This window comes from Homo sapiens, chromosome 11, assembly GCF_000001405.40.
Source record: "Homo sapiens chromosome 11, GRCh38.p14 Primary Assembly".
Classification (NCBI taxonomy): Eukaryota; Metazoa; Chordata; class Mammalia; order Primates; family Hominidae; genus Homo; species Homo sapiens.
Window position 1 is genome coordinate 58783459 of NC_000011.10, and position 576716 is coordinate 59360174.

Consider the following 576716-nt stretch of genomic DNA (forward strand, 5'->3'; position numbering starts at 1 on the left):
CCTGCAAAACAAGCATCAGCAAATTTTTAAAAATAGAAACAGAGGAACAAAATGGAATAAAACTAGAAATTCATAAAAATAGGGACTTTGAAAAGTATACAAAGACATGAAAATTAAACAACATGCTCCTGAATGTCATTTGGGTCAATGAAGAAATTAAGATAAAAACAAAAACATTTGTTGAAATGAATGCAAATGGAATCATAACATACCAAAACCTAGGAATACAGCAGAAGTAGTGCTAAGAGGAAAATTTACAGCAACAAACAATTAGATACAAAAAGCAGAAAGATTTCAAATAAAGAACATGATAATGCACCTTAAAGAATTAGAAAAGCAAGAACAAAGCAAACCCAATAATGAGCAGAATTTTTTTTTAAATCAGTTTAAGAACAATACAAAGAATCACCAAAACAAAAATTTGTGTTTTTTGAAAGGATAAACAAAATTTTAAAACTTTTAGCTGGATTAATTTGAAAAACAGAGAAAAAACCAAATAAATACAATCATAAATTTAAAAGGAAGCGTAACAACTGGCACCACAGAGTTACAAAGGATTTTAAAGACTACTATATGCCAGTAAGTTGGAAAACCTGGAGTAAATAGATGAATTTCTGGATGTATACAAGCTACCAAGATTAAACCATTAAGATATAGGATACCTGGAACATACAGGCAACAAATAACAAGATAGAAGCAGTAATAAAAAGTTTCTCATCAAAGAAAAGACCAGGACCTTATGGATTCACTACTAAGTTCTACCAAAAAATTTTAAAATACTAATTTTTAAAATTAGTAATACTACTCAAACTATTCTAAAAAATTGATGGGAAAGAAATACTTCTAAACTCATTCTATGAGGCCAGCATTAACCTGATACAAAAACCACGTGAAGAAACACACAAAAAAGAAAACTACAGGCCAATATCCTCATTAATATATATTCAAAAATCTTCAACAAAATACTAGCTAACTGAATTCACTGATACATCGACAAGATTATTCACCATGATCAAGAAGGATTTATCCCAGGGGTGCAAGGATGATTTGACATATAGAAATCACTAAAAGTGATACATTACATTAATAGAATCAAGAACATAAGCCACATGATCATTTCAATAGACGCCAAAAAATAAATCAAGTTCAACATTTCTTCATGATAAAAACTCAACACAATAGGTATAAAAAGGGACTTCAAAACAGTCCTAGAAATAATGAAATTAAAAGATAAAAATAAAAGTATAAATATCATTTCTCAAAGGTTCTATCAAGTTCAAGACACTTTTATAAGTGATGATGCCAGCCATTTTGTTCACCATAAAAGACTGAGAATTTAACCATGTCAATGCAGTCCTTTTTTACATCATTGACTGAAGAAAAATGGGTGTCCTTTAAGATTTAAGATTAGGAAACAAAAAGAAGTCAGAAGAAGCCAAATCAGGATTGTAAGGTGGATGCCTAATAATATTTCATCAAAACTCTCAGAAAATCGTCTTTGTTAAAAAGAAGCATGAGTAGCAATATTGTTGTGTTGTAGAAGGACTCTCTTTCCTGGGCATTTGTTTTATGCTAAAGGTTTGGCTAAATTTCTTAAAACACTCTCATAACAGGCAGATGTTATGATTCTTTGGCCCTCCAGAAATAGAACAAGCAAAATCCCTTAAGCATCCCCCAAACAATTGCCATAACATTTACCCTTGACCAATCTACTTTTGCTTTGACTGGACTACTTCCCCCTGCTGGTAGCCATTGCTTGATTGTACTTTGTCTTTGGGATTGTACTTTGTCTTTGGGATTGTACTTGTAAAGCCATGTTTCATCTTCTATTACAGTTCTTTGAAGAAATGCCTCAGGATGTTGATCCCACTTGTTTAAAATTTCCATTGGAAGCTCTGCTGTTGTCTGCAGCTGAACTGGGAGCAATAATTTTGGCATCCTTGAAGAGAAAAATTTACTCAACTTTAATTTTTCAGTCAGAATCATGAAAGTTGAATCAATTGAGATGTCTACGGTGTTGGCTACTGTTTCTGCTGTGAATTGTTGGTCCTTTTTAGTTCAGGCATGAACAAGATTACTTTTTCCTCACAAATTTATGTGGATGGTCTGCCAGTGTGGGCTTCATCTTTTACATCATCTAATACCTTCTTAAAACAAGTTACCCATTTATAAGCTGCTAATTTTGGGACGTCATTATTCTATAAACTTTTCATAAAGCATGAATGATTTAATCATTCTTCCACTCAAGCATCATTTTAAATTTGGTTTTTGTTTTTGCTTCAAATTTACCAAAGTGCATGTTGCTCTGATAGGGGCTGTTTCCAAACTGATGTTTCATCCTACTTAGTGCGTCAAAGTAGATCCTTTTCATACATGTTATAACAAGTTAGTGTAAGTTGATTTTAGTGCCAAGAAAATGTAAGTTCCGTGCTTACTTTTTGTTATGTTATGTTTTGTTTTTGAGACAAGGTCTCTCTCTGTCACCCAGGCTGGAGGGCAGTGGCGTGATCACAGTTTACTGCAGCCTCAACCTCCTGGGCTTAAGCAATCCTCCCACTTCAGCCTCCCAAGCAACTGGGGCTACAGGTGCGCACAACCATGCTCAGCTAATTTTCGTATTTTTAGTTCAGATGGGGTTTGGCCATGTTACCTAGGCTGGTCTTGAACTCCTGGGCTCAAGCAATCCTCCAGCCTCAGCTTCCCAAAGTGGGCCACCATACCTGGCCCTGTCATAGTTTTTTTTTTTTTTTTTTTTTTTTTTGTATATATAACATGCATTTTCTGTGAACTTTTTTGAAGCCCTCCAGTAGAAGGAACAGTGGAGGCAAAGTATGACAAGTGCAGAGCTAGCATAATCCTGAATAGAAAAAGATTGAAAACCTTTTCTCTAATATCAGGAACCAGACAAGAATGCTACTTTTACCACTTTTTATTTAGCATAGTATAGGAAGTCCCAGCCAGAGCAATTAGGCAAGAAAAAGAAATAAAAGAGGTGGTTTGTTGTTGTTGTTGTTTTTTCCCCCAAGATGGTGAATTAGAAGTTTCTAGCATGCCTCAGCCACTTGGTAATAACAAGATAGTGAATAAAGATAAACTCTGTGAGCTTTAATTCAAGAAGGAATGTGGGACTCCACCAGAATTATGAAGAACACCCCAGATCCTGGAGAGAAGAATGTGGGTGAACAGCCCTTGTTGTGGTGTCCAGCTGAGAAAAGTGAGTAAAGCTTTAGGACATGAGAGAGGTAGAGAGCTTCCCTCTGTGACTCACTACTCTACTGGGACCAAGCAACGCAGGCTGAGGGAGAGCACTTTATTTCTCCCAAGCCCTGGAGATAACTTGGGGAGAAGCTTAGACACAGAGTGAGACACCAAGAAAAGCTACAGTATTTTTCTCAGACCCAGGACAAAGAGCAGGATGCCATTTTTAACATGGGCGCTTATAAAGTCAGCCATTCTTTGGTGACTCAGCAGTATAGCCACACAGGCATTTTCATTTCTGTCCAGAGATTTAAGAGCCTGCTCTGGAGTGGGTTAGAGGCCTCTACAGCCAGAACTGTGAAAAGTGCCTTAGCAGTAGGCCCTGGAGTTGTGTTCTTCCCCATTGCAGGCCTGGCTTCGCAGGAGAGCTGTCTCATCTGCAGTTTTTCTTGGGTGATGAGATTTGCAGCCAGGGCCAGCTTGGTGACCTGGTGCTGGTCAGCATTTGTCATTCCTTGGTGTCCCAGTCTACTGCCCTGAGATCATGGTGCAGTGAGGTCCTCGCCACTCCATCCCCAGGCAGAAATCTAGGCATTCAGAGCCCCTGTGTTGTGGTCAATACTGAGTGTCAATTTGATTGGATCAGAGGATAGAAAGTATTGATCCTGGGTGTGTCTGTGAGGGTGTTGCCAAAGGAGATTAACATTTGAGTCAGTGGGCTGGGAAATGTAAGAAAGGCAGACCCACCCTTAATGTGGGTGGGCACCTTCTAACCAGCTGCCAGCATGGCCAGGGTAAAGCAGCCAGAGAAAAGTGAAGAGGTTAGCCTGGCCTAGCCTCCCAGCCTACATCTTTCTCCTGTGCTGGACCCTTCCAGTCCTCAAACAATGGACTCCAGGTTCTTCAGTTTTGGGACTCCGACTGGCTTTTTCTTGCTCCTCAGCTTGCAGATGGCCTATTGTGGGACCTTGTGATAATGTAATTAATACTTAATAAACTCCTCATTATAAATATAAAGAACAGGTTATTAATTATATAGTCAATATATATAGTATAGAGTTTATTATATATAAAATACTATATATATAATTGGATATATATATCTCCAATTAGTTCTATCTATATAGAGAACCCAAATACAACCTGATTGCATGGACCCACAGCCTGAGCCACCACACTCTTCATGAATATAGATCGTGGGTCAGTGGGGTTATTTCTGCTCCACACTCAGGCAGATCTCCAGGAATTCAAAACACCTCCTTGCCTGAATCAGCAGCCTGAGTCAGCCAACTCTTTCTGTGCATAGATCATGGTACAGTGGGTCCCTCTTTCCTGTACATGTAAACAGATCTTTAGGCATTTGGATCACCCACTGACATGGAGCCTGAGTCATCACCTTTCTGTGAAGAGATCTGGGTGCAGGAGGGCCCTCTCTATGCCATGCTCAGGGAGATCTCCAGACATTTGGAGCACCTGCTCACCCATAACAGAAGTCTGAGTCAGCCTACCCCTCCTGTGCAGAGAGCCTGGTGCAGGGAGGCCCTCTCCACTCCTTGCCCAGGCAGATCTTCAGGCATTTGGAGCACCCACTTGCATGGACTAGCAGCTGGAATTTCCCTACCCTCCTTGTGTGGAGAACTGGGGTTGAAAGTGTTTCCTAGCTCCACATCCAGGCACAACTTTTGGGTGCTTAGTGGCTGCCCACTGAAGTCTCTCTTGATGCTGGTACTCTTGTCTGCAATTGGAGGACCTGTAGGTAGACCAAGATGGTCAGGCCCTACTCACCTTGGCCCCTCCCCCACACAGGGCTGAGCAAGGAACTAAGCTCAGACCCTGTGCACTCCATGAATCAGCCTATTGCCTGAGGTAATAGAGAACTCCCAGCAGACAAGGACCAAGTATAATGTACACCCAGCCAATTTCCCCTCAGCTGGCTCTTATCCATAAGCGCCATCTACTGGCTTGCCTGTCAAATTGCACAGCCCAATACAAAACCTGTGGCTATAGAAGCAAAGTGAAAAGATCCTCCTATCCAGCATTCTCCACAGTCATAACCCCTGGGTTGGGGACGGAAGGAAGATACAATGATTTTAGGTCCCACATCCAGAGCACAGTAGTATGAGGGATGGGCTCCCAAGGCCTTGGGAAGCTCCACCCTTGTGACTTTGAAGGGTGTAGCCTCCATGGCTGCTCTCATGGGCTGGAGTCAAAAGTTTGGGCTGCAAGCCTGAAGCCTTCTGTGTTTGTGAGCCGATAGTGAGTTCACCATCTTTGAGTCTGGAGGGTAGCAGCCCCCTTCCCACAGCTACTCTAGGCAGTACCCTGATGGGGACTCTGCGTGGAGTCTCCAGTCCCACATATCCCCTTGGTACTGCCCTAGAAGAGTTTCTCTGTGAAGGCTCTGCCCCTGTGGCAGAATTCTGTCTGAATACCCAGGCTTTCCCATACATCCTCTGGAAACTATGTGGGAGCTATCAAGCCTTTTTCATTTTTGCATTTTGTGCACCTGCAGGCTTAACACCATGTGGAAGCCGCCACTGCCTATGAATTGTGCTCTCCAGAGCAGCAGCCTGAGCTGTATCTAGGACCCTTTGAGCCTTGACTGTGGCTGGAGTAGCCAGGATTTAGAGAGAACTGTCCCAAGGCAACACAGGGCAGCTGCACCCCAGGCCTGGCCATTGAAATGATTCTTTCCTCCTAGTCCTCTCGGCCTGTGATAAGGGGGGCTGCCTTGGAGATTTCTGAAATGTCTTAAAGGCCTTTTTGCCATTGTCTTGGATGTTAGCCCCTGGCTCCCTTTTGTAATACTAATCTCTCTAGTAACAGGTTGTTCTGCCCACTGCTTGGATTCTTTCTCTGCCAAAGAACCAAGCTACAAATTTTCCAAACTTTAATGCTCTGCTTCCTTTTAAAATAAAAGTTTCAGCTGGGCACTATGGCTCACACCTGTAATCCCAGCACTTTGGGAGGCCGAGGCAGGCAGATCACGAGGTCAATCCTGGCCAACATGGTGAAAGCCTGTCTCTACTAAAAATACAAAAATTAGCCAGGCATGGTGGCAGGCACCTGTAATCCCAGCTACTTGGGAGGCTGAGGCAGGAGAATCACTTGAACCCAGGAGGCGGACATTGCAGTGAGCCATGATCACACCATTGCACTCCAGCTTGGGCAACAAGAGTGAAACTCCACCTCAAAAAAATATGTATATATGTAAATATATGTTCAAATTTTAAGTCATTCCTTTGCTTCTGCATCTGATCATAGGCAATTAAAAGTAGCCACACCAATTCTTCAATGTTTTGCTGCTTTAAAATTTCTTCTACTAGATACCATAGGTCATCACTCTTAACTTCAACCTTCTGTAACACCTAAGGTTCTTGCCTAGCCATGCCAAAGAATTGGGGTTGTGGCTGACCACAGTGAGTGATAGAGACTCAGACTGAGAGAGAGTGAGCAGTAGGTTTTATTGAGCAGAGCAAGAGTACAAAGCTTCCACAGCATGGAAGGGGTCCCGAATGGGTAGCCACTGGTGGTTTTGGGTGATTGCCTTTTAAACTCTTTTAGGCGGGAAATACGAGTGGCGGGAAGATGTTACCAGAGCAAGAAACAAAGGCAGTAAATTATTTTGTGCCATGTCTTAGATTTTGAGGAAAACTGGAATTGCAACTTAGGTTTTATCTAAGTTGACCTTTTATCTTATCTTATGACCTTGCAGCAGCCTGGCAAAGGAGACAGGATCTTACAGGACTTTACAAAGTATGTTTACAAGGAATTGGAATTGGGAATATAGATAAGGTCCCCTGGTCACAGAAAAACAGGCAGTTAACATTTCTTTTACTTTAGTTTCGAGGGAGGGGGAAGGGGGAGAGGGAGAGACGACAGAGAAACTTAACAGCAAAATTTTCTCTGTTTATAGCTTTCTTGGGGAAGAAAACACATGCACAAATCCTGGTGTTAGGAATATTTTAAGCATAAATTTTCAATATTATTCATCCAGGACTGAAGTAAGTCTTCATGCAGGAAATGAGTGAGTTTCATAGCTTTCTGAACCCCTACTCGACCCAGAAAGCCCAGCTGGCACCTCCTCTCACTTCCAGAGGTCCTTAGGATGTGACACAATGCATCCAAGCATTTTGCTAGGGCATAACATGGGGGAACGTTTACTCTACTTCCTAATAACTTTCTTATTTTCATCTGAGATCTCATCATTTTGGACTGCACTGTCCGTATCCCTATGAGCATCTTGGTCCCAACCTTTTATCAGGGCTCTAAGACGTTCCAAACTTTTCTGCCATTTCCTATCTCTTCTGAGCCCTGCAAACTCTTCTAATTTCTGCCTGTTACCTATCTCCAAAGTTGCTTTTACATTTTCAAATGTCTTTATAGCAACACCCTATTCTCAGTACCAATTTTCTTTGTCAATACATTCTGATATTGCTATTAAAAAAAAAAACACGAAGCTGGATAACTTATAAAGAGAAGAGGTTTAATTAGTTCATGGTTCTACAGGCAGTACAAGCATGGCCCCAGCATCTCCTTCTGGCAAAGGCCTCGGGAAGATTACAATTATGGTGAAAGAAAAGAGAAGGTGACATATCATATGGTGAGAGTGGAAGCAAGAGAGAGAATGGAGTGGTCCCAGACTCTTTTAAACAAGCAGATCTCACATGAACTAACTAAGTCACATGACTTGGCACTAAAAAATTTATGAGGAATGTGAATCCCAAAAACCTGAGACAGGTCTCGGGCAATTTAAGAAGGTTATTTTGCCAAGGTTGAGGAGGCACACCTGTGACACAGCCACAGGAGGTCCGGACAACATGTGTCCAAGGTGGTCAGAGCACAGTTTGGTTTTATAGGTTCTAGGGAGACATGAGACATATGCAAGATGAACATTGGTTCAGTCTGGAAAGGTGGGACAACTCAAAGCAAAGGCAGAAAGAGTCAAAGTGGGGAGGGTGCTTTCATGTCATAGGCAAATAAGAGACAAATTTTTGCATTCTTCTGAGTTGCTGATTAGCCTCCCCAAAAGAGATAATCAAATATGTATTTATCTCAGTGAGCAGAGGGGTGACTTTGAATAGAACAAGAGGCAGGTTGGCCCCAAGCAGTTCCCAGCTTGACTTTTTCCTTTAGATTAGTAACTTGGGGGCCCCAAGATTTATTTTTCTTTCACATTTTCCTTTTTTTCTTTTTTTAAAATCTTTTGGAGATTCTTTTAGAACAAAATGAGTCTCTGGTTTCAGGTTTCAACTGATCCATCATGGTTAGGATGGTTTACTCCTAGACAGGTAAGTCTTGAGGCATTAGAAAATGTCATTTTTAGAAGGTTGTGAAGTCTCATGTCCTGTGAAGAGAAAATAGGGGAAGAAAAAAGAAAAACAACAAAAGAACAATCCTAGAAAATCTATATAGGCCACATTACTCTGAAGTCCATACATCAGGAGGCAGATATGAAAGTGGCTTATTTATGTAAATAAGTTGCTATTATTTTCTTCTGAATATTAAGTTGTCTAGCTTCAGTTTGCAGGGCTTTATGAAATCACAGCTTAGTTTTCAGTGACTCCAAATTAGAAAAAATAGGAAAAAAAGTAAGGGAAAAAAATTGAAAACATTATTTTGAAAACTTGTAGCCAACAAAAATTAGAATTCAGTCCAAACTGTAGAAAATAATAAAAATGGAAAAATATTGGACAAGACCAGAATCTAACAGCAGGTGTACTATAGTTTTTGAAACATAATTTTTCTCTCTTCACTTTCTCATATTTACTGAAGACAAATCACGATAAGACTGGTTTGCTTTATTGTACTTGGCCTAATTATTTGTATACAGTACAGCAAGAATAAGTATTTTTTACATAGGCTTTTAAATTGGCTTTGATGGAACTTTGTTTCATAGAAGAAACTTCAGATAAGTCTTTTTTAAAGCTGAGCCCAGCCATGGATTTGTGCCACCAAATACCTATGAGTTGGGTGATCCTCCCCAGATGAGGTTCTTAGATATACTTGGGGCTCCTGGGTCTGTCAGAAAATGATATTCTTTACTCATCACAGGTCAGGAACCCTGTACAGGTGCTGTATAGAAAAAGATATGAGGCCAGTTTTTCCAAGGGGCTTTTTTATGGAGCCAATTGGCTCCATAAGTCAAGTTTGATTCCTTAAAGGAAAGTATACCATTCCAGTCAAAGCCTTGGGAAAATAACCAGTTTATCTAATTGTGTCCTGTTACAAAAGAAAACAAATTCTTATTGCACTTATGCAAATAACTGTATTGTCATAAGTTAAGAATTCTCACAAATAGTTTCCAAATTCTAGAGAAATCAGGTAGAGAGAAACAAATATGCTCCAAATTTTATTCATAGGAGTGTACTTTACTCAATTGATAAAAGCTGCAAATAGCTTAAAAGTTTTCTTGACTCTGAAAAACAAATTTAAAAAGGTTGCTTTAGTCTTCTATTAGTTAAGTTCACACAGTTAACTCCTGTTCTCCTTGATATTCATGAATATTTCAGCTCTCCATGAGAGTCCTGAAAGTTTTTTCCTTTATTCTAATGTTATAATCTTCAAAGTTATCAGAAACCTGCATTTAAGAACACCTTTTGTATTTCTGTAGTTGATTATAAAATCACCTTCTAAAGAAGATCAAAGCAAGACAAAAATCGGCCATGGATGACAAAAGGTTTTAGGGCAGCCATAGTCAAAGACACAATTGACAAGGAAATCTGTTATCTTTGTGGCACACAACAATTTAACATAATTATAATTATTGCTGATAATGTATACTAAGTCATAGCAGAATTATATGTGTCTCCCGTGATTTTGGAACACATTTCAATAGCATATTTATACAAATATACCATTAAAAACTCAAACACTAATTCATAATTGACAATGTTTCGTGTATAATTTTTATGGCAAATTAGCCAAATTATTTCATTTTTGGACTTTAGGAAACCTAATATCTCAAAGGATTAATTAAATCAGAAGAAAACAATTTATAATCTGATTTTAGAAAGTTCATCAAATATCAAACGTTTAAAACACTTGATATCATAGATCATTGTAAAATAAGTCATTCATTTGACCAAAGTGATAACTCAAGGGTTTCATAAAAAAGGTGAAAACCTTTATTCTTTTAGAGAGGAGACTTAATTTTCCAAATAATAAGCCCTAATAAAAACATCATAAAGCCAATTAAATTTGTTTTTCAAAATTATATAAACAATCTATAAAATTTTAATCTTGCCCATAAGACATAACTTCTATGAGCCCTTTATAACCTTTACAACCTTTATTTATGAGTCACTTACTGCTTCAAGAAAACCCTATTTATGTGACACAGGGACCCATATGCTGATCTTGAATCCATGTCTCTTTCACATTAATGATTAATTTGTGGAGAAACTGAACTTATTTTATCTCTCAAAATTAGCCCTTACAATCTCACATTCCCCCCTCTTCCATGATGGTCCCTGGGACTTGAGGAGTTGAATAGTTTTAATTTCTGAACCTGTGTCTCAGAAATGCAGTTTATTTTGATTGGCATCTTTTATGGGGCCTGAAGATGAGTCTTTAATTGCTGTCAGTGTTGAAGAGTTAGCAGTACTTGGTGCCAATTTTAGACCCAGGATTCAAAGCCCTGTAACTTAATGTCACAAGTACTTTAAAAGCACATATAGAAGGCTGGGCATGTTGGCTCATGCCTGTAATCCCTGCACTTTGGGAAGCCGAGGTGAGTGGACCATGAGGTCAGGAGTTTGAGACCAGCCTGGCCAATATGGTGAAACTACATCTGTACTAAAAATACAAAAATTAGCTGGGTGTGGTGGCCCGTGCCTGTAGTCCCAGCTACTTGGGAGGTTGAGGCAGGAGAATCACTTGAAACTGGGAGGCAGAGGTTGCAGTGAGCTGAGATTGTGCCATTGCATTCCAGCCTGGGTGACAGAGGGAGACTCCTTCTCAAAAAAAAAAAAAAAAAAAAAAAAGCACATACAGGAAACACACAAAAATAAAATAACTCTAACCTAAAAAAAATTTTAATCTCACTTTTTTTCTAAGCAAACCAAAACTTAATAATAGTGGCATAGGAATTATTTTGATAAAATGTAAAATCTGTTAGACCAGTTACCAAAAGGCAAAACAAAAGACCTTTTGCCGTGTACAGAATATTATGTTGGAAGAAAACATTTCCTTGAGATCTTTAAGAAAATATGGTTAACTTCAGGCCACAACAAACAGAACTTGAGGGGAAAAAATCTTACATGAGCTGAAAATAAGTTGAAGGAGAGCGCTATTATTTCGTGCCTTTTAAAAGAAGGGAGAAGAAAATGAAAATTGGTGAAACGCAATAAAAGTTGAACTTTGCAGTAAAAAAATTAAAATATCTTAAAATTTATTAAGAGTAAATAAATAACTTAAGGAAATTTATTTTTCTAATTAATTCTTTAGTGTATAAGTAGTTTTTCTTTACATCAAACCCAATCTCTAGAAAGACCATTATTATTTCCCTTGAATTATAGACAACTGGATCATATAAAAGGTTTTGTTTGCAGAAATAAATTTTATTTGTAATTTTCAGAAGTAAAGAAAAGTTATAATACTTTAAGTAAACTGTTAATAAGACTTAGTTGACACCCAGTTAACCTAATCCAGTATTGATGTTTTTATTCTTTTCTTGAAAATACTCAAATACACCTGCATTGTGCTCCTTTAAAAACATGTTAAGGATACTTGCATTTAACGAGTTTTTTGAGGAAGAAAATTATACAACATTCATGCTTTTCATGATACTGAAAATACTGAATTATATGTCAATTTAATTTATCTCTTAGAAGAAAAAGTAACATAATTAAAATCACTGGTTCTCTGATCTTTAGTTCTCTCTCCACAAATAAAACCTATCACTTTTCACAATAAAAAAGCAAAAAAAATTATACAATTAAAAGGAGGTAAACTGAAACTCTTTATCCCCTTTGTTAAAAGGTAAATTAATTGTGAAAGATCAACATAACAATCATCACTGATTTTTTTTTACCATTTAACTCTCATTCAGATGATAAATAATAATCTATAATGCACCAGTGTATACAAATTTCTTATCACATTTTCCCTTATTTTGTAAAAAAGGAAAATGGATTTCATGCTTAAAAGAAGGATTAGTGTGACATTACTGAAAGACAATTTTGCTATTATCAAAGTTCAAAAAGTACCCACAGGAATCTTTTAGGAAACAGGTTACTGTCCATTTCCCAAAATGTGAAATTAGGTGATCATAAATACACAAGAAAAACAAAACATTTTTTGTCCTTAGTTATATTGCTCCCTTCCGGCCCAAAATTCAGACGAAAAAGATTAAACAGCTTTTGTAGATCATGTCTATCTATTTTAGCAACTTAATGAAAAGCAACCTTCATTTTAAAATAAATATCATAACACCATTTTTGAAACTACAAATTAAACTCTCATCATATAAATGAATGTCAATATGAAATTATTTTATCTTGACAATTACATACCATAATGAATGAATATAATTTGCAGCTCTTAAATTATTTATTTTTAATTCAAGCAAAGACAATTATGCCACTGCAGTCATTTCCTCATCGGAGTCACTTGATTCATTGTTAAGTTCCAATTCCCCTAAATCTTGGTCTACAGTTATAATAGTTTTCCTCTTGCACTTCTTGGGAATTGCATCATTAGCACAAGTTTTTCTTATGTTAGTGTTTGGCAATTTCTTCAGATTAAAGTCACATTCCCTAAACGTTTACAGGTTACTTGCATTTAGAATGTCTGGAATCTCAAGACCATATCCTTCATACTGCTCTCACTCCCGCTCCATCGTCTGCTTATTGACAGTCTCCCGGGAACAGTGCCACCTCCCCTGCCTGTCCCTGATACTGTTACGTAACTCAGTCTGCTCCAGCTCACTGCTGAATCGATTTTAATATCTTTCAATTAGTTCACAAGCATCTTTCTTTAAATATCCCTTTTTTGGGGGATCAAGATGATTTTGAAACCACTGCAGGTTTTCACAAATAAGGTTGAAAAAAGCCTCACACAAGGCTTTTTCATTCTTCAATTTTCTGTTTTTCTTGTTTGTGGGCCTCTCTCGTAATTTGAGCTGCTTTTCTACTAAATGGATGGGTTACTTTTTTTTTTCCGGTCCTGCACTTTTTCCCTTTGATGCTTTAGGCATGGTGATGTCCTCGCTGTCACGGAGGAGCTCCACACTCTAGACCCAGGCGATCTCATGAACCACAGGAGCAGCAGCTCACACGAGTACCTGGGCTGAATCCCCAAAAGTTTTTGTTTTGTTTTATTTTTTATGAATCCTTTTATTGTGAAAAACAACTAGTCATTTTATTCTAGGTCTAAATTTACCATACAAGATTCTTTCTCATATAAAATTATTTCTCTTTAAGTGTTCTTACCAAAGATACCTCTTTGTTTCTATAACTTTCTTTACATGTCTCATATTTCCTGGTTCCTTTTACCTTGTTTTATACATAACCTTTAAATAAGCTTTAAATTAGATAAAAATTGTTCACCTTTTTAAAAAGGAAATTTTTAAAAAAAGAATGTTTTCCTACAATATATTTTTATTGGAAAATACCCAAATAATAAGATATTTATTATTTAACTTAATATAACTTCAGATTCTAAATTCTGACACATTTGTCTGTATTCCATTACATTTATCTAATTATTTTATTTTATTCATTTATCTAGATTATTTATAAAAACTGTGATAGTCATCATTTAAAGTTTGAAGCTCACCACTGCAAAATTCTAACTGAGACAATGGAAAAAATATGACCTAAGTGACTCCATCTTGCTTCTAACCTCCAACCTGTCCTTGTTGATTCCTGGACTTTGGGAGGAATTTAGTTTATAGTTCTATTTTTATTAAACTAATATGAATGTTTTATTTATTAAAGATTATACAAGCAAAGATTATTCTGTCTTGGGCTAGGTTTATAGTTTTGTAACCACTATGCCAAATTTTGACACCTTATAGTATTTGGCAGGGATAAGTATGAAATTCCTTAATAATTGCAAACAAAACTGTATGCTAGCAATTCTTAATACATTTATAATATTACTTTACCAATAATTTTAAAGCTAGCTGATTTATTAAAAATTTTACTTAAGTCATGTAAACTTGAAAGTACATTTGAATAGTCTTTCGTTTTTTGATAAAGTATTTGATATAATCACTTTTATTTTTCTTTAAGCCATTTAATTAGAGTTCTTTTATATATTTTCAGTAGTGAATCTTTGTGTACACAACACATAAATACATAGATGTATGCTGATAGAAAGTACACCTTATAGATTCCTAAAGACTTTTCTTCCTATCTTAAGCTTTCAGATTCTTGATAACCTGCTTCAGAAGCCTAGGCAGTTGTCAGCTAAATAGCCTTAAATTTGCATATTAAAGGAAACAACTCAAGTGAAAATTAAATAGCAAAATTTACATCATAAGGTACACAGAGAAAAAGTCTGGTGGTGCTGGAGAAAGATTAAAGATGGATGCCAAGTCAAACATAAAATTATAGAAATCTATCATATAATTGTATAAGGAGACCAATTTTATTTAGATGGAGACTACCTATCTTTTAACTGGATCTCTGAGCTCTGGGTAGAGCCCACACTGAATCCTGGATCTCCAAAATGGGAGAATTATTTTGAGATTAGACTGTGTGATATTTTTACAATGCACTTAAAAAAATTTTTTTTAAACAAAGACATTTCTAAGTGTCTGAAGTACCCTCTTTCTTAAAAATCCCCAGAGTAGCCTCTGTTGCAATAGTTATTAATGAAGAAAACAGAATTAAGTCAACTGAGAAGAAAAAGAACTTTTGCTCCGAAAAAGACAAGGTCCAAAAAGAGAAAATATAAACAAAACATGAAGACCTTTTAAATACAAACACACACACACACACACTCATCTTGGATGTTAGCCTTTAATTAAGCTGACTTTTAACAACTGAGCTCCTTTTAAAAAAATGTTTTAAATCTCATTACTATATTTCAGCTAGGACAAATTGCTGCTATTTCAGAAGCACCAAGTATTAAAGCAGAAATGGCTTGATTTAGAAACTGTGAATCCCCAAAATCAGAGACAGGTCACAGTTTATTAGGAAGTTTATTTTGCCAAGGTTGAGGATGCACATCCATGACATAGCCTCAGGAGGTCCTGACAACATGTACCCAAGGTGGTCAGAGAACAATTTGGTTTATACATTCTAGGGAGACATGAGACATCAATCAACATATGCAAGATGAACATTGATTCTGTCTAGAAAGGCGGGAAAACTCAAAGCAAATGTGGGAAGACTCGAAGTGGTGAGGGGGCTTCCAGGTCATAGGTAGATCAGAGGTAAATGGTTGCATTTTTTTGAGTCTCTGATTAGCCTCTCCAAAGGAGGCAATCAGATATGCATTTATCTCAGTGAGCAGAGTGGTGACCTTGAATAGAATGGGAGGCAGGTTGGCTCTAATCAGTTCCCAGCTTGACTTTTCTTCTTAGCTTAGTAATTTGGGGGCCCCAAGATTTATTTTCCTTTCACCAGAATTTGTTCTCAGGATCCAATCATCTTGTACCACGCCCAAATTCCAACATTGGGAATAACATTTAAACATGACATTTGAATGGGATGAGCACCCAAACCATATCACCACCCATCAACCATGGAAAACACATTCTTCTGATTTACACAAAAAATATACTCCAAGATTGATCTCATGCTCAGCCATAAAGCAAGCATCAATAAATTCAAAAAAAGTCAAAATTATATCACCCATAGTCTTGAACCACAGTGGAATAAAAATATAAAGCAATACCAAGAATATCTCCAGAAAACATACGATTACATGGAAACTAAACAACCTTCTCCTGAATTACTTTTGGGTAAACAACAAAACTAAGGCAGAAATAAGTTCTTTGAAATAAATGAAAACAGAGACACAACATACCTAAATATCTGGGATACAGCAAAATAACTCTTAAGAAGAAAGCTTATAGTGCTAAATGCTTACCTCAAAAAGTTTGAAAGATCTGAAGTTAACAACCCACTACAACATCTAGAGGAACTAGAAAAACACACACAAAACTAATGCCAGAGTTAGCAAAATAAAATAAATAACCAAAACTGGAACAGAACTTAACAAAATTGAGACCTAAAAATCTGTACAGAGAATCAGTAAAACAAAAAAATTGGTTGTTTGAAAGGATAAACAAGACTGATAGACTACTAACTAGATTAACAAGCGAAAAAAAGAGAGCGATCCAAATAAACACAATTAGAAATGACAAAGGGGATATTAGAATCAATCCAACAGAAATATAAAAGATCACTTGGAGACTATTATGAACACCTCTATGCATACAAACTAGAAAATCTAGAGGAAATTGATATATTTCTGGAAACGGACAATTGCCCAAGATTGAGTCAGGGAGAAATTAAAACCTTGAATAAACCAATATCAAGGCCCAAAATTGAATCAGTAATTAAAAACAAAACTTACAAACCAAAAAAATTTTTAGACCAGATGGATTCACAAGAGAATTGTATCAGATGTACAAAGAAGAGCTGGTACCAATTCTACTGAAACTATTTCAAAATAACAGGAAAAAGAAATCCTGTCTAACCCATTGTGTGAAGCCAGCATCACCCTAATAGCAAAACCAAGCAAAGACACATTGAAAGAATAACATTATGAGCTAATATCTCTAATGAACATAGACACAAACGTCCTCAACAAAATATTAGCACACCAAATCTAGCAGCACATCAAAAAGTTAATTCACCATCACCAAGTAGGCTTTATTCCTGGGATGCAAGTTTGTTTCAGCATACACAAATCAATAAATGTGGCTCATCACATACACAGAATTAAAACCAAAGCTGTATGATCATCTCAATATTTGCAGAAAAAGCTTTTGATAAAATACTTCATTCATACATAATAAAAACACTCAACAAACTAGGCATCAAAGGAACATACATCAAAATAATAAGAGCCATCTATGAAACACCCACAGCAAATGTCACAGTGAATGGGCAAAAACTCGAAACAATTCTTTTGAGAAACAGAAAGATTAGAATGCTTACTTTCACCTTCTATACAACATAGTACTATGAGTGCTGACCAGAGCAATCAGGCAAGAGAAAGAAATAAAAGGCATCTGAATAGGAAAAGATGTCAAACTATCTCTTTTCACTGATGATAAAATTCCTGTACCTAGGAAATCCTAAAAAGTCTCTTCCAAAAGGCTCCTTGAACAGATAAGCCCCTTCAGTAAAGCCATGTGATACAAAATCAATGTGAAAAATCAATAGTATTTTTATATACCAATAACATTCAAGCCTAAAGCCAAATAAAGAATGCAATCCCATTTACAATAGCCACAAAATAAAACCTAGGAACACATGTAACTAAAGAGGTGAATGATCTCTGCAAGAATAACTATTAAACACTGCTGGAAGAAATTACAGATTATACAAACAAATGGAAAAACATTCCATGCTCATAGATTGAAAGAATAAATATCATTAAAATGGCCATACTATTCTAAGCACTCTACATATTTAATGCTTCCTATCAGCCTGCCAATATCATTTTTCACATAACTAGAAAAAATCATTCTAAAATGTATATGGAATCAAAAAAGAGCACAAATAGCTAAAACAATCTTAAGCAAAAAGAATAAAGCCAGAGACATCAAGTTACTTGACTTTATAATATAAGGCTACAGTAACCAAAACATTATGGTATTGATACAAACACATAAACATAGACCAATGGAACAAAATAGAGAACCGAGAAATAAAGCCACACACCCTCTGATCTTTCACAAAATTGACCACAAAAGCAATGGAGCAAGGACTCCCCATTCAAAAAATGGTGCTAGGATAGCTAGCTAGCTATATGCAGAAGAATGAAACTGGACCCCTACTTTCACCGTATACAAAAATTAACTCAAGATGAATCAAAGACTTAAATGTCAAACCTAAAACTATAATAATCCTAACAGACAATGTAGGCAACACCATTCTGGACTTTGACCTTGGAGAATAATTTATAACTAAGTACTCAAAAAAGATTGCAACAGAAAAAAAATTGACAACTAAGAAATAAACACAGCAAAAGAAACTATCAACAGAGTAAACAGACAACCTACATACGGGAGAAAATATTCATAAACTATGCATCTCACAAGGGTCTAATACCCAGAATCTATAAGGAACTTAATAAATTCAACAAGCAAAAAGGAACCCAATTAAAAAATGGGCAAAATACATGAACAGACACTTCTCAAAAGAAGATATATAAGTGGCCAATAAACATATGAATAAATGCTCGACATCATTAATCATCAGAGAAATGCAAATCAAAACCACAATGAGACACCATTCCACAACAGTCAGAATGACTATTATTAAAAAGTCAAAAAACAACTGATGGTGGCAAGACTGCATAGAAAAGGGAGCATGTACACCCTATTTGTGGGAATGTAAATTACTTCAGCCACCATAGAAAACAGTTTGGAGATTTCTCAAATAACTTGAAACAGAACTACTGATATATGCCCACAGGGAAATGAATCATTCTATGAAAAAAGCACATGAACTTATATGTTCATTGTGATACTATTCACGATGGAAAATACATGAAATCAACCTAAGTACCCATCAATGGTGGATTAGATAAAGGAAATGTGGTACATGTACATCACAGAATACTAGGCAGCCATAAAAAAGAATAAAATCGTGTCCTTTGCAACATCATGGATGCAGCTGGAGGCCATTATCCTAAGCAAAGTAACACAGGAACTAAAAACAAAATACCTCATGTTCTCGCTTATATGTGGTAGCTAAGCATTGAATACTTGTGAACATAAAAAATAGCAACAATAGATATTGCAGACTGCTAGAGAGGAGAGGAAGAGAGGGGGGCAAAAGTTGAAAAACAAACTATTGGCAACTGTTGGGTATTATGCTCAGTACCCTCAGTACCTAGGCGATGAGATTAATTGTATCCCAAACCTCACCGTCATGCAATATACAAATATAACAAGCCTACACATGTACCACTAAATAAGTTGATTTTTTTTAAAAAAAAAAAGCAAAAAAAAAAAGAAATAAAGGACATGAAAATTGGAAAAGAAGTTAAACTGTTCTTGTTTACAAATGATATACTCTGATATTTAGAAAACCCTAAAGACTCTGTCAAAAAAATGGAACTGAGAAACAAATTCCATAAACTTGTAGTATACAAAATAAACACAAAAATCCATAGCACTTTATATACCAAAAGTAAATAACCTGAAAAAGAAATTAGGAAATCAATACCATTTATAATAGTTACAAAAATTAAAATACATGAGAATAAACTTAACCAAAGAGTTGAGAGAGATCTCTATAATAAAAGCATAAACCACTGATGACAGAAATTGGAGAGGACACCAAAAATAGAAAGATATTCAGTGTTCATGAATTAGAAAAATCAAAATTGAATTAATGGGTACATTGAATATAAATAGAAGTTACCAGAGGCTGAGAAGGGTAATAAGGAGGGGAGGCTAAAGAAAATAGAGTTATTTTCCAAACTCTACTTTTGATGGTGCAAAATAAATCTGGGTAAAACTCTGGTGTTTTAGGAAGCCACAACAAATTGTGCTGATAGTCATATATATATATATATATATTTTACTGTTACCCAGTCACAATATTAAAAAGTCAAATTCACTTAGGAAGGTTCTTAATGAGCTGAAAAATGATTAATTTCATTACATCTTAAATCCTTAGTATTTGTATTTTTAATACTCTTTATGACAAATTGAGAAATACGTATATACCCTTCAGTTTCATACTAGAGCACATTGAGCCCAGCATTTCACTGAAAAAAACTGAGAAATTTGTTGACAATGATAAAATTGAGCACACAAGCAAAAGTTAGAAAACTTGTATGCAGTACCAAAAGCTTGAAAGTTACCCAATAATTAAAGACTTATTTTTTCAGATTGGTGGTGATATTAGCAAAAGAGATTTCTTGACATCTTATAACAAAATGTATAAACATTTGGAAGATCTGCAGAAGTCAGTGGATTAATATTTTTCAAATGACCATAGCATGATATTATGAAAGCACACATGAATAAAATATATATTCACAGTAAAGACAAATCAATAGACTTTAACATAACAGTACATGAAAATGTATTCTTTTATATTTCATATTGCAACTAACCTTCATAACGCTACCTCTTGACTTTTAGTGTAGTATCAAATAATTATATCAGATAGCTATTAAATACTCTTTTTCCATCTGCATATTTATGTGAGGCTGGATTTTCTTTATACACTTCATTCATAATAGCAAATTACAACAAAATTAATGTAGAAGCAGATGTAAGAATACAGCTATCTCCTATGAAGTTAAACATTTTAAAAATATGGAACAATGCCATTCTTGTCCCTTAGGTTTTTTTTGGAAAATAGAGTTATTTTCCATAAAATATCTTATGCTATCACAAAAAATGTAATTTATGTTAACATTTAATTAGTTGATTCTTATTTCTAATAAACATACTGTTTAGAATTATTAGTTTTATTTTTTAATATTGTAAATTTTGACAGATGTACACTTTATTAGTCAGTGTTCTCTAAAGAAACAGAACCAACAGGATGTATCTAGTAGATATATCAGAGAAGATTTATTATGGGAATTGACTCACTTGATTATGGAGGCCAAGAAGTCCCACTACATTTTGTTTGCATGCTGGAGAATTAAAAGAGCTGGATAGTTTTTAAGATCCATCTCAACTCAAACATCCAGAGCTGTGTCTTAATATCTCCCAAGCTTCAACCTGCATATAATACTTCTCATTAATTTATCAGACAAAAGCAAGGGGTGTGTATGAGAGAAGTCCTGTGATAAATACTCTTTTCTTTGACTGTAATGAATGAGAATAATTTGGGGGTCCCCAAATGGGCCAACCTGAATTGGGGTACATTTCCACTGATGTCAGTCACAAGGATCAACTTGGAAACCCAAGCATTTCCTGATCCTTAAGATTTATTCATTTTCTTCTGCCAGATATCCCCATAAAATAGAGTGCCCTGCTCAGTGAAAGGTTTCATTTTATGCCCTTTGGCCTGCCCTGAGAAGCCCTGGAGGTGGAAGTTAGGATGGGTGTAAGCCATACTCACTTCTCAAGACTGTTCCATCACACACCAAGAGACAGGGTATCTTTTTGTGCTCTGTAGAAAAGTGCTGAATGCATCACTAGACACAACTCAAACTCTATTTATTCCGATCATGTTTCCAGTTACTTTTCACCACCCTTGCATAGGGGGCCTCCAGCAAAGACATCTTGATGACCAGATTTGATCGACAAAGAAAACTTCCCATGTGATAACTAGGTGACATAGAGATTAGGTTAGAACATTTGGCTTCTGGCTCATTCTGCCATATATCTTGTATATATGCTTAAAAGTTCCCTCTCATAGCTCAATTCCATGAGCCTCTATCTAAAGTCAGCTGTAGTCTCCAACTCATACCTCAAACTAGTTACTCATAGGCCACTCATAGTCATAACATTCCAAACCTGCCCATGCCCAGACTTCTTTCCTTCCTAACACGCTCCAAAGGAATCCACCCTCCTCATGCAGTTTTACCTCTTTTAAACAGAGCAAGCTATTTACAGTAAACAGAGGTACCCAAGATCTGTTCTCACCTCTCAGTTTTCCATCATTTGGGCTGGATACATCAGAATAGGTTCTAAACTTGGTTTGTGGTGGGGCGAGGGAGGGGGGATTCAATTCCTGAGTTGATTTGGTTGCCATCTAATAAGAAGTAGGTCGCTCATATATCCACCTGCGTTAACTTTAAAGTGGAAGTCCTCTTTATCACCTGATCCCAATCCCCCTAACAACCCTGACAGATAATAACAATAAACGATAATGTGTACCATTTATTGACCATTACCATGTTATAGGCACTGTGAGAGAAACACTTTGTATGTGTTATCTCTTTTAGTCATCATTGTAACTCTAAGAAAGATTCTCTTATTGTCCATTCTAAGATGTATTAACTCAGACTTAAAACAGAAGAGCCAGAATCCAAAGCAAGGTCTAATTCCAAAACCTGGATGTTAATCCCTGCTGGACTGAGTCTCAAAATGAGGAAAAAATGCAGGTTAGGTATTAATTCAAGACTCTTCTCTGTCCACACCCCCCCACACACACACCTACAGCTATTTTATAAACCAAGAGTTTAATTTTAGGATATCTAGAAACGTTTAATAATAAAGTTCAGCCCAATTGTCCCAGATTACTGTAAGTGCTTGCCACCACCCACTCCAACACACAGCTATTTGCTCTTTGCCACTTGCCTTGTCTTAATACTCAAGACAAAGTTGAATATAGGTATAGATAGAAAGGTGTTCAGTGAACTGAGAGGACTGGCACTAGTCAAAAATTCAAAATACTTTACTTTTCTTTGTTATGTTCCCTTTCATTTCTGAAAAAACCATCCTGTCCCTTTCTTCTGCTTTTTTTCTCAGAAATCTTTCCCTGTCTTCTTGTTATCTAAAGTGCACTCCATCATGGTCCACAGTGTCCCACACTCCAGATTTTCTCTAGCTACCCAAATCATCCTATACACTATATTGTAGGAATGCAAACTAATAACACTACACTATTATAATAAATTGATAATGCAGCTGTTTGTTTCTTACTAATAGACTTACCTGTACCCCTTCCCCCATTCCTTATGCTGTTTTCACCAGCTGCTATTTCTACAGCTTTAAATATTCTTAAAGGCGTATTTTGTTTCTTTCATTCATTTGGTTTCTATTGTTATAAAGAGACATTATTTGACACAATAAACTCAGGGACTCTATTCATTTTTACATTCTTCCTGGAATGCTTATAATCTCAATTGTTTGAGCATTTGGATATTGGATTCACCTGGCCAATGTGCAAAGCAGAGGTAGTAAGGAAATGGGCAACTGGGATAATTTCTGAGGGGCCCTAACAACATACACACTTTAAAATACATGTCATATCACTTGTTGCAGATTTATTTCAACATTAAACTCCTCCATATAATGTCAGCCTTTATAGTCTAGAGCACACGCAATCCATTCACAATCCACAAAAATTTGAACAAGGGCTGAGACTGAGACAGAGGAGATTTTTTCATCCATCTTTTCCTAGTTACCTAGGATTTAGAAGGTATATTAGGGTTTTCCAGAAAACAAATTATATAATTCACACACACACATACACACATCTATACCCATACTTTGTGTTGAGTATTAAGACAAGGAGAGAGGCAAAGAACAAATAGCTGTGTGTTGGAGGAGGTAGTGGCAAGCACTTACAGTAATCTGAAATAAGGGGCTGAACTTTAAAAGTTTCCATATATCCTAAAATTAAACTCTTGATCCATAAAATAGCTGAAAGTGTGTGTGGGATGGGGGCAGAGAAGGATTTTGAATTAATGCCTAACCTTCCTCAGTGTGTGTGTGTTTGTATGTGTGTGTGAATTATATATTCTCTTTTCTGGAAAACCCCAACATAATTTCCAAGTTTAAGGTAACTAGGGAAAGACGGGTGACAAAAAATCTCCTCCATCTCAGTCTCAGCATTTGTTCAAATTTTTGTGGATTGTGAGTAGATTGCCATGTGCTATATGGCAATCCAATCACAATCTCTGTGTGTGTGCTTGTGTTTCTGTCTATCTCTCTCTCACACACACACACACACACATACACACACACACACACACACAGATTATAGGAACTGGCTCACAGTATTATGGAAACTGAGAAGTTTCATAATATGCTATTTGCAAGTTGGAGGAAAAGCCAGTGGTGTAACTCCGCCCAAGTCCGAAGGCCTGAGAACCAGAGAAGCCAATGGTGTAATTCTCTGTCTGACTCCAAAGGCCTGAGAACCAGGAGTTCCAATGCCCAAGGGCAGGAGAAGAGAAATGTTCCAGCTCAAGTAGAGAGAATTCACTCTGCCTCTGCCTCTTTGATCATTTCTGTCCTAAATGGATTGAATGATACCCACCTACATCAGTGAGGATGACTCTTCTTTATTCAGTCTACTGATTCCAAAGCTGATCTCTTCTGGAAACATGCTTATGGACACACCCAGAAATAATCTTTACCAGCTCTCTGGGCATACCTTAGCCCAGTCAAGTTGATGCATAAAGTTAACCATCACAGAAGGCTTGGTACCAGTTGATGACCCTGAGAAAATCAAGGATTTTCTGGAGTTTTTGAGATGTCCTGGTGAATATATCATAAATGGGGTATAGTGGTCCAAGTTGTCTATCATCTCCTGTATGGAATGGGCAAAGAGTAAGGAGATGTAATTGTTGCTTCTCTCTCACTCCTACATCTATACATCCAAGTCTGTTCTTGTCTTTTTCAGCCACACAGCTAAGATTTCAAGCAAAATCAACATAAAGAGATTATAGAGAATGAACTTTGTCTAAGAAGACAACACTTCTACTCCCAAGTCTCAGATCCTAAAACACTACCTGTTGCATTGTAGGTGTGCAACATATATTTGTTAAATAAATTTAAAATATTTACACTAATAATAACTGCCATTTACTAGGTGCATGTTAAGTACTTGGCAATGTACTGAGCAACTTATAGACCAAATTACATCCCAAGGAGTAAAATTCTCATTTCACATTTGAAAAACTTGAGAAACAGAAATGACAAAAGACTATCCAAAGCCCACACAGCTTGCAAGTGTACTTGAGCCCCCACTCACTCTGACTTAAATAACTTGTCTCAATACTCCTGTGTCCACCTAGGCTACAGGAGACATCTCCTTCTTCATCTCTGAAATGAAATTTTTTTCCACTTTTTTCACAATAATCATACCTTCAGAGCTCTCTCTCTCTCTCTCCTTGCTTTGTTTCTTCAACTCCCAAATATTCCTGTCTCAGGCAATATATTATTCCAATCTTACACCTCTACACAGAAATACCTGAGACTGGGTAATTTATAAGGAAAAGTGATTTAATTGGCTCACTATTCCACAGGCTGTACAGAAAGCATGATTCCGGCATTGACTTGGCTTCTGTTGAGGCCTCATGAAACTTAGAATCATGGTGAAAGTCAAAGGGAAAGCAAACCACTCACATGGCCAGAGCAGGAAGAAGGCAGAAAGGGGGAATGTGGCACACACTTTTAAACAACTGGATCTCATGAGGTCTCACTCACTATCATAAGAACAGCACCAATGGGGAAATCCACTCCCATGATCTGATCACCTCCCACCAGGCTCCACCTCCAACATTGGAGATTACATTTTGACATGAGATTTAGGCAGGGACACAGATCCAAACCATATCAGGCAACAACAGCAAAAGTCTTTCCTTAATTTTTTGCCCTTTTTATATCCTTTCAAAGCCAAAAAGACAAAGGTCTTGAGTGTTCTAACACACTCTCTCCCCAGTGCCCCACAATTTGGTTTCTGTACTTTTAATTTTGCTGAAATTTAGTTTTGGGGTATTAATCACCAAAACTTTTTCTTAAGTTCATTTTGATATTTTGCCAAATGATCTGTGAAACACTTGGCCAAATTTCCCTTAGTAGCCCATTAATTTATTCTATATTTAATAATTTTTCCCCTTCTCTTTGAAAAAAAGGAAATAAATTATCACTATCATATTCCATTCTCAAGTAAGTCAGATGGTATTATCTGTGAACCTTCTGTGAAGTAAATACACAGAGACACATAGCAGGTCTCCTAAAGTGTTTGTAGAAATTGATGGGTGAGTTTTAATTGCACCAATGCAAGATTGACTCTCAGTCATTCACAAGTAAGACCAAAGAAGAAATGGCAGATACCTTCAGCAGCCATTGGAAACATCTCAAATATCTCCCAGGCAGCAAACAGAGGTTGACAGCTTTAGGGTTCTAGGTTTGCAAGAAAATTGTTTTACAGTCCATATGAAGGGTCTAAGATACATCCATCCATCCTCAACCCTCCCTCTTCACCTACCTCACATCCAGGGACTCAGGAGTCTTGTCAAGGACTGGTGTGATTTTAGTAGAACCCTAGAGTCATGCAAAAGGTGCATTTTTTATGACAATTCGGTAGTTTTGTACCTTATTTTTAAAGAAATTGTATTGAGTTTATAATTATGTGTATCTATGGTATAAAATGCAATGTTATAATATAATATAGCATTATATATGTTATAATGGTCTTTTTGGCATTGAAAGGATATAAAATGTGGATGGATTTAATCAAGCTAGTTAACATATCAATCACCATACATACTTATTTTTGTGGTAAAAACATTTGAAATTTACTCCCTTAGCAATTCTGAAATATACAATAAATTATTAACAATAGTTGCTAGGATGTAAAATGGATGTCAATGACTTGTTTTTTTCTGCTGCACTGAAACTTTATCTTCTCTTACCAATATCTCCCCACTCTGCTGTCCCTACCTGCAGCCTCTGGTAGCCACCATTCTACCCCCTACATCTAATAACTTTAACATTTCACCTGCAAGTGAGGACCTGAAGCATTTGTCTTTCTGAGCCTGGCTTATTGTACTTAACTTCATGTCCTCCAGGTTAATCCACGTTGTCTCAAATGACAGCATTTCCTTCTTTTTAAGGCTATATGGTATTCCACGGTGTACTATATGTGTACAAAACATACCACATTTTCTTTATACATCATCCATTGATGGGTACTTAGTTTGATTCCACATCTTTGCTATTTTGAATAATGCTGTAATGATCATGGGAGTACAGATAACTCTTTAACATACTAATTACATTTCCTTTGGGTATATAACCAGTAATGGTATTCTATATTAAATTATTACATCTGTTTATATCACCAGTCTCCCTTATGAGATCATCAGCTGTTGGACTGTTCTGTTCATCTTTGCATCCCCAAGATCAATCATAGTATCTGGCATTAGCCAGAATTTGGGACTTATTTATTGAATGAGAAGAAATATGGATGAGTAAATTACTTAACTGAGGAGACCCTATGCTTCTGTAACCTGAGATGGTCAAGATTCCAGCACCCATCATGGTAATAAAGAAAAATATCTTTGGCCCCTCAAATCATTAAGCAAAAGGGAAAAGTCAAGCTGGGAACTGCTTAGAGCAAACCTGCCTCCCATTCTATTCAAAGCCACCCCTCTGGTCACTGAGATAAATGCATATCTGATTGCCTCCTTTGGAGAGACTCATCAGAAACTCAAAAGAATGCAACCATTTGTCTCATATACCTGTGACTTGGAAGTTCTCTCCCAACTTTGAGTTGTCCCACCTTTCCAGACATAATCAATGTTTATTTTACATATGTTGATTAATGTCTCATGTCTCCCTAAAATGTATAAAATTAAGCTATGCTCTGACCACTTTGGGCACATGTTGTCAGGTCCTTCTGAAGCTGTGTTACACATGTGCATCCTTGGCAAAATAAAATTTCTAAATTAACTGAGACCTGTCTCAAATTTTCAGGGTTCACATTTTGGTAACTATGAAGGGATTCTGAGTGGAGGTGTCGCTGAACTTTGAGAAATCTCCTCTCAGTGCCAGATACCAGCATGAGCTAACTTTATGACTCAAACCAACAGAACAATTTGCTGAGGTCTGAGAGAACCCCCTTCAGAGAATCCTTAATCTCCTCAAATTTTGTTTAGATCTAAAGTTTATTTTGCCGTACAACTCCCTCTTTTATTGGAGTTTTACTTGATTCCAACAAGAAAGACAAGTTTTTCTACTTCCATGATGATGGAAGGTGGGTAACTCTTTTGTGGAGTTTGAGCTCACTTCTGACAAGGAAGATGAGGTTTTTTTTTTCTGCTTCTAGGATGGTAGACAGCTGTCTTCAGCCTGAGACTCATCCTTAGGTAAGTAGCTAAATTGAGGTTTTGTCTTGGCTAAAGTTAACAACAAGCTGGTCTTAATTTCTCCTTATCATTAGAGCGCTCAGTAGTCATATAAGTTGTGCAATCATTTGTTTGGCTTAACTTTTTGTTGTCGTTGTTGTTGTTTGTTTCTGCTCTTGTCGTTGTTCCAGTCTTTTTCCCATTAAGTTTGATTGACTCTATCTGACTTGATCAAATCTGAAGGAAATTCCAACTTATGGGGAATAAGTCCTCTGAAGTGGCTAAATTCCCCTAAAAAAAGAGGTGTGTGTGTGTGCATATGTGTATGTTTGTATTTAAAAGGCCTTCAAGTTTTTATTTTTGTTTTTCTTCTAGGAACTTGTCTTTTTTTCAGTACAAGTTTTTTTCTTCTCAGTTGACTGAATTCTGTTTTCTTCACTTACTTTGGCTGTCTCTCTTTTCTCTGGCACCCTCTGCTGCATGGGGGACCTCAAATAGTTTATAATATCCTGGGGTTTCTTAAAGAAAATGAAGAAGGTACCAGACTCCCTTTAGGGGAGAAACCTGTTTTTTTGTATGTAACCCCAAGAAAGTAAACAGAAAAGTTTGTCTCAGATGTTGAACTGCCTACTTTTGTATTGTGTTACCTTTATTTTGGACAAAAATAGTTATCGCAACAGAGGTTACTATTGGGTTTTTAAGGAAGAGTGTGATCTAGAAATTTAGAAATGTCTTTGTAAAAAAGAAATTTAAGTGCATCATAAAAGCATCACATGGTATAATCTCATAATAATTTTCCTTTTTTGGAGACCCAGGATTCAATATGGGCTCTGCCCAGAGCTCAGAGGTGCATTTAATAGATAGGTAGTCCCTACCTAAATAAAACTGGTCTCCTTATACAATCCTATGATAGATTTATATAATTTTATGTTTGATTTGGCATCCATCTTTAATCTCCCTTAAACACTACCAAACGTTTCCTCTGTGTACCCTATGATGTAAATTTTGCTATTTCATTTTCACCTGAGTTGTTTCCTTTAATATGCAATTTTAAGGCTATTTAGCTGAAAACTGCCTAGGGTTGTGAAACAGGTTAAGAATCTGAAAGTCTAAGATAGGAAAAAAAGGTTTTTCATAAATCTATAAGATGTACTTCTATTGGCATGCCTAATACTTCTATATATTAATGTGTTGTGTACACAATGTTTCACTACTGAAAATATATTAAAGAGCTCTAATTAATTGGCTTAAGGAAATAACCAAATTACTTTATCAGCAAAAAGAAAAGACTAGTCAAATGCTTATTCAAGTTTACATAACTTAAGTAAAAGCTTTAATAGACAAGTTAGCTTTAAAATTATTGGTAAAGTAATATTAGGAATGTCTTAAGAATTGCCAGCATACATTTTCGTTTGCAATTTATAATCAAGAAATTTCATACTTATCCCTTCCAAATACTGCAATATATCAAAATTTGGCATAAGGGTTACAAAACTATAAATCCAGCTCAAGACAGAATGATCATTGCTTGTGGGACCCTTAATAAATAAGACATTCATATTTATTTAATAAAAATAACTGCATCTTGAATTTAGTAAGGTTACCATAACTTCTAATCTTTCGGCTTTAGTCAGTGAAGTCCATAGGCAGTAAAGTTTGTTTTGGGAAAGGACTGTTATTGTCTTTGTCTCAAAGCTAAACTATAAACTAAGTTCCTCCCAAAGTTAGTTCAGCCTATGCCCAGGAATGAACAAAGATAGCTTGGAGGTTAGAAGGAACATGGAGTTAGTTAGGTCAATTCTTTTTTTCCTGTCTCAGTTATAATTTTGTAATGGTGGTCCTACACCTTAATACTGACAATCACAATTTTTATAGATAATCTAGGTAAATGATTAAAAAATAAAATAATTAGGTAAATGTAATAGGATAAATACTTGTAGACAAACTCATCATAATTTAAAATCTAAAGTTATTCTAAATTAATAGTACATATTTCATTATTTGGGTATTTTCCAATAAAAATATATTTGTAGGAAAACATTTTTTCTTAAAAACATGTGCACCTTTTAAAAAAAAAGGTGAACAATTTTCATCTAATTCAAAGCTTATTTAAAGGTCATGGATAAAACCAGGTAAAAGGAACCAGGAAATAAAAGAGATGTAAAGAGGTTATAAAAATAGTTTTTTTAATAAGAAAGCTTAAAGGGAGATAATTTCACATGAGAAAGAATCTTGTATGATAAATTTAGTCTGAGAATAAAATGACTGGTTGTTTAAAAAGCAGGATGTTCAGGACAAAGCAGAAAGTCCAAGCATGTCATAAATGGTTTGTGCAAGTCACAGTAAGGCGATTTATTTTTTTTTTTAAAGAAAAAAAGTTTCTTTTTTTTTTAAATTATACTTTAAGCTCTGGGATACATGTGCAGAAAGTGCAGGTTTCTTACATAGGTATACATGTGCCATGGTGGTTTGCTGCACCCATCAACCCATCTTCTACATTAGGTATTTTTCCTAATGCTTTCCATCCCCTTGCCCCCACCCCCCAACAGGCACTGGGGTGTGATGTTCCCCTCCCTGTGTCCATGTGTTCTCATTGTTCAGTTCCCACTTATGAGGGACAATATGTGCTGTTTAGTTTTCTGTTCCTGTGTTAGTTTGCTGAGAATGATGGTTTCCAGCTTCATCCATATCCCTGCAAAAACATGAACTCATTCTTTTTTATGGCTGCATATTATTCCATGGTGTATATGTGCCACATTTTCTTCATGCAGTGTATCATTGATGGGCATTTAGGTTGGTTCCAAGTCTTTGCTATTGTGAATAGTGCTGCGATAAATATACATGTGCATGTGTCTTTATAGTAGAATGATTTATAATCCTTTAGGTATATAGCCAGTAATGGCATTGCTGGGTCCAATGGTGTTTCTGGTTCTAGATCCTTGAGGAATCGCCAAACTGTCTTTCACAATGGTTGAACTAATTTACACTCCCGCCAACAGTGTAAAAACATTTCTATTTCTCCACATCCTCTCCAGGATCTATTGTTTCCTGACTTTTTAATGATTGTCATTCCAAGTGGTAGGAGATGGTATCTCATTATGGTTTTGATTTGCATTTCTCTAATGACTAGTTATGATGAGCTTTTTTTCATCCATTTGTTGGCCACATAAATGTCTTCTTTTGAGAAATGTCTGTTCATATTCTTCTCCCACTTTTTGTTAGGTTTTTTTTTCCTGCAAATTTGTTTAAGTTCCTTGTAGATTCTGTATATTAGCCCTTTGTCAGACAGATAGATTGCAAAAATTGTCTCACATTCTGTAAGTTGCCTGTTCATGCTGATAGTTTCTTTGGCTGTGCAGAAGCTCTTTAGTTTAATTAAATCCAATTTGTAAATTTTGGCTTTTGTTGCAATTGCTTTTGGTGTTTTAGTCTTGAAGTATTTGTCCATGCCTATGTCCTGAATGGTATTGCCTAGGTTTTCTTCTAGGATTTTTATAGTTTAAGGTCATACATTTAAGTCTTTAATCCATCTTGAGCTAATTTTTGTATAAAGCGTAAGTAAGGTGCTTGGTTTCAGTTTTCTGCATATGGCTAGCCAGTTCTCCCAACACCATTTATTAAAAATAGGGAATCCTTGCCCTATTGCTTGTTTTTGTCAAGTTTGTCAAAGATCAGATGCTTGTAGGTGTGTGGTGTTATTTCTGAGGCCTCTATTCTGTCCCATTGGTCAATATATCTGTTTTGGTACCAGTACCATGCTGTTTTGGTTACTGTAGCTTTGTAGTATAGTTTGAGGTCAGGTAACATGATGACTCCAGCTTTATTCTTTCTGCTTAGGATTGTCTTGGCTATACAGGTTCCTGTTTGGTTCCATACGAAACTTAAAGTAGTTTTTTGTCTGGACACTGTGGCTCACACCTGAAATCCCAGCACTTTGGGAGGCCAAGGTGGGCGGATCACAAAATCAGGAGATTGAGACCATCCTGGCCAACATGGTGAAACCCTGTCTCTACTAAAAATACAGAAATTAGTCAGGCATGCTGGCGGGTGCCTGTAATCCCAGCTACTAGGGAGGCTGAGGCAGGAGAATTGCTTGAACCTGGGAGGCGGAGGTTGCAGTGAGCCAAGATTGTGCCACTGCACTCCAGCCTGGGTGACAGAAGGAGACTCTGTCTCAAAAAAAAAAAATAGAAATTTAAAGTAGTTTTTTCCAATTCTGTGAAGAAAGTCGATGGTAGCTTCATGGGAATAGCACTGGATCTATTAATTTCTTTGGGCATTACGGCCATTTTTCACTGTATTGATTCTTTCTATCCATGAACATGGAATGTTTTTCCATTTGTTTGTGTCCTTTCTTATTTCCTTTAGCAGTGGTTTGTAGTTCTCCTTGGAAAGGTCCCTCACATAGTCATGGGGGGCGGTTCCAAGATGGCCGAATAGGAACAGCTCCAATCTACAGCTCCCAGCGAGAGCAATGCAGAAGACAGGTGATTTCTGCATTTTCCAACTGAGGTACTGGGTTCATCTCACTGGGGCTTGTTGGACAGTGGGAGCAGTGCACCGAGCATGAGCCGAAGAAGGATGAGGCATCACCTCACCCAGGATGTGCAAAGGGTCAGGGAATTCCTTTTCCTAGCCAAGCAAAGCTATGACAGATGGCACCTGGAAAATTGGGTCACTCCCACCCTAATACTGAGCTTTTCCAATAGTCTTAGCAAATGGCACACCAGGAGATTATATCCTGCGCGTGGCTCAGAGGGTCCCATGCCCATGGAGCCTCACTCATTGCTAGCACAGCAGTCTGAGATCAAACTGCAAGGTGGCACTGAGGCTGGGGGAGGGGTGCCTGCCATTGCTGAGGCTTGAGTAGGTAATTAAAGTGGCTGGGAAGCTCGAACTGAGTGGAGCCCACCGCAGCTCAAGGAGGCCTGCCTGCCTCTGTAGACTCCATCTATGGGGGCAGGGCATAGCCAAACAAAAGGCAGCAGAAACCTCTGCAGACTTAAATGTCTCTGTCTGACAGCTTTGAGGAGAGTAGTGGTTCTCCCAGCATGGAGTTTGAGATCTGAGAATGGACAGAGTGCCTCCTCAAATTGATCTCTGACCACTGAGTAGCCTAACTGGGAGGCACCCCCAGTAGGGGCATACTGATACCTCACATGGCCGGGTACCCCTCTGAGACAAAACTTCCAGAGGAACAATCAGGCAGCAACATGCTGTTCAGCAATATTTGCCATTCTGCAGCCTCTGCTGCTGATACCCAGGAAAACGAGGTCTGGAATACACCTCCAGCAAACTCCAACAGATCTGCAACTGAGGGTGCCGACTGTTAGAATGAAAACTAACAAACAGAAAGGACATCCACACCAAAACCCCATCTGTACATCACCATCATCAAAGACCAAAGGTAGATAAAACCACAAAGATGGAGAAAAAACAGAGCAGAACAAATGAAAATTCTAAAAATCAGAGTGCCTCTCCTCCTCCAAAGGAACGCAGCTCCTCATCAGCAATGGAACAAAGCTGGACAGAGAATGACTTTGATGAGTTGAGAGAAGAAGGTTTCAGACAACCAACCTTCTCCAAGCTAAAGGAGGAAGTTCAAACCCATCACAAAGAAGTTAAAAACCTTGAAAAAAGAATAGATGAATGGCTAACTAGAATAAACAATATAGAGAAGTCCTTAAATGACCTGACAGAGCTGAAAACCATGGCACAAGAACTACGTGATGAAAGCACAAGCTTCAATAGCTGATTCAATCAACTGGAAGAAAGGATATCAGTGATGGAAGATCAAATGAATGAAATGAAGTGAGAAGAGAAGTTTAGAGAAAAAAGAATTTAAAAAACTGAACAAAGCATCCAAGAAAGATGGGACTATCTGAAAAGATCAAATCTACGTCTGATTGGAGTATGTGAAAGTGATGGGGAGAATGGAATCAAGTTGGAAAACACTCTGCAGGATATTATCCAGGAGAACTTTCCCAATCTAGCAAGACAGGCCAATATTCAAATTCAGGAAATACAGAGAAGCCACAAAGACACACCTTGAGAAGAGCAATGCCAAGACACATAATTGTCAGATTCACCAAAGTTGAAATGGAGGAAAAAATGTTAAGGGCAGCCAGAGAGAAAGGTCGGGTTACCCACAAAGGGAAGCCCATCAGACTAATAGCTGATATCTCGGCAGAAATTCTCCAAGCCAGAAGAGAGTGGGGGCCAATATTCAACATTCTTAAAGAAAAGAATTTTCAACCCAGAATTTCATATCCAGCCAAACTAAGCTTCATAAGTGAAGGAGAAATAAAATACTTTACAGACAAGCAAATGCTGAGAGATTTTGTCACCACCAGGCCTGCCTTACAAGAGCTCCTGAAGGAAGCACTAAACACGGCAAGGAAAAACCAGTACCAGCCACTGCAAAAACATGCCAAATTGCAAAGACCATCAATGCTAGGAAGAAACTGCATCAACTAATGAGCAAAATAACCAGCTAACATCATAATGACAGGATCAAATTCACACATAACAATATTAACCTTAAATGTAAATGGGTTAAATGTTCCAATTAAAAGACACAGACTGGCAAATTACATAAAGAGTCAGCACCCATCAGTGTGCTGTATTCAGGAAACCCATCTCACATGCAGAGACACATATAGGCTCAAAATAAAGGGATGGAGGAAGATCTACCAAGCAAATGGAAAACAAAAAAAGGCAGGGGTTGCAATCCTGGTCTCTGATAAAACAGACTTCAAACCAACAAAGATCAAAAGAGACAAAGAAGGCCATGACATAATGGTAAAGGGTTCAATTCAACAAGAAGAGCTAACTATCCTAAATATATATGCACCCAATACAGGGGCACCCAGATTCATAAAGTAAGTCCTTAGAGACTTGCTTTAAAGAGACTTAGACTCCCACACAATAATAATGGGAGACTTTAACACTCCACTGTCAACATTAGATAGATCAACGAGACAGAAAGTTAACAAGGATATCCAGGAATTGAACTCAGCTCTGCACCAAGCCAAACTAATAGACATCTACAGAACTCTCCACCCAAATCAACAGAATATACATTCTTCTCAGCACCACACCACACTTATTCCAAAATTGACCACATAGTTGGAAGTAAAGCACTCCTCAGCAAATGTAAAAGAACAGAAATTATAACAAACTGTCTCTCAGACCACAGTGCAATCAAACTAGAACTCAGGATTAAGAAACTCACTCAAAACTGCTCAACTACATGGAAACAGAACAACTGCTCCTGAATGACTACTGGGTACATAATGAAATGAAGGCAGAAATAAAGATGTTCTTTGAAACCAATGAGAACAAAGACACAACATACCAGAATCTCTGGGACACATTGAAAGCAGTGTGTAGAGGGAAATTTATAGCACTAAGTGCCCATAAGAGAAAGCAGGAAAGATCAAAAATTGACACCCTAACATCACAATTAAAAGAACTAGAGAAGCAAGAGCAAACACATTTAAAAACTAGCAGAAGGTAAGAAATAACTAAAATCAGAACAGAACTGAAGGAGATAGGGACACAAAAAAACCCATCAAAAAATCAATGAATCCAGGAGCTGGTTTTTTTAGAAGATCAACAAAATTGATAGACTGCCAGAAAGACTAAAAAAGAAGAAAAGAGACAGAATCAAATAGATGCAATAAAAAAAAAGGGGATATCCCCACCGATCCCACAAAAATTCAAACTACCATCAGAGAACACTCTGAACACCTCTATGCAAATAAAATAGAAAATCTAGAAGAAATGGATAAATTCCTGGAAACAAACACCCTCCCAAGACTAAACCAGGAAGAAGTTGAATCTCTGAATAGACCAATAACAGGCTCTGAAATTGAGGCAATAATTAATAGCTTACCAACCAAAAAAAGTCCAGGAACAGATGGATTCACAGCCAAATTCTACCAGGGGTACAAGGAGGAGCTGGTACCATTCCTTCTGAAACTACTCCAATCAATAGAAAAAGAGGGAATCCTCCCTAACTCATTTTATGAGACCAGCATCATCCTGATACCAAAGCCTGGCACAGACACAACAAAAAAAGAGAATTTTAGACAAATATCCTTGATGAACATTGATGCAAAAATCCTCAATAAAATACTGGCAAACCAAATCCAGCAGCACATCAGAAAGCTTATCCACCATGATCAAGTGGGCTTCATCCCTGGGATGCAAGGCTGGTTCAACATATGAAAATCAATAAACGTAATCCAGCATATAAACAGAACCAAAGACAAAAACCACATGATTATCTCAATGGATGCAGAAAAGGCCTTTGACAAAATTCAACAGCCCTTCATGCTAAAAACTCTCAATAAATTAGGTATTGATGGGACGTGTCTCAAAATAGTAAGAGCTATTTATGACAAACCCATAGCCAATATCATACTGAATGGGCAAAAACTGGAAGCATTCCCTTTGAAAACTGGCACAAGACAGGGATGCTCTCCCTCACCACTCCTATTCAACATAGTGCTGGAAACTCTGGCCAGGGCAATCAGGCAGGAGAAGGAAATAAAGGGCATTCAATAGGAAAAGAGGAAGTCAAATTGTCCCTGTTTGCAGATGGCATGATTGTATATCTAGAAAACCCCATTGTCTCAGCCCAAAATCTCCTTAAGCTGATAAGCAACTTCAGCAAAGTCTTAGGATACAAAATCAATGTGCAAAAATCGCAAGCATTCTTATGCACAAAAAACAGACAAACCTAGAGCCAAATCATGAGTGAACTTCCATTCACAATTGCTTCAAAGAGAATAAAATACCTAGAAATCCAACTTACAAGGGATGTGAAGGACCTCTTCAAGGAGAACTATGAACCACTGCTCAATGAAATAAAAGAGGATACAAACAAATGGAAAAACATTCCATGCTCATGTATAGGAAGAATCAATATTGTCAAAAAATGGCCATACTGCCCAAGTATAGATTCATTGCCATCCCCATCAAGCTACCAATGACTTTCTTCACAGAATTGGAAAAAACTACTTTAAATTTCATATGGGACCAAAAAAGAGCCTGCATTGCCAAGTCAATCCTAAGCCAAAATAACAAAGCTGGAGGAATCATGCTACCTGACTTCAAACTATATTACAAGGTTACAGTAACCAAAACAGCATGGTACTGGTACCAAACACAGATATAGACCAATGGAATAGAACAGAGGCCTCAGAAATAATACCACACATCTACAACCATTTGATCTTTGACAAACCTGTCAAAAGCAATAAATGGGGAAAGGATTCCCTATTTAACAAATGGTGCTGGGAAAACTGGCTAGCCATATGTAGAAAGCTGAAACTGGATCCTTTCCTTAGACCTTATACAAAAATTAATTCAAGATGGATTAAAGACTTAAATGTTAGACCTAAAACCATAAAAACTCTAGAAGAAAACCTAGGCATTACCATTCAGGACATAGGCATGGGCAAGGACTTCATGTCTAAAACACCAAAAGCAATGGCAATGAAAGCCAAAATTGATGAATGGGATCTAATTAAACTAAGGAGCTTCTGTCCAGCAAAAGAGACTACCATCAGAGTGAACAGGCAACCTACAGAATGGGAGAAAATTTTCACAACCTACTCATCTGACAAAGGGCTAATATCCAGAATCTACAATGAACTCAAACAAATTTACAAGAAAACAAACAACCCCATCAAAATGTGGGCGAAGGATATGAACAGACACTTCTCAAAAGAAGACATTTATGCAGCCAAAAGACACATGAAAAAATGCTCATCATCACTGGCCATCAGAGAAATGCAAATCAAAACCACAATGAGATACCATTTCACACCAGTTAGAATGGTGATCATTAAAAAGTCAGGAAACGACAGATGCTGGAGAGGATGTGGAGAAATAGGAATACTTTTACACTGTTGGTGGGACTGTAAGCTAGTTCAATCATTGTGGAAGACAGTGTGTCAATTTCTCAGGGATCTATAACTAGAAATACCATTTGACCCAGCCATCCCATTACTGGGTATATACCCAAAGGATTATAAGTCATGATGCTATAAAGACACATGCACACGTATGTTTATTGCAGCACTATTAACAATAGCAAAGACTTGGAACCAACCCAAATATCCATCAATGATAGACTGGATTAAGAAAATGTGGTACATATACACCATGGAATACTATTCAGCCATAAAAAGGGTGGGTTCATGTCCTTTGTAGGGACATGGATGAAGCTGGAAACCATCATTCTCAGCAAACTATCACAAGGACAAAAAACCAAACACCGCATGTTCTCACTCAAAGGTGGGAATTGAACAATGAGAACACTTGGACACAGGAAGGGGATCATCACACCCTGGGGCCTGTTGTGGGTTAGAGGGAGGCGGGAGGGATACCATTAGGAGATATACCTAATGTAAATGACAAGTTAATGGGTGCAGCACACCAACATGGCACATGTATACATATGTAACAAACGTGCACATTGTGCACATGTACCCTAGAACTTTAAGTATAATAATAAATAAATAAATATATATATATATATATATGAAGAAAAGGTCCCTCACATCCTTTGTAAGTTTTATTCCTAGGTATTTTATTCTGTTAGTAGCAATTGTGAATGGGAGTTCACTCATAATTTGCTCTCTGTTTGTCTATTATTGGTGTATAGGAATGTCTGTGGTTTTTGCAAATTGATTTTGTATCCTGAGACTTTGCTGAAGTTGGTTATCAGTTTAAGGAGATTTTGTGCTGAGGCGATGAGGTTTTCTAAATATACAATCATGTCATCTGCAATCAGAGACAACTTGACTTCCTCTCTTCCTATTTGAATACCCTTTATTTCTTTCTCTTGCCTGATTGCCCTGGTCAGAACTTCCAATACTATGTTGAATAGGAGTGGTGAGAGATGGCCTTCTTACCCTGTGCCAGTTTTCAAAGGGAGGGCTTCCAGCTTTTGCCCATTCAGTATGATATTGGCTGTGGGTGTGTCATAAATAGCTCTTATGATTTTGAGATATGTTCCATCATTACCTAGTTTATTAAGTGTTTTTGACATAAAGTGGTGTTGAATTATGTCAAAGGTCTTTTCTGCGTCTGAGATAATCCTGTGGTTTTTGTCATTGGTTCTGTTTATGTGATGGATTGTGTTTATTGTTTTGTGGATGTTGAACCAGCCCTGCATCCCAGGAATGAAGCTGATTTGATTATGGTGAATAAGCTTTTTGATGTGCTGCTAGATTTGGTTTGCCAGTATGTTATTGAGGATTTTCACATCGATGTTCATCAGGGATATTGGCCTGAAATTTTCTTTTTTTGTTTTGTCTCTACCAGGTTTTTGTATTAGGATGAAGCTGGCCTCATAAAATATGTTAGAGAAGGGTCCCTCTTTTTTTGTTGTTTGGAATAGTTTCAAAAGGAATGGTACCACTCCTCTTTGTACCTCTGGTAGAATTCAGCTGTGAATGTTTCTGGTCCTGGGCTTTTTTTGGTTGGTAGGTTATTAATTACTGCCTCAATTTCAGAACTTGTTATTGGTCTATTCAGGGACTTAACTTCTTCCTGGTTTAGTTTGTGGAGGGTGTATGAGTCCAGGAATTTATCCATTTCTTCAAGGTTTTCTAGTTTATTTGAGTAGAGGTGTTTATAGTATTCTCTGATGTTAGCTTGCAGTTCTGTAGGATGAGTGGTGAATCCCTTTTATCATTTTTTACACTTTTTAATATACTTGCTATCTATTTTGCTAATGTTTTCAAAAAACCAGCTCCTGGATTCATTGATTTTTTGAACAGTTTTTTATGTTTCTGACTCCTTCAGTTATGCTCTGATCTTTGCTATTTGTTATCTTTTCCTACCTTTTGAATTTGTTTGCTCTTGCTTCTCTAGTTCTTTTAACTATGATGTTAGCGTGGCAGTTTTAGATCTTTCCCACTTCCTTATGTGTATATTTGGTGCTATAAATTTTCCTCTAAACACTGCTTTAGCTGTGTCCCAGAGATTCTTGTATGTTGTGTCATTGTTCTCATTGGTTTCAAAGAACTTATTTATTTCTGACTTAATATTGTTATTTACCCAGTAGTCATTCAGGAGCAGTTTGTTCAGTTTCAATGTAGTTGTGCAGTTTTAAGTGAGTTAAAATAAGCAAAAACTTTTATATAATCAAGTTGTCACATTATTATTAAGTTTTGGTTTGCATCAGAAAAAACTAACATTAAAATTTTTTTAAAAAATTAAGGTTTTTACATCCATGTATCTCTCCACATGTGCTTTTTACAAATTAATTTAGTTATTAAAACATTCATCAAATGTATACATCTTTTGTATTTTTAGTAGAGATGGGGTTTCACCAGATTGGTCAGGCTGGTCTCAAACCCTTGACCTCAAATGATCCGCCCACCTCAGCCTCCCAAAGTGCTGGGATCACAGGCATCAGCCACCACAAATTAGCTGAGCATGGTGGCACACTCTTGTAGTCCCAGCTACTCAGGAGGCTGAGGCAGGAAAATCACTTGAACCTGGGAAGTGGAGGTTGGAGTGAGCCAAGATCACACCATTTCACTCAAGCCTGGGCAACAAGAGTGCAACTCCACCTCAAAACAAAAAAGTATATATCTTTCAAAACAATGTGAATATACTTAACATCTATAACTACAAACTTCAAAATGGTTAAGATGATAAAAATAAAGCTTTATATTACCCTAATTAGCATAAAATTAAAAAAATTTAAACTATGTATAAACAACCAAGTCATTAATAGAACTGTGAAAAACATTCCTGTTTTTTAATATTAAGTTACAGTTCTCTCTAAAAAGCCCCTGGACCAGAAAAAGGAAAAAATGCAAATGTTAGTTTAATAACATGGAATTCCTAATGTTGAATTACAAGGAAAAAAGAATTGTAAATCGTCATTTAGCCACCAATTAGTAGTCAGAAGATGACTTTACAAAACACCCTTCTGTGTTAAAAATTTAGGTAAAATGTAAAGATTTCAATATTACTTTAGTAAAAATAAATACAGAAGAATTATATAAAAATCCACATTTCAAGTTCATGCATACACAATACATTATAGATTTTGGCAAAAGAGATAGCTGTATATTCTCTCTCTGATTTTATCAGAGTGCGAAATATAATATAAATATAACATTTTAGTTTATGCATAATTTTTGAATTATTATCTTATCTCAAGCTTAACTAAATAGAATATCTTAAGTTTCTTCTACTTATCAGGTAAGTTACTGGTGTTAACACCATATATTTAAGACTAAGACTAGAGATGCAAACCTATGTAATTAATTAATGAGAGCTATAACAATCCACATCTTTACATAAACACTGCGAATTATGTGAGCCTATAGAATGACTTCACCTTTACTGTGAGGGTTTTCAAGAGCTTTATTTCTAACATTAACAGTGATTATATTTTCTTTAATGTCAAATTAACATACGTTTTCTTTTTTTTTACACAACATGTCTGTTTAATTGATGGATTTTAGTTTATTTTATTTTTAGAATCTTAGTCTTTAGTTCTATTTGTCCCACCTTTTATATGTTTCTTTTTCTTCTTTTTTTTTCCTACTTTAAGTTCTGGGATACATGTACAGAACATGTAGGTTTGTTACATACATATGCATGTGTCATGGTGGTGTGCTGCATCTATCAACCCGTCATCTATGTTTTAAGCCCTACATGCATTAGGTGTTTGTCCTAATGCTTTCCTTCCCCTTGCCCCCCAGCCCCCGACAGGCCCTGGTGTGTGATGTTCCCCTCCCTGTGTCCACGTGTTCTCATTGTTTAAATCCCACTTATGAGTGAGAACATGTCATGTTTGGTTTTCTATTTCTGTGTTAGTTTGCTGAGAATGATGACTTCCAGCTTTATCCATGTCCCTGCAAAGGACATGAACTCATTCTTTTTTTATGGCTTCTGCATGCACTTTTAAAGTACTTGGACATTGGTTACAGGGCTTTGAATCCTGGGTCTAAAAAGGACACCAAGTCCTGCTAAATTCTAAACAGTAACAGGAATTAAAACCCCATCTTCAGGCCTGGTACAAGATGCCAATCAAAATAAACTGCATTCCAGAAATTAAACCTATTCAACTCCTCAAGGCCCAGGGATTATCATGGAAAAGGTGGACATGTGAGATTGTAAGGGCTGATTTTGAGAGATAAAGTAAATTCAGTTTATCTATAAATTAATGATTAATGTGAGAGGCACACATATGCAAGATCAGCATATGGGCCCCTGTGTCAAGGGTTTTCTTGAAGCATTAACTGACTCCTAAATAAAGGTTGTAAAGGTTATAAAAGTGTTATGGAAGTTGTATCTTATGATCAAGATTAAAATTTTATAGATTGTAAAATTTTGAAAAAAAAACATTTAATTGGCTTCATGCTGTTTTTATTAGGGCTTATTATTTGGAAATTTAAGTCTCCTCTCTCAAAAAATGAAGGTTTTTGCCTTCTTTATTGAAGTCCTTGAGTTATCACTTTGGTCAGATGAAAGACTTATTTTACAATGATCCATGATATCAAGTGTTTTAAACCTTTGATATATCACGGACTTTCCAAAATCAAATGCTAAATCGTTTTCTTCTGATGTAATTAATCCTTTAAGATATTAGGTTTCCTAAAGTCCAAAAATGAAATAATTTGGCTTATTTGCTATAAAAATTATACAGAAAACATTGTCAAATATGAAATAGTGTTTGGGTTTTTTAGGCTGTATTTGTATAAATATATTATTGGTATGTGTTCCAAAATCATGGGAAACTCATATAATTCTGCCATGACTTAGTGTACATTATCAGCAATAATTAAAATTGTCATGTCAAATTATTGTGTGACACATAGATAAAAGATTTGTCAATTGTGCCTTTGACTATGGCTGCCCTAAAACCTTTTGTCATCCACAGACAATTTTTGTCTCATTTAAATCCTCCTTAGCAGGTGATTTTATAATCAACTACAGAACTTAAACAGGTGTTCTTGAATGCAGGTTTATGACAACTTTGGAGATTGTAACATTAGAATAAAGGAAAAAACTTTTAGCACTCTCATGGAGAGCTGAAATGTTCATGAATATCAAGGAGAACAGGAGTTAACTTTGTGAACTGAACTAATTGAAGACTAAAGCAATCTTCTTAGCTTTGTTTTTCAGAGTCAAGAAAACTTTTAAGCTATTTGCAGATTTTATCAATTGAGTAAAGTATACTCATATGAACAAAATTTGGAGCATATTTGTTTCTCTCTACCTGATTTCTCTAGAATTTGGAAACTATTTGTGAGAATTCTTAATTTATGACAATACAATTATTATCACAAGTGCAATAAGAATCTGTTTTCATTTGTAACAGGACACAAATTGGAGAAACTGGTTATTTTCCCAAGGCTTTGACTGGAATGGTGTACTTTCCTTTAAGGAATCAAACTTGACTTATGGAGCCAAAAAAAGCCCCTTGGAAAAACTGTCCTCATATCTTTTTCTGCACAGCCCCTGTTCAGGGTTCCTGATCTGTGATGAGTAAAGAATATCACTTTCTGACAGTCCCAGGAGCCCCAAGTATATCTTGGAACCTCAAGTGAGGAGGATCACCCAACTCATAGGTATTTGATGACACAAATCCATGGCTGAGCTCAGCTTTAAAAAAAGTCTTATCTGAAGTTCCTTCTATGGAACAAAGTTCCATCAAAGCCAATTTAAAAGCCTATATAAAAATAATTATTCTTGCCATACTGTATACAAATAATTAGGCCAAGTATAATAAAGCAAACCAGTCTTACCATGATTTTTGTCTTTAGCAAATATGAGAAAGTGGAGACAGAAAAATTATGTTTTAAAAACTATAGTATACCTGTTGTTAGATTCTAGTCTTGCCTAATATTTTTCCATTGTTATTATTTTCTACATTTTGGACTGAATTCTAATTTTTCTTTGCTACAAGTTTTCAAAATAATGTTCAATTTTTTTCCTTCTTTTTAAAATTTTTATTTATTTAATTAATTATTTATTTTGAGATGGAGTCTCACTCTGTCACCCAGGCTGGAGTGCAGTGGCACGATCTCAGCTCACTGCAAGCTCCACCTTCCGGGTTCATGCCATTCTCCTGCCTCAGCCTCCTGAGTAGCTGGGACTGCAGGTGCCTGCCACCAAGCCTGGTTAATTTTTTTTTATATTTTTAGTAGAGACGGGGTTTCACCGTGTTAGCCAGGATGGTCTTGATCTCCTGACGTCGTGATCTGCCCGTCTCGGCCTCCCAAAGTGCTGGGATTAGAGGCGTGACCCACCGCACCCGGCCTCCTTCTTTTTTCTTGTATTTTTCCTAATTTGGAGTCACAGAAAACTAAGCTGTGACTTTGTAAAGCCCTGCAAACTGAAGCTAGATAACTTAATCTTCAGAAGAAAATAATAGCAACCTATTTATATAAATAAGCCACTTTCATACCTTCCTACTGATATATGGACTTCAGAGTAATGTGGCCTATAGTGATTTTCCAGGATTGTTCTTTTGCTTGTTGTTGTTGTTTTTTTTCCCTTTCTCCACATATTTTCTCTTCATAGGACAAGAGACTTCACAACCTTCTAAAAATGAGCCTTCCTAATAATGTAGGACTTACCTGTCTAGGAATAAACCATCTTAGCCATGAGAGATGAGACAAAACCTGGGACCAGAGAGTCATTTTCTTCTAAAATAATTTATCCAAAAGATTTTTAAAAAGAAAAGGGAGGAAATGTGAAAGGAAAACATCTTGGGCCCCCAAAATCACTAATCTAAAGGAAAAAGTCAAGCTGGGAACTCCTGAGGGCCAACCTGTTTCTCATTCTATTCAAAGTCAACCCTCTGCTCAATGAGATAAATGCATATCTATTTGCTTCCTTTGGAGAGGTTAATCAGAAACTCAGAAGAATGCAACCATTTGTCTCTTATCTACCTATGACCTGCAAGCCCCCTCCCACTTTGTGTTGTCTCACCTTTGCTTCAAGTTGTCCCGCCTTTCCAGACCGAACCTATGTTCATCTTACATATGTTGATTATTGATGTCTCATGTCTCCCTAAAATGTATAAAACCGAACTATGCTCTGACTACCTTGGGCACATGTTGTCATGGCCTACTGAGGCTGTGTCATCGGCATGTGTCCTCAACCTTGGCAAAATAAACATTCTAAATTAACTGAGACATGTCTCAAAGTTTCAGGGTCAAAATGGCTGCTAAGAAAGAATTTGAGGGACTAGTGGGGATCAAAGAGGTACTAATACTTATTAAATATCTACTATAACAACATTATCATCAAACAACCATTTTTTCAGCATGTCCTATATACTAGAAACTCTTTATTTTATTGCATTTGATCATTACAATATTATATATTATACATACAATAAATAAGCCAATTCCAAATTGGCATAATTACCCCATTCCACAGATGAGGAAACTGAGGCTCAGAGAGTTGAAGGGTCTTACTATGGATCACATAGCTAGCAAGAGAGAGAACTAAAACTTGAACCTAGTCTCTGAGCCTCAACTCGTCATCCCTTACAGTGTACCACATCCTGAGTTAGATGTGACAGTATATCACTTTATAGGCCACTGTTTAGGTTATTGTATGTTGTATTGCCACTCCCTTTTGGAAATGTCATATAAGTAAGGAAAGTTTCTGTGAAAAGTGGTTCTGATCTACGCAATTTACTGAAGCTTTCCCACTGGCTCTCCACACCAAGCCACCAATATGCCTGCCAATGCTTTCTTAATCTTTCCTAAAGAGCCACCTCAAAAATCTTTCTACCTTGGAGAAAGTTTCTAAAAGATTAAAGAAGAAAAGCATAAAATGTTGGGAACTACAGAAGACAGCAGGTTCCTTGTCTTCTTTCTCTGTAACAGGGACGGGCCAACTTGGGGCTGGCAGAACAGAGACATGCCAAAGTTATAAAAAAAAAAAAATAAGGAGAAAAGTTGATTCCTAAATGTTCTACTAGGGCTTGGCCATCAGAAAACTAAAAGAGAAGCAAGTTCAGCTGAACATACTGCTTTCTGCATAGAAAATACTCAGCTTATTTCTTTAGTTTATTGAGGATTTTTTGCCAAATATTGTGTAGTTATTGTGTTCAGTGGTTTTATCCTAATCCAAGTAAAATAAAATAAATAAAAGAGAAATGTTGTCAGTTTTTGGTATTTCCAGATAAAAGTAATTCCTTTCCTGCTAACTTCTTTCCCTTGCCCACTTCTGTTCCACCCAAAGGGACACCAGGAGGTACTATTTGATATAGTATTTGGGCCACAGAACTTGCCATAACTGACTGGGCCAGGAGTGGGCACCTGGCTGCTGCATTTAGGTGTAGTGGTGTAGTCACTGATGAATTTGGAGTTGTGACTAAGAAAGTTAAGTATCTATCTGAGTGAGTCATTTGAATGGCAGAAATGCAAAAATTTAGAGCTGTAATTCAAGAGCCTATCTGCACAAATGGCCAATAAGCACATAAAAAATGTTCAATATTATGAGTCATTAGGGAAATGCAAACCAAAACCACAATGAAATATCATTTTACATTTACTAGAATGGCTATAATTCTTTTAAAGGGGATAAATAACAGTTATTGACAAGGATGTGGAGTGAAAAGGGAACGCTTGTGCTTTGCTGGAAGGAAAGAAAGAGTGCAACCACTGTGGAAAACAGTTTGGCAGTTCCTCCAAAAGCTAAACATAGAACTACCATGTAATTCAGCAGCTTCACTCCTAGACATATACCTCAAAGAACTGAAAGTAAGGCCTCAAACATATTTGTATACTCACATTCATAGCAACGTTATTCACAATAGCCAAAGGTGAAAACAACACAAATGTCCATCAACAGATGAATGGAAAAACAAAATATGGTGTATATATACAGTAGAATATTATTCAGCCACAAAAAAGCTAAATTTTGATATATGCTACAATATTAATGGACCTTGATGACGTTATGCTAAGTGTAATAAGTCAGATACAAAATGATATATACATATTGTATGAATCCACTTTTGTGACATGCCCAAAGTAGAGAAATTCATGGAGACCATAGAATAGAGGTTACCAGGATCTGGGAGGGAGGGGAGTATGAGGAGTTGTTTAATGGGTACAGAGTTCATGCTGGAGATGATGAAAAAGTTTTAGGTGTACGTAATAGTGACGGAAACAGCTGCCCATCTAGAGCCGCCGCTATCAAGACACAGGATACCGCGGAGAGGCTCTGGCCAGAGCTATAACGCTCCACGGAGCCGGCAGGAGCCCCGCCCTCCCTGGGTGCCCCTGCAGCCGCCCTGCCACGGCTCTCGGCTCTCGGGATCACGCGTCTCTGTGTTCTTGGGGGCCCAGGAAGACCCCTCTGCCTCCCACAGGCTCGGAAGTGCCTGCTCCCACTGCGTGGCTTCTCTCCGCTGTCAGCGCCCGTTCCCATTTCGGAGGCATCCCGGGGGCTGCAAGCTACAGGGAGCCAGGGGAGCAGGGGACAAGCGGGAGCCCTGCCTCTTGCGTATTGGCAGGGCGAGAGCTCCCAGAGGTGCAGCTGCAACCGCCCTCCCAGGCTCAGGACCTGGGCGGCTCTGCAGTCTGCGCCTCTGAAACAATGAGAATGGTTATATAATATTGTGGATATATTTAATACCGCTGCATTGTACTTACCGTGGTTAGAATAATAAATATTATGTTATATATATTTTACCACTGTGTGTGTGTGTGTGTGTGTGTGTGTGTGTGTGTGTGTGTGTGTGTACTTTTTAAGCCTGTCTGTCCAGAGAAAACAAGCATGGAGAAAAAGTGGTCCCAGAGCCCCTGGTAGTTTTCCATTTCCAGGGTCTATCCTTTTTCCTGGGGGTCAATCTATATTCTTGTATTTGAGAATCCATATCTTTATATTTTTAATTTATATTCAAATAAATAAAACACTTTGTTCATGCTCAGAGTAACTCAAGTTGATCATTGCTACTTGAACCCAATCTTAACTAACCAACTTTGGTAAATTTTTAGCAACAAGTTACTTTTTTGGCAACTGTCATCTTCTCTTAATAAAGCTAGAGTCCAGAGGCTGGCCAAGTGCAGCACAAAGCAACGTTCACACTTCACTTACCTTGTGTTGCCTAGAGGAGCAAAGTTTGAATCATCTTCTAGGCTTAGCTTTAGGTAGGATTGTGGACATTAGAATGATCCCACAATAGCAGAAATATTTCTATGAAATACTCTATCTCTGGGTTCAATATTTGGTGTGAGCACCCCTTGTGTGAAGTCATCCAGCCAACAAAAATCCAGCCAGAGGCATTGAGGTGAGGACTTGAAAGTTGTGCAAGAGTTTCTAGAGCTAATGTTATCTCTAGGATCAATCAGAATTGATTAGTAAAAGGGGTATAAAGTATGTTGGCTGACTCCCTGGGTCTTTTTATTAGAAATTGGGAGGATTCTGGTACAAAATTACATGATGGATCATAGTCAACAAGAGAATGTTGTTGTCCAGAGTCTGATATTGCTAAAATGCAATTATTCATAATTTAATTTGCTAATGTTTATTAAGCCTTAGCCTTCTGTCACTAGTTATATCTCAGAAGTTGAGTACTATCTTGGAAGCCATGCTGAGTTCACTTCCTGAATTGGCCACTTATTCATTAGATGGCCTTGGAGGAGGGATGTAAATGCTCTCTAGTGTGGTTTTCTCTTCTGTAATGACAATGCCTGCTTACCTCTTGGGATAGTTGTGAGTACTAAAGGTGTTAAAATGTGTGAAACACTTGGAATGCTGCCTGGAATCTAAGTGCTATCTAAAATGTAAGGTCTTATCATTGTGTGAACATTTCTCACTCACTTTATTGCATCTCTGTGATTACTTCGATACTATCTTGAGTCAGCACTTTCTACTTTAAGTTATACAGCCAAGGTGTGTCATGGCTGCTGGAAGGTTTGATCATAAGGACCAAGTCCTAAAATGTAAATTAGGATAGGAAAAGTGGAGTCTGGAGAGAAGCCAAGTCCTTAAGTTCCTGGCTCACTGTAAAGGCAGAGTGCCTGGGAGCTTCTCTCTTTTCAGAGAATGACAGGGATTTTCAGACTGTGGTCCCCTGTTGTGGGTTGACTGTATCATCTCTACCAGCCTTGGTAGGCACCTATCTTCAAGCAAAAAGGATATTTTGAAGATGAAGATGTTGATTCTATTTTGCCTAAATTTAACTAAACCTTTTATCTATGGTGTCTTCGCCCCCAAATCCCTTCTATGAATGTGCTCTGATTACTTTTTCTTTTTTCTTTTTTTTGAGACGAGGTCTTGCTCTGTTGCCAGGCTGGACTACAGTGGCACAGTCTTGGCTCACTGCAACCTCCGACTCCCTGGTTCAAGCGACTCCCCTGCCTCAGCCTCCTGAGTAGCTGAGACTACAGGCACCTGCCACCACACCTGGCTAATTTTTGTATTTTTAGTAGAGACTGGGTTTTACCCTGTTGGCCAGGTTGGTCTCCATCTCGGGACCTCGCGATCTGCCAGCCTTGGCCTCCCAATGTGCTGGGATTACAGGTGTGAGCCACCGTGCTCGGCCAACTACCAATTTTTTTAAATGATCTTTACCCTTAAGTCATAGCTGATAGGATTTGAGATAGATAAGGTGTCAAGCTAGAGTAAGTTCAGTTTTCCATCAACATGGACCTGGAATATAGAAATCATGACCAGACTTGGACTGAGAACACTTAAATTCTGAAAGTATGAGGTAACTTTGCTCAGGAAAAAACATACACTTGTACACATAAGGGGTGGCCGAATAATGCCTCTCCAAAAATATTAAGGTCCTAATCCCTAGAAGCTTTGAGTGTTATATGGCAAAAGAGATTTCACAAGTGTGATTAAATTAACAATCTTGAGATGGGGAGATTATCCTGGATTATCCAGGTTGGTCCTATGTATATGCAAGTGTCCTTCTAAGAGGGAGGCAGAGGGAGATTTGAGTGTAGAAGAGAAGAAAGTGATGCGATGATGATCAAAGTAGAGAGATAAAAGATGATGTGATACAGAGACACAAGCTAAGGAGTGAGGACAGCCTGTATGATCTGGAAAAGGCAAGGGAGTTGATTTACCCGTATAACCTCCAGAAGGAACTGTACCTGCCAACATGTTGGGTTTAGCCTCATAAATCCTATTCTGAACTTCTGATTGCCATAAATATAAGATAACAAATTGTGTTGCTTTAAGTCATAATATTTATCATAATTTGTTATAATGGCAAAACTAATACATCATAGACATAAAAATTATCTTGAAAATTTAAAGTTAAGCTTTAAATTTGCAACTCAACCTAGCAACCCCTTGTGATAAAAAGCAAGTAAGAAAACCAAATTTTCACTCATGGCCACAAAATTTAATTTAGCGGAGCATCTCAAAGCTCCTCAGAGGGTACTCCGAATAAAAAGCAATGATGCTGAGGGCTTTTTAAAAGTCCTTGGGATAACTTTTTAGAAGGAAGGGAAGAATACCAGAGGAGACACTTTTAAAAGCAGACTTTTTATTTTAACAAGAAAGTCATAAAAGTGAATTTTTTCATGAAAGAAATAGTCTTCATTTAAGAAAGTGTTGCCGTTAAAGGGTTATCTTGGCACTAATGATTGGCTTTGGGTGATTTTAATTCTGAGATGTCTGTCATAAAGGAAATTATGAGACCATAAAATTGAGCTTCTAATTTTCTGTAAGAATACAGAGGAGAAGGAAGGTAAAACTGTTAAGGGTGAGCTTAAGTAATACACAGATCCTAGATAATCAGTTGCATTTTGTGCTAATGTAGATCACAATGCTTGTGTTTGAATTAATGTTTTTTTACTGATAAGAAAGATTTGAAATGGACAGTGGAATCAATCAACAATATTTCTTGGGGGTGCATTTCCACTGATGCCAGCCACAAGGACAAATCTTAAACCCCAAATTGTTCAGTGCCTGTAGGCTTTTCTCATTATTATCTGCCACATGGAAATAAAATGGGATTTCTTTCTGAGAAAGATACTTTTCAAGATGATAACCAATTTGCAACATGTTGCCTTGGTGTCTGTATTTGGGGACAGTATAACCCATTCTCAACTCACAGGACTGTTCCATCACAATCCAAGAGACAAGCTGGCCCTCTGGACCCAGCACACCAAATCCTAGAAAATCCTGGAGGCAGCGTTCAATATATTTCAAGCTCCTCTCATTTTTCCCAAAGGCCCAGTGTTCATTCACAAGACCTGCATGTGAAGCATCTAAGAACATGTTTGAAAAGTTTCCTTCCCTGTGAAGAAAAAGAATTTTACATTTATTCAGCCAATATTACCAAACACTGGAATTTCAAAAAATAAATATAACACCATTCCTTTCCTTAAGGACCCTACAGCCTGGAGGAGGCAATAGATGCATAACAACTACCTTTTCTATTTCCGCTTCAAAATGTTTCCAAATAGTTGATGGGGGAACACTGTGTGTTTTACGGCCCATTTAATAGCAGAGAGACAGCATGATATGTTATAGGACATCTCAAAATATCCCACTAAGTGCCCTAAGGAAGAAAATGAACACATGTCCCTAAAAGAGTGTGAATATAGGCCAGAGAAGCCCTCCACATGGCTGAATTTACTTGAAAGATGCATGTATGAAACCATGTGCATTTTGAGTTCTGCATCACAAGATATCTAAATATACAAGATAGTATTTCATTGAACAGATATTCCAATAAAACATATTTTACAGGAAGATGAGAACAATGCTGATCTTACATCTTCATGTGTCCCAAAGCCCTTCATCACATACCCAGAAACGCAGTTTAAGAAGCTGCAATATAAGAAAAAGAATACTACATTTTTGGTGCTAACCATTGGGATTCTAATCCTGATTATTTTCTTTTGGAAAGGTTATGTTCTCTTGTTTACTTGGTTTTCTTGCTTGTGAAATTACAGTAATATCATCTGTAAATATGGGGATGGTGGAAGAGAGAAGATCTCCAGGAAGTTTAGCCCCTCTCCAGGGAGAAAGAGTTTTGAGAAGTTTGTCAGTTTCAGAGTCACTTCATGTTTGCCAGTGGGTGGGTAACAGAACGCTAAGTTTTCTACGGGCGATGCTTTGTTTTTGCTCACTTCACCTGATCCTGGACTTGCTTCCTGAAAGATCTCAAGTACCCTTTCCTGTACCCTCTCCTGTGGATAGCCAAACCTAGAGTGGCAAGATACCAAGATATCCATGTAGGCTTAGAGGAATCACCTTAGGGCAGGTATTTCATGCCAGATTTCCAGAGTTATACTACTAAATATTATTTAATCCCCATTTATCATTTTCCCTGTGTATATGTTCCCCTTAAGTGTCTCATATGAACACTGGTGGGGCAAAGCAGGATTTGAAGAGTGTTGACTTTTCTGGCTAAATCAAATGTATCTGTGAGTGTGTGTTTAAATTCTATTTATTTTTTCAATTAGTAATACAAATATAAAGCATAAATGGATTACTAGAGGAAAGCAAATCTCTCTTCTTTCTCTGATCTCATATTACCCAGTTACTTTGTCTAGAAGCAACCACTAATGCCAACATATTTTTTACAACTTTCCAGTTATTCTCTGCAATTCTAGATGTATATGTACATTTGTTTATTTACACAAATGGTAGCATATTATATACATTGTTCTATCCACCTTATTTTTTTTCATGTAGCAATCTATTTTGGAAATATTTTATAATCTGTCGTGTAGAGCTACTTCATTCTTTTTAATGGCTGCATAGTATTCTAATGTTTCAATGTCCCATAATAAATTTATCCATTTCCCCATTACTGGATGTTTAGGTTGTTTCATAAGTTATGATATCACACATTAAATTCATGAAAATCTTGCCATCCAGTTTGTTAACATCATTTATTTAGTATGCATATTATTTGACTCAACAATTTTAATTCTAGTAATTCATCTTTCAGATATATTTACACAACTGTGCAATGATCTATTTATGATGATATTCATTGCAGAAGTTGCAGTAAAGTGTGTATGTGTTGTAAAAATAAATACATAACTCATATAGAGTACTAAAAGCATACATATCAGTGTCAAAATTATTTACACCTAGCAAGGGAACCCAAGTGGACAGATTTTATTTTTTATTTTATATACTTATGTATTTTCTATAAGCATGCAGCATTTTGTAAGACATAAATAGTTTCAGTAAACATGTTTTGATGTCACCATGATGTCCATTACCCTCTCAGAAGGACGTTGTGAGCCCTAAGTGAAATAATATGCATAAAGACCTTGTCTAATGAAGGCTATGTCCATGCTCAGTACACAGTTGCTAACATAACTCCCTTTCTTTACCCATGCAATTGTGTAGCCCATCATAATTTAGTCTCAAATCCTACATTTCCAAGTACAGCCTTTGTGGCAACTCAGTAATTCTATCAAGGAATTTGGGAAGCAAAAGGTAAAATCTCACTTGTTATCATCATCCACTTCAAATAACTCCATCTTGTCATTACTTGAGGTCTTGTGTTTCTTTGGTAATTCCGGTATAAAGAGGATGGTTTTCATGTAATCTACCTGCACTGATTTTGAAGTTGCAACCTTTCTTATTGCTTCATCCAAGCCCTCTTGGCAACCTGGAGAAAGGAGAAAGACAAGTACCACTTTATGCCTTCCATATCGGCTAGGAATAAACCATGGATCTTTTTCTTTTAACTCAGACTAGTTACCTTGGATCTGCAAAGTTTGCTCCCAGCTGATTACATTGGAGTATGACAGGACTTCCTCTAATTTGTCAGGAGCTTTGGTGAAGATGTGGTAAGTGTTGGTATAATGATCCTGGTCATCTTTCATCTCCTGATATAACAAATATCAATTATATTTACATAGCGCTACAATTTACAAAATGTTCTTGCATAGGTCTAGAGTGCTAGAGATTCAATTGTTTGAAATATTCTGTTTTTCTGAGACAGGTGTAGAAAATGGCCTTGGAGTCACTTCAAGAATAACTCACTCTTGATACACTGAAGATAGTTGCTTTCTTTTAGGGCACTAAAGTGAGCTGCCCTTGAGAGGGTGAGTAAATAACTCCATTGTCTAGAATGGGAAGTGTACCCTAAATGGTGTATGTTAAGCATTTAAAAGTGAAGGTGCCTAAGGTATGGAAAGAAATATAAAGAACAGGTTTGGCAAGGCTCCAGGTTTTTGACAAGGTGTCACCTGAGCTAATCCTGACCCAGGGGGCTGGCTCAGTGATTGGCTCTTGGTGTGCATGTGAATAGATGAAGTTTTGGAAAGAACCATCATTCCAGAGCCAGAGTAGTACCTAGAATAGACAGCTCAGTCTGCCTCCATATGCCTGCCTACCCTCTGCTGTTGACACTTCCCCTTGGGAGTCCTTGCAGGTGAAAACACTTCTTAATCACTTTCAGCCATAGAAGTCTAGGTTGGGATGTATTCCTATGATCAGAATCTTGATGGAATAGATTGACTGGGTGGAATCCTAATTTTATTTACACATCCTGGATTACTGATCACTGGATCTAAGTTCAAGCCTTATCTCACTGCCCTACCCTGTCTCCCAAACAGCCCTTCCAAAACCTGCATACATCAACAGTGTCAATGTTCTTCTCACCACTCCTCAGTTTCAGTTCCCTCATTGCCATGCAGAGAACGTCTGGAGAGTGACTACCCTCATATTCAGTAACTATTGCTCCTACCTGTTTCTGAGGCCGGGTAATGACGATCTGGTAATCTGGCCAGGCATCTACCAGCACCTCCATGTTGAAAGGGTTTTTATCTTTTATGTTGAAAATGGCGCCATATACCTACGATGCAACAGAACAAAGCAGGAGAGGATGAAGTTCTTCTCCAATATAGAGTCTTATATGTGGAGAAATAAGACATGACATGAGAAATAAGGACAAGAAGTATAGGAGGACTTAGGATGGGCCAGTGCTTCCAGGATGGCTCATTGGGCTACTCATTGAGAGTTATGCTGCTAGACGGCCCAAAAAGCATCCACAAAAATCCAAGTTAATACCTGAGTCATTAGGAACTGGCTTCCCTGATATTCATTCATTTCTAAAAAATTCATGCCATTTTCTCAGTTTTTTTCTTTATTTCATAACACACTATTTATTTGGCATCTATTATGTATCAGGTCTGTCTTAAGCATGAAAAACTCAAAGGTGAATATGATATGGCTACAACCCTAAAGTTAAGTTTAGAAGGATAGAGAGTACATAGTTCAACCATCGTAGGACACGTGGTCTGAGAGATATATGTATATGGTGGTGTAGGATCCCAAGGAGGAAAAGCACTACCTGTCTAGGAAGTGATAAGGAAACTTACAATATCAGAAGCAATATCTGAACTGGGTCTTGATGAATATGTTATGCCTTTTTCTGGCAAAATAGAGAATGAGAGCAAGTTATTACAAGTAGGAGAAAAAGCATGAGTGAAATGATTAAGAGTATGGCAGATGATATCATGCCTACTGAACTGTGAGGGGCTCAATATTTGTAGCAAGTGGTATATGGCAGGAGAATGTTGAGAGGCAAAATAAAAAAGGCTGGAGAATTTTGGGATAAGCCCTGTAACCCAATTAAGCCTTGGAGATGGACTCTGCAAATTTGCTATGGCAAATTTTAAAACCAGGGAGTGATATGACCCTATATGTGTCATATAGATGACTCTCATCACAAAGTTGTAACTAGGCTGTTAAGATTGGAGACAAGGAGGTATTGCAATTACCTGGAAGAGATGACAAAGTACACCAAAGATAGCAGAAGGATAAATTCAAAAGATGTTTAAGAGGTCACAAAAAGGAAGCAAAGTGGGTGATTGACTGGATATTGATATTAAAGTAATCTTTGCACAGATTCTCACTTTAGACTTGCATTCCCATCTCCCCATTAAGGTTATGAATCCTGAATCTGTCCTCCTCTCAACTCAACCCTCTCTCTCCTTTGATCTCCTCCTACTCCGTTACCTTTATGGATTCAGGGATGCTCTTTTCTAAGGATTTATACAGAATCTGCAGCTTCTGAGAGTTATGAAGCACAAGCATCTTATGTAGCACTTCAGCTTCTTTCCCTCAAGAAGATGATCTAAGGAAATAAACACAAAAACAAAAATACCTAGAGAGATATGATAGGTGTCCAGAAAGAAGAGGAAGGAGAAGTCACCAGGGACATCATACACTATTAGCAGTGATGGGCTTTAGAAATTATCTAGTCCAAACTTTTCAGTTTACAAATGAGAAATTAAAGCTCAGAGGTGTAACTAGACCTCAGGGCTCCTTAGTAATCTCCATACAATTCCACTTAAAAAGTACATTAACATATCTGGCAAAATATATCTCCCATGCTCATTTGATTCAAACCAGTAAAAGAATATGGAGAGTGAATGCCTTCAGCTGTCCAGGCACAAATAAAAAATAATGCATCTCTTCAGGGATTGTCCCTCTGGAGAGCCCACCACCCCCAAGCATTGAAACACTTGCTCTAATGTTCCCATAGCATGGGTACTATTTTCAGCTATCAAGAAAGAATATAATCTTCTGAAAAAAAAATCTTGCAGACTATATTGTGTGTAGTCCCTTTTCTCCTAAGGAACAAAACCATAGGAAGAAAAAATTGTTGATTAGTGATGATACCACCAAGTAGAAATTGGCAAGATCTAGGAATTGGAATTATATGTTAGCAACCTTAAAAATAGACCAAACTCTTTTATTCAGTAATTCCACATCCTGAAACTCATCCCAAGGAAATAATAATAGATATGTTTAAGGATGTAAACATAAGAAAATTTATTATAATATACTGTATATAAGATATAATACAAAATTCATTATGAAGAAATGATCAAGTTAATGATGGTGTATCCAAATAATAGATTACCAGGCAACTATCAAAATGATGTCTTTGAAGAGTGTTTAATGACATAGGAAAACGTCTGTGTTACAAAGTCAGGAAAACATATGATGTAATCCCAATTAATAATATAAAGATGCAGGCCAGGTGCAGTGGCTCAGCCTGTAATCCCAGCACTTTGGGAGGCCAAGGCGGGCAGATCACAAGGTCAGGAGTTTGAGATCAGCCTGGCCAACATAGTGAAACCCCGTCTCTTCTAAAAATACAAAAAACTACCTGGGTGTGGTGGTGAGTGTCAGTAGTCCCAGCTACTCAGGAGGCTGAGGCAGGAGAATTGCTTGAACCAAGGAAGAGGAGGTTGCAGTGATCTGATATCGCACCACTGCATTCCAGCCTGGGTGACAGTGTGAGACTCTATCTCAAAAAATAAAATAAAATAAAATAAAATAAAATAAAATAAAATAAAAATTAAAAAAATAATAATATAAAGATGCATAGGTGAATGGTTATCTGTGTATATGTACATTTGCATATACCCACCTGAAAGTCTTTCTGAAACAAAGTAGTATATAAATAAGATATAAATATGAACTTTTGAACTTTCTTCCAGCCATATACACGGCTGACAATATATATAAATATGTAATACCTCATATGATACTTGAAGACAATATATAAGAATGGCCATATTTTCCAAGAACCAACAAATAGAAAATTTTCTACACTATTTTGATGGTTTGCAAGGAAGCCATTAATATTTTTTGCAATCCTAGAAAACTCAGTAAATATGACATCTATGTATGCATGTATATATGTAAGTGTATAGCCATAATCAATACAAAAGGAAGCACAGTGGTTAACAACATGGGCTTTGGAATTAAACAAACCAAAACTCCACCCCTGGCTCCTCCTCTGGCTATCTGGGTCACCTTAGGTAAGTCAAATTATTTGAGTCTCTGCCTCAGTTGCATTATCTATAAAATGGGGATAGTAATATCTACTTTGTAGGTTGTCATGAGGATTTCATTGCCAGAAAAGGTATGTGAAGTGTTTAGCATGGTGGTAATTTGTGTATATACAAGGTTCTGAAGGACATTTTAAAGACCTCTAATCCAGTGAAGGTGACCATTCCACCGGACAGAAACATAAATGAAGAAAACTGCAACTTCAAAGATGGACTACATGTAACTTGCTTGAATAAATCTATTGACACAAAATAGATATTTTGAGGCAAACCACAGATCTAGAAAAAGCTAATGTGTTTCTGTCACTGTCTAGGATGATGGGTGCACTAACCAAATGGCACAGCATTCTGCCCATTCTGCAGGCTTTGGTAGCATATTCCACAAAGGAGAGCAATCAACTTCAAGGAAAGAGCGACCAAAGCAGTCAAAGGCTGCTGAGAAGCTAAAAGATATGAGTACTAAAGATGGCAGTGCATTTTGGAGTTAGGAGTTGATTACTGACTTGGTAAGAGATGTGGAATGAAACGTGAGGAAGTGAAGGTAACTTTTTCAAAGAGCTTGACCAGGAAAGGAAGAAGAACATGAGAATATCGAAGGACAGAGGAGAGGTACAAGAGCTCAAAAAAGGCATTTCTCTTATTAGATGAGAGTTAAGCATACCTATACTAACTACAAGAGGTAAGATGTAAGTCATTAATAGGCCAATGTGTAAACAGGACATAGAAAGGTGACAGAAATTCATTGACCTTATATACAAAATGCCAACCCTATTTCAGCTTCTTTATGTTGATTAATTCATGTAATCGTCAATGATAATTCTCAGCATACTTGTGAAATTAAGTTTTGGACTGGAAGAATACTTCTTTCAGTGAAAAGTCAGAAAAAAAATTAGGATGGATGCAGATGCAGGTGTATGTATGTACGTATACAGCAGGTCATCAAATAATGTCATTTTGTTCAATATCTTTTCATTACAATGGTGAAGAGAAAAACATCAATTCCTGGCTGGACTACTGTCTATGTGCAGTTTGCCTGTTCTCCTCATGTCTGCATGGATTTTCTCTGTCTAAATTGTCCCAGGATGAGTGAGACTCTGTGTGTGTGTGTGTGTGTGTGTGTGTGTGTGTGTGTGTGTGTGCGCCCTGTGATGGAAAGGTGTCCAGTCTGGGGTGGGTTCCTGCCTTGTGCTCTGAGCTACCAGGACAGGCTTCAGTCACTTGCTCCCCTGAACTGGAAAAAGCCAGTTGAAAAATGAATGAATGAATGAATGAATGAATGAAACATTCATAATAAAACAAAAATTCATGAAGTCTATGATAATCATACAAATGAATGACAATAAACAATGCTGTGCCAAAGGACTCAGTGAGGCCACCATATTTGTGATTGAATTTTAACTTCATAGAGGCAAGAGGTGCTCCTTACAACTTTTGCTTTGCAAACATTTATTTCTCAATTTAACCCACCACTACTGTGACCACCATCACACAGACTCACCAAAAATTAGGTAAATAATTATCTTGTTTTTATTAATATTTATTAAATGTATACGCAGTTTCCATTTAGTTCATTGTTTTATATTAGAAGTGTTTGGGTTCTTTATTTATAAGTTTGGTGATGTTTTTGTGACCAGAAATATGCTGTAGGAACTTAACTCTTCTTTATACTAATTAGCTTATGGTAAAATTAATTTTGTTATATGTTGTTTCATTTGAAATTGCAGTTTCCAAGAACCTATTGACAATGTTAAGTGAGGACTAATTTTATATGGGAGTACACAGGGTTAGAAAAAAAGAGCAGAGAGTTGGCAAGTTATTTTTGAATGTCTGTTTCCTGGAAGAGGTAAAATTTTTTCCTATTTCCAAAATCACTTTTTAGCAGTAAGTGGGTGAGGGAGTATGCCAAGAAAGTGTCGAGAAAAAGAAGTAGGATTTTATGGGAAACAGTTAGGGTTTAAATGGCTTTTGATGTTAATGGGAGAAAGAGTGGACTAGAATTAGCAAGGACTAGCAAGCATGCTTAGGATAATGTAAAGATGGACACTATGATTTGGAAGTGTTACTCAACAATATATTGAGCTCAGCTCCCTGAGAGTAGAAGCAGAGAAGACAAATTAAAACAAACCAAGGTTGGTTTTTTCAGGGCTGGTGTAGCAAAAAAGATAAGGTACAAAGCATTTGAATATATAGAAATGAGAGATTGAAACTTACAAACTGTAGCATCCAGGAGAGAGAAGAGAAAAAGTAAAGTAGGTTGGAGACCAATAAAGTAAGAAAATATAGAAAAAGCCATGGAAGAAAGTACTTGATGAAGTCAAAGAATAGCAATGTTAATAGACAGGGAAAAATGTACTTAAAAATAGGAGATTGGGATCAGATATTAGACTATTAGAGGTTAAGATGTCAGAGGCACTCAGAGGTAGATCAGTTTGGGATGTAGGGCTGTTGGCTTCAACTCCAAGTCAACAGAGTAGGAGCCAAGAAGGGAATGGGAGTTTCAGGTACCACAGACATGAATAGGATGTAGCAGAAGTTTGTTGGAGAGAAACATTAGGATACCAGTTGCCAAATGTTTCAATGAATGGAGAGAAATTTGGCAGAGGGCAACAGAAAAGCATTGTTTTATTCTAGCCACATGACACAGAAGGAAGAAGGAAGATTTTTCTATGCAAATAAACCACTAATACTTTAGAAGCAGGATTGGAGGCAAGGAGAATATTGATTTTTTTTTTCTGCTAACAGTATTACTATGGAGATCTAGAGGGTGTCAGAGAAAGGTACAAGCATATTGATAACTTATAATTCAAGGAAAGCATTTGGACATTTTACAAATTCAAAAGGATACGCACTGGCTTTTTCTGAAGTATTTCCAGTTTCAGGTACCTAAAAGGTTTTGAAGAATTCATTCTCAACATTGAGACCCTGGGGAGTGCTCTTTCCAAGGGTTTGCAGGGGAAAAGAAATAAATTAACAAATACAAATGATTTAGAACAAGAATCCAAATTAATTGAACTGCCAAGATAAAAAGGCTGTTCTAAATAATTCTGCTTACCTGAAGTTTCTTTGTAGACCTGTAGGCACACTGCCTGCTGCAGTTTCTCAGTATGGCAATGGAAAGGTTTCTGTAGCTAATACTCTACGGACTGAAACACAATAAAATTCAACTGACTCACGTTGTCACTGTTAAGCATAAAGCTTCAGGAAGTTATGGGTTCCTGTAGATTAAACCAGACGTTCTGTCCATAGACAAGAAATCACAGGCTTTGTAGACCAGAGGAGGACTGAGAATATGTTCCATATTGAGCAGCTTCTACAATTCTAAGAAGTTTTACTCAAGAAGCTTTTGATTTATATATAACCTCTTGTAGCTGAAAGGCTATTCTAGAACAATATTAAGTCAATTTTCCATTGTTGGCAAAAATAGCACAGCTGCAGCCTTATTTAAATGATGTCAGTAGAGCAAACAAAGAGTTGGAAAGTTTGATTTCAATGCAAAATACTTGGCTTAATACTTTCAACCATTTGTGGCTTGGAAAAAGCCAAAAATGCCTCAAGGAAGTTACTGTAATAATGAGAACTCAGTTTCATATACCTTGTCCTCTGGTTGTCTAAAGTGGAGCAACAGGGAGGGGCATTGTAAGTTTAAGAAGAAAAATCAATTACTGGAGAAAAGTTTCAGGGGGACTGGAATTAGCTTTGTAGTGGAATAGAGACAAACATTGTTTTTCAAAGTGTGTTCCTCACACCACCTCCTTCAAGATCAATTAGGCTTGTTTGTTAACAATACAAGAACTTTTCCAGATCAGGTAAATCAGAGGCTCCCAGAGTGCCTGGCAATCTGTATGTTATAAAAAGCTATCTAAAAGAATCTGATCAACATTACATTTTGAAGACATTGAGATTAAAACATGGGAAAATATAAGTTATAAAATTTTTATACTGGGTGCAGTGGCTCACATCGGTAATACCAACTACTTGGGAAGCTCAGGCAGGAGGGTCGCTTGAGGGCAAAAACTTGATACAAGCCAGGGCGACCTAATAAAACCCCAGTCTTTAAAATTTTGGTTTTTAATTAGCCAGATGTAGTGGCATGTGTCTATAGTCCCAACTACTCAGCAGACTGAGATGGAAAGATTACGTGAGCCCAGAAACTTGAGATCGCAGTAAGCTATTTCACCACTGCACTTCAGCCTGGGGAACAGGGTGAGATACTATCTCTAATTAAAAAAAAATTCACCCACTTTCTGGAAGTGAAAGAAACTTCACAAATTGTAATCATTTATAGCATGAGAAAAGCAAGAGTTATTTTTACACAAATAAGGAAGCTGTTGCTGAGAAAAAAATAAATGTCTTCCCCCAGGTCACAAAACTAACCAGTGGCAATGTCTGGAACATGAGGCCAAATATCGAATTATTTTAATGACACTATGATTCCATAGAGAGTGATTCTCTACCCTTAGGCAGTTTATATCTTCTTACAAACCTAAATCATCTACTCCAGATGACATATAAAAATTATCAGTGATAATTTAATACTATCTACACATTCTTGCTATGTAAGGCATTGAGTTTTATAGTTTTAGTTACTCTACTTTTTGAACCAAAAGTGGTTCACATAATCTATCAAAGAATTTTACATATTCATAATTGTAAACGATTATTTTGTTAAATACATATCAAAGTTTATAGAGTTATACAGTAAACTAATCATCCTTTTTAAAAAATGGTCCATTTCAACTAGTCAATACATATGTTTTATTCCATAATTGACAGCAAACTGTGGATAGTTGAGAGAACACATATTTTTTTTCTATACTGAGTATTACTTAAGTAATTTCTTGAGCCATTAAATTTTTTTTATATAGTTTATAATGGGGAGGAGAAGCAAAGCAAGTGGCAGAATAGAAGGCTCCACTAATCATTTCCCCATACCCCACAAGGCACCAACTTAACAACTACACAGAAAAAAATACCTTCATGAGAGCCAAAAATCAAGTGAGCACTCATAGTACCTGGTTTTGACTTCATATCCCTGAAAGAGGCACTGAAGAGACAGTAAAAAACAGTCTTGAATCACCAATCCCCATCCCTCCCAACCTCAGTAGCAGTAGTGTGGTGCACAGTATATCTCTGGGCACGGGGGTAGAAAGAACACAGCAATTATGAGGCATTGAACTCATTGCTGTCATGTTAGACACAAAGGAAAACTAGACCAAACTCAGCTGACACCTGCCCATGGAGGCAGAGGGAGCATTTAAACCAGTCCTAACCCGAGGGGAATCACCAATCCCAGCAGTCAAAACTTCAGTGACTGAAAACCTCACCACAGAGGGCCTAAAGTTCTCTGTGTTTCCAAGTAAACGTGAAAGGCAGTGTAAACCATAAGGACTGCAACTCTTAAGTGAGTCCTAGTGCTGAATTAGGCTCAGAAATTGTGGACTGGGGGGACACTTGACATACTGAGACACCAGCTGGGTCAGTCAAAGGAGAGCTGGTATCACCTCTTCCCTAACCCCAGGCTGCATAGCTCACAGCTGCTAAAGAGACTCCTTCCCTCTGCTTGAGGAATGAAAAAGAAACAGTAAGGCGAACTTCATCTTGCATCTTGGATATCAGCTCAGCCACAACAGGATAAGGCACCAAATAGAGTTGTGAGGCCCCCGTTCCAGGCCCCAGCTCCCAGACAACATTTCTAGACATTTGCTGGGCTGGAAGGGAACTCTCTGCATTGAAAAAAAGGATCCAGTCCTCACAGCATTCATCACCTGGTAGAAGATACCCTGAGCCCTGAATAACCTACAGCAGTACCCATGTACTATTAGTACATTGAGGACCTTGCGTGAGCATCTGAGGATAGCAGGTTTCAGGTGAGACTCAGCACATTTCCAGCTGTGGCAGCTCTGGGGCAAGATTCCTTCTGCTTCAGAAATGTGGAAGGAGAAGTAAAGAGACTTTGTTTTGCACCTTAGGTGCCAGCACAGCCACAGCATGGTAGAGCAGCAAGTGGGCTCTTGACATCCCCAATTGCAGGACTTAGCTCTTGAACAGCATTTCTGGACCTTCCCTGGGCCAGAAGGAAGCCCACTGCCCGGAAAGGTGAGTCCCAGGCCAGGTAGACTTTACTACAAGCTGATTTAAGAGCCCTTAGGCCTTAAGAGAACACTGGTTGGTAGTCTGGCAACCAGTGGGTAGGGGTGACTATGTGGTGAGACTCCTCTGTCTTTGGAAAGAAAAGGCAAAAGTGGGAAGAACTTCATCTTGTGGTTTGAACCTCAGCTCAACTGCAATATAATAGAACACCAGGTAGCCCTCTAATGTTTTTGACTCTAGTCCTTGACTTCTGGACAGCACATCTGTATCTCAGGGCCTGAGGAATCTCACTGCCCTGATGGGAAGCACACAGGCCTTGCTGGCTTTGCTACCTTCTGATTGTAGAGTTCCAGAGCCTTAAGTGAACATAGGCAGTAGCCAAGGAGTGATTACAGCAGGCCTTGGTCAAGATGCAGTGCTGTGCGGACCTCAGGCCTGATCTAGCACAGTCATAATGGCGGTGGCCACAGGAGTGCTTATGTCACTCCACCCCCAATTTTAGTTGGCTCAGAACAGAGAGAGAGGCTTTTTTTTTTTTTTTTTTTTTTTGAGAAAGTAAGGGAAGAAAACAGAACAGTCTCTGCCTGGTAATCCAGAGAATTCTCCCATATCTTCTCCAAGACTATTGAGGCGGTACCTTTATGAGTCTTCAAAAACCACAGTATTACTGGGCTTGGGATGCTCTCTGAAGTAGAGACAGCTTAAATCATGATACCTACATCTTTTCAAATATCTGGAAAGCCTTTCCAACAAGGATGGCTACAAATAAGCCCAGACAGTGAAGACTAGAGCAAACACCTAACTCTTCAGTGCTCAGACACTGAAGAACATCTACTAGCATCTACAGCATTGAGAAGAATGGGACCTCACCAAATCAACTTAATAAGACACCTGGGACCAATCCTGGAGAAATGGAGATATGTGACCCTTCAGAGAGAGAATTCAGAATACCTGTGTTGAGGAAACTCAAAGAAACTTAAGATAACACAGAGAAGAAATGCAGAATTCTATCAGATACATTTAACAGACAGATTGAAATAGTTAAAAAGAATCAGAAATTCTGGAGCTGAAAAATGCAATTGTCATACTGAAGAATCTATCAGGGACCTTTATTCGCAGAATTAACAAAGCAGAAAAAAGAATTAGTGAGCTTGAAGACAGGCTATTTAAAAATGCGCTTTCAAAAGATACAAAATAAAAAAATTAAAAAACAACAAAACACATCTACAGGTTATAGAAAATAGCCTTGAAAGGGCAAATCTAAGAATTATTGGCCTTAAAGAGAAGGTAGAGATGGAGATGGGGTAGAAAGTTTATTTAAAGAAATAATAACAGAGAACTTCCCCATACCAGAGAAAGATATCAGTATCTGAGTACAGGAAAGTTGTAGAACACCAAGCAGATTTAACCCAAAGACTATCTCAAGGCATTTAAAATCAAACTCCCAAAGGTCAAGGAGAAAGAAACATAAAAGCAGCAAGAGAAAAGAAATAAATAACATACAATGGAGATACAATACATCTGACAGCAGATTTTTCAGTGGAAACCTAGGAGACAGTGGCATGACACACTTAAAGTGCTGAAGGAAAAATACCTTTTACCCTAGAATATTATCTCACAAAAATATTCTTCAAAAATGAAGGAAGAATACTTTCCCAGACAAGAGCTGAGGGATTTCATCAATATCAGACCTTTCCTACAAGAAATGCTAAAGAAAGAACAGAACATTGAGAAAGAAAGGAACATTAGTGAGCAATAAATAATCACCAGAAGTTTTAAAACTCACAGGTAATAATAAGTACACACGAACAGACAGAATATTATAACGCTGTTAACTGTGGTGTATAAACTACTTTTATCCTAAATAGAAACACCTGAGCTCAAGCAATCCACCTACCTTGGCCTCCCAAAGTGCTAGGATTACAGGCATGAGCCACCACACCTGGCCTATATATCAATAAATTGGAAAACCTAAAAAAAATGACAAATTTCTAGACACATATGATCCACCAAGATTGAACGAGGTCAAAATCCAAAACCTGAACAGACCAATAGCAAGACACAAGACTGAAGCTATACTAAAGTCTCTCAGTAAAGAAAAGCCCAGGATCTGACAGCTTCACTGCTGAATTCTACCAAACATTTAAAGAAGAATATCAATCCTACTCAAACTGTTCTGAAAAATGCAGGAGAAGGCAGCAAACTAACACAAGAACAGAAAACCAAACACCGCATGTTCTCACTTATAAGTGGGAGTTGAACAATGAGAACACATGGACAAAGGGAGGGGAACATCATACACTGGAGCCTGCTGGTAGGTGGGGGCCTGGGAGAGGGATAGTATTAGGAGAAATACCTAATGTAGATGACAGGTTGATGGGTGCAGCAAACTACCATAGCTCGCTTATACCTATGGAACAAAGCTGCACGTTCAGCACATGTATCCCAGAACTTAAAGTATAATTAAAAAAAGATAAACAATTCCAATAGAAAAACAGGAAAAGTGAAAAAAATAGAGAAGGGAATACTTCCAAACTCATTCTATGAGGCAAATATTATCCTGATACCAAAACCGAAGACACATCAAAACACAGAAAACTACAGTCCAATATTTCTGATGAATATTGATGCAAAAATCCTCATCAAAATACTAGCAAACCCTGGTAAAAGTGGGCATCTTTGTTGTGTTCCAGCTATTGGAAAAAAGGCTTTCAGCTTTTCCCCATTCAGTGTGATACTAGCTGTAGGTCTGTCATATATAGCTTTTAACCTGTTGAGGCATGTTTCTTCTATTCCCAGTTTGTTCAGAGGTTTTATTATGAAGGGATGTTGAATCTTATCAAATGCTTTTTTGTGGGCGGTAAGCCACCTGAGGCAAGAGACCGAGGGCACGAGCTGTTCCAGTGTGATAAATATATAAAATAACAAGAGTTATACTAGATATAGATCATAGATATGATTATATATGAATATCATTAATCATTAATTTGTAGCAATTACTCTTTATTCCAATATTATAATAATCTTCACTCTACAATCATAACCCAGGAAAAACCAGGCCATACAGAGATAGGAGCTGAAGGGGCATGGTGAGAAGTGACCAGAAGACGAGAGTGTGAGCCCTCTGTCATGCCCAGACAGGGCCACTAGATGGCTCCTTGGTCTAGCAGTAATGCCAGCATCTGGGAAGATGCCCATTACCAAGTGGACATGGTCTAGCGGTAGCATCAGTGCCAAGGAAAAGCACCTGCTACTTAGCAGACCAGGAAAGGGAGTCTCCCTTTCCCCAGGGGAGTTTAGAGAAGACTCTGCTCCACCACTCTTGTGGAGGGCCTGACATCAGTCAGGCCCACCCACAGTTATCTGGAGGCCTAACCATCTCCCTGTGATGCTGTGCTTCAGCGGTCATGCTCCTGTTTCACTTTCATGTTCTACTCTGGGCACCTGGCTCTGCCCTCTAGATAGCAGTAGCAAAATTAGTGAAAGTATTAAAGTCTTTGATCTTTCTGAAAAGAGCATAGAATAAATAATGGCATAAGCTGTACTCTCTCTGCCTTGGCTGCCAAACAGGGAAGGGCCCCCTGTCTGGTGGACACGTGACTCACGTGACCTTATCAATCATTGGAGATGACTCACACTCTTTACCCTGCCCCTTTTGCCTTGTATCCAATAAATAACAGTGCAGCCAGGCATTCGGGGCCACTACTGGTCTCCGCATCTTGGTGGTAGTGGTCCCCCGGGCCCAGTTGTCTTTTCTTTTATCTCTTTGTCTTGTGTCTTTATTTCTATGATCTCTCATCTCTGCACATGTGGAGAAAAACGCACAGACCCTGTGGGGCTGGCCACTACCCTTTTTAGCATCCATTGAGATGATTATATGGATTTTATCTTTCATTCTGTTGATATGGTGTATCGCACTGGTTGATTTGCATATTTTGAACTATCCTTGCATCCTAGGGATACATCCCAGTTGGTCATGATGAATAATCTTTCTAATGTTATTGTTGAATTTGGTTTGCTAGTATTTTGTTGAGGATTTTTGCATCAGTATATGCACATACTCTGTACCCACAAAAATTAAATATTAAAAAGAATTAAAAAAACAAAAAAGATAGACAATTGAGTTGGCCTTCTTCCAAAGAATTGTATTACATAATATTTGGACACTGCCAGAAACTCCAGACATCTGAGAGACATGATTACTATTATATGGTTCCTGGGTGTATCTTCCTCACTTCTGTAGAACTACAGAAATAGGTGGGTGACATGTGGGAAAAGATTCATAAGTAATGTTAAAGAGTTTCTAAATCATCACAGGGGAGATGGCAAGCCACTGGAAAGTTAGGACTGGAAAAACATGGTTGGGAGGAAGATGTCTGTTAGTGGGATACACACAAGGGATGATTGCCACCTGAGCTAGCATGATAGCCTACTGAGACGAGAAGAGATCCATAGATTTGAGATAATTCAAAGGTAGAGTTTGCAGAATTTGGTCATTGATTGAGAAAGAGTGAGAAGGCTGGCATCTGAGTTTCTGGATTGATCCACTAGAAGCATCAATAATTTTAATTCTTTGAATGGAAATAATATGTAAATTGGTAGATGATAATTTGCTTAAAGTCTTCATTAAGATATTTTCATGACTGTGAAACCAAATGACTATATTTATGAATGTGTTTACTTCTGGCAGAACTTTCATAGGCTCACTCCTTCTAAACTCAGTTCCCTTAACCCTCTTTCCATGAGATCGTATGAGTCTCAATAAAAATTCTGCAGTAGGGGCTATTAGATACCCAACCCCATCTCCAGTTTTTCCTCATGCTTCAGGAAGAAGAATTTGCTATTACCAGGAAAGTCTTTTAAAGCTGCTATGGACATTCAATTAAAGGACACTGAGAATGTAACTAACAGAAATTCAGTGATGTTTCCAAATTGCCTGACTATACGTTTTGAATAACAATGACCTACATTTATTGAGAAATTAACAATATGCCAGGTACATTCAAACTTCTTAGTATATTGTTTCATTTGGTCCTCACAACAACTCTATGAGGTAATCATTACTATTATCCACATTTTATGGAGCAGGAAATTGAGATAGAGATAGGGTAAATAGCTTGCTCAAAATTACATGAAATGAAAATAGCCGATCCAGGATTAAGGCCACAGAACCTTTGCCAAGAGCTCTCAAGTGAGATGTACAGACAAATATTCTTCTTCTAATTGCCATCAGCTATTTGAGACCATATTATCTGCCAGTTTCCTTGTTGATCTAGAAGTCTCTTTAATCGTTAACTACTTCCCTAAAGGCTCTGTCTCCAAATACAGTCACATTGGGGGTTAAGCCTTCAACATGTGAATTTTGAGGGAACACAATATGGTCCTTAAGAGTTGCTCTCTGTTCCCAAGCTGAGTGCTAAGGTCTTTCCTCAATAATGAATTCTTTTTTGCCTAAGTCAGCCAGTGAAGTGCTTGTAACCAACAATGCTAATGAGTAAAGTATCTCTATATCATAGCAATATATTTGGTATTCATTTATTTGGTGTTTCTTTGATTTGCACGTGTAATCAAGAATCATTTAGTCATTTATTCAAACATAGTTTTACCACTGCCATTTAATCACCTGTGTGACTTTAGATGAATTCATCTAAGTAACGTTTCCTTTATCTATAAAGTATAGACAATTATACTGACCCCAAGATTGTTTGAAGGATTTGGGGCAATACGAATATTTATAATTATTAAATATCCTGACAAACACAATTGACCCTTGAACAACATAGGTGTGAACTGCATGGGTCCACTTATGGTTGGATCTTTTTCAATAAAAACAGTCAATCCTCCATATTGGTAGGTTCCACATCTGCAACCAAATACAGATCAAAAATAAAGTATTTGCAGGATTCAAAACCTGTGTACACAGAAGGCTGACTTTTCCTATCTGCAGGTTCCACAGAGCCAATTGCAGAACTTGAGCATGAGTGGATTTTAGTATCACTGGGGGTCCTGGAACCAATTCCTCCAGGATACTGAGGGACGACTGTAGTATCAACTGGAAGTATCATATGTTTGGGTGGGCTCTGACACCTTTTAGAAAATCACGGCCAGGAGAAAAAGAAATGAATATTTAATTTTTGGTTTTCAAAATTGGGACTCTGAAACAAATCTATGTCCTTATATTTTTTTCGTAGTGAATACGTTTTCTAATTATTAACTATTTATTTACAAATGAAAATTGTATATATTTATTGAGTACAACATGATGTTTTAAAGTATGTATACATTGTAAAATGGCACAATAGAGCTAATTAATATATGCACTATCATATACTTTTAAGGTTTTGGTGAGAACACTTAAAATGTATTCTAATAACAATTTTCATAAAATAGTATATTTAAGTATAGTCACCATGCTGCACAATAGATTTATTGGACTGCTCCTACTATCTAACTGAAATTTTGTATCCTGTGACCATCTCCCCAGTCCCTACCACCTCCTCCAATGTCTGGTAACCACCATTATACTCTCTGCTTCTATGAATTTAACTTTTTCAGATTTCACATATAAGGTAGATAATGTGATATTTGTCTTTCTGTGCCTGGTTTATTTTACTTAACATAATGTACTCCAAGTTCATCTATGTGGTTTCAAATGACCGAATTTCCTTCTTTTTAAAAGCTGATTAGTATTCTATTGTGCATATATACCACATTTTTAATGTTCATTAATCTGTTGATAGACACTTAGGTTGACTCTATGTCTTGGCTATTGTGAATAATTCTACAATGTACATAGAAGTGCAGATATCTGTTTAACATACATGCCTGCCTCAGAGATATGGAGGGTTTAGTTCCAGACCACTGCAATAAAGTGGGTATTCCAGTAAAGCAAGTCACACGAAGTTTATGGTTTCCCAGTGCATATAAAAGTTATGTTCACTCTATACTGTAGTCTATTAGGTGTCCAATTGCATTATGTCTTTAAAAAGTACCTATAGTAATTTTAAAATAATTTACTGCTAAAAATGCTAAGGATAATCTGAGCTTTCAAAGAGTTGCAATCTTTTTTGCTGGTGCAAGGTCTTATTTTAGTGTTGATGGCTGCTGACCAGGGTGGGACTTCCTGAAGATTAAGGTAGCTAAGGCAATTTCTAAAAATAAGACAACAAATAAGCTTGTTGCATTGATTAACTCTTCCTTTCAGAAAAGATTTGTCTGAAATCAAAATGCTATTTGGTAGCATTTTACCCACAGTAAAACTTCATTCAAAATTGGAATCAACCCTTTCAACCCTCGCTACAGCTTTATCAAATAGATTTACATAACATTAGAAATCCTTTGTTATCATTTCAGCAATGTTCACAAAATCTTCACCACGAGTAGTTTCTATTTTAAGAGGTCACTTTCTTTGCTCATCCATAAGAAGCAATTTCTTATCCATTCAGGTTTTATCATGAGATTGTAGCAATTCAGTCAGAACTTCAGGCTCTACTTCTAATTTTAGTTCTCTTGTTATTTCCACCACATCTGCAGTTACTTCCTCCATTTAAATCTTGAACACTTCAAAGTTATCTGCAAGGATTGGAATCACCTTCTTCCAAATTCCTGTTGATGTTGATAGCTTGATCTCCTCCCATGGATCATGAATGTTTTAAATGGCATATGGAATGGAAAATCCTTCCAAGAGATTTTCAATTTACTTTGCCCTGATCCATCAGAGAAATCACAATGTATTGCAGCTATAGCCTTAGAGAATGATAAATAATAAGACTTGTAAAGTTGAAATTACTCCTTGATCTATGAGCTGCAGAATGGATGTATGTTAGCAAGCATGAAAAAAAATTAATGTCCTTGTACATCTCCATCAGAGCTCTTGAATGAATAGGTGCTTTTTCAATGAGCAGTAATATTTTTATAAGAATATATTTTTCGTGAGCATTAGGTCTCAATTGTAGGCTTAAAATATTCAGTAAACCACGCTGTAAATAGATGGTGCTGCAATCTAGGTTTTGTTCTTCCATTTGTAGAGAATAGGCAAACTCTATTTAGCATAATTCTTAAGGACCCCAGGATTTTTGGAATGGTAAGTGAGCATTGGCTTCAACTTAAAATAACCAGCTGCATAAACTCTAATGAGAAAGTCAGCCTGTCCTTTGCAGCTTTGAAGTTAGGCATTGTCTTCCCCTTTCCAGCTCTGAAAGTCCTTGATGGCATCTTCTTCCAAAAGAAACCTGTGTCATCTACATGGGGAATTTGTTGTTTGGTGTAGCCACCTTCAACAATTATCTTAGCTAGATCTTCTGGATAATCTTTTACAATTTCTACATCAGCATTTGCTGCTTCCCTTTGCACTTTTATGTTATGAAAATGGGCCAGGTGTGGTGGCTCATGCCTGTAATCCCAGCTCTTTGGGAGGCTGAGTTTGGTGGATCACCTGAGGTCAGGAGTTTGAGACCAGCCTGACCAACATGGTGAAACCCCATCTCTACTAAAAATAAAAATAAAAAAAATCAGCCAGGTGTGTTAGTGGGTGCCTATAATCCCAGTGACTCAGGAGGCTGAGGGAGGAGAATCGCTTGAGCCCAGGAGGCACAGGTTGCAGTGAGCCCTGATCGCTGCACCACTGCATTCCAGCCTGAGCAACAGAGTGAAACTCTGTCTAAAAGAAAAAAAAAAGAAAAAGAAAATGGCTTCTTTCCTTAAACCTCATGAACCAACCTCTGATAGCTTCCAACTTTTTTTCTGCAGCTTCCTCACCTCTCTTAGTTATTTTCAAATAACTTAAAAGATTTAGAGTCTTGCTCAGGATTAAGCTTTTGTTTATGAATGTTGTGGCTAGTTTAATTTTCTATCCAGAGCACTAAAACTTGCTTCAAAACAGCAATAAGGCCATTTTGCTTTCTTATCATTGATGTGCTCACTGGATTAGCACTTTTAATTTCCTTCAAAGATTTTTCCTTGCATTCACAACTTGGCTAACTGTTTGGTGCAAAAGACCTAGCTTTTGGACTGTCTTGGATTTTGACCTGCCTTCCTCCCTATGCTTAATCATTTTTCGCTTTTTGTTTAAAATGAAAGACTCATGACTCTTTCCTTCACTTGAATACTTACAGATCATTGTATGGTTTATAACTGGCGTAATTTAAATGTTGTTGTGTCTCAGGGAATAGTGAGGCTAGAGGAGAGGGAGAGAGTCTGGGAACGGTCATTAGGTGAGGCAGTCAGAACACACACAACAGTTATCAATTAAGTTTGCTGTCTTATATGGGTGCAGTTTGTGGTGCTCCAGAACAGCTAAAATAGCACCATCAAAACTCACTGATCACAGATCACCTTAACAGACACAATAACAAAGAAAAAGTCTGAATATATTGGGAATGACTAAAATGTAATAAAGACAGGAAGGGAGCACATTTGTTGGAAAAATGGTGCCAGTAGACTTGCTTGATGCAGGGTTGACACAAACTTTTTATATTTGTAAAACTACAGTACCTGTGAAGTACAATAAAGTGAAATGCAATAAAATAAGGTGTGCCTGTACTGATTTAATTTCCTTTAAACATATATGCAGTAGGGATTGCTGGATCATATGATAGCTCTATTTTTAGCTTTTTGAGGAATCTCTGTACTGTTTTGCATAAGGCTACACTGATTTACATTCCCACCAACAGTGCACAAGGGTTCTCCTCTCCTCACATCCTCTCCAACAGTTATCTTTCATCTTCTTGATAATAGCAATTCTAAAATGTGTGAGGTGATACTGTGACTTTAATTTGCCTTTTCTTGATAATGAGTACTGTTGAGCATTAAGAAAAAAACCCATTAATTATTTTTATGTCTTCTTTTGAGAAATGTCTATTCAAGATGGCAGTGGGGAGCTAGCGGCAGCTGGCTGGGGAGGGGTGTCTGTACACCACAGAGAGCTTCCCTGGGTGATTCTGGGACCTGGAACAGCCTCCTCCTCCTCCCACTGCCTAGACCTGGAGAAGCCTTTTCTCATCCTTCTCACTCATCCCCCTGGGGCGGGGCGAGTGGGCTGAGCTGCCCCATGCTTGCAGAGCCCAGAGCGGGAACCGTTACCACTAGTGCTACAGAGTGAACTTCACCTCCTTTCCAGGACACACGCGTGAACCACTACCCCAGGTTGTGTTGATGTCTTATTGCTGTTTCTCCAAAACAGCAATAAGGCCATTTTGCTCTTTCATCATTCATGTTGTCACTGGACTAGCACTTTTAATTTCCTTCCAATTTTTTTCCTTGCTCTAAAATCTGTCTTTGTATTTGCATCTTGACTCCAGACTCCCCTTTCCAAATCTAGATAAGCACAGTGACCATTCAGCATAACCAAGATCCCTTTCTCACTGTTGCCTGTCTCCTGACTTACCTGCTACCCTCATTCCCTACTCTTTTCCCCTCCAAAAAAAAAAAAAAAAAAAAAAAAACAAGCAAAACAAACAAACAAAAAATATCTTACTTGAGGAATTAGGTAGGCAAGGAATGATGGATCACATTGGAGTTTGGGCTTTAAAACATACAAGGAAAGAAAACATTTAAAACACACTTGTTTTCTCTACACTGGATAAGAATATTGCTGTACAGTATAAATTTTAATGTCATGTGTCTGTGTGAATGTAGCGTGCGTTTGAGTAGCATTGTGTGTGAGTGGCTCCACAAGTACCTTCAAGTGCAGCCCCTCAGTTTAAAGAAGAAAGTGGGGGAAAAAAACTCCACAAAGCTTTAAGTTCCTTGAGTGCTTCCTTTTCCTAATGAGCATGGTTCTGACAACTGGAGATGAGCCTACTTTGGAAACAGCCCCTCTTGCCCTGTGTTTATTCTTAGGGAACCCCTTTATTCACTCCATTCCCAATGGTCTCACTCCCAACTGATGATAAGTTAGCTAGAAATTTAACACTTTTCTGTAACTTTAAATTTAGATAATGCTTTGTTATAAATTTTTACACCTTTCTTCTGTTAAAGATGAAGAATTGGGCTTTTTTAAAAAAAAAAAAAATTGGATCAAATAAGCCCTTCCCTTTCCACTTGTCTCTGGGCAATGTGAGCTGATGGTTCTTAAGATGTTGAGTTTTATTTACTATCCACTACTCTTTAGCCAAGAATTCTCTAGTGATCTGAAGCAATGTGGCTGAAGACCAGCTTTTAAATTTTGTGTTGACAAGTTGCCTTATATTTAAAAAGGAAAAAAAGTTACCTGATTTATATTATGCCAGATTACAGCAACATGAAGTCCTAATTTATTGTTCTTGGTTGTTTTCCTGCCTAATGTGAACTTCCGTGTCCCTGATTCCTCAGGAATACCTACAGCTTCTGGTGCAATGTCGTTTCCCAAAGTGTTGGCCACCATTTCACCCAAGGTCCTCTTCCAATTCTTGCTTTTCTGAGTCAGATTTAGAGAGCATCACTGTCTCCCCTTATCCCTCATTTGATCTCCAAACCAGATATTCTTGCTATACTTTCCTTCTCAGTACCTCTCCCTGAATGGTGAGCTGCCATTTTAGGAAATTGGACCAGATACTAATTTGGGAGCTTTAAGTCAAAAACCTCTAACCCATTTCTTCCTGTGTAGGGGTGGAAGTCTCTGAAGCTCTCACTCACACCTGTAGTCTGTGGAGAAAATGTACTGCAATCCCCCTGGCCCCCAACTGCCACTGCCTTTGGTGTGAGATGTTCCCTATTTCCTAGTTCAACTTGAGTCCCTCTCTCCTCTGCTAGCCTACCCCCATCCATCAATAAGGATCCTAGCTACAGCCTCCTATTCACACTCCCTGCCTCCATTCCACACTACCCTAGGGAATACCTGGATTCCCCACTCTGTCCACATATTGTAGCATTCATTCTCTCTCTCTCTCATCCTCTCACCTGTGTGGTTTATGGGTGTGATAGAGTTTTTAAGATTATTATAAACTAGCAAAAAGAAAAAAAAACTCAGAGAGAGAGAGAGAGAAAGATCTATTCAGGGCCTTTGCCCATTTTTAATTTGGATTATTTGTTTTCTTGCTATTATGTTTCTTATTATTTTAAATATTAACCTCTTTTCAGATGTATGGTTTGCAAAGATTTTCTTCCATTCCATAGGTTGCCTCTTCTTCCTGTCGATTGTTTCCTTTGCTGTATAGAAACTATTCTAGTTTGATGTAATCCCATTTGTCTATTTTGGCCTTCGTTATCTGTGCTTTAGGAATTCCATCCAAAAATCATTGCCCCAACTAATATCAGGAAGCTTTTCTCCTGTGTTTTTTTCTAGTGGTTTTGCAGTCTCAGGTCCTACCTTTAAGTCCTTAAACCATTTTTGGTTGATTTTTATACATGGTGTGAGATAAGGTCTAATTTCAATTTTCCAAATGTGGATATGCAGTTTTTTCAACAGCATTTATTAAAGAGACTGTTCACTCCTCATTCATGTGTTCTTGGCAACTTTGTCAAAAATCAATCACCTTAAATGCATGGATTTATTTCTGGATGTTCTATTCTGTTCCATTACTTCATGTTTCTGTTTTTATGCTAGTACCATCCTGTTTTCATTACTATTGCTTCATAGTACATTTTGAAGTTAGGTAGTGTGATATCTGCAGCTTTGTTCTTGTTGCTTATGATTGATTTTGTTCTTAGGGATCTTTTGTGATTACACATACATTTTTTGGTGTTTTATATTCCTTTGAAGAATGTCATTGGTATTTAGATAGGAATTGCATTGAATCTGTAAATCACTTGGGCCATTATTGTCATTTTGACAGTATTAATTCTCCCAATCTGTAAATAAGGAATATTTTTCTATTTATTTGTGTTTTCTTCACTTCCTTCATTTATGTTTAATAATTTCCACTATATAAGTCTTTTACCACCTTGTTTAAGTTTACTCCTAAGTATTTATGTTTTGTATCTATGCAAACAGGATGATTTTCTTTGTCAGATCTTTCACTGTTAGTGTATAGAATCACCACTGATTTATGTATGTTCATTTTGTATCTTGCCACATTACTGAATTGCTTACTAGTTTTAACCTAGTTTGCTGCAGTCTTTAGGATGTTTTATATGTAGGACCATGCTATATGCAAACAGGAATATATTTAGCTACTTCCTTTCCAATTTGGATGCTTTTTATTTTTTTCTCTTGCCTAATTGCTCTGAGTAGAACTTCCATTAATGCATTGAATAGAAGTCGTGAGGGTGAGCATCCTTGCCTTGTCCTTAATCTTAGAAAAATGTTTTTCACTTTTCACCATTAAGTGTAATGTTAGCTGTGGGTTTATCATATATTGTCTTTATTGTATGAGCTACATTTCTTCTATACCTCATTTGTTGAGAGTTCATAATCAGGAAATCATGGTGAGCTTTATCAAATGCTTTTTCTGCATCTATCAAGTGATCATTGGATTTTGTTTTTTATTCTGTTAATGTGGGATTTCACATTTATAGAACTGTACGTTGAACTATCTTTGCATCCCTATGTTAAAGCCCACTGTATCATGATTAATGACCTTTTTGACATGCTGTTGAGATTAGTTTGCTAGTATTAATATTTTATTGATGCACCTATGTTCATCAGTGCTATTGCCTATTATTTTCATTTGTTGAAGTGTCCCTATCTTTGTTATCAGGGTTAACAACAACTTTGTAAAATAACTTTGGAAGTATTCCCTCTTGTTCGATTTCTTGGAAGGGTTTTAGAAAGATTGACATTAGTTCTTCTTTAAATGTTTGGTGGAATTCAGCAGTGAAGCCATAAGGTCCTGGGCTTCTCTTTGATGGAATATTTTTTTTACTTATTTAACGTCCTTACTCATTATTGGTTTGTTTAGATTTTCAATTTCTTCATCTTGGTGGGTTTTATGCATCTAGGAATTTACTCATTTATTCTAGATTATTCCAATTTGTTGGCATATAATTGGTCATAATAGTCTATTCTGATCCTTTGTGATATAAGTTGTAATGTCTCCTTTTTATGTATGATTTTATTTTTATCTTTTTTTCTTTTTTTCCCCTCGTCTGGATAAAGGTTTGTCAATCTTCTTTATCTTTTCAAAAGATCAAATTTCAGGGTTTTTCTTTAATGTTTTTATAGTTTCTATTTAATTTAACTGCTCTGATCTTTATTTTTTCCTTCATTCTATTAACTATGGGCTTAGTTTGTTCTTTTTATAGTTCCGTGAAGTGTAACATTTGGTTGTTTAAGATCTTTCTTTTTTTTCAATGTAAATGTTTTGAAGCATCTTACAAGTTTTGGTATGTTGAGTTTCCATTTTTGCTGGTCTCAGCATAAATTTTAATTTCCATTTTAATTTCCTCTTTAATCCATCTGTTGTTCAGAAGCATGCTGTTTAATTTTCATGTATTTGTGAATTTTCTAAAATGTATCCAGTTATTAATTTCTATTTTCATGCCATTGTTATCTGGAATGATAAATAATATGATTTCAGTATTCTTAAATTTATTATGACATGCTTTGTGTCCTAACATTTGTTCTCTAGCATTTCCTGTAAGACAGCTCTGATGGTGATAAACTCCCTCAATTTTTGTTTGCCTGGCAAAGTTTTTAATCTCTCCATTATTTGCAAAAACAAACAAACAAACAAAAAAAAACAGATTTTGTTGGGAACAGTATTTTTGGTTGACACTGTTTTTGTATAGAACATTGAATATATCATTCCATGCTCTCAGCCGATAAGCTTCTGCTCATAAATCTGCTGTTAGCCTTATTGGAACTCCCTTATATGTTATTTGCTTCTTTTCTCCTTTTGTTTTCAGAATCTTCCTTTCCTTTGATTTTTGATAGTTTAATTAAAATATATCTTGTATTCTTGAAGGGATTGAATCTTATCAAACACTTTTAATGTTCCTATACCTGTATATTTCTCTTTCCCCAGACTTGGAAAGTATTCTGCTATTATTTCATCAGATAAGATTTCTCTTCTTATCTGTTTCTGTTCTCTTTCTGGGACACACATGATATGTACATTGGATCTCTTACTGATATTCCATAATTACCATAGGATTTATTCACTTTTTCTCATTTTTTTCCTTTTGTGTCTCTGACTCAGTAATTTCAAATGATCTGTCTTTGAGCTCATTGATTCTTTATTCTAGTCGATCAAATCTGCTTTCAAAGAACTCTATGAAATTTTCAGTTCAACCATTGTGTCCTTTATGTCCAGCATTTCTTTTTTATGATTTCTCTTTGTTGAACTTTCTATTTTGTTCATGTATTATTTCTCTGATTCTTTTTAGTCATCTATCTGTGTTCTCTTGAAGCTCACTGTGTATTTTAAAGACAATTATTTTAGATTCATTGTCAGAAAGTTCATAAGCCTTTATTTCTTTAGGGTCAGCTATTGGTTATTCTTTTTTTTTTCTATGGTGGTATCATTTTTCTCTGATAGTTCTTGATATTTAGGCTGTGCATTGGTGTCTGCACATTTGAAAAACAGGAAAGTTATTCTAGTCTTTGTATACTGGCTTTATCTGGAAACACCCTTTCCCAGTCATCCAGCAATTCTTGGTAGGGTGTCTGTTGTGGTCTGCAGGTGAACTTGTTGCTGAAGTCTTCAGGCAGGCTAGCCTGGTGCCTGTGTCAGCTGGTGGTAGGCTTGGTTCCTGGGTCTGTAGAGTGGGGCCTAAATCCTGGATCCACTGGGTGGATATTATGCATATGTGGGGATGAACATAAAACCAATGTCTATAAAGGCAGGCATGCAGCCTGTACCAATAGGGGCTGGACTGAAGCATGGGTCCACAGGGGCTGACACAGCTCTGATGTGGGCATTGATCCTGTGTCTGCAGGTGCTAGCTAGGTTCTGGAATGGGTCTAATGTCTGGGCCTACTGGGATGAGCCTGGAATCTGAGTCCATGGGGACTGGCCTGGAACTGGTGCAGGATTAGAGCCTGCAACTGGAGAAATGGACCTAGGATATTGGTAGATGGGGGCTGACCTTGAGCCTGAGTCTTCAGAGATGGTCCTAGAGCCTTCATCCATGATGGCCAGCCTAGCATCAGGATCTACTGAACTCAGCCTGTATGCTGGGTTTGCTAGAGCACAGCTGGACCCTGAGTTTATTGGATCCTGGGTCACAAAAACCAGCCTGAAGCCTGAAGCTGGCCTAGGGCTGGGATGGGGTGGGGCCAGTCTAGAGCCTGAGACCATAGGTGGTAGACTGGTGCCTGTAGCCACAGAGGCTGGCCTAGAAGCTGGGGAATGGCCTGGAGGTTGGGTGTATGAGTTCTGGCCTAGAACCTAGGTCTTCAGGGCTGGCATGGAGACTAGGTCCACAAAGGCTTGCCTGGGTCCTAGGACTGTAGGAACTGCTCTGGAACCGAGGTCTACAGAAACTGTCCTAGATACTGGGTCTGTGGGCACTAGCCCAATACTGGAGTCAACTGTGATGAGCCTGAACCCTGGGTCTGCTGGAGGATGGGAACATAGGAACTGGCCCTGGAGAGTAGGGTGGCAGAAACTGGCCTAGCCCTAGGCAGGCCTGGAGCCTGAGTCTGCAGATGCTTGCCAGATACCTAGCTAAGAGATAAGGCTAGGGCTGCCAACCTGGAACTGGGGTTGGCCTGAATCCTGGATTTTTGTGAGCCAACCTAGTTTTGGGCTAGTCTGGCACCTAGGGTGGACTTGGAGTCTGTGACCACGGGGGCTAGCCTGGCGCTAGGCAGTCCTAGAATCTGTATCCACAGGGGTCAGCCTGGAGGTTGGATCTATGGACACTGGCCTGGTGACTAAAGTTGCAGGGGCCAGCCTTGTTCTGGGGCTGGTCTGAAACCTTGAGTTGTGGAGGCCATCATGATTCTGGGAGCAGTCTGGAGCATGAAGCCACTAGGGCTGGCCTGGTCCCAGGGACCATCTGACACCTATGGCACTGGGGTAGATCTGGCATTAAATTAAGATGTACCCAGAAACCAAGTCCACCAGGCAAGCCTGGAGCCTGTCCTGTGAGATCTGGTTTGGCTCAGTCTGCAGGTACCAGCCTGGAGTGTGGGGCCATAGGGGCATACCTATTACTGTATTTCACTGAAGCAGGCTCTGTGTTTTTGGTCCAAACCAAAGTTCAGTGCTCACTTCCCTTTTCTTCTTCAACACAAAGGTTGCCTGTCTGTGTGCTCTGCTGCTCTGGTACCTGGTTCCATGCCTGTGGGTGGGGTGACACAGGTAATGTAAACTTGTTCTTCCTATGCTCTTCAATTCATCTTTTCTTATTTCTCTGCTACACGAAGATTCTGTTATCTTTCACCTGGTATCCTTAGTTCTTGTTAAGGTATTCTTGTGCATAGATAGTTGTTTAAATTGATGTTTTTCTGAGGATAAGTGTTAGAAAGTCCCATTCTGACATTTTGCTGATGTCTAGTTGCACAGCATCCAGTCAGATTTCTAAATAATGATTTTCAAAGTGCCTCAGCAGCATCAGAGGCAGTACTCCTGCTAATTTGGAAAGAACGATGGCAGATCTTATGTTAAGTGATCTTATCAAACACACACATATATACACACAATAATAACAATAAATAGAGCAGACAAAACTTTTGGAGGTGATGAATATGTTTATGGCATAGGTTGTGTTGATGGTTTCATGAGTATGTATTCATCTCTATCTTCATCAAGGTTTACACATGAAACACATACAGCTTTTTCTATGTCAGTCATACCACAATAAAGTAGTTCTGCAAAAAAAAGGAAAGTTAAACGCAATAGAGGAAAACTACTGTTGGCCTCTTTCTTCATGAAGTGTGACTTGTATTTCAGATTTCTGATGGTTACTGAATCTTCCAGATTTTCTGATGATAAGTATAATAAGAGAAATAATATGTTGGGCTAGAAAAGACAAAAATACATATTTGAGGATGAATCAATCAAATTTTTCCTTAACAAAATAGGACTTGTTGTTCAAGATATTCAAGCCAGTACCAGGCTAGAAGGAGAGAAAAGTTTCCAGATCAAATATTTGTGTAAACTAATTCAACTAAAGCCTCAAGAGGAAGAGACTCATGGTGAGATATTTGGAGCCACAAAATGCAGTATTTATCACAAAATGGAAACCAGCATTTTCCAAAACAAAGAACAACGGCTTGGGATTCAGAACGTCTGGGTTCTTGTCTCAGTTTTGCATATGCAATCATGTGTCCAGTTTCCAGGACTTAGTTTCTTGAGACTAGACAATCTCTAATAAACCTCCTATCTGATTTTCCTCTCTTTCAGAAAGTTAGGCAGGTGCTCAGATGCACTTTTTGGTCACAAAGGATGAAGGAAGAAGGCAGGTGTCTTTCTTAACCACTGTTTTAGGACATGACTTTAGAGAACGCATTAGCAGGGACTAAGCAAATAATGAAAGCTAAATTTGGGGTAGAAAAATGGTGAACAAAAGATGAAAGAAAGACAAAGAAAATATTTAGGAGCAATAAAAGGAGTCCCCTATTACTTTGTAGTATAGCCAAAGTTTCTGATTTTCTCTTCTTTAGACTCTAAGAGCACTAGAACACATCAGAGAGCTTCAGAGCTTTAAAATGTTCTCGGATGCCCCCAGCCAAGAAAGCATGTCCTGTGGATCCCACACTTTCCCAAATCCCTGATCTAGCTAAAACCATATACCACTTCCTGATTTCTCTGGAGGCATTGAAACCTCATCACCAACCCAGAACAGTTTGGCATTACTTGTCCTCTCCATGAAGTACCTAAACATCCCCTTTCTTCCTCTGTAAAAGCTTCAAGATTCCACTTTGGTGTCAAGTTTTTCAACAGAGTCAGATTGTTATTTATCTCAAACTCCAGAAACTCTCATTCTTTTCTGGGATCCATTTAATTGGTGCTATCTTTTTGACCCAAAAGTACCTGTGTTTACTTGGCTCCTCTATGCCTTCCCACCAGCCACCAGTCAGTTAAAACAGCTTTCTTTTGCTACAGAAAGATGCAACCACATCTAAAGCCACCATCATTTCAAGGTCTTCTGACTGGATGAACAACCCCTCCCTGAGTGTCCAGGTGTGAAGAATCTGCTCAATCACCAAAGCTCCTGAATTAAGAGTTAGGAAGCTCCTTTGGGCCTTCAGGAGGAACTTCATTAGGAATTCTGAGATACAGCAAGTATTTCAGGGGAATCCTAGGTCCCAGTGTCCACCTGTCATCTTAGAAGCCAGTAAAGAAATCTTTTTCCCTAGAAGGACTACTGGTGAAAAAACATTTCTCCAAGATTTGAGAGTCTGAGAGTCTCTTGGTCAGTTCCCTGTTGAACAGAGATCGATCAGGAATGTACTACTACACAGAAGAGGTGCACAGGCATCTAGTCACTGCCTCAAGGTAACTTTAAAAGAATTTATTATAAGTTAGATTGGGATAGGGTGATTCTTTGACCTTTAGGTGTCTCCAAAGTCCTCCAAAAGATCTTGCAAAGGCAAGTGTCCTCAGAATCCTAGGAAGTTTTCAGATGTTATGGATAGGTGCCAATGGCTATCAGATGTCTTCCTAAGATGGCTGCTGCATTCCAGCTTCACATTGCTAAAGGATAATGAAGGATATTGATATGAAAGAAGCAGCCCAGAGGCCCTTGACACATTGTGAGAGTATGCAGAGGGTGGGGCTCCACCAGCCTCCCACAGACACTCAGCCATGCGGTTCCCATTCCCTGCCATGAGCAAGAGTTTTAGGGCCTCATAGGGATTCAAAGATGGCCAGCTCATTGCCACTCTTTGTAGTATGAAGTATGCCAACACATAAAGATAGGCCAACACATAGATAATATAATAGATTTAAAATGTGTATATTTTATAAATGTATGCTTACAACAACAAAAATACCATGCAATACAATTGTTCTACTCACAAGATCAGTACAGGAATTATAAAGCATTAATTCAGGGTGGACTCTTGGCAGCGTGTAATTTATGGTGAATATGTTCTCTCCATTCTGTCTGAGTTTCTGTACCATTGGGTGATAACATTAGAATCTCAAATTTGGGACACTTTGTGAAAGTGGGTCAATGCCCAAATGGCTCTCATAGGTGTTTACTCCACCATGACCCCATGATGGACCTGTAGAGTCCCAAAAGATGGAAGAACATTCAAGACTAGCCAGCTGGAGAGACCTAGAATCAGAGGTCCCTCACACAGCCTGAAAAGCCTAAAGCTGATTAGCATAATCTCAACACCTGTGAAACCAGAATTCATTGCTTCCATTCAGAGATCCCATGTTCATGCCAGAATCTAAGCTGCCATGAGTGTTTTGGGAAGTCACTTATGACTAATACTGAGTATGATGGGACTGATATCAAAACTGAGCTAGGCAGAGATAGCCTCAAGGCCGTGACACATAAGGCTAAACCTTTCGGTTTTGAACCACAGACTAGATATATCAGAGAAGTGGACTTGGAGAATCCCCTGCTGGAGTCCTGCAGAGTAACCACTCTGTCAGATGGCATGTGTTTCTGGGAGGAAGGCATAGGGGCCTAGTTCCAGCCTTACCCCACTGCATCCCATAAGCACGGGCTGAGTTTTAGAGACACTCCAGAGCTGGTCCGAAAGCCTGATGCAAAGGAGTCTCCTCGGGAACTGAAGTGGTCTAAGAAACTGGCAAGCTCAGCAGCCCTACAGATGGGAGAGGAGCCTACAGATGGGAGAGGAAGCCATTCTCCTGGCCAAAGTCCTGATACAGAGTTTGCCAGAAGCATAGGCAGACTTGAGGCAGATTGCAGCTAGCACTGGCACTGGAATTGAAACCTCCCCTGTAGTCCCATAGATAGATTTTTGTATAAACATAGAAGTTGACCCTCTGGTCTTAGAGCTTGATACTTTCATTTGTTTTATATGAATTTCTTCCTTAGTAAAGGAGCCATAGGTACCTCAAAAAGCATCAAAGAATCGAAACTCACCAGATGATCCCATCCAGACAATGGGACACCAGGCATCTCATAAATCATGATTGCTTCCTTAGGTCTCCTGAGTTCCTGTTTTTCTACACATTGTTACATTTCTTCCCTGCTATGTAAACTCATAATTTTAGTTGGTCAGGGAGATGGATTTGAGACCGAACTTGCATCTCCTATGCTACAGCATCCAATTCAGCTGTCTTTCTTGGCAATAATTGGTGATATTGATTGGTTTTCTGTGCAGTGAAGAGCAGGACCTAGACCACACCCCTGGTATTTCAGTAACAGATTTTGGTTCTCTGACCAGGAACACTTTGGCTTGGCGGCCATGGCCCAGGAGTCTCAAAGCCCTCCTAAGCAGCTGCTTACCCAATTTTGGCTGGAGATGAGTTCCCTCTCTTTGGGGCCAGCCGCAGCTGGCCTTAACCATGTTCCTGATTACCTTGGAAGAACTGCTTTTGAAATTTGACATCTGCATCCAGATAGGTGACTGTCATTTGTGGGCCCAGACAGAAGGCTCTGCTCCTCTAAATTTGGGAAATTTTTAAAGGATTTTCCACTTGTGGGTTAAACAAGCCCAACTGATGAAGAGAGGGAAGTACCCTGATTGTTTCAGTATGGACACTCTTGGGGAGTTGTTCGTCATTTTGTGTGTGTCCAGGCAAGTGAGTGTCTTTTGTGGGTACCAGATGGTGGGATCAGCTCCTCTCCATTTGAGAAATTCTGTAGGAATTTTTATTTGCAGTTTAATTGAGCCCAACCAATGGAGAGGAAGCACCCCAACTCATTGAGTTTGTACACTTTTGGGGCTTGACTGATGCTGCAGAAGTTGGATTGTGTTCTAGTGACTGTTCGCATGTGTCTGATATAGTCACGGGAAATTAGAATTTGATAAACCGATATTCTTTTATAACACTGTTTGGCTCCAGTATAGTTTGGAATCTGGAGTTTGCTGTTGAGTGGGAAAGTGGGTTTTTGTGCTGCTGTTCTAAGCAGGGTCGGGCCAGGTTACTATGTGATGTTCTCACATGGTGCTGTTTGACAACAGTGTTCTTTGGAGTCTGGGGAGGTTTGGCCTTTAAAAATCAAACTGCCATGGAAACTGCTTTACCCAAAATTTTGGTTCACAGCCTTCACTGGTTTACCTATCAAGGCTAACAAAGTTCAGCCATGTGAACATGTTTTCAGACTGGTGAGACTGTATTACTATCTCGTGGCTAGAGTTCCAAGTTAAAAGCTATTGGATCTTTGTGTGTATATGCATCTAGATGTGTTTATGTGTATGCACATGTGTTACCTTATATGTTGTGACTACCAAATTGGCTTAAAAATAAAAGAGCACTCAGAGATTAAGTAAATAAGTACAAAGTATTTTTCATGTTCATGTTACTTAAGTAAATCTTTAGCAAGATAGCATTAAAATTATTGTAAAATAAAAATAGAAATGTCTTCAGAATTGTCAGCATACATTTTTGTCTGGGTTTTATATTTGTCTCTGCTAGATATTTTAAGGTACCAGAGTTTAGCACAGAAGGTTATAAAACTATAACCAGGAGTTTGAGACCAGCCTGAAAAACAAAGACCCCCGCCTGCATCTCTATAAAATGAAAATAAAACAATTAGCTGGGCATAGTGATTCATGCCTGTAGTCCCAGCTAATCCGGAGACTGAGGTGGGAAGATTGCTTGAGCCTGAAAGGTCAAGGCTGCAGTGAGTTATGATCCAGCCACTGCACTCTAGCCTGGGTGACAGAGGGAGACCCTGTAAAAAAAAAAATTACAGGCAGAGAATGACAATGGGGCACAGGAGCATTGCAGAGAGACTAGGGGAACAGTTGTAATTTTTAATAGGATGGTCAAAGGAGACCTCATTGAGCAGGTGGCTTTTAGGTGAAGACTTAAAGAAGGTAATAGAGTTTTCTATAGGTCTAATGATAAAACAGAATGCATGCAGAAGAAAAAGGACAGCTACGTGCTTGAAGCAGAGAGGCTAAAGAGATGGAGGTCAGGGATGTGACTGGAGGGATTTCAGGGAGGTGACTGGAGTCTAAGTCATGGAGAACTTAGAGGGCTCTTATAAGGCTTTTATATCTCTTTCTTTGAATGAGATTGGGAGTTATTGCAGGAGTTGCACAAAAGAATGACAAAATCTAGCTTTTCTTTTAAAAGGAGCATTCTGGTTTTCCATTGAGAAAAGACTAAAGACATTCTCCATCCAGAAAAGACTGCCAAGAACTGTGAAGCATCTAAAAGTTTACCCTACTTGGGGCACAGTTTTACAAATGCTGGCAGATGACACAAGCCTCCTGGGTAAAGGCAGGATTTTATGACTCCTTCAACAGGCAGAACGATTTACTTGTTTCTGTCAGTCCTCCTTGCTCCACAAGTCCTACAGAGGAAATACAGGAAGGCAGATTAATGTTGCATATGCAATAGACGTGTGTTGCAGCAAACCTGCCCTCTGCTTCAGAAGAAAGCAATATCTCTAGCTTCCAAGCTGTCCTCTTTACAAGCATCCTTGAGAAGATACTCAGGAGCAAAGACTCTCAAAGTCTCTGCTCATAAGATATGCAGAAATGTGAGAGGCCATGAAGAATTGTCTCCCAACCAGAATGAACAGCATGTCATAATGGATTGGATTTAAAGAGGGAGGGGAAAAGATACTTAAGAATAACTCCAAGAGTTTTTATTTGAATAGGTAAAAAGATAGATTTACCATCAACTAAGTTGAGAAAGACTACAGGTGAAGCAGGATGGGTGGAGAGGGTGGATAAGGAGTTTGATCTGAGACATAATGAATTTGAGATAGCTATTGGATGGAATTCAACAGATGTCAAACAGGCCATTAGATACATATGTCTTGAGTTTGGAAAAGAGTTTGAGTAATAATATAAATTTATTAGTCATTGGGAGGTAGAATGATTTTATTTTATTTTATTTATTTATTTATTTATTATTATTATACTTTAAGTTTTAGGGTACATGTGCACAACGTGCAGGTTTGCTACATATGTATACATGTGCCATGTTGGTGTGCTGCACCCATTAACTCATCATTTAGCATTAGGTATATCACCTAGTGCTATCCCTCCCCCCTCCCCCACCCCACAACAGGCCCCGGTGTGTGATGTTCCCCTTCCTGTGTCCATGTGTTCTCATTGTTCAATTCCCACCTATGAGTGAGAACATGCAGTGTTTGGTTTTTTGTCCTTGTGATAGTTTGCTGAGAATGATGGTTTCCAGCTTCATCCATGTCCCTAAAAACGACATGAACTCATCCTTTTTTATGGCTGCATAGTATTCCATGGTGTATATGTGCCACATTTTCTTAATCCAGTCTATCATTGATGGACATTTGGGTTGGTTCCAAGTCTTTGCTATTGTGAATAGTGCTGCAATAAACATATGTGTGCATGTGTCTTTATAGCAGCATGATTTATAATCCTTTGGGTATATACCCAGTAATGGGATGGCTGGGTCAATTGGTATTTCTAGTTCTAGATGCCTGAGGAATTGCCACACTGTCTTCCACAATGGTTGAACTAGTTGACAGTCCCACCAGCGGTGTAAAAGTGTTCCTATTTCTCCACATCCTCTCCAGCACCTGTTGTTTCCTGACTTTTTAATGATCACCATTCTAACTGGTGTGAAATGGTATCTCATTGTGGTTTTGATTTGCATTTCTCTGATGGCCAGTGATGATGAGCATTTTTTCATGTGTTTTTGGCTGCATAAATGTCTTCTTTTGAGAATTGTCTGTTCATATCCTTCACCCATTTTTTGATGGGGTTGTTTGTTTGTTTTCTTGTAAATTTGTTTGAGTTCATTGTAGATTCTGGATATTAGCCCTTTGTCAGATGAGTAGGTTGCGAAAATTTTCTCCCATTCTGTAGGTTGCCTGTTCACTCTGATGGTGGTTTCTTTTGCTGTGCAGAAGCTCTTTAGTTTAATTAGATCCCATTTGTCAATTTTGGCTTTCGTTGCCATTGCTTTTGGTGTTTTAGACATGAAGTCCTTGCCCATGCCTATGTCCTGAATGGTATTCCCTAGGTTTTCTTCTAGGGTTTTTATGGTTTTAGGTATAACATGTAAGTCTTTAATCCATCTTGAATTGATTTTTGTATAAGGTGTAAGGAAGAGATCCAGTTTCAGCTTTCTACATATGGCTAGCCAGTTTTCCCAGCACCATTTATGAAATAGGGAATTCTTTCCCCATTGCTTGTTCTTGTCAGGTTTGTCAAAGATCAGATAGCTGTAGATATGCATCATTATTTCTGAGGGCTCTGTTCTGTTCCATTGATCTATGTCTCTGTTTTGGTGCCAGCACCGTGCTGTTTTGGTTACTGTAGCCTTGTAGTATAGTTTGAAGTCAGGTAGCATGATGCCTCCAGCTTTGTTCTTTTGGCTTAGGATTGACTTGGAGATGCGGGCTCTTTTTTGGTTCCATATGAACTTTCAAGTAGTTTTTTCCAATTCTGTGAAGAAAGTCATTGGTAGCTTGATAGGGATGGCATTGAATCTATAAATTACCTTGGGCAGTACGGCCATTTTCACGATATTGATTGTCCCTACCCATTAGCATGGAATGTTCTTCCATTCGTTTGTATCCTCTTTTATTTCCTTGAGCAGTGGTTTGTAGTTCTCCTTGAAGAGGTCCTTCACATCCCTTGTAAGTTGGATTCCTAGGTATTTTATTCTCTTTGAAGCAATTGTGAATGTGATTTCACTCATGATTTGGCTCTCCGTTTGTCTGTTATTGGTGCATAAGAATGCTTGTGATTTTTGCACATTGATTTTGTATCCTGAGACTTTGCTGAAGTTGTTTATCAGATTAAGGAGATTTGGGGCTGAGACGATGGGGTTTTCTAAATATACAATCATGTAATGTGCAAACAGGGACAATTTGACTTCCTCTTTTCCTAATTGAATACCCTTTATTTCCTTCTCCTGCCTGAATGCCCTGGCCAGAACTTCCAACACTATGTTGAATAGGAGTGGTGAAAGAGGGCATCCCTGTCTTGTGCCAGTTTTCAAAGGGAATGCTTCCAGTTTTTGTCCTTTCAGTATGATATTGGCTGTGGGCTTGTCATAGATAGCTCTTATTATTTTGAGATACATTCTATCAATACCTATTTTATTGATAGTTTTTAGCATGAAGGGCTGTTGAATTTTGTCAAAGGCCTTTTCTGCATCTATTGAGATAATCATGTGATTTTTGTCTTTGGTTCTGTTTATATACTGGATTACGTTTATTGATTTGAGTATGTTGAACCAGCCTTGCATCCCAGGGATGAAGCCCACTTGATCATGGTGGATAAGCTTTTTGATCTGTTGCTGGATTCAGTTTGCCAGTATTTTATTGAGGATTTTTGCATCAATGTTCATCAAGGATATTGGTCTAAAATTCTCTTTTTTTGTTGTGTCTCTGCCAGGCTTTGGTATCAGGATGATGCTGGCCTCATAAAATGAGTTAGGGAGGATTCTCTGTTTTTTTATTGATTGGAATAATTTCAGAAGGAATGGTACCAGCTCCTCCTTGTACTTCTGGTAGAATTCGGCTGTGAATCCATCTGGTCCTGGACTTTTTTTGGTTGGTAAGCTATTAATTATTGCCTCAATTTCAGAGGGTGTTATTGGTCTATTGAGAGATTCAACTTCTTCCCGGTTTAGTCTTGGGAGAGTGTATGTGTCGAGGAATTTATCCATTTCTTCTAGATTTTATAGTTTATTTGTGTAGAGGTGTTTATAGTATTCTTGATGGTAGTTTGTATTTCTGTGGGATCGGTGGTGATATCTATCCCCTTTGTCATTTTTTTATTGCATCTATTTGATTCTCCTCTCTTTTCTTCTTATTAGTCTTGCTAGTGGTCTATCAATTTTGTTGACCTTTTCAAAAAACCAGCTCCTGGATTCAGTGATTTTTTGAAGGCTTTTTGTGTCTCTATTTCCTTCAGTTCTGCTCTGATCTTAGTTATTTCTTGCCTTCTGCTAGCTTTTGAATGTGTTTGCTTTTGCTTCTCTAGTTCTTTTAATTGTGATGTTAGGGTGTCAATTTTTGATCTTTCCTGCTTTCTCTTATGGGCATTTAGTGCTATAAATTTCCCTCTACACACTGCTTTGAATGTGTCCCAGAGATTCTGGAATGTTGTGTCTTTGTTCTCATTGGTTTCAAAGAACATCTTTATTTCTGCCTTCATTTCGTTGTGTACCCAGTAGTCATTCAGGAGCAGGTTGTTCAGTTTCCATGTAGTTGTGTGGTTTTGAGTGAGTTTCTTAATCCTGAGTTCTAGTTTGATTGCACTGTGGTCTGAGAAACAGTTTGTTATAATTTCTGTTCTTTTACATTTGCTGAGGAGTTCTTTACTTCCAACTATGTGGTCAATTTTGTAGTAGTTGTAGTGTGGTGCTGAAAAGAATGTATATTCTGTTGATTTTGGATGGAGAGTTCTGTAGATGTCTATTAAGTCTGCTTGGTGCAGAGCTGAGTTCAATTCCTGGGTATCCTTGTTGACTTTCTGTCTCGTTGATCTGTCTAATGTTGACAGTGGGGTGTTAAAGTCTCCCATTATTAATGTGTGGGAGTCTAAGTCTCTTTGTAGGTCACTAAGGACTTGCTTTATGAATCTGGGTGCTCCTATATTGGGTGCATATATATTTAGGATAGTTAGTTCTTCTTGTTGAATTGATCCCTTTACCATTATGTAATGGCCTTCTTTGTCTCTTTTGATCTTTGTTGGTTTAAAGTCTGTTTTATCAGAGACTAGGATTACAACCCTTGCCTTTTTTTGTTTTCCATTTGCTTGGTAGATCTTCCTCCATCCCTTTATTTTGGGCCTATGTGTGTCTCTGCACGTGAGATGGGTTTCCTGAATACAGCACACTGATGGGTCTTGACTCTTTATCCAATTTGCCAGTCTGTGCCTTTTAATTGGAGCATTTAGCCCATTTACATTTAAGGTTAGTACTGTTATGTGTGAATTTGATCCTGTCATTATGACGTTAGCTGGTTATTTTGCTTGTTAGTTGATGCAGTTTCTTCCTAGCATTGATGGTCTTTACAATTTGGCATATTTTTGCAGTGGCTGGTACTGGTTGTTCCTTTCCATGTTTAGTGCTTCCTTCAGGAGCTCTTTTAGGGCAGGCCTGGTGGTGACAAAATCTCTCAGCATTTGCTTGCCTGTAAAGTATTTTATTTCTCCTTCACTTATGAAGCTTAGTTTGGCTGGACATGAAATTCTGGGTTGAAAATTATTTTCTTTAAGAATGTTAAATATTGGCCCCCACTCTCTTCTGGCTTGTAGAGTTTCTGCCAAGAGATCAGCTGTTAGTCTGTTGGGCTTCCCTTTGTGTGTAACCTGACCTTTCTCTCTGGCTGCCCTCAACATTTTTTCCTTCATTTCAACTTTGGTGAATCTGAGAATTATGTGTATTGGAGTTGCTCTTCTCGAGGAGTATATTTGTGGCATTCTCTGTATTTCCTGAATCTGAATGTTGGCCTGCCTTGCTGGATTGGGGAAGTTCTCCTGGATAATATCCTGCAGAGTGTTTTCCAACTTGGTTCCATTCTCCCCGTCACTTTCAGGTACACCAGTTAGACGTAGGTTTGGTCTTTTCACATAGTCCCATATTTCTTGGAGGCTTTGTTCATTTCTTTTTATTCTTTTTTCTCTAAACTTCTCTTTATGCTTCATTTCATTCATTTCATCTTCCATCACTGATACCCTTTCTTCCAGTTGATCGCATCGGTTACTGAGGCTTGTGCATTCATCACGTTGTTCTCGTGCCATGGATTTCAGCTCCATCAGGTCTTTTAAGGACTTCTCTGCATTGGTTATTCTAGTTATCCGTTCATCTAATGTTTTTTCAAAGTTTTTAACTTCTTTGCCATTGGTTCTAACTTCCTCCTTTAGCTTGGAGTAGTTTGATCTTCTGAAGCCTTCCTCTCTCAACTCATCAAAGTCATTCTCCGTCCAGCTTTGTCCCATTGCTGGTGAGGAGCTGCGTTCCTTTGGAGGAGGAGAGTCACTCTGATTTTTAGAGTTTCCAGTTTTTCTGCTCTGTTTTTCCCCATCTTTGTGATTTTATCTACCTTTGGTCTTTGATGATGGTGACATACAGATGGGTTTTTGGTGTGGATGTCCTTTCTGTTTGTTAGTTTTCCTTCTAACAGTCAGGACCCTCAACTGCAGGTCTGTTGGAGTTTACTGGAGGTCTACTCCAGACCCTGTTTGCCTAGGTATCAGCAGTGGTGGCTGCAGAACAGCGGATATTAGTGAACCACAAATGCTGCTGCCTGATCATTCCTCTGGAAGTTTTGTCTCAGAGGAGTACCTGGCTGTGTGAGGTGTCTGTCCGCCCCTACTGGGGGGTGCCTCCCAGTTAGGCTACTTGGGGGTCAGGGGCCCACTTGAGGAGGCAGTCTGCCCGTTCTCAGATCTCAAGCTGCATGCTGGGAGAACCATTACTCTCTTCCAAGCTGTCAGACAAGGACATTTAAGTCTGCAGAGGTTATTGCTGTCTTTTGTTTTTCTGTGTCCTGCCCTCAGAGGTAGAGCCTACAGAGGCAGGCAGGCCTCCTTGAGCTGTGGTGGGCTCCACCCAGTTCGAGCTTCCAGGCCACTTTGTTTACCTACTCAAGTCTGAGCAATGGCAGGCGCCCCTCCCCCAGCCTTGCTGCTGCCTTGCAGTTTGATCTCAGACGGCTGTGCTAGCAATGAGTGAGGCTCGGTAGGCATAGGACCTCTGTGCCTTGTGCAGGATATAATCTCCTGGTGTGCCGTTTGATAAGCCTGTTGGAAAAGCACAGTATTAGGGTGGGAGTAACCCGATTTTCCAGGTGCCATCTGTCACCCCTTTCTTTGACTAGGAACGGGAATTCCCTGACCTCTTGTGCTTCCCAGGTGAGGCGATGCCTCGCCCTGCTTTGGCTCATGTATGGTGTGCTGCACCCGCTATACAGCACTCCCCAGTGAGATGAACCCAGTACCTCAGTTGGAAATGCAGAAATCATCCATCTTCTGTGTCGCTCACACTGGGAGCTGTAGACTGGAGCTGTTCCTTTTCAGCCATCTTGGCTCCACTCCCTCTGGTAGAATGATTTTAAAGTCATGGGACCAGATGGGATCACCAGGGGGAAGGTGTGGATACAAATGAGAGCCAATGATTGATCTTTGAAGTGATGCAAAATTAAGAAATTGGGGAGAAAAGAAGGGTCCACAGAGGAGACTGCGAAGAAGTAACAAGTGAAGTTAAAGGAAAACCAAGAGAGTGTGCTGTCTTGGAAACCCAGTGAAGAAAGTCCATTAAAGAATGATCTATTAAGATGAGAAGCAATAATTGATCATGTGATTTAATAACATAGAGATCACTGATGGCTTTAAAAAGTGTTTCAGTAGAATGGTAGCAGCAAAATCCCAATTAGATAAGATTAGGAGGGGAATTGGAGATAGCATGTATAGACAATAGTTTCAGTAAATTTTGCTACAAAGTGTTAAAGCAAACTAAATACAGTCTGAGAAGGACTCTGTACTTCTACATTTCAGTCCTTTTGGGTGAACGGTAACCTACCTTAATAGTCAGACAAAATTGAAAACCTAATTTAGTAGTGTGCACCTGTAACTATACTTGAATGTTGGCCAATCCCAGCAGCCATACTTCAACCACTGATAGACTGCTGAATGTTCAAACTGTGTTCATACAAGGCAAACACCCAGTTGTAACCAATCTCAGTTTCTGTACTTCACTTCCTGTTCCTTTACATCACTTTACTTTTTTTGCCTATAAATTTGTTTTGACCACAAGTCACCCCTGGAGCCTCTGTGAATCTGCTGTTATCCTGAAGGCTGCCAGATTCCGGAATTCTTCATTGCTCAATTAAACTCCTTTAAATTTAATTCAGCTGAAGTTTTTCTTTTATCAGACTGTGCCAGAAGCAGGATCTGAAGTGGAGCTTCTAGTATCCCCAGGAGCGCTAAGTGAACAAGGATGCTACATGCAGGATCCACTTGTGTCCATTGATCTCTCAGAGTGGCTGAGGATCATAGGTAAGCTCCCTCTCGCATTTTGGATCTTCACACATTTGTGTTTTGAGCTCTCTGAATTTCCTTGAGCAAATTTGTGATCGAAACTGGGTTTGGAGTTGCAACAGAAAATGGACTAGGTCTAGGAATGAATTTGATCTAAGAATTAGCTGGCTTCGATCCCCTTAGAGGCCTCTAACAGCTGACTGGGTCAGAAAAGAACTGGTAATAAGCAGTAATGTTGCAGAATTTATAAAATTTGGCTTTTGAAAATTCACAGGGATTTTGGTGTACCCCTTTGTTTCATTTTTCCTGTGCACCTGGGTAGGAAAAATCACTGGCTAGGAGAACCTGAGAGTAAAGCCAGTATTTTAGGTAAAAATGGAATCCTGAATTTCTGGAAAACTGAGTTCCTTCTGGTTTATACATTAGGCCTGTGAGGCAGTGAAGTCTTACAGAAATGGCAAAATCTTACTAAAGATAACTTAGAGTGGAACATTTCAAATGAACAACAATGCATTGAAGTACATTTAAAAATGAGGGTCCTCAGTAAAGTCCCTTTTGGCTAAGAATGAGTTGGGCAGTACAGGGTGTCAACTGTTATTCTCTTTAGAATAATCTGCCTTGCACTCTTTGTTGATGGCTGTGGGTGACAGGATTAGGCATGTAAACAATCATGGGACATGGGGAGGTTTTTCCTCTACCTTATAAAAGGGGAAACTTGATAGCTGGTGGGACTGCTGGGGAAAAAAAATAAAGAAAAATAGCATTTATTCTGTTTTCATAATTCTCATCTTTAACTATGGTTCCAGTCCCTTCCATTTTTTTTTTCAATCTTGCATAAAAATAAAAAACATGTGAATGGTACTACAGAAAATTCTAAAATAAGAAATAAATCACACATTCTTTCACTACCCAAAACAATTTTCATGTTTATTTATTCCCTTCAAGTCCTTGTCCATGTGCATGCATATTTTGGGAAGATATATACACGTTATATATTTTGCTTTTTTTACCCATCATTCATTATAATTGCTTTTCTATAGTCTTCACAGTGACAATTGTCTGTGTGCAACTCATATTTACTAACTGTCATTCACAAATTTATTATTTCTCTTCAGTGTACTTTAAACTTATGTTTCATATATAAAGCAAAATTATTCCAGTTAAGGAATGAAATTCTGACACGTAATACAACATATGTGAAATAACCCAGACCCAAAAGTATAAATATTATAGGATTCCATTTATATTAAGTACCTAGAATAGGCAAATTCCTAGAGTCATAAAGTAAAATAAAAGTTACCAGTGGCTAGATACAGGGAACGAGTAATTGTGTTTTAATGGGTACAGTTTCTGTTTGAGATGACAAAAACATTCTGGAAATGGATGGGGGTGATGCTTGTAGAGCATTGTGAATGTACGTTGTGAATGTGAATTATACGGTTAAACAGTTTTGTGTTATGTGTACTTTACAACAATTTCTTTTTTTCCTTGTTTTTTTTTTTTTTTTTCTTTGGAGACAGAGTCTTGCTCTGTCTTCCAGGCTGTAGTGCAGTGGCGCGATCTCGGCTCACTGCAAGCTCCGCCTCCCGGGCTCATGCCATTCTCCTGCCTCAGCCTCCCAAGTAGCCGGGAGTGCAGGTGCCCGCCACCTTGCCCAGCTAATTTTTTGTATTTTTAGTAGAGACGGGGTTTCACCATGTTAGCCAGGATAGTCTCGATCTCCTGACCTCGTGATCCGCCCACCTCGGCCTCCCAAAGTGCGGGGATTACAGGCGTGAGCCACCGTGCCCGGCCAACAGTTTCTTAAAGAGTATGGGGAGGGGTCTACCCAGGATTTTAGCAGCTTCCTAATTTAAAAAAGAAATGTTGATGTTAAGAATATGGGTAGAGAACACTTTTATTTGGGTAGATGTTAGAAGCTGAGGCCAGGATGGGGTCATAAGAGCAATATTAAGTATGAGGAGGAGGAGGCCCTGAACTAAGGTCATTGCAAGGGGATGGAGTAGGGAATGGATAGGAGAGGTATTTGGACAAAGATGTGGCAGCTGATTAGTGTGGGGGTTGTTCTCATGTATCAGCCAAGGCTACAATATTCTCAAGACAGATGGAACACAAGTTTTTTGTGGGGTGTGATACAGCATGGTAGATCTTGAATTAAAACTTACAAAATTTTTACCAAAACTTTAAAGGAGAAGACAATAGTAAAACACAAGTGTATGGGTAATTTTAGTTAAATCAGGTGAGAAACAGCAAAGAAAGCTCTGTTGGAGGTGGGAAAAAAAAAGACCAGGTTTTTTGTTTGTTTGTTTGTTTGTTTTACAACTACAAAAACAGCAGAGTCAAACAGGGGATAGACTCATGTCAGAGATCCAGTTCTATTTACTAAAATTTCCTTGAGTATTCAAACATTCTGAAATTCTGAGCTCTTGCAAAAGGATGCCTTTGTTTAAACATTGCTTCACCTAGCTACAGAACGTAGTTTAACTTTGAGGACTTTGACCTCAGACAAGACAAAATGTTTCACCTTGCCTATTACTTAAGACATATTAGTTAACTATTTAACCTTCAAAGATAAAAAATTTCAAACATCTGTATTAACTAATTTGCTAATGATTGTTTCAAATATCTAATCCATGGTTTACTTCTCTTACATTAACTAAGTTTGTTGTAAGTTCTTCACATTTTTAATTATTTTTACATCATTGGATTTAATTGTTAAATCTATATATGACATGTTGATTATTATGAAGTCAATTAAAAAAACTAACATATGTTAAATATTGTTCTTACTTCATGCCAGGTATGCATTTCATATGTATTACATTGTGTAATCTCATTCCTCTGGAAAACATGCATTCTAATTTCCAGTTCCAAAGTGGTCAGAAAACACTTTGAGGTTCTGATTCATTAAACAACTTAAAAAAGAAGTAGGAGACAGAACTGAAATTTGGAACCAGCCTAAGCTTTGAAACTATCAGTTGTGATGATAACCTTCTCCAAGTTATTGTTAATAATTGGCACATTTCTAAGAATTCTGAATGTTATTTCAACGGAAGTTTACAGATATGTGTCAAAATTATTCATTTTTTTTTAATTTTTGTAATGAAACTGGGACAAGTTCCAAAATGGCCATAGGTCTGAAATATTTGGCCCTAAGAAACTAAAGAAAATCTGTGCCAACTCCTATTCTAAGCTTTCCAGTCAAAACTGTTTTTAGAAGGCTGATTTTTTTTTATTATTATACTTTAAGTTGTAGGGAACATGTGCACAATGTGCAGGTTTGTTACATATGTATACATGTGCCATGTTGGTGTGCTGCACCCATTAACTCATCATTTACAATAGTTATTTCTCTTAATGCCATCCCTCCGCCCTCCCTCCACCCCACGACAGGCCCCAGTGTGTGATGTTCCCCGCCCTGTGCCCAAGTGTTCTCATTGTTCAATTCCCACCTATGAGTGAGAACATGTGGTGTTTGGTTTTCTGTCCTTGTGATAGTTTGTTCAGAATGATGGTTTCCAGCTTCATCAATGTCCCTACAAAGGACATGAACTCATCCTTTTTAATGGCTGCATAGTATTCCATGGTGTATATGTGCCACATTTTCTTAATCCAGTCCATGGACATTTGGGTTGATTCCAAGTCTTTGCTATTGTGAATAGTGCCTCAATAAACATATGTGTGCATGTGTCTTTATAGTAGCATGATTTATAATCCTTTGGGTATATACCCAGTAATGGGATCGCTGAGTCAAATGGTATTTCTAGTTCTAGATCCCTGAGGAATCACCGCACTGTCTTCCACAATGGCTGAACTAGTTTACACTCCCACCAACAGTGTAAAAGCGTTCCTATTTCTCCACATCCTGTCCAGCACCTGTTGTTTCCTGACTTTTTAATGATCACCATTCTAACTGGTGTGAGATGGTATCTCGTTGTGGTTTTGATTAGCATTTCTCTGATGACCAGTGATGATGTGCATTTTTTCATGTGTCTGTTGGCTGCATAAATGTCTTCTTTTGAGAAGTGTCTGTTCATATCCTTTGCCCACTTTTTGATGGGGTTGTTTGATTTTTTTCTTATAAATTTTTCTGAGTTCAGTGTAGATTCTGGATATTAGCCCTCTGTCAGATGGGTAGATTGCAAAAATTTTCCCCATTCTGTAGGTTGCCTGTTCGCTCTGATGGTAGTTTCTTTTGCCATGCAGAAGCTCTTTAGTTTAATAAGATCCCATTTGTCTATTCTGGCTTTTGTTGCCATTGCTTTTGGGGTTTTAGTCATGAAGTCCTTGCCCATGCCGATGTCCTGAATGGTACTGCCTAGGTTTTCTTCTAGGGTTTTTATGGGTTTAGGTCCAACATTTAAGTATTTGATCCATCTTGAATTAATTTTTGTATAAAGTGTAAGGAAGGGATCCAGTTTCAGCTTTCTACATATGGCTAGCCAGTTTTCCCAATACCATTTATTAAATAGGGATTCCTTTAGGTTTGTCAAAGATCAGATGGTTGTAGATGTGTGGTATTATTTCTGAAGGCTCTGTTCTGTTCCATTGGTCTATATCTCTGTTTTGGTGCCATGCTGTTTTGGTTACTGTAGCCTTGTAGTATAGTTTGAAGTCAGGTAGTGTGATGCCTCCAGCTTTGTTCTTTTTGCTTAGGGTTGTCTTGGCAATGCAGGTTCTTTTTTGATTGCATATGAACTTTAAAGTATTTTTTTCCAATTCTGTGAAAAAGTCATTGATAGCTTTATGGGGATGGCATTGAATCTATAAATTACCTTGGGCAACATGGACATTTTCACAATATTGATTCTTTCTATCCATGAGCATGGAATGTTCTTCCATTAGTTTGTGTCCTCTTTTATTTCGTTGAGCAGTGGTTTGTAGTTCTCCTTCAAAAAAATCAATGAATCCAGGAGCTGGTTTTTTGAAAAGATCAACAAAATTGATAGACCAATAGCAAGACTAATAAAGAAGAAAAGAAAGAAGAATCAAATAGATGCAATAAACAATGATAAAGGGGATATCACCACCAATCCCACAGAAATACAAACTACCGTCAGAGAACACTATAAAAACCTCTACGCAAATAACCTGAAAATCTAGAAGAAATGGATAAATTCCTGGACACATACACCCTCCCAAGACTAAACCAAGAAGAAGTTGAATCCCTGAATAGACCAATAACAGGCTCTGAAATTGAGACAATTATCAATAGCCTACCAACCAAAAAATGTCCAGGACCAGCTGGATTCACAGCTGAATTCTATCAGAGGTACAAGGAGGAGCTGGTACCATTCCTTCTGAAACTATTCCAATCAATAAAAAAAGAGGGAATCTTCTCTAACTCATTTTATGAGGACATCATCATCCTGGTACCAAAGCCTGGCAGAGACACAACAAAGAAAGAGAATTTTAGACCAATATACCAGATGAATATCGATGCAAAAATCCTCAATAAAATACCAGCAAACCGAATCCAGCAGCACATCAAAAAGCTTATTCACCACGATCAAGTGGGCTTCATCCCTGGGATGCAAGGCTGATTCAACATGCACAAATCAATAAACGTAATCCATCATATAAACACAACCAAAGACAAAAGCCACATGATTTTCTCAACAGATGCAGAAAAAGCCTTCGACAAAATTCAACAGTCCTTCACGCTAAAAACTCTCAATAAACTAGGTATTGATGGGATGAATCTCAAAATAAGAGCTATTTATGACAAACCCACGGCCACTATCATACTGAATAGGCAAAAACTGGAAGCATTCCCTTTGAAAACTGGCACAAGACATGGATGCCCTCTTTCACCACTCCTATTCAACATAGTATTGGAAGTTCTGACCAGGACAGTCAGGCAGGAGAAAGAAATAAAGAGTATTCAATTAGGAAAAGAGGAAGTCAAATTGTCCCTGTTTGCAGATGATATGATTGTATATTTAGAAAACCCCATTGTCTCAGGGAAAAATCTTAAGCTGTTAAGGAACTTCAGCAAAGTCTCAGGATACAAAATCAATGTGCAAAAATCACAAGCATTCTTATACACCAATAACAGACAAACAGAGAGCCAAATAATGAGTGAACTCCCATTCACAATTGCTTCAAAGAGAATAAAATACCTAGGAATCCAACTTACAAGGGATGCGAGGGCTGATATTTTCTATTCTAGATGAAAGAATACTTCTCAGGCATCTGATGACCAAAATACAGGGAAAAAGTTATGATGATGGTGGTGGAGTGTTCTGCTACAGGCATTTGGGAACCTCACAGAACTCTTAATATTCACTTTTAATTCATTCCACCAGGGAGGAAGGGCATGGGGTTTGGAGCCATTCATATATGGTTTCAAAATCTGACTGACATTTATCTCTGTAAGAACTTGAGAAATTTACTTAATCTCTCTGAGATTTGGTATATTTAGAATGAGGGTGATACTGACAGTACCTACATCATGAGTGTTACTTGAATGGAGATGTATAAAGTGCATTTTAAATTCATTTGTTCCCTTAACATTTTTCTTTCACTTATTAACTTTTTAGGTTTCTTCTTGAAGGGCTCAAGGAATGAAGCATCCCACAAAATGATCCTGCTGAATAATTGCCAGATGCTGCTGGCCCTGTACGAATCCCTGGCCGTGAGCATTCCTGAGTCCCTGAAGGTGAGGGGGCAGTGGGAGAGTCAGATGGCTTTGTGCATGTTTCTTTACTTTTCTGTGCCTTTACCTTTGGTCTTTTCATCAATGAAATGGGAATAATATTAGCACCTACCTCTTAAAATTGTTGTGAACACTGAATAAATCCATACAATGTAAGTGCTAAGAGCATTGACAAGTGCCAAGCTAGTGCACAGTAGCTCTTTGGTATCACAAGGACACCTATCTGTGAGTTCTGCCTGCTTGCTGGTAACTTCACGTCCATCAGTATGGTCCTGGAGATGCTGCTCATCTCACCATTACTGACTTAGTCCCAGTACTGTCTTTTGACCTCCGTTTTTCTCTTCCTCTTCACATCCAGATCCCCATCTCTAGGGATCTCAACCTCTCCTAGTCCTTTCCATCTCTCCTTCATATATATGGCTGTGTGTATCACATCAATCATAGGAACCCCTTCAACATGGAGGTGCTGGTGGACTCCTGGCCCGAGTATCAGATAGTTATTATCCAACCACCAAAACAGGTAGGCACACAAACAGGGACTAGTGGAGCCAGGCAGGCCCAAAGGGCCTGAGGAACTGACCATTTCAGACACCAGGGCTGCTTTTATAGGGTGAAAGGAAACGTGAGTATTTTAAAACACTCCTTCAGTACTTGGCACCTTGCATGAGTGCCACATGTTCCCACCCTTTCTGTAAAGCACAGGACTCTTCTGGGAAAAGGGGTGGAGGGGGAAGGGGAGGAAAAGGACAAGGCTGACACTCACAGATTAAGGGCCCTTTGAGGTGGCAGGGGTCACCTGCAGGGGCTGAAAGGAGGCCAATTTACAGGAAAAGTTCGGTGTCTGAGATATTAGAACAGTGGCTTAGAAACAAAAACCAAGGCAGATGTCTACCAGTAAAATTACCTCTCAGGGCCAAGCATGGTGTCTTCTACCTGTAATCCCAGCACTTTGGGAGGCCAAGGCAGGAGGATCACTTGAGTCCAGGAGTTTGAGACCAGCCTGTGCAACATAGTGAGACCTCATCTCTACAGAAAATAAACAAAATTAGCAGGGCATGGTGGTACATGTTTATACTCCTAGCTACTCAGGAGGCTGAGGTGGGAGGATGGCTTGAGCCCCAGGAGGTCGAGGTTGCATTGAGCCAAGATCACACCACTGTACTGAAGCCTAGGCAACAGAGTGGGATCCTGTCTTAAAAAAAAATGTTATTTCTCAGGAATCAGGGAAGGGACTCAACGACTCATAATTACTGTGTGTCAACTATATGGAAGCACGTCTTTTGTTAGTGGATGTCATCAACAGAACACTCTTATTAAGTGACCATTAATATTTCCAATTTAGAGATGAGGAAATGACACTGAGAAATATTAAATCACATAGCTGCTGGATACCAGATATTAAGGCATTGTCCAATCTGAATTCAAGTTCATTGCACTCTGCCAGTTTTATTAGCTATATAACCATAGGCCCTTCTCTGAGTTTCATCATCTGTTAAAATGGGAAAAATAAGAGGATCTTCTTCAGAGGATTACACAAGGTTTAAATGAGATACTGTATGTTAAACACTTAGTACATAGCACATAATTTTAAATAGTATCTACCAGAATTGGCCATTGTTGGCTGAGGACATACAAGGAATACATGATTAAGCTGAAATAGTAATACAAACCTAGGTCTATTTTTTTGTCCTAAAGACTCCCCCTTTTTTGTGTGTGTTTTATGCATATCTGGTTAGTGAACTGAAGCCTCATGGCCAGCCCAGCTTCATGTGGGTATAGACACTGAGCCTCCAAATAATAATAAGCCACCCCAGGTCAAGACTAGTTTGCACATTGGGTCAGGATTGGGATGCAGAAAGCGACAAAATGACCCTAGCTTGAGGAACAAAGGGGTAAAGGGGATGGGAACCAGGCTGAGCCTAACACCTTCCCTAGGGATGTTTGTTTGATCTCCTGGCTTCCTGATAATTTGGGATCAAAGGTTAATGCTTAGTTTATTTAATCCATGGTCCAATTTCTTAAAAGTGTGATATTCTAAATAATTGTAGGAGGTCAAGTAGTTCTTTTTATTTCAGTAACTTTGTAGTTATTATGTGTATTTTACCAACGTAACTATAGCACCAAACCATAACTTCACATATGCATTGCTTTGAACAAGGCTAGTTTTTATAAAGTTAGTCAATAAACAAAAATATGAAAATATAAAAGTTGAATGCCACACATATATGACCAAAGAAATGGAAATAATGAAATATACTGCAATTTACTTGGAAATACATTCATCTAGTCTGATTCCATAGTATACCACGTTTCTTTCAGTATTGAAAGTCAATTCAATTTTGAGTAAAACTTTTCAGGGTGGGATGCAGGAGAATTTATATAGAAAAAAAGTAACTTTTTCTTAATTGGTTTTTAATCTCAAAGATAATATATGCTGATTATACAAGTGGAAAAATCCAACATGATTTTAAGAAGTTAATAACTTCTCTCCTCCCCCTCCTCTCCTCTCCTCCTTTTCTACCCCTTGGGGTAATCAGTGTCCTTGCCCATATTAACACACAAAGGGATAATCACTGATGATCTCTTCTGTCATCACTTTTTAATTTGCCTTTCACATATGGACATCCCTTCGGGTGAATCAATGCAGCATTAACATATTCATTTTAATAACTGTGGCATTCCATAGAGTCAATGCAATGCTATTTAGGCAGTCATTCTCTTGCTGTTGGGTTCAAATTGTTCATACTTCTTTGCCACTAAAAACAATGCTTCAATAAACATCCTTGTATACATGTCTTTACATCCTGGAAACTTTTCTCAATACAATTGATTTCCAAAAGGGATATCTCCAAGTCAGAGTTTACCTTATCCTAAGTAGGCACTGCCAGATTATCTTCTCAAAGGATTCCACAGTTTTATTTCCATTAGCAATGTGTGGAAGAATTGTTTCCTCACATTCTCACCAGCACTGAATGTTGTCCCTTTTCAATTTATGCCAAACTGGTGGGTGAAAGATGGCATCTTATTGTAGATTTAATTTGCATTTCCCTATTAATATTCAACATATTATATTTTCATATGTTTATCAGTCATTTGGGGTTTACTTCTGAACTGTTTATGTTGTTTGACCATTTTTACACTGGGGTTTTGTGTCATTCTTAAAATTCTGTAAGTGTTTTGGATACTAGGGATACTAACACAAGGTGTATGCTACAAATTTGTTGCCCAATTTAGAATTATTTTCTACTTGATTGATGGAGATTTTGACATGAAGAAATTTTGAATTTTCATGTAATCAAATGTATTATCTTTTTCACTATGTCCTCTGAGTTTTTGTTTTTTTTATTAATAATTAGGAAGATTTTTCCTACTCCAAGATCATACAAGTGTTTTCTTATTTAATCTTACAGTGAGTTAATTTTTACTTTTGACATATCAATATTCATTCTACTTGGAATATATTTTTGAATAGCATGAATTAACATTCTTTTATACTTTTCTTCCTTATGGCTGGCTAATTACATTAGTACTATTTATTAAGTGATTCCACTACTGAAACATAAATCTCTATTTTGTCATATAACATGTTTATATATTTTTGTATCTATTTCTGTATTTGTTTCTAGTCTTTTCTCATGCTATTTCATTGTTTTTGTGATAAATTTTAATATCTAATAAAGCAAATCACCCTTCACCAAGGGGAGAGTTCACCATTGTACATTATGCAATATATGTACATTATGCAATGTATGCAATTGCATACATTGTACATTATGCAATGTACACAATTGCATAATGTACAACCTAAGAAAGTTTTTCTTACTTTCCTTTTTCTTATAAATTTAAGAACTATATGAACATCAAGTAATTTTTCCAGTTCCCCACCAACTACCCCAACTAACTATTGCAATTGTGATTGTTGTTGGAGGAGCTTTTTTAGACAATTGTGGAAGGATTAATTTTTTTGTGATACTAAATCTTTTCATCTACAAATATGCTCTTTTTTTTCACTTTTTTCAGTTTTTGTTCTATGCCATCTGGCAAAATTTTATTGTTTTCCTGTGGTAAACTATGTGATTTTCCATTAAGTTTACCCTTAAGTATTTTATACTATTTGTGAAGAATATTAAATTATTTTTCCATTTCTATTTCTGAGCATTATTATTTTGTTATTGCTTTTTATTTATATTCTTGATTTCCAAATATGTCACACTGTTCTTTAAAACCTGTTTTTTTGTGTGTGTGGGGGTGTTATTTGTTTTTGTGTTTTTTCAAAGTCTCTTGGATTTTCTAAACACGTAATACTGTACTCTGCAAACAAAGTAATTTGCTGCTTCTTTGCCAATATTTATATGGGTTTTTAGTTTCTTGCCTTATTGCATAATGTACAACCTAAGAAAACAATATCAACTAACAAAAATAATAGTTCTATTCTTGTCTCATTCCTGATTTTAATGAAATAGCTGTAACAACTTACATCTGAATTACATTTGATTCTGTCTTTACAGGTTTAGAGCATTTTCCTCTTGTTCCTACATTCATAGAACTTATATTTAGAATGGAGGGTAAATTTTATCTTATTTCATTTTTGTCTTTTTTTTTGGCAATTTATATAGTCATGAAATTTTTCCTCCTTTAATTTATTACACTAAAAGATCTTCCGATCAAAGCCATTCTGGCCTTTCTAAAACAAACTGTTCATGTTCACATCCTTTTGATATACTACCGAATATTTTATTCAGAATTTTTGTATCTGTATTCATAAGGGAATATGGGCAATAATTCTCTTTTTGTTATTTCCTTGCCAGATTTGGCATTAGGAGCTTTTCATCTGTTACCAAAGTCTAGTATTAAAATTATGTGTTTGTTTTTGGCTTATGTAGAATTTAAATATAAAATAATCTGATTTTGGCTACTTTTTATTTTTTAATTTCAACTTTCCTTTTAGATACAGGGGTTACATGTGCAGATTTGTTACATGGGAATATTACACGTTGATGAGTCTTGGAGTACGGACAGATCTCATCACCCTGGTAGTGAGCATATACCCAATAGTTAGTTTTCTAACCCAGCCCCTTTCCCTCCACCCTCTAGTAGTCCACAGTGTCTATTGTTCCTACATTTATGTCCATGTATGGTCAAAGCTTAGTTCCCAGTTATGAGTGAGAACATGTGATATTTAGTTTTCTGTTACAGCATTAATTTGCTTAGGATTATTGCACTGTGGAAAGTAGTCTGGAAATTTCTTAGAGAACTTAAAACAGAGTTACCATTTAACCCAGCAATGCCATTACTAGGTAAATAGCCAAAAGAAAATGACTCAATCTACCAAAATGACACATCCTGTTGTATGTTCATTGCTGCACTGTTCACAATAGGAAAGAAATGAAATCAACCGAGGTGCCCATCAATAGTAGATTGGATTAAAAAAATACTTGGTACATATATTCCTATGGAATACCATGCAGCAATAGAAAAGAATAAAATATTGTTCTTTGTAGCAATATGGATGGAGCAGGAGGCCATAATACTTGTCCACTTTTTAAAGGGTAGATATTTCATTTAATTTCCAATATTTTCTATTAGTTTGTTGAGGTTTTCTGTTTTTTTGAAAGTCAATTTTGATAGTTTATTCTTGAGGGATAACATCCATTTCTTTTATCAGTAAATATGTTGCCTTGGAGTAGTATATAATCTTCTATTATAATTATTTTTTTCTTTTCTCTGTTTCCGTTCTCATCTCTCATACTCTGTGCTTATTTTTTTATTTTTGCTTTTTCCTTTTTCTCTTGTATTTCCTTAAAATGACTTACCAGAAGTATGTCCCTCTCTCTCTTCTTCTCTCTCTCTTTTGCCATTTAAAAATGAACTTTTGGCTTTATATATCCTTTGCACTATGTCTTGTTCTCCATTTCATTATTTATAGCTTTCATTTTTATAAATAGCTCCATTTGTTTTTTACTAGTTTACTTTGATATTCTTTTTATAATTCTTTGAATATTTACTTGGCCATTTTCGGTCACTCCTTTAAAATTGAGTCTTTTAAAACATCTACTCTTTTAAATTCACTGAGATTTTGGTTTTGGCCATATTCAGGAACTTGCATTTATAAAAGCACCCTCAAATTCTTGAAGGTTTCTTTAAAATTAGTTACACCATTTTTTCTTTTACTCTTTAACAACACAATTTCCAACATAATATTAATACATTCACTGCTAAACCTCTCACACTTATTGTTTATATTTCCCCTGAGAAACACATACTGATCTTGCCATGAAGTTTGTGGCTTACCAGAATGGGATCACAAGTCTCTTTCTTTCAAACCCATGAGTCTAACACTACATAAATTACCCAGAATGCTACCAAAAATTTAGTTACTTCGTTCTATTTTGTGGGCTTCTGGCTGTAAAGACATTGTCACTATTTGAGTAGGCTGATATCCTGTAGCCTTGGGAAAAGGCAATGTCTCATTAATGTTGGTATTCACTAAAGTATCTTGCCCAAGCCCTGGATGGACAGATCCCATCACACTGGTAGTGAGCATAGTACCCAATAAGTAGTTTTCTAACCCAGCCCCTTTCCCTCCACCCTCTAGGACACTACAGATTCTAGGTGTCTGGTGAAACAGTAGGCACTAAAAATTAGAGAAATCACAGTTAAATTTACTTTGAGCCAAGTTTAAAAATTTAATCCTAGCAACACAGACTCAGTATAACCCAGAATGTGTCCCACAGGAGGTTACGTGGGGCACAGTATATATAACAGGGGATATGTGTGGCCCAAGAGGTGAGAGAAGCAGGGAGAGAAGCAATTGTTGCAATCTTGATTGTGCTGGGTGCTCGGTGATGCTGTATATAAAATAAGGTAAATGTGCAGTTGAGTGGGTAGAAAGAAAGGTGAGGCATCTTAAGGCCTGGTGGAGGGTGACTAATTTCATCCTGTCTTTGTTCTTTATCTAATAAGTAGGTTTATAACCAGTATCTGTCAGTGAAACATTTAACAAACTCCAGTTACACAGGCAAGTGGTCAGCAGTAGCTTATAGGCCTAGGTTTTATTATCCATGTGCCCAACTGCAGCCATCGTAGGCCACTGTTAAAATTTTCTTTTGAATTTTCATTTTTCTGATAATTGCAATCAGTGGGAGGTGAAGAAAAAGTTCAAGGGAATGATCTGATCTTTCACCATCCTATACAGGATATGACTGACAACATGGATTCTTACACAAATGTATATCATATATTCTCCAAAGCTCCTCAAAAATCACAAGAAGTTTTGAAAAATTGTGAAATCATAAACTGGAAACAGATACTCCCTTGGAGGAGTCTGAAGAAATGGGCTAGCAGTAGTGCTTCTCAAATTGAGTCTTCAGCTAATACCATTAGCATCCATTCATTCATTCATTAGTTGAATTAGCATTCAACTAATACCATTAGCAATATCATTACATTGGGAATGTAAATTCACAGAAACTCTGGGGGATGGGAGAGGTAGAACAATCTGTGGTGTGACAAGGACTCCATCTGATTGTGGTGTAAACTCAAGTCTGAGAATTATTAAGCATTGATGATTAATCATGTGGGAGCAGTGTAAGTCGAGAACATCACGTCTGACAATATTGCTTTCTTGCCTTTCTTCCCAGGTCTTCAAGAAAGTTTAGGTGAGGGGATAAGAGCAGCTGCATTTTCAAAGTCAGTGAAGGTAGAGCATTCAAGAGCATTCCTCTGTATTATGGAAGATATCCTGAAGCTCAATGCCTGCAATAAAAGCAAGCTTGGAAGTAGGGATGAGATAGGCCACCCAGATGATGAATTTGAGAGGTACAAAAACAGGTGCTTATCATTTATAATTGCTATTCCTTGTACTTTTTTGTAATTCACATTAATCAGTTTTGGAATAAAGAGAGGATGAATTCCTTTCTTGTGATGAATAAAGGTTGTCAATGGTCAAAATACGCAACTTTGCAATGGTAGGTCTTCAAACAAGAGGAGTGCCTGGGATCTCTTCTTTTTGTTTTCTATAGTAAAACTCCCAATTTTAAATATGCCAAGCTGGGTGTCTCTTATTCTGGGCTGGTAAATGACAACTGGAGGCGAGGGAAGAATGAGAGGAGCCTTCCTTACATCAAGCGCTGCATAGGAGCCATGCCAGCAGCCTGTATCCTGGGTCCACAGGGGGCCCTGGTCTCATGGATAACCATGGACTCTTCTTGTGAAGTAGGAATGGCCTACAGCATGAAAAAATACCGAAGGAGAGGCAACATAACATAGGTGAACATGAGATTCACGAAATATCTGCGTCATAAGAATATTCCATTTTACCTCTCTGTGCTGGAGGTAAATAAAGGCACCCACACATTTCTGGTGAAGGTCGGTTCCTTTGTGGCCACCTGTGAGTGGCACCAATGGACCTGCTACCCACAGAATCTAGTTCCATTTTAGACAATGAAGGTGCTTTTCAATCTTGGGCAAGCCACCTCTTAATATTAAAGCAGACACCACTGAATAGCTTTCTTCACTTACAAATGTTGATTGAGCATTTATTATATGCCAGGAACTATTCTCACATGGAGACTTGATGTTAAAAAACACAGCCATGCTATTGAGGAACTTACAATCCAGGCTGGAGGTGGGAAGCAGGGGATATAGTCTTTGAATATGCATAAGTGTTGTAGGGAAGGAAGGGGTTACCAGTAAACATGTAACTAGAAAGCCAGGCTCAGTTCTTACCTCTGGGAATCAGAACTCTTTATGAAACTTGGATGATAGAATCTACTATCTGGAAGATAAATGAAGGACTTTAATAAAATTGTCAATAAAGTACACCTAATCTATATGGATACTTTATTTTAAATAAATACCCCTGTTTATGGATTTATGAGGCAATGGCTCATAAATGGAATCAGCCTCTTATTTTAGTGACTAGCTAGGTATTAAAGTTAAAGCCTAAGACAAATGGCTTTCCTAGGCTACCTTTCATCATTGTTATGCAGAAAAGAATCTCCAGAGAATCAAGTGGGCTGGCCTTGTGGCCTCTGCTATGGAAATGACACTTGTTGTGCCTCCTTTCTCCTACTCTTTCTTACTTCCTCGTCATTAGTGAAGCACAGCACAGGGCAAGGTGTTGCCTGCAAGTATGGTTATAAGTTCAGCGCTTGGTGTTTGCAGCACTGCTATCTTAAGGGGTCAGGGGCATTCCTGGGAGAAGTGACTACTAAGGTGAGGACTGGAGAGTGAGTAGGAGTGAGCCAGATAAAAAAAGCAGAAAATTCAGATGATGGAAAGGACACGTGCCAAGCACTATCATAAGAACTTTCTAATTAAATACTTATATTACAATTCTGAATCCCTGATCTTAAAAAAGAATTACACTTCACGAACAAAATGTGGCTTCCTTTGGCTCTGCTCTGTCACCCTGCCATTGGAACTTGGATTACTGTGAACATTGCAGCTATAGCAAAAAAAAAAAAAAAAAGCATTTTCATTCTTTCTGATAATCTAGATTTAAAAAAACAAAGGAAATCTTAATGGAGTTGGCTTTGGGAGTAAAGTCTACCAGTATTAACCAACACCTATCCTCATCTCTCCATAAAAAGTAAGCCTCCACAAAATTGAATGTTTATATTTGATGTGATTTTAAAGTGTGCAGTTCCAGCAATTAAGGAATTGTGTAGGTCATGGAGCTTTAAAAAAAACTCCAATTCATCTTAGAAGGCTGTGGTAGATCTGTTACATCTTAGTATGAATTGGACAAATCAGATTTCTAAACTAAGACCTGGCTGATTTGGTACATTGACTGAAATGAAAGCATGGTCTGAAAAAGAGAAGAAACATGTCATTTGGAATTTCAAAGGGTGGAAAATTCTTACGTAAAAAATAAACTCGGGAACTTGGGGTAATGTGAAAACAGCTATATTTTTCACTCAACATGCAAAAGCTAATACAGATAATACAGATGACAAAAGAAGACAAAGCGAATAAAATTTGCCTGTTTCAAAATGGTGCCTCGGGCAGGTCCTGTATCCAGAAGAGGATGTTCATCCAGGGTGTGGGACTCAGGTCATCTTAGCACTGTCCAGCTGGCAGCTTCCCTCCTCTGTCCCTTCCCTGAATGCAAGCCAGCTTCCCTTACGTAGCACTTCATGGCCCTGTTACGATAGTGATTCCCAAACCTTAACATGCACTTGGATTAGAAAAACAACAAGAAAGCGTGGGAAAGAGGAAGGAGGATTTTTTAAATAGAGCACAAGGTAAGTCCAAAATTATCAGTAAACACAATACAAATGAATGGGGTAATTTTCTTATTAAAATATATGTTTTTCACATTGAGTTAAAAACAAAGTCCAAGAAGCATGCATTAATCTGGCCATCATAACAAAATTTCATAGACTGAGTGGCTTACACAACAGAAATTGATTTCTCACTTTTCTGGAACCTGGGAAGGGACATGACAAAGATCTAGCAAGGTAAGTTTCCTTCTCATTCCTCTTTTCTCAGCTTGTTGATGGCTGCAATCTCAGAGTGCTGGCATCTTGTCTCTAAGTCTAGAGGCTCCTGGTCCCCATCATGATCATCACCTATCAGGGGCCAGCACTGCTGATATAGAAGCTAAAAAGAAATCATTTAGGCAGTTAATGTGGGTAAGGGAGTTTTCGGTAAGATTTTTCTTTTAATAAAAAACCAGCCCCCATATAATTCATTTTCTAACCAAAATCAGCCTGAAAAATCAAGCCTCAAGCATAGATAAGCAAGCCAAAAGCTTGCATAAGTAAATGCCGGCACCTATGCCAATAGAAAAGGGATACCTGGAAGCCAGGCATATTCAACATGGAGGTTTCCTCTTTTTTTTTTTTTTGAAGGAGTCTGGCTCTGTCACCCAGGCTGGAATGCAGTGGCACGATCTCGGCTCACTGCAGACTCTGCCTCCCAGGTTCAAGCAATTCTTTGCCTCAGCCTCCTGAGTAGCTGGGATTACAGGCGCCCACCACCACGCCTGGCTAATTTGTTTCATATTTTTTTAGTAGGATGGGGTTTCACCAACTTGGCCAGGCTTGTCTTGAACTTCTGACCTTGTGATCCACCCTCCGCGGCCTCCGAAAGTGCGAGTATTACAGGCATGAGCTACCGCACCTGGCCTCCTCTTTTCTTTTCTGTCTTCACCTGTGCAGGCGACATGGCACCTGCCAGGTAGAGACCCCATCTGCATAATAAAAGTTTGGGGTGGAATGGCCAGCCTCTTCATGCATCACCTAAATGGCACACCTGGCACAACCAATCCTCTGAGCCCTATGTAAATCAGACACTGCCTCCTCAAGCTCATCTATAAAACTAACCGCAACTCGCCCCAAACCCGGAAACCTGCTCAGATACCCTTTCAATGCACGAGGAAACTCTTCATTCTTTTGCCTATTAAACTTCCACTCTTAAACCCACTCCTTTTGCGTCCACATCTTCAATTTCCATAGTGTGAGACAACAAACTTCTGACATTTCCCTAGACAAATGATGCTGCTTCCCTGCCATCTCTAGCCCAAGTGCCAAATGGCATCTTGTCACTTTAGCCTGATGAATGCCACGGCTGCCACCATGCTGCTTAGGACAAACAAGGACACAAAGATGGAGTAGGGACGGGTTTATTAGAGAGGCTGCAATAAAAGCATATCCTAGGCAACTTTCCACTTCTTAACTTCTGTCGTTTTCAAACTTAAACGTGTTTGTTTTGTTTTGTTTTTATTTTAACGGTTTCTATTTTGGCCCAGACTGCTCTTTGTTTTCCTGCTATGACATATTTACTGTTTTTTCTAAAGTCTTTTCCAACGTTTCATATAGGAATTAAGAAGACAGATATGTGTTTGGTCCACACCTTGATCCCCTCTCCACCTAGAATTCTCTTTACTCTTTCTCCAAGGAAGATTCCACCTCCTGTTCTGCCAGTTCCCTCATATTTGCCTCATACAGTTGCCCTTGTAGGCAGATGAACCCGGGCCAGTTTTACTTTACTATGGACACTAACTCCTCTGAAATAACATCTGAGTCTTGGGATTTGCATATGAAACTTCCCTTGACACAGCAAACAGTCTTTCCTTTTACCTTCAGTAAAGGCATCCACTTGGGAGAATGGACAGCACTAAAATTCCACAGATTTCAAAACCAAACCTGCTGTGCCTTTCTAGAGTCCTTGGAATGAAGAAGAGAAAGTAGGTTAGAAGGGATGATTTCCTCCTTCCTTCCTCACCCTGAAGGAGCTCCCATTTTTAAAGGAAAAAATTGGGGACAGTCCAAAAGAAACTCTTATAAATCAAGCCTTGCCATGCCACCATGAGAAGGGTAACCTGCATGCCCAGGGGTGAAATTTTTATATTTTTGTAATGATGTCCAAGGTCACCCCTGTGGATAACAAAAATATTTAAAAACCTATAAGGGTGCCAACCTTTTAGAACTGTGTGTCTTCACAAGGACCTACCAAGGCCTAGAGATCACAGCACCCCACTAGCAGCCATCTCCAAAGGCTTCCCACCTGCCCCAACCAACACACACACGGACGCACACACACACATAAATGCACACACACACACATCCTCCTGCTATCCTTTGGCCCTAGATCTCACCTAACTTTATTCTAAATCTTGATCTCCCTGTGCCCCCAAACTCATGTGTTATAGGGCCTTGGTAATCCCTTTGTAAGCATATTCCCTGACTTCATAAAAACTATTTATGAAACATATATCTAAGGTAAAACTTTTCATTTCATGCTAGATCAGCACTCTTCTTATTACAGTTACAAACACTGAACTTTTTAGTTGCTTGGAAAATATATTGAAAAGGAATTATTATTCTTGTATAGCCATAGATTATCCCTGGAAAAGTATTGATTGCCTAGAAAATGAGTGAAAATTGTTTCCCCATATACATTTTTTTCTTTTGAAAAGGATATCCTGTATATATTCAAGAGATACTGCTTTTTAAAAGAGGAAATTGCCTCCACTATGGAGTCTTATTAATTCACTTATCCATCAAGTTCTCTTATTAACTTAATTATCCATAATATTCCCTTAGTAATTTTTATTCAATCACTAGTATTTGTTTCTAATGCTCATAATTGAACACAAATTTCTTTACTATTATATAAAATAAAGTACCAGTTATTCTCCATTTTCTCCTGTACCCCAATAAGACGACATCTTCCAATAGATTCATTTCCCTGTTCTGCTGCCTCCTCACATCCAGATGAGTGTGCTAAGTGAGACAAATGTTTTTATTCTTCTACCATTCATCCCCCTGAGACCAATCTCTGGCTGTTTTAGTTCCAGATGGTCAGAATTTCCCTTGCAGTGTGTCTCTTCTATTTAAAGAACCCTTCTTTAAAGCTTTTATTACACTTCCTGGAGAGCCTAACATTGTCCATTTAGAGTTAACTTTCTACATAAAATTGGCCAGATTGTTTTTAACTCACTATTGTTTCCTCTTTTTTTTTTTTTTATCTGCTCTTATCTGAGATCTCTGTTCCTATTTGATTAGTTAAAATTCTTTCTCTAGGCCGGGTGCAGTGACTGACGCCTGTAATCCCAGCACTTTCGGAGACCGAGGCGGGCAGATCACGAAGGTCAGGAGATCGAGACCATCCTGGCTAACACTGGGAAACCCCGCCTCTACTAAAAATACAAAAAATTAGCCGGGCGTTGTGGGATGCCTGTAGTCCCAGTTACTCCGGAGGCTCAGGCAGGAGAATGGCGTGAACCTGGGAGGTGGAGCTTGCAGTGAGCCGAGATCGCGCCACTGCACTTCAACCTGGGCGACAGTGCAAGACTCCATCTTAAAAAAAATAAAATAAAATTCTTTCTCCAATATTTCCTGGATGTAAATATGCTACTGATATAATATGTGAAGACTTTCAAAACCACAAATATATTTATTTGACCCTCAGAAGAATATAATTTCTGCAGCCTTATAAATACGCAAATATTTTTTCTTTTACACTCAGGGGACTGATGCCCTATGAATCCACATTTTAGGATGACCAAATTTAATTTTTTCCATTTTATACATAAGGAAACTGAGGTGCAAAGAAAGAAGGTAACCTTGAACCTTCATTCAAGGTCACAAAGCTAATAAGAAGTGGATGACTAGCGATGAGGGCTTCAGGTTGAGATTAACAACCAACATCACAGGATATAATAGGGTTCAACCCAACTTCAAGTTCATAAAATGAATGGACATTCCCTGATCTTCCCTCCACTCCCACCCCCACCTCAGGGGATTTCAGGATGTACAGGGCAAAGCTGTCTCCCTCCACTCCCAACCGTTTCTCAGTCAGTGTGGGGTGTTAAGAACTCCTCACTGCCCCTCTTGAAGCTTACATTCTGGAGCAGGGAGGCAGAAACTAAACCAAAAATTAAAAAAACAAAAACAGTAAACATATTTCCTATAAACTCAGGTGTAGTATATGAAAAACAACACATGATTTGACGACAGAAGATGATGGAGGGAGAAAGAACAACAAATAAATAGGAAAAGAGGCCTCAGATACGAGCAGACAAAAAGGAGAGGAAACAGGAAGGGGTTAGGACGGGCCTCCACAAAAGACTGGCATTTGACAGACAGCTGCAGAAAGAAGGAACAGAGCCAAGCACATACCAGCGGGTTAGGGTTGCAGTCTGAGAAAGCACTCCAGGAATCACCCAAGATGGTCCACTAGGGTGAACAAAGGACATACTTGAACCAGCATTTAGATTCATCTTCATCTAAAAAATAAGAAATTAAGTGTGCCTAATATTTATTTAACATGTTAATTACAACAGAATATATATATATACACACACATACATATATAGTTGATGCTCAATTTGTTAAAAATTTGGTATGTAAAATTAAAGCTCAGAGATTACTCTTGCGTACGGCAATAAGCTCCTGAAAGGCAAGGATAGATTTCACCCCTCTCTGTATTTTCAGAGTCCATCGAATTGTGTGGAACAAAATAGGTATCAGTAGTATTTTGGGGGGTGGGGGGAGATCGAAACCATGCGGAGCACCGGAATTCTGTGTAAATCATTTAAAAAAACCTCCTCTGCTTTACAGCAGAGTCCCTTTTCTTTTGTATTTTTAGTTGCAACTAGCCCCATGCCTTGTAGATGACCCCTAAGAAATGAATGAGTGAATGAACGCGTGGACAGCAGGATGGATCAGTGAGTGAGGAGCAGTGATTCGCAGGACATGCATGCATTGAAATCCTGACAAAGCAGCCTCTGCAAAATAAGAGACCTTAGGCTTTGGTGTCTGACAGAAGATAAAATTATTCAAGGGCTGTCCTTGGGCAACTTAGTTGAGGTTTCCTAATCTATGAAACAGAAAATGATTAAATAGAAAGACGATTGCGAAAAAACCTATGGAAGGTGCGAAAGCAGGATGCCTGGCATTGAGAGACGCTTCACACCTGTTATCTCTCTCCCTATTCTCTCTCCACTCCTACTCCCGCCCGGCAGCTCCCCGCTGTCAGCACCAGAAATACCCGCTAAGAATACGAAAAGCAACGCTGGCCTTACACCGTGACGCTTTTAAAAACTCTAAAAACCCAGCGTGACGGGGGGTAGGTTTGCCTAAAGACAGGTGAGGCAGCCTTAGTTAACTGAGAAGGTTAATTGACAAAGAGGGTTGAGCCACTATGAGCCGAAGCAACCTTGGACTAACAGGTGTATCTTCAGCCAACACATGTCCCAGCATCTCCCACGCCCATCCCTCCATTTAGCACCCAAAATGCAGCCTCCTAAGAGAATGGGAAGCTTGGGGGGGTGGTCAGCTTTGGCTTTCATGGAAGCTACCATTGGCTTTCATTGATGTCAACCCATTAAGGGAATCTTCGAGTCCAAGAACGGAAGCTACCATTGGCCTTAATCTTCACCTCCCGCTTTTCTTCCCTGCTTCTTTTCTCCTCCCTATTCCAGTAGGTTAGTTCTCTGGCGCCATCAGCTGGCAGCACGCGGGAATATACCAAACGCGGAAACGCGCCTTCGCCTGCCCTGAGTAACTGCAAATCCAGGGCTGAGTGAGGTATTTAAGCGCTTGGCTTGTGTACTCAGGACGGTGCTAAAAGGGGGCTGCCTGCGCGGATCCTTTTCCCACAAGATGCAAGTAAAAAAGCACCGCTGACGCCCTGGGAGGGTCACAGAGAGACAGGCGGGGCGGTTGACCAGCTGAACGGACTCACTTCTAAGAAATGCAAATTACCGAGCCACAGTCCAACCAAAGGTATCAAAACAGGATCTCTACCGATGGAGCTCAGCGATATGTGTTTTGACCAGCTCACAATAAGATTTTCATGCATCATACATTTTGCTTGAGTTTCTCAGGTAGTTATGTTGATGTCCGGATTTGTTAAAAGCTGCAGATTACTGGGCCTCACCCCAGACCTATTGAACTTAAATATATTTGGGTTCCCAGAATCCCCATTAAAACAAACAAACAAACAAACAAAACACCTATCCAAGTGATACGGTTGAACTTTAAAGTAAAGAGAATCACAAACTGGCAGATCTCTTTAATTTATACTTAGGGAATGGAGACTTCCCCCACCCCCACCAAGAGGGAAAGGAATTTGCTCAAGGTCTCCCTGCAAGATCCTAAGAAAACGTGAAGCTCTAAGGTTAAAATCCTACCTGACAGCCTTTCCCTCCCCCAACTAGTCCTGTGACCTCTAGCAAATTATCCTGTCCTAATCTGTGAAATGGGATCAACAGTCACACCTACCTCAATGGGTGACTGTGAACATCAAAAGAGACCAAAATGAGTCAACTACCAAGCACTGCCCCACTGGAGGTAGACATTGAACTAAATCTTGATCACTCTACCCCCCATTCATCTCCGAGTACCACTGTATGAGGATGGAAGTGAAGTCACCCAGCCACATGTTGGTCCCAAACCATGTAAACCTCTACACACAGCTCAGTGAATATTTCTTTACTTGAAGAGAGAGAGAGGCTCCTTGGAGCCTCTGGAGTCTGGAGGTGGATGTTACCATCCCCATGAGTGCATTGTCTTCCTAAGATAGGATGGACTACGGGGTCTATATGGGAAGTGTTAGCTGCCAGTACTTCAAGGCTGGCTCCTAAGCTGTTGCTGGAGGCTTAGAGACCCCATTTCAGCTATCTATCAATAGGGGCAGGTTGTTAGCAGGAGTGAGTGAGGTGAGCCCACTATGAACCCACAGGAGGACAGGAAAAAAACCATCTCATCTAAGCTTTCACATACCCCATTGCAAGCTCCATTATGTGGTGCCCAGGCCCTTATGTCTGACACATCCCCAGAAGCCAATTCTCCTCAGTCCTTCCTGCCACTTCTGCCATTGTACATCCAGACAGTTCCACTCTTTTCTTCTGTCAAACTCCTACTCATCTCTCATCCATCAAGTCCAAATATAAATCTCATTCTCTGTGATATACTCCCAAGGTAGAGGCAGTGGTGCCTTCCTCTGTATTCCCAGAACATGTTGTTTGCAACTCTAAATACAGACATCAGCCTACTGTTAGAGTTTAGAAGCATCTTTTAGGGGTTCATGAAGGAATCCCTTTCCATAAACACTGGCCTTACTCCCTAACTTCACCAGACCTGGCCTTAGTGCTTGATCCATTCCCACCTCACCCGACCATGTGAGGGCTTTTCTTCTTTGTGGGTTTGACTACCACAAAATGACCCAACGACCAGTTACTTGGCCAAAAGTATTCTCATCACATTTATAATAAAATCCAGCCAACAAGATGCTTTCTGCCAAGGGAATGTTCTTTTTCAGGGCAAACACTCTGTCCTCAGGGATGCTGGACAACTTCCACAGCCCCATGTAAGCATTAGCTGAAAGTGAGGCTTCCTTGGTGGCTCAACAGATTCCCTGAGCATCCCTACCCTGTCACTGATATCAAATTGCAGTGGATTGCATCCAAGCTCTCAGACCATAGCTGCAAAAGGAAAATCAAAGCTAGAGCTCTACTCTGGACCTATAGCTCTAGGTAGTTAGTTTCTCTGTGAGGGTCACTTTTATACTTAAGGAAGAAATGGAAGATTGGTACTAAAAATGACGTCAGGTTACTTATTCCAATTGTGTGGTTCAGCTGTTACTCCAATGATGAGCAAATGAAGAGGAATTAGAAGCATAGCTATTCCTAGGCTCAAGGAGCAGGGAAGCTCTGGAATTGGTGTACAGCAGTGCTGCTTGGAGTACCATTACAAAGGGACAAGAGTGGTTCAAGGGGAGGTAAAATACAGGGCACCTAAGACACAGGGAATCTGGGAAACAAGGCAGGATTTTGTATTTATCATTTGCCATGATCTCTCTCTGTGAACTTTCTTCTCCCTTTTAATTTTCCCTGTACTTTAATTATATTTCTCAGGCCTGGTGCAGTGGCTCATATCTGTAACCACAGCACATTGGAAGGCTGAGGCAAGCAGAGCACCTGAGGTCAGGAGTTCGACCCCAGACTTGCCAACATGGTGAAACTCCATCTCTATTAAAAATACAAAAAGTATCCGGGCGTGGTGACAGGCACTTGTAATACCAGCTGCTCAGGAGGCTGAGGCATGAGAATCACCTAAACCCAGGAGGTTGAGCTTACAGTGAACTGAGATTGTAACACTGCACTCCAGCCTGGGCAATAAAACAAGACTCTGTCTCAAAAAACAAAATAAAATAAAATAAAATAATTCTCAGTTAATGGCCAACATTACCATCATAAGTCCTAGTTTCCCTCTCTTTCTCCTTTTGTGTGTCTTTTATTTTGATCTATGCTCTTCTCTCCCAAGTTCAGCCTCTTGCCCCTTCTTAAGGCTCTCTGGGCATTCACCCGCATGTGTTGAGTGTCCACTTCTCTCCTTATTTTTCAGTTGGAGTGGATTAGTATCTCCAAGTCAATATATCAAAAGTAGAATTACTGACACACTCATCACTCCTGGCACACACAGCATCTCCTTCCTCAGACTTCCCCATATCACTTAATGCAGACTTTATCTTTCTAGTTGCTCAAGTCAAAAGCCCAAGAATCATATTGAGCTCTCTTTTTCTCTTATTTATGGAAAACCCCATTCACAAGCCAATTCCATGGGCTCGCCCTTCAAAATAAATGTGGAATTCAGCATTTTCTAACACCTCCACCATTACCGTCTGAGGCTGGGCTCCGACATCTTTGCAATCCTGGGATATACTCTTAGCCATCTTCTCCCTTCCACACCTCCTATTGTCCTCCTAGAGTTTGTCCCCCACGCAGCTGCCAGAGAGATTTTTAAAAATATGTCAGGTTATATTACTCCTTGCTACAAATCCTCCATTTAAAATAAATTTCATATTTATAACAAAATCCAGACTTCTTCATATGGCCGACCAGGTGCTTTATGCTAATGGAATGTGCAGATGCTCCTCCCTAAGGAGCACTTTTTTCCAGGGAAAATTCTCTATCTCCAGTGATGTCAGAAACTTTCGACAATACTATTCTCTACCACCTCTTGCTTTTAACAGCTTTTTTCCTCCAGATTCTACAATGAAAAGAAGATCAAGTCTCCTTGTGCAATGATTTACTCTCCGATGCATATTAGTGCCAGTCATGTGCACTGCTTTCAGATGATTCAAGAATAACAGCGATTTGAGAAAGCTGTCTTTACGTTTTTCTCTTCCCTGTTTCTGTTTGATATTATTTTTACAATTACACTTCTAAAGTTTGCTCTTTCCAAACACCACAAGACCCGTGTAATTTAAGTGATTTCAGGAGTCTCTGTGTATTTTACATTAAGTTCAGAAACATGCTCATGATTCCACCAAAACTATCAACTTTTACATAAACATCTGTCCTTCTATGAGTTACAAAATAATTTTCACCATCATCTATTAATCCACCATCTTCTCCCCTTCTTTGACCAACTTCTCAAAAATAACACTCAATACTGAAGGCATCTCCTTCTATTCATGTTCTTAGACAGTAAGACGTTCTGTTCTTAAACAGTAAGATGTTTTCTCAAGCCCCATGCAAAGCACTTACTTGATTATCACTTTGGAGATACCCAACTCTGGAGTCTTCATCCGAAGGGTAAAGTTCCACACCCAGTAATGCGCCTCCTGGGAAACAGGCCTAAATACTCTTCATCTGAGGGGTAAAGTTCCGCACCCAGTAATGCGCGTCCTGGGAAACAGGCCTAAGCAGTGCTGGCCCCTTCCTCGTCCAGACTGGCATTGTCTGTGTTCGCCAGCCCCTCCACGAAGTTGGATCATTTGCGGAGCAGGCCAAGTCCCTCTAGACCTCACGCAGACGCGGGTGCAGCCTGCTCTGCGACTTGCAGTCAGCTGGAAGCTGGGCCTCTGCATCATCAGGGTGGAGCTCTCTCTGCTGCTGCCGCTGGATCCCGCCTGGATGCACGTCCCGCCACCGCCGCCGACCCATCAGCGGCAGAAGGGCAGCAATGGCCACACACCGAAGCACCTTGGCGGGCTATTCCCCTTGCAGCTCTCCTCAGCGCGCTGCTCCCACTCGCAATCAAAAGGCGGAAAAAGCGCGAAACCGCCAGGCATCTCCCATACCCACCCGGCTGCCGCGCAACCCCTCCTTGGCTTCCACTGGGAGACAGGGGACGCCGATGAGCAGGAAGAAGCAGGGCAGTGACTGCTTAGTTTATCCTGGTACGCGGGAACTGGCTGTGGACCGAGTGGTTCGGGGGAGGGGATCGCTGGGACCGGGATGGGTCATCTGGACAAATAGGGAGGGTGGGCGGGTGGGCGCGCAGTCCCCTCGGCCTGGCCGTCTGACCCGCCCGCGAGCGCGTGCGCCCAGGCGTGCACTCTCATCCCTTTTCCTCTCTTCAATCACTGTCTGGAGTGATGCGAATTAGCTTCCAAAGTGGATGAGAGGATGAATCATTTCCATCCAATGAGAGAAAACAGCCTCCAGAGACTCTTCGTCCATTGGCCAGCGAGAGTGTCAATTCCCAGGCTCCCTCCCGCGCGCCAGCCTGCTCTTCCAGGCGGGAAAAGTTCAGCTTAGACAGGCAAGAGAGAAGTCTTCCCAACACCTGCGAATCGGGAGCAGCGGGCACTAGCACGTGCACTGTCTGGTCAGGCTCGCCGGTTCTTTGAGTGGTTTTTCTGGTTCTGGGTCGGACCCGGAGTTAGGTGGATGGCCGGCAGGGGCAGTAGACAGAAGGATCTCAGCCCAAAACCAAGGAGGTTTTGGATGGGGAGCTGGGCCCCGCCCGTTGTGGTAATTCCCTTCCTGCCTCTCAGCTTCAAAGGCCAAGAGTGTTACTCCTGAAAAGATACATGGAGATCGTCTGGGTGTTCCTGAATCTCAAGAGTGTCGTTTGACCCTGGTGGATCCTTTCCTTCCCTGGTGCCCTTTGCACCCATAGAATGAGACCAGGTTCGGTTAAGCAGAGCAGAAACTTTATTCACTGATCAGGGAATGGAACAGGAGAGCTCCTGTTCAAAGTTCCTGGGGTGTAGTGAGGGGGTGCTTTTTAAGGTCTTTTAGGACTCCTAGGTGGAGACTGAGGACAAGGATTCCTGGAAAGAGGTGGGGCTTTCCAGGAAGACCTGAATGTGGCAGTCTCATTCTTTCTGTTGCACCACAGCACTACATGTGCCTAGCAAGGTGCATTTCTCCCCGGGGCAGAGATTTAGGTATGGTAATTAGCAAAGATTCATGTTAGGGTAGCGCTGCTGAGCTCTTTCCCATCTTGTAGCACGGTGGTTACTGACATCCAGCCTTTGTTTCTGTAAGCAAGCACAGCTGCAAGCACAGGTTACCTTCATAGGTTCTGGAGTTTTAGGAAAGCATTGAGGTCATTCTGTGGCCACATAGACGGTTGTTTAAACAACGCGGTGCTCATTTGAGGCGGGGGTTGTGGGATGAGGCAGGTAAAAGTGCAGATTCCATAGCTACACCCCGACATACTGAATCAGAGTCTGTGAAGGTGGGATGTGGAATCCTTTTTTAAAAAGCTCAGAGGAGCCAATTCACAGGAACAATAAAAGGTTGATCTGAGCCAAACTCCTTAATTTAGAAATGAGGAAATGGGGATCCCTAACAGAGGTACAGGGAGAGGGTTGGAGGAAAGTTACACCATAATAGTTTTAGGGTGGTTCTTTCCTGGCCTTGGAAAGTTTTCTCAGCCGGGGCTCTGATCAGTACACAGTTGAATACTTTAGGGGAAACCTCTTCATATATCCTGAGTTTTCTGTCTCTCTCTCTCTGCCTCTGCAGGTCACCCGCCAGGTTTGTGGCCTGTGATCTCTTGTCACCTTGGTCTCTCAGCTTTGTCTTCTGAAATCTGGACTTCCAATTGTCTTTGTCTTGCTGCCCTTCCTTGCGACACTGGCCTGGAATCCCTCACGGTAGTCTGCTGGAGTGGAATTTAGGACGCATCTCAGTTGTCACCATCTTTAATTGCATGATGTCTAGTTCCTTGCAAACCATTATTTCATGTATTTCGCTCTTTTTTGTTTGTTTTGTTTTGTTTTGTTTTCAGGCTAGGGGAAAATCCAGTCCCTGTTACTCCATTTTGGCCAGAAATTCAAGGTAATGACTTTTAATGTTCCTGACTACTAGTTCTATCATCTCTCTCACTTCTGGATCTGTCTCTATTCACTGATGTTTCTAGTCATTGTGGGTCATATTTTTTCCACGTTTTAAATACTTCCTGATTTTTGACTAGATATCAAGCTTTGTTAATTTCACAACTTTGGGTGCCAAAAATTTTTACATTCCTATCAATATTCTTGAGCTTTGTTCCAGTACGTTGTTATTTTACATGGAAACCATTTCATACTTTCAAAGCTTGCATTTATTTGTTAGGTGGGACCAGAACAAGGGCTAATGTTGTCCCACTATGGAAGCAATACTTTCTGAGTAGTCTCCCTGATACTTCATGAATTATGAAGTTTTCTAGTCGGATTTTGGGGAACTGAAACCATTTTCTGTCCTGTATGAGCCTCAGAAATTGTTACATCTGCTCCTTTCCGATAGTTCTTTTCCTGTTCCTTTTCAACAGTTTCATTATACTCATGCATTGACCAAGCTGAAATCTCAAGGGTTGCCCACTGCACATCTCTGATCCTCTGTGCTCCTGTGGCGCTCTTCATCCTAGTACTCTGCCATACAGGCTCCAGTCATCTTGGCCTCCCACAACTCCCAGCTTGTCTTCTCAACTCAGGGAAACTGCCAGGTTCTGCCTGTTTCCCCTCCCTGAGATATGCCTTGGAAATGCCATACAGTAAGCTAGATAGCCATAGGGGTTACCGCATATGATTTTCTTCTCAGATATCAGAGATGAGATCCCACACAGCCTGATGTCCAGTGTTTGAAAGTGGTTATTTCATAGATCTTGTTTTTTTGTTTTTTTAGACATTTAAGGTGGCAGAATAAATTCAATCCTTGGTTCTCCATTTTTTCCACTAGTAGAAGTTAGTTATATTGTCTTTGAACTCATCATGAATTCCATGAAGACTGAAGGGAACAAGTCATTTAGTGCTACAGAGGATGACCAGAGGGCTAGACCTGAAGTTTCAAAGGCATATCTACTTTTTTACAACTCCTCACTGGAGAGATAGTCTAACCGTGGTGCCAATTCAGATTCTTGGAGATAAATTCCTAAAGAATAATAGTTATAAGTCCTTATCTTAGGCTGTTTAAAATATATTTGGGGAGCTCATACACATAAGTGCTTGTGTAAAGCAAAATGATAGGGTATGAGTTAACAATGATAAACATGTCTTAAGACAACAAGATGAGTAACAAACAATATGGACACTTAAAATCATGGAAAGTACACACAGGCAAAAATAATTAGCTAATGTTTCCTGAGGAAACACTGTGTGCCTAGAATTGTGTTCCATCATTTGAATTATCTCATTTAACACTTAATATTATTATGCAGTAGGTAATATTATCATCCTTATTTTCCAAAAAAGAAACTGAAGCTCAGCTTCCTTATAGTTGCAGAAATAACGAACTTCAGAGCAAGGATCTGAACCCAGGCCATCAGACTGCAGAGGCTGGTTTTTGACCCACACTATTTTGTTCAAAATATGGAAAATGATAATACTAAATTGAGACATAAACAAGTGATTTTAGAGTACAGAGAGAAGAATTCTTAATTCAGACTTAAGAAATTAAAGCAGTGTCATATGAGACAGATCCTAATGAATAATAAATCTAAAATTGTCAAACTCATAGATGTAGAAGTGGTTGTCAGGGGCTGGGAAGAGAGGAAAACAGAGGTATTAGTCAAGGGGTACAGAGTTTCCTTATACAAGGTGAATAAGTTCTCAAGATCTGTACAGCATGGTGCCTATAGTTAACAATATTGTATACTTAAATTATTGCTAAAATGATAGATCTTATGTTAAGTGTTCTTATTACAAAAGTAATAAATGAGGGCAGAATGGATGAGACTTTTGGAGGTGATAGATAGGTTGATGTCATAGATTCTGGTGATAATGTATCTCCACACTCATCAAGTTGCATACATTAATTATGTACATTAGTTACGCATTCTGTATGTCTAAAACTAATTTATTCTTTTAAAAGAATGAATAACATTTCACTTGTGTATCAAGGATGAAGGAATGGCCTGAATAAAGTCATGTACACGTGAAAATATATTTGGCGAATAAGACAGCTGCATTTGATGGTATATAAGGAGAATTCAATAATGTAGTAGGCAAATAATGCTTTCTAGACTGGTAAGGTAGTGTGGTGCCAAGATCTCAGAAGGCTTTCTATCAATAAGAGCTCTCCATATTGCTGGTAAAAATATTTTCTAATAATGAAACAATAAAATGGATTCATTTGTTCACATGAGTGGATATTCCAGAATTCAGCAGAGCTCTTAATTCAGTTTTATACAATTTCTTCAACGGCTTGTTTGTGTGTTCGGTCTCTATGTTCTGCTTTTCATATTATTCCCTGGCTGGCTTCCTGCATAGTGGCAAACAGAGCTGCAGTAATATCAGATGTTTTATTCTCCCAATAATGAGTCTATCCTGGTTTTCTAAGGAAACTTCTCTTGCCATCTAATTGTCCCAACTTAAGTAGCTCACCCATTCCTGCACAAAACCCTGTGACTGAGAGGGCACTTACAGATATTCTTAAACTGGCATGAATTTATTTCCATACATTATGGCTCCTAAAAAGTGGGAGAGGGGTAGAATAGCTTTCTGGAAAATAGCTGCAGTATCTTTTCCTTCTTTGAATTCCATGTGTAGGTTTCTGGATTTTCTTCTGTAAATAAAGGAGACGTGTTTACAGACTTTATCTTTGTATTGCTTAGGAGGAGTTCTTCAACTCACTTTAGACTTTGTTAAGTTAAATATTAATGATAAAATGCCTAGGCTATTTTGTTCAAGACAGTTGCCATAATCACATGTGATTATTTAAATTAAACTTAACTAAAATCAAATAATGAAAAAGGTGAATAATACAAATTCTCATTTGCACTAATCACATATCAAATACTTAAGAAATACATGTGGCTGTGGTATTAGACAATACAGATGTAGAACATTTCCATCACTGCAGATATGCTATTAGGTAGTACTAGTCTACGGCATCCACTTATAGAACAGAACTAGAGTGTAAAACTGCCAAACTGTTTGTGGAGAAAATAGAATGAGAGGGAAAAATGATGGAGGCAACAAAGCAAGGGAATAAAAATTTAGAAACAGTAGAAGTTACAAAAAACGATGATAGAAATGAGCACAAAAATCCCCATGCCCAATTGATTGTCTTACAGATTATTTGAAAGACTTTAACTTTTATTGTTTCGTTTACATTTATTTATTTCATAGTAAAATTCAGTCTTCTGAGTATACAGTTCAATGGCTTATGACAAACACCTACAGTCATGTAACCAAGACCAAATTCAAGAAGCAAAGCAGTTTTATCACCCTTACTAATTCCTTGTGTGGTTCCATCACTCTAAATAATTCCCTGTGCTCCCCACTTATCCCCTATTCACCCCAGTCCCTGGCAACCACTAATCTCTTCGTTACTCTAGTGTTGCCTTTTCCAGAACATCATGTAAATGGAACATAGACTGAATTATACCCTTTGAGCATGGCTTCTTTCACTCAGAACATTCCATTTAAGATTCATGAGTATTGTTGCATGCATTGATAGGTTTTTCTTTTCTATTGCTGAGTAACATTCCACTGTGTGAATGTATCAAAATCTGTTTATCCATTCACTCACTGAAGAACATTTGAATTGTATCCAGTTTGGGGGCTTTGTAAATAAAGCTGTTGGGAACATTTGCATACAGGTTTTTGTATGAAGGTTAATTTTCATTTCTCTTGAGTTCACCTAGCAGTGGAATTGCTTTCATGGAAAGTGTATGTTTAACTTTATAAGAAATTGTCAAAATCTTCAAAATGTTTTCAAAATGGCTGTATAATTTTGCATCCTCGCTACCAATGTGTGAGAGTTCCAGTTGTTTCATATACTTGTCAACACAAAGCTTTTCTGATTCTTTCATTCTCATAGGTATGTAATGGCATCTTTTTGTAGTATTTGCATTACACTAATGACCAATAATTTGAGCATCTTTTTATGTTCTTATATCATCCACATATCTTCTTTGGTGAAATGTCTATTAAAATATTTTGCCCATTTTTATACTGGTTAGTTATATCTGAGTTTTGAGAGGGCTTTACATATTTTGGAAACAAGTCCTTTGTTATATTGCTTTTCTCATAATATTTGTGATATTTGCTGATTCTTATCTCTCCATGGCTTGTCTTTTCATCCTCTTGGTTCTGTTTTGGGAGGGAAAAGTTTTCAATTTTGATGAAGTTTACTTTATATGTTTATTTCTCTTTGCGGATCATGCTTTTGTTGTTTACATCAGAGAACTCTGCTAAATCTAAGATCACAAAAATCATTTCTAAGTTTTCTTCCAGAAGTTTTATAGTTTTATATTTAAGTCTGTGATTGATTTAAGTTTTTTTTTGTATGGTGTGATATCTGGGTCAAATTTTGTGTGTTTGTGTAAATTGTGTGTTCATTGTGTAAAAAATTAACTCAATTGTGGATGATTAGCATCTTAAGAATGTTGAGTCTTCCAATCTTGAACAAGTATATTCTCCATTTATTTTTGTCTTGTTTAATTTCTTTTGCTGGAGGGCATCTGGGAGAATAGGCAAACCTGGTAAATGAAGGTACAGCAGGGATTGGGGTTTGAAGGGGCAATGTGACTTGTGCATTACTCTCTCCAAGGCCAGGAGACAAGGCAAGAACTAGAAAGATCAGAAGTACAAGGCATGAGTGACAAAGAAGGTTAGTCATCCTGGCATCATGCAGCTTTAAGATTGTCCAGTCAACTGTTAGTGGCTCCTCCTAGCAGACTTCCTGCTTTTGCTTCTGGGTCTCTGGAGTGTGTCTGCACTGTCTTGCCCCTTTGACCAGAAACCCTTGCTTCCTCCACACTCCCTAAAATCCTCAAAGGATAAACCTCCAGCACTGGAATCTCCCTCCCCAGACAAAAGCTCTGCACAGATGTACTCATGTCTCCATCGGAGACCCCCAGACTTAGAGCCCTCTGAAAACTGGATGGTCAAGATAATAAGTTATTGGGACTTTTGTATGCCAGATGTGACAGTCTGCCAGGTACTTTATTTACGTCTTATGGGAGTCTCACCACTGGGAGGGAAATGTTTTCCAATTTGACAGAAAACAGAGGGGAGGTATTTGTTCTGAATGCATTTGAAGCCTGGCCCCTCAGTCAGCAAACTTTATTGACCAGCTCCCACTTTAGGGACTGGGCATGTGAAAGAGGGGCAGAGTCCCAGCTCTTGTGGACCTTACGTTTTAAACAGGGAAATAGATTATCCAGGAAACACACAAATAGAAAAGTTTTGCTAGTGGATCAAGAACATACAAAGGTAAGAGAAAGTGGCAAGTGTGTGCCTGGGAGTGCTACTCTGGCTGGGGAATTTGAGAGGCCTCTGAGGAGGCCCTGAAGACATCCAATGGAAGGCCATACAGAATGGTGAGTACACAAGCCCTGAGACTGGCTAGGGCTTTTTGTCCAGGGCCTGAGTGAGCAATGTAGCTGGGATCAAGGGGAGAGGAGCTGAGCAGCAGGAGATGGGGCAGAGGGAGGGGTGGACAGGGGCCAGAACACTCCACTCTCATAGGCCTTGGAAAAGAGGGGATGGGAAGATGCTTGAAGGGGCAGAGGAGTTGAGAGTGGAGGCTATTCCACAGGCATCCAGGCTAAAAGGGAGGGGGCCTGGAGTGGCCTGAGGCTGGGAGCTGGAGGGGTAGAGAGGAGCAGATGGAGTGGATGAGAGGTGTGAAGGAAATGAAAGATGGAGGATGTAGGGCTTAAACTGTGGAGGCCAGAGAGGGAGGAGAAATGACAAGTGGGTTTTGAAACTAAAACCCAAGCACTTTAACACTGACAGGAACTTTGCCTTTTTCTTCCTCGTCTCTCATTGGCCAGCACAGTGGTGAGTACATAGTAGATATTCAATCACTTTGATCACTTATTCAATGAACACTTCTTACAAAACTACTTGCCTGGTATGTCACAGGCACCAAGGATATACCAGTTAATACAGTGATATTCATGTTCTCTTGGAGCTGACACCATAGAGGGAGAAGGGAAAAATAAATTGTGTGTGTGTGCATGCACATATGTGTGTCTGTTTTGATATGGGCAGAAGGGAAAAGAGAATGGAGGAGGCTGTTTTGGAAGTGGTCATAGTTGGCTTCTCTGATAAGGTGATATCTGAGACCTCAAAGGAGTGAGCAGGTGAGTCTTAGATGGAAATATATTGAGGAAGAACACTGAAGACAGAGGAAGCAGCAAGTACAAAGGTTCAGAGGTGGGAGGGTGCTTGTTGACTGACCAGTAGGTCTAGTGCTTGTTGACTCACTAATCAGTACCTGTGTCCCTTCCATTAAACTTGGAACTCTCTAAGGAACATGCCTGGGTTTTCCTCATGAGGCAAGAGTGGTCAGAGGGATAGGATATGGGCCACTTTCTCTCTCTTTATGCTATTCTTCTTTTCCCAACCCTGGCCAGGCTTAGATGTAGGGGTCAGGGAAACACAAGGTTTGGTTCTGTTACAATCTGGAGAAAAGGTAGAGAAAGCTAAGGAATAGGAAGGTTCTGTGCTGTTCCAGACCCCACCACTCATACCCATGCTGTTTCTGCTTTTAACACCTGCAGGTCCCACCCTCTCATCCAATTCCACACCTCTGCCACTGTTGTGGCATCCATGACACTAAAACTTTCTGTTTCTTGTGTTACCAGCCACAAGTTTTTAGTCTCCCATGCAATAGAAATTGACACAAGGCCAAGTGAGTTTCCCAGACAAGGCTTTATTAGGGGCTTATGCTTGAATACATGGGAGTCAGCAGTAGAGTCAGAGGTCTCCGGATGGCTCCCCAAAGACAGGTCTTTTTGGTGTTTTAAGAAAGTTAACATGAGAAGCATAAGGTAAGCTAATATCATTACATGGGTTGGGAGGAGTGTAGAGTGTGCAGGCCCGGTGAGATATCATGTTAGTACTTACATCGCATGATCAAAAAATGGTAGACAAATCCCTCCCTGGGTGGGGATTTCCATATGATAATGAGGCAAAGGGTAAAGATTGGTCATTGTTCTGGTCCTGTGTGCATGGAGGTGATAGGATTAACTCCCTTGAATGAGAATTATGATAGAATGCTTCTTATCTTAGTTTCTTTATGGTATTCCAGCCAGTGAGGATGGCACCAGTGGAAGTTCAAGGTCTGGTAGTCAGTGGGTGGAGAAAAATGCATTATGGGGGTGGAGGCAAGTCCTGTCCCTACTCTGTCTCACTAGGATATGTACCTTCTGGTGCATTATTTGCCTTTCTGGCTATTTTGCTAGGGATTGAGAGTAATCTCACTGTGGGAGTGCAGTGGATGTGGTCAATTCCAGCTGCGCCCCAAGGCTTCAAGACAGAGGCAGTATGTAGGAGACTCCAAAATCTTAGAATCTCAGCTCAGATTACACCTAGGCTCTGGCTCCTGTCCTGGCCCTTAGTCATTTCCCCTTTATTATTCCTCAGTCATTTCTGTTTCTCTAGCTATCTTGCTGACAGAACATGTTGCTCTAAATTCTGCTGATTCAAAATTCTTCTATTCTTACCAACAAAGCATAACAATATCTCCAAATATGCCTGCCAGTCACACATAAACTCTTAGAAGGCATACAGTAAGTGCAGATTACCCAATTCAGTAATTTATTCTGATTTTAATTCTAGACAGTCTCCTCCTGGTGAGGTGAAATGCTGTGTCCCAGAAAGTCCATCCCACAGAGTTTTCTAAGGCTCAGTGAAGGGACCTTCAACAGAGCCGGGTCCTCCTTTCCCATGTGAGCCCCTCTTCTGGATCCCAGAGCTATAGATGGAAGAGTGAGTGGATTCTAGAATGACTGAGGGGAAGGTAGTTGGGGGCCATCAAGGGAAGGTCTCAGAGTAGAGAGGAGCTAAGGTAGCTGGGCCTGGCCAGCTGCTCTTTGCCTTAACTCAGGAATTCTCAAAGCCTGGCCCCTGGGCCAGCAAGATCAACACAATCTGAAGACTCACCTCAGATATATTAAGTCATATCCTGTGGGTTAGGGCTCAGCAATCTGTGTTTCAAGAAACCCCCAGGTGATTCTGATGCAGAATGATGGCAAGAACTCAGACACCGATTGGGACTGCCAGGCAGGTGGAATCCTTGCTCTCCAATAGATACTGAATGTGAGAGGCCATGAGCAAAGCCCTGCTGGAACTGGGCATCCGTTTCTCCATTTGTCAAGTCCCAGGATTTTTACCAGGTCTCTGAAGCAGTGATAGAATCAGGTGAACATCTCAGTGGGAGATGCACACACAATTGTAACCGTCCCTCTTTCTCACTCTAGAGGGAAACGAAACTTGTTAAGTTGCTTTGAATGTCTTTAGGTAAAGTCACAGGTGGGCTGCCTGCCTCTCTGAATGAGCCAGATAATTTGATTTACCCTATTTAGTTACAGATCTTGCTATACCTTTAGCAGAAAACCCACCACCACTACCACATACTTTCCCACAACCTTGGAAAGGAAGAGACATGTTTTAGTTGGAATTTGCTGTCCCTAGACTCTCCTTCCTCTTCCAGTCTTTTTTGGAATGGGGACTTTTCTGTACTGCCTCCTGTACTGCCACTTTCACTCTTTTGGCATGGTGACTTTTCTGTAGTGCCTCCTTAAGATCTCAGGTCCCATCAAACTGTAGAAAGAAGAATTACATTTGTTTGACATGTTTGCTTCTCTGATAGCTTCTGAGGAGATTAGGAGGAGTGCAGATTTTTACATCCTCCTTTAGGGCTGAAAGTACGATTACCCCATATGGTTCTACTGCCTTCACACTTACCAAGTCTCCCCATAAGAGCCTGGCCTTTTACATATATTATCTCACTTACCAAGCACAGCTCAGAGATGTTAAACAAGTAGCCCAAGGTCACACAGTGGGTGGTAATAGTAGCAGAGCCTGGATGTGTGCTTCCACCCTCTGGACCCTGCTACCTCCCACAGAGGCTTCACAGTGCAATCTGGGACTGGCACTGAATCCTCAGTCCACCTCAGACCCTGTCCTGGCCCTCAAGGAATCTGCTCCCCAGTCAAAGCCTTCCTCTGAGGTTTGGAAGTGAGGGAGTGACTCCCCAGTCCTCCTCCTGTTACCAGTGGATGGTCTTGACTACAAGTTGTCCTTGTTCTTGGCATTTTAAAGAAAGAATTGGTAAAAAGGTACAAACAAAGCAACAAAAGAATGAAGCAATGTAAGCATAGATTTATTGATGTGAAAGTACACTCCACAGAGTGGGAGCAGGCTTGAGAAAGGGGCTCGAGAGCACTGGTTGCAGAATTTTCTGGGTTTTAAATATCCTCTAGAGGTTTCTCATTGGTTAGTTTGTTTACATCCTACATAAATCATATAGTGGCCCACAAGCAGTTTGATTGGTTGTTGAAGGGGACCATCCAGAAGTACTTTCCGTTTTTCATCTGCAATGCAGTGGAAAGTGGGAATTGGTGGCATGATTTGCAAAAGGAGTAGCCTCTGATCCTTTTGTTACTTGATTGTGGAGAGGTGGGATTTTCCTTTTGATTCAGTTCTAGGAAGTGAGTGTGAATCATCCTTAGGTTCCCAGCCAACAGATCCTGTCTTCTACATCACTCCTTCAGACCTGGGGCATCTCTCTCCTTGCCAGCCTGCTCCTCCCCTTGACTCCCCTGGGGCTCTGCAAGGCTGTCTTTGATTGCTGTGGGAATGAAGGAGGACCAGAGAGACCACAGAGTTAAACAGGAGGATTTTTACTGAGTGCACTCAGACCCAGCAGATTAACAGCCAAACACTGGTCCCAGAACAAAGACAGCACTTGACTTTTATACACGCTTCTAAGGTGGGCTAGCTTGAAATAAGTTTACGGTGGCAAAAACGTAGTGGCATGCAAGCAAGGATACAGAGGCAGAAGAAAGGCAGTTAATCAAGTTGTGACAGGTGTATAACTCAGGATTACATGTGACTCTTGCTATACAGCCTAGATGGCTGTTATCCAGGCTTGCTCTAGTGCTTTGCATGGGCTTATCTCATAACTTTTGCTATGGTGCCTAGATGGCTGCAGTCCAGGCCTGCCTACTCAGGCATCTCATGACCTTCACTTGCTGCATAGATAAAAACAGGATACTTGAAGTTACTAGTTACAGAAAACAGAAATCTATAAACTCATAAGTTTACTCATATCATGGGGGAAAGGAAAATTTGTTTTCTTCTCCCTTTGTGGAGGGAATGCTGGAAGTCTCCAGAGCACATTCCTTTCAGTCCTGGCTTCTTAGATAATGTTATCAAGACTTCACCTGGGTCCAGGTTTTGCCTGTTACTGCCTTTGGGATGATTCAGCCTAATATAGAAAGCATGTTTTGCTCTTTTAAATTTTATTTTTCTTTCTTTCTTTAATTTCCTGCCTCATTTCCCCCCTTTGATGCTTCCTATAAATGGAATTTAATAGAAAGCTTCACTACAATTTTTTTCTTCACTGACAAGGCAGATCTACTCTCTTTGGCAAATGCTGATACTTAGTTAGAGCCATTAGTTGAGTGGTGGTTGTTTTGTCTACTAGGACTTCTATGGTTGATTGGATGCTCCTGGTAAGAAGGAGCAAGAGGCAAGGGAGTCTTAAGCAACCTCCTAATATAGCCAGCACCACTTCTATTAATATTTTAAATCCACCAAAGAATGAAAACCAACCTCCTAAGAGGGAATCTGCAGACCATCCTGGTTTCCAGGTTTGGACTGTAACATGAGCTAATTTTCACATCTTGGCAGTCATTTCTATAATGGCTTTCCCATTGTCATTGATTTCTAGGCAGCAATTTGTTAGGTTGTCTGGTTGTGCATGCAGGTTCCTAGGTGGGTTCCTGCACTCATAGTAAGTATGGTATAGTAAAGTCTTAACTACTGTGTTTCCTTTCCATGTAGTATGCATGCAGGGAGGGCATCCTTCTATGAGCTCTTCTCCTTATAGCATAGATATGGTTGCCATCAAAGGTAAAGCAAAGATTAGCATTCTTACACCCAGAATGGGCAGAAGAGGTGTTTTCCCAGGGGAGGGGGTTGGCCAAAGCAACAGAATAATGGAAGTATAATTAATAATATAAGGAAAGTTATTGGGCCTAAAATTTCTGGCCACATTTACTCATTTGATGGTGACTCTGCAAGCTTCGGCTGTGCATAGACTAGTCAGCTTCCAGAGTGACTAGAGCAGGGCTTGCTGTTTTATCAAGGTTTTGCCATGTGTGGAATGGTTAGCTTCTGGAGTGACCAGAGCAAGGCTGTTGTGGTCCTCAGTGACATCTCGGTCTCATGGCATTATCAGCTGGTTCAGATGGTCTGGGTACTCCTGGCTGGTCCACTTGTCCTGGGCTGCTAGTTTCAGCTAACTGTAGTGGATCCAAGCACGGTTCCTGTAACTTGAACAGCAGTTGGAGTGGACAAGATTACAGGATGGGGCCCATCCCATATGGGTCCTAATGTGGTTGGATTACATTTCTTAACCCAAACAGAATCACCAGGTTTGAAACGGTATACAGTGTCTGTCAGACTTATAGGCATTCTTTCCTGCACCCAGCCATGTACTTTTGGCATGGCCATACCTAAAGCCTGCATTTGCCTCCTTAAAATTAGTTCTCCTAGCTCACAGAGATCACCTTTAATCTGACATATAATTCAGGTGGCCGGCTGAATAAGTTCTCCTAGGGTGAATACCCAGTTTGTTTGGCGTGGGCACACCTGACTTGGAGGAGGACCATGGGCAAGACCTGATCCCACCTCAGATGAGTTTCCTAACAAAATTTCTTCAGCAGCTGCTTGAGTGTCCAGTTCATGTGCTCCACTTTTCTTGAGCTCTGTGGCCGGTAGGCTGTGTGTAACTTCCATTTTATTTTTAATAGCCAAGTTCAGTAATGAACTATTTCAGCCACCAATGCTGGTTCATTGTCTGACCCCAGAGTCAGGGGTAGTCCAAATCTGGGAATAATGTCTTTTAACAACACCTTGGTTACCTCTCGTTTCTTCTCTGTCTGGGTGGGGAAAGCCTCAAACAACCCCGAAAAGGTACAAATAAACACCAACATGTACCAATAGCCTCCTGCCTGAAGCAGCTCATTAAAATCCAGAAGCAAATTTTCACAGGATGTGGCTTAAATTTCTTGAATTCCCGGGGTTCGGGTAGGCCCCTGCTGAGGGTTGTTCTCGGCACAAGTTAGACATTGTTCACAAATGGCTCAGGTAATGGCAGTGAGCCATGGCACATAGAAATGTCATCCTAGCAATGTTTCTTGTGCCATTTTTCCCATATGAGTTCCTCGGTGGAACTGTTTCACAAACCTGGGGGCCACCATTTCAGGTATGGCTAGCTTCCCATCAAAGGTTTTCCACCATTCTCCCTCAATGTATTTCCCAGTTTTTTGGGCAAACCAGGCCCTTTCATTTGAAATGTAGCTTGGGGTCTCCGGGAGGAGGATCTCCCAGAGGGGAGGCATAGCTAAGGCTTTCTCTCTAGAAGGCAGAGCTGCCATTGCTGCCTGTTTTGCCTCTTTGTCTGCCTTCCTGTTCCTTTAGCTTCTAGTGTTCCTGATTTTTGGTGCCCTTTGTAGTGCAATACTGCCACCTGTTTCCGGGCCCATACAGTGTCTAAGAGCTGTAGAATTTCTTCCTTGTATTTTAGTTTATTTCCTCCTGCAACTGCAGGAGGAAAGAAAGAGTTCTCTTTCTTTGTAAATAGTCCCATGAACATGGAAAGTGGCAAAAGCATATTTGGAGTGTGGTTAAAAATTTGCTTTTAGGTATTTTGCTAGTCAGAGAACTCTTGTCAGAGCTGTCAGCTCTGCCTTCTGAGCAGAAGTTCCAGTAGGCAAAAACTGCACCTCTACTACTGAGTCCAAAGTCACCACTGCATGCCCCTCTTGGCGTACTCCCTCTAGTATGAAACTGCTCAAATCAGTAAAATACTCAATGTCCGGGTCTCCGAGGGGCTGATCTGTCAAATCTCTCTGGCTTGAGAACACTTAATCTACCATATCCACACAGGACTAAAGGGGGCTTCCTGGCACTGACAAGATGGAGAGAAAGGTAGCCAGGTTTAGGGTGTTCACAGTCTCTAAAGCTATGCTGGGATTCTCACATAGAAGCCCTTGGTATCGAGTCATTTTTGGATGTGATAACCTAAGGTGTCCCCTTTGGTCCATCAAAGTTATAACTGAGTGCGGTACCCGGATTTTCAGTTGCTGCCATAAAGTCAGTTTATTATCTTCTTGCACCAGTAGGGCAGTGGCAGTTAGCACATTGAAACAAGTAGGCCATCCAAGCACCACAGATTCTAGTTGCCTGGACAAGTATGCCACCAGGCGATGCCAAGATCCTATGACTTGAGTCAGGACTCCTATGGCCATTTCTTTTCACTCATGGACATACAAAAAGAAAGGCTTAGTTAGGTCTGGCAGTCCCAAGTTTGGGGTCTGAATTAACGCTTCTTTGATTGTTTTTAAGGCCTTCTCCTAATTGGCCTCCCAGAGGAGGGGCTCCATTTCTCCCCACTTTGTGGCTTCATATAATGGCTTAGGCATGAGCAAGAAATTTGGGATCCAGATGCAGCAGAACCCTGCTGCTCCTAGGAACTGTCTTATTTGATGCCAGATAGTTGGAGTGGGAAGCGCACAAACAGCTGAGACTCCAGTGGCACCTACAATAGTTTCACAGTTCTTGGATAGTGGCCTTATAGGTCAGGTCACTACCAAGTGTTCAGTCCTGGTGTCTACCATAAGGTCCATCAGCTGGCCTTCAACTAGTAATATGACCATACGTTCCTAGGGGCCCAAAGAGAAGGAGCCCGGTCTGTCTGAGACCTCATATTCTTCAGCCCCTGCCATCCTGATCAGGTCAGTGTCTGGTTCCTCACAGGGTATGGTAGCCCTTGGCCAGTGGTTTTTTCATACCGTGGCCTTAACCATTCTCCACGTTATTATTCTCTGGACATTCATCCTTCCAGTGTCTTTTCCTTTTGCATCACGCACATTGATTTCTCTTTAGCCTTGGCCGGCTCTCGAATCCCTTTCCAGACCAGCCTCTTCCATGACCGCATCCATGACCCCTTGCAAAGCCAGCTTCTCTTCCTGTGAGGTCTGCCGCTGGCTAATCAGCCTTTTTCCCAAGCCTCCGTTCAGCCTCCTTCTTTGCCTTCTGATCTCAGTTAATGTACACCTTGATAGCCACTTCAATAAGCTGAGTAGCATTCATGCCTGCAAAGCCTTCTAACTTCAGCAATTTCCACTTGATATCTCCCTGGTCTGCCCTACGAATGCCATATTCACCACGCGCTGATTTTCAGCAGCCTCAGGGTTAAATGGAGTGTATAACTGGAATGCCTCACAGAGTCATAAAACTGTATGGGCCTCTCATCTGCACATAGTAGCAGCTCTGAGATTTTCCCCACATTGATTGCCTTTTTCCTGTCATCTCTTAACCCTTGCAGGATTGTCTCTTGTTAGCTCTGTGGGTGCTGAAACTGGGTTGCATCATTTGGATCCCAGTGGTGATCCTCTTCAAGAAATTGGCCCTGTGTATATGCCTGGGCATCAACTGTGCCTGCAGGTGCATTGGCTTCTGGCCAATGGAGGGCTGCCTGGGTTACTCTCTGGCGCTCCTCAGTGTTAAATAGCATCAGGTTGAGCTGTTTCAGTCTGGCCCAGTTGGATGGTGCGTTAGGAAGATAAACTGCATTACATCTATAAGGGCCTAGGGCTTCTCTGTGTCAGAGGGAGTATGATGCTACCAGTTTAGGAGACCAGTGGTTCAAAAAAACTGGTAAATGAAGGTTTGTTCTCCTCCCTGGATGTGGCCATGCTCATTATAATAGGTGGGTCCTCTTCTTTCCCTGAGAGGCATTTGCATAACTCAGGTGCAGCCAGACCAGAGATGGCCTGCCTGATGTTCTGGGCCTTCTCCTTTAACTTCCTGAAGCTCCAATTCCTCCCTCTCCGGTGAGACTGGGGACATGTATCCATTTGAGCTTGACTCCTCAGGGGAAGTTAGCCTTGGTAAAGGGTGGTAGATTGGAACACGTGAGGTGACTGCAAAACTGGCTTTTCTTGCCTTTCCTGTGACTTTGCCTTTGTCTCTTTACCTTCCTATGCCGTTGATTTTTCTTTCACTTTGGGTTTGGCTTGAGCTACAAGCATTTTACAGTATGCTGCCAGACAGGTTTGCAGCCATGCTGGTTGAATTTGAATTCTATTTAGCCATAAATCGATATAGGAGAATTTGTCTGGATGCCCTGACTGTCCTCCAACCGTGGTCATCACCTTAAATACATGGCCAATTGTTTCCCTATCTATAGTGCCTTCAGCCAGCCAGCCAACACTAAAAGAGAGTCATACTATTTCACAGAGAGTTCTTAACATCTGAGGGGTTACCTTGACTCCATAATTCCTCACATAGCCTTTCTTAAAATTTTTTAACGTGCATTCTAATGGGGTGGGTCTCAATAATTTTCTTCCTATTTCCTCCCAGTTATGGCACAGCACACTTGCTCAGACTTTTGCTTCAGACCGAATCCCTTCTGAACTTGGGCATCCATTTCTCCATTTGTCAATCCCCAGGATTTTTACCAGGTCTCTGAGGCAGTGATAGAATCAGGTGAACATCTCAATGTGAGATGCACGTAGAATTGTAAACTTCCTTCCTTCTTTCTCACTCTAGAGGGAAAACAAACTACGTGCAATTGCTTTGAATGACTTTGGGTAAAGTCACAGGGGAGCTGCCTGCTTTTCTGAATGAGCCAGATAGTCTGGGGTTTAAACGCCCTCTAGAGGTTTCTCATTGGTTACTTTGTTTACACCTTACGGAAATGAAGTAGTGGCCCGCAACCAGTTTGAATGGTTGCGGGAGGGGACCAAACAGAGGTACTTTCCCTTTTTCATCTGCAATGCAGTGGAAAGCGGGAATTGGTGGCATGATTTGCAAAGGGAGTAACCTCTGATCCTTTTGTTACTTGATTGTGGAGAGGTGGGATTTTCCTTTTGATTGAGTTCTAGGAAGTGAGTGTGAATCATCCTTAGGTTCCCTGCCTCCAGATCCTGTTCTGCCTCACTCCTTCAGATCTGGGGCATCCCTCTCCTTGCCAGCCTGCCCCTCCCCTTGGCTCCCAGGAGGCTCCTCAAGGCTGTCTTTGATGACTCAGGAGAACCTGAAGTGGGGAAGGCAGCCAGGTCTTGTTTAAATTCTTACAATATATTTTAAGACAAAAGTCTGGCATATCTTGTCAGAGTTTTCTACATAGATTACCTGTCACCTGTGAATTAAGATAATTGTACTAATTTCTTTCTTATCCAGAAGCCCTTTTATTTCTTTCTCTTTTTTTAATTTCACTGGCCAAAACATCCAGTGAGGTATTGCTTCTCACAAGATGGCATTAGCTGTGGGGTCTGTCCACAGACCCTGACCCAAACGACCTATGAATAACTCGTACGCTGAGACACTGATACTCTGTTTTGCCAGTCCTGCTGAGTGTCCGACCGCCTGCACACCAAGAGAGGTTTGTCACTGTGGCTGGCCCTGAGCAGCTTGCACTCCAGGCATTTATTTTGTATAGAATTAACAACAGAAGCTTTGAATAAACACACTTATGGATAATTAACATGGTTGATTGTAGTTCTACTAACGATTAAAACTCAGGTACCATGGTTTAAAGTAAATTCCATTAGGGGGCAATATCTTTGGTCAATCTCACCCTGAGAGGGCCATCTGGCTCAAAGATTAGTTAGTGGAGGTAGGGTAATCAGACTTAACCGGGGAAGCCTCTATTGTCCCTAGTATTTACCCTATGACCTAATGCTCTAAGGTAAGAACCAGCTGCCTTCAGCCTGTTTAATTATTACAAGCTATGTAACATTTTGGCCTTCCAAAAAGGTTTGTAAACTATTCCCTGTTGCTTTCCCTAATGTTTCCCTTTAATATTTCTGGCACCATTCTGAGTGAATCCCAACATTTCCCCGTTTTTGTTTTCGGTATCATGTCTTTTTGATTTCAGATTGCAGATATGTACAGCCATAGGATTGTCAGGTGAGGTGGTCACTGCTCTTATTCCGGCTTTGCATCCTAGAATTAGCAAATAATACAAGACAATTATGAGTACAATTAGCAACATTTGTTTCCAGTCTAAGAGTGACCGGTAGTGTTACCTGGCATCTTAGTTTGGTGAGTACTGTTGCTAAGGAACCCCACTGAGGGTATGTTAACTCCTTCCAGCCAAGCAGTTATGTCATTAGAAGCTGGAAAGGGAGTATTTGTTTAAGTAAAAGGGCTGACAAAAGGCAGATTCAGAAGATGAGCTTAATAGAGTGTAGCAGGTATAGGTAATAGGCAAAGTGAGAGAATTAAAAATGAGTAAATTATTTGGCTTAGCCTTCTGCTTCCTTAGCATAATGTGTGAGGCCTGTGCTGTTCCTGGAAGCCACATTGTTGAGGCTGTGGGTCCTTAGGGTTTTTCCTAGGCTGGCTTGAGTTTTTTTTCTTTCCATCCTTGGATGAGGATACAGTCTCCAGGCTGGTGCTGGTGTACTGGAAATTCTAGGGGTGGTACCTGTGCTAAGAGATCTTTATAATCTTTAAAGAGCAGGATAGTACTTCAAGAAAAACTTGTGCTTCATTTTAATGTCTAGTTTACAGAAAAAAACTGGATACTTTTTTAAATTTAGCCAATATGTTTACATATAGAATTTTTTACAATTAACATTTTACAACTTGCTTAGACTTTCAAAACAAAAATTATACATTTCCTGCATGAATCCCTTTTATAACATTCTTCACGACTTTCACAGACAATTTTTGACATGCCTTAACTTTTTAACTCTGTTTTGTAATCTTCCTTACTAAGGGTGCATTCTTATATTAATAACTTTTTAAATATTTCCTTTTCCTTCTTCCCACTTTCTTTCCTTAGTCTTTCTTTTTGTGTCTCTTTCTGATCTGTTTCTTCTAGTTTCTTTTTAAATCATTCTTTCCCTTTATTTCTCTTTCTAGGGGTGGACATATGCACACATTCTTTCTCATGTTAATAATTTATTTGGACCACACCATTTATTACTGTTCACATTTTTCCATAAAACTGCTGGTTTTATGCCTTGAGAGGTTTTAGCAAAGTGTTTTTCTACAGCTGATTGAAATTTGTCATCTGAATTTAGAAAATTATGGGTAAACAAGGTTTGTGCCAGTAGTGTTGCAGGGTCTTTACCTATATTCCCCTTTTTCTGATTTTTTACTATTGCTTGACCTTTGGAGTTATATGGGATGCCTGTGGAATGTTGAATATTCCACGTGTGATAAAATTGTTGAAATTGTCAGCTGGCATAAGCTGGTCCATTATCAGCTTTAATCTTTGTGGGCTATCCTATAAATGCAAAAGTTAAAAGATGTTTAATGACATCTTGAGTAGACTCTACAGGCAGAGCATGTGCATTAATTAAATGAGTGTTATTATCAATGGATACACACACATATCTTAGTTTTCCAAATTTAGGCATGTGTGTAATATGTTTGCCATAACTGCTTAGGTTCCAATCCTCTAGGGTTAACACTTGTTGAAGGAGGGGACGTGCCTGTGAGCTGGCAATCTGGACATTGTAGGATAATTGTTGTAGCCAGCCTCTGAGTAAGTTGAAATTGTTTAGATAAGTTTCTCCAATTTTGGTGGAAAAATTGATGCGATTGGGTGGCTAGGCCTAGCAGTGATGTCATCACCTGAAGGTCTGCTCGTTCATTGACATAAGCCAATGGGCCAGGCAGTGAGCTGTGGGCTTGAATATGTGTAATAAAAACAGGATGTGTACGTTGGTCCAGCAATTGCCGAAGTCAGAAAAAGAGTACACAGAGTGTGCACCAGAGTAAACTTAATTGAGGCTGTAAAAGTTCTTTAACAAATACACAGAGTAACCTGAGCTCTTTGAGTGCCAGTAAACCTAGATCCAGTGATTGGATTATGTGGTCTCTATTAGACTACTGCTCTTCCATGTTTACCAGACCCATCAGTAAACAGTGTTAAAGCATTTGGTATGGGGGATTGCAATACGGCTTTGAATTGCATTTTACTTAAAGGAATTTTGATGATATCGAGTCATAACTTAGCAATTGACTGCATTAATCATTAAGATGGCAAGCTGAAATAAATAACGTGAAGTTTAAAAAGAAAATCTGAAAGCATCTTTAGAAGCAGAGACTTAAATTATATATTTTAACCATGTGCTTAAAGCCACAGGCAGAATAGCTTAAATGTTGCAATGGAGTTCTCAGGCTGACCAAGTTTATGGACTTTAATCTGGAAAACAGTCTTGAAAACAGTGACTCACTAACTGGGGAACTTAATTTGGGACTCTTTTAGCAAGTATGAATCAAAGACTATCTGTAATCAGTGGGTTAAGACAGTCATTCATGCATGTTTTGGCTACACTTACATATAACTCTTCTTCACCTTTTGAGAAGGGCACAATATTTTCACCTTTTAATTGAACAAATATCATTTAATTAGGTTTAAAGTTCTCCTCTAAGGGTAATGTGTGGTTTTACATGCCTAACTTTTAATTATTCTTTAATTCATGGGCCCTCCTTAATCTCTCTCCCTTCAGAGGCTACTGTTTTACTTAAACTGGATTTGTAGAGCTACCTCGGGGGTAGGAGAGAGATAACAGCAGTGGCTATTATCTGAAAAGAGGTTTTTCAAATTCTTACATTTTACTTAAATTTTAGCAGAGAATTATAATTTGGGATGTCACTTGTAAACAAGGAGCACAGGAAATTTTGCTGTGGGCTGTCTGCAAAGCTAGAGAGTCAGGCAGGTGCGTCCTGGGGCTTTGGCTGCTTTGCACTTGTAAAAGCGCTGCTTTTTGCCTGTGCTGGCTCCCTCCCGCAGGCACCCATTGGCTGTTCCTGGCCAGGGTGGACCCCAGCCTCCCCTTGGGCTGACTTTGTTGTATGTGCCTCTCGCCCCTCCCCTGCAGGCTAGCTCCAATGGTGGCTTAGCTCTTCGTTGCCTCTGCTGCCATGTGGGCGGAGTTTTAGTTTTTTCTCACTGCTTGCTTGGCAATGCAGCTCTAGCTTCTAATGCCCTTTTTTAACCCTTTAGGTATCTGATCGCTTTGCCAATTTTGCGTTACTGGGCAGGCTAAGAGATCTTCTTTTAATTCAGCCTGCTTAAGACGGGAACTGATAACTGTAGTGTATCCTCTGCCTTTTTTCTTATCTATTGGAGGAAGCTCAGGTAAGACCTCCTTTTCCTCTCTGTTAATTCCGCCTGGTGATTAGGGCCCAGGGAAGACGAGGTGATAAGGCAGGTAATGTTTCCTCTTCCTGCCCCTTTTTAGGCTTTTCCGTGTGTGACTGAGCCAGGGCTGCTCTAGTTAAAGCCCATAACGTTAAAGCTGTTACTGGGACTTGCTGCCTTTGCAACTGATGTTTTTAAGATCTCTCCCCACTTGTTTCCCGGAGCTCTATGTCTAGCGTTCCTTCTTCTGGGAACCATGGACTTTGGGATTTAACAGTTTGCATTACAGCAATTTGTCTAGCATGCATGATTAGGTGCCTTAATTGAGCCTGTGAAACTGAAGCTCCACTAGCCTTAAGCAGCTGTTGTAATACTTTTATATAATGTTTCTGCTGTGCTAATAACTGTTGTCCCATGATGAAATCTCAGCTTGAACCAACTTTCCCCAGAACTTGGTAACCTTGAGTGGGCACCAATGACTTACTAGTTACTCACTGACTTGACCACGCGGTTTTTCTTCACCTTTGTTTCCTGGGGGCCCGTCGCATTCCTCAGGCTTCCTTTGCAGCTTTCCTCATGAAAGCGGTCCTTACACTTCCTTCATAGCTTGCCTTACAAGGGGCTCCAACTGCGGAAGGTCTGTTTCTGCAGACCCCTGACTGTCCTCACACAGCTCTCCTCACATGGGGCACCAATTGAGGTATTGCTTCTCACAACAGGGCAGTAGCTACCTGTGTCTGCCCGCAGACCCTGACCCAAACGACGGATGAATAAAATGTACACTGACACACAGATAATCTGTTTTGCCAGTCATGCTGAGTGTCTGACCGCCTGTAAACCAAAAGAGGTTTGTCACTGCAGCTTGCCCTGAGTAGCTCAGACTCTAGGAGTTTATTTAGTGTAGAATTAACAACAGAAGATTTGAGTAAACACACTTGTGGATAATTAACATGGTTAAGAGAGTAGTTCTAGGAATGATTAAAACTCAGGTACCCTGGTTTAAAGTAAATACCATTAGGGGGCAATATCCTTGGTCAAACTACCCCCAAGAGGGCCATCTGTCTCAAAGGTTACTTAATGGAGGTAGGGTAAACAGATCTAACTGGGGAAGCCTGTGTTGTCCCTAGTATTTACCCTATGACCTAATGCTCTAAGGTAAGAAATGGCTGCCTTCAGCCTGTTCAATTATTACAAGCTTTATAACCTTTCAACCTTTCAAAAAGGTTTGTGACTATTCCCTATAACTTTCCCTAATATTTTCCTTTAATACTTCTGCCACCATCCTGTGTGAATCCCAACAATCCAGCACAATGGTGAATAGAATCTGCCAGAGCAGACATTCTTGACTTTTTTCTAGTCTTGGGAATGCATTCAGTCCTATCCCATTAAGTATGATGTTACCTCTAAGTTTTTCATAAGTGTTCTTCATGAGATTTAAGAAGTTCCCTTTTATTCCTAGGTTGCTGATATTCTTATTAGAAATAGATATCAGCTTTACCAAACTCTTCTTCTATGTCTATTGAGATGATTCTATGTATATATAGAAATTTTAATTATTCTAATTGGCTTATTACAGTGATATAATTTTCAAAAGTTAAACCAACCTTGCATAACTGGTATTTACCTGTTAGTTCTTGCATTTATCTTTATATTGGCCTGCAGTTTTCTTTTTTTGTAATGTTTCACCCGTATATTATAGAGCTAATTTTTCCCTATTGCTGAGCCAAACTTCTTTTTGGTATTGTACTCAATGCCCCCCAAATTATGATGTTTTTTTCTAGGTCTGACAGGAACAGCAATATTCCCAGCTCTGTAAGACCTCCAGGGATTGTTCCTTCTACTCTTTTTAGTTAGCTGGTTTCTCAGACCTAGGTAATTTCCTCACATGCATGTGCAGATCACTACTCATCTAAAGACTCATGGGGACCCTCTCTGTACAGTCCTCTCCTGCCCTTCGAAAGCTAAACTCATTGGCTTCCCTGAACTCATTTCCTTTTCCTCAACTCAGTTGCAAATGAGCTTTGCCTGGATTCTTTCACCTGCATCATGGCCTAGAGCCTCTCTTCAGGCAGTAAGCTGGGGCAGTCTTAGAGTCTGGATCATTTCTTTGTGTTTCTCAAGGATCACTGTCCTTCTTTGACTAATGCTCAATGTCTTGGAAGCCATTTTGAATATTTTGTTTATTTCTCCAGGTTTTTCAGGCAGGAGTGCAAATTAGTTCTCTGTTATTCCATGGTGGCCAGAGTAGAAGCTCAGGATGCTGCTTTAAAAAAAAATTTTTTTCCAAAGTCTTTAGTTTTAATTAGTGGAAATAATGTGCTATAAAGGGCTTACTTTATCTTGGCTGCCCCTATTACTATCAAATATATAAGTATAAACATACCAGAAGGTTTCTTAGGCAGATTAAGGGCAACTTCAAAATCTCACAAGGAACATAATGTGAAATAATGAATCGTTATAAGTATTTCCTTTACAATGAGGAAGAATACAGGAGTGCTCACAATTACTGCCTTTATTTAGCTGGTAAATAAAATTTATTTTAGCCAATGCAGTGTGATAAGAAAAATTAGTAAAAGATAATATTTGAGGATTGAAAAGAAGGGAACAAAGCATATTCATGAAATATCCACAGATAATATCATTACCTATTTTTGAAACTAAAAAGATTTATAGATAAAATATTAGAATGAGTTTAAAGTAGTAAACGGGCTAGGTTTAAGAATGATATTTACAAAACATTGGATTTAGCTTAGTCAACAATATCAGAAAATGTAATACCCCCCAAATTGTTTTATAATGCCTAGAAAAATATTATTTACCTAGAAATAAATGTAAAAATGATTTGTTAACCTTTTATGGAGAAAATTATTTTGTTGAAGACACAAAAATGTGACATAAGTCAATGACAAGGTATACTAATGAGTAGGAAATCTCAAAATTAAGACAGTAGTTGGTGAATATACAGAAAAATATACCATTGGAACAGAACAGAGAGAGTAGAGACAGACTCACGAATTATAAGAAAATATCTTTGTATTAGTTTGTGCTATGGTGTGAATCTTTGCATCCCCCACAATTCATATGTTTAAATCCTAATCTCCATGGTGATGGCATTAAGAGATGGGTCTTTGTTGAATGATTAGATCATGAGGGCTCTACATTATGTATTTTGTTAGAAAAGTTCAGACTAGACAGACTATTAGGGGTAATAATGTACCACAGACTATATGGCCTACACAACTGAAATGCATTATCTCATCGTTCTGGAGGTTCTAAGTCCAAGGTCAAGATGTCAGCAGAGTTGGAACCTGTTGGTGCTGTGAGGGAAAGATCTGTTCCAGGACTCTCTCCTTGATTTGTAGTTGGCCATGTTTTTCCTATGGGTCTTTGCGTCATCTTCCCTCTGTGTCTGTCTCTATGTCTAAATTTTCCCCTTTTCTAAGGATATCAGGGGTATTGGATTAGGGGCCCATCCTACTGCAGTGTGATCACATTTTAACTAAGTTTATCAAGAAGAAATGTATATCCCGATAAGGTCACATTTTGAGGTACTAGGGGTTAGGACTATAACATGTGAATTATGAGGGGACACAGTTCAACCCATAACAATCTTATGTTGCAAACCTGGCAGTACAGATCAGTGGAGAAAAAATGAACAATTCAGTCAGCATCACTGGAGTAATTTCTTATCTATATGCAAAAAATAGAAAGTGATACCTACTTCAAGCTATATACAAAAAATTATTCCAGATTACATACTTGAATGGTAAAAGCAAACATTTGCAATTTTTAGAAAACAACAGAATACATCCTTTGAAAGATGTTGTAATGACATAAAAAGATTAATAAACTTGACAACAATAAAATGAACAACTCCTGTTCTTTATGACACCTGAGAATAAAAAATCAAGAAGAAACTCAGAATACATGTTTAACACGTATGATGAATAAGCAATTTATGTCTACAATATTAAATTACTTCTAGAATTAATACTAAAAAGAAAAATAATCCAGTAGAAAAATTTGCAAAACACTTTGGAAGGCAGAGGCAGGCAAATCAGGAGGTCAGGTGTTCCAGACCAGACTGTCCAATATGGTGAAATCCCATCTCTAGTAAAACAGTACAAAAATTAGCCAGGCGTGGTGGCATGCACCTGTAGTCCTAGCTACTTGGGAGGCTGAGGTGGGAAAATCACTTGAACCCGGGATGTGGAGGTTGCAGTGAACCGAGATCACACCACTGCACTCCAGCCTAGGGGACAGAAGAGACCCCTTCTCAAAAAAAAAAAAAAAAAAAAAAAGACATAAACATTTTAGAGCCTGAAGCATGAAAAAGGAAAAAGGGTTCAATTCCATTAGTAATTAGAAAACTACTGTTGAAACCCTCAATAAGATGCCCTATTACACCCACAGAATTGGCAAACATTAAAATATGGATAATACCAAGCTTCAAGCTTTGATGAAGACATAGAATAATGAGAACTCTCATTTCTCACTGGTTGAGGTGCAAGGTGGTACAACCATTTTGTAAAATAATAGGGCAATATCTATTATAATAAGGGAGATTATGCATTTTCTTCTTCTTGTTCTACTATTGCCTCATGTTTTCAAATATTTATTGCTCAAATCTATTTCTGAAGTTGAGCATTTCCACTTTTACATCTACACTTGAGAGACACCCCTGCATATGTGCACCAGGAAACATATTCAAAGATATTCATAGAAAAACTTGCCACTGCTTTTAGCAGAAAACCCCTGAATGTGCATAAGCAGTTGATTCTTCAGTGAATTCTCTCTAACTGTAAAAGTGGATAGAGAATTTCATCAACTACAATGAACCTCAAAAAAGTAGTGCAAATCACAGAAGAACAAATTCAGCTGGATGTGTTTATATAAAATCAAACCAAGCAAAACAAAAGTTTACTATTTATACCTTTACTACATATATATGTCTCTAAATAAGTGTAAGACACTACTAATTTTAAAACAAATTTAGACTTAGTGGTTGTCCTTGAGAATGAGAAAGGGAGATAAGATGAAGGAGGGACACACTGTATGCCTCTAATGATTTGTAGTGTGCTATTTTTTAAGTTGGGAAAGAGATACATGGATGTTTATTATATGAAATATTGGCTGTCATAAATTGCTTTTGAATGTAGAATATGTTTCATAGTTTTTTAAAAACACAGTGTATAAGAGGTAAAGGAAGAACCTGAGAAGTATTCACAGGATACTAGCTTGGGTAGTCAAATGGATAATGACACCATTGTCAGATTCAGAAACACAGGAAGAGGGGCACAATTAAATTTTATGACTCTGGTTTTGAAGGGGTTAAGAGTGAAATGCCTCTGACATATCCAAGAGTAGATGTCAAAGAGGCAACAAAATATTAATATCTGGAGGTTAGATGAGAGGTCAGTGCTGCGGAGATAGATTTGAGCAATAAATATTTGAAAACATGAGGTGACGGGAGAGCATCAAGATAAAAAGGAAATCACTATTCCTATAATCTCAGCTCATTCCATTGTACCTACCTACTAAATGATCCAAGCCCAGCTGTCCCTCCTGATTTTACTCCCTCCAGGCTTATTCCTCTATTTATATAGATTAGATCCAATACTTCAGGCTTCACAATGATTTCCTTCTGAGTTATGAATATGTATTATTTTTCTGATTATTTTTAGTCATCTATCTGGGTTGTCTTATAGCTCACCAAGCTATTCAATGACAATTATTTTAAATTCATTATGAGACAGTTCATAAACTATTATTTTTTTAGGTTCAGCTATTGGTTATTTTTTTTTTCCTTTGGTGGTATCATTTTTCTCTGATTGTTCTTGATCTTGATTTTTAGGCAGTGCATTAGTGTCTGCACATTTGAAAAACAAGAAACTTATTCTAGTTCTTGCATACCGGCTTTATCTGGAAAAACCCTTTCCTAGTCATCCAGCAACTCTTTGTAGGGTGTCTAGTGTGGTCTGCAGGTGAACTTGTTGCCAAAGTCCTCAGGCAGGCTGGCCTGGTGCCTGTGTTAGCAGATGGTAGGCCTGTTTCCTGGGTCTGTAGAGTTGGGCCTGAAGCCTGGATCAACTGGGGTGGATCTTTTCATTGGGTATGTGGGGATGAACGTAAAGCCAATTTCTATAAGGGCAGGTACAGAGCCTGTTAACAGTAGGTGCTGGACTGAGCATGGGTCCACAGGGGCTAACATGGCTCTGAGGCGTGCATTGAGCCTGTGTCTGCAGGGGCTGGCCAGATTTTGGAATGAGCATAGTGTCTGAGTCTGCTGGGATAAGCCTGGCATCTGAGTCCATGGGGACTGGCCTGGTACTGGTGCAGGACTGGAGCCGGAATCTGGAGAAATGGGCCTGGGATCTTGGTAGACGGGGGCAGACCTGGAGCCTGAGTCTTCAGAGATGGTCCTAGAGACTTTGTCCATGATGGCCAGCCTAGCAACAGGGTCTAATGAAGTCGGCCTGTACCCTGGGTCTGCTAGAGCACAGCTGGGCCCTGAGTTTGTTGGATGCTGGGTTACAAAAACCAGCCTGGAGTCTGATGCTGGCCTAGGGCTGTGGTGAGATGGGGCCAGTCTAAAGTTTGAGACCATAGGTGCTAGACTGGTGCTTGTAGCCACAGGGGTGGGCCAAGAATTGTGGAATGGCCTGGAGGCTGGTTGTGTGAGATCTGTCCTAGAACCAACATATTCAGAAGTGGGCATGGACACTAGGGCCACAAAGGGTGGCTTGGGTCCTAGGGCTGTAGGAACTGGACTGGAACCTAAGTCCACAGAGGCAGTACTAGATACTGGGTCTGTAGGCACCTGCCCAATACTGGAGTCAACTGTGATGGGCCTGGACCCTGGGTCTGCTAGAGGATGGGACCATAGGAACTGGCCTGGAGAGTGGGGTGGCAGAAACTGGCTTAGGCCTCGGGAGGCCTGGAGCCTGGGTCTGCAGATGCTTGCCAGATACCTGACTAAGGCCTAGGGCTAGGGCTGCCAACCTGGAAATGGGGTGGGCCTGAATCCTGGATTGGTGTGAGCCAATCTAGTTCTGGGCCGGTCTGGAACCTAGGGTGGACTTGGAGTCTGCGACCACAGGGGCTAGCCTTGTGCTAGGCAGTCCTCGAGCCTGTATCCACAGGGGCCAGATTAGGGGTTGGATATATGGACACTGGCATGGTGACTAGAGTTGCAGGAGCTAGCCTGGTCCTGGGGCTGGCTTGAAACCTGGAGTTGTCGAGGCCGGCCTTGTTCTGGGAGCAGTCTGGAGCCTGGAGTCACTGGGGCTGGCCTGGTCCCAAAGACTGTCTGACATCCAAGGCACTGGGGTAGACCTGGCATGAGGATATACCCAGAAACCAAGTCCACCAGGCAAGCCTGGAGCCTGGGCTGTGTGATCTGGTCTGGCTTAGTGTGCAGGTACTAGCCTGGAGTTTCGGGCAATAGTCGCATACCCATTACTGGATTTTACTGAAGCAGGCTCTGCGTTGGAGTCCAAGGCAAAGTTCAGTGCTCACTTCACTTTTCTTCTTCGACACAGAGATTGCCTCTCTCTGTGCCCTGCTGCCTGGTGTTGTGGGAGGGGTGACACAGGAAATGAAAAATTGTTCTTCCTATGCTCTTCAATTAATCTTTTCTTATTTCTCTGCTACACAACATTTCTGTAACCTTTCACCTGGTTTTCTTAGCTCTTCTGAAGGTATTTTCATGCATAGATAGTTGTTTAAATTGATGTTTCTGTGTGAGGATAAATGCTAGAAAGTCCCATTCTGACATTTTGCTGATGTCCAGTTTCACGGCATCCAATCAGATTTCTATATAACGATTGTCAAAGTGGCTCAGCAGCATCAGAGACAGGTCTCCTGCTAATTTGGAAAGAAAGATTGCAGATCTTATGTTAAATGATCTTATCAAACACACACATATATACACACAATAATAATAATAAATAGAGCTGTCAAAACTTTAGGAGGTGATGAATATGTTTATGGCTTTTGTTGTTGTGATAGTTTCATGAGTATGTATGTATTCACCTCTATATTCATCAAGGTTTATATATTAAACACATACAGCTTTTTGTATGTCAATTATACCTCCATAAAGTAGTTCTACAAAAAAATAAATAAACACCATAGAGGAAAAATACTTTTGGCCTCTTTCTCCATGAAGTATGACTTCTATTTCAGGTTTCTGGTGGTTACTGAACTTCCAGATTTTCTGATGATAAGTATAATAAGAGAAATAATATGTTAGGCTAGAAAAGACAAAAATGCAGGATTTGAGGATGAATCAATCAAATTTTTTCATAACATAATAGGACTTATTGTTCAACATATTCAAGCCAGTACCAGGCTAGAGTGAGAGAAAGTTTCCAGATCAAATATTTGTGTAAACTAATTCAACTAAAGTCTCAAGAGGAAGAGATTCATGATGAGATATCTGGAGTCACAATGTGCAAAATTCATCACAAAGTGGAAACCAGCATCTTACAATACAAAGAACAATGGCTTGGGATTCTGAGCATCTGGGTTCTGGTCTTGGTTTTGCACATGCAATCATGTGTCCACTTCCCAGGACTTAGTTTCTTGAAACTAGACAATCTCTACTAAACCTCCTATCTGATTTTCCTCCCTTTCAGGAAGTTAGGCAGGTGCTCAGATCAGCTTTTTGGTCACAAAGGATGAAGGAAGAAGGCAGGTGTCTTTCTTAACCACAGTTTTGGGACATGGCTTTAGAGAATGCATTAGCAGGGACTAAGCAAATAATGAAAGCTGAATTTGGGGTAGAAAAATGGGGAACAGGAGACGAAAGAATCAGAAAGAAAATATTAAGGAGCAACAAAGAGTCCCCTATTGATTTGTAGTATAGCCAAAGTTTTGTTTTTCTCTTCCTTAGACTCTTAGAGGACTAGAAGACATCAGAGAGCTTTAAAATGTTCTAGGATGCCAAAGCCAAGAAAGCATGTCCTGTGGATCCGACACCTTCTCAGTTCCCTGATCTAGCTAAAACCAAATACCACTTGCTGATTTCTCCGGAGGCACTGAAACCTCATCACCAACCCAGAACAGTTTAGCATGACTTGTTCTCTCCATGAAGTCCCTAAACATCCCCCTTCTTCCTCTCTAAAAGCTTCAAGAATCCACTTTCATGTCAAGTTTTTCTACAGAGGCAGATTGTTGTTTATATCAAACTCCAGAAACCCTCATCCTTTTCTGATATTTATTTAAGTTGGTGCTGTCAGTCTTTTCTACCATAAAGAACCTGTGTTTACTTGGCTCTTCTGTGTCTTGCCACCAGCCACCAGTCAGTTAAAACAGCTTTCTTTTGCTACAGAGAGGTGCAGCCACATCTAAAGCCACCAGCAGTGCAAGGTCCTCTGACTGCATTAACAACCCCTCCCTGAGTGTCCAGATATGAAGAATCTGCTCAATCACCAAAGCTCCTGAATTAAGAGTTAGGATGCTCCTTTGGACCTTCAGGAGGAACTTCATTAGGAATTCTGAGATAGAGCAAGCATTGCTGGGGAACCACAGGTCCCAGTGTCCTCCTGTCATCTCAGAAGCCAGTAAAGAAACCTTCTTCCCTAGAAAGACTTCTGGAGAGAAAAAAATTCCCCAAGATTTGAGAGCATGAGAGTCTCATGGTGAGGTCCCTGGTGAACAGAAATCAGAAAAGTACTAGTACACAGAAGAGATGTACAAGCATCTAGTCACTGCCTCAAAGTAACTTTGAATTTATTATGACTTAGATTGAGATAGAGTGATTCTTTGACTGTTCGGTCCGTGCCTGAAACAAACATGATTAATATCCATAATCTTATTAATTTTATTATCCCTAGGAGGCAAAGTCTCCAAAGTTTTCCAAATGATCTTGCAAAGGCAACTCTCCTCAGATTCCCTAGGAAGTTTTCAGATTTTATGAATAGGTGCCAACAGCTATCAGATGTCTTCCAACGATGGCTGCTGCATCCCAGTTTCACATTGCTAAGGGTTAAAGAAGGACATTGATATGAAAGAAGCATCCCAGAGACCCTTGACACATTGTGAGAGTACACAGAGGGTGGGGCTCCATCAACCTCCCACAGACACTCAGCCATACTATTCCCATTCCCTGCCATGAGCAAGAGTTTCAGGGCCTCACAGGGGTTCAAAGGTGGCCAAATCATTGCCACTCTTTGTAGTATGAAGTACACCAACACGTAAAGGTAGGCTAAACATTGATAATATAATAGCTTTAAATGTGTATAAATGTATGCTTACAACCTCAAAAATGCCATGCAATATTATTGTTCTACTTACAAGATCAGTGCAGGAATTATAAAGCATTAATTCAGAGTGGACTCTTGGCAGTGTGTAATTTATGGTGCATGTGTTCTCCATTCTGTCTGTGTTTCTGTACCATTGGGTGATAACACTAGAATCTCAAATTTGGGAACTTTTTTGAAAGTGGGGCCATGCCTAAATGGTATCCTAGTTGTCTCTTCCACCATGACCCCATGATGGACCTGCAAAGTCCCAAAGATGGAAGAACATTCAGGGGTAGCCAGCTGGAGAGACCTAGAATCAGAGATCTCTCACACAGCCTGAAAAGCCCAAAGCAGATGAGCATAACCTCAGCACCTGTGAAACCAGAATTCATTGCTTCCATTCAGAGATCCCATGTTCATGTCAGAATCCAAGCTGCCACGAGTGTTTCATGAAGTCACTTATGACTAATACTGAGTACAATGGGACTGATATCAGAACTAAGCTAGGCCCGGAGAGCCCTGAGGTTGTGACACATAAGGCTAAACCTTTGAGTTTTGATCCACAGAGTAGATACATCAGAGAAGTGGACTTGGAGAATCCCCTGCTGGAGTCCTAGAGAGTAACCACTCTGTCAGATAGCATGTGTTTCTGAGAGGAAAGCACAGGGGTCTAGTTCCAGCCGTATCCCTCTGCACCCCATATGCACGTGCTGAGTTCTAGAGAGACTCCAGAGCTGGTCTGAAAGGCTGATGCAAAGGAGTCTGCTCTGGAACTGAAGTGTTATAAGAAACTGGCAAGCTCAGCAGCCCTACAGATAGGTGAGGAGCCCAGAGATGGGAGAGGAAGCTATTCTCCTGGCCAAGGTCCTGATTCAGTTTGCCAGAATCATAGGCAGACTTGAGGCCGACTGGAGCTAGCACTGGCAGTGGAATTGAAACCTCCCCTGTAGTCCCATAGAGAATTTTTTTTGTATAAACATAGAAATTGACCCTTCTGATCTTAATGCTTGAAACTTTTATTTGTTTTATATGAATTTCATCCTTAGTAAAGGACCCCTACGTCCCTCAAAAAGTATCAAAGAATTGAAACTCACCAGATGATCCCATCCAGACAATGGGACACCAGACCCCTCATAAATTATGATTGCTTCCTTAGGTCGCCTGAGTTCCTGTTTTTCTACACATTGTTACATTTCTTCACTGCTATGAAAACTCATAATTTTAGTTGATCAGCAAGACGGATTTGAGACCGAGCTTGCATCTCCTCTGCTACAGCATCCAACTCAGCCTTCTTCCTTGGCAATTGGTTATATTGATTGGCTTTCTGTGTGGTGAGCTGCAGGACCTAGACCACACCCCTGGTGTTTCAGTAACAGCTTTTGGTTTCCCGACCAGGAACACTTTGGCTCAGTTGCCATGGGCCAGGAGTCTCACAGAACTACTAAGCAGCTGCTTACCCAATTTTGGCTGGAGAGATAAGTACCCTCTGGGGCCACCACAGCTGGCCCCAACCATGGTCCTGATTGCCTTGGAAGAACTGCCTTTGGAATTTCACATCGGCATCCAGATAGGTGACTGTCCTTTGTGGGCCCAGACAGAAAGATCTGCTCCTCTCAGTTTGGGAAATTTTTAAAGGAATTTCCACTTGCGGGTTGAATAAGCCCAACTGACGAAGAGAGGAAAATACCCTGACTGTTTCAGTATGGACATTCTTGGGGGCTTGTTTGTCATTGTGTGTGTGTCCAGGCAAGTGAGTGTCTTTTGTGGGTACTAGATAGTGGGATCAGCTCCTCTCCATTTGAGAAATTCTGAAGGAATTTTGATTTGCAGGTTGATTGAGCCCAACCAATGGAGAGAGGAATCACCCCAACTGTTTCAGTTTGTAGACTTTTGGGGCTTGTTTGATGCTGCAACAGTTGGATTGTTTTAGTGATTGTTTGCAAGTGTCTGATATAGTCATCAGAAATCAGAATTTAATAAACTGACACTCTTTTGTAACACTGTTTGACCCCAGTATAGTTTGGAATCTGGTATTTGCCCTTGAATGGGAAAGTGGGTTGGAGTTCCATGTATCCAGGCTTTTGTGCTGCTGCTGTTGGGCCAAGTTAGTATGTGATATTCTCCTGTGGTGCTGTTTGACCCCAGTGTTCTTTGGAGTCTGGAGAACTTTGGACTTTAAAAATTAAACTGCCACGGAAACTGTTTTACTGAAAATTTTGGTTCACAGCCTTCACTGGATTACCTATCAAGGCTAACAAAGTTCAGCCATGTGAACATGTTTGCAGACTGATGAGTTTCTATTTCAATAGCTAGAGTTCCAAGGTAAAAGCTATTGGATCTTTGGGTGTATGTATGTCTAGATGTGTCTTTGGGTGTATGTATGTCTAGATGTGTTAATGTGTAGGCATATGTATTACGTTAAATGTTGTGACTACCCAATTGGATTATAAATAAAAGAGTGCTCATAGATTAAGTAAACAAGTCCAAAGTATTTTTCATGTTCATGCTACTTAAGTAAATCTTTAGCAAGCTAGCATTAAAATTTTGTAAAATAAAACTAGAAATGTCATCATAGTTGTCAGCATACATTTTTGTCTGGGTTTTGTATTTGTTTCTGCTAGATATTTTGAGGTATGAGAGTTTGGCACAGAAGTTTATAAAGTTGTCACCAGGAGTTGGAGATAAGCCTGGGAAACAGAGACCCCCTCCCCCATCTCTATAAAATAAAAATTAAACAATTAGCCAAGCACAGTGATTCATGCTTGTAGTTCCAGCTACTCAGGAGACTGAGATTGGAGGATTGCTTGAGCCTGAATGATCAAGGCTTCAGTGAGTCTTGATTCAGCCACTGCACTCCAACCTAGGTGAAAGAGCGAGACCCTGTCAAAAAGACAAATAGAGGCAGAGAATGACAATGGGGCACAGAAGCATTGCAGGGAGACTAGGGGAGGAGTAGTAATTTTTTTTATTATTATTACACTTTAAGTTTTAGGGTACATGTGCACAATGTGCAGGTTAGTTACATATGTATACATGTGCCATGCTGGTGTGCTGCACCCATTAACTCGTCATTTAGCATTAGGTATATCTCCTAATGCTATCCCTCCCCCCTCCCCCCACCCCACAACAGTCCCCAGAGTGTGATGTTCCCCTTCCTGTGTCCACGTGTTCTCATTGTTCAATTCCCATCTATGAGTGAGAACATGCGGTGTTTGGTTTTTTGTCCTTGTGATAGTTTACTGAGAATGATGATTTCTAGTTTCATCCATGTCCCTACAAAGGACATGAACTCGTCATTTTTTATGGCTGCATAGTATTCCATGGTGTATATATGTGCCACATTTTCTTAATCCAGTCTATCATTTCTGGACATTTGGGTTGGTTCCAAGTCTTTGCTATTGTGAATAGTGCCGCAATAAACATACGTGTGCATGTGTCTTTATAGCAGCATGATTTATAGCCATCCCATTACTGGGTATATACCCAAAGGGGAGGAGTAGTAATTTTTAATAGGATGGCCAAAGGAGGCCTTATTGAGCAGGTGGCTTTTAGGTGAAGACTTAAAGAAGGTAATAGAGTTTTTATAGGTCTAATAAGAAAACAGAATGCAGGCAGAAGAAAAAGAACAGCCAAGTGCCTGAAGCAGAGAGGCCAAAGAGAGTGAGGTCTAGGACCTGACTGGACAGATGTCAGGGAGGTGACTGGAGTCTAACTTAGAGAACTGTTATAAACAATTTGTACCTCTTTCTCTAAATGAGATTGGGAGTTGCTGCAGGAGTTGCACAAAGACATGACAAAATCTGGCTTTTGTTTTAAAAGGAGCATCCTCATTTGTTATTGACGGAAGACTAAAGGCATTCTCCATCCAGAAAAGACTGCTAAGAACTGTGAAGCATATAAAAGTTTACCCTACTTGGGGCAATGTTTCATGAATGCTGACAGATAACACAAGCTTTCTGGGTCAAAGACAGAGTTTTATGACTCATTCAACAGGGAGAATGATTTTTGTGTTTGTGTCAGTCATCCTTGCTCCACAAGTCCTACAGAGGAAATACAGAAAGGCAGATTAATGTTGCAAGTGCAACAGATGTGTGTTGAAGCCAAGGAACCCTGAATTTAGGTCACCTGGATGTTTTATAATGAACTGCAAGCAAACCTGTCTGAACTTTGCTCCAGAGGGGGACATTATCTTTCTTATACTGATCAGTAAGCAGACCTACCCTCTGCTTCAGAAGAAAGCAATATCTCTAGCTTCCAAGCTGTCCTCTTTAGAAACATCCTTGAAAAGATAGTCAGGAGAAAAGGCTGTCAATGTCTCTGCTCATAAGACATACAGAAATGTGAGAGGCCATGAAGAATTTTCTCCCAGCCAGAATTAGCAGGATGTCATAATGGATTGGATGTAAAGTGGGAGGGGAAAAGATACTTAAGAATAACTCCAAGAATTTTTCTTTGAACAGGTGAAGAAATGGAGTTGCCATCAACTAAGTTGAGAAAGACTACAGGTGAAGTAGGCTGGGTGGAGAGGGTGGATAAGAAGATTGATTTGAGACATAATGAGTTTGAGATGGCTATTGGAAGGAATCCAAGAGATGTCAAACAGGCCGTTAGATACATATGCCTTGAGTTTGGAAAAAATTTGAGTAGTAATTTAAATGTATTAGTCATTGGCAGGTAGATTGATTTTAAAGCTATGGGACCAGATGGGATCACCGGGAACTCTGAAGTGATCCAAAATTAAGAAACTGGGGAGGAAAGAAGGGTCCACAGAGGAGACTGAGAAAAAGTAGTCAGTAAAGTTAAAGAAAAAACAAGAGAGTGTGTTGTCTTGGAAACCAAGTCCATTAAAGGATGATCTATTAAGATGAGAAGCAATAATTGACCACTGGATTTAATAACACAGAGATCCCTGATGGTTTTAAAAAGTGTTTCAGTAGAATGGTAGCAGCAAAAACCCAATTAGATGAGGTTAGGAGGGGGATTGGAGATAGCATGTATAGACAATCCTTTCAATAAATTTTGCTACAAACTGTTGAAACAAACTAATTACAGCCTGAGAAGGACTCTGTACTTCTTCATTTGAGTCCTTGTGGGTAAACTGTAACGTAGCTTAATCATCAGACAAAATTGAAAACCTAATTTAGTAGTGTGCACCTGTAACAATACTCCAGTGTTGGCCAATCCCAGCAGCCATACTTCAACTACTCATAGACTGCTGAATGTTCAAACTGTGTTCAAATAAGGCAAGCGCCCAGTTGTAACCAATCTCTTTGTTTCTGTACCTGATTTCTGGTTCCTGTACATCACTTTACCTTTTTTGTCTATAAATTCATTTTGACCACGAGGCACCCCCGGAGCCTCGGTGAATCTGCTGTGATTTTGTAGGCTGCCGGATTCACAAATTGTTTGTTGCTTAATGAAACTCCTTTAAGTTTAATTCAGCTGAAGTTTTTCTTTTATCAGATGGTGTCACAAGAAGGATCTGAAGTGGAGCTTCTAGTATCCCCAGGAGCGCGAAGTGAACACGGAAGGTACCTGCAGGATCCAATTGTGTCCATTGATCTCTCAGAGTGGCTGAGGATAATAGGTAAGCTCCCTCTCGCATTTTGGAGCTTCACACGTTGGTGTTTTGAGCTCTCTGAGTTGCTTGGAGCAAATTTCTGATCCAAACTGGGTTTGGAGTCACAACAGGAAACAGACTGGGTCTAGGAACAGATTTGATCTTGGAATTAACTGGCCTGGATCCAGTTAGAGGCCTCTTACATCTCACTGGGTCAGAAAGGAACTGGTAGTAAGCAGTAATGTTGCAGGAGTTATAAAATTTGGCTTTTGAAAATTCACAGGGATTTTTGTGTTCTACCCCTTTGTTTCTTTTCTTTTCTTTTTTTTTTTTGTGCGCCTAGGTAGGAAAAAAATCACTGGCTAAGTTCATCAAGAGAACCTAAGAATAAAGACAATATTTTAGATAAAAATGGGATCCTTAATTTCTGTAAAACTGAGTTCCTTCTGGCTTATACATTAGGACTGTATACCAAGTCTTACAGAAATGGCAAAACATTACTAAAGATACTTAGAGTGGAACATTCCAAATGAACAACAATGCCAATGCATTTAAACAACAATGCCAAGTACATTTATAAATGAGGGCTCTCAGTAAAGTCTCTTTGACTAAAAACAGTTTTGGCACTATTGGATGTCAACTGCTATTCTTTTTGGAATAATCTGCCTTGCACTCTTTGTTGACTGCTGTGGGTGACAGGATGAGGCATGTACAGAATTGTGGTGAATGGGGAGCTTTTTCCTTCTCCCTACAAATAAAGAAACTTGATAGCTGATGGGACTGTGGGGAAAAAAGAAAAAAATATATAGCATTTATTCTGTTTTCATAATTCTCATATTTAACTATGGTTCCATTGCCTTCCATGTTTTTTTCAATCTTGCATAAAAATAAAAACATCTCAATGGTACAAACTAAAATTCTCAAATAAGAAATAAATCACACATACTTTCACCACCCAAAAACAATTTTCATGTTTATTTATTCCCTTCAAGTCCTTGTCCACATGCAAACATAATTTGGGTACATATGTAAAAGTTATATATTTTGATATTTTTACCCATTATTCATTATAATTGCTTTTCTGTAGTCTTCACAGTGACCACTGACTGTGTGCTACTCATATTTACAGACTGTCATTCACAAATTTATAATTTCTCTTTAGTGGACATTAAACTTATTTTCCATATATTATGAAAAATTATTTTAGTTAAGGAATGAAATTCTGATACATAATACAACAGATGTGAACCTTGAAAACATTATGCTAAGTGAAATAAGCCAGACCCAAATGGACCAATATCATCGGATTCCATGATATATGAAGTACCCAGAATAGGCAAATTCCTAGAGAAATAAAGTAAAAGTTATTTTATATACATATATAAAATATATATATTATATATAGGGGTATATATATATATACCCCTAGCCAGGGGCTAGGGAGAGAGGGAATGAGTAATTGTGATTTCATGGGTATAGTTGCCATTTAGGATGACAAAAAGGCTCTGGAAATGGATAAGCACCATGAATGTATACAATACCGCTGCATTGTACGCTTAAAAATGGTTAAACGGTTAGTTTTGTGTTATGTGTCCTTTACAACGATTTTTTTAAAGAAGGTGGGGAGGGGTCTCCCCAGGTTTTTAGCAGCTTCCTGATTTAGAAAAGAAATGTTGATGGTAGGAATACAGGTAGAGAACACTTTTATTTGGGTAGATGTTAGAAGCTGAGGCCAGGGTGGGGTCACAAGAGCAATATTAAGTATGAGGAGAGGCCCTCAACAAAGGTCATTGCAAGGGGATGGAGTAGGGAATGCACAGGAGGGGTATTTTGGACAAAGATTGGCAGCTGATAGGTGTGGGGATTGTTCTCATGTATCAGCCCAGGATATAATGTTCCCAGGGCAAATGGAACACAAGTTTTTTTGCGGGGAGTGATATAGCATGGTAGATCTTGAATTAAAACTTTTAAAATCTTGACCAAAAGCTCAAAGGAGAAGACAATAGTGAAACACATGGGTATGGGCAATTTTAGTTAAATCAGGTGAGAAACAGAGCAAAGAAAGCACTTGGAGATGGGGGGAAGAAAAAGACCATTTTTTTTTTGACAGCTACAAGAACAGCAGAGTCAGACAGGGGATAGGCTCATGTCAGAGATCCAGTTTTATTTACTAAAAGTTCCTTGGGTATTCAAACATTCTGAAATTATGAGATCTTGCAAAAGGATGCCTTTGTTTAAACATTGCTTCATCTAGCTACAGAACATAGTTTAACTTTGAGGCCTTTGACCCCAGACAAGATAAAATATGTTTCACCTTGCCTATTACTTAACACATATTTGTTAACTATTTTAACTTCATGGATAAAAAATTTCAAAAATCTGTGTTAACTGATTTGCAAATGATTGTTTCAAATATCTGATTCGTGGGTTCCTTCTCTTACATTAATTTTGTTGTAAGTTCTTCACATTTTTAATTATTTTTACATCATTGAATATAATTGCTAAATCTCTATATGACATGTTGATTAATATGAAGTCAATTAAAAAAACTAACATATATTAAAACTTGTTCTTACTTTATTCCAGGCATAATGCTATGCATTTTATACATATTACATTGTGTAATCTCAATCCTTTGGAAAACATGCATTCTAATTTCCAGTTCCAAAGTTGTGAGAAAACACTTTGAGGTTCTGATTGGTTAAGCAACTTAACAAAGAAGTATGAGATGGAACTAAAATTTGAAATCAGCCTAAGCTTTGAACCTATCAGTTGTGATGATCACCTTCTCCAAGTTATTGTTAAATTATTGGCACATTTCTAAGAATTCTGAATGATATTTCAACAAAAGTTTACAGATATGTGTTAAAATTTTTCTATCTGTTTTTAATTTTTGTAATGAAACTGGGATAAGTTCCAAAATGGCCGTAGGTTTGAAATATTTGGCCCTGAGAAACTAAAGAAAATCTATGCCTACTCCTGCTCCAAGTTTTTTAGTCATACCTGTTCTTAGAGGGCTGATATTTTCTATTGCAGATGAAAGAAGAATTCTCAGGCATATAATGACCAAAATACAGGAAAAAACTTATGATGGTAGTGGTGGAGTGTTCTGTTACAGGCATTTGGGAAGCTCACAGAACTCTTAATATTCACTTTTAATTCTTTCCACAAGGGAGGAAGGGCATGGGTTTTGGAGACAGTCATATATGGTTTCAAAATCTGACTCTGGCATTTATCTCTAAGAACTTGAGAAATTTACTTAGTCCCTCTGAGATTTGGTGTATTCAGAATGAATATGATACTAACAGTACCTACATCACGAGTGTTACTTGAATGGAGATGTATAAAGTGCATTTTAAATTCATTTGTTTCCTTAACATTTTCCCTTCATTTCTTATCTTTTCAGAGTTTCTTCTTCAAGGTCTCAAGGTCTGAAGCATCCCACAGAATGATCCTACTGAATAACTCCCATAAGCTGCTGGCCCTATACAAATCCTTGGCCAGGAGCATCCCTGAGTCCCTGAAGGTCAGGGAACAGTGGGAGGTCAGGGTATGGGAGTAGGGGTGTTGAGGATGAGAAAATAGCAGGCTTGTGATTCTAGTCCTTCCTGACTGTTTGCAGAGGGTTGGAGCTGGGAAACAGGATGGGACTGGGGGCACAGGCTGCATATCAAGAGCTGCTGCTTCTCTTTGGGAAGAGGCAGCTAGGTCCACTCTGCAGGTTTTGCCACTCATTTGGAGAGGCAGTGGAGCATGGTGGCTACGAACATGGTTTGGAGCCTGTCTGAATGGATATGCATTCCAAGGCTGCCATTTTCTAGTCAGATGGCTTTGTGGATGTTTCTTTCCCTTTCTCTGACTTTACGTTTGGTTTTTCCATCAATGAGATGGGAATAACGTTAGCACCTACCGCTTAAAGTTGCTATGGACACTGAATAAATCTATACAATATAAATGCTAAGAGCATTGCCAAGTGCCCAGCTAGTACACAGTAGCTCTTTGGTATCACAAGGACAGTCCTACCTGTGAGTTCTGCCTGCTTGCTGGTAACTTCACGTCCATCAGTATGGTCCTCTCCAGGACCATACTGCTCATCTCACCATCACTGACTTGGTCTCAGTACCTTCTCTTAATCTCCATTTTTCTCTTCCTCTTCACAACCAGATCCTCATCTCTGGGGATCTCAACCTCTCCTGGTCCCTTTCATCCCTCCTTCAGGTGTATGGCTCTGTGTATCACATCAATCACGGGAACCCCTTCAACATGGAGGTGCTGGTGGATTCCTGGCCTGAATATCAGATGGTTATTATCCGGCCTCAAAAGCAGGTAGGCACACAGACAGGGACTGGTGGAGCCAGGCAGGTCCACAGGGCCTGAGGAACTGACCAGTTCAGACACCATGGCTGCTTTTATAGGGTGAAAGGAAACGTGAGTATTTTAAAACACTCCTTCAGTACTGGGCACCTTGCATGAGTGCCACGTGTTCCCACCCTTCGTGTAAAGCATAGGACCCTTCTGGGAAAGGGGGTGGAGGAGGAAAGGGAGGAAAAGGACAAGGCTGACACTCACAGATTAAGGGCCCTATGAGGTGGCAGGGGTCACCTGCAGGGGCTGAAAGGAGGCCAATTTACAGGGAAAGTTGGGTGTCTGAGATATTAGAACAGTGGCTTAGAAACAGAAACCAAGGCATAAGTCTACCAGTAAAATTACCTCTCAGGGCCAGGCATGGTGTCTTCTACCTGTAATCCCAGCATTTTGGGAGGCCAAGGCAGGAGGATCACTTGAGTCCAGGAGTTTGAGACCAGCCTGTACAACATAGTGAGACCTCATCTCTACAGAAAATAAACAAAATTAGCAGGGCATGGTGGTGCATGTTTATACTCCTAGCTACTCAGGAGGCTGAGGTGGGAGGATGGCTTGAGCCCCAGAAGGTCGAGGTTGCATTGAGCCAAGATCACACCACTGTACTGAAGCCTGGGCAACAGAGTGAGACCCTGTTGTTTTTGTTTTGTTTTTCAAAAAAAAAAGTTACTTCTTAGGAACCAGGGAAGGGACTCATAATTACTGTGTGTCAACTGTGTGGAAGCACTTCTCTCGTTAGTGAATGTTATCATCAGAACAATCTTATGAAGTGAGCATTAATATCTCCAATTTACAGATAAGGAAACAACATTGAGAAATATTAAGTCATGTAGCGGCTGGATTCCTGATGTTAAAGCATTGCCCAGTCTGAATTCAAGTGCAGTGGACTCTACCACTTTTACTAGCTATATAACCATAGGCACTTCTGTGAGTTTCATCATCCGTTAAAATGGGGAAAATAAGAGGATCTTCTTCAGAGGATTACACAAGGTTTAAATGAGATACTGTATGTTAAACACTTAGTACATAGCACATAACTGTAAATAGTGTTTACAATAATTAGCCATTATTGGCTGAGGACACACAAGGAATAAATGATGGAGCTGAAATGGTAATACAAACCTAGGTGTATTTTTTTCCTAAATACTTCCCCTTTGTGTTTGTGTGTTTCATACACATCTGGTTAGTAAACTGAAGCCTCATTGCCAGCCCAACTTCATGTAGGTGTAAACGCTGAGCCCCCAAATAATAATAAGCCACACCAGGTCAAGACTAGTTTGCAAACTGGGTCAGGATTCGGATGCAGAAAGTGACAAAGTGACCCTAGCTTGAGGAACAAAGGGGTAAAGGGGATGGGAACCAGGCTGAGCCTAACACCTTCCTCAGGGATGTTCTTTTGATCTCCTGGCTTCCTGACAATTTGGGATCAAAGATTAATGTTTAGTTTATTTAATCAATGGTCCAATTTCTTCAAAGTGTGGTATGCTAGATAACTGTAGGAAGTCAAATAGTTCCTTTTACTTCAGTAACTTTGTAGTTATTATATGTATTTTAGCAACGTAACTATAGCATCAAGCCATACCTTCATGTATGCATTGCTTTGAACAAAGTTAGTTTTTACAGTGAGTCAATAAACAAAAATATGAAAATATAAAAGTCCCACACCACACATATAAGACCAAAAAAAAAACAAAAAGGAAAGAATGAAATACGCTGCAATTTACTTGGAAGTGCATTCACCTAGTCTGATTCCATAGCATACCATGTTTCTTTCAGTATTGAAAGTCAATCTGATTTTGAATAAGAGCTTTTCAGGGTGGGATGCAGGAGAATTTATCTAGAAAAAAATTAATTTTTTCATTGTTGATTTTTAATCACAAAGATAATCTATGTTGATTATACAAGTAAAAAAATCCAACATGATTTTAAAAAGTTAATAACCTCTTACCTCCCCTCCCCTCCTCTCCTCCTTTCCTACCCCTTGGTTGTAATCAGTGTCCTTGCCCATATTAATACACAGAAGGAATCCCAGCACTTTGGGAGGCCGAGGCAGGCGGATCACGAGGTCAGGAGATCGAGACCACGGTGAAACCCTGTCTCTACTAAAAATACAAAAAAAAAAAAAAAAAAAAAAAAAAAATTAGCCGGGCGTGGTGGCGGGCGCCTGTAGTCCCAACTACTTGGGAGGCTGAGGCCGGAGAATGGCGTGAAACCGGGAGGCGGAGCTTGCAGTGAGCTGAGATCCCGCCGCTGCACTCCAGCCTTGGGCGACGGAGCGAGACTCCGTCTAAAAAAAAAAAAACAAAAAAATAAACAGAGGGATATTCACTGATGATCTCTTTTGTCATCACTCTTAATTTGCCTTTAACATATGGACATCACTTTGGGTGAATCAATACAGCACTAAAGTATTCGTTTTAATAACTGCGGCATTTCATAGAGTCAATGCAATGCTATTTAGTCAATCATTCTCCTGCTGTTGGGTTCAAACTGTTCATACTTCTTTGCCACTACAAACAAGCTTCAATAAACATCTTCATATACATATCTTTATATCCTGGAAATTTTTCTCAGTACAACTGATTTCCAAAAGGAATATCTGCAAGTTACAGTTTATCTTATTCTAAGCAGGCAATGCCAAATTACCTTCCCAAAGGATTCCACAATTTTATTTTTATTAGCAATGTATGGAAGAATTGTTTCCCCACATTCTCACGAGCACTGAATATTATCCCTCTTTTAATTTATCCCAAACTGGTGGGTGAAAAATGGCATCTTATTGTGGATTTAATTTGCATTTCCCTGACTAGCGATATTGAACATATTATATTTTCATGTTTCTCGGTCATTTGGTGTTTACTTTTGACCTGTTTATATTCTTTGACCACTTTTACACTGGGGTTTTGTGTCATTCTTAAAATTTTGTAAGTGTTTTGGAAACTAGGGATACTAAAAAAAGGTGTATGCTACAAATTTGTTGCCCAATTTATAATTATTTTCTATTTTATTGATGGAGATTTTGACATTAAGAAATTTTTTATTTTCATGTAATCAAATATATTATCTTTTTCACTATGACTTCTGAGGTTTTGGGTTTTTTTAGTTAATAATTAGGAAGATTTTTGCTACTCGAAGATCATACAACTGTTTTCTCATTTTGTCTTACAGTGAGTTAATTGTTACTTTTGACATTGCAAACTTCATTCTATTTGGAATATATTTTTGAATAGCATGAATTAACATTCTTTTATATTAATCTTCCTTATGGCTGGCTAATTATGTTAGTACCATTTCTTAAATAAGTCATTCCCTACTGAAATATAAATGTCTATTTTGTCGTATAACATGTTATATATTTTTGTATCTGTTTCTGTATTTTTTCTAGTCTTTTCTCATGCTATTTCATTGTTTCTGTGGTAAATTTTAATATCTAATAAAGCAAATCACCCTTCACCAATCTTTTTTTACTTTCCTATTTCTTATAAACTTAATAGCTATATGAACATAAACTAATTCTTCCAGTTCCCCACCAACTATCCCAAATAACTATTCGAGTTGTGATTGGTATTGGAGGACCATTTTTCGACAATTTTGGAAGAATTAATATTTTTGTGACACTAAATTTTTTCATCAAGAAATATGGTCTTTTTCTCACTTTTTTTCAGTTTGCATTCTATGCCATCTGGTAAAATGTTAGTGTTTTCCTGTGATAAACTAAGTGATTTTTCCATTAAGTTTACCCTTAGGTATTTTATACTATTTGTTAAGATTATTAAATTATTTTCCTGTTATATTTCTGAGCATTATTATTTTGTTATTGCTTTGTGTTTGTAGTCTTGATTTCCAAATATGTCCCACTGTTGTTTAAAATCCTGTTTGTGTGGGGCATTATTTGTTTTGTTTTTTTGTCGAAGTCTCTTGGATTTTCTAAATGTGTAATACTGTAATCTACAAACAAAGTAATTTGCTGCTGCTTTGCCAGTATTTGTATGGGTTTTTAGTTTCTTGCATTATTGCATAATATGCAACCTAAGGAAACAATTCCAACTAATAATAGTTCTATACTTGTCTCATCCCTGATTTTAAATAGCTATAAAAGCTTACATTTGGAATTACATTTGATTCTGTATTTGCAGGTTTAGAGCATTTTCCTGTTGCTCCTACTTTCATAGAACTTATATTTAGAATGGAGGGTAAATTTTATGTTATTTAATTTTTGTCTTTTCTATTTGGCAATTTATACACTCATGTAATTTTTTTCTCCTCTAATTTATTACACTAAAAGACCTTCCAATCAAAGCCATCCTGGCCTTTCTAAAACCAACTGTTCATATTCACATTTTTTGTATATGCTACTGAATATTTTATTCATAATTTTTGTATCTGCATGCATAAGGGAATGTTGTCATAACTCTCTTTTTGTTATTTCCTTACCAGATTTGGCATTAGGATCTTTTCATCTGTTACCAAAGTCTACTATTAAAATCATGTGTTTGTTTTTGGCTTATGTAGAATTTAAATGTAAAATAATCTGATTTTGGCTACATTTTATTTTTTAATTTCAACATTCTTTTTAAATACGGGGGTACATGTGCAGATTTGTTACATGGGAAGATTGCATGATGCTGATTCTTGGAGTATGGACAGATTCCATCATCCTGGTAGTGAGCATAGTACCCAATAGGTAGTTTTCTAACCCAGCCCCTTTTACTCCACCCTCTGGTAGTCCACACTGTCTATTGTTCCTACATTTATGCCCATGTGTGGTCAATGCTTAGCTCCCAGTTATGAGTGAGAGCATGTGATATTTGATTTTCTGTTACAGCAGTAATTTGCTTAGGATTATTGCACTGTGGAAAGTAGTCTGGAAATTTCTTACAGAAATTAAAACAGAGTTGCCATCCGATCCAGCAATGTCTTTACTAGGTAAATACCCAAAAGAAAATGAATCATTCTACCAACATGACACATGCACTTGTATGTTCATTGCTACACAGTTCACAATAGCAAAGACAGGGAATCAACCCAGGTGATCATCAAAGGTAGACTGGATAAAAAAAACTTGATACATATATTTTTATGGAATACTACACAGCAATAGAAAATAATAAAATCATGTCCTTTGTAGCAACATGGCTGAAGCTGGAGGCCATAACTCTTGTCTACTTTTTAAAAGGTAGATGTTTAATTTCATTTCTGATATTTTCTATTAGTTTGTTCAGGATTTCTATTTTTTTGCAAGTCAATATTGATAGTTTATTCTTGAGGGATAACATCCATTTCTTTTATCAGTAAATATCTTGCCTTGGAGTAGTATGTAGTCTTCTATTAGAAGTCTTTTGTTCTTTTCTCTGTTTCTTCTGTTTCTGTTCTCATAGCTTACAGTCTGTTTTTTTTTTTTTTTTGCTTTTTTCTCTTTCTCTTGTATTTCTTTTAATAAATGCCTTACCAGAAGTTTATCTCTCTCTTTCTTCTTCTCTCTCTGTTTTTGCCATTTAAAAATGAACTTTTGGCTTTATATATCCTTTGCACTATGTCTTGTTCTCCATTTCATTATTTATAGCTTTCATTTTTACAAATTGTTCCATTTGTTATTTTCTAGTTTACTTTGATATTCTTTTATATATTTCCTTGACTATTTACTTGGCTATTTTTGGTCATTCTTTTAAAATCAGGTCTTTTAAAACATCTACTCTTCTAAATTCACTGACGTTTTGGGTTTGACCATATTCAGGAACTTGCATTTATAAAAGCACCCTGAAATTCTTGAAGGTTTCTTTAAATTAATTACACTATTTTCTCTTTAACTCTTTAGCAATACAATTTCCAACATAATATTAATACATTCACTGCTAAAACGCTCACACTTATTGTTTATATTTTCCCAGAGAAACATCCTCATCTTCCAATGAAGTTTCTGTCATGCCAGAATGGGATCACGAGTCTCTTTCTTTCAAACCCAAGAGTCTAACACCACATAAATTACCCAGAGAGCTACCAAAAAATTCAGTTACATCATTCTATTTTGTGGGCTTCTGGGTGTAAAGCCAGTGTCACTTTTCAAATAGGCTGATATCCTGTAGGCTTGAGAAAAGGCAAGGTCTCGTTAGTGTTTATATTCACTAAAGTATCTTGCTCAAGCCCTGGACACCGTAGATTCTAGGACACTATTGACTCTAGGTGTCTGGTGAAACAGTAGGCACTAAAAATTAGAGAAATCACAGTTAAATTTATTTTGAGCCAAGTTTAAGGACTTAACTCTTAACAACACAAACTCAGTACAACCCAGAATGTGTCCCACAGTAGGTTACCTGGGGCACAGTATATATAACAGGAGTATCCGTTTGGCACAGGTGGTAAGAGAAGCAGGGAGAGAAGCAATTGTTGCATTTTTTTATTCTGCTGGGTGCTTGGTGATGCTATATATAAAATAGGGTATGTGTGCAGTTGAGTGGGTAGGGAGAAAGGTGAGGCATCTTAAGGCCTGGTGGAGGGTGACTGATTTCATCCTGTCTTAGTTCTGCATGTGATAAGGAGGTTTATAACCAATACTTGTCAGTGTTAAATATTTAACAAACTCCAGTTACACAGGTAAGAGGTCAGCGGTAGCTTATAGGCCTAGGTTTTATTATCGATGTGCCCAACTGCAGCCATCATGGGCCACTGTTAAAATTTTCTTTTGAACTTTCATTTTTCTGATAATTGCAACCAGTGAGAGGTGAAGAAAAAGTTCAAGGGAATGACCTGATCTTATATCATCCAATACAGGAGATGACTGATGACATGGATTCATACACAAACGTATATCGTATGTTCTCCAAAGAGCCTCAAAAATCAGAAGAAGTTTTGAAAAATTGTGAGATCGTAAACTGGAAACAGAGACTCCAAATCCAAGGTAACGAGTCTGAAGAAATGGGCAAGCAGCTGTGCTTCTCAAATTGTGTCTTCAACTAACAGCATTAGCATCACCTGAGGGCTCATTAGAAATGTAAATTCACAGAAACTCTGGGGACTGGGAGAGGTGGAGCAATCTGTGGTGTGACAAGGACTCCATCTGACTGTGGTGTAAACTCAAGTTTGAGAACTACTAAGCACTGAGGTATTAATCAGGTGGGAGCAGTGTAAGTAGAGAACTCCATGTCTGACAAGATTGCTTTCTTGGCTTTCTTCCCAGGTCTTCAAGAAAGTTTAGGTGAGGGGATAAGAGTGGCTACATTTTCAAAGTCAGTGAAAGTAGAGCATTCGAGAGCACTCCTCTTGGTTACGGAAGATATTCTGAAGCTCAATGCCTCCAGTAAAAGCAAGCTTGGAAGCTGGGCTGAGACAGGCCACCCAGATGATGAATTTGAAAGGTACAAAAACATGTGCTGATCATTTATAATTGCGATTCCTTGTACATTTTTGTAATTCACATAAATCAGTTTTGGAATGAAGAGAGGATGAATTCATTCCTTGGGATGAATAAAGGTTGTCAAAGTTCAAGATCCAAAACTTTGCAATGGTGAGTCTTTAAACAAGAAGAGTTCCTGGGATCTCTAGATTGGGATGGCACCTAGAAATTACAGGATTGGGGATGAAAGTTGTTGTCTTTCTTTTTGTTGTCTACAGTGAAACTCCCAACTTTAAGTATGCCCAGCTGGATGTCTCTTATTCTGGGCTGGTAAATGACAACTGGAAGCGAGGGAAGAATGAGAGGAGCCTGCATTACATCAAGCGCTGCATAGAAGACCTGCCAGCAGCCTGTATGCTCGGCCCAGAGGGAGTCCCGGTCTCATGGGTAACCATGGACCCTTCTTGTGAAGTAGGAATGGCCTACAGCATGGAAAAATACCGAAGGACAGGCAACATGGCACGAGTGATGGTGCGATACATGAAATATCTGCGTCAGAAGAATATTCCATTTTACATCTCTGTGTTGGAAGAAAATGAAGACTCCCGCAGATTTGTGGGGCAGTTTGGTTTCTTTGAGGCCTCCTGTGAGTGGCACCAATGGACTTGCTACCCACAGAATCTAGTTCCATTTTAGACAATGAAGCTGCTTAGTAATCTCTGCCAAGCCATCTCTTAATATTAAAGCAGACACCACAGAATAGATTTCTTCACTTACAAATGCATATTGGGCACTTATAATACAGCAGGAACTCTTCTCACCTGGAGCCTTGATGTTAAAAGACACAGCCATGCTCTTGAGGAGCTTACAATCCTGGCTGGAGGCAGGGGAGGGTATATTCTTTAAATATGCTTAAGTGTTATAGGGAAAGACGGGGTTACCAGTAAACATGTAACTAGAAAGCCAGGCTCAGTTCTTACCTCTGGGAATCAGAACTCTTTATGCAACTTGGTTAATAGAATCTACTATCTGGAAGATAAATGAAGGATTTTAATAAAATTTTCAATAGAATAAACCTAATCTGTATGGATACTTTATCAAAAATGAATGTCCCTGCTATTTCTGGATTTATGAGGCAATGGTACACTAAAGAATGGAATCAGTTCAGTGAGTAGAAAGGTATCCAAGGTGAAGCCTGAGACGAATGGCTTTCCCAGGCTACCTTCCATCACTGTTGTACAGAAAAGAAATCCAGAGAATCAAATGGACTGGCCTTGGGGGTCTCTGCTATGGAAATGCCATTTTTTGTGTCTCCTTTCTCCTACTCTTTCTCACATCCTCTTCATGATTGAAGCATGGCACAAGGCAAGGTGTTGCCTGCGAGTCTGGTTGTAAGTTCAGCCTTTGGTGTTTGCACTACTGCTATCATAAGGGGTCAGGGACATTCCGGGGAGAAGTGACCACTAAGGTGAGGATTAGAGAGTGAGTAGAAGTGAGCCAGACAAAAAAAGCAGAAAATGCAGATGATGGAAAGGACATGTGCCATGCACTATCATAAGAACTTCCTAACTGAACACTGATACTACAATTCTGAATCCCTGATCTTAAAAAATAATTATACTTCACCAACAAAACTTGGCCTCTTTTGGTTCCACTCTGCCACCCTGCCATTGGAACTTGGATTACTGTGAACATTGCAGCTATAGCAAAATAAAAAATAAAAAAAATAAATAATTGGCATTTTCATTCTTTCTGATAGTCTAGATTTGAAGCAGAAAAGATACTTTAATAGAATTGGCTTTGGAAGTAAAGTCTGCCAGTATTAAGAAACACCTATTTTCATCTCTCCATAAAAAACAAAACTTCCACAAAATTGAATGTTTATATTTGATGCGATTTTAAAGTGTGCAATTCCAGCAATTAAAGAATTGTGTAGGTCATGGAGCATTTTTAAAAAACTTCATCTTAGAAGGCTGTGGTAGATCTGTTACCGCTTAGTATGAATCAATCCAATCAGATTTCTAAACTCCTAAGACCTGGCTGATTTGTTACATTGACTGAAATGAAAGCATGGTCTGAGAAAGAGAGGAAACATGTCATTTGGGATTTCAAAGGTTGGAACATTCTTACATAAAAAATAAACTCGGGAACTTGGGGTAATATGAAAACAGCTATATTTTTCACTCAAGATGCAAAAGCTAATAAAGATGATGAAAGAAGACAAAGCAAATAAAATTTGCCTATTTCAAAATGGTGCCTCGGGCAGGTCCTGTATCCAGAAGAGGATGCTCATCCAGGGTCTGTAAGCTCAGGTCATCTTAGCTCAGCCCAGCTGGCAGCTTCCCTCCTCTGCCCCTTCCCTGAATGCAAGCCAGCTTCCCTTATCTAGCCCTTCATGGTCCTGTTACGATAGTGATTCCCAAACCTTATCATCCACTTGGATTAAAAAAACACAAGAAAGCATGGGAAAGAGGAAGGAGGATTTCTTAAATATGGCAAAAATAAGTCCAAAATTATCAGTAAACACAATACAGATGAATGGGGTAATTTTTTTATTAAAACATATGTTTTTCATATTGAGTTAAAAACAAAGTCCAAGAAGCATGCATTAATCTGCTCTGGCTGCCATAACAAAGTTTCATACACTGAGTAGCTTACACAACAGAAATTGATTTCTCACTCGTTTGGAAACCGGGAAGGGATATGACAAGGTTCTGGCGAGGTAGGTTTCATTCTCAGTCCTCCTCTCTCAGCTTGTTGATGGCTGCTCTCTCTCTGTGCCCTCACATGGTGTAGAGGAGGGCTCAGACTCTCTTCCTTTTCTTAGAAGGACTTAGTGTCATCATGGGGGCTCCACCCTCATGACGTCATCTAAACTCAATTACGTCTGAAAGGCCCACCTCCAAATACATTTGGAGTTGGGACTTCAACATATGAATTTGGGGATCACAGTCAGTACATAAGAAAGCACATCTGAAATAAAAACACAAAGGCTAAAAGAAAGGAAAAAGATATACTAAATGATTTTGAAACTGAAAAAGCAAAGTAATAACATCAATACTAAGCAAAACAGAACTTAAGACGAAAATCTGCTAAATACAGAATTCTCCCACAAGATAAGTCATGAATCTTCCTCACAACACAACTACAAAATACATATGGCAAAAGCTGACATACAAAAAGAAATAGGCAAATCCACAGTCTCAGTAGGAGAACTCAAAATACTTCCCTCAGAAAGCAACAGATGATGCCGATAACAAAGACAACTTGACAAAATGCCATCACAAGTTGATATTTCTGGTGATGTTGGGGTTATCTGCTTACTGTGTATTTGAGAACTTCTGTTCATCTGTTTGTCAAACTGACCAGCAGGGGGTGCTGGGGAGGGAAACACTCCACAGGGAGGGTGGGGAAAGTTCTCTAAGTCTAGAGGCTCCTGGTCCCCCCATGATCATCATCTATCAGGGGCAAGCACTGCTGATACAGGAGCTAAAAAAATCAATTATTTAGGCAGTTAGTGTGGGTAAGGGAGTCGTTGGTAAGGTTTTCCTTTTAATAAAAAAGCAGCCCCCATCTAATTTTGTTTTCTAACAACAATCAGCCTGAAAAATCAGCTGCAAGCATAGATAAGCAAGCTAAAACTTGCAAAGGGGAATGCCGGCACCTATGCCAATAGAAAAGGGATACTTGGAAGCCAGGCATACTCGCATGTTCAACATGGAGGTGTCCTCTTCTTTTTTTTTTTTTTTTTTTTTTTGACGGAGTCTCGCTCTGTTGCCCATGCTGGAGTGGAGTGGGGCGATGTCGGCTCACTGCACCCTCTGCCTCCCGGGTTCAAGCAGCTCTCTACCTCAGCCTCCTGAGTGGCTGGGATTTCAGGAGCCCACCAACAGGCCCGGCTAAATTTTTTTTTTTTTGTATTTTTTTTAGTGGAGACGAGGTTTCACCATCTTGGCCAAGCTGGTCTTGAACTCCTGACCTCGTGATCCACCCTCCTCGCCCTCAGAAAGTGCGGTGATTACAGGCGTGAGCTACGGCGCCCTGCCTCTTCTTCCCTTTTCTTTGTCTTCAAGTGTTCAGGCAACATGGCGCTGGCCAGATAGAGACCCCATCTGCATAATAAAAGATTAGGATGGGATGGCCAGCCTCTTCGTGCATTCACACCTGGTCCAACCAACCCTCTGAGCCCTGTGTAAATCAGACACTGGCTCCTCAAGCTCATCTATAAAACCAGCCGCAACTTGCCCCAAACCCAGAAACCCGCTCAGGCACCCTTCCAATGCACAGGGAACTCTCTCTTCTTTCTTTTGCCTATTAACCTTCCACTCTTAAATCCACTCCTTCTGTGTCTACATCTTCAATTTCCTTATTGTGAGACAAAAAGCCTCTGGCATTTACCCAAATGATTCTGCTTCACTGCCATCTCTAGCCCAAGTGCCAAAAATGACCACTTTAGCCTGATGAATGCCACGGCTGCTACCATGCTGCTTAGGACAAGCAAGGATACAAAGATGGACTGGGGAATGGTTTATCAGAGAGGCCGCAATGAAAGCATATCCCATGCAACTTTCCACTTCTTAACTTCTGTCATTTTCAAACTTAAAGGTTTTTTTTTTTATTTTTATGTTTTGTTGTTGTTGTTTTGTTTTTAACAGTTTCTATTTCTGGCCCAAAGACTTCTCTTTGTTTTCCTCCTATGACATATTTATTGTTTGTTCTAAAGTCCTTTCCAACATTTCCTATAGTAATTTAGAAGACATGTGTTTGGTTCACATCTTGATCTCCTCTCCACCTAGAATTCTTTTTACTTTCTCCCAGGAAGATTCCACCCCTCCTATTCTGCCAGTTCCCTCTACCTCAAACAGTTGCCCTTTCAGGCAGATAAGCCTGGGCCAGTTCTACTTTACTATGGACACCAACTCTTCTGAAATAACATCTGAGTCTTGGGATTTGCATATGAATCTTCCCTTGACACAGAAAACAGTCTTTCCTTTTACCTTCACTAAAGGCATACACTTGGGAGAATGGACAGCACTAAAATTCCACAGGTTTCAAAACCAAACGTGCTGTGCCATTCTAGAGTTCTTGGAATGAAGACGACAAAGTAGGTTAGAAGGGATGATTTCCTCCTTCCTTTGTCACCATGAAGGAGCTCCTGTTTTTAAAGGGAAAAATTAACGACAGTCCAAAAGAAACTCTTGCAAATCAAGCCTTGCCATGCCACCACGAGAAGGGTAATCTGTGTGCCTAGGGGTGAAATTTTTAAATTTTTGTAACGGTGTCCAGGGTCACCCTGTGGATAACAAAAATATTTAAAAACCTACACCGGTGCCAACCTTTCAGAACTGTGTGTCTTTGCAAGGACTTACCAAGGCCTAGAGATGATAGCAGTCTACAGGCAAACTCCAAAGCCTCCCACCTGCCCCAACCAACACACACACACACACACACACACAAACACCACCCTGCTATTCTTTGGCCCTAGATCTCACTTAAATTTATTCTAAATCTTAATCTCCCTGTGCCTTCAAACTCATGTGTTGTACAGCCTTGGTAATTGCTTTTTAAGGATATTCCCTGACTTTATAAAAACTATTTATGAGACATATATCTAAGGTAAAACTTTTCATTTCAGCCCAGATCAGCACTCTTTTTATTAGAATTACAAATCCTGAATTTCTTAGTTGCTAGAAAAATATATTGAAAAGGAATTATGCTTGTATAGCAACGGATTATCTCTGGAAAAGTACTGGGTGTCTAGAGGATGAGTGAAAATTGTTTCCCCTATATATATTTTTTTATTTCGAAAAGTATATCCTGTGTATATTCAAAAGATAACATTTTATAAACAGGGAAATTGCCTCCACTGTGGACTCTTATTAATTCACTTATCCACCAAGTTCTCTTATTAACTGACTTATCCATCATATTCCCTTATTAACTTTTTATTCAACCACTAGTATATGCTTCTATTGCTCATAATTGAGCACAAATTTCTTTACTATTATATAAAATAAAGTGCCAGCTATTCCACTTTTTCTCCCATACCTCAATGAGATGACATCTTCCAATAGATTCATTTCCCTGTTTTGCTCCCTCCTCCCATCCAGATGAGTGTGCTAAGTGATACAAAATGCTTTTATTTCTTTACCCCTCATCCCCCTGAGCCCAATCCCTGGATGTTTTATTTCCAGGTGTCATAGAATTTTCCTTGTGGTGTGTCGCTTCTATTTAAAGAATTCTTCTTTAAAACTTTTATACACATTCCTGTAGAGTCTATCATTGTCCATTCAGAGTTAACTGTCTACATAAAATTTGTCAGATTTTTTTTGGCTCACCACTGTTTCTTCTCCTTTTTATCTGCTCCTATTTGAGATCTCTGTTCCCATTTGATTTGTTAAAATTCTTTCTCCAATATTTTCTGTGTGTAATTATGCTACTTATATGATAGCTGAAGACTCTCAAATTCACAAATACCTTTCTTTGATCCTCACAAGAATATAACTTCTGAAGTCTTATATATCCACAAATATTTTTCTTTTACCCTCAGGGGATTGATGCCCTATGACCCCACATTTTAGGCTTAACAAATTTAATTTTTTTCTCTTAATACATAAGGAAACTGAGGTGCAAAGAAAGAAGGGAAACTTGAACCTTCATTCAAGGTCACAAAGCTAGTAAGAAGTGGATGACTAGCGATGAGGGTTTCAGGTTGAGATTAACAACAAATGTCACAGAAGACAATAGTGTTTAACCCAACTTCAAGTTCATAAAATGAATGGACGTTTCCTGATCCCTCAACTTCCTCCCCCACCTCAGGGGATTTCAGGATGTACCAGGCAAAGCTGTCTCCCTCGATCCCCAACTGTTTCTCAGTCAGTGAGGGGTGTTAAGAACTCTTCACTGCCCCTCTTGAAGCTTACATTCTGGAGCAGGGAGAGAGAAACTGAAAAAAAATTTGAAAAAAAAAACCCAGTAAACATATTTCCTACATACTGAGATGTAGTATATGAAAAAACAACACAGGATTCAGGAAGAGAAGATGATGGAGGGAGAAAGAACAACAAATAAATAGGAAAAGAGCCTCCAGATAGGAGAAGATAAAAGGGAGAGGAAACAGGAAGGGGTCAGAACAGGCCTCCCTAAAAGCCTGGCATTTGACAGAGTGCTGCAGAATGAAGAGAGCCAAGCACATACCAGGGGGGTAGGGTTGCAGTCTGAGGAAGCACTCCAGGAAGCACCCAAGATGGTCCACTAGGGTGAACAAAGAACATACTTGAACCACCAGTTAGATTCACCTTCATCTAAAAAATAAGAAATTAAATGTGCCTGATATTTATTTAATATGTTAATTTCAAAACTATATATATATATATAGTTGATGCTCAAATCGTTAAAAATTAGGTATGTAAAATTAAAGCTCATAGATTACTCTTGCCTATGGCAAGGAGCTCCTGATAGGCAAGGATACATCTCACCCATCTCTGTATCTTCAGAATCCATCATATTATGTGGAACATAATAAGTATCAGTAGTATGTTGGGGGGAAAGATCGAAACCATGCTGAGCACCGGAATTCTGTGTAAATCTTTCAAAAAAAAATCTCTTCTACTTTATAGCAGAGTCCCTTTTCTTTTTTATTTTTAGTAGCAACTAGCCCCACACCTTGCAGATGAGCTCCTAAGAAATGAATGGGTGAATGAATGCGTGGACAGCGAGATGGATCAGTGAGTGAGGAACAGCGATTCGCAGGACCTGCATGCATTGAAATCCTGACAAAGCAGCCTCTGCAAGATAAAAGACCTTAGGCTTTGCCGTTTGACAGAAGTTAAAATTATTCAAGGGCTGTCCTTGGGCAATTTACTTGAAGTTTCATAATCTGTGAAACAGAAAATGAATTAAATAAAAAGATAATTGAGACAAACCTATAAAAAGTGCCAAAGCAGGATGCCTGGCATTAAGGGACGCTTCACACCTGTTATCTCTCACCCTATTCTCTCTTCACCCCTACTCCCGCCCGGCAGCTCCCCGCTGTTAGCACCAGAAATAGTTATCTGCTAAGAAAACGAAAAGTGTAATGCTGGCTTTACCCCGCGACGCTTTAAAAAACTCCAAAAACCCAGCGTGATGGGGGGTAGGTTTGCCTAGACACAGCTGAGGCAGCCTTAATAAACTGAGAGGAAGGTTAATTGTCAAAGAGGGTTGAGCCACTAGGAGCAGCAGCAACCTTGGACTAACAGGTGTATCTTCAGCGAGCACATGTCCCAGCACATGTCCCCACGCCCATCCTTCCATTTAGCGCCACAAACGCAGCCTCTTAAGAGAATGGGAAGTTTGGGAGTCACAGAACGGAAGCTACCATTGGCCTTAATGGATGTCAACCATTAAGGTAAGCTTGGGAGTCGGAGAACGGAAGCTACCATTGGTTTTAGTGAATGTCAATCTTCACCCGCCACTTTTCTTCCTGGCCTCCTTGCCCCTTCCTATTCTGCTGGCTAGTTCTCTCTCGTCATCTGCTGGCCGCACTCGGGAACATACCAAACGCGGAAACGCGCCTTAGCTTGCCCTGAATACCTGCAAACCGAGGGCTCGGCGTGGTTTTTAAAGGCTTGGCTAGCGTGCCCCCGGCGGTACTAAAAGAGGGCTGCTTGCGCCAATCTCATTCCCACAGGATGCAAGTACAGAAGCAGAGCGGACGCCCGGAAGGGGTCACAGAGAGACAGGCGGGGCGGTTGACCAGCTGACTGGACTCACTTTGGAGAAATGCAAATTACCGAGCCACAGTCCAACCAATGGTATCAAAACAGAATCTCTACAGATGTAGCTCAGCGAAGATGAATCTCGGCCTCACCCCAGAGAAATTAAATATATTGGGGGTACCCAGAATCCCCATTTTAAAAAACCTATCCAAGTGATAAGTTTGAACATTAAAGTACAGAGAATCACAAACTGGCAGAACTCTTTAACTTACAAAAAGGTAATGAAGACCCCCCAAGAGGAAAAGGAATTTGCCCAAGGTCTCCCTGCAAGATCCTAAGAAAACATGAGGCTCTAAGGTTAAAAACCTAACTGACAACCATTCCCTCCCGCAACTCGTCCTCTGACCTCTAGCAAACTATCCTGTCCTAATCTGTGAAATAGGAGCAACAGTTACACCTATCCCAGCAGGTGGCTGCAAATATCAAATGGGACCAAAATGAGTCAACTACCAAGCACCACCCGACTGGAACTACAGGTTGAACTAAATCTTGATCGCCCTACCCCTGTTCATCTCCCAGTACCACTGTATGAAGGTGGAGGTGAAGCCTGTCTTGAAGAGAGAGAGAGGCTCCTTGGAGCCTCTGGAGTCCGAAGGTAGATGTTACCTTCCTCTTGAGTGCATTGTCTTCCTAAGATAGGATGGACAACAGGGTCTATATGGAAAGTGTTGGCTGTCAGGGCTTCAAGTCTGGCTCCTAAGCTGTTGCTGGAGGGTTAGAGACCCCACTCCAGCTCTCTCTAAAATGAGGGCAGCTTGTTAGCAAGAGTGAGTGAGGTGAGCCCTCTATGAACCCATGGGAGGAGAGAAAACGAGCATCCCATATAAGCTTTTACATACCCCATTGCAAGCTCCATAATGTGGTGCCCAGGCCCTTATCTCTAACCCATCCCCAGAAGCCAATTCTCCTTAGCCCTTCCTGCCACTTCTTCCATTGTACATCCAGATGGTTCCCTTCTTCTCTTCTATCAAACTCCTACTCATCTCTCATCCATCAAGCCCAAATATAAATCTTTCTCTGTGATATACTCGCAAGTTAGAGGCAGTGGTGCCTTCCTCTGTATTCCCAGAACATGTTGTTTGCAACTCTAAATACAGACATCAGCCTACTGTTAGGGTTCAGGAGCATCTTTTAGGAGTTCATGGGGAAATCACTTTCCATAAATGCTGGCCTTATTCCCTAACTTCACCAGACCTGACCTTAGTGCTTCATCCATTCCCACCTCTCCTGACCATGTAAGAGGCCTTTTCTTCTTATTGGTTTGAAAAACACAAAATGACCCAACCACCAGTTATGTGGCCAAAAGAATTCTTGTCACATTATAATCAAATCCAGCCAACAAGATGCTTTGTGGCAAGTGAACGTTCCTTTTCAGGGCAAACACTGTCCCCAGGAATGTGAGACAACTTCCACAGCCCCATATAAGTATTAGCTGGAAGTGAGGCTTCGTTGGTGGCTCAAAAGATTCCCTGAGCACCCCTACGCTGTCGCTGATGTCAAATTGCAGTGGGATTGCATCAAATCTCTCAGAGCACAGCTGCAAAGAGAAACGCAAAGCTAGAGCTCTACTCTGGACCCATAGCTCTAGGCAGTTAGTTTCTCTGTGAGGTTCAATTTTATACATAAGGAAGAAATGGAAGATTGCTACCAAAAATGACATCATGTTACTTATTCTAATCGTGTGGTTCAGTTGCTACTCCAGTGATGAGCAAGTAAAGAGGAATTAGAAGCATGACTATTCCTAGGCTCAAGGAGCAGGGAAGTTCTGGAATTGGGTGTGTGGCAGTGCTGCTTGGAGTGCCATTACAAAGGGGCAAGACTGGTTCACTGGGAGGTAAAATATAGGGCACCTAAGAGACAAGGGGTCTGGGAAACAAGGCAGACTTTTGTAGTTATCATTTGCTCTGATATCTCTCCACGAACTTTCTTCTCCCTTTTAATTTTCTCTGTACTTTAATTACATTTCTTTTTAGGGACAGGCCCCCAAATCTGGCCATAATCTGGCCCCAAAACTGGCCATAAACAAAATCTCTGCAGCACCGTGACATGTTCGTGATGGCCATGAAGTCCACGCTGAGGGTTGTGGGTTTACTGGAATGAGGGCAAGGAACACCTGGCCCACCCAGGGAGGAAAACTGCTTAAAGGCGTTCCTAAGCCACAAGCAATAGCATAAGCCATCTGTGCCTTAAGGAAATGTTCCTACTGCAGATAACTAGCCAGAGCCCATCCCTCTGTTTTGGCACATTCCTTTGTTTTCTGCAAGGAATACTTTTAGTTAATCTATAATCTATAATCTATAGAAACAATGTTTATCACTGGCTTGCTGTCAATAAATATATGGGTAAGTCTCTGTTTGAGGCTCTCAGCTCTGAAGGCTGTGAGACCCCTGATTCCCACTCCACACACTGTATTTCTGTGTGTGTGTCTTTAATTCCTCTAGTGCGACTGGGTTAGGGTATCCACGACTGAGCTGGTCTTGGCAATTTCTCAGGCCTGGCATGGTGGCTCACATCTGTAATCCCAGCACTTTGGGAGGCTGAGGCGGGCAGAGCACCTGAAGTCAGGAGTTTGACCCTAGCCTGGCCAACATGGTGAAATCCCATCCCTACCAAAAACACAAAAATTAGCCAGGCATGGTGGCAAGCACCTGTAATACCAGCTGCTCAGGAGGCTGAGGCATGAGAATCGCTTGAACCCAGGAGGTGGAGGTTGCAGTGAACTGAGATCATGCCACTGCACTCCAGCCTGGGCAATAGAGCAAGACCCTGTCTCAAAAAAAAAAAAAAAAAAGACTTCTCAGTTAATGAACAACATTGTTACCATCATAAGTCCTAGCTTCCCTCTCTTTCTCCCTCCATGTGTCTTTTATTTTTATCTATGTTCTTCTCTCCCAGATTCACCCTCTGGCCCCTTCTTAAGGCTCCGTGGGCATTCACCCTCACGTGTTGAATGTCCACTTCCCTCCTTATTTTTTAACTGGCATGGATTAGCATCTCAAAGTCAACAGGTCAAAAGTAGAATTACTGATACACACACACATACACACACACACACAGCCCAATCCTGGCATACACAGCGTCTCCTTCCTCAGTCTTCCCCATATCAGTTAATGGAGACTTTATCCTTCTAGTTGCTTAAGTCAAAAGCCCAGGAATCATCACTGAGCCCTCTTTTTCTCTTATTTATGGAACATCCATAAGCAAATTCCATGTGCTGGCCTTTCAAAATATATGTGGAATCCAGCCATTTCTAACACCTCCACCATTACCACCTGAGGCCGGGCTCCGAAATCTTTGCAATCCTGGGACAGACTCTTAGCCGCCTTCTCCCTTCCACATCTCCTCTTGTCCTCCCAGAGTTTGTCCCCCACGCAGCTGCCAGAGTGATTTTTTAAAATATGTCAGGTTATATTACTCCCTTGTTTCAAATCCTCCATTTAAAATAAATTTCACATTTAAAACAAAATCCAGACTTCTTCATATGGCTGACCAGGTGCTTTATGCTAATGGAATGTGCAGATGCTCCTCCCTAAGGAGTGCTTCTTTCCAGGGCAAATTATCTCCAGTGATGTCAGGCAATTTCAACAACACCATTCTCTACCACCTCTTGCTCTTCATAGCTTTTTTTCTCCAGATTCTATAATGAAAAGAAAATCAAGTTTCCTTGTGCAATGATTTACTCTCCGATGTATATTGGTGCCAGTCACTTATACTGCTTTCAGATGATTCAAGAATAACAGCGATTTGAGAAAGCTGTCCTTAAGTTTTCTCTTCTGTTTTTCTGTATAATATTATTTTTACAATTATACTTCCAAAGTTTTCTCTTTCCAAGCACCACAACACCCGTGTAATTTAAGCAGTGATTTCAGGGGTCTCTCTATATTTTACATTAATTTCAGAAACATGCTCTTGATTATTCCACCAAAACCATCAACTTTTACATCAACATCTGTCCTTCTATGAGTTACAAAATAATTGTCACCATCCCCCCCTTAATCAACCATCGTCTCCCCTTCTTTGACCAACTTTTCAAACACCCAATACTGAAAGCATCTCCTTCTATTCAGGTTCTTAGATAGTAAGACGTTCTGTTCTTAAACAGTAAGATGTTTTCTCAAGCCCCATGCAAAGCACTTCTTTGATCATCACTTTGGGGATACCCAACTCTGGCGTCTTCATCAGGAGGGTAAAGTTCCACACTCAGTAATGCGCGTCCTGAGAACAATGCCTAAGCAGTGCTGGCCGCTTCCTTATCCAGGCTGGCATTGTCTGTGTTCACCAGCCCGTCCGGGAAGTTGGATCATTTGCGGAGCAGGCCAAGTCCCTCTAGCCCTCACGCAGGCGTGGGTACAGCCTGCTCTGGAACTTGCAGTAGGCTGGAGTCTGGGCTTCTGCATCATCAGGATTGAGCTCTCTCTGCTGCTGCCAACGGATCCCGCCTGGGTGCTAGTCCCGCCACCGCCGCTCACCCCACAGCGGCAGAATGGCAGCAAGTGCCACACACCAAAGCACCGGGGCGGGATATTTGCCCTGCAGCTCCCGCCAGCGCGCTGCTCTGACGCAAACAAAACGCGGGGAAAGCGCGAAACCGCCAGGTGCCTCCCACTCAGGGATGTCAGGGAGGTGACTGGGGTCTAAGTCATGGAGAACTTAGAGGGGCTGTTACAAGGAATTTGTGTCTCTCTGAATGAGACTGGGTGTTACCCCTGCAGTAGCAGGGGTTGCACAAAGGAATAACAAAATCTGGCTTTTGTTTTAAAAGGAGCATTCTGTTTTTCCATTGAGAAAAGACTAAAGACATTCTCCATCCAGAAAAGACTGCCAGGAACTCTGAAGTATCTAAAAGCTTACCCTACTTGGAGCACAGTTTCATAAATGCTGGCAGATGACACAAGCCTCCTGGATCAAAGACAGTATTTTATGATTCATTCAACAGGCAGAATGATTTTTGTGTTTGTGTCAGTCATCCTTGCTCCATAAGTCCTGCAGAGGTAATACAGAACAGCAGATTAATGTTGCAAATGCAATAGTTGTGTGTTGCAGCCAAGGAACCCTGAATTTAGGGAACACGTATGTTTTATAATGAACTGCAAGCAAACCTATCTGAACTTTGCTCCAGAGGAAGACATTATCTTTTTTATACTTAACAGTAAGCAAACCTGCCCTCTGCTTCAGAAGAAAACAGTATCTCTAGCTTCCAAGCTGTCCTCTTTACAAACATCCTTGAAAAGCTAGTCAGGAGCAAAGACTGTCAAAGTCTCTGCTCATAAGATATGCAGAAATGTGAGAGGTCATGAAGAATTTTCCTCCAACCAGAATTATCAGGATGTCATAATGGATTGGATGTAAAGTGGGAGGGGAAAAGATACTTAAGAATAACTCCAAATGTTTTCATTTGAACAAGGGAAAAGATGGAGTTGCCATCAACTAAGTTGAGAAAGACTACAGGTAAAGCAGGCTGGGTGGAGAGGGTGGATAAGGAGTTCGATCTGAGACATAATGAGTTTGAGATGGCTACTGGAGGGAATCCAGGAGATGTCAAACAGGCCATTAGATAAATATGTTTTGAGTTTGGAAATGAGTTTGAGTAATAATATAAATGTATTAGTCATTGGCAGGTAGATTGATATTAAAGGCATGGGATCAGATGGGATAACCAGGGAGTAAGTGTGGATAAAAATGAGGGCCAATTATTGAACTCAGAGGTGATCCAAAATGAAGAAATTGGGGAGAAAAGAAGGGTCCACAGAGGAGACTGAGAAGAAGTAACAAGTGAAGCTAAAAGAAGACCAAGAGAGTGTGTTTTCTTGGAAAGAAGTGAAGAAAGTTCTTTAAAGGATGAGCTATTAAGATGAGAAATAATAATTGACTCTTGGATTTAATAACATAGGCTTTAAAAAGTGTTTCAGTAGAATGGTAGCAGCAAAATCCCAATTAGATAAGTTTAGGAGGGGGATTGGAGATAGCATGTATAGACAATCCTTTCAGTGAATTTTGCCACAAAGTGTTAAAGCAAACTAAATATGGCCTCAGAAGGACTCTGTACTTCTGCATTTGAGTCCTCATGGGGGAACTGTAACCTACCTTAATAGTCAGACAAAATTGAAAACCTAATTTAGTAGTGTGCACTTGTGACAATGCTTGAGTGTTAGCCAATCCCAGCAGCCATACTTCAGCCACTCATAGACTACTGAATGTTCAAACTGTGTTCAAATAAAGCAAATGCCCAGTTGTTACCAATCTCACTGTGTCTGTACCTCACTTCCTGTTTCTGTACGTCACTTTACCTTTTTTGGTCTATAAATTCGTTTTGACCATGAGGCACCCCGGGAGGCTCTGTGAATCTGCTGTGATTCTGAAGGCTGCCGGATTCACAAATTGTTCATTGCTCAATTATATTCCTTTAAATTTAATTCAGCTGAAGTTTTTATTTTATCAGATTATGTCAGAAGCAAATCCGAAGTGGAGTTTCTAGTATACCCAGGAGCACTTAGTAAACATGGAAGGTACCTGCAGGATCCACTTGTGTCCATTGATCTCTCAGAGTGGCTGAGAATCACAGGTAAGCTTAATCTCACATTTTGGAGCTTCACACATTTGTGTTTGGAGCTGAGTTTCTTTGAGCAAATTTCTGATCCAAACTGGGTTTGGAGTTGCAACAGAAAATGGACTGGGTCTAGGAACGGATTTGATCTGGGAATTAACTGGCTTGGATCCAGTTAGATGCCATTTATGTCTCACTCAGTCAGAAAGAAACTGGTAGTAAGCAGCAATTTACAGGAGTTATAAAATTTAACTTTTGACAATTCGCTGGGATTTTTGTATTCTACCCCCTTTGTTTTGTGTGTGTGTGTGTGTGTGTGTGTGTGTGCACCTAGGGAGGAAAAAAATCATTGGCTAAGTTAATCAAGAGAGCCTGAGAGTAAAGCCAGTATTTAGAGGTAAAAATTGAATCCTTAATTTCAGGAAAACTGAGTTCCTTCTGGCTTATACATTAGGCCTCGGAGGCAGCAAAGTCTTACAGAAATGGCAAAATCTTACTAAAGATAACTTAGAGTGGAACATTCCAGTTGAACAACAATGCATTGAAGTACATTTAAAAATGAGGGCTCTCAGTAAAGTCTTTTTTGTCTAAACACAGGTTTGGCACTATGGGATGTCAACTGCTATTCTCTTTCGAATAATCTGCCTTGCATTCTTTGTTGATGGCTGTGGGTGACAGGATTAGGCATGTAAAGAATCATGATACATAGGGAGCTTTTTTCTTCCCCTTAAAAGAGGGGAAACTTGATAGCTGATGGGACTACTGGGAAAAAAGAAAAATACAGAAAAATAGCATTTATTCTGTTTTCATAATTCTCATCTTTATGGTTCTAGTGCCTTCCATGTTTTTTTCAATCTTGCATAAAAATAAAAACATGTCAATGGTACAAAAGAAAATTCTGAAATAAGAAGGAAATCACACATAATTTTGCCACCCAAAAACAACTTTCATGTTTACTTATTCCCTTCAAGACCTTGTCCACATGCATACATACTTTGGGTAGACATGGACAAGTTATATATTTTGCTTTTTTACACATTATTTATTATAACTGCTTTTCTATAGTCTTCCCAGTGACCACTGACTGTGTGCTACTGATATTTACTAACTGTCATTCACAAATTTATTATTTCTCTTCAGTGGACTTTAAACTTATTTCCCATATATAATGGAAAATTATTTTAGTTATGAAATGTAATTCTGACACATGATACAACATAGGCAAACCTCAAAAACATTATGCTAAGTGAAATAAGCCAGGCCTAAAGGGACAAATATCATAGAATTCCATTTATATGAAGTACCTAGTATTGGCAAACTCCTAAAGACATAAAGTAAAATAAAAGTTATTTTGTGTATATATCCCTAGCCACGGGCTAGGGACAGAGGGAATGAGTAATTGTGGTTTAATAGATATAGTTTCTGTTTAGTATGACAAAAACGTTCTGGAAATGGGTAGTGGTGATGCTTATACAGCATTGTGAATGATCACAAACCACTGCGTTGTACGCTTAAATATGGTTAAACAGTAAGTTTTGTGTTATGAGTAATTTACAATTTTTTAAAAGAGTATGGGGAGGGGTCTACCCAGGATTTTACCAGCTAATTGATTCAGAAAAGAAATGTTGGGGGGCAGTTCCAAGATGGGCGAATAGGAACTGCTCCATTCTATAGCTCACAGCGTGAGTGACGCAGAAGATGGGTGATTTCTGAATTTTCTAACTGAGGTACTAACTGAGGGCTTCATCTCACTGGGGCTTGTCAGACAGTGGGTGCAGGACAGTGGGTGCAGCCCACCGAGCATGAGCCAAAGCAGGGCGAGATATCACCTCACCCAGGAAGTGCAATGGGTCAGGGAATTCCCTTTCCTAGCCAAGGGAAGCTGTTAGAGACAGCACCTGGAAAATCGGGTCACTCCCACCCTAATACTGCACTTTTCCAATGGTCTTAGCAAATGGCACACCAGGAGATTATATCCTGTGCCTGGCTCAGAGGGACCCACACCCAGGGAGACTCACTCATTGCTAGCACAGCAGTCTGAGATTGCACTGCAAGGCAGCAGCGAGGCTGGGGGAAGGGCATCTGCCATTGCTGAGGCTTGAGTAGGTAAACAAAGCACCCTGGAGCCCACCGCAGCTCAAGGAGGCCTGCCTGCCTCTGTAGACTCCACCTCTGGGGGCATGGCATAGCCAAGAAAAAGGCAGCAGAAACATCAGCAGACTGAAATGTCCCTGTCTGACAGCTTTGAAGAGAGTGGTGGTTCTCCCAGCACAGAGTATGAGATCTGAGAACGGACAGACTACCTCCTCAAGTGGGTCCCTGACCCCCAAGTAGCCTAACTGGGAGGAATCCCCCAGTAGGGGTAGACTGACACCTCACATGGCCAGGTACCCCTCTGAGACAAAGCTTCCAGAGGAACGATCAGGCAGCACATTTGCTGTTCAGCAATATTTGCTGTTCTGCAGCCTCCACTGCTGATACCCAGGCAAACAGGGTCTGGAGTGGACCTCCAGCAAACTCCAACAGACCTGCAGCTGAGAGTCTTGACTGTTAGAAAGAAAACTAACAAACAGAAAGAACATCCACACCAAAACCCTATCTGTACGTCACCATTATCAAAGACCAAAGGTAGATAAAACCACAAAGATGGGGAAAAATCAGAGCAGAAAAGCTGAAAATTCTAAAAATCAGAGTGCCTCTCCCACTCCAAAGGAATGCAGCTCCTCAACAGCAACAGAAGAAAGCTGGACATAGAATGACTTTGCCTAGTTGAGAGAAGAAGGCTTCAGATGATCAAACTTATCCGAGCTAAAGGAGGAAGTTCCAACCCATGGCAAAGAAGCTAAAAACCCTGAAAGAAGATTAGACGAATGGCTAACTAGAATAACCAATGTAGAGAAGTCCTTAAATGACCTGATGGAGCAGAAAAACATGGCAAGAGAACTACGTGACGAATGCAAAAGCTTCAGTAGCTGATTCGATCAACTGGAAGAAAGGGTATCAGTGATTGAAGATCAAATGAATGAAATGAAGTGAGAAGAGAAGTTTAGAGAAAAAACAGTAAAAAGCAATGAACAAAGCCTCCAAGAAATATGGTACTAGGTGAAAAGACCAAATCTCCGTCTGATGGGTGTACCTGAAAGTGACAGGGAGAATGGAACCAAGTTGGAAAACACTCTGCAGGATATTATCCAGGAGAACTTCCCCAACCTAGCAAGGCAGGCCAACATTCAAATTCAGGAAATACAGAGAGTGTCACAAAGATACTCCTCGAGAAGAGCAAGTCCAGGACACATAATTATCAGATTCACCAAAGTTGAAATGAAGGAAAAAATGTTAATGGCAGCCAGAGAGAAAGGTCAGGTTCCCCACAAAGGGAAGCATATGAGACTAACAGTGGATATCTCAACAGAAACTCTATAAGCCATAAGAGAGTGGGGGCTAATATTGAACAATCTTAAAGAAAAGAATTTTCAACCCACAATTTCATATCCAGCCAAACTAAGCTTCATAAGTGAAAGAGAACTAAAATCCTTTACAGAAAGGCAAATGCTGAGATATTTTGTCACCACCAAGCCTGCCCTACAACAGCTCCTGAAGGAAGCACTAAACATGGAAAGGAACAACCAGTACCAGCTACTGCAAAAACATGGCAAATTGTAAAGACCATCAATGCTAGGAAGAAACGAATCAACTAATGAGCAAAATACCCAGCTAACATCATAATGACAGGATTAAATTCACACATAACAATCTTAGCCGTAAATGTAAATGGGCTAAATGCTCCAATTAAAAGACACAGACTGGCAAATTAGATAAAGAATCAAGATCCATCAATGTCCTGTATTCAGGAGACCCATCTCACATAGACACATATAGGCTCAAAATAACTCATTTTATGAGGTCAGCATCATCCTGATACCAAAGCCTTCCAGAGGCACAACAAAAAAAGAGAATTTTAGACCAATATCCCTAATGAACATCGATGCAAATATCCTTAATAAACTACTGGCAAACTGAATCCAGCAGCACATCAAAACACTAACTCATCACAATCAAGTGGGCTTCATCCCTGGGATGCAAGGCTGGTTCAACATACACAAATCAATAAACGTAATCCAGCATATAAACAGAAACAAAGACAAAAACCACATGATTATCTCAATAGATGGACAAAAGTCCTTCAACAAAATTCAACGCCCTTCAAGCTAAAAACTCTCAATAAATTAGGTATTGATGGGAAGTATCTCAAAATAATAAGAGCTATTTATGACAAACCCACAGCCAATATCATACTGAATGGGCAAAAACTGGAAGCATTCCCTTTGAAAACTGGCACAAGACAGGGATGCCCTCTCTCACCACTCCTATTCAACATAGTGTTAGAAGTTCTGGCCAGGGCAATCAGGCAGGAGAAGGAAATAAAGGGTATTCAATTAGGAAAAGAGGAAGTCAAATTGTCCCTGTTTGCACATTACATGATTGTATATTTAGAAAACCCCATCGTCTCAGCCCCAAATCTCCTTAATCTGATAAGCAACTTCAGCAAAGTCTCAGGATAGAAAATCAATGTGCAAAAATCACAAGCATTCTTATGCACCAATAACAGACAAACGGAGAGCCAAATCATGAGTGAAATCACATTCACAATTGCTTCAAAGAGAATAAAATACCTAGGAATCCAACTTACAAGGGATGTGAAGGACCTCTTCAAGGAGAACTATGAACCACTGCTCAACAAAATAAAAGAGGACACCAACAAATGGAAGAACATTCTATGCTCATGGATAGGAAGAATTAATATCATGAAAATGCCCATACTGCCCATGGTAATTTATAGATTCAATGCCATCCCCGTCAAGCTACCAATGACTTTCTTCACAGAATTGGAAAAAACTACTTTAAAGTTCATATGGAACAAAAAAAAAAAAGCCCGCATTGCCAAGTCAATCCTAAGCCAAAAGAACAAAGCTGGAGCCATCATGCTACCTGACTTCAAACTATACTACAAGGCTACAGTAACCAAACAGCATGGTACTGGTACCAAAACAGAGATATAGACCAATGGAACAGAACAGAGCCCTCAGAGATAATACCACACTTCTACAACCATTGGATCTTTGACAAACCTGACAAAAACAAGAAATGGGGAAAGGATTCCCTTTTTAATAAATGATGCTGGGAAAACTGGCTAATCATATGTAGAAAGCTGAAACTGGATCCCTTCCTTACACCTTATACAAAAATTAATTCAAGATGGATCAAACATTTAAATGTTAGACCTAAAACCATAAAAACCCTAGAAGAAAACCTAGCAATACCATTCAGGACATAGGCACAGGCAAGGACTTCATGTCTAAAACACCAAAAGCAATGGCCACAAAAGCCAAAACTGACAAATGGGATCTAATTAAACTAAAGAGCTTCTGCACAGCAGAAGAAACTATCATCAGAGTGAACAGACAACCTAGAGAATGGGAGAAAATTTTTGCAACCTATTCATCTGACAAAGGGCTACTATCCAGAATCTACAAAGAACTCAAACAAATTTACAAGAAAAAAACAAACAACCCCATCAAAATGTGGGCAAAGGATGTGAACAGACCTTTCTCAAAAGAAGACATTTATGCAGCCAACAGACACATGAAAAAATGCTCATCATCATGGGCCATCAGAGAAATGCAAATCAAAACCACAATGAGATACCATCTCACACCAGTTAGAATGGTGATCATTAAAAATTCAAGAAACAACAGGTGCTGGAGAGGATGTGGAGAAATAGGAACACTTTTACACTGTTGGTGGGGCTGTAAACTAGTTGAACCATTGTGGAAGACAGTGTGGCGATTCCTTAAGGATCTAGAACTAGAAATACCATTTGATCCAGCCATCCCATTACTGGGTATATACCCAAAGGATTATAAATCATGCTGCTATAAAGACACATGCACACGTATGTTTATTGAGGCACTATTCACAATAGCAAAGACTTGGAACCAACCCAAATGTCCATCAATGATAGACTGGATTAAGAAAATGTGGCACATATACACCATGGTATACTATGTAGCCATAAAAAATGATAAGTTCATGTCCTTTGTAGGGACATGGATGAAGCTGGAAACCATCATTCTCAGCAAACTATCACAAGGACAAAAAACCAAACACCACATGTTCTCACTCATAGGTGGAAATTGAACAATGAGAACACTTGGACACAGGAAGGGGAACATCACTCACCGGGGCCTGTCGTGGGGTGGGGGTAGAGGAGAGGGATAGCATTAGGAGATATACCTAATGTAAATGACAAGTTAATAGGTGCAGCACACCAACATGGCACATGTATACATATGTAACAAACCTGCACGATGTGCACATGTACCCTAGAACTTAAAGTATAATAGTAATAAATGAAATGTTGATGGTAAGAATATGGGTAGAGAAAACTTTTATTTGGGTAGATGTTAGAAGCTGAGGCCTGGGTGCGGTTATAAAAGCAATATTAAGTATGAGGAGAAGGAGGCCCTGAACTAAGGTCATTGCAAGTGAATGGAGTAGGGAATAGATAGGAGAGGTATTTTGGACAAAGATGTGGCAGCTGATAGGTGTGGGAGTTGTTCTCATGTACCAGCCCAGTCTACAAAGTTCTCAGGGCAAATGGAACACAAGTTTTTTCTGCAGGAAGTGATACAGCATGGTAGATCTTGAATTGAGACTTCTAAAATCTTTACTAAAACTTTAAAGGAGAATACAATAGTAAAACACAGGGTATGGACAATTTTAGTTGACAGGTGATAAACAGAAAAGACATATCTTGGAGGTGGGGGGAAAAAAAAGACCAGTTTTTTTTGACAACTGCAAGAACAGCAGAGTTAAACAGGGGATAGGCTCATGTCAGAGATCCAGTTCTATTTACTAAAATTTCCTTGAGTATTCAAGCATTCTGAAATTCTGAGATCTTGCAAAAGGATGCCTTTGTTTAAACTTTCCTTCATCTAGCTACAGAACATAGTTGAACTTTGAGGCCTTTGACCCCAGACAAGACAAAACATCTTTCACCTTGCCTATTGCTTAACACATATTTGTTAACTATTTAACCTTCATGGATAAAAAATTTCAAACATCTGTATTAACTAATTTGCTAATGATTGTTTCAAATATCTGATCCATGGGTTTCTTCTTACATTAGTTAAATTTGTTGTAAGTTCTTTACATTTTTAATTATCTTATATCATTGGATATAATTGCTAAATCTCTATATGACATGTTGATTAATATAAAGTCAATTAAAAAAACTAACATGTTAAATATTGTTCTTACATAATGCCAGGTATAACGCTATGCATTTTTATATATATTGCATTGTGTAATCTAATTCCTCTGGAAAACATGCATTCTAATTTCTGGCTCCAAAGCTGTGAGAAAACACTTTGAGTTCTGATTGATTAAGCAACCTAACAAAGAAGTAGGAGACATAATTAAAATTTGAAACCAGCCTAAGCTTTGAAACTATGAGTGGTGATGATTACCTTCTCCAAGTTATTATTAAATTAACGGCACATTTCTGAGAATTGTGAATGTTATTTCAATGGAAGTTTACAGATATGTGTCAAAATTTTTTCATCATTTTTAAAAAAAATTTGTAATGAAATGAGAAAAGATCCAAAATGGCCATAGGTCTAAAATATTTTGCCCTCAGAAACTAAAGAAAATCGTTGCCACATCCTGCTCTAAGTTTTTCAGCCATAACTATTCTTAGATGGCTGATATTTTCTATTCCACATGGAAAAAGACTTCTCAGGCATTTGATGACCAGACGACAGGGAAAAAGTTATGATGTTGGTGGTGGAATGTTCTGCTACAGGCATTTGAGAACCTCACAGAACTCTTAATATTCACTTTTAATTCATTCCACCAGGGAGGAAGGGTATGTGTTTTGGAGCCATTCATATATGGTTTCAAAATTTGACTCTGGCATTTACCTCTGTAAGAACTTGAGGAATTTACTTGGTCTCTCTGAGCTTTGGTATGTTTAGAATGAGGATGATACTAACAGATTCTACATCATGATTGTTACTTGAATGAAGAAATATAAAGTGCATTTTAAATTCATTTGGTCCCTTAACATTGTCCCTTCCCTTGTTATCTTTTCAGAGTTTCTTCTTGAATGGCTCAAGGACTGAAGCATCCCACAAAATGATTCTACTGAATAACTCCCAGAAGCTGCTGGTTCTATACAAACCCTTGGCCTGGAGCATACCTGAGTCCCTGAAGGTGAGGGAACAGTGAGAGAGTCAGAGGCTTTGTGCATGTTTCTTTACCTTTCTGTGCCTTTACCTTCGTTCTTTTCATCAAGGAAATAGGAATAATATTAGCGCCTACCTCTTAAAGTTTTTGTGGACACTAAATAAATCCATACAATGTAAGTGCTAAGAGCATTGCCAAGTGCCCAGCTAGTGCACAGTAGCTCTTTGGTATCAGAAGGACACCTACCTGTGAGTTCTGCCTACTTGATGGTGACTTCATGTCAATCAGAAGGGTCCTAGAGATGCTGCTGATCTCACCATCACTGACTTGGTCACAGTACTGTCTGTTGACTTTTGTTTTTCTCTTTCTCTTCACATCCAGATCTCCATCTCTGAGGATCCCAGGCTCTCCTAGTCTTTCCATCCCTCCTTCAGGTGTATGGCTCTGTGTACCACATAAATCACAGGAACCCCTTCAATATGGAGGTGCTAGTGGACTCCTGGCCTGAGTATCAGATGGTTATTATCCAGCCTCAAAAGCAGGTAGGCACACAGATAGGGACGGGTGGAGCCAGGTTGGTCCAAAGGGCCTAAGGAACTGACCAGTTGAGACACCAGGGCTGCTTTTATAGAGTGAAAGAAAATGTGAGTATTTTAAAAGACTCCTTAAGTACTTCGCACCTTGCAAGAGTGCCATGTGTTCCCACCCTTCCTGTAAAGCATAAGACTCATCTAGGAAAAGGGGTGGAGGGGGTAGAGGAAGAAAATGATAAGGCTGACACTCACAGACTAAGGGCCTTTTGAGGTGGCAGGGGTCACCTGCAGGGGCTGAGAGGAGGCAAATTGACAGGGAAAGTTGGGTGTCTGAGATATCAGAACAGTGACTTAGAAACAAAAACCAAAGCAGAAGTCTACCAGTAAAAATTTCCTCTCAGGGCCAGGCATGATGTCTTCTTCCTGTAATCCCAGCACTTCAGGAGGCCAAGGCAGGAGGATCACTTGAGCCCAGGAATTTGAGACCCACCTCTGCAACATAGTGAGACCTCATCTCCACACACACACAAAAATAAATAAAAAATAAACAAAATTAGCAGGGCATGGTAGTGCATGTTTATTCTCCTAGCTGCTCAGGAGGCTGAGGTGGGAGGATGACTTGAGCCCCAGAAAGTCAAGGCTGCAGTGAGCCAACATCACACCGCTGTACTCCAGCCTGGGCAACAGAGTGAGACTCTGTCTTAAACAAACAAACAAAAAAACAAGAACCAGGAGGTTACTTTGCAGGAACCAGAGAAGGGAATCATAATTACTGTGTGTCAACTATTTGGAAGCAATTGTCTTGTTAGTGACTTATCATTAGAACAATCTAACGAAGTGACCATTAATGTCTCCAATTTAGAGATAAGGAAATGACACTGAGAAATATTAAGTCATGTAGCTGCTGGATACCAGACGTTAAAGCATTGCCCAATCTGAATTAAAGTTCAAAGGACTGACGGTAACCATAGGCCCTTCTCTGAGTTTCATCATGTGTTAAAATGGGAAAAATAACAGGACCTTCTTCAGAGGATTACAAGACGTTTAAATGAGATATTGTACATCAAAGACTTAGTACATAGCACATGATTTTAAATAGTATTTACCATAATTAGCCATTATGGTAATTGGAATAAACTATTAAGCTGAAATAAGGAATAAACTATTAAGCTGAAATAGTAATACAAACCTGGGTCTATTTTTTTGCCCTAAAGACTTCCCCTTTTTGTATGCATTTTATGCACATCTGGTTAGTGAACTGAAGCCTCATTGCCAGCCCAACTTCATGCGAGTATAGGCGCTGAGCCTCCAAATAGTAATAAGCCACCCGAATTCAAGACTAGCGTGCAAACTGGGTCAGGATTGGAATGCAGAAAGTGACAAAGTGACCCTAGATTGAGGAACAAAGGGGTAAAGGGGGTGAGAGCCAGGCTGAGCCTAACACCTTCCCTAAGGATGTTCTTTTGATTTCCTGGCTTCCTGACAATTTCGGATTGAAGATGAATGCTTAGTTTATTTAATCCATGGTCCAAGTTCTTCAAAGTGTGATATGCTAAATAATTGTAGGAAGCCAAATAGTTCTTTTTACTTCACTAACTTTGTATTTATTATGTGTATTTTAGCATCGTAACTATAGCATCAAACCATAACTTCATATATGCATTGCTTTGAACAAGGCTAGTTTTTATAAAGTGAGTCAATATACAAAAATATTGAAATATAAAAGTTCCACAGGACACATATATGACCAAAAAAAAAGGAAAGATTGAAATATGCTGCAATTTACTTTGAATTACATTCACCTTGTCTGATTCCATAGTATACCATGTTTCGTGCAGTGTTGAAAGTCAATTTGATCTTGAATAATAACTTTTTAGGGTGAGAAACAGAATTTATCTAGAAAAAAATATTTTTTTTGTTGGTTTTTAATCACAATGATAATATATGCTGATTATACAAGGGAAAAATTTAACATGATTTTAAGAAGTTAATAACCTCTCACTTCCCCTCCCCTCCTCTCCTCATTTCCTACCCTTTGGGGTAATCAATGTCCTTGTGCATATTAACATACACTGATGATCTCTCCTGTCGTCACTTTATTTATTTATTTATTTATTATACTTTAAGTTTTAGGGTACATGTGCACAATGTGCAGGTTAGTTACATAGGTATACATGTGCCATGCTGGTGTGCTGCACTCATTAACTTCTCATTTAACATTAGGTATATCTCCTAATGCTATCCCTACCCCCACCCCCACCCCACAACAGGCCCCAGTGTGTGATGTTCCCCTTCCTGTGTCCATGTGTTCTCATTGTTCAATTCCCACCTATGAGTGACAACACGCGGTGTTTGGTTTCTTGTGCCTGTGATAGTTTGCTGAGAATGATGGTTTCCAGCTTCATCCATGTCCCAACAAAGGACATGAACTAGTTCAACCATTGTGGAAGTCAGTGTGGTGATTCCTCAGGGCTCTAGAACTAGAAATACCATTTGACCCAGCCATGCCATTACTGGGAATATATCCTGTCATCACTTGTTAATTTGCCTTTGACATATGGGCATCCCTTTGGGAAAATCAATACAGAACTAATATATTCGTTTTAACAACTGTGGCATTCCACAGAGCCAATGCAATGCTATTTAGTCACTCTTTCTTCTGCTGTTGGGTTCAAATTTTTCACACTTTGTTGCAAGTACAAACAATGCTTCAAAAAATGTCCTCTTATATATGTCTTTACATCCTGGAAACTTTTCTCAATACAATTGATTTCCAAAAGGGATGTCTCCAAGTCAGAATTTATTTTATCATAAGTAAGCCCTGCCAGATTACCTTCCCAAAGGATTCCAGTTTTATTTCCATTAGCAATGTGTGGAAGAATTGTTTCCCCACATTCTCACCGGCACTGAATGTTTTCCCTCTTTTAACTTATGCCAAACTGGTGAGTGAAAGTTGGCATCTTATTGTAGATTTAATTTGCATTTCCATGACTAGTGATAGTCAACATATTGTATTTTCATATGTTTATCAGTAATTTGGGGTTTACTTCTGAACTGTTTGTATTGTTTCACCATGTTTACACTGGGGTTTTATGTCATTCTTAAAATTCTGTAAGTGTTTTTGATACTAGGGATACTAACACAAGGCGTATGCTACAAATTTATTGCCCAATTTAGAATTATTTTCTATTTTATTGATGGAGATTTTGACATGAAGAAATTTTTAACTTTCCTGTAATCAAATATGTTATATTTTTCACTATGACTTCAGAGGTTTTGTTTTCTTTAGTTAATAATTAGGAAGATTTTTCCTACTCCAAGATCATGCAAGTGTTTTCTTATTTTGTCTTACAGTGAGTTAATTTTTACTTTTGACATTTCAATCTTCATTCTATTTAAAATATGTTTTTGAATAGCATGAAATAACATTCTTTTATATTTTTCTTCCTTATGGCTGGCTAATTATGTTATTACTATTTATTAAATAAGTCATTCCACTACTGAAACATAAATGTCTATGTTGTCATATCACCTTTACATATTTTTGTATCTATTTCTGTATTTGTTTCTAGTCTTTTCTTATGCTATTTCATTGTTTTGTGGTAAATTTTAATATCTAATAAAGCAAATCACCCTTCACCAATACTTTTCTTACTTTCCTATTTCTTATACACTTAAGAGCCATATGAACAATAACTAATTTTCCCAGTTCCCCACCAACTACCCCAACTAACTATTGCAATTGTGGTTAGTATTGTCTAAAAGACGATTGTGGAAAGATTACTATTTTTGCGGTACTACATCTTGTCATCTAGAAATATGGTCTTTTTCTCACTTTTTTCAGTTTCTGTTCTATGCCATCTTGTAAAATTTAAGTGTTTTCCTGTAGTAAACTACATGATTTTCCATTAAGTTTACTTTTCGGTATTTTATATTATTTGTTAAGATTATTAAATTATTTTTCCTTTTCTATTTCTGAGAATTATTATTTTGTTATTGCTTTTCATTTGTATTTTTGATTTCCAAATATGTCACACTATTCTTTAAAATCCTGTTTGTGTAGGGTATTATTTGGTTTTGTTTTTTGTCAAAGTCTCTTGGATTTTCTCAATGCATAATACTGTAATGTACAAACAAAGTTATTTGCTGCTTCTTTGCCAATATTTGTAAGGGTTTTTAGTTTCTTGACTTATTGCATAATTTACAACCTAAGGAAACAATACCAACTAACAATAATAATATTTTTATACTTGTCTCATTCCTGATTTTAATAAAATAGCTATAACAACATATATGTAGAATTGCATTTGATTCTGTCTTTACATGTTTAGAGCATTTTCCTCTTGTTCCTACTTTCATAGAACTTATATTTATAATGGAGAGTAAATTTTATATTCTTTCATTTTTGTCTTTTCTATTTGGCAACTTATATACTCATGTAATTTTTCCTCCTTTAATTTATCACACTAAAAGATCTTCCAATCAAAGCCATTCAAGCCTTTCTAAAACAAACTGTTCCTGTTCACATTTTTTTACCTTTTTTTTAATTGTACTTTAAGTTCTACGGTACATGTGCACAACGTGCAGGTTTGTTACATAGGTATACATGTGCCATGTTGGCTTGCCGCACCCATCAACTTGTCATTTACTTTAGGTATTTCTCCTAATTCTACTCCTCCCCCAGCCCCCCAGTCACCCACCCCCTGAAAGGCCCTGATGTTCCCCATCCTGTGTCCAAGTGTTCTCATTGTTCAATTCCCACCTAGGAGTGAGAACATGCAGTGTTTTTTTTCTGTCCTTGTGATTGTTTGCTGAGAATGATGGTTTCCAGCTTCATCCATGTCCCTGCAAAGGCCATGAACTCATTCTTTTTTATGGCTGCATAGTATTCCATGGTGTATATATGCTACATTTTCTTAATCCGGTCTATCATTGATGGACATTTGAGTTGGTTCCAAGTCTTTGCCATTGTGAATATTGCCGCAATAAACATACATGTGCATGTGTCTTTATAGTAGCATGATTTATAATCCTTTGAGTATATACCCAGTTATGGCATCGCTGGGTCAAATGGTATTTCTAGTTCTCGATCTTTGAGAAATCACCAAACTGTCTTTCATAATGGTTGAACTAATTTACACTCCCACCCACAGTGTAAAAGCATTTATATTTTTCCACAGCCTCTTCAGCATCTGTTGTTTCCTGACTTTTTAATGATCACCATTCTAAATGGAGTGAGATGGTATCGCATCGTGGTTTTGATTTACATTTCTCTAATGACCAGTGATAATGAGCATTTTTTCATGTGTCTGTTGGCTGCATAAATACCTTCTTTGGAGAAGTGTCTGTTCAAATCTTTTGCCCAATTTTGATGGGGTTTTTTTTTCTTTTAAATTGGTTTAAGTTCCTCATAGATTCTGGATATTAGCCCTTTATCAGATGGGTAGATTGCAAAAATTTTCTCCCATTCTGTAGGTTGCTTGTTCACTCTGATGATAGTTTCTTTTGCTGTGCAGAAGCTCTTTAGTTTAATTAGATCCCATTTGTCTGTTTTGGCTTTTGTTGCCATTGTTTTTTTGTTTTAGTCATGAAGTCTTTGCCCATGCCTATGTCCTGAATGGTATTGGCTATGTTTTCTTCTAAGGTTTGTATGCTATTAGGTCTTACATTTAAGTCTTTAAACCATCTTGAGTTAATTTTTGTATAAGGTGTAAGGAAGGGATCCACGTTCAGCTTCCTACATATGGCTAGCCAGTTTTCCCACCACCATTTATGAAATAGGGAATAGTTTCCCCATTTGTTGTCTTTGTAAGGTTTGTCAAAGATCAGATGGTTGAGATGTGTGGTGTTATTCCTGAGGCTAGGGTTTTGTTCCATTGGTCTGTATATCTGTTTTGGTACCACGCTGCTTTGATTACTGCAGCCTTGTAGTATTGTTTGAAATTAGGCAGCATGATGCCTCCAGCTTTGTTCTTTTTGCTTAGGATTGTCTTGGCTATTCTTGCTCCTTTTTGGTTCCATATGAACTTCAGAGTAGTTTTTTCCAATTCAGTGAAGAAAGTCTTTTGTTCCTTGATGTGGATGGCACTGACTCTATAAATCACCTTAGGCAGTATGGCCATTTTCACAATATTGATTCTTTCTATCCATGGTCATGGAATGTTCTTCCATTTGTTTGTGTTATCTTTTATTTCATGGAGCAGTGATTTGTAGTTCTTGAAGAGGTCCTTCACATCCCTTGTAAGTTGGATTTCAAGGTATTTTATTCTCTTTGTAGCAATTGTGATTGGGAGTTCACCCATGATTTGGCTCTCTGTTTGCCTCTTATTGGTGTAGAGGAATACTTGTGAGTTTTGCACATTGATTTTGTACCCTGAGACTTTGCTGAAGTTGCTTATCTGCTTAAGGAGATTTTGGGCTGAGACGATGGGGTTTTCTAAATATACAATCATGTCATCTGCAAACAGGGACAATTCGACTTCCTTTTTTCCTAATCGAATACCTTTCATTTCTTTCTCTTGCCTGATTGCCCTGGCCAGAACTTCCAACACTATGTTAAATAGGAGTGGTGAGAAAGAGCACCCTTGTCTGTGTTGGTTTCCAAATGGAATGCTTCCAATTTTTGCCCGTTCAGTATGATATTGGCTCTGGGTTTGTCATAAATAGCTCTTATTATTTAGAGATACATTCGATCAATACCTAGTATATTGAGAGTTTTTATCATGAAAGGCTGTTGAATTTTGTTGAAGGCCATTTCTGTATCTATTGAGATAATCATGAGATTTTTGTCTTTGGTTCTGTTTATGTGATGGATTATGTATATTGATTTGCATATGTTCAACCAGCCTTACATCCAAAGTATGAAGCCGACTTGATCGTGGTGGATTAGCTTTTTAGTGTGCTGCTGGATTCGGTTCGCCAGTATTTTATTGAGGATATTTGCAGCGATGTTCATCAGGGATATTGGTCTAAAATTCTCTTTATTTGTTGTGTCTCTGCCAGGCTTTGGTGTCAGGATGATGCTGGCCTCATAAAATGAGTTAGGGAGGATTCCCTCTTTTTCTATTGATTGGAATAGTTTCAGAAAGAATAGTACCAGATCCTCTTTGTACTTCTTGTAGCATTCGGCTGTGAATCCCTCTGGTCCTGGACTTTTTTTGTTGGTAGGCTATTAATTATTGCCTCAATTTGAGAACCTGTTATTGGTCAATTCAGAGATACAACTTCTTCCTGGTTTAGTCTTGGGAGGGTGTATGGTTCCAGCAATATATGGATTTCTTCTAGATTTTGTATTTTATTTGCATAGAGGTGTTTATAGTATTCTCTGATGGTAGTTTCTATTTGTAGGATTGGTGGTGATATCCCCTTTTTCATTTTTTATTGCATCTGTTTGATTCTTCTCTCTTTTCTTGCTGGCGTTCTATCAATTTTGTTGATCATTTCAAAAAACCAGCTCCTAGATTCATTGATTTTTTTGAACGGTTTTTTGGGTCACTGTCTCCTTCAGTTCTGCGCTGATCTTAGTTATTTCTTCCCTTCTGCTAGCTTTTGAATTTGTTTCCTCTTGCTTCTCTAGTTCTTTTAGTTGTGATGTTAGGGTGTTGACTTTAGATCTTTCCTACTTTCTCTTGTGGACATTTGGTGCTATAAATTTCCCTCCACACACTACTTTAAATGTGTCCCAGAGCTTCTGGTACATTGTTTCCTTGTTCTCATTGATTTCAAAGAACATCTTTATTTCTGCCTTCATTTCATTATTTACCCAGTAGTCATTCAGGAAAAGGTTTTTCAGTTTCCATGTAGTTGTGCAGTTTTGAGTGAATTTCTTAATCCTGAGTTCTAATTTGATTGCACTGTGGTCTGAGAGACAGTTTGTTGTGATTTCTATTCTTTTACATTTGCTGAGGAGTGTTTTATTTCCAATTATGTGGTCAATTTTAGAATGAGTGCGATGTGATGAGAAGAATGTATATTCTGTTGATTTGGGGTAGAGAGTTCTGTAGATGTCTATTAGGTCCACTTGGTGCAGAGCTGAGTTCAAATCCTGGATATCCTTGTTAACTTTCTGTCTCATTGATCTGTCTAATGTTGACAGTGGGGTGTTAAAGTCTCCCATTATTATTGTGTGGGAGTCTAAGTCTCTTTTTAGGACTCTAAGGACTTGCTTTATCAATCTGGGAGTTCCTGTGTTGGGTGCATATATATTTAGGAGAGTTAGCTCTCCTTGTTGAGTTGATCCCTTTACCATTATGTAATAGCCTTCTTTGTCTCTTTTGATCTTTGTTGGTTGAAAGTCTGTTTTATCAGAGACTAGGATTGCAAGCCCTGCTTTTTGTTGTTTTCCATTTGCTTGGTAGATCTTCCTCCATCCATTTATTTTGAGGCTATGTGTGTCTCTGCATGTGAGATGGGTCTCCTGAATACAGCAGATTGATGAGTCTTGATTCTTTATCCAATTTTCCAGTCTGTGTCTTTTAATTGGGACATTTAGCCCATTTACATTTAAGGGTAATATTGTTATGTGTGAAATTGATCCTGCCATTATAATGTTAGCTGGTTAATTTGCCCACTACTTGATGCAGTTTCTTTATAGCATCAATGGTCTTTATAATTGGGCACGTTTTTTTCTGTGGCTGGTACCAGTTTTTCCTTTCCATGTTTAGTGCTTCCCTCAGGAACTCTTAGGCCTTGTGGTAACAAAATCTCTTAGCATTTGCTTGTCTGTAAATGATTTTATTTCTCTTTCACTTATGAAGCTTAGTTTGGCTGGATATGAAATTCCAAGTTGAAAATTCTTTTCTTTAAGAATGTTGAATATTGGCCCCTACTCTCTTCTGGTTTGTAGGTTTTCTGCTGAGAGATCCGCTGGTAGTCTGATGGGCTTCCCTTTGTGGGTAATCCAACCTTTCTCTCTGGCTTCCCTTAACATTTTTTCTCATTTCAATCTTGGTGAATCTGACAATCATGTGTCTTGAGGTTGCTCTTCTCAAGGTTGCTCTTCTCAAGGAGTATCTTTGTAGTGTTCTCTGTATTTCCTGAATTTGGATGTTGGCTTGCCTTTCTAGGTTGGGGAAGTTCTCCTAGATAATATCGTGAAGAGTGTTTTCTAACTTGGCTCCATTCCCCCCGTCACTTTCAGATACACCAATCAAACGTAGATTTGGTCTTTTCACATAGTCTCATATTTATTGGAGGCTTGTTTGTTTCTTTTTACTCTCTTCTCTCACTTTGTCTTCTCACTTTATTTCATTAATTTGATCTTCAATCACTGATATCCTTTCTTCCACTTGATTAAATTGGCTATTGAAGCTTGTGAATGCATCAAGAAATTCTCGTGCCAAGGTTTTCAGCTCCATCAGGTCATTTAATGTCTTCTCTACACTCTTTATTCTAGTTAGCCATTCGTCTAACTTTTTTTAAATGTTCTTAGCTTCATTTCAATGGGTTAGAAGATGCTCCTTTAGCTCGGAGAAGTTTATTATTACCGACCTTCTGAAGCCTACTTCTGTCAACTCGTCAAAGTCATTCTCCGTCCAGTTTTGTTCCATTGCTGGCAAGAAGCTGCAATCCTTTGGAGGTGAAGAGGTGCTCCAGATTTTGGAATTTTCAGCTTTTCTTTTCTGGTTTCTCCCCATCTTTGTGGTTTTATCTACCTTTGGTCTTTGATGTTGGTGATCTACGATGGGGTTTTGCTGTGGATGTCCTTTTTGTTGATGTTGATGCTATTCCTTTCTGTTGTTAGTTTTCCTTCTAAAAGTCAGGCCTCTCAGCTGCATGTCTGTTGGAGTTTGCTGGTAGTCCCTCTATACCCTTTTTGCCTGGGTATCACCAGTGGAGCTGGCAGAACAGCAAATAGTGTAGAACAGCAAATATTGCTGCCTGATCCTTCCTCTGAAAGCTTCATCCCAGAGGGGCAACCTCCTGTATGAGGTGTCTGTCAGCCCCTACTGGGAGGTGTCTCCCAGTCAGGCTACATGGGGGTCAGGGACCCACTTTATGAGGCAGTCTGTCTGTTTTCAGAGCTCAAACACCATGCTGGAAGAATCACTGCTCTCTTCAAAGCTGTCAGAGACATTTAAGTCTGCAGAAGTTGTCTGCTGACTTTTATTCAGCTACGCCCTGCCCACAGAGGTGGAGTCTATAGAGGACGTAGGCCTTGTTGAGCTGCGGTGGGATCCGCCCAGTTGAAGCTACTTGGCCACTTTGTTTACCTACTCAAGCCTCAGCAATGGCGGATGCACCTCCTCCTGTCAGACTGCAGCCTTGCAGGTTGATCTCAGACTACTGCACTGGCAGTGAGAAAGGCTCCATTGGTGTGAGACCTGCTGAGGCAGGCACGGGAGGGAATCTCAAGGACTGCTGGTTGCTAAGACTGTCAAAAAGTGCAGCATTTGGGCAGAAGTGTACCATTTTCCCAGGTGGAGTCTGTCATGGCTTCCCTTGGCTAGGAAACAGAAATACCCCAACCCCTTCTGCTTCCTGGGTGAGGCAATGCCCCATGCTGATTTGGCTCTCCCTCAATGGGCTGTGCCCACTGTCCAACCTGTCCCTATGAGATAAACCAGGTATCTCATTTGGAAATGCAGAAATCACTCATCTTCTCCATCTAACTTTCTGAGAGCTGCAGACTGGAGGTGTTCCTATTTGGCCATCTTGGAAGTGCTCATGTTCTTCTGATATACTACTGAATATTTTATGCAGAATTTTTATATATGTATTCATAAGAGAATATGGTCAATAAGTCTCTTTTTGTTATTTTTTTAACAGATTTGGCATTAGGAACTTTTCTTCTGTTTCCAAAGCTTAATATTAAAATTATGTGTTTGTTTTGGCTTGTGTACAATTTAAATGAAAAATAATCTGATTTTGGCTACTTCTTATTTTTTAATTTTAATTTTTTTCTTTAGATACAAGTGGTCCATATGCAGATTTTTTACATGTGAATATTGCATGATGCTGAATTTTGGAGTACGGACCGATCCCATCTGCCTGGTAGTGAGCATCGTACCCAATAGTTTTCTAACCAGCCCCTCTGTCTCTACCCTCTAGTAGTCCACAGTATCTATTGTTCCCACATTTATGTCCATGTATGATCAATGCTTAGCTGTCAGTTATGAGTGAGAACATGTGGTATTTGGTTTTCTGTTACAGCATTAATTTGCTTAGGATTATTGCACTGTGGAAAGTAGTCTGGAAATTTCTTAGAGAAATTAAAACAAAGTTACCATTCAACCAAACAATGCCATTAGTAGGTAAATAGCCAAAAGAAAATGAATGATTCTACGCAAATGACACATGCATTTGTATATTCATTGCTGCACTGTTCACAATATGAAAGAAATGGAATCAACCCAGATGCCCATCAATTGTAGACTGGATTAAAAAAACGTGGTATATATATTCCTGTGGAATACTACAGAACAACAGAAAAGAATAAAATATTGTCCTTTGTAGCAACATGGGTGGAGCTGGAGGCCATAATCCTTGTCCAATTTTTAAACGGTAGATTTTAAATTTAATTTCTCATATTTTATAATAGTTTGTTGAGGTTTTCTATGTTTTTGAAAGTCAATTTTGATAGTTTATTTTTGAGGGATAACATCCATTTCTTTTATCAATAAATATGTTGCCTTTGAGTAGTATATAATCCTCTATTATAATTTTTTTGTTCTTTTCTCTGTTTGCATTCTCATCTCTCATACTCTACGCTTATTTTTTTATTTTTGTTTTTTCTCTGTCTCTCGTATTTCCTTAAAATACCTTACCAGAAGTTTATCCCTCTCTCTCTTCTCTTTCTGTTTTTGCCATTTAAAAATGAACTCTGGTTTTTATATATCCTTTATACTATGTCTTGTTTTCCATTTCATTATAGGTAGCTTTCATTTTTATAGATGGTTCCATTTGTTTTCTTCTAGTTTACTTTGATAATCTTTTTATAATTCCTTGAATATTTACTTGGCTATTTTCAGTCATTTTTAAAAATCTGGTCTTTTAAAACATCTACTATTTTAAATTCATGGAAGTTTTGGTTTCGGCCATATTCAGGAACTTCCTTTCATAAAAACACTCGCAAATTCTTGAAGTTTTCTTTAAAATTAGTCACACTATTTTCTCTTTTTTCTAAAATAATATTCACTGCTAAAACTCTCATACTTATTGTTTATATTTCACCCAAGAAACAGAAATTCATCTTCCCATGAAGTTTGTGGCTTGCCAGAAGGTGATCACCAGTCTATTTTTTTAAACCCATAAGTCTAACACCACATAAATTACCCAGAGTGCTGCCAAAATTTCAGCTATTTCATTCTATTTTGTGGGCTTCTGGCTTTAAAGACAGTGTCACTCTTTCAATAGGCTGATATCCTGTAGGCTTGGGAAAAGGCTGTGTCTCATTAATGTTTATATTCACTAAAGCATCTTGCCCAAGCCCTGGACACTAGATTCTAGGACACTATAGATTCTAGGTGTCTGGTGAAACAGTAGGCACTAACATTTAGATAATTCACAGCTAAATTTATTTTGAGCCAAGTTTAAGGACTTAATCCTAGAGATACAGCCTCAGTACATCCCAGGATGTGTCACACAGGAGGTTACGTGGGGGCACAGTATATATAACAGGGGGATACCTGTGGCCCAGGAGGTGAGAAAAGCAGGGAGAGAAGCAACTGATGCAATCTGATTCTGCTGGGTTCTCGGTGATGCTATATATAAAATAAAGTAAGTGTGCAATTGAGTGAGTAGGGAGAAAGGTGAGGCATCTTAAGGCCTGGTGGAAGGTGGCTGATTTCATCCTGTCTTCTTTCTGGATCTGATAAGCAGTTTTATAACCAGTACCTGTCACTGAAATATTTAACAAACTCCAGTTACGCAGGCAAGAGGTCAGCAGTAGCTTATAAGCCTAGGTTTTATTATCCGTGTGCCCACCTGCAGCCATCATGGGCCACTGGTAAAATTTTCTTTTGAACTTTCATTTTTCTGATAATTGCAATCAGTGAGAGGTGAAGAAAAAGTTCAATTGAATGATCTGAACTTTCACCATCCTAAACAGGAGATGACTGATGACGTGGATTCATACACAAATGTACATTGTATGTTCTCCAAAGAGACTAAAAAATCACAAGAAGTTTTGAAATATGTGAGATCATAAACTGGAAACAGATACTCCAAATCCATGATAACAAGTCTGAAGAAATGGGCAAGCAGCTGTTCTTCTCAAATTGAGTCATCAACTAATATTATTAGCATCACCTGAGAGCTCAATAGAAATGTAAATTTACAAAAACTCTGGGGACTGGGAGAAGTAGAGCAATCTGTGGTGTGACAAAGACTCCAGCAGATTGTGGTGTAAACTCAAGTTTGATAACGACTAAGCATTGATGTATTAATCAGGTGGGAGCAGTGTAAGTAGAGAACTCCATGTCTGACAATATTGCTTTCTTGGCTTTCTTCCCAGGTCTTCAAGAAAGTTTAGGTGAGGGGATAAGAGTGGCTGCATTTTCAAAGTCACTGAAGGTAGAGCAATCAAGAGCAGTCCTCTTTATTATGGAGAATATCCTGAAGTTCCATGACTCCAATAAAAGCAAGCTGGAAGCTGAGCTGAGTCAGGCCACCCAGATGATGAATTTGAGAGACAAAAACATGTGCTGGTCATTTATAATTGCTATTCCTTGTACATTTTTGTTATTCACATAAGTGAGTTTTGGAATGAAAAGAGGATGAATTCATGCTTTGGGATGAATAAAAGTTGTCAATGGTCAAAATACACAGCTTGCAATGGTGGGTCATTAGACAAGAAGAGTCCCTGGGATCTCTAGAATGTGATGGCACCCAGAAATTACAGGGGTGAGGATGAATGTTGTTGTCTTTCTTTTTGTTTTCTATGGTGAAACTCCCAACTTTAAGAATGCCCTGTTGGTTATCTCTTATTCAGGGCTGGTAAATGATAACTGGAGGTGCAGGAAGAATGAGAGGAGCTGGCGTTACATCAAGCACTGTATAGGAGGCCTGCCAGCAGCCTGTATGCTGGGTCCAGATGGGGCTCCGGTATCATGATTAACCTTGGACTCTTCTTGTGATGTAGGAATAGCCTACAGCATGGAAAAATACCAAAGGGCAGACGACATGGCACGGGTGATCATGGGATTCATGAAATATCTGCATCAGAATAATAGTCCATTTTACTTCTCTTTTCTAGAAGTAAATGATGACTCCCACAGATTTGTGGGGCAGTTCTGTTCCTTTGAGGCCACGTGTAAGTACCACCAATGGACCTGATACCCGGAGAATCTAGTTCCATTTTAGACAATGAAGCTACCTAGCTATCTTGTGCAAGCCATCTCTTAATATATCCGTAGAAGAAACCATAGAATAGGTTTCTTCACTTACAAATGTTTATTCGGCATTTATGATATGCCAGGAGCTTTTCTAACATAGAGACTTGATGTTAGAAGACACAGCCATGCTCTTGTGGAACTTACAATCCAGGCTGGAGGCAGGGGAGAGTATAGTCTTTAAATATGCATAAGTGTAGTAGGGAAGGACGGGTTTAGTAGTAAACATGTAACTAGAAAGCCAGGCTCAGTTCTTACCTCTTAGAATCAGAACTCTTTATGAAATGTGGTTGACAGAATCTGCTATCTGGAAGATAAATGAAGGACTTTAATAAAATTGTCATTAGAATATACCTAATCTATATGGATACTTTATTGGAAATAAATAACCCTGATATATATGAATTGAGGCAATGGCTACACTAAAGAATGGAATCAGTCTCTTTGTTTAGTGACTAGCAAGGTATCAAAGTAAAGTCTCAGACAAATGGCTTTCCTAGGCTACCTTTCATCATTGTTACGCAGAAAAGGAAATCTAGAGAATCAAGTGGACTGGCCTTGGGGCCTCTGCTATGGAAATAACATTTGTTGTGCCTCCTTTCTCCTACTCTTTCTCACTTCCTCATCATTATTGAAGCATGGCACAGGGCAAGGTGTTGCATGTGAATCTGGTTATAAGTTCAGCATTTGGTGTTTGCCACTGCTATCTTAAAGGGTCACGGGCATTCCAGGGGAAGTGACCACTAAGGTGAGGACTGGAGAGTGAGTAGGAGTGAGCCAGACAAAAAAAGCGGAAAATCTAGATGATGGAAAGGACACATGCCATGCACTATCATTAGAACTTTCTATTTGAGCGCTTATATTACAATTCTGAATCGCTGATCTTAAAAACAATTACACTTCATGATCAAAAGGTGGCCTCCTTTGGCTCTGGTCTTCCACTCTGCCATTCATATTTGCCATTGGAACTCTGCTAACATGGTGAAACCCCGTCTCTACTAAAAATACAAAAATTAGCTGGGAATGGTGGTACATGCCTGCAATCCCAGCTACTTGGGAGGCTGAGGCAGGAGAATTGCTTGAACTGGGACCTGGGAAGCAGAGGTTGTAGTGAGCCAAGTTCACATCACTGTAGTCCACCCTGGGCTACAGAGTGAGACTCTGTCTCAAAAAAAAAAAAAAAAAAAAAAGAAAGAAAGAAAGAAAGAAAAAAATTGGAAGGCAGAAGGAAATGTGAGTGCAGAAGAGAAGAATGTGATGCGATGATGATGAAAGCAGAGAGATAAAACATGATGTGATTCAGAGACCCAAGCTAAGGAGTGAGGACAGCCTCTATGATCTGGAAAAGGCAAGGGAGCTGATTTACCCACATTGCCTCCAGAAAGAGCTGGCCCTGCCAACATGTCGGTTTTAGCCCCATAAATCCTATTCTGAACTTCCGACTGCCATAAATATAACACATTGTGTTGCTTTAAGTAATCATATTTATCATAATTTGTTATAATGACAAAAGAAAACTAATACATCATAGACATAAGAATCATCTTGAAAATTTAAAGTTAAGCTTTAAATTTGCAACTCAACCTAGCAACCCCTTGTGATAAAAAGCAAGTAAGAAAACCAAATTTTCACTCCTAGCCACAAAATTTAATTTAGCTGAGCATCTCAAAGCTCCTCAGAGGGTACTCAGAATAAAAAGCAATTTTTTTCATCAAAGAAGTCATCTTCATTTAAGAAAGTGTTGCTATAAAGGGTTATCTTGACACTAATGATTGGCATTGGGTGATTTTAATTCTGAGATGTCTGTCACCATAAATGAAATTATGAGACCATAGGATTGAGCTTCTAATTTTCTGTAAGAATACAGAGGAAGAGGAGGGTAAAAATGTTAAGGGTGAGCTTAAATAATACCCAGATCCTGGATAATCAGGTGTCTTTTGTGCTAATGTACATCATCATATTTGTGTTTGAATTAATGATTTTCTACTGATAAGATTTGAAATGGACAGTGGAACTAATCAACAATATTTCTTGGGGATGCATTTCCACTGATGCCAGCCACAAGGTCAAATCTTAAACCCAACATTTTTCAGTGCCTGTAGGATTTTCTCACTATTATCTGCCGCATGAGCATAAAATGGGATTTCTTTCTGAGAAAGATAACTTTCAAGATGATAACCAATTTGCGACATGTTGCCTTGGTTTCTGTGTTTGGGGACAGTATAACCCATTCTCAACTCACTGGACTGTCCCATCACAAGCCAAGAGACAAGCTGTGCCTCTGGACCCAGCACACCAAATCCTAGAAAATCCTGGATGCAGCGTTCAATATATTTAAAGCTCCTCTCATTTTTCCCAAAGGCCCAGTGTTCATTTACAAGACCTGCATGTGAAACACCTAAGAACATGTTTGAAAAGTTTCCTTCCCTATGAAGAAAAAAAAAATTACCTTTATTCAGCCAATATTATCAAACACTGAAATTCCAATAACACCATTCCTTTCCTTAAGGATCCTACAGCCTAGAGGAGGCAATAGCTGTATTACAACTACCTTTTCTATTCCTGCTTCAAAATGTTTCCAAATAATTGGTGGGGGAACACCGTGTTTTATGGTGTATTTAATAGCAGACAGATAATATGATATGTTATAGGACATCTCAAAATGTCCCGTTAAGTATCCTAAGGAAGAAAATGAACACGTCTTTAAAAGAGTGAGGATATAGACCAGAGAAGCCCTCCACGTGGCTGAATTTACTTGAAAGATGCGTGTATGAAATCATGTGCATTTTGAGTTCTACTCCACAAAATATCTAAATATACAAGATAGTAATTCGTTGAACAGATATTCCAATCAAACATATTTTACAGGAAGATGAGAACAATGCTGATCTTACATCTTCATGTGTCCCAAAGCCTGTCATCACATACCCAGAAACGCAGTTTAAGAAGCTGCAATATAGGAAAAAGAATACTAAATTTTTGGTACTAACCTTTGGGATTCTAATCCTGATTATTTTCTTTTGGAAAAGTTATGTAAGACTCAGTTTTCTTGTTTGTAAAATTATAGTAATATCCTCTGTAAATATGGAAATAGTGAAAGAGAGAAGATCTCCAGGAATTTTTGCCCCTCTCCAGGGAGGAAGACTTTTGAGAAGTTTGTCAGTTTCAGAGTCACTTCATGTTTGCCAGTGGGTGGGTAACAGAACGCTAAGTTTTCTATGGGTGATGCTTTGTTTTTGCTCACTTCCATGCCTAACCTGATCCTGGGCTTGCTTCCTGAAAGATCTCAAGTACGCTTTCCTGCACCCCTCTCCTGTGGATAGCCAAACCTAGAATGGCAAGATATAAAGATATCCATGCGTAGGCTTAGAGGAATCACCTTAGGGCAGGTACTTCATGCCAGACTTCCAGAGTTATACTACTAAATATAATTTAATCCCCATTTATCATTGTTCCCTGTGTATATGTTCCCCTTAACAATCTCATGGGAACACTGGTGGGGCAAAGCAGTATTTGAAGACTGTTAACTTTTCTGGCTAAATCAAACATATCTGTGAATGTGTGTTTAAATTCTATTTATTTTTTCAATTAGTAACAAAATTATTAAGCATAAATGGATTACTAGAGGAAAGCAAATCTCTCTTCTTTCTCTGATCTCCTATTACCCAATTACTTTCTCTAGAAGCAACCACTAATACCAATATATTTTGTACAAGTTTCCCATAAATCTATGCAATTTTAGATATGTACATACATTTGTTTATTTTCACAAATGGTAGCATACTATATACATTGTTCTATCCACCTCATGTTTTTTTACATAGCAAACTATTTTGGAAATATTTTCTAATCTGTCATGTAGAGCTGCTTCATTCTTTGTAATGGCTTCATAGTATTCTAATGTTTTAATGTACCATAATGATTTTTTCTATTTCCCCATTACTGGATGTTTAGGTTGTTTCATAAGTTATGATATCACACATTAAATTTATGAAAATCTTACCATCCAGTTTAGAAATATCATTCATTTATTATGCATAGTCTTTGACTCAACAGTTTTAATTCTGGTAATTCATCTTTCAGAAATATTTATACAACTGTTCAATAATCTATTTATGATGATATTCATTTCAGAAAGTGCCGTAAATTATGTGTACATATTGCAAAAATAAATACATAACTCATATGGAGTACTAAAAGCATACATATCAGTGTCAAAATTATTTACACCTAGCAGGGGAACCCAAGAGGACAGATTTTATTTTTCATTTTGTATGCTTATATACTTTCTATAAGCATGTAGCATTTTGTAAGATATAAATAGTTTCAGTAAACATTTTTTGATGCCACCATGATGTCCATTGCCCTCTCCGAAGGACTCTTGTGAGCTCTAAGTGAAATAATATGCATAAAGACCTTGTCTAATGAAGGCTCTGTTCATGCTCAGCACACAGTTCCTAACGTGACGCCCTTTCTTTACCCATGCAATTTTGTAGCCCATCATAATTTAGTCTCAAATTCTACACTTCCAAGTACAGCCTTTGTGGCAACTCAATAATTCTATCAAGGAATTTGGGAAGTAAAACGTAAAATCTCACTTCTTATCATCACCCATTTTAAATAACCCCATATTGTCATTACTTGCAGTCTTGTGTTTCTTTGGTAATTCCGGTATAAAGAGCATGGTTTTCATGTAATCTACCTGCACTGATTTTGAAGTTGCAACCTTTCTTATTGCTTCATCCAAGCCCTCCTGTCAACCTGGAGAGAGGAGAAAGACAGGTACTGCTTTATACCTTCCATATCAGCTAGGAATAAACCACGCATCTTTTCTTTTAACTCAGACTAGTTAGATTGGATCTGGAAAGTTTGCTCCCAGTTGATAACCTCGGAGCGTGACCTCCTCTAAGTTGTCAGGAGCTTTGGTGAAGATGTGGTAAGAGTTGGTGTAATGATCCCAGTCATTTTTTATCTCCAGATACAACAAATATCATACATAGCCCTACAATTACAAAATACTCTTGCATAGGCCTAGAATACTAGAGATTAACTTGTTTGAAACATTCTGTTTTTCTAAGATAGGTGTAGAAAATGGCCTTGCAGTCGCTCCAAGAATAACTCACTATTTATACACTGAAGATAGTGTCTTTCTTTTAGGGCACTAAAGTGAGCTGCCCTTGAGAGGGTGAGTAAATAGCTCCATTGTCTCGAATGGGAAGTGTAACCAAAATGGTGTATGTTAAGGATTTAAAAGAGAAGGTGCCTAAGGTATGGAAAAAATATAAGAAACAGGTTTGGCAAGGCTCCGGGTTTTTGGCAAGGTGACACCTGAGCTAATCCTAACCCAGGAAGGACTCTGAGGCTGGCTCAGTGATTGGCTCTTGGAGTACATGTGAATAGATAAACTTTTGGAAAGAACTAACATTCCAGAGCCAGATAGTACCTAGAATAGACAGCTTGGTCTGGCTCTACATGTCTGCCTACCCTCTGCTGATGACACTTCCACTTGAGAGTCCTCGCAGGTGAAAACACTTCTTAATCACTTTCAGCCATAGAAGTCTAGGTTGGGATGTAGTCCTATGATCAGAATTTTGATGGAATAGACTGAGTGCTTGGAATCCTAATTTTATTTACACATCCAGGGTTATTGATCACTGGATCTAAGTTCAAGCCTTATCTCACTGCCCTACCCTCTCTCCCAAACAGCCCTTCCAAAACCTGCATACGTCAACAGTGTCAACATTCTTCTCACCACTCCTCAGTTTCAGTTCCCTCATTGCCACACAGAGAATGTCTGGAGAGTGACTGCCCTGGTATTCAGTAACTATTGCTCCTACCTGGTTCTGAGGCTGAGTAATGATGATCTGGTAATCTGTCCAGGCATCTACCATCACCTCCATTTTGAATGGGTTTTTATGTTTTATGTTGAAAATGGTGCTGTATGCCTATAATGCAACAGAACAAAACAGTAGGGGATGAAGTTTTTCTCCAATGTAAAGTCTTATATGAGGCATGGGAAATAAGGACAAGAAGCCTAGGAGGACTTAGGATGGGGCCAGTGCTTCCAAGGTGGTTCATTGGGCTACTCATTGAGAGTTATGTTGCAAAAGGGACCAATAAGCATCCACAAAAATCCATGTTAACACCCGAATCATTAGGAACTGGCTTCCCTTATATTCATTCATTTTTTAAAAATTCATGCCATTTCACATTGTAATTGTGAAATGTGTGAAAAGTTCACATTGTAAATGTGTAGCAGATCTTTAATGGCTTGGTCAACACAAAATATTGGCTACAATCAATTACAGGTGGTAATATATCCTGAAAGATTAAAATTAGAAAAAAAAGGTCCAGAACCATCAGGGCCATTTGGGGCTAAAACCAGGATGGCCACCTCCTCCTCAGCCGAGTGAGTGCTGGAGGAGGGAGCCTGAAACTAGGCTCACTGTGACTCATTTGTGGCACCCATTATTGCCCAACCTGCAGTTCACTATGGTGAAGGAGCAATTCAGACTCACCCTGCAGCATCCCGTCTGGGTCAAACAGTGGCTGCTCCCTAAGGAATAGTTGGGGGCGCTACATAAAGTAGTTTAAAAACTATTGTAAAAAGGACATGTTTCACCAATGTTCTTTCCTTAGATTCTCCAGTGTTTGTAATTCATAAAAATTCCAGCCGATGGGGCATGCTGACCAACTTAAGAGCTGTCAATGCAGTAATTCAACCCCTGGGGGGCTCTCTCAACTGGGTTGCCCTCTCTGGCCATAATCCCCAAAGATTTGCCTTTAATTATAATTCATCTGAAGGATTGCTTTTTTACCGCTCCTCTGGCAAAACAGGATTTTGAAAAATTTGCTTTTACTATACCAGCCATAAATAATAAAGAACCAGCCACCAGGTTTCAGTGGAAAGTGTTGCCTCAGGGAAGGCTTAATAGTCCAACTATTTGTCAGACTTTTGTAGCTCAAGCTCTTCAACCAGTTAGAGACAAATTTTCAGACTATTATATCATTCATTATGTTGATGATATTTTGTGTGCTGCAAAAACCAGAGACAAATTAATTGGCTGTTACACATTTCTGCAAACAGAGGTTTAAAACACAGGGCTGACAATAGCATCTGATAAGATTGAGACCTCTACTCCTTTTCATTATTTCAGAGTGCAGGTAGAGGATAGGAAAATTAAACCACAAAAAATAGAAATAAGAAAAGACACATTAAAAACATTAAATGACTTTCAAAAATTGCTAGGAGATATTAATTGGATTTGGCCAACTCTAGGCATCCCTACTTATGCCATGTCAAATTTGTTCTCTGTCTTGAGAGGGGATCCAGAATTGAATAGTAAAAGAACATTAACTCCAGAGACAACTAAAGAAATTGGATTAGTTGAAGAAAAAATTCAGTGAGCACAAGTAAATAGAATACATCCCTTGGCCCAACTCCAGCTTGATTTTTGCTACTGTGCATTCTCCAACAGCCGTTATCGTTCAAAACGCAGGTCTTGTGGAGTGGTCCTTCCTTCCTCACAGTACAATTAATACTTTTACATTGTACTGGGATCAAATAGCTACATTAATTGGTCAGGCGAGATTACGAATACTAAAATTGTGTGGAAGTGACCCAGAAAAAATCATTCTTTCTTTAATCAAGAAACAGGTTAGAAAAGCCTTTATCAATTCTGCTTCATGGTAGATTGGTCTTGCTAATTTTGTGGAAATTATTGACAATCATTACCCAAAAACAAAAATCTTCCAGTTTTTAAAATTGGCTACTTGGATTTTACCTAAAATTACCAGACATAAACATTTACAGAATGCTCTGATGGTGTTTACTGATGGTTCCAGCCATGGAAAAGCAGCTTACATCAGGCCAAAAGAACGAGTCATTGAAACTCAATATTACTCAGCTCAAAGAGCAGAGTTGGTTGCTGTCATTTCAGTGTTACAAGGTTTTAATCAGCCTATTAACATTGTATCAGATTCTGCATATGTAGTACAGGCTACAAAGGATGGTGAGACAGCCCTAATCAAATATAGTATTGATGATCAGTTAAACCAGCTGTTTAATTTGTTACAAAAACACTGTAAAAAAAAGAAATTTCCCATTTTATATTACTCATATTTGAGCACATATTAATTTACCAGGGCCTTTAACTGAAGCAAATGAACAAGCTGACTAGCTAGTATCATCTGCATTCATAGAAGCATAAGAACTTCATGCCTTGACTCATGTAAATGCAACAGGATTAAAAAGTAAAATTGATATCCATAAAAACAGCCAAAAAATATTGTACAACACTGGACCCATGTCAAGTCCTAAACCTGCACACTCAGGAGGTAGGAGTTAATCCCAGAGTTCTATGTCCTAATGCATTATGGCAAATGGATGTCACACATGTACTGTCGTTTGGAAAATTGTCATTTGTCCATGTGACAGTTGATACTTATTCACATTTTGTATGGGCAACCTGCCAGACAGGAAAAAGTACTTCCCATGTTAAAAGACGTTTATTATCTTGTTTTGCTGTCATGGGAGTTCCAGGAAAAATTAAAACAGATAATGGGCCAGGATACTGTAGTAAAACATTTCAAAAATTCTTAAATCAGTGAAAAATTACACATACAACAGGAATCCCTTATAATTCCCAAGGACAGACACTAGTTGAAAGAACTAATAGAACACTCAAAGCTCAATTGGTGAAACAAAAAAAGGAAAAAGACAGTAAGAGTATAACACTTGGTGAAACAAAAAAAAAGAAAAAGACAGTAAGAGTATAACACTCCCCAGATGCAACTTAATCTAGCACTCTATACTTTAATTTTTTTAAACATTTAGAAAAATCCGACAAGTACTTCTACAGAACAACATTTTACTGATAAAAAGGACAGTTCACATAAAGGAAAACTGATTTGGTGAAAAAATAATAAAAATAAAACATGAACAACAGGAAAGGTGATAACATGGGGGAGAGGTATTGCTTGTATTTCCCTAGGAAAAAAACAGCTTCTAGTTTAGATACCTACAACTTACAGAAGAAGTTGCCATCCAGCAAGGAAGTGGAGCCACTGACCTGGGCCCAGTTCAAAAAGCTGACACAGTATACTGAAAAAGCCTGAAGAAAACAAGGGTAATGTGAACTCCAGAGAATATACTGCTTGCAGCTTTGATGACTGTATCAATGGTGGTCAGTCTCCCCATGTCTTCAGGAGCAGCTGCAACTTATTATACTTACTGGGACCATGTGCCTTTCCTGCCCTTAATTCGGGCAGTCACATGAATAGATAGTCCTACTAAAGTATATGTTAATAATAGTGCATGGGTACCAGGCCCCACAGATGATCGTTGCCCTGCCAAACCTACAAAAAGAAGGAATGATGATAAATATTTCCATTGGATATCATTATCCTCCTACTTGCCTAGGGAAGGCACCCAGATGCTTAATGCCTACAACCCAAAATTGGTTGGTAGAAGTACCTACTGTCAGTGCCACCAGTAGATATACTTATCACATGGTAAGTCGAATGTCACTCGGGCAACAAATAAATAATTTACAGTATTCTTCTTATCAAAGATCATTAAAATTTAGGCCTAAGGGGAAGGCTTGCCCCCCAAAAATTCCCAAAGAATCAAAAGACCTAAAAGTCTTAGTTTGGAAAGAATATGTGGCTGATACTGCGGTGATATTACAAAACAATGAATTTGTAACTATTACAGACTGGGACCCTCGAGGCCAATTATATTATAATTGTATGGGCCAGACTCACTCATGTTCACAAGCCCCATCCATCTGGCCCATTAATCTGGCCTATGATAGTAATTTAAAAAGCTGGACCAGGTTTATAAAAGGTGAAAATCACCCTATCCATTAAAATGGAGTAAAAAGAGAATTTCCTCACCTCGACCAAAGTTAATTAGTCCTGTTACTGGTCCTGAACATCCAGAATGATGAAAGCTTACTGTGGCCTCGCACCACATTAGAATTTGGTCTGCAAATCAAACTATAGGAACAAAAAATCGTAGGCCATATTATACTATTAACCTAAATTCCAATCTGACAATTCCTTTGCAAAGTTGTGTAAAACTCCTTTATATGCTAGTTGTAGGAAACATACTTATTAAACCAGATTCCCAAATTGTAACCTGTAAAAACTGTAGATTGCTTACTTGCATTGATTCGACTTTTGATTGGCAGCACAGTATTCTGCTGGTGAGGGCAAGAGAGGGCGTGTAGATCCCTGTGTCCATGGACTGACTGCAGGAGGCTTCCCCATCTGTCCATCTTTTAGCAGAAGTATTAAAACGATTTCTAACTAGATCCAAAGGATTCATTTTTACTTTGATTGCAGTGATTGTGGGTCCCATTGCAGTCACAGCTACTGCTGCAGCTGCTGGAATTTCTTTACACTCCTCTGTTCAAACTGCAGAATACGTAAATAATTGGCAAAAGAATTCCTCAAAATTGTGAAATTCTCAGACCCAAATAGATAAAAAATTGGCAAACCAAATTAATGATCTTAGACAAACCGTCATTTGAAAGGAAGATAGGCTCATGAGCTTGGAATATCTTTTTCAGTTACAGTGTGACTAAAATACATCAGATTTTTGCATTATACCCCAAGCCTATAATGAGTCTGAGCATCACTGAGACATAGTTAGATGCCATCTACAAGGAAGAGAAGATAATCTTACTTTAAATATTTCAAAATTTCAAAAACAAATTTTTAAGACAACAAAAGCCCATTTAAATTTGGTGCCAAAAACTGAGGCAATTGTAAAAGCTGCTGATGGCCTCACAAAGCTTAACCCCGTCACTTAGGTTAAAACCATCAGAAGTTCCACTATTGTAAATTTCATATTAATCCTTGTATGTCTGTTCTGTCTCTTGTTAGTCTACAGGTGTATCCAACAGCTCCAAAGAGGCAGCAACCAGCGAGAACGGGCCATAATGACGATGGCAGTTTTGTCAAAAAGAAAAGGGGGATATGTAGGGAAAAGAAAGAGATATCAGACTGTTACTGTATCTTTGTAGAAAAGGAAGACATAAGAAACTCCATTTTGACCTGTACCGTGAACAATTGTTTTGCCTTGAGATGCTGTTAGTCTGTAACTTTAGCCCCAACCTTGAGCTCACAGAAACATGTGTTGTATGGAATCAAGGTTTAAGGGATCCAGGGCTGTACAAGATGTGCCTTGTTAACAATATGTTTACAGGCAGTATGCTGGGTAAAAGTCATCACCATTCTCCATTCTCTAGGAAGCAGGGGCACAATGCACTGCTGAAAGCCGCAGGGACCTCTGCCCAGGAAAGCCGGGTATTGTCCAAGGTTCTCCCCACGTGATAGCCTGAGATATGGCCTCGTGGAATGGGAAAGACTGGACCATCCCCCAGCCCGACATACGTGAAGAGTCTGTGCAGAAGAAGGATTCATAGAGGAAGGCCTCTTGCAGTTGAGATAAGAGGAAGGCCTCTGTCCCCTGCCTGCCCCTGGGAACTGAATGTCTCGGTATAAAACCCGATTGTACATTTGTTCTATTCTGAGATAGGAGAAAAACTCCCCTGTGTCGGGAGGTGAGACATGCTGGCAGCAATGCTGCTCTATTACTCTTTACTCCACTGAGATGTCTGGGTGGAGAGAAGCATACATGTGGCCCACGTGCACATCCAGGCATAGTACCTTCCCTTGAACTTATTTGTGACACAGATTTCTTTGCTAACATGTTTTCTTGCTGACCTTCTCCCCACTATCACCCTGTTCTCCTGCCACATTCCCCTTGCTGAGATAGTGAAAATAGTAATCAATAAATACTGAGGGAACTCAGAGACCGGTGCTGGTTCGGGTCCTCAGTATGCTGAGCACCGGCCCCCCGGGCCCACTTTTCTTTCTCTGTACTTTGTCTCTGTGTCTTATTTCTTTTCTCAGTCTCTTATCCTACCTGATGAGAAATACCCACAGGTGTGGAGGGGCTGGCCTCCTTCATAAGTATATAGCCAAAATCAATACAAATGGAAGCAAAGTGGTTAACAACATGGGCTTTGGAATCAAACAAACCAAAATTCCACCCCTGGCTCCTCTTCTGGCTATCTGGGTCACCTTAGGTAGGTCAAATTATTTGAGCCTCTCTGCCTCAGTTGCATTATCTATAAAATGGGGATAGTAATATCTACATTGTAGGTTGTCATGAGGATTTCCTTGCCAGAAAAGGTGTGTGAAGTGTTTAGCATGGTGGTAATTTGTGTATATACAAGGTTCTGAAGGAAATTTTAAAAACCTTTAAATCCAGTGAAGGTGACCATTCCACTGGACAGAAACATAAATGAAGAAAACTGCAGCTTCAAAGATGGACTATATGTAAGTTGCTTGAATAAACCTATTGGCACAAAATAGACATTTTGAGGCAAACCACAGATCTAGAACAAGCTCATCTGTTTCTGTCACTGTCTAAGATCATGGGTGCAGTAACAAAATGGCACAGAAATCTGCGCATTCTGCAGACTTTGGTAGCATATTTCCCCAGAGGAGAGTAATCTCCTTGGTAAGTGATATTATGTCTTGCTCTTTATTGTGACTCAAGCATCAAGCTCAGCACTTAGCATAGTGGAAAAATTAATAAGCTTTTGTTCAGTGAATGAACAAATAGAGTCAGTGAAGGTTAGAAATGTGGTTTTTAGAATGCTTTTCCTCAAAGACTGAGCATTAAGTCTCTTTGCTCCTGGCATAGCCAAGTTTCTGAGAAAACACGTGGCTGCTAACAGAAACTTTCAAAGCAGAAGAAAATGCTTTATAGTAGGTTTTTTTGCAATGAATATTGGATATGTAACCTATAGGGGGTGCACAAAAATGTGGATTAAAAAAAGGTTGTAAATGGCCTGTTGCCTCTACCAATAGCATATGCTCTCCCACCCGCTTCCATTTCACCGTTAGCTTCCCTCCATGGCTGGACTCTGGTTCTGCTCTCACCAATGAGAGACACCTAGTTTCAATTCACTCCAAGGTGCCAAGGCAGTAGAAGGTTTATGGGTCAACATGATGCAATAGTCTAATATAATATAATATATTCTTCAATATATTATAATGGAGGATTATAAGAGAGTGACTATTGGATCAGGTGTTTTTTAACAAAATCGAGAGGAAAAGGAGCCAGTAGAAGAGATCGGAAACATGGCAAAAAAAAAAAAAAAGAATGTGAAAAATAAGAGAATGACCTTGGAAGTCAAAATAAGAGAAACCTTCAAGGAAAGAGTGACCAAAGCAGTCAAAGGTTGCTGAGAAGCTAAAAGAGATGAGTACTAAAGGCGGCAGTGCATTTTGAAGTTAGGAGTTGATTACCGACTTTGTAAGAGACATGGACAGGAGAAGAAATCAGATTATGGGGATTGGAGACTAAATGAAATGTGAGGAAGTGAAGGTAACTTTTTGAAAGAGCTTGACCAGAAAAGAAAGAAGAACACGAGAGTATCAAGGGGAAGAAGAGAGGTACAAGAGCTCAAAGAAAGGCATTTCTCTTATTAGATGAGAGTTAAGCATACCTATACTAACTACAAGAGGTAAGATGTAAGTCATTGATAGGCCAATGTGTCTAACAGGACATAGAAAGGTGACAGAAATTCAATGACCTTATGTACAAAATGCCAGCCACTATTTCAGCTTATTTATGTTGACTAATTCATGTAATCATCAACCATAATTATCAGCATACTTGTTAAATTAAGTTTTGAACAGGAAGAATACTTCTTCCAGTGAGAAGTCAAAAAAATTTAGGATGGATGCAGATGCAAATGTATGTATGTAGGTATACAGCAGGTCATCAAATAATGTCATTTTGTTCAATATCTTTTCATTATAATGGTGAAGAGAAAAAAAACAGTTCCTGGCTGGACCACTGTCTATGTGCAGTTTGCCTGTCCTCCTCATGTCTGTGTGGACTTTCTCTGGATAATCCCATTTCCTCTCACATCTCAAAAATGTGTACATTAGTATATTGACATGTCTAAATTTTCACAGGATGAGTGTGTTTGTGTGTGTGTGAGAGAGAGAGTGTGTATGTGTGTGTGTGCACGTGTGTCCCCAGGATGGAAGGGTTTCCAGTCCAGGGTGGGTTCCTGCCTTGTGCTCTGAGCTACCAGGATAGGCTTCAGCCACTTGCTCCGCTGAACTGCAATAAGGCAGTTGAAAAATGAATGAATGAAACATTCATAATAAAACAAAAATTCATAAAGTCTATGATAATGATACAAATGCATGACAATAAACAATGCTGTGCAAAAGGACTCAGCGAGCCCATCATATTTGTGATGGATTTTTAAATTCATAGATACAAGAGTTGCTTCTTACACCTTTTGCTTTGCAAACATTTATTTCTCAATTTAACTCACCACCACTGTGATCACCATCACACATCAACGCAACAAAAATCAGGTAAATAATTATCTTACTTGTTTGTATCAATATTTCTTAAATGTATATACAGCTTACATTTATTGCATTGTTTTATATTAGAAGTGCTTCAGTTCTTTATAAGTTTGGTGATGTTTTTGTCACCAGAAATATGCTGTAGGAACTTAACTCTTCTTTATATTAATTAGCTTATGGTAAAAATAATTTTGATATGTGTTGTTTCATTTGATGTTGCAGTTTCCAAGAACCTATTGACAATGTTAAGTAAGGACTAATTGTATACAGGAGTACACAGGGTTAGAAAAAAGGAGCATAGAGTTGGCAAGTTATTTTTGAATGTCTATTTCCTGGAAGAGGTAAAATTTCTTCCTATTCCCAAAATCACTTTTTAGAAGTGAGTGGGTGAGGGAGTATGCCAAGAAAGTGTTCAGAAAAAGAAGTAGGATGTTAGGGGAAATGGTTAGGGTATAAATGGCTTTTGATGTTAATGGGAGAAACAGTGGACTAGAATTAGCAAGGACTGGCAAGCATGCTTAGGATCATGTAAAGAGGGACACCATCACTGGAAGTGTTACTCAACAGTATATTAAGCTCAGCACCCTAAAAGTAGAAGCACAGAAGACAAATTAAAACAAACCAAGATTGGCTTTTTCAGGGCTGGATAACAAAAAAGATAAGGGACAAAGCATTTGAGAACATAGTAATGAGGGATTGAAACTCACATCTAAGATAGAGAAGAAAAAAGTAAAGTAGGTTGGAGACCAATAAAGTGAGAAAATATAGAAAAAGCAAGGGACGAAAGTACTTGATGAAGTCAAAGAATAGCAATGTTAATAGACAGGGGAAAATGTACTTACAAATAGGAGACTGGAGTCAGATATTAGGCTATTAGAGGTTGAGATTTCAGAGGTATTCAGAAGTAGATCAGTTTGGCATGTATGACTGTTGGCATCAACTCCAAGTCAATAGAGTAGGAGCCAAGAAGGGAATGGGAGCTTCAGGTATCACAGACATGAACAGGATGTAGCAGAAGTTGGCTGAAGAGAAAAATTAGGATGTCAGGTGCCAAATATTTCAACGAATGCAGAGAAATTTGGCAGAGGGCAACAGAAAAGCATTGTTTTATTCCAGCCACATGACACAGAAGGAAGAAGGAAGATTTTTCTATGCAAATAAGTAATACTCTAGAAGCAGGATTGGAGGCAAGGAGAATACTGATTTTTTTTCTTTTTGGTAACTATATTACCCTGGAGATCTAGAGGTTGTTAGAGAAATGTTTAAGCATATTGATAATTTATAATTCAAGGAAAGCATTTGGACATTTTACAAATTCAAAAGGCTACACACTGGCTTTTTCTAAAGTATTTTCCAGCTTCAGGTACCTAAAAGGTTTTGAAGAATTTGTTCTCAACATTGAGACCCTGGTGAGTGCTCATTCCAAGGGTTTTCAGGGGAAAAGAAATAAATTAACAAATACAAATGATTGAGAACAAGAATCCTAATTAATTGAAATGCCAAGAAAAAAAGGCTGTTCTAAACAATTCTGCTTACCTGAAGTTTCTTTGCAGAGCTGTAGGCACACTGCCTGCTGCACTTGCTCAGAATGGCAATGGAAAGGTTTCTGTAGCTAACACTCTATGGACTCAGACACACTAAAATTCAATTGACTCACGCTGTCACTGTTTAGCATAAAGCTTCAGGAAGTTATGGGTTCCTGTAGATTAAACCAGATGTTCTGTCCGTAGACAGGAAGTCAGAGGCTTTGTGGACCAGAGGAGGACTGAGACCATGTTCTGTATTGAGCAGCCTCTACAATTATAAGAAGTTTTACACAAGAAGCTTTTGATTTATACATAACTTGTTATAGCTGAAAGAGTATTCTAGAACAATATTAAGTCAATTTTCTAGAGTTGGCAAAAATAGCACAGCTGCAGCCTTATTTAAAACAAGTTAGCAGAGCAAACAAAGAGTTGGAAAGTTTGGTTTCAAGGCAAAATACCTGGCCTAATACTTTCAACCATTTGTGGGTTGGAAAAAGACAAGAATGCCTCAAGAAAGTTACTGTAATAATGAGAACTGGGTTTCATATACCTTGTCCTCTGGTTGTCTAAAGTGGAGCAAGAGGGAAGGGTATTGTAAGTATAAGAAGAAAAAGCAATTAGTGGAGAAAAGTTTCAGGGGGACTGGAATTAGCTTTGTAGAGGAATAGAGACAAACATTGTTTTCAATGTGTGTTCCTCACACCATCTACTTCAAGATCAATTGGGCTTGCTTGTTAACAATACAAGAACTTTTCCAGATCAGGTAAATCAGAGGCTCCCAAAGTGCCTGGCAATCTGTATCTTATAAAAAGCTATCTAAAAGAGTCTGATCTATATTATATTTTGAAAACATTGAGATTAAAAAATGGGAAAATATGTTATAAAATTTTTATCCTGGGTGCAGTGGCTTACACCGGTAATACCAGCTACTTGGGAGTCTGAGGCAGAAGGATTGCTTGAGGGCAGAAATTTGATATGAGCCTGGGCAACCTAATAAAACTCATCTTTAAATTTTTGGTTTTTAATTAGCCACATATAGGGGCATGTGTCTATAGTACCAACTACTCAGGAGACTGAGATGAAAAGATTGCTTGAGCCCAGAAATTTGAGATCGCAGTGAGGTATTTCACCACTGCACTTCAGCCTGGGCAACAGGGTGAGATACTCTCTCTAATTAAAAAGAAAAAAAAGTCTTTACCCACTTTCTGGAAGTGAAAGCAACTTCAAATTGTAATCATTTATGACATGAGAAAAACAAGAGTTATTTTTACACAAATAAGGAAGCTGTTGCTGACAAAAAAGTAAATGTCTTCCCTCAAGTCACAAAACTAACCATTGGCAATGTCTGGAATATGAGGCCGAATATCGAATTCTTTTAATGACACCATGATTCCATAGACAGTGATTCCCTACCCTTAGGCAGTTTATAACTTCTTACAAACCTAAATCATCTACTCCAGACGACATATTAAAAATTATCAATTAGGATTTTCTACTATCTGCACATGCTTGCTGTGTAAGGCATTGAATTTTATACTTTTAGTTACTCTACTTTTTGAACCAAAAGTTGTTCACATAATCAAAGAATTTTTACATATTTATAATTGTAAATGATTAATTTGTTAAATCTATATGAAAGTTTATAGAGTTTACAGTAAACTAATCATCCTTTTAAAAAAATGGTCCATTTAAACTACTCAATACGTATTTTTTATTCCATAATTGACAGCACACTGTGGATAGCTGAGAGACCACATATTTTATTTCTATACTGAGTATTACTTAAGTAATTTCTTAAGCTATTAAATATTTTTTAAATAGTTTATAATGGGGAGGAGAAGCAAAGCAAATGGCAGAATAGAAGGCTCCACTAATCATTTCCCCATACCCCACAAGGCCCCAAGTTAACAACTACACAGAAAAAATACCTTCATGAGAACCAAAAATCAAGTGAGCACTCATAGTACCCGGTTTGGACTTCATATCCCTAAAAGAGGCACTGAAGAGATGGAAAAAAACAGTCCTGAATCACCAACCCCCCTCCCTCCCAACCTCAGTAGCAGTCATGTGGTGCACAGTCTATCTCTGGGCACGGGGGGGAAGGAAGAACACAGCAATTATGAGGCACTGAACTCATTGTTGTTATGTTAGACACAAAGGAAAACTAGATCAAACTCAGCTGACACCTGCCCCTGGAGGCAGAGGGAGCATTTAAGCCAGTCCTAACCTGAGAGGAATCAGCAATCCCAGCAGTAAGAACTTCAGTGCCTGAAAACCTCACCACAGGGGGCCTACAGTTCTCTGTGTTTCCAAGTAAACTTGAAAGGCAGTCTAAGCCATAAGGACTGCAACTCTTAGGTGAGTCCAGTGCTGAATAAGTCCCAGAAATTGTGGACTAGGGGGATATTTGACATACTGAGACACCAGCTGGGTCAGCCAAAGGAGTGCTGTTATCACCCCTCCCCCAACTCCAGGTTGCATATCTCGCAGCTCCCAAAGAGACTCCTTCCTTCTGCTGGAGGAATGGAAAGAAACAGTAAGGAAGACTTTGTCTTTGCATATCAGCTGAGCCACAAGAGGATAAGGCACCAAACAGAGTTGTGAGGCCCCCGTTCCAGGCCACTGCTCCTAGACAACATTTCTAGACATAGGCTGGGCCAGAAGGGAAACCTCTGCATTGAAGGAAAGAATTCATTCCTCAGAGCATTCACCACCTGTTAATTGAAGATACCTTGAGCCCTGAATAACCTAAGCAATACCCAGGTACTATTAATACACTGAGGGCTTTGGATGAGCATCTGAGACTAGCAGGTTTCAGGTGAGACTCAGCACATTTCAGCTGAGGCAGCTATGAGGCAAGATTCTTTCTTCTTCAGAAAAATGGAAGGAGAGTAAAGAGACTTTGTTTTGCACCTTAGGTGCCAGCACAGCCACAGCATGGTAGAGCAGCAAGTGGGCTCTTGGCATACCCAATTGCAGGACTTAGCTCTTGAACAGCATTTCTGGACCTACCATGGGCCACAAGGGAGCCCACTGCCCTGAAGGGTGAGTCCCAGGCAAGGCAGCCTTTACTACAAGCTGATTTAAGAGCCCTTTGGCTTTAAGAGAACACTGGTTGGTAGTCTAGCAACCAGTGGGTAGGGGTCACTATGGGGTGTGGCTCCTCTGCCTTTGGAAAGAGAAGAGAAAAGTGGGAAGGACTTCATCTTGTGGTTTGAACGTCAGCTCGACTGCAATATAATAGAACACCAGGTACTCGTCTAATGTTTTTGACTCTAGTCCCTGACTTCTGGACAGCACCTCTGTATCCACCCAGGGCCTGGGGGATCTCACTGCCCTGATGGGAAGGACACAGGCCTGGCCGGCTTTGCTGCCTGCTGATTGCAGATCTCCAGGGCCTTGAGCAAACATAGGCAGTAGCCAAGAAGTGATTACAGCAGGCATTGGGCAAGATGCAGTGCTCTGTGGGCCTCAGGCCTGATGTAGTGCAGTCATAATGGTGGTGGCCACAGAAGTGCTTATGTCACTCCACCCCCAGTTTTAGGTGGCACAGACAAGAGAGAGAAATTTTTTTTTTTTTTTCAAGAAATTAAGGGAAGAAAACAGAGCAGTCTCTGCCTGGCAATCCAGAGAATTCTCCTGAATCATGTCCAAGGCCATTGAGGCAGTACTTTTATGAGTCTTCAAAAACCACAGTATTACTGGGCTTGGGATGCTCCCTAAAGTAGAGAGTTTAAATCACGATACCTATGTCCTTTCAAATATCTGCAGAGCGTTCCCAAAAAGGATGGCTACAAATAAGCCCAGACAGTGAAGACTACAACAAACACCTAACTCTTCAGTGCTCAGACACCGAAGAACATCTACTAGCATCAACACCATTGAGAAAAACATGACCTCAGCGAATGAACTAAATAAGTCACCAGGGACCAATCCTGAAGAAATGGGGATATGTGACCTTTCAGAAAGAGAGTTCAAAATAGCTGCAATGAGGAAACTTAAAGAAACTTTGATAACACAGAGATAACACAGAGAAGGAATTCAGAATTATATCAGATAAATTTAACAAAGAGATTGAAATAGTTAAAAAGAATCAGAAATTCTGCAGCTGAAAAATGCAATTGTCATAATGAAGAATGCATCAGAGTCCTTTAATAGCAGAATTGACCAAGCAGAAAAAAGAATTAGTCAGCCTGAAGACAGGCTATTTAAAAAGACACTGTCAAAAGATACAAAAGAAAAATAATAAAAACAACAAAGCGCATCTACCGAATATAGAAAATAGCCTTGAAAGGGCAAATCTAAGAATTGTTGGCCTTAAAGAGAAGGTAGGGAAAGAGACAGGGGTAGAAAATTTATTTAAAGGAATAGTAAGAGAGAACTTCCCCATACCAGAGAATGATGTCAGTATCTGAGTACAGGAAAGTTGTAGAACACCAAGCAGATTTAACCCAAAGAGTATCTCAAGGCATTTAAAATCAAACTACCAAAGGTCAAGGAGAAAGAAATGTAAAAGCAGCAAGAGAAAAGAAATAAATAACATACAATGAAGATCCAATACATCTGACAGCAGATTCTTTCAGTGAAAACCTCGCAGACAGTGGCATGACATATTTAAAGTACTGAAGGAGAAAAACCTTTTACAGTAGAATATTATATCTGGCAAAAATATTCTTCAAACATGAAGGAAGAATACTTTCCCTGACAAGAGCTGAGGGATTTCATTAATATTAGACCTGTCTCACAAGAAATTGTATATAAAGAGAAGAACATTAGAAAGAACAGAACATTCAGTAAGAAAAGAACATTAGTGAGCAATAAATAATCATCAGATGTTTAAAAACACACTGATAATAATCAGTACGCAGAAAAAGACAGAATATTATAACACTGTAGCTCTGGTGTATAAACTACTTTTACCCTAAGTAGTAACACCAAATGATGAACCAATCAAAAATAATAACTACAACAACTTTTCAAGAAACAGTACAGTAAGATATAAATAGAAATAACAAAAAGTTAAAAAGTGGGAAGACAAAATTAAAGCATTGGGTTTTTATCAGTATACTTTGTGCTTGTTTGTTTATGCAAATAGTTTTGTTATCAGATTTAAATAATGGGTTATAAGATGGTATTTGCAAACGTCATGGTAACCTCAAACCCAAAAACATACAATGGACACACAAAAAATTAAAAGAAAGAAACAAAATTTTATCACCAGAGAAAATCACTTTCGCTAAAGGAAGGCCGGAAGGAGAAAAACAAGGTAGAGGAGTTCACAACCAGCAAACAAATACCAAAATGGCAGGACTAAGTCCTTACTTATTAATAATAACATTGAAGGTAAATGGACTAAACTCTCCAATCAAAAGACATAGAGTGGCTGAATGGATTTAAAAACAAGACCCATTGCTCTATTGCCTATAAGAAACACACTTCACCTATACAGATCCACATAGACTGAAAATAAAGGGAAGGAGAAAGTTATTTTGTGACAATAGAAACTAAGAAGAGTAGGAGTCACTATACTTTTGTAAGAAAAATTGATTTCACAGGTCTGGCAGCCAAGATGGCCAAATAGGAACAGCTCTGGTCTACAGCTTCCAGTGTGAGCGATGCAGAAGACAGGTGATTTCTGCATTTCCATCTGAGGTACAGTGTTCATCTCACTGGGGAGTGCCAGACAGTGGGTGCAGGACAGTGGATGCAGCGCACCATGCACGAGCCGAAGCAGGGCGAGGCATTGCCTCACTCAGGAAGAGCAAGGGGTCAGGGAGTTCCCTTTCCCAGTCAAAGAAAGGGGTGACAGATGGCACCTGGAAAATTGGGTGACTCCCACCCTAATACGGCACTTTTCCAACAGGCTTAAAAAACGGTGCACCAGGAGATTATATCCCGCACGTGGCTCAGAGGGTCCTACACCCATGGAGACTCACTGATTGCTAGCACAGCAGTCTGAGATCAAACTGCAAGGCGGCAGCAAGGCTGGGGGAGGGGCACCCACCATTGCCCAGGCTCGCTTAGGTAAACAAAGCAGCTGTGAATCTCGAACTGGGTGGAGCCCACCACAGCTCAAGGAGGCTTGCCTGCCTCTGTAGGCTCCACCTCTGGGGGCAGGGCACAGACAAACAAAAAGACAGCAGTAACCTCTGCAGACTTAAATGTCCCTGTCTGACAGATTTGAAGAGAGCAGTGGTTCTCCCAGCATGCAGCTGGAGATCTGAGAATAGGCAGACTGCCTCCTCAAGTGGGTCCCTGACCCCTGACCCCCGAGCAGCCTAACTGGAAGGCACCCCCCAGTAGGGGCAGACTGACATCTCACACGGCTGGGTACTCCTCTGAGACAAAACTTCCAGAGGAACGATCAGACAGCAGCATTCACGGTTCACGAAAATCCACTGTTCTGCAGCCACCGCTGCTGATACCCAGGCAAACAGGGTCTGGAGTGGACCTCTAGCAAACTCCAACAGACCTGCAGCTGAGGGTCCTGTCTGTTAGAAGGAAAACTAACAAACAGAAAGGACATCCACACCAAAAACCCATCTGTACATCACCATCATCAAAGACCAAAAGTAGATAAAACCACAAAGATGAGGAAAAAAGAGCAGAAAAACTGGAAACTCGAAAAAGCGGAGCACCTCTCCTCCTCCAAAGGAACACAGTTCCTCACAGCAACAGAACAAAGCTGGATGGAGAATGACTTTGACAAGTTGAGAGAAGAAGGCTTCAGATGATCAAACTACTCCGAGATACAGGAGGAAATTCAAACCAAAGGCAAAGAAGTTAAAAACTTTGAAAAAAATTTAGACGAATGTATAACTAGAATAACCAATACAGAGAAGTGCTTAAAGGAGCTGATGGAGCTAAAAGCCAAGGCTTGAGAACTACATGAAGAATGCAGAAGACTCAGGAGCTGATGTGATCAACTGGAAGAAAGGGTATCAGTGATGGAAGATGAAATGAATGAAATGAAGTGAGAAGGGAAGTTTAGAGAAAAAAGAATAAAAAGAAATGAACAAAGCCTCCAAGAAGTATGGAACTATGTGAAAACACCAAATCTATATCTGACTGGTGTACCTGAAAGTGACGGGAAGAATAGAACCAAGTTGGAAAACACTCTGCAGGATATTATCCAGGAGAACTTCCCCAATCTAGCAAGGCAGGCCAACGTTCAGATTCAGGAAATACAGAGAACACCACAAAGATACTCCTCGAGAAGAGCAACTCCAAGACACATAATTGTCAGATTCACCAAAGTTGAAATGAAGGAAAAAATGTTAAGGGCAGCCAGAGAGAAAGGTCGGGTTACCCACAAAAGGAAGTCCATCAGACTAACAGCGGATCTCTCGGCAGAAACTCTACAAGCCAGAAGACAGTGGGGGTCAATATTCAACATTGTTAAAGAAAAGAATTTTCAACCCAGAATTTCATATCCAGCCGAACTAAGCTTCATAAGTGAAGGAGAAATAAAATACTTTACAGACAAGCAAATGCTGAGAGATTTTGTTACCACCAGGCCTGCCCTAAAAAAGCTTCTGAAGGAAGCACTAAACATGGAAAGCAACAACCAGTACCAGTCACTGCAGAATCATACAAAATTGTAAAGACCATTGAGGCTAGGAAGAAACTGCATCAACTAACGAGTAAAATAACCAGCTAACATCATAATGACAGAATCAAATTCACACATAACAATATTAACTTTAAATGTAAATGGACTAAATGCTCCAATTAAAAGACACAGACTGGCAAATTGGATAAAGAGTCAAGACCCATCAGTGTGCTGTATTCAGGAAACCCATATCACGTGCAGAGACACACATAGGCTCAAAATAAAAGGATGGAGGAAAATCTACCAAGTAAACGGAAAACAAAAAAAGGCAGGGTTTGCAATCCTAGTCTCTGATAAAACAGACTTTAAACCAACAAAGATCAAAAGAGACAAAGAAGGCCATTACATAATGGTAAAGGGATCAATTCAACAAGAAGAACTAACTATCCTAAATATATATGCACCCAATGCAGGAGCACCCAGATTCATAAAGCAAGTCCTGAGTGACCTACAAAGAGACTTAGACTCCCACACAATAATAATGGGAGACTTTAACACCCCACTGTCAACATTAGACAGATCAGTGAGACAGAAAGTTAACAACGATACCCAGGAATTGAACTCAGCTCTGCACCAAGTGGACCTAATAGACATCCAGAGAACTCTCCACCCCAAATCAACAGACTATACATTTTTTTCAGCACCACACTACACCTATTCCAAAACTGACCACATACTTGGAAGTAAAGCTCTCCTCAGCAAATGTAAAAGAACAGAAATTATAACAAACTGTCTCTCAGACCACAGTGCAGTCAAACTAGAACTCAGGATTAAGAAACTCATTCAAAACCGCTCAACAACATGGAAACTGAACAACCTGTTCCTGAATGACTACTGGGTACATAACAAAATGAAGGCAGAAATAAAGATTTTCTTTGAAACCAACGAGAACAAAGACACAACATACCAGAATCTCTGGGACACATTCAAAGCAGTGTGTAGAGAGAAATTTATAGCACTAAATGCCCACAAGAGAAAGCAGGAAAGATCCAAAATTGATACCCTAACATCACAATTAAAAGAACTAGAAAAGCAAGATCAAACACATTCAAAAGCTAGCAGAAGGCAAGAAATAACTAAAATCAGAGCAGAACTGAAGGAAATAGAGACACAAAAAACTCTTCAAAAAATTAATGAATCCAGGAGCTGGTTTTTTGAAAGGATCAACAGAATTGATAGACCACTAGCAAGACTAATAAAGAAGAAAAGAGAGAAGAATCAAATAGATGCAATAAAAAATGATAAAGGGGATATCACCACCGATCCCACAGAAATACAAACTACCATCAGAGAATACTACAAACACCTCTACACAAATAAACTAGAAAATCTAGAAGAAATGGATAAATTCCTTGACACATACACCCTCCCAAGACTAAACCAGGAAGAAGTTGAATCTCTGAATAGACCAATAACAGGCTCTGAAATTGTGGCAATAATCAATAGCTTACCAACCAAAAAGAGTCCAGGTCCAGATGGATTCACAGCCAAATTCTACCAGAGGGACAAGGAGGAACTGGTTCCATTCCTTCTGAAACTACTCCAATCAACAGAAAAAGAGGGAATCCTCCCTAACTCATTTTATGAGGCCAGCATCGTCCTGATACCAAAGCCTGGCAGAGACACAACAAAAAAACAGAATTTTAGACCAATATCCTTGATGAACATTGATGCAAAAATCCTCAATAAAATACTGGCAAACCAAATCCAGTAGCACATCAAAAAGCTTATCCACCATGATCAAGTGGGCTTCATCCCTGGGATGCAAGGCTGGTTCAATATAAGCAAATCAATAAATGTAATCCACCATATAAACAGAATCAAAGACAAAAACCACATGATTATCTCAACACATGCAGAAAAGGCCTTTGACAAAATTCAACAACCCTGCATGCTAAAAACTCTCGATAAATTAGGTTTTGATGGGACGTATCTCAAAATAATAAGGGGTATCTATGACAAACCCACAGCCAATATCATACTGAATGGGCAAAAACTGGAAGCATTCCCTTTGAAAACTGGCACAAGACAGGGATGCCCTCTCTCACCACTCCTATTCAACATAGTGTTGGAAGTTGTGGCCAGGGCAATTAGGCAGGAGAAGGGTATTCAATTAGGAAAAAAAGAAGTCAAATTGTCCCTGTTTGCAGATGACATGATTGTATATCTAGAAAACCCCATTGTCTCAACCCAAAATCTCCTTAAGCTGATAAGCAACTTCTGCAAAGTCTCAGGATACAAAATCTATGTACAAAAATCACAAGCATTCTTATACACCAATAACAGACAAACCGAGAGCCAAATCATGAGTGAACTCCCATACACAATTGCTTCAAAGAGAATAAAATAACTAGAAATCCAACTTACAAGGGACGTGAAGGACCTCTTCAAGGAGAACTACAAACCACTGCTCAAGAAAATAAAAGAGGATACAAAGAAATGGAAGAACATTCCATGCTCATGGGTAGGAAGAATCAATATTGTGAAAATGGCCATACTGCCCAAGGTAATTTATAGATTCAATGCTATCCCCATCAAGCTACCAATGACTTTCTTCACAGAATTGGAAAAAACTACTTGAAAGTTCATATGGAACCAAAAAAGAGCCCGCAACGCCAAGTCAATCCTAAGCCAAAAGAACAAAGCTGGAGGCATCACACTAGCTGACTTCAAACTATACTACAAGGCTACAGTCACCAAAACAGCATGGTACTGGTACCAAAACAGAGATATAGATCAATGGAACAGAACAGAGCCCTCAGAAATAACTCCGCATATCTACAACTATCTGATCTTTGACAAATCTGAGAAAAACAAGCAATGGGGAAAGGATTCCCTATTTAATAAATGGTGCTGGGGAAACTGGCTAGCCAGATGTAGAAAGCTGAAACTGGATCCCTTCCTTACACCTTATACAAAAATTAATTCAAGATGAATTAAAGATTTAAACGTTAGACCTAAAACCATAAAAACCCTAGAAGAAAACCTAAGCATTACCATTCAGGACATAGGCATGGGCAAGGATTTCATGTCTAAAACACCAAAAGCAATGGCAACAAAAGCCAAAATTGACAAATGGGATCTAATTAAACTAAAGAGCTTCTGCACAGCAAAAGAAACTACCATCAGAGTTAACAGGCAACCTACAAAATGGGAGAAAATTTTCACAACCTACTCATCTGACAAAGGGCTAATATCCAGAATCTACAATGAACTCAAACAAATTTACAAGAAAAAAACAAACAACCCCATCAAAAAGTGGGCGAAGGATATGAACAGACACTTCTTAAAAGAAGACATTTATGCAGCCAAAAGACACATGAAAAAATGCTCATCATCACTGGCCATCAGAGAAATGCAAATCAAAACCACAATGAGATAGCATCTCACACCAGTTAGAATGGCAATCATTAAAAAGTCAGGAAACAACAGGTGCTGGAGAGGATGTGGAGAAATAGGAACACTTTTACACTGTTGGTAGGACTGTAAACTAGTTCAACCATTGTGGAAGTCAGTGTGGCGATTCCTCAGGGATCTAGAACTAGAAATACCATTTGACCCAGCCATCCCATTACTGGGTATATACCCAAAGGACTGTAAATCATGCTGCTATAAAGACATGCACACGTATGTTTATTGTGGCACTATTCACAATAGCAAAGACTTGGAACCAACCAAAATGTCCAATAATGATAGACTGAATTAAGAAAATGTGGCACATATACACCATGGAATACTATGCAGCCATAAAAAATGATGAGTTCATGTCCTTTGTAGGGACATGGATGAAATTGGAAATCATCATTCTCAGTAAACTATCGCAAGGACAAAAAACCAAACAGTGCATGTTCTCACTCATAGGTGGGAATTGAATAGTAAGAACACATGGACACTGGAAGGGGAACATCACACTCTGGGGACTGTTGTGGGGTGGGGTTGGGGGGAGGGATAGCATTAGGAGATATACTTAATGCTAAATGACGAGTTAATGGGTGCAGCACAACAGCATGGTACATGTATACATATGTAACTAACCTGCACATTGTGCACATGTACCCTAAAACTTAAAGTATAATAATAAAAAAAAGAAAAATACATTTCATGAGAAAAACTGTAAAAAGACACAAATAAGCTTACTATATAATGGTAATGGGGTCAATTCAGCAAGAGAATATAACAATTTTAAATGTATATGCACCCCCAAGTGGAGCACCCAGATATATAAAGGAAATATTGTTAAAGAGAAAGAGAAAGATAGACCCAAATAGAATAATAGCTGGAGATTTCAAGACCCCACTTTCAGCATTGGACAGACCTTCCAGACAGAAAATCAATGAAGAAACATCAGACTTAATCTGCGCTATAGACCAAATAAATCTAATAGATATCTACAGAACATTTTACCCAAGAGCTTCAGAATACACAGTTGTATCATCAGAACATGGATCATTCTCAATGATAGACCATATGTTAGGTCACAGAACAAGTCTTAAGATATTCAAGAAATTGAAATAATATTGAGAATCTTCTCTGATCACAATGGAAACATACTAGAAATTAATAAGGGTTGGGCACTGTCCTCACACCTGTATTCCCAGCACTTTGGGAGGCTGAGGTGGGCAGACCACTTGAGGTCAGGAGTTAGAGAGCAGCCTTGCCAACATGGTGAGACCCTGTCTCTACTAAAAATACGAAAAAAAAAATAGCCATGCTGGTGTCACGCACCTGTAATCACAGCTACTTGGGAAGCTGAGGCATGAGAATCGCTTGAATCTGGGAGGCGGAGGTTGCAGTAAAGGCGAGATCATACCGCTGCACTCTAGCCTGAGTGACACAACAAGACTCCATCTCAAAAAAGTAAATAAATAAACAAATAAAAGAAATTAATAATGAGAAATTTTGTAAACTATATACTGTATGAATAAATAAAAATTAAACAATATGTTCCTGAAGGACCAGTGGGTTAATGCAGGAATTAAGAAGTAAATTGAAATTTTTCTTGAAACAAATGATAATTGAAATACAACATATGAAAACCTATGAGACACAGCAAAAGTAGTACTAAGAGGAAAGTTTATAGCTATAAGTGCCTACATCAAGAAAGAAGAAAAACTTCAAATAAACAATCTAACAGTGCATCATAAAGAATTAGAAAAGGAAGACCAAACCAAACCGAAAATTTGTAGAGCAAAAGACATAATAAAGATCAGAGCAGAAATAAATGAAATTGAAATGGAAAAAAAGTATGAAAGACTAATGAAATAAAAACAGGGTCCTTTGAAAAATTAAATAAAACTGACAAACTTTGAGCCAGACTAAGAAAAAGAGAGAAGATCCAAAAAAATAAAATTAGAAATAAAAAAGGAGACATTACAACTGATACTGCAGAAATTCAAAGGATCATTAGTGGCTACCATGAGCAATTATATACCAATAAAGTGGATTTTTTTTTTGAGACAGAGTCTCACTCTGTCACCCAAGTTGGTGTGCAGTGACATGATCTCGGATCACTGCAACCTCCACCTCTTGGGGTACAGGAATTCTCCTGCCTCAGCCTCCCATGTAGCTGGGACTACCGGCACACGCTGCCACATCTGGATAATTTTTTTCTTCTTTCCGTATTTTAGTAAAGACGAGGTTTCACTGTGTTGCCCAGGCTCGTCTCGAATTCCTGAGCTCAGTCAATCCACCTGCCTTGGCCTCCTAAAGTGCTAAGATAACAGGCATGAGCCACCGTGCCCAGCCTACGTACCAATAAAATGGAAAATCTAAAACAAATGGACAAATTCCTAGACACATATAACCTACTAGGATTGAACCAGGAAGAAATCTAAAACCCTAACCGACCAAGAGCAAGTAATGAGATCGAAGCTATACCAAAATCTCTCAGTAAAGAAAAGCTCAGGACCTGATAGCTTCACTGCTGAATTCTACCAAATATTTTAAAAAGAATATCAATCCTACTCAAACTCTTCTGAAAAATAGAGGAGAAGGCAGCAAGCTAACACAGGAACAGAAAACCAAACACCGCATGTTCTCACTCATAAATGGGAGTTGAATAATGAGAACACATGGATACAGTGAGGGGAAATTCATACACCGGGGCCTGTCAGCAGGTGAAGGCCTAGGGGAGGGACAGTGTTAGGAGAAATACCTAATGTAGATGGCAGGTTGATGGGTGCAGCAAACCACCATGGCTCATTTATACCTATGTAACAAACCTGCGCATTGAGCACATGTATCGCAGAACTTAAAGTATATAAAAAAAGATAAACAATTCCAATAGAAAAATGGGAAAATGTAAAAAAAAAAATAGAGAAGGGAATACTTCCAAACTCATTCTATGAGGCAAGTGTTATCCTGGTACTAAAACCAAAGACATATCAAAACACAGAAAACGATAGTCCAATATCTCTGATGAATATTGATGCAAAAATCCTCATAAAAATATTAGCAAACCCTAGTGAAAGTGGACACCCTTGTTGTGTTCCAGATCTTGGAAAAAAGGCTTTCAGCTTTTCCCCATTCAGTGTGATAGTAGCTGTGGGTCTCTCATATATGTCTTTTATTCTGTTGAGGTACGTTTCTTTTATTCCCAGTTTGTTCAGAGGTTTTATTATGAAGGAAAGTTGAATCTTATCAAATGCTTTTTTGCCATCCATTGTGATGATTATACGGTTTTTCTCTTTCATTCTGTTGATATAGTGTATCGCATTGATTGTTTTGCATATTTTGAACTATGCTTGCATCCCAAGGATACATCCCACTCAGTCATGATGAATAATCTTTCTAATGTATTGTTGAATTTGGTTTGCTAGTGTTTTGTTGAGGATTTTTGCATCAATATATACACCTACTCTGCACCCACAAAAATTATTAAAAAGAATTTTTAAAGGACCAAAAAAAGATAGACAATTCAGTTGGCCAACTTCCAAAGAATTGTATGACATAATATTTGGACACTGCCACAAACTCCATACATGTGAAGGACACAATTACTATTGTATGGTTCCTGGACGTACCATCTTCACTTCTGTAGAACTATAGAAATAAGTGGGTGACAGGTGGGAAAAGATTTGTAAGTTATGTTAAGGAGTTTCTAAATCATCACAGGGGAGATGTCAAGCCACTGGAAAGTTAGAACTGGAAAAACATGGTGGAGAGGAGGATGTCTCTTATTGGGATGCACAAAAGGGATGATGGACATCTGAGCTAGCATAATAGCCTATTGAGATGAGAAGAGATACATAGATTTGAGATAATTCAAAGGTAGAGTTGACAGAATTTGATCATTGATTGAGAAAGAGTGAGAACATTGACATCTAAGTTTCTGGATTGATCCTCTAGAAGCAACAATAATCTTAATTCTTTCAAAGGAAATCATATGCAAATTGGTAGTTGACATTTTGCTTGAAGTCTTTAATATAATATTTTCATGATTGTAAAACCAAATGACTCTCCATATTTATGAATGTGCTTACTTTTGACAGAATTTTCATAGGCTCACTCCTTCTAAACTCAGTTCCCTTAACTCTCTTCGCATGAGATCATATGTTTCTCAATAACAAATTCTGCAGTAGGGGCTATTAGGTGCCCAACCCCATCTCCACTTTTCACTCATGCTTCAGGAAGAACAGTTTGCTATTTACCAGGGAAGTCTTTTAAAGCTGCTATGGACATTCAGCTAAAGGACACTGAGAATGTAACTAAGAAATTCAATGATGTCTTCAAGTTGCCTGACTATAGGTTTTGAATAACAATGACCTACACTTATTGAGAGATTAACAATACGCCAGGTACCTTCTAACTTCTAAGTATACTGTTACATTTGGTCCTCACAACAATTCTATGCGGTAATCATTACTATTATCCACATTTTATAGAGCAGGAAATTGACATAGAGATAGCACAAATAGATTGCTCAAAATTACACAAGATGAAAATAGCCGACTCAGGTTTAAGGCCACAGAACTTGTGCCAAGAGCTCTCACGTGAGATATACAAACAAAGATTCCTTTTCTAATTGCCATCAGCTATTTGAGACCATATTATCTGCCAGTTTCCTTGTTGATCTAGAAGCCTCTTTAATCATTAACTACTTCCCCAGAGGCTCTGTCTCCAAATACGGTTACATTGAGGGTTAAGTCTTCAACCTGTGAGTTTTGAGGGAACACAGTATAGTCCTTAAAAGTTGCTCTCTGTTCCCAAGCTGAGTGCTAAGATCTTTCCTCAATAATGAATTCTTTTTTTGCCTAAGTCAGCCAGAGAAGTGCTTTTAACCAACAATGCTAATGAGTAAAGTATCTATATATGATAGCAATATATTTGGTATCCTTTATTTGATGAAATCATTTATTTGATGTTCCTTTCATTTGTACATGTAATCAAGAATCATTTAGTCATTTATTCAAACATAGTTTTACCACTGCCATTTAACCACCTGTGTGACTTTAGAGAAATTCATCTAAGTAACAGTTCCCTTAACTATAAAGTATAGACAATTATACTGACCCCAAGATTGTTTGAAGGATTTGGGGTTATATGAATCTATATAATTATTAAATATCCTGACAAATACAGTTGACCCCTGAACAACACAGGTGTGAACTGCATGGGTCCACTTATGGTTGGATTTTTTGCAATAAATACAGTCAATAGTCCATATTGGTAGGTTCCACATCTGCAACCCCATGCAGATTGAAAATACAGTATTTGCAGGATTCAAAACCTGTGTACACAGAAAGCTGATTTTCCTAATGGCAGGTTCCACAGAGCCAACTGCAGGACCTGAGTATGAGTGGATTTTAGTATCATTGGGGATCCTGGAACCAATTCCTCCAGGATACGGTGGGATGATTGTAGTATTAACTGGCAGTATCATATGTTTGGGTGGGCTCTGACACCTTTTTAAAAAAAGATGGCCAGGAGAAAAAAAAATGAATATTTAATTTTTGGTTTTCAAAACTGTGACTGTGAAACAAAGCTAATTCCTTCTTTTTTTCATAGTGAATATGTTTTTTAATCATTAACTATTTCTTTACAAATGAAAATTGTATATATTTATTGAGTACAACATGATGTTTTAAAATATGTGTACATTGTTAAGTGACACAGTAGAGCTAATTAATATATGCAATATCTTATAAACTTTTAATGTTTGGATGAGAACACTTAGAATGTATTCTCATAACAATTTTCATAAAAGTATTTTTAAACATAGTCACCATGCGATACATTAGATTTATTGGACTGCTCCTACCATCTAACTGAAATTTTGTGTCCTGTGACCATCTCCCCAATCCCTACCACCTCCTGCAACCTCTATTAACCACTATTATACTCTCTGCTTCCATGAATTTAACTTTTTCCAATTTCACACGTAAGTTACATAATGTGGTATTCGTCTTTCTGTGCCTGGTTTATTTTACTTAACACAATGTACTCCAAGTTCATCTATGTGGTTTCATATGACTGAATTTCCTTCCTTTTAAAAGCTGAATCGTATTCTATTATGCGTATACACCACATTTTTAATGTTCATAAATCTGTTGATAGAAACTTAGGTTGATTATATGACTTGGATATTGTGAATAATTCTACAATGTACATAGAAGTGCAGATATCTGTTTAACATACAGGCCTATCTCAGTGATTTTGAGGATTCAGTTCCAGACGACTGCAATAAAGTGAATATTTCATTAAAGCAAGTCACACAAAGTTTATGGTTTCCCCGTGCATATAAAAGTCATGTTCACACTGTACTGTAGTCTATTAGGTTTCCAATTGCATTATGTTTTTAAAAAGTACCTATCTTAATTTCAAATACTTTATTGTTAAATAATGCCTAGGATAATCTGAGCTTTCAAAGAGTTGTAATCTTTTTGCTGGTGCAAGGTCTTGTTTCAATGTTGATGGCTGCTGACCAGGGTGGGACTTGCTGAAGGTTAAGGTAGCTAAGGTAATTTCTTAAAATAAGACAACAAACAAGTTTGCTGCATTGATTAACACTTCTTTTCACAAAAGATTTTTCTGTAGTATGTAATGCTGTTTGGTAGCATTTTACCCACAATAAAATTTCACTGAAATTTGGAATCAATCATTTTAACCCCTGCTACTGCTTTATCAACTAGGTTGATGTAACATTAGAAATCCTTTGTTACCATTTCAGCAATGTTCACAGAATCTTCACCAGGAGTAGCTTCTATCTCAAGAGGTCATTTTCTTTGCTCATCCATAAGAAGCAATTTCTTATCCATTCAGGTTTTATCTTGAGATTGAAGCAATTCAGTCAGATCTTCACACTCTACCTCTAATTTTAGTTCTCTTGTTATTTCCACCACATCTGCAGTTACTTCCTCCATTTAAATCTTGAGTGCTTCAAAGTTATCTGCAAGGATTGGAATCACCTTCTTCCAAATTCCTGTTGATGTTGATAGCTTGATCTCCTCCCATGAATCATGAATGTTTTTAATGGCATATGGAATCGAAAATCCTTCCAAGAGGTTTCCAATTTACTTTGCCCTAATCCATCAGAAAAATCACAATGTATTGCAGCTATAGCCTTACAGAATGTATTTCTTAAATAATAAGAATTGGAAAGTTGAAATTACTCCTTGATCTATGAGCTGCAGAATGAATGTATGTTAGCAGGCATGAAAAAAATATCCTTTTACATCTCCATCAGAGCTCTTGAATGAATAGGTGCATTGTCAATGAGCAGTAATATTTTCATAAGAATATTTTTTTCCTGAGTAGAGGTCTCAATAGTAGCCTTAAAATATTCAGTAAACCATGCTGTAAATAGATGGTGCTGTAATCTAGGCTTCGTTCTTCCATTTATAGAGCATAGGTGAAGTCTATTTACCATAATCCTTAAGGGCCCCAGGATTTTTGGAATGGTAAGAGAGCATTGGCATCAACTTAAAGTCAGCAGCTGCATAAACTGCTAATAAGAAAGCCAGCCTGTCCTTTGCAGCTTTGACGGTTGGAATTGACTTCCCCTTTCTAGCTGTGACAGTCCTTGATGGCATCTCCTTCCGATAGAAACCTGTGTCATCTAAATGGGAAATTTGTTGTTTGGTGTAGCCACCTCCATCAATTATCTTAGCTAGATATTCTGGATAACCTGCTACCGTTTCTACATCAGCACTTGCTGCTTCCCTTTTGCACTTTTATGTTATGAAAATGGGCCAGGCACGGTGGCTCATGCCTGCAATCCCAGCATTTTAGGAGACTGAGGTTGGTGGATCACCTGAGGTCATGAGCTTGAAACCAGCCTGAACAATGTGGTGAAACCCCGTCTCTACTATAAATACAAAAAAAAAGTCAGCCAGCTGTGGTAGTGGGAGCCTGTAATTCCAGCTACTTTGGAGGCTGAGGGAGGAGAATCACTTGAGCCCAGGAGCAGAGGTTGCAGTGAGCCCTGATCGCCTCACCACTGCATTCCAGCCTGAGCAACAGAGTGAAACTCTGTCTAAAAGAAAAGAAAAGAAAGAAAGAAAGAAAGAAAGAAAGAAAGAAAGAAAGAAAGAAAGAAAGAAAAGAAAGAGAAAATGGCTTCTTTCCTTAAACCTCATGAACTAACCTCTGCTAGCTTCCAACTTTTTTTCTGCAGCTTCCTCACATCTCTTAGCCATCAAATAACTGAAAAGAGTTAGAGTCTTGCTCGGGATTAAGCTTTGGTTTATGAATGTTGTGGCTAGTTTAATTTTCTATCCAGAGCACTAAAACTGGCTCCAAAACAGCAATAAGGCTATTTTGCTTTCTTATCATTTATGTGTACACTGGTTTAGCACTATTAATTTCCTTCAAAGATTTTTCCTTGCACTCACAACTTGGCTAACTGTTTGGTGCAAAAGATCTAGTTATTGGACTGTCTGAGATTTTGACCTGCCTTCCTCACTATGCTTAATCATTTTTAGCTGTTTGTTTAAAATAAAAGACTCGTGACCCTTCCATTCACTTGAATACTTATAGATCATTGTATGGTTAATAATTGATGTGATTTAAATGTTCTTGTGTCTCAGGGAATAGGGAGGCTGGAAGAGAGGGAGAGAGTCTGGGAACGGTCAGCCGGTGATGCAGTGAGAACACTCACAACAGTTATCAATTAAGTTTGCTGTCTTATATGGGTGCAATTGGTGGTGCTCCAGAACAGCTAAAATAGCACCATCAAAACTCACTGATCACAGATCACCTTAACAGACACAATAACAAGGAAAAAGTGTGAATATTCTGGGAATGACCAAAATGTAACACAGACAGGAAGGGAGCACATTTGTTGGAAAAATGGTGCCAGTAGACTTGCTTCATGCAAGGTTGACACAAAACTTCTATTTGTAAATAGAACCTTTATAGTACCTCTGAAGTATGATAAAGTGAAGTGCAATAAAATGAGGTGTGCCTGTACTGATTTCATTTCCTTTAAACATATATGCAGTAGGGATTGCTGGATCATATGTTAGCTCTATTTTTAGCTTTTTAAGGAATCTCTGTACTGTTTTGCATAAGGCTGCAATAGCTTACGTTCCCACCAACAGTACACAAGGGTTCCCATTTCCTCACATTCTCCCCAACAGTTGTGATCTTTCATCTTCTTGATAATAGCAATTCTATCGAGTACGAGGTGGTATTTTGGTTTTAATTTGCCTTTTCTTGATAATGAGTACTGTTGAGCATTAGGAAAAAAAAAACCCTTAGTTATTTATATGTCTTCTTTTGCGAAATGTCTATTCAGGATGGCGGTGGGAAGCTAGCTGCAGCCGGCTGGGGAGGGGGTGTCTGCACACCAGAGAGTAGTGTGCTGGATGATTCTGGCACCCGGAATAGCCTCCTCCTCCTCCCACTGCCTAGACCTGGAGAAGCCCCTTCTCATCCTTCTCACCCATCCCCTTGTGGCAGGGCAAGTGGGCTGAGCTGCCCCATGCTTGCACAGCCCAGAGCCCGAACCTGCAGGACAAGTGCTGCAGAGTGAACTTCACCTCCTTTCCAGGGCTCACGTGTGAGCCACTACCCTAGGTTGTGTTGATGTCTTATTGCTGTTTCTCCAAAACTGTAATAAGACCATTTTTCTACTTATCATTCCTGTTTACACTGGACTAGTACTTTTAATTTCCTTCAAAATTTTTTCATTGCACTGAAATCTGTTTTTGTATTGACATCCTGACTCCAGACTTGCCTTTCCAAATCTAGATAAGCATAGTGACCATTCCCCATAACCAAGATCCCTTTCTCACTGTTGCCTCTCTCCTGACATACCTGCTGCCGTATTCCCTACTCTTCCCCCTCCTCAAGAAAATAAATAAATAAAAAATAAAATAAAAAAAGCAAAACAAAACTACAAACAAAAAATAGCTTACTCAAGGAATTAGGTAGGTAGGGAATGATGGATCACATTGGAGTCTGGGATTAAAAACACACACAAAAAGAAAAAAGTTAAAATGCACTTGTTTTCTCTACACTGGCTAAGAATATTGCTCTACAGTATAAATTTTAATGTCATGTGTCTGAATGTAGTGTGCATTTGAGTAGCATTGTGTGTGAGTGGCTCCACAAGTACCTTCTAGTGCAGCCCCTCAGTTTAAAGAAGAAAGTGGGGGGAAAAAGAAACTCCAGAAAGCTTTAATGTTCTTGAGTGATTCCTTTACCTAATGAGCATGGTTTTAACAACTGGAGATGAGCCTACTTTGGAAACAGCCCCTCTTACCCCATATTTATTCTTAGGGCACCCCTTTATCCACTCCATGCCCATTATGTCTCATTCTCAAGTGGCAATGAGTTAACTAGAAATTTAAATATTTTCTGTAACTTTACACTTAGATTATGCTTTGTTATGAATTTTTACACCCTTCTTCTCTTAAAGATGCAGAATTGGGCTTTAAAAAAAATTATTGGCTCAAATAAGCCCTTCCCCTTCCACTTGTCTCTCGGGAATGTGAGCTGATGGTTCTTAAGATGTTGAGTTTTGTTTACTATTCACTGCTCTTTAGCCAGGAATTCTCTAGTGATCAGAAGCAATGCAACTGAAGACCAGTTTTTAAATTATGTGTTGACATGTTACCTTATATTTAAAAAGGAAAAAAAATTAGCTGGCTTATATTATGCCAGATGTCAGTAACATGAAGTCCTAATTTATTGTTCTCAGTTGTTTTCCTACCTAATGTGAACTTCCGTGTCCCTGAGCCCTCAGGAGTACCTACAGCTTATGGTGCAATGTCTTCTCCCAAAGTGTTGGCCACCATTTCACCCAAGGCCCTCTTCCAATTCTTGCTTATCTGAGTCAGATTTAGAGAGTACCACTGTCTCCCCTTATCCCTTACTTCATCTCCAAACCACATACTCGTGCTATACTTTTCTTCTCAGTACCTCTCCCTGAATGATGAGCTGCCATTTTAGGAAATTGGACCAGATACCAATTTGGGAGCTTTCAGTCAAACAGCCTCAAACCCATTTCTTCCTATGAAAGGGTGCAAGTCTCTGAAGCTCTCACTCACCCCTGTAGTCTGTGTAGAAAATGTACTTAATCCCCCTGGCCCCCTACTGTCATTGCCTTTGGTGTGAGATGTTCCCTATTTCCTAGTTTAGTTTGAGTCCCTCTCTCCTCTGCTAGCCAACACCCATCCAGCAATAAGGAACCAAGCGACAGCCTCCTATTCACACTCCCTGCCCCCTTTCCACACTACCCTAGGGAATACCTGGATTGCCCCACTCTGTCCACATACTGTAGCATTCATTCTCTATCATCCTCTCACCTGTGGTGGTTTATGGATGTGATAGAGTTTTTAAGATTACTACAAACTAGTAAAGAGGAAAAGCAACTCAAAGAGAGAGAAAGAGAGAAAGAAAGAAAGATCTGTTCAGGGTCTTTGCCCATTTTTAATTTGGATTATTTGTTTTCTTGCTATTAAGTTTATTATTATTTTAAAAATTAACCCCTTATCAGATGTATGGTTTGCAAATATTTTCTTCCATTCCATAGGTTGCCTCTTCATCCTGTTGATTGTTTCTTTGCTGTATAAGACTGTTTTAGTTTGATGTAATCCCATTTGTCTATTTTGCCCTTCATTATCTGTGCTTTAGGGATTCTATCCAAAAATCATTGCCACAACTAATATCACAAAGCTTTTCTCCCATGTTTTGTCCTAGTGGTTTTGCAGTCTCAGGTCTTACATTTAGGTCTTTAAACCATCTGGGGTTGAGTTTTGTATGTGGTGTGAGATAAAGTCTAATTTCAATTTTCTGCATGTGGATATGCAGTTTTTTTCAACAGCATTTATTAAAGAGACTGTCTATTCCCCATTCACGTGTTCTTGACAACTTTGTCAAAATCAATCATCTTAAATGCATGGATTTATTTCTGGACGTTCTATTCTGTTCCATTGTTTCATGTTTCTGTTTTGATGGTAGTACAATCCTGTTTTCATTACTATTGCTACATAGTACATTTTGAAATTAGGTAGTGTGATATCTCCAGCTTTATTCTTGTTGCTCATGATCGATTTTGCTCTTAAGGATCTTTTGTGATAACATATACATTTTTTGGTGTGTTATATTTCTTTGAAGAATGTCATTGGTATTTACATAGGAATTGCATTGAATCTGTAAATCGCTTGGGGCATTGTTGTCATTTTGACAGTATTAATTTTTGCAATCTATAAATAATAAATAGCTTTCTATTTATTTGTGTTTTCTTCACTTTTTTCATATATGTTTCATAATTTTCACTATATAAGTCTTTTACCACGTTATTTACATTTACTCTTAAGTATTTATTTTTTGTAGCTTATGCAAACAGGATTTTTTTCTTTGTCAGGTCTTTCATTGCTAGTGTATGGAAACACTACTGATTTGTGTATGTTCATTTTGTATCTTGCCACATTACGGAATTTGTTTAGTAGTTTTAACCTAGTTTGCTGCAGTCTTTAGGATTTTTTACATATAAGACCATGCTATATGCAAACAGGGACATATTTAGCTACTTCCTTTCCAATTTGGATGCTTTTTATTTTTTTCTCTTGCCTAATTGCTCTGAGTAGAACTTCCATTAATGCACTGAATAGAAGTAGTGAGAGTGAGCATCCTTGTCTTGTTCTTAATCTTAGAAATATGTTTTTCACATTTCACCATTAAGTGTAATGTTAGCGGTGGATTTATCATAAATGGTCTTTATTGTATGAGCTACATTCCTTCTATACCTCATTTGTTGAGAGTTCATAATCAGGAAATCATGGTGAACTCTATCAAATGCTTTTTCTGCTTCTATCAAGTATCATATGGATTTTGTTGTTTATTCTGTTGATGTGGTATTTCACATTTATAGATCTGTATGTTGAATTATCTTTGCAACCCTACGTTAAAGCCCACTGTATCATGATGAATGAACTTTTTGACATGCTGTTGGGATTAGTTTGTTAGTATTAATATTTATTGATGCACCTATGTTCATTAGTGCTATTGCCTAATATTTTCATTTGTTGAAGTGTCCCTATCTTTGGTATCAGGATTATGCTTGCCTTGTAAAATAACTTTGGAAGTATTCCCTCTTCTTCAATTTTTTGGAAGGCTTTTAGATTGGATTGACATGAGTTCTTCTTTAAATATTTGGTGAAATTCAGCAGTGAAGCCATAAGGTCCTGGGCTTTCCTTTAATGGAATATTTTTTATTACTAATTTAACCACCTTACTCATTATTGGTCTGTTTAGATTTTCAATTTCTTCATCTTGGTGGGGTTTATGTATCTAGGAATTTACCCATTTATTGTAGATTATCCAATTTGTTGGCATATAATTTGTCATAATAGTCTCTTCTGATTTTTTTGTGATGTAAGTTGTGATGTCTCCTTTTTGTTTATGATTAACTTTTTTTTTCCCCCTTAGTCTGGATAAAGGTTTGTGAATCTTATTTAACTTTTGGAAAGATCAAATTTCAGGGTTTTTTTTTTTCATTGTTTTCATAGTTTCTATTTAATTTACCTGCCCCAACCTTTATTTATTCCTTCATTCTATTACCTTTGGACTTAGTTTATTCTTTTTATACCTCCTTGAAGTGTAACATTAAGTTGTTTAAGATCTTTCTTCTTTTTCAGTGTGAAAGTTTTGAGGCATCTAACAAGTTTTGGTATTTTGAGTTTCCATTTTTGCTGTTCTCAACATATTTTTAAATTTCCATTTTAATTTCCTCTTTAATCCATCTGTTGTTCAGAAGCATGCTGTTTAATTTTCATGTATTTGTGAGTTTTCTAAAAAATTTTCCTGTTATTAATTTCTAGTTTCATGTCATTGTGATCTGGAATGATAAATGGTATGATTTCAGTCTTCTTAAATTTATTATGACATGCCTTGTGTCCTAATATTTGTTCTCTAGCATTTCCTGTAAGACAGCTCTGATGGTAATAAACTCCCTTAATTTTTGTTTTTCTGGCAAAGATTTTAATCTTTCCATTACTTGCAAAAAACAGATTTTCCCGAGAATCGTATTTTTGGTTGACACTTTTTTTTTCTATAGAACATTGAATATATCATTCCATGCTCTCAGCCTATAAGTTTCTCCTCAAAAATCTGCTATTAGCCTTCTTGGAACTCCCTTATATATTATTTGCTTGTTTTCTCATTTATTTCCAGAATCTTCCTTTTCTTTGATTTTTGACAGTTTAATTAAAATATTTCTTGTACTCTTGATGGGACTGAATCATATCAAACATCTTCAATATTCCTATACCTGTATATTTCTCTTTCCCCAGACTTGGAAAGTATTCTGTTATTATTTCATCATATAAGATTTCTTTCCCTATGTGTTTCTCTTCTCTTTCTGGGACACACATGATGTGTGCATTGGTTCTCATACTGATGTTCTATAATTGCCATAGGATGTCTTTATTTTTTCTCATTTTTTTCCTTTTGTGTCTCTGACAGTAAATTCAAATGATGTGTCTTTGAGTTTATTGATTCTTTATTCTACTTGATCAAATCTGCTTTCAAAGAAGTCTATGAAATTTTCAGTTCAACCGTTGTGTCCTTTATGTCCAGAATGTCTCTTTTTTAATGATTTCTTTCTGTTTGTTGAACTTTCTATTTTGTTCATGTATTATTTCTCTGATTCTTTTTAGTCATCTATCTGTGTTCTCTTGAAGCTCACTGAGCATTTTAAAGACCATTATTTTAAATTCACTGTCAGAAAGTTCATAAATCTTTATTTTTGGGGGTCAGCTATTGGGTATTCTTTTTTTTCCTCTGGTGGTATCATTTTTCTCTTATATTTCTTGATTTTTAGGCTGTGCATTGGTGTCTGCACATTTGAAAAACAAGAAAGTTATTCCAGTCTTTGCATACTGGCTTTGTCTGGAAAAACCTTTCCCCAGTCATCCAGCAATTCTTGGTAGGGTGTCTGTTGTGGTGTGCAGGTGAACTTGTTGCTGAAGTCTTCAGGCAGGCTGGCCTGGTGTCTGTGTCAGCAGGTGGTAGGCTTGGTTCCTGGGTCTGTAGAGTTGGGCCTGAATCCTATATCCACTGGCTGGATATTTTCATTGGGTATGTGGGGATGAACATAAAGCCTATGTCTATCAGGGCAGGCATACAGCCTGTACCAGTAGGGGCTGGAATGAAGCCCATGTCTACAGGGGCTGACATGGCTCTGATGTGGGCATTGAACCTGTGTCTACAAGGGCTGGCTAGGTTGTGGAATGGGCCTAATTAAGGACATTAATATGAACGAAGCATCCCAGAGATCCTTGACACATTGTGAGAATACACAGAGGGAGCATCTCCACCAGCCTCCCACAGACACTCAGCCATGCAGTCCCCATTCCCTGCCATGAGCAACAGTTTCAAGGCTTCACAGGGGTTCAAAGATGGCCAGCTTATTGCCACTCTTTGTAGTATGAAGTATACCAAAAAATAAAGATAGATCAAAACATTGATAATATAATGGCTTTAAAATCTGTGTATTTTATAAATGTATGCTTACAACCACAAAAATGCCATGCAATACTGTTGTTCTACTCACAAGATCAGTACAGGAATTATAAAGCATTGATTCAGGGTTGACTTCTGCCAGCATGTAACTGATGGTGAATGTGTTCTCTTCATTCTGCCTGAGTTTCAATGGGTGATATCATTGGTGATACAGCTGGAATCTCATATTTGGGACCCTTTTTGAAAGTGGGGCCATGCCTAAATTGTATCCTAGGTGTCTACTCCACCATGACCCCCTGAAGGACCTGTGGTTTCCCAAAGGTTGGAAGAAGATTCAGGGCTAAGCAGTTGGAGAGACCTAGAATCAGAGATCTCTCACACAGACTGAAAACCCCAAAACTGATTAGCATAACCTCAGCACCAGTAAAACCAGAATTCATTGCTTCCATTCAGAGATCCCATGTTTGTGCCAGAATCCAAGCTGCAATGAGTGTTTCGGGAAGTCACTTATGACTAATACTGAGTATGATGGGACTGATATCAGAGCTGAGCTAGGCCCAGAGGGCCCAGAAGCAGTGACACAGAAGGCTAAACCTTTCAGTTTTGATCCATAGATTAGCTACATCAGAGAAGTGGACTTGGAGAATCCCCTGCTGGAGTCTTGCAGAGTAACCACTCTGTCAGATAGCATGTGTTTCTGGGAGGAAGTCATAGGGGTCTAGTTCCGCCTTATACCCCTGCACACCATAAGCATGGGCTGAGATCTAGAGAGAGTCCAGAGCTGGTCTGAAAGGCTGATACAAAGGAGTCTGCTCTGGAACTGAGGTATTCTAAGAACTTGGCTATCTCAGCAGCCCTACAGATGGGAGAGGAGCCCACAGATGGGAGAGGAAGCTATTCTCCTGGCCAAGGTCCTGAGACAGTTTGACAGAAGCCTAGGCAGACTTGAGGCCGACTGCAGCTAGCACTGGCACTCGAAATGAAACCTCCCCTGTAGTCCCATGGATAGTTTTTTGTATAAACATAGAAATTGACCATTCTGGTCTTAAAGCTTGAAACTTTTATTTGTTTTCTATGAGTTTCATCCTTGGTAAAGGACCCCTAGGTCCCTCAAAAAGTATAAAAGAACTGAAATTCACCAGATGATTCCATCCAGATGATGGCACACCAGACCCCTCATACATTATGATTGCTTCCTTAGGTCTCCTGAGTTCCTGTTTTTCTACACATGGTTACTTTTCCTCCCTGCTATGTAAACTCATAATTTTAGCTGGTCAGGGAGATGGATTTGACACTGAACTACCATCTCCTCTCCTACAGCATCTGATTCAGCCTTCTCCCTTGGCAAGAATTGTTGATATGAATTGGTTTTCTGTGCAGTGAGCAGCTGGAGCTAGACCACACCCCTGGTGTTTCACTAACAGATTTTGATTCCCCAACCAGGAACACTTTGGCTCAGCTACCATGGGCGGGGAATCTCAAAGTCCTCCTAAGCAGCTGCTTACCCAATTTTGGCTAGAGATGAGTACCCTCTCTCTAGGGCCAGCCACAGCTGGCCCCAACCATGTTCCTGATTGCCTTGGGAGAACTGCCTTTGAAATTTGATATTTGCATCCAGATAGGTGACTCTCCTCTGTGGGCCCAGACAGAAAGATCTCCTCCTCACAGTTTGGGAAATTTTTAAAGGAATTTCCACTTGCAGGTTGAACAAGCCCAATTGATGAAGAGAGGGAAGTACCCTGACTATTTCAGTACGGACACTCTTAGGAGCTTGTTTGTCATTGTGTGTGTATCCAGGCAAGTGAGTGTCATTTGTGGGAACCAGACAGTGGGATCTGCTCCTCTCCATCTGAGAAATTCTGAAGGAATTTTTATTTCAGGTCGATTGAGCCCAACCAATGGAGAGAGGAAGCACCACAACTCTTTCACATCGTAGACTTTTGGGGCTTGTTTGATGCTGCAGCAGTTGGATTGTGTTTTAGTAATTGTTTGCATGTGTCTGATACAGTCATGGGAAATTCGAATTTGATAAACTGGTACTCTTTTGTGACACTGTTTGGCTCCAGTATAGTTTGGAATCTGGAGTTTGCTGTTGAATGGGAAAGTGGGATTTTGTGCTGCTGTTTTAAGCAGGGTCGGGCCAGGTTAATATGTGATGATCTCATGCGGTGCCGTTTTTGACCCCAGTGTTTTGGGAGTATAGGGAGTTTTGGCCTTTAAAAATCAAACTGCCACAGAAACTCATTTTATTTAAAATTTGTTTCACAGCCTTCCCTGGATTACCTATCAAGGCTAACAAAGTTCAGCCATGTGGACATGTTTGCAGACAGTTGAGACTGTATTACTATCTCATGGCTAGAGTTCCAAGGTAAAAGCTTTTGGATCTTTGTGTGTATATACATCTAGATGTGTTTATGTGTATGCACATGTATTACATTATATGTTGTGACTACCAAATTGGCTTATACATAAAAGAACACTCCTAGATTAAGTAAATAAGTCCAAAGTATTTTTTACATTCACGTTACTTAAGTAAATTTTTAAGAAGCTAGCATTAAAATTATTGTAAGATAAAAATAGAAATGTCTTCAGAATTGTCAGCATACATTTTTTCGGGGTTTTATGTTTGTCTCTGCTAGATATTTTGGGGCATCAGAGTGTGGCACAGAAAGTTATAAAACTATAACCAGTAGTTTGAGACCAGTCTGAAAAATGAAGACCCCCCCCCGCCCCACCATCTCTATAACATAAAAATAAGACAATTAGCCAGGCACATTGATTCATGCCTGCAGCTAGTCAGGAGACTGAGGTGAGAGGATGCTTGAGCCTGAAAGGTCAAGGTTGCAGTGACTCATGATCCAGCCACTGCACTCCAGCCTGGGTGACAGAGTGAGACCCTGTCAAAAAAGAAAAAGATAAGAGGCAGAGAATGACAATGGGGCACAGGAGCATTGCAGAGAAACTAGGGGAACAGTTGTAATTGTTAATACGATGGTCAGAGGAGGCCTCATTGAGCAAGTGGCTTTAAGGTGAAGATTTAAAGAGGGTAATAAGGTTTTCTATAGGTATAATGAGAAAACAGAATGCAAGCAGAAGAAAAAGGACAGCAAAGTGCCTGAAGCAGAGAAGGCAAAGAGATTGAAGTCAGGGACATGACTGGAGGGATGTCAGGGAGGTGACTGGATTCTAAGTCATGGAGAACTTAGAGGGCTGTTATAAGACTTTTATATATCTTTCTCTGAATGAGATTGGGAGTGACAGCAGGACTTGCACAACGAATAACAAAATGTGGCTTTTGTTTTAAAAGGAGTGTTCTGGTTTTACATAGAGAAAAGACTAAAGACATTCTCCATCCAGAAAAGACTGCCAAGAACTCTGAAGCATCTAAAAGTTTACAGGGGCACAGATGCAGAAATGCTGGCAGATGACACAAGCTTCCAGGTAAAGGCAGGATTTTATATGCCTTCAACAGGCAGAATGATTTATATGTTTGTGTCAGTCATCTTTGCTCCACAAGTCCTACAGAGGAAATACAGGAAGGCAGATTAATGTCACAAATTCAATAGATGTGTGTTGCAGCAAAACTGCCTTCTGCTTCAGAAGAAAGCAGTATCTCCAGCTTCCAAGCTGTACTCTTTACAAACATCCTTGAAAGGATAGGAGCAAAGGCTGTCAATGTCTCTGCTCCTAAGACATGCAGAAATGTGAGAGGCCATGAAGACTTTTCTCCCAACCAGAATGAGCAGAATGTCATAATGGATTGGATGTAAAGTGGGAGGGGAAAAGATACTTAAGAATAATTCCAAGAGTTTTTATTTGAATAGGTGAAAAGGTGGAGTTGCCATCAACTTAATTGAGAAAGACTACAGGTGAAGTAGGCTGGGTGGAGAGGGTGGATAAGGAGTTTGATCTGAGACATAATGAGTTTGAGATGGCTATTGGGTGGAATCCAAGAGATATCAAACAGGCTATTGGATACATATGTCTTGAGTTTGGAAAAGAGTTTTAATAGTAATATAAATGTATTAGTCATTGGCAAGCAGATTGATTTTAAAGCCATGGGAACAGATGTGATTACTAGGGAGTAAGTGTGGATACAAATGAAGGCCAATGATTGAACTCTAAAGTGATGCAAAATTAAGAAGTTGGGGAGAAAAGAAGGGTCCACAGAGGAGACTGAGAAATAACCAGTGAAGTTAAAGGAAAAGAAGAGAGTGTGTTTTCTCGGAAACCAAGTGAAGAAAGTCTTAAAGAATGATCTATTAAGAACAGAAGCAATAATTGACCACTGGATTTAATAACATAGAGATCACTGATGGATTTAAAAAATGTTTCAGTAAAATGGTAGCAGCAAAAACCCAGTTAGATAAGATTAGGGGGAGGATTGGAAATAGCATTTGTAGACAATCCTTTCAATGAATTTTGCTACAGAGTGTTAAAGCAAACTAAATATGGTCTGAGAAGGACTCTGTGCTTCATTTGAGCCCTTGTGGGTGTAGAGTAACCTAGCTTAATAGACAAAATTGAAAACCTAATTTAGGAGTCTGCACCTGTAACAATATTTGAATGCTGGCCAGTCCCAGCAGCCTTACATCACCACTCATAGACTGCTGAATGCTCAAACTGTGTTTAAATAAGGCAAACGCCCAGGTGACAGAAATCTCACTGTTTCTGTAACTCATTTCCGGTTCCTGGATGTCACTTTAACTTTTTTTCCCTATAAATTTGTTTTGACCACAAGGCACCCCTGGAAACTCTGTGAATCTGCTGTGATTCTGAAGGCTGCTGGATCGATGAATTGTTCATTGCTCAACTAATCTCCTTTAAATTTAAGTCAGCTGAAGTTTTTATTTTATCAGATTGTGTCAGAAGCAGAATCTGAAGTGGAGCTTCTAGTATCCCCAGGAGCACTGAGTAAACACAGAAGGTACCTGCGGGATCCACTTGTGTCCACTGATCTCTCAGAGCAGCTGAGGATCAAAGGTAAGCTCCCTCTTGCATTTTGGAGCTTCACACATTTGTGTTTTGAGCTCTCTGAGTTTCCTTGTGCAAATTTGTGATCCAAACTGGTTTTGGAGTTGCAACAGAAAATGGACTGGGTCTAGGAATGAATTTGATCTGGGAATTAACTGGCTTGGATCCACTTAGAGGCCACTAACAGTAGAGGCCACTAACAGCTGACTGGGTCATAAAGGAAGTGGTAGTAAGCAGTAATGTCGCAGCAGTCATAAAATTCGGCTTTGGGAAATTCACAGGGATTTTTGTGTTCTACCCATTTGTTTCATTTTTCTTGTGTACCTAGATAGGAAAATTCATTGGTTAAGTTAATCAAAAGAACCTGAGAGTAAAGTCAGTATTTTATGTAAAACTGGAATCCTTAATTTCTGAAAAACTGAGTTCTTTCTGGCTTATACATTAGGACTGGAAGGCAGAGAAGTCTTACACAAATGGCAAAATCTTACTAAAGATAACTTAGAGTGGAACATTCCAAATGAAAAACAATGCATTGAACTACATTTAAAAATGAGGGCTCTCAGTAAAGTCCCTTTTGGCTAAGAACCGGTTTGGCACTATAGAATGTCAACTGTTATACTCTTTGGCACATTTGTAAGAATTCCAAGTGTTAGGCCGGGCGCGGTGGCTCACGCCTGTAATCCCAGCACTTTGGGAGGCCGAGGCGGGTGGATCATGAGGTCAGGAGATCGAGACCATCCTGGCTAACAAGGTGAAACCCCGTCTCTACTAAAAATACAAAAAATTAGCCGGGCGCGGTGGCGGGCGCCTGTAGTCCCAGCTACTCGGGAGGCTGAGGCAGGAGAATGGCGTGAACCCGGGAAGCGGAGCTTGCAGTGAGCCGAGATTGCGCCACTGCAGTCCGCAGTCCGACCTGGGCGACAGAGCGAGACTCCGTCTCAAAAAAAAAAAAAAAAAAAAAAAAAAAAAGAATTCCAAGTGTTATTTCAAAGGAAATTTACAGATATGTTTCCAAATTTTCTATGCTTTTTTCTTATTTTTGTAATGAAACTGGGAAAAATTTCAAAATGGTTATAGATCTGAAATATTTGGCCCTAAGAAACTAAAGAAAATCTTTGCCAACTCCTGCTCTGAGGTTTCCAGTCACAACTGTTCTTAGATATTTCCTATTCCAGAAGAAAGAAGACTCTTCAGGCATCTGATGACCAAAATAAAAGAAACATTATGATGGTGGTGGTGGAGTGTTCTGCTACAGGCATGTGGGAGGCTCACAGAACTCTTAATATTCACTTTTAATTCATTCCACCAGAGAGGAAATGCATGGGTTTTGGATAGGACTCTGTCATTTATCCCTGTAAGAACTTGAGAAATTTATTTAGTCTCTCTAAGCTTTGGCGTATTCAAAATGAAGACGATACTAACAGTACCTACATCATGAGTGTTACTTGAATGGAGATGTGTAAAGTGCATTTTAATTTCATCTGGTCCTTTAACATTTTCCCTTCACTTCTCTTCAGAGTTTTTTCTTGAAGGGCTCGAGGACTGAAGCATCCCACAAAATGATTCTATTGAATAATTCTGAGCAGCTGCTGGCCCTATTCAAATCTTTAGCAAGGAGCATTCCTGAGTCCCTGAAGGTGAAGGAACAGTGGGAGGTTGGGGTATGGGAGTAGGGGTGTTGAGGATGAGAAAATAACAGGCCCAAGAATCTCGTCCTTCCTGACTTTGTGCAGAGGGTTGGAGCTGGGAAACAGGATGGGGTTGGGGACAAAGGAGGCATGTTAAGAGCTGCTGCTTCTCCTCGGCAACAGGCAACTAGGCCGACTCTGCAGATTTTATCACTCATTTGGAGAGGTGGTGAAGAATGGTGGCTACGAACATCGGTTTGGGGCCAGATTCAATAAATATGCATTGCAAGGCTGCCATTTTTTAGTCAGATATCATTGTGCCTGTGTCTTTAGCTTTCTATGCCTTTATCTTTGGTCTTTTCATTAATAAAATGGGAATAATATTAGTAGCCACCTATTAAAGTTGTTGTGGACACTGAATGAATCCATACAATATAAGTGCTAAGTGCATTGTCAAGTGCCCAGCTACTGCACAGTAGCTCTGTGGTATCACAAGGACACCTCCCTGGGAGTTCTGCCTGTTTGCTGGTGACTTCACGTCCATCAGTATGGTCCTGGAGATGCTGCTCATCACACTATCACCAACTTGGTCCCAGTGCTGTCTCCTGACTTCCATTTTTCTCTTCCTCTTCACATACAGACCCCCATCTCTGGGGATCTCAACCTCTCCTATTCCCTTTCATCCCTCCTTCAGGTGTATGGCTCTCTGTTTCACATCAATCACGGGAACCCCTTCAACATGGAGGTGTTGGTGGACTCCTGGCCCGGGTATCAGATGGTTATTATCCGACCTCAAAAACAGGTAGGCACACAGACAGGGACTGGTGGAGCCAGGCAGGTCCAAAGGGCCTGAGGAACTGTCCAATTCAGACACCATGGCTGCTTTCATAGGGTGAAAGGAAATGTGAGTATTTTAAAACACTCCTTCGTTAATGAGCAGCTTGCATGAATGCCACATGTTAACACTCTTCCCGTAAGCATAAGACTAATTTGGGAAAGGGGTTCAAGGGGGAAGGGGAGGAAAAGGACAAGGCTGACACTCACAGATTAAGGGCCCTTTGAGGTGGCAGGGGTCACCTGCAGGGGCTGAATGGAGGCCAATTTACAGGGAAAGTTGTGTGTCTGAGATATCAGAACAGTGATTTAGAAACAAAAACCAAGGCAGTAGTCTACCAGCAAAATTACCTCTCATGGCCAGGCATGGTGTCTTTTACCTGTAATCCCAGCATTTTGGGAGGCCAAGGCAGGAGGATCGCTTGAGGCCAGGAGTTTGGGACCTGCCTGTGCAACATAGTGAGACCTCATCTCTACAAAAAAATAAACAAAATTAGCAGTGCATGGTGGTACATGCCTATACTCCTAGATGCTCAGGAGATGGAGATGGGAGGATGGCTTGAGCCCCAGAAGGTTGAGGCTGCAGTGAGCCAAGATCACACCACTCTACTCTAGCCTGGCCAACAGAGTGAGACCCTGTCATAAAAAAATAAAAGTTGCTTCTCAGGAACCAGGGAAGGGGCACACAATTACTGTGTGTCAACTGTTTGGAAGCACCTCACTCATTAGTGACTGTCATCATCAGAACAATTTTACAAAGTGAGCTTTAATATCTTCAATTTAGAGATGAGGAAACAACACTGAGAAATATTAAGTCCTGTAGCTGCTGGATACCAACTGTTAAAGCATTCCCCAATCTGAATTCAAGTTCAACGGACTCTGCCACTTTTACTAGCTATATAACCATAGGCCCTTCTGTGAGTTTTATCATCTGTTAAAATGGGAAAAATTGGAGGACACTCTTCAGAGGATCACAGAAGGTTTAAATGAGATACCATATGTCAAACACTTAGTACATAGCACATAATTCTAAATAGTATTTACCATAATTAGCCATTGTTGGCCGAGGAAACACAAGGTATACACGATTAAGCTGAAATAGTAATACAAACCTAGGTCTATTTTTTGGCCCTAAAGGCTTCCCCTTTTTGTATCTGTTTCATGCACATCTGGTTAGTGAACTGAAGCCTCATGGACAGCCCAGCTTCAGGTGGGTATAGACGCTGAGCCCCCACATAATAATAAGCTGAGCCTAACACCTTCCCAGGGATGTTCTTTTGATCTCAAGGTTTCCTGACAATTTCAGATGGAAGATTAATGCTTAGTTTATTTGATCCATGGTCCAATTTCTTCAAAGTGTGATATGCTAAATAACTGTATGAGGTCAAATAGTTCTTTTTACTTCAGTAACTTTGTAGTTACTATGTGTATTTTAACAATGTAACTGCACCATCAAGCTGTAACTTCATATATGCATTGCTTTGAACAAGGCTAGTTTTTATAAAGTGAGTCAGTAAACAAAAATATTAAAATATAAAAGTTCCATGCCACACATACATGACCAAAAAAATGGAAAGAATGAAATATGCTGCAATTTACTTGGAAATACATTCACCTAGTCTGATTCCATAGTATACCACGTTTCTTTCAGTATTGAAAATCGATGCAATTTTGAAGAAGACCTTTTTAAGGTGAGATGCAGGAGAATTTCTCTAGAAAAAAATTAATTTTTTCTTTCTTGGTTTTTAATCAGAAAGATAATATATGCTGATTATACAAGTGGAAAAATCCAATATGATTTTAAGAAGTTAATAACCTCTCACCTCCTTTGCCCTCCTCTCCTCCATTCCTACCCTTTGGGGTAATCAGTGTCCTTGCCCATATTAACACACAAACTGTCATCACTTTTTAATTTGCCTTTGACATATGGACATTGCTTTGAGTGAATCAATACAGCACTAACGTTTTCGTTTTAGTAACTGTGGTGTTCCATAGAGTCAATGCAATGCTAGTCAGTCATTCTCCTCCTGTTGGGTTCAAATTGTTCATACTTCTTTGCCATTACAAACAATGCTTCAGTAAACATCCTTGTATACATGTCTTTACATCCTGGAAACTTTTCTCAATGCAATTGGTTTCCAAAAGGGATACGTCCAAGTAAGAGCTTCTCTTATCCTAAGTAGGCACTGCCAGACTACCTTCCCAAAGGATTCCACAGTATTATTTCCATTAGCAATTTGTGGAAGAATTGTTTCCCACATTCTCACCAGCACTGAATGTTATCCTTCTTCTAATTTCTGCCAAACTGGTGGGTGAAAAGTGGCATCTTATTGTAGATTTAATTTGCATTTCCCTGACTAGTGATATTCAACATATATTTTCATATGATTATCAGTCATTTTGGGTTTACTTCTGAACTGTTTATATTGTTTGACCATTTTTACACTGGGATTTTGTGTCATTCTTAAAATTCTCTATGTGTTTTGGATATGAGGGATACTAACACAAGGTGTATGCTACAAATTTGTTGCCCAATTGAGAATTATTTTCTATTTTATTGATAGATTTTCACATGAAGCAATTTTTAATTTTCATGTAATCAAATATATTATCTTTTTCACTATGATTCCTGAGGCTTTGGGGGTTTTTTTGTTAATAATTAGGAAGATTTTTCCTAATCCAAGATCATACAAGTTGTTTTTTTCATTTTGTCTTACAGTGAGTTTTTACTTTTGACATTTCAAACTTCATTCTATTTGCAATATATTTTTGAATAGCATGCATTAACATTCTTTTATATTTATTCACCTTATGGCTGGCTAATTACATTAGTGCTATTTATTAAATAAGTCACTCTGCTACTGAAACATAAATGTCTATTTTGTCATGTAACATTTTTATATATTTTTGTAGCTATTTCTGTATTTGTTTTAGTCTTTTCTCATGCTATTTCAATGTTTTGTGGTAAATATTAATATCTAATAAAGCAAATCACCCTTCACTAATGTTTTTCTTGATTTCCTATTTCTTATAAACTTAAGAGCTATATGAACAAAAACTAATTTTTCAGTTCCCCAATTCCCCCAACTAAGTATTGCAATTGTGATTTGTATTGGAGGAGTTTTTTAGACAATTGTGGAAGCATTAATATTTTTGTGATACTAAATATTTTTATCAAGAAATATGGTCTTTCTCTCACTTTTTTCAGTTTCTGTTCTATGCCATCTGGTAAAATATTAGTGTTTTCCTGAGGTAAACTACATTGTTTTCTGTCGAAGTCTCTTATATTTTCTAAATGTGTAATACTGTAATCTATAAACAAAGTAATTTGCTGCTTCTTTGCCAATATTTGTATGGGTTTTTAGTTTCTTGCCTTATTGTATAATGTACAACCTAAGAAAACAATATCAAATAACCATAATAATAGTTCTATTCTTGTCTCATTCCTGATTCTAATGAAATAGCTATAAACACTTACCTTTAAAATTACATTTAATTCTGTCTTTACAGGCTTAGAGCACTTTCCTGTTTTCCCACTTTCATAGAAATTATATTTAGAATGAACGGTAAATTTTATGTTATTTCATTTTTGTCTTTTTATGGAAATTTATATACTCATGTAATTTTTTCCTCCTTTAATTTATTACCCTAAAAGATCTTCTGATCAAACTCATTCTGGCCTTTCTAAAACAAACTGTTCATGTTCACATTCTTTTCATATGCTACTGAATATTTTATTCAGAATTTTTGCATCTGTATTCATAAGCCAATATGGTCAGTAACTCTCTTTTTGTTATTTCTTTACCAGATTTGGCATTAGGATCTTTTCATCTTTTACCAAACAATACAATTAAAATTATGTGTTTGGTTTTGTCTTATGTAGAATTGAAATGTAAAATAATCTAATTTTGGCTACTTTTTAGTTTGTAATTTCAACTTTCCTTTTAGATAAAGGGGGTACATGTGCATATTTGTTACATGCAAATATTGCATGATGCTGAGTCTTGGAGTACGGACAGATCCCATCACCCTGGTAGTGAGCATAGTACCCGATAGGTAGTTTTCTAACCCAGCCCCTTTCCCTCCACCCTCTAGAGTCCATAGTGTCTATTGTTCCCACATTTATGTCCATGTATGGTCAATGCTTAGCTCCCAGTTATGAGTGAAAACGTGATATTTGATTTTCTGTTACAGCATTAATTTGCTTAGGATTATTACACTGTGGAAAGTAGTCTGGAAATTTCTTAGAGAACTTAAAACGGAGTTGCCATTAGACCCAGCAATGCCATTACTAGGTAAATACCCAAAAGAAAATGAATCATCCTACCAAAATGACACATGCACTAGGATGTTCATTGCTGCACTGTTCACAATAGCAAAGACATGGAATCAACACAGATCCCCATCAAAGGTGCATTGGATAAAAAAAAAACTTGCTACATACATTCATATGGAATACTACACAGCAGTAGAAAAGAATAAAATATTGTCCTTTGTAGCAACACGGATGGAGCTGGAGGCCATAATTCTTGTCCACTTTTCAAATGGTAGATGTTTAATTTCATTTCTGATATTTCTATTAGTTCACTGAAGTTTTCTATTTTTTGAAAGTCAATTTTGATAGTTTATTCTTGAGGGATAACATCCATTTCTTTATCAGTGAATATGTTGCCTTGGAGTATATAATCTTCTATTATAAGTCTTTTTTCTTTTCTGTTTCCGTTCTCATGGCTCATACTCTATGCCTTTTTTTCTCTTTTCTCTTTCTCTTCTATTTCCTTTAAATGCCTTACCAGAAGTTTATCTCTCTCTTCTGCTCTTTCTCTTTTTCCCATTTAATAATGAACTTTCTACATTTCAGTATTTATGGCTTTTATTTTTACAAATTGTTCCATTAGTTATTTTCTGGTTTACTTTGATATTCTCTTTATAATTCTTTGAATATTTACTTGGCTATTTTAAGACATTCTTTTAAAATCGGGTCTTTTAAAACTTCTACTCTTTTAAATTCACTGAGGTGTTGTGTTTTGGCCATATTCAGGAACTTGCATTTATAAAAGCACCCCCAAATTTTTGAAGGTTTCCTTAAAATTAGTTACACTATTTTCTCTTTTACTCCTTAACGATAAAATTTTCAACATGATATTAATACATTCACTGCTAAAACTCTCACACTTATTGTTTATATTTCCCCTGATAAACAGATACACATCGTCCCATGAAGTTTGTGGCTTGTCAGAATGGGATCACAAGTCTCTTTCTTTAAAACCCATGAGTCCAACACCACATAAATTGTGCAGAGTGCTACCGAAAATTCAGTTACTTCATTCTATTTTGTGGGCTTCTGGCTGTAAAGGCCATGTCACTCTTCAAAGAGGCTGATATCCTGTAGCCTTGGGAAAAGGCAATGTCTCCTTAATGTTTCTATTCACTAAAGTATCTTGCTCAAACCCTGGACACTGCAGATTCTAAAACAGTATAGATTGTAGGTGTCTGGTGAAACAGTAGGCACTAAAACTTAGAGAAATCACAGTTAAATTCATCTTGTGCCAAGTTTAAGAACTTAACCCTATCAACACGGACTCAGTACAACGCAGAATATGTCCCACAGGGGGTTATGTGGGGCACAGTATATATAACAGGGGGATATGTGTGGTCCAGGAGGTGAGAGAAGCAGGGAGAGAAGCAATTGTTGCATTCCTTTGCTTCTGCTGGGCGCTCTGTGATGCTATATATAAAATAAGGTAAGTGTGCGGTTGAGTGGGTAGGGAGAAAGGTGAGGCATCTTAAGGCCTGGTGGAAGGTGACTGATTTCATCCTGTCTTTGTTATGCATCTGATAAGCAGGTTTATAACCAGTACCTGTCAGTGTTCAATATTTAACAAACTCCAGTTAAACAGGTAAGAGGTCAGCAGTAGCTTATAGGCCTTGGTTCTATTATCCATGTGCCCAACTGCAGCCATCGTGGGCTGGTGTTAAAATTTTCCTTTCAATTGTCATTTTTCTAATAATTGCAATCAGTGAGAGGAGAAGAAAAAGTTCAAGGGAATGACCTGACCTTTCACCATCCTACACAGGAGATGACTGATGACATGGATTCATACACTAATGTATATCGTATATTCTCCAAAGACCCTCAAAAATCACAAGAAGTTTTGAAAAATTCTGAGATCATAAACTGGAAACAGAAACTCCAAATCCAAGGTAACAAGTCTGAAGAAATGGGCAAGCAGCTGTGCTTCTCAAATTGTGTCTTCAACTAACAGCATTAGCATCACCTGAGAGCTCATTAGAAATGTAAATTCATAGAAACTCTCTGAGCTGGGAGAGGTGGAGCAATCTGTGGTGTGCCAAGGACTATAGCTGATTGTGGTGTAAACTCAACTTTGAAAACTACTAAGCACTGAGGTATTAATCAGGTGGGAGCAATGTAAGTAGAGAACTGCATGTCTGACAATATTGCTTTCTTGGCTTTCTCTCAGGTTTTCAAGAAAGTTTAGGTGAGGGGATAAAAGCAGCTGCATTTTCAAATTCAGTGAAGGTAGAGCATTCGAGAGCACTCCTCTTTGTTACGGAAGATATCCTGAAGCTCTATGCCACCAATAAAAGCAAGCTTGGAAGCTGGGCTGAGACAGGCCACCCAGATGACGAATTGGAGAGGTACAAAAAACATGTGCTGATCATTTATAATTGCTATTCCTTGTACATTTTTGTAATTCACATAAATCAGTTTTGGAATGAAGAGACGATGAATTCATTCCTTGGGATGAATAAAGGTTGTCAATGGTCAAAATACGCCACTTTGCAATGGTGGGTCTTTTAACAAGAAGAGGGCCTGGGATCTCTAGAATGGAAGGGCACCTAGAAATTACAGGAGTGGGGATGAAAGTTGTTGTCTTTCTTTTTGTTTTCTACAGCGAGACTCCCAATTTTAAGTATGCCCAGCTGAATGTGTCTTATTCTGGGCTGGTAAATGACAACTGGAAGCTAGGGATGAATAAGAGGAGCCTGCATTACATCAAGCGCTGCCTAGGAGCCCTGCCAGCAGTCTGTATGCTGGGCCCAGAGGGGGTCCCGGTCTCATGGGTAACCATGGACCCTTCTTGTGAAATAGGAATGGGCTACAGTGTGGAAAAATACCGAAGGAGAGGCAACGCGACACGGATGATGGTGCGATACATGAAGTATCTGTGTCAGAAGAATATTCCATTTTACGGCTCTGTGCTGGAAGAAAATCAAGGCGCCATCAGAATGAATAAGGCACTAGGTTTCCTTGAGGCCTCCTGTCAGTGGCACCAATGGACCTGCTACCCACAGAATCTTGTTCCGTTGTAGACAATGAAGCTGCTTAGCAATCTTGGGCAAGCCATCTCTTAATATTAAAGCAGACACCACAGAATAGCTTTCTTCACTTACAAATGTTGATTGGGCATTTATGATATGGCAGGAACTCCTTCTCACATGGAGACCTGATGTTAAAGGACACAGCCATGCTCTTGAGGAGCTTACAATCCAAGCTGGAGGCAGGGGAGGGTATAGTCTTTAAATATGCTTAAGTGTTGTAGGGAAGGACAGAGTTACCAATAAACATGTAACTAGAAAGCCAGGCTCAGTTCTTACCTCTGGGAATCAGAACTCTTTATGAAACTTGATTGATAGAATCTACTATCTGGAAGATAATTGAAGAACTTTAATAAAATTGTCAATAGAATATACCTAATCTATATGGATACTTTATTGGAAAGAAATACCCCTGCTATGTATAGATTTATGAGGCAATGGCTATACTAAAGAATGGAATCAGTCTCTTAGTTTAGTGACTAGCAAGGTATCAAAGGTGAAGCCTCAGACAAATGGCTTTCCTAGGCTACCTTTCATCATTGTTATGCAGAAAAGGATCTCCAGAGAATCAAGTGGGCTGGTCTTGCGGCCTCTGCTATGGAAATGACATTTGTTGTGCCTCCTTTCCCCTACTCTTTCTCACTTCCTCATCATTAGTGAAGCATGGCACAGGACAAGGTGTTGCCTGTGAGTCTGGTTATAAATTCAGCTTTTGATGTTTGCAGCACTGCTATCTTAAGGGGTCAAGGGCATTCCAGGGAGAAGAGACCACTAAGGTGAAGACTGGAGAGTGAGTAAGAGTGAGCCATACAGTAAAAGTGGAAAAATCCAGATGATGGAAAGGGCACGTGCCATGCACTATCATAATAACTTTATAATTGAACACTTATATTACAATCTGAATCCCTGATCTCAAAAAAAAAAAAAGAAAAATACTCTTCATGAAAAAAACGTGGCCTCATTTGGCTCTGCTCTCCCACCCTGTCATTGGAGCTTGGATTACTGTGAACATTGTAGCCACAGCAAAAAGAAAAAAAAATGGCATTTTTACTCCTTCTGATAGTCTAGATTTTAAAAAAACAAAAGAAATCTTAATAGAATTGTCTTTTGGAGTAAAGTCTACCAGTATTAAACAACACCTCATCTCTCCATAAAAAATAAACCTCCACAAAATTGAATGTTTATACTTGATGCGATTTGAAAGTGTGCAATTCCAGCACCTAAAGAATAGTGTAGGTCATGGAGTTTTTAAGAAACTCCAATTCATCTTAGAAGGCTATGGTAGATCTGTTACATCTTAGTATAAATCAATCCAATCAGATTTCTAAACTCCTGAGACCTGGCTGATTTGTTACATTGACTGAAATGAAAGCATGGTCTGAGAGAGAGAGTAAACATGTCATTTGGGATTTCAAAGGGTGGAAAATTCTTACCTAAAAAATAAACTCAGGAACTTGGAGTCATATAAAAACAGCTATATTTTGGCACTCAAGAGGCAAAAGCTAATACAGATGATGAAAGAACACAAAGAAAATAAGATTTGCCTATTCAAAATGGTGCCTCGGGCAGGTCCTGTATCCAGAAGAGGATGTTCATCCAGGGTCTGGGGCTAAGGTCATCTTAGCACAGCCCAGCTGCCAGCTTCCCTCCTCTGCCGCTTCCCTGAACACAAGCCAGCTTCCCTTATCTAGCCCTTCTTGGCCCTGTTAAAAAAGTGATTCCTAAACCTTATCATGCACTTGGATTGAAAAAACAACAAGAAAGCATGGGAAAGAGGAAAGAGGATTCCTTAAATATGGCACAAGTAAGTCCAACATTATCAATAAACGCACTAAAAATGAATGGGGTAATTTTCTTATTAAAATATATGTTTTTCATACTGAGTTAAAAACAAAGTCCAAAAAGCATACATCTCTGTGCCCTCACATGGTAGAGACAGAGGAGAGCTCAGACTCTCTTCCTTTTCTTAGAAGGACTTAATACCATCATAGGGGCTCCACCCTTATGACTTAATCTAAACCCAATTACTTCTCAAAGGCCCACCTCCAAGTCCATTGGGAGTTGGGTCTTCAACATATGAATTTGGGGGTCACTGTCAGTACATAAGAAAGCATATCTGAAATAACACACAAGTGTTCACGGAAAGGAAAAAGATATACTAAATGAATGTGAAACTGAAAAGCAAAGTAATACCATCAACACTTGGCAAAATAGAACGTAAGTTGAACATCTGCTAAATACAGAAATTCTCCCACAACATAGATCATGAATCTGCCTCAACACAACACAACTACAAACTATACATGGCAAAAGCTGACGGACATACAAAAGAAAAATGCAAATCCACAGTCTCAGTGGGAGAACTCAAAAAACTTCCCTCAGAAAGCAACAGATGATGCAGACAAAAAATAAAGACAATTTGCCAAAATGCCATCACAACTTGATATTTCTGGTGATGTTGGGGTTATCTGCTTACTGTGTATTTGAGAACTTCTGTTCACCTGCTTGTCAAACTGACCAGCAGGGGGTGCTGCGGAGGGAAACACTCCATCTGGAGAATGCTGGCAACTTGTCTCTTAAGTCTAGAGGCTCCTTGTCCCCCTCATGATCATCACCTATGAGGTGCAAGCACTGCTGATACAGGAGCTAAAAAGAAATTATTAAGCAGTTAGTGTAGGTAAGAGAGTCCTCGGTAAGGTTTTTCTTTTAATAAAAAGCAGCCCCCATATAATTTCTTTTCTAGCAAAAATCAGCCTAAAAAATCAAGCCACAAGCATACATAAGCAAACTAAAAACTTGCATAGCTAAATGCTGGCACCTATGCAAATAGAAAAGGGATACTTGGAAGCCAGGCATCCTCAACATAGAGGTTTCCTCTTCCTATTTTTTTTTGTTTGTTTGTTTGTTTTTTCAGATGGAATCCCGCTCTGTCACTCAGGCTGGAGTGCAGTGGTGCATTCTCAGCTCACTACACCCTCCACCTCCTGGGTTCAAGCAATTATCTCCCTCAGCCTCCTGAGTAGCTGAGATTACAGGTGCCCACCACCACGCATGGCTAATTTTTTTTTCGTGTTTTTTTTTTTTTAGTAGAGGCGGTGTTTCAGCATCTTGGCCAGGCTGGTCTTGAACTCCTGACCTCTCGTGATCCATCGTCCTTGGCCTCCGAATGTGCTAGGATTACAGGCATCAGCTACCACGCGTGGCCTCCTATTCCCTTTTCTTTGTATTCACGTGTGCAGGCGACATGGCACAGGCCAGGTAGAGGCCCCGTTTGCATACTAAAGATTCATGTGGGATGGCCAGGCTCTTCATGCATCACATAAATGGCACACCTGCTCCAACCAACCCTCTGAGCCCTATGTAAATCAGACACTGCCTCCTCAAGCTCCTCTATAAAACCAACCACAACTCGCCCCAAACCCGGAAACCTGCTCAGGCACCTTTCCAATGCATGAGGAAACTCTCTCTTCATTCTTTTGCCTATTAAACTTTTGCTCTTGAACCCACTCCTTTGGTGTCCACATCTCAATTTCCATACTGTGAGACAGCAAACCTCTGGCATTTCCCCAGACAAACGATGCCGCTTCACTGCCATCTCAAGCCCAAGTGCCAAAAATGACCACTTTAGTCTGAAGAATGCCACAGCTGCCACCATGCTGCTTAGGATAAGCAAGGACATGAAGATGGAGTGGGGACGGGTTTATTAGAGAGGCCGCAATAAAAGCATATCCCAGGCAACTTTCCACTTCTTAACTTCTGTCATTTTCAAACTTAAAGGTGTTTTTTATTGTTGTTGGTTTGCTTTTCTTTTTAACAGTTTCTATTTCTGGCCAAAAGACTGCTTTTTGTTTTCCTGCTATGACATATTTATTCTTTGTTCAAAAGTCTTTTCCATGATTTCATATAGGAACTAAGAAGACAGCCATGTGTTTGCTCAACACATTGATCCCCTCTCCACCTAGAACTCTCTTTACTGTTTCTCCCAGGAAGATTCCACCCCTCCTGTTCTGCCAGTTTCCTCATATTTGCCTCATACAATTGCCCTTGTAGGCAGATGAACCCGGGCTAGTTCTACTTTACTATGGACACCAAAGCTTCTGAAATAACATCTGAGTCTTGGGATTTGCATATGAATCTTCCCTTGACACAGCAAACAGTCTTTCCTTTTACCTTCACTAAAGTCATCTACTTGGGAGAATGGAGAGCACTAAAATTCTACAGATTTCAAAAACAAACCTGCTGTGCCTTTCCAGAGTCCTTGGAATGCAAAAGAGAAAATAGGTTAGAAGGGATATTTTCTCCTTCCTTTCTTACCTTGAAGGAGCTCCTATTTTTAAAGGGAATCATTGGGGACAATCCAAAAGAAACTCTTGCAAATCAAGCTTTGCCATGCCATCACGAGAAGGGTAACATGTGTGCCCAGTGGTGAAATTTTTAAATTTTGGTAATGATCTCCAGGGTCACCCCTATGGATAACAAAAATATTTTAAAAACCTATAATGGTGCCAGCCTTTCAGAACCCTGTCTCTTTGCAAGGACCTACCAAGGTCTAGAGATCATAGCACCTCACTAGCAGCCTACAGGCATTCTCCAAAGGTTCCCACCTGCCCCACCCAACATACACACACACATACACACACACACACCCTCCTGCTATCCTTTGGCCCTAGATTTCACCTAACTTTATTCTAAATCTTAATCACCCTGTGCCCCCAAACTCATGTGTTATAGGGCCTTGGTAATCCCTTTCTAAGCATATTCCCTGACTTCTTAAATTCTATTTATGAGACATATATCTAAAGTAAAACTATATTTCAGGCCAGATCAGCACGCTTCTTATTACAATTATAAACACTGAACTTCTTAGTTGCTGGGAAAATATATTGAAAAGGCATTATTATGCTTGTATAGCCATAGATTATCTAGGGAAAAGTATTGAGTGTCTCGAGAATGAGTGAAAATTGTTTCCCCAATATACACCTTTTTTTCTTTTGAAAAGTATATCCTGCGTATATTCAAAAGATAATGTTTTTCAAAAGGGGAAATTGCCTCCACTGTGGACTCTTATTAATTCACTTATCCATCAAGTTCTCTTATTAACTCACTTATACATCATATTCCCTTATTAACTTTTTATTCAATCACTGGTATTTGTTTCTAGTGCTCATAATTGAACACAAATTTGTTTACTATTATATAAAATAAAGTAACAGCTATTCACCGTTTCCTCCTTTACCTCAATAAGTTGACATCTTCCAATAGATTTATTTCCCTGTTTTGCTCCCTCCTCAGATCCAGATGAGTGTGCTAAGTGATACAAAATGCTTTTATTCCTCTACCGTTCAACCCCCTGAGCCCGATGTTTTAGTTCCACGTGTTTTAGTTCCAGGTGTCACAGAATTTCCCTTGCAGTGTGTCTCATCAATTTAAAGAATCCTTCTTTAAAACTTTTCTTACACATTCCCAGAGAGCCTATCATTGTCCATTTAGAGTTAACTCTCTACATAAAATTTGTCAATTTTTTTTTACTCACCACTGTTTCCTCTCCTTATTTTCTGCTCCTATCTGAAATCTCTTTTCCTATTTGATTAAATTGCTTCTTCAGTATTTCCTGCATGTACATATGCTACCGATATAATATCTGAAGACTCTCAAATCCACAAATATCTTTCTTTGACCCTCACAAGAATATAATTTCTGCAGCCTTATACATTGACAAATGTTTGTCTTTTACCCTCAAGTGACTGATTCCCTATGACATCACATTTTAGGATGACCAAATATAATTTTCCACTTTATACATAAGGAAACTGAGGTACAAAGAAACAAGGTAGCCTTGAACTTTCATTCAAGGTCACAAAGCTAGCAAAAAGTGGATGACTAGCGATGAGGTCTTCAGGTTGAGATTAACAAACAACATCACAGGATATAATAGGATTTAACCCAACTTCAACTTCATAAAATGAATGGACATTCCCTGATCTTCCCTCCACTCCCACCCCCACCTCAGGGGATTTCAGGATGCACTGGGCAAAACTGTCTCCCTCCATCCCCAACCGTTTCTCAGGCAGTGACAGGTGTCAAGAACTCCTCGCCGCCCTTCTTGAAGCTTACATTCTGGAGCAGGGAGGCAGAAGCTAAACCAAAAATTAAAACAACTGTGAACATATTCCCTATAAACTCAGATGTAGTATATGAAAACAACACATGATTTGACGACAGAAGATGATGGAGGGAGAAAGAACAACAAATAAATAGGAAAAGAGGCCTCAGATAGGAGCAGGTAAAAAGGAGAGAAAACAGGAAGGGGTCAGGACTGGTTTCCCTCAAAGCCTGTCATTTGACAGAGAGCTGCAGAAAGAAGGAATAGAGCCAAGCACATAACAGGAGGGTAGAGTTGCAGTCTGAAGCACCCAAAATGGTCCACTAGGATGGACAAAGGACATACTTGAACCACCACTTAGATTCATCTTCATCTAAAAAATAAGAAATTAAGTGTGTGTAATATTTAATTATTTAGTACATTAATTACAGTAGAATATATAGAGTTGATGCTCAATTTGTTAAAAAATAGATATCTAAAATTAAACCTCAGAGATTACTCTTGCCTATGACAACGAGCTTCTGAAAGGCAAGGATAGGTCTCACCCATCTCTGTATCTTCAGAATCCATCATATTATGTGGAACATAATAGGTATCAATAGTATGTTGGGGAAAAAAATCGAAACCATGCTGAGCACCGGAATTCTGTGTAAATCTTTTTAAAAAGTCTCTTCTACTTTACATCAGAGTCCCTTTTGTATTTTTAGTATCATCCAGCCCCACGCCTTGCAGATAAGCCCCTAAGAAATGAATGGGTGAATGAATGTGTGGACAGCGGGATGGATCATTGAGTGAGGAGCAGTGATTCGCAGGACCTGCATGCATTGAAATCCTGCCAAAGCAGCCTCTGCAAAATAAAAGACCTTGGGCTTTGGTTTCTGACACAAGTTAAAATTATCCAAGGACTCTCCTTGGGCCACTTAGTTGAGGTTTCCTAATCTGTGAAACAGAAAATGAATTCAATAGAAAGATGATTGAGACAAATTTCTGGAAGGTGCCAAAGCAGGATGCCTGGCATTGAGGGACGCTTCACACCTGTTATCTCTCTCCCTATTCTCTCTTCACCCCTACTCCCGCCCGGCAACTCCCCGCTGTCAGCTCCAGGAATACTTACCTGCTGAGAAAAGGAAAAGCACAACACTGACTTTACCCCGCGACGCTTTTAAAAACTCCAAAACACCCAGCGCGATGGGGAGTAGGTTTCCCTAAAGACAGGTGGAGCAGCCATAGTTAACTTAGAGGAAGGTGAATTGACAAAGAGGGTTGAGCCACTACGAGCGGGAGTTACCTTGGACTAACAGTTGTATCTTCAGCGAGCACAAGTCCTGGAATCTCCCACGCCCATCCCTTTTTTTAGCGCCACAAATGCAGCCTCCTAAGAGAATGGGAAGCTTGGGAGTCAGAGAACAGAAGATTGAGCTACCATTGGCCTTAATGGATGTCAATCTTCACTTGTCTCTTTTTTTTCCTTCCTCGCCTCCTTGCCCCTCCCTATCCCGGTAGGCGCGTTCTCTGGCGCCATCATATGGCAGAATGCGGGACTACACCAAATGCGGAAAGGCACCTTCCCCTTCCCTGAGTATCTGCAAACTCAGGGCTGGGCTTGGTTTTTAAGAGCTCAGCTCCTGTGCCAGGGGCGGTGCTAAAAGGGGCTGCCTGCGCAGATGTCATTCCCACAAGATGCAAGTAAAGAAGCACCGCGGACACCGGGGGAGGGTCACAGAGTGACAGGAGGACTGGTTGACCAGCTGACTGGCCTCACTTCTGACAAATGCAAATTACCCAGCCACAGTCCAACCAAGGGTATCAAAACAGGATCTCTGCAGATGGAGCTCAGTGTTATGTGTTTTGGATGCTCGCAATAAGATTTTCATGCACCATAAACTTTCCTGAGTATCTCAACCAGTTTTGTTGATGCCGGGGTTTGTTCAAAGCTGCAGATTACTGGGCCTCACCCCAGACCTACTCTACTTAAATATAGTGGGGTTCCCATAATCCCCATTTTAAAAAACCTATCCAAGTTAAAGTACAGAGAATCACAAACTGGAAGAACTCCTTAATTTACAAATAAGAAATGGAGACCCCCCCACCAAGAGAGAAAGGAATTTGCCCAAGGTCTCCCTGAAAGAGCCTAAGAAAGCGTGAGGCTCTAAGGTTAAAATCCTACCTGACACCCTTTCCTTTCCCCAACTAGTCCTGTGACCTCTAGCAAACTATCCTGTCCTAATCTGTGAAATGGGAGCAACAGTCACACCTACCCCAACTGGTGACTGCAAATATTAAATGGGGCCACAATGAGTCAACTACCAAGCACCACCCCATTGTAAGTTGAGGTTGAAATGATTCTAGATCGCCCTACCCCCATTCATCTCCCAGTACCATTGTATGACCGTGGAGGTGAAACCATCCAGCCGCCTGTTGGTCCCAAACCATGTTCACCTCCACCCGTGGCTCAGTGACTATTTCTTTTCTTGAAGAGAGAGAGAGGCTCCTTGGAGCCTCTGGAATCTGGAGGGGGATGTTACCTTCCCCCTGTGTGCATTGTCTTCCCAAGATAGGATGGACTACGGGGTCTCCATGTGAAGAGTTAGCTGCCAGGGCATCAAGGATGGCTCCTAAGTGGTTGCTGGAGGCTTAGAGACCCCACTCCAGCTCTCTCTCAAATGGGGGCAGCTTGTTTGCAGCAGTGAGTGAGGTGGGCCCACTACGAACCCACAGGAGGAGAGGAAAAGACCGTCCCATCTAAGCTTTTACATAACCCATTGCAAGCTCCAGAATGTGGTGCCCAGGCCCATATCTATAACCCACCCCCAGAGGCCAGTTCTCCTCAGCCTTTCCTGCCACTTCTGCCATTGTACATCCAGACACTTCCCCTGTTCTCTTCTATCAAACTCCTACTCATCTCTCAGCCATCTAGTCCAAATATTAATCTTTCTCTGTGATATACTCTCAGGGTAGAGGCAGTGGTGCCTTCCTCTGTATTCCCAGAACATGTTGTCTGCAACTCTAAATACAGACATCATCCTACTATTAGGGTTCAAGAGCATCTTTTATGGGTTCATGAAGGAATCACTCTTCGTAAACACTGGCCTTATTCCCTAACTTCACCAGACCTGACCTTAGTGCATGATCCATTCCCACCTCTCCCAACCACATGAGAGGCCTTTTCCTCTTTATGGGTTTGCAAACCACAATATGACCTAACCACCAGTTACTGGCCAAAAGCATTCTTGTCACGTTTATTATAAAATCCAGCCAACAAGATGCTTTGTGCCAAGGGAATGTTCCTTTTCAGGGCAAACACTCTGTCCCCAGGGATGTTAGACAACTTCCATAGCCCCGTATAAGCATTAGCTAGAAATGAGTTTTTCCTAGTGGCCCAACAGATTCCCTGAGCATCCCTACTCTTTCACGGATTCCCATTGCAGTGGGATTGCATCAAACCTCTCAGGGCAAAGCTGCAAAGGGAAAAGCAAAGCTAGAGCTCTACTCTGGACCTATCGCTCTAGACAGTTAGTTTCTCTGTGAGGGTCAGTTTTATACGTAAGGAAGAAATGGAAGATTGCTCCCCAAAACGGCATCAGGTTACTTATCCCAATTGTGTGGTTCAGTTGCTACGCCAGTGATGAGCAAATAAACAGGAAGTAGAAGCACAACTATTCCTAAGCTCAAGAAGCAGGGAAGCTCAGGAATTGGTGTGCAGCAGTGCTGCTTGGAGCGCCATTACGAAGGAACAAGCACGGTCCACTGGGAGGTAAAATTCAGGGAATCGAAGACACAGGGGGTATGGGAAACAAGGCAGGCTTTTTTATTTATCATTTGCCATGATATCTCTCTGTGAACTTTCTTCTCCCTTTTAATTTTCCCTGTACTTTAATTATAATTCTTAGGCCTGACGTGGTGGCTTACATCTCTAATCGCAGTACTTTGAGACGCTGAGGCAGGCAAAGCAACTGAGGCCAGGAGTTCGACCCAGCTTGGCCAACATGGTGAAACCCCATCTCTATTAGAAAAACAAAACTCAGTTGGGCATGGTGGCAAGCACCTGTCATCCCAGCTGCTCAGGAGGCTGAGGTATGAGAATGGTTTGAACACAGGAGGTGGAGGTTGCAGTGAATCGACATCATGCCACTGCACTAAAGCCTGAGCAATAGAGCAAGACTCTGTGTCCAAAAAAAAAAAAAAAAATACAAAACTTCTCAGCTAATGGCCAACATTGAAATACAAAACTTCTCAGCTAATGGCCAACATTGTTACCATCATAAGTCCCAGCTTCCCTGTCTTCCTGTCATCATGTGTTGAATGTCCACTTCCCTCCTTATTTTTCAGTTGGAGTGGATTAGCATCACCAATTCAACATGTCACAAGTAGAATTACACAAACACACATAAGCACCGCAATCCTGGCACACACAGCATCTCTGTCCTCAGACTTCCCCATCCTTCTAGTTGCTCAAGTCAAAAGCCCAGGAATCATCATTGAGCCCTCTGTTTCTCTTATTTATGGACCATCCATAAGCAAATTCCATGGGCTGGCCCTTCAAAATAAATGTGGAATCCAGCCATTTCTAACACTTCCACCATTACCATCTGAGGTCGGGCTCCAACATCTTTGCAATCCTGGGATAGACTCTTAGCTGCCTTCTCCCTTCCACATCTCTTCTTGTCCTCCCAGAGTTTGTACCGCGCACAAACGCTGCTAGGGTGGTTTTAAAAAATATGTCAGGGTATATTTCTCCCTTACTTCAAATCCTCCATTTAAAATAAATTTCACATTTATAGCCAAATCCAGACTTCTTCATATGGCCCACCAGGGGCTTTATGCTAATGGAATGTGCAGATGCTCCTCCCTGAGGAGCACCTTTTACCAGGGCAAATTTTCTATCTCCAATGATGTCAGGCAATTCCGACAACACCATTCTCTACTACCTCTTGGTTTTCATAGATATTTTTCCTCCAGATTCTACAAAAAAAGAAGATCAAGTCTCCTTGTGCAATGATTTACTCTCTGATGTATATTGGTGCCAGGCACGTGTACTGCTTTCAGATGATTCAAGAATAACAGCGATTTGAGAAAGCTGTCCTTAAGTTTTCTCTTCTCCTTGACTGTATGACATTATTTTTACAATTATACTTCCAAAGTTTGCTCTTTCCAAACACCACAAGACCTATGTAATTTAAGCAGTGATTTTAGGGGTCTCTGTATATTTTATATTAATTTCAGAAACATGCTCATGATTATTCCACCAAAACTATCAACTGTTACATAAACATCTGTCCTTCTATGAGTTGCAAAATAATTGTCACCATCCCCACTTAATCAACCATCTTGTATCCTTCTTTGACCAACTTCTGAAAAATAACACCCAATACTAAAGGCATCTCCTTCTATTCAGGGTCTCAGACAGTAAGACGTTCTTTCCTTAAACAGTAAGACGTTTTCTCAAGTCCCATGGAAAGCACTTCTTTGATATCAGTTTGGGGAGGCCGAACTCTGGAGTCTTCATCCGAAGAGTAAAGTACCGCACTCAGTAATGCGCGTCCTGGGAACCAAGCCTAAGCAGTTTTGGCCGCTTCCTCGTCCAGGCTGGCATTGTCTGTGTTCGCCAGCCCCTCCGCGAAGTTAGCTCATTTGCGGATCAGGCCAAATCCCTGGAGACTTCACGCAGACGCGGGTGCAGCCTGCTCTGGGACTTGAAGTCCGCTGGAGCCTGAGCCTCTGCATCATCCGGGTGGAGCTCTCTCTGCTGCTGCCAAAGGATCCCGCCTGGATGCTCATCCCGCCACCGTCGCCCACCCCGCAGCTGCAGAATGGCAGCAACTGCCACACACCTAAGCAACTTGGCTGGCTATTCGCCCTGCAGCTCCCGCCAGCGCGCTGCCCAAGCTGGCAATCAAAAGTCTGGGAAAGCGCGAAAGCGCCACGTGCCTCGCACTCCGCCCAGCTGCCGCGCAGCTCCTCCCTGGCTTCCACTGGGAGACAGGGGACTCCCATGAGAAGGAAGGAGCAGGGCAGTGATTGCTTAGTTTATCCTGGGACGCGGGAGCTGTCCCCGTGGACTGAGTGGCGCGGAGAGGGGATCACTGAGACCGGGAAGGGTCATCCAGACAAATAAGGAGGGGTGCGGGTGGGCGCGCAGTGCCCTCCGCCCGGCCTTCAGACCCACCCGCGCGCGCGCAGGCGTGTGCTCTCATCCTTCCCTTCCCTTCACTGTCTGGAGTGATGATAATTGGCTTCCAAAGTGGATGAGAGATGAGTCATTTACATCCAATGAGGGAAAAACAGCCTCCAGAGACTCTTCGTCCATTGGCCAGTGAGAGTGTCAATTCCCAGGCTCCTGCCGCACGCGGGCGAGCCCTTCTAGGCGGGAAAAGTTCAGCTGAGAGATATAAGAGAGCAGACTTTCCAGCACCTGTGAATCCAGAGCGGTGGGCACTGACGGGCACGTGCACCGTGTGGACAGACTCTCCAGTTCTATGAGTGGTTTTTCTTTTCCCGGGTCGGACCTGGAGTTCTTAAGAGGATGGCTGACAAGGGCAGTAGGCAGAAGGACCTCAGCCCAAAGTCAAGGAGGTTTTGGATGGGGAGCTGGGCAGCCGCCCGTTGTAATTCCCTTCCCGTCTCAGCTTCAAAGGCCAAGAGTTGTACTCCTGAAAAGATACTTGGAGATCATCTGGGTGTTCCTGAATCTCAAGAGGGTCGTTTGACCCTGGTGGGTCCTTTCCCTACCCGGTGCCTTTCTCGCCCGTAGAAGGAGACCAGGTTCGGTTAAGCAGAGCAGAAACTATTCACTGATCAAGGAATGGAGTAGGAGAGCTCCTGCTCAAAGTGCCTGGGGTGTAGTGTGGGGGTGCTCCTTAAGGTCTTTTAGGGCACGTAGTTGGAAAGCAAGGATTCCTGGAAAGAGATGGGGCTTTCCAGAACCAGCTGAGTGTGGCAGTCTCCTATTTGCTGTTGCCGCCCAACACTACATGTGCCTAGCAAGCTGCATTTCTCCCGTAGGCACAGATTGAGGTATGGTAATTAGCAATTGAGGATTCAGGTTAGGGTAGCGCTTCTAAGTTCGTTTCCCATCTTGTAGCACGGTGGTTACTGACATCCAGTCTCTGTTTCTGTAAGCAAGCACAGCTTCAAGCACAGGTTACCTTAATTGGTTCTGGGGCTTTAGGAAAGCATTGAGGTCATCCTGCGGTGACAGAGGCAGCTGTTCAAAGAACTTGGTGCGAGTTTGAGGCAGGGGTTGTGGAGTGAGGCAGGTAAAAATGCAGATTCCATAGCCACACCCCGACATACTGAATCAGAGTCTGTGAGGGTGGGATCTGGAATCCTTTTTAAAAAGCTCAGAGGAACCAATTCACACGAACAATAAAAGTTTCATCTGAGCCAAAGACCTTAATCTAGAAATGAGAAAACGGGGATCCCCAAAAGGGTTACAGGGAGAGGGTTGGAGGAAAGTTAGACTATGACAGTTTTAGGGTGGTTCTTTCCTGGCCTTGGGAAGTTTTCTCAGCTGCTGCTCTGATCAGTACGCAGCTGAATGCTTTAGGGGAACCCTCTTCATATATCCGGAGTTCCCTCTCTGTGCAGGTCTCCCACCAGGGTCTGTGGCCCGTGACCTCTTGCCACCCTGGTCTCTCCGCTTTGTCTCCTCAAATCTAGAATTCCAACTGGCTTTGTCTTGCTGCCCTTCCTTGCGACACTGGCCTGGAATCCTTCAAGTTAGTCTGCTAGCGTGGATTGTAGGATGCATCTCAGTTGTCACTATCCTTAATTGCATGATGTCCAGTTCCTCGCAAAGCGTTGTTTCATATATTTTGCCCATTTTTGTTTTGTTTTGCTTTCAGACTAGGGGGAAATCCAGTCCCTGTTCTTCCATTTTGGCCAGAAATTCAAGGTAATGACTTTTAATATTTCTGACTACTAGTTCCATCATCTCTCTCACTTCTGGATCTGTCTCTATTCACTGATGTTCCTAGTCATTATGGGTCATATTTATCCACTTCTTAAATGCTTGCTGATTGTTTTATTAGATATCAAGCTTTGTTAATTTCACAACTTTGGGTGCCAGAAATTTTTACCTTCCCATCAATATTCTTGAACTTTATTTTAGTACCTTGATATTTTACATGGAAACCATTTTATAATTTCAAAGTTTGCTTTTATTTGTTAGGTGGGAGCAGAACTAGGGCTAATTTTGTCCCACTGTGGAAGAAATACCTTTCAGAGTAGTCTCTCTGATATTTCATGAATTGTGAAATTTTCTAGTCAGATTTTTGTGAACTGAATCTATTCCCTGTCCTGTATGAGCCTCAGAAATTGTTACATCTGCTCCTTTTGGGTACTTCTTTTTCCTGTTCCTTTTCAACAGCTTTATTCCACTCATGCATTGACCAAGCTGAAATCTCAAGGGATACCCACTGCAGATCTCTGATACTATGTGCTCCTGTGGCTCTCTTCTCCCTAGTACTCTGCCATACAAGCTCCAGTCAGCCTGGCCTCCCAAAACTCCAAGCTTGTCTTCTCAACTCAGGGAAACTGCTAGACTCTGCCTGTTCTCTTGCCTAAGATATGCCTTGGAAACTCCATACAGTAACCTAAATAGCCACAGGGCTTACCTCATATGATTTTCTTCTCAGATATCAGAGATGAGGTCCCACACAGCCTGATGTCCAATGATTGAGAGTTGTTATTTCACAGATCTTTCCTTTTTGGGTTTTTTTTAGACATTTCATGTGGCAGAATGAACTCAATCCTTGTTTCTCCATCTTATCCACTAGTAAATATTAGTTATATTCTCTTCGAATTCATCATGAATTCCATGAAGACTGAAGAAAACAAGTCACTTAGTGCCACAAAAGATGACCCGAGGACTAGACCTGAAGTTTCAAAGGTATATCTACTTTTTTACAACTCCTCAGAGGAGTGATAGTCTAACCATAGTGCCATATGAGGTTCTTGGAGATAAGTTCTTAAACAATGGTCGTTATAAGCCTTTCTCTTAGGTAGTTTAAAATATATTTGGGTAGCTCATACACATAAGTGCTTGTGGAAAGCATAATGATAGAGTATGAGTTAATAATGCTAAACGTGTCTTAAGACAACAAGATGACTAACAAATAATATAGACACTTAAAATCATGGAAAGTATAGACAGGCAAAAATAATTAGCTAATGTTTTCTGAGGAAACACTGTGTGCCTGGAATTGTGTCCCATCATATGGATTATCCCATTTAACAGTTAATAGAACTGTGCAGTAGTTATTATCATACTTATTTTACAAAAGAAGAAACTGAAGCTCAACTTGCTTATAGTTGCAGAAGTAACGGACTTCAAAGCAAGGATCTTAACCTAGGCAGTCAGACTACAGAGACTGGTTTTTGACCCACACTATTTTGCTCAAAATATGCAAAATGATAATACTAAATTGAGATATAAACAAGTGATTTTAGAGTACAGAGAGAAGAATACTTAATTCAGACTAAGGAAACTACAGCAGCATCATATGAGAAATGATTTATTAATGAAAAATAAATCTAAAATTGTCAAACTCATAGATGTAGAAGTGGTTGCTGGGCTGGGAAGAGAGAAAAATGGAAGTGTTAGTCAAGGGATACAAAGTTTCCTTACACAAGGTGAATAAGTTGTAGGGATCTGAACAGCATGAGTGCCAATAGTTAACACTATTGTGCACTCAAATTCTTGCTAAAATGATAGATTTTATGTTGTGTTCTTATTACAAAAATAATAAATAAGAGGGCAGGAAGAGACTTTGGGAGGTGATAGATAGGTCGATGTCATAGAATGTGGTGATCATGTATCTTCACATTCATCAAGTTGTATACACTAATTATGTACATTAATTATGCATTTGGTATGTCTAAAACTAATTTATTTTTTAAAAAGAATGAATAACATTTCACTAGTGTATCAAGGATGAAGGAATGGCCTGAGTAAAGTCATGTACACAGGAAAACATATTTGGGGAACAGGATAGCTGCATTTGATGCTATGTAAGGAGAATTCAAGAATGTGGTAGGCAAATAATGCTTTCTATACTGGTAAGGTAGTGTGGTGCCAAGATCACAGTAGGCTTTATATCAATAAGAGCTTTTCATATTGACAGTAAAAATATTTTCTACTTGTGAAACAATAAAATGGATTCATTGGTTCACCTGAGTGGACATTCCAGAATTCAGCAGAGCTCTTAATTCAGTAGTATACAGTTTCTTTGAGGACTTGTTTGTGTGTTCAGTCTCTATGTTCTGCTTTTCATGTTATCCCCTGGCTGGCTTTCTGCATAGTGACAAATACAGCTGCAGTAATATCGGATGTGTTACTCTCCCGATAATGAGTCTACCCTGGTTTCCTGAGGAAACTTCTCTTTGCCATCTTATTGTCCCAACTTAAGTAGCTCACCCATTTCAGCACAAAACCTTGTGACTCCGAGGGCACATATAGATATTCTTAAGCTGTCATGAATTCATTTCCATACATGTATGGCTCCTAAAAAGTGTGAGAGAGGTAGAATAGCTTTCTGGAAAATAGCTGCAGTATCTCCTACTTCTTTGAAATCCATGTGTAGGTTTTTGGATTTTCTTCTGTAAATAGAGGAGACGCGTTTGCCGACTTTATCTCTGTATCGCTTAGGAGGAGTTATTTAATTCACTTTAGACTTTGTTAAGTTAAATATTAATGTTAAAATGCCCAGGGCTATTTTGTTCAAGACAGTTGCCACTAATCACGTGATTTTTTTTTTTTTTTTTTGAGACGGAGTCTCGCTGTGTTGCCCAGGCTGTAGTGCAGCCCCACGATCTCGGCTTACTGAAAGCTCTGCCTTCTGGGTTCACGCCATTCTCCTGCCTCAGCCTCCTGAGTAGCTGGGACTACAGGGATCCGCCACCATGCCCAGCTAATTTTTTCTATTTTTTAGGAGAGACGGGGTTTCACCGTGTTAGCCAGGATGGTCTCGATCTCCTGAACTCGTGATCCACCCACTTCGGCCTCCCAAAGTGCTGGGATTACAGGCGTGAGCCACCGTGCCCGGCCCACATGTGATTATTTATATTCAAATTTAAATTCAACTTAACTAATATCAAATAATGAAAAAGGTGAATAATACAAAATCTCAGTTGCACTAATCACACGTCAAGTACTTAAGAACCACCTGTGACGGTAGTATTAGGCAGTACCGATGTAGAACATTTCCATCACTGCAGACATTTTATTGGGCAATACTTGTTTAGGGCATCCAATTATAGAATAGAACTACAGTGTAAAACTGCCAAACTATTTGTCTAGAAAATAGAATGAGAGGAAAAAATCAAAATAAAGGAGGCAACAAAGCAAAGGTTTATAAATTGTGAAAAAGTGGAAAAAGTAGGTGATACAAAAAAAGATGATAGAAATAAACGCAAAACACGCTACACCCAATTAATTGTCTTACAGATTATTCGAAAGACTTTAACTTTTCTTGTTTCTTTTAAATTCATTTATTTCATATACAGTAAAATTCAGTCTTTTTGGTATATAGTTCATGTAACCATGCCTACAGTCATGTAACCATGACCAAAATCAAGAAGCAAAGCAGTTTCATCACACTAAATAACTCCTTTTGTGGTTCCATCACAATAAATAATTCCGCGTTCTCCCCACTCATCCCCTATTCACCCTAGTCCCTCGCAACAACTAATCTCTTCCTTACTCTAGTGTTACCTTTTCCAGAACATCATATAAGTTGAACATACACTGAATCATACACTTTGAGTCTGGCTTCTTTCACTTAGAACATTCCACTTAAGATTCATGGGTGCTGTTGCATGCATTGACAGTTTTTCTCTTTTTATTGCTGAGTAGCATTCCCACTGTGTGAATGTATCAAAAATCTGTTTATCCATTCACTCACTGAAGAATATTTGAGTTGTTTCCCGTTTGGGGAGTTTGTAAATAAAGCTGTTGTGAACATTTGCATACAGGTTTTTGTATGAAGATTAGTTTTCATTTCTCTTGGGTTCACCTAGCAGTGGAATTGCTGTCATGGAAAGTGTATGTTTAACTTTATAAGAAATTGTCAAATTGATTTCAAGATGGCTGTGTAATTTCACATCCTCGATACCAATGTGTAAGAGTTCCAGTTGTTTCATATACTTTTCAACACAAAGTTTTTCTGATTCATTTATTATCATAGGTATGTAATGACATCCTTTTGTGGTATTAATCTGCATTTCACTAATGACTCATGATTTGAGCATCTTTTCATGTGTCTATATCATCCACATATCTTCTTTGGGAAGTGTCTATTAAAATATTTTGCCCATTTTTATACTGGTTACTTATTGCTGAGTTTTGAGAGGGCTTTACATATTTTAGAAACAAGTCCTTTGTCATATTGCTTTTCTCATAACATTTGTGATAATTGCTGATATTTTATCTCTGTATAGCTTGTCCTTTCATCCCCTTAGTCCTGTTTTGGGAGGGAAAAGTTTTCAAATTTGATGAAGTTCACTTTCTCCATATTTCTCTTTGTGAATCATGCTTTTGTTTTTTACATCAGAGAATTCTGCTAAATGTAAGATCACAAAAATCATTTCTAAGTTTTCTTCCAGAAGTTGTATAGTTTTAGGTTTAAGTCTGCAATTAAGTCTTATTTTTATTTTTTTGTATGGTGCAATACCTGGATCAAAGTTTGTGTGTTTGTGTAAACTGTGTGTTAATTGTATAAACAAGTTATCTCAATAGTGGATGATTAGCGTCTTATCATTGCTGAGTCTTCCAATCTTAAACAAGGTATATTTCTCCATTTATTTTGGTCTTGTTTAATTTCTTTTGCTTCGAGGCACCTGGGAGAATAGGCAAACCTGGCGGATGAAGGCAGATTGGGCAGTGGGGGGGCTGAAGGGGCAATGGGACTGGTGCACAACTCTCTCCAAGGCCAGCAGACAAGGCAAGAATTAGAAAGACCGGAAGGACAAGGCACGAGTGACAGAGAAGGTTAGTGATCCTGGCATCATGCAGCTTGAAGATTGTCCAGTAAACTGTGAGTGGCTCCTCCTAGCAGACTTTCTACTATTACCTCTGGGTTTCTGGAGTGTGTCTGCACTGTCTTGCCCCTTTGACCAGAAACCCTTGCTTCCTCCACACTCCCTGAATTCCTCAAAGGACAAACCTCCAGCACTGGAATCTCCCTCCCCAGACAAAATATCTGCACAGATGTAGTCACGTCTCCATCAGGGGTCCCCAGAGTTACATCCCCCTGGAAACTGAATGGTCAAGATAATAAGCTATTGGGACTTTTGTATGCCAAATGCGACAGTCTGCTGGGCACTTTATCAATGTCTTATGGGAGTCTCACCACACCAGGAGGAAAATGTTTTCCAATTTAGCTTTCTTTCCCACGCCCAGCCATGCACTTTTTGCATGGCCATACCTAAAGACTGCATTTGCCTCCTTAAGGTTAGCTCTCAAAGCTCATGGAGATCACCTATAATATGACTTATAATTGGGGTTTGCCAGCCGAATGAGATCTCATAGGATGAATATCCAGTTTGTTTGGTGACGGTGCACCTGACTCAGAGGAGCACAACGGGCGAGACCTGATCCCACCTCAGATGAGTTTCCTGACAAAGTTTCTTCAGCAGCTGCTTGGGTGTCCATTTCATGCACTTCACTTTTCCTGAGCTCTGTGGCCGGTAAGCTGAGTGTAACTTCCATTTTATTTTTAATAGCCGAGTTAAGTCCTGAAGTATTTCAGCCACAAATGCTGGTCCATCGTCTGACCCAAGAGTCAGGGTTAGTCCAAATCTGGGAATAATGTCTTTTAACAACACCTTGGTTACCTCTCATGCTTTCTCTGTCCTGGTAGGGAAAGCCTCGACCTGCCTCGAAAAGGTGCAAATGAACACCAACATGTACCGACCGAGAACACCCTGCTCAAGGCAGCTCTTTAAAATCCAGCATTGTGTGTGAGTGGCTCCACAAGTACCTCCTAGTGCAGCCCCTCAGTTTAAAGAGGAAAGTGGGGGAAAAAAGAAACTCCAGAAAGCTTTAATGTTCTTGAGTGATTCCTTTACGTAATGAGCATGGTTTTAACAACTGGAGATGAGCCTACTTTGGAAACAGCCCCTCTTACCCCATGTTTATTGTTAGGGCACTCCTTTATCCACTCCATGCCCAATATGTCTCATTCCCAAGTAGCAATGAGTTAACTAGAAATTTAACAATTTTCTACAACTTTACACTTAGATTATGCTTTGTTATAAATTTTTACACCCTTCTTCTGTTAAAGATGCAGAATTGGGCTTTAAAAAAAATCATTGGATCAAATAAGCCCTTCCCTTTCCACTTGACTCTGGGAATGTGAGCAGACGGTTCTTAAGATGTTGAGTTTTGTCTACTATCCACTGCTTTTTAGCCAGGAATTCTCTAGTGATCTGAAGCAATGCAACTGAAGAACACTTTTTAAATTATGTGTTGACAAGTTGCCTTATATATAAAGAGGAAAAAAAATTACCTGGTTTATATTATGCCAGATGTCAGTAACATGAAGTCCTAATTTATTGTTCTCAGTTGTTTTCCTGCCTAATGTGAACTTCCGTGTCCCTGAGCCCTCAGGAGTACCTACAGCTTATGGTGCAATGTCTTCTCCCAAAGTGTTGGCCACCATTTCACCCAAGGGCCTCTTCCAATTCTTGCTTATCTGAGTCAGATTTAGAGAGTACCACTGTCTCCCCTTATCCCTTACTTCATCTCCAAACCACATACTCGTGCTATACTTTTCTTCTCAGTACCTCTCCCTGAATGGTGAGCTGCCATTTTAGGAAATTGGACCAGATACCAATTTGGGAGCTTTCAGTCAAACAACCTCAAACCCATGTCTTCCTATGAAGAGGTGCAAGTCTCTGAAGCTCTCACTCACCCCTGCAGTCTGTGTAGAAAATGTACTGTAATCCCCCTGGCCCCCAACTGTCATTGCCTTTGGTGTGAGATATTCCCTATTTCCTAGTTTAGCTTGAGTCCCTCTCTCCTCTGCTAGCCAACCCCCATCCAGCAATAAGGAACCAAGCGACAGCCTCCTATTCACACTCCCTGCCTCCTTTCCACACAACCCTAGGGAATACCTGGATTGCCCCACTCTGTCCACATACTGTAGCATTCATTCTCTATCATCCTCTCACCTGTGGTGGTTTATGGATGTGATAGAGTTTTTAAGATTACTACAAACTAGTAAAAAGGAAAAGCAACTCAAAGAGAGACAAAGAGAGAAAGAAAGATCTGTTCAGCGTCTTTGCCCATTTTTAATTTGGATTGTTTGTTTTCTTGCTATTAAGTTTCTCATTATTTTAAACATTAACCCCTTATCAGATGTATGGTTTGCAAATATTTTCTTCCATTCCATAGGTTGCCTCTTCATCCTGTTGATTGTTTCCTTTGCTGTATAAAACTGTTTTAGTTTGATGTAATCCCATTTGTCTATTTTGGCCTTCGTTATCTGTGCTTTAGGGATTCTATCCAAAAATCATTGCCACAACTAATATCACGAAGCTTTTCTCCCATGTTTTTGCCTAGTGGTTTTACAGTCTCAGGTCTTACATTTAGGTCTTTAAACCATTTTGGGTTGATTTTTGTACGTGGTGTGAGATAAAGTCTAATTTCAATTTTCTGCACGTGGATATGCAGTTTTTTTCAACAGCATGTATTAAAGAGACTGCCCCTTCCCCATTCACATGTTCTTGACAACTTTGTCAAAATCAATCATCTTAAATGCATGGATTTATTTCTGGACGTTCTATTCTGTTCCATTGTTTCATTTTTCTGTTTTGATGCTAGTACCATCCTGTTTTCATTACTATTGCTTCTTAGTACATTTTGAAATTAGGTAGTGTGATATCTCCAGCTTTATTCTTGTTGCTCATGATTGATTTTGCTCTTAAGGATCTTTTGTGATAACATATATATTTTTTGGTGTTTTATATTTCTTTCAAGAATGTCATTGGTATTTAGATAGGAATTGCATTGAATTTGTAAATCACTTGGGGCATTGTTGTCATTTTGACAGTATTAATTTTTGCAATCTATAAATAATAAATAGCTTTCTATTTATTTGTGTTTTCTTCACTTTTTTCATATAACTTTCATAATTGTCACTACATAAGTCTTTAACCACCTTATTTACATTTACTCCTAAGTATTTATTTTTTCTAGCTTATGCGAACAGGATTTTTTTCTTTGTCAGGTCTTTCATTGTTAGTGTATAGAAACACTACTGATTTGTGTATATTCATTTTGTGTCTTGCCATATTACTGAATTTGTTCAGTAGTTTTAACCTAGTTTGCTGCAGTCTTTAGGATTTTTTATATATAGGACCATGCTATATGCAAACAGGGACATATTTAGCTACTTCCTTTCCAATTTGGATACTTTTTATTTTTTTCTCTTACCTAATTGCTCTGAGTAGAACTTCCATTAATGCACTGAATAGAAGTAGTGAGAGTGAGCATCCTTGTCTTGTCCTTAATCTTAGAAAAATGTTTTTCATATTTCACCATTAAGTGTGATGTTAACTGTGGATTTATCGTATATGGTCTTTATTGTATGAGCTACATTCCTTCTATACCTCATTTGTTGAGCGTTCATAATCAGGAAGTCATGGTGAACTTTATCAAGTGCTTTTTCTGTACCTATCAAGTGTCATATGGATTTTGTTATTTATTCTGTTGATGTGGTATTTCACATTTATGGATCTGTATGTTGAACTATCTTTGCATCCCTACGTTAAAGCGCACTGTATCATGATGAATGATCTTTTTGACATGTTGTTGGGATTAGTTTGTTAGTATTAATATTTATTGATGCACCTATGTTCAATAGTGCTATTGCCTAATATTTTCATTTGTTGAAGTGTCCCTATCTTTGGTATCAGGATTATGCTTGCCTTGTAAAACAACTTTGGAAATATTCCCTCTTCTTCAATTTTTTGGAAGGCTTTTAGATGGATTGACATGAGTTCTTCTTTAAATATTTGGTGGAATTCAGCAGTGAAGCCATCAGGTCCTGGGCTTTTTTTTAATGGAATATTTTTTATTACTAATTTAACCTCCTAACTCATTATTGGTCTGTTTAGATTTTCAATTTCTTCATCTGGTGGGGTTTATGTATCTAGGAATTTACCCATTTATTGTAGATTATCTAATTTGTTGGCATATAATTGGTCATAATAGTCTCCTGATTTTTTTGTGATGTAAGTTGTGATGTCTCCTTTTTGTTTATGATTAACCTTTTTTTTTCTGTTAGTCTGGATAAAGATTTGTGAATCTTATTTAACTTTTCAAAAGATCAAATTTCAGGGGTTTTTTTTCATTGTTGTCATAGTTTCTATTTAATTTAACTGCCCTGATCTTTATTTATTCCTTCATTCTATTAACTTTGGGCTTAGTTTATTCTTTTTATAGTTCCTTGAAGTGTAACATTAAGTTGTTTAAGATCTTTCTTCTTTTTCACTGTAAACGTTTTGAAGCATCTAACAAGTTTTGGTATTTTGAGTTTCCATTTTTGCTGGTCTCAACATATTTTTTAATTTCCACTTTAATTTCCTCTTTAATCCATCTGTTGTTCAGAAGCATGCTGTTTAATTTTCATGTATTTGTGAGTTTTCTAAAAGTTCTCCTGTTATTAATTTCTACTTTCATGTCATTGTGATCTGGAATGATAAATGGTATGATTTCAGTCTTCTTAAATTTATTATGACATGCTTTATGTCCTAACATTTGTTCTCTAGCATTTCCTGTAAGACAGCTCTGATGGTAATAAACTCCCTCAGTTTTTGTTTGTCTGGCAAAGATTTTAATCTCTCCATTATTTGCAAAAAACAGATTTTCCCAGGAACAGTATTTTTGGTTGACACTTTTTTTTCTATAGAACATTGCATATATCATTCCACACTCTCAGCCTATAAGTTTCTGCTCAAAAATCTGCTATTAGCCTTCTTGGAACTCCCTTATATGTTATTGGCTTATTTTCTCGTTTGTTTTCAGAATCTTTCTTTTCTTTGATTTTTGACAGTTTAATTAAAGTATATCTTGTACTCTTGATGAGACTGAATCTTATCAAACATCTTCAATGTTCCTATACCTGTATATTTCTCTTTCCGCAGACGTGGAAAGTATTCTGCTATTATTTCATCAGACAAGCATTCTTTCCCTATCTGTTTCTCTTCTCTTTCTGGGACACACATGATATGTGCATTGGTTCTCATACTGATGTTCTATAATTGCCAAAGGATGTCTTCATTTTTTCTCATTTTTTTCCTTTTGTGTCTCTGACTTGGTAATTTCAAATGATGTGTCTTTGAGTTCATTGATTCTTTATTCTACTTGATCAAATCTGCTTTCAAAGAACTCTATGAAATTTTCAGTTCAACCGTTGTGTCCTTTATGTCCAGAATGTCTCTTTTTTTATGATTTCTTTCTGTTTGTTGAACTTTCTATTTTGTTCATGTATTATTTCTCTGATTCTTTTTAGTCATCCATCTGTGTTTTCTTGAAACTCACTGAGCATTTTAAAGACCATTATTTTAAATTCACTGTCAGAAAGTTCATAAACCTTTATTTTTTGGGGTCAGCTATTGGTTATTCTTTTTTTTTCCTTTGGTGGTATCATTTTTCTCTTATATTTCTTGATTTTTAGGCTGTGCATTGGTGTCTGCACATTTGAAAAACAAGAAAGTTATTCCAGTCTTTGCATACTGGCTTTGTCTGGAAAAACCTTTTCCCAGTCATCCAGCAATTCTTGGTAGGGTGTCTGCTGTGGTCTGCAGGTGAACTTGTTGCTGAAGTCTTCAGGCAGGCTGGCCTGGTGCCTGTGTCAGCAGGTGGTAGGCTTGGTTCCTGGGTCTGTAGAGTTGGGCCTGAATCCTGTATCCACTGGTTGGATATTTTCATTGGGTATGTGGGGATGAACATAAAGCCTATGTCTATAAGGGCAGGCATACAGCCTATACCAATAAGGGCTGGACTGAAGCCCCTGTCTACAGGGGCTGACATGGCTCTGATGTGGGCAATGAGTCTGTGTCTACAAGGGCTGGCTAGGTTGTGGAATGGGCCTAGTGTCTGGGTCTACTGGGATGAGCCTGGAATCTGAGTCGATGGGGACTGGCCTGGTACTGGTGCAGGATTAGAGCCTGAATCTGAAGAAACGGGCCTAGGATCTTGGTAGATGGGAGCTGACCTAGAGCCTGTGTCTTCAGAGATGGTCCTAGAGCCTTGGTGCATGATGGCCAGCCTAGCGTCAGGGTCTGCTGAACTCAGCCTGTACACTGGGTTTGCAAGAGCACAGCTCGGCTCTGAGTTTATTGCATCCTGGGTCACAAAAACCAGCCTGAACCCTGAAATTGGCCTAGGGTTGGAGTGGGGTTGGGGCCAGTCTAGAGCCTGAGATTATAGCTGCTAGACTGGTGCCTGTAGCCATAGGAGCTGGCCTAGAAACTGCGGAATGGCCTGGAGGCCGGGTGTGTGAATTCTGGCCTAGAACCTAGGTCTTCAGGGCTAGCATGGAGACTAGGTCCACGAAGGCTGCCTAGGGTCCCAGGGCTGGAGGAACTGGACTGGAACCTGGGCCCACAGAAGCAGTGCTAGATACTGGGTCTGTGGGCACAAGCCCAATAGTGGAGTCAACTGTGATGGGTCTGGACCCTGGGTCTGCTGGAGCATGTGACCCTGGGAACTGGCCTCAAGAGTGGGGTGGCAGAAATTAGCTGAGTGCTAGGTTGGCCTGAAGCCTGTGTCTGCAGATGCTTGCCAGATACCTAGCTAAGGGCTAGTGCTAGGGCTGCCCACCTGGAACTGGGGTTGGCCTGAATCCTGGATTTGTGTGAGCCAACATAGTTCTGGGCTGGTCTGGAACCTAGGGTAGACTTGGAGCTTGTGACCACAGGGGCTAGCCTGGCACTAGGCAGTCCTGGAGCCCGTATTCACAGGGGCCAGCCTGGAGGTTGGATCGATGGACACTGGCCTGGTCACTAGAGTTCAAGGGGCCAGCCTGGCCCTGGGGCTGGTGTGAAACCCGGAGTTGTGGAAGGCAGCCTGGTCCTGGGAGCAGTCTGGAGCCTGGAGTCACTGGGGCTGGGCTGGTCCCAGGGAGCATCTGACACCTAGGGCACTGGGGTAGATCTGGCATTAAGATATATCCAGAAACCATGTCTGCCAGGCAAGTCTGGAACCTGGGCTGTGGGATCTGCTCTGGCTTAGTCTGCAGCTACGAGCCTGGAGTTTGAGGCCATAGCGGCATACCTATTACTGTATTTCACTGAATCAGGCTGTGTTTCCGTCGAAGGCAAAGTTCAGTGCCCACTTCCCTTTTCTTCTTCAATACAAAGGTTGCCTCTCTCTGTGCTCTGCTGTCCGTTATTGTGGGAGGGATGACATAGGTAATGTAAAATTGTTCTTCCTATGCTCTTCAATTCATCTTTTCTTATTTCTCTGCTACACAAAGATTCTGTGTTTTTTCACCTGGTATCCCTAGCTCTTGTGAAGGTATTTTTGTCCACAGATAGTTGTTTAAATTGATGTTCTTGTGTGAGGATAAGTACTAGAAAGTCCCATTCTGACATTTTGCTGATGTCTAGTTGTGTGGCATCTCATCAGATTTCTAAATAGTGATTTTCAAAGTGCCTCAGCAGCATCAGAGACAGGACTCCTGCTAATTTGGAAAGAAAGATGGCAAACCTTATGTTAAATGATCTTACCAAACACATATATGCAAACAATAATGATAATAAATAGAGCAGACAAAACTTTTGGAAGTGACGAATATGTTTATGGCATAGGTTGTGGTGATGGTTTCATGAGTATGTATTCATCTCTATCTTCATCAAGGTTTATACATTAAACACATACAGCTTATTGTATGTCAATCATACCTCAATAAAATAGTTCTACAAAAAAAAGAAAGGTAAACACAACAGAGGAAAACTACTGTTGGCCTATTTCTCCCATTAAGTATGACTTGTATTTCAGAGTTCTGATGGTTACTGAATCTTCCAGATTTTCTGATGATAAGTATAATAAGAGAAATAACATGTTAGGCTAGAAAAGATAAAAATATGTATTTGAGGATTAATCAATCAAATTTTCCCTTAACATAATAGGACTTGTTGTTCAAGATATTCAAGCCAGTACCAGGCTAGAGGGAGAGAAAAGTTCCCAGATCAAATATCTGTGTAAACTAATTCAACTAAAGCCACAAGAGGAAGAGACTCATGATGAGATATTTGGAGGTACAACATGCAAAATTCATCACAAAGTGGAAACCAGCATCTTACAAAAAAAGAACAACGGCTTGGGATTTAGAACGTCTGGGCTCTGGTCTCAAGTTTTGCACATTCAATCATGTGTCTATGCAATCATGTGTCTACATTCCAGGACTTAGTTTCTTGAGACTAGACCATCTCTGATAAACTTTCTACCTGATTTTCCTCTCTTTCAGAAAGTTAGGCAGGTGCTCAGATCAACTTTTTCGTCACAAAGGAGGAAGGAAGAAGACTTTGGGTGTCTTTCTTAACCACAGTTTTATGACATGGGTTTAGAGAATGCATTAGCAGGGACTAAGCAAATAATGAAAGCTAAATTTGGTGTAGAAAAATGGGGAACAGAAGATGAAAGAATCAGAAAGAAAATATTTAGGAGCAACAAAGAGAGTCCTCTATTGCTTTGTAGTATAGCGAAAGTTCCTGTTTTTCTCTTCTTTAGACTCTAAGAAAACCAGAAAACATAAGACAGCTTTAGAGCTTTAAAATGTTCTTGGATGCCCCAAGACAAGAAAGCATGTCCTGTGGATCCCACACTTTCCCAATTCCCTGATCTAGCTAAAACCATATACAACTTCCTGATTTCCCTGGAGGCATTGAACCTCATCACCAACCCAGAACAGTTTGGCACGAATTGGTCTCTCCATGAAGTATCTATACATCCCATTGCTTCCTCTGTAAAAGCTTCAAGATTCCACTTTGGTGTCAAGTTTTTCTACAGGGCAGATTGTTGTTTATTTCAAACTCCAGAAACCCTCACTCTTTTCTGGGATCCATTTAAATTGGTGCTATCAGGCTTTTTGACCCTAAAGAACCTGTGTTTACTTGGCTCTTCTATGCCTTCTCACCAGCCCCCAGTCAGTTAAAACACCTTTCTTTTGCTACAGAAAACTGCAACCACATCTAAAGCCACCATCAGTTCAAGGTCTTCTGACTGAATGAACAACCCCTCCCTCAGTGTCCAGATGTGAAGGATCTGCTCAATCACCAAAGCTCCTGAATTAAGAGTTAGGGTGCTCCTTTTTACCATTAGGAGGAACTTCATTAGAATTCTGAAATAGAGCAAGTATTTCGGGGGAATCCCAGGTCACAGTGCCCACCTGTCATCTTAGAAGCCAGAAAAGAAAACTTTTTCCCTGGAAAGACTTCCAGTGAAAGAGAATTTCTCCAGGATTTGAGAGTATGAGAGTCTCTTGGTGAGTTCCCTGTTGAACAGAAATCAGGAATGTACTACTACACAGAAGAGATGTACACGCATCTAGTCACTGCCTCGAGGCAATGTTGAAAGAATTTATTATAACTTAGATTGGGATAGAGTGATTCTTTGATCTTTAGGTCTCTCCAAAGTCCACCAGAAGATCTTGCAAAGGTAAGTCTCCTCAGAAACTCTAGGAAGTTTTTGGATTCTATGGGTAGGTGCTAACAGCTATCACATGTCTTCCTAAGTTGGCTGCTGCATTCCAGTTTCACATTGCTAAAGGCTAATTAAGGACATTAATATGAACGAAGCATCCCAGAGATCCTAGACACATTGTGAGAATATACAGAGGTAGCAGCTCCAGCAGCCTCCCACAGACACTCAGCCATGCAGTCCCCATTCCCTGCCATGAGCAACAGTTTCAGGGCTTCACAGGGGTTCAAAGGTGGCCAGCTTATTGCCACTCTTTGTAGTATGAAGTATACCAAAAAATAAAGATAGATCAAAACATTGATAATATAATAGCTTTAAAATGTGTATATTTTATAAATGTATGCTCACAACCACAAAAATGCCATGCAATACTGTTGTTCTACTCACAAGATCAGTACAGGAATTATAAAGCATTGATATAGGGTGGATTTCTGGCAGCATGTAATTGATGGTGAATGTGTTCTCTTCATTGTGTCTGAGTTTCATTGGGTGATATCATTGGTGATAAAGCTGGAATCTCAAATTTGGGACCCTTTTTGAAAGTAGGGCCATGCCTAAATAGTGTCCTAGGTGTCTACTCCACCATGACCCCCTGAAGGACCTGCGGTGTCCCAAAGGTTGGAAGAAGATTCAGGGCTAGGCAGCTGGAGAGACCTAGAATCACAGGTCTCTCACACAGCCTGAAAAGCCCAAAGCTGATTAGCATAACCTCAGCACAATTAAAACCAGAATTCATTGCTTCCATTCAGAGATCCCATGTTTGTGCCAGAATCCAAGCTGCAATGAGTGTTTCGGGAAGTCACTTATGACTAATACTGAGTATGATGGGACTGATATCAGAGCTGAGCTAGGCCCAGAGGGCCCAGAAGCAGTGACACAGAAGGCTAAACCTTTCAGTTTTGATCCATAGATTAGCTACATCAGAGAAGTGGACTTGGAGAATCCCCTGCTAGAGTCCTGCAGAATAACCACTCTGTCAGATAGCATGTGTTTCTGGGAGGAAGTCATAGGGGTCTAGTTCCGCCTTATCCCCCTGCACACCATAAACACGGGCTGAGATCTAGAGAGAGTCCAGAGCTGGTCTGAAAGGCTGATGCAAAGGAGTCTGCTCTGGAACTGAGGTATTCTAAGAACTTGGCTATCTCAGCAGCCCTACAGATGGGAGAGGAGCCCTCAGATGGGAGAGAAAGCTATTCTCCTGGCCAAGGTCCTGAGACAGTTTGAAAGAAGCCTAGGCAGACTTGAGGCAGATTGCAGCTAGCACTGGCACTTGAATTGAAACCTCCCCTGTAGTTCCATGGATAGTTCTTTATATAAACATAGAAATTGACCATTCTGGTCTTAAAGCTTGAAACTTTTATTTGTTTTCTATGAGTTTCATCCTTGGTAAAGGACCCCTAGGTCCCTCAAAAAGTATAAAAGAACTGAAACTCACCAGATGATCCCATCCAGACGATGGCACACCAGGCACCTCATACATTATGATTGCTTCCTTAGGTCTCCTGAGTTCCTGTTTTTCTACCCATTGTAGAAAAACCCATTTTCTACCCATTTCTTCCCTGCTATGTAAACTTATAATTTTAGTTGGTCAGGGAGATGGATTTGACACTGAACTGCCATCTCCTCTGCTACAACATCCGATTCAGCCTTCTTCCTTGGCAATAATTGTTGATATGAATTGGTTTTCTGTGCAGTGAGCAGCAGGACCTAGACCACACTCCTGGTGTTTCACTAACAGATTTTGCTTCCCCAGCCAGGAACACTTTGGCTCAGCTGCCATGGGCGAGGAATCTCAAAGTCCTCCTAAGCAGCTGCTTACCCAATTTTGGCTAGAGATGAGTACCCTCTCTCTAGGGCCAGCCACAGCTGGCCCCAACCATGTTCCTGATTGCCTTGGGAGAACTGCCTTTGAAATTTGATATCTGCATCCAGATAGGTGACTCTCCTCTGTGGGCCCAGACAGAAAGATCTCCTCCTCTCAGTTTGGGAAATTTTTAAAGGAATTTCCATTTGCAGTTTGAACAAGCCCAACTTGTGAAAAGAGGGAAGTACCCTGACTATTTCAGTACGGCCACTCTTAGGAGCTTGTTTGTCATTGTGTGTGTATCCAGGCAAGTGAGTGTCATTTGTGGGAACCAGACAGTGGGATCAGCTCCTCTCCATCTGAGAAATTCTGAAGGAATTTTTATTTCAGGTCGATTGAGCCCAACCAATGGAGAGAGGAAGCACCACAACTCTTTCACATTGTAGACTTTTGGGGCTTGTTTGATGCTGCAGCAGTTGGATTGTGTTTTAGTAATTGTTTGCATGTGTCTGATACAGTCATGGGAAATTCGAATTTGATAAACTGATACTCTTTTGTGACACTGTTTGGCTCCAGTATAGTTTGGAATCTGGAGTTTGCTGTTGAATGGGAAAGTGGGCTTTTGTGCTGCTATTTTAAGCAGGGTCAGGCCAGGTTAATATGTGATGATCTCATGTGGTGCCATTTTTGACCCCAGTGTTCTGGCAGTATAGGGAGTTTTGGCCTTTAAAAATCAAACTGCCACAGTAACTCCTTTTATTTAAAATTTGGTTCACAGCCTTCCCTGGATTACTTATCAAGGCTAACAAAGTTCAGCCATGTGGACATGTTTGCAGACAGTTGAGACTATATTACTATCTCATGGCTAGAGTTCCAAGGTAAAAGCTTTTGGATCTTCGTGTGTATATACATATAGATGTGTTTATGTGCATGCACACGTATTACATTATATGTTGTGACTAGAAATTGGCTTCTACATAAAAGAACTCTCCTAGATTAAGTAAAAAAGTTTTTTTACATTCACGTTACTTAAGTAAATTTTTAAGAAGCTAGCATAAAAATTATTGTAATACAAAAATAGAAATGTCTTCAGAATTGTCAGCATACATTTTTTTCGGGGTTTTATGTTTGTCTCTGCTAGATATTTTGGGGTATCAGAGTGTGGCACAGAAAATTATAAAACTATAACCAGTAGTTTGAGACCAGCCTGCAAAACGAAGACCACCCCCCCACCATCTCTATAACATAAAAATAAGACAATTAGCCAGGCACATTGATTCATGCCTGTAGTCCCAGCTAATCAGGAGACTGAGGTGGGAGGATGCTTGAGCCTTAAAGCTCAAGGTTGCAGCGACTCATGATCCAGCCACTGCACTCCAGCCTAGGTGACAGACTGAGACCCTGTCAAAAAAAGAAAAAGATAAGAGGCAGAGAATGACCATGGGGAACAGGAGCATTGCAGAGAAACTAAGGGAACAGTTGTAATTGTTAATAGGATGGTCACAGGATGCCTCATCGAGCAAGTGGCTTTAAGGTGAAGACTTAAATAAGGTAATAAGGTTTTCTATAGGTATAATGAGAAAACAGAATGCAAGCAGAAGAAAAAGGACAGCAAAGTGCCTAAAGCAGAGAAGGCAAAGAGATTGAAGTCAGGGACATGACTGGAGGGATGTCAGAGAGGTGACTGGATTCTAAGTCATGGAAAACTTAGAGGGCTGTTATAAGGCTTTTATATATCTTTCTCTGAATGAGATTGGGAGTGACAGCAGGAGTTGCACAACAAATAACAAAATGTGGCTTTTGTTTTAAAAAGAGCATTCTGGTTTTACATAGAGAAAAGACTAAAGACATTCTCCATCCAGAAAAGACTGCCGAGAACTGTGAAGCATCTAAAAGTTTACAGGGGCACAGATGCAGAAATGCTGGCAGATGACACAAGCTTCCAGGTAAAGGCAGGATTTTATATGCCTTCACCAGGCAGAATGAGTTATGTGTTTGTGTCAGTCATCTTTGCTCCACAAGTCCTACAGAGGAAATACAGAAAGACAGATTAATGTCGCAAATGCAATAGATGTGTGTTGCAGCAAAACTGCCTTCTGCTTCAGAAGAAAGCAGTATCTCTAGCTTCCAAGCTGTACTCTTTACAAACATCCTTGAAAAGTTAGGAGCAAAGGCTGTCAATGTCTCTGCTCCTAAGACATGCAGAAATGTGAGAGGCATGAAGAATTTTCTCCCAACCAGAATGAGCAGAATGTCATAATGGATTGGATATAATGTGGGAGGGGAAAAGATACATAAGAGTAATTCCAAGAGTTTTTATTTGAATAGATGAAAAGGTAGAGTTGCCATCAACTTAATTGAGAAAGACTACAGGTGAAGTAGGCTGGGTGGAGAGGGTGGATAAGGAGTTTGATCTGAGACATAATGAGTTTGAGATGGCTATTGGGTGGAATCCAAGAGATATGAAACAGGCCATTAGATACATATGTCTTGAGTTTGGAAAAGAGTTTTAATACTAATATAAATGTATTAGTCATTGGCAAGCAGATTGATTTTAAAGCCATGGGACCAGATGTGATTACCAGGGAGTAAGTGTGGATACAAATGAAGGCCAATGATTGAACTCTAAAGTGATGCAAAATTAAGAAGTTGGGGAGAAAAGAAGGGTCCACAGAGGAGACTGAGAAATAACCAGTGAAGTTAAAGGAAAACGAAGAGAGTGTGTTTTCTTGGAAACCAAGTGAGGAAAGTCTTAAAGAATGATCTATTAAGAACAGAAGCAATAACTGATCACTGGATTTAATAACATAGAGATCACTGATGGCTTTAAAAAATGTTTCAGTAAAATGGTAGCAGCAAAAACCCAGTTAGAGAAGATTAGGAGGAGGATTGGAAATAGCATTTGTAGACAATCCTTTCAATGAATTTTGCTACAAAGTGTTAAAGCAAATTAAATATGGTCTGAGAAGGACTCTGTACTTCATTTGAGTCCTTGTGGGTGAAGAGTAACCTAGCTTAATAGTCAGACAAAATTGAAAACCTAATTTAGGAGTGTGCACCTGTAACAATACTTGAATGTTGGCCAGTCCCAGCAGCCTTACATCACCACTCATAGACTGCTGAATGCTCAAACTGTGTTTAAATAAGGCAAACGCCCAGCTGACAGCAATCTCACTGTTTCTGTAACTCATTTCTGGTTCCTGGATGTCACTTTAACTTTTTTTCCCTATAAATTTGTTTTGACCACAAGACACCCCTGGAGCCTCCATGAATCTGCTGTGATTCTGAAGGCTGCTGGATCGATGAATTGTTCATTGCTCAACTAAACTCCTTTAAATTTAAGTCAGCTGAAGTTTTTATTTTATCAGATTGTGTCAGAAGCAGAATCTGAAGTGGAGCTTCTAGTATCCCCAGGAGCACTGAGTAAACACAGAAGGTACCTGCAGGATCCACTTGTGTCCATTGATCTCTCAGAGCAGCTGAGGATCAAAGGTAAGCTCCCTCTTGCATTTTGGAGCTTCACACATTTGTGTTTTGAGCTCTCTGAGTTTCCTTGAGCAAATTTGTGATCCAAACTGGTTTTGGAGTTGCAACAGAAAATGGACTGGGTCTAGGAATGAATTTGATCTGGGAATTAACTGGCTTGGATCCACTTAGAGGCCACTAACAGTAGAGGCCACTAACAGCTGACTGGGTCATAAAGGAAGTGGTAGTAAGCAGTAATGTCGCAGCAGTCATAAAATTCGGCTTTGGGAAATTCACAGGGATTTTTGTGTTCTACCCATTTGTTTCATTTTTCTTCTCCACCTAGGTAGGGAAATTCATTGGCTAAGTTAATCAAAAGAACCTGAGAGTAAAGCCAGTAGTTTCGGTAAAAATGGAATCCTTAATTTCTGAAAAACTGAGTTCTTTCTGGCTTATACATTAGGACTGGGAGGCAGAGAAGTCTTACGCAAATGGCAAAATCTTACTAAAGATAACTTAGAGTGGAACATTCCAAATGAAAAACAATGCATTGAACTACATTTAAAAATGAGGGCTCTCAGTAAAGTCCCTTTTGGCTAAGAACCGGTTTGGCCCTATGGAATGTCAACTGTTATACTCTTTGTCACATTTGTAAGAATTCCAAGTGTTATATCGAACGAAATTTACAGATATGTTTCAAAATTTTCCATGTTTTTTTCTTATTTTTGTAATGAAACTGGGAAAAATTTCTAAATGGTTATAGATCTGAAATATTTAGCCCTAAGAAACTAAATAAAATCTTTGCCAACTCCTGCTCTGAGGTTTCCAGTCACAACTGTTCTTAGATATTTTCTATTCCAGAAGAAAGAAGACTCCTCAGGCATCTGATGTGCAAAATACAAGGAAAAGTTATGGTGATGGTGGTGGAGTGTTCTGCTACAGGCATGTGGGAAGCTCACAGAACTCTTAATATTCACTTTTATTCATTCCACCAGAGAGGAAATGCATGGGTTTTGGATATGACTCTGTCGTTTATCCCTGTAAGAACTTGAGAAATTTATTTAGTCTCTCTAAGCTTTGGCGTATTCAAAATGAAGACGATACTAACAGTACCTACATCATGAGTGTTACTTGAATGGAGATGTGTAAAGTGCATTTTAATTTCATCTGGTCCTTTAACATTTTCCCTCCACTTCTCTTCAGAGTTTTTTTCTTGAAGGGCTTGAGGACTGAAGCATCCCACAAAATGATTCTATTGAATAATTCCGAGCGGCTGCTGGCCCTATTCAAATCTTTAGCAAGGAGCATTCCTGAGTCCCTGAAGGTGAAGGAACAGTGGGAGGTTGGGGTATGGGAGTAGGGGTGTTGAGGATGAGAAACTAACAGGCTCATGAATCTCGTCCTTCCTGACTTTGTGCAGAGGGTTGGAGCTGGGAAACAGGATGGGGTTGGGGACAAAGGAGGCATGTTAAGAGCTGCTGCTTCTCCTCGGCAACAGGCAACTAGGCCGACTCTGCAGATTTTATCACTCATTTGGAGAGGTGGTGAAGAATGGTGGCTACGAACATCGGTTTGGGGCCAGATTCAATAAATATGCATTGCAAGGCTGCCATTTTTTAGTCAGATATCATTGTGCCTGTGCCTTTAGCTTTCTTTACGTTTGGTCTTTTCATTAATAAAATGGGAATAATATTAGTACCTACCTCTTAAAGTTGTTGTGGACACTGAATGAATCCATACAATATAAGTGCTAAGTGCATTAACAAGTGCCCAGCTACTGCACAGTAGCTCTGTGGTATCACAAGAACACCTCCCTGTGAGTTCTGCCTGTTTGCTGGTGACTTCATGTCCATCAGTATGGTCCTGGAGATGCTGTTCATCTCATCATCACTGACTTGGTCCCAGTACTGTCTCTTGATCTCCATTTTTCTCTTCCTCTTCACATACAGACCCCCATCTCTGGGGATCTCAGCCTCTCCTATTCCCTTTCATCCCTCCTTCAGGTGTATGGCTCTCTGTTTCACATCAATCACGGGAACCCCTTCAACATGGAAGTGTTGGTGGACTCCTGGCCCGAGTATCAGATGGTTATTATCCGACCTCAAAAACAGGTAGGCACACAGACAGGGACTGGTGGAGCCAGGCAGGTCCAAAGGGCCTGAGGAACTGTCCAATTCAGACACCATGGCTGCTTTTATAGGGTGAAAGGAAATGTGAGTATTTTAAAACACTCCTTCAGTACTGGGCAGCTTGCGTGAGTGCCACATGTTAACACTCTTCCTGTAAAGCATAAGACTCATTAGGGAAAGGGGGTCAAGGGGGAAGGGGAGGAAAAGGACAAAGCTGACACTCACAGATTAAGGGCCCTTTGAGGTGGCAGGGGTCACCTGCAGGGGCTGAATGGAGGCCAATTTACAGGGAAAGTTGGCTGTCTGAGATATTGGAACAGTGACTTAGAACCAAAAACCAAGGCAGTAGTCTACCAGTAAAATTACATCTCATGGCCAGGCATGATGTCTTTTATCTGTAATCCCAGCACTTTGGGAGGCCAAGGCAGGAGGATCGCTTGAGGCCAGGAGTTTGGGACCTGCCTGTGCAACATAATGAGACCTCATCTCTACAAAAAAATAAACAAAATTAGCAGGGCATGGTGATGCGTGCCTATACTCCTAGATACTCAGGAGATGGAGGTGGGAGGATGGCTTGAGCCCCAGAAGGTTGAGGCTGCAGTGAGCCAAGATCACACCACTCTACTCTAGCCTGGCCAACAGAGTGAGACCCTGTCATGAAAACAATAAAAGTTGCTTCTCAGGAACCAGGGAAGGGACACACAATTACTTTGTGTCAACTGTGTGGAAGCACCTCACTCGTTAGTGACTGTCATCATCAGAACAATTTTACAAAGTGAGCTTTAATATCTTTAATTTAGAGATGAGGAAACAACACTGAGAAATATTCAGTCAGGTAGCTGCTGGATACCATCTGTTAAAGCATTCCCCAATCTGAATTCAAGTTCAACGGACTCTGCCACTTTTACTAGCTATATAACCATAGGCCCTTCTGTGAGTTTTATCATCTGTTAAAATGGGAAAAATAGGAGGACATTCTTCAGAGGATTACACAAGGTTTAAATGAGATACCACATGTCAAACACTTAGTATATAGCACATAATTCTAAATAGTATTTACCATAATTAGCCATTATTGGCCGAGGACACACAAGGAATACACGATTAAGCTGAAATAGTAATACAAACCTAGGTCTATTTTTTGGCCCTAAAGACTTCCCCTTTTTGTGTCTGTTTCATGCACATCTGATTAGTGAACTGAAGCCTCATGGCCAGCCCAGCTTCAGGTGGGTATAGACACTGAGCCCCCACATAATAATAAGCTGAGCCTAATACCTTCCCCAGGGATGTTCTTTTGATCTCCTGGTTTCCTGACAATTTCGGATCGATGATTAATGGTTAGTTTACTTGATCCATGGTCCAATTTCTTCAAAGTGTCATACGCTAAATAACTGTATGAACCAAATAGTTCTTTTTACTTCAGTAACTTTGTAGTCACTATGTGTATTTTAACAATGTAACTGTACCATCAAGCTGTAACTTCATATATGCATTGCTTTGAACAAGGCTAGTTTTTATATAGTGAGTCAGCAAACAAAAATATTAAAATATAAAAGTTCCATGCCACACATATATGACCAAAAAAATGGAAAGAATGAAATATGCTGCAATTTACTTGGAAATACATTCACTTAGTCTGATTCCATAGTATACCATGTTTCTTTCAGTATTGAAAATCAATGCAATTTTGAAGAAGACCTTTTTAAGGTGAGATGCAGGAGAATTTCTCTAGAAAAATATTAATTTTTCTTTGTTGGTTCCTAATCAGAAAGATAATATATGCTGATTATAGAAGTGGAAAAATTCAACATGATTTTAAGAAGTTAATAACCTCTCACCTCTTTGCCCTCCTCTCCTCCATTCCTACCCTTTGGGGTAATCGGTGTCCTTGGCCATATTAACACACAAACGGATATTCAGTTATGATCTCTTCTGTAATCGCTTTTTAATTTGCCTTTGACATATGGACATTGCTTTGAGTGAATCAATACAGCACTAACATATTTGTTTTAATAACTGTGGCGTTCCATAGAGTCAATGCAATGCTATTTAGTCAGTCATTCTCCTCCTGTTGGGTTCAAATTGTTCATACTTCTTTGCCATTACAAACAATGCTTCAATAAACATCCTTGTATACATGTCTTTACATCCTGGAAACTTTTCTCAATGCAATTGGTTTCCAAAAGGGATAAGTCCAAGTCAGAGCTTATCTTATCCTAAGTAGGCACTGCCAGACTACCCTCCCAAAGGATTCCACAGTATTATTTCCATTAGCAATCTGTGGAAGAATTGTTTCCCACATTCTCATCAGCAGTGAATGTTATCCTTCTTCTACTTTATGCCAAACTGGTGGGTGAAAAGTGGCATCTTATTGTAGATTTAATTTGCATTTCCCTGACTAGTGATATTCAACATATATTTTCATATGATTATCAGTCATTTTGGGTTTACTTCTGAACTGTTTATATTGTTTGACCATTTTTACACTGGGATTTTGTGTCATTCTTAAAATTCTCTATGTGTTTTGGATATGAGGGATACTAACACAAGGTGTATGCTACAAATTTGTTGCCCAATTTAGAATTATTTTCTAATTTGATAGATTTTCACATGAAGCAATTTTTAATTTTCATGTAATCAAATATATTATCTTTTTCACTATGATTCCTGAGGCTTTGGGAGTTTTTTTGTTAATAATTAGGAAGATTTTTCCTAAACCAAGATCGTACAAGTTGTTTTTTTCATTTTGTCTTACAGTGAGTTAATTTTTACTTTTGACATTTCAAACTTCATTCTATTTGGAATATATTTTTGAATAGCATGAATTAACATTCTTTTATATTTATCCCCCGAATGGCTGGCTAATTACGTTAGTGCTATTTATTAAGTAAGTCATTCTGCTACTGAAACATAAATGTCTATTTTGTCATATAACTTTTATATATTTTTGTAGCTATTTCTGTATTTGTTTCTAATCTTTTCTCATGCTATTTCATTGTTTTGTGGCAAATTTTAATATCTAATAAAGCAAATCACCCTTCACTAATCTTTTTCTTGCTTTCCTATTTCTTATAAACTTCAGAGCTATATGAACAAAAACTAATTTTTCAGTTCCCCAATTTCCCCAACTAAGTATTGCAATTGTGATTTGTATTGGAGGAGCTTTTTTAGACAATTGTGGAAGCATTAATATTTTTGTGATACTAAATATTTTTATCAAGAAATATGGTCTTTCTCTCACTTTTTTCAGTTTCTGTTCTATGCCATCTGGTAAAATATTAGTGTTTTCCTGAGGTAAACTACGTGATTTTTCCATTAAGTTTACCCTTAGGTATTTTATATTATTTTTTAAGATTATTAAATTATTTTTCCTTTTCTATTTCTGAGCATTATTATTTTGTTATTGCTTTCTATTTATATTCTTCATTTCCAAATATGTCACACTATGCTTTAAAATCTTCTTTGTTTGCCTGGGGTGTTATTTGTTTTTGTTTTCTGTCGAAGTCTCTTATATTTTCTAAATGTGTAATACTGTAATCTATAAACAAAGTAATTTGCTGCTTCTTTGCCAATATTTGTATGGGTTTTTACTTTCTTGCCTTATTGTATAATGTACAACCTAAGAAAACAATACCAAGTAGCCATAATAAAAGTTCTATCCTTGTCTCATTCCTGATTTTAATGAAATAGCTATAAAAACTTACCTTTGGAATTACATTTAATTCTGTCTTTACAGGCTTAGAGCACTTTCCTGTTTTCCCATTTTCATAGAAATTATATTTAGAATGAACGGTAGATTTTATGTTATTTCATTTTTGTCTTTTTATGGCAATTTATATACTCATGTAATTTTTTCCTCCTTTAATTTATTACCCTAAAAGATCTTCTGATCAAACTCATTCTGGCCTTTCTAAAACAAACTGTTCATGTTCACATTCTTTTCATATGCTACTGAATATTTTATTCAGAATTTTTGCATCTGTATTCATAAGCCAATATGGTCAGTAACTCTCTTTTTGTTATTTCTTTACCAGATTTGGCATTAGGATATTTTCATCTGTTACCAAAGTCTACTATTAAAATTATGTGTTTGGTTTTGCCTTATGTAGAATTGAAATGTAAAATAATCTAATTTTGGCTACTTTTTAGTTTGTAATTTCAACTTTCCTTTTAGATAAAGGGGGTACATGTGCATATTTGTTACACGCAAATATTGCATGATGCTGAGTCTTGGAGTATGGACAGATCCCATCACCCTGGTAGTGAGCATAGTACCCGATAGGTAGTTTTCTAACCCAGCCCCTTTCCCTCCACCCTCTAGAGTCCATAGTGTCTATTGTTCTCACATTTATGTCCATGTATGTTCAATGCTTAGCTCCCAGTTATGAGTGAAAACGTGATATTTGATTTTCTGTTACAGCATTAATTTGCTTAGGATTATTACACTGTGGAAAGTAGTCTGGAAATTTCTTAGAGAACTTAAAAGAGAGTTGCCATTCGACCCAGCAATGCCATTACTAGGTAAATACCCAAAAGAAAATGAATCGTTCTACCAAAATGACACATGCACTAGGATGTTCATTGCTGCACTGTTCACAATAGCAAAGACATGGAATCATCACAGATCCCCATCAAAGGTGCATTGGATAAAAAAACTTGGTACATGTATTCCTATGGAATACTACACAGCAATAGAAAAGAATAAAATATTGTCCTTTGTAGCAACACGGATGGAGCTGGAAGCCATAATTCTTGTCCACTTTTCAAATGGTAGATATTTCATTTCATTTCCGATATTTCTATTAGTTCATTGAAGTTTTCTATTTTTTGAAAGTCAATTTTGATAGTTTATTCTTGAGGGATAACATCCATTTCTTTATCAGTGAATATGTTGCCTTGGAGTAGTATATAATCTTCTATTATAAGTCTTTTTCCTTTTCTGTTTCCATTCTCATGGCTCATACTCTATGCCTTTTTTTTTTCTTTTTTCTCTTTCTCTTCTATTTCCTTTAAATGCCTTACCAGAAGTTTATCTCTCTCTCTCTTCTGCTCTTTCTTTTTGCCATTTAAAAATGAACTTTTGGCTTTATATATCATTTGCACTGTGTCTTGTTCTACATTTCATTATTTATGGCTTTCATTTTTACAAATTGTTCCATTTGTTATTTTCTAGTCTACTTTGATATTCTTTTTATAATTCTTTGAATATTTACTTGGCTATGTTCAGTCATTCTTTTAAAATCCGGTCTTTTAAAACATCTACTCTTTTAAATTCACTGAGGTGTTGTGTTTTGGCCATATTCAGGAACTTGCATTTATAAAAGCATCCTCAAATTCTTGAAGGTTTCTTTAAAATTAGTTACACTATTTTCTCTTTTACTCCTTAACAATACAATTTTCAACATAATATTAATACATGCACTGCTAAAACTCACACTTATTGTTTATATTTCCCCTGATAAACAGATACTCATCGTCCCATGAAGTTTGTGGCTTGTGAGAATGAGATCACAAGTATCTTTCTTTAAAACCCATGAGTCTAACACCACATAAATTGCGCAGAGTGCTACGGAAAATTCAGTTACTTCATTCTATTTTGTGGGCTTCTGGCTGTAAAGGCCATGTCACTCTTCAAAGAGGCTGATATCCTGTAGCCTTGGGAAAAGGCAATGTCTCCTTAATGTTTATATTCACTAAAGTATCTTGCTCAAACCCTGGACACTGCAGATTCTAGAACAATATAGATTGTAGGTGTCTGGTGAAACAGTAGGCACTATAACTTAGAGAAATCATGGTTAAATTCATCTTGTGCCGAGCTTAAGAACTTAACCCTATCAACACGGACTCAGTACAACCCAGAATATGTCCCACAGGGGGTTATGTGGGGCACAGTATATATAACAGGGGGATATGTGTGGTCCAGGAGGTGAGAGAAGCAGGGAGAGAAGCAATTGTTGCATTCCTTTGCTTCTGCTGGGCGCTCTGTGATGCTATATATAAAATAAGGTAAGTGTGCAGTTGAGTGGGTAGGGAGAAAAGTGAGGCATCTTAAGGCCTGGTGGAGGGTGACTGATTTCATCCTGTCTTTGTTATGTATCTGAGAAGCAGGTTTATAACCAGTAACTGTCAGTGTTCAATATTTAACAAACTCCAGTTACACAGGTAAGAGGTCAGCAGTAGCTTATAGGTCTCACTTATATTATCCACGTGCCCAACTGCAGCCATCGTGGGCTAGTGCTAAAACTTTCTTTTGAATTTTCATTTTTCTAATAATTGCAATCAGTGAGAGGAGAAGAAAAAGTTCAAGGGAATGATCTGACCTTTCACCATCCTACACAGGAGATGACTGATGACATGGATTCATACACTAATGTATATCGTGTATTCTCCAAAGACCCTCAAAAATCACAAGAAGTTTTGAAAAATTCTGAGATCATAAACTGGAAACAGAAACTCCAAATCCAAGGTAACAAGTCTGAAGAAATGGGCAAGCAGCTGTGCTTCTCAAATTGTGTCTTCAACTAACAGCATTAGCATCACCTGAGAGCTCATTAGAAATGTAAATTCCTTGAAATTCTCAGAGCTGGGAGAGGTGGAGCAATCTGTGGTGTGCCAAGGACTATAGCTGATTGTGGTGTAAACTCAACTTTGAGAACTACTAAGCACTGAGGCATTAATCAGGTGTGAGCAGTGTAAGTAGAGAACTGCATGTCTGACAATATTGCTTTCTTGGCTTTCTCTCAGGTTTTCAAGAAAGTTTAGGTGAGGGGATAAGAGCAGCTGCATTTTCAAATTCAGTGAAGGTAGAGCATTCGAGAGCACTCCTCTTTGTTACGGAAGATATCCTGAAGCTCTATGCCACCAATAAAAGCAAGCTTGGAAGCTGGGCTGAGACAGGCCACCCAGATGACGAATTGGAGAGGTACAAAAAACATGTGCTGATCATTTATAATTGCTATTCCTTGTACATTTTTGTAATTCACATAAATCAGTTTTGGAATGAAGAGAGGATGAATTCATTCCTTGGGATGAATAAAGGTTGTCAGTGGTCAAAATACGCCACTTTGCAATGGTGGGTCTTTTAACAAGAAGAGGGCCTGGGATCTCTAGAATGGAAGGGCACCTAGAAATTACAGGAGTGGGGATGAAAGTTGTTGTCTTTCTTTTTGTTTTCTACAGCGAGACTCCGAACTTTAAGTATGCCCAGCTGAATGTGTCTTATTCTGGGCTGGTAAATGACAACTGGAAGCTAGGGATGAATAAGAGGAGCCTGCGTTACATCAAGCGCTGCCTAGGAGCCCTGCCAGCAGCCTGTATGCTGGGCCCAGAGGGGGTCCCGGTCTCATGGGTAACCATGGACCCTTCTTGTGAAATAGGAATGGGCTACAGTGTGGAAAAATACCGAAGGAGAGGCAATGGGACACGGCTGATCATGCGATGCATGAAGTATCTGTGTCAGAAGAATATTCCATTTTACGGCTCTGTGCTGGAAGAAAATCAAGGCGTCATCAGAAAGACTAGTGCACTAGGTTTCCTTGAGGCCTCCTGTCAGTGGCACCAATGGAACTGCTACCCACAGAATCTTGTTCCATTGTAGACAATGAAGCTGCTTAGCAATCTTGGGCAAGCCATCTCTTAATATTAAAGCAGACACCACAGAATAGCTTTCTTCACTTACAAATGTTGATTGGGCATTTGTGATATGGCAGGAACTCTTTCTCACATGGAGACTTGATGTTAAAGGACACAGCCATGCTCTTGAGGAGCTTACAATCCAAGCTGGAGGCAGGGGAGGGTATAGTCTTTAAATATGCTTAAGTGTTGTAGGGAAGGACAGAGTTACCAATAAACATGTAACTAGAAAGCCAGGCTCAGTTCTTACCTCTGGGAATCAGAACTCTTTATGAAACTTGGTTGATAGAATCTACTATCTGGAAGATAAATGAAGAACTTTAATAAAATTGTCAATAGAATATACCTAATCTATATGGATACTTTATTGGAAAGAAATACCCCTGTTATGTATGGATTTATGAGGCAATGGCTATACTAAAGAATGGAATCAGTCTCTTAGTTTAGTGTCTAGCAAGGTATCAAAGGTGAAGCCTCAGACAAATGGCTTTCTTAGGCTACCTTTCATCATTGTTATGCAGAAAAGGATCTCCAGAGAATCAAGTGGGCTGGCCTTGAGGCCTCTGTTATGGAAATGACATTTGTTGTGCCTCCTTTCCCCTACTCTTTCTCACTTCCTCATCATTAGTGAAGCATGGCACAAGATAAGGTGTTGCCTGTGAGTCTGGCTATAAATTCAGCTTACGATGTTTGCAGCACTGCTATCTTAAGGGGTCAAGGGCATTTCAGGGGGAAGTGACCACTAAGGTGAAGACTGGAGAGTGAGTAAGAGTGAGCCATACAGTAAAAGTGGAAAAATCCAGATGATGGAAAGGACACGTGCCATGCACTATCATAATAACTTTATAATTGAACACTTATATTACAATTTCTGAACCCCTGATCTCAAAAAAAAAAAGAAAAATACACTTCATGAAAAAAACGGGGCCTCATTTGGCTCCGCTCTCCCCCCCTGTCATTGGAGCTTGGATTACTGTGAACATTGTAGCCACAGCAAAAAGAAAAAAAAAATTGGCATTTTTACTCCTTCTGATAGTCTAGATTTTAAAAAACAAAAGAAATCTTAATAGAATTGTCTTTTGGAGTAAAGCCTACCAGTATTAATCAACACCTCATCTCTCCATAGAAAATAACCCCCCACAAAATTGAATGTTTATACTTGATGTGATTTGAAAGTGTGCAATTCCAGCACCTAAAGAATAGTGTAGGTCATGGAGTTTTTAAGAAACTCCAATTCATCTTAGAAGGCTGTGGTAGATCTGTTACCGCTTAGTATAAATCAATCCAATCAGATTTCTAAACTCCTGAGACCTGGCTGATTTGTTACATTGACTGAAATGAAAGCATGGTCTGAGAAAGAGAGTAAACATGTCATTTGGGATTTCAAAGGGTGGAAAATTCTTACCTAAAAAATAAACTCAGGAACTTGGGGTAATATAAAAACAGCTATATTTTGGCACTCAAGAGGCAAAAGCTAATATATGTGATGAAAGAACACAAAGCAAATAAAATTTGACTATTTCAAAATGATGCCTCGGGCAGGTCCTGTATCCAGAAGAGGATGTTCATCCAGGGTCTGGGGCTAAGGTCATCTTAGCACAGCCCAGCTGCCAGCTTCCCTCCTCTGCCGCTTCCCTGAACGCAAACCAGCTTCCCTTATCTAGCCCTTCGTGGACCTGTTAAAAAAGTGATCCCTAAACCTTATCATGCACTTGCATTAAAAAAACAACAAGAAAGCATGGGAAGGATGAAAGAGGATTTCTTAAATATGGCACAAGTAAGTCCAACATTATCAATAAACACACTAACAATGAATGGGGTAATTTTCTTATTAAAATATATGTTTTTCATACTGAGTTAAAAACAAAATCCAAGAAGCATACATCTCTGTGCCCTCACATGGTGGAGACAGAGGAGAGCTCAGACTCTCTTCCTTTTCTTAGAAGGACTTAATACCATCAAGGGGGCTCCACCCTTATGACTTAATCTAAACCCAATTACTTCTCAAAGGCCCACCTCCAAGTCCGTTGGGAGTTGGGTCTTCAACATATGAATTTGGGAGTCACCGTCAGTTCATAAGGAAGCATATCTGAAATAAACAACACACAAGGGTTCACGGAAAGGAAGAAGATATACTAAATGAACGTGAAACTGAAAAGCAAAGTAATACCATCAACACTTGGCAAAATAGAACGTAAGTTGAACATCTGCTAAATACAGAAATTCTCCCACAACATAGGTCATGAATCTGCCTCACAACACAACACAACTACAAACTATACATGGCAAAAGCTGACAGACATACAAAAGAAAAATGCAAATCCACAGTCTCAGTGGGAGAACTCAAAAAACTTCCCTCAGAAAGCAACAGATGATGCTGACAAAAAATAAAGACAATTTGACAAACTGCCATCACAACTTGCTATTTCTGGTGATGTTGGGGTTATCTGCTTATTGTGTATTTGAGAACTTCCCTTCATCTGCTTGTCAAACTGACCAGCAGGTGGTGCTGGGGAGGGAAACACTCCATCTGGAGAATGCTGGCAACTTGTCTCTTAAGTCTAGAGGCTCCTGGTCCCCCTCATGATCATCACCTATCAGGCACAAGCACTGCTGATACAGGAGCTAAAAAGAAATTATTAAGCAGTTAGTGTAGGTAAGAGAGTCCTCAGTAAGGTTTTTCTTTTAATAAAAAGCAGCCCCCATATAATCGCTTTTCTAGCGAAAATCAGCCTAAAAAATCAAGCCGCAAGCATGCTAAAAGCTTGCATAGGTAAATGCCGGCACCTATGCAAATAGAAAAGGGATACCTGGAAGTCAGGCGTACTCAACATAGAGGTTTCCTCTTCCTATTTTTTTTTTTCAGATGGAATCCTGCTCTGTCACTCAGTCTGGAGTGCAGTGGTGCATTCTCAGCTCACTACAACCTCCCCCTCCTGGGTTCAAGCAATTCTCTCCCTCAGCCTCCTGAGTAGCTGAGATTACAGGTGCCCACCATCACGCATGGCTAATTTTTTTTTTCGTGTTTTTTTAGTAGAGGCAGGGTTTCACCATCTTCGCCAGGCTGGTCTTGAACTCCTGACCTCTCGTGATCCACCGTCCTTGGCCTCCAAATGTGCTAGGATTACAGTCATGAGCTACCACGCCTGGCCGCCTATTTCCTTTTCTTTGTCTTCACTTGTGCAGGCGACACGGCACAGGCCAGGTAGAGGCCCCGTTTGCATACTAAAGATTCATGTGGGATGGCCAGGCTCTTCGTGCATCACATAAATAGCACACCTGCTCCAACCAACCCTCTGAGCCCTATGTAAATCAGACACTGCCTCCTCAAGCTCCTCTATAAAACCAACCACAACTCGCCCCAAACCCGGAAACCTGCTCAGGCACCCTTCCAATGCATGAGGAAACTCTCTCTTTGTTCTTTTGCCTATTAAACTTTTGCTCTTAAACCCACTCCTTTGGTGTCCACATCTACAATTTCCATACTGTGAGACAGCAAACCTCTGGCATTTCCCCAGACAAACGATGCCGCTTCACTGCCATCTCAAGCCCAAGTGCCAAAAATGACCACTTCAGCCTGAAGAATGCCATGGCTGCCACCATGCTGCTTAGGATAAGCAAAGACACAAAGATGAAGTGGGGACGGGTTTACTAGAGAGGCTGCAATAAAAGCATATCCCAGGCAACTTTCCACTTCTTAACTTCTGTCATTTTCAAACTTAAAGGTGTTTTTTTTTTTGTTGTTGGTTTGTTTTTCTTTTTAACAGTTTCTATTTCTGGCCAAAAGACTGCTCTTTGTTTTCCTGCTATGACATATTTATTCTTTGTTCTAAAGTCTTTTCCATGATTTCATATAGGAACTAAGAAGACAGCCAGGTGTTTGCTCAACATATTGATCCCCTCTCCACCTAGAACTCTCTTTACTCTTTCTCCCAGGAAGATTCCACCCCTCCTGTTCTGCCAGTTTCCTCATATTTGCCTCAGACAATTGCCCTTGTAGGCAGATGAACCCGGGCCAGTTCTACTTTACTATGGACACCAACTCTTCTGAAATAACATCTGAGTCTTGGGATTTGCATATGAATCTTCCCTTGACACAGCAAACAGTCTTTCCTTTTACCTTCACTAAAGTCATCTACTTGGGAGAATGGAGAGCACTAAAATTCTACAGATTTCAAAACCAAACCTGCTGTGCCTTTCCAGAGTCCTTGGAATGAAAAAGAGAAAATAGGTTAGAAGGGATATTTTCTCCTTCCTTCCTTACCCTGAAGGAGCTCCTATTTTTAAAGGGAATCATTGGGGACAATCCAAAAGAAACTCTTGCAAATCAAGCTTTGCCATGCCACCACGAGAAGGGTAACCTGTGTGCCCAGTGGTGAAATTTTTAAACTTTGGTAATGATCTCCAGGTTCACCCCTATGGATAACGAAAATATTTTAAGAACCTATAAGGGTGCCAACCTTTCAGAACCATGTCTCTTTGCAAGGACCTACCAAGGTCTAGAGATCATAGCACCTCACTAGCAGCCTACAGGCATTCTCCAAAGGTTCCCACCTGCCCCACCCAACACACACACACACACACACACACACTCACACACACACACCCTGCTATCCTTTGGCCCTAGATTTCACCTAACTTTGTTCTAAATCTTAATCTCCCTGTGCCCTCAAACTCATGTGTTATAGGGCCTTGGTAATCCCTTTCTAAGCATATTCCCTGACTTCTCAAATACTATTTATGAGACATATATCTAAAGTAAAACTATATTTCAGGCCAGATCAGCACGCTTCTTATTACAATTATAAACACTGAACTTCTTAGTTGCTGGGAAAATATATTAAAAAGGCATTATTATGCTTTTATAGCCATAGATTATCTAGGGAAAAGTATTGAGTGTCTCGAGAATGAGTGAAAATTCTTTCCCCAATATACACTTTTTTTCTTTTGCAAAGTATATCCTGCATATATTCAAAAGATAATGTTTTTCAAAAGGGGAAATTGCCTCCACTGTGGACTCTTATTAATTCACTTATCCCTCAAGTTCTCTTATTAACTCACTTATACATCATATTCCCTTATTAACTTTTTATTCAATCACTGGTATTTGTTTCTAGTGCTCATAATTGAACACAAATTTTTTTACTATTATATAAAATAAAGTAACAGCTATTCACCATTTCCTCCTTTACCTCAATAAGTTGATATCTTCCAATAGATTCATTTCCCTGTTTTGCTCCCTCCTCTGATCCAGACGAGTGTGCTAAGTGATACAAAATGCTTTTATTCCTCTACCGTTCAACCCCCTGAGACCGATGTTTTAGTTCCATGTGTTTTAGTTCCAGGTGTCACAGAATTTCCCTTGCAGTGTGTCGCATCCATTTAAAGAATCCTTCTTTAAAACTTTTCTTACACATTCCCAGAGAGCCTATCATTGTCCATTTAGAGTTAATTCTCTACATAAAATTTGTCAATTTTTTTTTACTCACCACTGTTTCCTCTCCTTATTTTCTGCTCCTATCTGAAATCTCTGTTCCTATTTGATTAGTTAAAATTGCTTCTTCAGTATTTTCTGCATGTAAATATGCTACCAATATAATATCTGAAGACTCTCAAATCCACAAATATCTTTCTTTGACCCTCACAAGAATGTAATTTCTGCAGCCTTATAAATTGATTTGTCTTTTACCCTCAAGTGACTGATTCCCTATGACATCACATTTTAGGATGACCAAATATAATTTTCCACTTTATACATAAGATATAAAGGTACAAAGAAACAAGGTAACCTTGAACCTTCATTCAAGGTCACAAAGCTAGCAAAAAGTGGATGACTAGCGATGAGGGCTTCAAGTTGAGATTAACAAACAACAACACAGGATATAATAGGATTTAACCCAACTTCAACTTCATAAAATGAATGGACATTCCCTGATCTTCCCTCCACTCCCACCCCCACCTCAGGGGATTTCAGGATGTACCCGGCAAAGCTGTCTTCCTCCATCCCCAACCGTTTCTCAGGCAGTGACGGGTGTTAAGAACTCCTCACTGCCCTTCTTGAAGCTTACATTCTGGAGCAGGGAGGCAGAAACTAAACCAAAAATTAAAACAACTCTGAACATATTCCCTATAAACTCAGATGTAGTATATGAAAAAAAAACACATGATTTGATGACAGAAGATGATGGAGGGAGAAAGAACAACAAATAAATAGGAAAAGAGGCCTCAGATAGGAGCAGGTAAAAAGGAGAGAAAACAGGAAGGGGTCAGGACTGGTCTCCCTCAAAGCCTGGCATTTGACAGAGAGCTGCAGAAAGAAGGAATAGAGCCAAGCACATAACAGGAGGGTAGAGTTTCAGTCTGAAGCACCCAAGATGGTCCACTAGGATCAACAAAGGACATACTTGAACCACCATTTAGATTCATCTTCATCTAAAAAATAAGAAATTGTGTGTAATATTTAATTATTTAGTACATTAATTACAGTAGAATATATAGAGTTGATGCTCAATTTGTTAAAAAATAGATATCTAAAATTTAACCTCAGAGATTACTCTTGCCTATGACAACGAGCTTCTGAAAGGCAAGGATAGGTCTCACCCATCTCTGTATCTTCAGAATCCATCATATTATGTGGAACATAACAGGTATCAATAGTATGTTGGGGGGAAAAATCGAAACCATGCTGAGCACCGGAATTCTGGGTAAATCTTTTTAAAAAATCTCTTCTACTTTACATCAGAGTCCCTTTTGTATTTTTAGTATCATCCAGCCCCACGCCTTGCAGATGAGCCCCTAAGAAATGAATGGGTGAATGAATGTGTGGACAGCGGGATGGATCAGTGAGTGAGGAGCAGTGATTCGCAGGACCTGCATGCATTGAAATCCTGCCAAAGCAGCCTCTGCAAAATAAAAGACCTTAGGCTTTGGTTTCTGACACAAGTTAAAATTATCCAAGGACTGTCCTTGGGCCACTTAGTTGAGGTTTCCTAATCTGTGAAACAGAAAGTGAATTCAATAGAAAGATGATTCAGACAAACTTACTGAAGGTGCCAAAGCAGGATGCCTGGCATTGAGGGACGCTTCACACCTGTTATCTCTCTCCCTATTCTCTCTTCACCCCTATTCCCGCCCGGCAGCTCTCCGCTGTCAGCGCCAGAAATACTTACCTGCTGAGAAAAGGAAAAGCACAACACTGACTTTACCCCGCGACGCTTTTAAAAAATCCAAAATACCCAGCGCGATGGGGAGTAGGTTTCCCTAAAGACAGGTGGAGCAGCCATAGTTAACTTAGAGGAAGGTGAATTGACAAAGAGGGTTGAGCCACTACGAGTGGGAGTTACCTTGGACTAACAGTTGTATCTTCAGCGAGCACATGTCCTGGAATCTCCCACGCCCATCCCTTTTTTTAGCGCCACAAATGCAGCCTCCTAAGAGAATGGGAAGCTTGGGAGTCAGAGAACCGAAGATTGAGCTACCATTGACCTTAATGGATGTCAGTCTTCACTTGTCGCTTTTTTTCCTTCCTCGCCTCCTTGCCCCGCCCTATCCCTGTAGGCGCGTTCTCCCGCGACATCAAATGGCAGCATGCGGGACTACACCAAATGCGGAAAGGCGCCTTCCCCTGCCCTGAGTATCTGCAAACCCGGGGCTGGGCTGGGTTTTTAAGGGCTGGGCTCGCGTGCGAGGAGCGGTGCTAAAAAGGGGCTGCCTGCGCAGATGTCATTCCCACAAGATGCAAGTAAAGAAGCACCGCGGACGCCCGGGGAGGGTCACAGAGCGACAGGAGGGGTTGTTGACCAGGTGACTGGCCTCACTTCTGACAAATGCAAATTACCCAGCCACAGTCCAACCAAGGGTATCAAAACAGGATCTCTGCAGATGGAGCTCAGTGTTATGTGTTTTGGACAGCTCGCAATAAGATTTTCATGCATCATAAACTTTCCCTGAGTATCTCAGCCAGTTTTGTGGATGCCGAGGTTTGTTCAAAGCTGCAGATTACTGGGCCTCACCCCAGACCTACTCTACTTAAATATAGTGGGGTTCCCATAATCCCCATTTTACAAAACCTATCCAAGTTAAAGTACAGAGAATCACAAACTGGAAGAACTCCTTAATTTACAAATAAGGAATGGAGACCCCCCCCCACCAAGAGAGAACGGAATTTGCCCAAGGTCCCCCTGAAAGAGCCTAAGAAAACGTGAGGCTCTAAGGTTAAAATCCTACCTGACACCCTTTCCTTTCCCCAACTAGTCCTGTGACCTCTAGCAAACTATCCTGTCCTGATCTGTGAAATGGGAGCAACAGTCCCACCTACCCCAACTGGTGACTGCGAATATTAAATGGGGCCACAATGAGTCAACTCCAAGCACCACCCCACTGGAAGTTGAGGTTGAACTAATTCTAGATCGCCCTACCCCCATTCATCTCCCAGTACCATTGTATGACCGTGGAGGTGAAACCATCCAGCCGCCTGTTGGTCCCAAACCATGTTCACCTCCACCCGTGGCTCAGTGACTATTTCTTTTCTTGAAGAGAGAGAGAGGCTCCTTGGAGCCTCTGGAGTCTGGAGGGGAATGTTACCTTCCCCATGCCTGCATTGTCTTCCCAAGATAGGATGGACTATGGGGTCTCCATGAGGTTAGCTGCTGGGGCATCAAGGCTAGCTCCTAAGTGGTTGCTGGAGGCTTAGAGACCCCACTCCAGCTCTCTCTCAAATGGGGGCAGCTTGTTTGCAGCAGTGAGTGAGGTGGGCCAACTATGAACCCATGGGAGGAGAGGAAAAGACCATCCCATCTAAGCTTTTACATACCCCATTGCAAGCTCCAGAATGTGGTGCCCAGGCCCATATCTATAACCCACCCCCAGAGGCCAATTCTCCTCAGCCTTTCCTGCCCTTTCTGCCGTTGTACAGCCAGTTTCCATGCTCTCTTCTATCAAACTCCTACTCATCTCTCAGCCATCTAGTCCAAATATAAATCTTTCTCTGTGATATACTCTCAAGGTAGAGGCAGTGGTGCCTTCCTCTGTATTCCGAGAACATGTCATCTGCACCTCTACATACAGACATCATCCTACTGGTAGTGTTCCAGAGCATCTTTTAGGGGTTCATGAAGGAATCACTCTTCGTAAACACTGGCCTTATTCCCTAACTTCACCAGACCTGACCTTAGTGCATGATCCATTCCCACCTCTCCCAACCACATGAGAGCCTTTTCCTCTTTATGGGTTTACAAAACACAAACTGACCCAACCACCAGTTACTGGCCAAAAGCATTCTTGTCACATTTATAATAAAATCCAGCCAACAGGATACTTTGTGCCAAGGGAATGTTCCTTTTCAGGGCAAACACTCTGTCCCCAGGGATGTTAGACAACTTCCATAGCCCCAGATAAGCATTAGCTAGAAGTGAGTTTTCTTTGGTGGCCCAACAGATTCCCTGAGCATCCCTACTCTGTCACTGATTCCAGTTGCAGTGGGATTGCATCAAAGCTCTCAGAGCACAGCTGCAAAGGGTAAAGCAAAGCTAGAGCTCTACTCTGGACCTATCACTCTAGACAGTTTCTCTGTGAGGGGCAGTTTTATACGTAAGGAAGAAATGGAAGATTACTCCCAAAATGGCCTCAGGGTACTTATCCCAATTGTGTGGTTCAGTTGCTACTCCAGTGATGAGCAAATAAACAGGAAATAGAAGCACAACTATTCCTAAGCTCAAGAAGCAGGGAAGCTCAGGAATTGGTGTGCAGCAGTGCTGCTTGGAGCGCCATTACAAAGGGACAAGCACGGTCCACTGGGAGGTAAAATTCAGGGAATCTAAGACACAGGGGGTATGGGAAACAAGGCAGGCTTTTGTATTTATCATTTGCCGTGATATCTCTCTGTGAACTTTCTTTTAATTTTCCCTGTACTTTAATTATATTTCTTAGGCCTGACGTGGTGGCTTACATCTGTAATCCCAGTACTTTGGGAGGCTGAGGCAGGCAGAGCACCTGAGGCCAGGAGTTCGACCCCAGCCTGGCCAACATGATGAAACCCCATCTCCACTAGAAAAACAAAAGTTAGCTGGGCATGGTGGCAGGCTCCTGTAATCCCAGCTGCTCAGGAGGCTGAGGTATGAGAATCGCTTGAACACAGGAGGTGGAGGTTGCAGTGAACCGACATCATGCCACTGCACTCCAGCCTGAGCAATAGAGCAAGACTCTGTGTCAAAAAAAAAAAAAATTCTCAGTTAATGGCCAACATTGTTACCATCATAAGTCCCAGCTTCCCTGTCTTCCTGTCATCATGTGTTGAATGTCCACTTCCCTCCTTATTTTTCAGTTGGAGTGGATTAGCATCTCCAATTCGACATGTCAAAAGTAGAATTTTACACACACACACACACACACACCCCACTCCTGACACACACAGCATCTCTGTCCTCAGACTTCCCCATCCTTCTAGTTGCTCAAGTCAAAAGCCCAGGAATCGTCATTGAGCCCTCTGTTTCTCTTATTTATGGAACATCCATAAGCAAATTCCAAGGGCTGGCCCTTCAAAATAAATGTGGAATCCAGCCATTTCTAACACTTCCACCATTACCATCTGAGGTCGGGCTCCAACATCTTTGCAATCCTGGGACAGACTCTTAGCTGCCTTCTCCCTTCCACATCTCTTCTTGTCCTCCCAGAGTCTTTACCCCGCACAAACGCTGCTAGGGTGATTTTTTAAAATATGTCAGGGTATATTACCCCCCTGCTTCAAATCCTCCATTTAAAATAAATTTCACATTTATAGCAAAATCCAGACTTCTTCATATGGCCCACCAGGGGCTTTATGCTAATGGAATGTGCAGATGCTCCTCCCTGAGGAGCACCTTTTACCAGGGCAAATTCTCTATCTCCAATGATGTCAGGCAATTTCGACAACACCATTCTCTACCATCTCTTGCTTTTCATAGATTTGTTTCCTCCAGATTCTACAAAAAAAGAAGATCAAGTCTCCTTGTGCAATGATTTACTCTCTGATGTATATTGGTGCCAGGCACGTGTACTGCTTTCAGATGATTCAAGAATAACAGCGATTTAAGAAAGCTGTCGTTAAGTTTTCTCTTCTCTTTGTCTGTATGACATTATTTTTACAATTATACTTCCAAAGTTTGCTCTTTCCGAACACCTCAAGACCCGTGTAATTTAAGCAGTGATTTTAGGGGTCTCTGTATATTTTATATTAATTTCAGAAACATGCTCATGATTATTCCACCAAAACTATCAACTGTTACATAAACATCTGTCCTTCTATGAGTTACAAAATAATTGTCTCCATCCCCACTTAACCATCTTCTCTCCTTCTTTGAGCAACTTCTGAAAAATAACACCCAATACTGATGGCATCTCATTCTATTCAGCTTCTCAGACAGTAAGACGTTCTTTTCTTAAACAGTAAGATGTTTTCTCAAGCCCCATGCAAAGCACTTCTTTGATATCAGTTTGGGGAGGTCGTACTCTGGAGCCTTCATCCAAAGGGTAAAGTACAGCACTCAGTAATGCGCGTCCTGGGAACGAGGCCTAAGCAGTGCTGGCCACTGCCTCCTCCAGGCTGGCATTGTCTGTGTTCGCCAGCCCCGCCGCGAAGTTAGCTCATTTGTGATCAGGCCAAGTCCCTTTAGATTTCACGCAGACGCGGGTGCAGCCTGCTCTGGGACTTGAAGTCCGCTGGAGCCTGGGCCTCTGCATTATCCGGGTGGAGCTCTCTCTGCTGCTGCCGCCAAAGGATCCCGCCTGGATGCTCATCCCGCCACCGTCGCCCACCCCGCCGCTGCAGAAAGGCAGCAACTGCCACACACCTAAGCAACTTGGCGGGCTATTCGCCCTGCAGCTGCCGCCAGCGCGCGGCTCCCGCCAGCGCGCTGGCAATCAAAAGTCGGAGAAAGCGCGAAACCTCCAGGCACCTCCCACTCCGCCCAGCTACCGCGCAGCTCCTCCCTAGCCTCCACTGGGAGACAGGGGACGCCCATGAGCGGGAAAGAGCAGGGCGGTGATTGCTTAGTTTATCCTGGGACACGGGAACTGGCCGTGGACTGAGTGGTGCCGGGGAGGGGATCACTGAGACCGGGAAGGGTCATCCAGACAAATAGGGAGGGTGGGCGGGTTGGCGCGCAGTACCCTCGGCCCGGCCTTCAGACCCACCTGCGCGCGCTGCGCGCTCATCCGGTCCTTCCCTTCAATCACTGTCTGGAGTGATGATAATTGGCTTCCACAGTGGATGAGAGATGAGTCATTTACATCCAATGAGAGAAAAACAGCCTCCAGAGACTCTTCGTCCATTGGCCAGCGAGAGTGTCAGTTCCCAGGCTCCTGCCGCGCACGGGCGAGCCCTTCTAGGCGGGAAAAGTTCAGCTGAGAGATATAAAAGAGCAGTCTTTCCAGCACCTGCAAATCCAGAGCGGCGGGCACTGACGGGCACTTGCACCGTGTGGACAGACTCTCCGGTTCTGTGAGTGGTTTTTCTTTTCCCGGGTCGGACCTGGAGTTCTTAGGGGGATGGCTGACAAGGGCAGTAGGCAGAAGGACCTCAGCCCAAAGTCAAGGGGGTTTTGGATGGGGAGCTGGGCAGCCGCCCGTTGTAATTCCCTTCCCCCTGTCTCAGCTTCAAAGGCCAAGAGTTGTACTCCTGAAGAGATACTTAGAGATCATCTGGGTGTTCCTGAATCTCGAGAGGGTCGTTTGACCCTGGTGGGTCCTTTCCCTGCCCGGTGCCGTTCGCGCCCATAGAAGGAGACCAGGTTCGGTTAAGCAGAGCAGAAACTATTCACTGATCAAGGAATGGAGTAGGAGAGCTCCTGCTCAAAGTGCCTGGAGTGTAGTGTGAGGGTGCTTCTTAAGGTCTTTTAGGGCAGGTAGTTGGAAAGCAAGGATTTCTGGAAAGAGACGGGGCTTTCCAGAAACAGCTGAGTGTGGCAGTCTCCTATTTTCTGTTGCCACCCAACACTACATGTGCCTAGCAAGCTGCGTTTCTCCCCGAGGCACAGATTGAGGTATGGTAATCAGCAAGGATTCAGGTTAGGGTAGCGCTTCTAAGTTCGTTTCCCATCTTGTAGCACGGTGGTTACTGACATCCAGTCTCTGTTTCTGTAAGCAAGCACAGCTTCAAGCACAGGTTACCTTCATAGGTTCTGGGGCTTTAGGAAAGCATTGAGGTCATCCTGCGGTGACAGAGGCAGCTGTTCAAAGAACTTGGTGCGCCTTTGAGGCGGGGGTTGTGGAGTGAGGCAGGTAAAAATGCAGATTCCATAGCCACACCCCGACATACTGAATCAGAGTCTGTGAGGGTGGGATCTGGAATCCTTTTTAAAAAGCTTAGAGGAACCAATTCACACGAACAATAAAAGTTTCATCTGAGCCAAAGTCCTTAATCTAGAAATGAGGAAATGGGGATCCCTAAAAGGGTTACAGGGAGAGGGTTGGTGGAAAGTTAGACTATGACAGTTTTAGGGTGGTTCTTTCCTGGCCTTGGAAAGTTTTCTCAGCTGCTGCTCTGATCAGTACACAGCTGAATGCTTTAGGGGAACCCTCTTCATATATCCAGAGTTCCCTCTCTGTGCAGGTCTCCCACCATGTCTTTGGCCTGTGACCTCTTGTCACCTTAGTCTCTCAGCTTTGTCTCCTTAAATCTGGAATTCCTACTGGTTTTGTCTTGCTGCCCTTCCTTGCCACACTGGCCTGGAATTCCTCAAGGTAGTCTGCTAAAGTGGATTATAGGATACATTTCAATTGTCACTGTCCTTAATTGCATAATGTCCAGTTCCTTGCAAACCATTGTTTCATATGTTTTGCTCTTTTTTGTTTTGTTTTGTTTTCATACTAGGGGGAAATCCAGTCCCTGTTACTCCATTTTGGCCAGAAATTCAAGGTAATGACTTTTAATGTTTCTGACTGCTAGTTCTATCTTCTCTCTCACTTCTGGACCTGTCTCTATTCACTGATATTTCTAGTCATTATGGGTCATATTTATCCACTTTTTAAGTGCCTGCTGATTTTTTTATTAGATATCAAGCTTTGTTAATTTCACAACTTTGGGTGCCAGAAATTTTTACATTCCTATCAATATTCTTGAGCTTTGTTCTAGTATGTTCATATTTTACATGGAAACCATTTTATACTTTCGAAGCTTGCTTTTATTTATTAGGTGGGAGCAGAACTAGGGCTAATTTTGTCCTACTGCGGAAGAAATACCTTGCAGAGTAGTCTCCCTGATACTTCATGAATTATGAAGTTTTCTAGTCGGATTTTTGGGAATTGAAATTATACACAGTCCTGTATGAGCCTCAGAAATTGTTACATCTGCTTCTTTTGGGTACTTCTTTTCCTGTTCCTTTTCAACAGTTTCGTTCCACTCATGCATTGACCAAGCTGAAATCTCAAGGGATACCCACTGCAGATCTCTCATACTGTGTGCTCCTGTGGCTGTCTTCTCCCTAGTACTCTGTCATACAAGCTCCAGTCATCTTGGCCTCCCAAAACTCCTTGCTTGTCTTCTCAAATCAGGGAAACTACTAGACTCTGCCTGTTTCTCCTTCCTAAGATATGCCTTGGAAACTCCATACAGTAAGCTAAATAGCCATAGGGCTTACCTCATATGATTTTCTTCTCAGATATCAGAGATGAGGTCCCACACCACCTGATCTCCAGTGTTTGAAAGTGGTTATTTCATAGATCTTGTTTTTTTGGTTTTTTTAGACATTTCAGGTGGCAGAATAAATTCAATCCTTGTTTCTCCATCTTATCGAGTAGTAGAAGTTAGTTACATTCTCTTTGAACTCATCATGAATTCCATGAAGACTGAAGAAAACAAGTCATTTAGCGCTATGGAAGATGACCAGAGGACTAGACCTGAAGTTTCAAAGGTATATCTACTTTTTTACAACTCCTCAGAGGAGTGATAGTCTAACTATAGTGCCATATGAGGATCTTGGAGATAAGTTCTTAAACAATGGTCGTTATAAGCCCTTCTCTTAGGTAGTTTAAAATATATTTGGGGAGCTCATACACATAAGTGCTTGTGGAAAGCAAAATGATAGAGTTAACAATGCTAAACGTATGTTAAGACAACAAGATGACTAACAAACAATATAGACACTTAAAGTCTTGGAAAGTGTAGACAGGCAAAAATAATTAGCTAATGTTTTCTGAGGAAACACTGTGTGCCTAGAATTGTGTCCCATCATATGTATTATCTCATTTAACACTTAATAGAACTATGCAGTAGGTATTATTATCATACTTATTTTATAAAAGAAGAAACTGAAGCTCAACTTGCTTATAGTTGCAGAAGTAATGGACTTCAGAGCAAGGATTTAAACCTAGTCCATCAGACTGCAGAGACTGGTTTTTGACCCACACTATTTTGCTCAAAATATGCAAAATGATAATACAAAATTGAGACATAAACAAGTGATTTTAGAGTACAGAGAGAAGAATGCTTAATTCAGACTTAGGAAACTACAGCAGCGTCATATGAGAAATGATTTATTAATGAATAATAAATCTAAAATTGTCAAACTCATAGGTGTCGAAGTGGTTGTTGGGCTGGGAATAGAGAAAAATGGAGGTATTAGTCAAGGGGTACAAAGTTTCCTTATACAAGGTGAATAAGTTCTAGGGATCTGTACAGCATGGGTGCCTATAGTTAATAACACTGTTGTATACTCAAGTTCTTGCTAAAATGATAGATCTTATGTTAAGTGTTCTAATTACAAAAATAATAAGAGGGCAGGAAGAGACTTTGGGAGGTGATAGATAGGTTGATGGCATAGATTGTGGTGATAATGTATCTCCATACTCATCAAGTTGCATACATTAATTATGTACATTAATTATGCATTTTGTATGTCTAAAACTAAGTTATTTTTTAAAAAGAATGAATAACATTTCACTAGTGTATCAAGGATGAAGGAATGGCCTAAGTAAAGTCGTGTACACAGGAAAACATATTTGGGGAACAGGATAGCTGCATTTGATGCTTTATAAGGAGAATTCAAGAATATGGTAGGCAAATACTGTTTTCTATACTGGTAAGGTAGTATGGTGCCAAGATCACAGTAGGCTTTATATCAATAAGAGCTTTCCACATTTCCAGTAAAAATATTTTCTAATTGTGAAACAATAAAATGGATTCGCTGGTTCACATGAGTGGACATTCCAGAATTCAGCTGAGCTCTTAATTCAGTGGTATACAGTTTCTTTAAGGACTTGTTTGTGTGTTCAGTCTCTGTGTTCTGCTTTTCATGTTATCCCCTGGCTGGCTTTCTGCATAGTGACAAATAGAGCTGCAGTAATATCAGATGCTTTACTCTCCCTATAATGAGTCTATCCTGGTTTCCTGAGGAAACTTCTCTTTGCCATCTAATTGTCCCAACTTAAGTAGCTCACCCATTTCAACACAAAACCTTGTGACTGAGAGGGCACATATAGATATTCTTAAGCTGTCATGAATTCATTTCCATACGTGTATGGCTCCTAAAAAGTGGGAGAGAGGTAGAATAGCTTTCTGGAAAATAGCTGCAGTATCTTTTTTTTCTTTGAATTCCATGTGTAGGTTTTTGGATTTCCTTCTGTAAATAAAGGAGATGTGTTTACAGACTTTATCTTTGTATTGCTTAGGAGGAGTTATTCAATTCACTTAAGACTTTGTTAAGTTAAATATTAATGTTAAAATGATTAGGGCTATTTCGTTCAAGACAATTGCCACTAATCACATGTGATTATGTAAATTTAAATTTAAATTCAACTTAACTAAAATCAAATAATGAAAAAGGTCAATAGTACAAATTCTCAGTTATATCACGTGTCAAGTACTTAAGAACCACATGTGGCTGTGGAATTAGACAGTGCAGATGTAGAACATTTCCGTCACTGCAGACATTCTATTGGGCAGTACTAGTCTAGGGCATCCAATTATAGAACAGAACTAGAGTATAAAACTGCCAAACTGTTCGTCTAGAAAATAGAATGAGAGGGAAAAATCAAAGTAAAGGAGGCAACAAAGCAAGGGAATATAAATTCAGAAAAAGTGGCAAAAGTAGAAGATACAAAAAAAGATGATAGAAATGAACACAAAAACCCCCACACCCAATTAATTGTCTTACAGATTATTTGAAAGGCTTTAACTTTTATTGTTTCCTTTAAATTTATGTATTTCATATACAGTAAAATTCAGTCTTTTTGGTATACAGTTGAATGGCTTATAACAAATGCCTGCAGTAATGTAACCATGACCAAAATCCAGAAGCAAAGCAGTTCCATCACCCTAAATAATTTCTTGTGTGGTTCCATCACTCTATATAATTTCCTGTTCTCCCCACTTGTGCCCTATTCATCCCAGTCCCTGGCAACCACTAATCTGTTCATTACTCTAGTGTTAACTTTTCCAGAACATCATATAAATGGAACATACACTGAATCATACCCTTTGAGTCTGGCTTCTTTCACTTAGAACATTCCATTTAAGATTCATGAGTGTTGCATGCACTGATAGGTTTTTTCTTTTTATTGATGAGTAGCATTCCACTGTGTGAATGTATCAAAATCTGTTTATCCATTCACTCCCTTAAGAACATTTGAATTGTTTCCAGTTTGGGGACTTTGTATATAAAGCTGTTGTGAACATTTGCCTGCAGGTTTTTGTATGAAGATTAGTTTTCATTTCTCTTGGGTTCACCTAGCAGTGGAATTGCTGTCATGGAAAGTGTATGACATAACTTTAATTTTATAAGAAATTATCAAAATGTTTACAAAATGGCTGTATGATTTCTCATCCTCGTTACCAATGTGTGAGAGTTCCAGTTGTTTCATATTCTTGTCAACACAAAGTTTTTCTGATTTATTCATTCTCATAGGTATGTAATGGCATCGTTTTGTGGTATTAATTTGTATTTCACTATGACTCATGATTTGAGCATCTTTTCATGTGTTTATATCATCCACATATCTTTGGTGAAGTGTCTATTAAAATATTTTTCCCATTTTATACTTGTTAGTTATTGCTGAGTTTTGAGAGGGCTTTACATATTTTGGAAACAAGTCCTTTGTCATATTGCTTTTCTCATAATATTTGTGATAATTCCTGATATTTTATCTCTGTGTGGCTTGTCTTTTCATCCTTTTATTCCTGTTTCGGGAGGGAAAAGTTTTCAACTTTGATGAAGTCCACTTTCTCTATATTTCTCTTTGTGGATCATGCTTTTGCTTTTACATCAGAGAACTGTCCTAAATCTAAGATCACAAAACATTTCTAGTTTTCTTCCAGAGTTGTAGTTTTAGGTTTAGTCTGCAATTGATTTTAAGTTTTATTTATTTTTTGTATGGTGCAATATCTGGATCAAAGTTTGTGTGTTTGTGTAAATTGTGTGTTGTGTAAAAAAATTAACACAATTGTGGATGATTAGCATCTTAACCATGTTGAGTCTTCCAATCTTGAACAAGATATATTCTCCATTTATTTTGGTCTTGTTTAATTTCTTTTGCTGTGGGGTACCTGGGAGAATAGGCAAACCTGGTGGATGAAGGCAGAGCAGGGAGTGGGTGATTGAAGGGGCAATGTGACTGGTGCATTATTCTCTCCAAGGCCACCAGACAAGGTGAGAACTAGAAAGATCAGAAGTACAAGGCACAAGTGACAGAGGTTAGTCATCCTGACATCATGCAGCTTTAAGATTGTCCAGAGAACTGTGAGTGGCTGCTATTACCTCTGGGTCTCTGGAGTATGTCTTGCCCCTTTGACGAGAAACCCTTGCTTCCTCCACCCTACATAAACTCCTCAAAAGAGAAACCTCTAGCACTGGAATCTCCCTCCCCAGACAAAAGCTCTGCACAGATGGAGTCACGTCTCTATCAGCGTCCCCCAGACTTAGAGTCCCCTGGAAACTGGATGGTCAAGATCATAAGTTATTGGGACTTATGTATGCCAGATGCAACAGTCTGCCCGGCACATTAGACACATCTTATGGGAGTCTCACCACACCTAGAGGGAAGTGTTTTCCAATTTGACAGAAAACAGAGGGGAGGCATTTGTTCAGAATGCATTTGAAACCTGGCCCCTCGGCAAACTTTACTGACCAGCTTCTACTTTAGGGACTAGGCATGTGAAAGAAGGACAGAGTCCCAGCTCTTGTGAACCTTACATTTTAAAGAGTGAAAGAGATTATCCAGGAAACAGACAAATAGAAAGTTTTCGCTAGTGGATCAAGAACATACAAAGGTAACAGAAAGTGGCAAGTGTGTGCCTTGGAGTGCTGCTCCGGCTAGGGAAGTCAAGAGGCCTCTGAAGTGGCCCTGAAGACACCCAAGGGAAGGCCAGACAGAATGGTGAATGCACAAGCCCTGAGAATGGCTAAGGCTTCCTGTCCAGGGCCTGAGTGATCACTGTAGCTGGGACCAAGGGGAGAGGAGCTGAGCAGCAGAAGGTGGGGCAGAGGGAGGGGTGGACAGGGGCCAGAACACTCTAGCCCCATGGGCCTTGGAAAAGAGGGGATGGGAAGATGCTTGAAGGGATAGAAGAGTTGAGAGTGGAGGCTATTCCAAAAACATCCAGGCTAAAGAGGAGGGGGCCTGCAGTGGCCTGAGACTGGGAGCTGAAGGGGCAGAGAGGAGGGGATGGAGTGGATGAGAGGTGTGAAGGAAAAGAGAGATGGAGAATGTAGGGCTTAAACTGTGGAGGCCAGAGAGGGAGCAGAAATGACAAGTAGGTTTTGACCCTAAAACCCAAGCACCTTAGCACTGACAGGAACTTCGCCTTTTTCTTCCTTGTCTCTAATTGGCCAGGACAGTGGTGAGTACATAGTAGATATTCATTCAATCACTTTGATCATTTATTCAATGAACATTTCTTGCAAACCTACGTGCCTGGTACGTCACAGGTACCAAGGATATACCAGTGAATACAGTGGTATCCTTGTTCTCTTGGAGCTGACACTGTAGAGGGAGAAAGGAAAAATAAATTGTGTGTGTTTGTGTGTGTGCATGCACGTGTGTGTGTGTGTTTTGATATGGGCAGAAGGGAAAAGAGAATGGCGGAGGCTGTTTTGGAAGTGATGATAATTGGCTTCTCTGATAAGGTGATATCTGAGACCTGAAAGGAGTGAGGAGGTGAGTCCTAGATGGAAATATCTAGAGGAACAACATTGAAGATAGAGAAAACAGCAAGTACAAAGGTTCAGAGATGGGAGGGTGCTTGTTGACTGACCAATAGGTCTAGTGCTTGTTGACTCACTAATCAGTACCTGTGTCCCTTCCATTAGACTTGGAATTCTCTAAGGAACATGCCTGGGTTTTCCTCATCAGACAAGAGGGGTCAGAGAGGTGGGATGGGGGCCACTTTCTCTCTTTCTTTATGCTATTCTTCTTTCCCCAATCCTGGCCAGGCTTAGAAGTAGGGGCCAGGGAAAGACAAGGGTTGAGTCTGTTACAATCTGGAGAAAAGTTACAGAAAGTCAAGGAATAGGAAGGTTCTGTGCTGTTCCAGAACCCACTACTCATATCCATGCTGTTTCTGCTTTTAACACCTGCAGGTCCCACCCTGTCATCCAGTTCCCCATCTTTGCCACTGTTGTGGCATCCATCACACTAAAACACCCAGCTTCTTGTGTTACCAGCCACAAGTTTTTAGTCTCCCATGCAATAGAAATTGACACAAGGCCAAGTGAGTTTCCCAGACAAGGCTTTATTAGGGGCTTATTCTTGAATACAAGGGAGACAGCACTGGAGTGAGAGTTCTCCAGATGGCTCCCCAAGGAGAGGTCTTTTTGCTGTTTTAAACATGGTGACATGAAAAGCATGATGTATGCTAATATCATTGCATGTGTTGGGTGGAGTGTAGAGTGTGCAGGCCCAGTGAGATATCATGTTAGTACTTACATCACATGATCAAAAAATGGTGGATAAGCCCCTCCCTGGGTGGGGATTTTCACATTATAATGAGGCAAGCAATGAGGTAAAGTCCTGTGTGCATGCAAGCAATAAAGTTAACTCCCTTGAATGAGATTTATGGTAGAATGCTTCTTATCTTAGTTTCTTTAAGGTCTTACAGCCAGTGAGGATGGCACCAGTGGAGGTGCAAGTTCTGGTAGTCAGCGGGTGTGGAAAAATGCATTATTAGTGGTGGAGGCAGAGTCCCGTCCCTACTCTGTTTCACTTGGATATTTACCTCCCGGTGCATTATCTGCCTCTTTGGCTATCTTGACAGGGGTTGGGCATAATCTCACTTTGGGAATGCTGTGAATGTGGTCAATTCCTGCTCTGCCCCAAGGCCTCGAGACTGAGAAGGTACATAGAAGACTCCAGAATCTTAGAATCTCTACTCAGATTCCACCTAGACTCTTGCTTGTGTCCTGGGCCTTAGTCACTTCCTCCTTATTATTCCTCAGTCATTTCTGCTTCTCTAGGTAACTTGCTGACAGAACATGTTGCTCTAAATTCTGCTGATTCAAAACTCTTTTATTCTTACCAACAAAGAGTAACAGGCATCTCCAAATATGCCTGACCACACATGAACTCTTACAACGCATACAGTGAGTGCAGATTACCCAATCCAATAATTTATTCTAATTTTAATTCTAGACACTCCCCTCCTGGTAAGGTGAAATTCTGTGTCCCAAAGGCCCTTTCCACAGAGCATTCTAGGGCTCAGTGAAGGGACATTCAAAAGAGCCAGGTCCTCCTTTTCCATTTGAGCCCCTCTTCTGGAGCCCAGAGCTATAGAGGGAAGAGTGACTGGCTTCTAGGACTCTTAACTGAGGAGAAGGCAGTTGAGGGCCATCAAGGAAAGGCCTCAGAGTAGACAGGAGCTAAGGTAGCTAGGCCTGGTCAGCTGTCCTTTGCCTTAAGTCAGGGGTTCTCAAAGCCTGGACCCTAGGATGGCAGAATCAACACAAACTGCAGCCTCAACCCAGATATATTAAGTCAGATCCTCTGGGTTAGGGCTCAGCAATCTTTGTTTCAAGAAACCCCCAGGTGATTCTGATGCAGAATGGTGGCAAGAACTCAGACCCAGACTGGGACTGTCAGGCAGGTGGAGTCCTGGCTCTCCAGTAGACTCTGAACGTGAGAGGTCATGGGCAAAGCCCTTCTGGACCTGGGCATCCCTTTCTCCATTTGACAAGCCCCAGGATTTTTACCAGGTCTCTGAGGCAGTGATAGAATCAGGTGAACATCTCAATGGGAGATGCACACACAATTGTAACCTTACCCCTTTCTCACTTAGAGGGAAAACAAACTACGTGCAGTTGCTTTGAATGTCTTTGGGTAAAGTCACAGGGGAGCTGCCTGCCCTCTGAATGAGCCAGATATTTCATTTACCCTATTTAGTTAGAGATCTTGCTATACCTTAAGCAGAAAACCCACCATCACTACCACATACTTTCCCACAACCTTGGAAAGGAAGAGACATGTTTGAGTTGGAATTTGCTATCCCTAGACCCTCCTTCCACTTCCACTCTTTTTTGGCATGGGGACTTTTCTGTACTGCCTCCTTAGGAACTCAGGTCCCATCAAAATGTGGAAAGAACAATTACATTTGTTTCGCACATTTGCTTTTTTGATAGTTTCTGAGGAGAGTAGGAGGAGGGCAGGTTTTTCAAGGCTCCTTTAGGGATGCAAGTATGATTACCCCAAAAGGTTCCACCCCCTTCACACTTATCAAGGGTCCCCATAAGAGCCTGGCCTTTCACATATATTATCTCACTTACCAAGCACAGATCAGAGATGTTAAACAAGTAGCCCAAGGTCACACAGTGGGTGGTACATGTAGCAGAGCCTGGATGTGTGCTTCCTCCCTCTGGACCCTACCACCTCCCTCAGAGGTTTCACAGGGCAAGCTGGGACTGGCACTGAATCCTCAGGCCACTTAGTACCCTGTCATGGCCCTCAAGGAATCCGCACCCCAGGCAAAGCCTTCTTCTGAGGTTTGGGAGTGAGAGAGTGACTCCCCAATCTTCCTCCTGTTACCAGTGGAGGGTCTTGACTAAAAGTTGTCCTGGTTCCTGGCATTTTAAAGAAAAACTTAGTAAAAACATACAAACAAAGCAGCAAAAGAAAGAAGCAACGAAAGCATAGATTTATTGAAGTGAAAGTACACTCCACAGAGTGGGAGCAGGCTTGAGCAAGGGGCTCAAGAGCACTGGTTGCAGAATTTTCTGGGATTTAAATACCCTCTAGAGGTTTCTCATTGGTTAATTTGTTTACACCCTATGTAAATGAAGTAGTGGCCCACAACCAGTTTCACTGGTTGCAGGAGAGGACCAACTAGAGGTACTTTCCATGTTTCATCTGCAATGCAGTGGAAAGCGGGAGTTGGGGGCATAATTTGCAAAAAGGAGGAGCCTCTGATCCTTTTGTTACTTGACTGTGGAGAGGTGGAATTTTCCTTTTGATTCAGTTCCAGGAAGTGAGTGTGAATCATCCTTAGGTTCCCTGCCTCCAGGTCCTGTTCTTCTGCCTCACTCCTTCAGACCTGGGGCATCCCTCTTCTTGCCAGCCTGCTCCTCCCCTTGGTTCCAAGGGGGCTCCTGAAGGCTGCATTTGATCACTCAGCAGAACCTGAAGTGGGGAAGGCAGCCAGGTCTTGTTTAATTTCCTACAATATATTTTAGGACAAAAGTCTTGCATATCTTGTCAGAGTTTTCTTCATAGATTACCTGTCATCTGTGAATTAAGATAATTTTACTAATTTCTTTCTGATCCAGATGCCTTTTATTTCTTTCTGTTTTTTATTGCACTGGCTAAAACTTCCATCACAATGGTGAAGAGATTCTGCCAGAGCAAACATTCTTGTGTTTTTTCTAGTCTTGGGAATTCATTCAATCCTACACGATTAAGTATGATGTTACCTGTAAGTTTTTCATAACTGTTCTTCATAAGATTGAAGAAGTTTCCTTTTATTCCTAGGTTGCTGATATTATTAGAAATAGATGTCAGGCTTACCAAATACTTTCTCTATGTCTGTTGAGATGATTCTGTGTATATATAGAAATTTTAATTATTCTAATTGGCTTATTACAGTGATATATTTTTCAAAATTAAACCAACCTTGCATTCCTGGTATTTACCTATTAGTTCTTGCATTTATGTTTATATTGGTCTGTAGTTTTCTTTTATTGTAATGTTTTGCCTGTATATTACAGAGCTAATATATCCCTATTGCTGAGGCAATGTTCTTTTTAGTATTGTACTCAATGCCTCACGAATTATGATGTTTTCCCTATGTCTGGTGGGAACAGCAACTATTCCCAGCCCTGTAAGATCTCCAGGGATTGTTCCTTCTAATATTTTTGGGTAGCTGATTTCCCTGACTTAGGTGATTTCCTCACATGCATGTGCGGATCACTAGTCATCTGAAGACTTAATGGGGACCCTCTCTGTACAGTCCTCTCATGCCCTTTGAAAGCTAAACCCATTGGCTTCCCAGAACTTGGTTCCTTTTCCTCAACTCAGCTGCTACTGAGCGTTGCCTGGATTATTTTCCCTGCACCATGGCCTAGAACCTCTTTTCAGGCAGTAAGCTGGGGCAGTCATAGAGTTTGCATCATTGTTTTTCCGTTTCTCAGGTGTCACTGTCCTTCTTTGACTAATGCTCAATGTCTTGGAAACCATTTTGTATATTTTGTCCATTTCTCCAGGATTTTCAGGCAGGAGTGTAAATTAGTTCTATGTTATTCCATGGTGGCCAAAGTAGAAGCTCAGGATGCTGCTTTTTTTTATTTTTCCAAAGGCTTTAGTTTTAATTAGTGGAAATAATGGGCTATAATGGGCTTACTTTATCTTGGCTGCCCCTATTACTATCAAATACATAAATATAAACATACCAGAAGTTTTCTTAGCCAGATTAAGAGCATCTTCAAAAATCTCACAGGGAATATCATGTTAAATAATGAATCATTATAAGTATTTCCCTTATAATGAGGGAGAATAGAGGAGTGCTCACTATTACTGCCTTTATTTAGCTGGTAAATAAAATTTAATTTAGCCAATGCAGTGTGATAAGAAAAAATAGTAAAATATAATATTTGAGAATTGAAAAGAAGGGAACAAAGCATATTCATGAAATATCCACAGATGGTATCATATCTATTTTTGAAACAAAAAATATTTATAGATAAAATATTAGAATGATTGTAAAGTAGCATATTGGCTAGGGTTAAGGTTGATATTTACAAAACAATGGATTTAGCTTAGTCAGCAATATCAGAAAATGTAATCATCAAAAATTATTTTATAATGCCTAGAAAAATATTATTTACCTGGAAATAAATGTAAAAATTATTTGTTAACCATTTATGGAGAAAATTATTTTGCTGAAGGCATGAAAATGAGACATAAATCAATGTCAAGATATACTAATGAGTAGAAAAATTCAAAATTAAGACAATATTTCATGAATATACAGAAAAATATACCATTGGAATAGAACAGAGAGAGTAGAGACAGACTCACAAATTTCAAGATGTGACAATATCTTTGTATTAGTTTGTGCTATGGTGTGAATCTTTGCGTCCCCCACAATTCATATGTTTAAATCCTAATCTCCAAGGTGATGGCATTAAGAGATGGGGCTTTGATGGGTGATTAGATAATGAGGGCTCTACATAATGTATTTTCTTAGAAAAGTCCAGACTATGTAGTCTCTTAGGGGTAATAAAGTACCACTGACTGTTTGGCTTAAACAACAGAAATGCATTGTCTCATGATTCTGGAGGTTCAAAGTACAAGGTCAAGATGTCAGCAGAGTTTGTGACCTGTTAGGGCTGTGAGGGAAAGATCTGTTCCAGGACTCTCTCCTTAGCTTGTAGTTGGCCATGTTTTTCCTATGGCTGTTTACCTCATCTTCCCTCTGTGTATGTCTATGTCTGTATTTCCACCTTTTCTAAGGATATCAAGGGTATTGGATTAGAGGCCCATCCTACTGCAGTGTGACCTCATTTTTAACTAAGTATATCAACAAGAACTGCATATCCAAATAAGTATCACATTTTGAGGTACTAGGGATTAGGACTGTAATGTGAATTTTGAGGGGACACAGTTCAACCCATAACAATCTTATGTGGCAAAACTGACAGTACAGATCAGTGGAGAAAGAATGAACAATTCAGTCAGCATCGCTGGAGTAATTAGTTATCCACATGCAAAAAATAAAAAGTGATACCTACTTGAAGCTATGTACAAAAAATAATTCCAGATTAAAAACTTGAATGGTAAAAGCAACCTTTACAATTTTTTGAAAAAAAAAAAAAAAACAATTATCCTGTGAAAGGTGTTCTAATGGTATAAAAAGATTAATAAACTTGACAACATTAAAATTAACTCCTTTATGACACCTGAGAATGAAAAATCAAGAAGAAATTCAGAATAGATGTTTAACACATATGATGAATAAACAATTTGTGTCTACAATATTTAAAATACTCCTAGAATCAATAATAAAAAGAAAAATAATCCAGTATAAAAATGAACAAAAGACATAAACAAGCATTTTAGAGACTGAAGTGTGAAAAAGGGTTCAATTTCATTAGTAATTAGGAAACTACTGTTTAAACCCTCAGTAAGATGCTATTTCACACCCACAAGATTGGTAAACATTAAAATATGGATAACACCAAGCTTTGATAAAGACATAGAATAATGAGAACTCTCATTTCTCATTGGTGCAAGTGCAAGGTGGTACAACCATTATGTTAAATAATATGGCAATATCTATTATAATAAAGATGATTACTCATTTTCTTTTTCTCATTGCTCTCCTACTGCCTCATGTCTTCAAATATTTATTGATAAAATCTATTTCTGAAGTTGAGCAATTCCACTTCTAAGTCTATACTTGAGAGACACCCTTGTAGATGTGCACCACGAAACATATTTGAGGATATTCATAGCAAAATTAGCCACTGCTTTTATTAGAAAAACCCCAGAAATAACAGAAATATTCACAAACAGTTTGTTTCTTCAGTGAATTCTAACTGTAAAAATGGATACAGAATTTCATCAACTAGAATGAACCTCAGAAAAGTAGTGCAGGCCGGGCGCAGTGGCTCACACCTGTAATCCCAGCACTTTGGGAGGCCGAGGCAGGTGGATCATGAGGTCAGGAGTTGAAGACCAGCCTGGCCAAAATGGTGAAACCCCGTCTCTACTAAAAATACAAAAATTAGCTGGGCATGGTGGCATGCACCTGTAATCCCAGCTACTCAGGAGGCTGAGGCAGAGAATTGCTTAAACCTGGGAAGTGGAGGTTGCAGTGAACCGAGATTGTGCCACTGCACTCCAGCCTGGGCGACAGAGCGAGACTCCGTCTCAAAAAAAATAAATAAATAAAATAAAATAAATAAGTAGTGCAAATCACAGAAGAACATATTCAGCTGGATCTGTTTATATAAAATCAAAACCAGCAAAATGAAACAGTGTACTATTTATACTTTTACTACATATGTATATGTCCCTAAATAAGTGTAAGACAATGATAATTTTAAAACAAATTCAGACTTAGTGGTTGTCCATGAGAATGAGAAAGGAAGATAAGATGAAGGAGGGACACACTGTATGCCTCTAATGATTTGTAGTGTGCTATTTCTTAGGTTGGGAAGAGATACATGGATGTTTAGTATATGAAATATAGGGTGTCATAAAATGTTTTTGCATGCATAATATGTTTTACAGTTTTTTAAAAACACAGTATATGAGAGGTAAAGGAAGAAGCTGAGGACTATTCACAGGATACTAGCTTGAGTAGTCAAATGTGTAATGACACCATTATCAGATTCAAGAACACAGGAAGAGGGGCACAATTAAATTTTATGACTCTGGTTTTAAAGGGGCTAAGAGTGAAATGCCTCTGACATATCCAAGAGTAGATGTCAAAGAGGCAACAAAATATTAATATCTGGAGCTTAGATGAGAGGTCAGTGCTGCAGAGATAGATTTGGGCAATAAGTATATGAAAACATGAGGTGATAGGAGAGCCCCAAGACGAAAAGGAAATCACTATTCCTAAGACCTAAGCTCATTCCATTGCACCTACCTACTAAATGATCCAAGCCGAGCTGTACCTCCTGATTTTACTCTCTCCAGGCTTATTCCTCTATTTATATAGACTAGATCCAATACTTCAGACTTCACAATGATTTCCTTCCAAGTTATGTTGACTCTTGTCATATAATATTTTTTACTTATGTTTTTCATTTCTGTTGCCATCAGATTCTCAATATCTTGTATCCTGGGCTACTACCAACTGATTGTATATGAGTATTTATATTTATTTATATATCCCATCCTATTATTTATCTGCCATTTTAATATATTTTCTTAGTGCTGTCAAAACCATTGACAGAACAGAAACTAAACAGATTTTTAATGGGAATCCTTGAAAGGTGATCTTTCAAATATCTAAAAGATAAGTAAGTCCACCTTCACTAGTAAGTGAATAAATGTACATTCTAAAAACAGTCAAATTAGACAGAATTTTATCTATCAATTGGCAAATATTTAAAATAGTAACACTCAAATCCTTTTAAGGAATCAACCATAGGATTGAGGTTGGTCTCCTTGAGCAGCTGGAGAGAAGAGATGGGGTGAGTTGATACAATTCTCTGGAAGGCAGTTAGGCAGAATATATGTTGCAAAAGATGTTTACATCCTCAGTTGCGGTATTTCCACTCCTGGGAATATGACCTAGGGAAATATTCAGATGTGCACACAAAAATGTTATGTTTGTAGGAAGTTTTGTCATATTTAGAATAAGAATCTGGAAATAATCTAAATATTCAGCAATGAAAGGATGGATTACAAATTATTATACAGTGAAATATTCTGTAGCCCCTCAACTTGTGGTTTCAAAGTTTGCTTACTGCACAAAGTAGTGACACATTGCCTAGTGAAAAATAAAGTCACATGCATCATAGTATTTAAGAAACATAAGATTTAGATCTGCATATGAAATAATAGAGGGCTGTTTCTGATCCATTTCAAGTTAGGTAAAAGGTAGGAGTCCAACTCATTTCTTTGCATCTGGATATCCAGTTATTCTAGCCACATTTGTTACAAAGATGATATTTCCCCCATTAAATGGTCTTAAGACCCTTGTTGAAAATCAAAGTACTACTTTTAAGAATCAGAAAACAAAATCAAAGTATACAGAGAAAAAAAATTAAAAATTAAAATAAAGTGTAGAATGAGTATCTAAATTGATAGAATAGTGATTGATTTTTTCTCCATTATTCGTTAACCATTATATTATCTAATTTTTATTCATAATATCTATTAGTTCTATCATTAGAAAAATATAAAACATTATTAAAGGTGATTCTTGTTAACCTCTTTAATCTTTCCTTTTTAAGGATACTGTCATGAAGCAGACACATGCTGACACACCTGTTGATCATTGTCTATCTGGCATAAGAAAGTGTAGCAGCACCTTTAAGCTTAAAAGTGAAGTCAACAAGCATGAAACAGCCCTTGAAATGCAGAATCCAAATTTGAACAATAAAGAATGTTGTTTCACCTTTACGTTGAATGGAAACTCCAGAAAATTAGACCGTAGTGTGTTTACAGCATATGGTAAACCCAGCGAGAGTATCTACTCAGCCCTGAGTGCTAATGACTATTTCAGTGAAAGGATAAAGAATCAGTTTAATAAGAACATTATTGTTTATGAAGAAAAGACAATAGATGGACATATAAATTTAGGAATGCCTCTCAAGTGCCTGCCTAGTGATTCTCATTTTAAAATTACATTTGGTCAAAGAAAGAGTAGCAAAGAAGATGGACACATATTACGCCAATGTGAAAATCCAAACATGGAATGCATTCTTTTTCATGTTGTTGCTATAGGAAGGACAAGAAAGAAGATTGTTAAGATCAACGAACTTCATGAAAAAGGAAGTAAACTTTGTATTTATGCCTTGAAGGGTGAGACTATTGAAGGAGCCTTATGCAAGGATGGCCGTTTTCGGTCTGACATAGGTGAATTTGAATGGAAACTAAAGGAAGGTCATAAGAAAATTTATGGAAAACAGTCCATGGTGGATGAAGTATCTGGAAAAGTCTTAGAAATGGACATTTCAAAAAAAAAAGCATTACAACAGAAAGATATCCATAAAAAAATTAAACAGAATGAAAGTGCCACTGATGAAATTAATCACCAGAGTCTGATACAGTCTAAGAAAAAAGTCCACAAACCAAAGAAAGATGGAGAGACCAAAGATGTAGAACACAGCAGAGAGCAAATTCTCCCACCTCAGGATCTAAGCCATTATATTAAAGATAAAACTCGCCAGACAATTCCCAGGATTAGAAATTATTACTTTTGTAGTTTGCCCCGAAAATATAGGCAAATAAACTCACAAGTTAGACGGAGGCCGCATCTGGGTAGGCGGTATGCTATTAATCTGGATGTCCAAAAGGAGGCAATTAATCTCTTAAAGAATTATCAAACGTTGAATGAAGCCATAATGCATCAGTATCCGAATTTTAAAGAGGAGGCACAGTGGGTAAGAAAATATTTTCGGGAAGAACAAAAGAGAATGAATCTTTCACCAGCTAAGCAATTCAACATATATAAAAAGGACTTCGGAAAAATGACTGCAAATTCTGTTTCAGTTGCAACCTGCGAACAGCTTACATATTATAGCAAGTCAGTTGGGTTCATGCAATGGGACAATAATGGAAACACAGGTAATGCTACTTGCTTTGTCTTCAATGGTGGTTATATTTTCACCTGTCGACATGTTGTACATCTTATGGTGGGTAAAAACACACATCCAAGTTTGTGGCCAGATATAATTAGCAAATGTGCGAAGGTAACCTTCACTTATACAGAGTTCTGCCCTACTCCTGACAATTGGTTTTCCATTGAGCCATGGCTTAAAGTGTCCAATGAAAATCTAGATTATGCCATTTTAAAACTAAAAGAAAATGGAAATGCGTTTCCTCCAGGACTATGGCGACAGATTTCTCCTCAACCATCTACTGGTTTGATTTATTTAATTGGTCATCCTGAAGGCCAGATCAAGAAAATAGATGGTTGTACTGTGATTCCTCTAAACGAACGATTGAAAAAATATCCAAACGATTGTCAAGATGGGTTGGTAGATCTCTATGATACCACCAGTAATGTATACTGTATGTTTACCCAAAGAAGTTTCCTATCAGAGGTTTGGAACACACACACGCTTAGTTATGATACTTGTTTCTCTGATGGGTCCTCAGGCTCCCCAGTGTTTAATGCATCTGGCAAATTGGTTGCTTTGCATACCTTTGGGCTTTTTTATCAACGAGGATTTAATGTGCATGCCCTTATTGAATTTGGTTATTCTATGGATTCTATTCTTTGTGATATTAAAAAGACAAATGAGAGCTTGTATAAATCATTAAATGATGAGAAACTTGAGACCTACGATGAAGAGAAAGGTAAACAAGAGTCATCACTTCAAGATCATCAGATTGAACCCATGGAATGTTAGAAAAGAGATGCTGTCTTCAAGAAAATATGCCAATAATTCCTGGCAAAGATTTCATGACAAAGACACTTAAAGCAATTGCAACAAAAGTGAAAATTGGCAAATGAGACCTAATTAAATCTTCTGCACAGCAAAAGAAACTATCAACAGGGTAAACACACAACCTACGGAATGGGAGAAAATATTTGCAAACTATGCATACAGCAAAGATCTAATATTCAGAATCCATTAGGAACTTAAACAGATTAACAAGCAAAAAAAACAAGCAACCCCATTAAAAAGTGGGCAAAGGACATGAACAAACACTTTTCAAAAGAAGATATACACATGGCCAACAAGGATATGAAAAAATACCTGATATCACTAATCATTAGAGAAATGCAAATCAAAAAAATGCCATCACACTAATCAGAATGGCTGTTATTAAAATGCCAAAAAATTACAGATGCTGGCGAGGTTGCAGAGAAAGGGGAATGCTTATACACTGCTAGTGGGAAAATAAATTAGTTCAGCCATTGTGGAAAGCAGTTGGGTGATTTCTAAAAGAACTTAAAACAGCTACCATTCAAGCCAGCAATCTCATGACTGGGTATATGTCCAAAGGAATATAAATTGTTCTACCATAAAGACATGCACATATATGTTCACTGCAGCACTATTCACAATAGCAAAACATGAAATCAACCTAAATGCCCATCAATGGTAGACTGGATAAAGAAAATGTGACACATATACACCATAGCATACTACACAGCCATAAAAAAGTACAAGATCATGTGCTTTGCAGCAACATGGATGGAACTGAAGGTCATTATCCTAAGCGAACTAATGCAGGAACAGAAAGCCAAGTACCACATGTTCTCTCATAAGTGGAAGCTAAATATTGAGTACACATGGACACAAAGAAGAAAACAACAGATATGGGGCCTACTTGAGGGTGGAGGGTGGGAGGAGGGTGAAGACTGAAAAACTGCCTATGGGGTACTATGCTTATTACCTGGGTGATGAAATAATCTGAACACAAAACCCTGGTGACATGCAGTTTACCTATATAACAAAACTGCACATGGACTCTTAAACCTAAATAAAAGTTTAAAATATATATAATGCCAATAATTTAGAGTATTGGAGGCTGTTTCCTTTAATAAAATTTCCTACTTAGAAAACTTTTAGAGAATTATGTGGATGTGCAAAACATGTATTAGAGCTCAAATACTGATTTTGTTTATCTTGGCTTTTTCAAGCCTCACTTAAAGTGCTTAGCTCACTTTTACACTTAAAAATAATTTGTTATTTGTTTTTCTAAATGCCTAGGGTGGTACACCTTCATTACTGGCAAGGTGGTTTTTGTTCTCTGCCTAACTAGATAGTGGTAAATACACTTAAATATGGAAAAAATATGTATAGTTCCTCTACAACCCAAAATTATTTGGTAAACATAATTTATTTCCTTCCATGCCACCTGTGACATCAACCTCCATTGCAAATGGCCATAGAAAATTCCAATTTTTCAGTTCTTTCTTCTAATTCAGCAATAGCTAACTCTTTGGCAGATGAGAAGAGTAGCTTGCTCAGTCTCCATCCCCATCCTCTTATGTTCAGAGTCTAGAAAGCTAGAAGCTACATATTTCAGACTAATTTGCAAGTAAGATTCTGAATACAAATGAGATTCCTCCAAATAGATACTATTTGTAAGACAAAAGTAAAGTGGGGGTCCTCTTTCTTCCGCTCCATCTTTTGGGAAGCTGGGTCATCAAAAAGTGAGTGTCTAGAGATAGTAGTGCTGCTGACTATATTCGGTGTCAGTGTCTAGTCATCAGCTTCTTGGGTATCTACAAGTGGTTTCAGCAGTAGCAACAACCAGAAACTGTTGCAGTGTCTATTCATTCACTTTGATGGAGTGCAGAGGTATTTCTGATGGTAATAGTTCCTAATTGAGTTTTCTGATTTCTGGATTGCAGGTAAGAGAGTGTGTTCATAAACCTAATAATTCCAGTATTGGCCTCCTGATCCTCACTGCTGTTATCCTAAAGATTTCCAGCACTTGGTCCTTGTATTAAATCTCTTTAACCTGCACTGAATCCTGACTGGTGTACCCTCCTTGATAACTTGCAATTGGTTGGACTTTCCAAATATGTGATAGTCTCAGTTGTGCAAAACCTGTAAATCTGACCTACATAAATTGTTCATTCAGAAATGCTAATCTTTATTCAAAAGCATACTGAATTTCAAAAAAAAACCAAAACCAGCAACAGGAACTTAAGAGAGAAGTTTATTTCTCACATAATAGTCCAAATGCAGTCCTTTGTGGTCATGGGAATTCCAACCTGTGAAGGTATTGTTTCTTCAATGAGGCTATACTATGGTCCTCAACATGCAACATGGCCAAAAAGGCTGCTAAAGTAGCCAACACACCTCTACTACAGCCAGGAGTGATCAGGAAGGACAGAGCACCTCTTCCTATTAAAAACACCATCTGAAAATGGCATATACCATGTCTGCTCGCACCCAGTGTTCACAGTTCAGTTACATGGCTCACTTCACTGGAAAGGAGGCTGTGGAATGTAATGCTTATTCCAGATGCCCAGCCTAAATTCTATAACTGGAATAAAAGGAAAATGGACATTGGGCAAAGTCATAGTCTCCTAAGAGAAGTAACCAGGAGTTACTCACTACCCATCTCACCCCTCTAGTATATGTATGTCCTCTCCTTTCCACATGTGAAATGTACTTACCCACTTGCCAAGATGATCCAGATTTTCTGGGCAATGTGTATTTCTCTTCAGCACATCTGAATGCAGCTCCCCATGGTGCAGAGACTTACCTGCATTCCTCCTGCTCCACCCACATACCCAATATACTATAGTGGAGTATGAACATAATCCAATAAATTACATTTTTATTCAGAAAAAAAGGATAAATGGGAAATATAGCAGCCACAATCCTATGGAATGACCAAATTCTGTTGTGCAGGAATTTACATGATGTCCAGCTCTGGCAGGGGAGTACAATTTTTGATTAGCTCATACTGCGAGTCCTGGTTACTTCTCTTTGGAGTTGGAATGTCCTTCACTATTGTCCTTCATGCCCCCAGACTTTGTCCTGCAAGGTGTTCTCTTGTGTCTGTTTACAGTGGCCATTTCTTTTTTTAAGTCTAGTTATATTGATCTAGTATTTATGTGCAGGAAAATTCATTCTTTTGGTGTACAGATCTATGAATTCTGACACAGGCATAATTGAGTAATTACTACTACAGTAAAAAAAAAGTACTTTTTATGAAATAAAACTACAGTGCTGTCAACATGCTTATAAAACTTTAATAACTTAAGTGTTTACCTTTCCCTAACTTCTAGATTTGTTCATTTTTGTTTTACATGTGGATTGTTCAAGTCAGAATCCAAAAAGTCTATACGTTATATTTGGTTATGTGAGTCTCTAAAGTCACAATTTAATGTGTGTATTTCCCCTTTTTATTTTTTCTAATATTTGCTTATTGAAGAAAGTCATGTTTCTATGAAGTGTTCCACATTCTGCACTTTACCATTCATCCACCTGATGTCATTTAATGTGTAGCTGTAGACCCAGTATTTCTTGTAAACTGGTAGTTAGATCTAGAGGTTTGGTAATATTCAGTTTTGACTTTTTCCCAAGAAAACTTCCTAGGTGATGCCAAGAGATGTCCATCCTCCTACTAGCGTTTACTGTGGGCCAGTATCTGGTTCGCATTTGCATGAGCATTATAAAATTTATTATAAATACTACTGGCTTCCCAGGACTGAGTGTTGAATACAGAATCTCTGGAGAGTGCACCACTTCAAAAACTAAACCAAAGTCATGTTTCATCTTTTATTAAGAAATTTTAAAATCCATTCCAACAGAGTTTTTGATGACAGAGTTTAGCAATTTCTGATAATGATCTCTACATACAACTTGTCTTTTCCACCTAACCGTGTAACCAGGCTTGTGATGGGAGGAGCTGCCACTAAGTTCTCTGACATGCCCTGGAGACATTTTCCCCATTGTCTTGGCAATTAAGATTTGGCTTCTCGTTACTTATGCAAATTTCTGTAGCTAGCTTGAGTTTCTTCCCAGAAAATGGGTTTTTCTTTTCTACCATATGGTCAGGCTGCAAATTTTCCAGACTTTTACATTCTCCTTCCCTTTAAACATATGTTCCAATTTCAAATAATCTCTCTCAAGTTCTGATATGGTTTGGTTGTGTCCCCACCCAAATCTCATCTTGAACTGTAGCTCCCATAATCCCCACATGTCCTGGGAGGGACCCAGTGGGTGGTAATTGAATCACGGGGATGAGTTTTTTCTATGCTGTTCTTGCAATAGTGAATAAGTCTCACAAGATCTGATAGTTATATAGGAGAGTTCCCCTACACATGCTCCCTCTTGCCTGCTGCCATGTAAGATGTGCCTTTGCTCCTCTTTCATCTTCCACCATGATTGTGAGTCCTCCCCACCCATGTAGAACTCTGAGTCCATTAAACCCCTTTTTCTTTATAAATTACCCAGTCTCAGGTATTTCTTCATAGTAGTATGAAAATGGACTAATACAGTAAATTGGTATCACAGAGAGTGGGGTGCTGCTGTAAACATACCTGAAAATGTGGAAGCAACTTTGGAACTGGGTAACAGGCAGAGGTTGGAAAAGGTTAGGGGGCTCAGAAGAAGACAGGAAAATGTGGGAAAGTTTGGAACTTCATAGAGACTTGTCGAATGCCTTTGCCCAAAATGTGATAGTGATACCGACAATAAATTCCAGGCTGACATGGTCTCAGACAGAGATGAGGAACTTGGGCACTGGGGCAAAGGTCATTCTTGCTATGCTTTAGCAAAGAGGCTGGTGGCATTTTGCCCCACCCTAGAGATCTGTGGAACTTTGAACTTGAGAGAGATGATTTAGGGTATCTGGAAGAAGAAATTTCTAAGCACCAAAGCATTCAAGATGTGACTTGGGTACTCTTAAAAGCATTCAGTTTTAGTCATTCACAAAGATATCATTTGGAATTGGAACTTATGTTTAAAAGGGAAGCAGATCATAAAAGTTCAGAAAATTTGCAGCCCGTCGATGTGATAGAAGATAAAACCTCATTTTCTGAGGGTAAATTTAAGCCAGCTGCAGAAATCTGCATAAGTAACAAGGAGCCAAATGTTAATCACCAAGACAATGGGGAAAATGTCTCCAGAGCATGCCAGAGGTCTGCATGACAGCCCCTCCCATCACAGGCCCAGAGGCCTAGAAGGAAAAAGTGGTTTCATGGGCTAAACCCCAGGTCTTGCTGCTTTGTGCAGTCTTAGAACTTGGTGCCCTGTGTCCCAGCTGTGGCTAAAAGGGGCCAAGATATAGCTCAGGCCATTGACTCAGAGGGTGCAAGCCCCAAGCCTTGGTGCCTTACACATGGTGTTGGGCCTGCAGGTGAACAGAAGTAAAGAATTGAGGTTTGGGAACCTCCACCTAGATTTCACAGGATGTATGGAAACGCCTGGATATCCAGGCAGAAGTTTGCTGCAGGGGTGGAGCCCTCATGGAGAACCTCTGCTAGGGCAGTGCAGAAGGGAAATGTGAGGTGGTAGCCCCCACAGAGAGTCCCCCCGAGACACTGCCTAGTGTAGCTGTGAGAAGAGGGCCACCATCCTCCAAACGCCAGAATGGTAAATCCACCAACAGCTTGCACCATGCTCCTGGAAAAGCTTCATGCCAGACTGTGAGTTTGCCCAATGTCCATTTTCATGCCAGCTCATGAAAGCAGCCGGGGAAGGGGGAGTGGGCTGTACCCTGCAAAGCCACAGGGGCAGAGCTGCCCAGGACCATGGGAACCCACCTCTTGCATCAGTGTGACCTGGATGTGAGGCATATAGTCAAAGCTTATTTTGGAGCTTTAAGATTTGACTGCCCTGCTGGATTTTGGACTTGCATGGGGGCTGTGGCCCTTTTGTTTTGGCAATTTATCCCATTTGGAATGGGTATATTTACCCAAAGCCTCTACCCCCATTATATCTAGGAAGTAACTGACTTGCTTTTGATTTTACAGGCTCATAGGTGGAAGGGACTTGCCTTGTCTCAGATGAGACTCTGGATTTGGACTTTTGTATTAATGCTGCAATTAGTTAAGACTTTGGGAGACGGTTGGAAGGGGATGATTGTGTTTCGAATTGTAAGGACATGAGATTTGGGAGGGACCAGGGGTGGAATTATATGGTGTGGCTCTGTCCCCACCCAAATCTCATCTTGAATTGTAGCTCCCATAATCCCCATATGTCCTGGGAGGGACCCAGTGGGAGGTAATTGAATCATGGGGGTGGGTTTTTCCTGTGCTGTTCTTGTGATAGTGAATAAGTCTCACAAGACCTGATGGTTTTATAAAGGGCAGTTCCCCTGCACATGCTCTGTTGACTGCCATCATGTAAGACACGGCTTTCCTCCTCCTTCACCTTCCACCATGATTGTGAGGCCTCCTCTGCCATGTGGAACTGTGAGTACATTAAACCTCTTTTTCTTTATAAATTACTCAATCTCAGGTACTTCTTCATAGCAGTATGAAAATGGACTAATAAAAGTTCAAAGTTCCACCGATCTCTAGGTCAGGGGTAAAATGCCTCCAGTCTCTTTGCTAAAGCATAGCAAGAGTGACATTTGCTCCAGTTTCAAATAAGTTCCTCATCTCCATATAAGAACACCTCAGCCTGTACTTCGTTGTCCATATCACTCTCAGCATCTTGGTCAAAACCATTCAGCAAGTCTCTAGGAAGTTCCACACTTTCCCACATCTTCCTGTCTTCTGAGCCCTCCAAACTGTCCCAACTTCTTCCTGTTACCCAGTTCCGAAGTGGTTTCCACATTTTTAAGTATCTTTGTGGCAGTGCCCCAAACTCCTGGTACCAATTTCCTGTATTAATCTGTTTTTACACTGCTACAAAGAAATACCCAAAACTGGGTAATTTATAAAGGAAAGAGGTTTAATTCACTCACAGTTCCACATGGCTGGGGGGCCTCAGGAAACTTACAATCATGGAATTAGGGGAAGAAAATATGTCCTTCTTCACAGGGTGGCAGGAGAGATAAAAGTGTAGTGGGAATAGCCCCTTATAAAACCATCATATCTTATGAGAACTCACTATCATGAGAACAGCATGGGCAAAACTGTCCCCATGATCCAATCACCTCCCACCAGATTCCCCCCTTGACACTTGGGGGTTATTGGGATTAAAATTCAAGATGAGATTTGGGTGGGGACACAGAGCCAAACCATATCAGTATGGCTCTTACCTTAGGGAAACCTGACAGCTTGGAAGAGATGGCTGAGTAGCTGACCAGACATTTGAGTTCGAATCGTGAAGCTGAGGGAGGAAAAAGTCAGAGTTTAAAGCCTGTCAGCTAGTAGGAAACCTAATAAACACCACAGGATTTTGGATGGGTAAAAAGTTGTTGTACCCAAGGAATAAAAATGTTCCAGAAATATCTCAGCCTTCACAGGGACACAAGTCAATTTGAAATCACCTCAATCTAAATTAGGTTAATGTAATCTAGGACTACAAGTGACTCCCACCCAGCTGCTTGCAAAAATTAATGGTAAAGTCTCTTTGGAGGAAGGTTATATTATCTTTGGCTTCTAATTTTTTCTACAAGACAAAATTTCCTACAGAAAAATGAATGTCAATCTTTGACTTTTATAAAAAGGTAAGGAACTTTTATTGGCAAAATCAATCAAGAAAGATGGTAAAAATGTAGATTTAATAAGAAAAAATGTGACAGTATTCTATCCAATACTAAAATGGGAGTTACATATTTTAACTATAAGTATTTGCCTATAAGCCCATTCAAGGGCTTACAGTGCTCATGGAAGTGATCACCCTTCTTTCTTCATTTCTACCTGAATAGTAGAGCATTAGAGTCATTCTTTCTCTACCAGACCATGTGAATTGACATTTCCTGTTTTAGATTGTACTGAAACTAAAAGAAACAACTGTACAACCAAAGATGAGGTATAACCTTAACCAAAATTATATCTCTGGACATTTTCATAAAACCATGGGTCCTCTTATTAAATGCTGGAACCCAGTACTCCTCCTGCTACAACCACACACACTAAAGATTTCAAATCACCTGATCCTACTATTGCAAATAAATCTCCACTGAGTTATTCATGGAAGTGTTTAATAGGGTAAATCAGTTGTAAAATCTTGTTTTTAAACAGCATGCAAATAAAGCCTGCTCTTCATGGCCCCAGTTCTGAAAGCCCTGTCATGTATCACTGCTTGAGCTTACCTGCCGTATGACTTCTGCCTCCATCCCTCTGAACCAAAGATGGGCCTCACAAGATGGACCAGAAACACAGTGGTTCCAAGTGGTTATAGTAAGATTCATTTGCCACCTAAATTTTAGGTAAAAATTATCACTGGAATGTTCAGGAACTGGGCACATAGACCCTGGAATTTTGCAACAGCAAACACATCTGAATTTGGAATCTATATCTCAAATGTTACCACCTCTGTGACAGCATCCCTGAAGCCCTCTCTGTGCTACCACTGCAACCTGTTCACTTCTGTATTATGGTTATAACTCTTTTTTTAATTTTTTTTTTTACTTTTACTCATCTACTAGATTGTGACTTAATGGGTGGTGAGGACAATGTTACGTTCATCTTAGCAATCCCAATGCTTGACACTATATCTGGCATGCACAAAAATTTCCTCCAAAAAGACGGAATAAAATTTTTAAAAAGATACTTTAGGTTTATAGGTATTAGACATAAATTAGTGGAAGGTAACAGCTATCCCATAGAGCACATTAGAGAGACTGGTGTTCCAACAGCTACATGAAGTGGAACCACACAAACCAGCTAAAGGTGAGGCCCTGCAGGTTGGGCTTCTCCAGCACTTTCTGTCTTTGCTGCATGATCCTCATGGACTGCATCCAACCTTGTAAAGTCAGCCAAGAAGAGAAAAATCAGAGGCTCGTCCATTCCTTGCCGGTGTGATGACATGAGGAGCCATCCTTTGTGAACAGAACTCATTGGTTTCTGCAGTTTTTTGTTTTGTTGTTGCTTTTGGTAAAGGTTGGTTATAGCGTTGAAGCAGAACTAAAAGACGTCCACTCACAGTGAACTCTGGCTAATGATTCTGGACAGTCCAATCCTGTGGTTCAACTACTTCAATGGCCAGCCAAGGGAAAAGGGACTGAGTATATAAATTAATTCCCAGGCTTCAGGGAGCAGAAAACGCCTGCAATTCGTTTGGACATTGCAGTGTGCTTTTGCTCTTGTTGGCTATAAAAAGGCTAGGGAGAAAAACCAAAGTTAAGGAATTAAACTTCCTACTATATAACATATTGGTTTACAAGAAAAAACATATATATATAAAGTTATTTATATTTAAACCTTTATATTTTAATCCTTAACTCTTCCCCAGGAATCCCTATACATTTTCACAATAATCCAGGATACCACAAATGATGGAGAGAAGGGCATTTGAGATCTTGTTAGCCCTTGAGGCCGCCCCAAGAGGCTCACCAGCTTCAGATCTAGCACCATCAGACCAACAGATGGTTCTCAGAGGAGCACATGGAAGTGAACGTCCAGCTTCCCAACTTAACACCCCCGCTAATCACTCAGCCAGGGAAAAGCAGTTTCCCAGAAGGCTCAAGCTCTGTCCAAGAGAAGTGAGGGCTGGGCAAACCATTTCCACGTCCTGCTGCCACTGGGCATGAGGGATGTGGGTTCTCACCTCAGCTCCGCCCTCCCCTTACCCGGTTTCCGCAGGCTAATCCTCTGTCGCCATCTGCTGGCAGCGCGCGGCACTCCCCAGCCCGGTTAGGAAGAAACGGCTTTGCTGGGTGAGATTTAGGGGCTGCTCTCGCGTCTCGTCTCGGGAGCTGTCCTGAAAGGGGGCTGCCACGCTGGTCTCATTCTGTAGAGCTGCAAATTAAGGAGCACTGCGGGTGCCTCCAGAGGGTCTTGGAGGGTCATTTGGGCTGTGAGGTTGTAGGGAAAAGAAAGAGCGATCAGACTGTTACTGTGTCTATGTAGAAAGGAAGACATAAGAAACTCCATTTTGACCTGTACCCTGAACAATTGCTTTGCCCTGAGATGCTGTTAATCTGTAACTTTGCCCCAACCTTGAGCTCACAGAAACATGTGTTGTATGGAATCAAGGTTTAACGGCTCTAGGGCTGTGGAGGATGTGCCTTGTTAACAAAATGTTTACAGGCAGTATGCTTGGTAAAATTCATCGCCAGTCTCTATAGACCAGGGGCACAATGCACTGTGGAAAGCCGCAGGGACCTCTGCCCTGGAAAGCTGGGTATGGTTCAAGGTTTCTCCCCATGTGATAGTCTGAAATATGGTCTCATGGGATGGGAAAGACCTGACCATCCCCCAGCCCGACACCCTGAAGTATCTGTGCTGAGGAGGATTAGTAAAAGAGGAAAGGCTCTTGCAGTTGAGATAAGAGGAAGGCCACTGTCTCCTGCCTGCCCCGGGAACTGAATGTCTCGGTATAATACTCGATTGTACATTTGTTCAATTCTGAGATAGGAGAAAAACCGCCCTGTGGTGGGAGGCAAGACATGTTGGCAGCAATGCTGCTTTATTATTCTTTACTCCACTGAGATGTTTGGGTGGAGAGAAACATAAATCTGGACTATGTGCACATCCAGGCATAGTACCTTCCCTTGAACTTATTTGTGACACAGATTCCTTTGCTCACGTTTTCTTGTTGACCTTCTCCTCACTATGACCCTGCCCTCCTACCGCATTCATCTTGCTGAGATAGTGAAAATGGTAATCAATAAATAATGAGGGAACTCAGAGAATGGTGCAGGTGCGGGTCCTCTGTATGCTGAGGGCCGGTCCCCTGGGCCCACTTTTCTTTCTCTATACTTTGTCTCTGTGTCTTATTTCTTTTCTCAGTCCCTCCTCCCACCTGATGAGAATTACCCACAGGTGTGGAGGGGCTGCCTCCGAATTAAGGAGCACAGCGGGCGCCTTGAGAGGGTCTTGGAGGGTCATTCGGGCGGTGAGGTCTGGAGGAAAGCGGGGCGGGTTTCTTCCTCCTGAGGTACCAGGAAGATGGAGGCCACTGCAGACCGCGTGCCCCTACTAGTCCCTGCGGCCCTGGGCGCTCGAACCTCGGGCCACAGCTAGGATGGGCGCGGTGGTTATTCCCTTTTCTGGAAGGAGGAAGGCTAGCAGCCTCTGGAGTTTTGATGGGGCCGACACCCCCTTAAGAGTCCAAACGAAGGCTCCTTATGAAGGCATTACTCTCATAGAGGTTCTTTGCCTTCCAGGTCTTTGACTGAGCTGGAGTCTATGATCTGGATCCTAGGAATCCCGATCTCACAACACTTTTGACCTCAAATTGAAGTGAACATCACCTTTTCCTGCTAGTAGTTGAGTAATTTGGTAATATTTATCCAAAACCTAAAAATCATGCACAATCATCTAGACCATCAAAACAGAGTAACATGGTAGTAGTAAGAGAAGTAACAATGGCAAAGGCGCCATACCATTTCCGGAGCGTTCGTGCCAGGTACATCTCCACGACCATCCCATAGGCTACCTCATTTAGGCTCATGCCCTCTATGAGACAGTATTAGCGGGGGCATGTTCTTTACATGCAACGACAGAACCAGGACAGAGGCAAACATAAAGACGCAGTGGCTTTCAGGGTCGAGCTCAGCACAGTGTTAATTCTGTCTATATTCTACTGCCCAAAGCCCAACATTGATGGGGTGGAGAGCAACTGCAAAGGCACCTGGCAACCAGTGTGTGTACAGGGAAGGGGGAAGATCTGAGAACAATTTTCCACACTCGGCCACTGGTTCTTCCAATTCTCCAAGTACTTCAAACTAGATTAAACAGCAAACGTGTATTTAATATAGAATGTGTGTGCATTTTAATATATTGGATAGGCTATGAGACGTGACCTGGAAAAGCACTAGGCTTAGATACAATATTGCATTAAACTGCTCTGGGTCCATGAATGTGAGAATCATATTCATTCACCTCTGTTCCCCAATGTCCAGTACAATACCTGGCACAAAGTAGGAATTAACACATCTCTTAAATGAATGAAACCATGTGGAAATGATATTATTTGTGTACCTCTTCTGTCTTCCCTATTTGAGGGCAGGGGTCAACATTTTACCCTTCATAGAATGTGGCACCGGATCTTGTAAATTGCCACCCGAAATTTATACCTTGAATAGATTATTGGATTAATGAAAAAGCATTATACTAGGAAGAAGTAAGCCACTGTGCCTTTTTGCAGTTAGATCTGAGAGGCAGCCATCATTCAATAGAATAAGTTTGGCTTCTAGTTTCAGATGGGAATACAAATCCTCATAAGGATGTTTCTGCACAATTATTTGCTAAAGCTTTTTGTGAAATGGCGAAGATAATCTCACCTTCCCCACAGGGTTATTGAGAGTATTAAATGAAACAGACACATGTAAATGCCAAGCTCAGAGAGGAACTCAAAGCAGTACAGCAGCAGAGGTCATTTCCCTCTACACACTCCCTGCTGCTTCCGTGGGCAGACATAAGTGTTAGCCAGGCCAATGAAAGCAGTTAAGCAGCCAAGTTGGACTTTGCCAAGGGATCCCACACCACCACCACCCCTTTTAAAGGTTACTACAAAAGTAATCTTAAGAAAGTTTTATATATAATAACTGTGATATTTTTAACTTGATTGCACATCTTATCAAACAGGTATTGATTTTCAGTGCTTTCAATGATTAAGAATAAGGGCAACAAAAAAGAAAATCTGTGTATAATATGATGAACCTGGAATTTTTGGTTTCATACGTGTGTGTATATATATGTATATTTATGTATATATATATATATACACACACAGAGCAGTAATGGCCTTTAAAATAAATTCAAATAATGATAGAAAACAAAACATCTTCATGCATGGTGTAATCTTTTTCCTACAAGAAGGCCTTGTTTTAAAAATGTGCATAAGGTTATGCTTTTGCATATTTTATATAATTTCTTAAAGGTATGTTATCAAATTAATGTTTTCCAGCCAGGGTATCATATTTAAGGGTGATAGTAAATACTCCAAACACACCAGCTGTCACAAAATAATTATGCCTATGTCTATTATTGTTATCTGTTTCTCATAAAATTAATCATAAATGATATGAATTATTGATTAAAATTAGTGTTTATAGACTATAAACCTATGAAAAGCCACAAGAGCAGTATTTTTACATATTTTTCAAGAATTCAGATAACAGTGTAACCTTTGATTATAATAACAGAATTCATTTCTGTAGCAGAATTACAAATACAGCAATTATAAATATAAATGATACTCCGTTAAGTCCATCCTGCTTTTAACTGTGCAACTATTTACAGCCAGAGGCAGGAATAAAAAAGGGTGTATACGTGTGGAAGAAAATTCACTCCATGCTGTTTTTGACCTTGCGTGTAAAAAATAATTCATTACTATCAAAAGAGGCATTTTCCCAAATAAAAACAAACAAGGAAACAAAAACACAGGAAAAAAAAAAAAACTACTTACTGACCGTGACTTAAGTGTGGAGGAAAAAACCCTTTGCAGCTAATGTTGGCAAAAGTGTGTCCCCCGTAGATTTAGTCTAAGAATTAAGAAACTGGCCGGGCGCGGTGGTTCATACCTGTAATCCTAGCACTTTGGGAGGCCAAGGTAGGCGGGCTGCCTGAGTTCAGGAGTTTGAGACCAGCCTGGGGAACATGGCGAAATCCTGTAGTCCCAGCTACTCAAGTGGCTGAGGCATGAGAATCGCTTGAACCTGGGAGATGGAGGTTTCAGTAAGCCAAGATCATGCCACTTCACTCCAGCCTGGGTGACACAGTGAGACTCTGTCTCTAAAAAAAAAGAAAAAAGAAAAAAGAAAAAAATAGCCTGTTTAATGAAGCATTGACAAGGAACCCAGGCTATGATTATAGAATAGGAGCTTCATAGTAATTGTAAGAACTCTGGTTCTTAGAAGACAAAAGTTAAATTTAATAAATAAGTTTAATGGCCAAAATATCTTTTTAAAACTTGTTTGTAGTCTTTAGAATGTGAATTTTATTTGGTTTAGATCTTACTAAGCTATATTTTGTAACTGAAATTAATACTTCATTTTTGCCTGAAATTAGTAGAAAAAACAATAGCTAAAGTTTGCTACAGATAAATAAATGTCAATATTAGACTTTTTTTCTTTTGAAAAGGTAGGGAACTTTAATTAGTAATATAAGTTAAGAAAATGACAAAGATGTCAGATAATGAAGAAAAAATGTGACAGTAATCTTTCATCCAAAAAAAGGTTATGTTCCTATTGTCTAAAGCCAAAATATATTTCATTGCAAATATATATAAAGTTTAAGAATTGTTATTTTAGGCCCTTTCCGCAATAAGCCAACACATAACTTATCATGCCATAAATGTTTTTAAAAGAAATATGATTAAAATTATACAAAACGACATAAAAATTTCAGAAAGAATATTGATAAATATCTTGGTACATAGTAGATTTAGTTGCACAGATATTAGGTGGTACAAGTTTTATATCTTCTATAATAATAACTTTTTATTATCTCCTTGTGCACTAATATTTCAATATGTCAAAGTCATTTGAATAACCTTTCTAGTAAATCTCAACTTCGTAGATTGAAAACTTTTTTAAAAGCTTTATTTAAGTTTAGTGGTACATGTGCAGGTCTGCTATATAGATAAACTCATGTCATGGGGGTTTGATGTACAGATTATTTCACCACCAAGGTATTAAGCCTAGTACCCATTAGTTGTTTTTCCCGATCCTCTCCCTTCTTCCATCCACCACCCTCCGATAGGCCCCAGCGTCTGTTGTTCCCCTCTGCGTGTCCATGTGTTCTCATCATTTAGCTCCCACGTATAAGTGATAATATGCAGTATTTGATTTCTGTTCCTGCATTAGTTTGCCAAGAATAATGGCCTCTAGCTCCATCCATGTCCCTGTACAGGACATGATCTCATTATTTTTTATGGCTGTGTAGTATTCAATGGTATACTGAGTTTTCTTTATCCAGCCTACCACTGATAGGCATTTAGGTTGATTCTTTGCTATTGTGAACAGCGCTGCAAGGAACATACGTGTTCGTGTGTCTTTATGAAAGAATGATTTATATTCCTTTGGGTACATACCCAGTCATGGGATTGCTGGGTTGAATGGTAGTTCTGTTTTTAAGTCTTTGAGGAATTGCCACACTGTTTTCCACAATGGTTGAACTAATTTACACTCCCACCTAGTATATAATCCTTCCTTTTGGAAACAAATTTTATCAGTATATTCAATTCTGAACACCCATGTTTTAGAAAATGTTAAGCCTATTGTCCTTTAATCACTATTTGCTTACACATTAAAATGTAAAACAGGCAAAAGAGAAAGAAGGAAGAAAGGAGGGAGGGAGGGAAGGAGAAAAGTGAGAAAGAAAGAAAGATAAAAGAAAAAAGAAAGAAGAAAGAAAGAAAGAGAAGAAATAAAGAGAAAAAAGAAAGGAAGAAAGGAAGGAAGGAATGAAGAAGAAAAGAAAAAAGAGAAAGAAAGAAGGAAAGAAAAAGAAAAAAAGAAAGAGAAAGAAAGAAAGAAAGAGAAAGAAAGAAAGAGAGAGAGAGAGAGAAAGAGAGAGAAAAGAAAATTTTCTCCAGATTAGAATTATTGGCTGCTATTGTTTGGATGCTGGGTACTAGCTGTGATTACCCTTTGTGAATGTAGGAATGCACAGATTCCAAAAGTGAGTCTCATAGAAAAAGTCAGCATTCAAATATGTTTTAAGGTTACTCTATCCAAACCCCAAAGAACCCACAGAAGATGAAGCAGTAATTTTAGCTTCTCTTGGTGTATTGTACATGCATTTAAGGCCAGTTCCTTCCTTCAAATTCCCATGTGTTTTGTAGTTACCAACACACCTTTCAACCCTATCTGTTTATATACATCATATAGTCCTCTGTCAATTGCATAAAAGTTGTCCCCTTTGTGACTGTAATCGCCTTTTCCAATACACATCTACTCAGAATGCAGGTCCTTAAACAGCAGGCTGCCTTGAAAACCCTCTCCAATCTTCTTCGATCATCAGCTTTGAGATGCATATTCCTAGAGCCCATATCATCTTCTTCATCACTATCATAAACGTCTCCACATATTGATGAACGTTTGGAGAATCGATTTATGACAAGGGAGTTTACTCTTCCTGCATCCGCGGCTTCTTCGTGATTTTGTCCTAGTCACCGGGCCTATCCCACCTGCTGGGGATGCCGCCCCCTCGGAAGTGCCTGAAATCTCCCCACTTACCCAACTAGCCTCAGCGCCTCCTGTGTGCTGCAGCAGATGGCGCGCTGCAGACCCCAGCCTGGTGCCTCCGCGACTCCTCCCCAACCATGATTTACAGGCGGGGACAGCCACATTCCTGCGCCCCAACTTCCACCTCCGCTTCCTGCGCGCGCGAGACTCAAGCTGCCACAGTGGCTCTGCCGCCAGCGTCCCAGCTCCTCCCACACCCGAGTTTTTATTTCCTGCTCCCTCTCCAGCCCGGCCCAGGCCAGCCTACCGGCGACTAGGATGCTTTCGCTTTCGCTCTCGCTTTCCAATACTCGGGACTGGGGAAACCGGGAGAATAGAAGCAGGCAAGGACCGCCGTGGGCACGGGGTCAGTGAGACAGGGTCCTGCTCGCGGCGTCAAGGAGGAGCGCTGTGGGTGGGTAGGGTAGGCGCGCCCCCTCGGCCTTGCCTTTCCAACCACTCTTTTTTGCACGCCAACAGGTGTCCCCAGCGCAGCCAATCGGCTTCCGAAGTAGGTGAGTTGCTGCCTGAAGAGAAAAGACAAACTCCAGTATCTTTCATTCCATTGGCCAGACGCGCCATTCCCCAAGTGAGTTCTGTTCTCCAACCAAAGTGCTGGATTCCAAGGGACTGGAAGGGAAAGTCCCTAAAAATCACGAGTTCAGGCGTCTGAGACTTGGTGGGAACGGACCTTCCTCTTAGGTGAGTTACTCTTTGGTTCTGGGGCTGACCTGGAGTTTTGCCAGGATTCATTGGCCGCAGCAGGATGCTGGTGGGGACAGGGTAAATAAAATCTGCACTCCTGCGGGCTTTTATTGTTGAAAGGGGCACTGACGCTCTCCCTGGAAACTTAAAAAGAACAGCCAAGTGAACGGATGTGTCTTTCTTTTGCAGTGCCCAAGCCTGTTCTAATTTTTAAAAACTGATGTCTATTAAGACCCAATGTTAACTTTATGAAAATGGTTCCTAAGGAGATTCACATCTCTGTGTCCGAATTCTGTGTGCAGCAAACATCATCTCAAGTGCGTTTTCCCAACTACGCTTCTTTCCAGGATAAAATACTCTAAGTGACAAATGTTGAGTACATTATCAGGTATGTTCACTATTGTGAGAACTGAAGCCATCTACACTCACATAGCTTGCCAACTACATTAACCTGACTTCTTATTCCATTATTTTCATCAACATACATTTACTATTTCAAGAAACTTTTGCCAGGGACCGGAAAGTTGCAAATATCTTTATTGCTTAATCCAGTATCTTCTTCAAAGATCCAACCACTCTTCAATGGAAAACATCAAAGAACAGTTTACATTCTAAGACTTTGAACCTTTACCTCAAAATCCTAGCCTTGTTTTATCTACCAATCCTAAACTTTTACCCGTAGCTGACTCAATTCTAACCAATTCCCCTCATTAAATATTAGACTTACAATGGGACTTCAAAATCTCAATACATATAGCCCAAACTTGCTCTTCCCTCTCTGAGACACCACTTAAATTCTGTCAAGTTATTGTTCTCCATTACCTAAGTGAGCAAGAAACTTAGCTTTGTCTTATCAACAGGTTGCTTTGATATTACTGGGAGCCAACATTTGACATTCTTGGAGGCTCCAGCAAGACCTAATCAACCTCCCAACCCTCAACTCAGAATCAGTGTGTGCCCTGAAGTCCCTTCAACCTTCTTGAGGCTCTCCCTGATCTCAAAGGTGGAGAAAGTAGATCTTGCATCAGGTTGAACTCCAGTTTCTTTTTGCTCAGTTTTTCAAGCGCTGAGTTTATTTTGTCCCTAGGCATAAAGAAATCTTTCTAGGAACCCCTTTGGTTATGGGACCAGATTTTTAAAAGCTTTTTAGGCTTGGTGAAAAATCTGCCTTATCACTAGCAACACTACGACTTGTCTCTGTTCTTGTTTTTTGTTGTACTCGTGTAAAAGAAAAGTTCAAGGGAAGAGAACAGGCTCAAGTCTACTTCTCACGCTGGCTCTGGGGATTAGGAAATTCAGAAAGTTTTGTTTCAGACTGGCAGTGCTGTCTGATATAAACACAGCGTCAAGTACTGCACGCTGTAGCTACCTGAGGTTTAGGCCGGAAGAGGCACGGCTGATTTAAAAGTGAAAGAAAGTAACCAATTGGTTCGCAGACAACCTTTTCCCAAAAGGCGGGCGATTCAAACCCCTAGCCCCACCTGCTCCGTTTCCCGCCCAGCTGGAGCTCTGGAGCCTTTGCTTCCTCAAATACGAGCGGGAACTGCGTTGAGCGCTGGATTCCAGGCCGAGTGCTGGCGAGGCGCGCAGTGAGTGAGCACACAGGGCGCTGGGGTGCTCCGCGGGGCGCGGTCACGGGCGCGGCCGCGGCGGGCTCGAGTCCCGGCTGGGAGGAGAAGGAGCTGGGTGTCAGGAAGCCGGGGACTGACAGCGCCACCCATCTGGGGAGCCGGGAGGACACAGGTTTTATTTTGGTAGTGCTGCAAGTCCCCTTGTGTGCTGGGGGGAGCGGGGCGGCGTGGTAGGATTGGAAGAGGCTTAGAGTTGGCCTCGACCCCTGCCCTTGCCCCTGGAAAGGCAGAAAGTGGGGGTTGGGGTGCGGAGAAGCAGGAAGAGAGGGAGAGTGAAGGAGGGGAGGAAAGGGAGAGAGGAAGAGGGAGAGTGAAGGAGGGGAGGAAAGGGAGAGAGGCAGAGAGGGGGAAGGAGAGAGGGAAGGAAGGAGAGATTGAGAGACAGAGAAATTCCTAAGGGGAGCTGTCAGGTGGGCTGGACATGGGCCCCAGGCTGCACTGCTTTATCCCTTTGCTGTAGGAAGTCAAGCAAGTTCTTTAGGTAAGTAGAACCTTGATGTCAAGTATAAAACAGGGGTTGGTATAGGATAGCTAAGAGCACTTTATATTTTGATATAATCTGATTTATCCTGGATACTGAAAACAATGTAGGGAGACGGAGGATATTGGAGTGTTTTCTTAACCTCTTGCCCCTTTCCACTGTGATTGCTCAAGTACATGCAAAATTAATGTTTCTTTCTGCCCATTTTATTTTCCTTTTTTTGTCTGTGTCTATTAATCATTCCTAAAGCACCCGGATCCTCTCTCAAACTTCGTAAGATGAGACATCATGAACAGACACAGTGAATCCCTAGATTTTCTTAATAGTTGGGCAACAAGTTCTTGCATTTAGGGATGTTGCAACATAGCCCAGTTCCGCAATTGTACATTTTCTATTTTTTTTCCTAGGTTCTCTGCTGTTTAAAAAGTATCCCTGTGGTGAGTGTATTGATATTGATAACATTTACATGACCTTTTTATTGATTATTTACTGGGGGACCTATTACATACAGGCAGTGTTTTAAAGGCTTTGCATATGCTCTCTCTCTCTCTCTATATATATATATATTTACACACACTGTATATATAGATAGATTGCATATATAATATATATAATATGTGTGTGTATGTGTGTATATATATATTGTGTGTGTGTGTGTGACAGAGAGAGAGAGAGAGAGATGAAGTCTCGCTCTGTTGCTCAGGCCTCAGGCTGGAGGGCAGTGGTGTGATCTCGGATCACTGCAACCTCTGCCTCCCAGGTACAAGCCACTCTCCTGCCTCAGTCTCCCAAGTAGCTGGGATTACAGGCACCCACCACCATGCCCAGCTAATTTTTAATTCTTAGTAGAGACAGGTTTTCACCAGGTTGGCCAAGCTGGCCTCGAACTCCTGACTTCAAGTGATCCATCAGCGTTGGCCTCCCAAAGTGCTGAGATTACAGGCATGAGCTACCGCACCCAGACCACAATATATTTCTTAATCTTTATAACAAGGTTGATTCCCACCTTAAGGTGAGGAAAATGAAGGAAGAATAGTTAATTAATATGCCCAAGGTCATGCAGCTAGTAAGTGGCTACCTGATATTTGAACTCAGACAGTTTTATAAGTTCTAACATTATTTTAGCACTTCCATATTCATTATCTCATTTAGAATCATTGCTTCTTTTTACAAACAAGAAATTGAGGCTCAGAAAGGCTAAATGAATTTCCCTAGTCAATGACTGACAGTAAACTAGAAAGCCAGGACTCTTGTTCCATAGTGGAATGGTTACGAGAGTAAACATAGCCTTTAGATAACTTCCATTTGACAAGAAATACAGGGGCTAGAACATAAGTTAAACAATGACATGAGGAAACAACCCAGGAGGTGAACATTCTATAGAGACAATTTCTCTGTTCTCTTCAACAAATCAGTGCTTTTTCTAGAATAAAAGAGCCTTATAAGACATATAAAGGAAACTGTGTACCTCAGTTGGATCTTGGTATGAATAAATCAGTATTGTGATTATAAAAGAAAAATTATGTAATTTTTAGAGATGGGAAGTGACCATTAGCGTTTAAATGTCATGATGTTTCTAGCTGTAACATAAATCATCTAGTAAAATAAAAGGATGGTGTAAGGGTAGCCAAACCCGGGTTTGGCAACTCACACCTCAAAGCCAAACATGAGAGATGAGAGTTGGTGGGAGGAAAAGCAGGTTCATTCAGAGAGCCAGCAAACTGAGAAGATGGCAGACTAGCAACCCAAAGTAGCCTCTTAAGTGAGTACAAGTTTCAGGCTCTTTATGTTAAGGGCATGGGGAAGAGAAGGGATTTACGATCAAGAGGTGACCATTGACTGGAGACATCTGAGCACCATCAAGGATCCAAGAAGGTTGGGAATGTCTTTGTCCTGATGTTCCAGTGAGCCCAAGCATTGATTTGCTGAAGAGAACAGATAAGTTGTCTCTATAGAATGTTAATTTCCTGGGCTGCTTCTACATGTTGTTGTTTAGCTTATGTTCTAGCCCCTGTATTTCTTGTCAAATGGAAGTTATCTAAAGATTATATTTATATTTGTTCTCCAGGTCACAACCCTCCTGTAAATTTTTAACAATCCATAGTTGTTTACATACTTTCCCTTTAATCCCAGAGCTAGTTTTTAAAACTACATTTTTTTTGCATATTATCTCACTGCTCTAAAATTAACCTCCCCTCCATGCATGAATGGATAAAGACCCCGTGAACAAAAATAGAGTTCTTTATGTTAGTTCTTTTACTGTTTCACTGTTACATAAATTGGCAAAAAAATGAACAATTAACTATGTGATAGGTATGTAGAAGTTCATTATACCATTCTCTCATTTTTTCTCTAATAAATTGTTCATAATAAAAAGTCCTGAAAGTATATTCTCTGAGTTTTATGACCTTGAGTAAAAGTTTAATCTCCCTGGGTGTTCAAGCTCTTTTGCCAGTAAAATGAGACAAATAGTACCTATCTCATAGGGTTGTAAGAATTACATGAGATAGTTGATGAAAAGCACTTAGAACAGGGCATAGTACACCATATGCCTACTCCATTCGTTTATTGAATGTATCTTTAGAAATGTATCTTTTTCAAGGGCCTGACATGTCTCAGACATTGTTTTGAAATATTGAGGTACTAAGGACAGACATGGCTGCTGCCCTCAATGGTATTTATCTTTCTAGCGGTATTTATTACTATTGAAGATGTCACTATTTTATTTAAAGTTTGTTCATCCTCTTCTAGGGAGACATCAGAGGAGAGATAGAAGGAAAAATACCTCTTTAAACAAAAAATCTAAAGCAGCAACTAAGGTTTCTGACTATCATCCCTAGCAAACTTTCCAGATTTCTTTTTAAAATCTCATTCCAAGTTTCTTTCCTCAGCTCTATCCTCACCACTTCCCTGTAATTTTATCTCCCCTTGCCATCTTCATCTTAAATGAATAACAGATTTTAACATCAATGTAACTAGAACAGCTTTTTGAAATTTCCAACTGAAAATTATTCTATTATTTATACTTGCATTTGAATTCCATCTCTGCCACATAGCTCTGGCCTTGGGCAGTTCGTCTACCTTCTCTAAGCTATACTTTCCCCATCAGCAAAGTGTAGCTATACCTAATTTGCATAGCATCCGCAGGAATTTGCAGCTAGAGATAATTTTCATAAAGTGTTTAGTATAATTTTCATGAAGTGCCTGACACGCAGTGTTCTCGAAAAGAGAGCTTTTATTGTTAAGGTGATTATAGTTGGTGAATAAACTATCTATTTGCTAAGGTACCATCTCCAGGGAGAGCAAGGTTGGAGCCTAAGGGGAAAGATGGGACGCAGGACACCAGCTAATCTTTTCCTCTGTACAATTAATGACAGCTTTGAAGATACTGCTATAATTTGAAAATTTGAAATTAGTGTTTCAGCTGAACCATCCGTTCATCTTCAAGCCATCATGAGCTGTAAGAAGCAGAGGTCACGGAAGCACTCAGTCAATGAAAAATGTAATATGAAAATCGAGCACTATTTTTCTCCGGTATGTCTGTAAATTCTACTTATGTAATCTAGTCATCCCTTGGTATCCATGTGAGATTTGTTCCAGGACCTCTCTTGGATACCAAAATCCATGAATGCTCAAATTCTTCACATAACATGGCATAGTATTGGCATATAATGTATCATATCCTCCTGTATACTTTAAATCATCTCTGGATTATTTGTATTACCTAATACAAGGTAAATGCTCTGTAAAATGTTGATATACTGTATTGCTTAGGGAATAATGACAAGAAAAAAAAAGTCATGCACGTTTAGTTCAGGCACACTCATTTTTTTTTTCCCAAAATATTTTCAATCTGCAGTTGGTTGAACCCATAGATACAGAACTCACAGATACTAAAGCCTGTTTACCAATATTAGACTTACCTATCCTTGGCATTGGGTTTTATAGTTCTTCTTGCCAAGAAATTACCTTGAGTGTTGGGCATATTAAATAAACTAAAATTGTCCTTACTTGTTTTATCCTTTCTATTTTGGGGGCGGCATGGGGAAGAGAGTTGTAATACAAATCTTGGCTATATCAAAGCAGTCTTTAATGAAAAACTATTGTAATATTTCTTGAATAACAACAAAAACTTCAATACAATATGTTACAGTAAACTATGTAATAAACCAAAATTAATACCATTTCATAGCATGAAAACATATACCATTCCAAACGTGGCTGATCTATTCAATTGTAATTATAACCTACATTTGAATATAGTTTATAAAACAATTTTTTTAATATATTTGTTCTTACCATAACCTTGTTAGGAAGTCAGGAAGGATTCTGACAAATCTTCAATTTGTTTATTGGAGAAGAGGGAGAAAGTGAGTTGTTGCTTAAGGCAGGAATGAAGTGAAGACTTGGAGTTAAGTTTAATGACATGTAGTTGGGCCTTTTTCTACTGATTGGGCTCTGTTATCATATCAAACCATTGTATCTTTCCCTGAGTCTAAAATTCTCCTTGAATTTATCAAGAAAAAAGTTGAGGAATGGTAAACATTTGAGTATGAAGCTTACAATTTCTCAACTTGTTTTGTTTTGTCCTGGTTCTGGAAAACTAGAATATCCAAGTATCTAAAAAGTCTAAGGCAAACTTAGTTATGTTTTTCTCTATCCTATTCCATGACAGAGCTAATTACTATATCCTATTCCTCTTCCCCTTTCAGAAGTGTCTATATCTGCCCAAGAATCATTTTAATAAATAGGAAATTTATTATAGTACTCTAATAGGGTGCATGACAAAGATGTTTCTGACAGCATTAGGCTGAAGGGATGCTCTTTGAGAGTTTATATGTGAGCCCAGGGTAAATCTGCATTACCTTAAGTCCCTTTTATTTATTTATTTTTGATCTGGAATATTAGTATAAAGAAGGAAAACAAATGTTAACATATTATGTGCTAGTCATTGTGCTAGGCATTGTCATACAATGATGCTACACTTAATCTTTACAATATTCCTAGCATTGTTATTCCCAGTAGTAGTAAGGGGCATTGCTGGCATACGGACCCATATCTGCTGGTACCCATGCCATGATGAATATGACTTGGGAAAAATGTGTTTTTTAGACATAGGAAACAGACACTCTAATTTTTCACTGAGTTTCTACTATTTGATTAAGCCTCTTTATTTAATTCCTCTCCCCACCTCCACCCCCGTTTCTTAAGATAATGCGCTACAAAAATGGCAATCATAAATATAAAGTTTACAAAAAAGAATGTATACACTAGTCCAGTGGAAAATATAATTGGACTGGGAATTGCAATTTTGATACTCACTTTATTTATTGGTTATTATGTGACCCTAGAAAAGACGTCTACAAGAAAAACTTTCTGTGCCTTAGTTTCTCCATCAAAAGGATAGATAAGTCATGTTTGTTCCTCCTTATTTTATAAACTTTGGGGATTAGTTGATGTAATAGAGAAAATAGAGTTCTTTTCATGATATATGCTGGGCAAATCAAAGTATTTATTGTTACAAATAACTACATTATAACCAAATGATTAGTTAAATAATGATTTTGTTTAATATGTAATGCTTATAATAAATTGCGGTAGCTTATCGCTGAATTCAGTATTTCAAGAACAATTTTTTTTTGCTGTAATTCATTATTGTCCTCAGGAAATATAAAAATTATATAGCTGAAGATAATAAACAAGTCCTGAAATAAAACTATTTCAAATACTAGTGGACTTTTTTTTTTTGAGATGGAGTTTCACTCTTGTTGCCCAGGCTGGAGTGCAATGGTGCTATCTCCGCTCACTGCAACCTCCACCTCCCAGGTTCAAGCATTTCTCCAGCCTCAGCCTCCCAAGTAGCTGAGATTACAGGCATGTGCCACCACACCCAGCTAATTTTTGTATTTTCAGTAGAGACGGGATTTCACCATGTTGATCATGCTGGTCTCAAACTCCTGACCTCAGGTGATCCACCCGCCTTGGCCTCCCAAAGTGCTGGAATTGCAGGTGGGAGCCACCATGCCCGGCCACTAGTGAACTTTTAAGAATCTCTGTTTTTGAGGCACCTGGGAAAAAATTTTTTCTTCCCTCATATTTTTCAGAAGAATGCACTAGTGTAGTGGTACCAAGAGTTTATCTGACAGAGGTTATAGGAAGCTCCGCTTTCATTTTGGATCCCATGTCAAACACTGATTTAATATTATTCACTGGCCCTTTTAGATTGGTTCTCAGTTTCTCATAGGAATTTTGTGAATTGCATACCTGAAAAGAGAAACAAAAGACTCGGGTTGCATTCAGAGTTTTAAAGTATCTAACATTTATTTTTAGGTCTCTAAAGAGCAACAGAATAATTGCAGTACTTCTCTAATGAGGATGGAGTCTAGAGGAGACCCAAGAGCCACAACTAATACCCAGGCTCAAAGATTCCATTCACCTAAGAAAAATCCAGAAGACCAGACCATGCCCCAAAATAGGACAATATATGTTACCTTGAAGGTAAACCACAGGAGAAACCAAGATATGAAACTTAAGCTCACACATAGTGAGAATAGTAGCTTATATATGGCTCTCAACACTCTCCAGGCTGTCAGAAAAGAGATAGAAACTCACCAAGGCCAAGAAATGCTTGTGCGTGGCACAGAAGGAATCAAAGAGTACATAAACCTTGGAATGCCCCTCAGTTGTTTCCCTGAAGGTGGCCAGGTGGTCATTACATTTTCCCAAAGTAAAAGTAAGCAGAAGGAAGATAACCACATATTTGGCAGGCAGGACAAAGCATCGACTGAATGTGTCAAATTTTACATTCATGCAATTGGAATTGGGAAGTGTAAAAGAAGGATTGTTAAATGTGGGAAGCTTCACAAAAAGGGGCGCAAACTCTGTGTTTATGCTTTCAAAGGAGAAACCATCAAGGATGCACTGTGCAAGGATGGCAGATTTCTTTCCTTTCTGGAGAATGATGATTGGAAACTCATTGAAAACAATGACACCATTTTAGAAAGCACCCAGCCAGTTGATGAATTAGAAGGCAGATACTTTCAGGTTGAGGTTGAGAAAAGAATGGTCCCCAGTGCAGCAGCTTCTCAGAATCCTGAGTCAGAGAAAAGAAACACCTGTGTGTTGAGAGAACAAATCGTGGCTCAGTACCCCAGTTTGAAAAGAGAAAGTGAAAAAATCATTGAAAACTTCAAGAAAAAAATGAAAGTAAAAAATGGGGAAACATTATTTGAATTGCATAGAACAACGTTTGGGAAAGTAACAAAAAATTCTTCTTCGATTAAAGTAGTGAAACTTCTTGTACGTCTCAGTGACTCAGTTGGGTACTTATTCTGGGACAGTGCAACTACGGGTTACGCCACCTGCTTTGTTTTTAAAGGATTGTTCATTTTAACTTGTCGGCATGTAATAGATAGCATTGTGGGAGACGGAATAGAGCCAAGTAAGTGGGCAACCATAATTGGTCAATGTGTAAGGGTGACATTTGGTTATGAAGAGCTAAAAGACAAGGAAACAAACTACTTTTTTGTTGAACCTTGGTTTGAGATACATAATGAAGAGCTTGACTATGCTGTCCTGAAACTGAAGGAAAATGGACAACAAGTACCTATGGAACTATATAATGGAATTACTCCTGTGCCACTTAGTGGGTTGATACATATTATTGGCCATCCATATGGAGAAAAAAAGCAGATTGATGCTTGTGCTGTGATCCCTCAGGGTCAGCGAGCAAAGAAATGTCAGGAACGTGTTCAGTCTAAAAAAGCAGAAAGTCCAGAGTATGTCCATATGTATACTCAAAGAAGTTTCCAGAAAATAGTTCACAACCCTGATGTGATTACCTATGACACTGAATTTTTCTTTGGGGCTTCCGGCTCCCCTGTGTTTGATTCAAAAGGTTCATTGGTGGCCATGCATGCTGCTGGCTTTGCTTATACTTACCAAAATGAGACTCGTAGTATCATTGAGTTTGGCTCTACCATGGAATCCATCCTCCTTGATATTAAGCAAAGACATAAACCATGGTATGAAGAAGTATTTGTAAATCAGCAGGATGTAGAAATGATGAGTGATGAGGACTTGTGAGAATTCAGTCTACTGGATTTAAGGGAATGGCTTATGGAGTTGTTATTTCATAGGCATTGAAAATGGTTTTCTAAACTCCAAAATGGTCATCTTATCAATAATAATAATATTGACCATTTCCTATCTGCCAGGCATTTTTCTAAGCACATGAAGAAATTAGTCCTAACAACACTATGAGATGGACTATAACTTGCCCAAATTTTTTTTTTTTTTTTGAGACTGAGTCTCACTCTGTCGCCTGGGCTGGAGTACAGTGGTGCGATCTCAGCTCACTGCAACTTCCACCTCCCAGGTTCAAGCGATTCTTATGCCTCAGTCTCCTGAGCAGCTGGGATTACAGGCAAACGCCACCACACCCAGCTAAATTTTTTTTTTTTTTTTTGTATTTTTAGTAGAGACAGGGTTTCACCATGTTGGTCAGGCGGGTCTCGAACTCCTGACCTCGTGATCCACCTGCCTCGGCCTTCCAAAGTGCTGGGATTACAAGTTTGAGCCACTGCACCTGGCTAACTTGCCCTATTTTAAAGTCAAGCAATGGGAAGAATAACAAGATTATATAGTAATCAGTTTCATGACACTAAAAGTCATATAGTCATAGGGTTTTTTCATCTTTCATATCTTTGCCTAAATTCATTTGCTACAGTGCAGGAACCAAAACTTGTTCATCTCATGATTCCCTACATCTGACATAAGGAAAGTAAGTGCTCAGAAAAATGTGCAGGTCAATAAGTTGCAAAAGTTGGGGCTGCAATTAATGCTAACATAAGAGCTAAATGCTTGATTAGAAATGATCTCAAAACCTTTTAGAATTTCCAAAATCTTCATATTACTGAAACTGTCGGAATATATGGGTCTTGAAATTCAGAAGATGATAGTCACTCTTCCCATATTTATAGGCTATTAAGGCAAGGGATATCTTAAACATCATATTACTTTATTTAGATTTCTACTACTCCAATTATTAATGTTATGTATTTCTCATTGTTTTACTTCTTCATGGTATTATGAAGACTATATAGATGATTCAACCAAGCCTGCAAATCTCCCTCTTGTGGAATTCCACTGGACCCAATCTGTTTTCCATTTCCATTGCAATACTACTAAAGCCATACAATATCAAGCACCCTCCCTCTAGGTCCAGGGACTATCACAGAAGAAGCAGGCATGTAAGATTTTAAGGACTGGTTTCGAGGGGTCGAGTGTAGGAAAACAGCCTGTTGCATTGTAAGAGTGATGTCATCTTGAAGAGCAGCTGGCATGATGACTGCTGTTTGACTCCTGCATACCAAGATATTCTGCAGCAATGTCTTTAAACAGTGCCGGTAGTACAGATAACCCCTCATAAAGATGCTTATCTAACCTCCCCAGTGTTCAGGTGTTTCACAAGAAAGTCTGAGATATGACTAGCTACACGTTTTGCCAAAAATGCTTGTTATATAAAGGGTACTTTTGGGAGGGTGAGTGCCGCCATTTAGTGGCTGCTAGAAACATTGCTTCTGTTTGTAAGTTCCTATTAAATGTTTCTTTCTGAGAAACCGTATTTGTCAGCCTCTTTCTTTGGCCTCTCAGCTTCTTTGGTCTTTGGGGGTAGGTTGGGGTAGGTTTGCATTGACCTGCTCACCGTGAAACACCTGGTGACTTTTAATGAAGAATGGCATTAGAAACCAAGATCTAGGCACTAGATATGCTCATTGCTGGTGGCGTGTTGTTTCTTTTAGGCCCCCTCAGCTGACAGGGCAAAGAAATATTTGTGTGTATATTTACCCACATATGTATATGTACACATATGTATATATGCCTTGCTTATCTGTAAATTCCAACTCCAAACAGTTGGAAGCGTGATGCCTGCCATCCCTCACACATTCACTTAATTGCTTAATCCAAGTATACATATATAGCAGTGTCAGAATTGTTAACCTCTACCTCAATGGGAAATAATTTTATCAACTAGAATACAGTGCCTATGTGCAATTTCCCTGCTTTTAGTCTTATATATTCCATTCATTCCCAAAGTTATTTCAGTCACCCTGTTGTTTCTTACCTCCTTCAGTGACGTTTTATATGCTTATAGTACAGTTATACATAATATAATAGTTAGATTTTCTTGTCACAGTTTGAATTCTTTCCTTTGACCCCTTGACCTCCTAAATGATATTTTAATGTGTATTCATTGATTCACTCTGTGCTGTAAAGTTCTATGGGTTTTATCATACAGAATAGTTATATCACCCTAGAAATCTGTGCTTCACCTATGTATCCCTCATATCCCTCCCCTCTCCCCTGAACCCCAGCAAAAAAAAAAAAAAATCACTGATCTTTTTACTATCTTTATGGTTTTGCATCTTCTAGAATGCTATATAATCAGATTCTGTTTATATAGTTAGTACATTTTCCACATTTTTCTTTTTTGTTGTTGGTGGTGATTTTTCTGCTTAAGTGCTTAAATGGGTCCCATGCATAAAACTGAGGTTCTGTCGAGTGTTCCCTACCAAAAGATGGCTGCAATATGCCTTATAAAGAAAACATATGTATTAGATAAGCTTTTCAGACAGGAGTTATGGCATTTTGGGCTGTGAGTTCAATGTTAAGGAATCAACAATATATATTAAATAAGCTGTATTTTTAACAGAAACACACATAAAGCAAGTTTATTTACTGACTTTGATGAAAATGTTGTGACCAGAAGATAATATGAATTTAACACTGTGTTACTCCTAAAGGCAATGCTTCAGTATTTGCTAATTCAATATTTGCAGCATCTTTATAGACCATAACTACCACAAATAATGAGAACTGACTGTATCATTTCAAATATGGTTTCAAGTCTAATGCCTGCCTAATCGTCACAGAGACTTAAACTTACGTGGCTTTACTGTTTATTAAATAATTTCTGACATATTATCTCAATACACATTAGAGCAGATATTATTATACCTGTTGCCTGTGTGAGAAGGAAGTATAACTGAATTTTTACCCAAATTGGTGATATCTTGGAAAAGACTGGGACTTATATCTTGAAATATAGCTTATTGTTCTTTCTCCTAAGAGCTAGTTCATCAGATCCAGACACTACTATGGCCATTCCTGCATCTAAAGTACACCCACCTTGGATCACTTAAGAAATATAAGCATTTCAGAATGCAGCAAATACCTTTCTCTGATTTTCTCTTGTCCTAGCTCTCAAGACCAGGTAGCTAGAAAATTCAGCTTAGGTCTGGATTTATCACCACTCACTCATCCAATTCCTGGTTACAGAGCTAACCCACTATCACATTCTACTCCAGATCTCTCTTTGAAATGGGATAATGGATTAAACAAGGTTGTAGTGGGTTTAACTGTGCCTGCCCCTAAGGGCAGGCACTATCCTCACCCTATATACCTATAAATGTGACCTTATTTAGACAAAAATGCTTTGTAGATGTAATTAAATTAAGATTCAAGAGATGAGATCATCCTGCACTTACTGGGTGAGCCCTAAATCCAGTAACGAGCATCCTTATAAGTAAAGAAGAAACACAGAGGAGAAACCGAGAAAGAAAGGCCATGTGAAGATGGAGACAGAAATTGGAGAGATACATCTACAAGCCAGGGGTTGCCAGGGATTGCCAGAGGCCACTAAAAGCTAGGAGAGAGGCATGGACAGGTTCTCCTCAAAACCTCCAGAAGGAACCAACCCTGATAACATCTTAATTTCAGACTTCTGGTCTCCAGAAATAAGAGAGTAGATTTCTGTAGTTTCAAGCCACCAAGTTTGGGGTAATTTGTTATGAACTGGGTGGCTTAAAACAATTTAGTCTCTCACAGTCATGAGAGGACAGAAATGTATAACCTGAAGTCAAGGTGTTGGCAGGGCTGTACTTTCTCCAGAAGGTGCAGTGGGGGTAAGGGCGAGTGAATTAAGGGTCCCCCACTGACCTACCTGCTAATGAGTCTGAGTGGCCAGAGGTAGAATTGAAATAAGCCACCCAAATGATTCTTTGGTTGTCACTCATGTGACTCAGTCTCCTCTGGGCAGGAACAGGAAGGGATGCTCTCATGACAATGGAGCAGCAAGCCCCACAGCCCAGCAGAAAAGCAACGTGGTTGTGGCTACTGAGTGAAGAATCCCTGAAGTTGAAATACATGGTGTCAGCAATAAGGACCTTGCTATTTGATATATAGCTTCGGGCGAACAAAACATTTGAAATTTATTTGATTGAATACAAACTAGTCATTCAAAACTAAAAATACATGTAGCCAATTTCCTTCCCCTTTGCCCCCCTTTAACCCATCCCTTCCCTTCTGCCTCAACCTCAGCTGCTTTTAGAGAAAGATAATTAGAATGCAACTGAGATATCTCTGTCCCCAAATGGGACGGAGGCCATGCACACCTGTGTGCATATACTGGGGAACTTCAGGGAGGGAAGGGCTCAAGCTTATGGCTCTGTTGGATTCAGGTGTCCAAGTCACCATCCTACCCTGTCCTGTAAGAGAACAAGATGTTGGGCACAGGAATGGCCAAAGGCACCAAGGACTAAAGGATGGAGCTGAGGCAGTGTACATAGGGGTAGAAAGGGATCTCTGGGCCTGGGTGTTCACCAAATACTGAGAGGTGCATGGAAAAGAACTGACACTTGTGCTTAGATTCTGACCCTGCAGCAAGGAGTTAAAGGAGGGAAAAGGCTAGCAACTAAGTTTTCTTCCCTCTCTCTCTCTGCTGTCTTCCATTTGCCACCCTAGCTGTCCTTTCCCTCTCACCCTGAACTTCCCTGGGCTCCTAGACAGGCACAATTGTTGGAGCCTGATTTTCATTATGCTCCTACAGGGGGAAAAGCAAACGAATTCAACTGATGGAGTTTAGGTATGATTTGCTGTGAGAGAAAGAAAGCTAAAGTAACGTTATAGATGGAGCTCCTTGGGCGGATTCAAGATACCGTTGTTGTGGAATGATGTTGAGTGCCTTCACTTCCTCATCTCGTGTCAGAGAGGATCACCCTGTTCAGCAACTGCTTCCTGTGGGACATGTAGATCATCCTCTCAGTTTGTTTCCCTGTCCCCTCTCAGTAGTCTAGCAACAACAATATAGACTCTTCAAAAGAATGGGAAATCCTAGCTTTGCTTAAATACAGAAGCGCTCAGAGGCCATTTCCTAGGACAACATTGCCACCTACTGGAGGTAGCCACAAGTACACACCAATAAAGGCAGCTGTCAATTACCCTGCTGCCAAACTCTTGAGATCCACTGCCTGACTCAAGGATGCCTCTTCCATCTGGCATCCCTTTTGGGTCTTGGGTCAACTAAGACTGGTTGACTAACAAAGGGAGAATCCAAAAGGCCAAAAAAGCAGTTAAATGAAAATGGTATATTCAAGAGCTCAGCCAGGGTGGTCTTGGCGTCACATTGGTTTTACAAGAAAAGAAAATGTCAGATGCCTTTCCGGGTGAAATGTTATCTCTTACTTTGTCACCTGAATTATGTTATTTTCCTCCAAGGAGGGTTTACTGTATCCTCCTGATACAGAGTGAAATCAGATCATTAAGGTCTGATTATCAATTAAGAGGTCTGATTATCAATCAGACCTTTTAATGATCAGATTTCAGTCATGGATAAAATCAACTTGAGACTCAGTTGTATAATGCCAAGGCTCTGTCTACCTCTGGTTGGCTTCACTTCTAGAGTGTAGCCTGGAAGGGCCCCAGCTGAGGCCTTGGGATGTTTACTAGTGTCCTCCCACTTCCTGCGTTATCGAATTCAGAACTCCAATTTTTATCTCCTCAGCACTGTAAGTCTTTAGGGCACTCTGCTCCACTTTTCACTGGATGACTCCAATGGGCACAAGGCATGAAACTTAGTGCCATCCTTAAGGATCTAAAGGATACAGAAATGATGCTCCCTGTCATGTATGCATTTAGTTCATCAGTTGTGGAGAATGACCATTCACTATCACAAAATCAACCAACTGGTGGGCCCAGTTGCAGCCACTGTGCCAGATGTGGAATCTTTGCTAGAGCAAATGCACATTTAATCAGGTACATGGTATGTGGCCATCAGTTGAATTAATGCATTCTCTTCTATCTCTATCAGAAAAAGGGATCATAAATAGTTCCACTCACATGGAATAGACAACAGTGTACATGTGTATTTTTGCCCCAGGACTATATTAGATATAGTGTTCCTTCTGTTATAATATAGATAGAAAAGATTTGGACTACTTGTACTTCCTTCAGACCATCACACCTGTCTACTATATCGATGTTAACATGCTAATTAGGCCAGATGGCAAGAAGTAATCAACTACCTTGGAGGTGCCGGTACACATGCATTTCAGGTGACAGGAAATAAACCCCGTGAGGAATCAGAGGCCCCCTAAATCAGGGGCATGCTAAGACCACCCATCCAAAGAAAAGGATGAATTATTGAATCTTGCATACCCCATGAAGAAAAAGAAAGTACACTGCCTGATAAATCTCTTTGGGTTCTGAAGGTAGCATATTCCATGCATGGGTATACTGTTTCAGCCAATTTACAGGGGATGCTATAGGCTGCCAGCCTTGAGTGGGGTCTGGATTAGGAAAGGGTCCCAGAAGATCCAAGCTATAGTGAAAACAGTACAGCTGCTTGGACCATGTGCCCTGGCTGACCCTCTGGTATCAGATGTGGGAAAAGATACCATGTGGAGTTGATAGCAAGCCCAAGTGGGAAAATTACAAGGCAAAGTTTTGGGGTTCTGGAGAAAGCCCGTGTTTTTTGCAGTGGATAGTTATATATCTTTTGAATAACAACTCCTTTTGAATTATATACTGTTTGAATATACCTTTTGGGCCCTGGTAGGGAGCACCTAACCATGAGACATTAAGTGACTCTGCATCCAAATCTCGCCATTTTTTAGTGAGTTCTATCAGAATTATCAAGTCATAATGTCAAGTGTGGCCAAAAAACCAGTCTCTCGTATGATGGAGTTGGAATGCCTAGCATTGTGCAGCATGAGCAGGAAAGGAGACCACAAGTGAGTTGTATGACAAATGTGTGGAGCAGGCTCCCAAAGATGTTCACACCATAATCCCTGGAATATGACCATGTAGGTTATATGGGAAAAGGGAATTAAGACCGCTAATCATCTAAGTTTAAGATAGCAAGGTTATCTTGGATATCTGGATAGCCTGATGTAAGCACGATGATTCTTAAAGGTGAGAAAAGGGAGAATCAGAGATTCAGAGGGAAACGTGACCATGAAAGAGGCACAGAGAGATGCAACACTGCTGGCTTTGAAGATGGGGGAAGGGGTCATGAACCAAGAAATGTGAGTGAGCTCTAGGAGAAAGAAAAGGCAAGGAAACAGATTCTCTTCTAAACCTTCCAGAAGAGAACTGAGCCATAATGATACCTTGATTTTAGTCCAGCGAGACCCATGTCAGGTATCTGACCTATGTAGGCCTATACATCAGCCTGGGAAACAAAGGGTAGAGGCAGGAAGGGCCCTGCTTAGCTTTATCTGTATCCCTAATAACACACTTAGGGAATTTGTGCTTCCTGTCTCTCCCTCTGCCATCCATGCCCCTGCCAGCCCCCAGGTCAGGGCTCTGTAGGATGAAAGGTCCTGATTCCCTGTGGGGGCACACTTCTGCCAGGGGACACGGAAAGAGTCCTGCTGAACTCTAAGCTATAGCTTCTGCCTGTCACTGCAAAGACTTTGTATCCAGAGACCAGTATGCAAGAAGAGTCATTGCCTGGGCTCAGGCAATTAACCCAGTTCTTCAGGAGGAGGAAGTGCTTATGTGACACAGTAAGGGCAGGGAGAAATGTGTTTGCCACTCACATGATCCATTTGGACCCTACTTGACCAAATTTGATAGTAAACAGACAATTACACCACCATAGCTTGAAAATAGCATGGCAGCCAGGGTCTCAGACCCCTCAGAAATGAAGATTTGGGTCCTGCCACCAGGTAAGACACCAATACTAGGAGAAGCATTACCTGAGGCTGAGGCTGATATAGAATGGACACCAGAGAAGGGAGAGAGTAAAAATCAGTTACATCCCCTAAATCAATTGCTGTGAGAAAAATGAGAATTCTCTCCGAAATTCCAAATAAAATAAATTCTCCCTTTATTTATTATTTTATTTATTTGAGAGAATTATCTCTCAAATTCCAGCTGTGCATTGTACCAACTGGAATTTGAAAGTGAAAAAATACCATTTATTTGAGCAATTTCCCTCCTTCCCATCCAAACTAACTTGCTGAGATTTTGATTGCATTTGCAATGAATCTGTAGAACAAGTTGGGAAGAACTGATAACTTGACAATACTGAGCCTTTCTATAAATGTACATTGACTATCTCTCCATGTATTTAGTCATTCTTTGATTTCATTTATCGGAATTTTGTAGTTTTCTTCATATAGAGCTTGTTCAGTCTTTTCAGATTTATGCCCCAGCTGTCTCTTCCCAGTGGAGTTGTATAGATAGTGCTATTTCTCCCAGCCACAATGTGTGACAATACACATGAAGTATCATCAGCCAGGGAAGCTCACCTGAGCTTCAGTGTCAGGGTTTTTACTGGGGGCTATTCATGTAGATATGGCTGACCTTAGTCTCCAGATCCTCCAGAAGTGGTGCTGATAATGTGTGGTCCAAGTCCACCACTATAAATATTAAATAAAATAGACTTCAGATCAGAGAAAATTACCAGAGACAGAGAGTGCTATTATATAATAATAAAAGGATTGATCACCTAAAAGACACAGTAATTACAGGTGTGCAAGCACAAAACAACAAAGTGACAAAATATGTTAAGCAAATCCTGATATAACTAAAAGGATAATAGGCAAATCCACAATTATAGTTAGAGAACTCAACATCCTCCTCTCTCAACAACTTATAGAACAACTATACAGAAAATCAGCCTGGATATGGAAGAACGGAACAACATGATAAACCAACAGGGTCTACTGGTCATTTATAGAACACTTCATCCAACAGTAGAGTACACATTCTTTTCAAGCACCCACAGAGTGAATACAAAGATAGATCATATCCTAGGCCATGACACAAACCTCAACAAATTTGAAAGAGTTGAAATCATATTGAGTGTGTCCTCTGGGCTACAATGGGATCAAACTAGGAATCAATAACCTAACAATAACAGAAAAACCTCCAAACATTTGAAAGCCAAACAGCACACTTCTCACTTCTTTCTTTCTTTCTTTCTTTCTTTCTTTTTTTTTTTTTTTTTGAGACGGAGTCTCACTCTGTCACCCTGGCTGGAGTGCAGTGGTGCGATCTCGCCTCACTGCAAGCTCTGCCTCCCGGGTTCATGCCATTCTCCTGCCTCAGCCTCCCAAGGAGCTGGGACTACAGGCTCCCGCCACCACGCACAGCTAATTTTTTTTTTTGTATTTTTAGTAGAGACGGGGTTTCACCTTGTTAGCCAGGATGGTCTCGATCTCCTGACCTCATGATCCTCCCACCTCAGATAGTGCGTAGGTTAAAGAAGAAGACTCAGGAGAAATTTAAAAAGACATTGAACTGAATAAAGGTGAAAATAAAGCGTCTCAAAATTTGTGGGACACAGCCAAAGCCATGGTGAGAGGAAAATCAATAGCACTAAATGCTTACATTAGGAAAGAGGAAAAGCCTCAAACCAATAATATCAGCTTTTACTATAATAATCTAAAAAAAGAGCAAAATAGGTAGCCAAATTAAGACAATAATAAAGATAAGAGCCAAAATAAACAATGAGTTGGTTCTTTTGAAAAAAAAAATACATGAAATTGACATACTGCTTAGCGAGACTGGCAGGGAAGGAGGGAAGGAGAAAGGGAGAGGTGGGGGGAGAAAACCAAATTGCCAATAACATCAAGAATGAAGCCATGTTATCACCACAGCCCTTGAAGATATCAAAAGTATAATAAGCACACATTATGAACAACTCCACACATAAATTTGACAACTTGTATAAAATGGACCAATCCCTTAAAAAATACAAATGACCACAACTCATCCGATATGAAATAGGTAATTTGAATAGCGCTCTATTAAGGAAATTGAATTTGTAATTTAAAATCTTCTGAAAAAGACATCTCCAGGGCTAGATGCTTTTACTGGACAATTCTATCAAACTTTTAAAGAAGAATTAACACCAATTCTATACAGTCTGTTTCAGAAAATAGAAGAGGGTAGAAAACTTCCCAATTCATTTTTATGAAGCTAGTATTATTCTGATACCACCCCTCCCAAAATGAAAGTATTAAAAGACAAACTTTAGACAAATTTAATTTAACAGAATTTTACAGAGCAAAGAACAATTCGAGAATCAGGCAACTCCACAGAACTAGAATAGATTGGGAGACACTCCAACACTGCCACTTAGTTGAAGATAATTTATGGACAGAGAAAGGAAAGTAGCTTAGAGAAAATGAAAGTGAGGTATAGAAACAGCAGCCTTGTTTCTATACAATAAGAGAGCAACTCAAATATCTAGGAGGATATTAAATGTTCCCAACAAAAAGAAATGATAAATGTTTGAGGTGGACGTATATGCTAGTTACCCTGATCTGATCACTATATATTATATGTATCAAAACATCACTATGTACCCCATAAATATGTACAATCATGTGTCAATTTTAAAATACAATTTTAGAAAGTATTTTGAAATAAAAAGTTTAAAAAAGAAGAAAAAAGAAAAGAAAAGAAACAGTTGCCTTGGCTACAGCGCAGCATTTACCTTGTTTGAACACTATTGGAACAGTTGGCCTCCTGTGAGTGGTTGAAGTATTGCTTCTGTGATTGGCTGAGACTCAGGTAGTTGCTACAAAAGTAGGCTAGTCTGTTTCCACATTCGGTTAAGTTATAGTTCACTATGTATTGAGAAACGTTTAGGTTAAACTTAAAGTATGTAAGGAGGTAGCTTTAGGCTAAGCTTAATTTAACAAAAGAAAGAGAAAAGAAAACTATACACCAAGATTCTTTATAAATATAGACCACCGCCAATTTTTTTTTTTTTTTTTTTTTTTGAGACAGGCTCTTCCTCTGTCACCCAGGCTGGAGTGCAGTGGCTCATCATAGCTCACTGTAACCTTGAAATCCTGGGCTCAAGGTACCCTTTTGCCTTAACCTCTGAAGTTGGACTACAGGTATGCACCACCATGCCCAGCCCCCTGAAAACTTTAACAAATGAAATATAGCAATATTTTATAATAATTATACACTATGACAAAGTGGGGTTTATTCCAGGGATGCACATCTCATTAAGTATTTGAAAATCAATGCAATCCACCATATTAGCAGTCTGAAGAAACAAAATCTCATGATCATATCAATTGATACCAAAAAAGCATTTAATAAAACTCAATATCTGTTCATGATTTAAAAAACTCTCAGAAAAATAAGGATAGAGGAAAACTTCCTCAACTTGATAAAGAACATCTAAAATGAACACCTACAGCTATTATCACAGTTCTTAGTGAAAAACTAGATGTTATCTAAGATCAGAAACAAGGCAAGAATGTCTATTCTCACAACTGTATTAAACATAGTACTGGAAATTCCAGGTAATACAATTCTAAGTAAGGCAAGAAAAGGAAATGAAAAACATAAGGATCGGCCGGGCGCGGTGGCTCACGCCTGTAATCCCAGCACTTTGGGAGGCCAAGGCGGGCGGATCACGAGGTCAGGAGATCAAGACCATTCTGGCTAACCCAGTGAAACCCCGTCTCTACTAAAAATACAAAAAATTAGCCAGGCGTGGTGGCGGGCGCCTGTAGTCCCAGGTACTCGGGAGGCTGAGGCAGGGGAATGGCGTGAACCTGGGAGGCGGAGCTTGCAGTGAGCCGAGATTGCGTCACTGCACTCCAGCCTGGGCGACAGAGCAAGACTCCGTCTCAAAAAAAAAAAGAAAGAAAGAAAAGAAAAGAAAAGAAAAGCATAAGGATCAGAAATGAAGAAACAAAATTGTCCCTATTTGGAGATGACATGTAAACTCCTAAGGAATCTATAAAAGAACTCTTAGACCCAGATTTGGACTCCTTAGCAAGCTTACAAGATACTAAATAAACATACAAAAATCCATTGTATTTATATGTACCAGCAATAAGTACGTGGAACCAAAATTAAAAATAGAATGCCATTTATTAATATAATCACTCTGAAACAAAATGAACTACTTAAGTGTACATTGAGCAAAAAATGAACTGGATAGGTATGCTGAAAACTAGAAAACACATAAAACAAAGAAGATCTAAATAAATAGAGAAGCATATCCATATCGTGTTTATGGATTGGAAGACTTAACACAGTAAAAATATGTCAATTCTCCTCAAATTGATATACAGCTTCAATGCAATTCCTATCAAAATCCCAGCAAGAATTTTTGCACATATAGACAAGATTATTCTAGTATTTATGTGGAAATCAAAGGATCCAGAATAGCCTAAACAATTTTGAAGAAGAATAAAGTGAGATGAATCAATCTACCCAATTTACAATAAGACATTACATAGCTTATTAATACAGCTTATTAATCAACATTGTGCAGTAGTGGTGAAGGGACAGACATATAGGTCAATGGAACAGACTAGAGAAACCAGAAATAGATCTACACAAATATGCCAGACTGATTTTTTTACAAAGACTCAAAAGCAATTCAAAGGAGGAAGAAAAGCCTTTTCAACAAATAGCGCTAGGACAATACATCTATAGGCAAATAAACACATAAAAAGACACTCAAACCTCACTCCATACACAAAAATTTAACTCAGAATGGATTGTAGATTTACATGGAAGTTGTAAAAGTATGAAAGTTTTAGAACAAAACAGAGGAAAAAAATATTCAAATCTTAGGACTAGCCAAAGAGTTCTTAAAATTAACATGGGAAACAGAAGCCATTTAGAAAAAAAAAATTTGGTAAGTTGTATTTTATCAAATTAAAAAACTTTTGTTTTGTGAAAGACGCTATGAAGAGCATGGAAAACATAAGCTACAGATTGAGAAAAAATATTTTCAAACTATATATCCACCAAGAGTATTTATTTATTTATTTATTTGAGACTAGGATTCACTCTGTTGCCCAGGCTGGAGTGCAACATCACCATCACAGCTCACTGCAGCCTCAACCTCCCAGACTCAAGCGATCCTCCCACCTCAGCCTCACAAGTAGGTGAAACCACAAGCCTGCACCACCGCGGCCAGCTAATTTTTGTATTTTTTGTAGAGACAGGGTTTCCCCATGTTGCCCATGCTGATCTCCAGCTCTTGAGCTCAGGCAATCGAACTCCTGACTGGGCTTCCCAAAGTGCTAGGATTACAAGCTTGAGCCACTGTGCCCAGCCCAATATTTAGAATATAAAAAGAACTCTCTAATTTCAATAATAGAAAACAGAAACCAGCAAAAGACCTGAACAGATATCAAAGAGCATATATGGCAAATAAACGCATGGAAAGATGTTCAACATTATTAGTCAATAAGGAAACAAGTTAAAAACAATGAAATAACTCTACACACTTACCAAAATGGCTAAAATAAAATATACTGACCAAAAAATGATGGTGAAGATGTAGTGACCAGATCATGGGTATATTGCTGGTGAAAATTCAAAATGGTGCAGCCACTTTAGAAAACTGGCAGTTTGTTAAAAAAGCTAAACATGCAACTACCCTATGACCTTGCCATTGTACTCCTAGGCATTTATCACAGAGAAATGGATACTTTACCTTCACACAAAAACCTGGATGAGAGTGTTCATAGTAGCTTTATTCATAATAGCCCAAACTAGAAACAACTTATATGAACTTCCATGGATGAACAGTAAGGTGGTCCATGGATACTATGGAACACTACTTAGCAATAAAAAGAAACAAACTTCTCTTGATACACACAACTTGGATGAATCTTTAGAGAATTAAGCTGAGTGGAAAAAGCCTATCTTAAAAGATTGAATGCTCTATGATCCATTTGCATAATATTCTTGAAATGACAAAATCATAAATATGGAGAACATATTAGTTATTGCCAGGAGTTATGGACAGGATGGTAGTGGGGAGGAATTAGTGGGTGTGACCTTTTAGGGCAACATGAGAAATCCTTGTGGTGTGGAAAATGTATATTGTATACAAAATGTGTATTGTATAATGTGTGACACAATGGTATTATATCAATAATGGAGCAGAATTGTAACCATTCTGTATCTTAACTGTGTCAATATCAGCAATGGTATTGCACTATAGTTTTCCTATAGTTTTATGGGATGTTGAGGATACACAGGCTCTGTCTGTTTCTTATAACTGCATGTGAATTTAAATTATTTTAAAATAAAAAATTAAAATGCAATGCATCTTCTGCCTGGCTTTTTCTCTTGCCTCTCGTTTATTTGGAAACTAACTTCTGTGTTGTGAGAATGCCCATCAATCACATGGACAGGCCATGTGTAGGTACTTGGGCTGATAGCCCTAGTTGAGTGCCCAGATAACAGCCAGTATCAAGCAGTAGACTTATGAATGAGCAAACCTACAGATGATTCCAGCCACCTGCTTTCCTGAGAGCTCCCTTGAGCTAATGCTGTGTGTAGCAAAGACCAGCTGTCCTTGGAAGCCCTCCCCAAAGTGCAGATGTGTTTGAAAAATAAACGCTTGCTGCTGTTTTTAGCCACCAGTTTTAGGGTGCTTTATTACATAATAATAGGTAATTGAAAAAAAAAAGGGCTTTGTCTATGAACATTCCACAGAAAAAGAAGAGAAGCGGCTTTTTCACTGAATCTTTGTGTTAGACAATGACGACCTTTTTTGAAGTATCATCAAATTGTACCTTTGAACAGTTCAAAACTGGCTTCATAGTCTCAATTAGTGAGGTTTTATTATAGCCATCATATGTTCAAATTAAAAATTTGGCATATCATTTGGTTAAAGATTTTTATGCCACTTATGAGTACAGGAGACAATTTGGGAGATATAGTTTGGATACTAAAATGGAATGTCGGCCAGGCACGGTGGCTCATGCCTGTAATCCCAGCACTTTGGGAGGCCAAGGCGGGCGGATCACCTGAGTCCGGAGTTCGAGACCAGCCTGGCCAACATGGTGAAACCCCATCTCTACTAAAACTACAAAAATTAGCCGGGCCTGGTCACAGGCACCTGTAATCCTAGCTACTGGGGAGGCTGAGGCAGGAGAATCGCTTGAACCTGGGAGGAGGAGGTTGCAGTGAGCCGAGATCATGCCATTGCACTCCAGCCTAGGGGACAAGAGCAAGATTTTGTCTCAAAAAATAAATAAATAAATAAAATGGAATTTCTGAGATTTTCAGGGTTTATGGTACAGATTATTTGAAATTAGGATTGTGTTAGAAGATCTAAGAAATGTATATACATATATAATAATTATTTATACATAATTATAAATTATTATTTCTAATTGGGTCATGATAAACTATAAATTATCATGGATTATTAAAATACAAATATTTTACATCTATAATTTACTATTAATGTCAAGTCATACACACACAAACACGAGGGGACTTCCAAAAGTTTGTGAAAAATAAAATTAAAAAACAAAATAAAAAATGTACACTTTATTTCTCAACATAAGCACCATCAAGTTCAAGATATTTTGTAGGTGATGATATGAATCATTTAGTCCATCACTAAAGAACTGAGTGTCCTGGGACCCTAACCATATCAATGCAGTTTTACTTTACTATAGAAAAACAGATGCTCTTTAAAAAATTTTTTAAGATTAGGAAACAAAAAGAAGTCAGAGGAGCCAAATCAGGACTGTACAGCAGATTAAAAGATTTTCCATCAAATTGCTCACAAAAGTGCGTTTGTTTGATGAGAGGAATGAGCATGAACATTGCCATGGTGGAGAACGACTCTGGTGAAGCTTTCCCAGGTATTTTATCCTAAAGCTGTTGCTAATTTTTGCAAAATACTCTCATATTAGGCAGATGTTATTGTTCTCTGGCCCTCCAGAAAGTCAGTAAGTAAAATGCCTTGAGCATCTCCAAAAAATTGTTGCCATGGTCTCTGCTTTTGACCAGTGCACTTTTGCTTTGACTGGACCACTTCTACCTCTTGATAGCCATTGCTTTGGTTGTTCCTTGTCATCAGGATTATACTGGTAATGTTTCATCTCCTGTTACAATTCTTCAAAGAAATGTTTCATGATCCTGATCCCACCCATTTAAAATCTCTATTGAAAGGCCTGCTCTTGTCTGTGGCCAACCTGGGTGCAATGGTTTTGGCACCTATCAAGGAATGGAAAGTTTAATTTCTTTGTCAGAATTGTGTAAGCTGAACCAGTTGACATATCTATGGTGTAGGCTATTGTTTTGACTGCTAATCCTTGATCCTCTTCAGTAAGGGCATTGTCTTACCCTTCTTAGTGTCTCAAACTAGATCCTGTTCAGACATGTTATAACAAGTTAGTATGAGTTTATTTGGGTGCAAAAAAACAATTTGAACTACCAGCCTAGTTTTTTCATAATATGCATTTTCCATAAAATTTTAAAGACCCCTCTCATTTGTGTGTATATGTGTGTATGTGTGTGTGTGTATTCACTTCCTCTTGCAAATGAATCAGACTACATACAAACCTTCTCACATGTCATAAGATATTTTTATTCTGCTGTAATACTCTGTTGTGTTTAACATGGAAGATACAAGAAGACCAGATACAAAACTAGGCTGGACATAGGCAGGTAGGCGTCAGTTTCCTTCTGCCTTCCATTCGCCTTTCAAACAGCTCATCTAACATTTGCTGGTAGCCTGCTTATCTAGTTTAGATTTTTTTCACCTTGGAATTTCTGGCTTAGCTGGTCAGGTGCTATATTTTCGCTGGTACTTCCAATATCCCCTTGAATCATTACTCTTCACTTTTTGATTCATACTTACCAAGACTATAAGAAAGTTTCCTGAGTTTTGATACTTTCCATTTTTATGACTAGAAATAAAAGTAGCCCAATAAATTTTTAAATTACTTTTTCTTCAGTTTGCCTTCTGTTTCTTTTCCAGAAAATTCTACCCCCATTTTCTCCCTTCCCTTCTTTCACACTGAGACACTTCTACATTGCCTGTTATTGTGCCACCTCTGTGTTGTATAGGACATGCTATGGAACAGGCATTTTCTTTTGAGACAGCCCAACTAAATTTTGAATACTGGTTTCCCCTCTAACTAGCTATGTAATCTAGGGCAAATAGTTTAAATTCCTTAAGTCCTGTCATTTGTAAAATGGTAATAATAATGGCCTATGATATAATTAGTCGAGGTATCCTTGTTTTCTTTTTGTTCTTCTAATTCTGAAACTCGACATTTTAATGAGTGGTATTGTTTAGGTTGGATTAGGAACAGTCCCCAAATAAGGGAGAGGCCGACTAGGCATTTTGGAGGCCAAGCTGTGCAAGAAGACCAGAAAGAACAAAGCTCAGAGGTTCCTTGAGCCTGGTGCCTTTAGGGGCCTGAAGAAGAACAGATCTCACACTTTTTCTTTTGCTTTGTATTTAGAACTCTGTTGGGAGAAAGATAAAGGTAGAAGGATGCAAAATTCTAACAATGGGAGAAATGACAGCTGCAAGGAGAGGGAGGGGGAAGCAACTCTTCTAAAACATAAAAGGGTCATATGATATTTATGAAAAAATTGATTATTTCAAAAAGATTCACAATCCCATTCTCTAACACATAATCTATTTTTACTTTCCCGCATCCTATAACTTGGATCTTGATAAGACTCGATTCGTTGTTTTATGTGGTTTGCAATCTCAACAAAACAAAATTTGTGTTCTTTGACAAGGATAATGCATAATCCTGACTTCAGTCTTCCCTTTTAGTCAGAACCTACCTATTTAAGGTTATTTTCCATATTAACTATTGATGATCAAAATAAGTCTAACTCGTGTTTTTCCTAGTGTTTCATAATTTTAGTTACAGAAACGATGCAGATAAAATTAATCTAACATGCGTCTTCCTGACTCTAGTACGTTGAATCTGGCCAGAAAAACCACATTTGCTCTCTACGTAGGTAATATAAATCCATCATTAGCGAAATTGCTGCATCCCTTTGGACTGGGTCTCATTAGCAGAGGTTGGAGTGGCCACTGGCCGGCACACGACACTTTAGGCCAGCAGGGGGCGGGTAAGCTCCAGGGCACTCGCCCGAGCAGCAGGGGGCGTGTCTTCTGCTTCCTTGACGGACAGCTAAGGATGCGGGAGAGGATGAGGTAATAGGAGCCGGGGCAAGGAAGGAGTTGGGGTGCGCGCGCGTGTGTGTGCGACTGTGAGTGTGCCAGTGCGTGCGCAAGCCCCGAGACAATGCGTGTCTCCAGTTCGCGCTGCGGACACTGATCATGCTGCATTAAGGAAAAAAAAAGAGAGAGAGAGAGAAAATTACATTTGGGGGAAGGAGGCTGCAAAGTTGCGGCTGGGCGACAGTGGTGGTCCCGGGGCCGTGTCATGGCGGGTCGCTTCTCTGCATCAAGGAACCAGGGAAACACACGCGGGCGCGGGTTTGCCTTAGCGCCCTGCTTGGGAGGGGTGGTTCATTCTGGAAGGAACTGAGCAGAGCCACAGGCAGGGGGAGCTCTCCCAGCGGCGGGGACTGCAATTCGTGCGGCGAAGGGGTGGGGAGGGAGGGAGAGAGGGGAGGGGACCAGAGCGTGCCATTCCGAGCGCGGCCGTGCGGCGAGATCCCACCCCGGCGTCTGCAGAGGCCGAGGCGCAACTGGTGCGAGGGCTGGGTCCTTGCCTCGCCGTCAGCCCCAGCTCGCGGCCGCCGGGGCTCGGGCCGCGCGCCCGCCGAGTGGCTTTTGCAAGGCGGGGGCCTGTTTGCAGAGAGCCGGGCATTTGCATGAAGCGACTCGACCCCACAGAGCAGCGGCAGCAGCAGCGGACCCCGGCGGCGGCGGCGGCGCGCGGTCCCAGCCAGGCGGCCCCGGTGTCCCGGCCCCGGTGGATGCACGGCTGGGGAGGAGCCCATGGGCCGGAGCTGAGGCTGCCCGGGGCGGCGGGGCGCGGGGCAGGGGGCGCGGTCGAGGCCCGGAGGCGGCGGCGCAGGAGGAAGCGGAGGAGGTCGGGCGCTCGGGGCCCGGGAGGCGGGCCGCGCAGCGCCGCAGCCCCGGGCTCGCCATGCTCCTGGCCTCGGCCGTGGTGGTCTGGGAATGGCTGAACGAGCACGGCCGCTGGCGTCCCTACAGCCCAGCGGTGAGCCACCACATCGAGGCGGTGGTCCGCGCCGGCCCCCGCGCGGGGGGCAGCGTGGTGCTGGGCCAGGTGGACAGCCGTCTCGCGCCCTACATCATCGACCTGCAGTCCATGAACCAGTTCCGCCAAGACACGGGTGAGCCAGCCGCCCCTGACCCCGCCCCGCCTGCTCCCACCTTCCCAACCTGCCAAGGTACCTCCCTCCCTGTGAACCCACCTTGGCCACCTAGTCGGCACTTCTGTGCAGCAGTGTCACCAAGAGGTGGTGGTGGGAGGCGATTCACTCCGCTGAATCCTCGCAGGATCCTCCCTCCCCCTTAAACATCCATGCAAATAGTATCAGTGTTGTGGTTTTGCAAACCCAGCTTCAACCTAGTCGGTAACAATCCACTCCCCACCCCTTTCATGCCCCCGCTTTTCAGCAGTTGGTGGCCCTAAGTCTTTCTATGTAGAAATTCTAGGGCCGCCCCAGACTACAGGCAATCCCAGCCCTTCGCAAAGGCTTCCTGCCCTCATCCCGTGGCGGCCGGCACCTTGGCTGACCTGACCCTGTTTTGCTTCAGGCACGCTGGGGCTTGCCACACGTCCCCTCACCCCCGATCTCACTGCCTCTGCGTCTCCTGTGTGGGATGCCTCCCCGCAGCTGGGTCCTGGGTGTGGGAACTGGGGGAGGAAGAAGGGATTCCCCGGAGGTTCTCGCTACAGTCGGGTAAGGGAAGCGCCGGGCTCCCTGGGAGGAGAGACTAGGGCTGGGGTACCCTGGACGCCGCGGCATTGGCGAATGCCTCTGCTACACACTACATGCGCGGAAGCAACAGGCCGGAGCAGATGGAGAGAGGAGGGGGAGGCTCGGGGCTTCGGAATGCATGGCAGGGAAGCCGCTCCCTTTGTCTGCGGAGGAGGAGGACGCAGATTCCTAAGGAGAAACTGTCCCCAGGCTTCCTCTTGAAACCATAGCCTGTAAGGAACCCATGGTCTCCTGGAGCGCCAAACTCCTATCTTTTCATGAGAATCAAGTTGTCACTGTAGCCAGCACAAACCCGCTTCCCAGCTGACCTGCCTTTCCAGGTCAGAGCCAGGAAGGGAGCCTCCAGGATGGGGCCTTGGGGGGTGGGGAGTGGGGGTGCTGCCCAAGGGAGAGCAAAACTGCCTCTCTTTGCTCGGTCCTTGCTTAATCGATGACCCGGGAAGAGTTTCTGCCTCCGTCAGTGACAGGTGGGGAGGGGGCCATTGTTTCTGGAATTCTGGCTCGGCTTTCCCAAGAGTGCAACCGAGGAGCCTGGAGAGGCCGGTGTGCTGGGGAGGACGTAGAGAAGATGACTCGGAAAGGCCCTCCCCAGTGAACAGCTGTTTGAGCAGAGTCTCTCTGCTTCCTTGGAAAGCCCCCACATCCTGTGTGCTAATTAGGATTGTCATGGGAAAGGGGTATCTTTCCACCCTCATGTCCCCATCTTTAGTCATAACTCCCAGCAACCCCTTTGCCAAGGACTCTGCAGACACTGGCTGATTGAGGAGAGCTTTCTGGGGAGAGGATTCTGGAAGTGTTAGAATCTGGAGGGGCTTCAACCGTGTGTGGAGCTGAGGGAGACTGGGAGGAGCAGAGAATAGAGAGGAATGTGGGGAGATTGAGAAAGAGGATTAAGTGTGGCTGAGGGGGAGGGAGAGAATGTCATTGCGCAACTTGGGTAAAGGTTGTGGAGGTGAGGGTGGAGGCATCAGAAGGTGAGGGTGGAGGGGGTGTGTGTTGGGCGGAGCTGAGCCACGGAGGTGGGACCAGAGAGAGAGAGAGAGACCAGCAGTTAAAGCATCTGACAGGGGATTCCAGTCCTGGAAAAAAAAAAAAGCAGGTGTTACCTTTTCTATTTCAGAGTAAATCTCTACAGCATTTGGAAAACCACCCTTGTGACAGAAACGTCTCAGCCCCTTTCCCACATTTGGAAAGGGCAAAGGTGGAATCTGTGTTTGGGGGTACTTAGGATAGGCAAGGTATCTACAAAGGTTCATGACCCTTTCTACAGAAGCGAAGTTGTAGAGAAAACTGGGTGGAAGGAAAGAAGCTACGTTTCCCAGGTCTGATCACTCTTACCTGAGGACTGCCTGGTGGTGAGCAATTTAGTCAGAGGCTGGCGCTCCCTGGACTTTAAACCTCAGGCAGAGAACTTGCCCTGAATCATTTTAAAGGCTGCCTCAGGGTGTGTTTATCATCAGACTGCTGTGGTTTCATCCGCTCATTGCTAGAGTCAGTCAGCCATCCTGAATACCTCTCTGCTGTGCGCCAGGCCCTGTGCTGGGTGCTGCGGACACTGGGCTGAATTCCCAGAAAAGCTGGGTCTGTCAGGGCGCTTGTCAAAGAAGAATAGAAGAATCTCTGGGTTTCTTAGCTCTGAGCCCCCTCCTCTCCCTTCTCCACCAACACACTCATAGTTCCTCTCAATCTCATTGATGAGGCCATGACAGGGTAGGAACTTTAAACCAGTGGCTCCCAGGCAACCTCAGCTAAGCCCTTGCAATGTTTAATTAAATTACCCACCATCCTTAAGCCATAATTCAAAGCTGGGAACCAGAAACATCCCCATAAACAAAAGAGATCTGGAAGTCCCCTGCCCAGAGGCGATTCCTCTCCTTTTTTGTTGCCTCCTCTGTATGGGGACATTTCCTGACATGAGAGCTTTGTCTTTTTAGAAGTTGCTTGCTCTGCTGCTGATAGAGTCCTCAGGCTCTCCACTCGCCTGGGCTCCTGACCTCATCCAGCCTGTCTCCAGGGAGATGGCTGGGAGGTCCCAGACACCCGTCTGCCCGCCTCTGTTTGCCCTGGGCCCTTCTCCTTCCCCAGACTGCCTAGAGGTCTGATCTTATTTGCATTCTATGCCAGTCTTCTCTAGGCATTTTGGGCTAGAGAATCTGGAATAAGGGTAGAGATGGGGTGAGATAGATGGGACTGGCTCTTGGCCACTTCCAAAAGCCTCGGTGGGCCCCTCTCCACCTGCCATCATTTACCTTGACTGGGTTGTCCTTTTTCTGTTGTAGGGCAGTGACTGAAGAGCTTTACTTCAGCATCACTTTCCCCTGTACCTTTCAGCATGCCTGACCCTACCAACTCCAGGTTTTCAGTAGCAGGATGCGGAAGATCCAGGCTGAGAGTGGAGACAAACAACTGTGGCTCTCATTCCAGGCTCACTGTTTACTCCGTGACCTTGACCAAGTCTCTAAATGGTCAGGCCTCATTTTTTTTTTTTTTTTTAGAATGAAGAGCAGGCTTAAGATTTCTTCTTTCCCTCTTTTTCTTTCCTCCCATCATGCAGATCAACAGGTGAATGGGTTGGCCCCTGTGCCAGTGATGATACTGATAAGCACAGGGTAAAGGAGCGTTCTTTCCAGCTCTGAGTTTTCTGTGCAGGTTTTGCCTTCTTTATGTCTTTTAAAGTGGTGAGAAGTGTCAGATGGAGAGAAAGAGCATGGGCTGAATTAAATGATTTGACAGAAGCTGAGTTTTAGCCCCGCCACAAAACCCTCTACCCTATGTTAGCATAGAAGTGGAGGAGGCAGGCATCATGATGACCACATGATAATTACAATGTGCAGGATGCACCATGTGTCTGCATCATGGCAAGCACCTTGCACACACTATCTTGTTTAATCCTCACAACAATCTTATGAAGAACCTATTATTATCCCCATTTTATAAGTAAGGAAACAAATTGAAAGTGATTAAGTTGCTCAAGGGTTTACAGCTAGTCAATGGCAGGGCCGAGATTCTGAATTAGGTGCCCTATGTCCTATTTCTACATTCAGTAAATAGTTATGGAGCAACTATTTAGCGCAGTCACTGTTCCAGACATGTGAGATATAGCAATAATAGAGCATCCAAATATTTCTTTGTCCTTACGGAAAATTCTGGTGGGCGTGGGGGATGCTGGTAAGAGCGGCCTGGGATTTCTTGGACCTAGCGCATGCCCTAACGGCAGTGAGTCACTTACATAGATGTGTGTAACATGCCCCAGAGACCTCAGTGCATGCCTGGAAGGCATGGCCTTCCACTTCCCAGAAGCTGAAAGGTTTTGGGTGCTTTGTAACGCAGGTGGAAAATCTGTAAAAAACTGATTTTCTTTCTCCTTCTTCATCCTTAGTTTATGAACATCCTCAATCCCTATCCTACTGGAGCCCCTTTCCTTGGGTTACTTCACAGATTATCTGGTTTATAATACTGATTCTAGAAAAGTCGAGAACTAGCACATCCAAAATAGGGTGGTCTCTGAAAATAATCAGCGAGTAAAATCCCACCATGTCTATTGTCTCAACACTTTGGTTCTGAGGTCTGCATGCTATCTCTGACTCTCTGTAGCGTTGAATTGAACTCAACAACTTTCCCTCCAAAACCAGCTCTTCCTCTTGACATCCCTCTGACACCATTTTACCACTTTCCCATGGTCCAAACCCAGGATTCTTTGACTCATTCTGTCATTTAGAATCTTATTTGGGCACCTAATAGGTACAGGCACATAGACCCTGTAGCCCAACAGCTGAAATTTGAGTGTACCCATGCACCACTCAAGGTGGCCATTCACATGCAGATTCCCATGCCCAGGCCCTGGAGATGCTGGCCTGTAGGTCTCAAGGGCACTGCTGATTCAATTCATACCCCAGGAGATTCTGACGGAGGCGATCCTCAAACCTCACTTGGAAAGCATTCAGCTACTCATGATCAAGTCTTACCCATTTTTTTCTCTGTAAGGTCTCTCCAGTTTGTCACCTTCTTTTCATTTTCTATGCCAACACCTCTCCACTCACCTGGAACTAATGGACAGAGTGGCTCTGGTCTTGCCCCTCTTTTCTTAACAAACTTCACTGGCTCTTCATTGATTACAAATTAAATCTATCATAGTCTGACATTTCAGACCTTCCATACCCTCTCTGGCTCTAACATATCTTTCCAGGATTGTCTTCTTCTATGCCTTATATTTCCCTCCAATCTGCCAAACAGAGGCTACCTCTATCCTCATGCATTCCTTTAGAGTTCTCTGACACCCTTCACCCCCCCAGCTAGCCTTGAGGTCCCTTCTTCTGAAACACTGTCCTTTGCCATTTTTACCTCTCAAAATTCTTTTTGTTATACGAGTCCATGCCATTTGTTATTCATTTCTTAAAACATTCTCCACACCTTGAAATGCTTTCCAAACCATCATTACTTCATTTATTGAATCAATATTTTGGAGTGCCTAGGACATGCAGGCATAGAGAATACAGCCATGAGCACATACCTTGATGCCCACTCTCATGGTACTCACTCTCTAGTGAAGGGGACAGATATTCATCAAATTAGCCACACAAATACATATGTAACTGCACATTGAGATGAATGCTATTAAAATTTTTTTAAAAGGAACAAGAATTTCACCTGGCCAGGACTGCCCAGGGGGCCTCCTTGAAGAAATAAGCTCTTCCTGTGGGAAGAGCTATGGAAAAGATGCCAGAGTTTTGGGGAGGAACCAGCATTGTGAAGAGGCCCAGAATCAGAGAAGCCTGGCAATGAGGAGAGATTGAAGGCCAGTGTAGCTGAAATGTGGGCAGTTAGGCTATGAGGGGGCCATGTATGTTGGTGGGTAGGGGGGATTTAGATTTCAACCTAATGGGAAGTCATGGAAGGGATTTACGCAGGGAAGGGACATGGTCAATTTTCCTGCCAACATGCATTTTGTTGGCATTCTCCTTGTGATACGTTCTGCCTCATAAATAGTCATTCACACACTTGTCTTCTAACCCTGTTTCAGACTGAAAGCTAATTGAGGAATGCTTGAATCTGCATTCCCCATAGCAGTTAATGAGTGCTCAGGGATATGTGATAAATGATTAAATATTAAAGTAGCCAGAAGTCTTCAATCAGTCACAGCAGTTTCTGGAGCCCTTGCAACTGCCAGACACTGCATTAGGCACTAAGAATGCAAAGAGCTCCACAGTGGCATTCCTGCACCCACTTAAGGCAGGATGGTATGAAAAATGTTGCTGAAACATTGGTGCACATCAGCATAGTCAAGCTACACAGCTCAGGCTTCCTGAGGGTGGGGCCTGGGCTGGGAGAACATTTTAAGAAATGGATGGAAAATGGCTTGAGACCTGAATGGTAAGGAGAATTTCAATAGGTAAAAATGGCAAAAGAGGCCATTTCAGTAGAAGGGACCTAGCGAATTGTGGGGAAGGGAGTCAGGGAACTCTGGGGGAATGCATGAGGATAAAAGGGGCCTCTGTCAGGCAGGAATAGAAGAAAACACAGAGACTGAGGAAGACAAACCTAGAAAGGTATATTATAGATCCATGGCATAGTTTCCAGAAGTTCTGGGACAACTCTCAGGCATCTCCAGGATTGATAACAGTATTGTGTTTAAAAAAAAAAAAAAAGTCTTTTAGGCAAATCTGTGAGGGGGTTAATTGCACAGTCCCTGCCACCCTGGAGAGAATATAAAATAGTGCCATTTAAACTCTCTAAACTTAATTTCCTCATTTGTGAAAGGTATTTCTAGGATTGCTATGAAATTTACGTGGGATATGTGAGGTGCTTTGTAAGTAATAAAGATTGTGCAAATACCAATTTGAGAGCAGCAGAAGGCAGCCAAATGACTAGGCAGATAGGGGCAGGTCCCCAGTGAAACCTCACTTTCAAGCCAAAAACAGCCTGAAGGCTGAAAGACTGGACTGCTGGTCCAAGATAAAACCCGCAACCCAGAGTGAGAACTTCTGTTCCTGTTTTTGTACCCTTTCCCAATTGATTCTTTCTGAATAATGCCTTTTAACCAATCAAATGTTGCCTTTTCCAGTACTACCTACAGCCTGCCCCTCCCCTATTCTGAGCTTATAAAAGCCCCAGACTCAGCCACATTGCAGGGACTTTCCCACTTTTCGGTAGGGGCACCACCCCTGGGTCCCCTCTCTGCTGAAAGCTGTTTCATCACTCAATAAAACTCCCCACCTTGTTCACTCTTCGATTGTCAGCATATCCTCATTCTTCTTGGGTGTGGGACAAGAACTTAGGAACTGGTGTGCAGCCAAACTTGGCCCAGGTGGGCAGAGTGGGCGAGTCATCTCTTGCCATCTCCTGCAGCAGGTTGTGTGGCCGAGTGAGGCCCAGGCAGGGTGTTGCCAGCCAGAGGTCCCTGGCTTGAAAAGTGACCGAGAAGAAAATCCTGTGTCAGTTATATAGAAACTTTTTCTCTCTCTCTTTCTTACACCCCCTACCACCCTACACACATACACACACAGACACACACACACACACACACCCTCACACACCCTGAGCTAAACCTTCTCCATGGTTTCTCCATCCTGCTTAGACATATAATAGAAAATAAATTACAAAAATAATCACCAATTTTCATTGAGCTCTTGCCATGGTGACAGGTGCTATTTTTGAGTTTTACATTCATTTCTTCATTTAATCCTCAAATCCACCCTTTGAAGTCACTACCCAGGACCCAAACAGATGAGGAAACTGAGGCTTAATCACACAGCTGGAAGGGACAAAACCACCCCTATTGGCCCCAAAGCCCATACTCTTTGTTCCCCAGCAAGCTGCGCACTTAGGAAGGAAATGGAGGCAAACCAGGGAACTATTGTCTCCCCCTCCCCTGCCCCCACCATCCTGATACCCCCATGTTCCCCAGCAGAGGCCATGGTGATGAATAGGGGATTGTTCTGCTTCTCCCTTGTGTCTCTGAATGTTGATGTTTTGGGTCATTAAGGAGCTTGGAGATGGGGTGGGGGGCAGGTTATGACCCTGGCAAAGGCCTGAATAGCCATTGTTTCTTTTCTTCCCCCCTTGAATGGGATTCTGTCCCCAGTCTTGGTGTATCCCTCTGGGTTGGAGGAGGGGTGGGTCAGAGGCTGGTGAAGGCAGCCTTTTCTCACCACTTTGATGGATAGAGCTTAAGCTGACAGATGCAGAGATTCCAGCATCCCAGGGGCCCTCCCCGACCTCCCCACCCTGCCCTGAGCTAGACATCTTTAGCCTTAATGTTGACACCATGAAATGAGCCCTGGTTGAGGATGAGTCAGGATTCAGGTTTTGAGTGAGGGAGAAAGAGGCAACAGTTACAGGTTCAGTTCCCTTACAGTCCTGCCAGTTCATATCTGCTGTACCATTACCCTGTAATAACCCTGACCTCTTCCCGGCCCCAAAGTGAGACTCTGAAAATTAAGACAATCCTACCTTTAGGAGGGTTTTAGCTTCTTAAAGAAAGACATCAGATAAATATAAAATTATTCTCATGACCATTGAGAATGTTACTTTTGCTACTGATATAAGATTTAATGTTGGGAAATATGAGAGAGTTCTCCCAACCTGATTTCCCTTCTTCTCATAGTAACACACCATTTTTTTTTTGGACAGCATTTATAAATGTATAGAGATCCAGCTCCCTCACAGCCACTTCTGGGCAGCCTTCCCGCATGCAGGCAGAGTCTTCCCTCAGTCCTCTAGGCTTCCACAGCCCTGTATTCTTTTCCTCATGACTCTTGGCACAAGAGCATTTAGAGGAACAGAGGAGAAGGAATATGATCATTATGAGCACCTACTGTGTGTCAAGGGCTTTACATGCCTTAGTGCATTCATAGGGTTCACATGAAATCCAGAACCTCGCATGTACAAATACATATTTGCTGAATAAATAAGTGAGTCATATTTAGTTTGTACAAAAACTCTAGGAAGGAGTTATCCTGTTTCCCAGGAGGGAAAGGGAGGCTGAGAGGTTCTATATTAGCTAGTAAATGGAATGAATTTGTCTGCAAACCAAGATGTCCCGACTGCAAAGCAGGAGGCAGTCTTTCTGCTACCTTACCTTATACTGCCACCCATATCCTTCATGCTGTAACTCATCTGCTTCTACCCTGGTTGGACTATAGACATCTTAAAGGGAGAAATGAGTTTCATTCAAAGCTGGCACTTCAGGCAGTGTCATGCCCAGTACACAGTAGGACTTGTTTCATGTTTGCCATTATGGCAATGGCATGACTTGTTAATGTCTTGCCACTCAGTGTAATTGCATGCTGACTCTGACCTCTCCCCTATCCCACCCTGGCAGGAACTCTCCGCCCAGTTCGCCGCAACTACTACGACCCCTCCTCGGCCCCTGGGAAGGGCGTGGTGTGGGAGTGGGAGAACGACAATGGCTCCTGGACGCCCTACGACATGGAAGTGGGCATCACCATCCAGCATGCCTATGAGAAGCAGCACCCCTGGATCGACCTCACTTCCATTGGCTTTAGCTACGTAATTGACTTCAACACCATGGGCCAGATCAACCGTCAGACCCAGCGCCAACGCCGCGTCCGCCGGCGCCTCGACCTCATCTACCCCATGGTCACAGGGACCTTGCCTAAGGCTCAGTCCTGGCCAGTCAGCCCTGGGCCAGCCACCTCGCCCCCCATGTCCCCCTGCTCCTGTCCCCAGTGTGTCTTGGTGATGAGTGTTAAGGCAGCCGTGGTCAATGGCAGCACTGGGCCCCTACAGCTGCCAGTGACCCGCAAGAACATGCCGCCTCCTGGAGTGGTCAAGCTACCCCCACTGCCAGGCTCTGGGGCCAAGCCACTGGACAGCACAGGCACCATTCGAGGCCCACTGAAGACCGCCCCATCGCAGGTGATCCGGAGACAAGCCTCCAGCATGCCCACTGGGACAACCATGGGCTCTCCTGCCAGTCCCCCAGGACCCAACAGCAAGACCGGAAGGGTGGCCCTGGCCACCTTGAATCGTACCAACCTGCAGCGACTGGCCATTGCCCAGTCCCGGGTGCTGATCGCCTCTGGGTAAGTGCTTCCACAGCTGCCTCAGAGCATTTACTCAGGGTAGAGATAGGCTACAGCAGATCTTCTGGATCAGAAGGAGGGGCTGCCAAGACTTAAGCTTCTCATCTTGTGCTGACCCCTGGCTGCAGGTGAAGGTGGTGCACCTGGCTGCAGGTGTGGTGGATAAGGGAGGGTTTGATGCTTGGCCTCTGATCTGGACTCTGGTTGAGACTTTGGCTCTTCCTAGCCATATGATTTAGGACCAGATCCCTAACGTCATGGAGTCCTAACTTTCTCATCTGTAAATGCTGGCAGTAATACGCCTGTTAGGGTGGCTGTGAGGCTTAAAGAAGATTGTGGCCAGGCGTGGTGGTTCATACCTGTAATCCCAGCACTTTGGGAGGCTGATGCTGGAGGATCTCTTGAGCCCAGGAGGTCAAGGCTGCAGTGAGCTATTATTGTACCACTACACTCCAGCTTGGGTGACAGAATGAGATTGTGCCTACTAAGCAATAATAGGCAACATTAATAACATTAATTGAACTCCCACTATATTGTAGTTTGGGGCTTTACATCTCATTTAATCCTTGCAACAACTCTATGAAGTAGGCAAGTAGGCATTATCCCCATTTACAGATGAAGACAGTAGATGTTCGCTTGTTCAAGGGTACATAGCTAATCATTGGCAGAGAATGGGATTCAGACTTTAGGACATCTGACACTAGAGCCCAGATTCTGACTCTGCTGTGCTCCTCTTCTACCAAGTACCTACCACAATGCCCAGCATTCAGTAGGTGCAAAATGAGAGTTTCTTTCCCGTAGTCTCTCTGGAAGCCAGAGAGGTGACTCCAAATTGGAATACCGGCCTATTTTTAGTGATGACTTATTATGTGCCAGGCACTTTCCATACATTGTCTCAGTTATTTCTGTGACAACCTGTTGATGCTGTAGGTCCTGTTTGTATTGGTTTTTATGTTCTTGATTTTCCTGATCATAAAATCGAAGTGACCCAGATCCATATGGTGGCTGCAACCTTTGCCTGCCAGCCCCTGGTTTCTTAGCATCTCACAGCCACCCAATCTTCCCTTTCTGTCTCCAGAGAGGCCTGGCTCTGCCTGTGGCCCCTGATCCCAGCTGATCCGGATGGTTTTCAATTGCATTGGGTGCCTAAGTCTGAAAGTCCAGGCTGCTCTAAGAAGGTGGTTTTGGTACTCAGCTGGGTCCCTGCACACAGAGGTTTGGCACTGGGAGGAGGAATGAAGGAGGGTACACCACAGAGTGGGAAGAGTGCCGAGTTGGAAATCCAGAGGCCCAGCCCCTACTCCTACCTCTGTCACTGGGGTGAGCCACAGAATCTTTGCAAGATCCAGTGGCCTTACCTACTGCATGGAGTTATCGTGAAAACCTCCACTAAGGGAGTTGGCCTCTTGGCAGTGCATTCTCTTACTCTGTGATCTAAGTGTTAAGCACAGACATCCTGCTCAGAATTGATTTCCCAAGGAGAAACAGAGCTCATGTGTTATGCAATAGGGGTTGGAACCCAGGTTTTGGCCTCCTGATCCACTGTTCTTTTGGCTAAAGCCCAGCTCCTCATTGTACACAAAGGCAGTTTATAACAGGCAAAATGCTGGTGAGATGCATGAGATTTTCATGACTTCCCCTGAGATGGCAGAAGTATTTGGGAGCAGAGAATGGATGGCTAAACCTTGCTGCTGCTTAATTTCTCCCCGATTTCACACAGCACCATCCTGGGGGCCTCTAACAGAGTTCCAGGGTGATTGCTAGCATGGAGGAGGGAGGCTCCTGTGCTGGGTAAGAACCCGTCCTCCAGAAACTAGGACTGTCTGGGCTTGAACCCAAGTGCCTTGCTGTGTCAGTTGGGGCAAGATTTGCATCCTCTGTCTTCAGTTTCCTCATCTGTAAGATGGGATAGTAATAGTAACTTCCTTTTACAGTTGTCTTAAGTTCAAATGACATACTAAGTGTATAGACTTAGCACAGTGCTTGACACATAAGAGTTCAGTCAGTATAGGCTGCTGTCATTGTGATTGCTGTTATTATTGTTAACAGGTGTCCATGTAGGGGAAGTCAAAGCTGAGTAGGGTCTGACATCCCACCTTGTCTCTGGTGCCCTTGACAAATGCCAAGTGACTTCATTTCCATCACTGAGGGAGAGGCACCCAGGTGGCTTTGAATCTCGATGAGGGAGTGGAGTCAGCAGCTTTATCTATCTTCTTTATTTCCTCTGCCCGCTCATAGAATTGGGGCTAGAGAATGGGTGGAGGTCTGAGCAGTACAGTTTCAAAAGGGCTATAGAAACAAGTTGTTTTCTTTTTTTTCTCTCTACTCTGTTTTCCTGATGAGGGAGGCCCCTGCCTACTCCTCTCGATCTTCCAGCCCTTTGCTTTTCACCTCTTACCACCTCCCTCACCCCCAATCCCATCTTCTCCTCCAGCCTTTCTTGGCCATTTAATTAGCGTGTTTATTCCCTTTGTCTGGCATTGCCATCGACCTTCTGTCATTGCAGGGCCCCTTTCCCCCTCCTCTCTCTGCCCATGACCTCTTCCAGCAACTTTCCCACGGAAAAAGGAAGACCAGGGAGGGCGGGAGGAGTGGGATGAAGAGAAAGGTTTGGGGGCAGGAACAAAAGATCCTGTGAATTATTCAGAGACAGAAGCAGGGGTTTTCTAAAGGGAAGCAAGAAGGGGGCTGTGCAGTGGAGGCAAGCGTCACCCCTCTAGCCCCCTCCTCTAGAGCTGAGGATTCTCTGTCTCCAGCTAGGCCTCAGTTGCCGTAGAGACAAGATCCTTGTCCTGCTGGAGGATTCCTGGACTGGTGCATAACTCCGAGAAAAACACTGCTTCTCATCATGGTGACTGCAGAGATATACTCCCTCCCTCAAAACTCCTTTCTCTGCCACCTTGCCAGCTCTCTTCTCTTGTCTTAGTTTTATGTTTTAGCGACAGAAACAAAAGACCCTCCATATCAGGGAACAGGCCAACTGAATGGGGGCAGGGGGTGTCTTATGATTGGCCAAGCAGTGGTTAGGACAGACAGTTTTGGCTGATGGAGTTGCCTGAAGGATGTGAGATGCATGCCTGCCATTGGGTTGCAGTTTTCTAGGAGAGCTCAGGCTTTTGAAGCTGAGGCCCCAAAAGGGTGTGACCAGCTGGGACTTCATGGGCTGTTCTCCAAGGTTTAACCAGTAATAGTGGGGGAGGTGAGATCAACCGTCTCAAGTACTGCCCAGCACTCAACTTTATGCTGGATACCCATGACCTCGAGAATCAGAAAATTGGAATATTAGAGCAGAAAACGTCTTTATTCAGCCCAATGCCCCTTTTATACTTGGGAGGTAAAAGCATAAACAGTCACCCAAACTTGCACAGGGCTCAGCTGTTTACAGTTAGTTGACCTAGTTCCTAAATCCTCACAGGGACCCCATGGGGCAGACATTTAGGATGCCCTGTTCACGGCTGTGGTAACTTAGATATGGTCAACAGAACGCAGAGAGGCTGTGCGGCTCTCCCAAAGGCAAAGCAGGTCAGTGCTGAGCGGGGCTAAAACAAAGACTCCCTGACTCCAGTGCAGAGCTCCTTCCATTACACGGTTCTGGATTTCACAAGCAAATATACCCCTTCTCCCCAGACCCCTCCTTCCCAGAGCCCAGTGACAAGCCTACCCGCCATGTCATTCCTCTCCTCAAGTGGCAGGGACATGTATCTCTCCCACCTGTTGAACCCATAGTCTTCTTGTGTGTCCCAGGTCCACATGCGGGCCCTTCCCTCCCTCTCTCCACATCTTGCCCCTGAGTTCTTGAGCTGCCTGAAATGTGTGGTGTTCTGGGGATTGGATTATTTCCTGGTTGGCCAGATTGGGTGTGGAAACCTGCCAGTCCAGTTTATGGGAACAAAGGTGGCTTTTGTCACCCAGATCACAGCTACTTATCAGCTGGAGTGGGGGCTCTGAAGATGGCGAGGGAGAAGGTAGGTGCAGGTCTGGGTTCTGAGTGCTGCCCCCTGCTGGGGAGCTGGGAGCAGGACACAGGAAGCCGGGTCTTTTCCCCAAACCTCTCCAGAAAGAGCTGGGCGAGGAGAATCGGCCATAAGTGGAGGACTCAGGGCTTGGGTGGCCATTTTTTTCTCAGATATTGGTGGGAAGTTGTCAGCCAGTTTCCGTAGCGTCTTCTAACCCAAGACCCTCACAGTTTTACAGATGGGGAAATTGAGGCTCAGAAAAGTTAACTACCTTAGCGAGAAACTCCTGGCAGGGATGGGACTTGCACCTGATTTTCCTGACTGCCCATCCACCATACCATGCCTGGCCCTGGGGAGCAGGTCACAGAGTCCAGAAACAAGTCCATTCTTCTTTTCTTGGCCCAGTGGCCCTTGTTTTGTATTCAGCTTTCTCCTCCATCCTCCCATCCTGGTTTGATTTATCCTGGGGACAGTTTCAGAAGAAAAGCGGCTTTGGGTGGCCTGGTGAGACACAAACATTCCCATTCCCACATCTGTTCTTTCACATCCATCTCCCAGCATTGGTGCACATGTCATCATCCCTGGGAAGGGACAGAGCCCCAGGCAGGCTCAAAGTAGGTTAGAGCTGGGGAAGAACCTTCCTTACAGGCATGAGGGGCAGAGACAGACCCCACTGCTTGGCATGGAGGTCCCGTTGCAGCTTTCCCCATTCCTAGTGGTGGGTTTATTCATTACGCTCTCTGAGTTTCTGGTCTATGTTTGCAGTGTGGGATGTTATAAGGATTACGTAAACACAAGAGCCTGGCATAGTAAATGGGCTCTGGTGCCAGATTTTCTGGCTTAGCTGTGTGATCTTACCAAGTTTCCTTAACCTCTCTGTGCCTCAATGTAGTTGTCTCTAAAATGGTGTTAATGACTGCACCTCTTGCATAGGATGTTGGAAGGATCAGACAGGTTTATATGCTGTGAGCAGTTGGAGCCACTGTTGGGGGGAGGTGAGCTCTGTGCATGTTGGTAACTGTAACATGTGAGTGAAGAAGGGCCATGAGCCATGTGTTCACTGCTGACCCCCAGCATCGGGAATAGCAAACAACACAAAGTAGGGCTCAATAAACACTTTTTGGATGGATAAATCAATACATAAATATTCTTTTTTTCCTCCTCTTGCTTTCCCAGCACCATCCTGCCCCCACAGCAGAGCTGTTGGCTTTGCAGGCTGTCTGCCTCCTGGAGTCATCTGTGACCGGGTCCATTAGCCTCTCCAAGCCCAGCTGCAGGAGTGTGGGTGACAGAGAGGATGGCGCAAGACCCAGACCCATGTGTCCCATATTTTCCAAGTCAGCGCTGTGGGAGGGCCGCGCCTTTCCCAGGCAGCTGTGCCATCTCCTCTCCAGCCTGGCTGGAGTTGCTGGGGAGAAGGACAGAAAGGGGAGGAGGCTTTGCCTAATATTTATATATGTCTCAGGGAAAAGGAGAAGTGACAGCTGTTCTAGCAGTGGTTCCAAATGTTAGGCTGGGGATTGCTACATCTGCAGCTTCTCAGGAGCTTTGGGAAATGCAGCTTCTCGTGCTCCACAGGTGGATATTCTGGTCTGGATCTGGGACCTTGTCCTTCTAAAAACATCTTAGGTGACTCTTTTGTACACCCTGGTTTGAACTTGCTTCTTTGTTTTTTCATCCTTCAACAAATATCAATTGAATGCCTACTAGTGCCTGGCTCTGAACAAAACAGACAAAGATATTTTGCCCTTTGTAGAGCCTAGATTCTAGAAGGGGGCATAATAAGCAATAATTTCTTTTAAAGGATCCTAAGTAGAGCAGGAGTCCTGGCGTGGGATGGAGGGGTGGGTAGCAATATTCAATACTATGGTCTCAGGAACCTCACCTGATAGGTAGGATTTAAGCCAGGACTGAAGGAGTTGTAGGAGGAAACTAAGCAGTTGTCTGGTGGAAGGGCATTTTGGGTACAGGGAACAGCATATGCAAAGGCTCTGAGGCAGGAGTGCACCTGGCTCCTTGAGAGCTGAGTGATATGAGAGGAAGCAAGATGAATAAGAGAAGCTGGGTGGCAGTGTTGGCAGATCGTGCTGGGCTCTGTAGGCCTTGCTAGGACTTTAACTTTGACTCTGAGTGAACTGAGGAACATAGTTCTGAGGTTCTGAGTGGTGGCATGACATGGCCTGACTTAGGTTTTGAAGATGTCACTTCCTGCTGTCTGCTGTGTTAAGCACTTAACTGCATTTTATTAGAATTAAATACTGGTCCATTTTGTTCCACGTGTCAAAATGACATTGTATCTGCTCTTTCCTTTCACAGGGTCCCCACAGTCCCAGTGAAGAACCTAAATGGGTCCAGTCCTGTCAACCCTGCCTTGGCAGGTAAGAGAAACCCCAGGATGCTCTGGGTTAAGGTAGAGAAATCAGAGTGATGAAATAGGTCATGAGCATTTGTGGAAAAAAAGGAGAGAATCTAGATATTAATGAAAGCAAATGGTGATTTTAGGAATTGCATGGGAAGGGTATGAAGAGTTTGGAAGAGAACTGATTACTAAAAGGAAAGCATGCAATTGAAGATAAGTGAGTGAATGAATAAGTTTCTGGGGAAAGTACAGGGTAGAGAATCCAGGAATTATGAGAACTTTCTGCTGGAAAGGAGGAGAGTAGGTTAATGGGGAAAGAGGAATTTGGGGAATGTTGAGAGCTAAGTCTCCAGTCTTTCCTCACCCATGCCCTGCCCCTTCCAGGAATCACTGGGATCCTCATGAGTGCAGCGGGGCTGCCTGTGTGTCTCACCAGGCCACCAAAGCTGGTCCTACACCCACCCCCCGTCAGCAAGAGTGAAATAAAATCCATCCCAGGGGTTTCCAACACAAGCCGCAAGACCACCAAAAAACAAGCCAAGAAAGGTACCAGCCTCTTGTCTCGTGGGGTACTGAGAGTCAAAGACTTGGCTGTCAGCCCTGAGTCTGCCTCAACCTCCAAGGGTCATAGCCACGGCTTCACCCTCTGTGCCTCAATTTCTGCATCTGTAAGTGGGCCTAACCAGTAAATCTTGACGATTATACCACAGCTGATGTGTATGGATCAGATGGAAACACCTTGAGAAATAAAAATATACAATGCAAAAGTATAGAAACATAAAAATATAAGGCGTGGTACAAAGAAAATATGTTAGAAGAGAAAGATGACTTTGGCATTGGAACCAAAACAGACTGGATTCAAATCGTACCTTTGTTTCTTGCAAGTTGTGTGACCACATGGAGCCCCTATTTTCTCATCTTTATAATGAAGTAAAAATAGTCACAACTGGTATAACTGGTATCCAGCAGGTATATCCTGGAATGCATCCATGACAGTTAGGAAGTAGTCCCTGTCCTGTGTCCCCCTAGAACCTACAGAAATCTCTGCTCTGAAATCCTCCTTTAGGAACCCCCTCCTACCTGCAGGCAATCCGGCAAATAAGGGGTCAATATCTGTACCTTCCTAGCACTGCAGGACCCCAGCTTAGCTCTGTGGCTTGTCTTTCTGGTCACTGGCATTAGTTGTTAAATTTGACCATCTCCCTAAGCCCCAATCTTGCAGGCTTGTGAAGTTTAAATTGGATCATGTGTGTGTTGCACTTAGCCCAGGGCCTGGCAAGAAATAGGCTCTTAATTACTAGAGCTTAATTCTTACAAGAGAAGCAGGGCAACTGGAGGAAAGGGCCTGCATCGAAGCTTTTGGCTGTTGCATGATCCACTTCCTCAAACCCTTGTCCTACTTTTCCAGTCCGTCAAGATTTCCCTGCTTAAATGAGCTCAATTGCCTTGCTCATAGTCTTATCGGAAATAACAGCATTTTACACTTTCCCACTCTTCCTGTTATTATTAATAGTGCATATCGGGCCCTTATCTGGCAGAGAGCTAAAGGGCAGTACATCCATTTGCTCATTCAATTGTCAAAGCAACCCTTTGAGGTAGTGCTATTGCTCATCCCCATTTCATAGGTGAGAAAACAGAAGCTTAGAGAAATTAAGGGAGTGGCCCAAGGTAGCACTGATCATTTTTCAGGTTATATCATCCCATCCTCTACCTTCAGGTTGGGCTACCTTTTAAGAGTCCAGTCCCCTGAAAAAAATCCCTAAATCATTGCAGCCCATCAGGATGCTTCCCAGAGGATCACCCTTCCCCTGCTGCAGGACTGTGCTGGCTGGCAGTGACAGTGCCATCCACAGCCAGGAAAGATTGTTCTGGAGTCGTGGGTCATAACTTCCTTGTTTCCCATAAAAATAATCACACTTTGACACCACATTATAAATTGAGACTACACTTAGCAAATTGTAAAATGAAGGTGGTAAGACTGCCTAACATCTATTTAACGTGTAACAGTTTGCAAAGTGCTGTTATCAAATCATTTGATTATAAGGAAGAGAAACCCACTCAACTCTTCTCAATTAAAAAAGTGGTTTGTTGAAAATAGGCAGAGAGATGTCAGAAAAGGGACTGCAAGAAATAAAGCCTTCTCGTCAAACCATCTCACTAGCTTTTCCACAATCCATACTCTCTTCCATGTTCTTAACTTAAATTGCAGAAGGAATTCCTCCCCTTTTTGCTTTTAACTTGCCTGATAACGTCCCCCTCTACCATGTCTAGCACGACAAGGCTGTTTGATCTCTTACCTCTGCCTTGGTGGCCCACTGAACCTCCTGTCTCTGCAGGTAAAACCCCAGAGGAAGTGCTAAAAAAATATCTACAGAAAGTCCGGCACCCACCAGATGAGGTGAGTTCAGGGTTAGAAGAGCGGGATTCACCTCTCCATCACCCACAAGCATTTCCTCTTCTGCTGTTGGTTTCTACAGGATATGGCGGGGGCTGCATTCCAAGTTCTCATGGATACAGAACTGGTCAGAACTGACACTGAGGGTTCAAGGTCCATGGTCCAGAGCTGCAGCTGCACCTCAATCTCTCCCGCCTCCCCCTTCAGCATAGTGCTGGTTGTTTTTAAGCTACCTTAACATGACAGTCTCAATTTAGGAAAAACAGTGTGATAAGCCACAAGAACTCACCTTAAAATGGGTTTGATACAGAACAGTGGTTCTCAACCAGAGACAATTTGGCCCCTGAGGGAACATTTGGCCATGTCTGGAGACATTTTTGGTCGTCATTATTCTCAGGACCTTGTGAGTAGAGCAGAGGCCAGGGATGGTGCTAACCACCCTACAATGCCCAGGACAGTCCTCACAGCAAAGAATTGTCCTCCCCAAAATGTAAATAGTTCTGAGGTTTAGAAACCCTGTTGGACATTTATTTAAATAGCCGTCCCTCTGGTACAGTTAAAATACAATTCCTTTACATTCCTTAAAAATTCACCTTAAGTAAAGCTCCTCAGTGGGCTTGTTGACAGTATTTGTTTCCTCCATAAGCCGTTGAAGGACAAAACAGAAGGACAGTGCATTGTTATAGCCCTCACGATTATGATAATTTAGATGATGAGCCCAAGTTAATCAGTACCAGGAATTATTTCAGGACGTTGTTGTGTAAAGACAAAACGATATTTAGATTCCAGAAAGCACTTACACCCTGATTTGTGGGTGTTTTAGAAGAGAAGTGGTAAGAGCTCATCTGACCTCTGAGATCATGTGGAAATCTCCCAGGCTGAGTGAGAGCTGACAGCCTCTCTGCTGTGTCTCCTCCCTCCCCAGGACTGCACCATCTGTATGGAACGCCTCACGGCCCCCTCAGGCTACAAGGGCCCGCAGCCTACGGTAAAACCTGACCTGGTAGGGAAGCTGTCCAGATGCGGCCACGTCTACCACATCTACTGCTTGGTTGCCATGTACAACAATGGGAACAAGGTCAGTGCCAGCCTATGGGGCTCCTGCCACCCTTCACACTGGGCTCTGGAGTAGCAAGATGGTGAAGGCCCTTTAGGGCCCTTGCTCAAGTGATCTGGGAAGTCTTAGAGGTTATCCCTAGGCAAGAGTGATGATCTTGGCTGTTCTCAGCAGGATCAGTTCTTTACTAAATTACAGTGCTGGTAAGACCTGTCTTCACCTTCCCTTTTGGGCTGTGCTATCTAATTCTCCATCTTCGGTGTCAGGTCTAAGAGTGGGGTAGGTTTTGCCCCTGAGGGTTCTGAGGGGAGTGGCCCATTGTCATGGCCCATTGCTAGGTGAAGTGTGCTCCCATCAGTGAGAGAGAAGGAAGTTCTTATCACAGCGCTAGACCCATGGTGAGTATTCGTTCATACCATTGTAAATGGGTTTCCCAATCACCCTTTCTTCCCCAGGGTTAGTGATTTTCAGCTACAATTTTCTTTGGACAATTTCAAAACACCCTTGATTGGCCCTTCAAAGGTACTAAAGACTGTTGCCAAAGTACACCTGGTAATCCCTGCCCTAGAATCCCACTGTTGGAAGAGGGGAAGGCTGTTTGGGATGCTTGTCTTGTCTATTATCTGACAATGCAATGGTATCCCCTCATTAGAGCTGGTTCTTTGGAATCTGGAAGACTCCATAGGTGATCATTCTCTCCTTACAGTGTCTGAGCATTTCCTAAGTCATTGACTCATGTTCTTTCGTGTACCTGAGATAACTTTTACTCCCTATTTCCATGAGTACTTATTTCTCCAGGCCAAGCTTAGATTACATCAGAGTCTGAGATCTCCCTGATAGCTCCCAACCTCTCACTAAGCAAGAAGTATGTCTGGATTATACGTCTGTCTGGTCTGGTCTATACGTCTCTTACTGTGGGAAAGAAGTAGAGGTAAGAGAGGTGGGAGACCTGAGCTTGAATCCTGGCTTATTAGCTGAATGACCTTGGACAAGGTTTTCCAATCTCTGAGAGAGACTTTCCATCTGGAAAATGGAGATTAAAACTATACCTACTTTATGGGGTCTTATGCTATTATTATTCAAATTGATATCGCCTTTGTATTAAAGGCTGTAATTTTTTCCTTCATCTTCATGTAGCCTATTTGATTGAAGTTCCCAAAGTGCTTTCTTGGTGTCCCTGAGAGACATGCTTATAGTGGTGGTCAGTCATTGATGGGGGATGCAAATCTGGATCACTTGCTCACTTTCCCAACCCTGGGCTAAAAGGATTCATTGGGATCTTGCATTTCAAGAAGTTATTTTGGGCTTAAAGGGGTTTCTTAGCACATTTGTTCCCTATTTGATGTCTATATTCAAGAAGAATATGGTAACTCTACATTTATTTCCATGGGGCTTTCAAAAATGTTTCTCAAGAGTCTATGCTTTATTCTCTTTTGCACTAATACTTTGAAGCATGTGTTTTTATTTTATCAAACACATGAGAGAAAAGGGCCCAAGAAGAAAGGAGTGATTCACCCTAGGTCATGAAGCAAGTCAAGGCCAAAGCAGAAAGTGGGAACCTGGTTTCAGAGAATAGTCACCCTGAATACGAGCTATTGCTTTAAGCGAGTAGACTGGAGAAGTCCCTAAATAGCTCAGCAGAGGATCCCTGTCTTCCCGAGGAGTTGGGGATGTCCTGGCAAGCTTTCATCCCAGCTGCGCAGCAGCACATTTTACACACGTTGCTCCCAGCCCATGCGCCTTCCTTCTCTTTGCCCCTCCTTTTTGCGAGCCTGGGAATAGGATTCGGTGTCCAGGCCCTCCTCCAGGCAGCACCTCACCAGGTCCTGCAGTGAAACCGTCACCCTGTACACCCCTGCATCCAGAACTGCCTCTTCCCACTAATGGAGCCACCGAGTTGCAATGCAAAGCTGGGGGTTTAAACAGACCCCACACCCTGACAAGCAGGAAGTCCTTTAATCTTGCTGTGCCTCGATTTTCCTCTCTACAAAAAGGGGCTAATAATTTCTTCCAGGCCATTGTCAGAAGCTAAAGCCTAAATGAAACAAGAAATATTAAACTCTTTATAGTATGATTTAAAGCACTATAATTACTGGCATCATTCTCTCTTCTAGGTATTTGTGCAGACCTTACACTCTATCCTTCTAAGCAAATTCATAGCTATTCTTCAAGGACCATTTTCTTAAAGTTATCCTCATTTACTCCAGCTCTTAGTGGCCAATTTCTCTTTTCATAGCAGTAGTTTCCAAACCTGTATGAGCATCAGTCTTTCCATGGAAATTATAAAAATGCTAATAACATTTAGATACACCACATGCTAAGATCTTCCTATAGATTATCTCATTTAATTCTCCCAACAACCCGATGAGACAGATATTTTTTATCCTTCTCCTATAAGGGAAACTGAGACTCAGAGAAGTTAATTAATTTGTCCAAGGTCACACAGCAGTCAGATGGCAGAGCTAAGAATTACGTCTAGGCAGTCTGATTTTCACATTCACAGCCTGAAACATTATGCTTTGCAGCTTCCCAGTTCTTACTCAGTGGACCCGATGTGGTGCCCAGGCATCTGTGTGATTAACAAGCTCTGTGGGTGATTCTGATGCTCAGGAACTGGGCAGTTGCTGCTCTCCAGGTCTTTCTGTCTGTTCCACCCATTTGGTACTGAGTGGCTGAATAATGACTCCCTGTGTAGGCTCCTGCCCTAGAGAGCTGGTCCCCTCCTCAGGGACAGGGGCTTCTCTTACATATCCCTCAGCATGGAGCATGGGACCAGTTGTGGAATTTACCTCCTATTACTTTGGAGAAAGCAGAAATAGCCTAGGTGACTGGGCTGGGAGGGAAAAACTAAGATCTATCACTCACCAGGGTGCATTTTGTTCCCCTGGCCCTTCATCTCTGGTACCTTTTGGGACTGGGTGGGAAAGTTATTACCAAAACTGTTTCCCAATCTGGCTCTTCTGGCCTTGGCCCCTCAGGATGGAAGTTTGCAGTGTCCAACCTGCAAGACCATTTATGGGGTGAAGACAGGCACCCAACCTCCAGGGAAGATGGAGTACCACCTCATCCCCCACTCCTTGCCTGGCCACCCAGACTGCAAAACCATCCGGATCATCTACAGCATCCCCCCCGGCATTCAGGTGAGCCTTTCTCTCAGGTGAGCCTTTCTGTCACCCCTTGGTTTTTATTGTTCTATGTGTTTGTAGGTAAAAAGTTACATATGAAGAGTCTCCTTCCCACACTTTTCCGCCATCTACCCAGCCTTGCCCGCTGACACTACATCCCCCGACTCAACACTATTGTTCTGACTTTCCTATGTATCCTTCCAGGATTCTTTGTGCACACACAACAGAAAATCGCATCCACCCTTCCCTTTTTTTTTTCACAAACAGTGACATTTAGGCACATTGTTTGGCACCCTGCGCTTTTCAGTTAACAATGTAGTCTGTAGATCTTTCCACATCAGTATAGAGAGAGCTTCCTCGTTCTTGTGTCTGTGTAATCATCCATTGTATAAATGTACCACTATTTGCATTCAGCAGTCTCCATTTGATGGGCATATGGATTGTTGCCAATCTTTGGCTACAACAAATAATGCTGGAATGAATAACCTTGTACACATGTGAATATATCTGTAGAATAATTTTCCAGAAGTGGAATTTCTTTGTCAAACGGTATTTGCACTTGTAATTTGATAGCTATACTTGGCTTTGATTTTGGTGGGCATTTCTTTCCTCTTTTGATTCTCTGAAAGACAGTCCTGAAGAACAAATCTGAACACTATTCCTGCCAGTAAATACAAATGTGGCACCTTCCTTCACACAATGAAGCTTTTTCTGAGTGTTCTGGGCCGTTGACTGTATGCATTTCTTTAGCAAATATTAATTCTTCTATCCTCTTTTCCTCCCTCCTAGTTTTCTTCTTCCATTTTGTCTTTTATTTAACAAACATGGAGTGTGGATTATGGTCCAGACATGTTCTAGACATTGGAGAAGCAATGAGCAAAGTAGACGCAATCCTTGCTCCTTGAAGCCCCTATTCTAGTGGGGCCAGGAAGGCCATAAAGGAAACAAATGAATAAACAAGGTACCTCCAGATAGTGATCATCGATGTGGAGGAAATAAAACAGGAAGTTGTGATAGCCTGTAAAAGAAGTGAATAATTCATAGTTCTTCCTGGAGGGGCTTACCAGCCAGTCAGGGGAAGATAAATGTACATCACTAATAAAACCTCTGAGATGCAACGTAGACAAAGTGAGAACACAGGCCTTCAAAGTCCAATGGACCTGGGTTCCCCTTCCTAGCTGAGTCTTTATTAGCTGGTGCCTTCAGCCCAGGGGTTCCCAACCCTCAGGCCACAGAAGGGGCCGCACAGTAGGAGGTGAGTGATGGGTGAGCCAGTAATACCACCTGTGCTCTGCCTCCTGCCAGATAAGTGGCAGCCTTAGATTCTCATAGGAACACAAACTCTATTGTGAACTGTGCATGTGACGGATCTAGGTCGTGCACTCCTTATGAGAATCTAATGCCTGATGATCTGTCACTGTCTCCCATCATGCCCAGATGAGGCCATCTAGTTGCAGGGAAACAAGTTCAGGTATCTCACTGATTCTTCATTATGGTGAGTTGTGTAATTATTTTGTTATATATTGCAATGTAATAACAATAGAAAGAAAGTGTGCAATAAATGTAATGCTCTTGCATCATCCCAAAACCATCCCCCACCACCCCGGTCCATTGAAAAGTTGTCTTGCACAAAACCAGTCCCTGGGGCCAAAATGGTTGGGGACAGCTGTTTTAGACAACAGGCCCTTGACCTTTTGGAGCCTGATTTCTTCACCTGCCCAGCCAGGAGCCCAATTGGCAGAGGTTTGGTGAGAATGGGAAATAACGTTTGCCTATGCATATTGAAGAATGAGCACAGTACCAAGGTGCTCAATACCTGGTCGTCAACATCATTTTAGGTCCTGCTTGTCATGGTAAAGAGGAGGGCTTATATCTGTCTGTCTGTCTGGAAGGGTTAGAGGAGACTTTCTAGTGCAGGGAATTGTCTAGTTGAGTCTAGAAAGACATAAAAAAATGGAGGAGAACATTTTTAGTGGGAGGAGGTAAGAGGGTTGTAGAGGAAAAATTTGAGTATCAAAGGGCAAGAAGGAAGGGTTTAATTTGGGGCTCAAGACTCGCAAGGAAGTAGAGGGAGGAAGCATGAAGGAGATGGAGGGAGAAGACTAGGCCGTGAGGGAGGTTGCAGCCAGATCATAGAAGGCATTGAGTACCAGGGCGGGGGTCGTGGATTTTAATCATCAGTTATTGGATGTGCAGTTAGGAATATGGACCATTGTGTGAATGGAATTATGCTCTAGGAAGGCTAGTCAGGCAAAAGAGTCGGGGATGGCCAGAGGAAAGAAGACCAATTAAAAGGCCACTGCCACAGTCCAGGCCTTAGGAATGGGGCTCGAACAAGGGAAGGCCGGGATAAGGAAGAGAGAGATATGGTTGGATATGGGGTCAGGTGAGACTTCTGGAGTGTCTCAGAGGCAATGAGTCAAGGTGATACAGACATGAATGAAAAAACAGGACTTGGGAGAAACAGACGATGTTCTGGTGAGCAGTAGAACAGACTGAAGCTTGCAAAGACAAACGTGGGGCTACCATTTCCTCCAGGATTAAAGAGCAGAGAGCCCACACTAGGGGATACAGGTGGTGCATGCTGCCTTGACGGGTACCACGGTGGCTCCTCCTGAAAAACCCAAGCTCGTATCAAGGGAAATGCAGCTCTCCACTGTTAGGATCTACATTCATCCCTGAGTGTAAGTAGCAGGACACTCAGTGCCATGTCATTCAAGTTTCCAGGGACCACACAGGCATGCGCTTCTGTGAGGAGTCGAGACCTTCAAGCTCTGCATTCACTGCAGAGAACTATTCCCTTGGGGAGAAACTCTGGGTTGGGCTGAGGCAGAGTCGTGACTGCTCCACTTAGCAACGAGCTGGGAGGGCACAGCCGTGTTGGGTCAGTGCCAGGCAGGCGTCTGAGTTGGCCACACAAGCGGCAGTCGAAGGCAGATCAGGAGCAGTCAGAGCCGTGGTTAGAACTGGCCTTTCAGTCAGGCAACTTGATTTAGAAACAGCTGGGGCCATGGGAAGGTTGTAAATTTGTAGTGATTTCCTGTAAATGTCAAATTCATAAATGTTGGATTCTGCATCTCCGAGAAGGCGTTGTTGCTTCTTTCAGCTCACGGTGACTGCTCCCTTCTCTGAGACCCCATTGCATTTACCATGTCAAACCATAGGTGATCTTGAATCATGTTAACTATTTAAGAAAATGGAAAGCCACAGAATTTCTTATCATTTTGGAACCATGGTCCATAATAAGAGAAAAAGAAAAATCTGGGTTTTTTTCTTGCAGTTTTTTCATTCATTTGTTCTTCCACACTCGTTCATTTATTCAGGCAGGATGTATTTGCTGATCATCTACGTGAGAACTTGTGCCAAGAGCTGCATGGAAGTATCAGTTTTATACTGGTTGAATCTAGAAGGGGTTTTTAAAGAGGGTTCCATCCCTCAGGGGGTCAGGGATCCTCAGAAATTATAGACAAACCTTTGTATGGGGAGGAGGGGATTTGGTCATTGTTACCGGGAGAAAATTTGCCGCTTTTCATGAGCTTCTCAAAGAGGCCTGTGGACTCATTCTGGGCACTGATTAGGAAACCTGTTCTCACTCAATTGTGCTTCAGTTTTTTTCTCACCAAGTGGCCTGAGACTGCCTACTTAATAGGGTATTGGGTGGCAATAGTTGAAATGCTGTTAGAAGATTTTTAGTCCTGACTATCCCAATTCCTATTGTTAAAGAAGAAAACAAACAAAAACCCATGAGGACAAAGGAGAAAATCCACAAGAATCATTCAGAAAATTCTGTTGGCATGGCTCATAGCTTGGAGGCACTTTCTTTATTCTGAGTAGTTAAAAATCCAGAGTGTGCCTCAGGAAACCTGGGCTTCAATTTTAGCAGAGCCACTAATATTACAGAAGCCACATATCTTCTCTGCACTGCAGATTTCTTCTTTTGTAAGACAATAGATGATGAAGATGATGGACAATGATGTTAAACATTTACTGAGCTCTTACTACTCATCAGGCACCACTCACTTAACATTTATAACAGCCCCATAAGGGAAGGACTCTGCGTCATTCCTGTTAGAGAGATGGGGAACAAAAGCCCCAAGAGAGGGTTCCAGCTAATGCAGTGGGAGGTAGCAGCTCTGCATCCAAACCCAGGTCTAAGGACACAGAAACACGTGCTAAATGACCACTCACAGTGCTTTTTGGGTCTGTTCTCTGTTGAAGCTTTATGGGAATTATTATTGTCATTATTATTGAAATTAGTCACAGCCTAACCCCGCTCTTATCAGAAATATTTTGAAAAATGCCATTTGCTTGCTTGCTTTCTGCTTTCAGGGACCGGAACACCCGAATCCTGGGAAGAGTTTCAGCGCCCGAGGCTTCCCACGACACTGTTACCTTCCGGACAGCGAGAAAGGGAGAAAAGTAAGACCGGAAGTTTCCACATAGAACTAGGTTTTAGAATAGATCGGGCAGTTTACTTCTATGTCAAGGCCTAAAGTTTTGCTTCTTACAATGCACAGACCAAAGAGAACTGTGTCTCTTTTAAGTCTAGATGCACACAGTAACAAGGTCAAATTTGAGTCAACCATAGGTGGGGTGGCTACGATTAGAATTAGGTGGGTGGGAGTGGACATTTAGTTTGTGTATTAGCCTGTTCTCACGCTGCTAATAAAGACATAAATGAAACTGGGTAATTTATGAAGGAAAGAGGTTTAATTGACTCTCAGTTCCACGTGGCTGGGAAGTCCCCACAATCATGGCAGAAGATGAAAGGCAACTCTTATATGGTGGCAGTCAAGAAAGAATGAGAGCCAAGTGAAAGGGGAAACCCCTTATAAAACCATCAGATCTTGTGACACTTATTCACTACCATGAGAACAGTATAGGGGAAACTGCCCCCATGATTCAGTTATCTCCCACTGGGTCCCTCCCACAGCATGTGGGAATTATGGGAACTACAATTCAAGATGAGGTTTGGGTGGGGACACAGCCAAACCATGTCAGTTTGTTTCCTCTCTCGGGTATTAGTGGCAATAATTCATCTATTTTAAGATCCTGTGTCTAGAGCCCTGCTGCTTAAACGCTGGTCCTGGGACCAGCGCCAGTGGCACCACATAGGAGCTTGATAGAAATGCAGAACCAGAAGCCACTTCATCTTAACGAGATGCGTAGCTGATCTGACAACACATTGAAGCTGGAGAAACACTGGTCTGGGATAGGGATCTTAATATGTAGATTATTTTCTTTGTATGTACTTTCATATTATTTGACTTTTTCCCAAAAGGGCAGAGAAAACAATCATTGGGTTTCTGGATTCCTAGTGATTCATGATTAGGCTTCAGTGGTTCTATGAACTCTAAAATTAGAATAAAAAATTTATGTTTGTATTTCTATGGATGAGGCCAGAAAATCATTGGATTTTCAAAATCTTTCCCGATCTCAAAAGGAGTAGGAACCATTGATCTAAAGGGAGTATTGGGGGGAATATTAGACAAGATATATTTTAGTGAGCTTTCTCTCCAAATTTCCGCTGCTTACTTCAACAAGTATTTATTCGTCATGCACTTTGCTTGTCAGCAGCTATGGCTATGCTGTTGCTGTGGGTCAGTGTCTTAGTCTGTTCTGGCTGCTGTAACACAGTGCCATAGACGGGGTGCCTTATAAACAATAGACACTTATGTCTCACAATTCTGGAACCTGAGAAGTCCAAGATCAAGGCACAGGCGGGTTTAGTGTCTGGCTAGGACTTGTTCATATGAACCCATCCTGGTTTGTAAATGGTGCCTTCTCACTGTGTCCCCACATGGTAGAAGGGGCAAGGGGTTTCTCTGGGGCCTCTTTTATAAGGGCACTAATGTCATCCATTAGGGTTCTGCTGTCATTACCTAATCACCTCTCCAAGGACCCACCTTCTAATACTGTCACCTTGGGGGTGAGGATTTCAACATAGCAATTTCGTGAGGACACATATTCAGACCATAGCAGCAGCTTCAGTCGGCTCCACGTGTCTTCCTGTTCTGCAGGCCAGGTGGAAGGAGCAGCCCTCCTGTGGCCCATGCCCTTCCCATGGAAGGGGGCAGAGGACAAACAGAGAACCCAAGCGGAAGTGTGTAATCCCATTTAGAGCCCCTGGATGCTTGTTACTTCCACTCACCCTTCACAGGCCCCAACAAGTCCTGGGCAAGCCAGATAAGGGGTGGGACAGTGACCTTTCTACAGGGAGGCACTTTGGGTTTCATGTCAAAGGGTATGGATATGGTCTCCCCCTACAGGTGGCAGGCAGGTATTTTGGAAGAAATAGAAAATCAACCACACTGAGAAGATGTGCGAGTGCAGTGTCCCCAGATTAGGGGTCAGGACCATCCCTGATACTGTTTACCTTGAAGAGCCAGATTTCTGTGCTTGAGCCCTGGAGCTACATCCCAACTGTTGGCGAAATGCCTCCACTGTAAAGTCCTGCGGTTAAAACTAGAATCCTGTTGCCAAGAGCTGCTTTTCTTCCAGGCCTCCCTCTTTATGTTAATGACATATTCAGAGTCCCTGGTACCCAGATGGGCACATTAACCTTCTTGGACTCCTGTTCTTATCCACTGCATCCATTTAGCTCATTCCTCCCTGCACTCACTGCCTTCCAAACCACTAGACTCCTCTTCTAACCCTGCCACTGCCAACATAGATAAGACTTCATCTTTTACCTGCTACCAGGTTAGTTTCAAACAGTTTCTAGAATCAAGCTTTTTGTGTGTAAAAGAAATAAAATGAAGAAACAACAAAGTGCACTCTTCTCAGCTTGACATATAAGACCTACTACAGTGTGAGTTAAACCTTCTCCTCACACCAATTTCTCATCCTTATCCTTCACATTTGCTGTTCCAGGACCCTAACCTTGGGCTTCCTTGTAGATTGAAGTATAATTAGAGGATGGGCTTTGAAGCCAGACCAGCCTGGGTTCAAGTCCCATTTCTGCCATTTACTAGCTGTGGGAACTGGTTGGCTTCATGTCTTGAAGTCTCAGTTTCCTAATCTGTAAAATAGTGGTGATGATTTGCATCTGTATGGACAGGATGTTGGAAAAATTAAATGAAAATATCATTTGTAAAATGCACAGCATAGTGACAGCAATTGTAATTTATCCATGCCTTGGGTTTATATTTGTTTACTATGTCTATACATCCTTCTCTATTGATATGCCCCCAAATCCTTCCCTTCCTTTACTACTCAGCTCAGAAGCAACCTCCATGAATTCTAGACTGATTCCCATCTGAGAGTCAACAGAGTGGTGATTCAGACCATGGGCTATGGAGTCAGGCAGTCCTGAAATCAATCCCTTAACCCCACCGCCCCTAGCCACTTACTAGCTATAAGACCAAGGCAAGTCTTTTACCTTTTGAGCCTCTGTTTCCTTGAGAGGGATGATGAGAGTCCAGTTTTCTGTCATTTAATGACAGGGATATCATTATTATTAGACAGCTTCATCATCATACAAACATCGCAGAGTGTACTTACACAAAACTAGATGGAATAGCCTATTACACAGCTAGGCAATATGGTATAGCCTATTGCTTCTAGGCTACAAACCTGTACACCATGTTATTTTATTGAATACTATAAGTAGTTGTATAATGGTAAGTATTTGTGAATCTAAACATTGAAGAGGTACAGTAAAAATACAGTATAAAAGATAAAAGTGGTATATCTGTATAAGGCACTTACCACGAATGGTACTTGCAGGACTGGAAGTAGTTTTGGGTGAATCTGTGAGTGAATGTGAAGGCCTAGGACATTGCTGTGCACTACTAAAGACTTTATAAACACTGTACACTTAAACTACACTAAATTTATTAAAACTACTTTTCTTTCTTCAATCATAAACTAACCTTAGCTTATTGTGACTTCTCCATTTAAAAACCTTTTAACTTTTTTCACTTTTCACCTGTTTGTAACAACACAGCTTAAAACACAAACACATTGTACAGCTGTAGAAAAATATTTTCTTTAATCCTTATTCTATAAGCTTGTTTATTTTTAAAAACTTTTTTTTTTTTTACTTCTGAAACTTTTTGTTTAAAATGAACACACGAACATATACCTTAGCCTTGACCTACTAAGGGCAGAATCATCAGCATCACTGTCTTCCACATCCATATCTTATCCTGCTGGAAGGCCCTGGGGACAATAACAGGAGTGGAACTGTCATCTCTTATGATAACAATGCCTTCTTCTGGAATACCTTCTGAAGAAACTGCCTGAGGCTGTTTTACAGTTAACTTTTCTTTTCGTAAATAAGTAGGAGTGCACTCTACAATAATGATTAAAAGTACAGTATAGTAAGTACAGGGCAATAGGAATTTCTCAGCTCTATTGTAATCTTGTGAGATCACCATTGCATATGTGTTCAGTCATTGACCAAAATGTCACTATGTGTGGCACATGGGCATACCTATATCATCTGATTACTGTAACGATTATATGTCCCAATGCCCAACACTGAGAAAGTAAACACTCAGGAAATAGCAGCTCATATTTCTAATGTCTGCTTTCATTACTAATACTATTATGGTTTCCTCTCCTCCAGCCCATACCATGTTTACAGTAGTTCAGTTTTCAACCCAAGACATTTTCACTGGATGCTTTTTCTTCATGCTGGACACTACTCTGACCAAGGCCTGGAACAGGGCATTAGCCACTAGTCTTGCTCAACAAACATTTTTTTTTTAATTTAACTGATTTAGAACATTCTGCAAGCCCCAAAACTTTCTTTGAGCCTCAGTTTTCTCACCTCGAGAAAGTCAGAGTGCTCCAAGATGTCACTAGAAAAATAGTGCACAGCTTCAGCTTTGGATAAATTAATACTACATTGAGGTAGTGGTGGCAGTAATGAAGGGCAGAACTTCAGAAGTTCTCAGATCATAAGCGCCTTCAACTCCTAGATCCTGTCTTTCAAAATGCAGCCGTTATGTTGGCAGATAACATTTATCAATTAGTGCGTTGTAGGCACTGGTGTGAAAATACTTTTCATGGAGTGTCCAGTAAGATGTTCACAACGTTTAGAGGCAGATTGTACCATTGCCATTTCATAAAAAAATTAATGTTCAGAGAGGTGCTATAACTTCTCCAAGGTCACACAGTTATTCAGTGACAGAGCCAGGACTCAGCCTGTAGCTCCCAAACTCCAAGTCCAAATCTCTTTCTTTCCCCTGGGCTGCTTAGGGTATCATGATGCAGGAAGGGATGGGGCCCTTGGGAGGATTCTCTACCGTCCAAGGGATAGTCTTTGACTGCCAATTAATGTCTGCCTTTCATGTCCCACTTTTATCCCTCTAGGTTCTGAAGCTGCTGCTCGTGGCCTGGGATCGCCGCCTCATTTTTGCCATTGGCACCTCCAGCACCACAGGCGAGTCAGACACCGTCATCTGGAATGAGGTCCACCACAAGACAGAGTTTGGCTCTAATCTCACTGGCCATGGCTACCCAGATGCCAATTACCTGGATAATGTGCTGGCTGAACTGGCTGCCCAGGGCATCTCTGAGGACAGCACTGCCCAGGAGAAGGACTGAGGCCAGAAAAGCTTTGAGGTGGGAGGGGCCATGGAGACTGCAGGACAGGAAGTGAGGAGAGTGAGTCAATGTAGAAGAAGTTGGTGTCCTGCCCTCCCAACTTTCTATCCTCCCCTCCTGCCCTGTGTCCATCCCTCATCCCTCCCAACCACAGTGGGAGCCAGACTGAATATAGCGACATCATTCATAAATCTCATCCAACACAAAGGGAGATGGGATGAGGGCCATCCTGGGTCTGTTCCCATGGAGTTTTTGGTGCTGGGTAGGCAGGAATCCCCTCCCTACCCCACCTCCCAAGTAGGGGCATGGTCAGCACACCTAGGGTATGGGCAGTGCTTAGGCACTCCATATCCTGGCTTTGGGAAGCCGGGGTTTCTTGCCTCAGCCGGCTTCTTGCTACTTCCACTCTGCTTTGAGACTGGAGTTTCTGCTATTCTCCCTCTGCTGGAGGCAGGGAGCTCTCACTGTGCAAGGTTGGGGGGTGGGCAAAGGGGTGAATCACTAAACTGCTGTGACATCAGAAACTGATGCCTTGGTGTAGAGCAAGGAAGCACTTCTTCCCAAGAGGGTCGGAGAAGGAAAAGCCTCTGGGAGCACATTCTGCTGTCATCACAGTCCTTGGCTTCTCTGGGCCCTCCTCTCCTCCTCACAGCTCTCACCTGTCCAAAGAGGCATCTGGTTCTCTCATGTGGATGGATGGACTCTGGGGTTCCTCTTTGGAGTGGCATCCCATGATGCTGTTTCTAGACCCTCTCTGATCAAACCAGAGCCTGCATCCCACTGAGCATCTGAACTGTCCTCAGGGAGAGGAGCCCACAGCCTTCTTCCCAACTCATTCTAGACCAGCTCAAAGATTCCATGAGTTTCATCGAGTCACTGTGAGTGGAGCCCATGCTGGGCTCTGTGCCCTCTGTGTCTGTGCATGCGCGTGTGTGTGTGGGCGTGTGTGCATTGCTGGGCCAGCTTGAAGGGAAGGCCCGTCATGTCCCTGCACTCTGTTTTGCAAGATGCCAAACCCCAGTTCTGATGGGGCTCCAACAGCCAGGCTGTGGTCCTTTGACGTTCCTCACCTGTTGCCAACCTATCCCGTAGTGAACTGAAACCCCAATGAAGACAGAACTGTGCCTGGGGAGATGCAATGAGGTGAGGGCTGAACTCATCCTTTTATATTTCTTTTCAAGATTGGATCAGAGCTCATCTCCATCCAGTCTTGTTTCTATGAAGGCTTCAATCTGTTTCCATGCAAATTTGCTAATCAGAGCCCAGAGCTGCTGGGTCCCTCATCTCCCTCATCTATTATAGATTGACTTACAGCAGGGAGAGAATCTCTTTAGCTCATTCCTAATGGAGTTGGGATCACAATATGGTCTGGTCCAATCTGCATCTTGTTGTGTCCCAAGACCCTATCTCCTCCCCAACATTCTTATTGCCTTTGGCTCCCAGTAAGGAACGAATTGGGGGCCAGGGAGGAGAACAGGGGGGATCAAGAAGGGAAACCCAATTCCCCCTTTGAAAGTGGGTTCTTTGAACTATGTGTTTGGGGGAAGTTCCTCTGGATACTAATTTGAATTTATATACCTCATGTTTTGGGGGTTTGACGTATATATATATATATATATATGCATATATATTTCATAATATTTGGAAGGTTTTTGATGCTAGAAAAATGGAAACAAGAGAACCTTCAAAAATGGTACTTAGATGGGAACTGGAGGCCAATCTTTCATAAAGCCAGCCCCATAGCTGCTTGCTGTTAGGCCTCCAGCCATTTTGACATTGGGGTGGATAGTCGATTCACCTGCCTGTCAGTCGATTCACCTGCCTGTCACCCAGTTCTGTGGATGTGCTGGTGCTGAGCCTTTGCTCTCTTTCCAAATGGTTACAGGGATGTTGATCAGCTCCACCAGAGGGAGCTCTGATGGGAGGAATTGCTCTGCCATCCTTGTCCCTGTGTCTCCTGTCGGCAGGCAGCCATTGTATCTCACCAGCAGACCAGGAGACTGGTCCCAAGGTTACTGCACCACAGGGCAATTTCCTGCCATAGTTAGGAAGGAAACACCTGAACTAAATGGAAGAGACATCCCTGCGGTGTTTAATATCACACCCATGCCCTTTGTCAGGTTACCATGTACAGAGATTACTTGGAGAGCCTCATGCCGTCTCTACCTTCGCACACTGGTCAAGTATCTGCTGAGCTTCTTGGCCGCAAGGATGCAGAAATAGGCTGAGGGTCCATGGGAAGAAAGACACAATGAGGCAGTAGGAGGTGGGGAAGAAAAGAAGACAGACTTTCAAAATGGAATTAGGCACTGGGGAGAGATCAGTTTCCCCACATCAGGGAGAAGAAGGTATAGGTGGGGAAGGGGGTGGCCAGGAGCAGAAGGAAGAAGACTCAAGATGGAAAGGGAGCCGCTGTGCCTGTGGCAATACCACTTGGAGAGGTCGACTTCATACCTTCAAGCCTTTTCCCCTGGGCTTTTGATTGTGTCTGTGCCCCCTTTCTTGTCCTCTCTGCAGATGCCCAGTAGGGGCTACCTCATCCTCGTGCTGTTCTTGTGTGGCTTTCTGGGCAGTAGGGATCTTGAATTTCCTTTCTAACACTGTGCCCGGCAAGGCGGGGAGCATTCCTCTGCCCTTTGTCTTGTGCCAACCTGGAAAGGTGCAGTCTAGATTTCAGTGAGAACCCTGCCAGCTGAGCCCTGTGCATCTACTACCTTGACACAGAGTGTTTTCCCACTAGAAGCTCTGCTCTGCTCTCCTGGCCCAAGTAGGGGATTCCATGCCTTCCCTTTCATGGTCTTAGCACCAGCAGCCTAGTTTCTCCCTTCCAGAGTCTCCAGGGATGACAAATTGGATTGGAGACAAACCTCGTCAGATGCTCATCCCCTAAAAGGTTAATTGTGTATTTGTGGCTGCGTGTGCCTTTGTGTTTTCATTCTCTTCCCATTTTTGTACATTTTGGTCTTCTCTGTGGTTTTATACTTGGTCAAAAGTACTCGTCTTGGTATTGCACTGTTGTGTGCATGAGAAAACTGGGGGAAGGCTCACTGGTACAAGAAAGGACCCCTGACCCCTTTCCTTCTCTGTGGTCCCCGGCATTAGATTGGGGGTTCTGGGAGAGGCAGGTGAATGTCCTAAGTGAATTGTTCTGTTTGTAACTGGAATGTTTTTGAAGTCTTTGGTGTTGCTCCGTGAAAGGACATCGCCACCTGGTGCTCATGAGGTGTCTTTGCAGAACAATAAATGGCAAATGAACAACCACAAAATTGTTACTCTTGTTGGCCTTCTGCTGTTTGTAGATTAGTGCACCTATCTGTGAGGGATTTGGGTTACCTCCCTGAGTCTGTAAGCAACCACAAGCCCTGCCACTGGGTGGGGGAAGTCCCTCCCCAACCACTTAAAAACAAATTTTCCACATATTACCCACCCACACATTTGACCTGGCTAGACTTTGTTTGCCTAAAGGAACAGACCACATTGCTGGGAAAATGAGTAAGTGAACGTGTGGGAGAAAAACACTTTTAGAATCACGAATATTCACTTTTAAAGGTCTCTTTGCCTGGCTGCAATATAGTGTGTGTTTAAATTATTTACAGGCTGTTGTTTCTCAAATAAATGTTTAATATTAATCATTCCCAAACTGACAAGAACACAAAAATAAAATGCAAATACAGAGCCAGCTTTGTCACCCAAATCTGTGTCTATTTCTGATAGTCCATGGAATGTGGTTTTCTTGGAAGCCAGGGTTGGTCTCCCCACAGACCCCAGGCTAAGGTCACCAGTTAGGAACCCAGGACTTGGAAGGCAGAGCCTGTGAGCTCTTCCATCAGGGATCTGACTCCGCAAAACGACTTGATGAATGCAATTGGCAAACTCCCATGTTCGGACTTCATATGCATGAGCCGTTGGACAGAGGGTTTCTTAGTATATACTTTAATGCATGTTTATGTGCAATCTTGTTAGTGGGTATACAAGTTTGTGAAGAACTTCTCATTTCAATAGGCAGTTAATGTAATGCATTAAAAGCCTGGGAATTTGGGGCTATATTTTTCCTTTCTGACTCAATAATCTTCAAAGAATTCATAGGAAAGTCAGTACTTGCAGACAAGTGGTTAGCTTGGCTAAAATGTACAAAACACCCAGAACCCACAAAACACTCAGAGGTTTAGGAGAATGTTTTAATGCTTAAGAGGCAGGATCAAGTGAAGAGGTTACAGAAATCAGTGTCTCTGGCTGGGCAGTCAAGAGAGCGGGCTCAAATTCTGTGACTCACTTCTCTGTGTCTCGGTTGGAAATGAATGGGTATCCTGGTTCCCACCTTCCCACACACTGTGATACTTCAAACTCCTTGGGTGAAGGGCCTCTTCTCAGCCCAAGATCTTGATTGTGAACATTAACAAAGAGAACAGTCATCCTCCACAGAAGATAACTCATTAATGACATTTGATTCAGTGAATAAATATATCATTTAAAAAAATATTGTAGGGGGATCATGAAAGTAGTGGAGGTAATTACAATCAGGAGAGATTGGTATTAAAATTGAGCAAAGTCCCAACTCTCACCAGATGACAATTATGCATCCTGCTAGATGCCCCAGGGCTGTCAGCCTGGAACTGAAATAAATGTGTTATAAGTGGTGCTGGATGCCTTTTTCAGTTCATTTGAAAACATGGATTTGATCATGTCAGCTCCCTTTCTGCTGGAAAAAAAAGTAGTTTGCATAATTGGTGTTAACTACTCTGTTTTGATTCTACAGAGTAAGTAATACTCAAATGTGGTCTTACTTTAACTTCTTGCCTTTGTTACCCCCAGAACCATGCAGACATTGAAATGTGGTGTGCGTGTGTGTGTGTGTGTGTGTGTGTGTGTGTGTTCATATAACAGGAGGACAGGAAAGGTAAGGACCCAGAACAATGAAGACTTATTGAAATGTGGTATGTGTGTGCGTGTGTGTGTGTGTGTGTGTGTGTGTGTGTGTGTGTGTTCATATAACAGGAGGACAGGAAAGGTAATGACCATCCATGGAAGATGAAGGGGTAGTACTTAGCACCAGAATCTTTTCCAGTTTTTACCCATCTTTCATTACTCCTTGTCTCCAAATCATCCCTTCCTTAATAACTTAAAATAACTTAAAATATTTTCTGAGGACTTGATGACACCAGTCAGAAGTCCAAGAGTGGTCTGGTATAAGGGAGTGTTCATCAAGGGGCAGCTGGAAAAAGTGGAATTGGCACAGGCAACATCTTTCTTTTCAGATGTTTGAGGTCACCCAGAGGAGATAACAGTCTGTCAACATAGAGCCCTCAAAGTTAAAAAGCAGTAGCCAGGCAAGACTTGTGTCTTTTCAGGGCTCTTCCAGGCTCTAAGAGTGTGAAATTCAGACAGGTTTTTAAAAATCAAAATAAAAGGAGAGTAGTTCTTACAGGCAGAAACTCTTAGAGCTCACAAATTGGAAACAACTGCAAACTTCAGAGTAAATTCATAGCTTCCAAATACAAATGTTCACATTGTCCCTCCGCTATTTTTACACAAATGCATTCAGGTGAAGACAGCAACACACATTGGGAAAGGACATCTGCTTCCTATTTTAGTCCCAGAATCACTTTTGCTTCTAGTCCCAACTGTTCCCTCTCCCCAATCCCAACCTTATCCATGTAACAGTATGAATTTCCTGGCCCAGAGACCTAAACAAGAAGTCACGAATATACCTACTTTTGGTTGCACTTGCCATTTCAATGCTTAGGAAAACAGAGTGGTCAGCAATGACCACACTGGAGATGAGAGAAACCATTTTCGGGGAGAGATTTAAGCTGGACTCTGCCCCTGCTCTTGGTAAGTGGTGTCTCCAGTTGCTGCAGTGCCTGGAACCAAACTCTGCCTTTCCTCAATTGCCTGATATGCTTTCTTCTTGAACTTCCGGGTGCCGTAGATGGCCAAGGTGATAACAACAGCCAGAATGGTGGTGACCCCCACTGTGACCCCAGCTGCAGCCCCTCCTGACAGACCACCACCATCCCCATGGATGACATTCATGGCCCTCCGCAGCTCTATCGGTTCTCCCAGCCTCCACTGGTGGGTCTGGGAGTCTTTAATCCAGGATCTCGCATTCTCAGAATTGGTCACTATGACAGTATTGGTGGCAGCCTGACTCATGAGGGGTGGCCGGGTGAAAGGTGGGAGCCTGGCAGGGGGCAGGGACCCTCCTGTGAAGAGCCCGGATTTGACGCAATAGGACACTTGGCATCCATCGCTGATGAGGGCTGGGTGCTGGCTGAAGCCCCCGGGGCACTTTTTCAGAGACGGTGCCCCTAAATCTCTGGATATAGCAGGATCTACCAGGGGGTTCCCAACTGTGCAGCTAAAGAACCCGCCAAAGGGGACCGCAAACCTGCTTCCCAACTCATAGTCCTGAGAAACACATACCTTGAGGTTTTCAAAGAGTCTCAGTGGAAAGTAGCCGGCTGGGCATGACTGTGCATTTGTCATGGGGTTTATGCTCTTGCTGCTGAAGAGGCCCCCAAAAAGCAGTCCTGAGTTTTCAGGTACTTGGCTGCTGGCCACACACCAAAAAGCCCTAAATTCAGCTTTTGCCACCTGGAACACATCTTCACACACGGTCTTGCAGAAGACGAGGAGAGTGCACTTTCGATGACACTCCAGGTGGTTGTAACCCTCCTCGTGGATCTGGGATAACAGGTGCACCGGGGAGTAGCCAGAGGGGCAGGAGAAATCACCAGTGAGTGGATTCTTCTGCTCCAACTTTTGGCAGAGGAGGACATCCCTATTCCCTGAGAGCTGAGTGCATTCCTGATAAACCCCACCGAAAGAGAAGTTGGTCATTTTCCCCTCGCAGGAGCCATCATCCGTGTTGGCCTGAAAATTGAAGTTGGGAGAATTGAGATCTGTGCAGCCAGGGTAGGTGTTGAATGTATAATAGCGCTTCACAGCAGTTTCCACTGTCTTTGACACCTTCTTCACCAGGGGGCCTGGCAAGTCAGGTAGCATGTTGGGGTTGATGAAGAAATGCAGCGGCAGGCCAGAGCGGTCGATGGCCACCAGGTGGTTGGTGATACCCTGCTGCCAGGCCTGGAGGGTGATGCCTGGGTAAAAAGGAACCCCTCCAATGCTCTGCACCCTGGAGTTGGTTCGGTTTGAGAGGTAGCTCTTGGTGAGGACATTCTGCGAGGTATAGTTTTCCTCAAATTTGAAGTTCACGGTGTTTTGAAAGGCAAGTCCAGCAGAGGCGGTCACGGCACTACGACTGCTCTGGCTGTCTTGGAGGAAGGAGGCCCTGAGGTGGTCCTCCTGAATAAGAGCAGCCCCAGCGTCGACACTGGTGGTGACGTGGGTGCCATAGTTGAGCACCAGGAGTTCTGCCAGGTAGGTGGCCATCCTCGTCTGGTTGTTCTCTAGACGGTCAGAGATGTCAAGGAGTTCCTTCCTAAAACCTGAGCTTAGCTCTAAAGTTGGGTTGATTTTGACTGTGTAGACGAGGTTTCTTACCTGAACTCGGGTAGTTATAGCTTGGTCCTTCACTTGGAGGGTCTTCATCCTCTGGAACTCAGTGGAAAACTTGCCATTGACTTTGGAAAAAAGAGAGAGTTCTGTGTTGATGGAGTAGGAGGTGCTACTCTGGTAATTTGCCCAGGATTCCAGGATTTCTGAGTTCATCTCCAGGTTGCTCTGTTTCTGGGGAATGGTGAAGATTTCATCAGGGATGATATACTGTCCATCCTCTGTTGTCCTGCAGTTGGAGTAAGTCAATTCCATAACTCGTCCCATGTCCACATTCCGCAGATTGTCCCAGCCCCCTCCAGGTAGGACTTCCAGGACAGGTAGTTTCAAGGCATTCTTGCATTTTTGAACTCCAACTTCGTCCATCTCTCCCGAAGGCTTGCCTGATTTAGCCCATGCTGCCGCTGCCCAGAAGAGGATGGTGGCCCTGAAGTTGTTCATGGCTCAGACAGCCCCAGCCACTCACCAGCCCTACACAGCGGCCAGCAAGCTTTGGGCAAACTAAGATGGAGAAAACAGAAGCAGATGATGAAGCGGAAAACTCATGAGTTCTCTAAAAGCTACAAGTTCCTCTTTAAGCTAATTTAATGACAAAATGGGGAAACGAGAGTTGGTTGGAATATTAAAGACCATCAGGTCTTTGAAGAATTTATGCCGTACTAAACATGCAAACACACCCCTACATGCCTAACAGGTAGCTATCCTAATTTTTCCCCCAGCTCTGGCTGGTTACTCTGCTGCAGGGGTGTGCACTTAGAAAAAAATCCCGACCCCACACCCTACTGCTTCCTCCACCAGAAAGTTTGGCTTTGCTTTTTGCTCATTCTCTTGGACTTGATGTTTCATATTTTCCCTGACTGCTGTCTCTTGGGACTCCATTATCAGTTTTCTTTTACTATAAATGCAGAGGCAAATGACCACACCACCCTTACTGAAACACCCTGGCTCCACCATACCTATGCAAGCTGTTAGTCAAGGCCAACCCTGGGTTTCCTCTTTGCCTGAGGGTGGAGGCTGTTTCCACAAAAGAAAGGAGTGAAACTCTTGGACACTTGTCCTGTGGGTTTCACTGTTATGAACCATAGCAATTCTGTCTTTGGGGATGGCATTGTCTGGAGCACAGCTGACAGGGCCTGAAGAGGATTCGGTTGCAATATGCTGGGAAACCCCAATTTGCATTGTCCTAAGCATTCAAAGCGAGGGCAAGGAACTCCTACACTGTGTTGTTTTCATTCAGATAGAAATGTTCAAGACAAAACCACACTATTATCTAGATTTTGATTTATCAACAGCAGACAGGGGCCAAGGAACATATGTGTATGTGTACACACATTTATATATCCTCTGTGTGTGTGCATTTTGTATGAAGTTGGTACCTGTTATACCTTTAATTTTTTGTTCCATTGCTAAGTGTGTGTAATCAGTTTAGGTGGATAAAAAAGAATGTGGCTCTTCACTACCCAATATTTTTTCTAAAAGCAAAAATTCATTTGCTATATCATTAGAAGAATATAATTACATGAGTTTCTTTTCAAGTTCCAATGCCAGCTCTATTAGAGCCCATAATTTAAAACAATGGTGACAGGTTTGATTGAAACCCAACTCTGTTAATTCTTTGGGACAATTAGGCTATGTCTTAGTATGCTTAGTGGTAGCCAGGGAATCCAGAGGACTTAGTGAAGCTCCCAGTTGCATCCTTAACATTCCCAAGATTATACCATGAACTAGATACAGTACTGAGACTGAAAAAGTCATGTTGCAATTCACAGGTATCACTACACCATCACCTGTATGCATCCTGGAAGGAAGGTTCCAAGGAGTTGAATTCCTCTGTTGGTTATTAATGCAGCAAAGAAGTGTTTTTAGAAAGAATGAGGCTAGTTATCTTGCTTCCCAGGCTGGGCTTCACCAGTTATTATCAAAACCATGATGGTGTTCTATAAATCTAGAAATACTGCATTCCGGGTATATTTTTTTTTCCAAGACAGGGTCTTGCTTATTGCCCAGGCTTGAGTGCAGTAGCTATTCACAGGCATGGTCCCACTACTAATCAGCATAGGAGTTTTGACCTGCTCCATTTCCAACCTGGACCCGTTTAGCCCTCCTTAGGCAACCTGGTGATTTGCTCCAAGGAGGCCACCATATTGATGCTGAGCTTAGTGCAGACACCCAACTGGCATAGCACACTACAGCCCAGAACTCATGGATTCAAGCAATCCTCCCACATCAGCTTCCCAGGAATCTGGGACTGCAGTCATGCACCACCACACCTGGCCATTCTGGTTCTATTTGTGCCACAGTTATCATGCTTCTGGGAAGTGACACCAGCCACCTAAGAGGGATTAATTTATGAACCAGTGCCTAGTCTGTATTTGGCTAAAGAACCAAATCTTTGCACAGGATGTTCTAGTTAATTTATAAATCAGTTAGCCATAAATTTATACCTCAGCAGCATGATCCCAGAATTAGAAAAATGAGAGTTGAATGCCCTTGAGTACTTCCAATAAGTCTGTTGAAATACCTACATACTTCTCTTCAAACTATTTCTGGGATGGTTCATCAAAATTAGAATACTCTCACACTGCTTTGGAGACAAGCTGACAATTTGTTACCCTCTGCTTTCTCTTTAGTAGACCCTGTTGAGAGCTCACTCTCCTGAAATGAGAATACAAGCAAGGTTAATACAGACAATTCTATATTCAGGTGTTCCTATGTCTCCAGACGTCTAGTCACTGTATTTTTTATTCTATAGACTTTGTCTTCATTTTATCATAGGAAAAAAAAATTGAAAATAGCAGAAAGAGCCAACAACGGTAAAATTACATTGTACCCATAAGACAAAATATTGTATAGCCATCACAATTATTTAAAACTATTTTAATAACATGAGAAATTCTTATGCCATAATGTTACTGGAAAGGGTTCCCAATGCAGACCTCAAGAGAGAGTTCTTGGACTTTGTGCAAGAAGGACCAGGGCAAGTCCACAGAGTAAGGTGAAAGTAAGTTTATTAGAGAAGTAAAGAAACAAAAGAATGGCTACTCCATAGGCAGAGCAGAAGTATGTGCTGCTTGATTAAGGATACTTATCATTATTTCTTAATTATATGCTAAACAAGGGGTGGATTAATCATGAGTTTTCTGGGAAAGAGGTGGGCAATTCCCAGAACTAAGGGTTCCTCTCCTTTTTAGACTATACAGGGTAACTTCTGGAAATTGGCAGTCATGGCACTGGTGGAAACATCTTTTAGCATGCGAATGCACTACAATTAGTGTATAATGAACAATGAGGATGACCAGAGTTCACTCTTGTCGCCATCTTAGTTTTGGTGGGTTTTGGCTGCCTTCTTTACTGCATGCTCTTTTATCAGAAAGATCTTTGTGATCTGTATCTGTATCTTATGCCAATCTTCTATCTCATCCCATGACTTAGAATACTTAACCCTCTGGGAATGCAGCCCAGCCTTCTTTTACCCAGCCCCTATTCGAGATGGAGTTATTCTGGTTCAAATATCTCTGACAATAATGTTATGAAAAAAAAGAATGATAAACATTCAGCATGACCCCAACTATGTACATAACTAGAGGGATGTACGCCAATGCATAGACAGTAATTACATCTGGTTGAGAGGTTTTTCTAAATTATTTTAATTTTTTCCTCTTTTCTGTGTTTTTTGAGTTTTCAACAATGAGCATGTATTTATTAACTCGAGAAATTTGTATTCAGAGCCTATTAAGTACCAAACACTGATGGGTATTGGGTAATCATCACTTTTGTGCTCAGGAAAATAACCAATGCACAACCATGTAAAAAAAAAACAAAAGAAACAGGCCAGGCAGGGTGGCTCATGCCTGTAATCCCAGCACTTTGGGAATCCGAGGTGGATGGATCACTTGAGGCCGGGAGTTCAAGACCAGCCTGGCCAACATGGAGAAACCACATCTCTACTAAAAATACAAAAAAATTAGCCAGATGTAGTGGTGACACACAACTGTAATCCCAGCTACTTGGGAGGCTGAGGCAGGAGAATTGCTTGAACCCAAGAGTTCGAGGCTGCAGTGAGCCGAGATCGTGCCACTGCACTCCAGCCTGCGAGACAGAGTGAGACTGTCAAAAACACAAACAAACAAACAAACAAAAAAACTTAGTTCTGGAATTTTTATATTCCTGAAATGACCCAAAGCCTATGGATTATGTGACTGCTGTGCTCAAGGAAGTTCTCTTTCCAGTTCTCTGGGAAACAGTGAAAGGAGAAGTGCAAATGATGGGAAATTTGGCTTAACTTAATTTTACATACCAGGAGCAGAAGAACTGCTCATAACAGTCACATATGAGGAAGTGGTGACCAGTGCATTTTACCCACAACTTTTCTGTTTTATTCTGTTCACCAGAAATTTCCTTTGCTTTTTCTTGTACTGGAATGCATATGCAGTCACATAACCTCCCCAGATGGCCACACTTGAGGAGTAATGGCCTGTGGCTAACACTGATCTCTAAAAGAAAGAGGCATCTTGTCTACAAAAACTTTGCATCTGCGTTGCTGAACGGCGATTTCACTTCCTCCAAAAAGAGGCAAGAAGGAAGTCCCACATCTGCTTTCTTTCTCTGTTTGATCCCGTGCAACCTTCTGACACCATCTCATTCAGCGCCAAACCGTGATTCATATCTGAGGTTCGCTTCTGTGTGGGCTTGGAACTAATCCAGGTGTTTCCTACTTCTGCATTTCACCTGTGGTCTAAAATGGGGAGGAAAGTCTAGTTGCATTTGCTGGGACAATTCCCTTTCAGCAGGAATCTAGGAAACCAGTGTGAAAACTGATGGTTAAATAATTACTAAGTAGATCAGAGAACTATGGCTTTTAAAGACTTTGCAGTAAACTTTGTTATGGAAAATCTGGAAAGTATCAGTGAACAAAGTGGCAGTATTTTCCTTTCTGAACAGTTGATTCCTAGCCTGACGTTTTAAGAGTTGCGTTGTCAGCTTCTTCCCCTCAGAGGCTCTTCTTTCCACCAGGATCATTTGGTGATCTGACCACAAAACTAAGAACATAGTGATTTCATGACTCCTTTTAATCTGGAGGGTGAAAACAGGAGGCCCATGTGAAGTGTTGCATATTCCCATTAAAAGCTAGGCCAGAATTTGATGGCCTAAGCCATTTCATTTCTGTTCTCTATTAGCACTCTTTTTCTTCCTCTCTCTTCCACTTTCCTTGATCCATTTTCTCATCATCAATTATTCCCCTTCTGCTCTTTTTTTTCTCTTTGGCGTTTGCAAATTTAGATTTGGAGGACACATGTCAGTGATTTGAGGTGGTACTTCCACTGGACTAAAGAGGAGCTGGTTTGAGGGTGTGAGCCTGTAGTCTCAGCTATTCAAGAAGCTGAAGCAGGAGGATCCCTTGAGCCCAGGAGTTCAAGGCCAGCCTGGCTAACATAGTGAGACACTGAAAAAAAAAAGCAAGAAAGCAGGAAGGAAGGAAGGAAGGAGGGAAGGAAGGAGGGAAGGAAGGAAGGAAGGAAGGAAGGAAGGAAGGAAGGAAGGAAGGAAAAGAAAAGAAGAGACAAGAAAAGAAAAAGAAAAACAAAAGAAAAGAAAAAGAAGAAGGACACCCTGATGTGGCAAAAGCTTAGCCCTTTTGGCCTGTAGGCTTCCACACTCCTCTTCCATGTCATGGCAGACATCACTGAGCAGTAATACCCTTGATTTCCACTGAGCCCTGAAGTTGCCTCAACATCATTCTCAACACAGTTCTCTAGGACATTCTAGTGAAAGCCTAATTCATCAATCCATTAAATAAATACTCCTTGAGCATCTGTTATTGGTCATTTGAAGAGTCTAGGAGACAGAGTAAGCCCTGAGAGCCATTGTTTCCTCTCCGTCTATCCTCCAAGCTACGCTCTACAAAGATTGAGCATTAGGACCAACTTACTTCCACTGCCCATCTGCCTTCAGGCTCCCAAATAACATTAGCCTAATATAAAAAGTACCTCTTGCATTATCCTTCAGCCGAAAACAGTTTAGTATGAAGAGCTTTGCACACACAGGACTGGAAACACAGTGGAATTTCTCTTAGGTCCTCATTTCTCCAGTCTCCACTTCTTCCCTCTCATGTAACTTCCTTCTTAAGGAAGATATGAATAAAAGCAGTGATGGAGTTGCATTTGGTCTCTCTGGATTAACTGCTGTCAGACTTCATATTTCTAAGTTTGTTTCATTATTAGGTAACATAAAACCAGTCTCACGTTCAATCTTTTCTTCTTTTACGATGGGATATTCAGATAAACTTTGAGAAGAAGCAAAGTAAAATTGCCACCATTTTTCTTTCTGCCTGAAATCACCATGAATAAGTTAAGGTGAAAACAAGCAATTTAAGTGAAGTGATTCTTCTATCACAGAATTATATAGAATTTGGAGCTTTGGGTCCTCTATTGAAATGTTCACATTGCCTCTTCTATTTATTGATAATCTTAATACGAGATTAAGAGCAAAGCCTGGACTGTGAGTCTATTCAGTCCCTCAACTTTGTTCTTGCTTTGCTAGTCACTCAAATATCTCAACTGCTAGACTGACAAATATAGATGGAAAATAGAGGTTTCAGAATTGAAATACAGGCAACATTCTGGCTCAATAGATGACTTTGTGCAAGTCCTGGAGTTTCCCTAAGCCCTCATCTTACCAACTGTGAAACACAAACAATAGGAGCTTCCTCTATACAGTAGATGAAGTTGCTAAGAGGATTGACTGCAATCATCCATGTAAATCTCAACGTGGTGCAGGCAGGAGCTCAATGTATATCAGCTCTCAGCTTTGCTTGCTGTACAGTCTTCAGGATGGGAGTGGGGGGAAAGGCATGTTAGAGCATCTCAGAAGCTTGACTTTCCTCCCCAGTTATGGATTTGACAGTATGAGAAGTCATATTGACTCAGAGAGACCACCTGACTATTGTTTACTAATATCCTAAACAAAGGTATGAATATCTTTCAGAAAAACAATCTGGTTGCAATGGCATCTGGATTAATGACACAGGTAAATGAGAAGTGATTGGTTGGTTGCTTTATCAAAAAATTCATTTTAGGAGTGTTTTACAAAGGGGTTGCCAAACTTTTTTCTATAAATGAGAAGCTAGTAAATATTCTGGGCTTTGCAATCAAATGGTCTCTGTGGTAACTACCTAGCTCTGCCACTGTAGTACAAAAGTAGGTGATAGGAAAATCAGTGAGCATGAGTGTGTTCCAATCAATCTTTTTAAAAATAAGTTGAGGCTGGATTTGGCCTATAGTCTGTAGTTTACTGACCCTCAATTTAGAATGATAGAATTATAGAATCTCATATTTAAAAAGGACCTGTCTTCCCAGCCAATGATTTAACATCCTCCAATAAAGTCTGACAAAGTGGTCATCCAACCTCTGCTTGGATGCATCCAGATCATGGGGGCTCCCTAGCTCCTGTGAAGACAGTTCTGATCTTAAAACACTCCTGCTTCAACTGATCCCAAATGATCTGTTTGATCTTCTGGTGGCTGACCGCATTCTTCTTCTATGCTGCGACTGTCTTGGCAGTGATGCTGTATATTGTATCCAAGCATAATAAGATGGTAGCCTTAGATGGCCATGAGCCTAGAGGTCCTGTGAGGATGTGACTGTATCTATCTTGTTTACTGACTAATTGGAATGAACGAGGACCACAATGCAAGGGTCCCAGAGGCCTCCTGTTGGGTCAGTTTTTTTTCGTTACTGGAGAATTTCAGTGGTTTTCAGGTCAGAGATCAAGATGAATAGGGCAATTAATGTGCTTGAAGAAGCACCAGTTAACTTTCAAGAAGAAAATATTTCAATACTTCCACAATCCCTCAAAGTGTGGATTTTCTTCTGAAAAAGTCCTACATGACCCAGAAGAGTCCTGCCCTACATGATAACTGTGAGGCAGGAGACACCCAATTTCCTGGGAGAGCTATGAGGCTTTCCTCAATTTCAACCTAACATAAGTGGGAAATATTTACAAACTTAGGGACAATTTAATATGTAAGAAAATTTTGCAGTGAGCATTAGGAAGGGTTGTAGAGGCAACCTCAATTGAAGAGCTATCTTTTGAGGGGCAGGTAAAAAGAGGGGTGGGGGCAGTGACTCAAACCTGAAGTGCTCTCTGTAGCACCTGGGCAGTGCCTGCTGTTTATCTAGGTTGGGCTACTTCCTAAATTCTCCAAGCTAATTTCTGCTTGTCCTCATATTTCAGTTTAAACATGATTTCTTCCTAGAAGCCACTGTTGAATCCATAGGCCTATGTTGTAAGATAACAATTTATGTGCCTCCCTAGATTCCATCAGCAGCACCAGCTTCCCAAGCCTTGGCTACTCCCTCTGTGTAGATTCCCAGGTTGTCCTCCATCCCCTCACCTCCAAAACCACTTGCCTCTCTCCCAGGAAGAGGCCTGGGCTCTGGCATGGTCTCCCCCTCCCCAGTGGTTCCTATGCAAGTCCAGCAAGAGTAGGGTTGCTAGATTTAACAAATACAAATTCAGGGCACCCAGTTAAATTTGAATTTCACATAAACAGTGAATATGTTTTTTAGTATAAATATGTCTCATGCAATACTTGGGGAATAAAAAAATTATTCATTGTTTATCGAAAATTCAATTTTAACTGAGCATCCTGTACTTTATCTGAAGACCCTAAACATGAAGGACCTTAAAGAGATTCTGGTTCCTCTCATCATATCTGGACTCCACTGAAGCACCAAGTCATTGTGTGTGGCATCTGGCTTCTCCAGTGTCTGGCCAGAGGTGCTGCACAGCCCAGAAGTTAAGAGGACTTAATTCCACAGGGCAGTGAACATTGATGAATTAGAGCTGAGATACAGGAGAGATCTAGCAGACAATTTCCTCTCCTTTCTTCCTCCAACGGACTGTCCTGAGCCCTGGTGGTTACGTATGGTCTGGTTAAAGATATTAACCACCTGTGTTTTTCACTGAGTTGCGATCAGCTCAGTAATACACCCCTCTAGATTTGCTTCCTCTCCTTCTCTACCTTATCTCCCTTGCTCCCTCACATTTGCTGCCCTTGGATTGCACCTCCCAATAAACCGTTATTAAATGATAGGGCATTAAATAATACCAGAATCTTCCTCTTACATGCTCCAATAGCACCCCTTGCGTTATTACTCTGTATTTCAATTGACTTTTTGTTTGACTCTCTCCTCCAGTGAATGTAAGCTCTTTAATGACAGAGGACTGTGTCATTGGTTTATCATTCTCTTATTGGAATGTAGCAATGTTTGGTACATAGTTTGCTTATATTGAATGAATAAAGACGTGAATAAAACAGACAAATCTGACAGCATTTCTCAAACATTTCCCTGGAAAAGCAGGCCATGACTCATTGAGATGGAATACTCAAGCTTAAGTAACGTTATTATGAAATTTTTATTTGAATTTACTACAATATTTTTGAACAGTTACCCTGGGTCTAGTTTGTGCTATTTGTGTTTCTTACTATAAAAGAATTGGTTTTCTGGTCTGAAGTTATATCCTTGGCAAACGTGGGATGGTGTAAACTTGATGTCTTACATAATGAATCAATTACAAAGCCTAAAGACAGTGCTCCTCTATGCCAAAAGCTTTGGCCTTATTTACATCTGATCTGGTCTTCAAGGCTCTGGCCCTGCAAGGCTGAACCCATAGCCAGTTCCGTACCCACCTTGCTTCCCATCTTTGCCTGATATCTGCAGCTAATGAGTCTGTCCTAAAGGTACCTGGTCTTACCCCTCTCCCTGTTCCTAACCCTCCTACATAGATATAGAAGCTGGGTGGGGCAAAGGTTGGGAAGGAAGAAGAAACTCTCACAGAACCTGACTTGCCCCAATTGTAATAACACTTTCATTATGCCAACAGCAGGAGAAGGACTAAGTAGGGGAAAACTAGGAAAGAGAACCAGGTCAGCATAATGCAAATACAAGACAGGAGGCATTTATTTAAAATTTCTAGTTATTAGAGAGCCAAATAGGAGCTTTGCTAATTAGAACTAGGGTCCTCACTCCAGCTTTTCCTAGATCCTTGATAGGTCTTTCTCTCTTTTCTACTGGTCCTCTCTTCAAGTTAGATTTTTAATTTTTACCTTGAGAAATTAGGGCCTCATGGGACAGAAAAAGTAGCACAGGGCTAGAAACCTGGTAACTTTGATTCTATTCCTCATTCTCCCACTAACCTAAGGGTGACTTTAGACAAGTCACTTCCCCTCTCTGAGTCTCTGTTTCCCCATCTGTAAAATAAAAAAGCTTGTTGAGATTCTCTCCAGCATCTGAATGACACACAGTCTGTGATTCTGCAATCCAGTGATAACAAACTTCTTCAAAATTATGACCATGATGTTTTACTTGAAAAAAAAAAAGAATATCTTGTTGAATCCAGGTCATGGTGTGGAAATTTTTCCGTGTTTTGTTTCTGCTGATACTTCCCCTTTGTGACTTGCTTCCTTGTGTGGTTTGTAACTTATGAGTCTTGAGCTGCATTTCCACTGGGGTTGTTTGCTGTGGGAGGCTGGTTTGCTCCGGTTTATGGAACTGTCCCTCCAAGATAGTTTTAGCTTTGCCTCTGCTGAGGCCTACTCTATCAGTATATGAGGACTTAGATTCAATATACTGAATAAACTTATACTGAATATGCTGAGTATATGAGGCCTTATGCTGAACCAGTGTTTATGGTAATTTCTTGGTTTGGGAACAATGTGAACAAAAACGTCACACCTATGTGGTCATAAGCCTTCTTGACTCCCAAGACAGTTCCATCACCCCCTTGAACATTGTACACAGGACCAGCAGCCTGGATCCCCACCCACAGCCCTTAAAGCCCCAAGACTCTGCCATTAAGTCTACGTAAGGCCCAACAAGCTCCTTAGCTGCAGGGCTTCAACTCCCACTTACTGCTCTGATTTTGAGTTCTCTCTTTTTGGCCTTCAGGTATTTCCCTTTCTTGGTTTTGAGCTTGAATCTTTGTGTTTGAAGAAATGTGTCTATACCTGAGTATATGCAGGGCAGGGTTTCCATGCATCAGCTCACCCAGCCAAGTTCTCTTTTGTTATAATTATTTTGTAATTGTTAACTTTTTCTTAGATGTAACAGGTTGCCATGCATGTATTGTGGTTTCAGGGCTGTGGGAAACAAACTTTCCTGCTGTCACACCCCTGCCCTGAATAAAATAATACTTTCACAGAAGTCTAAAACCCTTTTTTTCTGAAAGTAACAACTTTCTTTCCATAGGGAGAGCTCAGGCTGCAAATGTAATTAATCTGCCTTCCCTCTCCCTGAACCGCTAGAATAAAGATGAAGAACTGCTATTTCACCAAGTGATGACAACACAACTTTTCCTGAGAGTCGGGAGAGGGCAAAAGAGCAGCTAGTGATTGCATCAGTGAAGTGGGGAGAGAAAAAGACAGAGAGAATTGAGGTCTGAGGGTGGAGAAAGGTCTGGAGACTAACTTCACTGGCAGTGGGATGTTAACAAGAGCCAGATCTCTGCAATGTTCTTCTCCTTTACTTTCATGGTGGGTGAGATAATATGAAGGAATTCTTCATAGAGAGGAAAGATTATGGTCAGGACATGAGGATTCAGGAGCAGTCGGTGTGAATCCTAGCTCTGCCACCATCTTGCAAATTGCTTCCTTTCTCTGGGCTTTCATTTTCTCACTTACAAAATTAGAGGATTATATTAAATTTGTGGATTATAAGCATTATTCAGCTGTAGAGCCTTTCTTTTCCCATGTAAGCTTACATGGAAACCAAAAATATAAAACATATGAAAGAAGAGCTCCCTCGGTTGAGCAGGAAGCAGGGCGCCAAAGCCCAGAAGTTCACTTCCTCCTCACCTCTCAGAGCAGGCCTGGGATCCCTGGAACACAATTTGAAAACTGCCAGTCCGTATATTCTCTTATGGTTTCTTCCATTTGAGGCATGATAATTATGATGAGAAGAAGTTTTCCAAGCCACAGGATTCATGGGATAGCTGAAGTAGCATGATTTCCTTGAAAACAGGAAATCAGAGTCGCCAAACAGTGGAGCAAGGGTTTTCAGACCGTACTGCATTCTTCCTTCTAGAACCTTTCACCTCCTCTTGGGTAAGTTGTCAACAAGCAACACCCAGCTGTTGTGTGATAAGTGGAAAGATTGCTGGGCCAGAAAAGAGTGCTTTCATTAACCAGCTGTGAGACATTAGCAAATTTTTTCCCCACTGGGAGCTCCAGTTATTTGCTTGTAAACAGAGGAGAGTGGGTAGAGCAGTCACTAAGAGATCATGGATAGCTCTAAAAATGTTGTGAGGTACAGTCAAATTAATAATGTACTCCTCCCCAAATTTGTTGAGCAAATACTGAGTCAGGCACCAGTTGCTTTGTCATGAAGATTATAGAGTCATTCAAGGACAGACATTGAACACGATGCACTATGTGAAAGGGAAGTTCAAGATGCTGAGAGAACGTAGCAGGGAAGTGAATGTGGCCCTGGGGATCAGCATGGCCCTCCAAGACAGACGGAGAGGGAGATGGAGATTCAGAGACAAAGAGCCACACGTGGAGACAGAGACAGAGAAACAGAGAGAGAGAGAGACAGACAGAGATATGGAGAGAAACAGAAACAGACACAAAGAGAGAGAGACAGAGAAAGAAGAGACAAAAACAGAGTCAGAGACAAAGATAGACATAGAAGAACAGAGAGGAATGACAGAGACAGAGATAGAAATAGACAGATATATAGAGATAGAGACAGAGATATATACAGAAACAGAAAGACAAAGAGATAGACATAGAGACAGAGAACAGAAACAGAGAGAGAGAAAAGAAACAGAGAGATAGACCACGGATAGAGATACAGAGACAGGGAGACAGAGATAGAGAGACAGAGTGAGTCATAGAGACAGATAGAAAGGCAGAGACAGAGACAGAAACAGATTGTTTTCATCCATTTTAAATTGCTATAAAGGAACACTTGAGGCTGGGTAATTTGTAAAGAAAATAGGTTTAATTGGCTCACAGTTCTGCAGGCTTTATATAAAGCACGGCACCAGCATCTGCTCCTGGAGAGGACTCAGGAAGCTTTGAATCATGGCAGAATGCAAAGGGGGAGCAGGTGCATCACACATCGCATGGCGAGAGTGGGAGCAAGAGAGACAGAGAAGGTGGATGTCCCAAACTCTTTCAAACAACCAGCTCTCAGGTGAACTAACTGGGCAAGAACTCACTTATCACCAAGGGGATGGTGCTCTTCCATTCATGAGGGATTCGCCCCCATGATCCAGTCACCTCCCACCAGGCCCTACCTCCAACATTGGGAATCCCATTTCGAAGGGAGATTTGGAAAAGACACATATCCAAACCATATCACAGATAGAGAGACAGAGACTGAGACATACTGAAAGAGAATGGAGATAATGTTGGGAAGTCTAGGGTGACTACAGATTACAGAGGTGGCTGTGGTTTGAGCAGAGGCTGGAGAGACAGGTATAGGAGTGGATTTTATCATGCATTGTATATGATAAGAATTGGGGACTTCATCAGTTAATAAAAGGTTTTATTCAGGAGAGTAAAATGATACAATTTCTCTTTTATAAGATCCCTCAGGATGTTCCATGGGGGTGGGTTGGAGTCATTTTGTGTATCATTGCAGTAAGTTCCTATGGCTGTCTCAACAAATTATCACAAATTTATTTTCCACCTATCAGGGATTGCGGGAGCAGTTAATAAGGAGAGGGATGGATGTTTTAAAGTCTACCACTGGATTAAGCCAGGTAAGAAAAGTCTGACACACAACAGTGTGCTTGAGGTCAGAAGTCTAAAATTAAGGTGTCTTCAGAGCTGCATTCCCTCTGGAGGCTTCAGAGGAAAATCTGTTTTCTTGCCTCTTTCAGCTTTTGTATTCTTAGCTCACGGCCCCTTCTCCGTATCATTCCAAACTTCTGCTTCTGTCGTCACGCCCCCATGACCAACTCCTTTATAGAACATAAGGTAACACATTCACAAGTTCTGAGGGTTAGAATGTAGACATCTTTGGGAGAGAAGGGCTTATTTTTCAGCTGACCACAATCATTATTGAAAGGCGATGGTCAAAGCTTCAAACACGTATGCCCTTTAGTGCCCTCAGCAGGGTGGATGGTAGGATTTCCTGTGATTCTTTACAAATAACAGTGATAATACTTGGCAGTGAAAATAAATATGAAAAGCTGCCTGGAATGTCCTCTAAGACCTGCCAACTCATTCCACATTGTTTATTGAGCCCATACTGTATTCTTGACTATCACTGTATGTAGTTTTCCATTTCAAATAATAATCACCCTCACCTGGTATATTCTCCTCCTCAGCAAACTGTCAGTGAGAACAATAGTATGATATGATATTTATATCTCAGCACATGGAAAAGTAGTAAAACAACATGTGTGTTTTACTATTGTTTTATTGTTTTATTCCTGACTCTACTCCACATCTCTATAGGCAGGAGAATGTGTTGGTTTCATTGAAGGTAAAAGTATTTGTCAAAGTGTTTGTCAAAATCTCTTAAACTGCCATTGAGCAATTGATAAAGGGAAGAGGGTCTTCATTTGCTCCCTTACAATTTGATTTTATGCTTTGATTTAGGGATGGATTAAAGGACTTAATATTTTTGAGCAGATATTAGAGACCATCTTCATTAGGAGTTATCCCCATAGGTTTTCAGATTTTTAGCAGTCTATCTTTCCCTGCAGTTTTAGCAGTCTTTGTCACAAAAAGGGAGTTGTGGTTCTGTTAAAATGATCATAAATAAAAGTACTAAAGTCATAATCCTGATAGAAAGGGAGCAGTTCCACATTACATGGATGAGTTACCAAAAATTAGGTTATGATGCTGTTCTGTGGTTTCTTTTAAAAAATGATTTTCCTTCTTATTTTAATTGGATCCAAGAAACCACAAAATGTAGAGAGATTCAAAACACACTTGAGGGTTGACTTTACATGTGTTAGAAGTTTCACTGATTTCATAGTTCACAAAATTTATTTTACTTACATTATTTAGTTTGACCCTCACTCAAACTTGTACAGGTAATTTATATGATGGAAGAACAGCTATTAATATTTCCATTATATACATGAAGACAGTGGGATGTCTACTTTATCTAAAAAGACACACAATTTGAGTAAGAAACCAAGCACAATTCTTCGAATTCCTATCCTAATGGACTTTCTAAAGTGGGCATTTATGATTTCTTTTCTTCTGGTGGCAGTGGATTGACATTTCTGATATTTGTTACCAAAAGAACCATGACACATTCTCTTTCTAATGCATCATCTTTCTGTGTAAAGCAAAATCTTGGACTTTATTATATTCTACTTTGCTCCAAAATATTTAAGCAAGCATCCTGCAAAGATATATAAAATATACAAAATAAAAAATTTAGGCCAGGCTCAGTGGCTCAGGCCTGTAATCCCAGCACTTTGGGAGGCCGAGGCGGGCGGATCACGAGGTCAGAAGATCCAGAACATCCTGGCTAACACGGTGAAACCCCGTCTCTACTAAAAATACAAAAAAATTAGCCAGGTATGGTGGCAGGCACCTGTAGTCTCAGCTACTCGGGAGGCTGAGGCAGGAGAATGGCATGAACCTGGGAGGCGGAGCTTGCAGTGAGCCGAAATGGCGTCACTGCACTCCAGCCTGGGCGACAGAGCGAGACTCCATCTCAAAACAAAAAAAAAAAATTAAAGAATGATAAAAGCAAAAACAGAGATGCAGAGAAGAGCCAGGAATAAGAATAAAAGGCCGGACGCGGTGGCTCACTCCTGTAATCCCAGCACTTTGGGAGGCCGAGGCGGATGGATCATGAGGTCAGGGGTTTGAGACCAGCCTGGCCAACGTAGTGAAACCCCATCTCTACTAAAAAATACAAAAAATTAGCCGGGTGTGGTGGCAGGCGACTGTAATTCCAGCTACTTAGGAGGCTGAGGCAGGAGAATAGGTTGAACCTGGGAGGCGGAGTTTGCAGTGAGCCGAGATCGCGCCACCGCACTTCAGCCCAGGCAACTGTGCGAGACTCCGTCTCAAAAAAAAAAAAAAAAAGTGCTCCCAGAGTGACTAAACTTCTTGCTACAGATGTCCCACAAATTTCACTCAAAACTTGTTAGTGGCCAACGTGGAAAGAGTTTATGTTTCCATGTTCAATGATACAGTACAGATTGTTAATAGGATGAATACAGGAAAATTGTAGTGAAGAAGACAGTTGTCAGAGGGTCTATTTCTTCTAGAGTCTTTCAGTATAAATCATTCTTTGTGGATTCTGATGCAATGTTGTGTGGCAGTCTTTTCTTACGTGGCTTAATCCAGGGGTAGACTTTAAAACATCCATCCCTCTCTTTATTAACTGCTCCCCCAACCCCTGATACTTGGTACATGGACACTCAAGACTGTTTTCCTTTGCTAGAGCCTATAGCACAGCTGGTCAGTCCTTTAGCTGAGTGTAGACAGGGGCTGTAAGCTGGATAGAGCCTCCTTGCTGTCATTAACTTTGGAAAGCATTACTTACTCATTATTAATTCAATTCTGTTTATGTTTTAACATTTTGGTTTCTCCCTTGTTTTACGGTCATTTATGAAAAAAAATTTACAAAATTTCTCCATTAAGAAATTCATGGCGGGGGCGCAGTGGCTCACGCCTGTAATCCCAGCACTTTGGGAGGCCGAGGCGGGCGGATCACGAGGTCAGGAGATCGAGACCATCCTGGCTAACATGGTGAAACCCCGTCTCTACTAAAAACACACAAAAAAAATTAGCTGAGCGTGGTGGCGGGCGCCTGTAGTCCCAACTGCTTGGGAGGCTAAGGCAGGAGAATGGTGTGAACCCAGGAGGTGGAGCTTGCAGTGAGCTGAGATAGCGCCATTGCGCTCCAGCCTAGGCGACAGAGCGAGACTCCGCCTCAAAAAAAAAAAAAGAAAGAAATTCATTACTTTTTGAATAATGCTATGTTATATACAGCTCATCACTCTTGGTAAATAACTTAGGTGGCGATCTTATTAAAACTGATTCTATTTAGCAGAAGCAAGCCAGTTCTCCTTTCTCTTTCTGAACTTACATCTTGCCTGACTAGAGAAAATATTTAGGCAGTTTTTGAAAGAATTTGCTTTAATATTTTCTTCTTTGTCTCTGAGTGGTACCAAGCATGCAAGTGAAAATGTGTATTTTCAATGAATGACCTTGGTGTCATGTAAATATGCACTTGAGATGTTCTTAATTTATTAGTGTATGCCAGAGTATATTTTACTTCACATCCTTTCCAGCCTTATATATCTTATCTCACATAAAAATGATGAAAATTTCTATCTCATAGTGTGGTTGTGAGAACTGAAAGAGAAATAGTGTATGTAAGGACCCTTTCTGTCATCTGTAGTATTTTGTAGGTAAAAGAGGAAAATAACCCAATCTAACAGTGTTGTTTCAAGGATTAAAGGGATACATATAAAGAGCCCATCAAAGGGAATAACATTAATATCATTCTTCCAAAAAGTGTAACGTGATAGGTGCCCTGTTATATAGATGGCTAGACATTCCCTGGAAACAGCAATTCAACCTCTCAGTTTCTACCATAAAAATTGCATATTAGGGCTAGGCGCGATGGCTCAAGCCTGCAATTCCAGCACTTTGAGAGGCCGAGGCAGGCGGATCACAAGGTCAGCAGTTTGGGACCAGCCTGGCCAATATGGTGAAATTAGCCGGGCACGGTGGCGCATGCCTGTAGTCCCAGCTACTCGGGAGGCTGAGGCAGAAGAATCACTTGAACCTGGGAGGCGGAGGTTGCAATGAGCCGAGATTGTGCCACTGCACTCCAGCCTGGGCAAAAGAGCTAGACTCCGTCTAAAAAAAAAAAAAGAAAGAAAGAAAAAAATTGCATATTAGCATAAAGCAGCATGTTCAATTACTGTTTGTAATAGATTGGTAAAATCTGGAAACTACCTAAATATCCATCAATGGGGGAATAGGTACATAGATTTTGTGTATCAATTCTATGAAACAATTTAAAAAGACCGAGGTAGATCTATTAACACAGAAGGAGCTCCAAGAAATAACATTCAATGAAAAAAAAGCAAGGTGTGGAATGATCACTCAGCATGATAACATTTATGTAAATACACACAGAGCCGCATAAAATAGTGTTATTTATTTTCAATTGGTACATATATATGAATGTGAATATGCAGAAAAAGTCTAAATTTACATACCAACTCTTAACAGTCATTACCTACTGGGGAGCACAGAAAGAGATTGAAATTGAGAATAAGGTCAAATAAGCATTTTCTCGGCTAGTGTATGAATTTTTTCAAACAAGGAATCTGTGTATATGTTATAGAATTGAAATCCAACTTTAAAAAACTGCTGGGCACAATGCTTGACATAATATAAGCATCTAATAAGTGTTAGTTCCCTTACTGTGGAATAAAATCTCTAAATTTCCTACCAAATGAATTTGGATGTATTTATTCATTGTCCAAAAAATATTTATTAAGCATATAGTTTGACCTACCCATGTTCTATGCTTTGGGGAAAGAATACAGAGAAGTTTAGACAACAATATTAACAACTCTGGAAGAAGACAGTAAAATAAGAAAAATAACAAAATCTCACAAATGCTGATAGATGAATTCGAGGATGTAGAAACACTGCAGTAACACTTAGTCTAGTCTGGAGGAGTCAAAGATCAATAAGGGCCTTACAAAAGAATCTTCGGTCTAAGCCTTAAGCCCTCCCCTACACAAACTGCCAGTAATTCCAGGGGTCAGAGAAGAGATCAAATGAGAACAGTATGAATTGCAAGGGAATTAAGGAAGAATAGTTATGGCCAAAACAGATGTGATTTAGGGTTGGTTGTGATTATTCACATGGTTTATACACACAACCATTAAAGATGCAGGTCTTCAGAAATGTTTCTCTTTTGCCCAAGAACCATCATGTAAAATGGGCTCAAAGACATTGGCGTGCACCTGTAGTCCCAGCTACTCGGGAAGCTGGGGCAGGAGAATCACTTGAATCTGGGAGGCAGAGGTTGCAGTGAGCCAGATCATGCCATGCACTCCAGCCTGGGCGACAGAGTGAGACTCTGTCAAAAAAAAAAAAAGAAAAAAGAAAAAAAAACCTGAAAATTCTGTTAACCAGTGCTCTTGAGCCACTTGCCTGAGCCAGCTCCTGCTCTGTGGAGTGTACTTTCATTTCAATAAATCTGTGCTTTTCTTTCATTGCTTTGTTTGTGTGTTTTGTTCAATTATTTGTTCAAATATCCAAGAACCCTCCACTGGTAACATATTTTGGGGAGCCAGCCAGGAGGTAATCCCAAAGTTTGGGATTTATTTTTCTTCTCTTTTTACCTTTTCCTCTCTCCTCCATATATGGGAACACTTTTTTTTATAGCTGCCCTGCCTGGAAAAAGGAAGACTCTTCTATCTTTCTGGTTATAGTCCTGAATGCTATGTGTGACACAAGCGGCAGCTGCAATGCAGCTTGGGAGCTCTTCCATGGCAAATACACACACTTCAAGTGATTTAAACCTTCTTTTCTTATGCTAAAATTTCCTATAAGGTTAATCCTTAACTGCAAAAGATAATGTCTTTTAGGTGTTTTGACCTCCTTTCTCCAGCCTCCAGTTCCTATCATTAAAGTTCATGGCCAGCACTCAAGTGGAATAGGAAGCCTGGGAAAGTGTGGCCTTATCAAATTACAAGGATGCTAGAAGTCAAGGCCTTCATCCAGGGACAAAGGGAAAGCTCATAGTAGGCCATTGCATCTGGAGGGAAAACATAAAAAGTGACACCAGGGCCCACCTAAGGTCAGAGACATCTGACACTCTAAGATTGGACCCCAAAGGGGGACTTCCCAGGGGATCCTATTCCAGACCTTATCCTCTCCAAAGGGGATGCCCTTGGTAGAGGTTCAGAGGTCTAGTATTAAGCCATCCTTAGAATTTTCTCTCGCAGATGACAATGGGACAGTTTGGGCATTCATGGGGCTTATTTGTTGCTGCAGCAGTTGGATTGTGTTCTGGTGATTGTTTGTATGTCTTTGATATAGCCATGGGAAATTAGGATTTTGTAAACTTGATATTCTTTTGCAATACGGTTTGACGCTAATATTGTTGGGAATTCTGGAGTTTGCTATTGAATGGGAAAGTGGGTTGGACTTGCGTGTACCCAGGCTTTTGTGCTGCAGTTCTAAGCAGGGTCGGGCCTGGCTAGTATGTGATATTCTCCTTTGGTGCTGTTTGTCCCCAATGTTCTTTGAAGTCTGAGGAGGTTTGGCCTTTAAAAATCTAACTGCCATGGAAACTGCTTTACCCAAGATTTTGGTTCACAGCCTTCATTGGATTACCTACTGGGCAAAGAAAGTAAAACCAGTGAGCTTGTATTACTATCTCATGGCTAAAGTACCTAGGCAAAAGCTATTGTATCTTCGTTTGTGTGTGTGTATACATGTCTAGATGTGTTTATTTGTATGTACTTACTGTTATACATTGTGTCTACCAAATTGGCTTATAAGTAAAAGAGCACTCATAAATTAAGTAAATAAGTCCACGCAGTTTTCAAGTTCACATAACAAGTATAACTTTACTAAACAAGCTGGCTTTAAAATTATTGGTAAATTAAAAATAGAAATGTCTTCAAAATTGTCAGCATACATTTTTGTCTGGATTTTATATTTGTCTTTTGTAGATATTTTGAAGTGTCAGGGTTTGGCATAGAAGGTTATAAAACTATAAACCTAGCCGAAACAAAAAGATCTTTGTGCAGATTTTTTAATAAGTAATACTAATTATGTTATTGGTTTAATGAAAACACCTGAGGGGAGAGGGACCAAGATGGCTGAGTAGAAACAGCTTCAGTCTGCAGCTCCCACTGAAACAAACGCAAAGGACAAGTTATTTCTGCATTTCCAACTGAGGTACTTAGATCTTCTCATTGTGACTGATTAGGCAGTTGGTGCGACCCATGGAGAGCAAGGAAAAGCAGGGTGGGGTGATGGTTCACCCGAAAGCTGCCCAGGGCAAAGGGACCTCCCACCCCAAGCCAAGGGAGGCAGTGAGGGACTGTGCTACCTGCCTGGGGTACTACACTTTTTCTATGGATTTTTGCAAGCTGCAGATCAGGAAATTCCCTCATGAGCCTACACCACCATGACCTTGGGTCTCAAGCACAAAAGTGGGCAGACCCATGGCAGCTGCTCCAGTCGGTGGCTGTTCAGGCAGGCACAGAGCTCCAGGAGTTTTTACATGTTCTGGTGGTTCCCAGAACTCCAGTGAGGCCAGGGAACTGTCCACTCCAGTGGAAAGGAGGCTGAAGACAGGGAGCCAAATGGCCTCACTCAGCAGGTCCCACTCCCATGGAACCCTGCAAGCTAAGACCCATTGGTTTGGAATTTTTGCTGGCCAGCACAGCAGCCTGGAGTCTGCCTAAGATGACTGAGTTCCTGGGGTGAAGGGTGACTGCCATGACAGGCAGTTTTCCCCTATCAGTGCTAGGAACACTGGGTGGTCTGGACTGGGTGGTACACCCCACAGCACAGCACAGTGGCTGTGACAGATCGTGGCCTGGCTGCTTCTTTAGGTGGGACCTGGATCCATCCTTCCTTACCAAGCAGGGCCTCCCTACAGGAATTCCAGCAACTCCATCCAGGGGTTTACAGACAGAGCTCACATCTCCCTGGGACAGAGAACCTGGGGGAAGGGACAGCCACAGTCTCAGGTTCAGCAGACTTAATCTTTCCTGCCTGCTGGCTCTGAAGAGTCTGGGTAATTTGGACAAGGGGGATTCCCCCAGCACCATGCACCAACTCTGCTAAGGTACAGCCAGTCTGCTTCCATAAGCAGGGCTCTGATCCCGTGCCTCCTGACTGGGTGAGACCTCCCAACAGGGGTCACCAGAAACGTCATCCAGGAGGGTTCTGGCTGGCATCAGGTTGGTGCCCCACTGGGATAAAGCTTCCAGAAAAAGGAAAAGGCAGGAATTTTTACTGTTTTGCAGCTTCCACTGGTGATACTCAGGTGAACACAGTCTGCAGTGCACCCCCAGCACACTGCAGCAGACCTGCAGAAAAGGGGCCTGACTGTTACAAGAAAAACAAACTAACATAAAGCAACAACAACAACATCAACAAAAAAGACCCCACAAAACCCCATACAAAGATCAACAGCCTCAAAGATCAAAGGTAGATAAATCCATGAAGGTGAGGAAAAACCTATGCAAAATTCCTGAAAATTCCAAAAGGCAGAATGCCTCTTCTCCTCCAAATGATTCCTGAATTTGGAGCAAGTGAATGAGGCTGAAGCTGAGATGGATGAACTGACAGAAGCAGGTGCCAGAAAGTGGGTAATAACAAACTTTGCTGAGATAAAGGATTATGTTCTAACCCAATGCAAAGAACAGCCATGATAAAACATTACAGGAGCTGTTATCTAGAATGATCAGTTTACAGAGGAACGTAAACAACCTGATGGAGCTAAAAAAAAAAAAAAACACAGCAAGAGAACTTCATGATGCAAACACAAGTATCAACAACCAAATCAACCAAGTGGAAGAAAGAATAACAGATCTTGAGGACTATCTTGCTGAAATAAGGCAGTCAGACAAGATTAGAGAAAAAAAAATAAACAGGATATAACAAAACATGTGAGAACTATAAGACTACATAAAAAGACCAAACCTGTGACTGATTGGAATACCTGAATACCTAAAAGAAATGGGGAGAATGGAACCAAATTGGAAAATGCACTTCCCCAACCTAGCAAGACAGACCAACATTCAAATTCAGGAAATCCAGAGAACCCCAATAAGATACTCCACAAGAAGATCAACCCCAAGACACATAATCTTCAGATTATCCAAGGTCAAAATGAAGAAAAAAATGTTAAGGGCAGCCAGACAGAAAGGCTTCACTTAGAAAGGGAAGCCCATCAGACTAACAGCAGACCTCTCAGCAGAAACCCACAAGCCAGAAGAAATTGTGGGCCATTCAACATTCTTAAAGAAAATAATTTTCAACCTGGAATTTCACATTTGACCAAACTAAGCTTCAAAAGTGAAAAAGAAATAAAATCATTTTTAGACAAGTAAATGCTGAGGGATTTCATCACCACCAGGCTTGCCTTGCAAGAGCTCCTGGATGAAGCACTAAACATGGTTGGCAGGGGGAAAAATACCAGCCACTACAAAAAGATACTGAAGTACACAGACCAATGAAACTATGAAGCAACTGCATTAACAAGTCTACAAAATTTACCAGCAAGCATCATGAGGACAACATCAACTTTGCACATAAAAGCACTAATTTTAAATGTAAATGGGCTAAATGCCCCAATTAAAAGACACAGAATGGCAAGATGGATAAAAAGGCAAAACCCATTGGTGTGCTGTATTCAAGAGACACATATCTTGTACAAAGACACACATAGGCTAAAAATAAAGGAATGGAGGAAAATTTACCAAGCAAATGGAAAGCAGAAAAAAGCAGGAGTTGCAATCCTAGTTCCTGACAAAATAGGCTTTAAACCAACAAAGGTCAAAAAAGACACAGAAGGGCATTACATAATGGTAAAGTGTTCAATTCAACAAGAAAAGCTAACTATCCTAAATATATATGCACTCAATACAGGAGCACCCAGATCCATAAAACAAGTTCTTAAAGAACTGAAAAGAGACTTAGACCCCCACACAATAATAGTGGAGACTTTAATACTCCATTGTCAGTATTAGACAGATTATCAAGACAGAAAATTAGCAAAGATATTCAGGATTTAAATTCAGCTCTGGACAAGTGGACCTGATAGATTGCTACAGAACTCTCCACACCAAAACAACAGAATATACATTTTTCTTGGTGCCACATGGCACTTAATCTAAAAGTGATCACATGATTGGAAGTAAAATACTCCTCAGCAAAGGCAAGAGAGCTGAAATCATAAGAAACAGTCTCTCAGACCACAGTACAATCAAATTAGAACTCAAGATTAAGAAACCCTCTCAAAACCAAACAACTATATAGAAATTGAATCTGCTCTTGAATGACTTCTGGATAAATAATGAAATTAAGGCAGAAATCAAGAAGTACTTTGAAACTAATGAGAACAAAGAGACAATGTACCAGAATCTCTGGGATGCAGCTAAAGCAGTGTTAAGAGGCAAATTTAGATCACTAAATGCCCACATCAAAAAGCTAGAAAGATTTCAGATCAACACCCTAACATCATAACTAAAAGAACTAGAGAACCAAGAGCAAATAAACTCCAGAGCTAGAAGAAGACAAGAAATAACCACCTCAGAGCAAACTGAAGGAGACAGAGACATGAAAAACCCTTCAAAAAATTAACAAATCCAGGAGCTGGTTTTTTGAAAAAAATCAATGAAATAGATAGACTTCTAGCTAGACTAATAAAGAAGAGAGAAGACTCAAACAAACAATCAGAAATGATAAGGGGGATACCACCAATGACCCACAGAAATACAAACCATCATCAGAGAATACTATGAAAACCTCTATGCAAAATAAACTAAAAAAATAGAAGAAATGGATAAATTCCCAAACATGTACACCTTCCCAAGACTGAACCAGTAAGAAGTTGAACCCCTGAATAAACCAATCACAAGTTCTGAAATGGAAGCAGTAATGAATAGCCTACCAATCGAAAAAAAAGAAAAAAGCACAGGTCCAGATAGATTTATAGCTGAATTATATAAGAGGTACAAAGAGGAGGTGGTACCATTTCTTCTGAAACTATTCCAAACAATTGAAAAGAAGGGACTCCTCAATAACTCATTTTATAAGGCCAGCATCATCCTGATACTAAAACCTACCAGAGATGCAACAAAAAAAGAAAACTTCAGGCCAATATCCCTGATGAACATTGACACAAAAATCCTCAATAAAATACTGGCAAACCGAATCCAGCAGCACATCAAAAAGCTTATCCACCACAATCAAGTCAGCTTGATCACCAGGATGCAAGGCTGGTTCAACATACACAAATCAATAAATGTAATTAATCACATAAATAAAACTAAAGACAAAAATCACATGATTATATCAATAGATGCAGTGAAGGCCTTCTATAAAATTCAACATCCCTTCATGTTAAAAACTTTCAATAAACTAGGTATTGAAAGAACATACCTCAAAATAATAAGAGCCATTTATGACAAATCCACACCCAGTATCATACTGAATGGGCAAAAGCTAGAAGCATTCCCCTTGAAAACTGCATAAGACAAGGATGCCCTCTCTCACCACTCTTATTCAACATAGTATTAGAAGTTCTGGCCAGGGCAACCAGGCAATAGAAAGAAATAAAGGTTATTAAAATAGGAAGAGAGGAAGTCAAATTGTCTCTGTTTGCAGATGACATGATCCTATATCTAGAAAACTGAATTGACTCAGCCCAAAAGCTTCTTAAACTGATAAGCAACTTCAGCAAAGTCTCAGGATACAAAATCAATGTACAAAAATCACAAGCATTCCTATACACCAACAACAGACAAGCAGAGAGCCAAATCATGAATGAACTCCCACTCACAATTGCCACAAAGAGAATAAAATACCTAGGAATACAGCTAACAAAGGAAGTAAAGGACCTCTTCAAGGAGAACTACAAACCACTTCTCAAGGAAACCAGAGAGGGCACAAGCAGATGGAAAAACATTCCATGTTCATGGATAGAAGGAATCAATATCATGTAAATGGCCATACTGCCCAAAGAAATTTACAGATACAATGCTATTCCCATTTAACTGTCATTGACATTCTTCATGGAATTAGAAAATAAAACTATTTTAAAATTCATATGGAACCAAAAAACATCTCGTATAGCCAGGACAATCCTTAGCAAAAAGAACAAATCTGGAGGCATCATGCTACCTGACTTTAAACTATACTACAAGGCTACAGTAAACAAAACAACAGGATAATGGTACAAAAACAGGCACATAGACCAATGGAACAAAATAGAGAACTCAGAAATAAACCCACACATCTACAACCATCTGATCTTTGATAAACCTGACAAAAACAAGCAATGGGGAAATGATTCCCTATTTAGCAAATGTTGCTGAGAAAACTGGCTAGCCATATGCAGAAAATTGAAACTGGACTCCTTCTTTACACATTATACAAAAATTGACTCGAGTTGGATTAAAGACTTAAAAGTAAAACCCAAAACTATAAAAACTCTAGAAGAAAATCTAGGCAATGCAATTCAAGACATAGGCATGGGGAAAGATTTTATGATGAAATTGCCAAAAGCAATAGCAACAAAAGCAAAAAGTGACAAATGGGATCTAATTAAACTAAAGAACTTCTGCACAGCAAAAGAAACTACCATCAGAGTGAACAGAAAACCTACAGAATGAGAGAAAAATTGTGCAATCTATACATCTGACAAAGGTCTAATATCCGGAGTCTACAAGGAACTTAAGCAAATTTACAAGAAAACAAACAACCCCATTAAAAAGTTGACAAAGGACATGAACAGACACTTCTCAAAAGAAGACATATATGTGGCCAACAAATATATGAAAAAAGCTTATCATTGATTATCAAATGCAAATCAAAACCACCCTTCTCACATCAGTCAGAATGGCGATTATTAAAAAGTCAAGAAACAACAGATGCCAGTTAAATTGTGGAGAAGTGGGAATGCTTTTACACACATTTGGTGGGAATTTAATGTAATGTTCAACCTTTGTGGAAGACAATGTGGTGATTCCTCAAAGATTTAGAACCAGAAATATCATTTGACCCAGCAATCCTATTAGTGGGTATATGTCCAAAGAAATATAAATACTTCTACTATAAAGACACATGCATGTGTATGTTTATGCAGCACTATTCACAATAGCAAAAACATGGAGTCAACCCAAATGCCCATCAATGATAGACTGAATAAAGAAAATGTGGTACATATACACCATGGAATACTATGCAGCCATAAACAAAAGGAGATCGTGTCCATTGCAGGTACATGGATAAAGCTAGAAGCCATTATCCTCAGTAAACTAATGCAGGAACAAAAACTCAAACACTGCATATTCTCACTTATAAGTGGAAGCTGAACAATAAGAACACACGAACATGGGGAGGGGAACAACACACACTGGGGCCTGTCAGGGGAGGACACAGATGATGATAGCATTAGGGAAAATAGCTAATACATACTGGGCTTAATACATAGGTGATGGGTTGATAGGTGGCAGCAAACCACCGTGGCACATATTTACCTATGTAACAAACCTGCACATGTACACCAGAACTTAAAACAATAACATAATACAAAATAAAACAGCTGAGTCTTCTCTGTTATTGGTGAAAATGTCTGTGTAATTCACTTTAAGGTTCTTATTTCAGTGAACACTTGATATCCATAGATTATAAAATGGTTAACAAGGAAATGTCTGAGTTTAAATGATGGTGTCTAACACCTCAGTTTTCAGAAGTAACCTAAATAAACTGTTAAAAATGAAATAATTGAGTACCTATAAATAGGATAAATGTTTTAGGTAAACTTTTTGTGTAATTTAAAATCTGAAAATTATTTTTGATGCTCATTGAATATCTGGATCACTTCCAATTATGAAAGGGTTGTGATATGGGGAAATATGTTTCTAAAAATTGTGGAATTGTTTTTATCTATAAAATGCTCATATCTGACAGTTCAAGATTTCTTGCTTTTAAGGGTTTCACTAAAAGTTAAGGCTACTAAGGACAAGAATTATAGTTAATATATAATTCTATACATAAAATGTGCCAAAAGATGTGCTATTAATGGGAAAAATAATAAAAATTAAAAGTTAGTTCAATTTACATATTTGAAAAAGTTACTTATGACACAAGGTAGTAAGAAATCTGTAAGTAGGTCAAAGAGATAGGAAGACAGTTATGCTTACAAAGATGTATTTTTGGTAAGGAAGGTTATAAAGAAAATGTAATAATTTTTATGAGAAAGGATCTTGTATGGTAAATTTTTTTGGCCTAGAGTAAAATGACTGGTTATCTAAAGAAGAAGAAGAAAATCTGGGACTGAACAGAAAGCCCAGGCATGTCATGGATGGTCTGTGTAAGTCATATATAATTTTTTTGTTTCTCTGTGTGTCTATCTTCATGCAGATAGAGTGAAACTAGAAAGCTGAAAAAGTTTAGATAATAAAATATTATTTAAAACATGATAAGGATTTGTAGAAATTTGGCTAATTAACATTCTCATATTTAAAACTCTTAGTCTTGATTAAAGTAAAATAAGAAATATTGTAAAGAAATGCATTGGCAGTTTGGTGATTCTTTTTCAGTGCAGATAAGCATGAAGCCAGATTTAGTGTAGAGCCAAATTTCACATATCTGCTTGCATTGCTTCATATGATGTTTACTGTTTTGCATGGATATTGCTGGCACTGGAGTATTTACTGATCATGTACCTAGAGTGAATATCTTGATTTCACAGGATTTATTGTGATATTGGTAGACTTAAAGATATTAAATTGTGTATCAGGAATAAAATATTCATTCTATAGGCTTTTTAGGCTCTAGGCAACATGTTAACCTCCAACATAAACTGAGTAGGAAAAATTTAGGGTTGGTTTTCTGTTTATTTGTTTTTGCTTCTAAATTTTCATTTGTTTGCTGTTTTTTTCTCCTTTGGGTTGGCTTGTGTATTCATATATATAAAACCATTGTGGCTTTTTTTTAGTTTCTGGGGGAAGGTTTTTATTTTGTTCTGTGAACAGTTATTTTGTTTCCTGTGCATTTCTCGCAAGTCATCAATTGTTCTCTTTATCTGGAATTCCTAGGCTATATTTGTTGGGCCTGTAGGAATTGACAGAGCACAACAGCCATTTAGAATTTACTTGGTTTTACTGGCCTCTGATGATCTAGAGAGCTATGAGAGCTTTAATGCTCCTGGCAAAAGAAAATTACATAAAAGATTTTTAAATAAGTTCTGAACAGAAATTGTACATTATTTATTATTTGAAAAAGTAGGTGAGAATAAAAATGTTTAAATGATGTTTATTTCCAAGGTAATTCAATTCAATTAATAATTTGAGTAGGTTTCACATCTTTCCCTTTAGGTAATGAAGAAATACTATGATATGGCTACAAAGTTTTAATATTCAAAAAAGATTGGCCTTGTCATTAGAGAAATTATATTGATTGGGATTTCTCTCAAACTAATCTAGTTGTATTCACCATTATTAAAATTAAGTGACACTCAATTGGACTAAGTAGCAATAAAAATATGAGACTTCCTAGTGATTTTTTTTTATCCCAAGCCATTTACTACTGATGGGCCTTGATGTGTGTGCTTGAAAACAAAACATATGCAAGTGTTAGACTGGTTTGAAGATTTGGGTGGTGAAAGTTAGCTAATTAGATGTCAGTGCTCTATCTAGAAGCCAATCTTGGAAATATGTGATAATGCCCTTTTAAAATAGCTGAAAAGAAATTATTTTGTGTTTGTTTTCACTTCATTCTTGTTTGGTTGTATAGCATTTAAGTGAAAGGAGATTTTTTATCCTTATACTAGTATTTGCATTTACCATCTTTTAATGATGGAGAGAAAAGTTAGTTGTCTTACTTTGATATGTTTGGCATAGGACCTATGACACTTTTGATGTTTTTGGTCACAGTTCTGTCACTAGAATGCTAGCAATTAGATATATGCAATGAGTAACCTACTTTAATACAATGGTTTGAAGTACCACAGGCAGTAACTCCTAAACACCAAATCACAGTGTTTTAATTTGTAACATGTTAAAGAGAATAATCAGACTTTCTGTAGTACAAATATCTTATTAACTACTGCTTGTGCTGGTAAGTTACAGGGCTTTGACTCCTGGGTTGGAAAAAGGCAATAACCCCTGCTAAATTATGAACATTAACACCAGTTGAAGCATCATCATCAGACTCAGGAGAAGAGCGCCATCAAAATGAACTGCTTTTGTGAAACACAAGACTAGAAATTAAACTATTCAATCCCTCTAGGCCCCAGGACTATCATGGAAGAGGTGGGCCTGTGAGATTGTAAGGGCCCATCTGATGGACTAGATTAGTTCAAAGATTTTCTATAATTAAACATTAATATAAAAAGGACACTAATGAAAGACCAGAATCTGGGCCCATGTGTTACAATAACAGGGCTTTCTTGGAGCATTGATCTGATGTTTAATAGAAAATTGAAAAAGGTGATAAAAAATTATGGAAATCTTGCCTTATGGTCAAACTGATTAAAATTAGATTTGTTTATAAGGTTTTATTAAAATTAGTTTTAACATTAGTAATGCACCACACAAAGGTAAAATCTTGGTTTTCACTTTTGAACAAAGTGTTTGTTCAAATATTAAGAGATAAAAGATTTTGTTTACCTCTTGAGTGAACTGCAGGGAGAAAATGGAGGGGAAAGAGACAGATTTAGTTGGCCTCATGCTGTCTTAAGTATTAGGTCTTACTGTTTGGGAAACTGTGTTTCCTTTCTATGGAAGAGTAAATGTTTTTGTATTATAATTTTGGCTATCTGAATGGCAATTTTATAGTAACTTGTGATCTTGTTTTGTGATATTGAGTGTCAGTGAGACCTTTGAAATCTGACAGACTTTCCAACAGCAAATTTTCGAGTTTTAAATTCAGTCTTTTGACCTCAAATTTTTTGGATCTTAAGTTTCCTGAAGTTCAAGAGAGACATGTTGGGCTTATTAGACTTATTTGTAATGTTAGAATTATACAGGAAGCATTATCAAATCTGAGATGTATTTCATTTCCTTTGAGTTATATTTATATAGATGTATTATTAATATGTGTTCCAGGATTATATGAGATTCCTAAAATTCTGATATGTCTTAATATAGGTTGTCAGTAACAATAAAAAATAATCATATATTGTTGTATACCACATTTCCTTGTCAACTATGTCTTTTATCTGTGGCTGTCTTAAGACTTTTGTCATCCATCATTGATGTTTTGCTTTGATCCTTCTCAATAAATGTGACTTATAATAAGCAGTCCAATGCTTGCTTCTCTGGAGGAAATCATGAAAGGACTCTTGAATACAAGTTTCTGATAACTTTGGAGATTGTGTCGTTGAATTAGAGAGAAAACTTCCAGGGTACCAATTGAAAGGCTGTGTGTTCATAAAGATTGCTAACCTAACATGAAGTAGAGTAGGAGTTGATTGCATGGACTGAACTAATGAAAGACAGAAATTATTTTTATGGCTTTTGTTGTTCCAAATATTGCAATTCTTTTTGTTTTGTGTCTAAAGTCTGGAGAATCTTTTTCTTTTGAGTTATTTATAGCCTTGAAATATACTTTAAGTGTATTGAGTATGCTTTTTTAAACAGAATTTGAGTCATTTCCCTCTCTCTGACTAATTTCTCCAGAATTTGTAAACTATTTGTGAATATCATTAATTCATGGCAATGGGTTTGTTTGCATAGAGTAAATAACCACATGTTTTCTTTTGTAATGTAACACAGTTGAAGGAACTGGTTATTTTCTCAGGGCTTTGACTGACATGGTCTTGTGAGATGTTCCAAGAAAGCCAGTTTAGAAGAGACTATATGCACAACGATTCTTGTTGCACTTTGTCTGGGTAATCAGGACAAGTATATGGGACTGAAGCTTATTTTGCAGGTAGATTGGTTCTGCTGTGATTTGTCTTTGGTGGAACTGGTGGACTGGAGACAGAACTATTATATGTCTCAAAATTAATATAGCTCCCAACAACCAACTCCTTATTATACCTTTAACTGCAACCACCAGATACAAATGAGCCATCCAACTCATACCCCTTTTTGTAGGGCTACTAATAACAGCAGGAGTAGGATTGGAAGTTAGCGGGATTGCAACTTCCCTATCCTACTACCAATGGTTGTCCAAGGGTTTTATGGAAAGCTTGAATGACATTGCCCAGAGTATTGTAACATTATGAAAACAAATAAACCCCTTGGCAGTGATTGCTTTGCAAAATAGAAGGAGACTAGATCTTCTAACTGCCTCCTGGGTTCATGCCATTCTCCTGCCTCAGCCTCCCGAGTAGCTGGGACTACAGGCACCTGCCACCACGCCTGGCCAATTTATTGTATTTTTAGTAGAGACGGGGTTTCACCATGTTAGCCAGGATGGTCTTGATCTCCTGACCTCGTGATCTGCCCGCCTCGGCCTCCCAAAGTGCTGGGATTACAGACATAAGCCATCGCGCCCGGCCGTTTGTTAAATATTTTAAGCAAATTCTTTTCCTCTCGCCTAGAGACCATTAAGCTTTAGATGATCATGTGAGAAGGTTTCCACACAGTTCCAGGTGAAGACACCACCAGCCATCAAGAAGCTACCCTGTCCCCACCAGACAGAGCAGGATGAGAGTACTGTGATCCCCAATATGTAGGGACTGCTCCCGAAGTCAGCATGAAGCAGTTACAGAAGAAAGACCCTTGGTTCCTCTGCCTCCCATAAAGGTTTATGGGGATCATGTCTCTCAGGGGGGAAATGAGGCAGGAGAATAGGGTCTGGAGTCAGGGAATCTAAGGACTTCCTAGAACTAAATCAAATAGAAACCCCAACTTTCTATATCCAAGTCAATAACTTTGTAACTTGACTTCAGCTATGTCAGGAAACATCCTCTTCTTTTGCATAGGGTATACACCAAATCAATAACTTTGTAATTTCACTTCATCCTCTTCACTTACATAGGGTATAAACCAAGTAACCAATGGGAAACCTCTAGAGGGTATTTAAATCCCAGAAAATTCTGTAACCATCGCTCTTGAGCCACTTACTTTAACCAGCTCCCACTCTGTGGAGTGTACTTTCATTTCAACAATCTGTAATTTTCTTTTATTGCTTTGTTTATGCATTTTGTCTAATTCTTTGTTCAAAATGCTAAGAACCTGGACACCCTCCACTGGTTACAATAGGACTATGTTATTGATATAACTGCAATGGCCGAGCATGGTGGCTGATGCCTGTAATCCCAGCATTTTGGGAGGCTGAGGAGTGCAGATCGCTTGAGGTCAGGAATTTGAGACCAGCCTGGCCAACATGGTGAAACCCCATCTCTACTAAAAGAATATGTAAAAATTAATCAGGTGTGGTGTTGGGCACTGTAATCCCAGCTACTCAGGAGGCTGAGGCAGGAGAATCTCTTGAACTCAGGAGGGGGAGGTTGCAGTGAGCCGAGATTGTGCCACTGCACTCCAGCCTGGGAGACACAGTGAGACTTCATCTCAAAAAAAAAGAAAAGAAAAGATATACCTGCAATATATATGATCTTTCTCCCATTCCAAGTGACTAGACAAGGCTGGTTCTGTGGAATCTGAATTCCAAAAATGATTGTGGAGAGTTCTCTTGTCCTCAACCTCAGCAGGGCTATTTACATTTTAGCAGGGTTGAGCCGCATAGCAAGATAAAGAGGAATGAAGTTCTAATGCGGTAATTCCCAGATGAACACTATATTTGAAGTGTGGTGGGCATTTATGGTTCAGATGATTTTCTAGGGTATGATGAAGAAAATATAGAAAGACTGACATGAGGAAAAGAAATGTGCTGTCTACCTTGATCATTTCTGTCCCCTCCTCTGTTACAGTGCCTAGCACATTACGTGTGTCCAATGAATAGTTTGTTCACTGCTTAAATAAAGGGTTATCAAATCATTACTATGTAGATACTGTAAACTTGTCCTAATCCTAAAACCACTGGGCCTTCCTTATTTTAAATATTGCATAGACGTCCAGAAAATTCTGGGATAGATCTAAAACACTAAAATAATGTAATATCAGAGCTAGAAACCAGCAAGCCTAGCCTTTCCCATCATAGGTAATAAAACTAAAGCAAAAAGACATGAAGTAAAGATCTGTACCATTTATTGGTACCAGATATAAAAAGTAGCATCTATATTTTATATCTTCAAGAGAAGCTCTTTCTGCTTTACCTTATTCTAAAACCTAGAGTCTCAAAGGTAGCTAAAGAAGACCCCAAGTAAACTAGATGGTTTTTCAAAAATTGCAGATACACACTTGCATATACCCATGACTCTAGAATAAAAAAAAAAAACTAGCCTGAAAGTTAAATGAAAAAAAAAATGCTTGTTCAAGTTCTATTTCTCCTGCTTCTTTGTAATGTGACTGTTGGAAAAATTATTTCCTTCTCTGAATCTTAATCTCCTCATCTCTTGTATGGACAATAAAAGTATTAGGTTAGATCAGTATTTTCTAGTCCACATTCCTTTATTCCTTACTTCCGTTTGTAAATAGAAGAAATGCAAAAACAAATTTTTTTCTGCAGAATTTCAGAATATTAAATAGATAAAGTCCAGCTTTCTGGTCAAAGTCAGAGGAGTAGGAGAGAAGGTCCCAGCATCTTGCCTGCTCCAACTTCCCCACCTTCATGAGTGTTTCTCACTCTCCCATTCTGTGACTCTATGATTCAGCAGTAATGATTCCAAGGAAAGAAAAGGGGCAGACTCATTTACAGCTCCTTACGCTCTACATTTCAGTTAGATGGCTAAGATCAGATGCTTGGAAAAAGAATGAAACCCATCTCTGCCAGCACCCATAGTACATGTTTTGGACAAAGAGATAAAAAGTATTTGGATGCAGCTATGTTAAATTGGCTACCAACTCCAAGAGAAGGACTTGGTGGGGGTTGAAAGAGACGCCAGTTCTCTCCCAGTTACCACTGGTTCTGTTTAGGTTGTGGGGTACAGCATGTCCCAGAGAGCACCTCTGGGCATCTTGGGTAGCTACCTGTGCTCAGGGATAAAGAAAATGCCAGCTTTGTTTGGGTACAGTTGATTTCCATTGGCTCAGCTTCCATGTTATTCCTAGTTCCTGGTGTGGTTCCAATAATATATCCCTGGAGTCAATGCAATCTGAGACTGGTTTTTGGCTCCAAAATATGTGACAATTTCAGACAATAGCAGTTACCTTTGTAAAGCACTAGATATTTTACAGAACCCTTCTGACAAAGATAGACAGAGAGAGAGAGAGAGAGAATTTTAGGAAAACAATAGTATAGTTCAAAAGTAGAATGGATAGCCCAGAAAGCTTTAAATTTCTCATCACTGGACGTGTGTAAGCAGAAGATGGTACACTTGACAGTGACAGGATTTAAGATTTAAAAGACAATCTGAATTAGTTAACCTTATGGGTTCCTTAAAATCCTGAGATTCTGATTCTGTGAAACAAAAAGAAAGAAGAAAGGAGATTGACATGTACTAACATTTTTTATTGTGTGCATAGGGCCTCTTGTAACACTTTATTTCATAATATCCTCATTCCTCCATACACCACTGCCCCTATAAGGACCTGAGAAATGGATGGCAATTTTTTTAAAAAATCACCTGATAACACTTATCTTTCAAAAGATCAGTGGGCAGGGAGTTTAAAAGAAAAATAACCTCTTGCTGTTTGACTAAGGCCAGATTTCCCTCATGTACGTGTTTTGTTTTTGATTTATCAAATATCCATCTTGAAAATACTTGAAGTCTATTTGTGTGTCTTGGGGAGGACATACAAGAAACAGAAGGAAGTGGGCATTGTGTAAACCCACAGCACACCACAGCTTCTTTCAAGGATTTGTGAAAGATGGTGGCCACACCCTGTTGATGTTGGCAGCTCTTCAACTTGCATCCAGATGAGAAAAATGTTACAATTTCCCTTCTCCACCCAAAACCCCATCAGCTTCTCCTCTGCCAGGGCCAGAGTCTCCTACTGTGAAGCTAAACAAATTATACTCCCTCCTCGAGTTCCCAGCTCTGGGCATCATGCCTACATTCTTGGGGTCTCTCTCTGAGGCTAGATATTGGAGAAATGATTACTATGGCCAATTCAGTAGTTTGTAATTAAATCTTTTTTTAGGGAAAAAAAAACCCTAAACCTAAAGAATCCTCTTTTTTTTTTTTATATATCTTATTGCATACTGAAGGGTGTGAGGATAGTAAACTAGAAGACTATGGTGCTTTACAATTCCTGCCTCCCTTGCTCCCACCTTCAGAATGGATTGTTCTTTAATACTACTTGAAACATTATCGGTAGAATCAATAGAACCCTCTTTTCATGTCATCTCCAACTCCAAGAATTTTTTTGTGGGGGGACTCAGGCAATTTTAAACTGATTGTTCATAATTCGCCTTCAGACTCTCTCAAATTCAATTCTTCCTCCTTAACCTGCAAATGGACCTCCTTAAAGCACAGATCCAATCATGTCATTTTTTGCTCAAGAGCGTTCATTAGTTTTTTTGTTCACTGATGGCCTGATGACATCCAAATTCCTTATCCTGATCCTCAAATCTGTCACTGCTCAGTGATGCTTAATGAACATGGCATGGAACTCAAAGAGAGAAAATATAAACAGAAGGCCATTGATTTGGCAAGAAGGAAGGGAGGTGTGGTCTTCCCAGAGCAATTTCAACAGAATGGTAGGGGTGGAACTCATTGGTCTCAGATAGGGATATCCGGAATGGAGCTCAGAGGGGATTTGAACAAGGCCAGGTACTGACGGAAGTTATGCCAGTTTAGCAGTGGAAGGAGAGAAGAAAATGGAAGAGTAGGTACAACAGCTGGCAATGTCAAACGAAGGAATCCTCAAGATTGAGGAAACTCGAACAGGTTTCAAGACTGCTGCAAAGGCTTCAGTGCTTTTCAGAGAGGGATACTCTGAGGCAGTGGTTTTCTGCCTTGGCTGCTCACTGGATCACAGCCAGTCATTGGTAGGGCCAGAATTTAACTAGTGCCTACAGTCACAGGAAAAGATAGCTGCATGAGAATGCAGGCAAGTGGTAATGGAAAGAACAAAGAACCCAGAATCAGGATGAGAGAGGCTTAAAGAGGGAGGTGGTGGCACAGAGGACAAAGTTGTAGAATTTTATACTTTTGCTTAAAGCAGGTCTTGTCTGTCTTTGTAAATAACTATTTTAGCTCATTGAAAGTAACATAAACATTCATTTATTTATTTTGCTGTAACCAGAATAAATAGGAGAAGATGTTCTCCGAAATCTGTTCTCAGTCTTCAGATAGACTTATAAACCAACCTGGTAAAACCTAGAAAATAGTTGCCCAACCACATCTGTAGGGCATCTGTGGCCTTCCACCCATAGTGCTTGCTGTCTGTTCTTTGAAGAGACTCTGATTCTTTGATCCTGCTTGGAGTGATGGCGGGGGTAGGCCCTCTTCTGGGAAGCCATAATAATATGGTATCCCCTGCTGAGAGAGCCCACCCTGAGCTTTTCTTTGAAAAGCTTTCTGAGACCAGGAACACGGCAAGCATGGAGTCATTGGGAATCATGTATCCAATTGACTCTCACGCATTGCGACATCGAGTTATCCCTTAAAATAGACCTGGAAATAGCTCTGAAAATTATCCAGAGCTGATGTGACTTGGGAAAAGTATAATTACCCTGAACTTGCTTGATCTTGAAAGTGGCATTTTGTTGGCAGGGCTCGATCTCAAGGAAGAGAGGCAGTTGTGGCTGGAGGCGGTCAGTTAGGTTGGTGAATGTTCACTGGAGAGGGCTGCCCAGTTGCTTCCCAGATGGTGAGAAAGACCTATTCTATGGGATGCCATAAAAAGCCATACAAGTGAGGACATCTCAGTCTACGTGGATGTTGATGGTTTGGGGAAGGGAAGAGGGGCAAAGATATAGGTCATGATGTATCCGTTTATTTTACTGAATCATTAATTATTCCTGAAAATCTAAAATTAGTCTTGAAATTTTCTCTGCCAGATGAGGCAGGATGACAGAAAAAATAACAAAAACCAGGTTCTTTCTGTGCACTGCCTACATCATGTCTTTGATTGAGGTCTCAAGACATCACTCTTCTCAAGTTGCTCACCAATGAGTTCAATAAATTTAAAAGCAACTACACCTGGCTGGTAATGTCAAAGAATGCCTTCTTACCCATTTATTGCCTCTCCTCAAGACCAAATTTCAAGCTCCATAGTGCAGAAAAAAATCTAGATTGACTATCTCACTGTGATTGTTTCATTTTTCTGTATGCCTCTCAGGTCGACATTTGTTTAGCCCTCTATGTTTAATGGTGCTGTGCTAAGTATGGTGGCAATGAGAAAGATGCATCAGACAATGTTAAGGTTGATGTCCCTCTAGTGCTCCGGCTGTACATTGTCTTGAAGGGATGCCTCACCAACTTCAAATTCTATGCCACCCCAGTCATATGACTTGGCAGCCCCATTCCAGCCCTCACCATAATAGAAAATTGCTTAATTCCAAAATCTCAAACTCTAAAATTTCCCTTTACTAAAACTGCCTGTTCTACTCTGCAACTCCCAGCCAATCTATTCTTGGTTTTCATGATTTCATGCTTCTCAGGCTCTCCCAAATTCCTAAGCTCATTATCCCAGCCCTCAGTGATTCCCACTACCATCCCTCACCATGTTGTTTTTTTCCCATGATATCCATAAGCTTAGTCAGGCTGCTGGTGGGCTTAGCTATTCAAATGAGCCCTCTTTTCCCACAAGGACATTCACTGCTTCCTCGAATTTTTTCTGAGCCTCTTTTTGATTTCCTATCCTCTTCCCCACAGCCACCTCAAGACAACCTTTCTTGACACCCTTAACAGGATATGATTTCTCCCTTTTCTGAACTCTCATACCTTGTACTTGTTATGCCCTCATGGTTCTCAGCACTTTCTGATTCAGATAATAGTCGTGTCTATTTGTGTAGTTTCTCTTCGAGGTCTTTTAGGGTTAAAGTTCTTATTCATCTTTATATTTCAGAGCTTAGCACAGTGCCTGACATCAAAAAGATGCCCACTGACTGTTTTCTGAATTGAATAGGATGACTTTTCCAAAAAGGAACTTTTAAAAAATAATAGCTTCATCAGGATATCAGCTGCAAAGTTTGGAGGGAGTAGCTTTACAGAGAAGCATAATAAAATGCACACTGAGAATTATTAGTTTTCTATTGCTGCATAATGGATTAACACAAATTTATCAGCTTAAAACAACAGACTTGTATTATGTCATAGTTCTGTAGGTCATAAGCTCAACACAGCTTTGATAGGCTCTCTGCCTATAGTCTCCCTCCTGAACAGGGTAAGTGAGGACATTGAGGCTGTTTGTCTCTACCCACCTTTTCAAGCAGAATGTCACCTCTTTCTGCAACTTGTCAAGTAGAAAGAGAGGACATTTTAACGTTCCTTTTGCAGATGAGAAGTCATAGGTTGAAGTTACTTGGAAATAACTTCCTGCTTATTTCAAGGAGGAATTTTTCTTAAAGTCAAAATTTTTTTTATATTTATCCAAAGATAAAAGGGGCTGACTTGAGAGGTTGCAAACCCTTTGGATAAAGAGAATTCTGGAAACAGAGCAGAGGTGGATTTATTCAGCCTCTTTCAGACATTCATGCCAAGATATTTGTAGAGATAGGCCGGGCGCGGTGGCTCACGCCTGTAATCCCAGCACTTTGGGAGGCCGAGGCGGGTGGATCATGAGGTCAGGAGATCGAGACCATCCTGGCTAACAAGGTGAAACCCCATCTCTACTAAAAATACAAAAAATTAGCCGGGCGCGGTGGCGGGCGCCTGTAGTCCCAGCTACTCGGGAGGCTGAGGCAGGAGAATGGCGTGAACCCGGGAAGCGGAGAGCTTGCAGTGAGCCGAGATTGCGCCACTGCAGTCCGCAGTCTGGCCTGGGCGACAGAGCAAGACTCCGTCTCAAAAAAAAAAAAAAAAAAAAAAAGATATTTGTAGAGATAATCCCAGCTGGAGTGTCAACTATTTAAGACAAAGAATATCTTGTTAGGGCCATTGTGGAAAGGTGTTAACATTCTGTCCCCTTGAGTGACCCTGGTGCTCAGGCATGCCTGGCCCCTCCTCTGCTGATCATTAGCTAGGTCATCTTCAGCAAATGCAAGCTAACTTGTACTCCCTCGCCCATCAGATGTGGTCTCATAGCCAGGCTGTCATGAAGACCGAGTGTTCATGGATATAAACTTTAAAAGAGTTATGCCCATGAAAGGCAGTTTTATCATTACCTCTAGCCACACCACCACCTTTGTGTTAACTTTTCTGTTACTGGAGCATCTTGGGATGGACCTCCCGCTACTGGTTATTGAAAAACTGACAAGTTTTACATTGTGGTATCTCATTTTAGGAGACACCCAGACACATAATACTTTGTTCAATTTTACAGGCCACCTCATATTCACTGGTTAATTTGGTCTTCTTGGGTGGGTGCTGTGGCTCACGCCTGAAATCCCAGCACTTTGGGAAACTGAGGTAGGTGGATCACCTGAGATCTGGAGTTCAAGGCCAACCTGGTTAACATGGCAAAACCCTGTTTCCACTAAACAATACAAAAATTAGCCAGGCAAGGTGGCATGCATCTGTGGTCTCACCTATTTGGGAGTCTGAGGCCTGAGAATTGCTTGAACCTGGGAGGCAAATGTTGCAGTGAGCCGAGACCGCACCACTGCACTCCAGCCTGAAGGACAGAGCAAGACTCCATCTCAAAAATAAATAAATAAATAAATAAATACATACATACATACATACATACATACATACATTGTCTTCTTCACAGCCATGTAGTACATTCCTAACAATCCATAGAACTCAAATCCTTACAAGTCAAGCCATACTTTGAATGCATAAAGAGAAATGGCTATTTCAAAGAAATGTGGTGAATTTATTCATTCTACTTCTAAGGTGTTGCCTTTCTTTCCTTCATCATTTGACTCAGTTCTGTCCCAAGAACATGGAGTTACCCAATACATGTCTTGTTGATGAATGATATATTTGGACCATGCCATAGTAACAGGTGGGGAATGGCTGGAATCCTGGCAGTCTTGGTTCATCATGGCTCTACCGGAGCTTGAGGTCTGAGACTGTGCAGGGTTACGCAGGGACCACACAATAGTGTACTAGGTTTCTTAGTTTAAGGGTGCCCACTTTCATTGCTATCAGAAAAAGAGGGTGGTTTTGTTGTTGTTGTTGTTTATGGTGACTTACTCAGGAACAGAGAATGAAGTAGTATTTTACTAGATTTTAAAATTTTTCTAAGGATGTTTAATTTCCACGGCTCGCTTCCTTTTTCCCTTCCATTTAAAAATCTCTAAGGAACATCTACCGCAGAAATGGTGCCTTCCCAAGAATGTCACCTTTGGTCCTGTGTACTTTCAAGTTTCTTTCTTTCTTTCTTTTTAAGCTTCTGTACTGAGGCATACTTCATATATTATAAAAGACACCCACTTAAAATGTGCAATTCAATGGTTTCTAGTCTATTCACAGTTTTAAAATCATCACCAAAATCTAATTTTAGAAACTTCTATTGAAAGAAATCACATACTCTCTCCCCAACCGTATCCCAAGGCAACCACTAATCCTCTTTCTGTCTTGAAATATCTGTCTATTCTAAAGGCTTCATTGAAATGGAATCTTACAACCTATGGTCCTTTGTGAATGGCTTTTCCACTTAGCATGATGTTTTCAAGGTTCATTCATGTTGTATGTAGTATGTGCCAGTACTCTATTCCTTTTTTATGGCCAAATAATATACCATTTAACAGATATGCCATCCTCTTTCTTTTGATTAATCAGCTTTCAATGCTCTGAGCCACCAGATCTCTTACCTATTCTCAGTATTTCCCTCTCTGGGGAGGCCATATCTCTTTCTAGGGGAGATTCAATCTGTGTTTTGCCATAACTAGCCCCAACTGCCTTATTGCTTTTCATAATTCTAGTATCTGAAGGGTTTGCACGTCTGTTTATATGGCCTGTTTTTTTCCCTGCTGATTCTCAGTTACAGGGGCTTGACTCTATATGTTTGCTTTTTCTCTTAGCTATAACATTTTTCTTGTTTGTTTATTTTCTTGAACATAATCTACGGGAATTCTTGCTTATTTACAATGAAGATATAGCCCTCTGGGTTTTCTCTGCAGGTTGTCTTCAAGATTACCTGGAGTGTTCCCTGAACTTGATCTTCTGACCCTTCACCACACACATAGTCTACACAGCAGGATCTCCAGGTCACCAGCTTCAGCAAGACTCCCAAAAATGAAAGCCTTTTTTGGCCCTTGTTTACTTCCCTGGTTTCCTGGTTTCACATCATTGGTGGCTCAGCTTATTCCTCATTTTCACTAAGTGGAAATACATATTTAAGATGATTTTGTTTCAAATCCAGCATGTCAGTTGTTTCAGACAGGAGAGTCATTTAGATATATATAATTCACCATTCTGCATGATGCAGAAATCCTTAGTAAACCTTATTTTCTTGTTCTTTTAACCACATATTTTATTTCCCTTTTTTTTTTTTTTGAAACAGAGTCTCGCTCTGTCACCCAGGCTGGTGTGCAGTGGCACAATCTCGGCTCACTGCAGCCTCCGCCTCCTGGGTTCAAGTGATTCTCCTGCCTCAGCCTCCCGAGTAGCTGGGACCACAGGTGCATGCCACCACTCCTCGCTAATTTTCTTTTTTTGTATTTTTAGTAGAGACGGGGTATCACCATGTTAGCCAGGATGGTCTTGATCTCCTGACCTTGTGATCCGCCCGCCTCAGCCTCCCAAAGTGTTGGGATTACAGGCTCCCATCTTCTTTCTTTGACATGTCAGTAGCATCTATTTCATGATTTAAGACAATTGCTTTTCTTGATGTCTTTATGGGTCCGATATTGCCATGCCTTCTTGGTTTTCATTTATAAGATCTTGTTTCCTTGTATACTTGGACATTTGTATAACCCAACTTTCCTTAGAAGGTTATTTGGGAGAATTGTTTGAGTCTGGGTTTAAGATTCTTTTTTAAGAATTTGGAGATAATTTGCATTTGCTTTGACTAGCATTTGAGGGAACTTACAACCTGGGACTTTAAAATAAGTTATCAGCTAAAGATTCCTTGAACTGCACAGGTAGCGTGAATTAAGACCACAAACCTCCATTAGGTCTTGCAGTTACAAATTCGAAGATCCTTACTCTCCCCGTAGGATCTTTACTTTAGAATGACAAGGGACATCGCCCCCAGGATCGGATATCCTAAACCCGTCCTGCTGCATTCTTCCTTCTTCTCTGACCTGCAGGGCATCCAGAACAAAATGAGTGCCAGTGACCCCAGCTCTTTTATCTTCCTCACCAACATGGCCATGCAGATCAAGACCAAGGTGAGCAGTGCCCAGGGCACAGGACAGCCAGTGGGAGTAGAAACATGCCCCGGGGGGACACACACAAACACACACCATTGCACAGTCCTTTGGGCCCCAGCCACCATAGCGATGCTGAATTCCAGGAGTCCAGGATTCCCAACTATGCTCCCTGCAGAACTCAAGGCAGCCTTGTCCCTATTCCCAGGTATCACATGAATTTGTTTTGTGTCCTTTCATTTAGCTAACATTTTGAATTTCTTTCTTTCTTTCTTTCTTTTTTTTTTTTGAGATGGAGTCTCACTCTGTCATCTAGGCTGGAGTGCAGTGGCATGATCTTGGCTTACTGCAACCTCTGCCTTCTGGGTTTAAGTGAATCTCCTGCCTCAGCCTCCTGAGTAGCTGGGATTACAGGCATGCCCCCCCAGGCCCTGCACCCAGTTAATTTTTGTATTTTTTAGTAGAGACGGGGTTTCTCCATGTTGACCAGGTTGATCTCGAACTCCTGACCTCAGGTGATCCGCCCGCCTCAGCCTCTCAAAATGCTTGTATTACAGGCATGAGCCACCACGCCCAGACAATTTTTTTTTCCTTTTCTGCTTTTCTTACCAACGCTGTACTAGAAGCAAAGTCACGACGATGTTCTTAAAGTTATAATTAATGTGGATATTATTAAACAATGAAAATGAGTTTTGTATATTTCTGATCATCAGCTGTGTTCCAGGGGCTGGACCGGGTGCCTTATTTATGTTATCTCATTTTTAATTCTCACTGGGAGGTAGCAGGGCTAATCCTTTTAAAGATGAGAGAAGGCCTTCTCTTTTTTTTTTTCTTTTCTTTTTCTTTTCCTTTTTATTTTTTTCTTAAGGAAAGGGAAGATAAACATCCATTTGCTATTTTTTTTTCAGCCCCGCAGGCCCACCCACCAGCCAGCCTACATGGTGCCAGCCCCTCCTGCAGGGCCTTGCCTGAGCCTCTCCCATGACTGCTGCTTTCTCTGCCTAGCTTCTGGGCAGTGCCCTGCCAAGATAGAGACCTGTGCCTTTGCCCCAACATTCGTCTGCTCCTTCTACACGATCCCAAGTTATCCAGTTAAGAATCTGCTCTGGAATTCTCCTTGGGAGGCTGAGGCAGGAGAGTCACCTGAGCCCCAGAGGTCAAGGCTGCAGTGAGCGGTGATCGTACCACTGTACTCCAGCTTGGGTGACAGAGAAGAGACCCTGCCTCAAAAAAAAAAAAAAAAGAAAATTTGTATGATCTTTGTATATTAGAGCTTTCTCAAATGCTCATTGAAAGAATGTTGAAGGAATTGTGCCAATCTTTGCTGACTTTTATTTTTCCCACCTCTTAGCCCTAATTACGCCATGATTATCTTCAATGATTCCTAAAAGTCATTTCGTTAGTTTTAGAATTTTTCAGCTCCTAAACTTTGCCTGTTTTTAAGCGGAGACCTGCCTGCAGGCCCTTTCTACCTGTTCACTTTTGGTGGGTTTTGCTTTCCCTTATTGCCTTATTCTCGTGCCTTCTTGTTCTGCTTTCCATGGTGGAGAAGGCAGAAGCCAGTTGGGTTGGGTGCTGCTTTTCTGTCCCCTGTTAACACCCCACTACCTGTCCCAAAGAGCCAGCTGCCCTCCCTGCCATCTCCTTTCCTCTGAGGATGGCTTACTCATCCTTTTTCTTTTATTTATTTATTTTTTTAGAAACAGGATCTTGCCCTGTAACCCAGGCTGGAGTGCAGTGGTACAGTCATAGTACACTGTAACCTCGAACTCCTGGGCTCAAGTGATCCTTCCACCTCACTCTCCTAGGACTTTGGGTGCATGTCACCACACCAGCTAATTCCTTAATTGTTTTTGTAGAGACAGGGGCTCACTATGTCTCACTAAGTTGCCCAGGCTGGTCTTGACCTCCTGGCCTCAATCAATCCTCCCACCTCTGCCTCCCAAAGTGCCGAGGCAGGAGGATCTCCCAAACTCCTCTCCCAAGTTTCAGTTCAATTAGTGCTTTGGCTTTCCCAACTCTAGTCTCCTGTATCTCTGACGATGGGGGAGCACAAAGCTAATCTGCCCCCCGCCTCTCCTGCAGTGAGCCCCATGGTAGCTCAGGCTTTGCAGGAAGGAACAATGGTGGGGCTGCCGGCTGTGCACCTTGGCCTTTCTATGGTCCAGAATGTGACAGCACTCACACCTTTGACTTCCACACTTGGGCCCCTAGCCAGTTTCCAGGCACAGGATGAGCAGGACTCATGAGTGGTTCTGTGTTCTCTTCTGGTGCAGATCAGTAAGCATGCATTTTCTGGAGAGAGAGACACCATCGAGGAGCACAGGCACTTTGGGGGCAACTGTGTTGTGGACGTGTCTTTCATGTACTTGACCTTCCTCAAGGATGAAGACAAGCTCGAGCAGATGAGGAAGGTGAGCAGGGAGCCCCAAGGACCCAGTCATCCCATTTCCAACCACCCACTCCTGCATATGGGTCCTGGAAGCTCCAACAGCTGGGCATTAAGGGTTTGTAGGAGCCTTGGGAACTGGTGCCTGGGCCTTAGGAACAGGTGCTCAACTGAAACAAGATGAAAACTGAGTAGAGGCATTCACGTTTTTTAAACATGTGCTCAGAAACCTCGTGAACAAATCGCAAAAGGGCAGATATAAATTACTATTTATTTAGTAGCCACACAAAACAGTCTCATCTTACTAGTCACCAGAGAAACATAAGTTAACATGATCAAAGCTGAGACAATTCACTATAGAATTACCAGAGTTTTTGTGTTGCCCTTGACTGTGTTTTCAATGATTGTAAACCAGATGCTTCAAGGCACACCCATGTGAGTGTTCATCCACACAGCCTCAGTGAGCAGTTTGGTACCAGGTACAAAGAGCCCAAAAATGTTCAGAGCTTTGCCTCAGTTTTCCAAATCTTGGAATTTTTTCCAAGGAAATAATCCTGAATATGTAAAAGCTTTCCACACCAAGACATTAAAATGATAATAGCAAAAAGTTCAAAAGAAACTGTATAACAGAGGAAATGTTAAATTAGAATTGTTACAGGATAGGTTATTATGGGGACATGAACTATTTTAAAAGAGTTTTCATATGCAGGGTATGGTGGCACACATCTGTAGTCCCAGCTACTTGGAAGGCTGAGACGGGAGGATCCCTTGAGCTCAGGAGTTCAAATCCAGCCTGGGCAACATAATGAGACACTCATTTCTTTAACAAAACAAAAAACAAACAAAAAAAAGACTTTAGTGACACAGGAGAATATGCCTAGGATAATGAAAAAAGAACACCAAATGAAAAATGCAGTGAGAGGTTAATTGTTTAAATGAAATGCACAGGGAACGAAATGTAAAGAAAATGTGCCAAATGTTAGCAGTGGGCCCCACCTCTGGGCACTGGAATTGTAGGTGATTTTTTTCTTCAGTTTGCTGCTGTTTTGTGGTTTGGGTACCTTATTAAATTTGTTTAATGAGCATGTACTACAATCAGAAAAAGAAAAACATCAGCAAGATTTTACAGAGGCCATAAGGCTGCCAGGAATTATTGTTGTTTATGCTTGGGGGAGCAGTCCCTAGCGTCGGTGGAGGTGGGGACTGCCCTCCTCATTGGCCCTTTCACTATGAGAGACCAAGTTATGGCTACTGCCACAGCCAGGTTTCTAGTTGTTTTAAGAAAAGTGTAGCTGAAGGTACAGCTGTTTGTCATGGTAACAACAGATTTCACTTCTAAGTGCCACTTGCACGCCTGGCTCTGCAAGGGTGGTGTGGGCTGACCTGGTGTCTGAGGCAGGAAGAAGCCACTTAGGGCATGTGGAGCCATCTCTCACCATGGCTGTCTTTTTGAGGGCAGGATGACACCAGCAGAGACATGCTCACTGGTGACCTCAAGAAGATGCTCATAGAGGTTCTCCAGCCCGTGATTACAGAGCACCAAGCCCAGTGCAAGGAGGTCATGGACGAGTTAGTGAAAGAGTTCACTAACGAATGAGTTCAGTCGTGCTCATTTTATATATGCTTATAAAGAGACGTGATTTATCAATAATCCCAGCCCAATCAAAGTACCGCTACCTGTAGTCTTCCGTCACATGATCATTACTGGGCTTGGTTTCTCTAAGCCTGTGTATGTTATCAATACTGTTTATTCCTCTGAGTTTCATTATTTCTGTCTCTTGAGGGCAAAACATTGTGGGTGATTGGTGCTGACATTGCATGGTCAGATAGAGAAGTCCAGCTGTGAATCTCTCCCCCAAAGCAGCCCCAAGGCATGGAGCCTTTGGCTGGAAGTCCATGGGCCAACCTGTTCTGTCCATAGAAGACTCCTAGGGCTCCCAGTATACTCTTAAAACCCACTCTATTTTAAAATATATATTCTATGTATGCATATATGGAAGTGAAATATCATTATTGTAACCTAAAAAGTGCTTTGAAATGTTGATGTGGGGAAGTTTATTGAGCGCAAGATGTATTTCAGCCCATGACTCACCACGAAAAAAATTGATAGGTAAAAGCTTTGCTACACATTTGACTAAGAAATCAGCCAGCTTTAAAGCTGCTTTTAATCATAAAGAGTGAACAGAGTTGGGCAGTTTTTATTAAATTGAGTCTTGGGGGTGAAACTTTCCGGTTTACTTAACTCCAGACCATGCATGTATTCTACTCCGGAAATCATGCTCATTTCCCTTGACTAGTGTTTTCCCGCCAATGGATCCTAGACCCTCCATCCTGCAGAGTCAGCGGTGTCTTTTCCCCTGACTGTGTCAGATGCTGAGCAGTCATTACCTCTGCAAATGTTTCATTTTGACAATTGACCGCAATGGAAGTCAGTACAGAGCAATGCACTGGCTGTGTCCGGGATGGGTGGACGTAGCTAGGAAGAAAGTCACACAAGCAGCCCTAGAGGCCCTCACTGGTGTCTGGACAGGCTGCATTTAATCACATGCCATGTTCAGGCTTGGAAGAGAAATTCCAAATTTCAGGGGAGCCCCTGGTCGATATATCTGGGTCTCTCCTCTTGAGCGCTCTGCCTTCCTGCCGCCCCTTGGAGTAAATAAACTTCTTTGGCTCCCGCACGAGGTGCTGTGCTCTGTCTGGGAGGTCTGAGGAGGGAACAAAGTCCCCTCCCTTCCCCTCTTCATGGATGGCCTTGAGTCTGCTGGGGTCAAAATCTGGGGAAAACGCACAATCCCGGGAACCCCACCGTGCCGAGTCGTAGGCTCCCAGGAATGGGCTTGTGCTGGGACAGCCGTTAGCAGTGTCTTGGTGCGGGCTCCCTCTCACACCTCATTTCACATTCCCAACAGCTGGTGGAGAACACAAGTAGAGGTTGTCCTTGTTTCTCAGAGGAGGGGCCAGCCATGGGGTGCTTGGTGGGGCTGTGTAGTGATGGGGAGCACAGGCTGGGAGCCAGGCCAGGCCCCATTCACATGAGGCCCAGGGCAGAGTCCAAGCTGCAAGGGAGACTTGGGCTCACTATACCGGACTATCCTCATTTTGCAGGTGGGGAAACTGAGGCTTAGGAGAGGGGAACATGGCTTGTCCAAGGCCACAGGGTGACTCTGACACAGTGAGCCTGTCCTGGCTCTTGGTGCTTCTGTCTCCACACAGATACACAGGAGCACCATTTTACAAATAAGGGAATTAAGGTTCCAGTCCTGGGAGGCTGGACGCCTGGGTTCAAGTCCCACTTGGGTACTGGTGTGCAGCATGACCTCACGTAGGCCTCCTTTCCCAGCCTTGATTCCTGCTGGGCTGAGCCCTTCTCCCTGCCTTCCCAGGCCCAGCCTCTGCTCACCTGGCTGGCTGTGGCCAGTGGGAGTGAACCACTTACAGAAGATAGCATCTCACCAGCCATGTTGCCCTGGGCAACTAATACAACTTATTGTAGCTCCATTGTACCTGTGGGGCAGGTGCAATGAGGGACAACAAGTGAAGTCAATGACAGCTGCTGCTGTCATGGTCCACCCAGCCAGAGTGTCTATTGGCAGGGCCTGGGCAGGGCTGTGGGCCCAGAAGGGAGTGAGCCAACACAGACCAGCTTCTTCCCTCATCAGCTGTGTGACTTTGGACAGGTCACTTAACTTCCTGGGACCTCCATCTTCTCCCCTGTAAAAAGCAGTGATGCCTCCTATTTAGGGTATTAGGAGGGGTGCCCTGGGTCCAATAGTCAGGTGACTTGCCCAAGGCCACCGCTGGTCAGGGCAGAGGAGGGCTGCACACCTCCCATACCTCCCCCATTTTGCTAAAGTCCAGGGGTTTCCGAGAGAATTTTTCCCTGAGAGACAAGGGCACATCTGGATTAGGACGGACAGGAGCAGTGGCCCCGCAGGTATTTGGAGATGAGGTGTGAGGCCGGCTGCCAGCACCACCATGGTGCCGTAGGCTCTGCCGGAAGAGCACTCCTACTCCAGCTGGTAATGTCCTCTTGTCAGACAGATGTGGTACTGACCAAGCTTGGCCTTGCTGCCCTGTGGTCCCCAGCCTGGAAGGGAGACCAGCCAACTTTGTCTGAAAGGGTACGGTGTATGAAGAGCAATGGGTAGGGGAGCGGGGATCCAAGGTAGAGGGTGGCTGAGCACACAGGGACAGCTGCAGAACAGCTTGCCGCTCCAGGATAGTGCTCGGGGAGAAACAGGTCTGCCTCTGGCCCCCAGCCCCCGCCTGCAGCACCAGCAGATGTGATGTGTTCTCCCCAGGGCCACGCTGGCTGGGCCTTGCCGCAGGCCCAGTAATCTCTGATCATTACGGTAGAGGTTGTAGAGACAATGAGTACAGGGGCCGCTCCTGTACAACCTGCACCCCCTCCCCAGTGACAGCGCTCCGGACACACATGGAGCCAGCTGCTCAGTGACACAGGCTCAGGGAAGCCAAAGGCCCCCACCTCCCAGGGTGCAGCTGCTGCTGGAGCTGGGCCAGGAGTGCTACCAGGAACCCTCCTTCCAAGCCCGAGCAGGTGTGGTCTTCTTGACAAAGTGGTCCTGGGGTCAGCATTTGATGAACAGTGGAAACTCTCTCTTAGCTGCCTCCCTTTCCCAGCATTTGGCCAGAGCATCTCAGCCTCTGCATCTCCTAAGCTGGACACACTCCCAGGAATCCACTGCAGGACTTCATTCATTCATTCACTCATTCATTCATTCCACACCCTCTGAGCACATACTGTGCACCAGCCCTGGAGCCAGATGAAGTCCTTACACTGCTCACAGGCTCTTGTGGGAGGAGGGCAGGTAGACAAGTGACCACACACCCAGACAGGGCCTCAAGAGAGCAGAGCAGGAGACACCTGGGAGAAGCCTGGTGGTCAGGCAGGGAGAGCTTCCTGGAGGAGGTGACGCCTGGGATGTAGAACCAGCCAGGCCGAGCAGGAAGAGGGTGTTCCTGGCACAGGGCACAGGACATAAGGTCTGGTGCCCACAGCACCACACATACAGAGACCAGTGTGACAGGGGCAGGCTCAGGAGGGGGTCCACCTCTTGTTCCGGAATCAGTTTTGTTCAGCAGAACATGGGACAGCATACAGCCCACAGATACCTCAAGATCAGTGTCCGTGAGGGAATGTAGTGAAGGCAGGTGGCTCCCAGCCCTGCCAGGGGGCTGCTGTGGTGGAGACCTGGTGGCTTCACACTGGACCTGCCAGCCCTGGCCCATGATGGCCCCCATCACTGGATGCCATGTGGCACCAGGAAAGGGAGGGCTGGAGCTTCAGACGCACTGGCATGAGTCTGCTCGCCCCTCCCTGCTGTCTCTTAGTGTTGAGGGAAACAAAGATCACACCCTGGGAGGCAGGAGGCCGGGTTCAAGTTCCTACTCAGGTACTGCCATGTGGCATGACCTCACCTGGGCCTCCTCATCCCACTGGGGTCCCCACCCTTCCAAGTCCCAGCCCCTGCTCACCTGGCTGGCTATGGCCAGTGGGGCCGAGCCACCCACAGAGGGCAGCATAGGAGAAGAAGTAGGTGGCAAAGGAGTGGCTGTCCCAGAAAAGCAGGGCTGAGCTGCTCTTGTAGAGGCTGTGCAGCCCCTCCTCATGGGCCACCATGGCCAGGCAGTGCAGCAGCCCATGGTACTTGGACACTGAACATACAGGAGACACAGGACACACGAGGGGCACAGACAAAGGCCCCGAGGCCAAGGGCCGCAACTGCTGCATCTGTGTCTGCAGGCAGACCTTAGCCACCTCAGTGGGCGAGGCCAGGAACACCTGCAGAGGAGGAGAAGGCAGGGATAAGATGGCACCTACAGCTCTGCCCACAGCCTGCGCCTGGCCTCCCACAGGCCTCGTGTTACCCATGGTGACCTTGGGGAGCCTGAGCCCTGAGATGCTGCAGGTTTGCCATTTGCTTCCTTTCCCTCTCCCTACCCATGTGTCTTGAATGCCATGCCACCTGGCATGGAGGGATCCGTTGCCCTTCGTGGATATCCACGGCACCCCATGCTGGTCAGGCAGCCGCGGGTGGCCAGAGGCTCTGAGTCAGGCTACCCAGGTCTCCACTAATCCACTTCTAACTACATGACCCGGATGGATCCCTTCATCTGTGTGGGCCTCAGTTTCCTCATCTGTAAAATGGAAATTCTATGACCTAACACGACACGGCCATTGGGAGGACAGCGGAGTCAGCAGATACAAAGCTCTGCAGCCCTGCCTGGCAGGCAGTAGACTCTGTGAATACAACCAGCAGGACTCAGCTCTGCTGCCAATGTGCTGGGGGCTTGTGTTCAGCTTATTGCAGAGTGCCCTAGTGAACACCATTTGGGGTCTTTAATGTTTAACTGGGGCATATTTCTAGAGGGAAATTTCCGGGTGAAACATACCTGAGCTATTTTGTATTGTAATAGATTTTGCCATTTTGGTGGGATTTGGAGGGGCCAAAGAGGGACAGTGAGACTTCCAAAGAATGGATCCTGACTCAGGAGCCCAGAGTGGACTTTGGGGTACTGGCCCAGTTCCAGAGAAAATCAGCAGCCCTGGCATTTCCAGAAAATGGGGCTTCTTGGCAAGTCTGAGCAAAGTCAGAAGTCCCCACATTCTCATCTGGCTCACTCAGTGCCCAGGAGGAAGCCGCTGGCCCACCTGAGCCTGTTTCTTCATCTTTAAAATGGGGCATGGGTCAGGCATGCTAGCTCATGCCTATAATGCCAGCACTTTGGGAGGCTGAGGCAGGAGAATCACTTGAGCCCAGGAGTTTGAGACCAGCCAGGGCAACATAGCAAAACCCTTGTCTCTATGAAAAATACAAAAACTAGCCAGGCATGGTAGCACATGCCTGTAGTGCCAGCTATTCAGGAAGCTGAGGTGGAAGGAACGCTTCAGCCTAGGAGGTCGAGGATGCAGTGTGCCATGATCACGCCACTGTACTCCAGTCTGAGAGACAGACAATATTTTGTCTCCAAAAATAAATAAATAAATAAAATGAGACAAGACAGCCCTGTACCCAGGACACGGGAACCTCTATGCTTTAAGCTTCGCCTGCTTGCATGTGTGCAATGTCCGGCTGGTTGATGCTGACCACACAGCCCCAGGCAGTGGGTGGGTACAGTCTCAGCCACTTTGAGAGGCGGTAGATGTGTCTCTGGGGTGAGATTGGTGTGTGGAGCGGGATGAGCCCCCAGTCAGTCCTCCCAGACATCCTGGCCTCCCTCTGAAATCCCAAGAGGTTAGGGCTCTGGGTCTGGAGTCTCTGAGCCTGTGTAGCCCCTGGGATAGACCTCCAAGCTACAAAGCCTATCACAGGGCATTCTGTGCTGCCTCTCCTCCCTGAAAACAGGGCACAAAGGCAGGGCTGCTCCCCAGCTCCAGCTCCCGCTCTACTTTTCCCACCGAGCTCATGGCATGCATCAAACCCCACCTCCCAGCCCACTGGCAGTATTTGTGGGCAACAACCGATAAGTACACCACGACTCAGGCAGAAACAGCTGATGAGAGTTCGGGGAAAGACCTGGAATTTGAGGCCCAGCTCTGCCACAGATGGCACCGTGGCAAATAGACTCAAGCCCCGTGCCTCTGTTTCCCTATCTGCAAACAAGGACAACAGCTACCTGTGGCAGGGTTAACGAGTTATTAGTCAGAAGAGACAGAGGTGAAGTCAGAGAGCTGACCATACCAGGCCAGGCCAGACCCTGCTGCTGGTGTTCCTGAGCCCCCGCCACAACCCAGCCTTGTCCCTTCAGAGTCCCCTGGACCCCAAGCCCTTTTGGGGCTGCTTTTTGCAGCACCTCCTGCTAACCACATTCCTCCCCACTTTCTAGCCCTTCCTGCCCTGCCTGGGAGGCATCTTCAACCCTGGAGTCCACTGGCTGCAAGGGCTGAGAAGGCCACTTGTCCTGGGCCTCAGGGTTCTCACCTGGACAAAATTTGACCCCATAGGAGGTCAAAATTCCAGGCAGGAGGCGCTTGAGCCAGCTTAAAGGGGAAAAGACAGGCAGCTTTGAAGAGAAGCCTCCTCAAGGCAGGCTCACCAGGATCCCCTGCCAGCTGGGCCTGGCACACAAAGAGGCTCAGTAAACACATAGGCCAGGTGCAGTGTCTCATACCTGTAATCCTAGCACTTTGGGAAGCCAAGGTAGGTGGATTGCTTTGAGGCCAGGAGTTCAAGACCAGCCTGGGCAACTTAGCAAGATCCCTGTCTCTGCAATAATAATAATAATAAATAGCCAGGCATGGTGGTGCATGCCTGTAGTCCCAGCTACTTAGAAGGCTGAGGTAGGAGGATCCTTGAACCCAGGAAGTCAAGGCTGAAGTGAGCCATGATCATGTCACAGCACTCCAGCCTGGGTGACAGAGACCATGTCTCTGGAAAAAAAAAAAAAGGAAAAGAAAAGAGGAAAGAACACACATGGACAGAGTGAACAGGAGCTGCCTGCCACCCTCCATTTGGACAGCAAGGCCCTGTGAGGGGCCTTGGAGGTGAACCCAGCTCCCGCTGGCCCTTCATCCTCCCACCATGTGGCACAGACACTGGAGGGTCAGGCAGCAGAGGAGGTCGCTGTCCGGACTCCAGAGGGCAGAGCCCGAAGCAGGGGCAGGTGGCAGAGCCCCACACAGCTGCCCCAAGAAGACATGGCCCTGCCTAATGCTGGTGAGTGCTGGGCAGGTAACCTGTCCCAACGTGCTTTGGCTCAGTCATCCTTTCGGCCAGCCACCACCCACCCTCTCCCACCCACTCCTGACTCTGGAATGCCACCTCCAGCTCACCTTACCACTCCAACTCAGTTGCACTGACTGGAGGCCTGGGAGTGCCTGCTCACTCAGCCATCCCCCACTATGATAAAGAGAACCTGAGAGAGGGCACAGCCAGGCCAGCTCATGGCTAGGCCCCCACAGGGGCCCAGAGGCTGAATTTTGTTAGCCCTGGGCAATGTAGGAAGGACCAAAGGCCTCAACCCCCGCCGTGTCCATAAATGCCAGGTTGAGCCCCTCCTGCTGGCCCCTCTATGTCCTGACCAGGTGGCCGGCACCACCCCTTTGACCTTCTGGCTCTGGAGCACCCTGCCCCCACCCCCAGGCCCCCATCAGCTCTATTTTTATCCAAGAAGCACTCGCCCTGTGTCTATTTAGATCACTCCCCATTGAGTTTCTGGTCCTCTCATAATCTAGGCCAAGCCTCCTCAGTCTTCATGGCCCCCTCGAAGGCCAAGCGGATTCTGCATGGCACCCAGCCTGCCAGGAGCCCACAGCTCACCCGAATGGTAGCCCTGGGAAGCTAAATGCTCCCAACTAATGGCAATGCAAGAAACTCACACACCATAGTGGCAACTGTGGGATTGAATGCATTGTCCACAAGAGGTCCCAGGTCCTTCACTCTCTGAGGCCCAGAGGGCACCCCCTGGCAAGGAGGATTCACTCCCACTGAGTGGCTGAGAGGCTGGAGATTAATCCAGACGACAGCAAGTGTTTATTCATAGCAAGAAAGAGACCAGTCGGGCAGAACTTTGACTTGTCAGTGCCAAACCTCAAACCGACAGCTCAGGCCCCAGCCCCTGGCCATAAAGCCACCTGACCTGTTCCTAGGTCTTCAGCAGCTATTTGGAACCTTTGCCAGCTGGGGCCAGGAGCCCCGCTGTGGGGCCATGATTTCCCCCAACCCATCCAGACAGTTGAAAAGATGACCTGGTGAAACCCCGTCTCTACTAAAAAATACAAAAAAATTAGCTGGGCGTGGTGGCAGGCGCCTGTAGTCCCAGCTACTCGGGAGGCTGAGACAGGAGAATGGTGTGAACCCAGGAGGCAGAGCTTGCAGTGAGCTGAGATCACGCCACTGCATTCCAGCCTGGGTGACAGAGCAAGACTCTGTTTCAAAAAAAAAAAGGATGCCCTTAGGAAGCCTTCAGGATTTCAGCTGATTAAGTAAATTAACATGTATGATCCACTTCCTGCAAAGGTGTGGACAGCTATGGGTGGAGAGCCAGAGCATCTTGCCCTATAACAGAAGGGCAGGCACTATCCCTGCTTCCTGCTGGCTTCGTGTGAGGTCATCTATGTGCATGGACCGGCCCCTAGAATCCTCCCCAGCCCGGTTCACAGATGACAAACCTGAGGCAAGAAGGCTCATAGGTCAATGCAGCCAGGAGGGGTCTGAGCTGAGACTTAAAAGCAAAACTGTTTGAGTTGGATCTTCCTGAATCTATCCTTGGAGACGGTCTCAACCCACAGTCCCCACAGCCACCTGAGAACCACTAAACAGGCTAGTTTAAATGCAGGTTTCATCTTCACCTGCTCCCTGGGGCTGATTCCTTAGGTCTTGGGTGGGGCCTGGAAATCTGCCTTCCTGGCTGTTTTCCAAGGCAGTGAGTCAGGCCCACAGGGACCCACCGGTCGACTCCAGCCTCAGAGGTCTAGAGAGGGGAACCTGTGGCCAAGGCCACACAGCAAGACAGACCAGAGCCTGGGTCCCCTCACTGAGGCTGGGCTCCAAGGCTGCCTGCTTGCTTGGGTTGGGAGGAGGCAAAGCTGGTGCAGCAGGGCCTGGCTCTGTACGCTACACCCGGAGGAGAACCAGGCTGTGTTCTCCTATCTCCCTGGCTCCATCTTACTCTGGTCCATTGCAGCCCTACTAGGAACTGTGTTTCTGATGTTTGTAATTCTAAAAATATGTTTTAGAAAACTGGAAATAACAAACAAACCCTCTTTTTCACCAGCACGGAGAAGGGCAGGCTGTCAGCCAGCAGGCCCATGCGCAGATCCCACCATACTCACAGCCAGGTCCTGTCCAGTGGATGGGACAAAGAAGGCCCTGCCCTGGTGGAGCTGACATTCCAGTGGGTGCTGGGTGATGAAGGCAGAGAAACAGTGGGGCTGAGGTGGGGGCTTTCCCCAGGGAGGATGTCTTAGTCCATTCTGGCTGTTGTGACAAAATAAAAACATGAACTGGGTGGCTTATAAACAGAAATTTATTCTCACAATTCTGGAGACAAAGTCCAAGATCAAGGTGCCAGCAGATTTTGTGTCTGGTAAGGGACCCACTTTCTGATTCCCTGTGTCCTCACATGGCAGAAGAGGCAAGGGGGCTAAGGTCTCTTACAAAGGCACCTGGCTGGGTGCAGTGGCTCACACCTGTAATCCTAGCACTTTGGGAGGCCAAGGCTGGAGGATCACTTGAGTCTGGGAGTTCAAGACCCAGCCTGGGCAACGTGACAAAACCTTATCTCTACAAAAACAAGTCAGAAGAGAAAGTGTGAATCGATTCCTGTCCTTGGAGTCCTGAGTGGGCTTAGATGAGGTTAGAGTCTTTCTGCTCTATTCTTCCCTTGCCCTCTGTCCCAGAGGTTGCTGAAAGCTATTGCTGCCCCAGGGCAGGTCAGGGGCCAGAGGCATAACCGTGCACCCACTGGAAGGGGACCCCACAGCTGGACCTGGCTGCTGGGGACATGGAGTAGCCTTGAGGGACCCCCAGCTGGAGGGAAAAGGAAAGCCAAGCGGCACATACTGGACAAGTGTTAGGTTTCAAAAACCCAGGGAAATCCAGATACTGCCCAAGAAAACAGGTTCTAGAACTAGGATTTTCAAATTTAGAAAATTCAAAACATCAAGTGGAAAAGAGGATGGTTTTCCTGTTTCTGGGAAACAAAGGCCTCCCAGAAAACCAGAAACACAGGTGGAAGTCACGAAAGAAAATATAGGTTTGGTGGATGTCTTTTCATCTACCTGTGAATGTTAGGGGCTGTGGAAGGAGAAGAGGAAGCAGGTCTGGACATGGCAAATATGATCAATAAATAATAGTAGAAATTTTCCCTGATCAGAAGAGGGCATGAGTTTGCACATTGAAAAGGTTGTTAGAGTTCCAGGCAGGGTTACATTGAAGAAAAAGATACACCCTTGGCATCTCCTGGTGACATTCTTGAAAGCTACAGATAAAATCAAAGAGGCTTCCCAGCAGAATAAATAGATAATTGACAAAGGAGGAAGAAAAGAAACACATTGGCAGCAGATTCCTCATTTGCAGCACTGAAAACCGGAGGACTCTGGCTGGCCTGGGCCCAGGAAGCCTCACCAGAGCATTAATACCATTCCCTGACCAGACTAAGAAATATATTTTGCAGACGAGCAAGCGAAATTCAGAGGATATTCCCGCTTGTGTTACGTATGAAGGAAATCATCAAGAAAGGCCCTAATGAAATGGCAGTTGATCAGAATAGGGACCCCAAGTTGGAAGGAGAGGGAATCCTTGTTAGTTGAGTCTCACAGTTTATAGGAAAATATCAGTGGAAGGTGGCAGGGATAGGAGCCTTCTTGGGTAGCTCTTACTGGGGTGGGTAGGGCGGAAGGAAGCAGAGAGAGTCCTAGCGGGAGGCAGGTGCTTACCCTGTTTCTATATAATGATCAGGAAGCAACCATTTGCTGTAATGATAGATTGACAATTAGAAAGAGAATAAATAGTAATTTGCCCAAACCATCAAAACTATGGAAAAAGGAGTAAAATAAACCATTCACATAGAATAAAGTGACATACAAATGTCAGATCCTTCAGTTGTTCTAACAAAATCTGAGACTGCTTTAGACTGGGTTAGAAAACAAAATCCAGCTATAGTTGTTTACAAAAAAAAAACTGAAACAGGATAGTAAGAAGAGGTTCAAAATTACAAATTGGGTCAGGTGCAGTGGCTCACACCTATAATCCCAGCACTTTGGGAGGCCAAGGTGGGTGGGTCGCCTGAGCCCAGGAGTTTTGAGATCAGTCTGAGTGACATGGCAAGACCTGTCTCTATCAAAAAAATTACAAGTAGTTAGCTGGGTGTGGTGGCTCGTGCCTGTGGTCTCAGCTACTTGGGAGGCCAAGGCAGGAAGATTGCTTATGCCCAGGAGGCGGGGGTTGCAGTGAGCCCAGATTGCACCACTGCACTCCAGCCTGGGCGACAGAGTGAGATCTTGTCTCACCAACAAAAAACAAAGCAAAACACCCAAAATTAAAAGTTTGACAAAGTATACCTGGCACATGTAACCAAAAAGAAAGAACTGGCAAAGTTAATATCTAAGCGGATTTTAGGGTACAAAGCATTAAAAGGATGAAGAGGACAGTAGGTAAAGATAAAAAGTTCAATTGGTGGTGAAGAAGAATAATAACTTCCATTAACCTTTGGGCCTCAACTCACATGATAACCAACTCTAATGGAGAATGAGAGGTGATGGCTGAGGAGGGCTCTAGACCCAGAAGGTCTAGGTTTGAATCCCTGCTCCACTCACTGATAAGCATGGTGTGGACATTAATTCTCTGTGCCCTGCCTTCCTCATCTGTAAAATGGTTTGCTAATCCTTTAACAGGCATTAAGTGGAAGAGTTAATGCAGGTTGTAATGTGACTGTTAATCAACAGATGTGAGCTATTTTAATTATACATAAACACTGCTGGCGATAAAAGGAGAACTTTAACAGATGCACACATAAAACTCTAGGGAGTGAAGTGTGGGAGGCAGAATTAGTTACTTGACCTTACTAAGCCTTAGTTTCTCCTTCTGTGAAATGGGTAAAAAGGCTGCCTTACTCACAGTGCTGGCGAGACTCCCAGAGATGCTTACCATCTGCACAGCATGGAGGACTCTGAGAAGTGTTTGCTAATTGTTCTGGAAGGTTGATCTTTGTCCTTTGAGAGGGGCTGGATTTTTGGCTGAACCTGGAATAATAAATAAACAAGCATCAATGCAAAGTCACAAGCTGTCATCGTGGGCTCGAGGTGGCTGCCACTCAGGGAAGGGAATGGAGGTATCAGCTAGTGCATCAGGACCTGGGGTGATCACTCCCCAGAAGGCCATTACCCTGTTCAATCTCCATGAACACCCTGGGGGAGGGAGATAAACCTTCACAGGTAAGGAGAGTGAGGCTCAGAGACTCTGAGTCATTTGTGAGGTCGCTGACCTGATGAGCAGCTGAGGGAAAATTCAAATCTGGGGAGGGTCTTACCCCATAGTCCAGCATCCCTGGAGCCTCTTGCCCATGCCAGGTGTTTGGAGCAATGGGACATCGCAGAAATAGTGTGTGCAACCTCCCAGGGGACAACTTCTACTGTCAGCTGACCAGACCAATCAACTGTAGAGAGCAGCAGCCTGAAGATAGGACACGAGCGTTGAGTTGGACAGATGCTGGCTTGACCTTGGGATGTCATGTGCACACACACAAACACACACATAGACACACCCACTAGATATGAGGATTACAGGAGCTCACAGGATGTGCCTGGTGCCCAGTAGGTGCTTGGTCAATGTTCCTTTCCCCTCCAGCAGCTCCTGTCTACTCTTCCTTGCCAGAACCCCATCCTATCCAGCACCCTACACTGCAAGTTTCTGAGCCACTTAGGTCACAAGTCCCTCTCTTCTCTTCCAGGTGTGACAGGTATGCTTGGGGGACACCCACTTTACACAGTCAAGATGAGTCTCCTCACTTGTTTATTTCTCAGGCACATACATTGGAGAGAGGCTCACAGAGTTGAAGGGACTGGAAGCCCACTTCTATATACAACTCCAGGTGGGCAGCTGCTTTTCTACCACGCCGGATTGAACCTTCCCCCCTGGTTTGTCCTGGCAAATCCCCGCTGGGGCTGAACCACATGTTGGGTTCATGGCCAAGTCCATCCTCAGCTTGGCCAGCTGGGACCAAGATGCTAAAATTTCCTCCCACCCAGAGCAAGGGCACCCACATTGTTCTAATGCAGGACTCCCCGGAACAGTTTCTTAAAAGAAACAGAAAAGTCAAAACTTGTCAGTATATCCATGAACATGATCTTCAGAATAGCAATCATCATTACAGAAAAACCGAGTAATTGTCTCTCAGGTGCCAGTGTGCAGCTGTGAGGCATCCGTGCCAGAAGCCTGAGGAAGAGCCCAGGAGTGTGGCCTGTTCTTGGGAACTGAGGCACTGCGGCTGGCCCCCTGTAAGCTGGTTCCTCCTCGATACACCCCACACCTCGATGAACTGGAGTTCCATGTTCTCAGACCCCCCAGAACAGAAACCAAGAAAACCCATTTCCTCCAGCTGGAAATTCCCAAATAAGTCCCTTCACCCTTTCCTTGTGTTTGGGGTTGTGTGTTCTTAAAGTGGCCCAGTTGGGACCCTTCCCTGCCATTTTCCCTGGGCCCCAGTGCAAGCTGTAAACAGCGGTCACCAGGCCAGCCCTGTGTTTGCTGGCAGCACTGAACTTGGCCCCTTTTCCCACTGAGGGAGGGCAAAGCTGACTACAAGGCAAGACACATCATCCTGAGCTGGGTTTGCGGGAGGCTTTCTGTCTCCTCTTTTTTCAGTGAACCCAGGTGTTGTCAGAGGAAGTAACTTCTTATTGTAGGGTTGGGATTTCATCCAGCACAGGTGTAAGGGCTCAGCTTTATGCATTGGCTTTGGCCTTAAAATGTTCTGTCCCTAGGCCTCATGCAGGTCTTGTCCCCTCTGCCAGCCAAATTTCTGCATGACCTAGGGCCGGTCACTGTACCTTTTGTGAGAGGAGGCAGTTAGGGGCTGGCTAGGCAGGTAGAGATGGAGAGTCTCTGGAGAGAACAACACCCACAGGGAAGTATATTCTTCCCCTGTTACGTAGCTAGCAGGTGGAGATGTGGTTAAGAACTTCCTCTTATACCAGGATGTTTGCTCAGAATGGACTGTCTCAACTTAGGCACAAGCACAATAAATCAACTAAATGTCCTTAACTTGACCCAGCTTATTATAATATCATGAACATGACATCTACGTTGCAGTTTTACCACCACCCCCACCCCCAACTGGGCTTTTCTGTAGTGCCTATGGGTAATAATTACAATGGAGTAACTGTGGACAAGAAGGCACCTGCACAGTAAGAAGTGGAACTAGGAAGGAACTTGGAAGTAGGAGGTTATGTAAGATGCAAATGAGAAAAACATCTCTAGAAAGGAGGGATAAAAACCCTTGGATGAGCTGGTCAGCAGCAACCTACTTTCAGGTCCCCTCTCTTTACTGAGAGCTGTCTTTCTGTCACTTAATAAAACTCGACTCTCCCTTACCCACCCTCCTGTATCCGCATACCTCTTTCTTCGTGGCCACGAGACAAGAACTTGGAACTTACTAAAATACAGAGTAAGGAAACTGCAACATTTCTTAGGGGCTCACCCAGGATAACCCAGACCTCTGTTAACACTGTAAAGTTCACCCAGCCCTCCTAATTGTTATATCAAAAAACCCCACAAAGGACAGTCCTAGTGGACCAGGGAAACAAACCCTAGAACGCCCACAGAAAAGGCGCCAGCCCCTGAAGCCAGTTCTCTGGGTCAATCCTATCGACCCTGTCCAGGTCCCCCCTTAAACTTGCCCCACCATAGACATTTTTGTTCTAGGTGAGTGCCAGCCTCCCTGATGCCCATACAAGAAATGCCTTGTGAATATGGCCCTATTAAGGTACAGGTTCCCTTTTCTCTACAAGACTTAAGACAAATAAAGGGAACTCTTGGTAGATTTTCAGGCAACCCTGGCAGGTATATAAAGGCCTTCCAGGATTTAACCCAAGTATTTGAACTCTCCTGGAAGGACATTATATTTCTCTTAAAGCAAACCCTGACCACTGTGGAGAAACAGCCTCCCTGCAAGTTGCAGAGAAATTTGGAAATGAGCTTTGTACCTCATATAGTGCCAGAGAAGACAAGGCACCTTATTCAATTGGAAAGACGGCGATACCATTGTAGGACCCTAAATGGGACCATGATGATAACATGGGAGAATGGAGGAGGAAACACTTTCAGGTGTGCATATTGGAGGGCTTAGGAAGGACTAGAGCTAAGCCTTTCAATTACTCAAAACTGTGATTGACCAGAGATTAGATGAGAATCCCTCTGGCTTTCTGGAAAGGCTAAGAGAGGACTTGATGAAGCATACCTCTCTATCACCTGATTCAGTAGAGAGACAACTAATCCTATATGATAAAGTTATTATTCAGGCAACACCTGATATCAGGAGGAAGCTACAAAAACAGACCATAGGACCAGGTAGCACTTTAGAAAACCACCTAAATGTGATCACCTTGGTCTTTTACAACAGCGATCAGGAGGAGGCTCAGGAGAAAGAGAGGAGACATAAGAAAACGGCAGAGGCTCTAGTAGCTGCTCTACAGGCCTCCAGACCCCAGGATCGCCTAGGTGCACCTGCTAATTGCTACAAATGTGGCAAACCAGGGCACTTCTAAGAAGAATTGCCCAGGCAGCAAGAGAAGATCACCTGGACCCTGTCCAGCCTGTGGTGGGTACCACTGGAAGGCAGGCAGAACTGTCCCGAGAGGTACAGGTTGCTGGGTCCAGAGCCAGCCTCACAATGGTCCAGCAAAACTGAAAGGTCTGAGGACTCGACTCCCCGGCTCCAACATCTCAGATTGCCATCACCATCCAGGAGCCCCAGGTGATTCTGGAGATCGAAGGGAAGAAGGTGAACTTCCTTCTCAATACCAGTGCTGCCATTTCTGTTCTCCTCTCCTCCCTTAGGACAATCGTGATGGGCATTTCAGGAAAGCCCTTAACCTGATACTTTTCCCAATCCCTTAGTTGTAGCTGGGAAGACCTCTTGTTTACTCATGGCTTTTTAGTCATGCCTGAAAGCTCTACTCCTCTGCTAGGTAGGGAAATTTTAGCTCATATGAGTACCACCATCCTTATGGCTCTAGGACAGACTCTGTAAATCCAGAAGTTTGGACAATTCAGGGAAAAATTGGCTGAGCCACCACAGCTACATCAGTCCAAATCCATTTTAAGGACCCCACTTCATTCCCTAACAAAAGACAATATCCCCTAAAGCCAGAAGCTAGGAAGGGGTTCACGCCTGTAATCCCAGCATTTTGGGAGGCCGAGGCAGGCAGATCACGTGGTCAGGAGTTCGAGACCAGCCTGACCAACATGGAGACACCCTGTCTCTACTAAAAATACAAAAAATTTGTGAGGCATGGTGGTGCGTGCGTGTAATCCCAGCTACTAAGGAGGCTGAGGCAAGAGAATTGCTTGAACCCAGGAGGCAGAGGTCGCAGTGAGCTGAGATCACACCGTTGCACTTCAGCCTGGGTGACACAGAGAGACTCTGTCTCAAAAAAAAAAAAAAAAAAAAAAGGGAAGCAGAAAAACATGAAAAGACTAGACTGGCCTAGCCTTCCAGCCTACATCTTTCTCCCATGCTGGATGCTTCCTGCCCTCAACCATCGAACTAAAAATTCTTCAGTTTTGGAACTCATACTGGCTCTCCTTGCTCCTCAGTTTGCAGATGGCCTATTGTGGGACCTTGTGATCATGTGAGTCAATACTTAATAAACTAATATATTATTTCTGTCCCTCTAGAGAATTGTGGCTAATACAGATTTTTGTACTGAGACTAGAATGGTTCTAAAGGAACAGAATATTAAGGATGGAGTTCTTTCCTTGGTTTGGGGGTTTCTGGAGTTGGCTGCTTAATATGATTAGACTCAAAAATGCTAAGGACTCCACTTCTAATATTATGGAGAACACTGATAGTCCTTGGCATGAACTGTTTAGAGAGTTATGCAAAATAAATGCATTTGACACTCCTGATTCACTGCTCATGAGAGGCTAGGAGATTAGTGACTGTGTACATAATACCTTTGACTATATGTGGAGAACCAAGGAACATAATGAAGCTGGTTGGTTGCCCCTAAGCTCAGTGGACAAAGTGATGAAAGAAAATGGTGAGCTCAGGGATTCTAACTCCCAGCTTCAAAAGCAGATACTGAGCCTTAAATCTGCTAAGATTGCCCTGAGTGAGAGTCTTATCCCCTGTAGAGAAAGAGCTAAAATTGTGGAAAAACAGACACATGCTCTTATCATGCAAGTGGCTGACCTGCAACAAAAGGTGCATGCACAACCTGGCCAGGTGTCTACTGTTAAAGTGAGGGCATTGACTGGGAAAGAATGGGACCCTGCAACTTGGAGTGGGGATGTGTGGGAGGACCCTGATGAAGCTGGGGACACTGAGTTTGTAAACTCTGATAAACCTTTCTTTGCCAGAAAAAACAGCCTCCCCACCCCTAGTAGCGGCAACATCCCCTCCCTGACCCATACTGCCATCAGACTTTACACCTTTAGAGATAAACCCTGTGCTGCTGGAGGCAACAGTGATGGCTCTCCTGAGGCGGTTGCCAGGCAAGATAATGTTGATTCTCCTCAGAAGCCACCCCCAACACCTCTGTTTGCTTCTAGACCTATAACTAGACTAAAGTCCTGGTGGGCCCCTAGAGGTGAGGTTGAGAGTGTTACCTATGAGGAGGTGCACTACACTTGAAAAGAACTGCTTGAGTTTTCTAATTTATATAAACAGAAATCTGGAGAACAGGCATGGAAATGCATATTAAAGGTGTGGGATATTAGTGGAAAGAACATAGAGATGGATTAGGCTGAATTTATTGATTTGGGCCAATTAAGTAGGACTCTGCATTTAATATTGCAGCTCAGGGAATTAGAAAAGGTTCTAATAGTTTATTTGCTTGGTTAGCTGAAATATGGATTAAAAAATGAGCAAGCTGGAAATGCCTGATGTCCCTTGGTTTAATGTAGAGAAAGGGATTCAAAGGCTTAGGGAGATTGGGATGGTGGAGTAAATTAGTCATATTAGACCTACTTATCCCAGCTGGGAGGGCCAGAAGATATGCCCTTGACCAATGCCTTGTGAAGTAGATTTGTGAGGGAAGCACCTGCATCTTTGAAAGGCCCTGTAATTGCTCTTCTCTGTATGTCAGATCTACCAGTGGGAACTGCAGTCACTCAACTACAAAATTTAAATACAATGGGAAAAATGGGATCCCTAGGTGGCAGGAGCCAAGTGGTGGCACTCAACCATCAAAGGCAAGGTGGGTGTAGCTACCATAATGGACAGCAGAGGCAAAGCAGCAATCAGAGTAGTCTGACTCATGTAGAGTTCTGGCACTGGCTAATTAATCATGGTGTTCCTAGAAGTGAAATTGATAGGAAGCCTACTGCATTCCTACTTGATTTATATAAGCAGGAATCTTCTAGGTCAAATGGAAAAAAAATACAAATTCAAATTATAAAAATAGAGAATCACAGCCCCTCAGTCAATTTCCAGACTTAAGCCAGTTTACAGACCCAGAACCCCTTGAATGAAGGGGAGGCCAGGTCCTCTTGGGGAAGGACCTTATTACACTACCGACAATTTATGCTGTTATTCTTTCTCCCATCCTTCCCCAAAGAGACCTCTGGCCTTTTACTAGGGTAACTGTGCATTACCTGTGAAAAGGAAATTATCAGACATTTCAAAGACTACTGGACACTGACTCTAAGCTGATGTTGATTCCGGGGGACCCAAAACATCATTGTAGTCCTCCAGTTAAAGTAGGGGCTTATGGAGGTCACGTAATTAATGAAATTTTAGTTCAGGCCTGACTTACAATGGGTGCAGTGGGTGCCCGGACTCATTCTGTGGTCATTTTCCCAGTGCCACAATGCATAATTGGCACAGACATATTTAGCAGCTGGCAGAACTCCCACATTGGCTCCGTGACTGGTAGGGTGAGGGCTATTTTGTGGGAAAGGCCAAATGGAAGCCATTAGAGCTGCCTCTACCTAGAAAAATAGTAAATCAAAAACAATATTGCATCCCCAGAGGGATTGTGGAGATTAGTGCCACCATCAAGGACTTGAAAGATACAGGGACGGTGATTCCCACCACATTCCCATTCAAATCTCCCATTTGGCCTGTGCAGAAGACAGATGGATCTTGCAGAATGACAGTGGGTTATCATAAGCTTAGCCAAGTGGTGACGCCAATTGCAGCTGCTGTACCAGATGTGGTTTCATTGCTTGAGCAAATTAACACATCTCCTGGTACCTGGTATGCAGCCATTGACTTGGCAAATGCCTTTTTCTCTATTCTTGTCCATAAGGCCCACCAGAAGCAATCTGTCTTCAGCTGGCAAGGCCAGCAATATACCTTTACTGTCCTACTCAAGGGTATATCAACTCTCTGGCTTTGTGTCATAATCTTATTCGGAGAGAACTTGATTGCTTTTCACTGCCACAAGATATCATACTGTTCCATTATATTGATGACATTATGCTAATTGGATCCAATGAAAAGGAAGTAGCAAACACACTGGACTTACTGATGAGACATTTGTGTGCCAGAGGATGGGAAATAAATCCAACTAAAATTCAGGGACTTTCCACCTCAGTAAAATTTCTTTTCTTTCTTTTTTTTTTTTTTGAGATGTATTCTCGCTCCATCACCCAGGCTGGAGTGCAGTGCAGTGGCATGATCTTGGCTCACTGCAACCTCTGCCTCCTGGTTTCAAGCGATTCTCTTGCCACAGCCTCCTGAGTAGCTGAGATTACAGGTGCACACCACCAAGCCTGGCTAACTTTTGTATTTTTAGTAGAGACAGGGTTTCACCATGTTGGCCAGGCTGGTCTCGAACTCCTGGCCTCAGGTGATCTGTCCACCTCAGTCTCCCAAAATGCTGGGATTACAGGCATGAGCCACTGTGCCCAGCCCTCAGTAAAATTTCTGGGGGTCCAGTGGTGTGGAGCCCGTGGAGATATTCCTTCTAAGATGAAGGATAAGTTGCTGCACTTGGCTACTCCTACAACCAAGAAAGAGGTACAAAGCCTAGTGGGACGATTTGGATTTTGGAGGCAATACATTTCTCATTTGGGTGTGTTACTCTGGCCCATTTATCAAGTGACCCAAAAGGTTGCCAGTTTTGAGTCGGGTCCCAGACAAGAGAAGGCTCTGCAACAGGTCCAGGCTGCTGTACAAGCTGCTCTGCCACTTGGGTCATATGACCCAGCAGATCTAATGGTGCTTGAGGTGTCAGTAGCAGATAGGGTTGCTGTTTGGAGGCTTTGGCAGGCCCCCATAGGTGAATCACAGCAGAGGCCTCTAGGATTTTGGAGCAAGGCCCTGCCATCTTCTGCAGATACTATTCTCCTTTGGAGAGAGTTCTTGGCCTGTTACTGGGCTTTCATGAAAACTGAACGTTTGACTGAGGGTTATCAAGTCATCATGGAACCTGAACTGCCTGTCATAAACTGGGTGCTTTCTAACCCAACTAGCCATAAAGTGGGTCATGCACAGCAGCATTCCATCATCAAATGGAAGTGGTATATATGTGATCGCGCATGAGCAGGTCCCAAGGGCACAGGTATGTTACATGAAGAAGTGGCTCAAATGCCCGTGGTCTCCACTCCTGTCACCCCGCCTTCTCTCCCCAAGCCTGAGCCGATGGCCTCATGGAGAGTTCCCTATGATCAGTTGACAGATGAAGAGAAGACTAAGGCCTGGGTTCACAAACAATATGCAGGCACCACCCAAAAGTGGAGAGCTGCAGCACTGCAGCCCCTTTCTAGGACATCCCTGAAGCAGTGAAAGGAAGTCTTCCCGGTGGGCAGAACTTCGAGCAGTGCACCAGGCTGTGCACTTTGCATAGAAGGAGAAATGGCCAGATGTGCAATTATATACTGATTCATGGACTGCAGCCAATGGTTTGGCTGGGTATTTGGGGACTTGGAAGAAGCGTGATTGGAAAAATGATGATAAAGAAATTTGGGGAAGAGGTGTGTGGATGGACCTCTCTCACTGGTCAAAAACTGTGAAGACATTTGTATCCCATGTGAGTGCTCACCAATGGGTGACCTCAGCAGAGGAGGATTTTAATAATCAAGTGGATAGGGTGACAAGTTCTGTGGACACCACTCAGCTTTTCCCCAGACACCCTTGTCATCATTCAATGGGCCCATGAACAAAGTGTCCATGGTGGTAGGGATGGAGGTTACCCATGGGCTCAGCAAGATGGACTTTCAATCATCAAGACTGTACTGGCTATGGCCACTGCTGAGTGCCCAATTTGCCAGCAGCAGAAACCAACACGGAGCTCTCGATATGGCACTAATCCTCAGAGTAATCAGCCTCAGTAACCTACCTGGTGGCAGGTTGATTATATTGGACCTCTTCCATTAAGAAAAGGGCAGAGGTTTGTCCACACTGGAATAGACACTTACTCCAGATATGGGTTTGCCTACCTTGCACACAATGCTTCTGCCAAGACTACCACCTGTGGACTCACAGAATGCCTTATTCACCATCGTGGTATTCTACACAGCATTGCCTCTGATGAAGGCACTCACATTATGGCTAAAGAAGTGTGGCAGTTGACTTGTGCTCATGGAATTCACTGGTCTTACCATGTTCCCCATTATCCTGAAGCAGCTGGATTGATAGGACGGTGGAATAGCCTTTTGAAGTCACAACTACAATGTCAACTAGGTGACAATACTTTGCAGGGCTGAGACAAAGCTCTCCAGAAGGCTGCGTATGCTCTGAATCAGCATCCAATATGTTTCTCCCACAGCCAAGATTTACGGGTCCAGGAATCAAGGGGTGAAAGTGGAAATGGCACCACTCACCACCACCCCTAGTGTTCAGTAGCAAAATTTTTACTTCCTGTTTCCACAATGTTATGTTCTGCTGGCCTAGAGGACTTAGTTCCAGAGGGAGGAAGGCTGCCACCAGCTGACACAACAATGATTCCATTAAACTGGAAGTTAAGATTGCCACCTGGACACTTTGAGCTCCTCCTACTTTTAAGTCAACAGGATAAGAAGGGAGTTACAGTGTTGGCTGGGGTGATTAACCCGGACTGTCAAGACGAAATCAGTCTACTATTCCACAATGGAGGTAAGGAAGAGTATGCATGGAATACATGAGATCCATTAGGGTCTCTCCTTAGTATTGCCATACCCTGTGATTAAGGTCAATGGAAAACTGTAACAGTCCAATCTAGGCAGAACTACAAATGGCCCAGACCCTTCAGAAATAAAGGTTTTGGTCACTCCACCAGGAAAAAATCCACAACCTGCTGAGGTGCTTGCTGAAGGCAAAGGGAATACAGAATGGGTAGTAGAAGAAAGTAGTTATCAATACCAGCTATGACCATATAATGAGCTGCAGAAATGAGGACTGTAGTTGTCATTATGATTTCCTCCTTCTTTTGTTAAAAACATGTTTGTGCATGTACACACTTCTACTAAGAAAATATCTTCATTTCATTTCAGTTTTCCTTTATCATGTGACATAAGATTTTTTGACTTCATATCAGAATTTAAGTATTGTTAACTTTATGTAATAGTATTTGGGTTGGGGATTGGTGCATTTCCAGTTGTATGAAGGATAGTTGTATTATGTTAGGTGTAGTTATGACTTTATTATTGTCCTTTTTGAAGATTATGTATGATCTTAGGAGATGTGTATGGGTTCAAGTTGACAAGTGGTGGACTTGTGATGGTTAATACTGAGTGTCGACTTGACTGGATTGAAAGATCCAAAGTATTCATCCTGTGGGTGCCTGTGAGGGTGTTGTCAAAGGAGATTAACATTTTGAGTCAGTGGGGTGGGAAAGGCAGACCCACCCTTAATATGGGTGGGCAGCATCTAATCAACTGCCAGCCCTGCTAAACGTGAAGAGATTAGGCTGGCCTAGCCTCGCAGCCTACATCTTTATCCCATGCTGGATGCTTCCTGCTCTCAAACACTGGACTCCAAGTTCTTCAGTTTTGGGACTCAGGCTGGCTTCCTTGCCCCTCAGCTTGCAGATGGCCTATTGTGGGACCTTGTGATCATGCGAGTTAATAAGAAAATCATATATATATATATATATATATATCATATATATATTTTATATATATATCATATATATATTTTATATATATCTTATATATATGATACGTATCATATAATATATATCTTATATATATGATACGTATCATATATATCTTATATATGATATATATATCTTATTAGTTCTGTCCCTCTAGAGAACTCTAATACAGCAATTAATATTTATACTAAGTATGCTTTCTTAGTTCTCCATGCCCTTAGCACTATCTGTAAAGAGAGATGCTTCCTCACAGCCAATGGGTCTCCCATTAAACACCATCAGGAAATTGACAGGCTACTATTCTCAATCTTCTTTCCATGGGAAGTGGCAGTAATACATTGTAAAGGCCACCAAAAGGGGACAGATAAAATAGCTGAGCGAAGTAAGTTGGCAGACCAAGCTAAATTGGCAGCAAGAGTGCCCCGTATTTCTGATCCACTTGAGGTCCCCCTGATCTGGAAGGGCTCCATAAAAGAAAAACCCTCAATATTCTCCTGTGGAGACATAATGGACCACCTCTCAGGGAAAGAGCTTTCAGCTCTCAGGATGGTGACAATCAGAGGATGGCAATAGGTAAAAATTTATTTAAAACGATCAAACAGATACTTAATGTTTATGAGGCTTGCCTTAAAAATAACTCCAACTAACAGATTCTTCCCCCAGAACACAAAGAATAGGATGCTATTCTATTCCAAGGAAAGACTGGCAGATGGATTTCACCCATATTCCAAGGATAAGGGACATCCAGCATCTCTTCGTATGGGTGGATACCTTCAGTAAGTGGGTAGAAGTATTCCCATGCCAGACAGAGAAAGCCTCTGAGGTAATAAAAGTACTAATCAATGAGATAATTATTTGCTTTGGACTGCCTAAGTACCTCCAGAGTGATAATGGTCTCGAGCTTACTGAACCACAGGGCAATTTCCTCCCACACTCAGCAAGGAAACACCTGAGTTAAATAAAAGAGCCATCCCTGCGATATTTAATGTCACACCGATGCCCATTGCCAGGTTACCAGATATAATTTGGAGAGTCTCATGCCATCTCTGCCTTTAGCAACCTGGTCAAGTATCTGCTGGACTTCTAGGCCACAGAAAGATGGCCACAGAGGGGTGAAGAAATAGGCTGAGGGTTCTTGGGGAGAAAGACACAGTGAGGCAGTAGGAGGTGGGGAAGAAAAGAAGACGGACTTTCACAATGGAATTAGGCACTGGGGAGAGATCAATTTCCCCACGTCAGGGAGAAGAAAGTATAGGTGGGGAAAGGGGTGGCCAGGAGCAGAAGGAAGAGGACTCAAGATGGAAAGGGAGCCGCTGTGCCTGTGGCAATACCACTTGGAGAGGTCGTTTTCATACCTTCAAGCCTTTTCCCCTGGGGTTTTGATTGTGTGGGTGCCCCATTTCTTGTCCTCTCTGCAGATGTCCAGTGAGATTTCCTCCTCCTCGTGCTGTTCTTGTGTGGCTTTCTGGGCAGTAGGGATCTTGAATTTCCTTTCTAACACTACGCCCAGCAAGGCGGGGAGCATTCCTCTGCCCTTTCTCTTGTGCCAACCTGGAAAGGTGCAGTCTAGATTTCAGTGAGAACCCTGCCAGCTGAGCCCTGTGCATCTACTACCTTGACACAGGGTGTTTTCCCACCAGAAGCCCTGCTGTGCTCTCCTGGCCCAAGTAGGGGATTCCATGCCTTCCCTTTCATGGTCTTAGCACCAGCAGCCTAGTTTCTCCCTTCCAGAGTCTCCAGGGATGGCAAATGTAAGTGGAGACAAACCTCGTCAGGTGCCCATCCCCTAAAAGGTTAATTGTGTATACGTGGCTGTGGGTGCCTTTGTGTTTTCATTCTCTTCCGCTTTTTGTTAAATTTGGTTGTCTGTGTGGTTTTATACTTGGTCAAAAGTACTCGTCTTGGTGATGCACTATTGTATGCATGAGAGAATTGGGGGAATGCGCATGTGGTACAAGAAAGAACCCCTGACCCCTTTCCTTCTCTGTGGTCCCCGGCATTAGATTGGGGGTTCTGGGAGAGGCAGGTGAATGTCCTAATGTGAATTGTTCGGTTTGTAACTGGAGTGTTTTGAAGTCTTTGGTGTTGCTCTGAGAGAGGACATCGCCACCTGGTGTTCATGAGGTGTCTGTGCAGAACAATAAATGGCAAATGAACAACCACAAAATTGTTGCTGTTGTTAACCTTCCGCCTTTTGTAGATTAGTGCACCTATTCTGTGAGGGATTTGGGTTGTCTTCCTGAGGGCAACCACAAGCCCTACCACTGGATGCGGGAAAAGTCCCTTCAGCACCCACTTAAAAAATATATCTTCCACATTGTTCTCACCCACACATTTGACCTGGTTAGACTCTTCACCTAACGGAACAGACAATATGGCTGGGAAAATAAGTAAGTGAACATGTGGGAGAAAAACCATCGTTAAAATTGTGAATGTTCATTTTTAAAGGTTCCTTCGCCTGACTACAATATGAAGTATGTTTGAATTGTTGCTTCTGCCTGTTGTTTCTCAAATAAATGTTTAATGTTAATCATCTCAAAACTGACAAGAACACAAAAATAAAATGTAAATGCAGAGCCTCCTTTGTCACCCAAATCTGTGTCTATTTCTGATAGTCCATGGAATGTGGTTTTCTTGGAAGCCAGGGTTGGTCTCCCCACAGACCCTAGCCTAAGGTTACCAGTTAGGGACCCAGGACTTGGAAGGCAGAGCCTGTGAGCTCTTCCATCAGGGATCTGACTCCGCAAAACGACTTGATGAATGCAACTGGCAAACTCCCATGTTCGGACTTCATATGCATGAGCCGTTGGACAGAGGGTTTCTTAGTACATACTTTAATGCATATTTATGTGCGATCTTGTTAGTGGGAATATAAGTTTGTGAAGAACTTCTCATTTCAATAGGCAGTTAATGCATTAAAAGTCTGGGAATTTGGGGCTGTATTTTTCCTTTCTGACTCAATAATCTTCAAAGAATTCATAGGAAAGTCAGTATTTGCAGACAAGTGGTTAACTTGGCTAAAACGTACAAAACACTCAGAACCCACAAAACACTCAGAGGTTTAGAAGAACGTTTTAATGCTTAAGAGGCAGAGTTAAGTAAAGGGGCTATAGAAATCAGTGTCCTTGGCTGGGCAGTCAGGAGAGCAGGGCTCAAATTCTGTGACTCACTTCTCTGTATCTCAGTTGGAAATGAATGGGTATCCTGGTTCCCACCTTCCCACACGCTGTGATACTTCAGACTCCTTGGATGATCTTTTCAGCCCAAGATCTTGATTGTGAACATTAACAAAGAGAACAGTCATCCTTCATAGAAGATAAATCAGTAATGATATTTGATTCAGTGAATAAATGTATCCTTTAAAAAACATTTTGTGGAGGAACATGACAGTGGTGGAGTAATTACAATCAGATGAGATTGGTATTAAAATTGAGTAAAGCCCCAACTGTTGCCAGCTGACAATCATGTGTCCTGCTAACTGCCCCAGGGCTCTCAGCCTGGAACTGAAATAAATGTGTTACAAATGGTGCTGGATGCCTTTTTCAGTTCATTTGAAAACATGGATTTGATCGTGTCAGCTCCCTTTCTGTGGGGAAAAAAAGTAGGGTCCATAATTGGTGTTACCTACTCTGTTTTGGTCTTAGGGAAGAAATAATACTTAGATGTGGGCTTACTTTAACTTCTTGCCTTTTTCACACCCAGAACAATGCAAACTTATTGAAATGTGGCATGTGCGTGTGTGTGTGTGTGTGTGTGTGTGCATATAGCAGGAAGACGGGAAGGGTAAGGACCATCCTTGGAAGAGGAAGGGGTTGTACTTTGGTAACATAGAACATAAAACCATAAAATTTGGTCTATCCAAATCTACAGCTCCTTTCAATGCCCCATTTGTGATGAGCTAACAGGACGGAATCAGGTAGTTGGTTGTGGGTAAGAATTTCAGTTTCTCCTGAGCATGAGAATCTTTTTCAGTTTTTATCTGTCTTTCCTTACTCCTTGTCTACAAACTGTCCCTTCCCCATTGACCTACTAATAGAAGCTTGTATGTTAAAATATTTTTGGAGGACTTCATGACACTAGTCAGAAGTCCAAGAGTGGTCTGGTCTAAGGAAGACTTCATGGGGAAGCTAGAAAAAAGTGGAATTGGTGCAGGCAACATCTTTCTTTTCAGATGCTGTTTAGATGACATGGAGGAGATAACACAGTCTGTCAACAGGGAGCCCTAAAAGTTAAAAAACAGTGGCCAAGCAGGACTTGTGTCTTTTCAGGGTTTTGCCAGGCTCTAGAAGCATGAAATCCAGACAACTTTAAAGGGGGTGTGGGAGAGGAGAGAGAGATGCATTTAAGCAGAAATTCTTACAGCACACACGTTGGAAACCACTGCAGACTTCAGAGTAAATGCATAGTTTCCAAATCCAAATGTTAACATTCCCCCTTCTCTGTTTTTACACAAATGCATTCAGGTGAAGAAAGTGATACATTGGGAAAGGACACCTGCTTCTTATTTTAGTCCCAGGATGGCTTTTGCTTCAAGAGTCCCAACTGTTCCCTCTCCCCAACCCCACCCTTGTCCATGTAGCAATATGAATTGCCTGGCCCAGAGACCTAAACAAGAAGTCACAAATTTCTGTGTGATTTGGTTGCACTTGCCATTTCAACACTTAGGAAAATAGAAGTAATCAGAAATGACCATGCTGTTTGGAGATGAGAGAAACCCTTTTCAGGGAGAGATTTAAGCTGGACTCTGCCCCTGCTCTTCGTCAGGATTGTCTCCAGTTGCTGCAGTGCCTGGAACCAAACTCTGCCTCTTCCAAAATGCCAAGTATCCCCTCTTCTTGAATTTCCGGGTGCCACAGATGGCCAGGGTGATGACAACAGCCAGAATGGTGGTGGCTCCCACTACGATACCAGCCGTAGCCCCTCCTGACAGACCACCACCATCCTTATGGATGGCACTCATGGTGCTGCGCAGCTCTAATTGTTCTCCCAGCCTCCACTGGTGGGTCTGGGAATCTTTAATCTAGGATCTCGCATTCTCAGAACTGGTCACTATGACAGTGTTGGCATCAGCCTCACTCATAAGGGGTGGCTGGGTGAAAGGCGGGAGACTAGCAGGGGGAAGGAACTTTTCTGTAAAGAGCCCAGCCTTGACACAGTAGGACACTTGGCATCCATTGCTGATGAGGGCTAGGTGCTGGCTGAAGCCTCTCGGACACTTTTTCAGGGAAGGTGCCCCTAAATCTTTGGATGTGGCTGGAACCACCAGGGGTTCCCAACTGTGCAGCTGAAGAACCCACCAAAAGGGACCGCAAACCTGCTTCCCAACTCATAGTCCTGAGAAACGCATACCTTGAGGTTTTCAAAGAGTCTCCATGGAAAGTAGCCAGTTGGGCATGACTGTGCATTTGTCATGGGGTTTATGCTCTTGCTGTTGAAGAGGCCCCTGAAAAGCAGTCCTGAGTTGTCAGGTACTTGGCTACTGGCCACACACCAAAAAGCCCTAAATTCACCCTTTGCCGCCTGGAACACATCTTCACACACGGTCTTGCAGAAGACAAGGAGGGTGCACTTCTTATGACACTCCAGATGGTTGCAACACTCCTCGCAAGTCTTGGATAGAAGGTGCACTGAGGAGCAGCCAGAGGGGCAGGAGAAATCACCAGTGAGTGGATTCTTCTGCTCCAACTTTGGGCAGAGAACAACATTTTTATTCCCTGAGAACTGGCTGCATTTCTGATAAACCCCAACGAAAGAGAAGTTGGTCATTTTCCCTTCGCAGGAGACATCATCAGTGTTGGCCTGAAAATTGAAGTAGGGAGAATTGAGATCTGTGCAGCCAGGGTTGGTATTGAATGTGTAATAGCGTTTCACAGCTGTTTCCACTGTCTTTGACACCTTCTTCACCAGGGGGCCTGGCAAGTCAGGTAGCATGTTGGGGTTGATGAAGAAATGCAGCGGCAGGCCAGAGCGGTCGATGGCCACCAGGTGGTTGGTGATACCCTGCTGCCAGGCCTGGAGGGTGATGCCTGGGTAAAAAGGAACCCCTCCAATGCTCTGCACCCTGGAGTTGGTTCGGTTTGAGAGGTAGCTCTTGGTGAGGACATTCTCCGAGGTATGGTTTTCCTCAAATGTGAAGTTCACGGTGTTTTGGAAGGCAAGTCCAGCAGAGGCGGTCACAGCACTACGACTGCTCTGGCTGTCTTGGAAGAAGGAGGCCTTGATGTGGTCCTCCTGAATAAGAGCAGCCCCAGCGTCGACACTGGTGATGACGTGGGTGCCATAGTTGAGGACCAGGAGTTCTGCCAGGTAGGTGGCCATCCTTCTCTGGTTGTTCTCTAGACAGTCAGAGATGTCAAGGAGCTCCTTCCTAAAACCTGAGCTTAGCTCTAAAGTTGGGTTGATTTTGACTGTGTAGACGAGGTTTCTTACCTGAACTCGGGTAGTTATAGCTTTGTCCTTCACTTGAAGTGTTTTCATTCTCTGGAACTCAGCAGAGAACTTGGCATTGACTTTGGAATAAAGACAGAGATCTGTGTTGATGTAGTAGGAGATACTTCTCTGGTAATTAACTCAAGATTCCAGGATTTCTGAGTTCATTTCCAGGTTGCTCTGTTTCTGGAGAATGGTGAAGATTTCATCAGGGATGATATACTGTCCATCCTCAGTTGTCCTGCAGTTGGTGTAAGTCAAGTCCATCACCCATCCCATATCCACATTCCGCAGATTGTCCCAGCCCCCTCCAGATAGGACTTCCAGGATAGGCAGTTTCCAGGCATCCTTGCATTTTTGAAATCCAACTTCATCTGTCTCTCCCAAAGGCTTGCCTGATGTAACCCATGCTGCCACTGTCCAGAAAAGGATGGCAGCCCTGAAGCTGTTCTTGGCTCAGACAGCCCCAGCCACACAGGAGCCTACGCAGTGGCCAGCAAGCTTCAGGCAAACTAAATGGAGAAAAAGAAAGCAGCTGTGGATACAGTTCTCCAAAATTCAACAGTTCTCCAAAAGCTACCAGTTTCTCTTTAAGCTAATCTAATTGCAAAATAAGGAAATGAGAGTTGGTTAGAATATTAAAGTCCATCAGGACTTTGAATAATTTATGCCATGCTAAACATGCAAACACAGCCCTACATGCCTAACAGTTAACTATCCTAATTTTCCCCCAGCCCTGACTGGTTACTCTGCTGCAGGGGTGTGCACTTAGAAAAAGTGTGACCCCACAACCTACTGCGTCCTCCACCAGAAAGTTTGTCTTTTCTTTTTTCTCACTCTCTTGGACTTGATGTTTTATATTTTCCCCGACTGCTGTTTCCTGGGACTCCAATACCAGTTTCCTTTTACTGGAAACACAGAGGCAAATGACAACATCATCCTTACTGAAACACCCTGCCTCCACCATACCCATGCAAGCTGTAAGTCAAGGCCAACCCGGTTTCCCATTTGCCTGGGGGTGGAGGCTGTTTCCACAAAAGAAAGGAGTGAAACTCTTGGACACTTGTCCTGTGGGTTTCATTGTTATAAGCCCTAATAGTTCTGTCTTTGGGGATGACATTATCTGGGGCAGAGCTGACAGGGCCTGAAGAGGATTCTGTTAAAATATGCTGAAAAACCCCAGTTTGCATTGTTCTAAGCATTCAGGGTGAGAGCAAGGGGCACCTATACTGACCTGTTTTCTTTCAGGTAGAAATATTTAGGACAAAACCACACTGTTATCTAGATTTTGATTTATCAATGGCAGACAGGGGTCAAGGAACATATGTGTATATCTATACACATTTATATAGCCCCTGTGTGTATGCATTTTGCATGAAGTTGGTACCTGTCATCCTGTCATACCTTTAATTTTTCATTCCATTGCTAAGTGTGTGTATTCAGTTTAGGTGCATAAAAAAAGGTGGCTCTTCATTACTCAGTATTTTTTCTAAAAGCAACAATTCATTTGTTACATCATTAGAAGAATATAATTTCATAAATGTCTTTTCATATGCTAATGCCAGCTCTATTAGAGCCCATAATTTAAAACAATGTTTCCAGGCCCATTGATCTGGTGCCAGGATTGATTGAGACCCAACTCTGTTAATTCTTGAGGACAGTTAAGCTGTGTCTTAGTACACTTAGTGGTAGCTGGGGAATCCAGGGGAGTTAATGAAGCTCCCAATTGCATCCTTAACATTCCCAAAATTATACCATGTACCTGATGCGGTGTGGGACTGAAAAAGTCAGGTTGCAATTCACAGGTATCACTACACCATCGCCTGTATGCATCCTGGAAAGAAGATTCCAAGGAATTGAATTCCTCTGATGGTCATTGATGCAACTAAGAAGTGTTTTTAGAAAGAACGAGGCTAGTTGCCTAGCTTCCCAGGGTCGGCTTCACTAGTTATTATAAAAACCATGATGGTGTTCTGTAAATCCAGAAATATTGCATTCTGGGTCTTTTTTTTTTCCAATACAGGGTCTCGCTTATTTCCTAGGCATGGTCCCACTATGATCACGGTCCCATGATCAGCATGCGAGTTTTGACCTGCACTATTTCCAACCTGGGCCTTTTTACCCCTGCTTAGGCAACCTGGTGGTCTGCTCCAGGAAGGTCACCATAGTGATGCTGAACTTAGGGAGGACACCTGATTGGCATAGCACACTACAGCCCAGAACTCCCGGACTCAAGCTATCCCCTTGCCTCAGCCTCCAGAGAAGCTGGGACTACAGGCATGCACTACTGTGCCCGTCCATTCTGAGTGTATTTGTGCCACGGTTATCATGCTTCTGGGAGCTGGCACCAGCTATCAAGAGAGATTAATTTATGAACCAGTGCCCAGTCTATATTTGGCTAGAGAACCAAACTTTTGCAAGATCTTCTGGTTAATTTATAAATCAGTTAGTTATAAATATATTCCTCAGCAGCATGATCCCAGAATTAGAAAAATGAGAGTTGAATGCCCTTGAGTACTTCCAATAAATCTGTTGAAATATATCCACATTTCTCTTCAAACTATTTCTGGGATTGTTCATCAAAATTAGAACACTGTCTCACTTACACCACTTTGGAGACAAGCTGACAATTTGCTACCCTCTCCTTTCTCTTTAGTAGATCCTGTTGAGCCTTCACTCTCCTGAAATGAGAATACAAGCAAGGTTAATACAAATAATTCTATATTCAGGTGTTCCTATTTCTCCAGATGCCCAGTCACTGTAATTTTTATTTCTTCTACAGCCTTTGACTTCATTTTATTACAGAAAAAAAAGGAAAATAGCTAAAAGAACCAAAAAGAGTAAAATTACATTGTATTCATATGACAAAATATTTTACAGCCACCACAATTATTTCAAACAACTTTAATAGCATGCGAGATTCTTATGTCATAATGTTACTGAAAAGCAGTCCTGATCCAGATCCCAAGAGAGGATTCTTGAATCTTACACAAGAAAGAATTCAGAGTGAGTCCATAGAGTAAAATGAAAGCAAGTGTATTAGAGAAGTAAAGAAACAAAAGAATGACTACTCCATAGGCAGAACAGAGGCATGTGCTGCTTGACTAGGAATATTTATTGTTATTTCTTGATTATATGCTAAACAAGGGGTGGATTATTCATTAGTTTTCCAGGAAGAGGGTGGGCAATTCCCAGAACTGAAGGGTCCTCCCCTTTTTAGACCATATAGGTTAACTTCCTGACAACGTTGCCATGGCATTTGTGTAAACTGTCATGGCACTGGTGGGAGTGTCATTTAGCATGCTAATGCATTATAATTAACATATAATAAGCAGTGAGGATGACCAGAGGTCACTGTCATTGCCATCTCAATTTCAATGGGTTTTCACCAGCTTCTTTACTGCATGTTGGTTTTTTGGTTTCTTTTTTGTTTGTTTCCTTACTTTTTGAGACAGTCTCTGGCTCTGTTGCCCAGGCTAGAGTGCAGTGGCACAATGTCAGCTCACTGCATCCTCTGCCTCCTGAGTTCAAGCAATTCTCCTGCCTCAGCCACCTGAGTAGCTGGGACTCCTGGCACACACTACCACACCCAGCTAATTTTTGTGTGTTTAGTAGAGACAGGGCTTCACCGTGTTGGCCATGGTTGGTCTTGAACTCCTGGCCTCAAGTGATCTGCCCACCTCAGTCTCCCAAAGTGCTGGGATTACAGGTGTGACCCATGGTGCCCGGTCAACTGCGTATGGTTTTATGAGCAAGGTCTTATGACCTATATCTTGTGCCAACTTCCTGTCTCATCCTGTGACTTAGAATATCTAACCTACTAGGAATGCAGTCCAGTGGGTCTCAGCCTTATTTTAGCCAGCTCCTAGTGAAGATGAAGTTGCTCTGGTTCAAACACCTCTGACATATTTCCCCCATCCCTTTTATAAGAGAACCCTTAATCTTAAGGGTTGTAGAGGGATGAAGATCTATCCTCTGTAATTTTTCATGCTGAATAGGGGCCAAGATATTTCTGCCTAACTGTTAGGGTCTCTTGTATTCAGGGTAGAAAGGAGCTCAGTAGGAAAGTACCAGTATGGTGAGGGCCATTCATAACTCTGACAAAAGGTGATATCTGGAAAATTAATAAGTATTCAGTTTATGAAGACATTTCAGTAAGCTTATTGTGCATTCCTACACAAAGAGTACAACAGCAAATATGATCCACAACCATAAAGCAAAATAAGTAAAATTGTCCCAAGTAAACTAAATAAGATGGCTTTCCATGAAATGGGCAACTGTTGGAACCAAACTGATATGGGGTTACTAGCTGATTCCAATATGTGTCCAGAACTAGAATATTGAGCTAGGTTTTTGCATTACCTATCCCTCTTGTTTTTTCTGAGCTACAGCCAGAGACCACTGGTTGGTTCACAGGAATAAACATAGTCATTATAAATTGCAGAAAAAAACTCAAAAACAACTGATGAGAGAAAGTAATAGCGTGTGTACCATCAATTTTGAAACATAATCTTTCCTCTCTCCAGTCTCCCATTTTTACTAATGATAAATTATGGTAAGACCAATTTACTTTATTATACTTGACCTGATTATTTGTATAAAGTGCAGCAAGAATAATTAGTTTTCACATAGGTTTTTAAAATTGGCTTTGATGGAACTCTGCTCCATAAGGAACCTCAGATAAGACCTTTTTTAAGGCAAGCTCAACCATGGGTTTGTATACTCAAATACCTATGAGTTGAGCAAATTCCTCTCCTCTTGAGGTCCCAAGGTAGCTTGGGGCTCCTGGGCCTGTCAGAAAGTGACATTCTTTACTTATCACACGTTAGGAACCCTGTACAAGAACTGCGTAGACAAGATATGAGGCCAGTTTTCAAATTTGATTCCTTAAAGGAAAGCACTTTATTTCAGTCAAAGCTTTGGTAAAATAACCAGTTTCTCCAATTATGTCCTCTTGCAAAAGAAAACAGATTCTTACTGCACTTATGCAAATAAGTATATTGCCATAAGTTAAGAATACTCATAAATAGTTTCAAAATTCTGGAGAAATCAGGTAGAGAAAAACAAATATTCTCCCAATTTTTTATAAGAGTATACTTTACTCAACTGTTAAAAGCTGTGAATAGTTTAATAGAAAAGTTTTCTTGGTTCTGAAAAACAAAACAAAGGATCAGCAAGGTCTTACACAAAGTCAAAAAAAGATAACTTCACTCTTCTATTAGCTCATTCCATATGGTTAACTCCTGTTCTGCTTAATATTCAAGAACATTTCAGCTCTCCATGAGTTCTGAAAGTTTTTTACTCAATTTTAATATCAGAAACCTGCATTTAAAAGCACCTATCAAAGTCCTATAACTGATTAAAAACCACCTTTTAAAGAGGATTAAATCAAGACAACAATTGTCTGTGGATGACAAAATGCCTTAGGGCAGCCTCTATTAAAACTCAATCAACTAGGAATTTTGGTTTCTTCTGTGGCATACAACAATTTTTTTTTATTTTATTTTTATTTAGTTATGTATGTATGCATGTGTGTAAGTATGTATTTATTTATTATTGAGATGGAGTCTTGCTCTGTTGCCCAGGCTGGCTGGAGTGTAGTGGGATGATCTCAGCTCAAAGCAACCTCCACCTCAGCCTCCTGAGTAGCTAGGATTACAGGCATGCAGCATCTATGCCCAGCTAATTTTTTTTTGTATTTTTAGTAGAAACAGGGTTTCACCATGTTGGCAAGGCTGGTCTCAAACTCCTGACCTCAAGTTATTCACTCACCTTGACCTCCCAAAGTGCTGTATTAAATGCATGAACCACCATGCCTGGCCACAACAATTTTATGTAACAATTATAATTATTACTGATAATGTACATTACATCATATCAGAATTATAAGTATTTCCTATAATTTTGTAACATGTACCAATAACATATTTATACAAATACAGCCCAAAGAGAGCCAAACACCACTTCATATTTGACAATGCTCCTGTATGATTTTTACACCAAATAAGCCAAATTTCACCTTTACATTAGTGTACTATTAATGTTAAACCCAATTCTTAATAAAACCTTATAGATAAATCTAGCCAATTTTAATCAGTTTGACCATAAGATTCTCATAAACCTTTTATAACCCTTTACAAATTTTGTTAAAGTGCAGATCAGTGCTCTAAGAAAGACTGTTATTATTTTATTTCAACATTTAATTTATGGGAAAACTGAATAATGTCCCTTTAACTTTAGCCAATATGTTCACACAGTACTGCTTTTACAAGATTAATTTTTTACAAACCTTCCACAACTTGCTCAAACCTTTAGTTTTATCTTATCTAACTTAAAACAATCCTTTAACCCTTTAATCTAGGCAACAAAATTTACATTCCCATGACTTCTTATATAATCTTTACCAAAAACACATTTCACTTTTCTTACACACCTTTACTGTAAAACTGTTTCTTCTTACACTTTCACTTTTCTTATACACCTTTACTGTAAAAGTGTTTCTTCAGTAAGTCTCAATTACTGTTATGATTTTATTTCAACATTTAATTTATGGGAAAACTGAATAATATCCCTTTAACTGTAGCCAATATGTTGACACAGAACTGCTTTCACAAGTTTAATTTTTTACAAACTTTCCACAAGTTGCTCAAACCTTTAGTTTTATCTTATCTAACTTAAAACAATCCTTTAACCCTTTAACCTAGGCAAAAAAATTTACATTCCCATGACTTCTTATATAATCTTTACCAAAAACACATTTCACTTTTCTTACACACCTCTACTGTAAAACTGTTTCTTCAGTAAGTCTCAATTACATGTTACAATGTTAACTCTTAGCAACTTTTACTTTTGGTGAAAAACCTAGTTAGTAAGCAATTTCAATTACATTGAACAATTATCAAAAGTCAAAGAAGCAGTTTATGACCTTAAAGCATTTAGTAAACCTAATATCTGACCTGCCTAATTTAGACCAAATGTCTAAATTTTTGAAGATATTTTTATTTTACCAACAATCTTTAGAACTGTCTTTATTTACCAAAGATTACTTAAGTCACATGAACTAAAAGGCATTACAATTTTTATTTTTCTGACAAAATATTTGATTTAAACATTTATTATTTTTAAGCCAATTAATCAAAGCTCTTCCATATCACACACACAACACATAAAAATACACAGACAGAAGATCCAGTACTTGTAAGATTTTTCATTTTCCAGTTTCTTAATTGGATTACTGGCTTCAGGGCAGAGACCTTGGAGGAACAGGGCCAAGAAAGCATGCAGGCTCTACAGCCTAATTAGCAGGCACAGCTGGAAGGCAAAACAGATCCCTTACACTTAAGTGTCTCATTTTTATACCAGATCCTAGATCTCCAAAAGAGAAATGCTATGGAACAAGACATTGCTATGATTTTGCTGTGCATTTTATTGCAAAGCAATCTAAAGCCGATCGCCCATTCTGTGATTAGCCCATCCCCCAACGGGAGTCTTATCTCTCCGTGCAGGTGTGAGGACATCTCCATACCTTCCAGGTGGCCAAGAGCGTGCTTCTCTAATCCAATCATGCAGTCACATATTCCCCCATAACTGCCATTAGATATCCCTCAAAGTATATTTTCTACCTAGTTATTACACACCAAAGCTCTCATAATGTGAAGTAATTTCTGATATTCCCCAACAAGAGTCAAAAATGTCAGATAACACAATGCAAAACAGAACAGAGCCTTAGATTTTGAAAGGAATCTATCCACTTCCAATTCCTGGGGTTTCATGAGAAAAACAGAGGCTTTTCCCAAAATGGGGTCTGTGTTTCCTCCTGTTTTTCCCAAGGAGTCCCAGGCTTGAATATTCACTTTTAATTAAGCCGACTTTTAAGCATAGCACACTTTAAAAAAAAAAAAAAGTCCTTTTAAATCTCTTATTACTTGACTTTAGCCAGGCCAAACAGCCAACATTTCTTTTGAACTTTACCAAACATAACCTCCCATGTAACCTCACAGGTGCTCAGAGAAAAGAAAATTCAAGACGGTTCGTGGAGGGGAGGAGAATTAACAAATTGTAAAGGTCACACAGATATCAAACCAGAAGGGACTCATTCCCTGTGCCAGAAATTGAACCCTGGCCACCATTGTAAAATGGCAATACCTTAGTTGCTGAGCTACAGCACTGGGCAGTTCCCATTACCCTTCCCAGAAGAAGCCTAGAGGCAGCCAATTTCGAGCTTCCAAAGGCTTTTAAGTGCTCAAGATAATTTTTAGGGCTAGCTGATATGAGTCCTCAAATTCCTGTTCCCTGGATGTTAGAGACCAGTTGAAAATTCTACAACGTGGTTATAGGCTCAAGGTCCCAAAGACATAAAACAAGATGAGAGGGAAACTTCATCCAGTTTTTTTTTTTTCCAAGGACCTGCAACGAAGTTTGTAACTGACCAGTTTGCTTTGCTGGCTTAAACAGAGGGCTTATGGGGTCCTAGCCCCACATTCTATCCTAAGGTACCCCTTTTTATGACAGAATGATACAGAAAGACAAATTTATAGCACAAGGTATATCAGATTTGCTACAGCTTAAGACTAGCTTCACAAATCTTTTGTCCCATTAATCAAATCTTCACAGAGCAGGTAAATAGCAACTTTTGCCATTCATTCAGTTTGCACAGAGAGGGGAAAGGGAAGGGAGAAAAGTGTTGCCTGCAGCAGAGTGGGAAAGGTGAGGAGCTCAGGGAGGCCAGAGAAAGACCCACCCATCGCAGTGACACTGTAAAGTTCAGGTGGCCACTTGTCAGTCTCGAAAGATCTTTTCCAGCAGTCCCATCAGCTCTCAAGTTTCCCCTTTTAGGGAGAAAAAAGCTCTTCATGTCCCATGGTCCTGCACATGCCTAATCCTATCACCCATAGAAATCAGCAAAGAGTTCAAGGCAGAATAATCCAAAGAGAATAATGGTTAACATCCCATAGTGCCAAACCTGTTCTTAGCCCAGAGGGACTTTACTGAGAGGGAGCCTCTAACTCCTAAATCTCAGGAAGGATTCTAACCTTTCTAAGTTGGACCTTGAACCCAAGTTTGGTCAAGCATCTTTTCCTTTTATTAAGAGGGGCTTTTAACCCTGCCTGTCTTAGGAGAGACTCTAACTCCTCTGAAGCTGGCCTCTAACCAAATTAGAAATAAGAACATAGTGATTTCATGATTCTTTTTAATCTGGAGGGTGAAAACAGAAGGCCCTTGTGAAATTCTAAATATTCCCATTAAAAGATAGGCTAGAATTTGGCAGCCCATGCCATTTCACTTCTGTTCCCGATTAGCACTCTTTCTTTCACTATCTTTCACTTTCCCTGATCCATTTTCTCATCATCAGTTATTCCCTTTCTGCTCCTTTTTTTCTTTGCCTTTTGCAAATTTAGATTTGGAGGACACATGTTAGTGATTTGAGGTGGTACTTCCACTGGACTAAAGAGGAGCTGGAGTGATGATGTGAGCCTGTCATCCCAGCTACTCAAGAGGCTGAAACAGGAGATCCCTTTAGCACAAGAGTTCAAGGTGACCCTGGGCAAAATAGTGAAACCCTGTCTCCAAAGAAGGAAGGAAGGCAGGAAGGAAAGAAGCAAAGAACAAATGAATGGATGGACAGATGGAAGGAAGGAAGGAAGGAAGGAAAGAAAGAAAGAAAGAAAGAAAGAAAGAAAGAAAGAAAGAAAGAAAGAAAGAAAGAGAGAAAGGAAGGAAGGAAGAAAGGGAGGAAGGAAGGAAAGAAAGGAAAGAAAGAGAGAAAGGAAGGAAGGAAGAAAGGGAGGAAGGAAGGAAAGAAAGGAAAGAAAGAAAGAAAGAAAGAAAGAAAGAAAGAAAGAAAAGAAGGAAGGCAGGAAGAAGAAGAAAGAAGGAAAGAAAGAAAGAAGGAAAGAAAGAAAGAAAAAGAAAGAGAGAAAGAGAAAGAGAGGAAGGAAGGAAGAAAGGAAGGAAGGAAGGAAAGAAAGAAAGAAAAGAAAGAAAGAAAGAGGGAAAGGAAGGAAGGCAGGAAGAACAAGAAGAAGAAAGAAGGAAAGAAAGAAAGAAAGGGAAAGAAAGGAAGGAAGGAAGGCAGGAAGAAGAAGAAGAAAGAAGGAAAGAAAGAAAGAAAAGAAAGAAAGAAAGAAGAAAGAGCGAAAGAAAGAAAGAGAGAGAGAAAGAAAGAGAGAGGGAAGGGGAGGGGAGGGGAAGGGAAGGGACGGGAAGGAGGGACACTCTAATGTGGCAAAAGCTTAGCCTTTAGGCTTCCACACTCCTATTCCATATCATGGCAGACATAACTGAGCAGTCATACCCTTGATTTTCACTTTATTCTGAGGTTGCCTCGCCATTATTCTCAATGCAGTTCTCCAGGACATTCTAGTGAAAGCCTAGTTCATTAATCATTAAATAAATACTCCTTGAGCATCTGTTATTCATCATTTGAAGAGTCTAGGAGACAGACTGACCCCTCAGAGCTATTGTTCCCTCTCCATCTGCCCTCCAAGCTAAGCCCTACAAGGCTTGAGCATTAGGACCAACCCACTTCCCCAGCCCATTTGCCTTCAGGCTTCCAAATGACATCAGCCTAACCTAAAAAGTGCCTCTTACATTCTCCTTCAGCTGAAAATGATTTAACATGAAGAGCTTTGCACACACAAGACTGGAAACACACAGTGGAATTTCTCTTATGTCCTTATTTCTCAGTCTCCACATCTTCCCTGTCACATGACTTCCTTCTTGAGGAAGATTTGAACAAAAGAAGAGACTGAACTGTGCTTGGTCTCTCTAGGTTAACTACTGGCAGATTTCATATTTCTAAATTTATTACATTATTGGGTAACATAAAGCCAATCTCACATTCAATCTTTTCCTCTTTTACCATGGGATATTCAGATAAACTTGAGCTAAAGCAAAGTAAAAATTGCCACCATTTTTCTTTCTACCTGAAATAACCATGAATAAGTTAAGATGAATAAAGCACTTTAAGTGGTTCTTCCATCACAGAATTATGTAGAATTGGGAGCTTTGGGTCCCCTATTGAAATATTCCTATTGCCTCTTCTATTTATTGGTAATCTCAATATGAGATTAAGAGCAAAGCCTGGATTGTGAGTCTATTCAGTCTCTAGACTTTGTTCTTGCTTTGCTAGTTACTCAAATATCTCAACTGCTAGAATGACAAATATGGATGGGAAATAGAGATTTCAGAATTGAAATATAGACAACATTCTAGCCCAACAGGTAACTTTGCACAAGTCCTGGAGTTTCCCTGAGCCCTCATCTTACCAACTGTGAAACACAAACAATAGGAGCTTCCTCTGTACAGTAGGTGCAGTTGCTGAGAGGATTGGCTGCAATCCTCCATGTAAAGCTCTACAAGGCGCAGACAGGAGCTCAATGTATATCAGCTCTCAGTTTTGCTGAGCTTGCTATGCAGTCTTCAGGATGTGAGTAGGGGAAGAGGCATGTTAGAGAGTCTAAGGAACTTGACTTTCTCCCTGGTTACCTATTTGACACTATGGGACATCATATTGACTCACAGAGACAATATGTTTACTAATATCCTAAACAAAGCCATGAATCTCTCTAAGGAAAACAATCTGATTGCAATGTCATCTGGATTAATGGCACAGGTAAATGAGAAGTGATTACTTGCAGCCGGGCATAGTGGCTCACACCTGCAATCCCAGAACTTTGGGAGGCTGAAGTGGGTGGATCACCTGAGGTCAGGAATTCAAGAACAGCATGGCCAACATGGTGAAACCCTACCTCTACTAAAAATACAAAAATTAGCTGGGCTTGGTGGCACACGCCTGTAATCCCAGCTACTAGGGAGGCTGAGGCAGGGGAATTGCTCGAACCTGGGAGGTGGAGGTTGCAGTGAGCCGAGATTGAGCCACTGCACTCCAGCCTGGGTGACAGAGAGGGACTTCCCCCGACCAAAAAAAAAGAAGTGATTTAGTATCTTTGTCAAAAAATTCATTTTAGGACTTTTTTAGAATGTGGTTGACAAGCATTTTCTTTAAATGATCAGCTAGTAAATATTTCAGGCTTTGCAACCAAATGGTTTCTGTGGTAACTATCTAACTGCCATTGTACCACAAAAGTAGGTGATAAGAAAATGCATGCACATGAATTTGTTTCAATAAGTCTTTATTTACAAAAATAGTTTGGGGCTCTATTTGGGGAGGAACACTCAAGAAACAGAAGGAAGTGGGCATTGTGTAAACCCACAGGACACTACAGCTTCTTTCAAGGATTTGTGAAAGATGGTGGCCATACCCTGCTGATGTTGGCAGCTCTTCAACTTGCATCCAGATGAGAAAAATATGTTACAGTTTCCCTTCTCCACCCAAAATTCAATCAGTTTCTCCTCTGCCAGGGCCAGAGTCTCCTACTGTGAAGCTAAGCAAATTATACCCCCTCCTCGAGTTCCCAGCTCTGGGCATCACGCCTGCATTCTTGGGGTCTCTCTCTAAGGCTAGATATTGGGGAAATGATTACTATGACCAATGCAGTAGTTTGTAATTAAATCTTTTGTGTGGAAAAAAAAACCTGAAAACCTAAAGAAACCTCTGTTTTTTCACTTCTTATTGTGGACTGAAGGGTGTAAGGATAGCAAACTAGAAGAGAAGACTGTGGTGTTTTACAATTCCTGCCTCCCTTGCCCCCTCCTTCAGAATAGATTCTCCTGTTCTTTGATACTACTTATCCATAGATCTAATTATCTATAGAATCAATAGAATCCTTCTTTCATGCCATCTCTACCTCCAGGCAATTTTTTGACATCAGCGGGGACTCACTCAATTTTAAAGTGATTGTTAACAATTTGCCTTCAGACTCTCCAATTCAATCCTTCCTCCTTAATCTGCAAGTGAGCCTCCCTAAAGTACAAATCCAATCATGTCATTCTTTGCTCAAGAGCCTTCATTATTTTTGTTGTTCATTCATGGCCTGATGACATCCAAATTCCTTATCCTGATCCTCAAGGCTGTCACCACCCGGTGATACTTAGTGAACATGACATGGAACTCAAGGGGGAAAAATATGAGCAGAGAGCTGTTGATTTGGCAAGAACGAAGGAAGATGTGGTCTTACCAGCACAATTTCAACAGATTTGTTAGGGTAGAACTCACCAGTCTCAGATAGGGATATCTGGAATGGGGCTGAGAGGGGATTAGAGCAAAGCCAGGTATTGAAGGAAGTTATGCCAGTGTAGCAGTGAAAGGAGAGAAGAAAATGGAAAAGTAGGAACAGTAGATGGCAATGTCAAGCAAAGGAATCCTCAAAATTAAGGAAACTGGACCAGATTTTGAGACTGAAGCAAACACTTCAGTGTTTTTCAGAGAGGGATACTCTGAGGCAGTGCTCACGCTATCACAGCCAGTCATTGATAGGGCCAGAATTTAGCTGACGCCTTCAGTCACAGGAAAAGACAGCTGCATGAGAACACAGGCTAGTGGTAATGGAAGGAACAAAGAACCCAGAATTAGGATGAGAGGGGCTTAAAGAGGGAGGCAGTGGCACAGAGGACAAAGTTGTAGAATTTTATACTTTTGCTTAAAGCATGTCTTGTCTGTCTTGGTAAGTAGCTGTTTTCACTCATTGAAAATAATGTAAACAGTCATTTATTTATTTTACTGTGTCCAGGGTAAATATAAGAAGGTGTTCTCTAAAATCATTCTCAGTCTTCAAATAGACTTATAAACCAGCCTGGTAAAACCTAGAAAATAGTTGCCCAACTACATCTGTAGGGCATCTGTGGCCTTCCACCCATAGTGTCTGCTGTCTGTTCTTTTAAGAGACTGATTCTTTGATCCTGCTTGGAGTGATGGGAGGGGTAGACCCTCTTCTGGGAAGCCACAATGCTGTGGTATCCCCTGCTGATAGAGCTCACCCTGTGCCTTTCTTTAAAAAGCTTTCTGAGACAAGGAATATGGGCAAGCATGGAGTCATTGGGAATCATGCATCCAATTGACTCAATTAACTTGATGTACATTGTGACATCGAGTTATCCCTTAAAATGGACCTGAAAATAGCTCTGAAAATTATCCAGAGGTGATGTGACTTGGGAAAAATATAATCACCCTGAACTTGCTTGATCTTGAAAGTGGCATTTTGTTGGCTGGGCTCAATCTCAAGGAAGAGAGGCAGTTATGGCTTGGAGCCAGGCAGTTAGGTTGATGAATGTTCACTGGAAAGGGCTGCCCAGATGCACCCCAGATGGTGGGAAATACCTCATCTATGGGAGGCCATAAAAATCCAGATAAATAAAGGACACTTCTGTCTATGTGGACATTGAATGTTTGGGGAAGAGAAAAGGGGCAAAGAGGAGGGAGAGCTATAGGTCATGAAGTACCTGTTTATTTTACTGAATCATTAATTAGTACTGAAAATCTAAAATTAGTCTTGAAATTGTCTCTGCCAGATGAGGCAGGAAGACATAAAAAACAACATGTTCTCTCTGTGCACTGCCTACATTATATCTTTGATCGAGCTCTCAAGACATCACTCTTCTTAAATTGCTCATCAATAGATTCAGACAATCAAATTTTTTTTTTTATTATACAGACAATCAATTTAAAAGCAGCCTCGTCTGGCTGGGAATGTCAAAGAATGCCTTCTTACTCATTTATTAATAAGAGATGTTTATTTCTACTAACCTGGCTTTTTTGGATAGAGATGTATTAATCATTACACAGTCATTTTGTTATGAGATGGAACTGATTATCTGAAAAATGGACAAAATGATCTTGGTAAAATTCACTTTATCACAATTGTCAATTTCCTCTCTTTGTCTTCAGAGCAAAAATGGTTTTATAAAGTTGGTGGTCTTCAGCTTAAAAAATAAAATATTGCTTAAGAGTCTTACAGAACAATTAGACTTTATTTAATATTTGAATCTACTTTAAACTGGTTTTATTAATTCTACACATATGTGGCACTCTTAGTCACAAGAGATTTTCTCTTCAAATAGTTTGAAATTTTTTTATACCATTCAAGAGGTTGTCTCTTCACTTTATGGATTGTTTACTTCTCTGTGCAGAAGGTTTCCAGCTTAAAGGTATTGCATTTGCCCATTTTTTGCTTTGGTTGCCTATGCTCTTGAGGTCTTACTAAAAAAAATCTTTGTCCAAACCAGTCCTAAAGCATTTTTTCAATATTTTCTTCTAGTAGTTTTATAGTTTCAGATCTTACACTTAACTCTTTAATTCATTTTGATTTGATTTTTGGATATGGTAAGAGAGGGGTCTAGTTTCATTATTCTGCATATAGATGTCTAGTTTTCCCAGTGTCATTTATTGAAGAGAGAATTCTTTCCCCAATGTATGTTCTTGGCGGCTTTGTCAAAAATAAATTTACTGTAAATATGTGTATTTATTTCTGGGTTTTTTATTCTGTTCCATTGGTCTATATGTCTGTTGCTATGCCAGTGCCATGCTGTTTTGGTACTATAGTTTTGTAGTATAATTTGAGTCAGGTAATGTGATGCCTCCAACTTTGTTTTTCTTGATTAGGATCACTTTGACTATTCTGGGTATTTTGTGGTTCCATATAAATTTTAGCATTGTTTTTTCTATTTCTGTGAAGAATGTTATTGGTAATTTGATAGGGTTTGCATGGAATCTGTAGATAGTTTTGGGTAGTATTGACATTTTAACAATATTGATTCTTCCAATCCATGAACATAGGATACCTTTCCATTATTTGAGTCCTCCTTCAATTTTTTTATCAGTGTTTTATATTTTTCATTGTAGAGATCTTTCACTTCTTCAGTTAAGTTTATTTACAGGTATTTTATTTTATTCATAGCTATTATAAATGGGATTGTTTTCTTGGTTTCTTTTTCAGATTTTTCAATGTTGGCATATAAAAATGCTACTAATGTTTGTATGTTGATTATGTATCCTGCAATTTTACTAAATTTATCACTTTGAATAGCTTTTGGTGGAGTCTTAAGTTTTTCTAAATATAAGATTATATATCTGCAAACAGGAATAATTTGACTTCTTTGTTTACAATTTTTATGCCTTATATTTCTCTTGTTTAATTGCTCTGGCTAGAACTTTCAGTACTATGTTGAATAAAAGTGGTGAAAGTGGGCATTCTCTTCTTGTTCCACATCTTAGAGGAAAGGCTTTCATTTTTTTCTTATTTGGTATGATACTAGCTATGAGTTTGTTGTATATGGCCTCTATTATGTTGAAGTAGTTTCCTTCTATACCCAGTTTGTTGAGAGCTTTTATCATGAAGGGATGTTGAATTTTATGGAATGATTTTTCACTGTCTATTGAAATTATCATATGTTTTTTGTCCTTTATTTGGCTGATGTGATGTATCACATTTATTGATTTGCATATGTTAAACCATACTTGTTTATGTTATGTTTATGCATATGTTAAACCATACTATGTTAAACCATTCATCCCTGGGATGAATCCTCTTGATCATGATAAAGTATCTTTTTAATGTGTTGTTGAATTTGGTGTGCTAGTATTTTGTTGAGAATTTTTCCATCTATGTTCATCAGTGATATTGGTCTAGAGTTTTCTTTTTGTGTTGTCTCTTTGTCTTGTTTTGGTATCAGAATTATCCTAGCCTTATAGAATGAATTTGGAAGTATTCCCTCGTGTTTGATTTTTTTGAATAGTTTGGGTAGGATTGGTATTACTTCTTTTTTAAGTGTTTGGTGGAATTTAGCAATGAAGAGAAGCTACTAAACTCCATCCTCTTCTACTAACATAGCAAAGAAAATGCGAGCCATCAGATTCTGGTCTTTCCTTTGATGGGAGACTTTTTATTACTCCTTCTATCTCATTACTTGTTATTGGTCTATTGAGGTTCTCTGTTTCTTCGTGGTTCAACCTTAGTAGGTTGTGTGAGTCTAGAAATTGATCTGTCTCTTCTAGGTTTTCCAATTCATTGGCACATAGTTGCTAATAATAGTCTCTAGTGATCCTTTAAATTTCTGTGATATCATTTATAATACCTCCATTTTCATCTCTGATTTTACTTATTTGTGTCATCTCACTTTTTTCTTAGTCTAGATAAAGTTTTGTAAATTTAGTTTATCTTTTAAAACACAAACTTTTCCTTTTACGTTTTGTACTGTTTTCTTAGTTTCAATTAATTATTTCTCCTCTGATCTTTATGACTTATTTTCTTCTACTAACTTTGGGTTCATTTTACTCTTGCTTAGATTATTGATTCAAAGTCTTTTACTATTTTAATGTAGATATTTATTGATATAAACTTCCCTCTTTGTACTGCTTTTGCTATGTCCTATAGATTTCGTACATTATGTTTCCATTTTCATTTGTTTCAATACATTTTTAAATTTACTTCTTTTGTATTGACTCAATGGTCATTCATGAGCAGATTGTTCAATTTCTGTGTATTTTATAGTTTTCAAAATTTCTTTTATTGATTTCTAGTTTTATTCCTTTGTGGTCAGAAAAGACACCAGATACTATTTCAACATTGTTAAATGTTTTGAGACTCATTTTGTGGCTTAAAATATTGTCTACACTGAAGAATGTTTTACATCCTCTTAAGAAGAATGTGTATTCTGAAGCTGTTGGCTGAAATGTTCCCTAGATATCTATTAGGTCAGTTTGGTCTGTAGTGCAAATTTAGTCTGATTTTTCTTTCTTGATTTGTAGATAATTTCTAGATTGTAGATATTTCTAGATAATCTGTACCATGGTGAAAGTGTGGTGTTGAACTCCCAACTATTACTGCACTGGGGTCTGTCTCTCTATTTAGCTCTAATAATATTTGCTTTAGATATTTGAGTGCTTCAGCACTGGGTGTATATATATTTACAATTGTTATGTCCCCTTGCTGAATTGACCCCTCTATCATTATATAGTGACCTTCTTTGGTTTTTTTTACAGGTTTTGTCTTAAAATCTATTTTATCTGATATAAGTATAGCTACTCCTGCTCTTTTTTGTTTTCCATTTGTATGAACTATCTTTTTCCATCCCTTAATTTTCAGTCTATATGTGTCTTTATAAGCAAAGTGAGTTTCTTATAGAAAGCATATCTCGTAAAACAAGTCAGATCTTGTTTTTACAGTAGGCATAGTGATCATGTCCTCAGATAAAAACAGGCTACTGATTCCCTGTGTACCACGTGCTAACCCTGCTCAAACATCCTTTGCATAGGTATAGCCATCCATTGATCTACTTCTCTGGATGTGGCTCAACTTAGAAAACTTAGGGACCTGTTGAAAGCTCCACTATTATCTTCACTTTTCCACCTTCATGTGCCAAAAATAAACTATTAGAGCACTTATACAAAATGTGATATAGGCATATATAAAATCATTTTCCAAATTTTGAATATAAATTAATTGAGATAAATAGTGATAAACAGAACTGCCAATCAGCAATCAGTGCTAAGTCAGGAGTGTTTAGCCTATGCCCAGAGTCCTAGAAGCTACTAAACCCTATCCTCTTCTACGAACACAGCAAGGAAAATGTAACTTCTTAAAACACAGAATTTATTGTTTCATATCCCAAGGCCTTTCATTCCCAGCCATGGTGCTAAGCTTCTGCAGCAGCCTAGAGACCGATAAAATATTATAGAATATAATTAAAATATGCAGACAATTTTCCCATAGTACACCACATAAAGTACATTTTTTGTTTTAAAAATACATCACCAATACAAAAATGTTAATCACAAATAGTTAGAAAAAGAGAAATATATGATATTGTCCAAGAATCTGTCTTTAATTTGTGAGCCTCTGTTATGACCAGTTAATCGCTGAAACTTTGTTGTTCATAAGAAATTTCTGCACAGAGATATACATCATATACACCCATATCCTAGAGATGATTTGAATATCAAAATAAAAAGTATTCTGGTCTTCTGTAGAGATAGGGCTTTCTGACTCAAAGCCTACATCATTCTTTTCTGAAGATCATATTTTTCATAATTAAGGAGATTTTGAATTTTATGTAATAAAGCATTTCTGCTGGTTGTGATATCAACTCCAAGTAGTATTTGTCTTCAGAGAGTCTAATAATCAGTGACCATAAAAGCATTAAACACCCAACCAAATGAAACGAATGGCACTTAGGAATTTACTTCTCTCTCAATCTCAGTATAGTCACCAGCTAATATCCTTTGTTTTAAACTAAAGCCAAGGGAGGTCTGAATGGGGTCACTAACAAGAGTTAGTTAAAAACAAAACAAAAAACAAAAACAACAACAAAAAACTTTACATGAAACCTAGGCCTGCAACCCCATCTCAAACTTCTCTTGACAAAATCCTATCCGATAACTGTAAATCAGTTGTCTTCCAAAATAACTTTCCCTTTCATCTCCAAGCTCCCTGAAATTGGATTCTACCCCCAGGGATATGGAATATTTATTAGAAGCAGAACTTCTCATATTGTAGTGCCTACAGTTATCTAAAAGGTTTGTTGTAAGTTTTTTACCAACTGAACACTCATGGGGATTTGAAATTTTCCCTTCTGAATACAGAGGGAGGTGGGGGGATATAAAAAATGCCTTTTACTGGAAATAATCTCTTGAAAATTTCCATGATTTCAGGCCTAAGATTATGGAAGTCAGAATCCTACCAGAAGATTAAACAACAGAAATGTGCTTTCTGCCTCAGCTTCCTTTCCTTGTTTGGTATTTTAAGTCTCAATTCTCTAGTATTCCTCTGTATCTTGTAGTAAGTTATAAGGGAAACAGCCAAATTCAGACTTTCTTGTGGTTCCACAGGTTCCGTTCTCTATAGATAATTTTACCAACCACTTCCTATTTGTTAATTATTGGAAAAACAACTTTCTAATAGGGACTTGACCTATTAAACAAGCCAAAAATGTTAACAGTAAGACAGTTGGAAATGCCAAAATCAGGAACTCGATTACCTCACCAACAGGGGACCAGTTTCTGATTCTCTTTTCTGGTTACATGGTAGAGATAAGATGGAAAAACAAAGACACTATAGCAATAACATACAAGGAATTGTCTAGGAATACCTAGCTAGCTAACTGGTCAACCAAATCTTAACTTAGCAGATATGTTAAGCATTCCTATTACAACAAATTTCTATCTGTGTGGCTTTAGCAAGCCTTTTACCTGATATGAATATTTGGCTTTGGACAAATGCATAAATGAAGAAATTAATCCAAAATTTCCAGATATGAAAGAATAGGTTAAATGTGAGTTTTAACTTAATTGGGAAATTACTTTTAAAAGGATCTCTCTGTATTAACAGTCATCCCTCTTCTACCTAAAATAAGATGCTATGAGAAAGCTTGCTAGTCTTCTGAAAGCCCTGACCTGTAACAGCATCTCCGGTTCTTAAGGTCATGCTATGTTAGATAGAAATTAAATATTCAAGGTGAACTGTCCCATTGCCACAACTAGCTACAAAAAATACTTGTGGTTTGCCTGGCCTATTGATTTATGAGTTTACAACTGATAAAGAATGGCTATTAAATTTGAAGATATCTTTTATGCATTTGCCTGATTTTGTGCCAGCCCTAGGTTTATATAAGGAACAACTGCAATTCTGCCAACAATCAGGAGAGTTGAAAATAAATGTTTAGTTGTTGTTCTTCCTACACTGTTTATACATCTGAAATAAATTCCATTATTTCATTCCATAACACCAGGAGAAGATTCTCTTCTTCCATCTGTTTAGAGCATCTTTGATTTCCTTGTTCCTCAGGCTGTAGATCACTGGATTTAACATGGGGATTGTAACTGTGTATAAGACTGATGCCAACTTGTTTTGGCTCAGGGAATCACCAGCATTAGGATACATATAAACAAAGATACCTGAGCCAAAGAAAAGGATCACTGCTGTAAGGTGAGAAGCACAAGTGTTGAAAGATTTGGCTCTGCCTTCAGCTGAGGTGATCTTCAGAATGGTGGCAATGATATAACCATAAGATATCATGATAACTAAGACAGACGTGAGTCCAAAGATCACTGTGAGAACAGAGGTCATGACTTGAAAGAAAAAGGTGTCAGAACAGGATAGAATCAGCAGCTGGGGCAGATCACAGAAGAAATGGTTGATGACATTTGGCCCACAGAAATGGAGCTGAAGCAAGGCACAGAGTTGGATAAATGAGCCTAAGAATCCAGTTATACAAGATCCTGCCACCATCTGCACGCAGAGGGTGGGAAACATGATGGCCCTGTAGAGCAGAGGGTTGCAAATGGCAGCATATCGATCATAAGCCATGGCTGCCAGAAGACAGCACTCAGTTAGACCTAGGCTAGAGAAGAAAAAGTACTGCATACTGCACCCCATAAAGGAGATGAATTTATGCTTCTTGAAGAAGTCTGAGAGCATCTTGGGGGCTATAGTGGAAACATAGCAGATGTCCAGAAACGACAGATTACTAAGGAAAAAGTACATAGGTGTATGCAGATGGGAGTCGTCCTGATAAGGGTGATGAGGTTTATGTTCCAGGACACTGTCAGGAGGTAGATCCCTAGGAATATTGAAAAGAGGAAAATAGGGTTCTTTGGAAATTCAGAGAATCCCAAGAGAATGAACTTTGTAATTCTCGTACTGTTCCTTTCCCCAGTCATTGCACTGGTGATTCTAGTATCTGTAGGAAAAAAGAGTATAAATCTGTATGTCAGTTGTTATCCCAATTTCTATTGAAATAAACTACCTTGTATCCACACTGAACACAGAATCAAGTGAAATATTGATCCAAGTTAAAGGAAATAACCCTGATTAACCTTGGCCCTTAAGAACTACAATGGTTCTGGGCATCAGTTTTTCCACATGTAAAAGAGGATAACTACACTTTTCATTGTTAACCTATCAGGCTTTTATGAGAACAAAAGAAAGTATAAGAACACTTGGAAGAGACTTTTTAAAAGACGCTTCGGAAACTTTAACATATTGCTAATGGAATTACAATCCCTGTGCGTAGTTCAGTGACTAAGAGCATGGACTTACATGTCATACTGCTGTTTTTGGATTGTGGTTCTGCTACCTACAAACTGTGTTAGTATCTTTGTGCTTGTTATTTCATCAATAAAATAGGGATAGTAAACCTGTCTCAGGTTTTAACTGAGGTTATGTATGGTATCTGTCATGCACATAGCAACAATTGTATGAAAGTGGTGTCATTAGGGGATATCTTTCTAGCATAATTTTGAAGCACTCTTTTGGTTTGTGAAAAACTTAAATTTAACTGTTTAATGGGTCATATAGGTAACATTCTCTGACTACAGTGTTATGAAGTTAGAAATCAGTAGCAAATTGATAGAGAAATATAATTGAAAACTAATTACATATTTTGAAACTATTCATGAACATTATTAATATTAAATAATGTTAAATCTAATGAGTAATTATGGAAATGCAAATTAAAACAGTGGATACAATTTCACACTTGCCATTTTGACAAAAATGAAGAAGTGGGGCAATATCAAGTATTGACTAGAACATAAAATAAATGGAATCCTCATCCCCTGTTATTGGGAGTGCAAACTACTATGATTGCTTTGGAAAGCAGTTCAGTAACATTTAATATGGAAGAATATGTAAACACAATATAACCCTCAAATTCCAATACTAAGTGTATTCTCTAGAAAACAAAATCCTCTATAAAACAAAAACTCAAATAATAGATACAAGGGGTAGTAGAGAGTTGAGTCCAAGTGTGGTGCTCTATTTTGAGGCCACTGAAACCCTTTCAAAGGTGGTCTGAAAGATCAAAATTCTGCCTGGGTAAAAAAAATCCATTCAAAGGCAAGATAGACTAGTGCATGTAACTATGTATGCTAAGTTCATTGATACGGTCTTCAATTTTACAACCACCCTTTAGGAAACTACCATCTGAGGAGTTTTGGTATAGTATTAAAGAAGTTTATACATGACTCTCTGAAAAGACTGTTAAAATACTCCTTCTTTTTCCAGTTACATATCTATATGAGGCCAGATTTCCTCATCCACCTCAACCAAAACTGTTTATTTCAACAGATTAAAAGAGAAACGAATATAAGAATCCAGCCACCTTCTATGAAGCAGACATTTATGACATTTTCAAAACTGTAGAACAATGCTACTGTTCACAAGCTATTTTTATTTTAGATAGTTATTGATTTTTATACATTATTTTATTAAAATATTTTATCATATTAACCCTTTTATGCCTGAGGTTGCAATTTTTTGAATTTGAAAAATCAGACCTTTGTGATGACCTTGAGCAGTAGGATATAAATGACTCCCACATGCAGTGTAAACTAGTTCAACCATTGTGGAAGACAGTGTGGTGATTCTTCAAGGATCTAGAACTAGAAATACCATTTGACCCAGCCATCCCATTACTGGGTATATACCCAGAGGATTATAAATCATGCTATTATAAAGACACATGCATACGTATGTTTATTGTGGCACTATTCACTATAGCAAAGACTTGAAACCAACCCAAATGTCCATCACTGATAGACTGGATTAAGAAAATGTGGCACATATACACCATGGAATACTATGCAGCCATAAAAAATGATGAGTTCATGTCCTTTGTAGTGACATGGATGAAGCTAGAAACCATCATTCTGAGCAAACTATCGCAAGGACAGAAAAACAGACACTGCATGTTCTCACTCATAGGTGGGAACTGAATGATGAGAACACTTGGGTGGGGAACATCACACACTGGGGCCTGTCATGGGGTGGGGAGATGGGGGAAGGATAGCATTAGGAGGAATACCTAATGTAAATGACGAGTTAGTGGGTGCAGCAAACCAACATGGCACATGTATACATATGTAACAAACCTGCACGTTGTGCACATGTACCCTAGAACTTAAAATATAGTAATAACAGAAAAATTACTACATTAAAGTAAGCACAGTGAAAAAATAAAAAATAAAAATAAATAAATTAAATAAATAAATAAATGACTCCCACATGCTTAGCGTTCCAATAATGGAACATGAGGCATAATTAATATATGAGTGAAGAAAATAAGCAGAACAGAACTAGTGAGTGATAAGTGGCTTAAATCTATCAACATTGTTTGCATACTAATGGATTTTGAATATCAAAAAGATAAATCAACTATAATTTTTGAGTACATCATCAATAATAATAATATGTAACAGTTATTCAGCACTTACTGTCCTAGACATTCTTCTAATATATTTATTTAATCTTCACAACAACCTCATTTTAATATAAAGCACAGGAAGTCAGGGAACTTTCCCATGATCTCAATATTAATAAGTGATACAGCTAGGAACCCTCTCAGATAGACCGACACCAGGGTCCAGCATTGAACAATTATGCTATACTACCAATTTACATACAGTTTTTATCTCTTTCATCTTTATTTTCCTGGTCACTATTAGCATTGCACCATTTAATTAAATTAATGAATAAGTTGTTAGAGCTTTGAGGATTCATTTTAAATTATAAATAAAATAAAAGTAGGTGGAGTCTAAAGGTCACACTGGCCCAACATAAATTGTAGCTATAGTAAATCGCCCTCTGCATCAACTATTGAAATGATTAATATCCCCTTGGCATGCAAAGATGGCCATAAATGATCATTTTTAATATTTCATAAAGTTATTAAAAGTATATATTTATACAAAAAACACTATCAAGTTGCTTTAGCATAAAATTACATTAACTCCCTTTGGCTACTCTATTTTAGACTCAGCAAAAGTTTTAATTATCTCTGATAAATAAACTTGGGAAATTAACTACGGAAAAGCAGAGTATATTTGGCATCACCATTAATCAACTTGATGATTTGGGGCAAAGTAATTCACCTTTATGTGCCTTCATTTATTCATCTCTATGGGAAGAATCATTACCACTTCATAGGCTTTTGCGAGAACTTAACTATGATATGTAAAGTAACAACTAGGCTGTCAAAAATGGGAGTTGTTATACTAATAATGAATAATAATAACTATATCCTAAAGGTAGTTTGCTAACTAAAACACATTTTTTTAGGGAAAATGGGATTATTTGGTGGTAAAAATATTAGGTTCCATAGTCCAGATGATAAGCTATCAGGAAAACTCCATGCCCCCAATTCCACTTTACTCACTGGCTAGTGTTTGAAACACTGTGAGATTATTTTTTTCAGCTCCAATACCTTGGTTTCTGTTAAAATTAATATTATTCTATGAGAATGGGAAAGAGGGATCATGAGTTTTCCAAAAACAAACAAAAACCGATGTTGAGCCTGGAAGCATGAGGTCTTTGTCAAGTGCATGAGAGAGCAGGGTTACAGGAGAAAGAAGAAAGAAGGAAAGTGTTTCAAGCATGGAAGCCAAGTTACCCCCATTCTGATTTTACCCACCCAAATGTTCATGCAGGTGTTTGGCTCCTGACAGGTGTATCTTGGTGAAATTCTGGGAGGTATTGCTGCCACGCTGCCTTCCAATGGAGTGTGCTGTCATCCCCAGATGAGTGTCATGTTCTTTCAGAAATTAGAGGCCACAAGCATCAAAATATGAGTGTTCAGCTTCCCCTAGGCTCTGTGCCTTTGGCCATGGCTCCTAATGGCCATTGCTGCAAAAAGGTGTTTACAACTAAAGATTCTCTTAAATGTTTCCTTTGGGTGTGGGGAGAGAAGAGGCAATTAACAGAAAGCACCATTAATTATTCTCTAGAATGATGAGAAACTCTAGAGAAAACATAGATAAATATTCCCAGTTGATTCCATTTCTTTACACTACAGTGTGCCCCTCATCACCTAATTGAATCAAGTTCTAATTTTTCTTTTCATACTTTTAGAATCATGATATCTGGGAGGGACTTTCAAGGTAGGGTGACCATTACATATATTACCTAAACTGGACAGCTTTGGGCATGAAAAAGGGAGTTATTAATAATCATGTCAGGACAGCAAGCATAAACAGAGATTGTTTTAGCAGATGACATTGTATGGTCCCCAGCATTTTAAGTCAAAACCTGCTATTTATTGTGTCTTTCATGATTATGTACTCTGGCTCTGAACAGACTTGGTTGGGGCTGAATTTTGACTTTGTTACTTATGAGATATGAGCCCTTGATCGTCTTTCTTAATCTCACTATGCCTCAGTTTCTTAATCAGTAAAAGGGAGGTTATCTTATAGGGTTGTGATGAATTTAAATGAGATACCTGGAAAGTACCTGGAAACACTCAATAAATGTTAGCATTTTGTTTTTGTTAATAATATTATTGTTTTAATTTCTCCATTTTCTGTTCATATTTCTATAAAAAAACTGTGCTCATTTTATAAGTATAGTTTTTTAAATTCAGCTTTTGTTACATGACATTGTATGTTTTTAAAACTTTGTAAAATCTACTTCAAAATTTAATAATTATTTTACTCTTGAACTCTTGTATTTTGTCTTCTTAATAACATTAATGCAACCCAGATGTTCCTGATCTCATTAACCTTAACTGTAATATCATGTCATGCTAGCTTTTTACTTATAACTTTCTTTCTTTTTCTTTTTATTATACTTAAAGTTCTAGGGTATATGTGCACAACATGCAGGTTTGTTACATATGTATACATGTGCCATGTTGGTTTGCTGCTCCCATTAACTCGTCATTTACATTAGGTATTTCTACTAATGCTACCCCTCCCCCATCCCCCCCCCCCCACGACAAGTCCTGGTGTGTGATGTTCCCCATCCTGTGTCCAAGTGTTCTCATTGTTCAATTCCCACCTATGAGTGAGAACATGTGGTGTTTGTCTTTCTCTCCTTGTGATAGTTTGCTCAGAATGATGGTTTCTAGCTTCATCCATGTCACTACAAAGGATATGAACTCATCCTTTTTTATGGCTGCGTAGTATTCCACGGTGTATATGTGCCACATTTTCTTAATCCAGTCTATCAGTGATGGACATTCGAGTTAGTTCCAAATCTTTGCTGTTGTGAATAGTGCTGCACTAAACATACGTGTGCATGTGTCTTTATAGTAGCATGATTTATAATCCTTTGGGTATATACCCAGTAATGGGATGGCTGGGTCAAATGGTATTTCTAGTTCTAGATCCTTGAGGAATCACCACAATATCTTCCACAATGGTTGAACTAGTTTACACTCCCACCAACAGTGTAAAAGTGTTCCTATTTTTCCACATCCTCTCCAGCACCTGTTGTCTCCTGACTTTTTAATGATCGCCATTCTAACTGGTGTGAGATGGTATCTCATTGTGGTTTTCATTTGCATTTCTCTGATGACCAGTGATGATGAGCATTTTTTCATGTGGATGTTGGCTGCATAAATGTCTTCTTTTGAAAAGTGTCTGTTTGTATCCTTTGCCCACTTTTTGGTGGGGTTGTTTGATTTTTTCTTGTATATTTGTTTAAGTTCTTTGTAGATTCTGGATATTAGCCCTTTGTCAGATGGGTAGATTGCAAAACTTTTCTCCCATTCTGTAGGTTGCCTGTTCACTCTGATGGTAGTTTCTTTTGCTGTGCAAAAGCTCTTTAGTTTAATTAGATGCCATTTGTCTATTTTGGCTTTTATTGCCATTGCTTTTGGTGTTGTAGTCATGAAGTCCTTGCCCATGCCTATGTCCTGAATGGTATTGGCTAGGTTTTCTTCTAGGGTTTTTATAGTATTGGGTCTAACATTTAAGTCTTTAATCCATCTTGAATTAATTTTTGTATAAGGTGTAAGGAAGGGATCCAGTTTCAGCTTTCTACATCTGGCTAGCCAGTTTTCCCAGCACCATCTATTAAATAGGGAATCCTTTCCCCATTTCTTGTCTTTGTCAGGTTTGTCAAAGATCAGATGGTTGCAGATGCGTGGTGTTATTTCTGAGGGCTCTGTTCTGTTCCATTTGTCTATCTCTGTTTTGGTACCAGTACCATGCTGTTTTGGTTACTGTAACCTTGTAGTATAGTTTGAAGTCAGGTAGCGTGATGCCTCCAGCTTTGTTCTTTTGGCTTAGGATTGTCTTGGCAATGTGGGCTCTTTTTTGGTTCTATATGAACTTTCAAATAGATTTTTCCAATTCTGTAAAGAAAGTCATTGGTACCTTGATGGGAATGATATTGAATCTATAAATTACCTTGGACAGTATGGCCATTTTCATAATATTGATTCTTCCTATCCATGAGCATGGAATGTTCTTCCATTTGTTTGTAGCCTCTTTTATTTTGTTGAGCAGTAGTTTGTAGTTCTCCTTGAAGAGGTCCTTCACATCCCTTGTAAGTCGGATTCCTAGGTATTTTATTCTCTTTGAAGCAATTGTGAATGGGAGTTCACTCACAATTTGGCTCTCTGTTTGTCTGTTATTGGTGTATAAGAATGCTTGTGATTTTTGCACATTGATTTTGTATCCTGAGACTTTCCTGAAGTTGCTTATAAGCCTTAGGAGGTTTGGGCTGAGACGATAGGGTTTTCTAAATATACAATCATGTCATCTACAAACAGGGACAATTTGACTTCCTCTTTTCCTAATTGAATGCCCTATATTTCTTTCTCTTGCATGATTGCCCTGCTAGAACTTCCAACACTACGTTGAATAGGAGTGGTGAGAGAGGGCATCCCTGTCTTGTGCCAGTTTTCAAAGGGAATGTTTCCAGGTTTTGCCCATTCAGTATGATGCTGGCTGTGGGTTTGTCATAAATAGCACTTATTGTTTTGAGATATGTCCCATCAATACCTAGTTTATTGAGAGTTTTTAGCATGAAGTCCTGTTAAATTTTGTTGAAGGCCTTTTCTGCATCTATTGAGATAATCGTGGTTTTTGTCTTTGGTTCTGTTTATGTGATGGATTACATTTATTGATTTACGTATGTTGAACCAGCCTTGCATCCCAGGGATGAAGCCCACTTGATCATGGTGGATAAGCTTTTTGATGTGCTGCTGGATTTGGTTTGCCAGTATTTTATTGAGGATTTTTGCATTGATGTTCATCAGGGATATTGGTCTAAAATTCTCTTTTATTGTTGTGTCTCTGCCAGTCTTTGGGATCAGGATGATGCTGGCCTTACAAAATGAGTTAGGGAAGATTCCCTCTTTTTCTATTGATTAGAATAGTTTCAGAAAGAATGGTACCAGCTCCTCTTTGTACGTCTGGTAGAATTTGGCTGTGAATCTGTCTGGTCCTGGACTTTTTTTGGTTGGAAGGCTATTAATTATTGCCTCAATTTCAGAGCCTGTTACTGGTCTATTCAGCGATTCAATTTCTTCCTGGTTTTGTCTTGGGAAGGTGTTTGTGTCCAGGAATTTATCCATTTCTTCTAGATTTGTTTATTTGTGTAGAGATGTTGATAGTATTCTCTGATAGTAGCTTTTATTTCCGTGGGATGGGTGGTGACATCCCTTTTATCATTTTTTTATTGTATCTATTTGATTCTTCTCTCTATTCTTCTTTATTGGTCTTGCTAGCAGTCTGTTAATTTTGTTGATCTTTTAAAAAAACCAGCTCTTGGGTTCATTGATTTTTTGAAGGGTTTTTTTGTGTCTCTGTCTCCTTCAGTTCTGCTCTGATCTTAGTTATTTCTTGCCTTCTGCTAGCTTTTGAATTTGTTTGCTCTTGCTTCTCTAGTTCTTTTAATCGTGATGTTAGGGTGTCAATTTTAGATCTTTCCTGCTTTTTCTTGTGGGCATTTAGTGCTATAAATTTCCCTCTACACACTGCTTTAAATGTGTCCCAGAGATTCTGGTATGTTGTGTATTTGTTCCATTTGTTTCAAAGAACATCTTTATTTCTGCCTTCATTTTGTTATTTACCCAGTAGTCATTCAGGAGCACGTTGTTCAGTTTCCATGTAGTTGAGCGGTTTTGAGTGAGTTTCTTAATCCTGAGTTCTAATTTGATCGCAGTGTGGTCTGAGAGACAGTTTGTTGTGATTTCTGTTCTTTTACATTTGCTGAGGAGTGCTTTACTTCCAACTATTTGGTCAATTTTGGAATAAGTGCAGTGTGGCAGTGAGAAGAATGTATATTTTGTTGGTTTGGGGTGGAGACTTCTGTAGATGTCTATTAGGTCTTCTTGGTGCAGAGCTGAGTTCAATTCCTGTATATCCTTTTTAACCTTCTGTCTTGTTGATCTAACATTGACAGTGGGGTGTTAAAGTCTCCCATTATTAGTGTGTGGGAGTCTAAGTCTCTTTTTAGGTCTCTAAGGACTTGCTTTATGAATCTGGGTGCTCCTGTATTGGGTGCATATATATTTAGGATAGTTAGCTCTTCTTGTTAAATTGAACCCTTTACCATTATGTAATGGCCTTCTTTGTCTCTTTTGATCTTTGTTGGTTTAAAGTAGGTTTTATCAGAGACTAGATTGCTACCCCTGCTTTTATTTTATTTTTTGCTTTTCATTTGCTTGGTAGATCTTCCTCCTTCCCTTTGTTTTGAGCCTATATGTGTCTCTGCATGTGAGATGGGTCTCCTGAATACAGCACACTGATGGGTCTTGGCTCTTTTCCAATTTGCCAGTCTGTGTCTTTTAACTGGGGCATTTACCCCATTTACATTCAAGGTTAATATTGTTATGTGTGAATTTGATCCTGTCATTATAATGTTAGCTGATTATTTTGCCCTTTAGTTGATGCAGTTTCTTCCTAGCATTGATGGTCTTTACAATTTGGCATGTTTTTGCAGTGGCTGGTACCGGTTTTTCCTTCCCATGTTTAGTGCTTCTTTCAGGAGCTCTTTTAAGGCAGGTCTGGTGGTGATGAAATCTCTCAGCATTTGCTTGTCTGTAAAGGATTTTATTTCTCCTTCACTTATGAAGCTTAGTTTGGCTGGATATGAAATTCTGGGTTGAAAATTCTTTCCTTTAAGAATGTTGAATATTGGCCCCCACTCTCTTCTGGCTTGTAGAGTTTCTGCCAAGAGATCCGCTGTTAGTCTGATGGGCTTCCCTTTGTGGGTAACCCAACCTTTCTCTCTGGCTGCCCTTAGCATTTTTCCCTTCATTTCAGCCTTGGTGAATCTGACCATTATATGTCTTTGGGTTGCTCTTCTCGAGGAGTATCTTTGTGGTGTTCTCTGTATTTCCTGCATTTGAATGTTGCCCTGCCTTGCTAGGTTGGGGAAGTTCCCCTGGATAATATCCTGAAGAGTGTTTTCCAGCTTGGTTCCATTCTCCCTGTCACTCTCAGATACACCAATCAAACACAGATTTGGTCTTTTCACATAGTCCCATATTTCTTGGAGGCTTTGTTCATTTCTTTTTACTCTTTTTTCTCTAAACTTCTCTTCTTGCTTCATTTCATTCATTTGATCTTCGATCACTGATACCCTTCTTCCACTTGATGGAATAGGCTACTGAAGTTTGTGCATTTTTCACGTAGTCCTCATGCCATGGTTTTTAGCTCCATCAAGCCATTTAAGGTCTTCTCTATACTGTTTATTATAGTTATCCATTTGTCTAATCTTTTTTCAAGGTTTTTAGCTTCCTTGCGATGGGTTCGAACATCCTTGTTTAGCTCAGAGAAGTTCGTTATTACTGACTTTCTGAAGCCTACTTCTATCAACTCATCAAAGTCATTCTCTGTCCTGCTTTGTTCCATTGCTGGTGAGGAGCTGCAATCCTTTGAAGGAGAAGGGGCACTCTGGTTTTACAATTTTCAGCTTTTCTGCTCTAGTTTCTCCCCATCTTTGTAGTTTTATCTACCTATGGTCTCTGAAGTTGGTGACCTACAGATGGGATTTTGGTGTGGATGTCCTTTCTGTTGATGTTGATGTTATTCCTTTCTGTTTGTTAGTTTTTCTTCTAACAATCAGGTCCCTCAGCCTGTTGGAGGTGCTCAGTCTGTGGGAGTTTGCTGGAGGTCCATTCCAGACCCTGTTTTCCTGGGTATTACCAGCAGAGGCTGCAGAACAGCAAATATTGCTGCCTGATCTTTCCTCTGGAAGCTTCGTCTCAGAAGGGCACCCGTCTGTATGAGGTGTTAATCGGCTCCTAATGGGAGGTGTCTCCAAGTTAGGCTACATGGGATTCAGGACCCACTTGAGGAGGTTTTCTGTCCGTTCTCAGAGCTCAAACACCATGCTGGGAGAACCACTGTTCTCTTCAGAGCTGTCAGACAGGGACGTTTAAGTCTGTAGAACTTTATGCTGCCTTTTGTTCAGCTATGCCCTGCCCCCAGAGGTGGAGTCTACAGAGGCAGGTGGGCTTCGTTGAGCTGCAGTGGGCCCCACCCAGTTCAAGCTTCCTGACTGCTTTGTTTACCTACTCAAGGCTCAGCCATGGTGGACACCCCTCCCCCAGCCTGGCTTGCCACCTTGCATTTCGACCTCCATGGGTGTGGGACCCATTGAGCCAGGCACAGGATATAATCTCCTGGTGTGCCATTTGCTAAGACCATTGGAAAAGTGCAGTGTTTATGTGGCAGTGGCCCAATTTTCCTGGTACAGTCTGTCACAGCTCCCCTTGGCTAGGAAAGGGAAATCTCCTGACCCTTTGCACTTCCCGGATGAGGTGATGCCCCACCCTTCTTCAGCTCACCCTCCATGGGCTGCATCCACTTTCCAACCAGTCCCAATGAGATGAACCAGGTATCTCAGTTGGAAATGCAGAAATCACCCATCTTCTGCATTGATCACACTGGGAGCTACACACCGGAGCTCTTCCTATTCGGCCATCTTGGAAGGAAACCCTAACTTTTAAACATTAAGAAATAACAGGTTATACTTGGATTTTATTTAAATTTTTTAACTTTATTTTCAAAAATAATCAAATACAGAAAACAGCATTAAAACATTCAGCTTAATGAGTTATGATGAAAATATGCTTCACATCTAACAGTAGCCACTATTCTGATCTTGTGATAATTGTTTCCTTACTTTTCCTTATAGCTTTATCACTCAAATGTACATACCTAAATGTCAAGTTGCTAAGACTAGTTTTGGCTTTTTAAAATGTGTCAGTTCTCTCTCTCTCTCTCTACCTCCCTCCCTCCCTGTCTCTCTCTCAAATCTATTTGTTTTTCCTTTGGAGCTTCACACAATCTGAATTTTGCTGATTCTCTCCCTGTAGTAGTTTAATCAGATTTTCTGTCCTCCATATTTCCTATAAATTGGCAGTTGGAGTTCCCTTTTTTTGTTTTTTGTTTTTTGAGACAGGGTCTCGTTCTGTCACCCAGACTGCAGTGCCGTGGTGCTATCACAGTTCACTGCAGCCTCAACTTGTCAGGCTCAAGTGATCCTCCCACCTCAGCCTCCCAAGTAGCTGGGACCACAGATGCATGCCACCACGCCTGGCTAATTTTTGTATTTTTAGTAGATATGGGGTTTCATCATGCTGCCCAGGCTGGAGTTTGAGAACTCCTGGGCTCAAGCAATCCTGCCTTGGCCTCCTGAAGTGCTGGAATTACAGGTGGGAGCCACCATGCCTGACCTGGATATACTTAATATGATTCACTTTTGATATTTTTAGCAAGACTGTCTCATAGGTGATATTGCATACTTGTTTTTAATATCCAAATTTAGAAGATGCATGCCTCCACCTGTGTCAGTTTACAAGCCTGGCGCTTTGCTTGGATCCCCTCTCCGAGAGCCTATGGGAAGCCATGAGAAATGATCACAAGTCCTGTAGATTCATAGGTGCCTGTTAAATGTCATTCAGTGGATTTTTAAAAGCCTTTCTCTGCTTCTGTTTTCCTCACCAGTAAGTACATTTCATAGGGGTTTATTCTGATTATTTAAATATATCTTCTGGTTTTAAATTTGTGCATCTTTCATGTGAGGGATGACTTTTGTCTCTCTCTCTCTCTCTCTCTTTTTTTGTGTGTGTGTGAGATGGAGTCTCACTCTGTCACCCAGGCTGGAGTGCAGTGATGTGATCTCAGCTCACTCCAACCTCTGCCTCCTGGGTCCAAGCGATTCTCCTACCTCAGCCTCCCGAGTAGCTGGGACTACAGGTGCATGCCACCACACCTGGCTAAGTATTTTTTTTAGTAGAGATGGGGTTTCGCCATGTTAGCCAGGATGGTCTCTATCTCCTGACCTTGTGATCTACCCACCTCAGCCCCTTAAAGACTTTTCTCTCTTTCATTACCCTAGCATTGTTCATTGCTATGCAATGAGAAGGTTTTGATTAGAGAATGTGTGCTTACCTGTTCAAATATTTCAGAACAATTAAGAGAAAAAGAAAAAAAGTAGGTGGGTGTTTTTTCTTCTAGATTAGAGATACAGTTAATATTTTGTGTGGAATGAGGAGCAATCCTGAGGCAAGATATTGTCAGGCAGCATCTGAATGAAGAGTTAGAAGGTTCAAAGATTGGGTGCCACATCAATAGCTGGGGCTACAACAAAAATTTTCAGACATAGGTGAGGCTCAGATGATCTGACAAGGTGGGTAATAACTATCTGCCCTTTGTACAATTCAGACCCATTTACAGCTTCCCATTGTATCAGACTCCAATGCTACAGTATGGAGCTTCCATTTTTGCAAAAACTAGATGTCCTCACTTGTTCCCCAAAAGATGAGGTACAATGAATTGGCTAGTTAAGCAGGTTATCATCCTTGCTATAGCAGGTGATTCTGAGGTCAGAACTGATTAATCTTAACTTTCTCCACCACTGATTCCAGATTTCCCTCATTCTTAGCCATTGCTCAACCTGGTCTAGATTGTCTAGATTGTCATCTAGATTGTCTAGAGGGTTAATCCAGACCCCACACCCCTGAAGAATCTGATCCCTTAGTTGCCTTGCTCTTAATAGTTACTGGTTGCTACAATTTCTAATTAAATATTTGCCCCAAGCACCGAAATGTCCCAGGATATTCCAGTTAATCCTCTGGGCTCCAGACATGTTCCAGTCCCTGTTGCATAAAAGCAACCCCAACTTCTCAAGTCAATTATACCCACCATACAGGAAGTCCTTTATTTGCCTGCTAGTCTGTTAGCATCAGGTGGAAGTCTCAGTTTCATGTTTACTGGAATCCTACTGTGTTGCCTGGAAGATGTTTTTGCCCCTGAAATCTAGAACCTCTAACTTAATGGAATCTAAATATGTGGGGAAAGAAAGCACAAGCCATAGAAGTGGGTCACTGAGAATGACAGTCAAGGAGTAAAAATAGCTGCATATATTCTAGTTATTGCGGGAACAGCATCATATATTAACTGATTAGTGCACATACAGCTTCCTGGAGAATACTGTCTTAACCACAAATGTATGTTTTCTCTAGCTGACACCTTAATTGGGCTGTCAAGCCAGATACTTCTGGATAATAATATACAATATAAGATCAGTGGATCACATGGCTACATTGGCACACCAACACATCTGTAAATAAGTCCTGAATTATTTCTATACCTTTCAGTTGGTCATAGGTAATTGGCCTAGATGAGGCCATAGGTAGAATTGAAGGAGGTGACATCAGAGCTTGGGCCACTTATTCCTGTAATGTACATATGCCTTCTGGACTTGCTTGGGTCAAAGCCTAAATGTGAGCCCAATTCCAAGTTCCATTCCACTACCAGCTTTATTCTACAGAAGATAACCATCCCCAAGCTTCTCAAAGATGCGTAAGTACCCCACACCCATGCATTATTTAGTACCTTACAGAAAAAAGTATCCTCTGAAAACATAGTGAGGTGGTAGGTTCTCAGCCGTTACCTGGTAAATTCATGCTGTCTTTGCTACTACTTTGGGCCTTGTGACCTATTTCTCAACACTATCCTATGAAACTTCTGGCATTTCTACCTCATGCATGTAAGCCATCAGATTGTCCAAATTCATGAAGCCATTTCTATTTTTTTCATTTTTTTTCCCAACTTTTAGTTTAGATTCAGGAGTACACGTGCAGGTTTGTTGCCTGGGTATATTGCATGATGCTCAGGTTTGGGGTATGGATCCCATCACCAAGGCAGTGAGCACAGAACCCAATAGGTAGGTTTTTAACCCTTGTCCCTCCTCTCCCTTCCCAGTGCCTATTGTTGCCATATTTATGTCCATGAGTACCCAATGATTAGCTCCCACTTATAAGTGAAAACATGTAGTATCTAATTTTCTATTTCTGCATTAATTCACTCAGGATAATGGCCTCCAGGTCTATCCATATGGCTGCAAATGGCATTCATTTTTATGGCTGCATAGTATTCAGTGGTAGATGTATACCACATTTTCTTGATCCAGTCTACCATTGATTGATCACTAGGTTGATTTCATGGCGCCCTTTCTAATAGACTATTAGCATCACTTTCAGGTGTATTTGTCAAAATATTGAATCCTGTCCATAAATTTTCCACTGATATTATATTCCATGTACCTTGGTCCAGCATCTTCAAGATTTACTTTCTTGTGATCACATATTTTCCATGTACTCCAAAACGTTTTGTATGTAATTTATTTCCTCTTAGAGTTGGACTATTTATCCATTTGGGTGGTGATGAAAACTGACTATGGTTATTAACCTATAAGTAATGAGAGAGGGCACAGCATATCTCAACATCAACAAGTGCCATTTTACAAGGCAGCTGCCTTAGATTGAAGTTATTGCTTGGAAAGCTGGCAAGGGATGGCAACTCTTTTCCTTCAAAAAGAAAAGGCCAGCTTCTGCTAGAGGGTTCAGCAAAATCCGGGGAATCAGGACTGTTAGGCTGATATCCACGATTTTCCCCAAACTGTTTTAAAGTACCAGTCTTTTCTGAAAGTACCCTGATGTTGATATAGAAGACTTAAGGCTGTTCTTTCAGTCTTCTTTGAAGCTCTGCTAGTCTCAAAAAGTAGACTATGTTTTTATTAATAACAGAGTTTATGCTACAGTTATAGGAAATAATAGTTTTTATAGAAGCTTCCAGAGAGGTCCTCTGGCTTTCACAGCATAGCTTGTGTATTTGTTCATTCTCACACTGCTAATAAGGACATACCTGAGACTGGGTAATTTATAAATAAAATAGGTTTAATTGACTCACAGTTCAGCATGGCTGGGGAAGCCTCAAGAAGCTTACAGTCATGGCAGAAGGGGAAGCAAACACATCCTTCTTCACATGGTGGATGCAAGGAGAAGAATGAGAGCTGAGCAAAGGGGGAAGCCCCTTATAAGACCATCAGATCTCATGAGAACTTACTAACCATCATGAGAATAGCATGGGAAAACCACCCCCATGATTCAACTACCTCCCACCACATCCCTCCCATGACACATGGAGATTATATCAAGATGAGATTTGGATGGGGACACAGCCAAACCATATCAGCTTGTGTTGGTAAATTGCCTGCTCTGAGTTTATTATTTTCTTTTTATGAATGTTTCCATTGTCATTGATAAAAGTCAGTTCATTCAACAAATCTTCATAATTACCATTGCCTCCACACCACTTCAAACCACAACCATTGCATATTCAAATGCCTCATGTTTCACTCAAACCTGATCTCTATTAGCTACATGAATTTTATGCCACTGCAAGCCAGGAGTTATCACCACCCTGCTTACAGTACCACTGATCTTAGAATGCTTTAATCTGGATTTCCTAGAACACGAAAGCTGAGACAAAGTTTTATGAACCACTACTTTTTAGGGAATGAGACAGGAAAAGGAAGGAAACCAATACAAAAGTGCATAATCAAGTTGCTTATTGCAATATACAACTAATTGGTTGACCTCAGAGGACTCCTGTCAAAAAAAGCTGCATAAAGCATGTTTCTGAACAATGTGCCCTGGAAAAGTAAGGTAGAAGACTTTATCCTTCAGTTTCTTCTCTTATTGCTCAAAGATTTGCCTCATTGTTAATTTATTCATATTTCCATGTTAAATATGCATGGGTATCAATTGATTGGCGGTGGTTATCTTGGAATTAACAGAGAAGTCTCTAGGAAGGAGTAGTGACAGGTGAAGTTAAAAGAGTATAAAGTAGCTTATAAAATGTGCACAATAGACCAAGCAAGGTGGCTCATGCCTGTAATCCCAACACTTTGGGAGGCCAAGGTGGGCAGATCACGAGGTCAGGAGATTGAGACCATCCTGGCTAACCCGGTGAAACCCCATCTCTACTAAAAATACAAAAAAATAGCCGGGTGTGGTGGCACACACCTGTAGTCCCAGCTATTTGGGAGGCTGAGGCAGGAGAATCACTTGAACCTGGGAGGCAGAGGTTGCAGTGAGCTGAGATCGTGCCATTGCACTCCAGCCTGGGTGACAAGAGAGTGAGACTCCATCTCAAAAAAAAAAAAGTGTGCAATATCTAAATGTCTGCTAGCCATAGTTCTTTTAAAATTTAAATTTTAAGTTGTAATTGACAGATAATAATTGTATATATTTTTCAATACAAGTATACATTGTGTATTAAGCAAATCTGGCTAATTAATATATCCATCATCTAACATACTTATCATTTATTTGTGCTAAGAACATTTAAATCCACTGTTTTAGCAGTTTTGAAATACGCAACACATTAGTATTAACTACAGTCACCTTACTGTGCAATAGATCACCAGAATTATTTCTCTTCTCTAACTGAAACTTTGTGTCCTTTGGCCAACAGTACCCCTTTCCCTGCCCACCACCTCCCCAGCCTCTGGAAAGCATCATTTTACTCTCTACTTCTATGAATCTGACTTTCTTAGATTCCACATGTAAGTGAGATCATGCTAGATCCATCTTTCAGCGTCTGGCTTATTTCACTTAGCAAAATGCTCCCCAGATTCATCCATGTTGTCACAAGTCAGAGAATGTTATTCTTTTTAAAGGCTGAATGGTATTGCATTCTGTATACCCACATTTTAAAATCCACTTAGGTTGCTTCCATATCTTGAACATTGTGTATAATGCTGCAATGAACATGGGAGTGCAGACAGCTCTTCAACTCACTGATTTTAATTTCTTTGGATATATGCCCACAAGTGGGATTTCTTGATCATATGGTAATTCTATTTTTAGTTTTCTGAGGAACCTCTGTACAGTTTTCCATAATGGCTGTGCTCATTTACATCCCTACCAACAATGTACAAGGGTTCCCTTTTCTCCACATCCTTGCCAGTACTTGTTATCTCTTATATTAGTAAATAGCCACTCTAACAGGTGTAGGGTGATATCTCTTTGTGGTTTTAATTTGCATTTCCCTGATAATCTGTGATGTTGAGGATTTTTTCATATATCTGTTGGCCATTTGAATGCCTCCTCTTGAGAAATGTCTATTACGGTCCTTGCCCATTTCTAAGTTGGGTTATTTGTTTTCTAGTAGTTGAGTTGTTTGAGTTCCTTATGTATTTTGGATATAAGCCCTTTATCTGATGTCTGATTTGCAAATATTTTTCCCAGTCTGTGGGTTGTGTCTTCACTCCGTTTTTCTTTTCTCTACAGAAGCTTTTTAGTTTGATATAATCCCATTAGCCTATTTTTGCTTTTGTTGCCTGTGCCTTTGAGGCAAGAAATCATTGCCCAGACTAATGTAATGTAGCTTTTCTCCTATGTTTTCTTTTAGTAGTCTTACAGTTTCAGATCTCACATTTAAATCTTTATTCTGTTTTGAAATGATTCTTGTACAAGGAGTGAGAAAAGGATCCAATTTCCCTATTCTGCATGTGTATAGCCAGTTTTCCAACATCGTCTATTGAAGAGACTGTCCTTTTCCCGCTGTACATACTTGACAACCTTGTCAAAAATCAAGGTTTTTATGGGTTTATTTCTGGGCTCTCTATTCTATTCCATTGGTTGATGTGTCTGTTTCCATGCTGGTATCATGCTGTTTTGATACTACAACTTTGTAGTCTATTTTGAAATCAGGTAGTATGATGCCTACAGCTTTTTGTTGTTGTTGTTGTTGTTGTTCAAGAATGCTTTGGCTATTTTAGGATTTTTTTTCTATTTCTGGGAAGAATTACATTAAATTTTGATAGGGGTTATGCTGAATTTGTAGGTTACTTTGGGAGGTATGGACATTTTCACAATATTGATTCCTTCATTCCATGAACACAGGATATATTTCCACTTATTTGTGTTATCTTCAATTTCTTTTATCAGCATTTTATAGTTTTCAGTACACTGATATTTTATCTCCTTGGTTAAATTTACTCCTAAGTATTTTTTTAAGTTTTTGATGCTATTGTAAATGAGATTGTTTTCTTAATTTCTTTTTTGTTGTTTATTTTTATCTTATTTTATTTTATTTGAGATGGAGTCTTGCTCTGTTGCCCAGGCTGGAGTGCAATGGCATGATCTCAGCTCACTGCAACATCCACCTCCCAGTTTCAGGCGATTCTCCTGCCTCAGCCTCCAGAATAGCTGGGATTACAGATGTGCACCACTATGCCTGGCTAATTTTTGTATTTTCAGTAGAGACGGGGTTTCACCATGTTGGCCAGGCTGGTCTCAAACTCCTGACCTCAGGCAATTGTTTGTTCAGATTGCTTGATCTGTAACAAACAATCCGAAAAAGTATTTTGCAGCTAGTCATATAAATACGTGGGCATTCATTGATTAGGCTTTCATTGGTTTAAGGTAAAAGAAATAGTTAGAACTCAGAATCCATAATGTTTAGTTTATCATGAGCTTATAGTGTCAGACCATATTAACTCCAATTGTGTATGCTTTAACACAGGCTTGGTTCTGCTATAGCAGCAAACAACCAAAAATCTCAGTAGCTCAGGACAACAAAGGAAAGGTTTACTTCTTACTCACACTACATTCCATCAAGGTTTGGTTAATTTTATCTCATCTTCACACCATGACTGATAAAGCAACCACCATCTGCAACACTGCCAGTCCCCGGGGCAAAAAAAAAAAATAGAGGTTCTATATACTAACTTGTTGTTAGTATATAGAAATGCCACTGATTTTTATATGTTAATTTTATAATCTGCAACTTCACTGAATTTATTTACCAGTTCCACCAGTTTGAAGTACAGTATTTAGAGCTTTCTATTGATGAGATTATGTCATTGGCAAACGAAAAAAAAATAGCTTTTTCTTTTGGGATGCCTTTTATTTCCTTTTTCTGCCTAATTTTTCTGGCAAAAACTTCCAGTCTATTTTCAATTAAAGTGGTGAGATTGAGCATCCTTGTCTTGTTCCTGAGCTTAGAGAAAAAGCCTCCAACTGTTCACTATTGGGTATTATATTAGCTGTGGGTAGACACAGCTCTAATGGCTTTGGGGAACATAGATCAAATCTAGATATGAAAAATGTATGCCCTCAAATTTATGGGTAAATACTTCCCCATAATTTTTTGCACTTAAAGTTATTCAGTAATATTTTTAGAAAACTTACTGAAAGAACATACTCAAATAAGATCCAGAAAAAAATTGAATAATATCAGTAAAATCTGTAGTTGTGTTTTCAGGTAAGACTAGTTTAAAGTCTCTTCCTACATTCCAGGTAAATGATAAACTTATTGGAAAAGTCTCACCTTTGAGTTGTTAAGAATCCATTTATCTTATACTCCTTGACATATTCAAGCTTAGGATAATTGATGACCTCATGAAATTCCATTTGTCTTTCTCCAACTACTAAAAAGATATTATAAGAGGTATTTTGCAGCTAGTCATATAAATATGTGGGCACTCATTGATTAGGCTTTCATTGGTATAAGGTAAAAGGAATAGTTAGAACTCAGAATCCATAATGTTTAGCTTATCATGAGCTTACAGTGTCAGACCATATTAACTCAAATTGTGTATGCTTTAACACAGGCTTAGTTCTGCTATAGCAGCAAACAACCAAAAATCTCAGTAGCTCAAAACAAAAAGGAAAGGTTTACTTCTTACTCACACTACATTCCACCAAGGTTTAGTAAATTTTCTCTCACCTTCACACCATGACTGATAGGGCAACCACCATCTGCAACACTGCCAGTCCCCATGGCAAAAAAATAAAACACATAGACCAAAGGATGAACTATTTCTTAAGGCTTCTGTCTAGAAGTCTACATAACTATTGTTCCTATTTCATTGGCCTAAAAAAGCCTCATGATCAAAAGTAACTTTGATCATTTTCAAAGTATAACCCTATACCACAAAAAAAAAGGAAAGAAAATTGAGGGATAGTAGTACAGTCTACTGCCATCTGTCCTTCTAACAACATAATATTTGATTTCTTCCTGATCCCCCATGTAGAACCTACTTATGTCCTTTACAAAAGAGGCAATCCAAACTCCCCTCAAATACTGCTTCATGCTCAGCATTCAGAATCTTTGAGGGACTTCTAGAAGTCTCATAAAAATGCCTGTATGGTTCTTCTTGGTTTGGAGGCCTGTGGACTAAAAGACAAGTTATGTTTCTTCCACACACCCAAAATTCAGCAGTGAAACATGAGTAGGATAATGGCAATAAATGCTCCTCTTTAGAAAGTTAAGAATCAAAGACATATGACACTCGATGGTCTAAAGCAATCCCAAAATCCTACCAGGCAGATTTTATGAGGAACCCTACATTGGAGGTGTGGATTATTCCATGATTAGGCACTGTTTTCATTTTCCCCAATCTGTTCTTTTCCATGACATGTAGTTGTTTCCTCTGTCAAGTTCTTACTTGGGCATTTATCCTCTTTGGCTACATTTAAAGAGGAACCTGAAGAATGTCTCCTCCTTGGAAGCCTGGTTAGCTGCCTCACTCTGCTTCTTGGCCATTGAAGACTGATGGCCCAAGGATTCTTTTAAGTCCCAAATAGTGAAATTTTTATTAGTCCAGATTAATAGCTCTTTTCTTATCTACTTATTCAAGTCAACTACATAAATCAATAGCCAGCCACATTCATAATTTTTTCCAGATCTATCTCTCTTTCTCTCTGTGTGTCTCTCTCCCTCTCTACCTCTACCTCTATGCCTATCTCTGTCTCCATCATCATCTCTATCTCTATCTATAGCTCTCTATCTTCTTTTAATTTCAAATACCCCAAGGCTATCAGCCTTCTCTGGGATAGTCACTCTACTTAAACTTACTTTCTGTAAGCCATTTTGTCAAACTTAAAATATTTATTTCTTTACATCATCTTCAACCATTTAGAGCTTTTAGCAGAGTACTCAGATGACCATAATCTTGCTTTGCTCCTTGCAACAAGTCTGAGTTTTATTGGTCTTTTTTACTGCGACTGGGTGGAAATGAAAATCAGTTTTCTCTTCTAACTCTAAAAGTCCCCAAATTTCTCAGCTCCTTCTATATTTTCTTTCATTCTTGTTTACAAAATGACCAGTTGTTTTGCGTGCTTTTATAGAACTTTGTTATATGCATCTAAGAACCACTTAATGCTACAAGCATTCTGTTTTCTTACATAATCTCCCTTCCAAGTTATCACAGGTAACAGTTGTACCAAACGTTTTATTGTACCAAACATGAATTGCTATGTTTCCAGTTGGCAATAACAGATTCTTTGACACCTACTGCTTGCCCCCAAAGAAACTTACGAATGTTAACACTCTTTTTTACAATAGCACACTACTACCTATACAAATTTCCTTAACAGTTGTAATAGAGTACGCTGTAGTAGAAAACAATTCAAAATAGATTTATTTCTTGCTAACACTACGTGTCCATGCTGGGTTCTCTGGGAGAGCTTCTCCTGCATCATCATCATGTTCCTTATGAGTCAGTTATGAATGGGAGCATTGGGAAAGGAGAAGGTATAAAACACATACATATAAAGCCTCTGCCTGGAAGAGAGATGTGTCACATATTCTTACATTTCTTTTTCCAGAGCAAGTCACATGGACTTCAAAGGTAGGAAGAACTACAGTACAATCTCAGGGAGTGGAAGGGAAACAGATTTTGATGCAGAGCTACATAGCCTATTCCAGGTTTCATAAGTCTTATTTCCATTTTTCATTCACTATTCTCTATGTGTTATGTCCACAGCTCCAAAAGGCACCCTATAGTCAATAAGGCCAGGAGAATATTCTCTTCGTCCATCTCTTTAGGGCATCTTTGATTTACTTGTCACTCAGGCTGTAGATCAATGGATTCAACCTGGGGATCACCACAGTGTATACAATAGAATCCACCTTGTTTCTACTCAGAGAAGCATCAGAGTGAGAGCACATATAGACAAAGATTCTTGAGCAATAGAAGAGAGTCACTGCTATCAGGGAGAACCACCAGTGTTGAAGACCTTAGACCTGCCTTCAACTGAGATGATCTTCAGAATGGTAGCAATGACATAGCCATAAAATATCATGATAACTAAGACAGATGTGAGTCCAAATACCACTGTAAGCATGGATGTCATGACTTGACAGAAAAAGGTGTCATAGCAAGATAGGATCAAGAGTTGGGGCAGGTCACAGAAGAAATGGTTGCTATTTGGCCCACAGAAATGGAGCTGAAGCAAAGCACATAGTTGGATAAATGAGCCAAAGATAATAGTTATACAGGTTCCAACCATTATGTGCACACAGAGGTTGGGGACATGGATGGCCATGTAGAGCAGAGGGTCACAAATGGCAGCATATCAATTATAAGCCATAGCTTCCAGAAGACAGCACTCAGTCAGACCCAGGCTAGAGAAGAAGTATTACATGGTGCATCCCATAAAAGAGATGAATGTTGGCAATGATATAACCATAAGTTATCATGATAACCAAGATAGAGGTGAGTATAAAGGTTACTGTGAGCATAGTGGTCATGACTTGAGAAAAAAAAAACAGTATGAGAACAGGATAGAATCAGCAGTTGGGGCAGGTCACAAAAGAAATGGCTGCTATTTGACTCACAGAAATGGAGCAGAAGCAAGGCACAGAGTTGGATAAATGAGACAAAGTATCCAGTTGTACAAGATCCTGCCACCATTGGCATACAGAGAGCAGGTGACATGATGGCTGTGTAGAGCAGAGGATCACAAATGGCAGCATATTAATCATAAGCCATGGCTGTAAGAAGACAGCACTCAGTCACATTCAGGCTAGAGAAGTACTGCATGGTGCACCCCATAAAGGAAATGAATTTATGCTTCTTGAAAAAGTCTGAGGGCATCTTGGGGGCTATAGTGGAAACACAGCAGATGTCCAGAAAAGACGGATTACTAAGGAAAAAGTACACAGGTGCATGTAGATGGGAGTCCGTCCTGATAAGGGCGATGAGACTCACGTTTCAGGACATGGTCAGGAGGTATATCCCTAGGAATACTGAAAAGAGAAAAATAGTGGTCTTTGAATATTCAGAGAATCCCAAGAGAATGAACTTTGTAATTGTCATGCTACTCCTTTCCACAGTCATTGCACTGGTGATTCTGGAATCTGTATAAATCTCTAAGTCAGTTGTCACCCCAATTTCCATTGAAATAAACCACCATGTATCCACACTGAACACAGAACCAAGTGAAATATTGATCCAAGTTAGGGGCAATAGCCCTGATTAATGCTCCCCACCAACACACATTAACAAGTCAGTCAACCTAAAAGTCTCAGCCCAGTGAAAGTAACTTGAAGAATGAAGGGAAATACAACATGTTTTTGGACAGGCCAAACGGAGACACTAACAAAAGGCATTCTTGAAGAAGTTTGTACTTTGGGCAAAAGGCAAGTGATTTTAAATGGAAGCTTGTGAGATGTAGTAAGAGTGAAAAGCATAGGAAGTAGAAATATATAATAAAGTTTAAAAATACATATTTTATAAAACTGGTAATAAGATTTTATGTGGTGAGAAAATTATATGAAATTAAAATACAAATAAAAATCATACACAAATTCAGGGGTAATTAGAATTAAATATTTCAAAAGTCCTTGAGTCACACAGGAAAATGATAAAAGTATTGATTAAAAAGTTAAAATTTGATAAGATGTACACATAACTAAGTTTCTGGGGAAATCACTAAAGGAATAGAAATAGAATGTGCAAATTCAACAAGTAGAGGAGAAAATGTAAAAAGATTTTTAATCTATCCAAAAAGACCAAGAAATAATGAAAATAAAAACAAAATAAATCTTTATAAAATTCATCAAAAATAACAAAAGAAAAATAAGGGAACAACTAAAACAAATGGCAAATGAAGAAAATACACCTAAAAATTATTGTCTAATAGCTGATGAAAACAAGGTTTCTACATATTGCCATGAAATCAAAACAGTTAATTTTTTAAAACCTATAATGCAAAAGTTAAAACAGTGATATGAAAGCTTAAGACAGAAATGAAAAGATAACAGAAGAGGATGAAAAATGTATTGGCATAGCTCAGCTATGAAGGAGAAAAAATTACACCACAGAAATGCAAAAATGAAATTTGTGTGGGAGTAGCAATGAGGACAAAAATAAGCTGCTAAAAACAGCAAATGATGTAGAAAATAGGCTGCAAGAAAAGTGAGAAAAATGAAATTTGGAAAAAAGAAAGAGCTTTTAAAAATAGAGGGAAAGAGGAGGAGGAGCTTTAAGATGGCTGACTAGAGGCATCTGTTACTCTCCTCCACCACAAAGAAGAACCAAAATAGCAAGTAGATAATCACACTTCAAGAAGATTGTCTAAGAAAGAACACTGGAATTCTACAGAGAAGTAACAGGAAACACCTAAGGCAAGGAAGGAGAGGGAAGCAAGGCAGTCTGCTCAGCTGGGATCAGCTGGGAGCCTGCAGAGGCTCCCCAATGAGAGCAAAGCATAAGTGAGAGAACCCCAGTGATCCACATTTCCACCAAGAACTCCTGCAATCTTAACCACAGGAAAACCATCAATCTATGTGGGTCCTAGACTAATCTAGAGAGCTTCCTGAAGACCATATGATGACATTGCTCCAGAGAGGGAGCTCACACTGGATCCCACATACTCCCTGAGTCCTAAGCAGCTACAGCACAGTGCCACCTTAAAAGCCCAGCCCCTAACAGATTGCATCCTGCCCTGGGCACAACAGCCCATGCATCTCCACATCCCTGGAACCCCATGGACATACTCCACCCCCAGCCACTGCCTCTGCTAGCTGCTGCCACCAGGTCAAAGTGTGAGCCATTGGTAGCAACCTTGATGCCCCCAGCAGTGGGGCCACTGATATGGTTTAACTCTGTGTCCGTACCCAAATCTCAACTTGAATTGTAATCCCCATGTGTCAGAGGAGGGACCTGGTGGGAGATGACTGGGTCATGGGGGTAGATTTTTCCTTTGCTATTCTCCTGATAGAAAGTAAGTTCTCACGAGAGTTGACGGTTTTAAGGTGTGTCACCTCCCATGGCTTGCTCTCTCTCCTGCCACCATGTCAGATGTGCCTTACTTCTCCTTCTGCCATGACTGTAAGTCCCTTGAGGCCTCCCCAGCCATGCTTCCTATACAGCCTGTGGAACTGTGAGCCAATTAAACCTCCTTTCTTTCTAAATTACCCAGTCTCCAGTATTTCTTTATAGCAGTGTGAGAACGGACTAATATACAAGGTGACCAATTGTTGACAACTGATTCTAAAATGTACATGGAAAGTCACTTTATTTCAAGTGTTGATTCTGAGAATATTCCCCAATAAATCTCCTGCAGGCAAATTTTGGCCTCACAGCTTGTTTTCTGGAATTCCAACATAGTACAGCGACTTTGCAAAACAGGAAAGCTGAAAATTCACACAACGTGGTTATTCATTATGACTCAGTAGTTCTACTTCTCCAGAACAACATTATATTAGTCTCAAATACCCATCAATGTGGAATGGATATGTAAATTTTGGTCTATACACCGAAATGCTATATAAAAATGAAACAAATTATGATTGCACGATTACATGGAAGAAAGTTGTAACTATAACAGTAAGTAAGAGAAGCAAAACACAAAAGGATATTTAAATAGGATTGCAAAAATTTTAAACTTAGGAAGAAGCAAAACTAAACTACTTTGGTTAGTGATACATACATACATACATACACAGCAAAATTATAAAGTAAAGCAATAAATGGTTACATGGGATGTGGAAAGAGGTTTTTGTGATTCAGAAAGACACAGAGGGCCTCTGGGATGATGGTGTGCTGTATTTCCTGATGTTAGTTATAGTTACACTAGTGTTTTTCTATGCCATTATAGCGCACATTTATACTTTATGTATTTTGTACATGTGTAAAAATTTTACAATAAAAAGCAAAAACAAGAAAAATTTAAAAAATAAATGATTTAAGTAAGATAATTTCCTCATTGCATAAAGGCCAGTTTTGAAACAAAAAAATTCCAACAGAATAAAGGAAAATAACTCAACTCATTCCAAAAGGGAACCATATTCATTCCTGTAAATTTCTGTGAACCCTTCCAATAGTTCAAATACTCTAGAGCAGAGGAGATGAGTTTTTGCAAGAATCAACAGACTCCATCAGGACCTACAAAGCTTTGTTTAGGTTGAACCATTCCAATCTAAACAAATGGAAAGAACAATGTTGGATTTTCTTATTGCTGGAAAATACTATCACCTTCCTGGTATTAATGGGAATTTTCAGATGTTGTTTTGTTCATCTTCCTGCCTTTGAAAAGACTTAAATTAACATCATCCAAGATTTTTCTGGAAACATATACATATTAGACATTTTGGGGGTCCAATAATATGTGAGGTTTTGGCTTTCTAAAGTTAAAAAATAATGTAAGAGGTCAAAAGGGGTACGCAGGCCCAATATCAATTATTGGCAAGTCACCTCCTATATCAACAATTACAATATTTATTAATTGCCAGAGCCTATGAAAATAGCAACAAGCCATTATCAATATATCAAATGCTAATAGAAATATGTAAATTTATTCTAAAGTACACTATACAGAGACATTAAACCATTAAATTCCTTTGCTTTCTATGAGAATAACAGCACTTTACTGTGGTTTCTGTATGTCAGACTAAATATTTTATTGTCTTTGATGAATTAAAATGGAGAAATTTATTATTAAGAGGAAAGTTAAATTTCAATATTTGTTTATGGTATGATTTTAGCTAGATTACTTAATTCCTCTGAGCTTTATTTTAATCTTATATAAAATGATAATAATGCCTACCTCACAGGGTCATTTAAAGCTCTTAGTTAAGACAGGAAATAGTAGCTAATACAAGAGCAGGCTCTTGATTAATAGTTGTTACAGTAAGAGTTTATTATTTTACTAGTATTGTTAATAATAATTATTATTACTTAAATGGTGCTTTGAGGGTAAATCTTTCAAGGCTGGGGTTAATAATAGCAAAAAGGGGAATCATTTGGCAATGTGGAATTTGGAACCATGGTCCTACATGGTGTGGTCTCAGGAAATCTCTACTCTCCATTACCACTCCACATCCTGGGTAATGCTTATCATTCCACACAAGAGGTTTCACTTCTAGCTAAGAGACCTTGGTGTCTGTTAAAACATAAGTAACTACTTTGGAGAAGTGAAGGTAGTATGACAAAACAACAAATAGTAGGTATTGGAAAAGGGAAGATAGATAATAAGAGGGAGGAGCAAACATCGTTACTTTAAGCCCACCCGTGGGTTAGGAGAGCAAGACAGAAGAGGAAAGAGAAAAGCAAAGAACAGTATGGAGCAAGTGTTGATGGTGAATTGGAGACACTGAAGACAAACTGTTCTTGGATGCCTCTGCCAACATTACTTACAAAGATATCCTTCACATTTCTGTGCCTAAGTGGAACCTGGGAGTACGGCTAACACCGCTGGTTTGTCTTGGTGCTATACCTCAGCCTTGCCCTTGGTCCTCAGAATAGCATAGAGTTATTTTCCAGGAGACATCCCTTCCACTAGAGATTCTCTTAAATGTTTCCTTAGGGAAACAAAAAACAAAAGAAGAAGCAATTATCAGAAGACAGAATTTTCCATTAATTATTCTCAGGAGAGTTGGATAAGGAAAATGAGTGGGAAATGTTCTCAGCTGGTCCCATCCGACCGTCTTTTATGGGCCCTTCGTGAACCAATTAAGAGTTCTGGGCCAGGCGCAGTGGCTCACGCCTGTAATCCCAGCACTTTGGGAGGACGAGGCGGGCAGATCACAAGGTCAGCAGATCAAGACCATCCTGGATAACAGGGTGAAACCCTATCTCTACTAAAAATATAAAAAAATTAGCTAGATGTGGTGGCACACCCCTGTAGTCCCAGCTACTCGGCAGGCTGAGGCAGGAGAATCACTTGAACCCAAGAAGTGGAGGTTGCAGTGAGCCAAGATCACACCACTGCACTCCAGCCTGGGCAACAGAGTGAGACTCCATCTCAAAAAAATAATAATAATAAAAGAGTTGTGAAGCATATTGAGTAGATACATAGTAATGAAATTGCAAGATCAAATGGTAGATCTACTTTTAGTTCTTTAAGGAATCTCCACACTGTATTTTGTAGTGGTTGTACTAGTTTACATTCCCACCAACAGTGTAAAAGTGTTCCCTTTTCACTACATTTGTGCCAACAACTATTTTTTTATTATGGCTATTCTTGCAGGTGCAAGGTGGTATTGCATTGTGGTTTTGATTTGCATTTCCCTAATAATTAGTGATGTTGAGCATTTTTTCATATGCTTGTTGGCTGCTTGTATATCTTCTTTTGAGAATTGTCTATTCATGTCCTTAGCCCACTTTTTTATGAGATTGTTTGTTTTTTTCTTGCTGATTTGTTTGAGTTCTTTATGTATTCTGGATATTAGTCCTATGTCAGATGTATAGATTGTGAAGATTTTCTCTCATTCTGTGGGTTGTCTGTTTACTCTGTTGATGTATTCCTTTTGCTGTGCAGAGGCTTTTTTGTTTAATTAAGTCCCATCTATTTATTTTTGGGTTTTTTGCATTTGCTTTTGAGTTCTTGGACATGAAGTCTTTGCCTCAGCCAACGTCTAGAAGGGTTTTTCCAATGTTATCTTCTAGAATTTTTATGGTTTCAGGTCTTAGATCTAAGTCTTTAATCCATCTTGTGTTGATTTTTGTGTAAGATGAGATATGAGGATACACTTTTATTCTTCTACATCTGTCTTGCCAGCTATCCCAGCACCATTTGTTGAATAGGGTGTCCTTTTGTCACTTTGTGGTTTTGTTTGCTTTGTCAAAGATTAGTTGGCTGTTAGTATTTGGGTTTATTTCTGGATTCTCTATTCTGTTCCATTGGTCTATGTGCCTATTTTTGTACCAGTACCATGCTGTTTTGGTGACTATGGCCTTATACTATAGTTTGAAGTGGGTAATGCGATGCCTCCAGATTTTTTCTATGTGCTTAGTCTTGCTTTGGCCATGCAGGCTCTTTTTTGATTCCTTATGAATTTTAGGATTGTTTTTTCTAGTTCTGTGAAGACTGATGGTGGTATTTTGATTGGAATTGCATTGAGTTTGTAGATTGCTTTTGGCCATATGGTCATTTTTACAATATTGAATCTACCCATCCATGAGTATGGGATGTGTTTCCATTTGTTTGGGTTGCCTATGATTTCTTCTAGCAATGCTTTGTACTTTTCCTTATAAAGGTCTTTCACCTCCTTCGTTAGGTATATTCCTAAGTTTTTTTGTTTGTTTGTTTTTGCAGCTATTGTAAAAGTGATTGAGTTCTTGATCTGATTCTCAGCTTGGCCACTGTTGGTGTATGGTAGAGTTTCTGATTTGTGTACATTAATTTTGTATCCTGAAACTTTGCTGAATTCATTTACCAGTTCTAGGATCTTTTTGGATGAAGCTTTAGGGTTTTCTAGGTATACAATTATATCATCAGCAAACAGTGACAGTTTGACTTCCTCTTTACTGATTTGGATGCCCTTTATTTCTTTCTCTTGTCTGATTGCTCTGGCTAGGACTTCCAGTACTATGTTAAATAGAAGTAGTAAGAGTGGGTGTCCTTGTCTTGTTACATTTCTCAGGGGGAATGCTTTCAACTTTTTCCTGTTCAGTGTAATGTTGGCTGTGGGTTTGCAACAGATGGCTTTTATTACCTTAAGGTATGTCCCTTCTATGCCAATTTTGCGAGGATTTTAATCATAAAGGGATGCTGGATTTTGTCAAATGCGTTTTCTGCATTTATTTAGATGATCATGTGATTTTTGTCTTTAATAATGTTTATGTGGTGTATCATGTTTAATGACTTGTATATGTTAAACCATCCCTGAATCCCTGGTATGAAACCCACTGGTCATGGTGAATTATCTTTTCTATATGCTACTGAATTTGGTTAGCTAGTATTTCATAGGGGATTTTTGCATCTATGTTGTATTACTTCATTCTCATGCTGCTGTGAAGAAATACTCAAAATTTTTATTTTGAATTTATAAAGGAAAGGAGTTTAATTGACTCACAGTCCTGGATGGCTGGGGAAGCCTCAGGAAACTTGCAATCGTGGCAGAAGGGGAAGCAAACATGTCCTCCTTCAAATGGTGGCAGAAGAGAAAAGCGCCAAGCAAAGTGATAAAAGCCCCGTCTAAAAACATCAGATCTTATGAGAACTCACTATCACGAAAAGAGCATGAGGGTAACCATCCCCATGATTCAATTACCTCCCACTAGGTCCCTCCCATGACACGTGGGGATTACAGGAACTACAATTCAACATGAGATTTGGGTGGGGACACAGCAAAACCATATCATATGTACATCAAGGATATTTGTCTGTAGTTTTGTTTTTTATTATGTCTTTTTCTGGTTTTGATATTAGGGTGATACTGGCTTTAAAGAATAATTTAGGGAGAATACCCTTTCTCTATCTTGTGGAATAGTGTCAATAGGATTGGTACCAATTTTTCTTTGACTATCTGATAGAATTCAGCTGTGAATCCATGTGGTCCTGGACTTTTTTGTTGACATTTTTTTTATTACCATTACAACCTCACTGCTTGTTAGTGGTCTGTTCAGAGTTTCTATTTATTTCTGGTTTAACCTAGGAGGGTTGTATATTTTCAGGAATTTATCCATCTCCTCTAGGTTTTCTAGTTTATGTGCATAAGGTTGTTAATAGTAGCCTTGAATGGTCTTTTGTATTTCTGTGATATCAGTTGTAATACCTCCCATTTCATTTCTAATTGAGCTTATTTGGATATTCTCTTTTTTTCTTGGTTAATCTCACCAATTGGTCTATCAATTTTATTTATCTTTTCAAAGAACCAGCATTTCATTTCATTTATCTTTTGTATTTTTTTGTTTGTTTCTATTTCATTTAGTTCTGCTCTGATCTTTGTTATTTCTTTTTTTTCTGCTGGGTTTGGGTTTGCTTTGTTCTTATTTCTTTAGTTCCTTGAGTTGTGACCTTATGTTGTCTATTTGTGCTCTTTTGGACTTCTTGATGTAGGCATTTAGTGCTATCAATTTTCCTTTTAGCACTGCTTTTGCTGTATCCTGGAGGTTTTGATTTGGTGTGTCAGTATTATCATTCAGTTCAAATAATTTTTTAATTTCCATCTTGATTTCATTGTTGATCAATGATTATTCAGAAGTAGGTTATTTAATTTATATGTATTTGCATGCTTTTGAGGGTTCCTTTTGGAGCTGATTTCCAATTTTATTCCACTGTGGTGTGAAAAAGTACTTGATATAATTTCTGTTTTCTTAAGTTTATTGAGACTTGTTTTGTGGCCTATTATGTAATCCATCTTGGAGGATGTATTCTGTGGTTGTTGGGTAAAATGTTCTGTAAATATCTGTTAAGTTCATTTGTTCTTTACATAGTTTAAGTTCATTGTTTCTTTGTTGACTTTCTGTCTTGATGACCTGTCTAGTGTTGTCAGTGAAGTACTAAATTTCCCTACTGTTATTGTGTTGCTGTCTATCTCATTTATTGGGTCTAGTAGTAATTGTTTTATAAATTTGGGAGCACAAGTTTTAGGTGCATATATATATTTGGAATTGTGATTTATTCCTGTTGGATTAGTCCTTTTATCATTATATAATGTCCCTCTTTGTCTTTTCTAACTGTTGTTGCTTTAAGGTTTGTTTTGCCTGATATAAAAATAGCAACTCCTGCTCACTATTCCTGTCCATTTGCATGGAATATCTTTTTCCACCATTTTCCCTTAAGATTATGTGAGTTCTTATGTGTTAGGTAGGTCTCCTGAAGACCTCAGAAACTTGGTTGGTGAATTCTTATCCATTCTGTATCTTTCAAGTGGGGCATTTAGGCCATTTACATACAATGTTACCATTGAGATGTAAGGTATTATTCCATTTATCATGCTATTTGTTGCGTGAATACCTTTCTTTTTTCATTGTGTGATTGTTACGTAGGTCCTGTTAGATTTATGCTTTAAGGGGGTTCTATTTTGGTGTATTTCTTTTTTGTAATCCTTATTTATTTTTATTTTTTTCAATTATACTTTAAGTTCTAGTGTACATGTGCACAACCTGCAGGTTTGTTACGTATGTATACCTGTGCCATGTTGGTTGCTGCACCTATTAATTCATCATTCATGTTAGGTATATCTCCTAATGCTATCCCACCGTACCTCAGGACAGGCCCCAGTGTGTGATGTTCCCCACCCTGTGTCCAAGTGTTCTCATTGTTCAATTCCCACCTATGAGGGAGAACATGTGGTGTGTTTGGTTTTTTGTCCTTGTGATAAATTGCTCAGAATGATGGTTTCCAGCTTCATCCTTGTCCCTACAAAGGACATGAACTAATCATTTTTTATGGCTGCATAGTATTCCATGGTATATATGTGCCACATTTTCTTAATCCAGTCTATCATTGATGGACATTTGGGTTAGTTCCAAGTCTTTGCTATTGTGAATAGTGCCACAATAAAAATACGTGTGCATGTGTCTTTATAGCAGCATGATTTACAATCCTTTGGGTATATACCCAGTAATGGGATGGCTGGGTCAAATGGTATTTCCAGTTCTAGATCCTTGAGGAATTGCCACACTGACTTCCACAATGGTTGAACTAGTTTATAGTCCCACCAACAGTGTAAAAGCATTCCTGTTTCTCCACATCCTCTCCAGCACCCGTTGTCTCCTGACTTTTTAATGATCACCATTCTAATAGGTGTGAGATGGTATCTCATGGTGATTTTGATTTGCACTTCTCTGATGGCCAGTGATGATGAGCATTTTTTCATGTGTCTATTGGCTGCATAAATGTTTTCTTTTGAGAAGTGTCTGTTCACATCCTTCACCCACTTTTTGATGGGGTTGTTTGATTTTTTCTTGTAAATTTGTTTAAGTTCTTTGTAGACTGTGGATATTAGCCCTTTGTCAGATGGGTAGATTGTAAAACTTTTCTCCCATTCTGTAGGTTGCCTGTTCACTCTGATGGTAGTTTCTTTTGCTGTGCAAAAGCTCTTTAGTTTAATTAGATCCCATTCCTCAATTTTGGCTTCTGTTGTCATTGTTTTCGGTGTTTTAGTCATGAAGTCCTTGCCCATGCCTATGTCCTGAATGGTATTGCCTAGGTTTTCTTCTAGGGTTTTTATGGTTTTAGGTCTAACATTTTTTTTATTTTATTATTATTATACTTTAAGTTTTAGGGTACATGTGCACAAAGTGCAGGTTTGTTACATATGTATACATGGGCCATGTTGGCGTACTTCACCCATTAACTCATCATTTAGCATTAGGTATATCTCCTAATGCTATCCCTCCCCTCTCCCCCAACCCCACAACAGTCCCCGGAGTGTGATGTTCCCCTTCCTGTGTCCATGTGTTCTCATTGTTCAATTCCCACTTATGAGTGAGAATATGCGGTGTTTGGTTTTTTGTTCTTGCGATAGTTTACTGAGAATGATGATTTCCAATTTCATCCATGTCCCTACAAAGGACATGAATTCATCCTTTTTTATGGCTGCATAGTATTCCATGGTGTATATGTGCCACATTTGCTTAATCCAGTCTATCATTGTTGGACATTTGGGTTGGTTCCAAGTCTTTGCTATTGTGAATAGTGCCACAATAAACATACATGTGCATGTGTCTTTATAGCAGCATGATTTATAATCCTTTGGGTATATACCCAGTAATGGGATGGCTGGGTCAAATGGTATTTCTAGTTCTAGATCCCTGAGGAATCGCCACACTGACTTCCACAATGGTTGAACTAGTTTACAGTCCCACCAACAGTGTAAAAGTGTTCCTATTTCTCCACATCCTCTCTAGCACCTGTTGTTTCCTGACTTTTTAATGATTGCCATTCTAACTGGTGTGAGATGATATCTCATTGTGGTTTTGATTTGCATTTCTCTGATGGCCAGTGATGATGAGCATTTTTTCATGTGTTTTTTGGCTGTATAAATGTCTTCTATTGAGAAGTGTCTGTTCACGTCCTTCGCCCACTTTTTGATGGGGTTGTTTGTTTTTTTCTTGTAAATTTGAGTTCACTGTAGATTCTGAATATTAGCCCTTTGTCACATGAGTAGGTTGTGAAAATTTTCTCGCATTTTGTAGGTTGCCTGTTCACTCTGATGGTAGTTTCTTTTGCTGTGCAGAAGCTCTTCAGTTTAATTAGATCCCATTTGTCAATTTTGGGTTTTGTTGCCATTGCTTTTGGTGTTTTAGACATGAAGTCCTTGCCCATGCCTATGTCCTGAATGGTATTGCCTAGGTTTTCTTCTAGGGTTTTTATGGTTTTAGGTCTAAGGTTTAAGTCTTTAATCCATCTTGAATTGATTTTTGTATAAGGTGTAAGGAAGGGATCCAGTTTCAGCTTTCTATATATGGCTAGCCAGTTTTCCCAGCACCATTTATTAAATAGGGAATCCCTTCCCCATTGCTTGCTTTTGTCAGCTTTGTCAAATATCAGATAGTTGTAGATATGTGGCATTATTTCTGAGGGCTCTGTTCTGTTCCATTGGTCTATATCTCTGTTTTGGTACCAGTACCATGTTGTTTTTGTTACTGTAGCCTTGTAGTATACTTTGAAGTCAGGTAGCGTGATTCCTCTGGCTTTGTTCTTTTGGCTTAGAATTGACTCAGAGATGCAGGCTCTTTTTTGGTTCCATATGAACTTTAAAGTAGTTTTTTCCAATTCTGTGAAAAAAGTCATTGGTAGCTTGATGGGGATGGCATTGAATCTATTAATTACCTTGGACAGTATGGCCATTTTAACGATATTGATTCTTCCAACCAATGAGCATGGAATGTTCTTCCATTTGTTTGTGTCCTCTTTTATTTTGTTGAGCAGTAGTTTGCAGTTCTCCTTGAAGAGGTCCTTCATGTCCCTTGTAAGTTGGATTCCTAGGTATTTTATTCTCTTTGAAGCAATTGTGAATGGGAGTTCACTCACACTTTGGCTCTCTGTTTGTCTGTTATTGGTGTATAAGAATGCTTGTGATTTTTGTACATTGATTTTGTATTCTGAGACTTTGCTGAAGTTGCTTATCAGCTAAAGGAGATTTTGGGCTGAGATGATGAGGTTTTCTAGATATACAATCATGTCATCTGCAAACAGGGACAATTTGACTTCCTCTTTTCCTAATTGAATGCCCTTTATTTCCTTCTCCTGCCTAACTGCCCTGGCCAGAACTTCCAACACTATGTTGAATAGGAGTGGTGAGAGAGGGCATCCCTGTCTTGTGCTAGTTTTCAAAAGGAATGCTTCCAGTTTTTGTTCATTCAGTATGATATTGACTGTGGGTTTGTCATAGATAGCTCTTATTATTTTGAGATACATCCCATCAGTACCTAATTTATTGAGAGTTTTTGGCATGAAACGTTGTTGAATTTTGTCAAAGGCCTTTTCTGCATCTATTGAGATAATCAGGTGGTTTTTGTCTTTGGTTCTGTTTATATGCTGGATTATGTTTATTGAATTTCATATGTTGAACCAGCCTTGCATCCCAGGGATGAAGCCCACTTGATCATGGTGGATAAGCTTTTTGATGTGCTGCTGGATTCAGTTTGCCAGTATTTTATTGAGGATTTTGCATCAATGTTCATCAAGGATATTGGTCTAAAATTCTCTTTTTTTGATGTGTCTCTGCCAGGTTTGGTATCAGGATGATGTTGGCCTCATAAAATGAGTTAGGGAGGATTCCCTCTTTTTCAATTGATTGGAATAGTTTCAGAAGGAATGGTACCAGCTCCTCCTTGTACCTCTGGTAGAATTTGGCTGTGAATCCATCTGGTCCTCGACTTTTATTGGTTGATAAGCTATTAATTATTGCCTCAATTTCAGAGCCTGTTATTGGTCTATTCAGAAATTCAACTTCTTCCTGGTTTAGTCTTGGGAGGGCGTATGTGTCCTGTAATGTATACATTTCTTCTAGATTTTCTAGTTTATTTGCATAGAGGTGTTTATAGTATTCTCTGATGGTAGTTTGTATTTCTGTGGGATCAGTGGTGATATCCCCTTTGTAATTTTTTATTGTGTCTATTTGATTCTTCGCTCTTTTCTTCTTTATTACTCTTGCTAGCAGTCTATCAATTTTCTTGATCTTTTCAAAAAACCAGCTCCTGGATTCATTGATTTTTTTGAAGGGTTTTTTGTGTCTTTATTTCCTTCAGTTCTACTCTGATCTTAGTTATTTCTAGCCTTCTGCTAGCTTTTGAATATGTTTGCTCTTGCTTCTCTAGTTCCTTTAATTGTGATGTTAGGGTGTCAATTTTAGATCTTTCCTGCTTTCTCTTGTGGGCATTTAGTGCTATAAATTTCCCTCTACACACGCTTTAAATGTGTCACAGAGATTCTGGTATGTGGTGTCTTTGTTCTCGTTGGTTTCAAAGAACATCTATTTCTGCCTTCATTTTGTTATGTACCCAGTAGTCATTCAGGAGCAGGTTGTTCAGTTTCCACGTAGTTGAGCAGTTTTGAGTGAGTTTCTTAATCCTGAGTTCTAGTTTGATTTCATTGTGGTCTGAGAGACAGTTTGTTATAATTTCTGTTCTTTTACATTTGCTGAGGAGAGCTTTACTTCCAACCATGTGGTCAGTTTTGGAATAGGTGTGGTGTGGTGCTGAAAAGAATGTATATTCTGTTGATTTGTGGTGGAGAGTTCTGTAGATGTCTATTAGGTCTGCTTGGTGCAGAGCTGAGTTCAATTCCAGGGTATCCTTGTTAACTTCCTGTCTCATTGATCTGTCTAATGTTGACAGTGGGGTGCTAAAGTCTCCCATTATTATTGTGTGGGAGTCTAAGTCTCTTTGTAGGTCTCTAATGACTTGCTTTATGAATCTGGGTGCTCCTGTATTGGGTGCATATATATTTAGGATAGTTAGCTCTTCTTGTTGAACTGATCCCTTTACCGTTATGTAATGGCCTTCTTTGTCTCTTTTGATCTTTGTTGGTTTAAAGTCTGTTTTATCTGAGACTAGGATTGCAACTCCTGCCTTTTTTTGTTTTCCATTTGCTTGGTGGATCTTCTTCCATCCCTTTATTTTGAGCCTATGTGTGTCTCTGCATGTGAGATGGGTTTCCTGAATACAGCAAACTGATGGGTCTTGACTCTTTATCCAATTTGCCAGTCTGTGTCTTTTAATTGGGGCATTTAGCCCATTTACATTTAAAGTTAATATTGTTATGTGTGAATTTGATCCTGTCATTATGATGTTAGCTGGTTATTTTTCTCATTTGTTGATGCAGTTTCTTCCTAGCCTTGAATGGTCTTTACAATTTGGCATGTTTTTGCAGTGGCTGGTACCGGTTGCTCCTTTCCATGTTTAGTGCTTCCTTCAGGAGCTCTTGTAGGGCAGGCCTGGTGGTGACAAAATCCCTCAGCAGTTCCTTGTCTATAAAGTATTCTATTTCTCCTTCACTTATGAAGCTTAGTTTGGCTGCATATGAAATTCTGGGTTGAAAATTCTTTTCTTTAAAAATGTTATATATTGGCCCCTACTCTCTTCTGGCTTGTAGAGTTTCTGCCAAGAGATCAGCTGAGTCTGATGGGCTTCCCTTTGTGGGTAACCCGACCTTTCTCTCTGGCTACCCTTAAAATTTTTTCCTTCATTTCAACTTTGGTAATCTGACAATTATGTGTCTTGGAGTTGCTATTCTCGAGGAGTATCTTTGTGACATTCTCTGTATTTCCTGAATTTGAATGTTGGCCTGCCTTGCTAGATTGGGGAATTTCTCCTGGATAATATCTTGCAGAGTGTTTTCCAACTTGGTTCCATTCTCCCTGTCACTTTCAGGTACACCAAACAGATGTAGATTTGGTCTTTTCACATAGTCCCATATTTCTTGGAGGCTTTGTTCTTTTTATTTTTTTTTTCTCTAAACTTCTCTTCTCACTTCATTTCATTCATATCATCTTCCATCACTGATGCCCTTTCTTCCAGTTGATCGCATCGGCTACTGAGGCTTGTGCATTCATCATGTAGTTCTCGTGCTGTGGTTTTCAGCTCCATCAGGTCCTTTAAGGACTTCTCTGCCTCGGTTATTCTAGTTAGCCATTCGTCTAATTTTTTTTCAAGGTTTTTAACTTCTTTGCCATTGGTTTGAACTTCCTCCTTTAGCTTGGAGTAGTTTGATCTTCTGAAGCCTTCTTCTCTCAACTCGTCAAAGTCATTCTCCATCCAGTTTTGTTCTGTTGCTGGTGAGGAGCTGCATTCCTTTGGAGGAGGAGAGGTGCTCGGATTTTTAGAGTTTCCAGTTTTTCTGCTCTGTTTTTTCCCCATCTTTGTGGTTTTATCTACCTTTGATCTTTGATGATGGTGACGTGCAGGTGGGTTTCTGGTGTGGATGTCCTTTCTGTTTGTTAGTTTTCCTTCTAAGAGTCAGGACCCTCAGCTGCAGGTCTGTTGGATTTTGCTGGAGGTCCACTCCAGACCCTGTTTGCCTGGGTATCAGCAGCAGTGGCTGCAGAACAGCAGATATTGGTGAACCGCAAATGCTGCTGCCTGATTTTTCCTCTGAAAGTTTTGTCTCAGAGGAGTACCCGGCTGTGTGAGGTGGCAGTATGCCCCTACTGGTGGGTGCCTCCCAGTTAGGCTACTCGAGGGTCAGGGACCCACTTGAGGAGGCAGTCTGCCTGTTCTCAGATCTCAAGCTGCATGCTGGGAGAATAACTACTCTCTTCAAAGCTGTCAGAGAGGTACATTTAAGTCTGCAGAGGTTACTGCTGTCTTTTTGTTTGTACGTGCCCTGCCCCCAGAGGTGGAGCCTACAGAGGCAGGCAGGCCTCCTTGAACTGTGGTGGGCTCCACCCATTTTGAGCTTCCTAGCCACTTTGTTTACCTAATCAAACAACTAACTCGGCAATGGCGGGTGCCCCTCCCCCAGCCTCACTGCTGCCTTGCAGTTTGATCTCAGACTGCTGTGCTAGCAACAAGTGAGGCTCCATGGACCTTCCGAGCCAGGTGCAGGATTTAATCTCCTGGTGTGCCGTTTGTGAAGCCCTTTGGAAGAGTGCAGTATTAGGGTGGGAGTGACCTGATTTTCCAGGTGCCATCTGTCAGCCATTTCTTTGACTAGGAAAGGGAATTCCCTGACCTCTTGGGCTTCCCAGGTGAGGCAATGCCTCGCCCTCCTTGGGCTCATGCATGGTGTCCTGCACCCACTGTCCTGCACCCACTGTCTGGCACTCCCCAGTGAGATGAACCCAGTACCTCAGTTGGAAATGCAGAAATCACCCATCTTCTGAGTCGCTCACGCTGGGAGCTGTAGACTGGAGCTGTTCCTATTTGGCCATCTTGGCTCCACCCTCTGTTTTCTCTATTCTTGTCTGACTGTCTTATTTCAGAAAGCCAGTCTTCAAGCTCTGAGATTCTTCTTCTGCTTTGCCTATTCTGCTATTAATATTTGTGATTGCATTATGAAATTATTGTAATGTGTTCTTAGCTCTATCATGTCAATTATATGCTTTTCTATACTGGCTAGTTTGTCTGTTAGCTCTTGCATCATTTTATTGTGATTCTTATCTTCCTTGGTTTGGGATTCAACATACCCCTGCATCTCAATGACCTTTGTTCCTATCCATACTTTTAATTCTAGTTCACTCATTTCAGCTATCTCAACCCTGTTCATAACCCTTGCTGGAGAGGTGGTGTAGTCATTTGGAGAAGAGAAGGCACTCTGACTTTTTGATTGTCAGAGGTCTTCTGCTGGTCCTTTCTCATCTTTGTGGGCTGATGTTCCTTCAATCTTTGATGTTGCTGACTTTTCAATTGATTTTTTATCCTATTTGGTGACCTTGAGGTTTTCATGGAAGTATAAGGTGAAGTCAACCAACTGGCTTCATTTTTGGAAGATTTTAGGGAGCCAACACTCGGCTACCAATTCCTGGACTGCATAATCTAACTCTGGGGCACTTGTATTGGGCCCTGACTTTGTTCTCTGGCTTCTTGAAGTTAAGAATCCCCTATGCTGAGGGGACAGAGGTGCTTCCAGACTGTTGGTCACTACACTCTGATGGGTGGTGTCAGCCAAAGCACTTCATAGTGCATTGGCAGTGGGATCTGTCCTCATTCTCACATGTGAGCAGCAAGAGCAGCAACACTACAATGGGGTACACACTCATTGGCTGTGGCAGGGTACTAGCAGGTGCCAGGTTACTTGTCTCCATATGGGTGTTACTCACAGTGGCAGAGGCAGAATGGCTCTGGGGGCATTGGGGCACCTGATGGTGACTGTGCACATGGTCATGCTGCTGGTGGTGTTAGAACAGGGACAAGTCATTGGTGGGCACAGGTCTGTGTATTTTCACTGAGTGCTGCAGGCAGCAGTGGTCACTCTGGACAATGGAGTGTCCACTGTCCTCTGTGCCTACTTTCACTCTCATGGAAGTCTTGGTGCAAGGGTAGGGTCCTGGTGGGGCAGGGATGTCTGGCTCTATGTCTCCCAAGGCTCCTACTGCAATGGTGGTCAGGTAGGGGAAAAGGGGAGGTGTGCACTCCCACCACAATAGTGGCAGGGCAAAGTGCACACACATAGGTGTGCTGGTGAGGCAAGGAAGGCAAAACCCACTAGGCACACCTGCACTGAAAAAGCGATGTTGGGGGTTGCTATGAACACAGGGGAAGCTGCAGTTTGGGGAGGGAGTAGGCAGGCTGATGTATGGCAGTAGGGGCTGTCTCTCTTGAGTTCTCTGCTGGTTGAGCATGATCTGCCAGCACAGAAGCTGTAATGTGAACCCCTAGGGCACCCAAGGCTTTCCTGAAAGCCAGCCTGGAGTTCTGCAAGAGGCCAGCAAACCAAGGTGCTCAGGTCAAACCAGACCCATCTGATAGGCACAACCACACTGCAGAGTTCAGGTCCAACAGTTCCACTAGGGCTAAATTCTCTTATGGAAGCAAGCCCAGCCAAGGGAGATGAGCTTCTCTCACCCTGCTCCACTACAGATGCTTCCACATTATATCCTCTGGGTTCTGCTTCAGCTGGAATCCTGCCCCTATCGCTTCTCTAAACATCTCTCACAGCCAACTCAAGCATCTGTAGTGGTCAAGGGGTCTCCTCCTTTTGGGATTCCCAAGGCCCATGGTGTGAGTGGGTTGCTCCTGGCCACTTCAACTCACCCATTCCCCTTGGATCACTGGGAGCCAGAAACAAGTCCTGGTGCATGGTAACCAGGTGCAGTGTTCCCAGCTTCCTCCCCCTTCAAGTCACCTTCTGTGTCTTCCCTCTGTCCACTCTCAGTGCCTTCCCTCTGTAGATCTGTTAGGAGTATGCCAGTCATCTTGGTCTCTCAGTGACAGCTGTTCCACCTGACTGTGTCTAGTTGGCCTTCTTGTGCTCTCTGCAGTTTGCTAGTATTTCATTGAAGATTTTTGTATCAAAATTCTAGTTGCATCAGAGGTATTTGGCCAAAGTTTTCCTTTCATGTAGTGTCTTTGTCTGACTTATGTACCAAGGTAATGCTGACCTCATAAAGTGTGTTTGAAAGTATTTTCTCTGTCTTTCTTTTTTAGATGAGTTTGAGAAGTATTGGTAATAATTCTTCTCTGAATGTTTGGTAGAATTCAGCTATGAAACCATCTAGACCCAGGCTTTTCTTTGTTGGAAGGTTTTTAATTACTACTTCAGTTTATTTGTCGTTGGTCTGTTTAGGCTTTCTATTTCTTCCTGGTTCCATCTTGGTAGGTTATACTTTTCCAGGATTTTATCCACTTCCTCTAGTGTTATCCAACTTGTTGGCACATAATTGTTCATAATTGTTCCTTTTATTTCTGAGGTGTCTGATGTAATGTCTCCATTTTCATTTATGATTTTATTTATTTGAGTTTTCTCTTTTTTCTGTTACTCTAGTTAAGGGTTTGTCAATTTTGTTTATTTCAAAGAAGCAACCTTTGTTTTATCAATTTTTTCCTATGGTGTTTCTGTTTTTTATTTATTTAATTTATTTCTGTTCTAATATTTATTATATCCTTTCTTCTGCTGAGCTTGAGTTTAGTTTGTTTTCTTATCTAGTTCCTTGAAGCATAATATTAGGTTATGTATTTGGGATCTTTTTTAATGTAGTCATTTATTGCTATAAACATCTCTCTTAGAAATGTTTCTGCTGTATCCCACAGGTTTTGTCATGTTGTACTTCCATTGTTTTTTGTCTCAAAATATTTAAATTCTCTTTTGATTTCTTCTGTGAGCTATTAGTTGTTCAGGATCATGTTGCTTAATTTTCACGTATTTCTGAATTTTCCAAAATTCCTCCTGTTAATGATTTCTAGTTTCATACTGTTGTGGTCAGAAACAATACTAAATATAATTTCAATATTCTTGAAGTTGTCAAGACTTGTCTCATGGCCTAACATTTGGTCTATCCTGAAGAATGTTTCATGTGCACTAGAGAATGTTTATTATGCTGCTGTTGAATGGAAAGTTTTGTATATATCTGTTAGGCCCATTTGGTCTGAAGCAAAATTCAAGTCCAATATTTCCTTGTTTATTTTTTCTCTGGTTGACCTATCCATTATTGAAAGTGGAGTATTGGAGTTCCCTACTATTCTTGCATTGCTATCCATTTCTTTCTTTATGTCCATTAATATTTGCTCTATATATGTAGGTACTCCAATCTTGGGTTCATATATATTTACAATTGTTATGTTTCCTTGATGAATTGATTGCTTTATTACTAAATAATGACCTTCTTTGTCTCTCGTGAAAATTTTTGATTTGAAGTCTATTTTACATTATGTAAGTATAGCCACTTCTGTTCTCTTTAGGTTACTATTTGCATAAAATATCTTTTTTCATTCTTTCATTTTCTGCCTGTGTGTCTGTAAGCTAAAATGGCAAGCTTTGAACACTTATGTTATTAAATAAGACTTCTGTGACTTTTTCTCTTCTCTTTACGGGCCTTCCATAATCAAAAAAAAAGTTTACTTAATGATATTCCATAAGTCCTGTAGGCTGTCTTCCCTCTTTTTTTTTTCTTTTTGCTTTTTTCCCCCATGATTGGATTATTTCAAATGACCTGTGTTCAACTTCACATATTCTTTTTTGCTTGGTCAAGTATGCTGTTGAAGACTTCAATTGTATTTTTAATTGCATTCATTCAGTTTTTTAGCCCCAAGATTTGTGTGTGTTTTTTTCTTAATGGTATCTATCTCTTTGTTGAACTTCTCATTTAGATGATAAATTGTGCTCCTGATTTTATTGAATTATATATCTATATTGTCCTGTACCTTGCTAACTTTCCTTAAGATCTCTATTTTAAATTTATTTTCAGCCAATTCGTAAGTTTTTATTTCTCTGGAGTCAGTTACCAAAACTTTACCATGTTACTTTGGTGGTGTTATGTTTCCTTGCCTTTTCATGTTTCCTGTGTCCCTGCATTGATGTCTGAGCATCTGGTAGAGCAGTCACTTATTCCAAATTTATAGTTTATGTAGAGTTTCACCTGAAGATGGGTCCTAGGGTGTCAGTTGGGAGGGTGTGTTGGCTCTGGTGCTGGATGAGCCCAGTAGTGTAGTCTGTGTGAAGCTTCTTTAGCTATGGTTAACATCAGTAATGACTACAGGTACCTCAGTGGCCTAGGATGCAGGTATTTTGGGCAATGGTTTTGGCACTGAAGATTATTAGAGTTTTAGTGGCAAAGGTGTTAAGAGTCGTCCTGTTCTTATTTTCCCCATAGTGAAGAACCTTAGCTGAGAGAATCACTCATGGTATTGAGTCTGACATGGATCACAAGCAGACTCACTGAAACTGTGTAACAGTATTTCCAATGGCTGTGGACCTGGGATTCTGTGCTCAGTGTCTTGCTGAACTACTGTGGCACCTGTAATGTGGGCTCAGGTTCCCTCTCTGGAACATAGGTAAACACAGCTCTCCAACAAATCTAGGGGCTGTGACTCTGAGGCATTGCCCAATAGCCTAGTCCCAAAAAGCAGGGATGTAGCTGTGACTCTGATCCTGGGAATCAGGCTACAGCACTGACACAGCTCTAAGGAAGAAGGGGTGTTCCAGAGGCTCAAGCCATGGCTAGCAGGGCACAACAGTCAGTCCCCACACTAATGGGGCACAGTATCAACTTGGGCACCAGGGGAGTGGGTATCTTGTAGTGATGACTCTGGAAGTAGGAAAAGGCAGTAGCCTAGGCTCCATAAGCCTCGGTGCAGCAGCAGCAAGAACTCAGGAATGATGGGGTAGAGCTGTGATTTATTCTCTGGGGCTTGAGGAGCAGGGCAACAATGGTCCTACTCCCTAGGGAGGCAGGGAGCCTCAGCATGTCAGATTCTGGAAGGGAATCAGATTCAGGGAGGTGGGGATCTGTGGCTGTTTGACCCAGACAGCAGGAGTCACAGCTCAGCCAAGGCTCTGTTTCCCTGGAGACCGGGACACCACATCAGTTCAGGTGCCTGGGAGGTGGCTGCTTCACTGGGCCCTAGGCCTGGGGCCCCACAGGGCTGGGTGTGTGACTAATCCACAGGGCCAGGATTGCTGGTCCCCAAAGGACAGGATTCTGTCTTGACTCAGGCAGGGTGGCTCTGCTATACTGGACTCTGGGTCGCCAAGAGACAGGCACCACGTGAGCTTAGTTACTCGGGTACAGTTGCTCTGCTATAGGGGCAGAAGGTCAGATTCCTGAAGGAGCAGAAGCCACTAGGCAGAGGTGCAGGCCTGTGACTGCTCCACTGGGCCTGAACTTCTGGTTCCTGGCAGGCAACATGCCACATCAGCTTGGGCACCTGGGGCATGTGGCTTCTCTGCTGGGCACAGGCTTTGAGTAGCCAAGGGATGAAATGTAGCAGCAAATGGGATAGGGGAGATTGTCAGGTTGTTCCCAGACAGTATGAAGCTGCATCAGCTTGTTCCTAGGGCATAGGAAGATTAAGCAGCTTGTTCTTAGGTGACAGGTAGCTGCAGCAGCTCAGCTGGTAAAAGGTGCACTGCCGTGTGTGTGCACTGCCGTGTGTGAGCAATAATGGCAGAACCTGAGGGATGAAGGGGTGCAGTGGCTATGGGCCCTTGGAACAATAGCTCCAGTTTCAGGATTGCACAGTAGCAGTTTGGACCGCAGAGAGTGCATATGAGATGGGCTCCACCTCTGGAGTCGTACAGCCTTTGGAACTCCAGGCAGCCTAAGCTGGGCACAGGGCCTATGAGGACTGCAGGACTCATAAGTAGTGAAAACTGTAGGTGTCCATGACAGTGATGGGGGCTGCTGTGGCCTTCTGCTTACCTTTTCCTCACTGGGAGAAACCCACTCCTGGTTCCGAGCTGATCCCCACTGGAGGGAATGGGTGGCAGAAGCAAGGTGGTTTCTTCCTGCTCTAGGTGGCCATCCTGAGTTACTGTGCACTGCAAAATTTCCACCACTCCCTTGCTGTACTCCCGCATTCTCCTTTAGTCAGTCTGGTCAAATTGTGGCTGCTTGTTGTTTTGGTACTTTTTTATGGGGGTGATGAACAGTAGCCACCTGTAATTGACCATCTTGCTAACATTACTCTGAATCTGTTCATTTATTTTATTTTTAATTGTTAAGCATTTATTTATATTCCAATACAAATAAAATAACACAATGTATAAAATAAAATATTTACATCCAAGCAAAGACAGGAAGAGAGTAAGTGAATGAAAGAGAGAAATAGAGAAGAGGAGAAGAGGGCATGAAAGGGGAGTGAAGAAGAGAGGAGAGGAGAGGGGAGGGGAGGGGACCAAGGTGCAGGAGGGCAATATTTGTTTGGGTTTATTCCCAAATAACCCAGTTCCTTCCACCTTACCCTTTGAGTCCACAGAAGGAGGTAAATTTTTTTTTAAAAAAAGTAGGGGAGAAAAAAATGGTAGGTGGAAAGGGCCACTTTTAAGGTGAAGAGTTGGGGAGATTTCTAGAGGTGCAAGGAAGTCAAAGCCAGCAATTTCTTGGCAAAGGTACACCTGGAGCATGCTTCATGGTAGCCTCCCAGAGACTGCGCAAAACCTCAGAAATGATGGCTATCATGGTATGTGTAGCGAGGATGGACCCAAGTACCTGAGGCCTGAGCCTCCCAGGGATTCCAGGGCCTTAAGTTTGACCAGGGAGCAGCAGAAGCACCAGATCTAGGGGTATCATGGAGGCTCGGAGACTGACCGAGATAACTTTTTTAAATGTGTAAGAGATATTTCTCTAGTCTAGAGTTTATGTACTAAATTTCATTGATATTACATTAGCATTTATACAACATTTTACAACACTTCATGTAGTTGCATCACATAGATTTGATTTTTCCTATACCCACATGAGATTGGCAGGTGAGAAATTATCCCGATTGCAGATGGAATATTTAGGTATACTGAGGCCTGTCATCCTCTTCTCATTGTAGGTAACAATATATCTCAAACCTCACAAAGTGTGAGTTATGGAATATAATAGTTCTTATTGGTCCAAAATAATCCCACTATTGGTTAGCCACTGTGCCTAAACTCCATACTTTTGGTGTTATTCTTAAAAATAACAGCAAATCTTAAGAAGCTATTTATTTTAAGATTCCACATATAAGTGAAATCTATAGTTAATACTATTGTACTTAGGGTTTTTGCTAAATGAGACTTTAGCTGCCCTTGCCACACACACACACACAAACTGGGTAACTATGTGCAATGATGGATATGTTAATTTGCTTCACTATAGTAACCACTTTACTGTCGATATGTATGTTATAACATCATGTTGTACACTTTGATTATATACAATAAAATTTATTTTTTTAAAAAAGCTATTCAGTTTAAGGGATTGTATTCTTATAGTCCTTATGGGAGGAAAACATATCAGTACTCATTCATTAACAAGAGTTAGATCATTAACTTATTGCCACCACCCATCCATTTCTTCCTTTAAGTAAGATTTGCTGAGGTAGATCAAACTGAGAATGGGACCTTGTCCAAAACATTTCTATATCCCTTGCAACTGCAAAGATAAATGAGCTTCCTCTCCCCACCCCCAAATAAACCCAAAATGTTTGTAGAAATGACCATAAGTAGATATTTTTAATGAAGAATTTTAACAAAGGATAGAAATACAGCATAATATGTTGGAAAGATCTCCAAATCAAAACATGTAAGTTATATCTACTATTAAACAGAAAGCATGATTTATACTACATACTCTGATAAGTGCTTTATAGTCTTTATCCAATTTAATTCTCAATGAAAACCTACCCTGTGAAGTAGCTATTACTGTTAGCCCCATTTTACAGGTGAAAACACTGAGGCTTAGAGAGGTTAATTTGCTCAAGGTCACACAAGTAGCAAGTGGCCAGCCAAAATTCAACCCAAATTGTATGATATCAATACCCACAGTCATAACCATGAGAAGCCATGGCTTTGTTATGAATTAATCTTATTGTATTCCTTAGTGCCTCAATTTCCTCACTTATGCATGGGAAATAATGCCATGTCTGCCTTGCAGGACTGCTGTGATAATTGACTCAAGTCAGGTATTTGAGGAAATATGTATGTAATTGCCTAGAATGAAAGTGTTTTGTAAGCAGAGAAGCATGCACATATCAAATTTATTGCTATCAAGCTATATTACTGGCTAGGGCGTCATCTTGGGCAAACTCTTCAGCACTCTGGTCTCAGATTTTTCACCCAGAAATTGAGAGTTTTGGACTAGATGGTCCCTATCTTCTTTCCAACTCCAATGACTTCAAGTTTTGTAAAAAGTTGCAATCCTGACATCATGATAAGACGATAGGGAAATAGGGAATTGACCCACATAGCAAAGTGGGGCGTGAGATCAGCAGGGACAAAAACTCCATGACAACCATGGCACCAGAGAGCAAGTACCTGGCATGCTTTCTCTCTCTAATTGGCTTTTCTCCTTTCATCTCTGCTCTCAGAGACACATTTAAAATGATCCCCACTTGAGGCCATCTCTCTTGCTGTGAGTGGACAGCCAATTTTGTGGTCAAACATGCCCATCTTGGAGTGTGATACGCCCACCTGAAAAATTCCATTGGAAAAGAAATAAGCAATTTCAACCTTTGGCAAGAACCCTGTCTTCTTGGAGGACCTGGGTAAAGGTCACAGGACAAGACTTAGAACAGTGGATTCTGTACCGTCTCAATATCCATGTAATTCTTCCAGTAAGGATACACATGGAACAGAGTTTATGGTCCTCAGTCTCTCTCATTCTTCAACTCTTCCCACTTCCTCACTTCCACATTCTGTACCTAAAGCTCTTCGTTGGATTCTCTTACTCCTTACTCAACCTTCTGTAAAAAGAAAAACCTCAAACATAAAATTTCAGGTATTATTCTGGAGTGAGGGATGGGTATTGAATTCTTAAGGATGTGACCTTGAACACTGCTATCTTCTTCTTTTTCACCTGTAAAATGGGGATGTTGGGATAAACTACAGTCAAATATATGTTGTCTATAAAGCCTGAAAAATGCATCAAAAATAGTAATTTACTGAGTTTCAGAGGAATTTCCTCAGATCAAAACCTGCTTGGGTATGTTTCCCAGTTTTCTCCACCCCAAGGACCCTTTTAATTTAATTTTTGCTCTTCAGGATTCTGTTTTCAAAATGCTAATAATTAACTTGATTCTGTTTAAATACATAGCTTTGATTTATGATCTCTGAATAGCAAGAGACACACTGAGTCTTAATGATATGACGGAGTACTCCTATATAAGGCTGTTAGAACTTCTGAAATACTTCAAATTGCTCTCTGTTGTAATTTTTGGAGACCCTGGGATCTGAAGACACTGTCCTGGGCAACACAGATATCAGAGATACCCACTCCAAGCACAAGAAGTGTTGCTTTAAATATTCTTTGTAATCTTCTTGTACATATATTGTTCTTTATTGAGCAACGTTTCTGGGTTTACCTGATTTTGTACCCTGCACAACTTTGCAAACTGACCATGTCCTTATTAGATTAGCACTGGATAGGATTTTGATCACCTATATTCATCTAGTAAAATCTTTAACCTATCTTTACATCAATTATCTTTTCCTATGCGAATTGTCTCAGGAGATGGTGAACATATGCAAGGAATTAATCAAAGAGAGTGAATGTATCCAGAGTTTTTTCTCTTTTTCTCTAGCTTATCAAATGTCAACAAGGTAAGTTTTCAGGATAAATTTTATCATGAATAAGAAAAGCAATCCACAACTCCTTGTTCTTTACTGGAAATGGTAGATTAC

General features: G+C 40.5%; 9 protein-coding genes, 4 long non-coding RNA genes and 14 pseudogenes across 73 annotated transcripts in view, besides 32 other annotated features; 10 read left to right on the top strand and 17 right to left on the bottom strand.

Annotated features, from left to right (window-relative positions):
* On the bottom strand, positions 11745-13497 carry TMA16P1 (translation machinery associated 16 homolog pseudogene 1; annotated as a pseudogene).
* Positions 50607-126370, bottom strand: GLYATL2 (glycine-N-acyltransferase like 2). 4 transcript variants are annotated; one of them, XM_017017337.3, is made up of 7 exons: positions 60976-61246; positions 57236-57373; positions 56077-56194; positions 54803-54910; positions 53813-53939; positions 53557-53719; positions 50607-51379 (listed from the first exon to the last, which is right to left on the bottom strand). In XM_017017337.3, exons 3-7 carry the CDS (start codon positions 56152-56154, stop codon positions 50971-50973), a joined length of 885 nt encoding a protein of 294 aa, XP_016872826.1. In that variant the 5' UTR covers positions 56155-56194; positions 57236-57373; positions 60976-61246; the 3' UTR covers positions 50607-50970. The 4 variants fall into 4 exon arrangements, with proteins under 4 accessions (XP_016872826.1, XP_016872827.1, NP_659453.3 ...); XM_017017338.3 differs by lacking the exons at positions 57236-57373; positions 60976-61246 and adding an exon at positions 121569-126370; NM_145016.4 differs by lacking the exon at positions 57236-57373.
* On the top strand, positions 101448-110190 carry GLYATL1P2 (glycine-N-acyltransferase like 1 pseudogene 2; annotated as a pseudogene).
* Positions 121926-122425: an enhancer, noted in NCBI's record as "H3K4me1 hESC enhancer chr11:58672857-58673356 (GRCh37/hg19 assembly coordinates)". NCBI's record gives its function as "activates a minimal SCP1, AML or CMV promoter by ChIP-STARR-seq in naive H9 embryonic stem cells {active_cell/tissue: H9 hESC(naive)}" and the evidence as "EXISTENCE:reporter gene assay evidence [ECO:0000049][PMID:30033119]".
* GLYATL1 (glycine-N-acyltransferase like 1) lies at positions 122023-172948 on the top strand. Of its 18 annotated transcripts, NM_001389717.2 has the most exons (9): positions 122563-122634; positions 123783-124097; positions 159082-159126; positions 160085-160208; positions 163588-163707; positions 164400-164507; positions 171312-171438; positions 171718-171895; positions 172152-172948. In NM_001389717.2, the coding sequence occupies exons 5-9, from the start codon at positions 163630-163632 to the stop codon at positions 172567-172569; spliced, it is 909 nt and encodes a 302-aa protein (NP_001376646.1). In that variant the 5' UTR covers positions 122563-122634; positions 123783-124097; positions 159082-159126; positions 160085-160208; positions 163588-163629; the 3' UTR covers positions 172570-172948. The 18 variants fall into 18 exon arrangements, with proteins under 18 accessions (NP_001341628.1, NP_001376643.1, NP_001376647.1 ...); NM_001354699.4 differs by lacking the exons at positions 122563-122634; positions 159082-159126 and adding an exon at positions 122023-122203; NM_001220494.4 differs by lacking the exons at positions 122563-122634; positions 123783-124097 and adding an exon at positions 144171-144371.
* Positions 143909-144423: an enhancer, noted in NCBI's record as "OCT4-NANOG hESC enhancer chr11:58694840-58695354 (GRCh37/hg19 assembly coordinates)". NCBI's record gives its function as "activates a minimal SCP1, AML or CMV promoter by ChIP-STARR-seq in primed H9 embryonic stem cells {active_cell/tissue: H9 hESC(primed)}" and the evidence as "EXISTENCE:reporter gene assay evidence [ECO:0000049][PMID:30033119]".
* Positions 150185-274994, bottom strand: GLYATL1-AS1 (GLYATL1 antisense RNA 1). Its single transcript, NR_033853.2, has 6 exons — positions 274914-274994; positions 269999-270168; positions 267802-267850; positions 210545-210593; positions 195670-195867; positions 150185-152240 (listed from the first exon to the last, which is right to left on the bottom strand). It is a non-coding gene; the product is annotated as a GLYATL1 antisense RNA 1 (long non-coding RNA).
* LOC100422398 (protein kinase cAMP-dependent type II regulatory subunit beta pseudogene) lies at positions 184138-184833 on the bottom strand (annotated as a pseudogene).
* Positions 195329-210430, top strand: GLYATL1P1 (glycine-N-acyltransferase like 1 pseudogene 1; annotated as a pseudogene).
* On the bottom strand, positions 212108-216241 carry LOC100287485 (glycine-N-acyltransferase like 2 pseudogene; annotated as a pseudogene).
* Positions 257578-268561, top strand: GLYATL1P4 (glycine-N-acyltransferase like 1 pseudogene 4; annotated as a pseudogene).
* Positions 274829-274898: an enhancer, noted in NCBI's record as "active region_4740". NCBI's record gives its function as "activates an Ori minimal core promoter by ATAC-STARR-seq in GM12878 lymphoblastoid cells {active_cell/tissue: GM12878}" and the evidence as "EXISTENCE:reporter gene assay evidence [ECO:0000049][PMID:35858748]".
* Positions 275069-275328: an enhancer, noted in NCBI's record as "active region_4741". NCBI's record gives its function as "activates an Ori minimal core promoter by ATAC-STARR-seq in GM12878 lymphoblastoid cells {active_cell/tissue: GM12878}" and the evidence as "EXISTENCE:reporter gene assay evidence [ECO:0000049][PMID:35858748]".
* Positions 302849-311328, top strand: GLYATL1B (glycine-N-acyltransferase like 1B). Its single transcript, NM_001355566.1, has 5 exons — positions 302849-302926; positions 303606-303713; positions 310071-310197; positions 310476-310653; positions 310911-311328. Exons 1-5 carry the CDS (start codon positions 302849-302851, stop codon positions 311326-311328), a joined length of 909 nt encoding a protein of 302 aa, NP_001342495.1.
* Positions 311588-312179: an enhancer, noted in NCBI's record as "OCT4-NANOG-H3K4me1 hESC enhancer chr11:58862519-58863110 (GRCh37/hg19 assembly coordinates)". NCBI's record gives its function as "activates a minimal SCP1, AML or CMV promoter by ChIP-STARR-seq in naive H9 embryonic stem cells {active_cell/tissue: H9 hESC(naive)}" and the evidence as "EXISTENCE:reporter gene assay evidence [ECO:0000049][PMID:30033119]".
* LOC105369315 (uncharacterized) lies at positions 312796-323267 on the bottom strand. Of its 5 annotated transcripts, XR_007062678.1 has the most exons (4): positions 318707-323267; positions 313861-313988; positions 313380-313452; positions 312796-313039 (listed from the first exon to the last, which is right to left on the bottom strand). It is a non-coding gene; the product is annotated as an uncharacterized LOC105369315 (long non-coding RNA). The 5 variants fall into 5 exon arrangements; XR_001748221.3 differs by lacking the exon at positions 313861-313988; XR_007062680.1 differs by having other exon boundaries at positions 312796-313452; positions 314174-323267.
* Positions 313579-313688: a silencer, noted in NCBI's record as "silent region_3359". NCBI's record gives its function as "represses an Ori minimal core promoter by ATAC-STARR-seq in GM12878 lymphoblastoid cells {active_cell/tissue: GM12878}" and the evidence as "EXISTENCE:reporter gene assay evidence [ECO:0000049][PMID:35858748]".
* Positions 314302-314471: an enhancer, noted in NCBI's record as "active region_4742". NCBI's record gives its function as "activates an Ori minimal core promoter by ATAC-STARR-seq in GM12878 lymphoblastoid cells {active_cell/tissue: GM12878}" and the evidence as "EXISTENCE:reporter gene assay evidence [ECO:0000049][PMID:35858748]".
* Positions 319062-319562: an enhancer, noted in NCBI's record as "H3K4me1 hESC enhancer chr11:58869993-58870493 (GRCh37/hg19 assembly coordinates)". NCBI's record gives its function as "activates a minimal SCP1, AML or CMV promoter by ChIP-STARR-seq in naive H9 embryonic stem cells {active_cell/tissue: H9 hESC(naive)}" and the evidence as "EXISTENCE:reporter gene assay evidence [ECO:0000049][PMID:30033119]".
* Positions 319073-319192: an enhancer, noted in NCBI's record as "active region_4743". NCBI's record gives its function as "activates an Ori minimal core promoter by ATAC-STARR-seq in GM12878 lymphoblastoid cells {active_cell/tissue: GM12878}" and the evidence as "EXISTENCE:reporter gene assay evidence [ECO:0000049][PMID:35858748]".
* Positions 323668-323757: an enhancer, noted in NCBI's record as "active region_4744". NCBI's record gives its function as "activates an Ori minimal core promoter by ATAC-STARR-seq in GM12878 lymphoblastoid cells {active_cell/tissue: GM12878}" and the evidence as "EXISTENCE:reporter gene assay evidence [ECO:0000049][PMID:35858748]".
* On the top strand, positions 323779-343954 carry FAM111B (FAM111 trypsin like peptidase B). Of its 3 annotated transcripts, NM_198947.4 has the most exons (4): positions 323779-323838; positions 325210-325254; positions 326082-326248; positions 340721-343954. In NM_198947.4, exons 3-4 carry the CDS (start codon positions 326168-326170, stop codon positions 342842-342844), a joined length of 2205 nt encoding a protein of 734 aa, NP_945185.1. In that variant the 5' UTR covers positions 323779-323838; positions 325210-325254; positions 326082-326167; the 3' UTR covers positions 342845-343954. The 3 variants fall into 3 exon arrangements, with proteins under 3 accessions (NP_945185.1, NP_001136175.1, NP_001136176.1); NM_001142703.2 differs by lacking the exon at positions 326082-326248; NM_001142704.2 differs by lacking the exons at positions 325210-325254; positions 326082-326248.
* Positions 324898-324947: an enhancer, noted in NCBI's record as "active region_4745". NCBI's record gives its function as "activates an Ori minimal core promoter by ATAC-STARR-seq in GM12878 lymphoblastoid cells {active_cell/tissue: GM12878}" and the evidence as "EXISTENCE:reporter gene assay evidence [ECO:0000049][PMID:35858748]".
* Positions 350514-359350, bottom strand: FAM111A-DT (FAM111A divergent transcript). The gene is made up of 4 exons (NR_110184.1): positions 359157-359350; positions 356499-356709; positions 352599-352823; positions 350514-352130 (listed from the first exon to the last, which is right to left on the bottom strand). It is a non-coding gene; the product is annotated as an FAM111A divergent transcript (long non-coding RNA).
* LOC100422399 (protein kinase cAMP-dependent type II regulatory subunit beta pseudogene) lies at positions 358629-359172 on the bottom strand (annotated as a pseudogene).
* Positions 359166-359615: an enhancer, noted in NCBI's record as "active region_4746". NCBI's record gives its function as "activates an Ori minimal core promoter by ATAC-STARR-seq in GM12878 lymphoblastoid cells {active_cell/tissue: GM12878}" and the evidence as "EXISTENCE:reporter gene assay evidence [ECO:0000049][PMID:35858748]".
* FAM111A (FAM111 trypsin like peptidase A) lies at positions 359398-371581 on the top strand. 33 transcript variants are annotated; one of them, NM_001374857.1, is made up of 7 exons: positions 359398-359488; positions 359625-359846; positions 360039-360237; positions 361351-361438; positions 362369-362398; positions 365378-365495; positions 368292-371581. In NM_001374857.1, the coding sequence occupies exons 6-7, from the start codon at positions 365415-365417 to the stop codon at positions 370044-370046; spliced, it is 1836 nt and encodes a 611-aa protein (NP_001361786.1). In that variant the 5' UTR covers positions 359398-359488; positions 359625-359846; positions 360039-360237; positions 361351-361438; positions 362369-362398; positions 365378-365414; the 3' UTR covers positions 370047-371581. The 33 variants fall into 33 exon arrangements, with proteins under 33 accessions (NP_001361786.1, NP_001361781.1, NP_001361783.1 ...); NM_001374852.1 differs by lacking the exon at positions 362369-362398 and having other exon boundaries at positions 359398-359511; positions 365386-365495; NM_001374854.1 differs by lacking the exon at positions 361351-361438 and having other exon boundaries at positions 359398-359511; positions 365339-365495.
* Positions 360984-361093: an enhancer, noted in NCBI's record as "active region_4747". NCBI's record gives its function as "activates an Ori minimal core promoter by ATAC-STARR-seq in GM12878 lymphoblastoid cells {active_cell/tissue: GM12878}" and the evidence as "EXISTENCE:reporter gene assay evidence [ECO:0000049][PMID:35858748]".
* Positions 369125-369254: an enhancer, noted in NCBI's record as "active region_4748". NCBI's record gives its function as "activates an Ori minimal core promoter by ATAC-STARR-seq in GM12878 lymphoblastoid cells {active_cell/tissue: GM12878}" and the evidence as "EXISTENCE:reporter gene assay evidence [ECO:0000049][PMID:35858748]".
* Positions 375284-375333: an enhancer, noted in NCBI's record as "active region_4749". NCBI's record gives its function as "activates an Ori minimal core promoter by ATAC-STARR-seq in GM12878 lymphoblastoid cells {active_cell/tissue: GM12878}" and the evidence as "EXISTENCE:reporter gene assay evidence [ECO:0000049][PMID:35858748]".
* On the bottom strand, positions 386617-389987 carry LOC124902601 (basic proline-rich protein-like). The gene is made up of 2 exons (XM_047427951.1): positions 389807-389987; positions 386617-389272 (listed from the first exon to the last, which is right to left on the bottom strand). The coding sequence occupies exons 1-2, from the start codon at positions 389985-389987 to the stop codon at positions 388464-388466; spliced, it is 990 nt and encodes a 329-aa protein (XP_047283907.1). The 3' UTR covers positions 386617-388463.
* Positions 387811-388351: an enhancer, noted in NCBI's record as "NANOG-H3K27ac-H3K4me1 hESC enhancer chr11:58938742-58939282 (GRCh37/hg19 assembly coordinates)". NCBI's record gives its function as "activates a minimal SCP1, AML or CMV promoter by ChIP-STARR-seq in primed H9 embryonic stem cells {active_cell/tissue: H9 hESC(primed)}" and the evidence as "EXISTENCE:reporter gene assay evidence [ECO:0000049][PMID:30033119]".
* On the top strand, positions 387972-425130 carry DTX4 (deltex E3 ubiquitin ligase 4). Of its 2 annotated transcripts, none has more exons than NM_001300727.2 (9): positions 387972-388030; positions 398281-399004; positions 405277-405338; positions 405704-405865; positions 407656-407717; positions 408640-408792; positions 411750-411911; positions 416226-416315; positions 421218-425130. In NM_001300727.2, the coding sequence occupies exons 2-9, from the start codon at positions 398388-398390 to the stop codon at positions 421449-421451; spliced, it is 1542 nt and encodes a 513-aa protein (NP_001287656.1). In that variant the 5' UTR covers positions 387972-388030; positions 398281-398387; the 3' UTR covers positions 421452-425130. The 2 variants fall into 2 exon arrangements, with proteins under 2 accessions (NP_001287656.1, NP_055992.1); NM_015177.2 differs by lacking the exon at positions 387972-388030 and adding an exon at positions 388674-389348.
* Positions 388438-388732: an enhancer, noted in NCBI's record as "tiled region #11967; K562 Activating DNase matched - State 4:PromP". NCBI's record gives its function as "activates a minimal TATA promoter and a strong SV40 promoter by Sharpr-MPRA in K562 cells {active_cell/tissue: K562}" and the evidence as "EXISTENCE:reporter gene assay evidence [ECO:0000049][PMID:27701403]".
* Positions 388438-389180: a biological region, named in NCBI's record as "Sharpr-MPRA regulatory region 11967".
* Positions 388611-389180: a silencer, noted in NCBI's record as "silent region_3360". NCBI's record gives its function as "represses an Ori minimal core promoter by ATAC-STARR-seq in GM12878 lymphoblastoid cells {active_cell/tissue: GM12878}" and the evidence as "EXISTENCE:reporter gene assay evidence [ECO:0000049][PMID:35858748]".
* Positions 389241-389290: a silencer, noted in NCBI's record as "silent region_3361". NCBI's record gives its function as "represses an Ori minimal core promoter by ATAC-STARR-seq in GM12878 lymphoblastoid cells {active_cell/tissue: GM12878}" and the evidence as "EXISTENCE:reporter gene assay evidence [ECO:0000049][PMID:35858748]".
* Positions 389360-390188: an enhancer, noted in NCBI's record as "H3K27ac-H3K4me1 hESC enhancer chr11:58940291-58941119 (GRCh37/hg19 assembly coordinates)". NCBI's record gives its function as "activates a minimal SCP1, AML or CMV promoter by ChIP-STARR-seq in naive H9 embryonic stem cells {active_cell/tissue: H9 hESC(naive)}" and the evidence as "EXISTENCE:reporter gene assay evidence [ECO:0000049][PMID:30033119]".
* Positions 389631-389740: an enhancer, noted in NCBI's record as "active region_4750". NCBI's record gives its function as "activates an Ori minimal core promoter by ATAC-STARR-seq in GM12878 lymphoblastoid cells {active_cell/tissue: GM12878}" and the evidence as "EXISTENCE:reporter gene assay evidence [ECO:0000049][PMID:35858748]".
* LOC124902675 (uncharacterized) lies at positions 390241-408644 on the bottom strand. 2 transcript variants are annotated; one of them, XR_007062682.1, is made up of 4 exons: positions 406189-408644; positions 403232-403423; positions 396174-396361; positions 390241-391039 (listed from the first exon to the last, which is right to left on the bottom strand). It is a non-coding gene; the product is annotated as an uncharacterized LOC124902675 (long non-coding RNA). The 2 variants fall into 2 exon arrangements; XR_007062681.1 differs by lacking the exon at positions 390241-391039 and having other exon boundaries at positions 394378-396361.
* Positions 391438-391507: a silencer, noted in NCBI's record as "silent region_3362". NCBI's record gives its function as "represses an Ori minimal core promoter by ATAC-STARR-seq in GM12878 lymphoblastoid cells {active_cell/tissue: GM12878}" and the evidence as "EXISTENCE:reporter gene assay evidence [ECO:0000049][PMID:35858748]".
* Positions 402977-403066: a silencer, noted in NCBI's record as "silent region_3363". NCBI's record gives its function as "represses an Ori minimal core promoter by ATAC-STARR-seq in GM12878 lymphoblastoid cells {active_cell/tissue: GM12878}" and the evidence as "EXISTENCE:reporter gene assay evidence [ECO:0000049][PMID:35858748]".
* Positions 416891-418090: an enhancer, noted in NCBI's record as "BRD4-independent group 4 enhancer chr11:58967822-58969021 (GRCh37/hg19 assembly coordinates)". NCBI's record gives its function as "activates an origin of replication core promoter dependent on BRD2, P300/CBP, MED14 and CDK7 cofactors, and independent of BRD4, by STARR-seq in HCT116 cells {active_cell/tissue: HCT116}" and the evidence as "EXISTENCE:reporter gene assay evidence [ECO:0000049][PMID:35650434]".
* Positions 416891-418195: a biological region, named in NCBI's record as "BRD4-independent group 4 enhancer GRCh37_chr11:58967822-58969021".
* Positions 418016-418195: an enhancer, noted in NCBI's record as "active region_4751". NCBI's record gives its function as "activates an Ori minimal core promoter by ATAC-STARR-seq in GM12878 lymphoblastoid cells {active_cell/tissue: GM12878}" and the evidence as "EXISTENCE:reporter gene assay evidence [ECO:0000049][PMID:35858748]".
* Positions 418216-418265: an enhancer, noted in NCBI's record as "active region_4752". NCBI's record gives its function as "activates an Ori minimal core promoter by ATAC-STARR-seq in GM12878 lymphoblastoid cells {active_cell/tissue: GM12878}" and the evidence as "EXISTENCE:reporter gene assay evidence [ECO:0000049][PMID:35858748]".
* MPEG1 (macrophage expressed 1) lies at positions 425052-429469 on the bottom strand. The gene has a single exon (NM_001039396.2). It carries the CDS (start codon positions 429405-429407, stop codon positions 427257-427259), a length of 2151 nt encoding a protein of 716 aa, NP_001034485.1. The 5' UTR covers positions 429408-429469; the 3' UTR covers positions 425052-427256.
* Positions 429446-429645: an enhancer, noted in NCBI's record as "active region_4753". NCBI's record gives its function as "activates an Ori minimal core promoter by ATAC-STARR-seq in GM12878 lymphoblastoid cells {active_cell/tissue: GM12878}" and the evidence as "EXISTENCE:reporter gene assay evidence [ECO:0000049][PMID:35858748]".
* On the bottom strand, positions 430948-431241 carry RN7SL42P (RNA, 7SL, cytoplasmic 42, pseudogene; annotated as a pseudogene).
* Positions 471919-476042, top strand: WARS1P1 (tryptophanyl-tRNA synthetase 1 pseudogene 1; annotated as a pseudogene).
* Positions 479745-480245: an enhancer, noted in NCBI's record as "H3K4me1 hESC enhancer chr11:59030676-59031176 (GRCh37/hg19 assembly coordinates)". NCBI's record gives its function as "activates a minimal SCP1, AML or CMV promoter by ChIP-STARR-seq in naive H9 embryonic stem cells {active_cell/tissue: H9 hESC(naive)}" and the evidence as "EXISTENCE:reporter gene assay evidence [ECO:0000049][PMID:30033119]".
* Positions 479942-480248, bottom strand: SLC25A47P1 (solute carrier family 25 member 47 pseudogene 1; annotated as a pseudogene).
* Positions 480246-480746: an enhancer, noted in NCBI's record as "H3K4me1 hESC enhancer chr11:59031177-59031677 (GRCh37/hg19 assembly coordinates)". NCBI's record gives its function as "activates a minimal SCP1, AML or CMV promoter by ChIP-STARR-seq in naive H9 embryonic stem cells {active_cell/tissue: H9 hESC(naive)}" and the evidence as "EXISTENCE:reporter gene assay evidence [ECO:0000049][PMID:30033119]".
* Positions 489692-489741: an enhancer, noted in NCBI's record as "active region_4754". NCBI's record gives its function as "activates an Ori minimal core promoter by ATAC-STARR-seq in GM12878 lymphoblastoid cells {active_cell/tissue: GM12878}" and the evidence as "EXISTENCE:reporter gene assay evidence [ECO:0000049][PMID:35858748]".
* On the bottom strand, positions 503684-506091 carry LOC643709 (macrophage expressed 1 pseudogene; annotated as a pseudogene).
* Positions 507594-507875, bottom strand: RN7SL435P (RNA, 7SL, cytoplasmic 435, pseudogene; annotated as a pseudogene).
* On the bottom strand, positions 526184-527130 carry OR5AN2P (olfactory receptor family 5 subfamily AN member 2 pseudogene; annotated as a pseudogene).
* On the bottom strand, positions 549298-550627 carry OR5BR1P (olfactory receptor family 5 subfamily BR member 1 pseudogene; annotated as a pseudogene).
* Positions 575437-576716, top strand: part of OR5AN1 (olfactory receptor family 5 subfamily AN member 1) — a 12820-nt gene continuing 11540 nt past the window's right edge. The window contains exon 1 of the mRNA NM_001004729.2: positions 575437-575814. The gene's annotated coding sequence lies outside the window, so the exon portion shown is untranslated. The remainder of the gene's footprint in view (positions 575815-576716) is intronic.

Bases quoted from the DNA above. Each gene is read 5' to 3' on its own strand.
- GLYATL2 (XM_017017338.3), bottom strand. From the start codon at position 56,154: ATGCTTGTGCTTCATAACTCTCAGAAGCTGCAGATTCTGTATAAATCC. The intron at 54,911-56,076 runs GTAACGGAGTAG...GTTGCATCGTAG, and splicing joins GCATCCCTGAATCCATAAAG to GTATATGGCGCCATTTTCAA. The intron at 51,380-53,556 runs GTGAGATTTTAC...TTTTCTTCACAG, and splicing joins GAAGTGGATGATGATAACAA to GGAAGGAAACTTTTCAAACA.
- GLYATL1 (NM_080661.6), top strand. From the start codon at position 159,841: ATGTTCAAACTGTGTTCAAATAAG. The intron at 163,611-164,399 runs GTCTGAAGCATC...TCCCTCCTTCAG, and splicing joins TTCTTCTTCAAGGTCTCAAG to GTGTATGGCTCTGTGTATCA. The intron at 171,439-171,717 runs GTAACGAGTCTG...CTTTCTTCCCAG, and splicing joins ACAGAGACTCCAAATCCAAG to GTCTTCAAGAAAGTTTAGGT.
- GLYATL1B (NM_001355566.1), top strand. From the start codon at position 302,849: ATGATTCTATTGAATAATTCCGAGCGGCTGCTGGCCCTATTCAAATCT. The intron at 310,198-310,475 runs GTAACAAGTCTG...GCTTTCTCTCAG, and splicing joins ACAGAAACTCCAAATCCAAG to GTTTTCAAGAAAGTTTAGGT. The intron at 310,654-310,910 runs GTACAAAAAACA...TGTTTTCTACAG, and splicing joins CCAGATGACGAATTGGAGAG to CGAGACTCCGAACTTTAAGT.
- FAM111B (NM_198947.4), top strand. From the start codon at position 326,168: ATGAATTCCATGAAGACTGAAGAAAACAAGTCATTTAGCGCTATGGAA. The intron at 326,249-340,720 runs GTATATCTACTT...TTCCTTTTTAAG, and splicing joins CTAGACCTGAAGTTTCAAAG to GATACTGTCATGAAGCAGAC.
- FAM111A (NM_001374863.1), top strand. From the start codon at position 365,415: ATGAGCTGTAAGAAGCAGAGGTCACGGAAGCACTCAGTCAATGAAAAA. The intron at 365,496-368,291 runs GTATGTCTGTAA...ATTTATTTTTAG, and splicing joins TCGAGCACTATTTTTCTCCG to GTCTCTAAAGAGCAACAGAA.
- DTX4 (NM_015177.2), top strand. From the start codon at position 389,138: ATGCTCCTGGCCTCGGCCGTGGTGGTCTGGGAATGGCTGAACGAGCAC. The intron at 389,349-398,280 runs GTGAGCCAGCCG...CCACCCTGGCAG, and splicing joins CCAGTTCCGCCAAGACACGG to GAACTCTCCGCCCAGTTCGC. The intron at 399,005-405,276 runs GTAAGTGCTTCC...TTCCTTTCACAG, and splicing joins CGGGTGCTGATCGCCTCTGG to GGTCCCCACAGTCCCAGTGA.
- LOC124902601 (XM_047427951.1), bottom strand. From the start codon at position 389,987: ATGCCGCGGCGTCCAGGGTACCCCAGCCCTAGTCTCTCCTCCCAGGGA. The intron at 389,273-389,806 runs GTGAGGGGACGT...CACCTGGCCCAG, and splicing joins CAGAGGCAGTGAGATCGGGG to CACCACGCTGCCCCCCGCGC.
- MPEG1 (NM_001039396.2), bottom strand. From the start codon at position 429,407: ATGAACAACTTCAGGGCCACCATCCTCTTCTGGGCAGCGGCAGCATGG.